This window comes from Manacus vitellinus, unplaced genomic scaffold (assembly GCF_001715985.3).
Source record: "Manacus vitellinus isolate BGI_N305 unplaced genomic scaffold, ASM171598v3 scaffold_3_pilon, whole genome shotgun sequence".
NCBI classification, from domain to species: domain Eukaryota; kingdom Metazoa; phylum Chordata; class Aves; order Passeriformes; family Pipridae; genus Manacus; species Manacus vitellinus.
Window position 1 is genome coordinate 36,094,370 of NW_021940535.1, and position 519,267 is coordinate 36,613,636.

Below are 519,267 nucleotides of genomic sequence, written 5' to 3' on the forward strand. Positions count from 1 at the left end.
AACTCTCAACTGATACCTGCCCTTTCCTGGCATGATATGTCCTCTCTAATTTTTCTGCGGTTTATCTTGTTTCCGTATGCTCTCTTTTTGTTTGGAGGGTGGTGGCACTTACTGCTAACTGGAATAGTCAGAAACATCACAAGAGACGTGAAAGTGTCATAGAATAACCCAAGTGCCACCCTCCATTCTGATGAGAGTGAAAGGAATTGTTTGTATTATAATACTGAATTTTCAGTAAAAGTTGAATTCTAATGGTTTTTTTTCTAGTTTAGATTCAAAGTGGATTGTTGTGTACTCGAATTTCATTGGTTTCATGGTACTTTCTAGTTGAATTTGATATTGGAGAAAGTTTTTCAGTGTGTACCTCATGTACATGAACTTACTGCTGGTTCTGATAGCAGGGATCTCAAGGAGACCAGAGGAATGACCATTCGGTCCCTGAACGCAGTGGTTCACAAATTGAAGAGGAAGCACGAGTTGAACCCATCAAGAAGTCCCAGCACCGCTCTTCCTCAAGCCAACACCACAACCATCGCAGTGGTGGTAGAGGCCTTCACAGGCAAGAAACTTTTGACTCAGAAACACAAGACAGCAGAGATTCAGCTTATGTAGAGCCAAAGGAGGACTACTCACATGACCACGGTGACCACTATGATTCTCACAGGGATCATAATCACAGAGACGAGTCCCATGGGAGCAGTGATCACAGACACAGAGAATCAAGGCATCGCTCAAAGGAGAGGGACCGCGAGCAGGACCACAATGAATGCAACAAACAGCGTAGTCGTCATAAATCAAGGGACCAATATTGTGACAAGGATGGGGAAGTGATATCGAAAAAACGTAATGATGCGGGAGAGTGGAACAGGGATGTTTACATCCGTCAGTAACTTTTGCCTCTGGCAGTCTTGTGTTTCTTTGAAGTCTTGTAACAATGGCCCTTGAAAATATCTTTGGGTTCTTCATTGCAGAACACATGGTATCCTTCTGTATGCTGATTTGTATTGCTGTTGCTTGCATAGCAATAGCATGAAATAGAATATTCATATACTTATTTTTTTGGTTAGTGCTATATGAATTAGTGTGGTACAACTGAAGAGTTCCTGATGTTGTACTATGACATTTTTCAAGCTGTTTTTGGTAGCTGCCACTTGAACAATATCTGTTGCCATCAAGGTGTTGTTAGTGTTTTTTAAAAAAAAGGTACATTTGATGTTTAATAACTTCCCGTGTATTCAGCAAGCCAAGATCAGCACATAAAAGAATCTAAAACTTTTTGTCTGCTCTGATTTTTAATTTGTATGCACTTGATTTGCATATTGATTTAAGCACCACTCTGTCGCTTGTACCTCTGGTGGTCTCCATATGAAGACAGAATTGTCTTGCCTTACACACAGGGGATCATGGAGTCAAAATCTATTTTCTATGTACTGGTACTGTGTACTGTATATACAGTTTATAAATGTTATTTCTGCAGACACCTTCTTACTATATAAGTTTGATCACACTGTTTTAGAGTCCTAATGCCAAGTCAACAGATTTGCTTTTGAATTACTGGCAACTGGAACTAGCCTCACTTAGGAAATCTGTAACAGTGTTCAATCTAAATACTTCTTCTTCTGTAGCAGAAAGCTTATACTTATTGTAAATACGGATGAGTGCTTGAGATAAAGGGTGTAACTCTTTTACCTTATGCTGTCCTTGCAAACCCAATTTTGCATTTCAAGGTTATGGTAAAGATAATGACTTACCACTATAAATTATTCTTCTCTGTTCAGGTCACAAGATTGCAATGGGCACAGCTTAATTTTTGTTCTACTGTCAGTATACTAGAGCACACATGTTGGAGGTGTGTATGTGAGTGGTGGGTGGTGGATGGGCGTACGTGTGCGTGTGCACATTAGGCAGCGAAGTGTGAGAATCTACTGAAGAAAACAAAGGTTACTCAACAGCCCAAAAAGTCTGCTTCTTCATTCTGTCTGTTAATTTAAAAATCCAAATTGCAGTCAGGGAATATGAGGGAGTTTACTGACCCAAGTAACTGGGAAAGTAGAAATCTGCTGGCTCTTTGTTGAGACTTCGGGAGAGCAAAAACAGGCAAATGTTACTGTGAGTTTCACTGGAAATGTAAAATCTTTGTTCTAGAGTATTTGTTTTAGCAAGAAAAGTTTACACAGCTTGTGGAGAGATATTTTGTTGGAAAATAAATTTTTGTAGCTTCTCCACTTTTTCTACACTTGCCAATTCCTCTGCATTCCCACTCTGCAGCCAGCTCATTGCTTTTCCTTCACCTAAGATGTTGTGCTGCTGGTGAGAGTATAGAAAAATGACTGTGACAAAATGCTTTGTTAGGAGCTTTCTAGAGAAAATGCATTGAAATCAAAGGGAGTGAACAGTTTGTTTTGCATTGAACACCTGTTGCACTGGTAAGTGGGGGCAAATTCACTATTATTTTTGACTCCAGGTTCCATACCCTTGCCTAGTGTAAAAGCTGTTCTGCATCACATATAGTCTTTGTAGTACTTGTATGAATGAAATACTTTTTGTATTTCCCTGTAAATAGCACGTTATATAAAGACTGTAGTGCGATAATAATTAAATTAGCTGGAAGTTCTTTTTATTTATTATTTAAATTCTGGGAATATCAGCATTGCCTGATTTTGAATATCATTTTAGTGAAATGGATAAGATATATGGCAGGTGCATGTTTTCTCCAATCTCCTATCTCAGCATCCAAGTAATTCAGTTTAACTCCTTTAAACATACTCTGTCCTTCCTCTCCCTCTCCCACCCCTCTCCCTGATGCTTTATAAGCATTTTTTACAACAACCTGAGAGTAAGAAATTCTGCTGTCAGATATCTGGCCATTCCTCCCAGTGCTGCTGGCTCTTGTGGTTATTCAAGGGTAGGTTTTGGCTCAAAGCATGAACTATGGGGAACACAAGAAAAAGGGTTATTTTTCTAGAAATAAAATTCTCATCATTTTTCTAAACATCACTATATGACTTTGTAGACAAAGGAAGAATAGGTAAGTAGATCTGTTGTATTAGTAAATGGATATATAAGAGTACACAAACAGTGGCTTTTGATACAAGAGAATTTTCAGGGTATCTGTGAAAAATAACATTGCAAGACTTTGTTGTTTGAATCATATCAGATCATGTGTAAGTGGGAAGAGAAGTTATATTGTCTTGCTCTATATTGCCTGGCTTTAGCTAATTTACCAGCTTCAGTAAATGCTGTTGCTCTCTACAACTCATGATGGCTATGTCCTCTAAGAAGTGATTCCACTTCAATACCTTGAATATTTTGTTCTTTTTCTGTTGGGTTTTTGGTTTGGTTTTGGGTTTTTTTGTGGGTTTTTTTGTTTGTTTTTACTTTTGCTCCAGAGAGTATTTATTTTTCACCTTTCTTAAAGTATTTTTAAGGAATATTTGGCAGAATTTCAAAGCACTGAGTAGTATATGAAAACTATGGAGTAGGTAGCCATGTATAGACATAAGAAAATAAAGAGCATAGTCCAAACACTAGTATTTAAGTATGGCCTATAAATTGATTTATGGAGTATAAACATCTTATCACAAAAAAGGACAAGTCCCAATCCAGCTAGTCATAGAAACATGTTTTGTATAGTGCTGCTGATTATGTACAGACAACGTACTAACAAAAACGCATATTTCTTAGACAGACTCACTGAATAGGTTTTTATTAGCCTTGCTAAGATACTTTCCTTCAGTTACTGTTTTAAGAGTGAGAAATCATTTGTAATGTGAGCTTGTACTACATATATTGCACAATACCACCTGCCTGCTGAGCACTACTTTGAAAAGCACTTTAACAGTTATGTCAATAAGAAGCTTTAAATATACTCCAGCTGGAGAACATATCAAAGGTTATTGTGATGAAATGTCGTTGCAAAGTTTTGCCAATAGAAAGTTTAATATTATTGTTTGCATTAGGATACTAATGAGTTTGTATTTCTATATCTGGTTTCAGGGTTTTGAATCTGAGAAATGGTAGAGGTCCCAGTGAGCTCCAGAGTCTTCTTATGTATGTGTGGTACGAAACAACCTGTAAAATTTCTATTCAAATGAGCTAAAATACAATAAAATCAGTGGAACAAAAGGAAAGGGGAGGAAGATAAAATAGTTAAGTGATATGTAAGTCTTGGCAGCTCTAACTCTATATTTTTCTAAAGAATTTCAGTACATGGAAGGAATGCGATGCATTTCCAAATTTGCATGTATATATGTTAGACGTGAATCTTATTTTTGTGTGGTTTTTTTCAAATGAATATACATCAGTGCTGAGTAGCCTGAGTCTATTTTTACCAGTTGTTTAGTGTCACACAGACATCATGGAAGAAAGAATTCTTGAGGAGGGACTGGAAGGAGGTGACAGTAACAGTCTCCAGACCAGCTAAAGGACAGGATAGTGGGGAAGAATAAGAAAAGAGTTTTGTGCACAGAGGCAGCATCAGTAGGAGTTAAGAGCTGAAAGTAACTATTTTTATTAAATCAATCCATAAATTATTGCCTAGAATTTAAAGAATTCTTCTAGAATGCTCATGAATTCATATTCTGTGTCTGGCATCCGGAGTTCAGAATTTGAAGAGAGTTCTGTAACTTTTGCTTCTCAATGTATAAAATTAAGGCTTTGGACCTATTTAATGAAGATCAGTTTTAAAGCCACAGAGAGTTTCAGTGGAGCATTTCTCTTCACAGAAATCTGTAAACTCTAAACCTATAGCCCTTATTATAAATGGAGGATAAGGAAATGAATTCCACTCACTAAACCCTGCATAAAAGTAAAGACCCATTCTTACTTCTCCCTGCATACCTGGTTACTCTTCCTATACATGCAGTTCCTGCCCAGGTCTAATACCCTGCCCCTTAACACTTCCTGTCTTTTATGAGTTTGTTAGTAAATGTAATTTTTAAGCTCTGTTGTAAAGTCATGCTCATGTTCTGTGACGCCTGCAAAGGTTTTAATGGGGTCCACTATGATTCCCTCAGCTGGAATGAAGGGAGTGGTCTGACTGCTTTTAATCAATGTCTGTTCAAAGTAAAAAAATTGGTGTAAACCACCTCCTGTGTTTGTTAGTTACTAAAGACTCTTCAAGATTTCTTTTGGTCTGTGGTTATGTTTGACCTCTGATTGCTTTAACACATCAGGCTGAAAGCTATTTCCCAAATGTTTTTGACTTAAATTCTTCTCCATCCATGAAAATCAAGCACATTGCAAAAAACTTGATTACATAGTCTAAAGGAAAACAGAGAAATTATTTTTCAGAGTGTAATATAACATTTCTGGTGTACATTTACTTATATTTATTACTTTATTGCAGATTTTTCACCAAAATTTTAGTTCTTCTATCATCTGTAAAATACAGATGCCATTTTTACTGTGAATGTTTTTAATCAAATGTGATTCAATCAAATTTATTGCTTGGCAATTTGTCTGTAATTTATTTCCCCACTTTTATATAACAAACTGTTACATATGAGCTTACAGTAGTTTTATAGACAGTTTCTTTTTATAACTTACCGCCCTAGAAATGTGTTCCTACGCAAACTCAAAAAAGATTTATATCAGATATAATAGAGATTAAGCCGGTTCTTCTAACTCATCCATGTTCTCATTTCTTACTTTATTCTTGCCACTTTTATCTATCATGCTATCATGCAGTACAAAATTGGATTTCTTCATAAACTTTTTAGTCATGAACAATCAAACATAAAAAGAAGGTTCTTTATATTTTAAACTACCCACTCCAAAGTAATTTCTTGTTGATCGCCATCACCAGCCTATTTTTTACTAAAATATTCCCCTTACCTTAAAAAACATATGAAATCCTGTGATCCAAAAAATGGTGCATTCCATAACACTGAAACAGGAAAAAGCTGTATAATAATTTCATAATATATGAGGCTGCCTATTTTAGTATCTTTATATTGACCAAGATGAATATTTAGATTTGGCACTATTACTAATCACTCTTTCTGCAGATAGAGAAAACTACTTTTCAGACTTTCTTACAGACAGGATCTGATTGCATGCCTAATCTATTTTGTAGGATTAATCTTTCATTACAATGACAAGAACAATAACTTTTTAAATTTATTATATAAATATCTCATATAGTATATATAAGCACATATATATATATATATTCAGCTGTGCTTCAGCACCAATCACTGAAGTATAATTATTCAGTGTGTAAAGATTCTTATAGGAAACTAATCCTATTATGTATTTAAAACATATATACACTATACATCAGAAATGTGTCAATGAGAAAGCATTCCTACACTTCTAGTTAAAGTCACAGTAAGATTGGAAAAGGAGAAAAAAAAAAAAAGGGCATCCATCGAACTTTAGTCATCTAAATTAGCCAAACCTGTAGTCAGAGAAAGGATGCTGGCTCCTTCAAGGTATGATTTGGAGCATCTCAACTGACTTTCTGTTCTGAACTGCATGACGAAGTCTCTCCCCAACTACAACAAGGAAAGCAGCCTCGTGGAAAGAGCTGAGGCTTATCCCTTTAATATGCTGAATACTCTTTTAAGTCTAGCAGTTGACTTTTGCAGAAACAAACCTATTAGTTAAAGTTCATCTATCAGTAATTTTTTTCAGCTGAAGTCTGGTCTGCAATTACACTGGAATCAAATAGAAGTTAGCTACTTTTTCTTCCCACTCCTCACCCCCAAGAAATTTCTCATATAAAATCAAGTGAGGTCACCTTCTTGAAAAGCCGGTTTATCATCCAAAACTTAAGAAATCTGGGAAAGTCTCAACAAATCTTCCACTAAAAATTCAGCAATCTTAATTCCTTCAAATTCTGCATTGCACAAATCCTGCTATTGAAACTGGAGGTAAAGTTCCTTACTTTATATAAATATACAAACTTCAGTATATAGTCTATGTGTGCTGATTAATGTTTACAAAATTTATATATTCTGCAAAAAAGAAAATGCTTTTTTACTAGCACTGAGTTAAAGATTTCAACACATACTAACAATTTGTTACCAGGTAATTATTTTAGCCATATTTAGACTAAAAAGACTGTAATTTATAGTACAAGCTTTCATGATTCTACATAGGATATCTCACCTACTACTGATGAAACAAAATTACTTTAAATCTTCTTTAGATATGTTGTGTTTAATGGCAAGGAGTGACCAACAAAAGCAGAGTAGTACACAAGAATTCCATCCTCCTATCCTTCTGAGATAGGACTTACAGAGGATATACTAGTCAACCCTGGCAGAACAGGAGACATTTGTTTTTTATTTTAGAAGAGTAGAAAACATGGTACCAAAACATTTATAGAAAATGTAAGTAAACAACCAGACTACTGAGAAACAAATCTATAGATTGTTTTGATTGCAAGCAAATACAAATGCACTTCTGACAGCAGAAAGACAAATGATAAAAGAACTATTGCTCTTTTTAATCCAACAAATAGTTATGTGTGAAAAAACAGACATTTTTCAGATAATGTTTTTTAAAACTGGAAATTGATGAGAGAGAGGAAAGAAACAAACACACACAGATGTCAGTTTACGTTTTTGAATTGTACTTACCTTTCCTTCTAATTTTAGTGCTATTGTCAGTTCCAGCAGGTCTGAGAAAAGAGAATCCTGTTCAAACTGGAACTGAAGCAGAATTTTCAAATACAGCTAACATCTTTAAGAAATTCAGGTTATTAAATCTTTGAGCAATGTATTAAGGCAGTTCTCATTAGCATGCTTCTCCATTTTCAATTTTCACACGATTTTAGCTGGTGATGCTTTCTAACCAATAAAGAGTTAATATTCTTAGTTCTTTGAAAGGTGATTTGCAACATTTCAGATGGTATTATGCATTGTTTTCTGTCTTTTAATATATTAATCACAACTGTAGCCCCTTCTGTTGCAAATGTTTGATTTTAAAATTGTCACTTGTCAGCCAGTCCAGTAGCCTATTTCAGAACCAATACAGTTTATGCATGGGAAGTTTGATGTTGAAACAATATTTATTTACATTCCCAGAGTGAGATGGTTTAATATATTCATGCTGCTATAAAAGACATGCTACAAAGCCTAATCGTATTTTGTGTATATACTATGTGTACAGAGAATCTTGCTTGTATTAAAATAAAAGAGAAATGAGGTTCTAAGTATCAATTTATAAAACAGTTCTTTGTAACACGTTACAGTGTTTTGTGAAGCACTATTTAATGAAACATTAACTATCAGTAAACCTCCATAGAAACTTCCTTTTCAAAAATTCATTATAATAGCTCCCATTTATTTTATTTATGTTTTCATTTCATAAAGTAGTTTACATCCCCTTCCTATGCTTGCTGCACCAGATAAGCAACACCAGTATGAGTGAACATACTTGTCATTCAGGCACTGACCTGCTGTAAATACAAAAGCGAAGGAAGACTTAAAAATGATACTACCCTTCCCCCAACCATGACTTTCTTGCTGCAACCTGTGGCTCTTTCCCATCAGAACAGCTGGCAGATTTTACTGCTGCCATAGCAACCCTGCCGTCAGTCCGTTGGCTTGGTAACATTGCAGCAGGAAGAAACGCACTTCACGTCTCAACTGTTCTTGGACTCACTGAGGTATTTTTTCAGGTTGCATTCCCAGATCCTTATTTACTCTTCGATTTAATAAATTTTGCAATGAAAAATCCTATACAGTCCTTATTTGCCAATGAGATCAGGTCATCTTCTCTGGAATCTTGCAAAGAATTAATATCCATTCCTTCCAATGTCACAGCAGCTGGATCAAACCTCTGCAGCAGCTTCAACTGATCAAGTGTCAGTCCAGCTCCCTTCATGCCTTCTCCTCCAATGTGAGGTTCCTGTTCAAGTAACAAAGAAAAGCAAATTATTGCATCTGTAAAATTCTTAAAGGCCTTATATGTATTCTGCTGAGTATATGCAGAATACTTAACTGGTAATGTGGAAAAGCTAGGTTTGTATCATTTACACCAGGTGGGATTCAGAAGTAATGTGGCCTTCTTTTCTTGCCTTCATCTGGCCAATATTATACAAACATATATACAAGGTTCAGAGTACTTTGAGGAAGTGGTGGTGCCCCTCACCCACTTCAACCCGTTGCTTAGAGCACTTACTGATGATGAGTACACAGGTCTAAATCAATTCATTACTCAAAGGACTGAAACATCACAAGAAAGCTGTTATCACCAGACAGCTGGTCCAAAGGTTTTAGATTGCCACTTTTAAATGATGTAGCACTTCTGTGTACTGACTAATAGCTGTGTACTGACTAATAGCTATTAGTTAAGTCAAAAATAGTCATTCCTTAGCCCATTACTAATATACTCAGTAACAGTAGTAGAAATACCTGGATTCTTCACATTGAAAACTTGAACTGCAGAGACTGAAAGCCCCAGTCCAGAATACTTTATTGCCTGAGGAAGCATCATTCTGGCAAATGATGCAGCAGAAAAATCTGAACTTCAGATTTTTTATATGTCATGTAATAAGACTAATGGGACCACTGTTACATGTGTATGTCTATGAGGCAGAGAAAAAAAGAAAGCAACACTTAGGTATATGAATTCAGGAGATGACATTTGGCATCACAATCCTGGAGAGGAGAAGGGTTTAAAATCACAGCCCTTTTCTCAGTGTTTCTTGTGAGTAGCCTTGACTGTTTTTTATTTAATACACTCCTGGAAGAAATCTAATTCTTAGCTGGATTTGCTTTCAATGCATTCATTAAGGAATAGAAAAAATGTACAAAAGCTGGCACTGCAATATCAAAAGTAGATCTCCTTTGTCCATCTAGTCTAATGTAGTCTATAATGCAGCCTGCAGCAGAGCATTTTGTCAGTCATCACACTTTGCAAACACATGATCTCACCCAGTCAGCACATGATGTGAGTTAGCTGCTTTTAACCACATATTGTGTGCAGTAAAGCTGGACAGCCAAGAGGTTGCAGCCTGATTTTTCTTTTCCTTCCCCTCAATAGGATTTCAATGTTTTCCAGGTAAAAGACAAAAAGAGGTGTCTATTGCAAATTGAGAGAAAAATAACATACAAAGGGAGACAAGGGTAGCAACTTGAAGTAATGCAGTAGAAGGATGGAAAGGTAGAAATCTATGAAAAACAGTACTGCACAGGTTCAAGCAACTTGCTCAAAGAAAGACCAGTGTTTTCGTATGCCTTTTCATTTTTCCTTCCAGTTAAGTTACTGCATTTAAGCTGATCTACAGTATCTCCTGTGTAACACCTACGAGGAAGTAAGTCTGCACAAAGGATCAGCTGCGACGTGGTAACTTCCACCTATGAGAACGACACCTGTGGCTCCATCTCCTGTTCTTTCCTTACTCATCTTACCCAACATGATTCCAGGATCTATTGCCAAACTGAGAAATGGGGAAACAGTGGACTGGGTATAAAAGGAGGTGTCCAATAAGTGACTAAAGAACATAGGAAATAAATACATAAAGGAACATGAGGTAAGTAGACCTTAGACTCCAGGTTCCTGTTCATTGGAAAATATCACCTTACTTTACACTATTGGAGAACTGGTTATAAGGTACTAGAAACTATCTATGGGTAAACAATTCAGTGTCATTTAATTTAAAATATACTATTCACAAAAAATTTATTCTTATGGCGTTTGTGTGTGAAGAACAGTGCTTTATTTAAGACTGATATTACAGGTGAGAGAAAGTCTATTAAACCGGAATTAATCTTGCATTTGAGTTAATAGGGCTTGTGTTTCACTTTGTAATTCTATCAGGGAGAATTTTTTTTATATTGTTAGGTAAAATGTATAATCTTAGTTGAAATGGCTGGAACTGAAAAATTCCTAGTAAATGGATGGGGAGAAAGCAGACAGAAGAACAGAACAAACAAATCGTTGAAGAAGAGCTTCAATTCTGTTAAATCTTTACCAGTCTTCATATAATTTCTTATTGTATACTTGTTGTATATATTTTGTTAATTTCAGTTAAAAGGTTCATCTAAACTTCATAAGACAGGTACAAGTCATCACAGAATGTATAAGTAAGCTAAACAGGGATTGGAGGTAGATTTTTCCTTAAAGCCATGACGATAAACAACTACCCCACCCAGCTCATCACATCATCAGAGGAAGAGGGATGCATACAGTGGGAGGGACAGACTCCCTCAAAGTACTAATAAAGGTAACAGATATTTTTTAACTGTACAGAGTATGTGGTATAGATAAAAAATTCTAGCCCGAAATAAATTTGTTCCCTCATTCCTTTAAATAAAGCAAAAATAGCATCCATACATATAAAATCCTCCTTCCTCAAAACACAAGTTTATTTTCACTTATGTCCCATCCTTTATGTATGTCGTCACGACTTCAGTGGCATTAATAAAATAATTTTCACCTTTCCTATCAATGTGCAAAAGAAGAGAATAAAATATATGCACTAAGAACAACTGCAAGACAATCTGTCTGAACTATATTTCGTCCCTGTTGTGTTTTAAAAGACTGTTGCACAAATCAAAATAACCACAATACACAGTGGGAAACTACTTAATGATCCCTAAATGAAGCTCAATTAAGTACAAAATTAGATTTTAAAAAAGCTGAAATCCTCACGTTATTTTTATCCACAGCAGTTAAAACTGTCCACAGTGAAAAAGAGATTTATTGATAGTAAATATAGTGTGTAACTTTACAGTTCCAAAACAAGCTCATTAGATTGCGTGAAGTACCCTAAAAATACTATTACCTGTGGATGAAGCTGGAGGTATGGAAATCTTTTCAGGGCCCAAGCAACTTGCTCTTCATTTTCAGAAAGTGTAATCGTACATGTACTGTATACTAAAACACCTCCTGGCTTCAGCAACTTCACTGCCTGCAAGGAGAATAATCAATAGTACAGCTTATTTTTAAATGTAAAAACTTTCATATTAAGCAACATTAAGCAAGAATCCATTAAGCTATAATATTAAAACTTAGCACTTAATTAAACTCAAATCTCTCTAAGAGAGGCATTAGGATACTAATTCTTCTCAGGGAATACAGTAAAGGATCCCACGGATTAGAAAGGTTCTTCTTTCTAACCAGGCATTATAGCTCAGGCAGTTTATTAATGCCATTGAGATGATTCACCTTGTAAGAGTTGTTATTTATACAGCTCTGCATATCCCAGACAGATTAGTAGGTCTGTTTTCACCACCTGCTGTCAACCATGGATACACAATACTTTTATCAATTATATTAGATGTCAACTGTTTCCACATATTTGGCATGGAAGCTATATCTATGCTGCTTTCCAAGCTGTAGTTCACTTTGAATATGTGTCATAGAATCATAGAATCATAGAAGGGTTGGAAGGGACCTCCAAGATCATCAAGTCCAACCCTTGATCCACTACCACCATGATTACCAGACCATGGCACTAAGTGCCACATCCAGTCTCATCTTAAAAACCGCCAGGGACAGAGAATCCACCACTTCCCTGGGCAGCCCATTCCAATGCCTGATTACCCTCTCTGTAAAAGAATTTCTTCCTAATATCTAACCTAAACCTCCCCTGGCACAGCTTAAGACCATGAACTCTTGTCTTACTGATAGCTGTCTGGGAGAAGAGACCAACCCCCACCTGGCTACGACCTCCTTTCAGGGAGTTGTAGAGAGTGATGAGGTTTCCCCTGAGCCTCCTCTTCTCCACACTGAACAACTCCAGCTTCCTCAGCCTCTCCTCATAGGACTTGCGCTCAAGTCCCTTCACCAGCCTCCTTGCTCTTCTCTGGACCTGCTCCAGTACCTGAATATCCTTCCTGAACTGAGGGGCCCAGAACTGGACACAGCACTCCAGGTGTGGCCTCACCAGTGCTGAGTACAGGGGCAGAATCACTTCCCTGGACCTGTTGGCCACACCGTTCCTGATACAGCCCAGGATTCCCTTGGCCTTCTTGGCCACCTGGGCACACTGCTGGCTCCTGTTCAGCTTCCTGTCAATCCAAACTCCCAGGTCCCTTTCTGCCTGGCTGCTCTCCAGCCACTCTGTCCCCAGCCTGTAGCGCTGCAGGGGTTGTTGTGGCCAAAGTGCAGGACCCGGCACTTGGCCTTGTTGAACCTTATCCCGTTGGAATCAGCCCAACTCTCCAGCCTGTCCAGGTCCCTCTGCAGAGCCCTCCTGCCTTCCAGCTGATTGGCACTCCCCCCCAGCTTAGTGTCATCTGCAAATTTGCTGATGGTGGACTCAATCCTCTCATCTAAATCATCAATAAAGATATTAAACAGAACTGGGCCCAACACTGATCCCTGGGGGACACCACCAGTGACCGGCCGCCAACTGGATGCAGCACTGTTCACCACCACGCTCTGGGCCCGGCCCTTCAGCCAGTTCCTAACCCATCAGAGAGTGCCCCGTCCAAGCTGGGCTGCCAGCTTTTTCAGGAGAATGCTGTAGGAGACAGTGTCAAAGGCTTTGCTGAAGCCCAGATAGACCACATCCACAGCCTTCCCCTCATCCACCAGGCAGGTCACCTGATCATAAAAGGAGATCACATGGGTCAGACAGGACCTGCCCTTCCTAAATCCATGCTGGCTGGGTCTGATCCAATGTCCATCCTGTAGGTGCTGTGTGATTGCACTTAGGATGATCTGCTCCACAACCTTGCCAGGCACTGAGATCAGGCTGATGGGCCTGTAGTTTCCTGGGTCCTCCTTCTGGCCCTTTCTGTGGATGGGCGTGACATTCTCCAACTTCCAATCATCTGGGACCTCCCCAGTGAGCCAGGACTGCTGGTAAATGATGGAGAGTGGCTTGGCGAGCTCTTCTGCCAGCTCCCTCATCACCCTTGGGTGGATCCCATCTGGTCCCATAGACTTGTGGGGATCCAAGTGGCTCAGCAGGTCACTATCTGTTTCCTTCTGGATTACAGGGGAGCTATTCAGCTTCTTAGCTCTGTCTACACTTTAGAAGCCAGCTGTCCTCAGGACAACCCTTACTGTTGAAAATTGAGGTAAAGAAGGTGTTAAATACCTCAGCCTTTTCCTCATCTTTGATAACCATATTCCTGCCTATGTCCAATAAAGAATAATGGAGGTTTTATAAAAAAAGGAGGTGTCATTCAGATTTAGACAAGTTGCATTAAATTTTATCTTTCAGCATCAGCCCAAGCACACTCCTCAGCAGGCTCCTAAGAAACTTTCTCTGTGACTTAGACCCTTGCAATTATTATAAACTAAAAGTGATGAAACTGAGGGATTTAAAAAAACACAAAGGTTTTTATTTACTATGTATTACATATACCTTTCCCATGCTCCAATGAATTGACTTCACCTAGCAATAGATATGGTGGAGCTGAGAGGTTACACTTCTTAGCTGCTGAAAAAGTAGGGAAAATAAGGCACCATTTTTTCAGTATGAAGTTTTATGCTGCAGAAGCATTTATGTTCAATTTAGCTTATCTACTCAGTGTTTAATACATACCACAGTGAAAAGCTTCCGCTGTAGTGGCTGGTAAGAGGTCACTTCCTTTAAAGTTGAAGAATAAGCCATGTTTGGTCTCTGTCCCATCCCACTACATGGAGCATCAAGAAGTATTCGATCAAATGATTCTGGTGAGAATGGAGGTCCTTCTGTAAAAAGCACATAGTAATGTAAAATTTGTGTTTCTTTCCTTGAGACTTCGCTGCAGAAAAGGACAAGCTGTTACTGCTTCCTTGATGTAAAACATTAATGTAGTATAGACAGTGTCTGCAAAAGCAGTCTCAGCTAGAGACAAGTCTCAGCACTGCTGGTGGTAGTTTTCATCTCCCAGAAAACTAAACAGTTTAAGTTTTGTGAGCTCAGAAATTATCCCTTTAGGTAATAATAATTTTTAAACTTAATTTAGTAATTTGAAAGTAATATGTAAAAGTAATCAAACAAGTAAGTGGAAATATGATTGGTCAGAGATGTTGAGTACAGAGTTGTACATATAGGCTGTGATGAACCACCGTTAGCTCATAACTGAAACAAACCTTTACTGAGAGAAACCTGTAGTTAATTGTTACGACTGCCTTAAATAATAATAATTGGAATGTCAATATGATAACTATTTCTTGTGATGCATGCATATCCATAGAAAATAAAGCACTTCATAATAACATGAACCATTACAAGTTCTAATGTGTGACATGATGTCTCCATGGCAGGACAATTCAATAAACAAGGATTGAGAAGACAAGAACAATTTCTAACTACTACTTGGATGATATGGGAATATGTATCTTCTAACGCAGAGCCTGCTTTAATCTGAACCCCACTGGCTCAACAGCCCAAAAGTTTCTACCTCTTCAGTTCTAGAGAGGTTGTCCAGCTCAGTATCTCCAGGTACTACTGCTCCCATACTTCTACTATCATACTACTGCTAACTAGCTTGTTCCTGCACTAAAAATGAGTCTATCTGATTTATCTACCTCTGATCCATTACTAAAATGTTCAAAATATGTCATGTCTTGCTTGCAGAGATGTACAGAAAAGCCTTCAGGATCTCTGGGTGGTACATCTTGCTCTTGTTCATCAGTGTAATTGCTACACACCACCTACAATATTTAATGTTCGTAAAGAGATTATTAAGAAAGTATCTTTGTTCCTCCAAAGCAGGAATAACTGCAAGGCATAGGGACAAAGAAGGTGAATTATGCAATCGGATTCCTACTTAGGCTAACCACTGACTGAGATAAAATAGAGTGAGAAAGAACAGCATACTTTGCACAACAAACTAAAAATAATCAAGACAGCAGATACCATTTAAATCATTCTGTCATGGGAACAGAACCAGTATCATAACTGCAGCACTTCAGAAAAGCAAATGAAATGAACTTAAAATAATACACCGTGCTTCTATATAACTTTCCGCTGAACAGCTGAACAAACATGCATGAACTAAAACCTTGCAGCACTCCTGGGAGTTAGGTATTAATAACCCAATTTTACTGATGAGGATTATGAGGCAGGAAAGGCAAGCAAGTCTGTACAAATAGCTTTTTTCTCAGACTAGGTCAGACAATTGAGAGTATGGGGTTAAATAGGATCATGAAAGAAGCTTTAAGGCTTCTTCTTTCTTTGATATTATCTGGGAAAGGAATGCATTTCCTTTGAGCACATTATTTTGTGATAAGGACAGATCATTTGACTTTTGTATTTGCTTCATAGAGAAGCTGATAATCACAAAAGAGTAGAAAATAAAAGCACATTCAAAGTGCTGAAGCAACTTAAGAATCTGCCAAAATTTCAAGGACTTGTAGACCTGCGGCAGGGTTAATACTATTAGTGCAAAACATTCCTATTTTCTTCTAAAAGCCAAATTGTTTATTTTACCTTGTTCATCCTCTCGTTTCTCAACTGAAAGAGCCTTTGTTCCATCATAGCAAAAGGCCTTAATGCAATTCAATTGTAGCAATTCAGCGTTCAGCTTGACTTTTTTGACCTTGTTAGCTATCTTGTCCATGGCTATTACTTCACCCTGAAAAAAAAAAACCCCAAAGTTTTCATCAAAAGCATTGGGATTAAATGGATATGCATTTTTTGATTTCCCTTCTCCCCCCAGCCATGAGCAGAGAAATGAATAAAGCTTAGTTTTCCCTACAGAATCATTTTATTCTTAAATCCACACTCCTACAGTCCTTGTTTGCCCATAGTCTCCATGATACCCACATTAGTCCAGATACTAGTCTGAAGCTGTGTGCCTTCTGACTGGCACTGACTGCTCGGTACTATCAGTCTAAGGGACCCATAATGTCTGACTTTGGCAAGTGGGTTTTTTGTTTATTTTATTTTTTGTTTGTTTTGAACTGTTTTACTGGGCACTAAAGTAAAAATGTAATCATTTGAAAAGGGTAAAAACTCAAATACATGGTAAAACAGGTCAACAGGTTTAAATTTGCATGGAGATGGTAACGAACACGGCAACATACAAGTCAGTCCTGAGGAAATGAGGCCCACAGCCCTGCCTCTGACTTGCTCAGACTCATAACATACTGTTATACTTGCAGTAGTTGCCACTCAATTTATTTTGGGAAATAGTGTAAATACTAGAATAAACTGAGAGGTGGGGGGAGGGAAATCAAAATGTTTCTTTCCCTCTCCCAAGATAAATTAAAACAGACACAAACCACTAACTGCTACATCAAACCTCTAAACAGAAAGGAAAGCAAACAGCAGCATCAGTAAAATCCAGAACCATAATACTATTTAAAAAAAAAAAACAACCAAAAAACAAAAAATGACCAAAACCCTCTACTAGACTTGCTATAGCAAAATAGAATCTGCTGAGGAAACATGACAACTTTTCTCCACTTTATGATGGCTCTCTAAAGGCTTATGGAAGGGTAACATGTCTAATAATGTAGCTGTTGTCTGTATGTCATATTAGCCATTATGTAGGTCTACGACTGAGAAGTACAAAAGGATATATGTTGCATCAATGATGTCCAGCCTTCAGGTACTGTGAGCCAAATCACCTCTTACAGGAGCACTCACAAACCACGTGCCACTGCTTCTCCCCGAACACCATTCAACCCATTGCACATGCACACTAAGAACTGACTGTGCTTCAAAGTTATGTCTGTTGCTATAATGGGATTTGCAGCACATATGCAGTACTGTGGATATAAGGAGATCACAGAATCATAGAATGGTTTGTGCTGGAAGGGACCTTAAAAGATCATCTCATTCCAACTTCCCCTGCCATGGACAGGGACACCTTCCATTAGACCAGGTTGCTCAGAGTCCCATCCAACCTGGCCTTGAACACTTCCAGGGATGGGGCATCCACAGCTTCTCTGGACAGCCTGTTCCAGCACCTCACCGCCCTCTGAGTACAGAATTCCCTCCTAATATCTATGTTTCTCGTGTAAAAATCACTCTTCTTTTTTATAAGCCCTCTTTAAGTACTGGAAGGCCACAATGAACAGGCTGAACAGCTCCAACTCTTTCAGCCTGTCTTCATAGTAGAGCTGCTCCAGCCCTCTGATCACCTTCATGGCCTCCTCTGGACCCACTCTAGCAGGTCCACTTCTTTTCTGTGCTGGGACCCCAGAACCACACACAGTACTCCAGGTGGTGTCTCATCAGAGCAGAGCAGAGGGGCAGAATCCCCTCCCTTCACCTGCTGCCCCCACTGCTTTTGATGCAGCCCAGGATATGGTTGGTTCTGGGCTGCAAGTTCACATTTCCAGCTCATGTCCAACTACTTATCACCAGCACCCCCAACTCAGCAGGACTGCTTTCAGTGAGTAGTTCTTTCAGCCTTCCTTTCTAGGATCACCTGGACCCAGGTGCAGGAGGTTGCACTTGGACTAGCTGAATCTCAGGAGGCTCCCATGGGCCCACTTCTCTAGTCCAGTTCCCTTTGGATGGCATCCTGTCCCTCAGGTGTATCAACTGCACCTCTCAGCTTGGTGTCATTGGCCAATTTGCTGAGGATGAACTTGATCTCACTGTCTGTCATTGATAAAGATACTAAAGAGCACCGGTGCCAAGAAGGACCAGTGAGGAACACTGCTCATCATCGGCCTCCACCTGGACATGAGAGCCATTGGCCAAAACTCTCTGGCTGCATCTTGAGAGACTCAGAAAAAAGAATGAGCTGGCAGACAACACTTCTTCCCCATGTGACCCATGTCAGCCACTGCCAGAACAACTATGTAAAAGACATCTGGAAAAAAACAGTGGTCTGAGGGGGGATAGAGATAATAATAAATTCTCAAATTTTAACTATTCCAAATTCCTATTTAAAAGATCTTAACGCAGTAATTTTACATCTTGATTATCTCATCTAAAACAATACACTAATTTCTACAATTATAAAACAAAAAAGTAAGATTGTTTCAAATATTCTGAAATGTTAATAATTCAATATACCATCTATAGAAATTCAGTATAGAAAATCTGTGAATGGAACTTAAAAACCAAAAAGCAGTGCTTTTTTCAATGTCTTTATCTTTCCATATATTAAATTAAAATTATATACTCAAAAAAGGAAAATCAATTCAGATAAATATTCATCATCTGTATTCTTACTCTTTACCACTTCAACTGGAGGTAAGCACAATCAAAATATGTAAAGTGGCTAAGGATACATACACAGATGGAAAAACTATAGATGTAAATGAATGTATGACAGAAATATGTGATTTCCAGACTTCCTTTATTTATCACACTGAAATTCTTTACTAGAAGCTTTATATATTTATCTAATAAATGTGTAATGACTGTCTAATGCCTTTTGCAAATGTTCCATTTGAGGGAAGTGTTTCCACCCCTTGGGGTCTACCACTTTTCTTAGCCTCTGGGGGAAAACAAGATTCAAACCACGACAGGAAGAAAACACTTCTAAAAAAAAACCACCACAGAACTGAATACGTGCCTTTTCTAAATACATTCATATCATTAAACAGTGTACTTCCCATTAATGCCCAGGCAACTGTCAAAGTACCACATAATGAAACTGCAAGACTTCTAAATGATCTGATATATTCTAGTAACCCTATACCAACAAAAATAATAACACCTTACATAATTTTTAGAGGAAACATTATGTGCTTTTCCCCTCTCTGCTAGAAAAGAGTAACCTGCATTTCTGTATTTCATTGTGCATATAGCAACTTAATATGTGCAAATATTTATTCCTACATTCTTATTTGATTATGTGCTATTTTCCTTTGTCTTTCTCTACGTATTGTTTTGTTGCTTCTCATTTTTGTCACTTTCTCATGAGATAGTTTTGGATTTGTGACATTCTACCACAGAATGACAAATTCAGACTAGAAATTCAGTCTCAGATTCATATCTGTATGCATAATTGATAATTTTTACTGAGAAGAAAGTTAATTGGATTAGAAACTTTTTAATATGTTTTTGTACAGAGTTGTGCATTTCTTTTGCAGATAGTAGTAACTCCCAATTTTCATGTATCTCAGTTTTATGAATTCAGCATATTCCTGCATAAGTTTGCCTTGCATGTTACAAATTCTTTGATTAAAAGTAAATCAATAGCATTTAAAAGTGAAATTAAACATATTTCAACAAGTCAATTTGCAGCAAATAAGGTTTTAAATGTGATGGTGACTATTTGATAAAGACTGTGCCCATTTCAGTAACTCTGATGTGTAGCAAAATATATTGGTAAGCAGAATGTCAAAATATTGTTTGCTGTTGTAAATTATCTGTGCATTCTGACAGCTAAGTGAAGGGAGCTGTACAAATGAACAATGGTCAGACTTTCTTCTTTAGACAGAAAATTTCCAATGACTTCCCTTACCTGGTCATGCATTAATGTTGCAAGATGGGTTGCTTTTCCTCCAGGCGCGGCACACATATCCAAAATTTTCTCTCCTGGCTGAGGGTTTAAAATGTGGCTCACAACCACAGAAGGTAAATTCTATCATAAAAACAAATACAGGAGAATTCAAACCTTATACCCTGCATCGATTCCTTTACTAAGGAACGACAAACTCATTGAATAAAACAATTCATTCAGCAGTGAAGATACCTATGATATTGCTCTCAGTTCTTTATCAGAAAATTAACTATTTGCATAATATAAAAAGGACAGTATAGGTCAGAAGTCTCCAGTGGCTAGTTTTTTATTTAAAGCTATATATGAGTGTCTATGACTGAAGTTTAAGAATTCATGACTACAGTGCTAAAAGTCAAAATAAAATAAGCTGATATTGTCTCAGACACAGAGCAGCTCTCTCTATTACAAATATATGAACCTGTTTGTTGGAACATTTACTATATTAATATACTGATGCAGTACACTGAAGAAGAGTAAGATCAACAGCCAGAAGTTTAAACTTGCTGACCTAAAGTACCAAGAAGCTGAACTGCACTATTAATCGTATAAACAGAATAGGTGCTCCGAAGAGAAATAACATGCAATAATTGTGTGCAGTATTGCATCTTAGACAATATGGAAATATTCTCTTCTTAGTTCAACACAAAGGTATAAAAACCTTTTAAAGTTGTCTTCAGCACTTAAATAACAGCTTAAAGCCAACCTAATATTTGGAGATTTTCCTGATAGTCTGCAGAATTATGTACCCTGAAAGAGGCAGATTCCAAAAACTAATACGAACTAAAGTTCATAGGCATATTCCAAAAACTAATAGTTCTATGCAGAGTATCTGTGCAAAAAGAATTTCTACATTTTTAAATATCTCTTAAGTCACTTTGAAGTCCCTTATCATATCTCAGACACAGTATGATTAAACCACCTACATATAGATACTGACTTCATTCCAAATGCTTTGTTTTCCTTAAATCCAAAGACTGAATTAGATGCTAAAATACACAACGAATACATAATTAGCGTGTGCTAAGACAATATTCATTATTCTGTAAATAGTACGGACTTTTATTTTTGTACAAACATACCTGTAAAAACAAATAACTAGGGAGCACATTGTCAAATGAAGGACTAAGGTAGACTGGCTCTATCATTCTTACACCCAGCCCCCTGAAAAACATGAAAAAAATTTCAACTACTCAGTTTTATAAGTTTTAACAGTATCCAATTAAAATTGTTATGCTTACAAATAGCAGTTTGAAACAATAATCTTACAAAAATGAAAGAATTTATAAATGACATAAAAATACTTTCATACTTCTGTAATCTGATATTCTTAAAAATGACATCATTAAGTAAACCATGACAAAAAATGCACTACATTGTAAGTTGGAATCATCTGTAAAATTGCATAAAGCAAATTTATGTTTTTCTACACAGGACAAACCAAGATCTAATCCAAGCCTTGATACTGTAAAGAAATGCATAAAAACAGTTCTAAATATGTTAGCTTCAATCCATAAGTGCTTTTGGCTAGCCATGTATGCACCAGGGCACTGGCATATGATTTCCTACTTAGATTTTCCTCCATTTTGTTAACTATCTGAGGTTTCAGTCAAATAACTACAGAAATCTTATATGAAAAGCCTTACAGGTACATCGATTTGCCTGCAAAGCAAAGGTCTGAACTTAGAAGCAACCTGAGGTTTTAAATATGGCTGAAATCCTGACACAGATTTAATTGTTAAAACAAATGTATCAGGAAATTGACAACAAGAAAAAGAAAACCAAGAAAAAGCAAGTCTGAGCCTGAAAACAAAAGATTACTGAAGAGAACAAGAATGAGTATTATTTTGCATATGTACTGGATAGTTCAACATGGAAAAGGAAGGATATGAGAAAGCAAATTTGTAGACACCAGATTCAGTTTTTATATGTGTTTTAGATGACAGGAGAGGAATAAACCATATGCTTCAGCAACAAAATAGAAAAGCAAGTAATCTTGAAATAGATAACTATCTTGGCAGATGCTATTAATTTTTTTAAGATATCTGACCTTATGTTCTGTCCCCTGTCCCACCAAAACAAAGGCCCTCACAGATATTTTTAAAAGATGGAGAAATTGGCAAGGCTGACTTCTGTTCCATCCAAACAGGGAAATGGCACAGAATAATTCACCAAAATGCAATTTTGCCACAGTGAGAACATTTGTCAGTTCTGTTTGTTCTGTATTGCTGAAGTCACATGCTGTACACAAATTATGAAAAAGCTCCCACTTATTTCCTCCTACCACTCATGTAAACTGGTATCTGGATACCACTACAAAACTAAACGCTTCCCCAAAAATACTGGAAATCCCAACATACAACATAGGTCTCAGTCAAGGCCATCTTATGCTTTCACATAGGGTCCAGAACATTTCAAATCTTTTCCCAGCTTCTTCCTTCCCTTTGCAAATTTGCATGTGTAGATTGAAGTTACAATGGACTTACTTCAGTGGGCTGCTTGAACTGAAGATTTCACTGCGACTCAGTTCTGAAATCCCATTTCCAAGGAAAACTTTGACTCCTTTGAATTCTTTGGCTCCTCTTTTACACTTCCCTTCAATATCTGAATACACTGAAACCAGATCTCCAGCTTTCACAACTGCAGATAGAAGAACAGAAACTCTGAGATCAACATGACACTTAACAAGATAGTAGTGACCACATAATTTAGGATTTTCAGTAGACTACTTACTTCAACTCCTGTATCATATCAAGCTTTAAACTTTCTTCATGTAATCAAAGACGAAGATTAACCAATATAAAGCTTTAAAGTGTTAGGTGGTAAATGATGGCTACCAAATGACTGGAGCTACTGAGAAACACCAAGCTGCAAGTCAGATAGTGGGCCTTGTTTTCTAAGAGGTTACAAAACATGCACTTTATTAATTTGATCACAGCAGGGTCACCCATAAATTTTCAGCACGCTCTTCAGGATGCAGTCCTCTCCATGTGCTCCAAGCACACGAGTATATCAAACAAGACCGGTTCGCACTTACTAAACAAAGACAGTAATGCTAAATTTGTCTAATGACCTCTCAATAGCTAGGTAGAACATAGCTACAGCTGCTTTTTCTCTAACTGTTGCTTTAATACAAGTGATTATATATTCTCGTTCTAGTCTGGTTTTCTTCCCTCTAAGGCAACTGCTGTTCTCAATAATCCTCTTAGAGAGTTTTTTATCTCCAATTAAAACCTACCAGATCAGTGAAGTATGTAAATATGCACCCAACACTAGAAGTGTAATCATTCAGACTTTAAAAAACTTGTTGAGTTAGAACAAAAATAGATGGAAAAGGGGGATGGTTTAGATGATTTTGTAGAAGAGTGAGCAAGCTCTGTGCACTGACTGGATGAAAAATGTTAAAAGTAAAGGTCTCTTCTGAAAGCAATAAACAATATTCCAGAATTACATTTCTGACATGAGTGACAAGCTGGAGGAACCAGATGGTATAACAAGTAAGATTAATGACAGTTCAGCTTCCCAGGAATTCTTTGAATTGCACTTGGGAATCCTTTTTTTTCCATTTTCAAGTGGCCTTCTGATTATGCACAAATACCCTGAAAATTTTAAATGTTGGGTAGACACTGAAATATTTTTTTTTTGCATATCTTCTTTTTTCACAATGTGACACAAAATATTATGTGATAGCTCACTGTCTGATCAAACTTCACTGAACAAAAACCTACGGCATATCTGCCAATTATGTTTTGCAGTAATCAAACAGAAATGATTTTATTTCACTCTCTGCTGACAATTGTCCTTTCAAAATGCATTAGTACTGTATATAGTTCTTAAGCTTTTTGTAGCTTATTCTGGCATTCCATAAACATAAAGCTTAGGGTTTGACTAGTTAAATTAAACTCAAAGTCCCCTGATCATTAGTTTACCCTCATTTGGCTTGGAAGTTCGGTGATTAAATGTGTTCTTGCTGTACTATTTTTTTTTCCCTAGTTAGACCATCTGTGCTTAATACAGCCTTATTATATTTGGCATCAAGTGGGTAGCATGCCCTTTAATTTTATTTTCTTATCTGCAATTCCCCTGAAGTGTTCCTGAAGTTTTATAATATCTTTTCTTTTCTTTGAATTGATGTTGCATGCATAATTACATGCAGCAATTATGATAAATCACTAGCTGACTCAAAGCAGGATTTGAATATTTATTACGTTGTCTAAATAAGCAGCTTCAACAACTGCTCAGGCAATATACTTATTTCATTATTGAGTCCTAGATTGAAAAACATTTCTGTTCAATGAATTGGACTTAAGCACATGCTCAAAACTTCTTAAAGTTTTTTTTCCTGAAAGAGAATTGAAGTGACTAGGTAAATGCTTTCCTGACTCACTTTGTTTAATAATAAGAACCATGATGATTAGTAGATCTCATCACAATAGAATAATAAGGTGAATCACCCAAAATTATACTGGTTTTACATAAAGATAATTTGACCTTTAAATAAAAAATAAATAGGCTGCTTAACACAAAGCATGTATATGTAGATTTTTTTAATCTTGTCTCACAGGCATTGAAACATAATTTCCATTTCTTAAGAATCTGACATTAAAATTGAAGATTTTTCTCATCAATGAAAAAAGATTTTTACTAGATCTCTCATACACAAATAGTATCAAATTAATTTTCAATGGATTAAAAAAAAGGAAATTAGGGTTTTTATAGATCTGTAACTTAAAATCTGACAAGATGATGAAGGTAAGTGGCTTTGTGACTGAATGAAGAAATAACATATCTGGAAAGAGTATCTACTGAATAACCAAGATACATCCAGGCACCATCCAGATGTGGCATCCCGTGTTTTTTGGGTTTTCTTTACAAGACTGGAAAGCAGCTAACCTCTGTAAATTTATTCAACTGAACATCCATATTAAAAGTTACAGTATTTAGTTCAAAAAAATTCTTAAAAAGCCATGTTTTACTTTGAAAATGCTCTTTAAAAAGGTTTTGAAATGCGACCAAGAAAGTGAAATCCTTGAGAACTAATACTTAAGGTAGAAATTACATATGGAAAAAGGAATTTAAAACAGGCCAGGTAAGAAATAATTACATTTAATTCATTACAAGTACAATGAAAAATAGTGAAAATCTCAGGAAGGAAAAAAAAGCCAGAAAAACCTTAAAAAAGGAATTAGCATAAATTACAACTAAGATTAATTTCAGCTGTGAATAGAAAAAAATTTCATGTCACTATTTATTTGAAATTGTCATCAAAGGCTGACACTTTTTCTGTTGGCTTTACAACTTAACTGGGTGTATTCAGAGAACTCTTACATCTTGAGGCAGATACGATTCCAGGGACATAAACGTGTGCTCCTCGAAGTACTGCATATCCACACTGGGCTCCAACAATTACTTCAGATGGATGTTTTTTTAAGTCTCGCCTAGAAATACAAAATGTAGTTCAGTTTAAAAAAAAGTATACTGAAAAAAAGCCAAATACTCCCCAAGTAAGTTCTAGTTCATAAATACTGATTTTGTCAGAATATAATAGAAAAAGTACTTAAATATCATGTATTACATGTAAAAGATTTATTTTAGTCCCAGAGAAGTCAAAGGAAAGAGCCAAGAAGAACAGTTCTCAAAACAATGCAGATTCTGGCACATTCTGCCAGAAGCTAACATGGGAATACAAAAAAATTGTACTGGGATGGAGAAATAATCCTCTATCCCTTTCTAGGCCAGGTGATTGTAAAGTAATTTTTTTGCGTTTAAAAACTTCTCAGTACTTCTTGATTCCACTTGAGTTCTTCCAGTGTAAAAAAGTCCTGCCCATATTTATCTACAGTTCTATATTCCGCTGCAAAAGTTCAGCTCTTCTGTATGCCACCTACCTGGCTTTCCAAGGAGGATGCACTCATGTTACATTTTCCCTATAAAACATTAGTCTCATAAATAAGCACAAAACTCCTTCTATGTTTTCCTATATCTTTTAATAAGTAAAACTCTGACCTGATTAGTATATGATGGTCCACGAGGTCATAATATAAATGAAGTTGTGCTTCAGTTATAGTGAGTTAGTTATCACAACTGTTTAACAAGAAATCTGTAAGTAAAATGTGTTACAACATTTTAAGGTGGAAGACTGAAAATTTCAAACCTGGGTCCAATGACAGGAATTAACAGGATGTCCTGGAGTTTTGGGTGCTCAAGAACTGGAACACATAGTCCTTTGAACTGCTGTTTCGTTAACAAAAGACATAATTATTAGGCACTGCTAATAAACTTAATATTTAAATACTTAATTAGACTGAAAACTATTTTTCCATTCATAATTTATACTTGTAGAGCACAAAAAACGAAGGTATTGAAAACAGATAAAAATGAGTGAGAAATAGTGTGTAAGGGGACATTCAATATTAAAAATACTGGTGTAAAAAGTCTAAACATTTAATAAACTGAGAAATAACAAGGCCACAAAGGGATTGACTGAGAACTGATTTCAGGGAGTGGGAAAGTGTTTTGACACTCATATCCCTACCACTGGCTTTTTCTTTTTTCTCGAAGAAGGTTGAGTCGAGTTGTCATCAGAACACAGCAACACCACCAGAGAAGCTTGGGTCTAATCTGGGTTATCTTTTTGATGTTATTAGTTTAAAACCACTGTAACTCTACTCGTGTATTGTCTGTCTCACTTAACATGCCAGGTTGGCACTACTTTTCATTTTTCTTGTCAGCTTAACTTTGGATACTGAGAGCTGAGTTGTGAAGATAGTTGAAAAAAAATGACAGCTTGCCATTTTATAAAGGTTCCTGGATTATGATGTCTTCTCTCCTGAGCCTTCTAAATTATAACCTTAAAGCACATCAAACCATAAATCAGTTTGCTTCTGATAAATAAGTATTTTCCCTTAAAAAAGAAAACAATCCATGACCATAATTTTGTTCAAAACTGTGTTATGTGGCTTCCTTTTCTAATCACACTTCAAAATACAAAAAGTTTGTGAAAAGCCAGTCTTAAGTCAGTTTTCAGCAAAGCCTTTTCCCTTGAAGCAAAATATCATACTGCAATACCCACTTGCAGATTTCTACAATCAAGCTAAAATTAGCATAGCTCATTACCATTCCAGCCAGTAGAAAACTGTCAACTGCCTCTGCATCACAGAAACATCTCGGCTCCTGTCATGCAAAAGCTCCCTGTACACCCACTAGCATTAATAATTTACTTAAAGAAGAACTGGATCCTTTCAGACAGAGTGAAGATCTAGGACACAGTTTCAAAATAATAAACTTCTTAAACATAATGGCTTATATATTATCATATAAATAAATGTTTAAGTAAGGTAAGTAAAAATCCACAAAACTATACAAAATTTAAAAACAGGTTAAAAAAAAAATAAAATACAGCAGCTACAGAGCATCACTTTGTCTCCAGTTTCTAAAACACACAGATTTTCTCACTTTCCTAAACAGTTTCTGCAGAGATATACAGGCATTCTCCTTTAATCTTAAATAAAAAATGTTCTAAACATGCTGAAGACAGCATACTGAACTATAGTTTTTATCTTCCATCTTCTCTATAGACCTATGACACCTTGACAGCATTTACTATAGTAGTACCTCAATCCTAAGGTTTGGATCTGCCACGTGAAAAAAGTTGGTTGCCTTTTCCCTCTATTATTGCCTTTCTTGGATGGGTTAGATGAGGAATACTGCTAGACAGTGAATTTTCATTTAACATTTAATGCTGACAGGAAATTGATATGATTGCATAATGTTAATACTACCAGACATGCATTAAGGTAAGGTGTAGTTTCCAGTAATGAAAAGCTCTCATAATCAGGCAAAAGATGAATTATTCTTTCTGTTGTAACAAAGAAATTGCACAAACCTTCTGGATCTCTTCAAACAGCAATTTTTTCGCATGTTTCACTGAGGCCAAGTGGGTATTAACTCTTACAGTTGTAAAACTTGGTGGATGAGACAGACGACTTAACAGAGATTGATATTTATTCTCTGCCTCCTGTCCACCTAAAGCAGCAATAAGCTGAAAGGAAGAGATTTTATATTAAAGAGATTCATACAGCAGCCTCTTGCTCAGTGCAAAAGGACACCACTGAATAAACATTCCATAGAAATGGAGGAATATGGTGTATGGTGTGCAATAGTGAGAAATGTCAGTATCTGGAAGTCTAATTCCACTGGAAGCCTCATAAATTTCTTGAAAAGTACTCATTGGAAAAACAGTTGTATTAGCAAAATCATTTCAAATAGTCTGCAGTAAGTATCAAAAGTAACTGCTCTGTGATAGAGATATTGTACAAAAAGCAGTCCTAAGGAAATGGAAGGGTAGATTCAAAACTATGAATTAGTAACTTTCATATTGATATACAAAAATGTAATTATTTTATCCTTTGGCATTAGGAATTAAAGGATTGTCTATCGTATTTTTGGTTCTATACTGGGGTAAAGGAGTATGTCTTGTCAATATTATGTGGTTAATAAGTGGTTAATTATTTATAATCTCTCTTCAGTGGAATCAACTGAATTCTCTGATTTGTGTTAAATTTAATTTAAGTATTTATGTTCTTTTGAGCCAATGGGCATAAACATTAATTTTATATTTTAAATATAAACATGTTTTAATAAAAACTCTTTCTAATGTGAGGACAATTACTTTATTGTAAGGTCTTAGTTACAAAAAAAAATTGATTATTTGTTGGTGATTAGTAGTATCCATGTCACATACCTCGTTATTTCTGAACACTTTGGTGAGATACTCTTCAACTTCATGCTGGAAAGAGATTTTAGGGAAAAAGGACATCTTCCTTTATAAAATCTGCTGGTAAGGAATGGAAATAAGCAAAATATTTTCATAGTGGTTCTTATCATATTCTCTAAGTTTATAAATGTAACGTAAGATGTACTCACAACCTGAGCCGAGGTTTCTGATTCTTCTGTTTTAGTAATGCAATTTTACTGCACTCAACACTACTATTAATTACATTGAAGAATATGTTCATTAACATATTTAGCACTTGCAATCAACTTACAGCGAGGTTACTGGTTTCCTTGCTGCCACATCCTTCCAAGTCATACCTTCCAAGGCTACTGTATCACTGTTTGAAATATGAAGGAAGTGTTACCACCTCCAAATCCTGTCCCACTGTCCTGGTTTCAGCTAGGGTAGAGTTAATTTCTTCTCAGATGCTCTTACAGTGTCGTGTTTTGGATTTAGAATGAGAATGGTGTTGATAACACACGGATATTTTGACTTTTTGCTAAGTTGTGTTTATCCTAAGTCAAGGACTTTTTTCATGTCTCATGCTCTGCCAGTGATGAAGTATGCAAAAGAAACTTTGAGGGAGCATAGCTGGGACAGGTGACTCGAGCTGACCAAAGGGATATTCCACACCACAGAATGGTCTGCCCAGTATATAATCTGGTGGGAGTTACCCAGAAGGGTTTTGGGAAGGGGGGTCTGGCATCTGTCAGTGGGTAAAAATAGTACCCAGGAGATTTCAATTCCCCCAGTATAGACAGGCAGACTCACACAGAAGCATGATGCCAGATCTATGCTTTTAACCACAGCTGATGAACATTTCAGGAAGTTACAGAATGTGCAACAGGAGAAGTTAAAACTTGACTGTGACTAGTTCATCAGACCTGGTATGAAACATGACTGCAGAACAGCTCCTCTGTCACAGAAACTCTAAGGTATGTGGACTAAAGACATTCATTAGAATGACAAATACCACATGTGCTTATTTCAGGGAGAGGAACAACACAAATGAAAATCAATTCCTCAGTTAAAAAGAACTTTCAAAAGAATAAAATCATTGTAAGCTGCCTGGAAATGTCAAAACCACACAACTGGAGGTTCAGAGCACATCCACATAACCTTCAGCTTGAGCAGGGTATGTATGCCCTTTCCGCGGCCATTATCTCAGAACAGATCCAATGCCACTTAGAAAAAATGCTTTCAAATATGAAATGCTTTCAAATATGGAAAAACTAAACAGTTTGCAATCTTCAAGTCTGGGGAACAGAGCTGAGATGGGATAGAAGCTTATAAATTCAGACACGACAGGAAGCCAGGCGGATGAGGGAGACAGCCTGAGTGCCCCTCTAACTACAAGACTCGGACTTCAAGCGTTCAGCAGGTGGCAGGTTCGACACCTGCGAGAGGTATTGTTTTGCCCAGACCTGCTGTGCCGTACACAGTAAAGGCTTGACGGACTTCAGAAGAAAGCCCTTGAGGGAGCCTCCCCTCCCTATTCACCATCTCCTTGCAGATTTCTCTGTGCCTCAGTGGGGAGGAAACTGCAGCGAAGAACGCGACGCCGGACCAGCGCTTTGATCTAACTACGCAAATGGACACTGCGAGCTGTCAAACGCAGTCAGCACCAGAGATGCCGACTCTTTCAAACCTCCCTTCCCCACCCTTCCACACACGAGGAAAAAGTCAGTCTGCTCATTGCTGTGGGAACCGGAATTTGGGGCGTCCTCCTCTATTTCCCCATCCGTCCATTATTGAAAACACCACGGGGTAGGACAGGACACACAGCTCTTCGCCGCCCTGCGAGGCACCTCAGCCCAGGAGTACGGGGGAGGTGCCACTGCCGCCACCGCCCCCTCAGCCTCGACGGACACCGAGGGGCAGCTGGGACACCACGAGAAGGGCGGAGCACACAGGTGCCGGTGCCGGTGCCGGTGCCCCGCGTTCGACCCTCCGGCGCAAACCCCGACACGCCGCCAGCCCCCCACCTACCGCCGGGCCCGGGCCGGTCCCGCTCCTCCGGGACGACCGCAGGCAGTCCCGCCTGTGCGGAGTCGCCATGGGAGCCGGAACGCCGGGCCGGGGCCGGGAGTAAGGTGCAGCCGCCGCACCCGCTCCCCACTAGGGGACAGGGAGGGCGGCAACAGGGCGGGGCCGGAGCCCGGGGGCACCCGAGCTCATTGGACAAGACATTGCTGAGAGCGCTTTTTTTGTTTTCCCTCTGAAAAAGCTGAAATGCGTGGATTATAATAACGTTTTATTCTTCCACCCTTCCTGCATCTAAGTGCCTGTGGATTCCCCGTCTAGGGTGGAGCAGGGGTCGTGCTCTCCGACTGACCTCTCCTGAGTGATAAAACCCGGGTACCCGCTCAAGAGCTCAGTATGCAGGAACCTGCAGTACAGCACTGAAAGCGAGCCCAGCTGTTTTTACACGCTTTACTACACAGGAGAGAACTGTGAGCCTTGAAACCCGCAACCCTTGTCAAAGGCAGAGGCCGCGGGCCGGCCACAGCACTGCCCGGCTGAAGGACACGGGGACGGGCGAGGCGCGCTGCCAGCGCCTCCCGTTGCAACGCCGGGCACCGCGACTCCCCTCCCTTGCGAGGCGAGGCGGCTCCCTCCTCCCGACCGTGCCCAGCCCCAGCCCCGCGGGCCTTTCATCAGACCCGGGCGGACGGCCGGGCTCTCCGCGCCGCTGGCCCCGCAGAGGCGCTGCCCCGCCCGCCCCCGCGTGACGCAGCAGTGACGCACGTGCCGTGCCGGCGCTGGGGCGGCCCCGCCGTGCGGCCGTTGGGGGGCGGGGCGGTGGCGCGTGCCCGCCCCTCCCGCCGCCCGCCCACTCCGCTGCTCCGGGGCCGCTGCGGAGGGATCCGGGGGAGCTGGTGTTGCCGCCCGCCACTCCCGCCGCCGCCTGGCTGAGCCCGGGGTGTCCAGGAGGCTCGGTGGAAGCCGGGGCCAGGCATGGGCCTGATCTTCGCCAAGCTGTGGAGCCTCTTCGGTAGCCAAGGTGGGCGCGCGGGCCCGGGACGGCTGCGGGACGGCGAGCGAGCCCGCGGAGCTGCGGGGGCCGCGAGCAGCCGGGGGGGTCTCGGGCCAGCTCCGCTCGCCGAGCCTCCCCTGAGGGCCGCCCAGCCTAAAGTTGGTCTTTCCTTTGTGCAGTGCCGGGAGCGCTGGTGCCGCGGCGCCTCATGCTCGGGGTCGCTTTGTCTCAGTTCCCGAGGTGGTCCCTCCTCGCCCCCTCCTCCCTGGCCGCGTTAAACGCCCCGTGTGCCCCGGGCGGCCCTTCGGGCGCTGCGCTCCCGGGATCGCACGGCGGGCACGTCTCTGCCTCTCGGACCGGGTTTTGCCACCGCGATCGCGGCTGAAGCTTTGATGGACGATGACGGTCGTGTTTGTGTTTGCGGACCTTAGTTTTTTGAGTCGAGGTCTCCTATTAAAGTCATGTTATTTTGGTCTTTAGTTTAAAGGGAAAAAAAAAAAAAACTAAACGTGTTGGGGCCTTCGAGGTAAAGATCTGTTTGTGTTTTGGCAAAGATGCTGGTTAAATACAGTTAGTGTCCCAAGAAAATCACTTCTCCAGCCAAGAACAAAAAGGTCGTAAGGGGATAGGATTGCTTTACATGCTCTCCTCTCTAGCTCAGGCCCGCAGTCGTGACTCATGCTGTAGTCCAGAGCTCAGAACTTGTGGCTGCCACCACCTTTACTCAGGTGGTTATCATAAAATAGAAAATTATAGTTTATCTGTTAATTTATTTGTTTTAATGAATTTTGTTTACCTAGCCTTCTTTGGTTAGAAAATAAAGAGTCGAGGAATTTATTGCTTGTATTGTTTTTCCTTGAGGGCCTGAGCTTGGAGAAGGCAAACTGATGTTAATTGTTTTCTCATCAAGTTTCCACATGCACGCTTCATTTCCACTTTAAAGTTACTAAGAATGCAGATAAACTTTTTTGTTCAGTGCTCTGTTGCAAGTTTTTGGAGGCATATACACCTGGTATCCCTTTAATAGTCTTCCTACTGTGTTTGCACATAACCCGTCCTAATTTTGTAAATAACAGAGCAAAGCCTCAGTGTGTGTACATTGACATCTGTGTATCAAACTGTCTTTCATGGGATGAGATTGGGAGGGATCCCAGTCCTAGATCATTTATCTTTCTCCCACATACACTATCCTACCACATCATTCCTGAAGTCATCTAACAGTCTTCTAAAGAAATTTGTTGCTATTGTTGATTTCTTATTTTTCTGAACTCTCAAACCTATTTGGTAAGGTTTCCCCAATTCTCCAGAAAAATACTGAGTACTGTTTTGGTTTTCATCAGATAGTGCAATCTGCAAATCCTTTCCCTCCATGAAGAACTCTAAAGACTCCAAAGAGATCTGTAAGCAAAGAACTGATCAGGAGATAACTGGGGGCTTTTAGTGTTGTCCTGTATGGTGCCTTATGATGTCAGTATTTATCTTCAGGAAAACACATTGTCTCTGTTATTGTATATTATTTCCTGCAAGAAAAGTTATTCTTCATTATAGTGGCTGGATACCAGATGCCTGCCAAGACTACTTTATTGCTCCCTTCCTCAGCTGGGCCGGGGAGAGAAAATATAAAAAAAGTCTCTTGGGTCGAGATAAGGACAGGGAGAGATCACTCACCAGTCACCGTCATGGACAAAACAGACTCAACTTGTGAAATTAATTTAGTTCATAATCAAATCAGTACAGGGTAATAAGAAATAAAACCAGAATTTCTGAACTCCTTCCCCTGTCCCTCCCTTTTTTTCCCAGGATTAACTTAATTTCCAGTTCTCTCTACCTCCTCCCTGCAGCAGTTCAGGGGAATGAGGAATGGGGGCTGTGGTCAGTTCATCACATATTGTCTCTGCCACTCCTTCCTCCTCAAGGGGAGGACTCCTTCCCCTGCTCTGGTGGGGGGTCTCTCCCGTGGAAGACAGTCTTCCACAGCCTTCTCTGAAGTGTGTTCTTCCCATGGTCTCCAATTCTTCACTAGCTGCTCCAGCATGGGTGCCTTCCACAAGGTGCAGTCCTTCAGGAACAGGCTGTTTCAGCGTGGATCCCCCATGAGGTCACAAGTACTGCCAGCAAACCTATTCCAAAATAGGCTTCTCTCTCTATGGGTCCACAGGTCTTGCAAGGAGACTGCTTCAACATGGGCATCCCATGGGGTCACAGCCATCTTTGATCATCCACCTGCTCTGGCATGGGGTCCTCCACATCCTGCGGGTGGATATCTGCTCCCTTATGGACCTCCATGGGCTGCAGGGGCACAGCTGCCTCATCGTGGTCTTCCCCGCAGGCTGCAGGGAGATACCTGCTCTGGCACCTCTAGCACCTCCTCCCCCTCCTCCTGCACTGACCCTAGTGTCTGCAGAGTTGTTTCTCTAACATATTTTCGCTCCTCTCTTCTCTTCAGTTGCATCAATGCAATAACTTTAACCCATCTTAAATATGTTATCCTAGAGGCATTACTCCTGTTGCTGGTGGGCTTGACCTTGGAGCCAGCTGGCATTGGCTCCATAGACATAGGAAAAGCTTCTAGCAGCTTCTCGCAGAAAACACCCTTGTAGCTCTCCCCACTATCAAAACCTCACCATGCATACCCAATGCATTCATATATTTAAAATGTTAATGAAAATTTGTCTCACAGTTAAGATAGATGAGATGATATCATGAAATATTTACTCTTTGGCGTTTATCCCAATAAGAAGTTTCTGGGGTATGTTCTGATCTTGTTTTGTTGCTGGAGTTATTGTTGGTTTGGTTTTTGTTGCTTTGATTTGGTTTTTTCCTCTTGTGGTGACCACAGAAAAGAAAATGAGTTTCTTTTCATGGCCAAAATTGAACTTCTATTCTAGAAAGTTTGCTTCAAACGGAAAGTTTTGACCCATCTAATGGGAAATTATGCTCTATTTACACACCTATTTTTCTCTAAATAATATCATTACTAATAATAAAGGATAGTAATTTATGAGTTGGTTTTGGTTGCTCTTCTACTTACATCAAATCTAGACAATTCCTTGGGGAATTCATAGGCTGTCTCATGAAGCTGTTTGTTGAGCAGACCAGCACAGTACCTTACACATTGATTTTGACTGTATAGAGGGAGTATTCCAAAGATGCAAATAGACTTCAGTGTGGGAAGAGGATGCTTTCAGTTTGTTGTGGTTAGTGTGAGTTGTGCTGATAGTTTGGGGCACTTGATACTGGCAAAATGAAAGGTTAAACAAAGCAAAGTTTTGAAAAGTGCTGTCTGTGTTCCATCAAATAGAGCATGGGGGAGGAGGTGTGCCTAAGTGCTCGAAAATACGGAACAGGGCATCATTGGCAATTCATTTGAGTATTATTAATTATGCACTGCAGTTTTGCTTTACATAAATGTGACTAATAGCCAAGCTGAAGATGCCCAATTCGAAAGGTACTTGATCAGTAATGTCTGGACAACTTTAAAGAAATATTTCCCAGTGAATTAATGCTGTTAACTTGCAGGAAGAAGATATAGGTGTAGCTTTCAGAAAAATGCACATCTTAAGATAACTAACATTTCATTTTGTGCTTTGGGGTTCAGTCCTGTCGCAATAACCATATGGTATGGATAAAGTTGAGTTCATTCATAGTGACTTCTGCCTGGCAGGAAAACCTTGTAATGGAGATACCTTTAGATCCTACTAAAGCTATAAATGTCGTCTTATTAATTTACACATGTTCTTTACTACTTTTGCAATTTGATTCTCCTACCTGCTTTTCCAGTGGTAAGGATAAGATACTACAAGGAAGGTCAAGAGACTGGACCTAATTTGCGTGTAAAGGCATTCTGTTGCTAAGTGTCTGTTGACTAGCATATCTATTGACCTATTCCTGCAGCATTTCTTATTACTTGTATTCAACTGTTTTAGCCCACTGTCTTGGGTAGCATCTGAGTGTTTCCTACAAGGGAGTTGAATCTGTCTGTTCTGTTTCAAGTCACTGTACATGCAACAGAAATTGTTCCAGTTGGTTCAGCCCATTTTGATTATGGTTACCCCATTTTGCCAAACCCAAGCTGGCTTGTAAGAAAATGAAACAGTTAAAATAATGTTATGTGGCTAGTGCACGATCTGCTCTCCAAATCTGGTATGTGAGATTATGAAATAAGAAAAGCTGCATTGCAAAACAGTTTAGGGAAACTGGGTGTTACCTGTGCTGATCCATGAGTCAAGACTAATGAAAGAGAGGAAGGTTAACAGTCTGAGTACAGTCTGTCAAGGAATATCTATTTGGCTCTGTTGATACATTTGGAAGGGTTCATTTCCGGTTTGAGTTTGTCAATAGTCTTTAAGCAGTGGCTGGTTTTGTTTGAGTGGTGGTGGTGGTATTCCAGGGCCTTATTTAATCTTGTTTTCTGGATCAACACGGCCAAGTCAGTTATGGCAATGCACTTTCTGAACCCTTTCTAATAACCAATGGTGTGAAACAAGGCTGCGTTCTTGCACCAACCCTATTCACAGTCTTTTTCAGCATGATGCCCCAAAGGACCACGGCAGACCTCGAGGATCAGGACGGTATCTACATTCGATACCATACTGATGGAAGCCTTTTCAACCTAAGGCGATTGAAGGCCCACACTAAGACCTGAAACCATCTTGTCCGGGAGCTGCTTTATGCTGATGATGCTGCCCTTGTTGTACACACAGAAGCAACTCTGCAGCGTTTAACATCCTGCTTTGCAGACGCTGCTGAGCTCTTTGGACTGGAAGTCAGCTTAAAGAAGACAGAAGTTCTCTATCAACCAGCACCTCAGGACGTCTTCCATCATCCCCATATCACCATTGGCGAATCAGAACTCAAATCAGTCCAGCAGTTTAATTACCTAGGTAGCTTCATCTCCTCAGATGGTAAGATTGATGGAGAGATAGACAACAGGTTAGCAAAGGCATATAGTGCCTTCGGAAAGCTTCATAAAGGAGTTTGGCGAAATAAACACTTGAAGAAAAGTGTTTACAGTGTTTACAGAGCCATAGTGCTGTCTACTCTCATACGGATCTGAATCATGGGTCATCTACCGCCACCACCTGCGACTCCTAGAATGCTTCCATCAACGCTGCCTCCGTACAATCCTAAACATCCACTGGTCAGATTATGTGACCAATACATCTGTTCTAGAACAAGCAGCAGTCACAAGTATTGAGGCCATGTTACTGAGAACACAGCTTCACTGGGCAGGACACGTTTCCAGGATGAAGGACCACCGCCTCCCTAAGATCTTGCTTTATGGTGAATTGACCACCGGCTGCCGCAAGAGAGGAGCCCCCAAGAGAAGATACAAGGACTCCCTGAAACAACATCTCAACCTTGGCCATATTGATCACCATAACTGGTCTACTCTGGCCTCCAACCGGGAGGTCTGGAGACACACCATCTATAACGCTGCTATTGCTTTTGAGAAAGCACACAGGATTACCCTTGAGGAGAAAAGACAACGCAGAAAGAATGTTGTCTTGCAGAATCTACCACCTAAGGAGTCTTCCTGCTGTGCCTTTTGCAACTGGACGTGCCTGTCTCGTATTGGCCTTTTTAGCCACCAACGCGCTTGTAACAAACATGGGTAGAACCCTTCCCAAATCTTCGTTCGCAAAGCCTAGCCATGATGATTTAATCTTGTTTTCTGGTTTCTGGGCCTTTTCAGTGCAGAGGTTAAGGCCTGAAGGAGGGAGGAATATAAGCATTTCTGTGTCTTTCAGCTCTCCATATATATTGTGTCATAATCAAGTAGTAATTGAATGATGTGAATTGAAGTAGAGGTACTTTTACTCATAAGAGAAGCAATTGGGCTTAAAATAGACTTTTGTCTCTTTTCTAGGTGACTTTCTAATGGCTTCCTGATTCTTTTCCCTTATTTTTGAAATTGAGAAAAAACATTGCCTCAAGTGTTGTTTTTGTTTAAAATTTCGTGCCCCGCAGTCATTTAAGGCTAATTACTAAGTGACTTAAGATTGAACTTACTTATACTTACTATAAAAATAACTTACTTATGGAAGTTTGAAGAAAAAATCAGATTTCAAAAGTGACCTGCTGAAGCTATGGTGCAGTACTCAAATGGCAGAGTCTTCTAACCAACATGTACTAATATGAATAAATGGTGGAGCTGCTTAAGTTACTGCTGTGTTACATGACTGAGTAAAACTTGTGTGACATATTCTATCAATGCTATCAAGATTGCTCTTAATGAAACTATAAGGAAAAAACCAGAAGTGAATGTCAGCAACACTGATAAAGGTAACTGACAGTTGTCAATACCTTGGGTTTTTTTGTGTGTGTATAGTAAGTTCATTAAGAAGCTCACAAATCTGGTTTTTAATTATTTTAAAATGGTGGTTGTTCAGAGTCTTCAGGGTGCTCAGAATAATTGCTGCAGTTGTAAAAATTGCTTTAAGAAAACCAATGGTAAGCTCTAATTCAAGGAACTTCTGGAACTCCACAGTTCACGTCACTTAGGCTTGCTGACAGTTCCCAGACTGTACAGTCAGGTTGGAAGAGACCATTATCTGGAAAACCAAATAGATTTTGGTTCCAATGACTACTAAATACTATTGACAGTTTCTCTGCCTTCTTGTAATCAAGATGTATTTAAGCAGGTTTTTTTGTGCTTTAAAGAAGACTCTAAGGTAGCTTTTAGTATCCAAACTGAGTATTTGTATTGAAACCCCATTGACATTTAGAAATATGCTATTCCTCCTGCCTCCTCTTCAGGAAACTTCTATCTGCATTCTGTCTTCAACTTTGAAGCTTCCAAGATCCTTACTATTCGAAAGTAGATGTGTGTTTTGTCTGAAAAGTACTGGTACCCTTTCTGGTACCCATTTCTTCTTTTGAGTGTGTTGGAAGAGCCGCATCATTATTGTATTTAGAAATTATTATTTTTTTTTTAATTTAACTTTTGAAAAAAGAGGGAAGGGCAAAGTTGTGAGAATTGAATCTTCAGTTTTGGGCCCTTTTACCACAGAGAAATATATAAGAGTAAGTTAAAAAAAGAACATATTTTGTCTTTCTTGGAACATCTGCAAGAAGATCGTTTTCACTGTCCTGCGGTTTTGTAATAGTAGACTGCCAGAGATTTTTTTAACAATACTACTTTATTTTTTTAACAGTGAGCTAAGAATGGTTGATATGACAGAAGTCTTTGGATTCTTTTAAAGAGTAGTCTAATACTGTCTTTTCCCCCTGCTACATATGCCTACTTTTTCTACTTCCCCCCCCTTCCTACCTGACTCTTGTCTTCTGCTCTGTCAACTTTGTTATGGATTTTCTTCTTCCTTTGCCAAGAACATGGTGGACTGGGAAGATATTCATGAATACAACCCAAAATGAGTTTGAATACCAGCCAGTGAAAGGGAGAAACTTGGGTTAGTCTGTAAGTACAGAACACCAATAAACACTGCCTATGGTTTACCCCATAACTGTCCTTTCTCCTAAATGTGGCATCTGTCTTCTACTAGTTGCTCTTGTAAACAAGTATTTGTCTTGCTAAAATTCTGTTCTCTCTTGGTTTGGCAGTTTTTAAGTTCACGTGTTTTTCCTCTAATGCACATCTGTGTGTTAATGTTCTGTATTTTAACCAAACTAGACAGAACTTCAACTTTTGAATGTGTTTGTAAGTGAAGTTTTCCATTACTATAGTTCTATATCTAGAACTATAGAATGGAAATATAGAATTGAAACATAGAATAATAATCTAGAATATATATCTAGAGTTTACCATTACTATATTAATAGCAACTGCCATTAATAAAAGGTGGAAACTGCTATTTGTGTGAGATACCAATGCGTTCATCTTATTATGTTCATCCCCAGATCACCATTAATTAACACTTGTGTGACTATTTCTTGTCTGAATATTGTGGTTATTCAGTTACTGTGTGAAATACCATTTGACTATGGAGTAACACAGATAAGCTGTGCCTTTTTTTCCAAATAATGTCAAACCATTCACACTTCGGTGGCTTTCAAAAACAGTCATCTCAATGGAGATCTTTTTTATTACTTTAAGTAGGGTGATATTGTTTAGTCCAGCACTCCAGTAATTCACACCTAAGCATTGTATTGTAGTGAAAGGTGAGAAAGAGCAATGTAATGCCTGACTGGAATTCGTTTTGGAAATGGAATGTTGCTAAAGTAGGGTCATGTTCTTCCAGGCAATGGTTGACAACATGTCTGGTTTGAAAACAACCAAAGAGTATTTCTGTGTTTGAACTTTGAGAACTCTTTGACTGAATTTGAATAAGAGATGGACAGTCAAACTATGAGGGATGGTTTATCAGCATTGAAAGCAGAGAGGATTTCGTAGTATTTCTGTTTTGGGAAATGTTACTCATTACTGGCGCTGCTGCTTATGGTCCTAGAAGTACTATTGGATTTAAGGCCAGGAAAAATTCTTTCCTTAGAATGTGTTGACAGGATGCAGTAGTAGGGGAACTGGCACAAGGAAATACATTTCAGCATTTGTTATGATGGTATTGCCTAGCAAAACTTCTAAAATTCCCAAACTGGAATCTTTCATTAGTCACTTTCAGTATGAAAAGATGTAGGTAATTACATGTCAATAGATTTAAGACCAAAACAAAACCCAGAAAACAAGCACTTTAATACTACCTTAAACCACCCACTTGTGGGCAAAACCCTACCAATTTGACATTTATGATAGATCTTCTGATTTTCTACCAACTTACTATAAGTTTTGCAAATCAAGTGCAGTATTTTACAGGAAATCTTAAGCTGTGAACCATGTTTTGCTTTAGAGTAAGTGCCCTAGCATTGTAAATATTATCCCTTCAAAAGTGAGCTTGTTCACAGACTTTGTAAATACATTTTACTTCTAGTATCCATTTGCAAATTTGCCAGTCTCAAGTGACTTGCCTTTTTGTCAGTAAGTGGATTGGTACCTTTTAACTTCACACATGTAGCAGAAGAACCACTATTCTAATTGGCTGTGCTGCTGGATTTGAAATTCTTAGAAGGATTATTTACAGAGAAGCATATAAATTCTGAAGGGGTTTTTTGTTTGTTTGTTTTCTGTTTTGTTACCCCGTGCCTGGAAAAATTGATATTGCGGCAATTGAAAGATCACTGTTCTATAAGCTGGACTTTGCAGCAGGGAGGGTCTGGGTTTGTCTGATGCAGGAAAAAGCGATTTTATTTTTAATAATAATTTTTTTTTTTTTTTTTTTTTTTTTTTTTTTTTTGAGAGAGGTGATCTTTTCTTTCTGCTCAGCACTGGTGAGGCCTCTCCTGGAATAGTGTGTCCAGTTCTGTGCTCTTTACTGCAAGAGAGAAATGGACATACAGGAGAGAGTCCAGTGGTGGGCCACAGGGATGATTAAGGAATTGGAACATCTCACATATGAGAAAAGAGATGCAAAAGGGACAGGGTCAGATTGTCTCAGTGGTGCCTTGTGACAGGATCAGGCAACAGAGCACCTGAAACACAGGAGGTTCTCTCTTTACGTCAGGAAACTCTGAGCACTGGCACAGGTTGTCCAGGGGCACTATCGAGTTGCCATTCTTGGATACATTCAAAACCCATCTGGCCATGGTCCTAGGCCGTTGGCTCCAGGTGGCCCTGGTTGAGCTAGAGGGTTGAACTAGGTGACCTTCAGAGGTGTCTTTAGACCTTCTGTCATTCTGTGACCATTCTGTCATTCTGTGACTTTCAATTTAGAAGTTGAAAAGTTGGAATTTGCAGTCTATTCGAAATGCAGATTCCTCTTAGATTCTACTATATGGATAATGGTGGTCCCTTAACAAGTGGCTTTTATTGAGCCTTGACCATTAGGCTAAAGTTTTTGCAGTCTTTGGATGTTTGGTGATGTTCTTAAGATGATACGCTGCTATGAGTTACATTTTTTCATTGTACTTTTCTTTCTAAAACTAGATTTTTTTCATGAAGTAACTATTCCTTTCTGAAGATCTCCAGTGCTGACTTTTCCCAAGATTGTAGTCTCAAGAGAAGATGAGGCTTTGTAGTTTTGTTCGGCTTTTTTTTTTTTTTGTCTTGAAGCTGCCACTATTCTATGTAAGCTATTGAAATAAGGCAAACAAGCTGTTACTTTCTTCAGTAAGGAAAAGTGATTAACCAGAATTATAACTGTTGCTGTTTCCAGTAATTTATTTTTGTCTTCTTTTTTTTTTTTTTTGTATATCCAGAGCACAAAGTAATCATAGTGGGACTTGATAATGCTGGAAAGACTACTATTCTTTACCAGTTGTAAGTACATGAACTACTTTGTTTTCCTGTTTGCATTTTAGTATTTGTCACTGTTTAATCATTGAAAATTCAGCTTTGTAACCTGGCAGAATCTCTAGGATTCCAGATCACAGTTTGTACGTTAACAGTATTAGTTGTTCTAAACAGAGTAAATATTTAAAGGATAAGAGAAGCAATTGCCATGCTTTAAAACTGAACTGTAAATTGAATAACAAAATTGTACATATAAGCACAAAGTGAACTGCAATTTTTTTGCCATCAAAGCCCATCTGAATTTGTAAGCGTAGAAATAATCCTGTTGCCAGTAACTGCAGAGAAGAGCATGTTTTTAAATTAATGGAAATTCTAGCCACTCTGCAAAAATCCATAAATATTTCCAAATGTTTCCCTGTTCCTGTGTCTAAAATTTGTGATGGAGAATTCCTAAAAATAGTATTTCATCTTGCCCAGGTTCTACCTTAGGCATTTTCAATGGCATCATTGCACCCAAATCTTGCCAGCATTACAAGAATATCCACGATAAATTCAAGAATGTCAGCAGGACCATAATTACTATTGTAATTGTAGAAAAGAGGGAGGATGGAGCTAAATTACTGTCCGTATATTTGGATACAAAAGCAGCAGAGTATGTTTTCCCAAAATACATTTTTTTCCCTAAGTATTTTTGAGTAAGTTTAAAGGTAGAACTGAGGAATTTTCGGCTATGTAACCAAACAGTCCTTTGGGATTGGTTGTAATATTGAGTTACTAAGTAGAGTGCTCTGATAAAATTATCTTCTGATTTGTATTTTGCACGGTTCAACATTCCCATATTTGGGATCTTTAGAATAGCAGCTTCTACTTTAAGACAAGTGCATTTTAAGTATCTGTTAATATCCTTTAAAAAGAGAATCCTCCTAAAATGCAGATGCTTATCCATTTGTTATGCCTTTTATGTGCTTATTTTTCATTGCTGATGTCTTTAAGCATGTCTACAGTCACTGCATTCCATAAATTTCATATGTGTAGTTTTTTTAAAATATGCCTGGTTTTTATTATTTTTTTAATCAGTTACACATATTTACTTTTTCTACAACAAATTTATTATAACTGAGCTGTAACAAGCCTTGTGGATTTTTTTGATTGGTCCTTTGTGTGATATTGTTTCCTTTAGTTTAATGAATGAGGTGGTTCATACTTCTCCAACCATAGGAAGCAATGTAGAAGAAATAGTGGTGAAAAACACTCATTTCTTAATGTGGGATATTGGAGGACAAGAATCATTACGGTCATCATGGAATACCTATTATTCAAACACAGAGGTATGAGAAGCTGCTTTGCAAGGTTGTTAGAAATTATATTTATTTATTAGGAATATTGGTACATTTTTATAAAGATTGCAGCTGTATTGTTTTTAAATCCCATTGAGCAAAAACAAACCCAAAAAGTGTGAGGTATCTCTGGTATGCAACCAATTCTCTGGTAATATTTAAAGTAGTTTTCCTGTTTACTTTACAGTACTGTTGTTTGATCTATGATATAAACTATGAAGTTAGACTTTTTTCCTAGACATTTAATGATATCAATGTACATTTCAGATCAGATTTCTTGCATGGTTTCTTTAAGTAGATTAAAATGAAAATTTTGCATTGTAATTTGCAAATTTAGTGAGGATTTGCAGTGGTCAACCTGACTTCTGTACATCTAGTCTGAGATGTTTTTGAAATAATGATAATTAAGGATGAAGAATGAAACTTTATCTAGGCAACGGTATTTAAAAAGCTCACCAGCTTGTGGCTTTTATCCAAGGGTAAAGGAAAGTCTAGCTTTGCAATACTCATGAGGTACTGGCAAAGCTGCCATTGCTGGAAAGGTTGGAATTCAGTGTCAGTTGTCTTTTGGGGGTTTGTTTTTTATGCCAGCCTTTTTGCTGCCAAAAGGTTATCAATACAAAATGCACATATAATCTCTGAGGAGTCATTTTGAGACATCTACACTGATGTAAACTATTTTAGGCTTAATTACTTACAATTTCTACTAAAACCAGAAATCTCTTGTAAATACTGCTCATTATGTAAGTATTCCATCCTCCTGTAAAATGAGATTTTTCTGTCCTATACTTCTCTTGGAGAGAGATGAGATTAGCAATCCATCCTAGGTCTACTGAAAACCTGGTGATGACATCTCAACCTTCATCTCTAATGTTTTAAAGTAATTTTTAATTTTTTCTGGAAAAGTATAGCTACATCTAAGACACACATGAGGTTGAAGACACTTCTGCTTGCACTATCTGCTACAGAGCAGTAAGTTCTTGGCTTTTGTCCCTTGAGTACCTTTGATTTTGGAATTTGGAGAGATGCATATATTAGTTCTTTTTCTGATACTTTTGTGATGTTCTTCATCATATTCTGGCTAGTAAGTGTTTGAAATCCAGTGCCTTTTAGTACTTGGAAAGAAGAACTTCCCTTTTACTTAGAAGCTTTGTCTGCTGGAAACAGTTGAGGAAGAAAAGAGATCTGTTTAGTATGCCAATCCTAGCCTCCCTGATATGAATAATTTCTTTACTGTTCCTCCTCATCTGCTAGGCATCTCAGAGTCACAGCAGCATTAAATTGACTTAGTTTTTCATTCTCTGTGGTCATTCTCAATGGCTAATGAATCTCTTTAATTTTCTGAGGCAAAGAGATTTGGAGCATATGTTGGAAAATTATAGCAGTGATTTCTAATTCTCCTTTTCTGTTACTGTCTCTCTTTTCTCTCTTTCCTTGTGTGCAAATTGGAGCAATCTACACAAAATCTTTGGAGTAATGTAAAAGTCCCACAAATAAGCATTTTAGTGCATACCTGTCCTAATTAGTTTCAACTTAATATGGCTAGTTCTGCAATACTGTTTTAAGTGTTAGATCATATTCTTACAGAGAGGATGTTAAGACAGACTTAAAAATCTGGGAGGACAGGAAAGGGGAGGGAGCTCCCATGGTTAAGTTATTGGGTTTGCAGGTGAACAAAGAGAGTTACAGAGAAGCAGAAAAGGGGTTGAGAAGTACTGTCATCTGGGCATAGAAGTAATGGAATCTGTCAGATGAATGTAATCTTCCTGATTTCCTCTCCAGCGTAGCATATGTTCCCTGTAATTTATTTTATTGTTGTTATAGTATCTGCATAATTTTCATCAGAATGTGCTTGGTCTCCCTACTCATTGCCCCCCCCATGATACTGTTAGCACTGCTTGGAGCACACTGAGCAGGGCAAGTATTGAAGTGTTGATCAGTTGTTATGCTTTGTGTGCAAATACTGTTGTGTGATGCTTACGAGAATTTGCTTGAGTGTTACCTACTGCGTGATGCTGTGTCTTTTTCCTCTCTAGTGCAAGGCTATAAAATAGAAGGTACAAAACAAGGAGCAGAAAGAGTGGGTAGTAGACAGTCATTTTCATACCAGTGACAATTGCTTTCTATGGGAGGCCTGATCTACCAGACCTAGCAGTGTCCCAGAGTCCACAAGTGCAAGGCCTTAAGAATAATGTGCCTAAGGGGAATAGTAAGAGTAAAATCACTGCTACAGCCATCTCCCAAAGCATGGAAGGGCTTCACCAAAAGATGGAAGGGTACAAAGTTGTGAGAGGCCAACTGCACAGGTCCTTGGTAAAATGAAGTTTGCAGCAACATAGTGCTAAGCCCTGCAGATACATAGCTTTGTGACATCTGATGTACTGCTTTGAAATAATCTTTCTTAAGCCTTGTGAGTAAAATGATGCTGAACTGTAAAGTAAAATATGCTTCTTTAAAAGTACATAATTTCAATTTCAGATTTATAATTTCCTAAGTATGCAAGTAGTAGTGGACAGTAGCAGCTGTTTTCATTGTTGACATCTGTAGCACATTTGTCATTCACATTTTAAATGTAATCCACTATCTGTGGGTGCTTTTTGGTAGTAACATAGCTATTTTAAGTATGATATATAGCCTGAAAATCCACCAAGGAGATTTAGCCGTAGTACATATAGGCAGATCTTAATAATAATGCTGAAATGTGCAAGCATGACATTGTCCGATTATTTTTTTTTAGCTATAATCTTCATGTATGATTCCCACAGCTCTAGCAAAAGACTGTAGCAATAAAACTTTTCCCTTTTCTAGTGTCCTGGAAGTGTATGTCTCTTCTAGAGGAAGACTTGCAGTTAGTGATCTCTTGAAAATGTGCTTTCTGTAATTTATACTTTTTACTTATGTACTCTACTGTTGGGTTTTTTCCCTAGTTCATCATTCTGGTTGTTGACAGCATTGATAGAGAGCGACTTTCTATTACAAAAGAAGAACTTTATAGAATGCTGGCTCATGAGGTATGGTGGGGAGTTGGGATAATAGTTTTGTTGAGAACAGTCAAATAACATTACATGCTTCCTATGCTAACAAAAATTATACTGTCAAAAAAAAAAATCTGAGAATAAATGTGCATGCATGTTAGTCACATTTTAAAACCACATAAACTATAAATAAGCAGAAAAATTATTGTGAAGCACTCTCTATTAAGGCTTACTTGATTGTAATCAGATCAATCTTTGCAGATGTTCTAAAATATCTTACGCTTCATATTAGTTTAAAAAGGAATTATTGTCCTCTACTACAGTCTCCTTTCAGTTAAATGGTTAAAATTTCAAGAAACATTTTTTTTTTAATTTTTATTTTAGAAAAATGGAATTCCTTACTTTTTCTTGTTTGTTTTAATCCTGTTCCTTAAACTTAAGGAGCATATATAATACTATGGGTAAATTAATTTAGTTCATTTTCCTTATGGATTGTTTTGTTTGTACTTTTGTTTGAGTTGTTCAACGTTGGGTCAACTCCCTCAAACTTTCTAAACTAACATGTACATTGGATTAGCTAAACACTCTCAAGCTAAATTGTTTGTTTTAAATCTAAGTGTTCTCTCTCGTTTTTGAAAGAAAGGATTTAGTACAGTGCAAGTAATTCTGTTCATTTCTCTGAGAATCTTGCTTTGTTTTGAATAAGTGAGTTTTTGCTTTACGATTTTATATTAAAGTAGTTTGGGTCTAGTAGTAAGGAACAAATACGCTACCAAAAGAAGTGGGAAGATGACTTCTTGTGGTGAAGTTTTCCCATGTAGTTTATTAGTTTCCAGTCTTAAACTCTTATGAAATTGTGATCTGCCATCTCTTGATAGTTGGTAGGCCTAGACTGGACTACTTGTAGGAGTGAATTTTCAGCTTTAGATCATAAAACTTTGTTGTTGTTTTTCTTCCTCTTGATGGAGAAATAGTCCCAGATTTAATATACACTGAAGCATATTGAACACTTAATTGCAACTATCAGCCTCCTGAGTATTGCATTTGTTTACCCTTCTGCACCTCTAAAGCCATACATCCCAGTTCTTGCCTCAGTGCTGTTTGGAATCCTAAATTCCACACTGAAACAAAGCAACTTTTAAGTAGTTACTAAAGCTGCTGCAGCATTGTTACAGCTCCCTTTTTGGAACACCAGGATTAAACTTACATGAATTCAGATAGCTTTCTTAATTTATTACTGTTTTAGTCACTGCAGAACTTGTTTAATGACGTTGAAAGTGATTTCAAGGGAATGATATCTAGCAGGCTTTTCCCTTTGAATAGTATCTATTGTAGAGTTTGAAATGTTTGCCAGTAATAATTCTGCTGGCTGGGTGGTTTGGGGCATTATGAAATATATTTTAACAAGACTTTCATTAGTTATATATGAACATGTTGCCGATACCAAAATGGTACTCATATTACATTTCAATTTGATCCTCTGTGGTGGAGAACTGAATAAATTAGTCTCTTCAGTCTTAATGTAATGAATTTTTACTACAGAAAGTTGGTTAAAATTCCATACTCATGTGTAATTTTAGATTCGCTTGAATACAGTTCTTTTAAGAAATTAAATTAGCACAATAGCCTTTTAGTTTTTCATAATAACTGTTATGAGTACTCTAAATCATTTCTAGGATTTACGGAAGGCTGCAGTTCTCATCTTTGCAAACAAGCAGGACATGAAAGGCTGCATGACAGCTGCTGAGATATCTACATACCTCACCCTCAGCTCCATAAAGGATCACCCGTGGCACATTCAATCCTGTTGTGCTTTGACAGGAGAAGGGTAAATGCTAACTGCTTAGTACAGCAATTTGTGGCAAATGAGAATACTGATTTAGAATCCTTTTGATGCCGGTGTGGATTTTCTGAAAGAACATATTTTTTGCTCTTTACAGTTAAGAGGGGTATTTTGAATTTTTCATATTTTTTTTTTAACTTTGTGGGTTTTTTCATAGCTCGAGCTCCATGTTCGTATGAAAGTCTTTTAGTTTATTGTTAAAAACTCCAAAACAAAAACCAAACAACACTCTTTGACCCAAATATGTAGCTGTTGGCATAACTGTCTACTCTCTTTGCACTACTCCTTTATTCTGTATGTCTTGGTGTATGTAAAGAAATAAGCTTCTATTTTCTTCCTTTACATTCTAATCTGTAGGAAGCTTCTAAGTTGGTGGGTTGGGGTGGGGTTTTTTTGGTTGATTGGGTTTTTTGATAAGCATTGAAACATAGTTTAGATGAAAAGGTATAAAAAGCCAAAATTGTTATCAATACTTAACATTTTGTTTATATCTGGCTAATGTAGCTAATTTTGAAATTTGAATACCTTATGCCAGCAATTACTAAAATGGGAAGCTGAACTTTCCTTAGATCTCTTGTCTGTGAAGATCAAAAAACAATTTTGGATGCCTTTTAACAAGTTGAATAATGCCTTGCTTGTAGGTGTGAAATGTGCTAATTTTTCATCTTGATTTTTAAAGCAGTCTTATAATGTGTAATATTTAGAGGTTTTTTTCAGCTGTGTTGTACAACCTTTATAATAATGCAGTCTTGTGACATCAAAAATAGTGAATCCAACTGAGTATTTGGGAAGTGAGAGCATCTTCCTCACTTTCTAATATGAAGTATTTTCTAATGTAATGGAGATATCTTGAAGAGTGAATGGTGACATTAACTTCCTTAGGGTGGGATGCGTTACTGAGGACAAACTGGTTTTTTCATTCTGTTTCATTCTAAGGGTTAATTCTGGTGTCCTTCTACCAATTTTGCTAAAGTCACTTTTAAATACTCAGTTTATGTACTAAGATCTTCAACCAATTTGACATTTGAAAGAAAGTAATAATTAATAAATATGAACTTTAGTTTAGAAAGAGTGGCCATCATAGGCTGCTTCTTTCTTATTGTAAAAAAAAAAAGAATATTTAGAATAATTTAAACTGTGACAATAGTAAGACCAATATATAAAAAAAATCCCAGAGTTAGATTGCTGAGCTGAGTCTTCCTTGGAAAGATCTGACAGAAGTCTAGGGAGATTAGCCCTGTGTTCATGAAGTTAGCATTCTTGGATAGCTAAGTCATGATTTCCTTTACAAAGGTAAAACTTAGGGGGCACAAACAAGGTAACTAGATTGCTAGAAAATCAAAGGAAAGCCGATGTTCTAAAATGGAAGACTTTTAAATGGAGATGGAGATTGAGTTAGTAAACAGATTAGATCCCATGCAGTCTTATTATTCAATATAAACATACTTTTAATTTTGTAATGTGATTTTGGAATTCTTGATACACTGCCTTTTCGTTAAACAATTCAGTCTGGTTAACCTGCCCTTTGTCTTTTAGTTAGTATATAAAGGTCTAGCTTTCATGTAAACAGTCTTTCTTGGGAAATCTGTAGAAAAAGAAAAACTTGTTTGGTTCCAGGTGCTTATGAGTTAGCATTTAGGAGTAGTGTCTCTCAGGTTTACCACGAAAAAAAATTGAAGTGCTGCCAAACTTCAATAAAATAGAATGCATGACCTTTTGCTTGTGGTTAAAGCCTATAGAATTAACTTAAAACACTGCTTACTCTGCTCAACTTTCAATCCCATTTCCAGTTGATTTAATTTATTTCAAGTAGATGTTTTTACACATAAAGTCAGCCAGAAAATACTTTCAAGATTTTGGGATAGAACTAGTACCAATAACATCTCTTATCTTTCAGATTATGCCAAGGCTTGGAGTGGATGACCTCCCGTATTGGAGTGAGATAGCTTTTTTACTTTTTTTTTTATTCCTCCAAAAGAAGAGACTTCTATTTATCCTGTGAACATGTACATTTTTCTGTACTTTTGGCTGCTGAGGCAGTGACCATGTTTAATTTATATCAGCCAACTCCTAAGCTGTGCTTGAATCAAGTGCAGTTGAACTGAAACACAAAAGTATTTTCTTAACTTTTTTTAATACACTAATCTTCCGGTGGATGAACATATGTGAATCTGTTTTTAGGCATTGAAATTCCTCTGAATATGTATTCTAACTTTTTTGATGGTAGCCTTTTAAAATCTGTTTTGTCATTGTCAGTATTTCATACTTCCTCTTTCTAAATAGTTTGTATAACTTACTAACATAAATGAGCACATTTTATTTAATGATTAAAAGTAGTGATTAGGTTAACTTTACTCTGCCATAGCTTTCTTTAACCTCTGAGGATAACCATATCTCCAGCTAGACTTCCCAGAACATCAGTAGCATTCTAGCCAGCACTGGAATTAATAGTTACGAATATGAATTTTTAAGTCCTTAATGAGTTAGCTATAGTTAATATTGTGGTGGCTTTTAACCTGGTATACAGTGGAACTTCTGCCTTAAAAAAAATCTGTTTCAGTCTCAGTTTCTCTGATATGTAGTTCTAGGAGATGATTCTTTTACTTGAAAATACATCTCTGTACAGAGGATAAAAAATTTTGTTATTAAGTGCTAGAGTAGTCATTTAGAACTTGAATACCTTTTTAAAAATAAATCTCTCAATAATTAAATTTGGAATAACAGCAACCAGTGTTACGTGTAGACTTGCTGTATATTGTTAAAGTTTTTAATTCTGTATACATGAGCCTTCCTCACCTTTTAGTGAGAATGCTGTTTTCTAAATGAATGCAAAATCAAAAGGGAAGCCAGATTTATAAACAAAACAATACCATGGTGCTGTGTCTGTAGACTTCAGACTGAAGCTAATCTTGACATTTATTTACCTACTATCACATATGTTTTCAGACTTTTTGCAGAGAAATTATTTTGCCTTAATTTTTGGTTTTAGTCTTATTTGCACAAGGAGAGAACTTTTGGCGGTGTTTGAGTTAGATTCCTTCACCTGAAATTTGAAAAACAGGTGGTGAAGGATTGGACCTAGCAACTCTTAATTCAATTTGACGGGAATGAAGTTAGATCTATCAAGATAATGTAAAGATACGGAATTAATTGAGAACATTAAGGATCAAAAAACCTGACCACTAAACGCCCAAAAAGTATGAGGATTAAAAAAAAAAAAACAAACCAAAACCAATAGTGGACACCTAATTCCTAGTGAAGTCCCAGCAGCAGTCAGGTACCTAACCTGCATAAATGCTTGCCAGGCCTTCCAAAAGCACCATTCTATACTTCTGCATGCCTAAAAACCACGTGGAGTCTGGTTACCAGAACCATTTTGCGAATTGATTGTAGGCCTTTAATGACAAAATGTTTTTGTTAAATCTTGTTTTGATAATTCAAGCACATGGATTTTTCTTTAATAAAATTTTAAGCTTTGTAAATTTCAATTTGCTTCCATTTTTACTTGAACAAAACTGAATGAAATTTTAAAAGTATCAACAAATATGTTGTTATAAATGTTAAAAAGACTTTGAATACATGTGGAAACAGTGATTGGTTAAATGAAGTTGTATATTGTTGCTGGTTAACAAAAGTCACATTTAGGAGAAAGACTGTTGAGCATTAAGTAAAAAACTCAGAAAATAATGAAAATCGGTGAAAAGTGTATGAAAAAGATGAATGCAAGGCAAGGTTAAGATCTGATATAAAGCTGCTTGCTCTGATGTTCAGCTGTTCTAATGTGCGAAAATAAGATTTTTTTTTTGTTCTTAGGGAAGAAAATCATAAATGAAAAAATAAAATAAAAGTATGAATGATGTTTCTTCTTTGGTGACTTAATTTCAGTTTGCAATTTAAATTTATTTTCAAGTTTATTTTTATGTAATTCGAAATGTAATCCTGAATACTTATAAAGAGCACTATCTGGATATATAGCCTTTTGATTGTTTAAAAACAAGGATTTTGTATTTAATGCCTTCTGACTAAAACCATTTGTAAATCTGTAGTTTGATTCTAAATCCAGTCTCACCTGAGGGAATACATATAACTTTGATTAGGAGGAAATGATCAGATTGTAGACCTTAAAATATCAGAATAATGGAAGGGTTTTTTTTTAATTTCTTAACACTTAAAACCTTTGAATATCTTTAAAAAATGAAACATTCTTGACAATTGCTATGATTTTGATCACCTAATAACTTCATTTTCTACAACAGTTTTATTGATAATATCAATTTGTTCACAGCATTGTTGCTGTGATTTGTTTTGGGTCTTTTTTTTAAAAAGGCCTGGTGTGGGATTTTTGGGGGTCTGTTTTTAATAACTTCAGTGCCCGTTAAACCAGAAGTGATTTGATTAAAATTATTTTTAAAGGTGTGCCTTAGAATACTGCATGTCTTTGCATTGCCAAATACTGCATAATGTTTGCTAGTCTGAATGTAGTAAATATATTGCTGATAGTTTTGCACTTTGAAAATATTCTGTATTTAATGTGTTGTTCCCAAAGAACGGTGTTAATCAACTTAAGTTCAAGAAATTAAGATGTCTTATGCAGATTTATATTATACTGCTGTAAATGCATTGGCACATGGCTTTTTATTTGTTTTTTTTTTTTTTACTTTCTTGTGTAGGTGGTAAAGAGCTTCAGTATCCCCAAACGAGTGATTCTTTCCAGCTCTTTAAACACACGGCACACAGTAAGGGGGAGAGGACTTGGGCACAGCTGCTCAAAATATTTGTTGTCAAAATAAAATTGAGTTGTTCTGTTAAATTTGAGAGGTTTCTTATTTGTGAGTGCTCTTTGGTGAATAGGTATCTCACAAGGGTAGCATTGTCACTTTAATTTCATCTCCAGTCTGTTCAGTGGGGCAGACTTAGGGCCTGCATCATGTGCAGCTGTAGCCAGTTCTCAAAACATCTTGGCTGGACACCTGCTTCTTTTCATCTTGGGAGAAGGGACTGTCACATCGTTTCAGCCATGGGAAGCGTGGGTCTTTGTTTGTTTTAGTGAAGGGAGTTTGTTTTAGTGTATTGTTCCCTTTCAAAGTAAGAACAAAACAAATCCAAACAAAAGAGTGGGAAAAAACTTGTATGGATTTTTGCCTGTGCATTTGACTATGCTTAGTGTTTAGCTGAGTTTGCTTCTTTCGTTTTTAGAGTCTGCCTTATGAAAGAGTCTGGAAGGCAACAGTGAGGAGAGCAAGTATGAGAAACCTGGTCACAATGCCAACATTATCAATAGAAACTTGCATCTTGGAAAAACCTTTAACTTTTTCCAAAATTACCTTGATGGTCTTTCAACACTGAGTGGTTCTATGTTTCGTTTCCTGGAGGGTGGTGCATTGGAAAGGTACATGATGTTTACACAATGTGTATGCCCGCCATGCAGGCAGGAGACTTGAGACTTCACATTAGTGATGTATTAAAAATCAAGTTCTGAGTTTCTAAGCTAAATTTTCATAATATCAGGTGTGAAACAATTAGGCTTTTTCTGACTTCCTCACTTTCTGGGTTGACAGACAATCCTTTTTCTTTCTCTATTGGCTGTTGACAGTGACACACTGGTTATAGCATCACACATCTTGCTGTCTTGAGGAATCAAGGAAAATCAAAAGGCTTTTCTCATGGCTGTGTAGCTCAGAAGACATGGTTATATGTCATAAAAGTGAGGCTTAAATTACCACCTCAATATTTTTGCTGATCATTTAACTGAAATTTACTGTAGAAAATTTTAGGATTATGCCAGAATTAAACTGTTACAAGTTTGGTCTCTAATAAAATAGTTGTGCTATTTATCAGTTAGGGTTGTTTCTTGGTAGGTGTGTTACTCTTCAATTAAGTTGATTTTTGTTTTGCTGGGTAGAGAGAAACCTTTTGTATAGAAAGTTTCCCTGTGTGTAACAGAAGACAGTCCTCTGCACACCAGTTTGTGTCCCCTAGATGGCAGGAAAGGATCAATTTAACAGTACCAAATCTGCTTTTGCTTGTATACTTCAGCATCTACCTGAGACACGGGAAAGTTGAATCACTTCCGTGAGAGGGAGGCTTATGGTGAGGTATGAATAAATTTGAACTCAGTTCTGTATCTTAAAAACATTTTGCCTCAGTCATTTATTGTGGCTTCACCACCTCAATTTATGTTTAGAATTATATTCCACACCTTTTATTGTTGCTGCATCTGAGAATACAAACAACAAAAAGAATGAATACAATTCCTGGCATATTTCATTATAACTTCTGTCTGTTGTCCATGACATGCCTTATTTTTTTTTGAACTTCAGTTGATTGACAGTTGCTCCTCTAGTGTGCTGCAAAGTTGCACTACTACTACTCAGAAATTGCAGGGATCTGTAACATTTGAACTGTCACCTTGCTATGTGTTTAGCTGTGATGATGATTTGTAGTCTCCACTATATCCTTACTGTATATGAAGGCTAAATTCAAGTAAAATAGCAGTTTTGGTACAAGGTTTAGATCATCATTAATGGTAAGCAGTGCTCAAAATAGCAACAGTCACAGTGGTCAGTACCACCAATAGGCTTTCATGGCTTACGTCGTTTCTGTTGCAGTTGATGTAATGGATGTCTTCTCTGAAGCAGCTCTTAATTCTGCTATAGTTGTTAAATGATTCAGTATTTAATAAAAAAAATATGATATTAAAGATTTAAGGAATGTATAGTGGTACCAAATGTGGCAAGGTTCATGCAAATCAGTGAAGTATCTGAGAGACAGTTGTTCCTGAAAGATTTTTCTTTCTCTGAAGTTCAGATAGGGGTGAGAGGATGTGTCCTGCCTGATTATGTGTCCTGCTACCAGTTCTTCAGTAATTCTGTCATTTGGAAAGCTGTGTGCATTTGGTTTAGATAAGATAATTCATAATAGGAAAATAAAGGTAGTGCTGTTTGACTACAGTAGAAGAGGATGCTGGTTTCTATTAAGGAGTGTCCCATTGGTGACTTCGATGAAGACAGTAGAATTTGGCCAATCTTGAGTTGTACCTGAGACTTGGTTGGTAGGTGTTCATGGTCACCTCCTTATGGAGGTAGAGGCACTGCTCTTCTGTGACTAACTAGAGGAGGTACTTCACCACATTCACCCTTCTGGCATCCACCCATTTGACACTTAGAGCTGCCTTGTCTCTAATTGTTGATGAAAAATATCAAACTAATTTCCAAACAATTTTTCTCAACTAATTTGTAGTTCACAAGTTACTGTTTTTGTTTCAGACCTGAAGAAAGATTTATACAAAACATTGCCAGCCTGGCAGTATGAAAATATTTGGAAAAATTTTGGTCTAATTATATTTTTAGAGAGAGACAAGCTATACATGTGAGTGTGTTAGTTCAGTGTGTATTTGTAATGTCAGTATCTTCTGCTTGGCACATTCTGAAAGTTAAACTTCTGCACAATATTGCAAAGGAGTTTCAAGATGAATAGTGTGCAGTGGGGATGGAGATGGTCACTGGTGGAAGTAAGTGCAGGGAAACAAGAGCAGTGATAGGATGTTGTTACTCAGTGATGAGCAGTGCTGCACATGAAGAAAGTATCATTTTCTTACTCATCTATTTCTGTCATTGCTTCTTGCTTTATTTTTCCTCAGTTCATCCTTTTCTGAATACTCCTTTCACTTCCCTCTGCACATCCAGCAGATTTCAGTCTGGTTAGTTCTGTTTCATTCTCTTTGAATAAAACTTGGAGTTTCTGCCAGGTGGAATGAGTCTGGAAGAAGGAAACCTTGCAAAAGGCAGTGGCAGCACAAAGACCTTGCAGTTGAAGTGGTAGACTAGAATTAGTGCTCTGTTCACAGGTAGAAATAATGTTAATTTTGGGAAAACAGCAAAATGGTCTCAGGTCCCTGCTAAATCTTTCTTTCTGACTTTGCAAATCCCAGTGTCATCGTAGTTACTCATGGAATATAGTATTCAGTCTTCAGCTGGGCAGCATGTGTACAGAATTTCAAATGATTTTCTGTAAAATACCTTTAAATATGCACAAGAGGAAAACACAGTCATATAAATTCAAGTGGGAAGCTATGATTCTTTCTTTATATTTCATATTTCTTGTATTTTGTGTATTTCTCTCTCTCTAGTGTTGTAAAAAACTATTTCTGTTATTGCTATTGATGAGAGTATTGCCTAATAATTAGCATTTCAGTTTTATGCCCACATTGAAGGTTACTGCTAACCAATCTTCCTTACAGGTGGAATTGCCTTGTATGGTCTCAGAGGGCTCATCCTCTGTACAGGACAAGAAAAGAGGTGGTAAAAAATGTTGGGGCACCTTGAGAGGGAGTGAAGTCTATAAGGTCATAATTTCAGGTCTTTTCTAAACATATTCCTTAATGAAATGGTGAGCAAGAGCTTCTTGAAACTAACTTTCTATCAGTTTTGGCAGTGCATCTTTTACAACTAGTAGCAAAAGTTAACTTTTACATACAAGTTGTATCAAAGAGTTTAATGGAAAAAACTTTAGACATCTAGTGGGGCGGTTGGGAGCAGTCATGACATAGTTTAGCTGTGCTCTGAGTCTGTAGGGTGAGATGTCCTAGCACAGGATTGTGTCAAAACTGCAAGATTTCTTAAGGAAGCTGACCTGTAGATCCCCACACCCGGACTGTGTGGGTAAAATTTCTGTGGCTAGCTGTCCAGCCCACAGGAACTGTCTCCAAAAGCCCTGTGCAGAGGCTTCTGTGCTCTACAAGGGCACATGATGCACATGCTGGATCAACAAAGAATGAGGAGGATCTGTCTCCAGAGATGACTTTGGTCTCACTGCACTGCTCTCCAGAAATGGTCATGATGACTGTTGAAGACTCTGGAAACTGAAACGAAAGGTACAAAGATAAAATGTAGTGAAAGTATTGATTGAAATTTTCAGATATAACCACTGAGCTTTTGGAATTTAATGAATAAAAAGGCACTGTTGATTGGGAAAATGTCTACTGAGTTCTTTCAAAGAGCCTCAGAGAACGTGTTTCAAAAATAGTGCTGCTAAAACTGATAGTGACTTAAGAAAATCCTGGTAACTGGCTAACATTGTTCAAAATCCTTGACAGTTCTAAGAAAAAGTACACCTTTTCTCTACAAAACAAAGCTCTGGTTTCTGGCCCCTCATTTTTCAAGACTACTTTTAATGCAGTCCTTTCACTGAATCATTTGAGCACTTTTCTTTTTCCATCAACAACTCCCACATCCCCTTTGACGTTTTATTCCATTCTGTAGACTAGTTCACTAGTTTAGGCTTGGAGCTTTGTTATTCTAATCTCATGTTGAGAAAAGACCTTTTGGTCAAGCTTCGAAGTTTAACTACAATGCCAATGCTCCGGTGTTGGGAAAAACTTTGAATGCATTTTTTAAAAATGGCATTGCTAGATATTTGGTGTAGATTTCAGCTGAGTACACAATTAGACAGAGGCTGAAGAAGCTAATTGACAGATTAATGTTAAAACTTGGAAAGAAATATGAATGCCTGATTTTTTTGAAAGATATATATAAATTTCTCTTACATGTAATGGAAGTTGATGCAGATACATATTATAGTCTCTCCAGTGAGTATTAAACAAGATTAGTATTGATCCTACAGAGGCCCAAACACTCAGTTCTTAGATCTACTTTTCCCATCCAACAGTTGCTGTTGGATTCAGCACCTTTCAAGGATTAATACAAACTCTTAAAATATTTTCCTTCTGTTCTTTTATCAGTGAGTTGCAAGACGGCAGCTACTTGATATAATCCATTTTCAATTTAGTAGGAAATGTAATATACTTCTGTTCTGGAGGAAAATTGGGAAGTAATTACTGTAGAATTAAATCCTATTGCTTCTGTGAAAATAAACAATATAGGAAGTGTCTGGGGACTTGCAGTAGGACACATAATCCAGCAGTACTCATTCTTCTTTATAGAACTATCTAATTAGGAGTTAACGAACAAAGTATTGGACTGCTTGCAATTCCATACACTGATTTTCTGCAAGAGTTGTAGAAAGTTTCTTTTGCTTCCTCTGAATCTTCTTTTTACTCTGTTTTTTAGCTGCAATGAAAATGGGATTTTACATTAACATGAATTGTTTATGTCCGGAAAATAAGCAATTAAATTCAGTACCTTCTTAATTCAGTTGTTGGTTTGATTGTCTCTTCTGTAGAGTCAAGACTGTTTCTTCTAGTATAGATTTATAATTTTTTCTTACTAAAGAAAAAGGAAAAAAGAAGGAAAAATAAAAATAAAAAATATTAACTATAAGTTGAAATAAAGAAGGGGCAGAAGTACTCTCATCGGAGGTCAAACCAGTTTTGCCTCATGTGAATCTGTGTCTGCCTTGTCCTGAGTTTCTTTTGGAGAGAAAAGAATTTGAGTTTTTTAATTGTGCTCAACAAGTACTAGACAAGGGCCCCATGTGTGAGCCACAGGCTTTACATTCCAACCATTCTCTTTTCAGTTCTATTGAGGACTTGTCATCTGGGATTTCTCAGCACTGAACTCTCTAAGATTCCTGGGCAGAGACTGTATTGGAGACAGAGTCATAAAACATGGCACACTGCTGTGCCCTGTTTTGACTCTACCAGGATTTCTGGTTTAAGACAAAGACCCTCAGACTCTCCCAACCACTTATGAGATATAAAAACAATTTAAAAGTTGTCCGATACACTTATAATGGGATGAGTAACAATTAGCTATTGAACCTATAAATCTCCTTTATTATACATACTAATGAATTCAGGGTTATGGACAAAAATACTTGCAAGATTCATAAATATTTGATTGTTTTGAGATACAGATGTCAGTGGCTTTGTTTTTAATGTACAGTACTAGAATCAGAGAGAATTTTAATATTGCTAAAATTATGCTAAAGTGCTGTTGGAACTTCAGGCAAGATATGTCTAACTTGAGTAGTAAATCTATTTCATTTCAAAGGAATACAGCAATAAAACCCCTGAAGCAAGCATTACCTGAAGGTAATTGACTGCATCAATGAGTTAAATGTTCCAAGGAAAAGACTGTTTCTAGCTGACAAGGTCAATTATCCCCTCACTGTGTCCTTTTCGGGTGGTACTGGCATTCCAAACACATCCAAAAATTGTTATCCATTTTTCTGGTCTCAAAAGTTTTTTTTTTTACTTTTTTTTAAATAAAATTCCTGTTAACTATTTTTAGAAAAACAGATATTGGAGAAATTTCCACTGGAGTAATGCACAGAAATAGTATTAATCCTGTGGATATACAAATTTCACTTTCAAGTAGTGGTTACATATCTATCATCACTACTGATTGGGTAGAAACATATAATGGAATTTTTGGTTTTTGTTGTTTAAAAATCATTGACTGTAAAATGGTACTGTGTGATAAATGGAGTAGTTAAAGGTTAGTGTACCATTTTTGTATTTGGGCATCCCTGTAAGCCCTACTTCTATTATGGATGGAATCCTGATGAAGCAGGAACAAATTAAATGTGTGTGGGCCCAAACAAGGTGTGCTGAACCAAACAGGGAATTGGTAAAAGGTCAACCCACTGGATCAGAAACCAGTAGGCAGGGTTCTTTCTTGGTTTGTTTGTTGTTTGTTTTTTTTTTCCAGATGTTCAAGTTCAGTTGGTGAGACCCACACATGAGAAAAACCTCCTCTGCTCTCTGTGCCTGAGGAACAGGAAGTAGATGGGCTCTGTCAGGCCCTCTCTCCCTGAGGAAAACCCTCAAACTCTTTCCGTAGCTGTTTTGGACTTGATGCCCCTCATGTGGGCTTTACGGCGAAGAAACACAGACCATGGCACATCTTTTATTCTCTTTTAGGCTTTTTATCCCCCTTTGGCAATGCTGTATATAGATTGTACCTTTTCCTGTGTCTTAGTTTTCTGTTCATTTATTTCATAAACTTCTTTGGTTGGGAATAAAATCTTTATTATAGCATTTGAGTTTCATCTGTTTTCCTGCAGCTTTCCTCTCAAAAGAACAACTGCCATGTCCTGATAACACCAGATTATTCATCTGCGTCCAATTTGAAGTTAACATTCTGCTTTCTTTAAAATTGATAGCCCAATCACTTTTTAGTGCAATGTTTTTCATTTCTTCCAATATGTTAATAATGCTGTTTCCAGCCCTGCTCGTGCTGTTTGTACGCTGTTAATGTTTGCATTTGTTTGGGAAATCATGGACCGTCTTTATTGTTTTATTTTTAAGTGACTTGCATATTATTGGCTTGTGAATCTGCCAGATAATTTAATGGTCTGTTCAGCTTTTTGTCTTGTTTTGACTCCAGTGTTAGACTCTGCAAGTCCTTCTTCTTCTCTCTCTTACTCTGTCATTTTGTCATGTTTCCAGTGCTGTAGGTTCCTCTGTCATCAAATTTCGTGTCTAGTTGAGTGATATTTGAATGGGAAATTTATTATTTCCTTAAAGGTTCTGGGTCATTTTGTCCCACACTCCCATTTTTTTTTATTGGATTCTTTCTAGAATAAGTTTAAAAACCATATTTATCTTCTCAGTCTTTAGTTGGAGACTCCTTCTGCCTTCACTTACTCTTTATACTGTCTATTTAAAAGTGTGCTGAAGCCATTTCAGAATTAGTAGCTTGGAACAACAGTGTCCTGTGGCTGTTTTCCTTTCTCTCTTGAACCCACTTCTAGGAGCCAGAAATGGAAGTGCTCTTTTAAACCTTCTTTGATGTCCTTCACATTTCCAAGACATTTCACTGTTAACAGATATTGAGAGTATTTTCTTAGCTTCATGTGCTCCCTGATACCTTCTTCAGTAGTTCTTCAAAAGGAGATACCTGCTTTGCTGGCTGTCTTATAGGGTGTCTGAGTAGGATACTACATGTGTGGTAAAAGGAGAAATGAGTGGTGAAAGGAAAAAGGAAAAGGCCTCAGAGGTGGAAATGCCTTGAGTCTGCCCAGGCAAGAAAACATCAAAGTCTGTGTGAGTCAGAGAGCACTGCTCTGTGGCAGCTGGAATAGAACTGTGGCTGGAAGATATATCTGAGTTCAGTGCCTGGCCAAAAGCAGGGCCAACTTCAAACTTAGGCCTATATCCTTGTCCAGTTGTCTTAGTCTGCACTGACTGAAGCACTGACTGCCAGTACTTGCCTACGTTGGCCTCTTCATCTGCACTCCTGTCTCCATGCCCAGGGCATCAGTTTGAGAATTCATGTGATCACACTGAGACTCAGGAAGCCTATTTGGCTAAAAATCAACCATTAAGTGACTTCAAGAGAAATAATTACAACATTGGTGTTAACAACATCCTCTCTTGACTTTTCCTGAGAGAAGTAAGATGGATAGATGCAGAAAAGTAACAACCACTTGGCAAGTGCAAACATTGTCCCTTCTTTCTGCCCTCCACAATGCACACACAGGTGAACGGTGTAGAAAACTTCTTGCATTTAAGCATGTGAGCAATTTCACAATGTAAATTGTGCTTTGGAAGAATGGACAGCACAATCAGAAGCTATTAAATTCTTTTTGCTTCCCCAAACAATCCGCAAAATAAAATTTCAAAATGCTAAGTACCTTTCTCAGCAATATCTCAAATTTAGGCTTCATGTAAAAATGTGGTGGAAAAACAAGCATTTGCTGTAATTTTTCAAAGCTCACTGAAAGCTACAGTTCATGTCAAATTCTAAATCTGGATTTGTCATGAAAAATGTATGTGAAATCCAAACTGTGGTGTTTAGCAAACAAACAAAAGCCTCACAAAACCTTTCTGTCTCAGATATTGCTCAGCTTTTCCATAGCCTAATATTAAGCTCAATGACAACCAAAATGTTCTCTGAGGTTTATTCTTTGGTATAGAAAAACCTTTAATTTACCCTCTAGGATATTTGAACTTAGAATGGAGACCTGTCACATTCACTCTGATTCTGTGTGTCAGTCTGCTAACTCTCATGCTGTTCAGTGCTTTATACTGTTTATAAATAACTTTAAAATGATTTCTGCTGCACTGCGTCAGGTTTCTGACGCACATACCATGATAACAGGACAATAAAACATCAAGGGGATGAACTTTTAGCAATAGATAGTATTTTAAATTCAACAACCAGGTCTAGTTCAGAGATCCTGATTTTCTGTTATTTAAATCCTTGGGTTTTTTCATCACAAGGACAATGTGGTCAAAGAAAATGGGTGTGGGGTTGGAGCTGGGGGAGTGTGTGGTGAAAGGGGAAGGTTTAGGTGTCGTAAAGGTGTATGCAAAAAAATAGACACAATTCTAATTTATATTCTGTTTTTCATCATTCTCTGAATGTTCGTTTGTTTTCTGTGGTTTCTTTGTTTCTGTCCTTTCCTTCCCAAGCTTCTAAGTGAAGCATCAACTCGAAAGATTTTGAGTTTCCTTTTCAAGGTTTGTATATTATAGTGGAGCCGAAACTTAATAAATTGGACCATCTGAATAGCATAGAGTATTATAACTGTAAATGCCATTCTCAAGTAGCTAATACTGTCTTTGTATTGCATACATTTTTTATTTGAACAGTTTCCTTAGTATAAAATGGTGCTTAGTAACCTGAGACCTGTGCAAATATAGAAAATACGTATTTTAAGTACTTCCCACATGCACCAGTCCTACCTTCTGTTCTTCCCCCACTAGATACTGGATGAAGCCTAAAGGAGATGCACTTGTGATGTAAAATATATTTTTCTGAAGATTTAAACTACTTTATTCAGTAGTATTATTCATGATTTTATTTGATCTTGGTTGTTTGCTCTAGAGATCAAAGAGTTCCTTTTTAGCAATTTTTTTCATCCAGTATTCTGTACTTTGTAATGACACAGAGCTTCATTGGGATCTTTAAATTTAAAGTCTTAAAGATATTTGGTAAATATAACTATATTTTAATTCAACTTATTTTTTCAGCTCTACTTTCCTTTTATTTGCCATCAAAATATAAGAAGTTTTAACATCTGTTATAAACTGCTTCCCTGGAAGAAGAGGCCTCTCTATACTGTTATAGAACAGTTGTCCTCTTACACTGAGTAGTTCAAACCATATTCTGTACATAAATATCTGCTTGCAAATTGCTACAGTAAAATAGACATTTTTATTCCAGACTTGTGAAATATTATATTCATTAAAATAATCATATGGTAAAAAACTCAAGTTTCATAAAAATATGAATGCTATTGGAAGTGCAGCTCAAATTGAAGTTAACATTAAATGCCTGTATTTATGACAGCAAAATGTGCTTTGAAAACAAGACACAACTTAGGTTCTACAAAGATATTAAAGGAAGACCCTTCTAATGGATAGCAATTTAGACACTATGCATGTCTTCAGCTGCAAATTGGAAGCTGGCAAACTTTGAGATTGAGTATCTTGGAGGCAATAAAAGTTAAAAGCTAGAAGAACAACATTAACTGCTATGAACCGTGAACATCACAGGTGACAAGCATCTCTCAAAAACAGTCACATTGTTGTAGAGCAATGATTGCAGGAATGGTTGATATGCTGACTCAGCTCCTCTTTCAATTGACAACAAATTCATCATTCAGCAGATACCCTGACACCATCTGTACTTGTGTAATGAAATTTGCATGGTTTATTCTGTGTGAATGCAATGTTTCAAATTATAATCTAATATTCTTCAATTCTGACAACCTTCCACTGAATCTATGGATTCTTGCTTGTCTTACTCATATGTGGTCTTCCATGGTAATCAGTGAATTACTTTGGCAGCTGATCATATTATGTACTGTATAGTGGATTATTCAAACTGCAAAGGTTTCACGTAAAATGGTCTGCTTATCACCATCAATGTAAAGCAACAAGAATGAACAGGAAACAATAAAATGTAATCAAATTCATGAAGGAAGTGCAATGTAATTTTCTATGACTTACTGAAAAACTTAGGTCATGTCGATGATAGAAATAACTTGTGAAAATTTAATGTGCCGCATTACTTCCAGAATTGTAAATATGCTTTACTGAGCTAGAGAGTAAGTTTATCAGCATCTATCAACCCTCTTAAAGCTCTCAAGAATCTGCTAAACACAGGCAAGAGCCAAATAACATTTCTTTTGTGGTTTGACTTTGAGAGTCACCAAAAGTACTCAATCTGACTTAGTGCATGGAACCTGAGTACCATTTAAACTGTCCAAACAAGCAGCATGCATTTTTAAACACTAAGTAGATGTTAAATAATAAAACCTGTTTTATTTTTGTTGTATACGCCACCTAATGTATAATTAATAGCTTTAAGGGATGTTCTCTAGTGAGTTTGCTTAATGGGGCTGCATTCTGTATGAAGACCTTCATCAGAAATGTGTACTGGCTTGAACTATGTGCAGCTGTGCTGAGCTTCTTAGGATTGCAGAATTTGCTATTTGTATGGAAAATGTCTTAAAAATGCATAATGCATACAATTTAAATTGTGTTTAAAAATGAACAAAATTATGAACAGACACAGCTGTGTTTGGATGTGTGTTCTTTGTCACTATCTCACCCTGTAGGTTTATGTCTGTCTTCACTCCCATAAGAAAAGAGGAGGAGGAGATAGTTGCAAAGAAATTGTTTTGCTTGCTTGATTAAAGCACACTAACAGTTCCACTAATTTATGTGATCAAATTAAGACTTTCTGTCTTTGTCAACCCCAGCAAAATTCAATGTGACCTAACATAAAAAGTTTAAAATTACTAAAAGGAAAGTAGTAGATCTAGTGATGGTGAAAGTATTGCACTGAAATGTCTCTAAAACTGCTTGGATAGTTCCTATATGTTGACATTGGAGCCAGCTTATTAGTATATTTATTGCTAATTATGTTTTGAGTCTGCACAGGGATATTCAAGGTGTGTTTCATTAAGACATTAACAGATAATCACTACTCTGAGAAAAGAACCATCTTCTTAATGTAACTGATACCTGGTAAGTGACAGTTAAGGAGTAGTCGTCTAAACTAGTGATGTAATTCTTACTCAGGAAGTTATGTGTGAATGTTGATGGCTCAGTTCATTTTCTTTTCCCACTTTGGCTATTTACTCACTTGTCATAGTGAAAGGTTCATTCAACCATTTCCTTATAGTAGGGAATGTTACGTGATAGAATGTGAAGAAAATATCATGTGAAAGGGCTGGAGATATAACTTAGGCATCAAAAAGCTTCAGAGCACTTGGGAGTTATTTGCAGGCACAACTGAGGTGTAAAAGACAAGACCTTACTGATATGACTGATCCCTGATATGAAATTAGCTGTTCTGATGAGAGTGGAGCAGAATTGCACATAAGGAGCTCCCCAGCCCAGTGTATTCAGGTACCAGCTTGAATTCAAATCTGGGATGTGTCACAAGTTAAAATGAATTTGCACCCTTGTCCTCAGGGGACATTCTCTATACACCAGTGTCATCCCAGTTTGGCACAGTAGTAGTGTGATAAAGCTTTCATGGGGACTGCCTGACTGTGTGTCCTTCTCTTGCTGTGAAAACACTTCTGAGTAAATCAGTCTCATTCATCATCAGGATGAAAAATTAAAAACAAAAAAATAAAGAAAATAAAGAAAAGTGCTGCCAAAGAAGAGTTATAGGTGGGTTTTTTTACAGAACTATTTAATGATTTCAATATGTAGGTGATGTTATTTTTTTTTCTTTATTAAGGACATCAGTTGAGAAGGAACATTAAAATAGAAGTGTTTCTCTATTCATTGTTTCTTATATTTGTACATTAAATCTCCTTCAAAATGTTATGTAAAATTAGGCAGTAACAATCAGATTCCCTTTGAGGGTAGACTTTTATTTCAAATATAATCCAAAGCCAACTGATTTAATAGATTTCTTTGCATACCTAGTACAGGTATCATTATAAATGTCCCCATAACTATCTCTACAGTTTGTAGACTCTGTTCAATTATTATTTAGTTGTCATCATTTCCAATTAGATGAATTTCAGGAGCAAAATAACATGACAGAAAATAATAGCAGCTGGCGCTATATTATGCAGAAGTAGCTGCTGTGGCTGGAGTATGTTCCATTTCCAGTGCTCAGGTTAGGGACAGATTCTTACACTTTCTCCAACAGAGGTATCTGCATCCTGTCACAATGTGGTTGCCTTAGACCAGAAAGCTGCTTCCCTTCACTAAACCAAGTGGGGATGGATATCAGGGATATCCCTGAGAGATTCAGGTATGCTTGCATGTCCTCAACATGCTCATAAAAACTACATAATTCAGTACTTCACTCCCCATTCTTCATCATTTTTCTGCTACTGCCTCCAGACTCTCTCTCAGCGGTGCCGGTTTCTTCCTTGCGTGTGAAGCAGCCACCACCTCCCTGCTTAGGAGAGCCAGAAAAAAGCAAATGCAGCCAGGAATGAAGAGAGGGTGCCAAGGGCACTGCATGAACGTTGGACAACCAAGGAAGAGATGAGGCAATTACAAGTGCAGTAGAGCAGAACACCTATAGTGAAGTTCCAACAAAACAAATTTTCATCATCCTGAATCCTCCCACAGCCAAAACCCGTGCATTTGTCTTGTAGATTGTAGGTGTAGCAGCCTTTTTTCAGATTATACAGCTTTTCTTGAGTACCTACAACTTCAAACATCCCTATTTTGATTCAGTGTCCCCTCACTGTTGCATTCCAGAAATTGTAATGTATCACCTAGGCAACAGTCCAGCAGTTTTACTTTTAGTGAGGGTTATGTGGTTTGGGGATTCTGTGGGGTTTTTTTGTGGGTTTTTTTTTTTGGTTGGTTGGTTGGTTGGGGTTTTTTGTTTGTTTTGTTTTGTTTTTTTATTATTTATCTTGAGTGAATAAATATAGGGAAATGGAGGCTAGAGTTGTGGGACATGCAACATTTCAAAAGATAGAGTTCACCAAGACTTTTTAATTTGCTCTTATTACTGCTGGGGAACCATTGCCTAGGAACGCTTTCTAAAACTATTGTTATTTCTTTCCTAAATGTTACTTGCCTTACTTGTCATACAAGTAATCATTCTTTATCAAAGGATAGTGGGATTTTTTTTTTAACTGTTACTTGTTTCGGTGTACAGAGGTGCTGTAAAAAGATGTTTAACAAACATGCTTTCAGCTGCCTAACTTTTCTCGCACTAGCAGGTGACTGAAGTTTCTGAAAATAGGGCATAAGGGATTGGTAAAATAAAATACAGCTATATGGGGAACTGAGAGTAGAAAAGAAATAAAAATAAATTATTTAAATCTTTTAAAAAGAAAAGCAGCAAGTTACAATACTTCAAAGAGAAAAAAATGCATTAATTGGATTTGACAAAATTTAAAATGTAAACATTTCATGATAAAGCCTTTCTGATACTTACTTGAAACTGTATAGTCAAAGCTCCATTTAAAATCACTTTTTCTTATTGTAGTCATTTCTGCCTGGGTGAGAGTGATGCGTTATTTTCTAAGTGTTGAATTTAGCACTGTGGGATAATTTCCTAGGAGTGTTTCATCGCTTCCATTATTTAATGTAGCCCTGGTTAAGTGTAGCAGAGGTGCTTCATGCTGTGAGAGAGCTACAGACTTTGAAACAAAAAGCTGGAAATGGGTGCTGGAGTTCTGGGCTGTGGCAAGAGGACTTCCTGAAATCGGAGATATAGGAGAAACAGATGATGACTGATCCTTTGAACTGTCTGGGGGAGGTTTTAGCCTGAGTGATGGAGGGAGCTGTATCAACGAGGACAGGTTTGTTGGGAAGGAGGGTGAAGAGGTGGACATGGAGGCTGCTGATCACTTTGTAGAAGGCTTAGCCTCTATTCCCCACAAAGCAGCTAGGCTCTACCTTTCCTTTCTTGAAAGAAAGATTGGAAAACAGACTGGTATGGACTTTCAGTATTGAAAGAGTCGAGCAGCCTGGCCTCACATCTGCAAGCACACTAAAAATGAATCTCCCCCGCCCAATGCCCTCACCTACTCCCCCATTCCAGCCCACCCCACTCAGTGGGACTTCAAACGGTGAGAGAGAGCCCACCCAGCAGGGCACTGTGGTGACAGCCCAGCTGGGCTACCCTTCTCAACTCTTCTGTCTCTCATAGGCCACCCCTTCAGATAGATTGCCACAGGTCATGAGCAATTTTCCATAAATTAAGGGCAGCACGCAGACCAGTGCATATCAGTAATTGCATGTTTATATTAAAATTCTAAATTAAAGTGATGCTCAGAAAACTTGTCCTAATGTTTCACCATATAGTTACATCGCTGTGAGGGAAATCTGAAATTTTGTGTTTAGTTTGAAGCTTGCACTCAAATTGCTAAAGGCTAAGTGGTGCTTGTAAGAGCCAAGTAATTTTTTGAATCAGAAGGCAAGGTGAGATTGCTGAAATGTTACTCCTAACCTGTCACACTGAAGACATGTTTTGCACTGTTCTAAGAAATTGCTGTTACTAATAATATTTATTTCTACCATTGAGGTGGTAGAAGTAAATATTTTTTTAAAATCCTGTGTTGTTCCCCTTGGACTATCAAGTGTCTTTTTCACAACAAGGAAATAGGTAAGACGAGTACTTTAATAAAGGTGTAAACAGTTTCTTCATAACTTGTAAAATATCAAATAATTAGAAAAAGTATTACAGTAATGACTGAATTTAAAATTCTCATATTTGTAATAGCACTTATTGCCAAAGCGTTACTGACTTGGTCTATGAATGTTGCTTCACCTCTCTGGCCCATTTCCCTATCTGAAAAAATGGAAATAATGGTAGTTTAGAAACTGTTGAGAGAACACAGGCTGACAGGTGCAGTAAAGCTGCTGAGGGGATTTTAAGTCTAATCTTTGTGTTCCTTCCTATGACATCACTATACAAGAGGTGTTGCTCTCTCCACCTTTCTCTGTCTCTAATCTCCTGTTATGTGTGTGTTGTGACCGTAAATTCAGGTTTTCTAAAAAAAAAAAAAAAAGTAAGAAAAGTCCATATTCCAAACAGGAACCTAGTTGAACCTGTTGCACAGTTGTTCTGTTTGAGAAATGCTGTTGGGATATTGCAGGAATCCTGGATGAATAAAAGCTATCATAAAATTTATCACAAAAAAGGTAACTTCTGGCACATGTTTAGTGAAATTGTGACATTTGGAAGCTATTCCAAACTGTAACATCTTTGCCATTTGCTTTCAATCAGCATTTTCTGCAACTCTGATCTTTCCCAACAGCCTCTTCCTCAATATCATACTAGCAATAGTGTGTCAGTTCCTGATGCACCATGGTTTTGGAATTAACATCTGTTATGCTTTGACCTGTACATAGGTTGAAAATGGTTACAAATTCCCCGATGTATCTACTGACCTGTTCCTGAATCAGACCTGCCTGGATAAAACTGTTAAATTGTTAACATTAAAATAGTGATTACCATATTCTCTACTGGAGTGGAAGCTGACTCTTCTTATTGCTCAAGTGTGTAATGAAAATCTTTGGGGAAGAAAGAATTATTGCATTTATACATTCAGTCTTCCCCAGGCTACAGTTTGTTTTTTATTTCTGAGAATCAATTGCCGAAACCCCTACATCGCTGCTGCTGTTTATAAAACTGCTATTTGCAGTTAAAAATGTAACATTGCTCAAATCTCAAATAGTTTACATACATCCATCTCCCAAAGAAGTTCCCCAACGTTTGATGTGGAAGCTTCTACAGTCTTAAGATGCTTATCCCAAAACTTTCCTGGACACTTCAGAGTTGAATGTGAAAATCCCTCTAAGCTCTTTATTTCTTCCCTCCTCTGCTGTGATATGGACAGGACAGGTTTGGTTTACTGGAAATTGAACCCCATTCTCTGTCATGCCAGTTTAGCCCTCCACCTTCCCGCTGGAACCTGCCTGGGAAGCAGGGAAAGGTCTGAGCTACTCACTTTGGTATCCAAATCCTGCTCGTGGTTAGGCAGCAGCAGCCAGAATGAGCCAGACAGAAGCACTGAGCGCACATCCTTCTCCTCTCAGAGCCAGAGGTGACACTTACAACAGGAACATTCCTCATCTTTGCAGGTTAGCTGCTATCCTGGTCCTCAGGTGTTCAGGACATGCAGTAACATAATTCAGTAGCATAACGTTTCTCTCTCTTCAATCTTAAGATCTTGACACAAAATCAATGGGAGTATTGATCGCAAAGCTGCTGCTGTTAAAAGCTGTTAAAAGCTGCTGCTGTTTGTTTATTTATTTTCCTCATGAAGAGAGAGAAGTGCCCACGAGTGTTCTTATTAGCTCAATGAACTGCGGAAAAGTTTCAACCATCGTGACACTAAAATTACTTTTTCCTCATGACAGGAAGTAATAATTCTTAATAGTATGCCCTGCTGTATTTGCTTGTACCTTGAGCTTACACTACGGGTATTTTTCCAGAAATGGCATCAGCTATGTAGGAGAAAAAGAGAAACTCAAGGTGGTTTAATGAAACAAGTTTCCTATATTTCTGAAGTTTTAGCTTTCTTGTCTATTTTTCATAGTCCCTATTGCATGAGATTAATCACAGGCAGCACAGGAAAGGCACAAAGAACTGAAAGAATTTTGAGGTACTGATATTAGACTATGATACAGGTTTTATACCTTCATCTCTGTAACAAGCAAAGAGAAAGAACAAAGCTTTATACCTTTCTGGAAATAGAGGAGAAGGAAATAGATAAAGGTTCGTTCTTAAATATATTACCACCAAATATTAATGTATGTTGCCTAAATGACGAGAAATGTCAAAAAAATCAATTAGAGCTGATATTTTCTTCCCTTATACAGTCCCAATTGAATTGATGTATTTGTTTCTTTAATTAATAGGAAAGTTACTGTGAAGAAAATAATAATAATAAAAAAATACGAAATGCATGTCAACCACTCCTCTTTGACTGACATAGACCCTGTTATTTCTTAAAGGAATAAATTACAGTAAAAGAAATGTGTGGTTGATGTGTTACAGACCAACTTACTTCTCTTGTTTGAATAAAAATGTCTCATTTAGAAACAATGGAATTGGGGCATGCACTATGTAAAGAAATAAAATTGTATGTGTTTCTCCTGATATCTACTTAGATCATATCTGCTTTAAAATACAGAAAGTTTTAACCTTGCCCTATTTTGTATTACACAGTAGGGAATGTCAGGTAATAATGTATGCTGTGAGAACCAAAGCCCAGATCTTATCTTGATGAGCCTTAATTTATCAGAGCCTTCTGAAAAATTCTTATTGCCTGTTCAAATAGAAAATAATTTATCTTTACTTACAATTAACGTATTTCTTATGTGTGTGACTGTACTTGCCTCACTGGGCTGGAACAATCCTTGGAGTGAGTGCAGCCCTGTGTAGAAGAGGAGGTGAACCCTGGCTTGGATTGCACTCAGGGGGACTCAATCCCCCTAATGAGGAAAGAAATGAACTTTAGTTTCAGTAGTCATGAACTACATTCATGAATTTAAGCTTTTTATTTTTTCTAAGAGAACTATCCTAAACCACTTCCACTGTGCTAGTAATGACAGCACTCTGCACTGTCCTGCTGATGGATCACTGGAAAACTGGTGTTTGCACAATGATTGGGCATTAGTTGCCCCTGAGAGTGTTTAAAAAACAGAAAACTGAAACAATGAAATTTCTTACTTCACCCAGAAGCTTGAATAATGAGAAACAATACAGTGTTTTGCATAAGTATTTGCTATTGCTTGTTTCAACCTGGTTTTAATGAGTTTAGGAACGTGCTTAAGGCAACTGTTTCATCAGACCAACAATTATCACACACACACACACAAATCGAAGTATCATCATGACTGAGAATTTGACAATTAAAAAAAACAATTGGAAAGTTTCAGTTGATACAACCATGTCCTCGTAACTGATATTTTTCCTCGGTATTTTCTCCAATTCAAAGGTTTTCCTTATTAGCTAATATTAATATAAATGGAAATTTGCTACTGATTCTTCATTGAAAGCAATTAAACTGACCTCATAGAAAGGAATATTACTTATGAAAATGCATAAGATTATTTTTTTCCTTTTATGTTTTTGTTCTATACTTTCTAATAACTATAGCTTGAAGCAAATCCCAGTTTTAAGATCTCTCCAGAGTGCTGTGATTCAAAAAATAGTTTAAACATCTATTTCAGCAAAACACAAAGTTCTCACTGCAGGTAATAGTTGTGTGCTATCTGAAATCCAGAGGGCAATATCTCTGCAGTTTTATCTATCTTTCAGACCACATTTTTAAACTTACAGACCTAGTCATGAGGGCTTAGCAAACTTCCACAGAAATGGGAACTGTCAAGCAGTGATGATCTGTGACCAGCATGAGGTTTAGAATAACTGGAATTTTCACATTCATTCCATCAGTCTTTACTTGCAACCACATTCTTTGGGCATCAGCAGCTCTCCAACAAATAGTGGTAAAATGAACACAAGCAAACAGAAAAAATGCCTGGTAGACATTGTGGATGAGAATCATCAATCCGAAATTTAGACAGTTAAATATTATTGTTGTACATCGGTAAGATATTTACACTGTACTCCTTCTGCAGTCATCTAAAAGAAATAGCATGTGGTTCACTTTTCCTGTGTTAGATGTCAGCATTAGGATGACATGAATTTCCCTGCCTACCTCTGACTATGTCTGCTAAATATCACTTGAACGTAATTGTACATGATTAACTCAAGTGTAGATTTTTTACCAATTCAGATTAATCCCGTCCTCTACCATCATTATTTTTTTGAGATCAATATCCCATTGAAAAGAATGCATTTTTGATGGTTTTGTTTTAGTTTATTAATAAGTAGGCTTACAAAGATGGTTACTTCATTTGTGTATAAGAAGTTTTTGTAAGGTATAATATTTCCCTAAGATAGGTTAGGGTTCTTGGGCATCTTGAAATGCTCATACTGTATTGATATATACTACATAAAACTCGACAAAGTAAATAAATATACTAAAAGGTCATGATTTCAAATGGAAAACCTACAATTCTGATGGCTTGCTTATGTGTTAGACCAAAAGGCTTGTCAATCCAGTTTAGAAAAACTTCAATAGTAAGTATAAAACTGAATATATGAAAAGAAGAGTAAAAGGTCTGAACCTAGGGTGGTATACATCATCAGTATGATATAAGTATCATGGTGTTTGATACCATGGTCCAGTTCTGTTGTCTTTACTGTATAATTGGGAATGAACAAAATTATGAACATTCATCTTGGATGCACCTCTAAAGCTGGATAAAGCCCTTAATCAGTGTGTGGCTCGCTAACTATCTCAAAAGCCACAGTGCTGTGGAAATCTGTTGGTCCCCAGTGCCAGTGCAGAAGAGACTCTGTCATTTGTCCTCTGAGGGCTCAAGTGATGCTCTGAAGACAGAGAACTTGCTGCTTACTGCATCATCCAACATAGACACAAGTCAAAGGCCCATTAAGATGCTAGAATAAAGTAATACCTGTTGCAGCTTCTCATAAGATGATCAGCAGTAAATGACCAACTCTTTAAAATAATATCCAATAAATTAATATCTGGTACATCTGTGGCTAAAAGTGTCTTTCTCAAGTTCTAGGTCACTAATTGACAATGCTGAGGTTTGTGTTTGCCTGGCAATCATCTTCTACTTTTGTGATTTTCTTCTGCAGCAATTTGCAGTTGACTGTTCTTTTTCACTCTTTCTTTTACTGTTTCTTACTTATAAATAATTTCTCTGCATTTTTTCATGGATGTAGAAGACATAAGTTTTGGGGTTTTTTTCTTACATTAAGGGGTAGCAGAATCTCTCTGATTCTTATTACTCAGTGAAGCTTCTGTTCACAGCACATTTTAATAATCCTTTTGAAGCCTCTGAACTTCCATGTTCTGTAAAGTCTAGTCAATTTTTTATTTCACACCATCATGCTTAATCTTTTTACTGCTAAAAATTGTTCCACTTTGGTAATGGGCATGTCAGTCTTCATCACACCAATACGTATTAACTCTCATCTCCTGTGCTCATGATTGACTTATCATAGTTTCTTCTTTTTATCTTATAAGCAATCTGCCTTTCCCACTTTTTATCATATATAAAGCCATTTGGCTATTTTTATCTTGAATTAAATCAGCGGATGGGATATCTGGCAGATAATGATAGCTCAGTTTTTCACTTGGTAATGTTGCATTTTAGAGCACAGAAGAATGAAAAATAATGTTTGTTATTCTCCATAGAAATGTAACTAGATAAAAAAGAGAAAGTGAACTGAAACCTAGATAGAACAGTGTTTGGTATGTGAAAGTGTATCCAGAAATGTAAAAAATTTGTAATAAGGTAAAGGAAAAACTATGGATTGTCCTGTTATTTTTCCACCATTCATCTTAAAAAAATGGTAAAAATCTGTTGTACCATACAAAAGAAAAAGCAATAATTTTCAATACCTTAACCCTTCCTATTTGGCTTCTAGCTGCAACTCAAAAAGGGGATGGAGTCCAATAAGTACTGAGTCACATCTGATAGTCCAGTGTGGGTATTGTGGATGCTTGAGAGGCAAATATGGCACTATACACCAGTATTTAAGCAGCTGAATCCCCTACCTTCTCTTCACCTGTCAGGTCTTGCCTAATAACTTCAGAGTCTATTTTTTTCCTGACAATTTGTCAGAGTGATGAAAACCCAATAGGTACTATCTTTTGTATGACTTTTGTATGACTTCAGTGAAAACTGTCATCCATGTTCAGGACAGACCCCTTGGCCATGGAAAAGCAGCTTGGGTCTTCATGTAGGCATGGGATGGCCTGGCAGCACCCAGATGATCCTCATCAGCTCAAGTTGATGGAGAGGAGGGACACGGGCAGGAGCTTGAGGGAGCTTGCAAGATTTCAAATCAAATCCTTCTACTGAAACCAGGGGGAGATCAGCTCAGCTCTGGAAATCCTACTGAATTCAAGGACTATGTTTTGTCTGAAGATGAATAAGGCTGCTCTTAAAGAACTCTTCCCCTAGATACGTGGTTCGAATTGTTTTCCCATAGTAAATTGTCTTTCACTTCAAACATTGTATGAGAGAGTAACTGCAACACGCAGAACGTGTCAAATATGAAGCTAAATTTCAGTCTGATCACAATATATGCATCCACATTTTCCCTTTTCATAGATTTTCTTTGTATATATATGCTTCTCATTTGATTTTATTTCATTTTCTTATAATGATTTTTCCTCTAGTGCATGTTCATACTCTCTCTCTATTGCTGTTCCTAAATGGAATGCCTAAATCTGCTTGCTGTAATTTACACAATGCTCTGAGGCACCAAAGCATTATTTGGTCAACTCTGCTTCATGTTTTTTTCTGCCCTCTGCTCTGGGGCTGGTATCAGTTTCTATTTAGAGGCTCATTGTGAAATACTCTAGCATCTAGGGGTCCTAAGTTTCAGGTAGGTCACTTTTTTACCTTTTGTCAACAACTTCAGTGTTCTCAGACTTACACTCAAGGTCATACTGATGATAATGCATCATGTCGTGGAAAACTTGTGATTACTCTCTATACAACAAATATTTCTTATGCAACCATTTGTGATAATTTTTTGTTACCATGCCTTTATGACAGAGAGAGTTATGTATTCCACAGGTTGAGGTTTTGAAGGACTTGGAATTGTATGAAGACGTGCTTTTCTAATTCAGAACAGATGAGGAACTGATTAGGAACAACTCCTATTTTCTCCTTTGTATAGTTACATAACTATAGTAGCACAAAAGCACTCCTTTGCTTCTTGACAAACAGTGCTGTTGATTTTCAAGTGTGCGCAGTCATTTTGCATGATGTTGTCCTGATCATTAATGAGAATCAAAAGGGAAAAAATGTATCTAACAAAAAGAAAGTATGGCCAACTTGGCAGAGTGCAGGTACTGAATCTCTGTCCCCTTTCTTTCCAAGTGAAAATAATTGCTGTGGCATGGTGTGGACTCAGCACGGCTGCTGTAGCTTGGCCCACATCAGTTCCCTCTGAGGACAGCAACAGCTATTCACTGTAGCCATAGGCTGCACAATTCTCTGAAGTAAGTGTTAATGAAAGCATTCAGAAATCAAAAAGGGATTAAATTAGTTAGCTGGTATGGAACTCATTTAGCATCAAAGATGCAAGATAAAAAGTAGTCAAAAAACTAATGAGAAATGTGTAAGTCATGTTGATGCAGAAATATCTATGTATTTTATTTTAATCCCTCTCCCCTTCTTTATTTTGTATTTTCCTTGCTCCTACTTAAAGTTATCTGGATGAAATTAGACCAAAAAATTGTTCCCAAGTATCCTCTTTGTTATGAGGAATTGTAGCAGATACCTGTGAAGGAGACACAGAGCTGAGCAAATATTCAGTAGCTTTTCCCTGCTATGCTCCTCCAGTTTCCAGTGACCTTCAGGTCTTTTAAAGTTCTCCTGCTTTCCAGTATGTTTCCATCTAAATTAAAGTTGCCACAAAATGACATATGAGAAGCAGATGTTGACCAGCAATGTTTGACTCTCTGGACTTCATTCTTAAAACTGTTGCAGACAGTGTCTACTACTCTTCTTTTCTACAGTCCTGGATGTCTTTGGTGCTCTTCAGTTACAGCTCTTCCCAGCGGCACAGCTGAAATGAACTTCAGGCCCCTTACTGGGCTGAAAAAAACCCAAAAGGTAGATAAAGCACAGGCAGATTTTGAATAAGCATGAGAAAGAAAAGCTTACTGGAAAAAGAAGCTGCAGAAAGGTCACAGAGAAGAAGGAATAAAAGTTCCCTTGTCCTGTGTTATACAGGGTATCCTGTACAATAATTTAAAAAGAAAATAGATAAGATTAGTGACTTAACTGTGGTTTGAGAAAGGGTAAAGGCTTATGAATACTGGAGATGATAAAACATTTTATTCCCTTATGGCTCAAATACTAGGATTGTTGTAATAAGGGAAGCAGAAGTTTATTATCAAATTAATAGTTCTCAATCATACTATATTAACATATTAAAACAAATAATCCATCTCTCATTTATCCCCTTCTATTCAAACTTGTACTGCACTCTCTTCCCTGCCGCTTTCCTCTTTTTAATAATTTTTGTTCACAAAAAGGGCTGACGAAATGCTTCCATGCTTGTCTTCTCAGTTGACTGGTTTTATTTTGTCATGGGGGGAGGAATTTGACTAACACAGAAAGCTTTCTACTGTCTTCTGGTTAGAGATCTTATTCTGGACTTTGACCTTCCTTGAAACATCTTAAATAGACCTTTGAAAAAGACTCAATTTAAAATAGGTTTCCCAAATCTAGACTGGTTTTTGCAACTCTTTTCTGATCTCCAATTTGTCAATGTTCATGCTAAAGCATCAGCAGAAACAGGATGTGGCATTACCAGGGAAAGGTTCATTAGTGCTTCAGATAATAATCTAAGTTTCTTCTTGTTTCTATTCTTTCAGTAGTAAATACTATACAAAATATAGTATGTTCAACTTAAATATTTTTAATTGAAATGGTTTGGACAGCTAGTCTGCAAAATACACTTAGTTAATTAGTCTATTTGAACTAATTTTTTGCGTAATGGACAGCTGTCAGTGAGCCACTACCTTGGAACCCTTTTTTTTTCTGGGTCTTTGAGAAATCCCAGCATATTTTAAGGTGAAATGTCAGATGTACAAATTGATGTCCAGCAGAAATGTAGCTTATATCACCTTTACAAAGATTACCTAAAACTTGTGCAGATAAGCATTTCTTAGTAATACATCAAGCAGCCAAATGTCCTGAGCATCACATTTCCACATCCATAGTCGCTTATTTTTCTACTGGAAGGTTGTGAAAACACTTTGGTTTTTTATTTCCTTTTAGGAGTTACTTTATTTTGCGATGTAAGAGGAAAATTAATTCCCTCTAACACCTCTACATATTCATATTTTATGTTATTTTTCATTGTGCTTCGTATACACATTGTCACATTATTGTCTCTGGTGAGAAGTCTCCAGATAATGCCATGGAAGGGTGATGTGTGTGGTCACACAGTGAGCAGCGTGATGTCTCTGGGGTACAGGTGTTGGTGGGGAGGCTTAACCATATATATAGGAGAACTTTATGAAGTCCAGATACACTAACTTATCCAAAGGAAAAGTATACATCCACAGTAATTTTATGTTGTGGCATAAAAATGTGCAGATTATATACATAGAAATTGATGCACCTACAGTGACATGACATGCTTTAGGACTGTAAACATTAACTGTTGAGTAAGGGAGCATGAAGTGAATAACATTATGTCTAATTAACACAGGAAGGGAGATTCAGTTAGTCAGAATGTAATTTGGAGCTGTTTTAATTTTTTTTCAGTGAAGTTAAAATATGTGCTGTCTGTAGAAGCAAGATCATAGCAGATAAAATAGTGGTGATAGATTGCTTACATTACTGAAAATGTTTCTATGGTTATCTTTAATCAGATTTTATCAGAAAGTCATATTTAATTCCTGCACCTACCCTGTTTATATTAGCTTGCCTGTACAATCTAATTCTGATGATTTTAAAACTTAGTAAGGTAAACATTTTTCCTTGAGATCTATAAATGCTCTTTTTTTCTAGTTCTAAATTAACTTTTTTTTCCCCTCCGTCTCAGGAATCTTTTACATAATCAGAGCATTGATTTTCTTAGAGACCCCTGAACTTAGCATTCTGTTGGTTATTTGTCTTCTTGTTTGTACTTTAGATTTTATAAGCTTCAGTAAGTCTTTCAGCTGAGGTTAAGGCATTTAATAACAGGTAGTAACGAGTTTGAGATAAATGATTGCTTATGAACCACTTGATTCTTTTTTTACTCATTATCTCTTAGAATAACATTGTAATGTCAAAAAATTATCATTTATCACAAATCACAAATATTGTTTACCACAAGGAAAAGAATGGGTTAAGCTGATCATGCTGACTGCAAAATCTTGACTGAATACTGATTCATAAATTACTTTATAGTTTTGTCCAAGTATTGGATATCTGAGAGGCTTTAATCACAAACAAGTCATATGGCATTCTCCTTGTCTCTGTTATAAATGTCCTTGTCACACTTTTCATATGAGTTTCCTGGGATAAATATAGTGTTAAAAATGAAACTGGCTCTTGATGGCTATTCCTACAATTTTTAATCAATGTTTCAGTGCCCATTCTGGGAAGCAAGCAAGTGGTTCTAATACCAATGAAGGCTGTGCATATCAGAAAAAGGCTCTTGAATTGCACTATTCTTTGGAGAGACAGTGCAGACAGTGGAGTGGTAGTCTGGTGTATTTATGGTGACCTCTGACACTTAGTAGACTACACTATTTAGGACTGGTTGCTGCTATTTTTAGACATTCTTAGCTATGAACTATAGTCATGATGACTACAGCTGAAGATCATGAGTGTCTGAAACACGATTGTGTGTATCTCAAATGGTGGAGACAGCTTCCTGTCACCACCATCAGAGGCAGATAACCATAGCTATAATGGGAATACAAAGTAATAAAAACTTTGTATGAATCCTAAGTTTGAAGTTCTCCTTTGTGTTGGAGGTAAAAAAAAAAAATAATTTTTTTTTCTTTCTGCCTGTCTGTCTTGATATTTCTTCTTCTATCAAAAGTAAAACAGCAAGGCTTGGGGGGGTGGATGGGCTGGGATATGCTGTCCCTCAAATTTAATATAACTAGACATCTGGAGGAGTTTCTCATGCATTTCTGTTGGCTTAGTACTTTCCTTAAAGACCTTGAAAATGAAAGACTAAATAGTCACACTTTGGATCCAGTTTGCAGTGATTATTCACCATTAGTTTTTAGCTCTAAAGCAGTTTAACCAGTTGGCTGCTACCAGCAGTAGTGGTGAATTCTGTTTTTGTGTTCCACCACGGATAAAGGAGAGATGATCTGTGAGTGCAATACCATGCCCTATGCCTCTCATGTGATCTGAGTCTCACAGAGTGTTGATTAGGAAAATGGATGTCTCGATAATGTAGCAGACTTTTTATAAACTTCTCCATTTAGTATTGTTTTGAAAATGAATCTAGGTTGTGAAACATTAATTAGTGGCATCAGTAGTGTGATGGCTTCTTTAGTGTTTGTCAGTGCATAGGTATTCAGTAATAGATTTCTCCCTTTGAAGCATGGGGTTTTCTCTGATAAAGGTCTTAGCTGTGGTCAGAAGAAGAGGCAGAAGGCTTGCAAGCATTAGGGCTGCCTACAGACTCACTTTTCCCAGAGAACTTGAAAACACACTTGAATTCAACAAAGCAGGTGAGGCTCCAATAGTATAGATGTATCCTGATGTGATCCTACAGTGGATATCACGGAGGACAAGTTAAATTATTTTTGGTGCTTACTACCTGTGATATCTCCTGAAGCACTTTGTAGAGATGAAGCAGAAGTTCTTGAAGCAAAATTAGAATTTCTTAGAAAACTAAGAGATTAAAACAATCTGAACCTAGGAAAAACAATATCTCTTTGAGCCCTTAAGGGTAGCAAACCTCCATATATGAAATAGTGTTAGGGTAATACTCTACTATTGTGGATTTTTTCCAGGACTTTTAAGAACATGGTTGTCAAGAAAAGAATACTTTGGTGTCATGTTCCCAATATTCAAAGAATTGCTGTTAGGTTTTCTGAGTTCTTTGACTTTCTGATTACTTGGCTTGATTCAGTATTTTAATTTGATATTGATATAATCCAAGTAATTTCAAGGGCTTCTAGCTTCTTGACAATGCTGGTTTTGCAAATGAACCAGAGAATGGTTTGATGATTGATTTTATTTATGTGTGAGCAGAAAATAGCTAGGTAAGTTTATCTCTGGAGAATTAAGGTGGCAACACATTTCTTGGAGCATAGATTTTAATTTTGGAAGGCTACAATATTTTTGTATATATTGGAGTATTTGATCAATACTTAAAGACCTATAACACACAAGAAGTCAGATTAACTAATCCAGTTATTCTATTTGACTGTATTTTCTATGAAATCTGTGAAGAATTTATATCAGAAATTCTATTTTATTGTTAATTTGTTTGGGGGTTTTTTTGGGTTGTTATGGCCTTTGGTTTTGGGGATTTTGTGGGATTTTTTGATGGGGAGAAATTTTACTGCAAATTGGGGATTTCAAACTGTAATTGCTTCCAACCACCACGTACATATGTGTGTGCATTTCTATTCTAATTCTGGGAAAAGCTGTTCATTTTTGCATTTTCAGTCTGAACAGAACTATACAGTCATGGGTTTGTGAGTGTACTTTTGTATACAGGGAACATAATGTTGTGCCACGAGATGGAGCATTCACTCTGGATTTCATGTATTCTCATACACCTTTCAGTAGCTGGAGACATAGTTTATGTCTTTGAAATGTGAAAGTGAGAAAGCACAATTGAAATTACTGCTTCTGTGCTCAGTTAGTTAGGGAACATGGGAGACAAGGAAGTGAAGTTAGCCAGAGGTGATATTGCTTTATGTTGGAATTATTTGTTTATCTGTGGTTTATTATTTTATTTTGTGGTTAGTTTTAAGCAAAAATGGATAGCTGAAAATGTCTTTATTCATTCCTAATAGAATATAATGCAGAGCGAAATACTTAGTAACAGGAATTATATAGCTGATACTCTAGTAGTTTTTGTGCTGTTAGCTCTGGGGACTCCATAGGCTCCACAGGAAGAGTCAGCAGGAAGAGTGGCTCCTCAAATTGGCTGTTCCCAGCAAAAACCTGCTAGACTCCTCACTTTCCCAAATCTGTACATTGTACTGTCACTGCAGAGGATACCATGGCTTTTGTCCTTTCCTCATTTGCAAAATAAATGTGCTGGCTTTGCAAAGCATCTCCCTGAAGTCTGACGTTGCCTGGCTGTCTCGTTGTGGGCATGTGCCAGTCTGTTGAACTGCATCCTGCAGTGCTGCTCTGGCTCCCCTCCACTGTGGATAACAAAGGAAAGCTGAATTGTTCAGGATCCACTAAGGTAGACTTCAGCTATGAACTAGGAATTGAAGCAGACATGGAGAAGAGACCATGGGAACATGCAAAGCTGAAGCTTTCTACATCTGTAGATCTTGACTTTTTGAAGCTTTTCTGCTTTGCTGCTCTCAACCTTTAAGGGCAAAAGATTAGGTCAGAAACCACACAACAAAAACTAATGCAAATTTCTATATGAGAAGAAAGTGCACAGGCTACAAAATGTACATGGTATTATTCAGATTCATTGACAATCCTTTAGCTGGTAACTCAGTCCATTTCAATGTGTCCCTGATATAAATTATATGACTTTATGAACTTTAATATATATAATGCTGAAAATTCATCACCTCCCTTTCTCACCACAGCTGTGGTGTGCTATAGTTTTGAGTGCAATGGTTGGAGGCTTTGCCATTTACTGGGAATAGGGCTCTTATGGAGACCTGTTGCTTGTCCCAGTTCCCCTCTACCACCATTGACTGAATGTTAGTAAGAGTCTTCCTAGAAACCACTCATTTTCATAAGGCTTTTTCTGCTACAAATAGTAGAAACTCTTCCTTGGTGAAGTTCAGCCCTGTAGGTTTGTTCTGGTGAGATTTTATAATCCGTCTCCAAGGGCAAATTTTTATGCTGTGTTTTAAAACCCTCATTTTTCTGTAAGTGCATTGGCTGAAGTGGATTAAGTAATGGTAAAGGGAATAACAGATAAAAAAATCTCCCTAGTGTGGATTAGCTCTTAAGTATTCAAATGGAGTTTTCATTCACTTGTGTTACTTTACATTTACTTACAACTTTTTTTCCCATTACACATACAGGGGTTTTGTTTGTTTGTTTATTTTTTTTAGCACATATTTACCTTTGAGGCCATTCTTTTTCTTGTTGCTGGCAAAAAACTGTGCTCAAGGCTGCAGTAGTTTTGTCTCTGATGATTTATATATTACAAAATCATCACTTTTTGGTATGGAAAACAAATTCTTTACATTAGTCATCCAGCTTTGTTGGATGTGTTCTCCATAACAATTCCTAGACATACCTGAGATGTCTCACCAGTATGTGAGTTATACATGCATTTTATAAAACTGAGGTGTGATTTCTGTGTAGCCTGTACATAAGAAATAAATAGTTCATCATTATAATGTAAAGGTGGAAGCAGCTGATGTGGTTATTTTGTTTTCTTATTTATTTCAGTAGCACAGATCCAAATCTTTTAAAGTATCATAAGAGTTGTTAGATTAACACTACATTACTCAGAACTTTCCACCCCATGTAATTTCAATTTTAAAAGTACTGAGAGAGACATAGTGCAATAATGAAAAAGACATCATTTGTAATTATGGAGAAGCTGATAAAACTAGCACAATAACATAAGCTTCATAAAACTTGTCTGCTCCTTTTGTACATTTTCTGTGACATCACATCTTGCTGTTTTCCACACTCCAGTGTTTTCTGGAATCTAAAGAGAAACAAGTCAGACAATTCCACCTCTGAAGCATAGACTCTTTTTCCCCCTCTTTGGATAACAGATAACTTGCTGCAGAAGTTAGCAGTTTCCTTTGGCTGGGGTTGTGCTTCACATAATTTTTTCCTTTATTTTTCATCTCAATAGTCACAACCTGAGCCATGAGTCCTTTTTCTTTTTCCTATTGTCTAGAAAAAAAACATGGAAACTCATAGAAAATGGTTTCGACTTTGTGCTACAGTATAAGACAATATTAGGATTGGATGTCTTGAATTACACGAGTACTTTTTCAAGGAACTGGACATAATTTGATGGCTTTCAAAGCTTTAGGGCACCTGGGAATCATGTTATTTTCAATTAAAAGTCTAGATACTCATCACTTTGTAATAATTGTTTGACGATTGTGCTTTTGAAAGCTGTATTCAGACTGTCATATAAATCTGATAGACTCTGGTTTTGTCTTCTTTTTTTTGTCCGAGGGGAAAGTTTTCCTACAAATGGCCTGTGGGACTTATAAAGCACTAATAAGCAAAACTTCACATCTTTTTTTTGTCCAGCAAATTGCTAGTTTAATTTGAGGTATAACACCAATAGGAAAAGTGAACATGCAATAGAGCACTCTATCTGGTGCAGAAGAACATGTGCATCCTTTAGTTCCCCAACTGGCATATAAGATTTCTTTCTGCTCTGTGTACAATTGCTTATGATACCATGAGGAAGGATAATATTGATAACAAATACATAAAAACATTTGGGTTTAGATTTTTCCATCTATAATATATAAAATGTATATATGAATAGTCCCAGAATATAAATGAGATACTGTGTTATTATGTTGCATGCTATATTCCATATAACATATCATATAGAGTTACATATATATATGTATTGTTTGGAGTAAATTGCTGGACAACTGTAAACATTAAAGAATAGTGAATGTCCTATGATTGGCAAAAGTAAGAATAGACCCAAATATGCTCTAGAACTGTGTGTGAAACCTTATCTCATTCAGCTTTTAATGCTTCCTGGACTATAATCTGTCAATTATGGCTGAACGCTCTCCCTCAGACATAGCAACTGTATTCTTAGTCATGGTTTCTATGGTAAGCACATCATTCTGTTGCAATATATCCACAAAATAATTATATCCAATTCATTGGTGTAATCACTAATTTGGCCAGGTCTGCCTTCCACTGCTGCCAATTTCAGAATTCTCCGGTCCTGACAAGTAGCTATTTCTGGGCAATTCCTGGAAAAAATGGGCATTTAGAGCTGAGGGGAGAGGGGAACTCGGTAACAAATTGTTTCACAGAAGACCTCTACAGAGTGGATTTCCCACATCTGATGTACCAAATCCATTTCTGGTTCAGATCTGTGTTGGAACATGAGATAGTTGCCTTCATTTTCTAAGTGAGTACCCATAGAGGTTGCACACATCAGTGATAGCTGCACCCTCTACTAGATTATGAACATCTATCTGATCTAGATTAAGACAACCCCAGCACTTGGCTAGCAAATAAAGCATTTTAGACGTTAGAAGAAAAATTCTTTTGAATATCTTTAATTGGAACTCTCATGACAGTAGGTATATGACATCACTAATTTGGCTGCCAGTTCTGGAAATGTCCCAAAATTTAAACCTCGTTTTAGAAGGAAGTGTGTTTTGTGAAAAGTGCAAGATAAGTGTGTATTTGAAGTGAAGAATATATTTCCTCCCTTCATAAAACTTGTATGTCTGTTAGTAGGACTAAAAGGTATAGTTTTAGGTGAGAGCTGAGTGTGGTATTTCTGTTTCCCTCTAAGATGATGTGTTTTGAGAACTGGAAACTTTGCATACAGTATATTTTATAAAGCCAAAATTGATTTCAGTGAATACAGTAATGGTGTGTAAAAGGCAGAAACTGTTTCTTTAAAAAAAGATTCAGTATTATACATTAATGATAATATGACCTTTTAACTATCACATTATTTTTCTTATCTATTTGATGGTCTCCTTTTAAATTTGTAAATGAACACTCATTAATGTGCAGTACAGATTGGTGAACTCCAAAGGATTTAAGCTTTTGATGAAGAGCCAAAGACTTTGCTTCTGTTTTGAGGCTTCTGCAGCATCCCTACCTGTGTCAACTAGCAGAAGCAAATTTAATGAAGAGAAGCTTGACAAATTACTTGCAAGAGGAATAAAAGTATTTGGAAATGTGATCTTCCCATCTAAAACTAATTAGAATTATGGCTCCTGCAACAGTTGATCTGCTCACAGCCCTCAGGGGAAAGAATAATCATAAAACGCACGTGTAGGGAGGCACTGTGCATGTGCATATGATGTTCCAGCAATCTTCTTCTATAAATTCTGTTGAAAAATCCATACAGTAACTGCCAAGCTGTAAAACAAAGTAATTGGACTGATCATATAATCTAAAGGAGCTTGCAGTTAGAAATATCCACAGTTGCTTCTGTCTGTAAATACAGCTCCAAAAACTGGGCAAAAGATTCAGCCACAATAAATTTGTTTGTTTGTTGAAATTTTTAGGACAGCACCATTTAGTACCAGATGTTGCTTGAACCCACAAAGTCTAGACACTATTGCCATTTCAGCAGAGGAAAGGGATTTTGAGCAAAGAATTAGAAACAATGCACTAGGTGAAGTGAATATTTTTATTATAACTCTGCATGCTTCTGAATGCTGATATCTCTTTATTGAAAGGATTATTATTCCCAAATCTTTTTGTGTCAGGGTGATAGAGGGCTACTTGATTGATTGCTGAGAGGCTAATCTTGGGAACTATAAATAAAAGCTTTGTAAAAAAGAACAAATCCATCTGAGAGCCTATGAAAAACAGTTTAGGCAAATGCTCATTCTCATTTTAGTATTTCTATCAGTTTTGTACATTGTAGGTTTTTTCATTAACATGTCTAAAACAAAATTTTTATTTAGATAAGCAAAGTATACATGTCCAAAAGAGATCAAGAATATTTTCCTTTTTATTCAGTCAGTTCTTCCATACATATGAAAAAAAAATCTATACTCCACAATCTGTGCTACTCTGCTGATAAATTTGCGGGAAGTTCAGTAGCTGACTTTGATTTTTTTCTGCCTGTAGAGCCATGACATCCCTTTTTCATACACTGTGTCTCTGACAGTCTTGACAGTTGAAGCAAACTTCAGAATTTTGCAGCCCTCATGGACATGTACTGAACTTTGGTGAAAAACTGTGCTTTCATGTGTCTCTGTGGTATTTACTCTGATATGCTGATGAGTACTTAATGCTACTTGCTATAAACACTTTTAAACCATGGCTTGTAAAAAAACAACTGGCCACACAAAATGAAAACCCAGACAAGAGTTTCTTCAAGCAAACGTCTTCAAAACAGATTTATAATTTGTATTCCATAAAGAAGATTGTTGTTGTGCTCATAGAACTGGAAGTCCTATGGGAAGCACTTTTCTGGAGAAATTAGAACTAGCCTAAATGTAAACACACTTCCACACTTGTTTACCTTAGCGTGGCTGCATGCTATGAAAAAATGGAAGTGTCATCATCTCCTACAGCAGCTTTACTTTAATTTTTGTCCACTTTTCTTGCAAACAGAAAGCTGTTCATGGAAGTTCTGCTATGAGTAGAGGTGAACAGGGGTAGTGTACAGCTTTTATGAGTGGGACTGATGTGGAGAAACTAGCGCAGAACTTTTTTCTTTTTGGAACAAAAATCCTCAAAAGTAAAAAATAATGGATGCTGAGTAGTTTAAATTCATCTGTATTCTACCTCCCCAGCCCTCCCCTCCCCCCCTTTTATTAGGCAGATACAAAGTACACAAATTGCTTTTCCACAGAAATTTTGTCAGGGACATCTACACTAAGGAAATGTTACACTAGAAGTGTACTCAGTTTGAGCATTTTGGCTTTCAGAAGTCATTTGATAATCCTTTTCTTCCAGTGAGTTTCTTCAAAGTGAGTTTGAACCTCTGTTACTCCAAGAGAAATTAAGTAAAAATTTCAACCTTTTCTGGTCTTCAGTATGAAGGCATAAACCAGCTGAGGTTTACTCTAAGATAAGCTCAGTGTAATTAACTGGGAATTAATGAAGTTATACATTAAAAAATATACACCTGACAGCTGCAGAGTGGAAACAGTACACTGTTTACAAAAGATAGCTATTAAGATGTTTCTCAAATTGGATATTTTGGTCACTGTTGCAAAATGAAAGTTGCATTAAATAACAAGATAACTTAGCAAAGGACATCAAAATTGTCTAGGTGTGCAATGTGATATGATAGAAGGATAATTGGACTCACTGGTACTTGAATAAAGAACCACGATAGACATCATTCACAAAGATCATAATTAGTACTATACAAATCTCGGCATTTTCATTATTTGTAATGGTAGACTGATCAATTTACAGATGTCTACTACTGAAATGACCTTCATTAAACCTGTGCCTTTAGAAGAACTGGAAAACTCTTTCAAAGAATTAATGAACAAAGAGTTGATGCAATCTTAACCTGGTGTGACAATCATGCATATAGCAAAAACACTCCTGTCTGAACTCCTCCTGTGGAAGAAATTTTAATTTGTGTTTTCCATAGTATTAATATAATCTGTTCTTAGACCTTCACTGTACACTACATAGAGAAGATGTCAAAGGTGGCCCAGAGGAGCTTCTTTGAATTTTCCCTGTTTTATTCTTAATTTGTTTGGCTTTCAGTTTAAGGGGGCTGCCTTACTCGTGGAAAGAATATGAGTTAATACACTTCCTAATTATTCCTGCTAAATCTTTTTCCTTTTGGGGAAAATCATACCCCAACCAATATGACATCTCAAAATGTGCTAGATGACTTAATATTACAACATTCCTTTGCCTTTTTTTCATCCATTTTTTTCCTTATTCTGCTTTTCTGTTACTTTTTTTTTATCTCAGTCTATTTTGCCTTTTTTTTTTTTTTTAATTATATTGTTTTGCCTTTATCTTCCTTTATATTTGTCCTGGCTGTTCTTTCCAGAAGCATTCAGAACTTCTTTCTCTGTCTTTTATGGACTTTCTTATGTCCACTGACTCTTTTTGGTTAAAGTGGCACCAGACTCACAGCTAAGGCCCAATTCTGACTTCTGTCTGAAACTGCCACTTTGTCATTTTACAATGCTCCATCCCTCAACTGACGATGTTGACTCTCATCATGAATTGTGTGGTTCAATCATTTATGTTTAAAAAACGCACAGACTTCTCTTCTGGACTGTTAAGCAATGTTACTGAGCTTGAATTCCATTTTTAGTGTATCATTTTGTTCAGCATTGCTAGATAATATATTTTTCCACTTTTGGCAGATAGTCTCCCCTGTTCAATTTTGGATACTTTTTTGATGTGTAAAGTGATGGAGTCATTGAACTGCAGATATCTACGTTCAGTGGCTTTTTGGCAGCTCTGTTCCTTGGTTTGTGCATAAGATTAGTACTGTAAAAGGAAAAAAATCTATCTGGTGGACCTGCTGGCTCCAAAATAGGATCTGGTCTCAGCAGCACTTCCATGTTAGCATTGTTAGATGTCATCCAAGGAAAGAGGTCCACTAGGACTGCAGAAATGACTATTGAGATGAGAGGACTGAATGCAAGCTAGGAAAAAGTAAGTTTCATTTTGTAGTGGTTGCAGTAGATCACACATATCATATAGTACTAAATGGCAGAAGGGTGAAGGAATGCTGAGTGATTACATTTTACAAGAAAAAATAATCTGGTGCTTCTCATTACACTCCATGTGATTTCATCAAAAAATACGACTGCCCTTCTTAATATTACTTTGTGTGCATTTTTGTGTATGCAAATAAAATCAGTGTGAATGTATGTTTGATGTGTGTGGTTATAAATCTGTTTATGCAAGATTCTACTATTTTAGTCACATCCTCAAGGGACTAAAAGCATGTGTCTGACTTTTTTGGCATATCCTTTCGATCAGCTTTCCCATTCGTACAAAAGGAACGATTTCCATGGTTGAAAAACAGAGCAGGGTACTATAGTAATATGTAGTATTTCTATTTATTATTTGTAACTCTGCATTTACCAGTAGCCTTTCTCATAGAGGTTTTTTTCAACCTGTTGTAACTGATGGTAGCATACACTCTATATTACCCAACCCTGGCCCTTTTCTAATTCAGGTCGTGTTTTGCTCAACTGCATTTTCTCTCATTAATAATCCTAACTTTTAAGACCTATAGTGTCAGGAATAAGTCACTCCACTAATACCAGTATGTCAGAATTTTTAAGAGCTTTATTCAAGCTACTCATAAATGCCAGTAATGACATAGAGTCTCCTTGAATCTATAAGTGCTTAGCTGGAGCTAATGTCTTTACTGAGATCCCCCAAACACTTGTGAAATTTCCTTTGCAATCATATTTAATCTATTATTAACAAAGAAGCCTATGATGTCCTCACCATTCTGGTGACCTCAAAAAGCCAAAGTCACACATGCATGAATGCATGAAACACCAGATTGTCTGAAATTCATCAATGTGAACAGCTCAAACATAAGGTGAACCTCCCACCACCCAGTTGTTCCACCAGATGTCACTTTTAGTAAATGTACTTTAAAGTTTTGAGGTTTCCTCCTGTTTTTGTTTTTATCCTTTTAACAATAAATTAATTTAATTGAATAAATTTGCTCATAAATTTCTGTTAATATTGGCTAAAGATATGTCTTTCAGTGTCATTTATTCATCTCTAATAATCATTATAAAGTAGATACAAATATTTAATCTCAAAGCTCTCCTATATACATTATAAAGCTACGTACAGACGAGAGCTCTTTCATACATGCATTGGAAGAGCAGTGAAGCCACTTTATGAATATAATTGATAAGAATTTGTATTTTGGTCTGTTGTTCTTTCAAGTTGCTAAGAAACCCTGACTCCTCTAAAAGCAAGCCTGAAAGTACTGAACCTGGTACAAACTGCTAACCCAGAGACAAGTCACTTGGCCCATGGCATTCTGACTCTTACGGTTCCTGATGTTATAATTTCACAGCAGTAACTTGAAGTTTTTCTAATAATTCCATTGCATATATATAATTTTTAATGGGATGCAGTGGTGTAAACTATTTTACTTTCTGTATTAGAGTGAAACTTGTAGTGGAGTTACTTAAGACAGAATTTGGAAATGACTGCTGAGATGCAAAGAAGAAACTAGATAATTGTTTGGGGGAAATTAAGTTAATGAGGATTGGTTCCATTTTCAGTGTTACTTTGTTGATATTAATTAAAGGTACCAGAAAGCTTTTATCTCTGGAAGGAATTCTTTTTCAGTCAGAAAAATAATTATTTCTGAGAACAGGAAAGACAATCAACTGATAGAAAATGGCAAGAAAATAAAAATCTCTATGAAAGTGATGAATGGAAATTTCTTGGCTCTTTATCAGTTGTGAATTAGTACTTTTCTCAAAGTCCACAGAGCCATGCCAACTATGCAACCACAAATTTAGCAGATCAGTAGGCCAAAATTAAATAGCTATTTAATGAAAACATAAATTATTTGGTAACATCTTGTTCCAAAAGCAGATTTTATTGCTGAAGAAAGAGGAACTTGTTTATTTGAAACTGTTTTATTGCAAAGAAATGCAGAATTTTTCTGTGTGTGATAGACCACATTCTCTTTTCTTAATTCAATTTTTTTCTCTTTTTTTTTTTTTTTGCTAAATCAATATGTGTTTCCCTCCCTGAAAAAAAACCACCAGTTAGCTTATTGCAGTGGAAACACAAAGTCTTAACTAACATAATAATTTACAGATCAATTTAATTAAAGCAAACCAAAAGGATGATTGCATACTAATTTCAGGAACAGACAAACAAGCTAGCTAAACGTGCATCAATTCGACCATGATAATTACTCATTCATGCACTCTACAAACATGACAAGTCACAAGTTAAAACTACTTAAGTCTCAGCTAAATAAGATTAAAGTAAGTGTTGCTGCTTCCTTTTGCTACAGGTTTGGGGTGGACAGTGTCCCATAGCCTCATTTTTGACTAGTGACTTCTTAAGCAATGTTAACTTGACCAGGTATCTGGATCTGGTAGTTTGTGTCATATTTTAAGATAAACTTAAATAAACTTATAACTAAAATGTTGTTCCTCATTAGCATTTTACTGCTTTAAGCTAATAGGGGCTTCTTAAGAAGACCTATGTTGTCCATACAGAACAAAGGTAAGTTCAGTCCTCTGGTATGTGGAATGTTCCCAGTTCTAGTGGCACATAATTTCAAGTAAAAATGCTGCACACACTTCAGGCTTCAGAAGAGAGGACTGGACCCCCATGAGCTTAATGGAACCTGTAACTGATTTAGTAATCCAGTTCTTTAACTGGAGCCTCAATAGTGTAATTAAAAAACACCATTTGATTATAAAAGCAGGAATTGAACATCACTGAGAAAGAAAATGTCTTACATTAGCAATTCTTTTGTTTGCATGCAAATGTATTCTAAGAGTGTGTATTCTAAGTGTGTCTCTGTAAGGACTGTTCTTTAATACAGATTTGTAATGGTTTTTAATATGTAGTAATATGTTGGAAAAAATAAAATACTTGCGGCTTTTTCTTTTTTAGCAACTGTACGTCAATGTTGTAGGAAATAAGTATCACCTGACGCCATGGAATGAAGAGGGGTTTTTCCTTTCAAAAGACCTGAAGTCATAAATAGTTTTTGCTGGCTGAGCTAACAATAAACTTCAAGTCATGAAAGTGGGGATAGATAAAATGTCAAGTTAACCATCACCTATTCAATCAGAGGCAGGCATTTCCTAGGTAAAGCACAATAGGATTGAAATTTAAAAGATCTTCTAGTTCTTTATGAATGAGATGATCATAACTTGAAAATGTTGCATTGGGTTTATGTGGCAAGGTTTTGGTAGCAGGAGGGCTGCAGGGGTGGCTTTTGTGAGAGCTTCCCCCACGTCAGATAGAGTCAATGCCAGCTGTCTCCAAAATGGATCTACCACTGGCCAAAGATGAGCCCATTCCTGACAGTGGTGTGATAACATATTTAAGAAAGGGTAAAAAGGGCTGTGCAAGAGCAGCTGGGAAAGAGGAGTGAAAAATGAGAGCAACAACTCTGCCGACACCAAAGTCAGCGAAGAAGGAGGGGAAGGAGGTGCTCCAGGCATCAGAGCAGAGATTCCCCTGCAACCATGAAGACCATGGCGAGACAGGCTGTTCCCCTGTAACCCACAGAGGGCCATGGTGAAGCAGAGATCCACCTGCAGCCCATGGAGGACCCATACTGGATCAGGTGGATGCCTGAAGGAGGTTGTGACCTCACGGAGAGTCCATGTTAGAGCAGGATCCTGGCAGGACCTGTGGCCTTGTGGAGAGAGGAGTCCACACTGGAGCAGGTTTACTGGCAGGACTTTTGACCCTGCAGGGGATTTATGCTGGAAAAGTTTGTCCCTGAAGGATTACACCCCACAGAAGGGGCCTCCACTGGAGCAGTTCATGAGGAACTGCAGCCCGTGGGAAGGACGTGTGTTGGGGAAGTTCATGAAGGACCGTATTCCATGGGAGGCACCCAATGCTGGAGTAGGAGGAAGAAGTGCAGAGACCACAATATATTCACCCATGTCATATTTTTCTCCTCCTGTTCTGTTGGAAGGAGGAGTGATAGAGCAGCTTGGTGGACACCTGGTGTCTAGGCAGAGTCAACTCAAAACAAACGTGATTGTGAACTTGCTACCCACAACAGAATTCAAATCCAGTTGTCACAAGATAAATGTTCACATCAACCTTTATTAAAAAGAGTCTCTAGTGGGATTTAAGTGGTTAAAGTGAATCTGTTGTCCCATTAATTCTAAACTGTAAGAAGTATAAGTAGAAGGAGTTTGCACATCCAGTAAGAGAAGTATTCAGAATGGCTGTGCCCAGAGTGACGGTTCAGATGTACCTATTTGCCTTGCTACATACTCTAAAGACACAAACATGCCTAAGAAGGTTTGTCTAAAACCAGTTAATTTAACTCATTCTCATTTTCTCATTGACTGACTCAATTTTTCATTATGTTTAATCAAACCAAGATAATTTATTTCTTAATTAACATAGCCTTGTTTTTAAAAATGATGTGCTTTCTATTTAGACAAATCACTGATGCGTAAAAGAAACCTGTAGTGACTGCAGAAAATAGTAGTTTTTCCACCACTCAGTAAATGCCTCATAACAGTTATAACTTCTGTTATAACTGTTATTTTAGACAAAATAATCCTAATGGTCCATTATGTACATAAAACCTATGAAATAGTAAATATTCTAGTGTAAGAAATTCCTTAAGCTTAAGTTTTCTTGTGGATCCCATATTTGCACTGCCTGGGGTCCCCAGACACAAGGATCACTATCAGCTAGTTCCTCCAGGGCACCCACTGACTGCCTCATGTATTTGGTTTTTTTCCATGGTGATATAACAGCCATTCATAATTTATCACAAAAGAAATACCTCAGTAAAGTACTTCCCAGTGGTAAGAGACAGATTCCTCAACTACTGATGCAGTGCCGTATTTAGTATTCCATACTCAAAATTTCTGAGTATATAATAGTTTGTTCTATCACCATCATGACTGAGGATGGAGGAGTTCCCATTCTGATTCAGCCTGCAGGTCTGTAACAAGTCTCATTTATGCCATTAGCAATTTGAAACCTCCAGTTTTTCCCAGCCACGGCTCATTATTGTCCACTGTACTGACACAGTTACTGAGTACCAACTCTGTTTAGTTTGCTAGCTTTCATACAAAAAGGGGCAGAAACATTAATCAAAGCTCCAGAGTAGTCAGCAGGTAAGTTTCCAGTCAAAGAAAAGAAATCTATCCTTTTACATCATTCTAAGTGGCTCATAATTTATGTCAAATGAGAACTAATGGGAGCACCAAGCAGCAATTTCCTTCCAGTGGCCCATGCAAAGGAACGACACATTATTTGTTTAGTGGTCTAGTGACAGGTGCTAGTGCTTCATTTCCCATCCCTACAAAAGGAAAAAAACAACAAAAAGGGATTGTTCAGAGCCATAAAACAAGAGACAGTGTTTTGAGATCTTCAGTGCAATTTTATGCTTTTTAATTCCTGGAATCAACTCTATTAGATTATTCATTTTTAATCTGTTTCACTATGTAAAGAAAACACATTTTCAATCCTCCTTTTTTTTTTCCTTCAGTTTTTAGCTTTACTGCTGAAGATGTCTGCCGAGGCAACTTTAAATATTTTTTAATTTAATTGTAAAGGGCAACTTTGCAAAGGTAAAATCAGCTCTCCAGATTGTTCTTGCAGATAAGTGTATTGTTTTAGACTCTTCTTTCAAATCTGATGCTCTAGACATTTTGATTTGATTCTGTAGTCTTACAATTTGATGGTAACTATCAATATTAGCATTTTTTTCAGCATCATTGTTAATTAAAGAAGGAGTCCAGAAAGGGCTTTGAAAACTATTGCTTTCTTTTAAACTCTTGTTTGTCAAAGAATTTTAACTAAAGAAACAAATTACATTTTTAAATGCATGGAGATCCGTGTAAAGTTAACAAAGCAGATTATTTTTAAACAGTATTCACTCTGCTTCCAACAGTCGGAACAGACTTGTTAAAATTTTTGTGAAAGTTAAAAATTTGCATTTTTCTGAAACAAATCAGATCTCCAGGAATCTTGAGTTCTGATCTGAACAAATCCTTTGTCCTTCGGTGAAAAAAGAAAAATAGCAGCTCTAAGTCCATGCTCAGACAGACAGTGTTGGGAAGGAATGTACGGTTTTTTACTTGCTCATTTTGACCAGACATTTCTTCCTATTGACTGAAGTGCCATTTCCAATGAAAAGTTGGGGGCCAGAGCAATCAAATTTTTACAATGGAAAAATGTCCTCATCATAAATTGCTCTTTAGTCATTATTCTTGCTTGTCACTTGAATTGAGGGACAGATTCTCTGCCATTTTCTACTTTCAGCCTTGGTGACAGGAAGACAAAAGTCTTCAGCTGTAATACACCTACTTGTACCACCTCTGAGCAGTGGTTTCTCTGACAACTGGCACTTATACAGCCTTTGTGAAAGATCTAAGCCTGGAGATGAGGAGTAGAGGTGACATGGTTAGCTGGGCAGCTGACCTCAGTCTTCTCACTCATGTACCTGCTCCATTGAATGCCTAATTAGTTAGAGAGGCAGAGTAATTTCCCTGACTTCCTCCCTGGTTCCCTCTTTGCTCTTCTTTACCATGCCAGAGTTATAAAGAAATAAGAACTTCAGGCTTCAGGGATTAATAGCATTGGTTCAGCTTTTTGGACTCAAGAGGGGGTGTCACTTCTTCATGCACATCAAAATTTTCTGAAGGAAATGTGTGTGTTTGTTTTAGCATGGTATCAGCAATGGAGAAACAGCAATCCTAGAGTTCTACGTTACTTTTGTATTCCACTTTGTCAATAGATCATAATTTTGTTGCCTGACCTTTTTGTTTGTCTCTTGTTTAGCCTCATTAACCTTTGAGGAATGAGGTACATAGGGCAGCAGGCAATCAAAACACAGAGAACTTGAGAAGGTCACTGTAAGGTGGTGTGCAGCTGGACTTCACATAATAAAAAGGTACATATTTCCTTTCCTTTTTGTCACTCTATTCCATATTTCTTAAGGGAGGAATCAAAACAGGTGAGTGAAGTCTGTGCTGGTTCCCCAGAAGCACTGCTCATCTCTTGAGCACACAGGTACCTTCTCTGTGAGCTGATTCTATCCCTTGACATCCAGGTGCTCATCAGCTCCCTTCCACATATTTTTGTAGCAGTGGGAAGGTATTTTGGGCACACAAGCAGAAAGGAACCATAATTTGCACTGACAGACACTCCACCCAGGACAATGTGGGAAACCAGAGCAGTGCAGTATTGCACGTAGCATTATGAACTTATTTGGTCAGTGCTTTCTTCTTACAGATTGAGGAATTATCAATTTATAGTTTGCAGCACATCCTAAAGGGTTTTTTTTGGGATCAGGGTCTTTTGCAAAACTGACAAGTCTTGTCTCCGGTGGTCTAAGATAGCTCTTTGTAGTTTTTTATCATTCTGGAGGCTCAATTTAAGTTATTGGTGTCAGATTATCCTTAACTCGGTGATTTCAAAGTGTGAAATATGCAAAATAAGGAGGCACTGATGAAATATTTGTAAAAGACTATGAAGGGGAAGATGAGTTTATAAACAACATTAGGTAAAAAGAAAATCATGAGCAAAATAATGAGGAAAGAAGTAGTAAGAGGAGAATAGTAATTTCAGGGGATTTTTTTTGGTTCTTGTGTTGCTCCTTTAGGAGTACTGACCATCTCCTAAGAAGTGTGTTCTGGATAACGCTGGGGCATAGCTGGGGTAATCAAATTCTCACAGCCAGAGCCAGGTAAGTTGGGTGAATCAGAAGGCACATGTAGAATTTTCTGTGTTGTGACTTTGCATATGTGGTTGAAGTCTGTTGTGTAAGAATTGATACGCACGCCAGTAAGCCCAGATGACCAAACCACAGCTAAGGTATTAAGGAAAAGTTTATTCTGAAGTTGGAAACCCTAAATACACTGCTAAATCATGCAACGGGTTAAAGAGCACAGCAGCAGGCCCGTTCTGGTGCTTTTATAACAACAGCTTTCACATGTGCATATCTTCAAGGCTGTATTCTTCCCTGTACTTTTACTATTTCCCTCTCTCCCAGCAGAGGCCTCAAGCATGTGAGAAAGTGTTATCTCTACACAGAGATAATCCTAATTCTCAAAACAGGCAGAGGAGAAATATCAGTAGATGTAATAAGTGGGATTTCCCTGCATTGATCTTTCCCAGGCCTAGCATTGCCAGCTGCAAAAGTATCTTGAGTGAAAACAATTCTAGAACCAACTTATTCTCTTTTCTCCTTGCCAATCTTCTCTTTTCAGCCCCTTCTTCCACACACACTGGCAGACAGAATTTTAAGATTGAGCACTAAATCAAAACCAACACAACCCAAACCAACCCAACCCAACCAACTAACCAACCAACCCCACAAACATACTAATCACTGATATTTGTTACAACACATCTGCTTTACTAGAATAATTTAAAAAACTTAGCATTTGTGAAAAACATCAGTTTGGTAGTTAGAAATGGATCTTGTCCAATGGAAGATTGTACCACTCTAAACAAGTTTAAATGGGATAATCAGTTCTGTCTCATGGGAATTTAATTTTAAAAGTAAAAGAAACCATGTTGACAGAAGTTTTGTGCTGGTTTAACTGTTTTATTATGAAATAAGACCTCTAATTATATTGGCACAACCTTCTTACTAGAGCAGGGGCAGACACTTAGCAATCATCTTTGCTGGTAGAAGACGCTGGTGCCCTCTATTCCCTCCATTTTGCTGGGGATTACCATTCTATATCTCACCCAATAGAAGGGACTGTATGGACAGTTACCCCTACAGGCCAGGCAAAGGCAAATTTAAGCAGGTTAGAGTTACTGGGGGAAGACTGCACTTGGACTCCCCTCCACACACAAAAGAAATGAAGGCAGCAACACCCATCCAGCTGTCATGGACAAGCAGATGGGAACAGCAATGTCTTCATTGCATATGTAGCTTTGGAAAGAATACCTGTCCTGGGTATAGGCAACAAATAAATGAGTGTAAAGAAGCTCTGAAGCCTTGTACTTCCCCAAAGATAATGGCTATGTTAGACATTTGCAGCAGCTTGAACTAGTGGACAGTCAATAAGTTGTCATGTTTAACTTGCACAATTGAACCATCTAACATTGTCCATTAAGGCTTGTTCCTGACCATGCTTTTTGAGCATCTACACAATATCTGATTTTAATTATATGTAGGATAGGTATAGTACAGTGTCATTTAAGAAGTTTAGAAGCTAATTTATCATACTCTAGAGACAAGGAGGTATAAAAGCCTACTTTTGTAGGCCACCAAAGGCCTACAAAAATGATGAAGGGACTGGAGCATCTCCCTTATGAGGAAAGGCTGAGGGAGCTGGGCCTCAGCAGTGTCCTGAAACAGGATAAGGGTTGATGGGCACAAAATGAAACACACAAAGTTCCATTTGAATATGAGGAAAAACTTCTTTACCTTGAGGACACTGGAACAGGCTGCCCAGAGAGATTGTGGTGTCTCTTTCTCTGGAGATATTCAAAATAACAGGGGAGTTGGGCTAGATGATCTCCAGAGGTCCCCTCTAACCCCAACCATTCTGTGATTCTGCAACAATATGAGTGATAGAGTGGACAATAATTAGGACTGCATTTTGCAGAACTGTTTTAATAACAAAAAGTAGAAAAATTCACTTCATTATTGGTAACATTTTCTTTCAGAAAGAAAAAAAAAGAGTTGTGTTAATTTTAAAACAGACATTTAGAAATTCTAAGGATTTCTTATTGATATTTGTATGTCCCTACCTATGACAGTACAGTCACAATCTTGGTCAAAAGCCAGCATCTTTCTGTGCTTTTAAAATCCAGCAAAAGATAAAGGAAGCATACTTTGACATGCAGGGAATCATGACATTTTAAATGCCTTTGAAATGTCTTTTTGGTAATAAGGGTGAAGAAAAATCTTAACAAAAATAAGGTTTGATTTTTTAATGTTAAAATTATGTTTTGATTTGCAGTTTTAGAGGTATAATGCTGTGTGATATAGAAAGCTGTATTATTTATCCAGCAAAAGTATGTATGCCAGTTTGGAAAGATAATCTGTGATAGGGCTGGAAAGATAATCCATGATAGGCCTATTCAGATATCTCACTTGAGCATTTTCACTGACTTCAGTGACACTGCTTCCAAGTACATAAGCAGGATTTGTTTCTCTGAAATTGTGCTCTGACTATTACATTGTAAATTGCAGTACCTTGCATTTGCTGCTTAAAGGGAACTGTACAGTAGGGTAAAAGTAGACTATAGTGATGATAGTCCATAGCCTGAGAACTCAGTGGCATTATTCTTTTGTTTTGACTTAGGCAAATGCTTTATGAGATCCAGAATGAAAATCGTGAGTCTCAGGATAAGGCAACATTAAATTTTTCTTTCCTTCTTTAAAAATACAATTCTTACAACTCTAAACAAGAAATGAAAAAACCTAAGAAATATCAAGAGCTGTTCATTGCAAAACCAAGCATGACTGAGCTTTATAGAGCCAGAATTTTTTTTCTTTATGGAATATGTGATTTAATACCACTGAGACTGAACCAGATTGTCAGGCTGATGAAGCAAGCATGAGCTACTTAGCCCTGTTCTTACAACAGCTCTGTCATAACTGGTGGCGGCATCTGTTCTGGCAGCACTAAAATAAGTATGTGAATAAGGAGGTGATCCAAACAAAATTAGCCATTTCTCCTCCAGTAAAGATATAGTGATATCATTATCTGGTAACAGAGTGAACAGAATAGTGTCTTTCTCCATTGCTTTATTTTCTAGTTTCTTTTTGTATGTATGTGGCATGTCTGAGAGAGCTCTAAACTCTAGAAAGGATCAAAACAACTTCCTCCAAATTGAGGGAGGAGAAGCAAGAGAGGAACCGGTAAAGCTTGTTTGCCTACATTTAGATGTTATTAAATGGATAGGATTTGAGAAGTAAAAATAATAATTTTGTGTCACTTGCTTAATAGTTCCTCTCTTTCATTTGGAATTGTCATCTAGCGATGGTGTTCTGGGGCTTCACTCAAAAGACTTTTGTGCTCCCCATATGACCATTCGGGACTTGAATAATTTGCTGATTTGAATCTCTCACTACCTAAATCATGTCTTATCAAGTACTGCTGTGTCTGTCACAGACCCCACTGAAAGTGGCAGGACTATGACTATTTCTCTGACTGGCCCATGCTGCAAAGAAGATGGAGTCCAGCCTCTTTAGGTCTCCTGGTAAGCTTATACCTTGAACATTTAATGATACTCTGGCTTTCATACTTGCACAGAGACCATACTATCCTGAAACATAAGCATTCTGGGACATAATGAAACAATGACAAAAAAGGCACAGACCATGTATCTTGAGCTCAGCTAGACTTGACTTGTGTTATCCTGTGACTTGCAGCAATTTCTCCTGTGTCACGCAAAGTAAAGTGCACTCCATGTGCAACGCATGTTTCAAACAACTTTTGAAGATGAAAGTTGTTGAAAAGATGAAGATGTTCAACTTTTCCTGCCCTTTTGAGCTCTTCATGTTGCAAAGACAAAAATCTCTTCCTGGGCTGTGGAACAGTCCATGCTGGCAGAAGAGTGAAAAAGGCAAAGATTATGCCACCCTCTGTAAGACAAATAGACTTTCTTTTACCTATGATGGAGATGGAGAGTTCTGTCTTCAAAGCTTAAAATTATAAGAGAAAAAGAAGGAGAAAAGGTTTGTAGTGCTGATATTCAGCGCTATTTGAGGACACCTCAGATTCAGACTCAGTGGCATGAAGCCTGGATGGATCCATAGATACATGGAACATTAAATCAGAAAGGGAAAAAAAACTAGAAATGGCTTTGGCACTCTTTTGGAGGGAAAAACCCCACCCAACTTGTAAAATATCTATATAATGGACACTGGTAGTTTTCTTTCAATATCTACATCTTCCTTACTCATTTTCAAGGTATATTCCCAGTATAGAAAGTGGCCTTTTTCTGTTTTTATGGTCATCACAGACTTAGAGCTCAATTACATGACCCTTTTGGTTTTAAAGCCTGCACCGGGAGATGGAGATAGTTAGTGGCTGATCCTTTCAGCCTCAGACAGGAATATACATTCTTTGTTTTCACAGTAAAGCAGGCAACATTAATAAAAGCATCATATTGAGAAATTGTTTTTGTTGTTAGAAACTCAGAGCAAAATGCATATTCAACCAGCTGAAGTGACGCCTGTCATTGCAGAGATGTTTTCTTCCCACCTATCTTGAGGCTTCTAATTAAAGGAAGAAATTTTTCTTTGACTCCTAAAAAATCACTAGGTATAATATAAGAGGATATAAGTCTCCCTTTGAAGGAGCCTACCTGTCCTGTAACTTCATGTTAGGTAAAGGGAATTCCCCCAGTGTGATTAAAATTAGATTTGGTGTGAATAAGGTAACAACAGGATGTTATATTGTGAACTATGGAGCTATTGGAAGTTACAAAACATGTATTTTGCTAGGCTACTCTAAAGAAAAAAAGTATGGGAACTGGCTTACTTTTCTACACAATATAAATTATTTCCCTGAAAAACTTACAGAAAATTGTTTCAGATTTACTGATAGTATATCACTCAGTGAAGGATATTATTCAAACACGTTGAGCATTTATGTACAGTTCTCTGCTTTCTGAGGGTACTAAAACTCTTGAGAACTGGCTTCGCGAACAAAGATTTGGGAAGGGCTCTACCCACATTTGTTACAAGCGTGCTGGTGGCTAAAAAGGCCAATACAAGATAGACAAGTCTGGTTGCAAAAGGCACAGCAGAAGGACTCCTTAGGTAGAATATTCTACACGGCACGATTCTTTCTGTTTTGTCTTTTCTCCTCGAGAGTGATCCTGCGTGCTTTCTCAAAAGAAGCATCAGCAGCGTTATAGATGGTGTGTCTCCAGACCTCCCAACTGGAGGCCAGAGTACACCAGCGATGGAAATCAATGTGGCCAAGGTTGAGATGCTGTTTCAGGGAGTCCTTGTATCTCCTCTTCAGGGCTCCTCTCATGCAGCAGCCGGTGGCAAGTTCACCATAAAGCAAGATCTTAGGGAGGCGGTGGTCCTTCATCCTGGAGACGTGTCCTGCCCATCGCAGCTGTGTTCTCAGTAACATGGCCTCAATACTTGAAACTGCTGCCTGTTCTAGAACAGATGTATTAGTCACATAATCTGACTAGTGGATGTTTAGGATTGTATGGAGACAGCGTTGATGGAAGCATTCTAAGAGTCACAGGTGGCTCATGCTAGTGATTCCTGAATAGACAGAGCAAACATGATTTTGTACAGCTTTCTGAAAGTTTAGGACATGGCATAATAAAAAGTGATAGGTCTCCAAAAATGCTTTTGGCTTTCATCTTTTCATATTGCATTAGCAACATGTTTAATTCCCAGGTCAGATGAATTTGAGATTCTTCATTCATTTATAGTCATAATTTTCCATTTGATGCTTTTCAGGTGATCTCTTTCAACAGAAGACTGTTTTCACTGAGGCAGACAATGGCTCACAGTACACAGCCAAGATGCAATATAAGAACAAGGTTAGGAAGAAGACAAGGTTGAGGAGATAACTCCCAAATGCAATGTCCCAGCTTCCAGCAACCTACAGCTCAGAGATTAATCTAGATGTCATTACTTTGTGTTAGTAGTGCTTGACATATTTTCATTCAACTAAGGTGTCGAGTCACTTCTGAAATCAATTATTAGGGTTCTCAGCATCTTGGGACAATGAATCACACTGTTTACCTCTGATTTCTGTGGAAAGTATTCTAATTTTTTCTTTACTACTTGCATTTGATGTCTTCTGCTTTTTGTATATTAAGAAATGATGAACTGCTGTTCCTTATTTCCCTCTACTCATGTTTTTATAAAGTTTTATTGTATTTCCTCACATACTATTATTTTCCAGGCTTCAGAGTCTAAATCTATTAAGTTTCCTTTTCAGAGTGCGTTATATTATTCTGTTGTCTGCAGCTATTTTAGTTCTACTCATGCCTTTTGGTGACAGAAGTGGAAGACCCATTTAAAATGTACTGTGGAGTTATTCTGTGGTATAGGGATATTTTTTTGCTGTGTTCGATATTCCTTTCCTAAAAAATACTAATATCCCAGTTACTTTTCTGAAAGTATCTTATTTAACCTATTAAAAAACTCTAATATCTTTTCCATGAGGAATATTAGCTGATTAAGAATGCATCAGTGTGTGTGCATCTAGTCAGTGATGGTTTTCCTATGTGCATTACCTTATCTTTGTCAGTAATTTATCTCCCAACAAATTGTTCAATGACTTACCTCTAGCATGTCCTTTCTTAGTCATTTGCTTCAGACTTTTGTATTTACTAGCCTAAACTTATAATTGTGATAAGATATTGTCATCTTACTTTGTTAATCTTCTACAGATTTGTGAACACTTACCAGAGTTAATAATTTATGCGTATGTTGAAAAGTATCAGATTGAGCTAGGATACTTCTGGCATGAAAATGAGTCTCTCACCTTCTGAGAGACTCTCACCTTCTCACTCTGCTTCCTATTTTGCATCTAAGAATCTACAAGACAACTTTCTTCCTTATCTCATGGCACTTATAATCTATATTCTTACATTGACAGGGATTTTGTTAAAAACCCAGACAAAGTCCCAGGTAAATTATGTATTAAAGAAATAACTCTGGTCTACAAACTTATTTTGATTAACTCTGGAAACTCCAATGAAATGTGGTCGTGACCCCCCTCCATAGAATCTACATTGGTTCTTCCTCAATATTTGTTTATGTACATAATGATCCATTTCCTTTTTGGGTCACAATTAACAGGCAGACTAATATAGGATATTGTGATGGACATCAGCTACAGGCTGCCTGAACAGAAACAAGAAATAGATGAGGCCTTCTCAGACAATTAGAAGAAACTGAACGTGCTCTAGTCCACGGAACCTGATGAGATGCACTCCCAAGTGCTGAGGGATTTGGTTCATGTATTTGTGAGGCTACTCTTGATCATTTTTGAAGAGTCATGGTGACAGGGGAAGTTTTCTGAGAACTGGAAAAAAGCACCCTCAGGAAGTTTTTTGATGATTCAAAGTTGGAAGAGGTGGTTGATGCACCGGAATGTTCCACTGCTATTTAAAGGGACCTTTACAGGCTTGGAAAAGGGACTTTTACAGGCTGGAAAAAGGGATAATCAGGAAACTCATAAAGCTCAACAAATGGAAATGCCAAATCCTGAACCAGAGAAGGAGGAACCCATCAGCATCAGTACAGGCTGGGGCTAATCATCTGGAAAGAAGCTTTGTAGGGATGCTGGTGGACAAGGAGTAAAGCATGAGTCAGCAATTCACCCTTACAGCAAAGAAGGCCATCATATTTCTGTGCTGTGTTAGGCATAGCATTTCCAGCAGGTCAAGGAAGGTAATTCTTCTCTGCTCAGCCCTGGTGAGTCACATCTGGAGTTCTCTGTCCACTGCTGGGCTCCCTAGGACCAACAAGATATGAACACACTGGAATTCATGTAAAAAAAGTAAACCTTTTGTACTGTGAGGATGATTGAACAAGGAACAGGTTGCTCAGAGAGATGTGGAATCTCCATCCCTGGAGACATTCAAAGTTTGCCTGTTGCTGTAAGCAACTGACTTGTGTTGTCTGGCTTTGAGCAGGGGTTTGGATTACCTCATGAAGGTCTCCAGAGATTCCCTCCAACCTCAGTGATTCTGTGTTTACATGTTTCTGTGATTGCTATAGTTTCTAACAGTTTTCCCAGTGCAGATGTCAGAAACAGCTGTCAATATTTTACCATCAGAGCCTTTCAAGATGGATTACTTTTTTACTATGTTCCACTCACCTGGTACTAATATAATTTTAAGGAATAATTTAACAGCACAGCTTATAATATTTGGAGTTTTTCTTTTTTTTTTTTCCAGAACTTTTTGTCATTTCATTTGTCTTTTCATTTTCTGTATTTTTCTAAAGCATCTTCTACTAACACTTTTATCAGAGTCAGATTCTTCAATCTATTCCAAGTAAAGAAAGTTTCAGTCATCACACATTTTCTAATATCTCTACAGTGATTACAGGTATAAATTATTTGAAGACCTCTCTTCTTTAAAAACTTCTTTTACACTTTCATTTTCTGACCCCACAGCCTATTCATCTCTGATTTTGGAATACTTATTACACATTTATTATTAGTCCTTATGTCATTAGCTTTTATGTGTTCAATTAGGCACTGCAGTGCATAGACTACCTTGTATTTAAAAGGTTACATCAACTGTGCATTGTATTTATGGATATTTGGGAGAAAATACTCTTTATCCAAAACTATGTTTTAGGGATATGAAAAAAGTTGAACCATTTTTTCCCTTCTCTCTAGTGTTCAGAATTTATAGATAATGACTTTGACCTCATCAGGACCTTTTGAGGTAATAGAAAACCAGAAGGATGTGTATGCCTGGAGAAGACTGTGTGGGGTCAAGAAGTTCAATTTCTGAAACATCTTCAGGGGATAAAGCTAAAGATTTTAAAGGACATTGCTAGACACAAGTGCAGTGATATTGAATGTTAATGAATACAACTACATCTGTTGGATGGTCCCTGTCCTAGCTTATGGCTATGAATTATGGTCTAAGTAATGTTTGCTTTATCTTCTTTAGGTCATAAGAGTTCTTTGTGTGCACTATTATTTTTAGTAGCTGTTCATTGTCACTTCATCTTTAATCTTTATCTTCAACCTTTAAAAAATACCTTTTCTTTTTGTATTCATGTACGTGTTTGTGGATATATTTCTTTGCATTGTTGATGCATTTTTATTTGTATATTTACAGGCATTGAGAACCCTCATTCAATATTTCATTAAGAATGAAATAATTTTGAATTGAATTTTGAGATTTTTGAAACTTATTTCCCTTCAATATTGTGACCAAGAAAGGAGTAGGAAAACAAGAGGAAACAGAAGACAGCACATTTTTAGTCAGTATTGAACCAAAAAAGTAACTCAGCCCACAAATGGAGTGAAAAATATCCTGAATGGAGAAATTTTTGGCACTTAAAATAAATTTCTGTGAAAATGAAATAAAGATACAGTCTATAAGAAGCATAGTTACAGATCATATATATCAACAATATCAGTATTTCTTTGGATAATGTTTGCCAGAAATTCAGTTGTTCATAAAAATTCCTGTATTGTTTTTCATCATTTCAAAGATGGGATGGTAATTCCAGTGGGATATTATCTGATTTAAAGGAGCATATTTTGTTTAACTTACTTAGTTTTGTGTGAAATATAGATAATATACTATTTGAATTAAGACTGATTGCTTGTATTACTGTCCATAAGATAAATCTGCCGCTACAAAAGTGTTTTTGCCTCCAAGACAGAGATTTTGTTCTCCAAGTAGCTCCATATGCTAGCTAAAATCAAGGGCCTTGGAAAAAAGACTGTTTGGAAAATGATGTGGAGTGAAATAAGCTGCTGAACAACAGCATGTCTGCTTTAGGACTTCTATCTTTCTGTTCCATGATAAATTCAGAGGCACTGCCAACTGCTGCCAATTTTTGCCACAGAAGGGTTTATGGATTCCAGATGTAGCTCCACCTTTTCATCAGACATCTAGAAATTGAAGTTGGGTAAATTAGGCACAATTTTCCAGACAAATAGGCCAATTTCATATTATGCTACATTGTTGATAGAGAATTTTTACTATAATAATGTTTTATATTAAAATCTCAAATCTAAATTTTTATGCCTAAAAATGAGTATGAACCTTGAAATAAGAAACTGTTCAGAGGGTGGCTATGTTGTCCCCCTGCCTTAATATATGGGAAAGGAGTTCCATGGCTCTGAAATGAACAGACCTTTACAAATTAGAGTCCACACACTGAATTCTGTAGGAAAGATACCAGAGATAATTGCACAGGTGAGGAACTGAAATATATTCCTGGATATGGATCAAACTAAGCAGGGTATATATGAAGGGTTTTTTTCACATTACTTTGGGACTTTGGATCCCTCTGTATAAAAGGCTTAAGATCAGTACTATTCTCATTCGAAATGCACTGCAACACAAATCTGGATTAATTTAAATAGGTATATAAACAACAGCCTTGTCTATAAATCAGCAAAAGGTGTTAGAATCAAATAATCCAAAAAAACCAAAAGTGCTCCAACTGAACGGAAGGGAAAGAGCTATACAAAATTCCTGATATACCTGGAATTCTAGACTTATAGAAAAGTTCAAAATTAGCAGAGATAATTTGCAGCTTTATTATTGACTGGAAATAACTGCTAGTCACGTATTTTTTGAGGATACGGAGAGTGTATTTTCTGCTAGTCAGGCAGGCTATTCTCAGAGGAGAATTTAATCTGTAATAAGCCAGCTTTTTACTTTCACCTCTTTAGTCAAGGCTGTGTTTGTATTTACATAGAAACTGCTCTTTAAATTCATTATGAAAGCTTAAAAAATCTAGACTGAATTTTGCCATTGGTTAGTCCTTTGTATAGAAAATTAGTCTTTCTAATGAGTTCAGCTTTGGTCACAGTGATTTGTTAGAAGCAACAGACCATATTCCAATTCATCAAAACTTCATTATATTCCAGTTCCTAAAAGTGACAAGAAAAAATAACATTGTAATCTAAGACGTCAAGGAAATAATGTATCCAAACAGTATATGTGCTTCTTAAGGCCTTAGTGAGGTGGTGGTGTGCTGTGCTGCATCTTCTTATTTATTACTTCTGGCAATATATTAGATCCAACTTTTACAGCAGGAATAATCCACAACCACGAACATAGTCCTATTATCTTTATCAGAGGTATTGAAAGTTATCTTATAATTGAGAGCTTCTTTAGGTTCTTGGGGCTGTCTGGCATCTGCCTCCTTCATGGCTGTTCAGAATGGAGGAAGGATAAAGTCTCGAAAAGCATTTCCAATGTCATCTGTTGCAAGATCTATGCAACATAAGAGGGCAATGTGCACTCCATGGCACGTATTCCCTTGAATGTTCTTGAAACTCTTCAGAGTTTTGTCTGTGTTTTCTACTGAGATTATTCAGAAGGCTTTCAGTCTTGCAGTTTTAGCTTTGTTTCATGATTAAATTCTGCTTATGTCCCCCCTCAGTCCTCTTCTAGGCCTATCACTCAGGTACTATAATGATGATCAATAGGAGGGGAAAAAAGCCTCAAAAGGGGCAAACTGTATTTCAGTGTAAAGTAGGGAATGCAGGAAAACTGAAATCTTTGTGTCCTACACCCCGAAGTCTCTAAGTGTGTTGTTATACCTGAGACCTGTTTTTCACTTCAAAGGAGGTTGTAAAGTGATCATTAATGTTCCCTTGGTATAACCTTAGCATTCTGATGAAATTCTATCTCAGATAATTGTGTTCTGCCTTCCCAAATCCTCTGTGCCATTTCAGTAGGATATTTTCCCACTATCTGTTACTAGCTGTTGTAAGCAATTGCTGTCTAGAGGCAATGCTGCAGTGGGTGAGCAATCTGCTTACATTGTCTCTCCATTTATTTCCTGAGGGAATGTTGATTCTTGATTTAATATTTTTAAAACACTGTAAGAGCAACTGCAGTAAGTATTGCACAAAACATTGCTTTCTTTGCTGTTTCAATGGGATTGATACTTTGCTAAAAGCTTGTCATTTCCCTGCTATTTCTATACAGAGTCACAGAATATTCTGAGTTGGAAGGGACCCACAAGGATTATCGAGTCCAACTTTTAAGTGAATGACCCATAGAGGAATCAAACCCACAACCTTGGTGCTACCAACACCATGCTCTAACCAACTGAGCTGATCTCAGAGTGTATAAAATAGTATAACATTTTAAAGAAGATGTTTACTAAGTATGTTACTTTCATAAGAATTATAACTTAGATGTAAATCAGCCCTATTTCTTCTGTTTCCCAGCGGTAGACTTACCTTGCTCCATAAGGCAGAAATAGGAGATGACCAAGTGAATGTACAGGAAGAAAGAGGAAATGAGGACTGTACATAAAGCAAGAAAACTAAACTAAATGCAATTTTCCCTTTCTGAGATGTGGTGTGAAACATATAGTTGTACGACAGAATGACAATTTTTCTGCTATTATGCCTCTTGATCATATTGATTAACTTGTTCAACAAAAATAAAGATGTTTTCTTTAAATGCAATAATGAATTTGCTTTGAATGCTAATGAAATATGGCAGCAAGGAAACAATTTGTTTCTTGATGAGTTGTGAACCTCCCTGTGTTTCAACGAAGGATAGTAAAAGTCTTTGGACATATCCCACATGACAACATAACTTCTTTATTGAGAGTAACTCCATCAATAATATTTTTAGATATAAGAAGGGGAATTTGGCTATCTATGTTAACTAATATGCATAATTTTTTGCAGCAGTTCTCCTATGGTCAGTGATCTTTGCTATAATTATCTTCTTTAAGAGCAAAGGCAGAAATCTGTTGAATTCCAATGTTAAAATATCATGTTCTCTATTCACATGAAGCTGGTTTCTACAGCTATTGAGATAACTTTGGCAGTTAAAGCATAATGGGAAGCTTAATTAATGCTTTGTATACCGTCACCTACAACTGGAAAGCAATGTCAGGTCAGGTAGGGCAACTCCTATCACAGCATGACAGTTTATGCCTGGAATAGATTACTAGATCATAGTACACCATCCAGTCAAATCTCCTGTATACTACGTGATATTGCATTATATACACAAATTAGATTAGAAGGCATCAAAAACTGACCTGCAGAGTCTGTTAGTGTTTTGGGGAAATCCTGTCCAGTGGTTAATCACCCTGATTATAAAATAAAATCCTTATTCCTTGTTTCACTTATTTTAGCTGCAGTTGTCAACTTGTTCCAATAACCTAAGTGGTCCCTTCATATCTGGTGCTCTCTTTCAACTAAAGTGCTAAGTACTTGACTGTATTTTCATGGAGCTTTATTTTTATTATTTGAAAAATTCTACAGTTTAAAAAAAAAAGCATTCTAAACCATCAGATATAGTTTAAAAACTTTAATGGAAAAATATTTCTTTTTGTAAAACTAGAACTTTCAAAAAAACCATTTCTAAATCAAATATATCAGACCGTACAGAAGAATCAATGTAATAGCTGATAAACTTCTGACTTGAGCTTCAGATACCGTCTGTCATGTGCATACCAAATGGTAAGTTGTTTTGTCATGTTTTTATTTTGGTTTATTTTCTCTTTTTTGAGAAAGATTTGTGCAGAACTTTCTTTCTATTAAGTTGTTCATCATTTTTATTTCCACCTTAATTCAATGTTTAAAATACTGATATTTTAGCTGAGGAGGATTTTGACTTCCCAGATATGTTCTTTTCAGAATATTCAAGTCTTGTTCTTATGAAACAGAAGTAAAATCATCTTGGTTCCTTTTTTGGCAGTCTTTGTTTTTGCAAGTAGCAATTGCATTAAACCCTTTTTGCCTCAGGGTGGCTCCTTGGGACCTGACTATTTATTATAACTCCCACACAGTTTCTGCAGTTTTTGTTCCCAGATGAGGCCTCCATTCCTTGTTTCTTGCTGTAAATGTTTACATTTAGCTGTATTGAATCAAAGATTTTGTAAAGACCTCTTTAACCAAGAAATCTATGTTATTTTGCATGTTATTTTATAAGACAGACCTTTATATCCCAGTTTGAGCATCAGTAGTTGAGTACTATTGAATCTAAATGTTATTAGAAAATTGATGAGTCTCACAGACACTCCTTTCAAGCTTGCCTAATGGGCCAATTTTTAATCTTCTTATTATGCACTTGCAGTGCTAATTCAGATGTCTTTATTAGTCCTAGATTCTTATACTTCTACAGTGAGAACATTTAAACAAATTTGCCATTTCATCCAATGATTAAGTCAATTTTGCTTGACAAGATCAATTTCCTGGAAGATAATTAAAAACTAAACTATTTGGTTCCTGTAACAGGTTTTCCAAGAGTTTGTCTCATTTAATATCAGTTACTCCTGTCATCCTCTTTGTCTTTTGTGACATTGACATAATTTTCTAGCAATATTTTAGCATTTCCTTGGAGTTCCAGATTTATTTGAAGGAACGTATGCAGACCAGAGATTGTCCACTGGTTTGAAAGTTTGCCCATCACTATTAAGTGCTGATTAACAACCTCTTTGACTATTTTTGTGAAGTCTTCCACATTTGTCAATTTTTACATTATCCTACTTCTTCCCAAATATAAAATAGAAATATTTATTGAACACTTAAGTCCGCTCATTAGTTGTTGCTGTTGTTACTATCATTAACTTTTTCATCTGATAATGAATAAAAAATGTTGCTAGATTTATCTTTTCAATATGCTTAAAGCACTTTTTTCTGGTCTTTTGCTCTGCCAACAATTGGTTTTCGCCAATGTACTTATTATCCTTTGTCAATTCTATATACCTCATAATTTCTAATTTACTTTGATTTCCATTTTCTCTTTTCCTCCTTATTTTATTTCTAATTGTTTTCTTATTTCCAATTGCTGTATTAACTTTTCTGCTGAAACCAGAATGGACCTGTAGACAAAGTTGAATTGTTTATACATGCAGTGAAAAAAATAGAGTATGCTAGAGACCTAGAGGAAAACTGGTATAATTCAGTTAAATTCAGGAGTGTAGTCTATACAGAATCATTTTGAATCACTTGAAGTAGAGTGAAGCTGTGTTTGTCAACAATGGAAAAACCAGAACCCTGAAAGGGGTACTCGTGTCTATGAATTGTCAGGAAAACCTGTGCCTTAAAGACACTTGTCAGGAAAAACTAGAAGAGTGTAGACTATCTGGATTTGAGGACAGATTATTGGATGTGAGTAGACAGTAGATAGTCATGTTTAAATCACACAAACAAGGAGACAAAAAGTGTCAGAAGGTCTAGCAGAGATTTGAGTTTGAATATAAGGTGGTAAATCTAATGGCAGAAATGAATCTACACATCCTAGCAAAGAGATTTCGAAAGTTGTGCTTGGAATGGAGATCATAAGTGAAAAAGCAGGCACAGAGGGTAAGAATGGGGTAAGATAGGGTAAGAATACAGATTTGTGGTTTATGATAAACAACTGATATTGAATTTCTTTCACTGTTTCAATGAGACGAAGTCAGCCAGGTCCGTTGCCCATCTGGTTATAGAAGTTGGAACTGAGTGGGCGAATGAACATGTGATGTTGTTATGTCTTGTTACCTGAAGAAGAAGTCTAGGATAAGTTTCTGAGACTTTCACTATTTCCTGAAAAAAACAGCATCAGAAACAACTGGTGAACAACTAAATGGAGATAATTTGGGAAACATTGCTATTAACACTTTATTTATTCCAAAAATTATATACATGAACACCTTTTTGTCTTGATCTCAGTTTATGAGGAATTTTTTCAAACTATTGTCTCATGATTGAAATGGTGCATTTTCCAATCTGCATAGAAATGGGAGGGATGCAGTCAGATTCTTTTTTGTCATCTTATGTCAGAATCCCAGGGGAGAGGTCTGTAAACACTATCTTTCCTCCACAAGAAAATAGTCTATACCTTTGAAAAAAAGGAGGAAGATCTGGTGAAAGTGGCCAGCATGGTTGTAAATGTCTGTAGCCAGTGATGCAAAATGCCTAATATGATTAATCTTATTTCAGTCACCTTTACCTGCTCAGGTCCTCTATTAGCAGTGAGATACAGATCAAATTTAATTCCTGAAGCTGTAGTGGAGTGTGGTTCACTGTATGGTACCCCATAAAGAAGACAGCATGTGAATATGCAAGGCAATGATTTTAAAGTTGATTTCCATAAGTAAAATTTTACTTGGAGAATATCTGCACCAAGCTAATCAAAACTGTTAAAACAAGTTCATTCTCTAAAGTGACTGCTGTGATTATTATTTTCCCTAACCTACCACTTTCAATTAGTGATTTGGTTTGTCCCCCTTGGTGTAAGACAAATAGAAGAAATAAGTTATTACTTATGTTGTACAGATTAAAACAATCAAATATAGTAATGTTGCTACCAGGTGTAGTAATGTTACTACCAGGTGTTTTAGCATGAGTGAGCTAGTTCTCACTAGACCTATTCAAATCACGCTGAGGATCTGAATCTCACAGTAGTGGGGGGCAGAAATGCCTATAATTCCACTGCTTTGGCATCCACCTTCAGTGAAATAACCATCACTAGTAAAGTTATACCTCTGTCCTAAGCATGGGACATCAGCCAAACTTCATACAGATATAAAAACACAAGCCTGTTTTTCACTGGCAAAATTATTTCTATGGTTTGTATAAAAATGTTATAACAAATGTGTTGCCAATGTTGACAAAGACTTCCATAACCTTTTCTGATTTTTTTTTTTAAAACTAAGCATTTGCTAAGTATTTTACATCAAAACCTGCCAATGGAATATATAGCTCAGAATTTCAGTTTGTTGGTTTTTCTTTGCATCAGCAACAATTCGTAACACCTTGGGTCCAGAGTGCAGCGTGTTCCAAACTAGTTCTTTCCTGAATTGTTTTGAAAAGTATTATTTGCTAACCATGACAACAAAAGTAATGCCATCATATTATTACACCTTGGTATTAAAAGTCGAAGATGAGGAATGTTAATTCAGACAGCAAGTGCATTACTGCTCTCACTGTCATGTAATTTGATCTACTGAAAACAATGATATGCTGCTCTGAAGTGTAATCAAGAATGGTGCAAGTCAGTCAGGCAACACTTTCCTCAAGTTTATTCCATCTGTAAGGTCCTACTACTTAGAAAAAAGACAATCTTTCCAAAGTGGTACTAACTGCTGTACACTTTGAGTTCTTTTGCAAGTTATATAAGAGAACATCAGGGTAAAATGACTTTTAGTCTTCATTTGTCATGATAATGAAATTGTAGAACATTGCTTTAAATTTTCCTCATTTTAGGTGCACATCGTATAATGATAATATATCTTGATAGCCACTATTCTTCATGCAATCAAGTTGCTATTACAGTGATTATTTGATTTGAAAATATGAAGATATATCTTTATAATGATATTATGTGGTGAAAGCCAATGGCATTTGTTTTAGGTGAAGCATGTGAAGGCACGAAAATCAGGTAATAATTACTTTCTGTAGAAACATTATTTTTTGTTCATGGAAAATATTCTACAGAAAATGTCTGTGTCATGATAAGCATGGGCCTACAAGTGAGCAGAGGATATTTAAGTTTTAGAATCATTCTGCCTACTGAAAATAAATACTTTTGTATCAGTATTTCATTGTGACTACTGAGCATAAAAATATTTTGACTCAGTGTTGCAATTGATTGTGAGAGCAATTCTTGCTAGGCAAAAATTTACTATTTTTAGTCCACTATTTTTACATACAAGGCTTTTTAACGTTGTCTAATCATTACTTATGTTAACTATTGTTTGCATTTTTTTAGTTTTGTTTAAAATTTTTATAAGGAGCAATGCTAATGGATTCATTAACAGTTAATTAGAAACATTTTAAAGAAAAGATCCTCCACCTTCTAGTTACTTGAAATGCATCTAAGTCTAATTCCAGAAAAGTCTCTGAAGTTAGGACTTTTTTGATTTGCTTGGTCTAAGTGATACAAAGAACAGGAAAAAAGGTATGGATCTCAGACTCTTTATTTCCCATACATCACATGGTTTTGTTCATAATACCTAATAAATTCAAAGTTGAGGTTATGACTGGATAATCACTTTTTGCATGCTTCCTGTGTATGCTGTTGCATGTACTGCATGCATAATATGCAAAGGTATAGTTATATTCTGTATAGTCACCAAGAATAGTGTATATGCGTGTGCATATGTATAAAACAGTCAAGTGTAAAGACATATACAAATATATGAAAACCGCATTGATATATATACGCACATAGGTACAGATATACATATCTTTGGCTTGTAGGACATGACTAATCACTTTAACTTCCTTTAGGAGCTCAGGCAATCATCTTTGCATTTTCACCCTATAGGACACAACAAATGCTAGCAAAAGAAAAACAGGCAATTCAAAACCAATTCATGCCTTAGCTGTTGCTCTCTTTATATTCAATTATCTTCCCTATATAAATAAGTCATCATAGCACAAAATATGTTAGGAGACTATGTACAAGGACATGTACCATCCTAAATAGCACTGAAATGATACTACCATTAACCTAAAGGAAGTAATTCCTTCTGAATGAAAAGCTGTTCTGTAACTCCTTGGCAGACCATACACAATTTGAAACACACCTTTGAAAGAATATATTGCTAGAGGGAAGGAGAATCATTAAATGATTAAAATATATGTTAAAAAGCATAGCTATGTTTTATGGTAGTATAAAGTGTGAGGGATCAAACTGAAGAGTGTTTAGATTTTGAAAAAGTGACAGCAATTGCTGACACATTGAAGCTCCTGGGTTTTCACTGATACTGTAATAAATCACCTTCCCCATTAAAAAGAAGCCTTGAGAACTGCCACACCTGTAAATTCACTGTAGGCAGTAGAATAAAATCATTTATCTTCCCACATAGATAAAAAATCCAATTAGGACCAATCAGGCTGTGGTGGCACATTAAAAATGCTCCAGTTTTACCTTGGGTCATCACAAATGTGTATGTATTTTAGATACCAGAAAACAAAAGGAGATATTAAAAGGCAACCATTGGAAGTACACCTACAGTGAAATCCCAAGGTGTATATTTTACTTCATCTTCTCATTATAACCTTGGTCTGCCCTTATTTAATATGATTCTTTTTCCTGTTTTTCTTTTCTCAGGCAGAAAAATAAGTTTATTTATTCACTGAGGACTCTTAGGGTAGTCTATGCTTGTCCTCTGAGATACAACCTTTTTTCCCCCTAGGAATGAACTATCTCCAAAAGGATTATGAATTGTTTTTTATCTAGATCTACAAAGAGTGCTAACTCAAAATTAGTCAGATTACTTTGACATTCTTTTATTGATCAGGTGATTGGACCAGATTCAGCTTTAAATTAGTGGCAAAGATGAAAATAAAAACTGTAGCCCTGGATACTGTTTCAGACAACCATGTGCCACACCTGTCTTTAGTTGATCAAAAGTGAAGTTTTGAATCCAGTTTGTGCTGAAGAACTACACTTTTCTGTAGGTTAGAGATTTCATCATAGACAGTTTATGACTGTTTATTTTTCTCCCAACACCCTTTTATTTCAATATGTCCTTTTGATGTGTTTACCCTCCTGTCTGCTTGCCTGGGCTTGTTTCTTCATATTATTTTAGTCTTTTTTTGTAAGATGATCTCTTCATATCTTTTCTCAGTCTAGGTAGTTTATGGTCATTGCTGTAAACAAACATTTTTGTAAGTGAAATTAATTCCTGACTATGTAGTATGTAAAAAATTATAGAAAATGTAGAAAACCCTTTATATCCAGAAGTGAACTGGAATACTGTCCCTGTTGCATCTGAATGTTCAGTCTGTCAGGCATTTTCCCAGCAGTGGGTTTGGATCTTCATTTCCCATCTATTTCAGGCAAAGTCAGGATGATTTTTATTTGTGTTTAATGGCTCATTGCTTACTTATCAAAATTCTTATCTGACATTTTATTTTTACCAGAAACTTACGCTTGATGCAGACACAAAGAAGTCAGAGAAGAGAAAAGGGTCTATTCAGGCCCCACTTCCAGTACAGGTGTGAGGTAAATGCCTCACACGTTTTCAGTATGCCTGAAAACACACTATCGGGTTGATTCACAACAACTGGTGAGATTCTTTTCTCATGAGAAGTTAAGAAATTGCCTTGTAAAGCACCGAGCATGGTGCCTCAGTTTAAAACATCAGCACAGTCCCTTCTTCAACAAAAATTTATGTAAACATAAAATGAAGTCAGTACTTTAATGCTGTGCCGATACACAGCACTCCGTAGAATTTACACTATACTGAGACCTGATGCTATATGTAATGTTTTACAGTCTTCAAATCCAAGAGGCAATCACAACCATGTTGGTGTTGTTTGGTATATCTCTGAGGATATCAATTAATCTGGGTATCATTTAACATGTGCTATCAGTATTATTAAATATGCAGATTTATTAATATTTCAGTGCATCATTTAGTTGGATGTTTAAAAAAAGATTTTATGAATCTATTATTTAAATGAGATAAAGGATTTTATGGTTCTTTATGCAGAAAATATATCTCATCTCTCTTACTTTATTATCTCATTTGGTTTTAGATGAAGGATTTCAGATTGCATAATGAGGGAACGAGATCTCATTTTCACAAAGACTGCTCAAACTTAATGCATGGCTTTCAAGCTCCACTGTTCTTCTAAGTAATAAGACTCTATATGTCATACTTTTTTGCTTGTGAAATGTGGAGTAGTGCATTGTGAAGCTTCTATTTCTAAGGTGCTCAACTGCCTGTGACATTATTAATTGAAAAGACCACAGTATATTACGGCTTACTGGGTTACAGTTTCTTCTTCTTTTTATATGCATGGGATTGTTCCTTCGGGGCTTTTCGAAGAAAGAAAACAAGTGTGTTGTCAAAGAATATCTAGCAATGGTGCATCATTGGTATTCTTTTATGTACAAGGTGTGCTATTCAAATGCTTTCTAAAAACCTAATTGCAAGTTAGAATGGATTTCAGAGGTAAAACAGTCAGCAACCAAACAATTTTTAACAGATTACTTGATTTAAATTTTATGCACACCACCTGTCTCTAGTGATCAGCTTCCACTAGTATTGTCATCCTTGGGTTTCTCAGGCTTTTTCTTGGAGCACCTAACTGTTTTTGTTAGCAAGCATGTGTGGATTGCTTTGAAATGCTCAGACTGTGTCTGATGATTCATAAATCAATGGTGGCCAGATTCATTCGAGTGTTTAAATCTAGTGAAATCGTATGAAATTATCTAAGTCTAATGAAAAATAAGCCATCAGCCAAAATCTGGAATAGTGCCAAGACTGAAACTCTAATTTTCTTGCTTTACTTGTTGGGTCAGGGCTGACAAGGTCAAAACTCACATGCACAACTAAGTGAAAATTAAAATAGTGCTATTTACAATAATTTCTGGTGACATGTTTAAGAATTTTAAATTGCCCTAGGAATGGGAAGTCAAGATATTTAAAGACTATTCAACCACAGTTTAAGGAATTTTAATTGGAGTAATAGTCACAGTGGGTCATAGACCTAGAAAAATAATTTCTGAAATGCAAGATCAGTAGAATAGCACATATTTCATACTTACGGGAAAGTTAGGCTTTCTTATTTATTCCTTCCCCCAACCTGAGCATGAAGAAAAGCCAGTTAAGGTTTCTACAGGCATTATGGAAGGTTTTGGGACCCTTGGAAAGGAGATAATATGCAGGATTGTCGTGCTGATCAGGCCAATGTGAGAACAGAATTGCTAGAAGGCTGAGTTCACAGGATAAATATGGGTATATCAAGAAAGTATAATTTCTTGCTTAACAGAGAAATTGGTTTGGTTTGGTCCAAAAAATCAGCAGAAATTATTCCTTAATTTTTCACTGTGATGTAGGGTGTTGTGAATATTCAGATGACTGACCATATATAATTAAGCATGAAATTCCTGAGTTAATTTATTTTGTTGATTGCAGAGAGAACATTTTATTTCTCATCTGTGAGGAAGTGTTCTTCACACCCTCATTCTCTCAACTTAGCATTTTGACTTTTGCACTGCCATTTTGATATATTTTAAGGTGAACATACCAAGCAACAACTTGTCCTTACTATGGCACTACTCACTTTGTAAACAAACTTGAGTCACTATTCAGCAAAGTGAGTCCAAGTTCTAGACTCTGATCTCCAGAGATAATTGTAGTACATTACAATTATATGTAAAAATTAGTGCAAGGTTTTAAAACTGAATTTTGTAAAATTTGGAAACACATTATTAGTGCAGATGGCAATCAAAAAAAAGATGTAAATAATCTACAGGCATGTCATTGTTGCACACCACATTTATTGGACTATTCTGCTACAATAGATCTCCAGATGGTTCCCATATATATATTTAATAGCTAACTGAAATGTCAGATGAAACTTCAAAATGAGCTGATGAAATCACTCAAGGCAAATCTGGCTAGCTGATGCATACAGCATTTGTCATTCCAATATGGGCCTTTATTGCCATTGTTGTATTAATTTTAAATATTGTATTTTTAATGGCATGTAAAGAAACTTCAGTGAACATTACTCAATAATTGAAGACTGATTATTTTATTAGTAGTTTTTATGAAATAGGAATTATTTTCTTAGTGAGTCTGGGATTGAAATGTGAGTGATTTAACTCTCACAAAACTAATATAATGCATACTCCATAATTAGCTGATCCAGCATTTCTGCAGGTATCTCTGTGCACATTCCTGAGACAGAACAAAACTAGTTCTGATGATATTAGCTCAACATTTTGGTATGCATACATAAATAAAATGACCCTCGTAAAAATACCAAAATGAATTACTGGAGAACAGGATTTTTAATTTCACCTGACAGTTTAATTGTCATTATTATTGCTAATGAAATTCCTGAATTTCTTATTGATACCTTAGCTAAAAACTATCTTTGAACCCACAGATCTGTAATGTCCTATGCAGTCTATTATTTCATTAGCTAAGAATCGCCCTGGATACTCTTTACATGCTTGACCACAAGGACACACTCCTGGCTCATGGACAGTTGTCCATCAGGATCGCCAGGTCCTTCTTCACAGAGCTGCTTTCCAGCAGGTCAGCCACCACTCTGTACTGGTGCAAGGGGTTGTTCTTTCCCACATGAAGGACTCTGCATTTGCCTTTGTTGAACCTCAGGCAGTACCTTTCTGCCCATTTCTCCAACCTGTCGAGGTCCTTCTGAAGGCATGCACAGCCTTCTTGGGTATTGGCCGCTCCTCCCAGCTTTGTGTCATCAGAGAACTTGCTGAGGAGGCATCTCTCCCTTCAGCCAAGTCATTGATGAAGAAGTTAAACAACTCTGGGCCCAGTGTTGAACCTTGGGGGACACCACTAGTCACAGACCTCCAACTGGATCTTCATGCAAAAGGCCCTGAGACAGCCTACTTTGTTTGCACATCCAAAGCTCTTCGTGTGGGGAAGATTTTGGATATTCTTAGTGTTACATTCTGGTTATCTTTATAAAACTCATATAGACAGGATTTGTTCAGAGGATTGAGTTAAAAGTTGATTAGTATTAGGTGAATATTTTATTTATGCTGTTGATCTAAACAAGTCTGCTCTTTTTGTAAGCAGCATATACATGGGATCAGCTTCCAACAGTGTTTAGATTTCTAGGATACAAAACCGTGTCCCTGCAGCACGATAATATCAGATTTTCCTCCTTAAGCTTGACTAAAACATACTTGTATATTCATTGAAAAAGAATATAGGGGATAGAAGACAGCTGTGAAAATGACTGAACTGAAATGGCTTTGACTGTTATCAAAACCCGACAAAATAGCAAATGGGAATAAAACATGCAGTGTAAACAATCATAACTTTGTAGCACATCTATTGAAGTAATGTGGTGCATAAAGATTTTTAAGACCCTCTTTATTCCCTTACAATTGTCTGTTCATATTTTATTTCCTCAGTGTTTATTGCAATTGGTCTACCTGACATTATCAACTTAGAATTTCCCACTGTTTATTTAAGTGGGAACTTGACATTTATTTTCATAGGCTAAAGGCAAAGGTAGGTATTCAAACATCTCTTAAAATTCAAGCTAGTCAGCTGGGCTGGATAAAACTCCAATAGGTTCAGATTATTTCCCTCTGCCATTTCTGGAGAAGATATGATCAGAACACATGAAAACTCACAGAATGAAAATAGATTCATCTTTTGAGTTCATACATATCAGCTTTGAGTTCATACATATCAGCAAAAATATATTTTATAGAAATAGTCCATAAAAGCTTCAATACTGGATTTCAGTTAACACCACTATTAATCCAATACCAAAATTTATGTTGATGTAAAGCAAGAACCTTTGTATTTCCATGGTTATGGCTGTACACAAATATGTCAAAGGTGAAGCACAGTGCCATTTTTTCTCTGAAGTTTTTCCTTCACCTCCCTTGGAATTATTTATATTTTTTATAATTTTAAAAATTCAAATTTAGTTTTCTTGAGTGTTTGTTTGTTTGTTTGTTTGTTTGGTTTGGTTTGGTTTTAAATTGGTAAGTTTTTCATGTCCAAAGTTGACTACATGAGCATGTTCTAGGGCTCAAAAAATAATTTTTAAGAGTTAAGAGAAAAAATATGTAGTTCGTACTAGAACTTCAAACTTACTCACTTTTATAACTGAGTAATTTTACAATCTCAGTTGATTCCCTCTTCCCTTCCAGAAACAATTTTTTAATGAAAATGATGAAACTCTGGTGAACTCTGCGAGATATTTGTCTTCAAATTCAGTGGAGTCAGAATATTCCAGTGCAAACATCATTTGAAAAATATTTCAGGGAGGACATTACAAGGGAGAGCTCCTGGGTTCTGTAAACACAGTCCTTATGTCTCACGAGGTATGCTCAACATGAGCACTTTAAATTCATGTACTTGCCCATGTTTTGCATTACAAGGAATTTATTAACTTTGATATTAGATATAAGGCATATATTCTGCATTTATGTACAGAAATACAAATAATTTGGTATCAAAAGTTCTAACTACTACCAATGTAATGAATATGAAGATGATTGGCATTCATGAAAAAGTCTACTCTGACTTACATCTGTCCATTTATGTAGGTACAAAAGTTTACTCAGATTTAAAATTCTTCCTTAGGTGTCTTTGATCCTAAGACATAAGGAATGTACAATATTATTACTTACTCGTGTAATAACATTCTTAGATACACTATCAGTGTTTATAAATTTGTTAAAAATAACAGGCATAATAAATAAGGCTGCAAAAAGAAGACGATTTCCCTGTACATTACTTCTTAAACCATGAGTAGCCTTCCTCTTGGTTTTCAATTGGTGTAATTCCTTCTTTGTTTCAAGCTCTCATGTCCACATAATTTTCAAATTTTCTGTATGAATGTCCTACCTTCTTTTCCAGCATCAAGTTGACTAAGTTGTTTAGCTATCTATTTAAACTCTCATTAAATAGAAGAGTTCTTTCTACGAATGTAAGACCATTTCCTTTCTCTCTCCCTCTCTTTTCTACCTTTCTCTAGTAAATGAATAATGTAATAGCATTATATTAGTATTCGTGCACATCCTCATCATTTAGTGATGACAGTAAATCAAAGCTGAAAACACATCTGTTTACAGAGAAATTACCATATTTCATATACTGTATGCAAATTCTATGCAACTTTTGTTATTTCCTTAAGGGCAGAATGCTCATTCTTGTGACACAGCTAATTACTTCCACATCCAAGTTTGACTTGCTGATGAGATGTGTTTATGGTTTTCAATACTGAATTTGGAGTCTTCTCTAAATGACGCAGTTCATGGACTTAACATACTGAATTCAAGCTACTGGAGATGGCCTCATCTTTAAAGACCCTATCATTTTAAGTATGGTAAGTTAACATAGAGGGAAAAGAGCATTATTGTAAGCAATGTGAATAAACCATAATCAAAAGTTAAATAGAAATATCGGATATATTTTTCATTGTAACTTAGTTAAATTATCACAAGGCTTGTGCTTTTAATTAATTATTTTTACGTGCATGCAAAAAGGCAATATTCTTTCATCAGACATTTAATTGCAAACCTACATTCTAGGATTGAACAATAAAACATAATGCCAGTAATATTTTCTTTGTTAATAAAAGAAATTTTAATTTCTTCATAGTTTCATTGAATAGACTTCCACTGCACAAAAAAAGCCAAAATTACACATAAATAACATATGATGGCTATTTGAAATCAGTTCTATCCCTTATGGCTTAGGTACCTTTTACTCAGAGTGAATGCACACGCTACCACCTAAGAAATAAGCTGTTTTATCTGGACATTTCCTTGACAAGAAGTTTTCTCTTTCACAGATTTTGTTGGTATTCTGATATCACATAAAGAAATCATGACTAGGCACCCAACAAAGACACAATGACTGAAAGAGATGCACTTCAAACAATATTGGCTGTCTACCAAAGTATGGCAATAAGTGGCAGTCAGTTCCCCAGAAGAACTTTGATGGTTTTAATGTCACATAATATTTGTGTGCTACAGACTATTGGGAAATGCTTCCATAATTGACTGTTGTAGAGACAAAGTCAGCAAATATAGTTTTAATTAGCAAAGCGAAACAGTTCAGAAAAAAGTTCCAACAAAATTTCTGGCTGCTTTTTGAGTCAAACAATATTATCAAGGCCATCTGCAGTGTTGCTCTGATGATTAAAATTATGTTAATAGTTCATTACTTGATGTTAGGGTCTCCTTTCAGAGCTGCAACTTCTGCAAATGTATGTACTTAGTGGAATGGAAGTAGAACAGAATTTTTATTTCCTAGAGAGAAGTGGGAAAATGCATTCTCCTCTGCTATAGTTCCTAAATAAATATCCACAATTATTTTAAGGTCAAGGGCAAGTTTGTCACATTACATAACAAAATAGTAAATCTAATTTATTAATTAATAATTTTTCAAGAAAGTGATGAGCAGCAGAAGAGTGATTGTCATTCCTTCAAAATTGTGATGGCATCAGATTTGTCTTACTATACTGTCTGCCTTTTCCTAATTTCATTGTAAATCAGGCCATGATTTGGTCTCTTCTCTTTTACGCATATTGCAATTCTTGGAGGAGAATTCATAGCTGGAATATGTACAACTAGTAGAGAAGCTGCTCTTTAGAAGCTGATGTATTTGAGGACACGGTATTGTTTTGACTGTACGTTTAATGCTTATGGTTTAATGGTTATGGAAGCTCTAAATTATGCTTTGTTAGCATAATTAGATACCCCTCAATTAAAATAATTACTTAATTCCATTGTAGCTTTTTTTTGTTTTTTTAACTATCTTCTTTGTCCATAATTTGCTCATTGCTATTATAAAGCATAAGACTGCAGCAGTGCATCAGAATAAAATTCCCTTTGGTCCCCTGTGCTCCTGTACTTCTGACAATGAGGGCACCAAGTGAATGTGAGCTGCCTTTCCATCTACTTGATAGCAGTAAAACCACTAACTAAAAAGTACAAACATTTTGGATAGCCAAGGGAACTTTTCCATTTCATGAATTTCAGAAAATTTAACCATTTTCAGAAACAAAATCCAGATCCATTCCTGTATCTTAGATTTTCTTCAGTAGTCTGCTTGCGTGAGGCAAATTTATTCATTGAAACAAAGAATCAAGAAACTAACAGCCATTTCTTCTTGCTTTGTTCATCCTGAATCAAACACATCTTGATACCAGGTCAAAAAATCATATGGCAATGCTATAAAACTATCCATACCTAACAGCCTATTTGTCTCATGCCCCTCTCCCCCAGATGTTTCCACCATCTTTATATTTCATTAAACAATATATGAAGTAAAAAGCTCGTAAAAAAAGAAAATAATATCATATATGCAATACATTTGACAAAAGAGAGTTATAAAAACTTGAGATATAATAAAGAATTCTTTCTTTGAGAGGAGCAGATGTCTAGATAAAATGTCAGTTTGAATAATTAAAATAGGAAAAATAATTTCTGCAATTTGAAGTTCGACACTGTGTTAGTAAAAGTCTAAAGGAGATTAATCAAGTCTTTATTTTATTTTGAAAATCATTATGTACCCTCCCAAATCCTAAAAATAGTAAGTGTACTCAGGAAAACCTCAAAAATCTAAAATCACCTGTATTACAGCTACAATTACCTAGTTATCTATAATATGACTAAAAAGGAGGCAATTATTTAAGCCATGCTTATGGAGGTTAAACTTGTTAAACTCTACCCCTACCACTAGCAGTCAAAGCAGGTGGGCAGAGCAATTTAAAACCAGTTAGCTCTTCTACTTGCATGAATTTTATGAATTTAAGTGTTAAAACTTGTTCACACTGTGAATGAAATAGCTGTTCATTACAGTAAATGAAACAAAACATTAGCTATTTCATGTAATCAGATAGCTAAAGCAAAAACCTTCATCCAAAGTGCTGGTACTTGGTACTACCCAAAACTCAGACAAACTAAATTACATACACCAACAAGGCAGTGTGGTGGCTGGCCCCACCCGGGGTACTGCATCCATCTCTAGGGGCCCCCAGAATAAAAAGGACAATAAGACCTATTGCACCAATTCGAGAAGGGGCACAAAGATCATCAGAGAGCTGGAGCACCTCTCCTGTGCAGAGAGGATGAGAGAGATGGGATTGTTCAGCTTGAGAACAGGAAGGGGTGGGGAAACCTTAAAGCAGCGTTCCTGTACATAAAGGGCACCTACAACAAAGCTGGAGAGTGAGTTTATATGAGGGCCTGTAGTGATAGGACAAGGGGGAATGACTTTAAGCTGAAAGAGGGAAGGATTAGATTAGGTATTAGGAAAAAATTTTTGGTGTCATGAGTGTCCCATCTCTGTCAGAGTTCATTACCAACTTGAAAGGTGCTTTGAGCAACCTGGTCTAATGGAATGTTTCCCTACCCATGGAAGGGGAGTTTGAATTAAGTGATCTTTAAGGTCTTTTCCAAACCAAACCATTCTATAATTCTATGAATGTGTCTTTATCTGAGAGAAAGAGGAGGAAAACTGGGAATATGGCAGTGAAAATCAAAGCCACAACGAAAAAAAATATTGGGAACATAGGGAAACATGTAGAGTTTTTAAGTAAAGTCCTGGATAAATGAGTACTATACTGGATGTCAACAAACCTTCCTTCTGTAGTTGTGGTGTATTCAGAGAAAAAGTTTTCCCATTTTTCTAGAAATATGAAGAAATGGATCAAAAATGATTGTTATCGATATCATTTCAGTGGCATTGTTTGGACCCCATAAAGACATAAGACATTATTTGATTTATTTTTATGGATTTTATTTAAAAGGCCTGGTACTAAGAAGCAGAACCAAGGTAAATTAAAAAGAATAGAAGCACTAACCAAAAAACCCATAAAAAACCCAGACACGTAAAGTTAAGCTGCCTAATCCATAATGATTTTTTAGTCTTTCAGGAAACAATGTTCTTTGACGGCTTCTTCGTTTTTGCCTTTCACTTTTTATCTATGTTTCAGGTTCATCCAGTATTCACTTGGGTAGAAAATCTGAGGACAGTGGTAATGGAATTGTAATTATGAGTATGATAAAAGTGGGCTTTGCATAGTCTTAATTTACTCACTGAGGGGCTGGAAGGAAAAGGAGTCTTAACTGTCTTCATTGATTGCAATAAAAATCTCATTTATCTTAAGCATGTCAATCTGAAAACATTATCATCTTCTTGTAATGAAAAGCTTTAGGGAGACTGGTGGGAGAACTTTCAGACTCACATTCCTGCACTAGTTACACAGTTATATTTGCATATAGGAAGAAAACAGTTGTGACAGATATGAAAATATTGGAATTTGATGCCTGAATGAGAAAGATGAACAGAGAAAGGAAAATAGGAAAGATAAGGCATTTGTTATCCCAGTGAAATAGTGTACGAAGGAGCTATGGGCTGATGACCACTACGGCATAATTAGGTTTATGGTTTACAACCACTATCAGAATGATACTCTGGCTTAGTAAGGCAGGTAAGCATAGGAGTAGACTGTAATATTTTACTTGTGAATAGTCCTGGTGAATTCTCAAGGTCTTGATTCAAAGTTTTTTGAAATCATTGATTGCATTTCCTTTGGCTGAGTAGATTCTAAAGCCTAAATATTGACTGAGGAGGTAGAAGATGCTAGCTGCATTCTGCCACGTGTATTTATTTTGCATTTCTCATTACTCTTAAAAAGGCTTTAATTTTATAGAAAGTTAAAATTTAATATCTTCTTCAAGTCAGATCTAACCAAGACTTAATTTTGTCATGTTTATACTTTCACATCAGTTCTCAGTAAAATAAAGCGTTATTTGATATTTAAAATGAATAAATCTTCTGTATCTGGAGATTAATGATCCTGGGGAAAATTATTATTATAATGCTGGATATACGATTTTGACAATGAAATATGTATTTTTTTAGTACTTCTGGCAAGGAAATGATTTAATATTCTTAAATACTTAGAACGGTTAAGAAATGAAAAGCAAATGTGTTTCTCTATTAAGCCAGTATATTTCCATCCAAACTGAAGTGAAAAAGCTGGTACAGTGGGATCTCTTCAGATTCACACAATACATAACATAAAAAACAGCATCCCCAGCACATTTGTTCTGTCTTTTCCAGCTCATTTACTTTTCATCTATAAGCCCATTTGGAGCTTCTATTACACAGTGAATGATTTTCCAATTTATGCCACATTCACCCATATTTTACTAACTGTCAGTAATTAAAAGAACAGTTTTGCCTTTAAAACTTAATTTTTATTGTCATAATTAAGTTTATGTCTTAATCCTGCTTAATTTTATAGGAATTTTAGTTCTGCGGATGGGAGGGGAGTTGGCTCATGTTTCTCAGCAGTACACTGGGACAGAAATGGAAGATCTTTGTTTACTAAAGGATTGTAAGATTCTTTAACTGTGTGTATTTCATCCACATCATCTGTTTTGATCTGAAAGCTTGTCCATGTGATAGGACTTGTTCCACTAGCAGCCTTAACTTTGAATAAAGTTTGCATTCTGGAGCAAATCTGGGAATATAAGAGATGCCAGTGTTACTCCATGTGACCATGTACAAACATGCATATGCACAGACACGAGATTGCTAGGTAACACCCACTCCATCCTCCACACACCTCATGTTTGCCAAATCTTGCCTCCTGAGCATAACTCTTACGTACCTCACATGTTGTGCATTCCTGTTGATAGCCCTGTTTGTGCTCAAGGTGCCATAGGAGCTGTTGCTATGAGTTACATAGTTCTCTTTTCATATTTTCCCTTGCATTCTCTTTTTTTGGTGTTCTGCTACCAGACCTGGACAGAAAACTTGGAGAAAGTATAGGCTTTAAGATAGCTGACAGCCTGTGCAAGGTGAAAATCCTGGAGACAGACTTCATTTGTAATGTACAAAAAGGGAATATTACGCTTTCTCAGCCATCCTCTTTCATACAGATTTAAGAAAACAAGAATAAAGGATTGATCTTTCTAGCAGAGGCAGCTGTGCCACAGCTTGCTAACCCTGCTTTTCTACCCCCAAACCTCAGTGGGATTTAAGTTTAGGAAAGTCCAGGTCAACAAAAATCCCAATTATTTTTTCAAAAGTGAACTGAATCAAAGATTAACTTAGTGTTGTGGTGCTAGCAAACTATTTGCATAAAGTCCATTTCTATCAATTTGGAGATGTGTATATTTCTCTGTGGGTGACATTTATTTTAATTTTGCTGCCCAGTGCTTACATTTTGTAAGCACTTTTAGCTGTGAGTGACTGTGGGAGGCATGTAACAGTATTATTTAAAATTTCAGAAAGTAATTCTGCTAACAAATTAAATCAACTGCAGACTGTAGCACTGAGAATTCTACCATTGTGCTCTTTACTGGTGGAACTCCTAGCAGACATGTGTTTTCCTCTTTTGCCTAAGTAATTTTAATTTACTTGTTTGGACATTTGTATGGAACTTAAGACATCGCAACCCTTACCAAATCTGTCTTGTACATTCTGGCACATTACTGATCTGTTTTATTTTTTGTTTCATGAGATTTTGTTCTAAGGCTGACTTTCCACTCTTAGTGTCATTTTTGGTGACTTTCCAGTCTTAGCTTTGTTTTCTGCTACTCTTTGATTTTTAAAATCCTCACTCCCTTTATTTCTTAAATCATTTCCACTCTTATATCATTGAGTCTCTGCTAGAAATATGGCCTCAAGTCATCAGAAATACTCTGTTGTTTGTGTTTGATTAGTGAAAAAAAACCATTAGTCAAATGGGTGTAAATAGTGTCTTTCCATCTTAAAGATACATCTTAACATTAATAAATCCCACTTTTATGATAGCTGTAGAGGACAGAATTTAGGACAAAAGCAGGTTACTCTAATCATTTGGTCTGACTATCCACAATAATTTACACTGGCATTTGTCCATTGGTACTACATATCATTATGTTCCTTTTGCACATAGGAGTACTAAGGATTTCAGTTTCTTTAAAGTCACAAATCAGCAGTTAGAAACAAGCAGCTCGGTTTTCAGCTTCCTTCCCCTAACCAACAAAATATTTTCTCCCAAAACCAGTCTTTGTCTATTAAGCCCTGGGAAACCAGTTCCACCAAATTAAACTAAACACAAAATTAAACTCGAAAGTGCGGCCTGGATGATATTGCCAGCAGCTTTGACTTTGTTTTATTCTTAAGAATTCCAGAGAAAATTCATTTCTGCAGCTGTTGATTACACTGTCAGAAGGTAATTTATCACCAGAAAGAACAAAGAGAGTTTTCATTTAAATTCCCATTTTCAAAACCTCCTCAGAGTTCATATGTTGGAATAAGAAGTATCACACTGTATTCGATGCAAACAACCACAGTTTCTATCTTATTTCAGGATGAATAGTTTTTACTAACTATTTTCTATCTTGCTGGAACTTATAATTTCAAAATAATGTATTTTTCAACTATTAATTGAAAATCTAATGTCTCTCTCACTTAGGCTTTTGCTCGATGGTGGCACTTTGTTCCTGTCACTTCCCTGGACTCCTCTGGACAAATACGAGCCATTGCCATGATCTCTCTGAGTTGTTGTTGGAAGGACTTTGCTATTATGATGTCACAGGCAATAAGACATATGAGAAAAAATTTATTTACTCTTTGTCAGAATGGCTCTTTTCCTGTATAATAATGTTTAGAACACACATTTCACACGATGCGTTGTATGGAAGGGGATGTCAGAACACAGGACCTGCTGATAACAGCGTTAGAAGGCAGAGGGTAATTATGTTTTGCTTTTCTGCCTCCAAATTGTCTTTCTAGGCTTTGGTAAGTATTACTCCCTCAGCATGGCCTGGTTTTCCTCCTGGGAAGAGTTATAACTCTGACAGTGTACTTATCTTTTCTGTGATCCATTTGCTAGAGGGTTGCGTGCAAGGGATAGTCTAAGAAAGATGCCTAATCTCTGCCAATATTTCCTGCATCTGCATCTAGCCAGCTGCAGGACCTGTCTTTATCCAGACACTCATTCTCATTTCCTGCTGGTCATTCTGCATTAGGTTTTGAGTTGATCTGTTTGATTCGGAGTTATTTATTCAAAACTTTTTTGAGTTTTGAGTAGAAATGAAGTTCCTAATTTTACCCAAGTCATTGGTTGATATGATTACATACTTCTTATCCAGATATGCTGCAGATCTGCACTGGTAGATTTGTACCACAAACTTTTATGCTGCCTGCTTTCTTGGTACATATCTTCAGCCATTGCTGTGAGCATTTCATTCGTGCCACCAGGGACTGAAATTCATCAGTATCTGTCAGCTGCTGTTTGCTTGTCTCCTATGGAAAGAGTCAGCTATGTCAAAGCTATCCATGGTTTATGTCTCAGAAATTACTGCAGCCAGAACTGGCATCTTGCCGGCAACAGCCTCAGCAGAAGAACAAAGGAACCGAAGAGCAATAAAGTCTGAACTAAATTGACAAAAATCTAAAGGAGCATTTTAAATCTCTTGAGAATCTGCTTCAGAGGCATTGCTAATTTCTGGTTCCCATGTGTGGCAATGGGTAAGCTGAATGTTCACCATGGTACTTGGGTATAGTCTGTTTCATTGGACATGTGATGATACTTTTTCTAAATTTTTTTGATAACTGAAAACTTTCATTACTAAAATTTAATTTTATGATAGCCTTGTCTAGGTACATATTTACAGAGCAATCTGAATTTACTAGTTGTTTCATCTCAACTTTTGGTGTTTTTTTCCTATGATCTTGTAATTAGATTTTATTTTTATTTTAAATTGAATTGCCATTAACAGTTATTTCTCCTAATCTTAGTAGAATATTGAGGATGGACTACAATGTGTCATCTGTATTTACCATATATGCAGAAAATAATTAACTGCTTGTTGTAAAGTAATTTCTATCTGCTTGTGAAACATTACAATGGGCTTCTACCTCCTCCAATCATAAATTTACCTGATATTAAGTTATGTGAGTATTCTTTGATAAGTTACCTCATTTCTACATAATTCAGGCTAAAAATGTAATTCTCTCATGTTAACGGATGTCCAATCATTTATTTATTGTGTCTTGGGAATTTTCTTTACAAAATAGAATTTTAGTAGGCAGTAAATCAATTAATAGCCACTTACCAGCCTTTGAAGATTAACCATTTAGGGTAGAGCTCTGACTACTGTGGGTTGCTATCTGATTTCTGACTTTGTGCCCTATGAAGGTTACGCTTAAATTGCTTCAGTCCTCAGATATCCTTGGTTGCAGTCAGTGAGGCTTTTGACCTTATAAAGACAAGCAGAGGACTCATTAATCAGTAGGTTTTTACTGAGAATAGGAACATGATGAGTTTCAGTGTTAGGTACTGCGTCTTGAAGATTTTTGTAGATTTGAAATTGCATTCCACTGGTGGAAAGCATCACTCACTTTTTATTGAAAAAGCTCACAAATAGGTCTAGATGACATATATGTAAGCAGTCAAGGACAAAAATGTCAAAAGATTATATTGTTCTTCATTTTTTTGTATAACCCGGTATATAAGATATTTGATATGTAGTCACAGGCTGTAGCCTTCATGTTAATTTGACAGTGCAGGTCCTAGGACCCATCAGGGCTTGTCTTGTTCTGTTTGAGCTTGTTTTAACAGTTTTCTACTGATCAATTCACTGTAGCCTAGCCTATTTTAGCATAAACTCTGTGATAACTATCTGCAGCAAATGTCTGAAAAATGTGTATATTCCCTCAAGAAACAACAGACATTTACTTCTGCTCAGGATGAGGGAAGCATTGGTAGCTTTCATACTTCACTTGGGAACCAAAGAGAAGGCAGAAAGTTCTTGCAAGAAAACATGCTAAATTGGACCCAAATGCATCCTAGACCAAAGATGAAGACTATTTTAATTACGTCCCTAAAAGAGTGTTATTGGCCTTCTGATGAAGACTTCAGGTTGCTGATGACTTAACTCAATACTCTCCTATTCTTGAGGGAGATCGAATTTGCTAATATTAACACCCTTAGGATCATTGCAGAAGTGAATACAACATGGAGAAAAGAGTGAGACACTTGGAATGCCATGTACATCAACTGGATTTATGAGGATTTTCTGAAATAGCTTATATTATTAAAACAGAAATTGGATGGTTTAAAATCCCTAAGTTCATATTTATGTTTTTCCCCATTTCTCCAACAAAATCTTGAGTGTAACAGTTTCATATATTTCAGATTTAGGTTATTTGAAACTGAAATAGAGCCGTCGGACTTGATGAAATAATTCTACCTCTTTTTAGTGTGGGAGACATCTAAACATTTATATTTTTGGGGAAATCTTTGGCCTAACATAGAAATTCTCAAGACTGTTTTGATAACACTCAGCTAAAAGCTTCATCAGAATAGTTTAATGGAGCTGCTGCTTATGCAGTTGAAAAGATACAGATATGAATTTTTTCACTCAGGTGACTTGTCTTTTTGATGTGGTAAATACATAACTCACAGCAGCTGTCTAGAATTTTAAATTAGTAAGTAAAAGCAATAAAAGTTTATTGCCAAAGTTGAAATAGCCTGTCATTATCTATAAACACTACATTCCTTTTAAACTTTGTAATTCGATGCAAACATTCAATAAGTTTGATATGGGCTGAAAACTACTGCTGCTGATGGCAGTTAGGCAATACCTAACTGTGAAAAACAAGAGCCATGTAGACTTTGGAAACATGATTCAAAATATCAATCACAACTTTGTCAGCTGCAGTCTGACAATATGTGGTGCATCTCATGGAGGAGGGGATGAAATGAGAAAACATTTCTTTTAGTCTCAGTTTTTGATACATTCAACTGCACTCAAAGCAACTCTGGAAGTAGTGTTGCTTGCTTCAAGAGGAAACTCCTGTGGTGATAAACCCATGCCATGGCAACTTCTCTAGCTCTGGTACTCTGAGACTTCAAGCTTTTTCAAGAAAACGAAATCCATCAAATTTCTAGGCAGCTTGTAGATAAAACCATAAAGGATTTTTTCTGAGAGAGTAGCTGAAATCTCTTTGCTTTAAAGCAGCTGTAGTGGATTACTACCTGATGAATCATGGGGAGAAGCAGAAGTCTGGGTAAGGACTGTAGAGGAAGGGTAGGTAATCAGGAAGATCTGGAGTCTGCATGCTAGATTAAGGTATGTGGGAGTTTTAGGCTGCGAATGGCATTTAGCTTATATAAGAATAATGTGTTTACTTCAACTGTTTGGGACTTGTCCAGTCTGCCAGCTACACGTCCTTTCCTAGAAGTGGTCAGGAGCTCTGGGGGTGTTCTGTATTACTGAGAGATGGAAATAGTGGTATGGCGTGTTTATGATTCTTTCCCTATCTTGGGTGGTTCTAGAAATATCATTTGAAGCAGCTTCTGAGCTATGGTTACAGCTGCCACTTTATGAGAGTTTTTACAGTAGTGGAAAAATTTCCATGTCTTAGTGGCAGCCAGTTTAGGAAGGACATAGGAATGTATGTTCTGATTTTTCATTTTTTTGCTTGTCCCATTGATCTCTCACTGTAAGCAAAGTCACTCAAAGTAAAAAGCAACATTAACACATTGTTAGAACCAGTAAGGAGAGTTCTTACCTTTTGATGATCTACAAGAACATATTACGTTTCACATTAACTCAATAATGCATCTAGACTGAGGTTCATATTCATTTAGCTTAGATTTTAGGATTAAATGAATCACTAGATCTACAAAATTTTTTTTTTTGTAGTGACAGGATGAAAAATAGTCAATAAATTAATAACAATGACAGAATATTTTCTACAGTTCCTTAAAGTGTGATACAGCTCTAAGTAATACATAGCTCCAATTGAAAAGTGGTTACTCAAAATAGAATTTTTAGTATGTCTGGGTTAATTTAAGAAGCATAACTAAGCATTTTAGACTTAGGCTGGAACTGCTTTATTGAGACAACACAGTCACCCTGTGATTCATTTTAATTATATTTTTTTCCAAATGGAGCACATACTCTGAAGTTTTACACAATTTCATGGTGTAAGTGCTAAGCTTCTGCCATTAATCTCCCAAATGCTTTAATTCCTAGGACCCTTCCTAAACAATGCATGTGCTTTCATTGGATAAAGCTCAACTTCGTATATAATTGCACTGAAAGTATGTTTTGAAGGAGCTATTCTATGTTCAGAATGTCACCTTTTCATTTCATGTCTCTGAAAATCAGACCTGGAAAGTATCCTTCTCTCATTTTAGTGAAATATTATTTCCTTGGATATGAGGATATTACCCTTATATTGAAGGTTGACTTACAATTTGTGGAGAAAAGTTAATCAGGATTATTAGTTTCTATTTAGTCTTACTTATCAGGAGGTATCAGAACAATTCATAAATTTTCTGATGACTTACCTATTTACAGATGAAGAAATTGAGATAAATGGAAGTTTTGACCAAGAAAGATTTGTGATAACATACCTCCTGCCTTTTTTTGGGGGAATATTTTCTAGAAATAGGTTGAGCAAGCATGACTGCTGGGAAATCCTCAGGAGTAGTGTCATGCCAGAGATGTCAAAATCAATAATATGGGAGCAATTAATAATATGGGAAAACTTGGTGGATACATTTATTTATTTTTAGCCTTTTAGCACTAAGATATATACTCTGTTGAGACTCCCTCTAGACCTTAGCAGCCTAATTTTCAGCTCTTTGGCACATGGACATGTTGATAGCAGAACTCTTTAATTTGGTTCAGGTTTATTTTTATATATACTTTTCTCTCCAAACTTTGAAAAAATCTAGATCTATTTATATTTCTTAGGGGTGAAGGGAAGGCCAGTTCTTGTTCCAAGAACCATTAAGCATGCTTAGCACATTAGCCTTTTGGTATCCAGCAAGGAGTGCCTAATTGAAAGAAATCTTCCAACAATTCCTGCACAGTGTGACCTAAAGCAGAGCAGCCACGGAGAGTGTGAAATGGATACCCTTGCACGAGACTAGGGCAGAGGATAAACTCCAGGAGAGCACTTAACAAACCTTGGCCACTCATATGTGTTTCTTCCATGGGACCAGTCTGGAGCATTAGAGTTTAATACCTCGTGAAATGTATTTTGTCATCTCATGTAATAGTTCATATCACATAATGTATCAGGTCCTCTACCCCATGGGTTTCCCTCTCCTGTGAGACAGTGCTACTTGATAAATTAGTTACAGGGACCAGGCAGCTGCTTATAGGAGAGAACAGAACCAAAATGCTTGGTAGAAGGATGTGGTGGAAGAAAGACTTTCCTATTTACTTGGACAAGACTGTGTGAGAGCAGTATGTGCTGAAATCTGTTGGAAGTTTTTGATCTGGAAATCAAATGCTGAGAAAATCTTTATTCCATTCTTGCTCCAATTTTTCTGAAGGAACACATAGTAGGCAGGAGATAGAAATGTTTCTACCTGATCAAAGTTTATGCCAATTAATAGTTTTGCCTTCTAGTAGGATATTGCTGTATGGACTAGAAGGATTTTTGGTAATTTTTTCCCCTGCTTACTTGGGATTTAGAGAAAGAAGGGTAGTTATACTGAGCTCTTGATAGTTCATAATTGAAGTATTTTCTTCCTCCAAACTCTGGGTGCGGAGACAATTTGTAGCACGTGGGGTTAAATGAATCTTTTTTATCTCCCATTGATTATATTCTCTATCAACACAGGGGATCTCCTCTTAAATGTGATATGTATGATCTGTTATTAAAAGGTGGAAATTATGCTACTGAATTTTTTCCTGAAGTGTAATGTTTTCTTAGTCTGTAATGATCTATGGCTTTGATTGACCCGATTATATCTAGCCCATCACACCTTTCCTTAATATTACAGACTCTTTTTGCTTCACTAGTTGTAACTGTGGTGTTCATGCTCTACACCAATCAATGAATTAAATTTGATTTTAACTTCTCAATTGATTTTACCAATTTCTTTTCGCAAATGAACATGAGTGGTAAGAAGACTTACCCAGAATCCTTTTTGATCAAATGTATTATTATCTTAGTCCTCTTTCAAGATAACTATTGAATTAGTGCCACTTCACTGGAAACAGATGCTATGCAATTATTGCCTTTCACATCAAAGTAAAGGATTCCGCCAGTTCTTGTTAAAATTGGATCAGTTTGGGGTAACTGTGAATGCTTGGCTTTCTGCTACCGTGCAGATGTCTTCCAATTCCAATTTGGCAATTAAAAACTAGAGTGGTCATACAATAATACAAGTAGCATATTTTTGGGAAGGGGTTCTTGAAATGAAGTCTTGGCTGAATATTTGTGAATTATTTAAAAAATAAACTTTTGGTGTTTTTATTAATGATTGGCTAAAATTGTTCTTGCATAAAAATTTGGAGGATTGTGTTAAAATTAATGATGTTTACTAAAACTGTACATTGGGAGAAAATGAGATATATGTTAAAGATATACACACTGGCAAAGTACTGCTCCCTAGTTTCATCATACTAAAAAAAAATATATCATCTTACCATAAAAAGGTTATATTAAACTTAATGAAATTTTGGCTTCTCAGAAAGTGTGACTGTTTTCTACTCATAAGACTTTTCCCTGAAAGAAAGTTAGTAGTTGCAGCAAAATTTGAACACTGTTTTCAGTTGGTGAAGCTCATATCCCACTTTTTAAGTTCTTTTCTCTGTTTCATTGCTGACAATTACTGGCTCTACAAAAACTTTATGGAGAATTACTAACTGCAATCTGTTTTCTGCTTCAGCAAATAACTTTCTGTTCACATGAAAAATGAACTTAATGCAAAAGTTTTCTGGCCCTGTTTCAGAGCCTGTTTGGACTTCTTTCTAAAATTTATCTTTTAGAAGTCATAAATTAAATATCTACAACTTTTTCAATTGATTTACTTAAACAAGACTGAGTGGGTAATCTTTTTTCACTTACATGAAATGCTTTGTCTTACCTTAAATTAAATTAATTAGGCTAAGCCAGATAAATCCAGCCTTAATGTAAATTCAAGCAGGTTTTTATTTTAACTTTTTGTTTCCTTTTCAAAAACTGCTTGTTTGCTAAAGTAACTTTGAAAATAGACATAGCGCATGGTTCTGCTTGCTTTCCTTTTAGTCTTCAGTTTCTCCGCAATATTTCTCTGCTGCTTTAAAAAATACCCTTTGATTAGTGCCAATACTTCTGCTTTTCTGGCATCCTGCATGTTTTTACCAGTTTCTACTCTTCCTTCTCTCTCTGCATCTCCTTTTTGGTTTTTATTTCGGCTTTCATGGTGCTTGCAATTCCACACTTAAATTGTTCGTCCTTCCAACTTTCCCTGAAAGTCCTTTGCTTTTGAGTTATTTTTCTGTCCCTTTTAATAGGATTCTCAGAACTATAAACAACTGTGTTGTTCTTATTGTTAGTTGACAAGAAAGCTGAATTGTTGCATTCATCAGGAAACTCTCTCTACATGTACGTAGCCAAACACTTGCAAAACAACAACAACAACAAAAACAGGTTTCTTTTGTTTTGCACTTTCTGTTAGACCTTCACTAAAATACCTTTTTTTCCCTTCTTCACTAAAGATCCTTGGATAACATCCTAAATGCTTCCTGAATATTTGATGCATTTTTCATTTATTTCCACTCATAATGGATTTTATTGTGGTTCTGACTTGTTTGGGTTATGCAATTTTTCTTCTTCTTAATGTTTTAGAGCATATTACAATGGAAATGAATACCAGTTTCTGTAAAAATTACCCTTTGACTCAGAATACTTGTATACATATTTATATTATGGGCAGAGCAGTACAACAGTTTAGAACAATGCAGTAAGGGTTTTAATAAAATGGGAGAAAACTGAAAGACAGGGAAAATCTGTCATTGTGAAGTGCATCAATGTGAGGAGTTTTAGAAGATATAGAGGAAAAGAAGAAATAAGATGAATTATTGTACATTGGAGAAAATCAATTGGAAAACAAAGCAGCCGAATAGCACAAATATTTAGGCCTTTGCAAATGTAGTAACGTGACATTATATGGGATAATTTATTTTTTGTAATGTAAGCTCCTAATATAAGCTGTACTTAACAGGATGGAAACAAACAATTCAATGATGCATATTGTTGAGGAATACATACACACACACACACACATATGTATATGAAGTCTTAATTAATTTATTCTTAGTTCTGCTTTTCATCAGGAAGTTTTCCAAACAGCTCTATGACCTGAGGAAAAAGCATTAAAATAAAGCAGATAAAATTATGTCCTCAGAAATAGTGATGAAAAGGGTGGAGTTGAACCAAATGAACTGGAAAATGCTTTCTAGGTGGAACAGGAACCTTTATTACAATAAACATGTACCTGCCTCTGGTGTTGTAGATAATAGGAAGTTGCAACAGATCTTGCACTACTCACCTTCAGGTGATGTTGGAGTAGTCATCTTTGTACCCTGACAAGAGATTTCTTACATTATGAAAATACAGATCTGCAATAATTGATAAGCTTCCAGGCAGAGGCTGCCTGTTTCTCTTTGCAGATAGTGCTTTCCAAGGAGCATGCTTTAGTTGCAGAGATATATCATAATTTTTCCTACCAGGGCTAATAGGCAAATTGTAGTTATGCACAGTGGAATGTGCATTCCCCCTAATTGATTTTGTGAATTTGCAGGTGATGAAATCTCCAGACCTGCTGGCATCAGTTACTTGTTACAAGCTGCCACTTGGGAAATTGTACGATCCTTTTAGTAAAGTAATACAAGTCTGTCATAAAGGAGTTACAATTTTTCCATCCTACTATTCCTATTAAAGAAATGCCAGCCCTACATGATTGTCAGTCTAATTTTGTCTAGTTCTTACTGTCATTTGCCTTGGGCTAATACTGTCCTTTAACTTTTGCAATCAACTTCTCTTTTTTTCTACTATGTCTCTCTCCCCTAGCTTTGGGTCTCCCCTAGAGTGCCTAAGGTACTTAATTAATATAACTTCCTTGTTTTCATGTGGTTCTAGGCTGAATGAAACAAGTTGATTCAATATTCTCTTACAAGGCTGGTTTTTTTCAATTGTCTGGATCTCCATCCCCACTCCCCTTCTTCCATTTGAAGATCCTTACATCATCTGTGTAAAAGCATTGCCAGAACCAGTTTGTTTCAGTGAAACATCAAAACATGGTGATACACATTACTAAGACATCCTCATACGAAAGGACTCCACCAGTACAAGAGAAGGAAGTTTTCCAATCCTTCTGATGCAAAATCAGCTTTGAATTTCTCAACTGTTTTTTACATTTGATGCACAAACTCTTTATATATTTTTTATGCATTTGCCACCTCCCTCTGAGCAAAGAGAGATCTTTATGAATGTTGGTCATTTAGTAATTCTACTCTGTTTCCCTATAATTTTCTTATCTAATGTATTTTCAAACCACTGGGCAATAAATACGATCAATAAGTTAATGATATACAGTTGACTTGCATAACATGTGCCAAATTTTTTTAGTCATAAAACAATGTTATAATTCAGTTAAATATTATCCCAAGACACACAGGGTTGAAAGTCACTGCTTAAGCAGAAATCATATTTCCCTTAAGCTGCAGATTCAGAAAGTGAGGTACTAAAAACATCATTCAGAGAGATGTGTGTAAATACAGCTTGGTCAAAGACACTTCATGACCAATATTAGACAGTTAAAGTAATTATTTTCCAAGTGAAAGCTTGGGTAGTAATATAGCCCATGAATAGACTCACATACTTCTGTGTGTTATATTACTTTGCTCTGGTAAATACTCAGTCATCCATAGGAAATGGGTGCCAACGTGGTGATGGCTCCTCTGCTCCACCTGGAGAAATGTGCATTTCCACCAACCAGTATGGAGAGAGTAGTGAGGAGAAACAAGGTAAGTCTGAGTGGGCTTCAGCACAAGTTTGATACTTTGATAACTGAACGTGTCAGCAGAGAGAACTAGGGAGGATTTTTTTATGCTTCAAAAATATTTGGGAATTCTTTTTTGTTTGATTGGTTGGGGGTTTTTTTACCCTCTTCTTCATTAAATCTTTGAAGAAAGTTTCTTCCAGCTTCAATTTGATTTTTCCTGCTTAATTTTCAACATCTGTAAAGTGCAAGTCTCTCATAAATCTTCATACGGATATTTATAGCAAAGTGTTTTCTCATCCAAATTCAATGGAGATTCAGGAAGTAATACCTTTCTCCTTAAATTGCAATAGATTTGTTGATAGAATTCAGATTTAATCCAAAATACCTAGACCGAGGTACAGGCAACAACAGCTTTTTTCTTTTTTTTTTCCTTTTTTTTTTAAAAGTCTAGGCAAGGGTGGAAATTTTCTTGAATTCAGGAACTGATTATCCTAGCTTAATCTTTGTCACATTCAGAGGTTACAAAAACAGTTGCTGCTGTTTCCTGTAAAGAATTGATCAAAACAGTGAGAGTGCATTTTAACTACCGCTGTCTGAGTAAATTAGCATCAGAATTCTAGTATTTCCAGAATACTGTACTAAAATGATGCTGCAAATAATTTCATACGATGCATCAATTCAGGTTTCTCCTGTGGCAAGTGTAATTTTGAAACCAATCTATGCAAAGTATTTCATGAATTTAATTTACAGTCTGGATGGATAAAATAGTCCTTCTCCTTGAAGATTCTGGTTCTGGAGTCCAAAGAAGAGCTTAAATTTATCAAAAATTATAATTCTGCCTAAAAGCCTATATAAGTTCATCTACTCACTGTGCAACAAAGGAAGCATATTTGTGGGGATTTTAACATTTCCCTTTAAGTATGAAATAGATTGTCCATGAAGGAGCCTGTGTCTTTCTGTGCACTCTGAAAAATGCTAATTAGATCATGTCAGCTACCACTGAATGCAGCTGAAATCCGTGAGAAAGAGCAGTAAATTAAATCCAGATTCTTCAATTACAATTGTGTGCTCACCTACACAAAGTTTTTCTTCCTCCAGTAGGACTCTCTGTTTTATCCAAATAGTATGTGGAGATCTAGTATGTTTGGGACAGGAGTCTAGAATCAACTCCAGGAGAATCGATTTTTTATGTCTCTGCAAATAAGACAATTGTTAAGATTGTATTGGATATCAATTCCTTTTTGTGTTAGTTTATTGTGCTGTACAAAAACGTATTAAATGGCAATGGCTGGAAATTATGTCTGTTGAATTCCCTGACATGTCTAACACGTCTCAGGCTAGGGTATTTTTTTATTATTTGCACAAGAGGTGGTTATGCTAAGTTTCACTGCATAGCTTTGAAATCCTCATTGTGCTTGGTTTCCCTGGAAAGGGCATTTCCTCCAGGCAGCACTTTCTGTTATGATTGTAGAATATAGAACAAGAGATGCATTCTTCCAATAATTTTTACAGCAGCTTTTTGCACCTGTTTGTTGAGGGAATACTGCTATAGATAAATGCTTATATGAAAATAAAGAATTAAATGTTGTTCCAAAGACTGATTTAGAAAAATGAGTATATGGACTCTGTAAAAGATCTAAATATTAAATTATGTTGTATTTTAATAGGACTGAGGAAAAGGTGTAGAACTAGGCTTTGAGAGACAGGCTGTGTGCTGGAACTGCTTGGATAATTCTCTGGGTTACTCCAGGAGATAAGTCAGCTGTCAGATATAAAGATATAGATCAGGCTGTATCAAATTGAAGATTCATCCTGCTGCCACTTTCTTCTGATTTGAGATTATTGCAAAACTATTTTTCCACTTAGGTTTCAGCTCCTGATCTTATGTTGATGACAGGTTCCTGCTCTTTTCTCTGGGCTCTATTCAGGTTTAAGTCAGTATCTGCAGTGAAAATATATAAAAGATGGATTTTCAGGTTTTATTGTTTATTTGGTCTTCATATTGCAAAAACACCAGTGAAGGAATGAAAACTAACTACTCTTAAAAATGTTTTGCTCACAGAATATCACAAACTGAGATATTATACATATGCACACTTGAAATAGAACCTTAAATTGCAGACTGTTCCTCTGAGACTTGGAATTTTTCCTTAGAGGTTATTTTAAATATTTGTTTTGTTCACAGGAAACTCTGCAGAAATTATCTAGAACATCCCACATATTCCTTCCTTCTGGACTTTTCCTCTCTAAGCAGTGACTTTACATTTTTTAGTCAAACTTCCAGCAAATTTACTTTGGTTTGCTTCTTAAGTTGTATTTTCTGTGAAAATGAATACTACTTTGGAAAATAATAATGAATGATCAAGGATTTATTTTTTGAATTAAAAAAGGTAGCATTCCTGTTATTTATGAATATTACTTTGCAATTGTTTTTTCAGCTATGAGAAAATTCCTGAGGAAATATGGAATATGATTTGGTTCATTTTGTGCAATGTGAAGCAGATATGCTTCAGCAGTGTCTGTGGTTTTGACGAACAACTGACACCCTTTTCAGTCACTTAAAGAGCTAAGGAATTAAAGCAGCAATAAAAAGTTGGTTGATGAATCAGCCAATCTGCACATTAACTTGAGTCTGGAATGCTTGCATGAATTATTTCTGTTTTCCCCTCTCTTACCTTGTGATTTAATTGTTGCAGTAAACTGATGTGAATATGAGAGCCATGAAATTGAACATCATAATGTGACTATAAATGCTGCAGTGGTAACTTTATTTAAAACTATTGGTGAACTATGATAATATAGAATAAGCCAAAAGCACTTACAGGGGCTGGAACCAATCTGAGAGGGTGTGCTAAGGCATTGCAACTCGTGTCCAACCAGAACCACAATTAGAAGGAAGGGTCTTAACTCATCTTCCTCCACTGTGTAAGGGAAGAGGGTGAAAGTTTCCACATAGCACACGAAATCTGGAGACAGTGCCACCTACCAGCCGTTCTGTTTGGGGTGAAGCTGCAATAAGTTTGCTCTTCACAGATGCATCTGCTTACGCTTTTTTTTAAAAAATTAAATCTTTCCACGACTACAATAAATGGTTCAAGGAATGGGTCTGTCCAGCCTGTCAGGCACATGCAAGCTCTTTCATTCAGCTTGGATATGATGCATAAAGGACTATCTGACACCCACGCAGAAACAAACCTCTGTCCCTCTATCCCAGTAAGCAATTATTTATCTGGTTGCATACTCTCCTCAATTTTCCTGAATGAACTGGTATAACAGACTGGGGTCTGTTCCAGAAAGACATGTCCTGCCTCCCTTTTCTAACCTATGCTGCCCTACAGAGGAATGTGGAAGGGGGAAAAATGATCCGTCTTTACCACATTGCTACATGCACTGCAAGAAATAAGGCAGAGGAAAGGCAAGTGGGGAGACTATGTCATTCTGAGGACTCAACTCTTCTCTAAATGATGTGGTTTCTAATTTAATACAGCAACTTTCTAAAGATTATGAGCACTGGCAAACTTTGAAGTATGTCATATGATGAGTCTCACCTTTCTGTTGCTAGTGGAATAGAAAAAAATATTTTTGCTGTCTGATTATTTCCTGGTGTTAAGTCTTTGTTTTTCTATGCAAGAACCCTGGACAAACAGAGGACATACTGAAATTCTTCACCTAATAGCTGCAGTATATTTTAAAAATAGCCTCTGCATATAAACCATGCTAGCTTGGAGAATTTCCTGCAAATAAGTAACTGCACACATATATGTGAAGAAAAAAAGTATATGTTATAGTAATATAATATAAAGAGACTAGTTTTCCTTTGGTTTGGTGAAAGGAGGGCTTGGTGGTCTGTTTTGGGTTTTTTTTCAGTGTTTCTTCTTTCTCATCTCACTTCCACTGCCCTGTTTCTCCTTGTTCATGATTTAAAAATTCTGGGGTTTCTTGCTTTTTTACAGGAGTCTGTTCAGTATTTTCCTAATTAGTGTGCTAATTAGAAAGCATGTGATGGTGAAAACATATCCTTTTGCTTCTGTTTTTGAGCTTTTAATTTTTTGTTTGTTTGCTTCAATTCAGGTTTCTCCTGTGACAAGTGTGATTTTGAAACCAATCTATGCAGAGCTCTTCATGACTTTAATTTACAGCCTGGATGGATAAGAAGAAATGGTCAATCTGGCATAGGACCACCATACTCTGACCACAGTGGGAATGAGAGCAGTAAGAATCCTCATGTTCTTTGCAGAAACCATGGACTCTTACAAATTATATAGTTTTCTGTTTGATTTACTTATTTTTGCTATTTTATTGATAGTTCAATTGTATTCTGCCACGTTTTCTGAGGACTTGTGTCTAGGTTTTTAGGTGATGGCAATTGCAAAGACCTAGAACTAAAAAAAAAAAAACCACAAAAAACAACCAAACCTACAAAAACCCCAATATTCCCTTTAGCAATTCTTGTTATCATAGAGGAGCAAGTAATCAGTTACAAGAGTAGTGTTTATCTACCTGAGTAATCTTTACCTGTTTTGGAGATATGAGGTGATAAAGTCAGTCTTGATGATTGCAAAGTTTAGAAATGTTAAGATGTATTTTCAGTTTTTCTTGGATTGGTGAATGCCTGGAGTGTGTGGATCTATTATCTGTGGCTAATGCTCCAAATGTTTTGAGAGAAGATGGCTTTGTGTCTGGGGACAGGGTAAGTTTTGATGGCCTGTTTGAGCCAGTTTTTTTTCTAGATCTTATTCCAATTCCATTTTGCCTCAAAGACTGTCTCTCAACTAATTCCTTTTCTCTGTCCTCGGATAAAATATATCCCTTATACTTTTCCTATTGCCAGGTTAATCCTGCTTTCTGAAACCCGTCTTCTTCCTTCTGTTATACATGATTTTCTTCATAACTTTTTAGCTAAGTCAAGCCACTTTTTTTAGCTGCAGCAAGCTGCCTTCTGCTTTCCAAAGCTGTTGGAAGGCTTGTTTGTAAGCAAGCAAGGAAGTAGGGAAAGAATAGATGAGGACTTCTGATCTCATGATAAAGGGGTGAGCTGGTTGAACTAATAACTGTTTAGTTCTCTTCTCCATATTTTCTGTTATTCTCCTTCCCTTCCTTTCCATCTGCTCCCTCTCACCTCTCCTGGGTACAAGCAGTGCTGCGACAACCCTCAGTGCAAGCACCTGAAGGCAGTGTTGGGAGTGTATAAGCACATAACTATGTGGGATGCAAGTGTTGTTGTGAGACTGATTAGCCCAGGTGTTTTACACCTCTCTTCCAAACTGTGCTTATCTGGGAGTCTGGAAATCTGTGCTGTTCTAAAGAAAGCAGCACCTCCTACACATTGCATAAGCTACCAAACAGGTAGAAGTTCCATGTAATGATGAGTATGAGCTGGTGGTTTCAAGATTAACCTCTGGAACACTTGCTTAGAAATAAGCAGATGAGAATGGAATACAACTTTAAATTATTCTCACCTAAAAACATCAGCAAAAAACCCCACTCTACATTTTCTTGCAAGTGGACAATTCTCATGATGCTTTGTAATTAGGAAACTTTATACGTGTGATGTGCTTTTTAACAACTTCAGGTTTTACTTGAGTGTAGCATGCAAGCACATCCTGCTCTGTGCACTTTGCTTCTGAAAATAAGGCTGCTCTTAAATAAATATTGATTTAAACTGATGTTGGCAAAAAAATTTGAGCAACTACCAAATATTTTCATAAATGTAAGCTTTATTTCAAGTATGTAAGTTGTGAAATAATTTATCTTTAAAATAATAACAGCTCTTCTCATCAAGAAGCACGATTAAAAAAATAAAGGTACAAAAGTACCAGGGAATACAAATACAGCAAACTCTTGGCTAGAATCAAAATTGGTTAACCAGGCAACAGTCTTGCTCTAGTTGAAGTTTCTAGGATTTGTGCATGATTGGTAGCACACACCATATCAGGATGTAGCGAAGACCGGAAAGATACTCTTGGTTATAACCATGAAAAAGGTTACCTTATCTTGCAAAGAACTGGTGGGGAGCAGAAAATTTAACTTATGTAGACAGCAAAAGCCAACAAAATATTGAGAATCATCAACCCAAAGGGTCTGTTACAGACAAAGCAAACTGCTTAGTCACTTGAACAGTTCAGTCACATTTACTTGTTTTGGGCAGTCAGTGACTGTTGTATCTTCCATGTCTGAATTGTGTGGTAGCCAGTTAATCTAAGTTATTTTATTCAGGTAAAAGAAAGTTCAAATACTTGTACTTTTTTGGCTTTCAAGAGGCTGTACACTCAGATATGTGAACTGAATGACTAAGGAGATTTAAATGCATTTAGTTAATTTGTTTTTCTACCTAGAGAATGAAACCGTACTTTCATTGCCTGACTGCTGGTGCTAATCACCTAGGAAATAATTATATTCTTATGGCAGTTAGTTGAGTTTTTCCATGGCTGACTACTCAAGAGATTATGTAATCAGTTTTATGTTGGTTCCTGCTTAAAACCTGGAAATGATTCTGTGTGGTAACAACTGAGCAGAGTGTGCTCTATGGCAGAGTGTTAAAGGGAAGAGTTCCTGACATCAGAATAATACATACACGTTAGCAGAAGAGCAAAGATCACTTGGTAGATGTAACTCCTTTGAAGATTTATGTAATAATTTACTAGAACCCAACATGGTTTTTTAGTGCTGTCTCTCATGATTCTTTTTTTTTTCACTGAAAAGGTAGTTGAACAGACCAATGACAACTGTTTAAAAAAAAAAATAAGACACAACCTGTTTTTACTAAATGAAATTCTTATCTATGCAGAGGTCTAATGTGAAATCACTATTCAAAGAAATTCTTAAAATTATTATTTCTCTCCCATTTGTGTAAAACTTAAAATTCCTGTGGCAGGTGAAAAATAAGTTTTTGAGTCTTAGATACATTTATCTTTAGGCCACTAAAAGAAAAATTTCAAAAATTTATGGAAGTTAACATCCAGTGGAACAGATTGGAGTCAGGGACAGGGCTCTGCAGAGGCACCAAGCCATCTGTTGTGGGTAGGAAGAATATCCTTGCAGCTGGCAGGCTCTGAAAGTGCTGCCTGAGCAGTCACAAAAGGTCTAAAACCTGGGTGGAGCATGGCCATTGCTCTGGTAGCAGGCTACAAAATGCTTTTCTGTGGGGGATTCTCAGATGGCTCCAGCACTGAGCTAGGCTTGTGGTGCTTGGTCAGTGACTTTCCAGTTGCACACAAGGATGAAAGGTCAAGATGGGTGATTAAATAAATGAAGTGTTTAGATGTTCTGACATTGATATCTGGTTTCTGTAATAATCTTTATTTTTAGGACTTTTTTTTATTCCTTGATTCCCACTTGGCTTTTTTCCTCCCTCATCTTCCTCCTTTCATTTACATGTTAATGTCAGAGAATGACAGTTTACTTGACATTGCTTGGAGTTTGGGAAGGAGGAGAGAAGAGAAAGGAATAAAAGAAATTAAAAAGGAGATTGAGCATTTTTTTTATTCTTTATTTTCCCCCTTGCATCCTTTAACATCTCTGAAATCTTTGTGTTCAGAAAGAGCCAAATTTTGACTAGCTGTATTTATTATCCTAAAATAGGGTGGTTGCCTTCCATCTGTTATAAGATCTAAAACAGTATTGTCAGGAAGAGACATGATCAGTCAAAAGGTATGGCAACAACCATATTTTACTGACTCTTGTTAATCTGTTACACTTTCAAGGGAAGCAAGGACTTGTTTTATAAATGGAAAGGTAATGGTACTTTTAATGGTAGCTTTGAAATTCCCAAGAAAATTGTGTATATTGGGAGTGTGTACAGGGATACCACAACCTCCCCTTTGCAGTGAGGCAATTTTCTGAGCAGCCAAAAACCAGACACCTATCTGAACATATGCAGAACCTGTAAGATCACCACAGTCTCCTCTCCCATTTTCCACCATCTCCTTAAAGACTTGAACTGTCATGATAAATCTATGATTAATCTGTATAGTTAGTTTCAGCAGTTTGATGTTTAGGCATGGAATATGTAATCTATTCAATAATTGGGATTTAAAGTCTTTGATCAGCTTGCTGAGTTAGTCTCCCTTTGTCCCAAAATTTTGCACTTCAAAGTTGAGTTTGCATGCAGCAAATGAAATATTTTTGAAACTTACTTAAAATTTTAGCTGGAACATGGAACATAACAATAATAATAATAAATAAGTAAATAAATAAATAAACAAATAAACTATATTTAACATGAAAAAAGCTTGGCACACAATGGCTGCAATTGTTAATATTTTCTGGGGAAAAAATCTAGGTGGCTTTTTTGTTATTAATTTATACCTGTCTGTGTGCCTCTTCTTGTTTTATTGTTTTTTAGGATTTTTTCCCCAAGCTTCTAAGTTTTCTATTTTTTTTTTTATTAATAGCTTATTTCCTCTCATTGTCCCCTGAAATGCAGTCCTCTTCTGCAACTTTAAGGACAAATGTTTTCCTTCCAACTGATGAAGAACGTGTCTGCCAGGTATTTTGGTGCATTGTCTTTGTATTATGTTGTTTATCATAGTATTTCCCTGGAATAATCAGACCTTTTTTTGTCCTAGATTAGATTTCATTACTGGGTCAGTCAAATGAGTGGAACATTGATGGTTGGACTTCAAAAGCACTCTGAAGATACTGTTACAAGTATCTGGCAAGTTTCAAGAGAACTACAAAGTCAGTGGAAAGTAAATACCATAACAATCAATAGCACCAAGAAGTTTGAGGTTAGTAAATTGAAGTTACTGTAAATGACACTCGTTAAATGGTTTCTGAATTGTGTGTCTTTTTTAATAGGTTAAAACTAAATATTTTGTAAATGGAAAGAAAGCATTATCATGAGGTAAATAAGAGAAAAGCCATTTGGAAAATCCTACTTAGCATTAAAAAATATTGCTTGTTCTTGTCTCTAAGTGGTGTTAAAACTAATACCAAAATTTGCTTAAACTGTGCATGTGTCTTAAACGAAACAATTGGTCTCTTTGAGTCATAATTATCTACCAGTCCTTAGAGACCTTAACTTTCAATGCAGAATTCTCTTAGCCTCAGTCTAACTGTACTGATAAATTCAAGGTTTCATTTATATAAGAAACAGAATTTTATACTGTAAGATTGTTTTATAGGGGTGTTTTGCAATGCAAATGTCGTAGGCTATTTAAATGTTTTTACATGTGTATTTACAAAAAACTTTAGTACAGTAAATGTAACTTAAGGCTATAATATTGTAGATGATGTATACTCACTGTTGTGCATAATACCGGTGAGAATGTGAGGAGCAGAGAAGAAAATGAGAGGGCTTTCCTTCTACAGCAGTTACTGTGAAGTTGGTTAGCATACTAGCCCGAAGGCGTGGAAGCATGACCTCATTTCAATAAACCATATGTGTAACATAATTACTTGACTTGCATATTGTGCTAAAGAATCCAACAGGATCTGAATTTTTGAAGTAATACTCACCTACTCAAACCTTACTGTACTTAACACAAGTATCAAAGTTGTTGTTCGATATATGAGCACTCCAGCTTTAAAAAGGCCTGTGTCAAACTTACTGCAGTAATCATTACAATTGGCTTAAGGAATACAGCTCAGCACCTCACCAAACCTAGAGTCTGAGCAAAATTTCTTCTTTGCACATTTTTGCTCCAGTGAAAATTTGCAAGACGTCACTGTCATACAAGTGGATGCACTTTTTCTTTCTATATGACAAGATGTTCAGCCTACAGGGATGTCTGTGGAATTTTTCAAGATAAAATTCTATGGCAAATAATTATGAGAAAAAATAATTTTTATTTGGGTGTACAAATCTTTTGGAAATAGGGTGCTTTAATGTCTTTGCTATTTTGCAAACACAGTTGAAGTGAGATTTTAATTAAAATTAATCTCTGAACTTCCAGTGCTTTTTTTTTTCCTCATTTTGATGTTAAATATTTAATAGTCAAATACTTAGTCTCTTCCTACTAAAAAAATAAAATATATTGATTATCTTTATGGAATAGGAGATTTTGTTTCAAAACTTAAAAATCTCTGTTTTAGGGAATTCTGAAATACAAAGACTGTCAGTGGTTTAACTACTCAACACAAGGCAGGATCAGTTTGGCTGGTTTGGCTGGGGTTTGGAGAACTGTATCATACTTTGCTCTCCTAAGCTACTTTTGCTGTGTTCTACTGAGAACAAATTTCTGTCTCACAGACTTCATAAAGAGAAATGGTTCTAGGCTTGGGGCTCACTGATTAGTGTTTTTTTAGACACAAGAGCAGGTGGAGGCATCTAACAATATTTTCTTCTGGAAGTGAGGAAGTTAAGACAAGGTTTACTGTTCGTGAGTTTTAGGGAAACACAGGTCAATACAGGCTCATGGTCTAGCAGAATATGAACTTGAAGCAGTCTCTGATTTTGTACCAGCAAAGTGAGACAGCCCCTCTTTCACATTGTCTAAATCACTTTATCTTGCTTTAAAATAAAATGTGACTATGAAGCAAGCTATATTATACAGTTAAATGCGTATTATAAATTAAGTTATTAATAACTGAATTTTGACTTTGAAATGAAACATAACTCTGAAAAGGTTAAGTATTTGTCAAATCTTTGATACTAAAAATATTTCTTGTATTTCTAATTATAAAATGGTTCACTATATTGCTTTAGAAACTTATCTAAAACTATGTAATGATAGAAAAAGAAAACATGAATACATTGTCCTTCAACTGATGATGTCATGAAAGTACACATTAACTGTATGTAGCATTGCAACAGAATTCAAGAGTTCAAGATATTATTTTCTAGAACAAATCAAATGAGCAAGTTTCCAAGATGCTGCATTTCACTCATAGAAACATATTTTTGCATGTGATATGGCTGTTATACTTCTTGTGCAAGCCAACTACAACTTAAGAAAAACAAATTAACAAAACACAAAAAATTCCAACCCTCAAAAAACTCCAACTTTTAACATAATGGTCATATCCTTAGATAAGTTGTATCATCTTGTACAGTGAAATACTGTATTCTTTGCAATTTATAGAATAAATACATGTTTTCTGCTACAATCTGTTAAACTATGCAGAAAATGGTTGCTGAACTTTCAAGGTAATATCTGAAAAAATATTGCTGACACTGTGCATTCACTATTAAGAGCTAAAATGTACACCCAACCAAGACTACGGAAAATCCTGGAGCTACGACATCCAAGGTTTGCCTAGGGAGTAATTTAAGGAATGTTATCCATAAGATTGATTTTTTTTTTTTGGTTATTTTGATTGGTGTGCTTTTTGTTGGGTTTTCCCAAGGACTGTGGTTGATCAGCAGTTCCCCTTGTACACCACTGCAGAAAACCTGTAGTAGCCTGTGCATTTACAAATGCAGATTAAAATCTGCCCTTAAGATGAAATATAAGATATTTGTAACAACTTGTGTAGAGAAGATTTTTTTAGGGGCAGAAAAAAACTCACTGTTGTAACATTAGAGCAGAATAACTGTTGACCAAGTACTCCTCACAGTTTGTTTTGGCTAAAAACTTGATGAAAGGCATCTGACTAATGGTATTTTTGATTGACTTCGCTCCAGGTCTCTGATAAATTATGAAACCAACCAGAAAATGTTCACATTTCCAGCCCCTGGTGGAATAGTAGCTAGATAAAACACAAAATTCTTTGTGTTTTAATCTTTAACTGTCACTATTCTTGCTTTGATTTAAGGCATTTTATTGTGATTTTCAAATCCTTCTTGTTAAAACTACTTCAATATTAAGACAATTAGTATATATATATGTGCTGACGAGCCACATAAGTGTGAAAAAACCAGGATGGTAATGCTCAAAAATTGTTAAGTGTGGGATTTAAATTCTCATAATTCCAATGGAAACTCCATGGACTAGACTGGCATGTATTGCGAGGTGTTTCATCTTGTCCATGATACTGGTAAATTCGATTTCTTGTTGATTTGCTGTTGATCTCTTTAGGTTATCTTTTGGGGGATGGTGGAGACCCAGAGACAAGATGAAACTGTTGCCATTGATGATATTACTTTCAGTGAAGGATGTTCCCTGGCATATGGTAAGATTACCTGTTTTTTCAGAAGACAGGTTGTTTTAGTTTGTCTTTTCCTTGGATTTCTTTAGGTTTCCTTAGAAATCACAATGGAAATCCTTTTGCTATTCAAAGGCTTTCTAAACTCCAAAAGTGTTTTCATCTGGCTCATTTTCATTTCCCTAAACAATCATCTGTCTTTTCACATTTAAACACAGTTACAAAGAAAGAAAATAAATACTTTAAGAAATATGATACAGTATAAATGTAGGGCTCAGTGGGCAGAAAAGGTCTACTGTTTTTTTGGCCGAAGAATTGATGTGTTCAGCCAGCTTTGGGGCTGACTTTAGGGAGATTCCCAAGGCACTTGTGTGTATTTCTAAACGCGTGGAGGTCCTGATCCTCAGCTGTGCAGAGCGGCTGTGTTGTTCTGCTCTGCTACACCCAGGAGTTGTAATGTCAGACCAGTCATGTCTCCAGTCAGAGCATCTCTGCGTGTCAGGATTCTTTAGCAAAACATTTCCTATTTCTCTTTCAACCCAATGTATTTTCATGGGAAAGGAATACTACCCATCCTAGCATAAATTAAATTGCTTGCTGTGCCGTATTGCACAAGAGTGTTGCCCTGTGCACTCATGTCACATCCTCAGTTGAGCACAGTCAAAACACCTCTTTTGTTTTTCTTCCTCTTATTCTTACCAGAGGCACTGAGGGTTCAGACTTCAAACTTAACTTCAGGTATGGAAGCAGCATTTGACACAGACCAAACTAGGTTATGTGATTAGGTTTGTGTTCACTGTAATCCAAAATAATGCTCCCCATATTTCCCAGTAGGAAAAAAAATATTGAAAAGAGATGCACATAGTTATTAGCATGTTAGAGAAATAAGCAATTGCAGGGAGATCACACTAAGAGCAAGATACAAGCCTTGCTTTAGTGGTGCCGGCAGGCATACATATTTATCTCAAAGGGGGTCTATATTAGGGAAATGAAGTTTTGTGTAACTAAACTTGATCATGTCAGTTTCTCCATGTTGCAGTGGAGAGATATAGAAGTAAATGTTATATAAATATATTTTCATGCCAGGGTACATCTTGCTTTTCTGCTTTGTAGACGTTTTTCAACTGTATTACTTAAATAAGCAAGGATGTTAATTTAAAACTTCAGGCATGCTTGTCTAGGAACTAAGAAAAGGGTACAGTGCACTTAGCCTGAAAAAAATTAATTTGAAATGGAATTTGAAATCTGTCTCCAATGTAAAGAGGACAGACGTGAATTTTTTTCCCCAACTTCTTTCTTTTCCTTGGAGGATTTCTGCAGGTAAAATGGTGATACAAAACAGAAAAAAACTCCTGCATTGCTAAATTCTAGTGACCTATGTAATTGTTTAACCAGTTCCTGCAGGAGGATATATATCTGTCTGTAAAAATATATTGAATTTTTTCATAAACAAAGTTCCTAAAGCAAACAAAAATTAAAAAAAATAATCAGCTATAGAGATGAAATACTGTCTCAAAGAGATGGAGGGGAAAAAAAGGGAAACAGAAATACAGGTACTCACCAGAACTTATAAATGCAGGTCTTAATCTTACATTACATGGCAGGTGTTAAACTGTATATTGTGACTTACAGATTGAGCTGCTGCATTGTTAAGTACATCAAGAATATTCTAATAAGAGCCAGTTCTTATCCTGCATTTACCCAATAGAAAAGTCAACTTCATTAGGTGACTTTTAAATGGCTCACAGCAGCCAAAACCAGGGTCAAAGGATCTTAATTTTGTCCCCGAGAGAGGAATGTTACTACTGAACATTTTCCAGTAATTAAAACAAAAGGTCAGACTAATGGTTGGTTGAATTTGGAATAATTTTTTCTCTGGTCCTTTTGGAATGTCTAGATAAGTAGACTTTTAATGAAGACCACTTCAATTGCATGAAATTCCTAGTTAAAACTTGCATTTTTAATGTACGCTTCATGATTTTTAATCCCAGTATAAATGCATGTAAGAGATAACCTGTGCATTTTTATTCATTAGTATGACTGTGCTTCTTGGTCCATGAGTAAAATATCTTAAATTTTTGTGCTGTCAGGACTTTCTTTGTAAAAACTGTGATGGTTAAATATAAATGTAATTTCATTATACTTGAAGTCTTTTCTTCACTTCTATTCCTCCCATCTCCCAAACCATTCCCCTTCAGTCTGTTGTCCAGTACCACTAAAGACTAAACTCAATGCATTTTAAAAAATACAACCAAAACTCTATCTTTAGTATTTTAATAGAAGATACTCTGCAGTTTGTAGTTTTCCCAACAGCTGCCAAATAGCTTGTTATCACTCAAAAACCCCATAGTTCTTTTTCATACAACTGCGTATGGACTGCAGAAAAAAATAACTGTCAAACAAAAAAATATTAAAGTTATTTTCTGGAACATACATAACACGAAATCTTTAATTACACCTTAATAGACCTTCTGTTCAAAGGCCTCATATTCTTATCTAAGTGGCTGTTCTGCAGAACTCCCTCTCAACCCCACAAGAATTACGAATGTGAAGAACCCCATTAAGACTGTTCCTCTGATCTCTCCAAAGAAATGAAAGCCAAGAGCTCTAAGGCATGAAAGTGGAATGCTATGAGGGAGTAGGAGGTTTTAGTCCTCCTTAAGTCACTTGTTATACAGAAGTTACACAGCTTCTCTGCAAAGTTGTGTTGTTTCTCAGGAAAACTGAAGTAATTATATATGTATTACTTATAATGCAGAATTTTTTTTTAAAAATCCATTATGAATACTTCAAGTGACAAAATCTCAGACTTAATTCCGTTGTTAATTCTAATCCTGCAAAGATGTAGCTTTTAATATTACAGACGCAGGTCTTTGAGATGAACTGCTACAGGGATGGGAGTCAGAAAATCCAAAATACTAATCTTACTGTTGTCTGACATGCTGTGGAATTAAGAGCTGGAAAATGGGTATTTTGTCAAAAAAACTCCAAAACATCAAAAATGTTTAAAACTAAAGTGAAAAAATGTAGAATGAGTACAAATATTTTGTATTAATAATTCAAAAGTGTTTAAAGAACTTGATTCCTTTTGACTGTACTTGCAACTTTTTTTAAATGTTGAAATTTAACAGAATCCATCCTTTTCCCTCTTGGAATTTTGCATGTTCCCTGAGATTCCTCACATAATACACATGGTTTGAAAAAAGTGCATATTTATGCATCACTGGAACAAGGAAGAAATGAAAGGTTTGTAGCACTACCTGGACAGGCCATCTCACTGAGATTTCAGTAATGTGAATAATACCATCTCGCTGAGATGAAGTAACATCTATCTGTAGTGACCTGAAATTGTTTTCTCCATGCAATTAGGAATCTCTACGTTTTCTCTGAGATACCCCAATTGCTATTTAAAAGTCTGCCTTAACCAGGAGATTATCTTTTCCTCGCAATAATATTAGAGGAATATCAAGGGAGACCCTATCACACTCTGCAACTAACATGAAAAGAAGCTGCAGCCAGGTGGGGTTAGGTCTCTTCTCCCAGGCAACCAGTGACAGGACAAGAGGACACAGTTTTAAGGTGCATCAGGGGAGGTTTAGGTCGGACATTAGGAAGAAGTTCTTCACAGAGAGAGTGATTGGGCACTGGAATGGGCTGCCGAGGGAGGTGGTGGTGCACTGTCCCTGGAGGTGTTTCAGAAAAAACTGAATGCTATGGTCTAGTTGGCAAGGTGGTGTTGGATAATAGGTTGGACTTGATGATCTCAGAGGTCTTTTGCGACCTAGCAGATTCTGTGATGCTATGATTAAGAAATGATACATCCATCATCCTAGTGCAATCCTGCTTAAAATCCTGGCCATTGTTGAAGGCAACTAGTCAGGCATGATGTGCCCTTAAAAAAAATTCTGGAAAATATGTGGTAATGTATTCAGAAACTTTTTGTCTCTAAAGAGAAGCATTCTTTTACAAGTAGTTTGGAGAAGCTGCTGAGTTAAACCTCTCAGTTAGAAGTGATTTTTATGTAGCTATCATCTAGAAAAGTAAATAGGTATTTCTTATTATGACATATCATTTTTTATGTTACCTGGCAACTCTCTCTGCGGAAGTGAATTCACGAAGGTTGCGATGAGTGGCTAACATAAATAGCACTCCATTGCTTTGAAAGAAACATCCATCATGAGGGAATGGTTTTTTAGAATGGTATTGTTAAAGATGGCAGCCTGAAATATTGGAGAGTAAACAGGGATACACAATACTTTTGAAGTAACCTTTTGAAGAGGTTGTTGAGTAGTTTAATAAGTGTGTGTTTCTAATGGGAAATAGGTTCATAAATAATGACTTAACAAGTTAAGTGATAGCTTTTCTTTGTCTTTAAGCACCACAGATTTCCAGTTTTGAGCTTGACATATGTGAGTGGCATTCTGACCAGCTGACTGAGCCTTCTCAGTGGGCATGGCTGCAAGCTGAGCACAAGATTGCCTCCTGTTCCCTCCTGAAGGATTGGAGCAACAATACTGAAGGTAGGAATTAAAGTTAATTCAAAATTACTAGCTGTTATGAAAAATATGGTGCTTTTTAGGGCAAGATTGTGACCCAATACTGAAACAGAACAAAACTACAAAAAGTAGTCGTATGCATTTCATATATAAATTAGCTTTTGATTTGGCCATTTGGTAAGAGTACCATGAACATACATGCTGGTAAAACATGAAATATTTTAACATAAGAATTAATGAATATTTTCAAGTATTCATGAAACATTTTAATGTAAGAATTCCAGTATAATCCAATAACTGATTTATTATCCAGTTAATTCTCTTTACGAGAACCGTGTAAGAATTTGGCGAAATGAAATTAAATCCACTTAAGCCAAGTCCTTGGGTGTGGTTTTTTTTCTATTTTGTTCTGATTTTGATACTTGGCAGTTTTACTTGTGTAGTACTACTCTGAACATATAGTCAGGAATTTCATCTTAAACCTTTCATTAGGGGAACTGTAAAGAAACAATTATTATACAAAATAGTCTCTTACTCTTTTTTTAAAGTAAAATTTGTCAGTAAAATTTATCCAGTTGCAATTTTCAGAAGTAAAGAGCATCTCTTGTTTTTGAACTGTGTAGTGTGTATTTTGAAAGCTTAATGGATATAAATCTCTAAGTGTTCTAATGTGAAATAGAATCATCTTGCCAGGTGAGTGTTTGGCTTGTCTACTGAGACTGCCTTCAGAGGGGTTAAGTGGGGCTAGTTGTAAAAGTATAATTTGTGATGCAGCTTTGAAGGACTGATAGTGAGGAGATAACTGCTTGAACTTTGAACCCACAGAAATGGATCACATCTCAGTGATAGAAGCAGAACGAATGCTAGATATTGTTTTTATTATAGAAAGATTTCTAAAATAAATTTTAGCATTCATTTCAACGCAGTCTAGTAACTGTAAATCAAGTTATAATGGAATAGCAGGCAAAAGTGCCTGAGTGTATACACTGTTAAGATGAATTTTTGCATGTATGTACAATGGAGAGCATATAGAGTAGTCAAGCAGACTTTTTTCTTTTCCTCTTTAAATATGAGGAAAAAAAGTCACACCACCTTCCAATTTCCAATTAGACTTTTAATTTGATTTTATTTGAAACACTTCTCTGAAAGGTGTTTAATCTGTGCCATACTTTAACACGACACCTCAAGGGCTAGTAACGAGTATGGATTTCCCTTTTATGGCAATATTGTGCTAACAGAAAAGATACTGAAATTCTGTAAGTGGCTTTCACAGGACTAGGTCTAGGACTAGACCAGCAATGTCTATAGAAACAGAACATATCTGGAAATGTTGGCTCTGTAGGTGCTTGGGCATTATTGTATGAATATGCACTGTAGCTGAGTAGGCTGAATCTGTAACACAGACAGCTGCTTGGGGACACTGTGCTTCCTTGTCATCAAGGAAAAAATAAAATGTGAGAAGAAACAAGTGTCAAAACAACACATAGAATTTAATTCATCATTAACATTGCAAAGTATTGAAAAATATGAACTGTGACTGCTTGCCTCTCCATACATTCAGTATTTCTATTCATGCAGATTTGTTGAGGCATAAATGAAGAGGCTGAATATTAACTAAAATTCTTAAAACTAAAGAAATGGGATGCAAGCTGAAAAAATGCCATGCTTGAGGTCTCAAACTTGCAATGCAAATAGAGCTTGACTAAGGTTTATTTTTTGATTTTGATCAAAGGTTTCACTTCTATAAATAGAAAAAGGTAAGAAATGAAATTATAAACTCAAGGTCTACACAATTTTATATATAAAGAAAGGATTGCTTATAGTCTTTGAATAATCCTCCTTTGCTGGTGTTCTTAAATTTAATAAAATATTTCTGTCTTTGGATGACTTTTTTTCTTTGTTCCTTTATTGCTTTTCTCCAGTGTTGTAGGCACTTTCTCTATCACTTTTTCTCTTAATTTCTCTAGTGTCAAAAGTTCTTACAGAGGTTTTATATTCCCCTGCAATACTGTTCAGAAAATACTTTTTTCTTCTTGTTTTCTTTATTGATATTTCATACATGCTGTGTAATTTCCATAGTTCATGCTTACATTGGTTTAAACTGGTTTCCTACATCTAGGATAACACTTCTTTAATAGCAAAATTAGTTAAACAAATTCTTTGCATAAGAAAAATGATGATGCAAAAAGAAATCAAAGGAAGCACCAAGTTTTTAAACCCAACATTTCAGATAACCAGTGATAAAATTTACTCAAGTTAAAACATGAAAAAACAGTGACATCATTAGGTTATGTGATTCTTTTTCATTATCTTTTTTCTCTCTCTTTTTCTTTTATTTTATTCAAAGATTTAACCCAGGATTTCTGAATTCATGAAAAATCACTTTCAAAGAGTAGAAACAATGACAGTTTGAGCTCTTTTTTCCTCGAAATGGTTGAGTGGGAGAATTGTTGCAGGGCTTTGGTTCAGAGGCTGAACAGGTCTCTGCTTGGGAAGAGAACTTTTCAGAAATGAAAAAGTCCCACTCAGTGGCTCAGTTTAAACTGAAAGCTCAGTATTTACTCTAAAACCAGTAACACAGATTCAAAGTTGTGTCATTTGTGAAATAAAAATCCCACGGATTTAAGTGGGAGTGATGAGATTTGAGTCAGAATATGGTTAAGATAGAATTAGTTAGCTAAACATTTATAGGCTTTTAGTGTTCAGCATAGCAGGATACTGGTAGGTTCACCAGCCCACCTCAGTTCTAAGATGATGCTGGGCCACCTCAGCAGTAAATCATAAACTCTGCTTCTTAGTTGAGTGCCAGTGTAGTCAGTGGCTGATCTTTCTGCAGGACTCCCAAGATTTTACTTATGACAGACAAAATTTTCCTTCAAAATTGAAAGAAACAAGACTGTTTAGCTAAAACCTGATTAAGCAGCCATGTGGAGAAAACAAAAGACCTGTTCTGCCTTTAAAAACAAGGAGAAGTTTGGCACTTCAGAAAGAGCAAGTTGGGAAAATTTAGGAGAACAAGTCATAAAGAAGGTCAGAGCATAAACACAGTAATATGCTATGCAGTGTTTGCACTGAGGGAAATTCAGACCTTAAAGGTCTGAAAGGTACAGAGGTACAACGTTTGCAACAAATGAAAGAAAACTCTTCCCAGTACCTTTAATCATTAGAAAACTACTTGATAAATGTTGTCCAAAAGTAATAATAATAAAAAAATCCCTGGAAGAGGGGACCACTGTTCTGCTTTTACAGGCTATAGAGAAGAGGGGAAAAAAAATAAAAAAGTCAATTTTCAGTTTCTGTAGTCTTCATTTCTGAAACTAGGCCTCAATTTCTTTAAGAAACACTCACAATACTTGTGTGAATTCTCTAAAGAACACTCAACATGCCTCTTGGACACAGAATCATTCTGGATGCTTCATAGAACTTCTGTTTATCTAGTGCTGTTCACTTGCTTTCTCCTCTAAAAACCATGTCAGCTTCACTTTGCCCTGTTTATAAAGATTCAGGAATTTGAAATGAAAAGGGAAAAGAATGTTAATTATCATTTGGCTCAGAAACTAAACTGGGTTGGTTTTATAATGACATAGGAGAACACTGAAGTTAGACAAAGAAGCAGCAGTATAACTTCTAGTGTTGTTGCATATTTCTCTTATGCACAAGAAAGTATAGAAGTGTAAATGGTTTGTTGATATGTGTCAAACAGAAAGTTGGGTTAAATCTATAATACTAGTTTACCTTGAGATTTGCTTGTGTGGCATGAAATTGCAGGCTTAATTCCAGTGAAATTGCAACCATGTTTTTCAGTGTAAATCATGGCCTAACACAAAGAGTAAACTGGCAACAAAAGGAAAAGAATGTTGTCCTTTATAATAATGAACGTTTTCCTTGTGAAATGACACCTTCTCCCTTCACCTTGAGATTGTGCAATATCTACATTTGAGATAAGTTTTATTTAGAGAAAGGAACACAGAAACTGCTGACTTAAGACCTTTAATCAGTTCTTGTTTACTATTTTAATAGTTGCTTCGGAAGGCGGTAAACATTCAGTGGCTCAGGAGCAGGGGGAAAAAAAGGCCTGATATATTCAGTAAAAAGTATTTAGGCTTTTTATTTCTGACAACTAAAGGACACTGTTGAGGGGATGTAGTACTCTTTTAGATCTCAGTAAGAGGGCTTTTATGAGGGGCAGTAGGTCAAGAAGAGCACAAATTGCTTTTCTGCTTCAGATGGAAAGACAATATACTTCTAACATTTTGTTGCAGAAATTCTGGCTGAGAAGTAAAGACCTTGATTACGTGGTGGTGATGTGACTGCCTCCTGTAGAAATAAAGCAGAATGCCTTTATTATTTTTTAAGTATTGGTGTAAAAAGCATATTTTCTGGAAACCACAGTGGAAGTAGGAAGAAAGCCCAGTTTCCACATATATTTGTCATTAGGTTACAATTGAATGGTTGTGAATGTAAGGAGGCTGAGCTGAATGTGGGACTTCTAACAGCTTTTAACATGCAAAGTAACAACTTCGAGATACTACCAATTGATATAATTTTTGGTTGCTGGGGCTATCTGTGAGTAAAATGAAGATCTATCTTTGTAACAGGAAACACTTAGATGACATCGAAGTCACATAAACAGCCTGATGATCAAATTCAATTCTTGCTGGGAGGGGTCTATGGTTTAATTATGTGAAAGCAGTCCTTATTTTCATAAACTGAGAAAAAAAAGAATGTTCTGTGAAAAAGTGACCTTTCTCTTCTTTCATTTTTCAGGCCGTTTTGAATGGTTAGAAGCTAATGACAATGCATTATATGAAAGTGCTTATCTAAACAACTCCATGTGTCATTGCTCCAGCAAGAATTGCCATTTTCAGTTTCATTACTCCATGGCAGATAGCAGCGTTCTCAAGGCAGTACTTTTTATTAATCAGGTAATCAGGTAATCATGCATTCATTTCCAAAAGGTAAAGGCATGGCAACACAGGTGTTACTAGACAAAATGGAAGAAGATACACCTGCTACTACATGCCTGCCCCCTGAATTAGTTTGTGCAAAACAGTACCTTGGTACTGTTCCACTGATCTGTGCAATTGCAAAGCCTGGGTGTTTGCCATCTCAGCCATAAACTAATTTGATGGGTGAATGTTCTGCAATAAGACTTCAAGGACACCCCCAAGCTATTACTGAATTAAATAAATTGGGGATTTCAGGGGAAAAATCTGTAGTAAAGGCTTTTCTAGCCTTCTTCCTGTTCTGGAAATATGAAAATAGGTGCTTTTGTCTACGGAGACACAGAAAAAAATTAAGTTGTTGACTCAGGATAACTGGAAAGTTCTTGATTAGATACTTGATTTGTTTTGCCCAAGTCTTAGGGAAGTAATTTTCCTATTCTTTTACCTATTAGTAGATAAAACAGCCTTGTCAAACTGAAACACAAATCCCAGCTGAGGTATGTTATTTCCATCTTTTTTACCTCCCTTGCCTTGTAGAGGCTTTCTGATGTTCTCTTTTGAAAGTCTGGTTTAATAGCTTAATATTGATGCCTTGTACTGCTACTTAATGAAAGCAAGAGCAACAGAGCTGGTCTCATTAAGTTAATGGCTCTCGTATCTTGGTGTTGGAGTTGAATTCTTATCACCCAACAATACATTTGTATTTAAAAAGAGATCTACTTCATTCACAAAGATAAGATGCTAAAAACCCCGAAGGGTAACAATACCAAGAGGTCTAAACATAGGAACAGGTAATGGAAATAATTTATTTCTTTCTGACTCTGACTACTCATGAAAACAGCTCCAGGTTCTGTTTTTCATTTATAAAAGGGAATAGTTGTATTTTTCAATGACCCATTACTGTACCAGGGAATTGTAACATAATCAGTGTTCTGGTCAGAATGCATGGAGATTTGTGCCATAGTACTCGCCAATAAATTCCCAGGTATGACACTCATGGCAACCTTGAGACAGAATCCAAATCCTGATTTTAGTGGTTCACCTAAGTAGGATCAGCAGACCCAATTTAAGAGTTTTCTTTTCCTGAAAATAGAGCAAATTATTTGCGCCAAAACCATAAGAAAACTGATATTTGAGTTCCCATAGAACTAGGAGCCTAGATCGAACCAACTAATTTATAAACAGGTCCTTACATAAGCATATGAAGAATATTTTTGGTGGTTATTACATCAGGTCAGTCCATTCTGCTTCCATAGATTCTCTTAGCCCTTTTATGTTTTAGTTATTTAATTTTACCTTCAGTAAGAAGTGTTTTTATTGCATATAAAGTTATTTAAAGCTGACGCAAAATTTGCCAAAACAATATTAAGAAACTTCTGTTGATAGTTTCAAAAACAAAACCATATAGACTGTATATTTGAGACTTCTTAAGCAGAAAAGAAGGGAGAGTTGGGGTTTACACATTTTGCTACTAAATCATTAGGTTGTTTATGAAAATGAAACGAATCTTCAAAGCTAGCCAGTATTGAGAAACAGAAGTGAAAGACAAGCGCTGATTCTGACCCTGGAAGACAACAGAGCTGCTGTCCTGGAGGCTGTCATTCAAGATAACTTCTCAGTTGCATGTTCCATGCAGTTTCTCTGCACATCCTATTACTGTATTTATTGATCAGAACCACTTGTCTTTGAACAACTTTTGCTAAGTCCCAGCACTGACAGGCCTGACACAAATGGAGACTGGATTGCACTTAATGTACAGTTTTACTACTGTTCTTAGAGAAAAAGCACCACAGATGTTGTAAATGTATCCCTGGCCTTCCTCACCCTTTCAACAGAGAGAGCAAAGATGAGTGAACGTATTGTCTAATATAGATATTATGTCATCAATTGTAAGACAGGGAATCTAAATTGCTCTTGGGTTTAAGAAGGACAGGGAAAATGGACTCCTTTTGTCAATATAAACCTATTGTTTACTTACATTTAGCTTGCAGTCCATTATAATCTGCAGCTTTTCTTCTTTTATTTTTGGCTTGGCAAAGTTGCTCTTCATTAAAGACTACTATTTGACCATTTGATTTTTCTTTCTTAACTGTGATTCATATGTCTTTGAACTTTGTCTTATTGGTTTGAAACTGGGTTCTGTATACTGAGATGATTTTAAATTCTAATGATGTCCTTCAGATTTCTTGTAACTTCTTCCAATTTAGTGTTATCCACATTATTTTAAAATTTATTTGTCATTCCACTCTCCACACTCTCCAGTAAGTTCATCAGCACTATAATTATACCAGGACCTGGAACAGAGCTATGCAGAGCTCTATTATAATTTTATTTTAGTTTGATAGAAAACTATTGACATCTCCTCTTTAAAATAATCTCACATTTCTATTGTGTTAAAAGTCTTTATTAAGTGAAATAATCTCTACTTTTTCAAGTCTATTTTGATGAAAAAACCCACAAACATTATACTCACTGAATGCAACTCACTCCTCATTAGAAGCAGCTAATGTAGGTTTCTCACTTTCTAATTCTCTAGCTGCTTACAAGATTGCCATAAGTAAATTTGTTCATTGTCTTAAGAGTTGTTCAGCAACTTGGCTATAATTGCATAGTTTGTATTTTTCCCTTAACTGCAATATATGTCCTTTGTTGTGCCACTTCTCTAGTTTTCTGCACATTCTCCTCAGGTTCTCAGAGCTGGCTGCTGATAGTGAGATATTCCCTTCATTATGTAACCTTTACTTAACACTTCCTGATTCCATTCCAGTTTCAGTACTTAATGGCTTATAGATATTTGTAACATTATTCTTCTATTTCAGCCTTGTTTGCATTCCCTTTTGGCAATATTAACTGTTCAACTAACATAAAATATTCATAGAATCATAGAATATGCTGAATTGGAAGGTACACATAAGGATCATTGGAGTCCAAGTCCTGGCCCAGCACAGGACAGTTCCCAAGAATCACACCATGAGCCTGAGAGCATTGACCAAATGCTTCCTGAACTCTGTCAGGCTTGGTGCTGTGACCACTTCCCTGGGGAGCCTGTTCCAGTGCCCAACCACTCTCTGGGGGAAGAACCTTTTTCTAATATCCAACCTAAACCTCCCCTGACACAATTTCAGGCCATTCCCTCAGGTCCTGTCACTGGTCACCATAGAGAAGAGATCAGTGCCTGCCCCTCCTCTTCCCCACACAAGGGAGTCATAACTGCAGTGAGGTCTCCCCTCAGTTTCCTCTTCTCCAGGCTGAACAAACCAAGTGACCTCAGCCACTCCTCATACGGCTTCCCCTCAACGTCCTTTACCATCTTTGCTACCCTCCTTTGGACAATCTCTAACAGCTTAATGTCTTTCTCATATTGCTGAGCCCAAAACTGCCACAATATTCAAGGTGAGGCTGCCCCAGTGCAGAGCAGAGCAGAACAATCTCCCCCCTCACCAGGCTGGCGATGCTTTGCCTGATGCCTCCCAGGACACGGTTGGCCCTCCTGGCTGCCAGGGCACTGCTGACTCATATTTAGGGACCCTGAGATCCCTTTCCCTGGCAATATTCTCCAGTGTCTTGTTCCCCAGTCTGTCCATACAATCAACAATATCAATTGTCAGATAAATTTTAAAATTTTCTGTGAAAACTGAAACCAAATAAGATATTAACTTCAGTCTGTCATTTGCCATTCATTACTTGTTTATTTCTCCCATTAAGTAATGGACTTCTTCCTTTTATCTTTACATCTTGTACGGCTTAAAAAACAGATGGAAGTTAGACAATAAAAGGTAATTTCAACTAATGTTTATATGTGCAATCATATTTGTACCCTAATGAATTAAAAGTTTTCTGGGTGTTCACCAACACTTGCAAAAACCACACAAGTACACTCCTTCACAGAAGTCAAAGTTGATCCATTAATCATTGAGGGGGAACAGATAAATCTTTGTTCCAAATTGCTCTCTGAAATGAGAGAAATAGGAACAAAATAATGGGTGCAGTTGCACAGTAGTGCATGTATCTGTAAAGATATGTCAAAAAAAAAAAAAAGAAAAAGGTCTATTTCAGAAATGGAGTATTTTAGCAAAAGTCATGATAGTCTCTTCCATCCTTCGAATCTGACTAGTATTATCTCAGAAAAAAAACATTGCTGGGAAAAGGAACAATTCTTGCCCGTTTTAGTTTTACAAAAAAAATTTTATCAATAGTAATATATCACAATATGGGGAATAGAGTGGAGGTATCTTGAGCAACTGCTCCCCCACATAACTAAAATAAATCTTGAAGGAAAGTACTGGAAAAGCAATACCTTCCACATTTTAAAAGAAAGCTAACGATGCAAGGAATGTGCTAGAGGTGTTAACCTATTTGTCCCAAAGGTGTAGACAAATCTGACAAACAGGATGAATACTGCAGAGAAATATTGTAAGGAAGGGAAATAATAATATTGGCTTCTTAGAGCTGTATAAAGTCAGAGGGTAAAGTCTGCTGCATGGAACAATAGACAGTTTAAAATTTTGATACATCTGAGGTGACTTCAGTGTAAAAAACTGCCTTAGAAGGTCTGGATACTAACATGTGAACAGAAAAATCAAGTTTACTGCTATAAGTTGTGCTTATTAAAATGAATTTGGGAGAAAGATGGTCATGGGGCTGGATATCTCAGCTGTTATTTGAATGTGAACTAAATTATAGTATCTGGGTGCATACAGTGAAAGACACAGCAAATGTAGAGTATTTCCAAAGGGTATACAAATGTGTTTGGAGCGTTCATATATGTAGGTGTGGGGGGAATACAGTAGCTAAAACAGTCACTTAACCACAGGCTATGGTTTTTACCTACCATGCAGTATGGTTCCTAGCACATCATCAGTTTCTGTGTCTTGTATGTACCTACTGTAGGCTAATAGATTTCCTTTGGAAGCTGAATTATTTAGGAAAATGAAGTAAGTTTTACACAGAATGAAGTGTTCTCAATACTGAAAGACTTTTGCTGAATATCTGCTACATGAACAAGTGGACAAATACATCCCATACCTATGTGGAAACTCACAGCTGACTTTTAGTTCTGAAATCAAATATGTCATATGGTTTATCCAAATTTGATCTCATCTGTAATTTCGTGTTTGGAATAAGGGTATTGCCTTGGCTCTGTCTTGCAGTTTTCTTGCAGTTTTCTGATCTTTGAATGTATTTTCAATAGAGATTTAATCTTCCAGTGTTGTTAGTATGCCAGAACAAGACTGGTAAGGAACGAACTTTAATTGGCTGCACATCACAAATCATATCAGTGTAATTCTGCTGGCACAGCAGCCTATCAAGCAGTAGACAGCATCTTTCTCCTCTTTTTTTATATTACAAGACAGGAAAGAAGATAACTGTCCTTGTCCATAGTATTGATAACATTTCACATTCCTATCATAACCCCATTTATTAGTCTCCTGTAAGATGAATTGTTTTTATACCTTCAATTTCTCTTCATGCAAGGGACTTTCCCTTTCTCTTACTCTGCTTTGAATATTTTTCTGAACTGTCACTAATTCTGCGATATCTTTTGTGGAAAAATTATGACCAATATTTCCTAAATGGAGTCTCAATATTGATATCTGTAATGGTAAATCTGTTTGTATGTATAACCTATATTAAATTTTCCAGAAGTTTTTTCTGTCCTTCTGGCTTTGGTCTGTTTTGAAGCTCTTCTTGAAAAGATTTTGTGTAGGTATATGAAGTTCAAACTGCTACCTTCTTTTCTTTATACTGGCCTAAGTATGTTCCAGACAGGATCATGACTAGAAGTAGGATGAGCACAAGCTGTTTTTGCCAGATTATTGAATCAAAAGGGCTTTGAGTGCTTGCATAAAGGCAACCTTACCATATTTAGCAGTCTTGCTTTTATCCTTAGGAGGTGGAGTGAAAATAGGGATTAAGGTAACTCAGAACATGACTAGAAGTTGTCAGATTTTACTCTGTGTGCTTGCTTTACAAATTTAAAAAAAAAAAAAAAAAGTTTTAGCACAACTGACAGACCCCAAATTCAGTTCTAAGAAAACTAAATCTAACACAACCTAATATAAGCAGTTATTTATGAACAGGAAACTTATGTAGAGAGCACCGTGGAAAGATATTGTTAAATTCAGCAACAACATGGCTTAATTTGCATATTAATTAACTTTAATTCTACCAACTCCTGATAACTATATTAGTCTGTTTAATCACAGTGAACATGTCTTGTTTCCCCCCTCTCCTGCAGACCTCAGTGCAAAGATTGCAAACAAATATATGAAGCTCTATTTTCTCACTTTGTATATATTGGTCATTTGGTTGGGATATGAAAAGATAAGAACAAAAAAATGGCCTTGAGGAACAAAAAATATCTTTATAACATTGTTTTCTACATTTTACAGGAGGAATATGTCTTATGGGAAACCAACATCATGACTAAGAAGGAATGGGTCAAAGTAAATATACAGCTACCAAGAGGACTAGAAAATTTAAAGGTATGAATGAAAAAAAGTACATGCTCAATTTTTGGAGATGCTTTATTGTTTATAGAGCTTCTAGGAAAATGAAAAATTATATACAACCTGAATATCTTGCTGTTTCTTCAATATGAGTAAATATCTGGTTGTAGCTCAACAAAACATCTACGCAAGCATCGCATGCAGAAGCTGCTGATCTTTAATAACATGCAAGAAAATGAATACAAATCTCACCTGATTTGGTTAGTCTTCTGAGTCCATCTCAGGTGTTATTAACTCATTTAAATATATATACTATTGTGTGACATTATGTAAATTATCTTCTCGGGATTTCAGTGAAATTATGTAAACTGCAATTGAGAGGATACCTCCTCCTTGAGTTTACAGGCATAGAGAAGAATGTTAATTTGCAACTACTCAATTCTTATATTAATTTACAAGTTTTCATTTTAAGTAATTTTTAATTTACATTTTTCTTTTGTAATTCTGCAAATAACCATCATATTTTACTGTTTCAACAATCAGTTGAAAATATAATCTCTGTGAAAGGACAAAGACTAAGCCTACTGCAGGAATTGATGTTTCAACAAATGTTAGAATGAATGCATTTCAAGAAGCTAGTAAGTTCTCAATGCATGTTGTTGCCCACCTCTCCTTTTCACACAAGGACAAGTGTGAATAAACAAGCAGATGTGTAATTAGGCTATCTGCAGTATCTAAAAATAAATAAACAAATAAATAGTAACTAAATAAATAAATAAATAAAAAGCCTGCTGAAGTTGTATGTATATAAGTAGAGAGCCAAAACTATGTATTCTTGTACAAAGACTGCAAGGATCACTTGTACTTAGGAAAGGAAAGATATTATCTTTAATTATGTGGCTGTGTCATGGTTTCTGCACAGCATTGTACTGTTTGAACCAATAGAGAATGCAGAGTGTTAGAAGGCTTTTGTCATTGTGAAGAAATTGTCTCTAGTGGAAGATAACGACATATAACGTTCTCATTGTTTAGAAAGAAAATGCCTCTTGAGATTTCACTCCAATCTAATTCCCAGGCTTTGGGGAGTATGCTAGACCCTTCTGCTTATGTCCCAAAAAAATGACTGTTCTATCTCCTTCTGTTTTGTCTGGTACTCTTACACTGTGCTTTTTGACTCTTGCATGTAAATACTTTCTGAGACACACTATGGTCATGTTCCAGCTGGTCAAACCCCACAACTCCATTTTTATTTATTCCTATTTATTCCTCCAGTTCTTGTTTTTCAGTGCTTTCTTTCATTGCAGTCTTCATCTTTTTGATATCCTGTTTGCTGCTTTAACTCGGGTAAAAGAAACCTGGAGAGCACAAGTGGGGTAATCTCCTTGTTTTGAGGCCCAGCGGAGGTGGGCTCCTCCATGGCCAGGAGCAAGAGGTGTTCATCTGAAATTTCATTGCCATAAATCAGCTTGTCCTAAATCTGCTCAGAGCAAGAGAACTCTGTCAGAAAGAAAAATGCTGCTTGAATTTCTATAAGTCAATAGCAGTAATATAAGCCAGGTGAGGGCAGAGGCCCAACATTGGTGAGTGACAGTCCATATAATTAAAACATTAGCATGGTATTTAGCAAGGTTTTGACCCAAGCAAATTAGCCATCTCCCAAACAGTGCCCAGAACAGCTCCAGGATTACAAACAGGTAGAGACCAAGCTCACTGCAGAGACTGGGTGTATCCATTTTATCTTAAGTTATGGAACAGGTATGAGCTGTTAGTCTCTGCTATGCGAAGTGGTGTCTGAGGACACCAGTCCCCAGCCCATTTTATGCACCTGTGAGTGCAACTGAAAATTTTTCTCTTGGGCATCTGCAAAATGAGGTTATGAAGAGATTTCAGAAAGGAAGATGGAGTCTTTAGGAGGTTACATTTCAGGACACCTTTCTAAAGCACAGAGACATTACAACTTTTTAGCTAAATGCTTATGAGATTATGAGTTTTTCTTTAAAATAGGCTTTTTTTTTTTTTTAATTTCATTCTTGGAGTTCATCAAACCATTTTAGCCGAAAATTTTCTGAAATTTCAACCTGAGATAGTCATAAAAAATTTCAGATTTTTTGTAGTGGAAAGTATGCAGTGCTTTTTAAACTTAGAACTGTTTTATATAAATAAAAATCAGTTTGTTGTCTGTTAACACAGATATTTTATCTGTAACAATCCACAGCTTATGTTTAAAGGAACACTCCAGAGCAGGGCAGGTTTCGTTTGTCTGAATAACATCCGGCTCTTGGACATTGCACCATCAGAGCCACCAGGTTTCTGCTCCTTAGAAGAATTCACCTGCAGGGATGGGCAGTCCACAGCACTTGGATCAGCCCGTGACTCCCACCCAGATTGTTCTGATGGCAGCGATGAGGACCCAGCAGCCTGCTGTAAGTGAATCTCATTGTTTTAGAAGAACACTGTGCTGAAGAATATTGTGAAACCCAAAGAGGTCTATATAACAAATCACTAGAAAAAATATTGTTAATTTCTATGGCTTCTTTTCCCCAGAATACTTAATTGCTTTCAGGTTAGTGAAAATGTTCATAGCATTTTCTGTTGTGTATTTTTCTTCTTCCCATTGCTTTCTGTTTCTCTGTCAGGCCTCAGCATTATGTTTTAGATCCAGATAGTAATTTTTTTAAGTATTTGCTAAAATGCAGTATTTAGCATATTTTTACTTGTATGTATTCCCCATATAGCACTTTGATAACCTCTACTTCCATAAATTGCTAGAGAATGAAATCTGCCTTGGGATTTGTTGTTAGAACAGTTTTCTGATTTAGACTGTCTGTGAGTTACTGTCAGAAAATGCATTAATTGACATGATATTTGCATGGTGATACAAATCACCATACAAATGGGCCACAGTTCAGAAGCTACATCTTCTTCATTATATTTGGAGTTGAAGGTAACTTGGGTTAGAAGCCACAATTTCTGCTGTACAAACAAGATTAAAAGAAAATAATTGAAATTACTGGAAAATGCCTATAATAATTCTGAATAATTTTAGGTCTCCTGTGAAAACTACTTTAGAGGCTTCTAAAATTAACCTTATAGCGTGTACATCTGTATGTATATTTGCCTGTGGTAGTAACACTTAAACATATGTTGCAGATAAAAACTCTGCACCTATTTAAGATATAGGTGATGATATATATTGCTGCTGGGAGGTACCAATTAAAATTTTGTGTATTGCTCAAGATAGCTGGATGAAAAACACTGATAATGTTTTATTTTCTAATTGCCTGATGAGACTTTAGGAACTATTTGTGACTATGAGCTTTTTTTTTTAGCTCACAATCTGAATCTTCAAATTTTTTTTCAATTACTTAAATAACCCTGTGGGAATCATCTCTGAAACAAGTAATATGTGCAAATGCTGAAACAACATTTTAAATAGGAAGGTATACACTTTTATCTCTAGGTAGAATCTAAACAAACATTGAAGTCCGGGGTCTCCCTCGGAGATCTCTTTTCCTTTTTTACAAGACTTGACCCTATGCTGGTAGCTCTGTGTGTTTGCTGGTAGGAGTGTGGAGAGTCCTCTTATGTTCTTTACGAGCAATGGAATGAGATTGAATTGTACTTTGAAAACTGGAATGTATTTCTCATCAATTTAGCCATCTCACTTCATAACAATGGGAGAGAATTGTGGCGAATAGTGACTAGGAATATAAAAGAATAATTTCAATGTTTAAAAAGAGGATGAAAAATAATTGTCACAGTTGAAGGGTAGCTGTTAACCGTGTACTTACAGGTACACCCCTGTGCCTCAGACACTGGACGTTGGCACTGGATGACCAAAAGACTAACAAATTACCTAGATATAGTCAGTATTTTAAAGAAAGATCACAGTGGGTCTCTTGGGAATATTTCTTCCATCATGCTGATGTGAATGGGTCAGAGAAACTGGAGAGTGGGCAGAAGAAAGAAAAATCAGAATGGCCTGGGAGTCTCAACACTGTTCTTTGTGGAGTCTCCAGAGTTCATGTGCTGGGGGAAGGACTGATGACAGGTGGTCAGTGCAAAACCCTCTTCAGTTGCTCTGCATAGTGCTCTGCTCTTTGCTGCTGCCTCTGTAGTTAACTTGGGTTTACCTCTTGGACTGATTCTCCACTAACTCCCTTCAGTTTAAAGAAAATAGTACACTCAGCTGAACCTGAGGTATAGGGATTGTTTGCTTCACTGTGTTGGGGTAGTCAGAGGTTAAAGAGATATCATTTTGTTGGAGCAGAGCACAAAAGTATACTTGGACTCTCAAAAAAGAGTGAAGAAAGGTTCTTTTCTAAAGTAAAAAAAAAATAACCATCTTTAAAATAACAATAACCATTTTAAAAGTTGGTCTATTTTAACGGATAGTATTGTCTTGGATACTTCACACACTCCTTTTCAGGAAAGAGGACCCTAATGGTGGAATTTAGCTATTCAATGGTCTAGTCAGCTTAGAAGATTCACCTTTCTAACACTTTCCACGTTTTGAACAAAAGAGATGTAAAGAAATAAATCCTCCTTTATCTTTGTCCTTTGCTCTTTTATTCCCATTACATCCATTTTCCACGAGATCTTGAAATTGTCTGAGATGTTTAGAGTGCACTATATTCAGTCACACTAATTTTCAGTAAAAATTTCTATCTGGTACAATAATGCACATTTTAGCTTTTATTCAGTGTTTTAGCATCTGTCCTTGAACACATCCTCAGTAGTTTCCTTTGATGAAGTACTCTCATGTACTGAAAAAGCTGACATCTCCGTACTGAATGAAAACACAGACCGACAACTGCTACTTAACAATATGAAGAATGTCCCTCTTCTCTTAAGAATTTCTTTGTTTCATTATAATAAGGAAGTTAGAAATAATGTCTCGCTTTTGTCATGTTTACTTGGCATGAATGGTATTTTAATAACACAATTTATCACAAGAACAAATACCTACGTGTTTAGTAATGCTTCTTAATCTGTCTGTTTAATCTCTTCTCATTTATATAAATATATATTTACGTATATCAGACTTAAAAGACTCAAAAAGTAGGAATTTGTCTTATGCACGAGTAAACACCTTTATTTCAGCAGCTTTGTTGAAATCAATGAATCTAATGAAGTGATAAAATATGAAATTAATGTTTTTAATATTAAATTCTCCATTTTCATTATGTCTTTTTGAATATCACTTTTTTGTGATCACTTTAAATTTATTTCACAGTGACTGACAGCAAATTATCAAAACCTAGTAAATATATTCAGAACAGAAAGTGAAATGCAATACCTACATCATTTAAAGGACTATAAAGATCCCTTTCATGATGATGCCTTTTCTTTACTTCCTACCAAAGATAAAGGAAGTTTTGCACTAAATACTGTGAAAAATAACATATTTCAAACACTATACCTACTATAATTTTACATTATTTATACATAACATCCACAATACATATAAAAACATTACAAATTAATCAGCAGCTACCAATCCTAGCAATTTAGAAAAAGTCTAACCTTAAAAAAATTAATTATTTTCAAGTAATATCACACTTTGATACAGTAGAGTTTCTGGAAATTGCCAGAAATTATTGTAGGGAGGGGACATCCTACAGCTGTTTCTGAAAGAGCATCACCTTCCATTTAGCCTAATTAGAAGCTTTTTTAAAATACCTGTCTTTACCTCTTCTACTTTTAATTTAACCTCTCTAGTATTAGCTTAAATATTCTCAGCTTTTCATAGGATTTGTATAATTTATGAATATAAAATATGTAAGATGAAGGAAACTTGTATCATTTCAAAGCCATATACCTTTTACTGCATTTCATTTACAGTGTAGAAATTTACAATTGCAAATCCTTGAAACCTTTCACAGCAGATGAGCACAGCTGCAAATCCTTTTACTACAATCCAACTTTAAAGTAGAAAGAGCATTTTTTAGCAGGAAACGTTTGTTTTACTAAACATTTAAGTGTTTTCTGTGACACATTATTTTTCTGAAATTGTCAATATCTGTTCATCAAGCTTGTATGTGCATGTGGACAACAAGCTACACCCATATTATTTTCACGGATTTTATTGCTGACAAGCACTGTGTGTCATTGCCTTTGGGTTTCATCAGAATCGTTAGCTCAAAGTCAGCAGAACCTCTGCAGACCAGGGGCTGACATGAGATTCTCTGAACACCATATGCCTCTTAACCCTAATCAAGGTAACTGAGTAGTTTCAGGAGATGAGGCCATCTCACCTCAGGGAGTTATGAGTTATCTGTTTAATGATTTATGACATATGGAAGTTCAGGATAGATGACCTATGGTCATCTGTGATGTCTCTGTATGCATCATTTAACGAATTCCAGATAAACAAAACTAATCACACTGGTAGGAAAAGTGCACAGAGTCAGAAAGAAGGTATGTGTGTAACCCTTCCCTTTCCCAAAATTGCATTAAATGTTAGCCAGAAATGACTGTCCTTTTTTGTTGCTGTCCATACAGATAGTTTATACCCCAAATTCCAAAGAAGCTTAGGTGCTGCCACACTGAGTGAGGGTAACAGTAATTCTCATTCCATAGTCTTAGTCAGGTAAACACCAACCTGATGCAGAGACTAACTGAATGTCCTCAGTTGTGTTCATTCGATTGAACTGCCAGAGTAGGATTGAAAAGCTTCATGCAGTTTCAGGTTAGCAATGCTGAAAGAATATTAATTTGCTAGTAACCCAACCTAGTTAAGACAACTACTTTGGTTTTCCCCCAGGGAGGATCATGAGAAGCTGGGATAGAGTAAGCTAGTCAAAGAAAAAAAATATTCCCATTTTACCTCCCAGTGCTCTTGGAATATGTGCTTTGCTTCCTTTTCCTTTTTTTTTTTTTTTTTTAATATGTGGAAAAATGGTTTGTATTAATTGAAAAATCTTTCCAGTGTATTTTATGGCTTTCGTAAGCTACACTTTTTTCTTGAAATTCAAGTGTTTGGGGAATATTTTTTTCCTGGTTGCATCATTGATATTTGTAGAAGTGGTGTAATACTTCTTGATTAATTGAGATATGCTGATATATCCACATGGAAAAAAAATTTGGCTTGTTACTAAAATGAAAGCACATTGTTGTTTCATTTCTATTTTCCTTTCTGAATTATAAATAGATGAATGTACAAACCAGAGAATTGAGTTGTTTTCCATTCAAAATGTTGAAAATCTTTCTGCAGTTTGAATCCAGTGAAATCTTCCTAGTGAAATAAAAGACATAAGCTCTGGTGATAAAAGTTGCATTAGGAAGGGACATAATATGTCAGAAAAGAGCCTTATGTCAAACTTACTTAACTATAGTATGACTGCTCAAAAACTATAGGTGATGCAATTGCATCTTTTCCAACTACGGAAAGTGAAACATCATCTATAATCACTTGAAGTTTCAGAAAAAAATGTAGAAAACAGACTGTGAAGAATAAATATCATGCACTGGTTTGATGGGAAAGGTACATTTCTTAAGGTTTATTGGTGTCTGAGCAATGAAAAAACACACTGAGAAACTGTCTCACTTGGATTTGTGTTTTAGCCAAAGCACAGAACTTTTCTTTCAAGCTTGATTAAACATTTACAGACACTTCTTAAGTTTTTAGAATTCAGTAGGGATAAAGTTTAAGTCAAACTGTTAACTTGGACAACTGGGTTTCACTTACATTTGGTGTCTAGCTGTTCTCCAGCATATTTATACTTTTAAAACTGAAGCATCACTTCCAGAAACTACATAGGGTGGAACACTTGGGTTTGGTGAGTGACTGGCCCAGTGTTTCTGCAGGACTGGATACTTGTATAGCATTTTAAATTTTAAGTGACAGGTGTAATTAAAAAAAAAGGAAGTAGCATCTAAAATGTGGTCAACATTATCATATTTTATTTCTTCCCCAGCCCCCCTCCAAAAAAAACCCCAACAACTACAACAACAAAAAAACCCCAAAAGTGCACCACCATGAATGTTCTTCCTACCTTTATAATTGTGTTCATATTTGAACAAAGTCTAAAAAAATCACTGAACAAAACCAATTTGAGATTGTGTCTTCCTGTGTGTGCATGTCTGTTTTTGTTTTTTTTCCCCCACTGCTTATCTATTCAGCCCAAAATTTGATGTTTGGACACTTCTTTCTACATCTATAGTGTTAGAAGAAATTTTACTAGTGACTACCAATGTAAGAAATCATTATTTCACACCTTTCTTCCAGTTGGACACCAAGGGCAGTGATGGGCTTTGTCTAAACACATAAAAGATGTTGGGTTTATTGTGATTAGTTAAAAGCAAATCAAAATTAAATGATTAGCTAAAATCAAATAATAATAAAAAAATACTTCCATGCTAAATATCTTCTTGATCTTATCATTAGTACCATCTTGATTTCTGTTTTATGTATAAACCATTATTTTAACTTCATTTTGTTCCTACATAGTCATTTATTTATGTCTTTTTGGATATTACTATGCAGACACTGCAGCCAGCTGCTTATGCAGATCTGTCACAGGGTTTAGGTAGGCCAGAAGAAAGAGATGTTTAAGCAAAGAATGTTTGCCTTTTTGTGTCACATTGGTTCTCTCAAGACTGCTTAGCTAAGGAAAGCACAGTGCCTAGACATAATATTAATTACTGAACAGCAAAACAGCTTAGTCTTGGATATCAATTTGCATATTGGACCTTAATGTACTAGCAACTGCAACCTCATTTAAAAGATACTTTGTCAAAAGCACAAGAAATTGTAACTGAGTAAGTTAACCAAGTTTCTTGTTTAACTAAATATACTGCATTGCACAGAAAAGCATGCACCATTAGATTTTACTGTATATAGTGAAACCAGATAAGAGAGACTGATATTTGTGATTTATTTTGTACCTTAAGATTTAACTGCTCAAATAACCTCTTTATTCCAGAGAGACTTTTACCACAGAGCTTTGCTACCACAGTGCTCAAAGAAAGATGCATTTCATTTTGATTTTGTACAATATGAAAATTGGAGTAATATATATGATGGTGTCTGAGGCTGATACGATCAGATGAATGTGCCATGAAAGTGGAAAGTGAAAAATACAGTTCTAAAGTAATGGTTGCAATTGCAGTAAGTGACCCAAAGAGTTGAGTGTATTGCTTTGGGAAGTTGCTCTGGACCAGGAAAAAAAGCTTCTCAGAGTATAAAATTTTCTTATAAAAATATTTATTTGTACTCAATAAATGAAATAGTCTGTGAAATTGTTATAAAATTTAAGTTGGTCTAATCCATACCAACTGAGAAAATGGTCTTTTACTTTGCAATAAAAATTTCTAGGAGATCTGAATAATTCATAATTTTAAATCTCATTTTCAAAAATAAATTAAGTGAAAGCTTAATTCATCTTCACTTTCCATGTGTTTTAAACTCTAAATACATTTGATTTCCACCACACATTCATAATTAAGTTTCCAGTACAATTCATCTTTAAAACATACATAACATTACTTTCATAATCTATCAGCCTATGTACAGGTCTCATCTTTACTATGATATAGTTTGTTCTCCTGCAGGTAGTTTGCTTCATGGTTCTGAGTTTGCTTAAGAAAGGAAAGATCTGCCTTATCTGTTACCTGTATTCTAGAACTTTTTGTCCATTTGAATAATCTGACAGTGAAATATATTGGTGCTTCTTTAAGACTCTTAGTACATCTAAATAAAAATAGTCATAGTTGTGGCATTAAACTGCTGCATCAAATTCAACTTATTGACCTCTTGTTATTGCTCTTACAACAGCTAATTTCACCTTTTGTGATTTTGAGACTGACCTTTGTGGATGGAGGCCACTGAGCAGAGGTGATGCTGACTGGAACATAATGAAAGAACACACTCCCCTTGACAGGAAACTCCCTGGCAGTGGTCATACAACTAATACGAGGCATGGTGAGATTTCTTTCTTTATTATTTCCCCCTTATTTCCTCCTTCTGCCATGAAAATTCCTTCTTGTAAATGGTCATAGACCGATAATAAAAACTAATTTGAAATAGGTGCTACATAGTATGTATACAACATAACTAGTGTGTAACAGAAAGCTAATCTGTTTGGGCTGCTCTTAGTTGGGATGTGGCTACTATGCCTTTGTAACCCTCATTTTTGACTGGCACAATCAATGACATGGCGACTTGATGCAGCTTTTTGAGATATTGACCTTTGAACTGACAGCTGACTCTTTTTGTGCATATCATTAGCATTGTTTACCCTATACACACAGAGTATTATTTGGGCAGTATTGTTTGGGCAAATTTTGACTGTAGAAGGCAGTTAAAATAAATCCACATTCTATGGGAAAAATAGAGTGACTATAATATCCTTTAAAGAGTTGTTCTTCCTTCAGCCCATATTTACCACGCAATACATTCAGCTGGAAAAACAGTTTATTGCAGTAGAGGGCTGTTTTAAAGTATTTTTTTTTTAAATTAAAGTGTTATTATGGTACACTGCATAACATAAAATTGCTGAGCATGTTTTTCATTGTCAAATAATATTGGCAAGTATTCTGTGACTAATTTTATTAAAATGTAACTACTTTGCTTACAGTGGAGATCAGATTACTTTAAAATCTGGGTTAAAATCCAGTGGTCCTTTAAGTTAAATTTATTTAATGTATATTATCTAAAATCAGACCTCCACACTTCTCTCCCGTGTTCATGTTAAAGGAATGTGAAATATTAAGTATTCCACCTCAAGCATTCAAAGATAGAGCAACTCTAGGGTTAAAATTCACCTGAGCAGACATGAGGATGTGTGTGCGTGCCATAGAATGATTCTAACTGCACAGTCATGTACCTGTTTTTCCATTAGTCCCTGTGTGATGAAGTGCACCAAAGTTGCTACTCTTCTCAGCATCTGTTCAATATTTCATTTTGTTGTCTCTGTAGAGTGACACTGGATCTGTATTACTGCATTGTCTGTGAGCACTGCTGTGTTACAGCTTCCAAACTTTCAAAGCCCCACAGGGTAGCACTGATTTGCCTGTGTCTTTCTCTGTTCTAGATGCTGGTGAGATCTGAGGTGTAATGTGGTCATAAGGAAGGCTACTGGCAGAAACATCTGTTCTGCAGCCCAAGTAGCATGTTAAAATTGCCCATACAGAACTGCATGCTTTTGCACTTAAGCTGCTTTGATACCTGAGTCATCACAAGTTTGTTTCAGTGCTGCTGCAGGTTGAAACCTCAAGTAGATCTTGAGGATACCGTGCCTTACCTTTTGAGCCCAGCAATGTTGCATTCCACATATAAGTTATTTGAAAAGGTATTTCTGAGGTGGTTTTTACCGTTCTATCACTGTGCCTGTTACAGCCACAGCTTTAGAATTAGGATTCGAGAATTTGAGCAAGTTTTTACCAGCATTAAATAAAGATTCTTCAGGTTGCAACAGTTCCTTGTAGTACCACAAAGCATTGATGTCTCTTCTCTCCCGGGGAGGGCAGCAGCAAATTTTGATTAATTGAGATCTTAACAAGGTTACTGTAGAGCCTCAGCTGCAAATTAAAAGAGGGTCCTTTGAAGTCCCCTTGTATTCCAATGAGGGGAGCTTCCCTCGAGCTGCAAGCGCAGCATGCCTGTTTGTACAGGGAGCTGTGACGGTCCCCTCTTTGTGCCAACCTTGCTAAAGCGATGCCATTATTCATGTGGGGCTGGACCTAACCCTCTGCTGTATTATGTATCCATGGGAAATAAATGGCTAAGGAGTATGACTGTGGCAGCACAATAGCTGATTTTCCAAGATGTAAGGCAATATGTGTAATATCAATGTGCAAAAAAGACTGAGCCTTTAGTGTTGTTTTGCACAGACCTTCATGAAAAAGTCTCAGTATTCAGCAAAGGCAGCACTGACGGCATTCAAAATATGCTGCTTTAGGGCCCCTTGAAAATGTTTATCCTTCCCTACCTTTGTCTGAAGCACATCTGCTGTAGTTCAAATCCAAATGCAGTTCATTTGCCAGAGTTCAGATTAGATCTTTAATTAAGCTTTCATCCCCACTAGCACAGACAACAATGTCAAGTCTGTGGACCCCATGAGAAAATATAGCTGATTCCATTGGCTCCTGGGGTCTGCAACATTGTTAGCATGCTTAAAACTGGCTGGGCTGTGCTGAGAGTGAATACTGTACCCTAAAGGAAATAATTTTTGTTTTAAATTCAGTTTAAAACATTATTTAAGCCAATTAAAATGCGTCCTTTAGGGATCTCGGCTGATGTCTGTGCTGTTTGATCTCCAGGGTGCTCTGTGTTGCAGCTCCTTTGCTCTCCCCAGTCCATTCTGAGAGCAGATGGGCATCATGCAAAGGTGATGGGAAGTAGTTGTAGTATTTGGAGGTTGGAGATCTTAAGTTTTTGCTTGAAGAGAGCAGATAAAAAATAATTCCGGTGGGTCTGCACAGTAAAGCCCTCAGAGAAGCAACATCTGAACTCCTTTTTGAGCGCTCCGTATTCACCTCCTCAAGTTTAATTGCTTGCAGACACCACAACAGGGTAACCTTAGCAATGGCTGCCCACACAGCCTTCTTTCCTTCTCCCTCTCGTCTTTGGAATTAGTCATGATAACTTTGCAAGAGGGAAGAGGCAGGAGCATTTAGCAATTGTGTTTTGCCTTTGCCCACATAGACACTGTTGCGACCTGTTACAACACCTTCCTCATTATCCACAGAGACTGACCTGATGGCAAAGGTGTTTCATTTGTTTTCATCTATGAATAAGCTTTATGTGCCTCATGGAGCACATAGTTACCTCTCTGAGGTAGCTATTTGCCATTGGAGCATGACATATTTCTCATACTTTAAAAAAAAAATATCTGTTTTTAGGAGCATTCATTTACTTCAGTGGATCACATCGGACGAACACAAAGGTGGCCATGTCTCATCTGGAGAGCCCTTTTCTTGTCAAGCCGTCCCCTGGGCTCTCCTGCTGTCAGGTAACAAGTTGGTATTAACTGTCCCCACGTTTGCAAGCTATCACTCACCTGATGAGCAGAGATGGTATTCTTCATGCTGTAAGTGTTGCTACTGAGGATTATTTCAAGAGCAGTGGAAGGAGTTACAAACAAATTCTTTGGGAAGAGGGAGATGCAACTGACATTTTACTGCTTTGCTGCAAAATTTTTATATCTGATTATTATTATTGTTTCTAAAGCACCCAGCAGGTGACTCAGATTTAAGGATACTCTTCAGGTTTTTGTATGTTGTGACAAACCTATCTGGACAACAATAAATAACAGGGCCATATCAAATAGCCACTCTGTTGTCTGTAGGCAGGAAAGTCAAATAAACAGTGTTCCATAATAGGAAACCTAAGGTTTGAAGTCATTATATGCATTAGCTATGTTGGTGTGACCAGAGAGAATTCACTACCATGCTCCAGACATGTACTAAATTTTAATTGATGGTTTGAGAGGATGTTTTTTAAGCTGACTAGTGCAGTAATTGAGAGTTACCTTGAAATGCTTTTTTTGTCAAATGTCTTGTGGCTCTGCAGAGGAATGCAAAAACAGCCTGCCAGGATGGCACTTGATCTGAGAATCTAGAAAGGTACCTTGAAAAAAATGGATCAGAAGGACCAAAAAATACGAAATAGATGAAAAATGAAAACACACTTTTATAACTAGAATGTTGTAATTTTAAATAAAACATGTAAAGCAGAATTTGAAGACATATATTAAATATGTAGAGCATCTAGTCACTGCAAGAAAACATTCCCAACTGGATTGGCCAATGAATAAAGTAAATAGATATTGTAAAGTTTAAGTTTTTTTCTTTTTTTCAGGAGGCTTTTTTTGTTTTCTATTCTATAACTTTTCAAAGCTTATGCTGCACTGAGGAGAAGCTAAGTTGTGTAGTTATGATGTTAATTTTTTTCTGCTACTGCATAAATGCCTTCTGATTTAAAAAATCTCAGAGAAGGGAAAAGACAGAGAAAGCTTGCCAAAGTAATTTTATTGTGTTCAGTGGCAAAAAGAGGCTTTAGAGAAACAAAATAAAATTCAGACTCATTGCTTAATTTTTCAGACACAATGTAGGACAGAAAATGTACTTGCACTTGGGAAAACTTTTTCTGAAAACAAAACTTTCAGAAAAGAAGGAATTGCACTTAAAGGCCCAACAAGTAGCAGAATTTTATTCCAGCAGGATCTAGGCTTCTTAGGTTTTATCTCATGTAAGGGACCTGAAGCAAGTGCTGGCTTAGCTAAATCTGTTTTACTTGAAACTGTAGCTGACTTGGATTACATACATCAATGAGTTATCAGATCTCATCTGAATAGTTGCAACTTGCAGCTGAGGAGTAGAAGCCTCTTAAAACAATTTAAGAACAGTTCCTTACTGGTTTTAAATGCAATTTCTCAGTTATTAATCTTCACATGGCTTTTTAGTGTTGTAAAGCATCAGAAATTAAATAAATTCAGGATAAAATCAAGCAGAATGCTGTTGGAGGGAACTTGTAAGGCCTCACAGCATCCCATCGAAGTAATGCATGTTGCATTACTCCTGGGACACCCAACACACTTTGTATCCACCATGCATTGTTTAGGCAGTTTCATCTTTCTTTTGTAGACTTTGATGCTGAGTAGATAACAATCTGTACCTTAAAGGTGTTTATCTTAGAAACCCTTAAGGCAGACTGGGCACAACTGATATGTGAATCAATGAATTATTCTGGTTAGATCTATTTCAGAGTTTGGTCTGCATTCAAAATAAACACAAGTGCAGCGGGGATGCACGTATTTTTCTCCAGTTCAAAGGCAGAAAAGAAACACTTTTTATTATAAGTATATATGGTTTGAATGTATTCGAAGTTCTCAGATCCAACAAAATCTAAAGGAAGTTCTTACCTAGATATATTTGTCTGAAAAGAGAGTGCTTGTGAAGCCTGGAAGCCTGGCTTTCTGCCACATTTTCCCTGCAGACTTTTATTTCTGGGAAATAGCAAGGAGTAGGGGTTGTTCATTAGGATGTGTTATGTTCTCTGTGTATAAATGTGAGATGATGCCCTCTGTTAGATGTCCCACTGAGAGGATAAAAGGATCCACACAAAGAGGTCTGTGTTTATTAATAGCTTTACAAGTTCTTTGGCTCCAGTTGTTTAAAAAGAAAAAAGAAAGAAAATAGGAGTTGAAGGATAACAGATTTATATTGTGCTTTTCTGGTTAATTTAAGCTTAGAAGTAACTTCTTTTTGCAACTTCTTGTAGCTGAGTCTTTTTGTGGATGTCAGCTACATTTCTTCATTTTTTCATTTAGCTCATCTTCATTTAGCTCAAGGGTTTGGAGTCGTAGAAGCAAATTTCTAGTCCCAGCTCTCTGTTTATGACTTTTAATGGACACAGTATCTGTATAGCAGAACATGTAGACACGGAGAAGGAGGGTAACTTTGTCTCTTACATAATGAAAACATAAATTTGTTTGAAAAGGTTAATAGACAAAAGCCATCTAAATTGTTCAGAGTGTAGTCCTTCAAACAGCTCATTTTGAAAAGTGTTTGTATACTTCCTGCTTTCTATTTCTTAAGCTTTTTGGTTGGAAAAAAAGTTACATGAAAGTATTTCATTTTAAGAATAAGTCACAAGATTATTTTACATAAAATATGATTTTCATGCATGGGGGAAAAAGAAACTCCAAAGAAAATTGAGAGACTGAGTCCACCAGCCATGAAGCCAGAAGATATTAAATAGTAGGAGCGTGTTTTAACAGGAATATTTCGTAACCACTGATCCAGCTCTGGTTTTACCTCTGTGAAGACTCAAATACTATCAAGGCTTTTGCAGGGAAATAATGATACTGCAGTTGAAGAAAGTTTAGTCTATCATTATGTGAAAAAGCAGGAAGGATTCAGGGGGAAGGAAAAATTAGTCTTTGAAAATCTTATTTCTTCTCTGCAGTTACCAGCTGAATTTTTGCCTTGGTATTACTGGAAAAAAAAAAAAAAGAAATTAAATGTATCAGGTTTACTCTGTATTGCAGGGGAAGCAAGTGAACTATGATTCTCACTAAAAAAGAAAAATAATCTTTGAGAAGTTTCTAAGGACTTACTAAGCTAAAAAGAGTTAAAAGAAGTTATTCAGTCTGAATCAGTTGATAGATACAAGTTAAAAGTTGTGAAAATAAGCTTTAGTTTTAAATACGGTCTTATCTTTAGACATGATACTGCTCTTCAACATGCTGTAATTTCATACTTCCCATTCTTTTATGCCAAATCTATGTTTAGACCTGTCATGTTATAATGTACATGTATGAATTGGTGCTGAAGTTATTTCAGATTTATTATGTAATTTTTTTAAGTGTTTCATTAAAAACTCTTTCAACAGGTAAGATTTTGGTACAGGTTATCTCAGGGGTCCCAGCTTTCTGTCTTTAAGAGAACTGCGTTGGATGGAAGTTTGGAAAAATTATGTGACATTTCAGGATCGCCTGAGATGAAGTGGACAAAAGGGAATATTCTTGTAGAAAGTGCAGCTGAGGAATTACCCTTTCAGGTAATTAGAAATTGCATTTACATTACTTTCAAAAAGTTGCTCCAGTTTGGCCTTTAGAATTAGTTTACTTTTATGATGAAATGTAAAAAGAGAATTTCTATTCTTTAATGCTCATATGAAAAAGAATTTTATTCTGCTTTTTCTACAGGTGCATCTACTAAAGAACATGGCCATTGTTTCAATATTCTATGCATTAGAATAACTTTTTGTAATAAACATCAGGTAGCAATAGTGTAGTAGCTTTTAAAAAATGAACTTTCTATAAAAACTGCTCCTCAGATTGAGGGCCTAATTATGTTGCGTACAGGCAGAAGAATCATAGAATCCTGGAATCATGGCATTGATTGGATTGGAAGGGATGTTAAAGATTATCTAATTCCAACCCCCATTGGTAGGGATGCCTTTCACTAGACCCGGTTGCTCAGAGCCCCATCCAGCCTGGCCTTGAACACCTCCAGGCATAGGGGATCCACAGCTTCTCTGGGCAGCCTGTTCCAGTGCCTCACTACCTTCACAGTAAAGAATTTCTTCCTAATATCTAATCTGCATCTACTCTCAGTTTGAAGACATTCCCCCTTGTCCTGTCACTATATGCTCTTGTAAATAGTTTCTCTTCATCTTTCTTATAGGCTTCCCTTGCAGAAAGCTGCAATTAGGTTACCCCAAAGGCTTCTCTTTTCCAGGCTGAACAATTCCAATTCTCTTAGCCTTTCCTCATGGAAGAGGTGCTCCATCCCTCTAATCAACTTTTTGGCCCTCTTCTGGACTCAGTCCAACAGGTCAATGTCCTTCCTGTTCTGAGGACCCCAGAGCCTGACACAATACTCTATGTGGGGCCTCATGAGAGCAGAAGAGAGGTGCAGAATCACCTCCCCTGAACGGCTGCTCAGCTTCTTTTGATGCAGACCAGGGTATGATTGCCTTTTTGGGCTGCAAGTTACGTTGCTGGCTCATGTCCAGCCTCTCATCCACCAGCACCCACAAGTCCTTCTCATCAGGGCTGCTCTGGATCTGTTCATCCCCCAGCCTGTATTGATACCGGGGGTTGCCCTGACCCAGGTGTAGCACCTTGCACTTGGTCTTGTTAAACCTCATGATATTCCCATGAGCCCACTTCTCAAGCTTTTCCAAGTCCCTCTGGCATCCCATCCCTCAGATGTGTCAGCCACATCACTCATCTTGGTGTCATCTGCAAATTGCACTTGATCCCTTCGTTTATGTCATTAATTAAGATATGAAATAACACTGATCCAAATACAGATCACTGAGGGACGCCACTTGTCACTGACATTCATCAGGACTCTGAGCCTTTGACCACTACCCTTGGGATGTGACCATCCAACCAATTCTTTATCCACCTAACAGTCTGCCCACCGAATTCACTTCTCTCCAGTTTAGAGAAAAGGATGTTGTGAAGGCTATGTCAAAGGCTTTACAGAAGTCCAGATAAATGACATCCATAGCCCTTCACTGATGTAGTCACTAGGTTTTTCAGGCAGAACTTGCCCTTAGTGAAGCTGTGCTCGCTATCTTGAATCACCTCCCTGACCTCTCTGTGCCTTAGCATAACTTATAGGAGGATCTGTCCCTTGATCTTTACAAGAGCAGAAGTGAGACTGACAGTGCAGATATATATATATAATTTGCAGCATTGATCACAGTTTTCAAGTCTAATTTTCTTTTTACATAATCTCAGGCTACACTTTGCTTAAACCTAGAATGGACATGTTGGGGAAATCAGCAACTCAAATATAAGGATTCAGTAAACCAAAATTCCACTTTTGGTCTCCTCATTTTATGTCTTACCTATAAAATGATCAAAAAGAAAGGACATTATTGGTAATTTATTTATTACTTACTCTCTTTTATGATCTCCCGAGTGTTTCCTTGTATTTACAAATGCATCCATACAATCCCCACCTTTTCTGTACCACATACTGTTGACTTCAGCAGGCACAGTATAGATGAACACACTTAAATGGAGCTGTAAATCATCATATTTGGTAACCCTGAATAGCTAATATAAGAATATATATAACTTCTGACTGTTCCAGCGGGAAGACCATTCATTCAATAGTGATGGCTTTCACCAGTTTCAATTGAAACAAGGTCATCTGGGTTGCATAACTTGCCGTAGGTAAAGGTAGCTATGGCTTTGACAGTTGAGGATCAAATTTCTAACCTGGTAAAATCTCAATTGTAGTTTTTCCTCACTGGTATTTAGAGTTGATTGTAGGCAGTATTTACTTCCTGTGCAAATGTTTTAAATTATAATGGAATATATATATATGTATGTATGTATGTATGTATGTATGTATGTATGTCTTTTTATCATGTCACTTTTAATGAACTACCTTTTTTTTTCCATCTTTACAGATTATTTTAAGAGGTACTATTCTAACAACAAATGCTACTGTTGCTATTGATGACATCAGTATAACAGAAGAATGTGTAGTTGTGAATAGACCACTTCCAGATGTCAGCCAGGAAAGCGAAGGCAAGTTTTGTGGTTTTCAATACATTTTCCCCAATGTCTGTTATGTATAACTGTGATTTTTATGACAATTTGAAAATACCTTTAATAAAACGGAGGATAATCTGAGAAAAAAAGTCTGTATGCTGTAATCAATCACCTGCCTTGAAGTTCCAGGCAAGGTTGGCTGGGTCTTTGAGCAACCAGGTCTAGTGAATGGTATCCCTGCCCGTGGCAGAGAGGTTGGAACCAGATGATCTTTAACATCCTTCCCAACCCAAACCATTCTGTGATTCTATAATAAAGGCTCTCATCCTTGTTTTATGCAGTAGCTGCTATAAATAGTTTTTCCTAATTCTGCAAAGTGAGCTGTGGTGAGAATTTCCAGATACCACTTACTGTGTAGTACCTGCTCACATACACATTTGGATACAAAGGCAGAAGCAAAGCATCTTATGTCTTGCACTGGAGAGCAAATTCCACTGCATTACCTTTAGGACAGGAGGCTTCTTCCATTATTACTGTTAAACATATAGCATATTATAATAAGTGTCCATCATACTTTTTTGTATACTCACATTCTATAGTCTTGAAATGCCAACAGATGGAAATATAAAATAATCTTACCTTCTGTCAGACAGCTACTTCTAGTTCTCTTGATAATAATAGCTACTTTTCAAAAATGGCACAGGCACATATGCAGTCAGGGGTGATGTTGATGAGTTATAGCCAGTCGATAGCTGAATTTCTTCTCTACAGAAAAATTTAAGGGCATAATAGAAGACTTCAGTGTTGTGTTTTTAAGGGTTCTCTGATCCCTATATACAGGTTGATGGTAGCTAAGTATTTAAAGAAACATTAATTATTTTCCCTCCCCACTTACCCATTAGTCATACAGATATTGTTCTTAGAAAGGAGTGAGTTTTTTTTAAAAAGCCCTGTCTGGATGGAAACAAGACTATTCAAAAAAGTTAAGTTACACAATAAAGATGAAAAGCTGCTCATCATTCCTCTCACTTGCCCTCTTTCCAGAAAACTTCTGAAGTAAAACCAGCAGACCCTGGGTTTTGTTTCCCCATTCATTGAAATTTGGGGTGTTTTCTAATGTGTAGGTTGAGGTGCAAGCTAATAGTGGTGCAGCATCCAGCTTTCGTCTTCTTGAAGCTTTCACTGTGATCTGAACACAGAGAATCCACCTGCTCTCTATTCCAAGGGAAAGAGCAGCCATCTGTGCACAGCCACTCACCTCTGAACAGCCTGCCTGTGTATTTGATAATTTTCCACACAAAAATTTTAATATTGTGGAGAATAATATATAGTATAAGAGCATCAGACATTAAGATCAGCTGTGTTTCTTATAAGTTTTGATATAATATAGCACACTTCATAGGTGATGCTATGTTCCTTACACTGAGTATATTGCTACATTAAAAGATGATATGTGTGTTTTTACTCATATATCCTTTTCTGATTTTAAGGGAAAACAGAATTTGCAGATGCTAATGCCTCATCTTTTTACTGTCCACCGGGATTTTTTTCGTGTGGGGATGGACAATGTATTTCATCTGACAAATTTTGTGATTTTACACCTGACTGTTCAAATAGCCAGGATGAAGCTAACTGCCGTAAGTGAAAATTTAAAAATCTATGTTGTTAAGCTCCTGTGACTGTGTTTGTTTGTCCTATTTGCAATGCTTTCATGACCTCATAAATCTTGCAATTTAATTAAAAGCAAAAGCTCTTGAGAAATAGTTACTTCACTTTGATTCTGTTCTGTGAATTTTTCCTCTTTTATTTTCTGTAGCAACTACTTCACTCCTAGTATTAAAACCAGAAAAAAGTTTTTGATTAATTATTTAATAGAAGCTACTGCTTAACAGACACTATTTTATTTTAAAATGCTAATGCAGTGGTCACAGACTGGAATTCAAGTTGTATGTTGTATGTTCAAACTATGATGTGAAGATGCCACAGCTGTCACGAATACCACGAACATGTTCACAGATACTATTTAGGCTGAGTCAGTATTTTCTTTTTGGATGTGCTTATGACTCTTGTCAAGGTTTCATAGGCTTTCTCTGCATGGAAACAAACAAGTAGGAAAGTAGAGGGAGGTGATGCATCTCAGAGTCTCTCTCCACTGTAGAGTCAGCAGGGAGCTTGGAAATGTTTCAGGGTCTCTAACATGTAGCTTCACAAGTCTTTTTGATTCATTCAGTTGCCTGCTCTGCATAAGAAATCACAATCATATTTTTGAAAATGAGTCTTGCTTTGAACTATCAACTTTGCTATAAAAGTCATGATGCATTTTCAAAGGGAGTTGCCATGGGCACTATTTAATACAAGCTTCCTTTAGAAAATATAGTATGATGGTTTTCACACAAATAACAGGAATATTGTAGACAAGATCCTCCAATTATTTTCTGTGCTGTGTTATGCATGACAAAGCAAAACCTTCGCAGATACTAATACAATCCAAATTCACAATCCAAATTTTATTAGGATATTTGAGACCTGTTGCTCAGTTAAACAAAAATCTATTTGACTATTAGCAGTTAAAAGAAATAATTACAGCTTCTATTTGTATTAATGCAATTTCTCTACAGTTTTAGTATTCTTTCTCGGATAGAGCACTCCTGTCAAGTGTTTTAGGTGTTTAGAAAGATTGGTATCGAAAATATACAGACCTTTAAGATATGAAACTACATTTTGTTTTATTAGACAACTGTTTGACTAGTTAAAACGAGAAGTAAATATTAAATGTTTACTAAACAGAATATCTTTCCTCTTGTGGGCCAGAGTAAAGAAAATTCTGATGTGACCATGGTATAGTTGAGGATGCAAGGGATACCTGAAGACCATTAAGTTAAACCCCACCCTGCTCAAAGCAGATGAGGATGCCCAGAACCTTATACAACATTTAGGTTCTGAATATCTATGAGGATGGAGACTACACAGCCACTTGGGGCACCCTGTTCCAGTGTTTGATTACCCTTCCAGTACAACCACAAGTCCCTGTTGCTTCTTCTCATTTCTCTGGGCACTACTAAGAAGAGTTCTTTGCTCCCTCCCTGTCTGTGTTACTCATATTAAAACTCTTATGACACTCCATTGCTGTTTGATTTACTTCATGTTTTTTTCTACTTAACTTCAAAATATGGTTGCACATCTTATGCAGCATTGGGTATGGTAGTCTGGATTGCTCTCACATTACCCTTTTTAAACTCTGATACTGGGTATTTGTTCTCTGTCAAAATAATAACTCTTCCATATCAATAGTTAATTAAAAACATTCTAAATAGATTTAGTCACATGCAACTTTCACTGCTCTGGGATAGCAGTGAAATGGTCGCTTTTAATCATGAAAATTAAGATCTACTAGTTTTTTTTGCCATTTATATTTCCTTTTAGCTATTCAGCCTGTGTTTTCAATTCATCATTATACCTAAAGGTGAAGACAAATGTCCAGTTGGTGTTTAACCAGTCCTAGACTAACCTTAATTGCAAGTTGCCTATGTGGCAACTGATTTTCTCTTTCTTTTTTCTCTAATTACATGACTGAAGAAATTTTTAGTATACCAAAGTCTCAGTTGTCCAGACAATACGCTAACAATGTCATGTTAAAGGTTAAACTTTGGAGCCTTTATATTTATGGTGATCTTTGCTCTAAATATGTTACTGACTTATAAATCATTGTTATTGCTGAGCTGGCTCAGTGTGTGCTAGCACTACAACTCGTAAAGTGAGAAGCAGAATGTAGGTGCACAAAGAGCCTTGCAAGTAGTTTGGCAAGTCGACCATTTCCAAGCAATAAACTTACCTTTCAGCATATTATTCTGGTAGCCTACAGCACTCTTATAACAGCTCTCATAATTCTTCTCAAATGTTATCTCACCATCTTCATGCTTATGTAGCACACCATTACTTTCTATATCTGTTATGTGTATTCTTGCAATTGGATGCAAACATTTCATTTTTCTCAGAAACTTTTCCTAATTTCTGTACTTGGCTAAGCACAAATTTTTTTTTTACTTCACCTTTAACAACTACATTGCTCTTTTCATCAATATTACATTTTTTTCCATGATGTTCAATCTAATGATGATTGTATGCATCTTAACCTTCTTGATGTTTTCCCTTTTTGTATGAGAACCAGGCAAGAATATTACATGGGTCTTTCAAAATATATTTAAATTAAATCCTCTTATCTTAAATTCCAGCAAGATGATTTCCTTAGATGCCTGGATCCGCTAAGTCCATTGATAAGCAGGGTCTCCACACAATTTTCTTATATCACAACATCAATTCTTCAAGACATCTCTTGTTTTTCACTACCCCTCAAATGGGTTGTTCTTTTCTGTCAGGCCTAAAAGAATTCAGTTGAAGATTTTCACTTCTCAGACTGTCTTTTTTACCTAAAAGTAGATTTCTGAGCTCACAGTTTTTGCAAGAAACTTTCTGTTACTTTTCTTCATATACAAGGCTTTAAGTGAATTTGTATTCTCTACTTTGATCCTTTGGCCTTAGAACCACATTCATGTTCTTGATACTGACAGGAGATGAGATTATTCTTTCTTCCAGGTTTCTCACTTGCATTTTACAAAAATGCATGTCCTGGACCCAAAAAGACATTGAATTTTGGGGTTTTTTGAGTGCTGCTAGCCTTGACTAGGGTACCCAGCTTTTCTTCTACAGATGAAGAATTTACTATGGTCGTAAAGCTATTATACATGACTTCCATGCATTAAAGTAGAAGAAAAAAGTGACAGCCTTTTTCAAACTGCAGATTTACAGCAGTGACCCACTATACCTGTCACATTGTGTCTTTGTGCTGTGGAAGATGAATGTACAGCATGATTTCTGTGGTCTATGTCCTATGCATTTAGTGAAGTCTAAATGCTCATTTTTCGAACCTAAGAACTATGATGATGGAATAGGAATAAGATCACGTTGGAAAGTAATCTGGTAACCAGTGTATTCTTGATATTCTGTCTGACCTTTGCTCATTTTTCCCTTACACTCTGTCTTTTTCCCTTACACTCTGTCTTTTGTGTTTGTTTTTTTTTCTTTTCCTCTGTCTACTTACGGTGTGGATTATCAGGAATAATTATATAGATTTATATATAAAATAAATATGAAATAATTTACTATGGCCACAGACACATCAGGATGTAGCTGTTCTGACATGGGCTTATTCTCAGCCACAGTCGCTCCAGGGTGTCCTGATTCCATGTGGCCTCATCCACAGGTCACAGTCCCTTTTAAGGCAGTTCACACTGTAGTTCCAGCCTATTCCTTCCAGTACAGCAGCAACGATGACCTGGCCATCTGCTAGCAGACATATCTCCTGTGTTGTTATCAAAATGTTCCCAGGCACAGTAGGGTAAGGTGAGAAACAGAACAGCAAGCATTGAAAAGAAAAAGAAGCTACTAATGAGCACTAGGCTCTAATAAACAGTCAGGAAAGCATGCCCCATGGCAAGCACTGGAGTGTGCCAATTAATATCTAAACAGCTATAAATTCAGTCCAACACATTCCAATCAAACCCTTCGAGACCCAAGTGACAGACAGGACTGCTGTGGTTTAACCCCAGCTGGCAGCTCAGTCCCACATAGCTCCTCACTCACTCCCCTAGTGGGTTGCAGGAGAGAAATCAGAAGAGTAAAAGAGAGAAAACTCATGGGTTGAGATTAAGACAGTTTAACAGGTAAAGCAAAAGCTGTGCACACAAGCAAAGGAATTCGTTCACCACTTCCCATGGGCAGGCAGGTGTTCAGCCATCTCCAGGAGACCGAGGCTCCATTATGCATTACAGTGACTTGGGAAGACAAACACCATCACTCCAAACATCCCCCACTAGTTTATTGATGAGTATGACATCAAATGGTATAGAATGTCCCTTTGGTCAGCTGGGGTCAGCTGTCCTGACTGTGTCTCTTCCCAAACTTTTGTGAATCCCCAAGTTCCTTGCTGGTGAGGCAGTGTAAGGAGAGGAAAGGCCTTGAGTCTTCCTAAGCTCTGCTCAGCAATAATTAAAACATCCTGAATAATCAACACTGTTTCTAGTACAAACACAAGATACAGCCCTATACCAACTACTGTGAAGAAAGTTGAGTCTACCCCAGCTCAAACCAGCACACATATAAATATAGTATTATTTTGTATTTATGTCTAAATGAAAGATGCATTTAATAGTTATTATTTCTGTGGTGTGCAAACTAGGACAGCTCAAGCGTGCTAAAGCTAGTCTTAAGTCATAAACTACACATAATCTATATGTTTTTACAGAGTTTTCTGTAAAGGCAAGTAAAGAGAATGATGCACATGTTGTTTTGTAAAAACTACTTTTGTTGCATAATTGTTTAATGATAAATATTATTTGGTTTCTAATGGCTATCTTTGTATAGGTAATAAAAATCTCCTTAGTATTATAAGAAACATCCTCCATATTTCCCATTACTAATATTGCCAAAGTATAAAACTTCTGCAGTGGTTATAAGTTAACTCTTCCTAATTTAGGGTCAAAACTTGCATGCCAAAAACTCTGTCTCATATGCTTGCTACTCCATTTCAGCCAGAAAAATAAGCAGTTTTTAAAGGTGAGACCAGAAACAACAGCCAGATCAGAAAAATGGGTTTAAGTTCAAGAAGTGAAGAGGTTGTCAGCTTGTAAATTGGAGAAGGTACTTAATACCGGAAGTGCCGAGACAACTGTGTTAGAATCAGTTTGTGGAAGTTAAATGGTGAAGGGGTGGGAATAAAATACCATTTACAGAGAGGGTAAAAGACCTTTCATGATTATTGAAATGGATTTCCCAACAGAAATTAGCAAAAGAAAATGTTCTGGAGTGTATGGAGACTACCATATCTGTTTGTCCTAAACTTTTAAGGGTGGGTGTTTTGGTTATTTTGTTGTTGCTGTTGTTGTCTTTTCAAAATGATAGCAGATAATATTGGGAGATCGAAAGTGAAGGAAGATCCAATTTATTTGAGCTTCAAATAGTGACTTGCTTTTTCACTTGTTTGTTGTTTGGTTTTTTTTTCCCAGTTAGCATTGCTTCTTGCTGATGAAGTTTTGCAATAATTTTTTGATTGACCTCTATTCAGTTTTTCACTGTAGAAATTACACTAAGTGACCTACAAAGTACAGTCTTATTTGACTGAGTGCATATCAAGAAATTATTAATTGGTCACTGGGATAGAAAACATAAATATGAGAAGTCAGATGTAACACTTTTCAGTGTGTTTGTATTATAAAGGGAGTTAAAATAACTTTTTAGGATGAGTATGTCCAGAATTAAACTCGTTTTGTTTCCTAGATTTGATGATAATTTTCTTCATGCCATCTAGTGATAAGTTCCTAAATTTTTTTAAAAATTACTGATTAAAAATAGTTTAAAGTTTATTAGCATACTAAAGCCTTTTAAAATAAATAAAAAAAAAAAGTTGTAAGCCAGTATTAGTCATGATATCTCTTCACCTGGATTTTTTTTTTATGATGCCTGCTCTATAGACTTACATGGGCTGAGAGGCAAGGAGACATTTTTCAGATTGTAGATATTGATGAACTTCCAGTCTTAAAGAAGTGCTAACATCTTAAACATTTATTTTTAAAATATTGTTTTCAGTAGGACTGTTTGTTAAATTCTTGTTAATCATCATTCAACTTACAGAGAAGATGAATATCTGATTTGAGATGGCCTTTGAGTAAAGCTCCCCCAAACAGAAAAGGACACAGCACTTTGCATAAAAACCCAAAATCAGAAGAAATCTAGAGTCTTGTGGTAACGAGTCAACTCAGAGAAAACTAAGTCTGCTGAAGATGTAAAGGCAGCTTTCTCAAAGCATCAACAAAACTAACCACTCTTTAATGCTACCCCAGTATCTCTCTGATTCCTCTGTGATTATTGAGGGAGCTTGTTAAAAAAGAGGCTAAATGGGGCAGCAAAGAAAAATGTATCCATACAGATGGCATGTATACTACTAGAAGTTAGAAGCATAAGATAGGTGAAGTATTGTCTAAAAGAAAAAGAAAATATTACAAAGTTTGATAGGTTAAGTGCAAAAACACAGTAATAAGATGAGACGAAGTTTAAGAAACACTAAATTCATCAAACACATGAAAGAAGACAGCCAGGTAGAGTCTATAGGGTCATGTGATGGTTAGAGTATAAGAAAACATGTAAAAAAAAAATAGAAGAAAAGCAAAAATTAAAGTATTAGGAGAGAAGACAGATTAGTTTGTTAGTTTACTGTGAAAGAAGCTATAGAAGTATCCAAGCAACTGCCTTTTTTTCTGGACAATCTGTCCAAAATGGAAGTACCAGTCAAAGACGTTATGGGACAAGACAATTCGGTGATTGAAGCATTATCAAGCATCAATATCCAAGTGCATTTCTCTCAGGCTCTACCAACTTGCTCTATTCTTGTATTTTCCCTAACTGTTAAATAGCTGGTCTGAGATTCAGTTGAAAGTTTCAGGGTTATTTTATCTCAGTGTATTCATCCATGCTTAAACTAAATGGTCTGGTGCATCCTTTCTTTTATGTTTTGTCTGTGTTACAACTTACAGATGCAAGAAGTCTGGACTCAGACTTAACAGTTTTATCTTGTTTATTTGCCTCATTTGGTGTAACCATCTGTGTCCAAGGTCTGTCATATTCTTTGTTGCTGTTCTGCTGGGAATATGGAACACTTTCTTCTATCGAGCAAAAAGCAAATCAAAAATAGCTCTCCATATTCTCTTATCGTTTTGTTCTGTCAGGGGATTTTCAGTCATTTCTCTCATGTCTAGGTCCTTGAATATTTGTAGGTATATTTTGTCTTCATTTTATTCTATCAAAGCATTCTGTCAAAAAATTTCTTCCTTCTGTTTTTTAGTCATATTTGGTCCACATTTTTTTATCGTTGACATTTCTGACCCACATACAGTATATGTATAGCAAAATTATATTTTCTTTGATCTCTTTAACATTATTTGCTTTTTTATATTTGTGGAATGATTTTTTTAAGCTAACTATGGATTTCTATGTGCTTTGCTTAATAATCCACAAAACCTTATCTTTTTAGAAGCCATAGACAACAATAATACTAATTTGCCTCATTATTAATTTTTTATTCTTTCTAAAAAATTACATATATCTTAATGCGACACAGTTGCTAAAGAGAAAAACAAAACAAAACCAAACCAAAAGAAACAAATAAAAAATCCTCCCATATCTTCCATAAATAAACACTGATATAATCCTATTCCCCAAGAGACTTCATATGATTCTGAAATATGAATAGTTTATACCATAATATGACCACTGAAAATTGTGATGAGTTATAAAATAATGATAGAATTATGACAGTCATGCCTGAATATTTGTTTTATTTATTCTATGTATGCAATTGATAAATTATTGATTAAAAATCTTTAAATAATTTTCTTAATGTCTTCCATTAAAAGCCTCTTATAATTGCAGGATTTGAAAAAATAATTTTATGATTTTATGAGGATTTCCTATAAAATGAAGAAGAGGAAAACCTGATGTATGGAAGAAATTCTTTACTGTGAGGGTGGTGAGGCACTGAAACAGGTTGTCCAGAGAAGCTGTGGATGTCCCATCCACAGAAGTGTTCAAGGCCAGGTTGGATGGGGCTTGAGCAACCTGGTCTGGTGGAAGGTCTCTTTCAACTCAAACCATTCTATAATTCTATATTTCTTCATTATAACGTAATCATTATTTTTCAATTTACATTCATTCATACATGACACCCTTCCACTCCTTTCTTTCTTTTGTTTGGAATATACATATTTTCTAAAATATCACTGCTCTTTGAAGTGAAGAATTGAAGAATGCACCTTAATATGTTTTTCAAATCTTTTTCACTGCAGAGTTTTTGATTTAGGGATTACCAATATCTTAGTGTCTCAGTAATGCCTGATGCTTAACTTAATTCCTATTATGAATAGAGGAAGGGTTTTTTGTTGCCATTAGCATAACTGCTGACATTCAGGAAATCAAGGGTTTGATTTCTAGTTCCATTATCGGTTCCCTACAAGATCTTGCAGAATGTTTGTTACTGCTTTCTGTGCCCTACTCTCTTGCTGTGTAGCATGAGGATTGTGAGGTCTGTTCTCAGCACTTTCTCACCTCCTCTGAGTGCTTTGGCTGCAGCACCGTAAGAGACAAGGAATTATTTTATTGAACACATTGCAGATAACGATGGCTTGGTTGCTCCTGTGCGACTGTGGTTCTACTCAGTTGTTATTAAACAAATACCTCATCTCTGGTATGAAGCCATACTCTACCTCTCCATGCCCTTTTCTTGGATGTATTTCTAGAATATTGTTGAAGTATTAGAAACATTTTATTTCCTTTTCATACTGGAAAAACTTGTTTGGTAATGTCAGATAGAAAAATAAAATGTCTCTTCATTTCAGCTGCTGTATGTGACTTTGAAAGAGAGAGCTGTGGCTGGATTGAAACTGTAAATACAGATGAATTTGATTGGGTGAGAAGTTCCAGTAGTGCTCTTCCACCTGTGTTTCAGAAGCAAGCTCCTCCACGGGATCACACCTACAACAAACCTGAAGGTAAGAAAAACCAGACCTGGAAAACAGAGAAATGGAATGGGTAAACCTCCTCTGTAACCAGATTTTAAGTGGAAACCATGAATGTTTTAAAAGCTTTTAGAAACCCTTTATTTCTTCAGCCTCAAAGGTGTTTTCTATTTTATTTTAATAGGTCATTTTATGTTCATTATGAAGAACAGCACCAGCATTTCACAAATAGCTCGGCTACGAAGCCCAAAGTTCAGGCAAACTGGAGCAAATTGCACACTGTCCTTTTGGTATGAAATAATTTAGATATAAAATTCCCGGGTCATCTCACATTTCTTCTCTTGAACTGAAATTGAGGTTATAGTTTGCAATAGATGCACCTTCCTCTGAAGTGTTTGTTTCATTTTATTCTATAATGATATAGATGCAGACATAAGCAGAAGTACTTGGAGAACAGAACTGAAACAAGGGATGACTTTGTTGTCAGGCTCTTGGCAAAGTTATAGTAAAGGCTCATGCCTGCATATACATGGACAAATACCACAGTCTTTTTGCTAATAATTATTTGGTAAATAAATTAGATTTCATCATCTTTAAGCAAAAGCTCCAGCATGAGAATAGGTGTTTTGCTTTCAATTTTTTTTTTTTATATACAGAGAGAAACACTTTCAGTTATTGTCTTGTCTCAGACTTTTTGCAATCTTTTCAGAGATAGGCAGAAAAATTTGTGATAATTTTTTTACTAAGGTCAGATTGGTACTACAGTTTAAATAAATGTTTGGCCTGACCTTGATGTTATTAAGTGCGGTTTGTCTCAGTAGTATCAAATACATCTGCCACAGGAAGAGGAAATGTCTTTTTATTCAAGACTCGTGACTAGAAGTTGGAGTATAGGTTTGGAAATTTCAAGTTGTTGGTTGTATTTTTGATTCTGCTTCCAGTTTTGTACAATTACCAATCTAAGGATTTATTATTTTTAAATGCTTTGAGATCCTCCAAAAATGCTGTAAAAGGCAACATGTTAACCATAAGTAACATAGATACAAGGTGTAGTTTTGCATTCAGTAAGTATTCTGTTTTTCCTTTTTGAAAATTTACAATAATGTACTGCATTAAATTTATAAAAAAAATGTTATGCATCTGAGTGTTTGTTGTTTAATATGAAAGCAAATGTGTCTCTTCAGTTATGGGGTTTAATTTAATGAAGCATGCTTCTCCTTTCAAAATCTTCAATTCTTGAAATGAGGCCCGGACCGATATAGCAACCTATCCTACCATCATTCAGCAAATGTATTGAATTACAAGTAAACTTGTAATAGGCACTAGGGACTATATGTCACAGAGATATAACAGAAAATATACTGTATGTATCTACTTTACCTGATGTGGTCCATTTTCATAATTTGCCCATTTAACATTCTTTTTTTATCATTTTAGGTATTACAACTATGGACAGTCAGTTGGGGCAGCAGAGCTGCAATTGCTTGTAGATGGGCTGAAACAGTATACTGTCCTTTGGAGGACATATTACAACGAGGGAAATCAATGGTTGAAGGCAGTCATACAGCTTGGACGCCTTCCACAAACTTTCCAATTTTCACTTGATAAAATCAGTCTGGGTTTTTATGACGGTGTCTCAGCAATTGATGATATTAGATTTGAAAACTGTGCTCTCTCACCTCCAGCATTAAGTTGTGAAGGTCCAAATCACTTCTGGTGCAGAGACACAAAAGCATGCATTGACAGTTTGTTGGTCTGTGATCTTGTGGATGACTGTGGGGATGGATCAGATGAAGACAACTGTAGTGAGTACTTTCCATTACTGCTTACTTTACATCACACAAAAATTTACTTGCCAGTTCAACTCTTGAGAGAAAAAACACAGAATTGTTAGAACCTATCGATGTCATAGCCAGTGATGATTCCACTGAATATAGTTATTGATAAAACAGAATGATAATTTTATACCTAAATGCGTATGAAGAGTTACAACTGAGGGTAAATGCAATTCAGTCTCCTTCATCCAAACCAGTTATATTTCTTTAACTCACATAAAACACAAACACCCATTACAAGGTTATTTTAAAAGAGAGGATTTGCAGTCTACCACTTGATTTAGGTCAACATGCTATCTTTGATTATACTGATGGAAGTACAGTGTAAGACATACTGATGGACTGAGAGGAGTGTATGTCCTATCTTTTCTTATGACCTATACTGTTACTATCAAAGAAGTGTTAAAATATCTGTACTAAAGATAGCAGTCATGCTGGACATAATTATCCCTTTCAAGGAAAGAACTTGTAAGTACCAAAGAAAGCCATGAGTCATTCACATTTTTGACACTCGCAGTGCTGAAGGGTGCTGTTGATGGTTTTCTCCCTGAAGCATGTATTCATCAATTTTAAGAACTCAAGAACTTTAATATAAAATAAAATTAACTAGCAGTTGCTTTATCACATCCTAAATTATGCAAATCACAGTCAGTTTGAGAAACGTGAGATACCTTATGTGCTTGAGGGGTTATCAGTCTGCAGTGATATTTGCCAACTATTAAATTAAAACTGCCCTGAATTCAAAAGAAAGTGAAGGCTTTCCTATCTCAGTTTCCCCCTTGTGTAATGTCTATCTTCTTTATAACCCATTTTGAGGTCCACAGTAAGATATGAGTTGCAGTTTTAAGCATCATTAAAGATAACAGCTTAATTAAAAAAAAAAAAAAAGAATTGGCTATAGTTTCAGTTACTGTTTCTGAAGAGCACATGCAAAGTTGGAATGCAAGTTCACCACCCCTGACACATTTTATTGTTTTACATTAGAAGTAATTGCGCTAATCAATATTTTGCTTTGGTGTCAAATAAAAAAGTGTAGTTGTGTTATAAAGGCCTCTCTTGAATTTAACTTGGATAACGCTATTGTGCTACTATTATTGAGGATAATAAAGATCTAAACCACAACAACCCATTTTTAGGACTACATCTGTCATGCAAAAATATATCAGATCACTTATTACACATACCTACAAGACTATATCCTGTGGTTTATTTCATTCAATTAACCTCAGTTTTAACTCCTTTACTCAGTTCAGTTTCAGTTAAAGAACTTTGCATTATTTAATTGTAATAATACATGAAATTAATAGCATGGATAATAAAATGTTTTTCACAGTTCAGTTTATTCAATAAATTATGTACAGTTTGACAGATATATATTGAAAGAAAAGGTAATTCTTTTATGTACAGACAAACGTATATTTTATCCTTCAGACAAGAATGTTTTCAAGGAGAAGATATGGGGGTTTTCTATAAATTTGAAAGGGTTTTTTGCAAAGATAAAAAGTATATTAATTAATGCATTATCCCCTTTGCTTTTTGGGGGGTCTTTTTACAATCTGTTCTGTTTACGTTTCAGACCCTGACCTACAGTGTAACTTTGAAAATGGGCTGTGCAATTGGGAGCAGAGTGTAAAGGATGACTTTGACTGGCTCAGAATACAAGGTCCAACCCCCACGGTTAATACAGGCCCTTTAAAGGATCACACGACAGGCACAGTCAGGGGACACTACATTTACATGGAATCCTCTGGGCCACGCCAATTCCAAGATAAAGCAATTTTGCTTAGTCCTCTCTTCAACCCTTCTGACAATGGAACCTGTGTTTTCCGCTTTCATTATCACATGTTTGGAAAACAAGTTTACAAGCTGTCAGTCTTCCAAAGAACTGCGAGTAATGCTAGGGGATGGCCACTGTGGTACAAGTTTGGAAATCAAGAAAACAGATGGATCAGACAAACACTCCACATCAGCAGTTCTAAACCATTTCAGGTATGATGATTCTATGTTGTGAAGTGTTTATTTGCTGAGAGTATATAAATGACTGGACAATCTCAAAGCTATTTGTAACTGATCAATTTTGCTTTGAAATACAGTTGTAGGGTTTTTTGAGGAAATATGTAAAATAATTTTGTTGGTGGTGTTGCACTTAATTTTAATGTTTAACAGGAATATGTGTTATTTAAAGTAGATAGTATTTTTGTTTTTCAAGTATCTGATAAAAAAAGCTTATCGAAATCTAATACAAAACATCTTGGCAAAAATTTTGATTCATTAATGTAAAGACTGTTAAAAGGAATATCCTCTGCTCTGTCTTACTTTTCCAGAGTTACAAATTAATCTTTAATTTTATAATGCCTGAAAAGATATCATTCAAAATATTTGGCTGCTAGGCTAGACTAACAATCAAATATAATTTGGAGAAAGATATGATTAGAGTAAGTTAATGCTATAAATCTTGACTTATTGTCTCACACTTTAAATATTTTAAATATTATTTACCTTTCACTATATATGATCTATTTAGTCTGGTTGGGATATTCTGCAGGGTTACTAGAGGATTGGTTCACTTGATTATCAACTGGTCACAGAATTACTTAACACCCCCCCATCCCACCTCACCTTCCCCATATTGTAGAAATAAACATCTTCCATTTTCCTTTTAAATCTGATAAAATGCAATATTTTCTTTAGATTGTTCACATTTGTTTCCTAAAAAATTATTTTTGGGTAGAGAGAAGTTCTATCCCCTTTGGAGGAAAAGACATTAGTACTACTGTGTTTGCAAAGAGGCACCTGGAAGGAGGGTGCTCATTTTCTGTCGAGGCTTTTTGTAGGAATGTAAAGGTGTATAAACATAATGGTAACAAAAGCCCTTCCTTCCTTCCTTTTCCTTTTCCTTTTCCTTTTCCTTTTCCTTTTCCTTTTCCTTTTCCTTTTCCTTTTCCTTTTCCTTTTCCTTTTCCTTTTCCTTTTCTTTTCCTTTTCCTTTTCCTTTTCCTTTTCCTTTTCCTTTTCCTTTTCCTTTTCCTTTTCCTTTTCCTTTTCCTTTTCCTTTTCCTTTTCCTTTCCCTTTTCCTTTTCCTTTTCCTTTTCCTTTTCCTTTTCCTTTTCCTTTTCCTTTTCCTTTTCCTTTTCCTTTTCCTTTTCCTTTTCCTTTTCCTTTTCCTTTCCTTCTCTATGTCCAGTAGTTTATCTAAAGAGCTATAAACTGGTGTGTCCCTTGTTTGACTTCCTGAGGGTTAGGAAGGTCTATTCAGTAACTGAAAATATTTTTCATGATTTAGAGATGTAGGGTTTTCTGTTGTACTTGCCCATTTCCACACAGGGAATTTCAAAGATCTTGTATTCTTTTGATGTAGTTTTTTTTTTTTTTTTCACAGTCAGTTTTGAGGGGTGTGGGTGTAAGATTTGATAGTTTGTTCTGAAGAAAGAGATAAAGATCTGATATTCATAATTGTATATTGTGTATCTTATAATGGAGCTTGCTGTGTCACAACCTACGACCCTTCAAACTCAGAAATGTTGAAGAGAGCAAATTGTGCTCTATTTCTACTAAGCTGACAGATGCTGATGTCTTTCCAATCTTTCTTTTCTCTTTCCAATCTTTCTTTTAAGTGTATTGTGTTTGGATACTTCCAGCTACAAAGACACATGGTGGAAAGATCTTCACACTGTTACCACTTTTTCTCTGATATATGTCTACTGAGATGTAGACTAGAATAGCCTCTTAATTAGCTTTGGGGTGTCTACTGGCTGGGTAACAGTTTTAAAGCTGTAGATTCTATACTTTGTTGTGTTCCCCATACCCTATAAAGTTATTGGTTCACTGCTTTCACACCACAGGCTTTAAGTCTTGAGGATCACCTCAGTGCTTCAAAGGAAATGTTTAGGTTCACTTGAGAATGGATTTTTTTCATGAAAGTCTAAAAATAAGATAGACATTTTTAATAATTTTCTGTTCAAAATACATGTCTTGATTTCATAATCTCTGTTTCTAGCCAGAGCATCTCATCAGCTGTTTCAGGATTTTCAGAGATTCCTAGTGAATAGAAAATGTCAGATTCTAGGAACAAAGATGGACTCAGTCATTGTAACAGACCTTCATTTTGCTTTTTCTCTTCTAAATATATGGGATAATCATACCTGTGAGATACCTCCTCTTCCTCTTTCCTCCCTTTGTAAGTAGGTAATTTGTTTACCACATTCCAAGAAAGAATCACTATGAATAGTAAATCCCTCAAATTCACATTTTCAGTTTATTTTGCTAAGCATGGTAAACTAGCTTTGGGAGTATATAGATAATTGTACCTACGTACTAACTGCTAGGAAAAGGAGGAGTTGTCAGCCCAAAATTCAAAGCAGCAAAGAAAGGCACTTGAGAATCTCTTAAAAGCCAGATTCTCTTTTGAAAGTTTCAAAACTTCAGATATGATACTGCAGGCCCTTTAATTGAATCCTCTGGCAGAAACCCAAAGGGAACAGCACGTGCAGACTCCCTTGGCTCACACCAGCTCCCAGTAAGCCTCAGAATCTTAATTTTGTCAAGAAACCTTTGTTCTAGCTGCCAGTAAACCATGGCTGACATTTGTTGCCGTTCTGTCAGACATTTTACACCAGAGTGTAAAATGTGACATCAATAAGAGGAACAGGAGTAGCTGGATGAGAAAAAGGTAAATTTAGAGATAAATTATTTAAATGAAAGAGATGAAGTTTTCCAAGCCAAAATTAAGCACCTCCATCAAATACTAATACTGACAAGTAACAGAAATGGTCCAAAATACACGTACTTATAAAAATTTGGGAACTTTATTGATCTAGAGTTTTCCTTCCTCTGCAAAGGATTTAATAATCTGAAAGAAATTATACTTTTTTTTTATTGGGAAAATTCAAGTTTAAAAGATATTCCTTATAAGCTATTCCTTTTTATTGTATGGGATACTTGTTTCAACATGAAAAAACCCCACTATTGAGTGTCCTTGTCTCTGTACTTGATCTGCATTTATTTCCATCTCCCTGAGAAGTTTACTTACATGTCTTTTCCTTAAAAGAACATTTGAAAAGGTAGTAAAAGAAGAATCGGTCTATGGTCACCTACTTATATTGATGATTAATAGTGTTCACTTTTATCTTAGCATAATCATAATATCTGAAATAGTTTCTCCTCAGAAGAAAGCGCAAATATTCTATTTTAACATCTTAGATAAACATTACTCTCCTAGCTTGCTCTATCATTCATGTTTCTGTGGATACCAAAAAAGAAAATTATAATATGTGAACAACGGCAAAATTTTGTATCTCAATCCTTTTAGTCATGATAAAAATTACATACCTACTTTGTCTGTCTTAAGAGACCCAGGGCAACTTTACTACATCATGAAACAAATTATTAAAAGAATTAGTAATTACCTTTAACCTGATGCAATTATTCACTTGTTGCTCATCTGCAATCTATATCTCTGTAAATAAAAATGATTATAGATCTTAGATACTTCAAAACATAAGTAATGCATAAGGGAGTCTAACATTCTCTGATGATTTTATAAAGATCAATTTCTTCTGTTGGATCTTATGAAATTTTAAAATGCAAATACACTATTTAAGTACATGATTAACTGTTAATATTATATTTAGCATCATTACTAAAAATTTTTTTATTCTGAGTATCATATATAACAACTTACTTGTACCTTCAAATGTAAAAGTTCCTCCATTTAAGTGTGGAAAATAAGGAGCAAAATCAGGAGAAAATAAATAATGAACGTTCATTGAAAAATACTAGCTTATAAAAGTTGATAAGTAAAATAAAATTTCAAATAAGTAGATATAACATGCATTTTGTATTTTCTTATTTTACAATGGGTTAAGAAAAGTAAACAACAAAATTCACTGTAACAATTTTATTCTTTTTATCAATTATGTATTAGCTTAGGAAGTAATGGAATATTGATTGAAAATTAGAATGATACATTTGCTATGAATATAGAATAGCACTGTGTTCTGTGAACACAAATACAAACAAACTTTCTTTCTCCAACTGCTATTTTTAGTATCTGTTATACATTTCTTTTTTTTTTTGTTATATCCAGGTACTTCTTGTATTATGGTTTTTGGTATACCTTAGACATATCTGTTTAGTGTCAAATACATATGTGGTGAGCACACATCATTTGCATTCAGGCTCTTGCCATTCATTTAAAATGAGAGACAGAAAGGTCTAAAAATTGTGTATAAGTTGCTACCAGCTATATAGTTATGATCACATAGGAAGTTCTACTTTTCGTCCTCTAGTCCCTTTCTTTTCATTCCTCAGTGGGATGAGATAGAGATTGTTCCTTGGGGATTCTGATGATTTGCTATGTAATAAGTGAAACAACATCACAAAGCTCACTCTTCAGTTATTTCTGCAATTCTAGCTGTTTCTGGAAATTACTTTTCTGATAAGAGAGGGGATTGACTAACCCCTTCGCTCCACCAGCCATTTCTGTAATGAAAAACTCAGAATTCTAGTGGTAAATGGAGTTTTTGGTACAATTCTACTTTACAAACTATTTTTAAAGTGGGTTTGAGTTCTGTTTCAAACAAAAAGAGTCTGTTGTAGCAATTTGTGAGATTTCAAAATGTAATGTTTTTCTTTCATACATTTCTAATGGTGATAATTATATTTCATATATGAATAGTACAGGAGGACTTGTTATAGTAGAGCAATTTAAGATAATGACTTACTAGTCTTCCTCATTAGCTATAATACCTTTGAAGTAAGAAAATTCAACATTTCATTTCCTACACAACAAACATCAGAACTACAGAAATTATAGGTTCTAGATCTTGCATCACATTTCACAGCCCCTCACAGAGAAATTTTTAATGGGGCTTTGTGGCATCAGTACCTTTGTAGATTGACTTAGCTGTGTGAATTTTTCAGTCTTCTCTAATCAATAATGGATAAGCATCAGATTGAAATTTTGGACTTACATTGGTGCGCTCCAGAAAATGGGGCTGACCAAACTTAACCAAATTTCTTGCATGCAGTTTCTCTGTAAAGAGTGCACATAACTCTTTTTTTGTCCCAAGGAGAAGTATCCCTTCCTGTGTGGAAAGTAATGTGAGGAGACCATGGTTCAGTCTGTTAGAGTTGCATATCAGCACTCATAGCTAGGACTTTACTACTCACAGTGTGGTTAGAAGGAAACTTGTTATGAAGAATTTGTGTTCTTTCTTATATATATATACTAAAAACACAAAGTAATTGTGTATTTACCTTTACATTTGTAACATTAAAATGGAAAAAAAAAAAGGAAGTAGAAATGTTTGACACTTTCTAGAACACTTAGGTAAACAGTGTTCCTTTTAGAAAGAGAGATGAATAGATATAACGGAGAAACATGTAATCAGTAGTGTCACAGAGAAGCTGCATAAACATCAGTTGTGATTTTTCTGAATACAGAGAATGAGAGATACTCTGTGAAATCATAAAGTAAAACAGTCAAAACAAAAGGAAATAGTATTTTAGGATGGTCTGTTGTACAATTCACTGCTGAGGGATGTTTTGGGTACGAGGAAGTATGGAATGGAATGGAATCAATAAGTATCTTGGCAAATTATGGAAAGAAAAGTCTGTTAAGGGCTAGTAGCACAATAATGAGACTATAACCTCCTACCTGTGATGCACTGCTGGGTATAGAGTCTGGGTGGTACCACTACATGCTGGGCTTGTTGTCACTGTGGAAGTGGGAGCAGTCTGCGGGGAGACCCACACTGCCATTGACACACACCTGGACAGCTGACCCAGCCACTGGTGCATCTGTCCTCATGCTGTGAGGCATTGTGCTGCAGAAAGCTTTCTGTGCACTGGGAGGCTTACTCTTTGATATTCTAACTGTGATTTCAGATTTTCTGCAATCACTTTCGCCCTTATTGAACCAGGTTTACTATTGTCAAGTGTTGTTAGCCTTCTGCCTTGATTTGATTGTCTTCTTGCTTCCTTCTTCAGGACCTCGTTTTCAGTGTGTGTAGACATACCAGTAGGAGTTTGTTAATGTTTAGTTGGTCAGATATGCATTTTTCATTAAAATCTGATGTTGAAGCAACTCTGAATTTATCAAGGACTTCTCTAAGATGTTTATTACACCTCTAATATCCACTTGTGATCATTTTTCTGTTATCGCTTTTGATCCTTTCCCTGGTAGCAATTTCCACACAAAGATTTAGTCATCATGGATTTTCCACTCAAGCCATAGCTTCAGTTTCAATTTTCAATTTATCATTCTTTATCTTCCTTTGTCTGCTCTGCTCCTTTGTACTTTCCCTATGATGTGGTTTGAAGCTGGCTCCCTGCCAAGTTTCCAAACCTTACCACCAGAGTTCCCCCCCCAAACCTCAGGGAGAAGAGGGAGAAAAAAACTAAGAGAACCCGAAACGAGAGAGAGACAACCAAAGTGAGATATATAAATATATTTACACTTATATACAATTAAAATATACAATTTCACAAGGGAAAGGGAAGGGGGAAGGGAAAAGGAACAAAACCAAAATACTATATATATATAAATATCCCAATTAGCAGCCCAATATCTATCCACTAAAAGAGTTAGCAAAGAAATATCTCACTACTCTCCTGGGACAACCGAGAGTCGCTCCGGAACGATCACCGGCAACCTCCGTCTCCCAAGGTCGACAAGGCCTAACCAGGCCTCGCTCCCCAACACAGCAGACTCAACAGCAGGGAACCTGCACCTCCAAGCCGCCAGAAGGAAAGAGAGCGAAGGCCTCTCCTCCTTTCTTCTTATAATCTGGCTTACGTAAAAATTGTAGGGAATACTGGGTAAATCTGGATCCTTCCTTGGTTACAAACTGGTCACCAAGGAAGGCCTAGCCCAAACCACCACACCCTAATAATCTGCTGAGATTAGTATTCAGAAATTCTTTTTTTCTTTTTTTTTTTCTTTTTCTGTCCTTTAAATGTTACCATTTGCTTCTGTTGCCTCTTAGTCCTCCAATACTACTTCAGATACATGGATGTCCAGCCGTATTTGCTGCATCTTAGTAGCTCTTTTTCTAACAATTCTTTTTTTTCTCTGATCTGTTGTGTAGGCTCTAGTTTGGACAATTCATTCTCAGGTTTCTTAAACAGTGCACAATATACGTGAGAAACAGTATGTGTAGAGTGGACAATGAGGAAACTAGGGCACTTGAGGGAAAGAATGAAAAACAACCATAAGACTTTGTGGTTGGTAGTGAATTTTGTCTTGATAGTGAAGGCTATTCAATACCTACAGTATGAAATGAAATACTGAGAGTTTACATCTCCAAAATATCTGTGGTGCAATGCAGTATATTTGAAAGGCAAAAAGTAGTGTGAGTTTTTTAAAAAGCCATTCCTAAACATCAGTATTGCCATTTTTGACAAGTGGATTTCAGAGCACAGAAAACTGTGGAAATAAGGAAATCACATGGGAAGTCAGGAAAACATATTTTACAAACCTCAGAGAATATTTCAGTTCTTTGGGAAAGATAATGCCCTTTCATTCAGTGCTATCACAATACTTAATATTATGAAACTATAATGCACTCTAATAATAGAAATAATTTATTCTTTGTGTTATTGTTTTATTGATGCCATGGAAGACTTGTCATGATGTCATCAAGTCACAATGTGTGCACAAAGGGGACTGAGAATAAGAATTTCTAATCTATCTTTAATAATGCCTTTCCCAGTGAAAATTATATTCTTAATTTCACATCTGTCATTTCCTTGTTTTTTTTTCTTCAGTGGGGAGAAGGCAAAGGGGGCAGGGGTTAGTGTTTTTTACCTTTTTTCCTATTTACATGCAGGCTGCTCAAAGGAAATCACACAAGGTAAAAATAACCTTTCTATACACCACTGAACTGTCAAGTACTGCCCACATTTTTAATATAGAAAACCTGAAGTAATGAGAGGTTTTCAACACCTTTCAGAACCCACCACCCACTTAGAATCATGTAAGGTAGGAGTTTTGCTTTCCTGAAAATTAAGAGTAGTGTTTCAAATTTCCTATTGCTGTTACTATATAACTTATTGCTGAACAGGGAAATGAGACTTGGATAACTTTGCAAGGAGAAGGAAAATGTTAGTGACTTTTTTCTCATTCTTTTACTGGATCTAGAAGACATCTTTGAAAAGGTAACAGGAAGATCACAGGAAAGCTGTACTTCATTTAACTTTTAATTAAATTTCCTTCCATAGGTCTATGCTTTATATCCAGCAGAGTCCTTTTTAAATATTTTTTTTATAATCTTTCTCTTTATTGAGTACACTTACAGCAGAATTTAGAAACAATGTAGAAATTCTACTCATTATCTTTAATGAAGACAGGGTTTCAAGTCACATGTCCCAGTGATATGTCTGTGTTACTATTTTCTTACTTTGGGAGGTTAAGGCCATATGTGTGGATGTAGGAACAGCAATTCCGTGTAACTTAATAAAGAAAAATCCTCTGGATCAAGAAAGGTCCTCTTTAGGCAAAAGATTTAATAGTGATCCCCTTGCTCACTATCATTTGCTGCTGAACAGATAATTCACTGTGTTGCTGCCACAGATGTTTTCATAAGCACTGAAAAGAAAACAATGTGTGTCTGCTCTTAGGACACTCCTTAGCTCAGTATGGAAGAATTGCCTTAGCAGTTACACTGCATAGCTCAGATACATGTTTGTCCATTCAACCTTATTCAGGCTTCTCTATCTCAGCATAGAGATGTGGAAATGTCTTTATGCAGCCCTTGATATCCTGACATAATCCAGTATACAAAAGGGAGGGACAGAAGTATGCAGATCATAGTAAGTCATACTGGTCAGTGTAAGACAGATATTTCAGGACCATAAGGCCCAGAAATTTGATATAGTAACTCAGCCAGAATCGTGTTATTTATTTATTTACTCATTTACTTACTTACTTACAAAGTCTGGAAAAGGTGTTTGGGAGAAAAGAAAGAAGACTTCTGTATATCTTTGTAGATTAAGAAAAAAAGTAACCATGACCTTAAATTGTATTAAATATAGCTTTAGAATTATAATTGCTATATAGATGTTTCCCAAGTGGGCAGGCTAAATATGTTGTTTTACAAACCTAGAATCTCAGAAATTTTTAGGCACTGACAATATAATACTTCTGCAATAATTCTTCCAGTGCTAATATCACAGAGTGAAAACAGGATCTTTTGTCTTGAATGAAATTTTGTGGCCTTAATACAGCAAAGACTCCAAGAATATGTAAACAGTTATTAATATTATGCTTGTCAGCAGTCCCACCAACATCGCTGAACAGTCTAAAACAGGACAGAATTGTGATTCATCTCCGCACTTTAGAGAAATGCTTTAAAAAACATCATAAATCAACATGAGGGTTCACAAACTTATAGTGAAGTGTGATGAAGTGCTTTACTGAACTAGAACTAGTGTTTTTCAGTATCTTATAAAACCAAACACTGTAAAACAGCAAATATTTGACACAAGATTTTTCATATTTGATATGTTCAACCTTAAGAACATCGGTAACAATTCATTTGGGCAACTTTGTGAAAGGACTTTTTTTGACTTTTGAAGTCTTGAGACATTAATTTCTAAAGCATTTTTGGTTGTTACAAAAGAAAGAGACTGATGGGCTTTGAAGAAAGGCAGTGGGATCTTGAGCTTTTCTATGTGTATCGTTAAAATGTCGTGGTGACCCAATGTTGATAATCTCTCCAAAAGATGATGGCCTGTCTTCACTTGTTCTTGCTTTTTGGGGGCAAAAGGGTTCCATGCAAAGAATAACAGATCTGACTGCCTAGTCATTCCCCTCATAAGGAGGAAAGATGGAACATGCTGTGACAACCCTTCTGCATGTTCACACAGATTTTTTTTCCGAAGAGAAACGATGTTGCAGAAGGCACAGGGGAAAAGTTCGATGTCACAAAGTCAGGATGCAACTACTGGATATCTAGATGAGAGATTTAGGAAATAGTTTCAGGTCCCACAGTGCCTACTACTTTGCAGCTGAGGAAGCAGAGAAAAAAAAATAGGGAGGAATACATTGCTGTGTTCTTACTCACTTATCAAAGAAATCAACAAGTCTTATTTGACATGAACTAACTAATAAGTGATCAAAAAGTCAAAATTAAATATAAATGTCCCCATTTTTTTAAATCACAATTTTTCTGAAAAAAATCATCTTTGCTTGGTAAATAGTTTCCCTCTTTTATGCACTTATATAGGAATAAGAATATGTCCACATGTTCTTGAAAAAAATCTTCCTACACTAAAGACTTATCATGACATGATCATTGAATGAAGATATTTTAATAAAAAGGAACTTTGAGGCTTGATTCTACAGCTTGTCCTTTGTAATTACAGAAGTTCCATCATCTCATAATGGATTTGTTACATTTCTGGATGAAAATTTATTGGAAATTTTTCTTTATTTATCCCTAGCATTAACATGTAAGAGTAGTTTACTTCAGAGACATGGGGTGAAATGTATATTATTTTCAATCTTGCATTTGCTTTCAGTGAGTTACAACAAAAGTTTTTGAAGGCAAAGTGCTTTGTCAGTTATTTGTGCTATTATCCACTTTTTTGGTTGTTCTTTCTTCTTCAAACCAAATCACACAACTTCTTGCTAGAAAGAATCATAGCAAACCTAATCCAAATTACCATGCTCAAGCAACTAATAAAATCTTTAAGTAACACTGTTGACACTTTCTGTGACAATCCCGAGATATTGTTCGACTAAATCACTGGTTAAATACATTAGAACTAATATCACCATTTCCTAGACATTCAGAAATCTTTAGAAATTTTAATGCCTCACAATTTTTGAAATTAATTCAATTTTAGCTTAAGCTATGCTTGTATGGAAATTAAGATTTTATTCTGCTAACCTTCAGTGGGAACTGCCTAGTGACAGAAATTAGCACTGCTGTAAAAATTGGACATTTGTACAGAACAATATTACCCATTGTAATTTCTTTATTAACACTTGTGGAAGTGTTACTTCACTCTTCAAAGCCTATTTTGTTCAAAATCATAAGGGATCATTCCTTTTATATATATGGACTGTCATTCTAATACAGTTTGCTTTTCATGGAAATTTTTAATGTAGAATACCTTTTGGTACCTTTATAGTTTTCATTGAGACTGGATCTCTAGAGTTCTGAAAACAAGAAATTGGGAACTATTTATTCTTATTCAAATAATAAATGAGATGTGAAATGAGCTTCATGGTGGATGAATTCCCTGGAGATTGTTTAATAATAGCTTATGAAGTTTGCAGAATTACAGCTGGCAAATTAATTTAAGTGGTCAATGTTTAACCACAGGTGCAGAGAGACTATATTCTATATTGAGGCATTAACTCATAAATCGGTCTTATTTTCATGTGTCTACCTACATCTCTGTTACATTTCCTGTGTTGCTAATGAGTTCATGCTATATGCCAAAGTATCAAACTCCCCAGCTACATAGATAAATTAAAAAATTATTTTGGGTGGGGAGATTTTAAACAATGCAATCAGAATCGTCATCTTAACAGTACAGAGGTATTCTGAATTCAATTACCCCTACAGAACTGTGTCCTGCCACTTCTAGCTTTGGATAATTTTAATCTCTTTATAGCACATTCCTGCCTAAGTTCCATGAGTGCAACTTTCTCAAGGGAAAAAAATTAGTGTAGTTTTGAGAGCACCCAGATTTGTCTTAGTAATAAATGTGTGAATAAACAAAGCCTCTCTCTTTGTCTGAATTTAATTAATGAGTAATCGATTATTAGTAGTTAATATTTCATGCTTTGAAAACAAATTCAAAGTTATATGTAAACTACTGTGTGTTTGCCAGTCAAAATTACACTGGACAGAGTAATTTTGGAATAATAAGTTTTCTTACATGGGATTTCCAAACAACAGATGCCTTGGTTTGTTCTGCTTCTAATCATTTTATTGCTATTGGTACCAGTACTGTAGCATTGCCCACACTTTAATCTAAACGGGAAACAAAAGACCGAGATAATATTGTAAAAAATATTAATAGGTATTCTGAGGTAAAAATAAGAATTTATACTAAGATGAGAACAATAAGAGACAATTGTGTCATTTACTGTTGTCATTCACATTAGATATATTTTATCTTAAAATAACCTGTTTTAAGTATAGCCACAGTAGGGGACATATACCTGTCTTCTTTTAGCATACTCATTTTTTTTATCTAATGGACATCAAGTATAAATGATGTGTAATCATTTGTATTTACTCTAGTGATGTCAGCATCAGTAATAAATCTACTATTCACATGCAATTTCAGAATAGCAGAAAAATTGTAAATAATAAATTGTAAAAAAAATATTAGAACTGACAGTACTGTGAAGTAGGACTGCCATGTTTTTGCCACTATTTATCTTTATAAAGATAATTCCTGGGTAGGAATTTTCTGTTGAACTGAGGAACAAACTCTGAAAAATACATTAGAAATTTTACGCAGCATTTCAGAATAAGCTGGAAGCTTGAATGTATGTATATAGTATGTGAAAAAGTATTTTAAAAAACAGCAAGGAAATAACTTTAACATTTGAACTCCATTGGATCGGCAAAAACATCCATTTATCTTTTTTTTTCAAATTGCATGGTTTGAGAAGGCTTTTTTATTTTTATGAATAGAGATTATTAGTCAGTTAAACTAAGACAATTCTTAGTAAATCTTTCCGTAATCACCTGCTTGGATATTTACCATTCAGCAACAGTCAGAAGAAAAGAGGCTTATTTAGTGTTCCAAAGAATATTTCACAAACACTAACCTCTTCCATTCCTTGGCAGTAGACAATAATGAGAAAGTGAACAAATAGAGCATTGATAACTCTAATGAAATAGTAGAAAATTTATCTTTAGAAGGTTCCATAGCTCTTCTCTAACCTGCTTAATTGTTTTCATCACACTGGTATTTGTGTAAGAGTCTATAATTTATTCAAATAAATGTTACTATATTTAGGCATGATTAGTGTTTTTGCAATAAGTACCAAAGGAGCTAATCATAATATGCCACTTATGATAATGTCTTGCCATCATTTTATATCACAATGATGTTTCAGTGAATTTACACCATTGTGAAGCCAATCATTCTGTTACAGTTCACTGCGATTAATGTAACCACCAGTGAATTTATTAGTCTCTTTCTTAAAGTGTCTCTAAATAGAATTTTTTTCCCCTAGAATAAATTTAATTTCATTTTAAGTGTGAAACATGGCAAATGACTCCTCTATCAATTCATGTTAAATATTTAATGAGTAGTGGAAGTCTACTATATACTGAAAAATGTTTTTGTAATTCTTGTTCCCCTAGATCTTGATGGAAGGTACTGTAGGCGATGGTTTCACTGGAGACATTGGACTTGATGACATGTCTTTTCTGGGCTGTACTCTTTACAATGGTAAGAGTTGAACTCTACAGCTCCTAGCTGTAAGCTGATTCATTGGTGTTATTCTAAATATTACTACTAGAAAAGCAAAACCCAGATCAAACTGTGACTCATGCCTGACATCCAGGCATCAGCACAAAATAGTTTCTGCTGTGCGAGTGAGGCCCAAAGCAGATCCTCAGCGAGAAATGTGGAGCTTCCAAAATCTGTGAGATCTTGATTCCTAGAAGAAAAAAGAAATATAACTGTGTAAAAAAACCAAACTTTCATTCAGCCTATTCAGTTGGATACAACCTTCCACCTGCCCTCAATAATTCTTCATGTATTCACTGTGCCAATTGCTCTCACATGACAGCACACGAATAGTTCAGATGATAAAGCAACCTGTTCTCAGAAATCCTTGTTACCAAGGGTAGTACAATGTCTACAGAATTGTAAAATATTATATTGCAAAATACATGTACTTCAAGACACCAGACATAAATCCTTCATCACAGAAGGATTAAGAGGACTGCTGTTAGCAGCAACAGGTATTACAGAGTTATATGTGGTGTGGCAGCTGCTGTAAAGTCATGACAGGACTAGTGTCTAAATATTGGCATCTTAGCACTAATTCTAAAACACGCTAGTGCAGATGCATTTTTGCTACTCCAAAAATTTCTTGTTGATATAACTATGTATACCAGGAATATGAAGTGTGTAAGGCATTTCTTTTGCAGATAATTATCTCACTTTTTAGCAAATTTATACAGTGCACAGCATTTATTATAACATTTTGAATATAAAGGTTTTTTTTTTTTAAATACTCAGTTAATGTACAATGCCTTATATCTGAGAAAGAATATCTTGACAGAACAAGTCAAAAAATCCCTAAATATTTTCAAATGAGTTATAAAAGAAAATTTTCACATAATATGCCAAATTGGAAGGAACACACAAGGATCATCAAAGTCCAATCCTTAACCCTGCACAGGACCATCCCCAAGAGTCACACCATGGGCCTGAGAGTGTTGCCCAAATGCTTCTTGAACTCCGTCACATTTGGTGCTGTGACCATTTCCCTGGGGAGCCTGTTCCAGTGCCCAACCAGCCTAGAGGTGAAGAATTTTTTTCTAATATCCAACCTAAACCTCCCCTGACACAATTTCAGGCCATTCCCTCAGGTCCTGTCACTTGTCACCACAGAGAAGAGAGCTGTGTCCGACCCTCCTCTTCCCCTCATGAAAAAGTTGTAGATTGCAATGAAGTCTCCTCTTCTCCAGGCTGAACAGACCAAGTGCCCTCAGCCACTCCTCATATGGTTTCCTCTCAAGGCCTTTCACCATTTTCATTGCCCTCCTTTGGACACTCTCCAATAACCTAATATCTTATTTATAATGCAGTGCCCAAAACTGCACACAGTGCCCAAGGTGAGGCTGCACCAGTGCAGAATAGAACAGAACAATTACTCCCTCAATTAGCTGACGATGCTTTGCCTGATGCCCCCAGGACACGGTTGGCCCTCCTGGCTGCCAGGGCACTGCTGACTCATGTTCAACTTGCCACCAGCCAGGACCCCCCAGGTCCCTTTCCACAGCACTGCTTTCCAACATCTCATTCCCCAGTCTATCTGAACATCTAGGGTTACCCTGTCCCAGGGGCAGAATCCGGCACTTTCCCTTGTTGAACTTCCTATGGTTGGTGATTGCCCAGTCCTCTAATTTGTTGAGATCTCTCTGCAGGGCCTCCCTGCCTTTGAGGGAGTCAACAGCTCCTCTGAGTTTTGTGTCATCTACAAACTTGCTTAGTATCCCTTCCAGTCCTGCATCCAAGTAATTTATGAAGATGTTGAAGAGCACAGGGCCCAAGATGGAGCCCTGCAGAACCCCACTAGTGACAGGTCTCCAGTGTGACGTTGCCCCATTCACACTTGTGCTTGACCCGTGAGCCAATTGCTCACCCAGCCCATGATGTGTTTATCCAATTGTCTGCTGGACATTTTGTCCAGAAGGATACTGTGAGAGAGAGTAAATCAAACGAGAAATTTGAAAAGTATAGAGAGTCAGAGTTTCAAAGTTCATAAATAAGAAAAAAAGGGTTCATTTTGTATGGAAGGATAAAACAAAAATACTCAAGTATGATGGTGGACAGGAATCAGGGTTTGTGTTCTGTATGTTTTTAAAGTGTTTTTAGTTTTGAAGCAATTTTTGAGGCACTCCAGGGTCCAACCTTTATTTTATTTCCTCCATGCCATAAAAATATCCCAACAACCAAAAAATAGTCAAAGAGACTGTGGGAAAAGCCTAAAAAACCAGACAATAAACATGGCATATTCCACCATATTTAACAGAAGTTGGATCAGGTTGAAAAAGCAGGGTTTCCATATCCCTGCACCCTAGAATTGACTACTAGCTGCCCAGTTGCTCTTGTTCCATTTTAAGTAACCAAAAACTGATTAGGAAGAGATGGGCTTGATAGCTGGGTGGTAAAGTCCCTCATAAGTAATATAAAAGATGTTTAATTTTGAGTGTACTGCTTCAATACATTATTTGACTGCTGTAAGCAAAGGCTATGATGCTTACTCTGGACAATAGTATTTCATAAACCACAGAAAATTAATTGTTTCATAATAGAGAAAGTGTCAGATCTTCCTTTCTTCTCAGGTGTAGTAAAGGTTACAATACTCCAAATTTCTTCTCTCATTCCAGTGGATTAGGAGACTTGAATGTGGCATTTATATTTAAAAATTTTTAACCAATAAGGTCTTTGCTATTATTACGAGATGTAGATAAATATATTAATTCATACAATTCTTCCTTCAAAAGGATTCTTCCCCCAAGTCTTTTGTTTGAATCTTAAGATATTATGGTAGTACCATTCATTTGATTGGAGTGTAATTTGTCTTAGATTTGCTTTCTACCTTCTGAAATAGAGATGGCTCCTGTGTGTAATTTATTATCATTCTTAGTGCTCCAGGCTTCAAGAAAAAAACCCAGCAAAACCATCCCTGCTGTCCCAGACACATTTAATATAAAAAGTCCTCACATGTACTTTTTAATTAACTCAGGTGTATTGCTCAGGTGCATTGTGCACTACAGTTTATAATTTCATTAAGGATTAAATTTTAAAAAGGAGTTTTATAATGAAAATTCTTTTTATGGACAATAATAGCAAAGGTTTTTAAGAAATGAGAGTAAGCCTGAAGAAAGGTGCATAGTAAAGTATAAGAGGAAAAGAAAAGACAATTGATTTGAAAGAAGTGGTAATGAGTTTGAATGAAGCATAAAGGAGGTGGTGGAACAAGGTGATGACCTCAGAATAATTTCTTTAATGAGAAAAGAATTTTTTTTTCAGTGATGAATTTACAAGGTAAGAAGGTTACATAGTAATTTCCACAGTCACTTGCAGTAATCGACATGTTAAAAAAAAGCCATTATCATCAGAATAATCTGTTAGCCTTGGTTCACAGGGAAAATAAGTTTCTGTGATTGTTTTTCAATCTCAGTGGCATCAATTTTTTGAAATGACTCACTCAGTTAATCCAAATTTGAAAGGCAGGCGAGAGATGTAAATAAATTCCTGCAAGTATTGAAAACTGTATGGATTGTGGTTGGCTGGCATGACAAAACTAGTGCTTTCCACTGAGGAAATGTTCAATTTAGCTCCTGCTGAGCAGCATTTAAGTCATTCAACTGGACTGTCCAGGCATGTTTCCAGTAAATCTATACCCTTGACAAAGGGTGGGAGTGGCAAGGGGAGAAATCATTAGGAAGCTAGAACACCTTGATCCGGGGACTCAACATTCTGTTGCTTTGTTTTTCGAAGGAAACTTGCCCACTATCTCTACAACTACTTCAGGAACTTCAGTTCCTGCCACACTCCCCATGAACAACTGCACAGAGAAGGAGTTTGTCTGCAGAGCCTCTGGTCGCTGCATCCACATGACCCAGAAGTGTGATTTCAGACCTGACTGCTCTGATCAGTCTGATGAATCAGATTGTGGTAAGTGTATGAAACCTTGTACTTTGTTATCTTGCTGGTTTCTGGCTGATAAACACATTACTTTAGCTGCTATTTGTTTACCTTTGGAATTTGGTATTTTTAATATGATTTTCCCCAGAAAAAAATAATTGCATTTTGCTCTTACCATGGGAATCTGTGATGTTATGCACTTTCTGCCTTGCGATTCAGACTTGACATTTCAAGTTGCTAACGAAATGTGACAGGGGAAGGAATCCTCAGTTCCCTAATGATGGGTACATGACAATTTTCAGTCAGCATTGTTTCTTAAAATGTTCACTGGTCCAGACTGGAAGAGAGAATAAGTTTACTGTCTCATGTTTCAGGTGGACATCTGGGAGAATGGGATCCACTTCTTACCTACTCTAATAAATATGGGTTTTGTTTTCTTGTTAGGGTTTTTTTTTTCATACAAAGTAGTTGCAGCAGTAGCAATGATTGTGAAATTCAGCCTATTCCACACAGGAGTTACAGCCTGTAAAGCTCTGGTAGTCAGACGGGAACATTGGAAGTGAGACAGTGGACAAGGTCCCCATATGTTGTTCATAAAGGTCTAAGACAGTTGTTGATTGCTTCTGAGTTGCAGCAATTCACACTATAGCATTTTAGAAGAAGCTGTTAATGACTTTATTTTGCCTCAAAGCACAGTACTTGAAAGTACTGCTTTACGGAAGCCGATTAATGAGGGGGACAAACATCAGAGAGTGACCTCCTCAGCCTCTGCAAGCAAAACTATGATCGCTGAAGATCAAAACTCTGAATTCATTACACTTTGTGTAGGGAACTCAATTACCTGTCTCAGGGCTGAGGGCTCAGCAAGGAAAAGTAACACTAGACTCACTATGTCTATTTCTTATGTGGGAATAACTGGAAAAATGAATCTGATATATAAATGTCACTGGGTAGTTTCCTGTAGTGTGAAAACACAGGAACCACTGAAATTTTGCCCTGAAAAATAAAGCAGAGCCCTCTGAATAGAGCTTTTATTTTTCCCCTCAGAAATTTGCATTATCTTACAAAACATCCTTTCCACCTAAGCAAGATAAATACTGTGTAGAATACACCTTTACATATTTGCTTTGTGTGATGTCTCCCATCATTAAGATGGAAATTTATCCTTCAAACGACAATACTGGAATAGGAGTTAAGTATGTCCTGACTGAAACAGAAAAATATTCTCAGAAAGGTGCTATTTTTGCCAGAGGCACTTGAAACATAATGTTTACAAAGCACCTTAAAAAGGGGAATAAACTCTTAATGTTATACCACTCTTCATTCTCAGGAAACATCACAAATCTTTATATGGGCAACTCTTGAGATCACACTGGCTTCAGTTTGCTTCCTTACTGAGGATATACAAGCTTTAAATCAAAACTCCCTCTCTCCTTACTCTACCATTTTTACCCTCCAAGGAAAGAAACATCAGGCACATTCTCCTAACAAACTAATTTCTTGATGAAACATTTAAGCTTCATGTGTTAAAATAAACTCTCCCTTGCATAATTCTCACAACAGTCACTTAGACTTCAGTATAATAATTTGTTCCAAAGTTCTAGAGAGTGACTAGACTCTCTGGATCATGTAGACAAAGTTTCTGTAAAATACTCAAGAAGATGTACTGGAGAATAAGTATTCACAGAGGAAATGGAAAATATGTGGGTTTCTTTCCTCTAAAGAAGGTCAGTACTGAGCTTACTTTTCTTGCCCGGTTATTCTGGAACCAAAACTTCAGTGATGGGCAGCTGAATATTTATTTAATAAGATAACAGTTCAGTATTTGACACTAGTGCCAAATAGCTGCCTGAAATATTCAGGGGTTTTTTTTAGAGTTTTGGTCACGGACTTTGTACACAATGTGCAATGATTTGCTAATGTCACCAGTCTACAGGACTGAAGAAACAGCCCCACAGCAGCTCACAGATTTGCAGCTGATGAATTTTACACACCTTTCCACATATATCACAGGACAGATTTTTAGAATGACCTGAAAGCTGGTCAGAACACATATAAAGGTAGATATTGAAGTGCAAATGAATTGGTATATTGCCAAAATTAGAATCTGCCTAATAGAAAACATAGAAAGTTGATGTTTTATCTATAGAGAAAAAACTATGCATGTTAGTACTGTGCAAGTATTCATAGTTACTATAAATTGAATCCTTTGTATTTCCATGTTGCTTACTCTATTGTACCATCAGCTAATGATTTTCAATCTTTATATAAACATGAAGTATTAACTGTTCATCTCTAAAGTTATGGAAGTCTGCGACTTTGAAGATAAAAACCTCTGTGGATGGCATCAACCAACCTCTGAACAGATGTCAGGAAGTTATTCCATACATACCACAAACATATTCAAGTGGAAACTTGGAAGAGGGGCAAATCTCTACCCTGAGCAAGAGCAACACAGCCCATTAACTGATCATACTATGTGAGTACAATTTTTCAAATATGTGAATTTGTCTTAGAATATGTGAGCTTAGCCACCACAAATGGATTGTCAGAGGGTAAAACTCTCAGTTCACAATACTGAAGCAGTGTACTGATTTATTAATGACATGTAATTAGCTGACAATCAGTGAAGTAGATATGCAGGATCAACAGCATGAATCCAACAGATGAATCAAAATACAAAACATTAATAAACAGGTACACATTCCTAAACACCCTTCTATGAGTAATTCCCAAAAGTTTCAGTACCTCCCCATCCAGAGAAACACATGGTACTGAGAAGCACGTTGATGGTGGTCGTCATCTGGATAAGTTTTGGGTCAATACTTTCTCAGACAGCCTTCAGCTACACAGACAATTTATGCTCACATTTTTTGCCATACTAGCTATTGTTAGTTATTGTTAGTTATTGTTAGCTATTGCTAACAATTTTATTATTTGTTAGATAACTATATCTAACAATTGTTATTGTTAGATATAGTTATCATCCCAGCAGTTTTACCCAAGGGTTGGCAGAAAAAGTTACCTTAACAGGTCTTGTGAATTCTGCAGTCATTTAATATTTAACTAATGCAGCTCAGTTTAATTGATATTTTATTTGCCATATATTTTTATATTATCATTTTTCTGATACATTATATAACTTCATACTAAAAATGTAAACTGTCTATATTCTCTTAGTGAATATTTCTAAGTTAATATTTCATTAAAGGTGAATTGTTTAAGACAATTACTAGCTCCCCTAAAGATATTCCTTTGATTTGTCTCAAAGAACAAAAATTAGCTTTTCTGTATGGACATTTGAGTTTACCTGTTTAGTTTTTTTGGGGTTTCTTTGGTTTCTTTTTAAAGTAAGAATTGTGATTTTAAAAAATGCATTAATGTAATATATTCCAGTTTAAAATAATAATTGAGATTTATTGAAACAAAATCCCTACAAGTTTAATTAGCAAATGCATTGAGTACAAACAATTTTCAATGTTATACAACTTCATTAATAAGAAAAATTCCATACAGATTAATTATTATAAACAGAAAAATACTTGACTGGTTCTAGAGACACGTGTGTTTACTTTATACAATAGCCCACAGCGTGCAAAAATGGTCTTTAATATACCAAACCCACAAAAAATCATTCAACAACAGCAAAGAAGAATCGCGATGGTACCTAATTATTGCTAGGTGTCTACATTATATATGGAAAATAAGTGTATTATGTAAAAACAGCAGCTATTTACAATAAATTAGCTGTCAAATATTTCATTAACAGCTATTTAATTGTTATATTTTTGCCAATACCAGTAGCGTATGTGTGCTTAGTAAATCCTTTCACAACCTTTCCACTATGCATTTGCGTTGGCACGGTGATACATGAAATTGTACTACTCTTTTACAACATATTTTCAGAGTTTAATGCAACTAACAATATATTGAAAAGGACTCATAAAAAGAGAAAGTAAATGATCCATAGAGATTGCAGTTTTCAGGCAACTCTGAAATGTATTGCTGCTGTGATGTTTCACGCGAGATGCAATTTGGTTCTACTGTTTCCCCCTTCCTGTTTATTGGCCTATAGAAGACCACAGATGCATGATGCTTCCAAATTACTGTAAGAGATGCACAGCAGCAGTTTTGTTGAATTAAAACCCTGCAACGTTTGGTTTTATTTTCTCATCCATTTTCCCCAGATTTCCATGGAGTTAGGTGAGAGAAGATGTATTACTGTAATCTTGTGTGTTTGCAAATTAAAATAAAACATGCAGGATTATGTATAGAATTATCTGAATTCATCCTGATGCAAGAGTAGGTGACACTGCAACTTACAATGAGTACTTTTAGCAGAAATACCCATGAATGGTTGGAGAGTGAAATCATCTGCTTCCCTAGATTAAGTACTTGGGCTAGCCACGTGTAGGCTGATGAATTGTGAGGTGGAGGTGTGAGTCTTTGAAGCTGTAATTACATTAATTAAGTGGAAGTAATTACTTCAGAAATAGAGGAGAGAACAGCTTGTATTTGCATATAGAAACTCAAGGCTGGAGGAATAGAAGCCATTATGGGAGTGTACTATGGCAGCCTGACAGTCCTCAGCTCGGGCTACAAAAAGGATGTTGCTTGTTTTGCAGAGAACTGGGTGACATTGACATTATGCACTGAAAAGACCTCTGCATGAATGCAGAGCTCTTGTGGCATGATTTTATACTTAGCAAATGAAATTCTCTTTGGCAGTTAGGTTTCTAAAAGCTATAACAGTGAAAGTATCGGTTTGTGTAGCCTTAAACAAGTGTAAAGAATAGATCAGCAAATGGATAACTCTATTAATTTATTTACTTTTTAGAGAAACTGGTTGGTGATCTAGCAAATTCTTTGATATTATTAATGATATTTGGGTACAAATGGTAATTGAAAACTTTATAATTACTTGATTGATATAACTCATATCCAAAATCTGTCATCAAATCTAAGAAGTCAAAACAAATAATGATGCAGAAATAAATTTCTAAGCTCACATGATAATTATTACTGTTTGAATAGCTCCCCTGAGAATCATATTTGTAATAACAAATCTGTCTTGCTTTTGTGTGTGCTTTTCAGATCATCATTACCAGAATTCAGGACAGGAAAAATTAGGCAAAATTAAAGGTTTTAAGCAATATACTTAAGCCCAGCAGTTTTCAAGCAGTCAAAAAAAGTTTAAATTTGAGAGTCTAAGAACTTCAAAATAGGAGGAAAAATTATAATCCCATAGAACAGTACTCAAGGAACTTTTGAAGGGAGAAAGCTTAATTTAAGTACTTGAAGGTGATTTTTTTTTATAGTGCATTTCACTTAGGTGATATAACCAAAACCCCAAAATTATATTGCATATACAAAATTGCACTTGTTTTGTGCCATTGAGCCTGACAGAAAAGAGATAATAAAATGAGCATCGAAATCAATATTGAAATGAATTTTCATGTATATAATAAATACTAGGTAGTCTTCAAAATAGTTAAATGCAGTTAAGGAATATCCTGCGTAAAGGGGTCAGAGACCTGATCAACTGGGACTTGGAAAATGTGCAAGGAATGCTGAGACAGTCTTATATGAACAGAGCTCTTTTTGGAGCATTCATAGCCAGATACATTGACTCTAAAGGTAAGATTTTCTCTTTGTGAAAAAACACAGAGGGAAAATTCTTCAGTGGCCAGGCAGGAAGAGGAGCAACAGGGTGTTTCATGGATAAGGATCCTCTCCAGAACAGCATATTCCCCTTAAAATTCCTTTTTCATAACAGCTACATAATTGTCTCACGATTTGTGAGGTGCAAAGGCATGAAACAACCAGCAAGAAGAAAGGGAGATTCATTGCTGCAGCAGCCTCCCAGTGCCTAGATGGAAGGGTGCAAAGTTGAAAATCAAAGGCAAGTTGTAGATTTGCAAATGGATGGATGAGAGGAACCCAGGCCACCCCTCCTCCAGTCACTGCAGCAGCTTCCTTGTGCTACCAAAAAGACAGCCCAAGCTTTCAGTCCTCCCAGCACTCTCAGCACAGGTCACAGCTTCCTTGGCTGCTGAAGGAGAGCCTTTCTGAAGTTGCCTTTTCTGCCCACTAGCTTCATACCAGTACTGTCTTCTTCATTACAGATACCTTCTTGATTTCAGCAGTGCTTTATAACCAAAATCAAACCTTTTCTAATACTTTTCCCATGTTGGGATAGCTTTGTCCATGTGATGTTTAGATAAAGCATTTGAGACACCTGTGTGCTAAGGGCAAATACCTCATTCAAAGGCTGGTAAATGACTTCTTCACTTGGATTATCCTATGTGTGTCTTGAAAGTGTATATGCTCTCATATGAAGACAATATCTTCTCTAGACTGACTTGTAATGCAGAAGTTACAGGAAGATAGCTGTTAGATGCTTACAGTTAGCCCAGCAGATATTTAAAACATATATTCTCTTATAAAAGTGATTCAGTCAAATATTTTTTAAAAACAGAAATTAAGCCTTTCTATCTACGTAGGGAGAGCAATGTAATGGGTTGCTACATTTATATTTAATATATATTTTTATTATTAAAAATAATTACAGGATTGCTGAAAGTCTTCACTAGGTCATTTACAAGAAAAAGTATGTGACAATTTATTCTATAATTCTTTTTTTTTTCAGATAATAAGAATTATGATAATCAAAGGTCAGGGTTTCCCCTGTCATTTTTTTTAATAAGATACCGGTTAGTATATGCTTGTTCTCTAAGTACTTGTGAAACATGTACTTTACTGTTCACACTAGTAAACATCCAGGGTGTCAATAAGGCAAGAAACACGGCCATAGATACTGATCATTTTATGCTAAGTAAAAATGTAGTTACTGAGGAGCTTTCTACAGTAACAGACCATTTTATACTAAAGTGCAATGCAGAAAATAGCTAATTAAAAATAATACCCACTGTGATTAGAAATTTTGGTGGCTTTTTCACCTCAGCTTGGTTATTTGAGAAGAAAACTCATTCCTCTTGTTTCCTATTGCCTTCAATTGCAACAGAATTCATGGAGATATGACAGAATGCTAATGAGAGGTGGCAGGTTAGATGAGTCATGGAAAGACCATGAATTAATCTCAGCCCTGTGTCAGTCAGAGCAATCAGAATAAAATCTCCAATGTAGAAAATCCAACTAACAGCACTGACTTTTGTGTTATGATCAAAACATGGAATCTTTCATCTCCGGTGCCATTTGCTGTCTGTGGTGGTTGGTATGCTGCAATGCTTTTAAGTGCGTTGGTAAATCTTGAGAGAGTTTTAACAGAAATTTTCTGAGAACGATGGTGCTGACAGAACAAAGGGAAAAAAGGGGGATTAAGTTCAGTAATAACGTAATAATCCATGCTCTACTGTTCAGCTATAAAGTTTATTTGTTTGCGGTTTAAGGTTTTTTAGGCTTTCCTTTTCCGTATCAGCGGTTCTGTTATTTTAGTGTTCTGCTATTTTAAGGTAGCCTCAAACTAATGATACACCTTCTGCTCTTAAAGGACCCAGAAATTTCTGCAGTTCCAAAGGCATATCTGTGAATTTTTAAAAATCATACCTACATCCTGGAGGTTTAGAGATTTGCAAGATTTGCAAATGCAAGATCCATACAAAAAGGCACAAATGTATTTAGAGGCGTATGCAGTGATCATGCTTTGTCTGAGGAACAGATAGGTTGTTTTAATCAGTTGTTGCTACTTTCAAAATGTTTGATCTACTCAGTTACTGAGAAGGAAAGTGTGATTTGAAGTGCATCATAAGACTTTGTGTTTCATTAGCATTGTGCACTTTACTCTGATTATAAACTGTGTGTCAGTGCTGCAGTTCAGGTGTGATTAAAGCTGATGTGCAGGTATATACCTGCTTTAGCCCACTGATAACTACCACTGCCATATTATGGGAGTGTGGCACTGAGCATTGTAAACAAAATTGTCCTGAAGTGCGAAATAAAGATTTGGGTGGTTGCACCTTACTCATCTCTCTTCTGCTGTGATTACACTATATCTGTAAAGCACTGGATTTACATGATGTGCCCCAGTTTTCTTCTCTGCTCTCCAAATAAGTCTACATCTCCATTTGTATTCTTCTCACCATAACTGAATAATACTACCAGATGAATCTACAGATGGATTCAGGTTTAAATATCAGGTGACTCCACCAGTGCTTATAAGAAGTGAACCACCTTCAGTCTGAAGTTTTATTGTTCATCTTAATATTGTCTTTTGACTTTGTCATCATCCATTTATTAGTGTTTTCTTACTTTGTTAGTGGCAAAGCTCAGATGAATGTGCATGGAAAAATAATTTGGAATTGCGCACAACTGTCATAGTAATACAGATAATACATATTAGTATCAACTGAAGCAATATGTTGCTTAAAAACTAGACACTAAAGACTGTACATTCAACATTTTTATAAGAGAAATCTCTATAGTGTGTTTATAGTGAAACTGAAGAAAATATAATAATTCATTTTAAGGTAAAAAGAAGTTTGAAAAGTGCTGAAAATGTAAATTTCCATTTTGCACCATCCACTTGGGGAGCTAAAGTACTGTGTGTGTTTTTCCTTCAGTTTGTGGTTTTTTGGTTTTTTTGCTTGGTTGGTTTTGGTTTTTGGTGTCTTGGTTGGTTTGGTTTGTTTTTTCTTGTGTGTGCAACTTAAATAATGTGAACTACTTTTATGAATAAGCTAACAGCTAGAAATTATTTGCAGGATGATGTAAAATTAGTTCATTTCAAGTAATCATAATTGCATCAAACCTAATTTTGAATGAAGAAAGAGAATGTACCCAAAGTATTTTTTACCTCTTATGTTAGGATTAATCTCATAATGAAGATAGATTAAACTGTGAAGAATTTAATCATTATGTGTGAGTAAAACTTCACCAGCTCATTTTCTTGTTTGAATTTGTATTTATTGTATAAAACAAGGCATGAAACTTTTATGTAATACACCTATAGCATGGTCAAAGATAGAGATTTTCATTTGGAATTTTGACTCTTAAAATCTGATAATAAAGATACCACATTTTGATTTAGTACAAGGATTCCTTCTCACATTTCTAGTGATTTTCTTTTGAACTACTTTTTAATGTCAGTGTCCAATTACAGGTCTCAGTATGTGACTAGTGTTTTGGTGTGTTAAGCACCATTTTTTCTGTTCAGTTTGAATTAACCATCGATCCTCCATTCTATGCCAAGACATTCAAGAGAGAAATTTTTTCTCTAACGTTGTGCAAAGAACCAGGTCTGTAGGCATCCAGCAGCCTACAGACAGCTGTAAACATGGGTAGCGGTTGGCTTCTGCAATAGCAAATAGCTCTATGACATCGTTTCAGATTATGTCTACTTTATTATGGCATGACAATCATGTTGCTTTGTTGTTTCTGGGTTTATTATGCATTAATATTGAATATTAATAGATATGCGAGTTTACTAGATAAAAATATGTTTCAAATCTTACTCCTTTTGGAATAACCAGCTTGAAATTAAATTTATCACATATTGCTCTAAGTGAAAATCTGCATTCCTAATAACTGTTTGCTCTCAATTCCCTTTTAAATTTTTGTTTTAATCTTTACAGAAATCTTTAAATTAAATTCAAGAAAAGCCTTCCTTTTTCTTTTTTTCTTCTGGTTGTTAGATACAGATTTAGTTACTGACTACTTAAAACTCATTGAGAGTTAAGTGGTTGGAAGTGCTCAGCAGAGAAATTCTTTCTCTGATACATAAAATTAATTAAGTTATTGGAGTTCCTCTTGTTGTTTAAGAATGCTGAAAGTCACATACTTTAAACTATTTTAATTTAAAATATAGATTCTTTTTCTGAAATAATATACTTACAATAATTTTTATTCAGGGAAGAACCTTTTTGAAGCCTATTAATATGTTATGTGTCAAACCCCACAAGACAGGATCTATGCAAGATTTGTTCATATGTTAGGATCTATAATAGGCCATCCTGTATTATCTAGAGAAGGATAAGTAATCAAACTATTTCTGGTGCAGACACCGAATATCTAACAAGCATAGATATGAAAGAAACAAGTTATTTTTTTCTTATTCTCCTTCTTTCTCATTATAAATCTTCTCCTGTTTCCTAGAGATGTGCTTTGCCACATTCTTTCAGATTCACAGTCACTACACATCTTAAGTAAAACCTTGGCACTGCCCATCATGGACTACCCTCTCCTTATATCACATATTGCCTTCTGACTAAACCAATGGGCATAATGGGCAGTGCATTGAGTAGCTATTAAAAAAACATAAAGGAGGTGATAAATTTCTTCTTGAATGAGTGCTTGAATATTAAGGTCTCTTTCACTTCTGAATTTTTTAATCATTTTTTGTGATTTCTACAGGAAGATGTAGTGTTGAAGGAAGTGTTATGTTTGTTTTTCTTTTTACAGAAGGCTTTTATTTATTTATTTCTATAACACTTTCTGTAATATTTTTAAATTGCTTCTACCAACCTTTTAGCAGTTTCCCACTTTAAAGTCACATTTCAAATAAACAATGCTATAGGCACAGTTTTCCCATTTTACACAACATATTGAAGTGATATTGGACTCTATATGGACACATAAAGATTAAGCTGTCCTTGTATCTCTGCCTGTTTCCTTTGGAATACTGTTATAATGAATTTCGAATGCTTATGAAAATTTATAATGCAACTTTTGTAGCCAATGCTAGAAAATATGAAAAGTTTTCTGTTTATACCTACTTAAATTTTTACCAGAACTTTCATATCATTTGGTTTCTGACACTATAAACAAGAATTAATAGGAATCAACATAAAATGAACCTAAGCATGATGGAAAGGTCAAAGTATTTGAGTTTACAACCATCTTGTGTCAAAAATATAAGGTATTAAAATACCAATACTATATTCTGATGACATAGTACAAGGAAAATAGTGACAAAAACATAAGCATTTTCTCATAAATATGGTTTTTAGGAATTAAAAGAATTTAACTCCCTCTTAACTAAAAACTTTGTCAGAAATCTTTTGAGGAAGTGTTTTTTAACTAGGAAATCCTAGCTAATCTGAAATTAAAAATCTCCTGCAAATACCTTAACTTTGGCAAAACTTCTGTCTATGCTCTTGGGGGAAAGAAGCTAGAGAAGAGAGTGATCTCCCCCACCACCACTACCCTGATAAAGGATGCAGAGGATGTGGCAAATGCAAACTGAAGCCACTGACTTGTCTGATTCAAACCATCAACTTGAGCTTTGTTGGCCCACATTTTCCTGATATGTCTAGTATCACACAGTCCTTCCTCTCTTTGGTCAAGACAGTGCTACTTTTGAATGTCATCTTGTTCCCTGCAGGGTTTTCTTGACCACTATTTTGGTTTTTTTCTCTGTACAGTAACCCATCTAGTCCAATAACAGGTCACTAACCTGGCACATCTTGGGTAGATGGTGTTGGAGAGCTAAAGAATAACACTTTCAATGTGTAATAAGTCCAACATGTCTGTGGGGCTCTGATCAACTCTGTAGATACTGCACAGTGTTTATGGACATATATATTCAGGAAAAACAAAAATGCACGTGGAGGCTGTTGCTTTCTGAATTTCAAAATTTAATATGGTGTGCTTATCATTGGGACACATATAACTCTAAGGAAACTGAAATTTTCATCTCTTCGACAGGAAGCTGAACATGAGCCAGCAGTGTGCCCAGGTGGCCAAGATGGCCAATGGCATCCTGGCCTGTATCAGGAACAGTGTGGTCAGCAGGACCAGGGAAGTGATTCTGCCCCTTCACTCGGCATTAGTTAGGCTGCACCTTGAGTGCTGTGCCCAGTTTTGAGGCCCTCAATTCAGGAAGGATATTGAGGTGCTGGAGAGAGTCCAAAGAAGGGCAGTGAGGCTGGTGAAGGGACTGGAACACAGGCCCTACGAGGAGCAGCTGAGGGAGGTGGGGCTGTTGAGGTTGGAGAAGAGGAGGCTCAGGGGAGACCTCATCACTCTCTACAACCACCTGAATGCAGGTTGGAACCAGGTGGGCATTGGTCTCTTCTCCCATGCAACCAGCAGTAGGACAAGAGGGCATAGTCTTAAGCTATGCCAGGGGTGGTTTAGGTTAGACATTAGAAAGAAATTCTTTACAGAGAGAGTGATCAGACATTGGAATAATTTACCCAGGGAGGTGGTGGAGTCACCATCCCTGGAGGTATTTAAGAAGAGACTGGATGTGGCACTTAGTGCCATGGTCTAGTTGACAGGGTGGTGCTGGGTCATGAGTTGGACTTGATGATCTCAGAGGTCTTTTCCAACCTGGTTGATTCTATGTAATTTTATATGATTCTGTGGTTGTTGTTTGCTTTTCTCATTGCTGATATTTGGAAGGAAATCAGAAATCTTTAATGAAATGGAGTTGTTTGTTTTCTAATCAGGTTTAGTTTCAATCCTAAAGAAAAATAATGAGTAAAAGGTATTTTAGAAGTCCATTTACATGCTTAATTAGACATTCTCAGAAACTTTGTAGAAGATATGTAGATGAATTAACACTTTAAAAACTAAGGTATGTCCAGCAACTAATTAAGTCAGAGCTTAAACTTTCTGTACAAGAAAGTTCAGCCGATTAATTTTTGATCCACTTTCAAACATTCCAACAATAGACAACTACTACTGTGAAATGTGTAATTCACAGCATGAGACATTACTTGTAACACTACCAGATTTAAGATGGGCTTAATTATTTGATAGGTCTCCAACTTTTCTTAACACATCTAATCTTTCCCTCACTGTTAATTCCCATTTAGTATATTCAGTCCACTGTGTTCTTTTGAATGCTTTGAAGAGGGCAATACAGTGAAGATTCTTTATGAATGCCCACTCTTTGCCAACTACGGTTTAAAAGATATTTGAAATATTAAGCTATTAACAAAGACAAGTGTGCAAATATAGGTCAGTTGCTTATGTTGAAAATTTTATATCCATTAAAATGTTGTGAATGTCCCTTTGAAATTAATTAGGATTATTGCACTGGCACAGGAATGTCTCTATATAGGGAATACTTTCACTATAGAGGTAAAATTAATTATTTTCAAAGGGTAAGTATCAAGATTTTAATGACACTGTAGCTGCCAACTAAAAGGTTTTCCATGGGATAATTTTCCAAATTAGCCTGAGCTCTTGAAACTATTGGCAGGGGAGTCTTACTGTGTTCTGCTGAATTTCAGCACTTACATAAGATCTACATTGAAAGCTAGATTTATTTACTGTTGTAGATGTTGAACAATATCTTGTTTTACACTTGTTATCATTGAGTCCTTGAGATCTCACTAAAAAAAAAAATCAGGGGAATACTTTTATGGAATAGGAAAGAAAGGAATTTAAGGAGGGGTCAAATGATTAAATCACAGAATGAAGAAACTCTTACCTTCACTAAAGATCATTTAAAAACAAAGAAGGTGGGTGAAGACAAGAATGACTTCTGAGCAGAGTAAGAGAGACTTATAATTTCTGTTTATGGAAATTTTGACATACCTTGTCACTGTATATTTCTTACTAGTTTAAAATACAGGTAGGCCATCTAAGAAATCTTTTACTTTGAAAGTCAGAGCTTGACAAACTGAACAGATGGTTGCATATACGTTAACTGGCTCTGCTACAAAAGATGTATCCATAGAAGATGAGGGTCCTCTAGCGTATGAACTCTATGCAAACAGAATGATTTCTTATGACTTTCTTCAAACTCTTCCCCCTATAGAATGTGCACCTCCCTGTAAATTCCATGCAGGTTGCTAGACCAGGCAGCTTCAAGACTTCAAGACAGAGAAATTTCTTTCTTCTGTGAGCAAACATGATGCAAATTAATGTCACTAGGAGAAAGCATTTCTTTTAAAGAACATGGATAGATCGCAAGTATGTAAGTCTCATAGTCCTAAGTGTAAAAATTCCATGATAGGAGTGAAAGTCAACAAGAGTGCTTGACACATACTTACCCATCCCTTTCTGATCCTTCTGTTTCCCCACTACTTTCCCACGTAACCTTAATATTCTTGTAATCACATACTGCCACCAAGCTTAATGTCTAGCGCTCAGTGAAGAGTTTCACTGATAAACTTAACTTTCCTCTGGTTTAATAGTTTTAAATGTGGTATTGTAACAAACACTGAAATAAGGTAAAAAAAATTGCAATGACCTCTGCCTTTTTAGGATGAGCTATGGGGCAAGTAGTATCTAGGCAGAGATGTGATCTTTGGTCTGCCTTCAGGACAAAGACGTGTCTGACAGAACATGTCGATAAGAGATGGATGATTGAATGTTGTCATAGTACTGACTGTACCCTACCACTGCTTTAAACTAATCTCACTGGGAGGCATAGATGTAATACTGAATAACCCAGGAAGTATGAGGACTGTAAGTGCTACTTCTTTTCAGACTTTTCCATCATTCTGCTTCTTACAGTCCTCTTGAATGCTGTTGTAAATACAGAGCTGACTGTCTTGGGCCACCGAAGGCATGCATTCCCAGTAGCAAATTCTGAATTTTTAAATATTTTGCAAACCTTAATAGAAATGGATACTCTCTTACCTCCGGGCCAGACCTTGGTAGAATACTCAGCACCAAGGAAAAGAAGAAATGTAAAATTGTTACATTGTTACAGCTTTTTTCAGTAGAAAGGAGGGAAATAAATTAATATTCCAAATATATACTTGCTCAAAAGACCTGTAACTATGAGTTTTCAAAGTTTTCCACTCTTAATTATAGTACCTGCAATTTATTAGGAGAAACTTTTAATATTTAGGCTGCCATCTGTATGATAATGTAAATGCAGGAAGTAATTATAAAAATGCCTCAATTGTCAGAATTCAGAGATAAAAGAAAAGCTTCAGCAAAAATTCTCTCATCTGTCTCTGAATGAAAAGTAAAATAAAACTGTGGAGAAGATCCTGATTTCCACAGATCATTGTTCTTCCCACTGAAATCTCCCCGACAGACTTCAGTCCCTGCTGGGTTTATGAACAGTCTTCACTGATTTCACTTGTAACAAGTCTGACCTACACCAAATGGTGGTATGCTCCACATTTTAAAATGTTATCTTTTTCATTGTTTTGGTGTTTTTTTTTTTGTTTTGTTTTGTTTTTCAGTTCTAGTGTGACACCAATGGAGGCAAAAGCAGTACTCTGAGTAAAAAGCAATGAAACAGTCTCTGTTTTTTGAGGATTTTTGAAAGGCTGTTTCTGAATCTCTACCATCAAATTTCTGACTCTTCCCATTAGGCAGAACTTTCAGTCTGGGAAGGGCCTGATGCCATGACATCTTTGGGCATGTTGTATTTCTCTTGGCAGTGGTTGCTGGGCATGGTCACTACCTTCTCACAGCTGTACTGGTACAACTTTACAGAGTGGTTGCTCAGAACTTGGTCAATCAAGAAAACCAAAAAGCAAGGAAAACCTAACACCAGCACCTATTTAAGAACATAGGCTCATCTTTGTTTAACAGCTGCTTCTTACTTGGGAAAACAAGTGTTTTAGGGGCCAAATCTCAGATGCCCAAAACACTAAAACTGCACTTCTGGTCTCTCTGTACACTCAGAGTCTGATGCTTACTTCATCTTTCCATCTTTTCCAGCAGCTCAGGAGACAAAATTGCACCCAGTGTCTTGGATGTTCTTTAAGGCAGGATTGAACTCTCTGATTTCCCTGAGGAAAGAGGGTTGTAGGGAAAGCCAGAGGCCCTCTAGCCCACATCTGTATGATCCTGTGGATAAAGGCTGACTTCAACTCTTTATTTTTTTTGCCTATCTCTGATATGAAAATATTAGCTGCCTTTGCAAGGGTTTCTTGGGATTCTGGCTGCACACTAGAATGTATCCAGATACTCAGACAGGAGATGCTATCTAGAAAAAATATTGCAATCATAACTTAATTATGATTATATTTTTTGTTTTAATAAAGATAACCTTTTTTCTCTGAGCAGGGGTACTGAAGAAGGATGGTATCTGTTTGCAGACAGCTCAAATGGAGAATTTGGTCACACAACTGACTTTGCTACCCCAGTCATCTCCTTTACGGGCCCCAGATGCAAAGTCATATTCTGGAACTACATGAATGGTTCAACAATAGGTTCTCTGGAGGTATGGAGATGTTATTTGTTTGGGATTTTTTTGCTTGATTGTTTTTGGGGGTTTTTTTACAGCATGAAATTACTGTGAGGAAATTTATGCCTTCTCTTTTAAATTCATTAAAGCCTAGGCTGCTAATAAATGAAAATTAAGAATTACTAACACTCTACTTCTCTCAATATATTATGATCTGAAGGAAGAATTAGCTTCAATAGGCTGGGGAAAATATAACCTATAGCAACCAAAAATTCTGACCTTATAGACATACCACAGTTGGAGCTTCCATATAAGGAAAAGTCTGGTATTGCACAATACTCTTTGACACTGAAAAGCAGCAGTAGATAATAGGGCATTAAGGTCTTTGCCTGAATGTTGGAGTAGGAACAAAAGAAGTAATTGTATCAAAATTTGAGCTAAAATTTTGTAGAAATAACTTAGTCCTTAGAAAATTGAAGATACAACTTTCAGAGTTTCATTATATTAATGTAAGCACCACTGAACTATTTCTATGACATATAAGTAATAAAAGTGCTTACCCATACCTTTTTCTTAACTCTAGTTAAAATAAAGCACTTCTTGAAAGGAAATTTAACTCATTAGCAACTTGTAGATCAGAGTCACTGCAAAGAGAATGAATAAAACAGCAGCATTGTTCTGAACAATATTTTGCCACACAATGTAAAATGGGATTTCCCATGATTGTTACAAAATATCCACAGCATCAGGAATGGATTGAAAAAAAATACTCAGGATAAGTCACTCATTCACCTCTGCATTCAGTATCAAATTGGATATATAATAGAACAGGCAATTCACAGTCTATGTAAAAGCATGTGTGTATGTGTCCATACTCACACATGTATCTTCAGATAAAAATATAGTTTGTATGTGAGAGTAAAAAAGATATTTTCTTATTCAGCATCCTTTATTCTCTCAAATAATATCTGTAATTCCTTTCTCTCTAATTTATTTATTTTCTCTTAAATTCATGTCTTCTATGGACAGTCCTTCTTGTCTGTAAAGTCAGATGTCACTTTGTTTTTCTATCCAATTTAATATGTTATCTGTTCCTTTTGTTTCCCTGGAATAAAAGCTCCTTAGTGTAAGAACCTGCTGTTTGCTTGGCAGAACTTACCTGTTATGCAACATCATATACACATGGGACTGCATAAATTAAAACAAAAAAAAGGAGTTTTTTCATTATGATGAAAAATGCTTGGGCTACCCTAAGAAGATTATGCAGAGTAGCAGTAAATCCCTGAAAGCAGAAGTAGTTTAGGCAACTGGTGAATGGATGCTTAACTCTCTAGTACTGGCTGGAGACACAGCTTGTCACACTCATCTTCTTGTTATTGTCAGCTCAGTTGAATTTAGATGCCCAAGAGGTTGGAGCAAATCATGTTTCGGACTTTCTGCTCATGTTGAAAAGTGCCATCTTTCCCCAGTTCACTGACTATTTGCAGGGGTATGGGGGCTTACAAGTCTTTCATTGCCCAAATTTATGAAATTTGGTCTTTATATAAAAAGACCAAGTTTTTGTTTGTAAAAAAAAAATGTTTCGTAAGAATCAGGACAAGACAACCTATCCCAGAAGAGCAGTCTAATGTATGTATGAACTAGTATATTTTTAGTAACACTTGTTAGTCATTTTCCCATGTTTTACAACTGAATTATAACCCAATAATGAAGAATTTTTATTCACTCTTAGCCACTCTGAGTAAATTAATAAGTTAGTCCAAGTTAAGGCTCTGGACTGAGTATGTTTTCCGAGATCAGAAAAGCTTAGAGCATTATTTCCTTAATATAGTCACTTATGCTGGCATATCTGTTTGCATTGGATAAGACATCAGGAAAAGGTTCTTCACGGAGAGGGTGGTCGGGCACTGCAACAGGCTCCCCAGGGAAGTGGGCACTGAACCAAACCTGTCAGAGTGCAAGGAGCATTTAGACAATACTCCTAGTGATATGATTTCATTTTAGATTGTCCTGCGAGGAGTAGGGATTTGGAGTTGATGGTCCTTTCCAGTTCCAGATATTCTACGATTCTGTGATATTTAATAATGGTATAGAGATGAGATGGACAGGATGCTTTCGTACTCTTGTATACAATTAAGGGACCCTAAAGTGAGTTGGAAATGCAAAGATATTTTTTAGTGACCTAGAATTATTTCCCTTTTTAGGTACTCTGTAAAACCAGTAACAGGACTTCTAAATTGTGGACTCAAAGTGGCAGCCAAGGTCCCCAGTGGAACAGAGCAGAAGTGTTCTTGGGAATTCGATCAAATTTTCAGGTGTGTATTCCTATACTATGTGCTTCCTACACAGTTGGCTTCAGTACTTCTATATTATACATACTTCACCTCCTCATTTCCCTTTTTGCCCCATACATGTATCTCTCATCTGAATAGCAAAAGTCATCTCTCTGTCTCTCTGAGTGGTTATCTGAGCTGGACTCAAGTTTTTTTGAGCTTTCTCATTCCTCTTTAATCTCAGACTGATATCCATTTTTAAGACTGAGAATCTCTTCTGTCCTTGAACCCTACTTAGGTTAAACTATTCTACTTCTTTCTCCTTATTATGTAGTAAGTAAAAACATCCGCGTTTTGAAAAAAGAATCTTGAGCATGATGTTTGCTTTGAAATAAGAGTAGATTCCCAAGACCCTTAGAGATGCTTACCATGCTTAGTTGTAGTCTTATGAAGAAAAAACAGTCAGGAACATATTTTTAAGTGTTACATTACCTGATACTTCTGTCATGGACTTTTGATGAAACTTTAACATTCGTCTTACATTTATGGGAATAAATGACTACTCTTTTTCAGACTTACTTTGCAGAAGTAGGTAAAACTCTTGCTATTAATTCAGGATGAGTGAGGGCTGGTATGTATGTTGCACAATTTATTTCCTTTTTTTTTTTTTTTGGATCTTGGTAGTGTTAGAAGATGACTTTTCAATAACTATAGTGACAGATCTGTACAAGCTGTAGTGCAAGTTTTTGTAGGACTGAGCTTTGAAGAACTGACTATTTCACATTCTAAGATTTGCAAGAACTACCAGTCTCTGTTCTTCTCATGTTGTGTGTATAAGCTTTTCTATACCTTATTAGTGGCTTACTGTAATAGCTCTGTAATTTTTATTAGGTTATTTTCAGGGCAAAACGTGGTATCAGTTACATGGGAGATGTGACAGTGGATGATATTACCTTTGAAGATTGTTCCCCTTTGCTCATCTCAAGCAAACCATGCACATCAGAGGAATTCACATGTGCCAACAAGTACTGCATCCCAAAGAATAATCTGTGTGATTTTGTAAACGACTGTGCAGACAACTCGGATGAAAGCCCTACTATTTGCAGTAAGAATGGATTCTTTTTTAATATAATTATCATAAGTAACTGTGCCTGCTGTGAATTTTTATTACTTGAATACTTTTGACGGCTTATCAGCTAAGAAAACAAACAAGAATAATTTGCTTAAAGTAATAATTTAGTTCTATTCCTTGGCTTTTAAGGATTTGAAATTACCATTATTTAATTTAAAATCACATTATAGAAAATACAAAGAGCTGGTAATGAATTTCTTAAAATAACTCAGAAAGCAGCTGTCTTTAAAAGTAGAATACAATTATCCTGCTTTCCATATGAAAAGAATGTATTAAAGCTGAAAAAAAATACTTCAAGCATAATACCCTTGGGAGATGAGAGACCTACCTCCTTAGATATTTCAAGGATTGTCAGGTCTCTCACCAGATCGTTTTAATCTCAATACTGTACAATACTGGTTTTACAAGAGGTATCAGGAAACAGCATATGTAGTATCTGATTCAGAGAATGATGTTTCACATCAAATGGCTCCTCCTGGATCACAATATATGGTATTAACACTTTCATTTTTTTTTCTACTACAATAGTGGGAAAGGTTCACACAATCAGATCTACATTATTTGGTACCATATGAAAAGGTGCCTCATTTTTATGAAGACTATGAATACAGTTTATCAAATTCTCAGTGATACAAATTCTATGAAGCAAAAGTATGCTGATATTCTATTGATCTAAAGTACATGGTGAAGGGACTGTGTTTTGCAAATTATTTTAGAAATTATTTTCATTTAACTCCTCAGTGATTTCCAATCCAGAAATAGTACATCACTAACCTTTATGGGGATATTCACTTCAGATCTTCTGTAATTAAAAATAAGGACTGTTTCAATTGGAACTACTTTATTGAAAAAGATTCTCAGGCTTTGGCTTTTACTTTCTGAAATATTTAAAAACCATTTACTTATTTTTTTTTGAGATTTTAGATTGTCTGTATTTCCCATCAAACACCATCAGCCAAGTAAAAACTGAAGCATTAAAGGCAAAATGGTTCAAACAGTCTGATGAGATTTAGTTTTGCAACCTACTAAAGTAAGGATTTTATTCTGATTTCCCATTGGAAAAGATGACTAGACACAGTCCCACAAAGTAAATGGTTTCCTAGAAAGTGGGTTTTTATTGTTATTTTTAAGTAAAGAAAAAAAAGTTAAAAAAATTCTCAAAAAAACCACAATTTCCCCATCTGCATTTTAAACTGTAATCTTTACAGTGAAACATTATGGAGCTTTAAAAGCACAGGGCTCATTACTGGGCTGAAACTTGTAAATCAACACGTATTTTGTTTCAGATAAAAAAGTAATCCCAGTTCATAGCATCTAATTGTACTGTAAATACTTGGCGACCAATTAGGACTTTTTTCTTAGGTCTGGTGGTGCTTTATTCAATAGCTTACATCAGGAGTTAGACTTTTTCCTTTTGTTTTCTTTTTAATTTTTTCTTCAGTTTTGAAATAGGTATGCTGCTTTAAAATTCCACAATATGCCGGAGAATTTGGCATTTCTTTTATCAATCTTACCTCTGCCTTATACATTTAATAATGTAGAAATACATCATACAGTACTTACTGAAAATATATCTAACAGAAAAATACTAGTTCTTTTTTTTCCAGCTTTTTCATAAGGCAGACTGCCTCCCAAAAGAACACAATGATAGGAAACACATATTTCCACTCTTTATGAAGGTTTCTTTATTCCAGCCATCAAATATTTGTTTCCTCACTGCTGAGCCATAGAATGGTAGCTTGGAAACCTCAAACTTCAGAGCCTGAGGAAGGCTCTAGTGGGGCAAAACAGGATAGACCAAAGCACAGAGAACAAGAGATGGGCAGTTTTGTCCATCCATAGCAATTTTGTTTAAAAACATGAAGACAGACAACTTCTAGACATCTCCAAAGCACCTTTTAGGAGTAGTCATTCCTGGATTTCTAACTCTAGTTGTAGATGTGGTGAGCTATGTGCATGAAGTCGTCATACCTTAGTTAAGGAAATCTTTCTGCACCATATTGAAGGAAACTAGTCTCTAACCTTTGTTATATTCCCGAAATTCCAGAATGTCATTGGGACTACATCTCAAGACAGTACTCACCAAGTCCAATTATCAATGTCTGGATAAAGCCAGTACTGTTGAGCTATAAACTATGCCTCATAAAGCTGAAATATTGCTATTAAGAGACCTGTACCTTGGTTTTATTTGCTTTGAGGAGGACTCTCTTAAGCTAGTTGCATGACAACAGTGCTGTAACATAAGTTAAGTACATGTTTTAACAGATACACTGTTTTGTCAAATGTTTAGAAATTATTCCATTAGACAAGGAATGAATGATCCGTGCTCAGAGCTGTTTTGCTCTACAGGTCTTCTCCCATAGTTTGCATTTCTTGTTCATCTAGGCATAATTGGTAATAATATGACTTAAAACAGCTAAAATTTTGCTCCAATTAATTATTTAGTTTATTATAAAGATACATTAGATCATTTGTGATCAATATGATTCAGTCTTACAGTTAAGTGTTTTTCTTAAATTATTACGTTGTCATTCAGTAGAACTAGTTCAGCAACCCTGTGTCACTGCTCCACAGAGAGAAGGATTAGCTTAGTTTTTGTACTTCATTAGTAAGAATTCTTTGTAGAAGTGTCTATTACCAAAGATTTAACATGCAAGTACACAGTCATCTGCTGTAACTCAAGCATCTAAGCAGGCTGCCTAAATTCTCTTTTTCATCAGTGGAGTGACTCATTTTTCAGGATGAAGTTCATGCAACTTACAATCAGTTGTTTGAGTTAGATTAAATACATTGTCCTATAGGTATGAGTGTTCCTCTTTGTTGACTACAGAGATCCTACAAGGGCAGCCAAATTTAGCTTAGGTAACACAAACATCTACAGCATTAGCAGGGACATTCCGTGATCATGAGTTAAGGTCTTGATTCTTGAAAACATGTCTTTAAAATAAAATAGTCAGTTGCATGCATGAGTTTTACTGACTCAGGATGGAACTTTTAAGTAACAGAAGGAATTTCTTAAAGAAGGATCCTGAAATTTAAGTAACTAAGTAATCATATGGCAAAATATGAGGATGAACCAATTTTATGGGCAGTTGAGGTAAACCACAGTCTATATTTTTCATAAAAGATAATCATATCATTTAGCACATCAGGTTTGGGTGATTTTAATTGTTATTTCAGATGGCCTCATATATGCCGTAAAGGGCAAATGTAAAAGGCAGTGAAGCTATTTTTACTAAATAGTTCATATTTTTAAGAAAAAGTTTCTACCTTCTTTTTCACCTTATGGCCTTAAGAGAGAAAAATACAAGGAAAAATTATTTCATCTGATTTCAACCTGAAATTTTTGAGGTAGCTATCTACACTCTTTGAGTACGTGTGTAGATTCCATAGATTCCAGCTCCTTGGCCTCATTACTAATGCTTCTGGTCAGCTGTCAATTAAATAAAGCTACCTTGAAATGGCTGGACTTTATCAGATCCCAGAAGAGGCTCAGGTTTTGTATACATTTTGCAAGAGAGCTTTTGTAATTTCTTATATTGTCAGACTAAATAATTGATACAGTTTCCAAATTTGTCTTCAAAGCACTTTCCTTTCCAACAATAATAATAAGAATATTCAGGGCACAGTCAAAAGCCTCTTGAAGGCTCTGCTGAAATTCCAGCTTATTTCAGCAACTTTAGTCTTACTTGGTAATCATTATAATTGACTTATAGATGCATAGAGGGAAAAAGATACAGAGCTTAAACTTCTAGAGTGGTGCAGTTGACCTCACCATAATTTACGTGGACAGTTTACTCACCATGGTTGCTGTTTTGACATTCAAGATTTGAAAATTGGCAAAAAACACAAATGTTGATTCATATGAAAATTAACCAACATTATGACAACTACCTCTTTTTCTAGGCATTAAATACAACTTAAGGAGAAATCTAGATAATCATAGAATCATATAGGTTGAAAAAGACCCTTGATATCATCAAATCCTGCTGTTAGCCTAGCATTACCAGTTTCACCACTAAACCATGTCCCTGAGCACCATATCTACACATCGTTAAATACCTTCAGAGATGGTGACTCAATCACTTCCCTGAGCAGTTTGTTCCAATGCTTGACGATCCTTTCAGCAAAGAAATTTTTCCTAATATCCATCTTAACCTCCTGATGTGACTTGAAGCCATTTCTCCTCATCCTATCCCTTGTTATTTTGGAGACCCTCACCTCACTACAGTCTCCTTTCCTGTAGTTTTCAAGAGCAATAAGGTTGCCCCGAGCCTCCTTTTCTCCAGGCTGAACAACCACAGCTTCCTCAGCCACTCCTTATCAGACTTGTGCTCCAGACCCTTCACCAGGGTACAGTATATGTATCTAATTACATTCCAAAATAAAAATCTCTTCTCATGTGTGTGCGAATGTCTTTCAGGTACATCTATTGGGCATTGCAATTTTGAGTTTGATCTTTGTGGATGGAAGCAAGAGGAAAATGATGATTTTGACTGGAACCTGAGAACTAGCAGTACATCAAAATTGGGCACTGGACCAGCTACTGATCATACACTGCAAGAGCCATCTGGTCATTATATTTTTATAAAGAGTTCATTTTTTCAGCTGCCAGGACAGAAAGCTAGGATTTCCAGTCCTGTCCTAAGCAGAAGGAATAAAAACTGCAAGGTACACGAGGGTGGGGTATTACCAGGAATAAAGAATTTGATTTCTAGATTGCATCAAAATAGTACTCATAAAATTAATAAAGTGATCACTGAAATAATTCCTCTGAAACAGTCAGTCCTATTTATGACATTATATAGTGCTTTTTGAAGGTTCTGACCAGTGATGAAACTTACTTTGCATTTGACCGAGCAAAGTGAAATTTCTGGTAAATGATATTGTATTAATGAAAAAAAATTATTTCAAGACCCAGCGCTTCATCTTAGCAGATCAGAGAGTCCCTTAAAGTACTTTACTCCTTGCTATGTGTTACTAGTGGAGCAAATGTTACACCATATATTACAATAGACTTATGGGATCTTAGGCCCTTTCAGATCAATGGAAAATGCACATTTACATCAATGGGATAAGTTTTATGTAGAGAAAACAAATATACATCAGAAACTATAAAGGGACATACACGAACAAAAATCTTTTGTCTGTATACAAGACTTTCACAAACAAAGCTTCGTCTTCAAAAGAATAGAAATCCAAGCAAAATAGCCTAAGTAGAAAGTAAGACTATGTCAAAATATATCTGCAAAAGAAAAAGAATTCTGCATCAAAGCATCAGTGATAAGTAATTATATTATCTGGAAACTTCAACCCATAAGAAAATCATATATTTATATATTTATATATTTATATATTATTGTGGAGTAATACAAAAGTTGTGTTAAAAAATAACCCTTATGTACCTTTTTTGAATTATTATTCACTGCAGAACATTGTGTAGAGATACCAGCCTGGTACTTCTGGTGTCTCTATAAGGAGTGCTTCTTCAAGCCAGTGTTGAAGCACCATTGTTGCAGACTGTGGTACCAAAAGAGATGGTGTTGAAAAAAAGTCTTAAATTTAATTGTAATTAGTACCAGAAACATTTAGTATACCTTGTGATTCTGAGGGAATTTAAGAATATTAATAGAAAGCATGAATGATGTCATTAATATCAGCAATTTCTTTATGTTATGTTAGTAGGAAGCATTTCATAGTTGTATGTTTTTGCAAATATTATATTTTCTGTAAATTTTTGAATTGTAATCTTTCCAATTTATTTCAGTATGAAAAAAGTATTTACAAATGGGACCAGTTGTTATAATTCTTTCAAAACTCTATAATAAATTCTCCAGGATAAACCTGAAAATATTAAGTAGCCAACTGTTGAATGACAACATCCAGAGAGACTTGTAGAACTAAGACTAGAGAGCTAGCCTATGTCCTGATGAAAAGCAAATAAGTATGGGAATGAATATTTCACATGAATTCAAGTTTGAATAATGTGGGGCCCCAGCCATGAAAGGACTTGGATATATGCTTAAAACTAAATTTGAGTATAGCTGTTAGCAAGATGATATTACTCCTACATGATATATCTTGAAATGATGTAATAGAACAGAAGTTCTATTACAATCAACATACTGCAATAGACAGTATGTTCACTCTAATATATAAAATCATTCAGTGTAATTGAGATAAGTGTATTGCAGGTAAATGTGAAGTACAGAAAGAAATATTTAGGGTCAGGGAAGAGGGATGGAGTATAATTCAATTACCATAAAAGAAAGGAAAATATACAAAATACAGTCTGGTAATTTTGAAAAGAACTATAGTCAGTCAGGAGTTGTGTGGTGGGAAACTATGAAAATATCTGCTCAGAATTTAATGACAGAAAGCAAACAAAATTCAGCAGTGGTAAAAAGAAAGAGATTAATCCTAAAAAAAAATGTGAAAACATTATATTATCTAAAGATATACACATATATTGAAAGAAAAGCCTCATTTAAAGGAGGATTTCAAGAGAAATAGAGTAATCACAGGACAGGAAAATGTCAGGTGAGTATAAATATTTCCAAGTAAGAAAACTGACTTATAAAAATTAGATTTGACTACATTGCACAGGAGATATTCTAAAAGTAAACACAGTAAAACTTTCAAAAGAATTGGAACACAAAGCCCTGGGTGGTTTTGCTAATCAATAATTAAAGGAAATAAATTAAATAGAAATGTAGGGGATTTTTTTAAATAGTATATTTATGCAATGCAATAGACTGCAGAAGCCTATAAATTCTATAGCACCAGGTAACACAAAGAGACATGGCTTTACATCTGCATTACAGATATCATAATATCTGCTATTATGTTTTTATAGCTGTAATAAGTAAGTTAAGATTTTTCATACTTCAAGGCTTGTGCCATGCATTATACTGGGAAGAAATTTGGGCTACAGACATGTGATATGATATATATTGCATGATAGCGTATATGATAACATATATGATAGCATGAATTACCTTCTTTCAGGATCTTACATGATTTTTGGAAATATTCTTATCTTTTTCAGAAACAAGATAATGAACTAGATTAAGCATTAATTTGACTAAACACAAGTATTCCTTTGTTGCTTTTGAACTGGAAATAACTTAGAGTGTAATTAATGGTGAAGAATTTTCACAGCGATTTGTTTTATTTTCTGCATTTATTTGGTGTTACTTTTGTGCTTCATAATTTGTTTTCCTCATTCTAATTAAAAATAAATAAATCACTGTTTTCTAATCCAAGTACATCTTATATCTTATTTTAGATTTTTTTTTTCGTTTGTGCATTTAGAAGATTTGCTCCCATTATAGATTAGGTTATTTTCTAATTACACACTCTATAATCTGGCACAAACACATCTATAACCAGATAATTGTTCAGTAAACTGAGTTGTTTCCCATATTGTAAATGGCACTACTCTATTCCTCTGTTTCTTTATTAAGTATTTTAATTCATTTACATTTACATGCAATAGTTATTCAAAGGGATGAAAGATCAACTGTTGAGTATTTTAGTGCTGGCTTCAAAGTTTGACTTATGGAATAGTTCAAAAATTGCCACTAGTAAGTCTTTTTCTGTGCATTTTAATTAAATTGTTTTTCAATCAATAAAATTAAGGGATATTGTGAATGCAACCAGTAATGCTCAGTTTAAGAGTTAGTGTAAATACAAGAGCAGAATGTGTCTGAAGTCGCCTATTCCATAGTTGATACTCTTGTTCTTGCTTACAGATAATTTTCTATTACCATATGTACGGAGCTCACATTGGATCATTGATTGTCTACCAAAGAACTACATTAAAACATGAAAGAATTCTTCTCAATCTTACCGGAAACCAGGGAAATTTCTGGCAGCGCAAGGCTCTGACGCTGGCTGGAAATGGAAACGAAGATTTTCAAGTTATCTTTGAAGGGATAGCTGGAAACGGTCCCAAAGATGGCATAGCACTCGATGACCTTACATTTTCCAAGGAGTGCTTACCATTGCAGGAGTTTTTACCAGCAGAACCCACAAAGCTGCCTCCAACAGGTAGGTTCTTGCTGTGGACAGTCTAGGTAAGTCTAGAAAGAAGGAATAGCAGCAATGCTTTTATTTCTTTGTCTCTTCTTCAAAAGAGAAATAGAATAAAGACATGTAGAAACGAAAATGCTTTTAGGCAACCCATGAAATTCTAATAAAAATATGTTATGAAGTAATTATGAAGTAATTTTTTGAGTACTGATTTAACACCTGTGAAGCTTCTTGTCTGGTGATATTTACTTAGACAATATCCTGGTTAATTTAGTAGGATTTATTTTTCAATAGTTTTAAAATGTAGTTATTGTAAAACAAAGAACTGAATGGGAAAAAGCCAATATGGATAGTTTACAATAAGGACAAGAAACTTTAATATTTTGGCTGGTGGGAATTGCTATTGATACTGTTTAGACACCACATCCATCTTCCTGTGTGGTGTGGTGCAATTATTTGCACCATCCTCACTTACTACTCAAGGGAAATAAGATTCAGCAAACACCAGAAATAATAAAGTTCTGATGGGGATGGATCCCAATAACACCAAGGTAAGAGCTACTCATGAAAGCACTGATGTTTTTCATTACCATTATTTGCTTGGACACAAATGATGAAGGAGAAACTCTTTTTGACAGAACAGGACCAATATTTTTTCCTCCTTCCACATTTATCACAGAGCTACTCAAATGTAAACCCCTGAAGTGGAATTTAGGAGATGCATTTTTTTCCTGGGCCTAGTACAAATTTCCTGCATGGCTGCAGAGAGTCATTTTATCTCACTTCTCTGTGTTTCTGATCAATAAAATAAAGTTAATATTTCCCAATGTCATGGACTACCAGGAGAATGAATCATTAATTTATGTGAGATACTTTGCTTTGTTACTGCTGCTAATGGGTAGCCTTCCCCTTTAGGATATCATTAAACACTGCTCAGGCATTGAGAAATAACACTGATGAGACTGCATCAAACCCAACAAATTACACTGTACTTCACACACAAGATAAGCAGAAAAGATACAAGCAAAAGTTCTAGGCATCTCTCTGATAAAGTGCCAGTTACAGTACATAGTATTGTGTTCCTACTTCTGCTAAACAAGTCACAGGAATTTACTGCAAATGAGATTGCTATTTTAAAGTTCAGCTTTATATGAACATTAAGAGGAACACTAACCAAGATTTCTAATTCTTTATTTTTGTTGTATTCAGTCTCTATCCTCTTAATGGTAGATGCAAGCCCCTGTGGCAATGTTAGAAGCTTTAAAAGCTTTGGTTTTGATAGTAAAGGATGTTCCAAACCACTTTTATTATATATATAATAAAAAAGCTACTAAAATCTCAGGAAAGAGCCACCAGAGACTGATTTCTTGGTGTATCTCATCTAAGATGTACTTTGTGAACTTTGTAGATTCACAACACTTTGAGGTAATGGTGTAAATTCATCCTTATGGTGAACCATTTTTTCTATATCAACAAATTTCTCTTGTCCGGGATAAGAGTTTACATCAGTCACTGAGAGGTTCAACTTACAGCTAACATTTAGCAGTGATATCTGTTTGGATCATTGCTCAAAAAGTGTGCTTACAAACCAGAGCATACCTACAGAAATGCTCTGAACAGTGACAAAATGCATGCTGGAAGTTGTGAAAAGTGCTCTGCAATGCAACTTTTTTAACTAGAACCAACTAGAGTGACCGTGATGATCAGCTGCAAAAATGCAGACTCTTAGACTTATCTGCTTATATGCAAAGGAAAGTTTAGCCAAAAGTGAAAGATTTTTTTATCCATTTATCAAATTTTTTCAAGTTTCTGAGGATGATGAACATCATCCTCAGGTGATCTGTTCCTTTCTTGTCTCCAACTAGGGAGAATGGTTGTTAAGCTAAAATATTTCCTCTCCAAGAGAGAGATTTGTAGTTTTTGAGGTCTATTCTAATACAATTCGTTTTTAATGTCTTTTTTTTTTTGTAAATTATCTTCATAACACACACAGCAAGGGAGAATCTAATGAATCTTATTGAACAATATTGCTGTGTAAGACAAATATACTAAGGAGGTCTGTGCTTGTTATTTCTGCACATAGAGAAATGGATGTTGGCAATGGAAGTTGTGCAGAGACTAAATAGAATTGAGTTATTAACTTTTCCCATCTGTGACAGAGATTCTCACTGTTCAGGAGGATTGTTCCCTGACTCTCTATATAAACACTTTGAAGTTCTACACATTAACAAAAATATATTCTAAGGTGGTTATTTCTTTCAGAAAAGCATACAATAATGTTTAAAGGCTGAAAGTAATCACCGGACAGCTAGAAAAAATATTTTTGAAAGTTAGCATAGTCATTTTCTGTAAACTGATAGGTTATTGTAGACTGTCCTCATGATGTTGCTTAGCAACAGCAAAGCTGAAGTGGAAAGCCTCTGAGAGCCACTTAAATTGCTGGGCCTGAGAAACAATAAATATCATTTTAGCCTGGCCCTTATCAACTTTTCACTGTATGAACAGTGATGCATGGGGGAACATCAGTTTTTGCTCATGTCCCACAATCGTACCACGTGTAGGAAAATACAAAGACAGTTTTGTTCTGACAGTGCTATTTGTGCCTGTTGCTGTGTCTCTGCAGTGGGGTAAGATTCTTGAGCTAGATTTTGCTCTGTGTGAAGGGCTACCTGTATCCACACCTGCCCAGGGGCAGACCCTAGTCACACTGAACTTCATAAAAGTTGCAGTTGTTTCTGTATTGGGTTTGCGTGGCAAGCTTTTGGGCTGGGAGGAGGGCTGCAGGGGTGACTTCTGTGAGAAGCTGCCAGAAGCTTCCCTCTGTCTGACAGAGCCAAAGCCAGCCAGCTCCAAGATGGACCTGCCGCTGGCCAGGGCTAAGGCCATCAGTAATGGTGGCAGTACCTCTGCATTAACACACCTGAGAAGGGGAAAAGTTGTGGGTGGAGAGAGGAGTGAGAATACGTGAGAGGAACAGTTTTGCTGACACCAGGGTCAGGGAAGAAGGACTGAGAGCAGGTGCTCCAGGTGCTGGAGTAGATTCCCCAGCAGCCTATGGTGAATACCATGGTGTGGTAGGCTGTCCCGCTGCAGACCATGGAGGTCAATGGTGGAACAGTTATCCACAAGTTATCCATGAGTCATATTTTATACTTATAGTCTCTTTCACAAGAGACACCACAGATTTGGCAACAACTTACATGTCCTCCAAATTTGCTTGTCCTCTCTTATTGCCATCCTTTCTCTCCTGCACTGTTGTTACTGACTATAAAAATGGCACATCCCTCCATCAGAATTTCTGTTCCTGTCTCTGTACCATTTACCTGAGAATACAACAGCTGTCAAGGGCTGCTGATCAGATTAGCAGGCTACAATAAAGAAAAGCTATTCCCAGAGACTAGAGAACTGTTCTCTGCTCACTTCAGTTTTGTAGAGAAGACAGTTATTTTCAAAAAATTAAAAGCAAGTCACTGAAGTGTTGCATATGTCTTTCAAAACACAGGAATATTCACAGAGGACCACATCAAGGTCCGTTTTACTTGATATCCTGTCTCTACTGCTGTCAGTGAGATGCTGAACGTATATGATGCTTCCTCCTAATGTTTCTAATATTTCCTTTTTAGGAGACCTTATGAACCAAATGTGGTCTTGTATATGTAGTAAACCTTAATGTATTTGCCTTCTGTGTAGAGTCTGGTTTCCCTGGGAACACATTCAGCCCCTTTCTCATTTTTGGCAGCACATTGTACAGTTTTGCCACTTGCTGAGAAGGCAACTCTATTTACACCCTGTCTCCTTTGGCTGAAAATGGTGAACAACAGTCAAACACACCTACTCCAGATTGTTCTCTTTGCACTCATTGCTCCTTAAGCAACGTTATACATGAAAGGAGTTGCAGCTTATTTCTTACATGGAAACTATTCCATATGTTTTCCTTTCTCTCACTTTTTAAAAAATCTACTATACTCTTTCAGGATTATAAAATCAGCTCTGTGTAGAGCATTTAGGAAATGAATGATCAATGGAATAATACCGTAACAAAATTATTCTTTCTCTCTTTTCTCTCTTTCCTGATAAATCCTAAAGCCTTGTTTGTTTTGTCCTTTTTGAACACTGGGCTTTTGTGTTCCTGGAGCTATTTCAGTACTCTGCTCTGTCAGTACTCTTTAGGAGTGGAAATGATAGGATCCCACCACCTCTATGTGAAGACAGATTGTGTTATTTTGTGTAACTCAAGGTCTCATTTCATTGCCAGTCACTCAGGATGCAATTAATTTGCTTAACTGTGGCTGTTTTTCTCCATTGTAGTTGTATAAAATAACTGACACACCTGTTGGGGTTGGATGTTACAGGGATTCTAGGAAAGCCAAATGTCCTGCAATGCAAGCTGATATCAGGAAGGTTGCCCAGTTTATAACTAGCAGTGGGAGCAGTCACATTAAGCAAATTAATTTTCATAAAATGCTTTTCCTATTATTTATAGTTATTCCTAGCTTATGTCACCCTGAATAACTTCACATTGTCATTGTTTCTTAACTCATTACTCATGCACTTTCCTTGTCTTTTATAAGTGCTAAAGAACACAGTCTTGCTATGTTTTTCTGTTCTTTGCTTAGTTTTTTGTTTGTTTTGGTTACTGGGGGTGTTTTTTTGTGCCAGACTGATTTTTTAATCATTTTAGCACAAAAGTCCAATTCACAAAAAAAAAAAATTAAAATTTATAGAATTCATCAGCAACATAATTAAAATAAATATAAGCAAAGTAATAGAATTATCATAAAATCAGATTTGCCAAAAATATTTTCATTTGAAATATTGCTCAAAAGTTTAGTGTACTCTAAAGGCCAAAGGGTATTCCTTGTATCACTCTTTTGCAGTTATAACTAGATCTATAAAAATTTGCAGACACATAAACAGAAATAACCTTGGCAGTTATTGTAACTAATATATAATTACAAGAACTTTCACATTTTATGCTTCAGTGCATAATGTGATCTTATACTGAAAGGAGTAAAAATATCTTTTTATGGAAATCTAATTGAATAACAAAGCATTTAGAGCTTTCTTTGAAACAACCAGAATCAACCACTAACTGTGAGAACAGCACGTGAAACAAATAAAGTAGAATGTCTAAAGCATTTAAAAACAGTTCTAGAAAAAGAGAAACAAAGCAAAAAATGAAACTGAAACCAAGCCAACAGACAAATAAATGAAAAAACCCAAAACAACTACAGCAAAAGCCAAAACACAAACCCACAGTCCTCTATAAAGAGGACTCATAATTTCTTTTGGAAGATTGGCTATATCTATATAGCTGCCTTAATTGCGTGAAGCAAGTTGTGAATTTTTTTTATTCATTAGTATCTGAAGAGAAACAGACTCAGATGTATCTAGAATGAAATTCCATGCAAGTGGCAATTTTCATTTTCACCTATATAATAATACAAAAAGTTTATAATTGTAGCCTAGACTTTTAAAACTAAGAATTGACAGGTTTAATTTTTTCTCTCTCCTTTCTGGTACAGGACACAATTACTTCCGTAATTTTCAGAAAAATGGTGGAAATACAATAGAATATGTAGATCGGTTTAGTAGCTTGATATAAAGCTACTAATTTTGGATATAAAATAATCATGCATACAGATGAATTCAATTCAACTTCTACATATATTTTCTGGGTGTTATAATAAAAATTATCCTTTTATTGACAGTGAAGGAGAAAAATACATATCCCGGATTTTCATGTTGCATTTTCTGGTTCTGTGAAGCTTTCTCCAGTTAAATTTCTAGTCCACGTAATTGTAATTGCTGTACTTTATCAATTTAATTGGAAATATTGCCCTTGCACCACCTTTATCATTCCACAGTTTCTTCATTTTGTTTGTTGATAGCTAGGACTTTGATCTACCTCATTTTATTTTGAGTTCTAGCATTACCAGGTTGTATGAGGATTTAAAAGCAATGTGCCCATTTGCTAAACTAAAAAAGAAAATTCCATTTATTTGTACTGGTCTAATTTACAAAACAATGACAGAAATCTGATACCCATTGTAAATTTAAAGCTACATTGATGTTAAAAATATTTTTTAGGATACATTTTTGTCCACAACCAACTACCATATTTGAACAAAAATGAAGTACAGATAATTTGCAGGCATTTCTCATAATTAATTAAAATTTTATGGCAAAGAAACAATTTTTTTCCCTAGGCATTCCCAGACCTAATACCTTGAAAGTGAATTAAAGCTCAACAATTCTTTGGATCAGCAGTCAGAGCCTGGGCTGGGCCCATAGCTGATTACAATTCTAGAAACTGGACCACGGAATGTGATTAATGTCATCTCAGAACATGATTAATGTCATCGAAGGTCCTTGGAAGTAGGACACTGTCAGCACTTGTTTTTCTGTTTTGCAGAACAGTTTAACATGTTCAAAACTTTCCTCAGCTCTTGGGTCTCCACAGACTTGCTTCTGAGTAAGGTGTCGCAGAGCAGACATCTAAATAAGTAAGAGGTCAGGAGAAACAAATTTGCTCACACATTCCCTTATGTGTTACATATTCCACGTTAAGGGCTGGCCTCTGATTGGGTGAACTGAGAACATGAAAGCTCTAACCCTACTTTGCATTCCAAGAACTAACAAACAAATTACTCTTACTTCAGTGTAATTATTGCTTTTCTTTTTCTCACACACCTAAAAGTAGAGAAATAATGTTGCAGTACAGCGTGTTCTCAGAAATATCAAGTGTTTTTACTATTAAGTCTCGCAACAGCAAAAATTATCTGAAAAAAAAGTTATATTTCACAGTATCTAGTCCTATTTTACTGTCAGTGCAGTACAACTTTGCTGGGCATTTTGAATTGTCTAGACATCCTGGAACAAAATTTCCATGTGTGGTTAAACCTGAAAGCACCTGTGTGCTTCTTTATTCTGCCTGTCTAACTGTAGGAAACAAACTGTAACTTTAATGTTTTTTCAGCACATACTTATCAATAGTCTCTTCAGGTTACATTTTACTTTTTTAGTTATGGTGTTGCATTTTCAATATGGCATACAGTAGACAAAAACCATGTTATTTTTCATAAGATATTTGTAAATTGTATTTGAAAGTTCAGTTTATACATTATGATTTACAAAGCCAATTTGAGGCAATTCACTGCACAACTTCATTTTCATTCTCTGATTTATTTTGTTCTCAGACTTGTCAACAGAATATGACTTCCAAGTAGAATGATACTGGAAGTTGCACAAGTTACCTAACTATCACAAAATGTGCCTGGATGCTGTTTAGTGTTAGGATAAACAAAGTTAACAACCAAAGAAGTGGTAAAAAGACTGTTAAATGTCAAACTTTGTAAAGCATTCCTGACTGTGGAAGGACCACCATTGTTTTATGCTTAAAAGTCAGAACACCTCACATGACTTAGACAAGGAGAAGAAATTAAAGAAATAGAAATTAAAAAAAAATGCTTTTTTGATGATTGGAAACTTCCAACTATCTAGCATACAAGCAAAGATTGTGTCACCAATAATCACGGAAGTTGTCCTCTAGCAAAAAAAATGATGGGAAGTTGTTGACTGAGGCTTCATGGTCTTCACCAAGCAGAGAGGAAAAAAAAATAGCTGATTTTCCTCTCCAACTAGACTGGAGAGGGAACATGTCAGTGAACTGAAGAAAACAAAGATTCTTTTCTCCACCTTTCTTTTTAATAAACACTTCTTTCTTTGAGGAAAGTCCTTACTATTTCTGTGCTGCATTATTAGTTGTCTGAGTAAAAAATAAATGTGAGGGGAAGAGGAGAGACAAATTAGAATATCTTCATTGGCATATAATCATTAGGTAAAGTAAATTCAAATTTTATGAAACTTATCTAAGACTTGAAATATTTAGAGTGGGATTCAGCTCCAAGTTAAGACTGAAATCAGGTGTCATGTACTCCAGACGTGTCAGATATCTAAACCGCAGTTATTGTAAATGTTATTGGTCTTTTGCTGCCCAGATGCTTGACACAACTGAATAACACATGAGAAGTACTCATTGTTTGTTATGCAGCAGGGTGTCTAAGAAATCCTGACAGTGCTGACAGATGTATAACAGCAGATATGGAAAGTATGTGCCTTCAGGTGGTGATAAGGACACATTCTGCAATGCTATGTGGGTGGGCAATCAATTAAAATTCTAGGTTTCTACTTTAGCATAATGGGATCATTCTTTGCAGTCCAATGATTGTTACCAACCAGAATCCCATCAATTTTAAGGGCAACTTGGACACTTAGCTTGTCTACATCTAAACATACTAGTATATGTCTCTGTGAGCTGAATACCACCTAAGTTTTTAGTTTAGGACTCTTTTAAACTCATTAGTTCTATTTTCATCATCTCTTACAGGCCTCTCTCTTTTCCTGGATTAGTTAAGATTTGCTTTACATGTGATGGCAGTGCATCATGTCCTCTGTCTGCTTTAAAATATATATATTCTTCAGTTTTAGATAAAAGAAGCTTATGCAAAGTAAATGCTTATCTATAACAACTTTTTGTGTCAAAATTTGACAGAATAGTTCCTCATTTAACAAATTGCTATTTGATTTTTTTAAAAAAGAGAAATATGACATTCATAAACAGAAACGTCTATAGCCATGTGGCTATTTAACAGCCAATTATCAAGTAAAAATAGACACACTAACGCTGCTGATGCTTTTGAGAACGCACGCAGGATCACTCTCGAGGAGAAAAGACAACACAGAAAGAATCGTGTCTTGCAGAATTTACCACCTAAGGAGTCTTTCTGCTGTGCCTTCTGCAATCGGACGTGTCTATCTCATATTGGCCTTTTTAGCCACCAACGCACTTGTAACAAATATGGGTAGAGCCCTTCCCAAATCTTCATTCACGAAGCCTAGCCATGATCAAGTAAAAATTAACTATTTGTTTCTTGAGGTTAAAAGGAACACACCCTGTACACCAGACCAGGAGTTATGTCTACTCTGTCCCTTCCAATGGAGACTGTACTTTTGGCTTTCCCCTGTGTATCTAAAGATACAATCCTAGAGTAAGTACTGATGTCTAATTATCAAACTGTTTGAGAATAAATTTGGGAAACAGGTTTGAAATAACTCTTCTTGGGACATTTTGTCATTTTTCTTGCTTCTGCAAAAAACCTCAATGGCACACACAGAAAGGCTCTGTGCAAGCAGAATGTTTGCTCTAAAGAAAGTATTTTCCTACTGAGAAAATGAGTAACGGCTACACCAGTCCCCTTTCGCGTGACAATATCAATAGCAAATTATAATTATTCCATGTTCAGAAACTCAGGAATGATTTTGATCTTAAGCTTTTAAGCCTGCTTGCCGAGTATTCATAAATCTGAACACAAATGTTTTAGTGGGATAGACAAAACCTAACAATTAGAATGCTAGATAGCAAGTTACTTTTTCTAGTGATCAGGAATAATCAGTAACTGATACAGAAAACAAAAAATCACTATCCAAGAGAGAAACTATTGTTATTCATAAATATTTTTTATAATAAAATAACAAATCCTTGATAAATAGTATCTTAAGCTAAAGTCTTACCTCTTTCTCTATATATAAGAAGGAAAAGATCCTTTCTATAGCAGAACTATTGCTGCACTGTTGTGCCAAGCAGGGACACAGATAGATTCATACACATCCTACAACTTACTTCCTTTGGAATCAATTTCTGTGACCCTGCATAGTGACTTTTAGGAGATGTATATATATATATATATGCATTCAAATGTAAATGCCCAAGAGAACTACTTCCAACTAGATGCTATACATTCATCAAAAAGCTATTCCAGTCATGAGCTAAAGTGCCAAGGCTGCTATAACACAGCTTTACTACAGTTCTTTACTTCTGTCCCTGGAGAATATCCCAGGATATTGAAACTCTAGGTTTTGAGAGAATATTTACCTGTTAATGGAGATAAAGATTTTCAAGAGCTGAAATGGTTAATTTGAGTGCTTGTTTAACCAGGCCAGTATTCAGTATTCTGGTGCATACAAAACACGATCTACCAATGTATGAAGCTGGAAAGACTCAGAGATTTACTTTAGATTAAAAAAAAAAATTCAATTTGGATGCCCACCCTCAAGTTTCTGAGAACTATATGTCACAAAGCAGACATGACACAGGAAAAATCTTTCTTGTGGTTTTGTATTTTGAAATTGTCAAAGCTTCAAAAGAGGATTATGTAAGAAAGTTTTCAGCTTCTATTGGACTTTGAGATGAAGGTTTGAGCTAGGTTAATATGAAGGGTTTGAGCAGTATTGTTTTTTGGGTTTCTGGTATGTTTCTACTTCTGTATTTCCTTTACCTTCTCTTCCAAGGGAAGGAAAGCTGAATGGCAGAGCTTACATAGAGATCAGTGTATCTGAAGTGGCCATGAATAAATTTAGGCTAGATGCTAAAAGGGTTCCTTATCTGAAAACCTGAAAATAGCATTTCAGTAACAGCAGTGGAGAAAGGTACTGATTGAATTGAACACAGAGAAATTGCTTGAGGTCGTTGCCTTTCATAAAAGTGAAATAGACCTAGTGATTTGAGCAATTCCTTTTAAAACCCCAGTTCCTGTGAAGTGGCATAAAACAATTTCATCAGGGCTCTCTTTTTAACCGAGAACTATTCTTCTGTTCCCATGTTCAGACACTTACTAAGCAGATGTGTTACTATTTGCTTACCTCAAAGTGCACTGATAAATGTGAACACATGCTGAATGGAGGTACAGTTAATAAAGTTATTATTGCTTTGGGGAATAAATGATTGTTCTGGATTGGAATAATGTTAATCGAGGATAACAAAAAAAAATGCATTGATCTTAATTGTTCAGACTGTCTGGAAAAAAGATAAGGAACTGAACTACTTAATATCACTAGGAGATATTAACAATATGACATTAGAGCATAGCAGTTCCAAATGTAATTGTTGCTTACAGAACCTCACCTCAAAGGACTTATGGCAACTTTATGGGTATAGTGTTAATATTTTTCTTTCTGAGAAAGAGAGAATCTTGGGGTTTTTTTGCCTGAGAAGGACTGTAACACAGAGAAAAGGCAAAAGCTGATCATATTAGAAGCTATGTTTCTTTATAATACCGAGTGATTAAAGAGTTTGTTGGTATCTTTCTCCTCCATCTAGCAAAAGATATTTTTCATTTTCCTGTTGACCCCTTCAGTGGAGGCTCAAAGGTGTGTGGAAGGCTGTTCAAGACATCAATAAAATCTTTTAATCATCATGTCCTCTTCAGCTCACTATAGCATTCTGTCTAATACAGATAGAAAGTTTTGTAATAAAGTGTAAATACATCAGTCCTGAAACTTATTCCTTCTGAGCAATGACAGATGACGATTCATAGGGGTCATGAGATTCAATTTAATCAGTTTTGGATGTTTTTAGTTTCTCCTACACCTGACTCTTACTCAAGTTATTTCTAAAGAATATAACTTAAGAATACTATAGAATAAATGTTTAAATGCTGTAATTGCTTGCAGAAATTATGTTTCTTGCATCTTTTTCACACTTCCATCCCATCTGTACATAACTGAGAATACTCCAAAGCAGTTTCCTTTGTAATTTACATTTGTATTGTCGAATCACAGAATACACTGAATTGGAAGGGACCCACAAAGACCATCAAGTCTAACCCTTAGCCCTGCACGGAACCATCCCCAAGAGTCACACCATGTGCCTGAGAGGATCATCTACATGCTTCTTGAACTCTGTCACATTTGGTGCTGTGATCACTTCCCTGGGGAGCCAGTTCCAGTGCCCAACCACCCTCTGGGGGAAGAACCTTTTCCTAATATGCAACCTAAACCTCCCCTGACACAACTTCAGGCCATTCCCTCAGGTCCTGTCACTATTCATTGCAGAGAAGTGATCAGTGCCTGTCCCTCCTCTTCCCCTCGTGAGGAAGTTGTAACTGCAGTGAGGTCTCCCCTCAGTCTCCTCCAGGCTGCATGGACCAAGTGACCTCAGCTGCTGGAATGTTAATACAGACGACTTAAGGGAGCAGACTGACATTTGTAAATAGTGGAGCTGCCCAAATGATAATAGATAGACATTATGAGGTGGTCCAGTAATGGATTTAATTTGGCATAAGACTGTTCAGGATTCAAAAGTGAAGATAAGACAAAGATGTATAACTTGGCAAAGAAAATGTCAGTTCATGGAAGAGACATCTGAGCTCTTATGGACATATAATAAATACAAAGACTATTTACTGCTTAAGCCATGGTTTTTTATACCTTTGTTTGGCAGAGAAGGATTTCTAACCATATTTTTGTTCATGCTTTCAGCTGTGGAAACAGCTCTTCTCAGGTTCTGGGCCTCCATGTCCACTATCTTCTCTACCTAGGTCAGATCTGACCAGCACAGTGTCCTGCCCTCTGATCTCAGAGTCAGGTCTGTGACTGTAAATGAGAACTGATTGGTCAGGCTTTGAGTAGGATTTCAGGGAAGCATATTCCAGCTGTCAAATTTACTGAGCACAGTACAGCAGCTCTGGGAAGTTGTACAAAGGGAATTTATCACTGCACAGCTTCCACTATATACTTTGGGCAACAGCTTGGAGTGTGGTGAAGAATATGAAAGGAACCTATGTTCCAGTGCAGCCAGTGAAGATCTCTTCTCATTCAGACTGAGGTATAACATCATCAAATGCTTTCAGTTCAGTCTACCCAACTTTCCTTTGATCTCCTTGTAGAAATTCCCTTCTGGTATACCTCAGCTATTCAGAGTTTGTGCAACCCATTCCTCATATTCAAACTGTTCTGATTTATGGGTTTCTGCTTTACTTCAAGACATCTTTTAGATTCAATCTCCAGATTTTTCTCCCATCAGAAAAGCAGGAGGTGAAACCACTGACCAGAGCCTGCACTAGGCACCATGAAATGCAAATGCCACACCTTCTTCCACCCTCCAGACAGTCAGATAACAACAGGACCATTAAACTGGAGGTCACAGAGAAACCACTTGTGGTTCTAAGGTAGAGATGTCACCAATTATGCACCAGTCCAGGCTTTCAGATAAATGTAATAGTTTTTTAATCTGCTTCAGGCAAGATGTTGATGTACAGTCATACATTTTATGTTAGCTGTTGAGTTGTACTTCTAAAGGCCATGCTACAGCTTTTCAACATATTTTTAGATTGTGGACTTTATACCTTAGGAATCTTTCTATGTCTTTGCTAAGGAGTTAATTAGTAAATATTTAGGTTTCATTTATTTATGTTTTTTTTCTAAGAATAAACTCAGGTGAACTTAAGAATTAAGAATTAAGCATTTCATGTTAGTTAGTATTAATTTTCCTCACTGTAGTAGATGCATATGATGATTACTATTTTTTCTGAAAAAGCTTTGCTTAAAAACTATATGTGGATTACTTTTCTCTTTGTCCATCCTCAAAAAGATAGGCTATAAATTTCAACTTGGCTTTGGAAAGGGAATATTCTATATAAGAACTGATACATCAAGTGAATGTCCTGTTACACCAGTTTTCCTTGTCTGTCCTTTTCTTTATGTTGGAGACATAAACCACCTGCTTAGGACTGGAATAATAATGTTAACATGTATTGTATCTTGTTTCAGTTTTCTGGCAAGGAACAAACTGGTCTTGATGCTATTACAATCTGTCAGTGAATCCAGGTCTAGGTCTCTTCTTATTCTGCATGGGAATTTCCCACCTGAAGAGATTAACTAAAAATTTCCTTTTAAGTGGACCTACTAGAATGATTTAGAGAATAAACAGGTGTAGAATTACTTGAGTGATGTGGAAAGTATGCATTACTTTTACTACTGACAGTATTAGTATACAAGTTATGTAAGAATAAATGAGTTAAAAAGACCTAACACCTCCTTCTCTAATCAAAACCTGGGGGTTTTATTTCTTTTTAGTGAATGCACATTCACATGCATCTAAGCACTTGAGAATGAAGCTTTTTTTCTTTACAGCGTTGTCTTTAGCCTATAGTATATGCTATGCCTATAGTATATGCAGTAAACTTGGTCTGAAGAGGCTACTCAAATTCTCCAGAAATTCTGGTAAACTTAATTAAAGCAAAACACCATGTTAGGACCCATTGACTGGGTCACAGATTGGGTATGTGTTATAGTGTATTGAGCAACTGATAAAAGCCCATACTTTTCTAATAAAAAACTACAAACAAACAGAACAAAGAAGGTTCTTCAGTGCTCTGTTGTGGACAGAGACAATAACATTGAACAGTAATAGGCTACCTTGCAGTTTGTGTTTTTGATTCTTAGTGTTTCTGAGGTTGAATATTACAGGATCTGATTACAAGAAAAGAGTTCTCTTGTGTTTGTATGTGGACATAGACAACATGAGGAATCAGCTGAGGATGCTTTGGTTGTTGTTGAAGTCTTCTTCTGCTCTTTGTAATGGTAGTAACTTAGAAGGTTAACAGTTTCTTCTAAAAGTCCATTTTGTAAATTAAATGAAGCTGTTGTATTTTTAAACTTTCAGTTGCTCATGATACAAATCAATATGTCAAAGTACTTGAAAGGCTTATGAAACCAAATGTTTGTACTCAATCCTAGAAAAAAAGGGTTATTTCAAAACCAACCAACCAACCAAAACAAAAAAAAAACCAAAAACCAAAAACAAACAAATAAACAGAAAACCAAAACAACAAAAACAACAACAACAAAAAAAACACTAAGGCTGATAAAGTGTAATAGTTTTTAAATCTTCTTTTTTCCCCCAACACTTCAACCTCTGAAAGTCTTTAAAAATTCTTGTAACTTCTAAAGCTTTGCTTTTGAAATGAGATAAATTTTTCACTTTCCTGCACCACCAAGTCAGTATTACTATGCATCATCAACAGTGATGAAAGCACTTTACTCTGTGTCCTTGGGTTATACTGGTGAGATATTAGGGGAAAGACGTTCTTGTTAACAAATTATTTTTTTTTAAGGACACATAGATTTCAGTCATACAGTAATGTCAACTCAGAGCAGGAATGATAATGGAGTAATTGTTGCAGGGAACAAGCTCAGAGATCTAAATTATCCAGAGAGCCCCTATCCCTGGGATGTCACACTCTTAGCCTGCTGATTAATTACTCTGGCCTCTATGTCAGATTATGGTTCTACAGGAGCTCTAGCTTTGATTTAGGAGCTTCTAGTTATGTGAATGTAAATAAAATCTTCTGAAAATATTTTGAAACAGATCTAGCTTTTCATGCCCACCAATAGGTTATTCTGATAATTCTGATAATTGTAAACTGTCCCATTCATTAATTATGGATGTTGATAAGATTAATTATAATAAATTTAAGAAGAACAAGTTTAATGACTTTTAGAATATCCTTATCATCAATCTGTTTCCTGTTGTTCCAAAACATGAATTACCTTCCTAGTGATTTTAAAGCAATGTTGATATACAATAAAAACTAATAAACAAACAAGTTTAAATTATGAGATTAACTGTTAAATGCTCATAACTAGTCATAACTAGTGTAATCCCATATGTAGTCGTAGAATCATAGAATTCTTAAGGCTGAAAAAGATCTCTAAGACTATCAAGTCCAACTCTTACAATCATATTTTTGCAAATTTCTAGAAGTTCTTTATCAGTTTAGTTATCATATTTAAATTACTTCTAATAAGCAAAGATATTTAAAGGACCAGCTTCAAGAAGATTGAAATCTATTGGAGAGATCTTAGATTTTCCTCTCTATTTTGCAGGTACTATAGGCATGGACAAATGCTTAGTTTATCTGTTATAAATTCCCAAAATCTTATAAGCAAATTATATATTATATGCAAATTAAGGTTAATAATTAATATTTAATTTAACCTCCTATATAACACTAACTATGTTTTCATCTAGAGCTTTCCTTGATTTGTCAAATAATTTTAGTTTAAACTAAAACATATCTCTTGGGAAGAAAATCGGTATCTATTTAAAGCCTTTAACTGATAAAGTATTTATCACAGTCTTTGGTTATCTATTCAATGGTTAATTGCTCAACCATTTAATTTTAATTTGCACTTCAGTAACTTCAGTTTTCCAACATGTAATGATGGGCTTTTTTGTATAAAATTAGAGTTTTCTGCTATCACTGTTTGTCTACTTACAGGTAATTACAGAACATGATCAATAACATGATCTAGTTATTTCTTAATCTTGTCTCTAATAAATTACATTAATTGGGCTCTATGTGGTCACTCAATGTAAAAGTGTAATGAGAAAACTCCTTCAGGAATCTTTCATGGCCAATCCAACAAATATGACACAATTTGTTTTCATCAATACCGAATGTAAATGAAAGGGTTATATACTCAGATATGAGTCCAAACACCTGTGAGAACCTGTAGTGGATTTTGAGGGTAAAGTGATACGTGGAATTTAAAAAAAACCAAACAACAACAACAAAACAAACAAACAAACAAGCAAACAAAAAAACCAACAAAAAAACCCACAAAAAACCACAAAAAAACCCAACAAACTGCCCTATATCTAATATCTATTATATACATAAAAGGAAGGATGAATGATTCTTATCCTGAAATGAAGGGAAAACTAAATATTATGAAGGAAACAAACAACTGATAAAGGATTTGGATGGTAAAAAAAATAGGTATGTGAAGTATCTGAACAGAGATATAGGAAGACCACCTGAAGATCTTCAGAACTTTTAAGTGATATTGGAAAACATTAAGTCCTTCTCAAATGTCTCCATCTTCTAAGGCGAAAGAAAATAATAAATAATGTGCATCGTCTTAGCATATATTAATGGAGTTAATATATTTTAGAGATTTAAAATATTATTTTTATTTATTTTAACAGAGGAGGTAAACATGCAATAAAATTATTACTCTGATATAGGGTGATATAAAATATTAATTATCTCATAGAAAAACCTTGTTTTGAAGCAGGCTATGGTTTCAAAGATTAAAGAATTTTTTCACATTTGGATTTACTCCTTTAAGAAAACAACTGTTCTTACCAGAGTTTGAAGATTACTTAAGTGACACACATAGAGCCTGTTTCTTAATAGGAATATATTTTCTATAATTTATTGCTGTTCTGCTTCAGTGGTACAAGCTATATACCATGTTAACTTTATCCGAAGTTCATTGATATAGAAGATAAGCCATATTTCAGTTCTGTTACTAACTTTATTTTCTCTCTTGATATTTGCCGACACTTTTTTTTTTTTCAAAATACATTCAAGAGTATTTCTTAATAAAATAAAGAGATTCACCTTTGTCCTAACTACATATTTTTAGATATAAGTGTTCCACCTGTTGATTTTGCTCAGGGTATATAAAACAAGGGGATTATTGACTGGTGTAGCAGTTTTCCTCTGTTGTGTAAATCCTCCTCAGTTCAAAGATTATTGATCTGAAAGACATTAGGAGCCCCTTTGGACTTACTGCAGCCTAATTTGATGCAGTTACCACACAAAAAGTCTACTTGCTAATAATCTTCAAGATTGGAGGAAAATCCGATCTTCTCTGATTGCAGGAAAAACTTACTGAACTTTGTTAAGTTCCTCTCAATTAAATATCTCTCTCATACCCACAAGAATCTATATAACAGAATGTTTGAATAGTTAGGATTGAGAAAAAGTAGGGAGGAAAGGAAGAGAGTTCTAAAAAAACCCTTTTCATATAGATTCAGGGTTGGTTTTTGGGGGAGGTTTGTTTGTTTGGAGTTCTGGGTGTTTTGTTTTTGGTGTTTTTTGCTACAGTTATAAAGCCTTATAAAGTAATGTCACTTAAAGAGAAGCCATACTATGGAAGCACATCCAGAAACAAGTCACGTTACGGACTGAGTTAGGCAGTGTAATATCATTCATTACACATGCTTGAAAAGATTCATTCATGCCAGGATTCAAGATGGATTTTTTTGTTTTTCCTCAGGGAACAAAGACTTCCACTTTTCAACTTTTTTTTTTTTCCAACCTGAAATTGGAAGTAATGCTACAAAGGGACCTCAAAATGCAATAGTTATTGCAATTATTGATCTTTGAACTGCAAGGAATAGTATTTCAAGGCATAAACTACATCCTGAAATTTAAATCCCTAGTTTGCTGACAAAATAAGTGTGTTGCTAAATTCTTGCTGCAATCACATAAAAGAATGTAGGATTATAATAAATAGCTCCTACAAGTATATGTCATTTAACTTAAGCAGCAATTTTACAACACAACTCTGTCACCCTTTTGGAAACAGGAGAGATGATTGAAAATCTGAAGCAGATTGATAAAGGTTTCTGACAGACACTGGCTGATTCATTGATACAATTGCACCATTCTTTTAACCAGAACCATTTTCACAGATTGTGTCCTAATAAAAAACCACTGATGATTTCATAAACTTGTAACTGTGGACTTCGAATAAGTCTTTTTCTTTTAGTCAGAGATTACCTGTTTTTCTTGCCTCCAGGTCTGGAGACTTTTGCCTGATGTTCTTGACTTTCAATGAGTATCACATTTTTATTCTAGTTTGCTTCTTTCTGTTCAGATATTTTTCCTCCTTTCTCTGAGCAAGTGCTAAAAGCCAAATCATGCACACTCTTCTGGAGCAAACGTGATACATATTTTTATGTTACTAAGTAATCAGGAATTAAAAATTAATATTTTCCCTAGAAAATTTGCTAGATATTTCTATGGTATTCTCATATTTATTTGTATTTTTATTAATTTTTAATAAGTATTGTGTTAGGAGGTTTTTTACTTTAAAAAAAAAGGTTAACACTTGTATTCTTTAGCTAACATCTAGAAATTCAAGATTTGTTTTCACTTTACCGAAAGCCTACACCAAAGGGGTCTGGAACGTTTTTTCACTTTGTTTGGGGTATTTGTTATTTAGAGTCTGGCTTAAACAAAAGCCTAGGGACAGAGGTTGCCAAATGAATACCCCATCTCTTATTCTCTTTTTATTAATAAATCAGTTTTTCTGATCTCTTAATAAAATCCAACCTTATGTGAATTTCATTTAACTCCATCAGGACCTCCTTGAAATTAATACAGTGGCAATGGAAACAAGTTTTTAGCACCATGTGATTTTCGGTAGCCATTAACTCACATTCTCCCCACACTTGTACACCTTTCATATATGTGCATATTCTAATTTTATTTCTGTTGAGCTAATATATTTCTAGTCCTAAATAAAATTATGCTTGTTTATTTATCTGGGGAAGAGCAGAATGTACAAAGTAAATGGGTAGGGCTACATTTAAGAATTTTGGGTCTTTTTTCTTGATTATAGAATGTAGTGAAGGGGCTGTGTTTTATCCAGAGTCCTGCAGAAACTGATCTGAAATGAAAACATGAAACTTGGAAATGGATCCTGTGATCTGAGTCTTACAATCTTTAGACTGTACAATAGTAGAATTACCCCTGAATAATACCAGGAATACTGCACAAAGAGGACACCATCAACCCACTGAACTTGTCAGGAAAAAAATAAGTCCATTAAAAGGCAAACCTCTCTAGTTAAAATAGAAAAGTTTTTTCTTCCAAATTAGAGCTCTTAAAGTAGGCTGAACTTTGCAGCTGAAATGAAATGATTTAATCCTCTACCACATGAAAGGAGAATGTCAGCAATTAAGTCAAACTAGAAAGCTTTGTTAGTGAAGGAATGCCTGGCTGGAGCTTGCCCTTCAAGGCTTTACAAGGGAAACAGTAATTTATTTAGGCAATCACTTGACAAAATACAAAAGAAATAAACTGATAATGGATTGGCACTTCAGGGGAACCAAAGGCCTTAATAAAACTGCTCTGGACCACCCTTGTCCTCCTAAATACCAAGCTCTCTGAGATGTAACCTCCCAATAACCTTGCTGGGATGCATAGCAGTGTGATTCACCAGTGTGATTCTTCTCTTTTCAGGCTCCTGCTCACACGGCCATCGGCAGTGCCAGAACGGCAACTGTTACAGACCAGAACAAAGCTGTGATTTTGAGGACAACTGTGGGGATAATACAGACGAGAGGGAATGTGGAACTTCCTGCACCTTTGAGAACGGCAGATGTGGCTGGAAAAATTCTCTGGCTGACAATTTTAACTGGGTGCTAGGGATCAGCTCGCCTCAAAGTCTTAGACCTTCTGGGGACCACACCTTTGGAAATAGAACTGGTATGTTTTCAGTTCACAAACGAGACATAATTGACTACATGAAGTGTCTCAAACCTCCCTTCTCAGGCATCAGGGGAGTTCTAATATGTCTAATCAGGGTGTCATTTTCAATGTGTGACAATATAAAAGTATTAATTATCATTGTACAATGACTTTAAGTTAGGAAAAATCACGTGTTTCTCATATGAGTCAAAAAAAATAATTTGATATTTGTCTGGAGAGAGACGTCTGGTCTGGTTGAGACTTGCAAGGGCTTGCAAGGGTGAGTTAGCTCAGCTGTGAGGTCCACTGGGTCCCGTTCCTTCAAAGTTTATTTTCAGGAAGCTTATAGTTACCCATATTGTCTATTTATAGTTTAATTTTAGATAATGTTAAATAAATAAATTTAAATAAATGGGCCTTCTTTGTTAGTGGTAGTGCACCTCCCGGTTTGTTTGGCCAAAGCACCCAGTTATCTGTTCTTGTCCTTGCTACAAGCTCTGTGCCTTCATCTTTTGCTTTTGAAGGTCCTACAGCTCAGACAAAGATGATATCAAAGCTGAGCTCAGAACTGACCTTAAATTGAAATATTTCACAGTAGAACTGCACAAAGGTGCGATAGTAGTTGCTGAATGTTTACATGAACTGCTGAAGGAGAAAACCCAAGAAACTTAAAGATATATAGGGAAAAAAAATTATTTAATTTACATTTTTTAGTAATAAATGTTTTTAAAGTATTGTCATGAATATGTCACTAAACACATTAATATATGCTTGACCTGAGGGAAAAAACAAATTTCTCATCCCATAATATTATGGTAAACATCTGCAATTGTAGCGTAGCCAGAGAAGTGTCAAAGTTACAATAAGCCCATTTTATTCCATGTTTACTGAAGTAATTTTTTTCTCTAAGTCATACATAAAATTTAGTAGATATGCAATTATAATTTGTTTGTTATTTATACTACATTTATGTTTATGTGAACTACACATTTGTTATTTGTACAAAGGAAAGAATGAACTTGAAAACTTGTAGAATGTATCATGCTTCTGATTAAAAATAAAGATGGCAAACTCAAGAACCATATCAGGATTGGAAAATATTAACTCTAGGCATCTATTTTTACAATTTCCTCTGACTAAATAATTTATATTTGTAATTGTATAATTTGAAAGTCTAAAACATTTTTCAGTGACATATATTTTAATTTCAGGACACTTCCTGTATCTAGAGGCCACTGCAGTAGGCCTAATAAACGAAAAAGCCCACGTGAAGAGTTCCATATGGAAAGAATCAAGTAGGACTTGTGTGATGAGCTTCTGGTACTTCAAGTCATCAAAAGCCATGGGACATATTCAGGTTCTGATTAAGGTAATGAAAAAAACACTTTATTTTGAATATATTATATCTGTAAGGGTGTATATGTTCCAGCTTCTCTTAAAAGCCACAGAAAGTCTTAAAATCTTCTTTCCATTTTCCCTCTTCACATACAGTACCTATCTCTTTGATATTCTCCAGGCGAGGCTATTTTCATTTTTTGCTGCCATCCCTATTGGTAGCTATCAATATACAACCCTATTGTTCTGATGGGATGGCATCCACGAAAAAAAAAAAATTTGTAACGTGCACAAAATGAGAATAAAATTCAAAAATATGACTGCATTAAATAATTTATCTTTTCATGTAAACAAGTACAGAATATATAATCAATTTTCTTTAGAAATGGCATTTCTTCAAATGTGTAATGATCAAAAAATTATTTAAAAAACGTATTTAGTTATTAATTCACAAGTGAAAACTGAGACATTCATTAAAAATTGACTGTTCCTTTGTTGTTCATTAAAAAGTATTAACTGCTTGTAAAAGCAGTTTTTAAATTATAATATGATTCTGAGTAGAAATAATCAATGCTCTTCGGATCCAATGACCAAATATAGCACTTCCAGACAGAGTAGAAACCTTTGCAAAAGACAGTGTGTGTATTTGTACTCATTTGTATCTGTGCAGGGAGTTCTAGTTGTTCCAGTGGTGCAATTTATTTGCCGTATGATATTCTACAATATCTCTAATATTGTCCTGGTTAACTGCCTTGAAATATTCCAGTGCATATGTTGACTACCTTATCTTTAAATGATAAATGATATTTTTCCCTGAAAATAAGCTACTAAAAATGTAGCTACTTCTCAAATGTTCTGTATATTATAAGAATAATTTAAAACCCTTGAAGATAAAAGACTTCAGTAGGCTTTAATATCTAAGGATAAAACCTAGGATGTGTCTGTCTGAAATATAAAAACAATGAACCCTTTGACAGGCATTAGGAGATTTTTTTTCATGGATTAGTCCAAACACCTACAAATGACAACAGGCTACTCATCAAGTAACTGTATAGCAATGAGATATATTTATACAGCTCTTTTTCCTAGAAAGGCTCAAATCCATAAATGAGGCAAGTAAAGAAAAATAGAAATAATTGCTTAAAAATAACTTTCAATTGTTATTGTATTAAAAAATTAAAACAAAAATAGATCCCATTAATTAAAATTAATAAGGTACAAAAATAAATATTTATCTTAACTCCAAGATCAAATTATATTTTTATTGTATTACTCAACTGTGTTTATTGTAACACCCAAATATTGTAATTATGAGCAGTTTAGGATTGCATAATTTCAGTTGCAAGCTAACTTGTAAGCTAACTTTTGTGGAAAATAAATATTAGCTGCATCAGGCACGTGTGAGTGGTGTGCAGGTAGTGTTTATATCCTTGTTGACTGTGTACTGTAATTATCACACTAAGTATGTTGCAGCACAGACAGTTGCCTTAACAACTTAAAAATAATTCTAATCTCATTTTATTACATGTAGTGAATTTAATAATACATATTCAAATACTTCTGTTAAACAGGAAACAAAAGAAGTGAAATAAAAGAAAATCAAACAAACCACACCACCTAAAATGAGTTAAAAAGAGACATTTGTTCTCTACTGAGATATTGTCTCTGAGGGGTTCAAGTCAAGCAGTTGAAATTCTTAATTATTTTTTTCATCCTCAGGATGGACAAAGGGATTTAATTTTTTTTGTTTATTTTTTTAAAAAATAACCTGAGCAAAGATTTACTAGATAGTTATTCCCATCAATAAGAGTCTACAGAGATTATTTTTTGCTCTGCTAATATTCAAATGTATTACTTTTATGGAATTTTCTATATGACAATCAGTAATATTTTCTTTTTCTAGGTTTTGTAAATATTCTTTACGTTTTCTCTTTCTTTTATTTTTATTGCAGTGACACATTACCCTCTTCTTATTTTCACCAAATTTTATTATCCTAATAAACTTTTCAGACATTAATTTTATATTATTTTAAACCCTTGTCTCCAGGGAGCCTAAAGATATTTTTAAAGGAAGTATGAATAGAAGACATTGGAGGCATGACTAATTATTCTTATTCAATTTCTTTTTTTTTAATGAAAACAGAATTCTACCTGGAGATATGAAAAAATATTCTCATTATTGTACCTGGGATTTTTTGCAGATCAGCTTCAGTTACCTGTTATATTGCTTATAAGGATCCATAAATCAATATTTTAATTAGAGTTTCTACTTAGCAGTGTCTGCACAAATAAAGTCTAATTAAACAGCACATAATCATGGGAAGTCATACTGAAGCTTCTCCAAGTTCAAACTGTAATACCAATATATTTCCCTCCAAATTTAGTATCTCTTGATTTAAAATAAAGTTAATGTCAATGAAATCACTATCTGTAGGTAGTGATTATTTGAAAATGCAATGAAGAGGAGAGAATTTAGAAAGATAATTACATTCTCAAGTTTGACAGCTTAGGAAACTGTCTCTACCTAAAGTCATCCCATCCATTAGAAGTTGAACTGAGAGTGAACACCATACATACAATGGTACAGCAATGAACAATATGATGAGAAAATAATCTATAGAGGCAGAATGAGGAAGACTTCCTCTTCCTCCTGAAATATCACAGTGGAAGAAAAACAGTAAACCAGAGTAAAAAGCCACTTTTAAAAAATCATAGTTTGTGGTATGCACTGGTGTTGTCTCTAAATATTTGCATTACTTGTCCACATTCAAGAAGTCTAAGGTTATTATACTAATAAAGTAGTATCTCAGATTATGATAGAAACAATAAAACTGAGGGATCATAAAAGGGGTGCTATAGCCAAGCATGAACTTTCTTTTGTTAAGGTTTGCTGTTGGAAAAAAACCAATTCATTTTCTTAATGGAATTTCTCTGCAACTACCATTGTTTTGATTTTTTTTCTGCTGAAATTGTACTACATATTCCCTGGAGAAAATCGTCTGTATATGTGATAATAATCCAATCAAAGTGATGGGACGTTGAACTAGTTGCAAACATATAGTATTCTTCAACCCCCTTAATATTTATGCAAATGGAAGATATTGACATTTCAGCTATTTACAGAGACTGCAATATCCAGCTCACCATATATCTAAATTCAAATTACAAAATGTTTAACAGCACTGCGAAAGTTCATCAGGCAAATGGAATATTACCAGAAAAGATCTGGATACAAATAGTCAAAACTTTGCTACTCCAGTGAGATTTTGAGATATTTGGATCTTCTCTGTGGCAATTGTAAGGGAATACAATCCATTGCAGGAGATATGTTGAAGATAAAGTGCAGTATATTCACTATGCCTGTTTTAGTACCTTATCAGCACTCAGTACTGGTTTATTTTATGAGTTAGAAGAAATGGTGCATGTTTAAATGTGCTTATAGAGAGACAAGTAAGTATTATTTGGTGAAAGAAATGATAATGTTTTATTATTCTGATAATCTAAACATAAGTTTCCTACCTCTACTTAAGTTGCTTCTATCATAAAAAAAAAGAAGTAAGTCCTAGGTATCACAGTGGGAAAGAAGCACCAATCAAAGAATAAAACCACTTGTTGAAGATAATTTTTGTGGTATCAATGTTAATTGCTTTGCATATTTTAATTAAAAAAGCTAATTTAGTATTTAATATAGTTGGGGGAGATTCTTTCAAAGATTTGAAACAAACTTCTGAAAAAAATATGCAGATGTATAAAGAAGGTGAAACCTGTCATTAGTAACTACCTCTGCTGACTGTGACAAGGCCAACACACACAGGATCTCATTAAGAAGTTCCAGTGGACCTTTTACCCATTTGATTAATTCCATCCAGTCACAAATGAGCAAAGACAGAATGATATTCAGGAGGACAGAAAGTCCTGGCCAGCTCATGGCAAGCAAAGCAGGGCTCTGTTGATAGAGCTGCAGCAACAGACAAACCTGGCCAAGGGCAACAGGCAGCTGGGGCCAGGATCCCACCTCCTCCAGCTGTTCAGGACTGGTGCAGCACAAATCCTGTTACCTCGCTGCTGCTGCTTCTCAGCAAAAGCTGGAAACCATCATAGTTGTTCCCTTGATATTGTCATTGGTTTTAACCAGCCTAATGGAGAGAGGAGAGGGTTAGTAATGTAGAAATGTGTAGCTCAGCACGTGCCACAGCTCAGGTATAGATGACTTACAGTGGGTTTTGTAATTACCTGGTTATTTTTAGTGGAGCAGCCTACTGTCCTGTGCTGTCAACATGAAAACCTGCACCAGAGGTGCTGCAGATGCCAGCTGATATATTCTGAACATTTGTATTTCTAGGATCAAGTAGTTTAAAATGTAATTTTCACAAATCAATATAATTGACCCTACTCCTATAGGAAGTCACTCAGGAATAAAGTTTGAGGAAGGAACTTATTCTACTTCACAGCTTAAAATAGACTATGTATTTCTACATTGATTCTTCTCACTAACTGCATGAAAAACAAGCAACTCTTCACATTAATGTAGGAGTTAGAGATTGCATTGGGCTCAGGTAACCTCGAAGCAGATTATCTCACCTCCATGAAACTAGAGGAAGAAACTAAATTTTAAAAGGTTTGCTTTAATATTTTACTTAAGAGTTCACTGAATGTCAAATCATGATCCAAAAAATGTAGAATATCTGTAAATTTAATAAACATAGAAATAATATTTATTTCATAAACAGAATAAAATTGTGAAAGAAATTGTTCAAAACTAATGGCAAAGCATAAATTTTTCTAGTATTTAGTTCCATGTAGAAGCACAGTGGTAATGGCCTTTATTTAATGAGTATCTACAGCTCTCAAAAGGACACAGTTTTAAGATATTTACTCCCCTTGTTGACCTATGAACTGTTATTAAATGTTGCATTTGAGTCAAAGAAATGTCTCATCTGACTAATGAGTGACAGTAAGGGAATATTATTTGAGTCCCAGGAGTCTTGAAGGATATCAGTGGAGATACTATGCAATTAAATAATGCTTGTAAACAGTAAATTTTATGGCATTTTTACTTCCCAGAACAAGATAATTTTGTATTTATATTTCTTGTATCTCGAACAACACTTTCCATCCTTTTAGGCATTGTTTCAAACAGGGTTGCTTTAGGCCCAATTTTGACCCCATGACATAAGTATATCTCTAAGGAAATTGAGACTGAGACAGTGATTAAACAGAAATGTCAGTTTTCAATAAAAGCATAATTTTTCAAAAGCAGTTTATATAGAAGGGACAAAAAAATATGCACAACTGTAGGTAAGTGCAGACACCGTTCAGTGTGTTTTATTTTCTCAAATGAGTACATTAGGAAGTTATTTTAATCTTCATACTGTCAATTATTGGAAGCTTATAATTCATTGTATTCATATACTGCAACCAGATGTAAGTATTCATTCCACAGTTGGTGAAATAGAATAATATATTTGAATGTGCTTTGAAGGAAAAAAGTATTTTGAAGAAGGATTGAAGAATCCTGCTTGTATTTTGGAATCTTGTTTGTGAAGACAAGAGGTTAATCAGAGGATTTGTAATCTAAAAACATCATTTTTCTAGAAACACATATAAGTGAAACTGTTTGTATGTGAATTATTAAGCATTTTTTTGTTCAAATTCTTTGAGAACTTGACATTTTTCTCCCTCTAGGAGAAGAGCCTGATGAGTAGTATAGGATTAGTGTGACTAAGGGCATGTCTCTGTCCTGCAGGGCAGTGCCTGGTTATAAAACTGAGCAGGCTGACAGATTTTGACAGCACAATGATACCAAATCATTGAAGCAACACAGCAATATCCTGTAACATTGCACCTGGAGTCACAAGCCCTGTGTCTCAGAGCTAATACCACTCTCCTAATTTCTATCCCAGCCTGGCACCATATTGCATAATGTGACATAGATAACAAATGCACAGTTCTGCAGTGTTTCACTGAACTCATTCCCCAAATCAGAGATCTCTGGGACTGATTTACTTTATGGATTTGTCAGCTCATAACCTCATAGAGTGCTATTACAGTGCTCCTTTTTAACATTCAAGGCTTTGAAGTGACTCTGGGATCTTTGTAGGTCAGACTTCTTTTGCTCTTTTCTAGCACTTTTCAGGGCAGACATTCAACAGCAAAAGTTGTGATTTAAGTGTGTCTCAGGGCAGAGTTCTTCTAAGGATCATAGAGCTGCTGTTTAATGATTTTTACTGAAGCAACAGACATTGAAATCAGATTTTTTTTTCGAGAACTTTGAAACAGACATAGGACTTTGTCTGAATGATAGAGGTATAACCTTCAACTTTGAGTGTCTTCATTAGTTTTCCACACCTCTTCTTTTAAAGAGGTAAATTCAGAAATTTAATTAACCTTTTTTTTTCTAAGATAATAAATAATACAAGATGTAACCTGGTGCCTGCTGATATCTTTTACAAACCATATAGCATTGATCAGATCTAAAATCCCAAGGCAGTATCTAATTTGCCCAATCAATAACTCCACTTGGTAAAAAAAAAATTCTAAGAAAAAACCTGAGCATTTCTAAGAGTTCTATTTGACACCAGAAAAGGTGAAAGATCTTTCTTTTTTTTCCTTTCTCATCTCTCTTTACATTGCAAAGCCCCTTAGTCTTCCACTGAGAAAAGTATCTTCTTTTTTTCAAACAAGTACTGAACTGAATAGATTTTATACTGAGAACCTTCAGCAAGATCAGATGTAGCACTAGTGCTCACGGTGTAGAACATTAATTTGTTACCAGTTTTATATTCCTTTAATGCAACTTTTAATTCACTGATCAGTTTTAGTGTCTTGAAGATATTCTAGTTTCTGGTAGTCTTTGATCCTTGCCAGGCTTGCAGTATCAAGTTGTATCACGCTTAAAATTATTTTGATTAATCAATAAGGGCTTTTAAGTTGAGTCTAATTTTTAACCCTACAGATTGTTTTCAGTTTCTGACCTTCAGCTTTGAATCCTTACTAACTTCAGGAAAAAAAGATAAACCAAACAAAAACTCCAAAACATTTTTCTTTCTGTATTTACTGTAATTTATTTCTCAAAGATGGAAGGATCTGATTTCAATTAATTTCATGTAAGAGTCAGGCTAGGTATTTTTTAGTACCTATATTTATGACTGTAATAATCTCTACGTGTATTTGTTTGTAGGTGGACCCCATTGCCTAAAGTATAATTGCATGCCCTTATTGTTGCCTGCCCATGGTAGAGAGCAATTATTATTTACGCAGAGACTAATAGTGTCAATGTAACGGGAGCTTTTAGAGACACCGCTTTCTTCCCACTATCTTACTTACTATGGAAAGAAACCCTTCCACAACCGGGTAACTTTGTGTTGCTTGCTGGTGAGGGGGTCATTTCAGTTCAGAGATTAATTTCCTGCAGACTTGTGGAAACCCCACAGTCCACTCATAGCAGCTTCTTATCTTGGTATTTGGACTCAAATTCTTCCAATAGTTCTTTATGTTCAGTCACACACCTCAGATTTCCAGCTTCCCTTGGCAGTCATTCCTTTGTAACTTGTTTCTGCAAGGTGTTCCAGGCCATATCTGCAAAATTTTTTAAAAAAAAGGAGGGAGCTCATATAAGGAGTTCCTCATATAAGGAATTTTAATATAGCTAAATTTAAATATGGCTAAAAAAACCCTATGTTAACATGATTTCCTTCTTGAATTAATGAAGTCATGAGAGATGATATTGTCGTACTACTAAAATTAGGAATTACAGACCATTTGCATTAAGCCTGGAATATGTGGGTGTAACTGTGTGGTCTGCAGGGTATATTTGATTCCGCTTTCAGCAGGAACACTAAAAGATGAACACTAAAAATTGAATTTCTTATCTCCCACATACCAGATTAATTGAGGCTCTTAATCTATCTGTGATACTGCTTTTTTTTTACATCCAGGTTTTTAGATGATATGGAAAGTGTTTTGGTTGGGGTTTTTTAATAAATATATATTACAAGTGTGGATCTTATGGAATTAACAAATAGAAGGTATTACTTAATCTTTGGCTGTAATGCTGGGCTGTAATGTGAACCAGGAATAACTGGTGGTGTGGTCAAAATATGAGCATTTTCTTAGCAGAATTGGGGTCTTGTTTCCAAAGAGAGTGAGTACACCATAAAACCTCACAACCTACAAAACAAAAAAAACCACCTCTTTCACAGAATCACACAAAGTCAACCAGGTTGGAAAAGACCTCTGAGATAATCAAGTCCAACCCATGACCCAACACCACCCTGTCAACTAGACCATGGCACTAAGTGCCACATCCAGTCTCTTCTTAAATACCTCCAGGGACCGTGACTCTACCACCTCCCTGGGCAGACCATTCCAATGATCACTCTCTCTGCAAAAAATTTCTTCCTAATATCCAACCTAAACCTCCCCTGGCATAGCTTAAGACTGTACCCTCTTGTCCTACTGCTGGTTGCCTGGGAGAAGAGACCAACCCCCACCTGGCTCCAACCTGCATTCAGGAAGTTGTAGAGAGTGATGAGGTCTCCCCTGAGCCTCCTCTTCTCCAGGCTGAACAACCCCAGCTCCCTCAACCGCTCCTCATAGGACTTTGCTCGAGTCCCTTCACCAGCCTTGTTGCCTGTCTTTGGACACTCTCCAGCACCTCAATATCTTTCCTGAACTGAGGGGCCCAGAACTGGACACAGTACTCCAGGTGTGGCCTGACTAGTGCTGAGTGCAGGGGAAGAATCACTGCCCTGATCCTGCTGGCCACACTGTTCCTGATACAGGCCAGGATGTCACTGGCCTTCTTGGCCACCTGGGCACACTGCTGGCTTATGTTCAGCTTCCTGTTGATTAGAAACCTCAGGTCCTTCTCCACCTGATCACTCTCCAGGCACTCTGTCCCCAGCCTATAATGCTGCAGGGGGTTGTTCTGGCCTAAGTGCAGGACCCACCACTTGTTAAACACGATACCTGTGGATTCAGCCCCTTTATCCAGCCTGTCCAGGTCCCTCTGCAGAGCCCTCCTACCCTCCAGGAGATTGACACTCCCTCCCCAACTTGGTGTCATCTATCAAAACATTATATGTCTGCTTTTCAGATTTTCATAATAAATGAGAACTACAAGACCAATTTTTTTGCTTAACTTTCAAAATCATACAACTGAAAAAAATAAAATTCTTATAATGGAAAACATTCTAGTGAAAACCTTTTTTGTCGGATAGCAGCCACTGAATAAAAATACAGTGATATATTTTAAACTAGTTTTAATTCTAGCACTCGTAACAGGAAAAATATTAAAAGCATGGTGAACAAAGAAATGCAATTAACCTTATTTTTACTTCCTTGCAAAATCATCTCTCATCTATAAACCATCAAATGTCACCACACCTTTCTTATAATGATAGGAGAAATTTTGATACCATGGGAGCAAATTTTATTGTTAATAATTTTATTTATTATTTGACATCCAATTTTATGGATGTCAATTGCTCTTTCATTGAAACATAAGAAGAGACAGATGTTGTGGAAGAGTCACGTAAAACCACAGTAGAAACTTAGGCTAATGTAATTGTATAACACCATTCTTTTTATATAGGTAACTTCTCAGTTTGTTGAAAACTGTGGTTACAGTGAAATGGAGCAGGCACTCAATCTATGTTTAGCTGAATCAATAAATCAAGGCACAAATGTGAATCATCTTTCAGCTTTTAAATAGTTTGCTTAGGCTTGTTTTCTGTGCATTTATACCATCTCATTTAGGTGTCTGAAAAAAAGTACTTCTTTTTACTGTTGGTATGTTAAAGCTACTATGCCATTTATCCAATTAAAATCTTCAGCCTACATTTAGATGTTTTTTGGTCTTCCTCTCAGCACGTCACTTTTGCCTTCCACTCCTTCCAATGAATAGCATAACTTAGTATATTACTGCTTTCCAGTTTAATTTAGTTTGATCTGTATGGAAGAGAAACTTCTTTAAATAAGAGTTTCCAATGTGATGCAGAAGAGAGAGTATTTAAATTTTGATACATGAGGCATCTAATTCATTTCATTGATCAGCGAACACAAGAAGACTCTTGTTATTATGACATGGAAATACTCATTAAATGTGAAGGACTCTGCAGTGCACAGCATTATTCTGAGCATTTTGACAGTGTGATTCAGTTCAGAATTTTGCTCAGTGGGATTTCTGAGGGAGGATGTTAGCAAAAAGTTTATTAGCAGTCCGAAATTATTAAAGTGGATTTCTATCTCTTTAACATTTTATACACCAGCTGTATTCTTCAAGTATTACTAAAAGAATGAGAGTTCTGCTTTTTTTTTCCAGCAACCTAGCTGTTTTAGGAGTATGTGGGCTACAGAAGGGAATTAACAACTAATGAGAATCTTCCCTTACCTCAGAAGCTGCACATTTTTAACCTTAGACTTTGCTTAGTTAGTAGTATAATCTGTTAAAGTCAGTATCTCTGGAATTGAATCTCTATAAAAATTGCAGTTCCCTCATTCCAAGTTGTGCGGAGATTTGTTGCGCAGAGAACTGAGGTGTTTCTTCAGGTTAGGTCTGAGATCTTTTGACAGTAATGATGCAGTAAGATTCTTCTAAAGAGACCAACTGTCTTGAAAAGATCAATGCTAAACAGCTTAACAAGAAAAATTTTACTGTGTGTCATTGACGAACCTGAATGGTCTTACAAACAGTATCCACAGAAGGTGTGGTCATATAAGGAGGAAAGGTAGAGGAGAGCACGTGGCAAAACAAAGGTAGGCCACATGGTTATAATCATCATGGCTAGGTTTCACAAACGAACATTTGGGAAGGGCTCTAGCACTACTAAAATAACTTAAAACATACTTAGTCCATATTTTCTGCAAATGCCAATCTAATGGCTACAGGTCTTACAATAGCACGTAGAGGATGCCATTGCTGTAGAAGCTTCCTAGCATCATGTTAAAATATCTCTTTCCGTACAGACATGATCAGACAGAATTTCTGCTGTAGAAGTGTTGGAGAAGGTACATTCTTACACAAATCTCTTGGAGTTTTCTTATTTTTGGTTGTCTTTTTCGCTCAGTGGCTATATTTTTCTTTGATTTGTCTTTTTTAATGTTGCAGCATTTCTTCAGTTCACATTAAAGGTTTATACTCTTCTGATAATTAGCTCTGCATTTATTTGCTGTAGGAAATAAATCCACTTAGAAAATGCAGACAAAATTTCTCCACTCTCCTCAGCATTTAGGGAAAAATGAAGATGTGGAACTAGAGAACTGAGGTTATTGCAGCTACTGAAACTATAAACCAGAAGTGGATTATGTAACATTTGCTGCACTGTGAAAAAAATGAGGGGACCTCTGAGGCATTTTAATTGAAAACAAAAAAAAATTAATGGAAGGGAAAAAATGCCACTGAATTTCCTGTTCTACCTTTGTTTTATCTGTATTTTTTGACAGGTTGAATGTTATTATGAATTGTCTTATACATGTTTGAATTGTGGCTGATGCTTGTTCCCATGTTTGTCTTCAGATCAGTCATTTTGCCTTTATCTGGAAAATTTTGTCTATGTTACCACAGGAAAGACATCTTAGAAAGAGATCTTTGCATTTTGTCCAGCAGGGAGATTTCTTTTCTAAGAAATATGTTAAGGTCACAAGGTCACAAGACCTGCTGTTAAAATACATTTTTTCCCAATCTGAATGGGATTCCTACTTTTAAAGTCATAGATGCCTCCAGAACAGCCACTGCTGCAGTCATTCTAGCCTTTCTTTGTTGGCAGTGGGCTTTTACTCACCACGTCAAGGGGAATCTTGAGTATGATTTATCTCATTGTAAAGCAAGCATCTGCAAGAGGAAAGGTGTCTATTATTTTCCATATATCTTTCAATAAGTAATATTGGCCACCATCAGGAATGCCATTGGATAAATATTTGAATTTTGGATATTTCAGTAAATATTTTTGCATTTGCATGTAAATACTTAATATCTGTGCTGGCAATACAAACAAAAAATCTCATGAGTTTGTTTGCAAACTTTTGTCTTGTACATCTTTACCATGCTATAAATATTTATATATTTCTAATTTTATATGTTCTTGAACATACTAGGGGGTGACCATTGGATAGAGAAGTAAGGAAAGAAATATATTATTATTATTATTAATATAATAATATCTGTCAGCCATGAGAACCCTTAATTTGTAGAGAATATATTTCATAATTGCAGATTAATAAATTAAATCAGATATCTGTTTCCTCAGCACTTTCTAAGCATATCCATCAGATCCTATGAGATAGAACTGGAGTATTTCTCTTAATGTCTCATTGCTCAGGATCAATTCAGAGAAGCTAAAAGTACTTAACTTAAGAGCTTTAACTATACAAAGAACTTACTATTTTTTTTCCAGCCTTAGTGTTTTGAGTCCCCTGAGGCTGTCCAGTTCATCTAATATCCCAGAGGATCTGTTCTATGTTTCCACAAGCCCAAAAGCTACAATCCAATTGAAAAGAATATTCTAATAGAATGCAAATAGGCTGTATAATAGATGTCACAAAGAAAGAAATAGAGTTCTATCCGAGTGAACATCCCATGGCATCAAAGTAGGGATGACACTTGACTGACATTAATCATTCTTTCATACATCTAAAAAAGCATATGATGTTCTTTGATGATTAGTAGGGAATAATCATGTCAATCCTTGTCCTGCAGGGTTTTCGCTTTGAAGAGACAGATTAAATATTTAGTGAAACCTTAAAACTTTTAATGACTGTGTACATGAATTATGAATTACTATTGCCAGTCTTAATAATTATTACTAATATTTTAATTTTATTGTCCTGCCTAAAGGAACCTTACTTTTTCTTATCAGGTATATTTTGTTTACATCAGATATATGTACTTCTTTTTCCTTTATTTTATAATTTCTTTTTTATTTTTCCCTCAGCAGAATCCCTGTAAAGATGTTTTCCCACTTGTTCCATCCAGTTTTATACATAGAATCAGGATGGAATCAGAGTTGAATTGCTAAATTTAAATATTGATTAAAGCAAACAAAATCTCTGAAAGATTCCAGATGTTTGGTTCAACTGAATTGGTTTTGCCTTGGAGGTTTTATTTTTCAAGGTAGCTGTAATGATAATTCTTTAATTCTTTGTGAACAAATCTTCACATTTTGAAGAGATGACGGGACTTTAACACAGACTGATTCCACAATTCCCACTTTGTTGAACTGATTTTGTAAACACTGTGACACTGTGAATAGAAAAATGCTTCTGATTTTAGCAAACATTTGTCAACATCTGTCAAAGCGTCAGAGGAGAAAAGTCAGTCCCACCAGCACAGCTTCTGCCTGCCCACTGTGTCATTCAAATGATACTTTGATCCATGGCATGTGGAAAGAAAGTTGCTTCACCATCCTTCTAAAAGACATCCTGAACAAATACACATTGGCAGTATCTAGTCTGATCTGTGGACCTGAGATGTGAGTTTTACCCATGTCTCAGTTTCACTGTGGCTGGTCATATGCACAGACTTTACAAAACAGTCAAGGGTCTGTGTCTTGCCATCATCCTTGCCAGCGGGTGCTCTGAGGTCGAAATGCATCATGGATGTCACTACTAGTTCTAAAGTTATTAGAGGTAGGCATCTCCTATTTGGACAAGTTCATATTCCTTCTCTCATTCCATATATAAACTGATAAAGGAAAAGGTTAATGGCTAAAAAACTAAACCAAACCAAACCAAACCCCCTCAAAACAAAAAAACTAAACACAAACAAACAAACAAAGCAAAAAAAAAAAAAAAAAAAAAAAAAAGAGGCAGAAGTTAAAGAGATAAAGCTCCATAATAAAAAGCTGAAACTTTACCTCTTATTTCTCAATATGGTATTCAGAGTATTCCCTATGGGACCAAAAACATGACAGATTTGAGGTTGTCTCATTTCTACAAATAACTTTTTATGATCTTCATTCATAAACTGTTCTATCTCTTAATCTACATTCTTTGTATTTTTTTAGGTAGTCAGTAAGAGTAAAGGTTTCACTTTTATCTTATAAACCAAGGAATCTAGCATTGCAGAGTTTAGCACACTGTCCTTGTTTGGCACTATGGAGGGTTGTAACAGTAGTCCAGAGTCTTCCTAGAAATTCTGTAACTGTGATGATTTCTCTTTCAAGCTTTGGTTTTTAAAAAAATTACAGTTACCTCAACACTGAAATGGGGAAACATTCAGGGAGACGTGTAAAATGTGATTAGAACAAAGGTGTGACAAGGTTTGAGACAAAGTGAAACTAAGTTGCTTGAAACGCTAATGGCCTTAGAAAACGTCTTTGATGTTTATTGTTACTCAGTCTTAGCAATAGACTTGAAGGGAAAAAATGTAATCCAAGCAATCAAAATTGTATCCCTTAAGCTACCTAAAACCAAAATCAACCAAAGGTGGATTATGATAGGAAATGAAGAAGAAATGTTTGCATTTGAGTAGAAAGAAGGGCTGGGAGGGCTAGGAAATGAGGAGAGGATGAAGTAATACAATGTACCTAATGAATCTTTTTTTACAAAGAGGGCTTGCTCTATTTCTCTCTTCTAATAGGTAAGGATAATATATAGAATGAAGATATATTTTAAGAGCCAAAGCACATAAAAGTATATTTGATGCAAATAGTATCATGGGAATGTAGAAGGATGCAAATGTCACAAGTTTCCTTGGTTATAGAAATGCTGGCTGTAAGGAAATCTAGATTTAATAGTTGCAACAGGATAAATTAAAGTTTTAAGTGGTGTACACAGAATAACTGAAAGAAAATCAATAAATTATTCTTGCTTTCCCATCATAGATTTCCAAAATAAGCGGTTGTAAAGTATAACTTCATCTTTGCTAATGAGCAATTAAATTGTCATTCCTTGAAATGTCTACCCACTCAAAAAATAATCATGTCTCACTTTTTATAAAAGCATTTTTTTAAACTGACTTATCTCAGCACTTACATCAATTAAGGAACAAGAGTCTTACCATTTAGTTCCTAGAAATATTGCAAGTGCTGGCACCTGTGGCAGGGTGAGCTGTTAATGCCTTTTGATGCTCTGAAAGAATTTACTATGAGATTCCACCAGAATTACAAAACTGGTGCATTTTAAAAAAGGAATTTCATCAGCGGTATTATTTTATTTATCTAATTTTTTCATTAAAATGCATGTTGTTTTTTTTTCAAAATGGATAATCCTTTATTATAGCCTTGTTAATTTTGGAAATGAGAATTGGGAAAAGATATTTCAGAGAGTGAAAATCACTGTAATGCTTTACACAAAGGAGGAAATGAAAGAGGTGGATGATTGTGCTTTGTCATTAACTCCTATTATGAAAACTTGCTGAGACTAATACACACAGACTGTAATGAAAGGCTTGGAGGCTGAAATATCAGTTTCATCTTGCTGTTTTCCTTCTTTCTATAATGCACCATGAAAATGCAATTACGTGATTTTTTTACGTTATCCTTAAAAGTGAAACCAAATTTTCATGCATGCTAATGCACTTAGGCAGTATACATTTTGCCTGAATCAAATAATTTCTCAAATATATCATTTGATCAGCTTCATGTTTCTTTTTCAAGTGTTTTTTATTGAAGGTAGAGATATAATAAAAATTGTTTCTGGTTCCTGACAAAATATAATTTAGAGAGAAACTGATTTTTAAGGTGTTCTTTTAATTGCTGAGAATCATGAACCTTCATTGAAGTTACTAGAAGTTGAGCAAGCTTACATTCCTGAAGTAAAACTCACCCTGTTGCATACTCATCACTAACTTGTTCTTACCTTTTGCAACCACTACTCTGTAGGCTGTTGCAGTTCTATTATCTGCTTTTTGGATGTTGTTTCTTCATTTTTCGCTACCTCAATTTGTTGAATAATGCAGAATCCCACAGTGTGCATCCCTCAGCATCCTTCAGTTTAGTGATGGAAGGTGTAAATTTTGAGTTCAAAACCTCTTCCTATGTTGAAGTTGTTTCTATTTGTCTCAGAGTTATTCTAGATAGATAATAATTTTGAAATTATATGTTTAATGAACAGATTTAACATTCTGATAATTAGCAGCAACTTTCTCAATGTAATGGTAATCTTAAACACAACTCTCTGTGGGTTACTCAATAAGAGGGAAAATTTTCAAAACAGTAGCTAAGAGCTGGGCAATAAATAACTACTACTGTGCCTAGATTTTCCTACATTATCAACAACATGTGCAAATGCTTTATTTGGTTTGTTTCTATACACTTACCAACCTTACACTTAACATACAGAGTGTGTGTCTTTCTCTAAAGTAATGTAGCTGAGTGAAGTAGTGCTGTTGTTATAAAGTGCCATTGAACTGTTTGTATTGAACTGTTATCAGACTAGTGATTGACAGGTGTGCCAGAGGACACATGTGTTCATTCATAACTCACATCTTCATGGCCTTATTGGGCTTATTGGCTGCTCTCCTTATTTCTTCATGTCATCGTGAAGAAAAGATAGAAGAGAGAAAAGAATAAACGAGGAAACAAAGAAAACAGGAGAATGGGAAAGAAAATGTTAACCTAAAATTCAAGTCTTGGATGAACAAATCTTGACTTCTGTTCATCCTTTGAGTCATTTTAACACTTTTGATAGTTTGACACTCTGTGTGCATTTTTCTGATTTAAGCTTTTTTCTTCTTGAATAAAATATAAAGTCAAACTCTGTAGGGTTAAGTTATTCTTTTCAGGTAACCTAAACAATATTCTTTTAGGAAGTTTTAAGAGAAAATCAGTTAGAAATGAAGAAAGATAGACTCTGTCATGTACTTTGAAAACAACTTTAGGTGAAGGAGGCAAAATAATCACATTTTTTTAAAAGAGATTCTGCTATACAGCATAAATCTTCAGTTTTATTTTATTTTAAGGTACTTTGTTTCAAGATATATATGAAGGATTTAATCCTAGGAAGTGAGATCTTTAAAAATAAGCAAGTATTCTGTGTACTGCAGTGCAGAGGTAGCAACAGCTCAACTCTATAAGGAAGGTGCTCAGAGCCTGCTCAAAATAGGAGTCATTCTCGAGCAATGAAACCGAAATAAGTAGATAAATACTATTAAAAGTATCAGCAAAGACATTAATTGTTCCATGATTTTGAGATAAAAAGATTCACAGAAAAGGTAATTAAAATATGGACAAATAAGGAAAAGCTGTGACTCCTCTTCGTTCTGTCTCCTGTTTCTTTGATGTGCATATAAAATGCTGGACTGCACTCCACTCCTTGTTGAATAAAGGAGAAAGAGTGGAAAGAACACACCACATCATGGAATCATCATCATGGCTAGGTTTCATGAACGAAGATTTGGGAAGGACTCTACAACATTTGCTGCAAGCACACTGGTGGCTAAAGTGGCAAGTGTGAGATAGACAAGTCCAGTTGCAAAAGGCACAGCAGAAGGACTCCTTAGGTGGTATCGACAAGACACACACGGTTCTTTCTGTGTTGTCTTTTCTCCTCAAGAGTGATCCCGCGTGCTTTCTCAAAGGAAGCAGCAGCGTTATGGATAGTGTGCCTCCAGACCTCCCGATTGGACGCCAGAGTAGACCACTGATGATGATCAATATGGCCAAGGCTGAGATGTTGTTTCAGGGAGTCCTTGTATCTCCTCTTCGGGGCTCCTCTCTTGCAGCAGCCGGTGGCAAGTTCACCATAGAGCACAATCTTGGGGAGGTGGTGGTCCTTCATCCTGGAGACGTGCCCTGCCCAACGCAACTGTGTTCTCAGCAACATGGCCTCAATACTTGTAACTGCTGCCTGTTCTAGAACAGATGTATTGGTCACATAATCTGACCAGTGAATGTTTAGGATTGTACAAAGGCAGCGTTGATGGAAGCGTTCTAGGAGATGCAGGTGGTGGCGGTAAATGACCCATGATTCGGAACCATATAAAAGAGTAGACAGCACAATGGCTCTGTAGACATTGATCTCTGTACTTTTCTTCAGGTATTTATTTTGCCAAACTCTTTTATGGAGCTTTTTCCAAAAGCTCTATATGCCTTTGCTAACCTGTTGTCTATCTCTCCGTCAATCTTACCCTCTGAGGAGATGAGGCTACCCAGGTAATTAAACTGCTGGACTGATTTGAGCTCTGATTTGCCAATGATGATGCGGGGATGATGGAAGACATTCTGAGGTGCAGGCTGATAGAAAACGTCTGTCTTCTTTAAGCTGACTTCCAGCCCAAAAAGCTCAGCAGCCTCTGCAAAGCAGGGTGTTAAATGCTGCAGAGCTACTTCTGTGTGGGTGACGAGGGCGTCGTCAGCGTAAAGTAGCTCCCAGACAAGATGATTTAAAATCTTAATATGGGCCTTCAGTTGCCTTAGATTGAATAGGCTTCCATCAGTACGATATCGAATGTAGACACCATCTTCTTCATCGAGGTCTGCCGTGGCCCTTTGGAGCATTATGCTGAGAAAGATTGTGAATAGGGCTGGTGCAAAAACACAACCTTGTTTCAAACCACTGGTTATTACAAAGGGCTCAGAAAGTGCATTGCCATATCTGACTCAACTGCACTGATCCTCACGAAGTGAGATGATCGTTTTAAGGAACTTGGGGAGACATCCTAAGCATTCCAAAATCTGCCACAGACCTTTTCTGCTCACAGTATCGAAAGCCTTGGTGAGATCATCAAAGGTTACATAGAGACCCTTGTTCTGTTCCCTGCATTTCTCTTGCAGTTGTCTGAGAACAAATCTGTGGTACTCCTGTTGGCTCTGAAACCACACTGGCTTTCAGGTAGAAGTTCTTCTGCTATGGCAGGTATTAGTCTGTTCAAAAATATTCCTGCCAGGATTTTGCCAGTAATGGAGAGCAGAGTGATACCTCAGTAATTTGAGCAGTCTGATTTGTCTCCTTTCTTCTTATACAAGGTGATGATGAGTGTGTCACTAAGATCTGATGGTAGTTCACCTAGTTCCCAACAGCGCACCACAGACTCGTGAAATTTAGCATGGAGTGCTTGGCCCCCATGTTTCCAGACTTCATATGGGATTACATCAACCCCAGCTGCCTTGCCAGTTCTCACCTGCTGTATGGCCTTGAGGGTTTCTCCCATAGCAGGGGCAATATCCAATTCATTCTTCACCAGTTGTTGTGTGATGGACTGAATAGCTGAGTCTTGGACTACATGGTTGGTACTGAAAAGAGTCTGAAAGTGTTCAGACCATCGATTCAGAATGGAGGTTTTATTTGTGAGAAGCATTTGACCATCAGTGTGAGTAGAGGGCTTTGGACCTGGTATGTAGGCCCGTATGCTGTTTTCAAGACCTCATAGAATCCTCTGTGATCACCTGTATCTGAGCATAATTGGATTTTTTCAGCTAGATTGATCCACCACTTGTTCTGGATGTCACAGAGCTTGCTGCATGCAAGATGAAAGGCTATTTTTCTTGCATGACAAGATGGCTGAACAAGGTGTGCTTGGTGAGCGGTTCTCTTCTTCCTCAACAATTCCTGGATCTCTTGATTGTTTTCATCAAACCAGTCCTTGTTATTCTTGAAGGAGAACCCTAAGGATTCTTCAGAGGACTGCGGGATGCTATTTTTAAAATGTTGTCAAAGTGTTTCAGGAGAGGGATCTATGAAATGATCTTCAAACCTAGTTTGAAGATTAGCCTGGAATCTGTCTCTCACTGTAGTTGTTTGAAGATTGTTAACTTAGAGTCTCCTCTGTGAAATACCATCCCTTTTAGGTTTGAACTCGAGGTTGAAGTTAAGTTTACAACACACAAGTGGATGGTCTGTTTGACATCATGGAATACTCCATCTTTAAACTACTCGATCAACCATGAAAAGGCTTTAATGATGATACCACACCAAGGAAAATAAAACTTCATTAAGAAGATCAAGTTTATTAATAAGCTTCATTTGCACACCATGAAAATACATCTGATTCTAAATCAAGAATAAATGCCTGAAAAGTAAACTGCTCTCCTGAAATGCTCTTTTAGAACAGAGGGATTACCATGCACCAAAAGCTAGAGAAAAGAGTGGTGACTGTTAAAGTCACATTTTGCTCATTCTATACTATTTTTCTGTGCTTTGCATAAATATATCATGTTTAAAAGATTTTGGATGGTTACAGCTTGCCAGGAAGATCCAGTTTTCAAAGGAATTGGAGGAGAGAAGTCTTTTTCCTAATTGTTTAAGGACACATGTAAAAAGAGTTTTACTTCTCTCAAAAACCTGAAAGGTCCTGCAGAAAGAGGAGTCATTTGATACAGTGAATCTAGAAGGTATGTTATTGGTATTAATAATAAACAGCTAATAGTTTTTTGATGAGTCATTTGAAAATATTCTGTCTCTGATTAAAAAGCCCTCAAGTATATTTGCTTTGAAGAGTCTTGGAATATTTAGCAAGTGTTTTCATTGCCTCCATCCGCTTGGTAAGCTCTGCTTCATTTCCTGTGGCTCTGCTGAAATAAATATCTGATGCAAATGAACCAGGGAAATATTTTGAACCCAGCTCAGAACATGAATAGAAGGAGAGGTGCAGATCAAGAACAAAATCTGTGTTTCATTGCTGTTTCACTGCAAATGTAACAAGGGAGATTGTCTCATAGAAGAATCTTTATAATTTCGTCTGGAATACTTAGTGTATTATTCTGAAAGAAAGTGATTCTTTGCAACATCTTGTAATGCAAAATCACATACTCTTCTTTCATGCTTTGGAGTCAGTTCCTAATATTATTCTCACTCTGCTAGAAATGTAGCCCTGAGAATAATGGTGATCTCTGCTGCATAGGAAAAATGTTAAACTCAACCACAAAATAAAAGGAATTCTAAGACAGAGAGAAATCCTTCCCTTTGCTTTCTTCTTAGTATCCCCAAGTGAATTAATGAACATATTGAGCCTACTAAGTTATACCTTCCCCCTGAAGTGCTCAGAAGAGAGGCTACAAACACTTTAGATCATTTTTCAGATAAGACAAGCATGAGAAAGATTCTGAATTGCAATGGAATGAAATCATTAAGAAGTAATTCCCCTCAGACTATCAGAAAGCAGATAAAAAATCTCCTGAATATGAATACTAATTTTCCAATATGGCTAGGCTTATAGACCCACAGATCTAACCGGTTATGGTCATCTTAGAAGTAATCCTGCCATTTTCTGAGAGCGTTTATTGCTCAGCATGATGTGCCATTAATGCAAAAACATGCCCTTTACTGTTTTCCTCAATGATGGATCCTCACCTCAGCCTGACCTTTGGCTATGTTTAACCCATAGAGGGCAGTGACATGCAATTAATAATAACTTTTCAGAGCCTTAAATGAAAACACCTTTTGGTTTTGGTGGTCTTGGTCTGTATTTTTAGGAGGAATTGAAAATTATTTTAAGTGCTCTGTCATTAACATTGGACTTTCAGAATTTCTCAGGTTGAGTTTAGGGAATTATAAGGTACAGACTTTCAAAATAGGTTGTAAAAATTATGTTCTGAGGAACTTTCCAAAGTTTTTTTCCAGAGGTATTGCTTGGTAGTAGTCTGCACTAATAAATAGTGGACCACATGCTGGGAATAAATAAGTCCAAACCAGAAATACAGATGCTAAACTAGGAGGTGTTCTTCTCTTGTATCCTGTTTTATAGACCATTCTTTATAGAATGGTCTGCTCATTCTATAAAGCTTATAGGTATGACCCACAAACAATCCTCTTTAACTCTTTCTGTCTGCATCATGCCTACATGCAATGAGACTCCTGTAAATTAACTGGAAAATGAGATTTCCAGCCTGAATGACAGCCAACACAATCAGCCCCCACACACACAGACAGCACAGATAGTATCCACCAAACCCACAGATCTTGGCAATCTTTTGTCAGCCTGTTGGAACATAAGAGTTTGACTGGGCCTTTTGCCTCCAATCAGCCCAGGTTGAAGAGCAAACTAGACAGTGAGTATGAGCAGGAGTCAGTAACAGAATAGCCTCTTAGAAAGAAAGGTAATACTGTGCCCTCCAGCCTCCTCTACGCTGAGACTCATTTCTGCTTGTTATTTTACTTATGCCTCCTTTACATTAATATATGTATATGACAGTGAAAAAGATTGAAGGTTTTCTGAAAGCAATAGGCAGGTCAAAGCACAGACTAATTTTTCTGCTGCCTCAGGACATATATGGTTTTGTTTTTGAAGCAAACAGATTCCAAAGATATGAAAGAAATGCCAAAGCACAACACAGATTAAATGGCTGGAAAATGCAGAAAACAAAACAATAATTCATGAAATGGAATCCGCATAGCTTACAAGCAATGATCCTCTCAAGACAAGGATGTATCATGAAGAGAGGTATAGCTTACACCCCTGAGCCAAGCCAACTTCACTGTCTGGGCCTGGAGAGAGGAGGAGAGCCAAGCTTCCTGCTTGTTCTCCCTTTCCCACATCTCCTTGGATGTTTCACACACTGTGTAGGGCTTATGTCTTTGAAGGGGCTTTGCACTCTGGATTGGAACAACCTTCATGCAGTTATGCAGCAGATGAGGATGCTTTTCATTTTGGTATGTAGAGCTGTAGCTGAGTAAGTGAAAAATCAGCTTTTCAGGCTTTATGAAGTGCTGCTGTTGTATAGGAACTCCTGCTGTGGAACCCAGACAGGAAGAGAAATGTCTCTTTTGTGTTTTATTTGTGTACTCATATTCAAGAATTTGTGCATGGGGACTGCCATAAATTTTCTATCTGGAAAAAATTCTTCCTAACAAAAAGTATTTCAGTGTCTCACTGTATAAAACAAATGCCCCAGGGCCTGTAATTGCGTAAAGATTTGATGCTTTACGGCTATGATACCATATACAAATTGACTGCTACAACATTTTTATGTGGTTATTTCTAAAGAAATATGTGATCAGGATTCCTTGTTACTTGCAGCATCCTTCACCCAGAAACTGATGTGATAAACATAACACAAGTCTGAACAGAATGTTATGTAATAAAATATAATGTGAAATCAATCAAAATTCGACTAACAGCACACATGAGGCCCATACTTTTGTTAACTGTGCAACACTTAACATTTCCAGATTTTACATAAATATTTATATCTCTGTATTTTAAAAAGCTCCACTAACTTCCATACATCCAAACTTAAATACAGGTCATTTTTTTATAGATTTGGAGCTTAATGTTTGCAAAGATACAAGTTCTGAATTTTTCTAACTTGCTTAAATGTATGAAAGTAAAGAAAGTCCCTTATCATTTAGTATTATTATTATACATTTCATTTAAGTTTCCTAAATTCGCCACTAATATACAGCACTGTAAAATTGATCAGTAATTTATATTCCAAAAAATTGTCAAGTGCAGACAGAAGAGACTCTACATACAACAAATGGATTAAATGTTTAAAAGTGCTTCTTTACTAAGTTTTGGTTTTGTATTCTGTGTTGGAGATCTTAAGACCAAATGTAACTCGCCATAACCACCCATTTTATTCATGTCATGAACAAGTGGAAGATTTTTGCAGACTAAACAAATTACCTCAATAATAAGTAATACTCTTTTGGAGGTTATTAAAAATATCAGAAACAATGGTATATATATTGCTGAGTTATTGGAATAATTAGGTTAAATTGTTGAATACATATTTGATGGACAGGAATAATAGAAGTAACATTAAAATAGATTTGCCACATTGTTTTACCACTGTTAAAATCAGCTTCAATTACTGTATCTACTCCTTTTGAGTACAGTGTTAATATAGAGTCTTCTAAGCTGTGCTTCTATGTTGAAATGTTCGTGGAAGTTTTAGAAGAGGTCTTATGCTCATTCTGATTCCACTCCCCCTTAATTGCATTGATTACAGGCTCAAAAGGGATTTCTTCAATGGAACAGGCTCCCTGGGGAAGTGGTCAAAGCAGAAAGCCTGTCTGCGTTCAAGGAGTATCTGGATGATTCTCTTAGTCGTGGTGTAGTTTTAGGTAGTTCTGCAAGAAGCAAGGATTTGGATTTGATGATTGTCATGGGTCCCTTTCAACTTGACATAATCTATGATACTATGATTCTATTAAAAGAATGGACCTCTGATGTTATGGCACATAGAATCAGGAGTCTCACTGGGAGAAATACACTGAGAAAATGAGAAAATAAAGCAGTTGTCATCAGCTCTGGAATTAGTGGTGCAAAGCACCAGTGAGATCCTGTTATATTATTTTCACTTTAATGGACTGTGTCATTGGCCTTAAACCATGGAGACATAACTGAAGAAGCAATGCCCTTAGTACTTGTAGTGCTCAGACATCATGACTTATTAAAGGGGTGCTATTACCACTGGTCCAACGTCATTAGTTATGTGCAGAAATAGTTATTCAGATGGATATCTATGACTTTACATAGTTAAGTACGCGTTCCATATGCAGTTATAGAAACTCTTCTATGTGGTTTTTGTTTACTTAGCATTTTAAAGTTGTCATTGTTTTCAAAAATTGTTTTACAGTTAATTATGATATTCCAGAACACCCTTGCCAAGCCACACTTCAAGCATGTCTATGCTTTGGTAGGTCTGAGAACCTCCTTCTAAAAGATACCAACAATTCTATGAGTTCCCTGATTCAGAAACCACTAATGTAATATTTTTATGCATGCTTGTCTGAACTTTCTTATTCAGAATACAATATCTAAACGACCAAGATTCATTTTCTCATCATAAATATGCATAAGACAATCTTATTAACATAAATCTGATCTAACAGGTTCACCATGGATAAAGAAAGGTAATTAATTTTCCTCTTTGCTTATTTTACTGCTGTCGCTTTTTTCCCTAGATTTTGCTTGTTCATGTACTACTGTTTTAGAACCTTTGCTATGCATTGTATTTAGCTGTTTGATTCATCACACAGTGCTTTCTCAACCCTAGCTGGAGTGTACTGGTTTTTGATAAGAAAAGAGTAGAAAAAAATTTTCTTATTTACAGTTTGGATGATTATTCACACAGTCATAAAGAAAAACGAATTTAGACACATACAGAACTTTTCCAAATATTTACTTTTGATGTTGTGATATATATGTGTAATCCCTTCACAGCAAGTGTAATTCGTTCATCTGCATTCTAATATTACTATTAAAAAATGAAGCATGTTGTTTACTGCTGACTTGCCATTTAGGTAATGTGATGGGACATTTCAAGAAAAGCTTTAAAATATATTAGCATACTTGAAAGGCAGAATGCTCTTATTTACTTTCAAATAAACTGTACTAAATTTATCATTATCATATGTTTGTTTTTCCTCCCTTATATCACCATTGTCACAACTTTTTAAAGATTCTACCTTAGATACCCTAATTTTAAAATGGTAGAGTAGCCTTGCATACAGTAATATATTCTAAAAACAAAGAACAGTATTATATAAAGTTAAGTACAACTCTACCAAAATGGATTGTTTTGCAGTTCAATCATACAAATAGTAATTTCTCTACCAAGACTCTGTCTACTATTGATGGTTATGTTATTTGTTCAGTAATCATCTAATTTCACTACATTTCCTATTATCTTAGCAAAGCATTTGTTTACCAATTGTTGACAAAACTGAATGGATGTCTTCCAGTCTTCTCTCTGTTTGGTTTTGTTTGGTTGTTTTCCAAGAAAACTTGTATTTGATAGTCCATACTTACATGTATCTTACTATATATAATTTATTCAAATTTCAGACTGATGATGGGATTGTGAAAATATGGAGTGAATCAGGAAATCATACTTATGAGTGGAACAAAGCTGAGTTACACTTGGGGAAGCTGAGGAATTTTGAAGTTATCTTTGAAGGCATTCGTACCAGAGACTTAGGAGGAGGAGCAGCAATAGATGACATAGAGTTCAACAATTGCACCACAGGTAAGTTCAAGAAGGAAATTTCTAGAGGGATGTTACACGAGATGTAGGAAGTTCTTGTTTGTTTTTAAATTAATTTGTTTTCATTTATAATTTAAATACCTTCTTCTACTCATACAGAAAATCTTGTATTAATACAGTGTTCACTAAATTATGGCAGATAAATCCAAGAAATTATTAAGTTTTTGTTTCCTTGATTTATTTGGTTTTGAGTAAGAAGTTTCCTTCTTTAATTCATTGGTAAATTATTGAGTCTCTGATGTTCTATACAACCATTTAATATAAATTATGTTAGCTTATATCATGTGTAACCTGTGGTCTTTATGTTTTAGCATAAAGGCTCTTGCCATAAAAATGAGTGGAGACTACAAATAACCCACTGTCAATAGTCTTTTTCCCAGTTCAGTTGAAGTGTTAAAGGCCAACAAAATAAAGAAAACCTTTGACTCACTCACAGAATACTCACTCTATTTAATTCATGTTTTTGTGGATATAGGCTAAAATAAGAACAGTGTTGACCTTTATTAAAACAACAACAACAAATAAAAAAAAACAACAACCAAACTCCCTCCCAAAACAAAAACCAAACAAAACCCCCACAAACAACAACAACAACAAAACCAAAAACAAACAAACAAACAAAAGAAGATAAATACTAAGAGGATCATGGCCTCTGTCAAGAAAGAAAGTGGTCTTTCTGCCTGGTAGGAAGCTGACACAATATAAGTGGATTTTTTGAGTGAGGTGATCATTACTGATGCCACAGATCAACACTGTATGAGTTTTGGGTAAGTTGTTTGGGCAAGCTTTAATCTCCTGCCATAGACTGGATGCCCATTATCAACTGAGTACGAAAAGTGAACTTCTGGAGAGCATCTTTCAACCTAGATTCATCTGAAAAAATGGAGATTTCACATTCAGAAATAGTTCTGTTGTATAAATCAAAGAATGGAAACTGGATACAACTTGAGACTTTCTTCAGAACTGAACTTTGATAAAACTGTAAGGCAGATGTACTCTTAAAAGCTCTTCCAAGCACATGAGCATTAGCCATCCTCTTGTGCTTTTTATAACATCACATGCTGTGCTTGTGATTGTTCTCTGAAGGACAAGGGTAGAGAAGGATGCCCTGCTAGGAGATGGTAGGTCAATATCCCTCTATCATCTGGAATAACAAAGCGGATGCTGATCTCTCTTGCAATTTGTTGCCAACTGTGTTCACATGTATTAATTCATACCAGTGGGGTCTATTTAAACTACATTTCTGGGATTCTATCCCATTTTGGGGCTACAACAATTTAGACACTTCATTTCACAGTCAGATTCATAAGACATTCAGCAAATAAAAAAACCTTAGGATTTCTTTTTTTAAGGAAGAAGTAATAGCTCTGTTAAGTTCATAAAGATGCTGTCAACATATCTTCATGTAATGTAAAAATATTTCTTCTTACTCTTAATTCCATACATTATATAATAACCTGAAAAAGGACCTTATATAAACACGACTGGAAATATTCCACAGAGTTGTCATTTCAAGAAAGGAAATTGTTTCAACAGGGTTTTGGAAAGTTGTCATATGAAGGATCATAAATCTCTTAAAATGCTAAGATTGCTGAAATTTACATTGCTTTTAGTCTATGACCCTACAAATCTGAATGTTAACAGTGTTTTATAACCAGTGTTGCATTAAAATACCTTTGCAGTGAAACAGTTCAGAAAGTAACCTGGTTTATCACTTTATAGCAACTATTTGTTTTACAGCACTGCTTCAATAAGAAGCTCTTTTGGGAAAGCAGTTGCACCATATGCTCCCACTACTTTCACTTACTTACAACTTCAGCATAGTAATATTCCTGTGTATAGGAAAATTATTGTTTATGAAGATGTATGATTCAGAGAAGGCTCTTTTCATAAAAGTTTGAAATGTGCAGTTGAAGCTCAATATGAAAGACAAATTTTTTTGAGATTGATTTGAGAAAGTTGGAGACCCAAGATGCTAATCCTTTACAGAGCTGTCACTTGCATGATCATTGTTTTTGCACTCTAATAAGGCACAGTCTTTACACAATCGGGAATCATTCACTTACAGCCTCTCTGGTACTGTATGCTAGGTACAGCAGGGTTATCAGTAAAGTTTAGGTGTATGTATCCTGTGGGAATGTGTTTATGCTTATGCTTTTGCTTATCAGCAGGATCAGAGGCCTGTCATGCGTTTGCTTTTTAACTGTATTTATGTGCATCCGTGCAAATGCATGCCTGTCAAAAAACAAAACAAACAAACAAAACCTGAAAAACCAACCCACACCCCACCACAATTTCATTGCCTTTAGTGCCTTTTACATTGACTCTGTATATGATTTTTTGCCTTCTACTCCACAAGTTGAGATCTGCTTACTGAATTTTCTTCAGCCTTTGGATGTGCTGACCTTCCTGTTGACATGACGACATGAAGAAGCCTGGTCTGACCCTTCTCATTCTTGTTGTTATTGATTGTTTACTTTTGTAGAACAAACAAGCAAAATACATTTTGCCAGTTTCTCAAAAATAACATTTCCCATCTGAGCCAAGCCTGGGGCATTCAGGATGGAAAAAGCATGTCATGTACAGATTGTATTTTTTTTACGGCACAGAGTGAACAGTTTTATTGTGTCTATTATAAAAAAACTAAAAGACAGCAAACACAGTCTTACTGTTGCAAACTCAAGAAGAAGAGTAGCATACAAACCAGAAGGGGTTTCTTATCAACAAAATGACTTGATTTACAGCACTTACCCATAAACAGTGTTTTTAGGTGTAGAATTGCTGAGCTAGACACATGGCCAGAGTCCTCTAGGGTAACTGAGTCCACATTTGTATTTTTCACTGGAACTTATAATGCTAAAGTAAAATCTTATACAATATTAGGGGTATTCTGGACATGTTAATTACATAAACAGTGGAAGACACCATGAAATGAAAAACCTAGAAGATAATTGGAAATAATTAAAACTCTAATGACAGGTTTTAAATAAACAGAATGGAATTGAAATGAGAAAGCCTTATATTGCATGGAAAAAAAAATGAACACTTAGATGCTTCCCAGCAGATAGATTAGAGTGTTGGAAATGAATGTTAGACCAATTATAGAGCTTTCAAATATTTTGTGATAGCCTCCTCCTTACAGACTGCCCTTTTGGAAGCTGTTGAATTCCTGGAACACGGTTTACAGTCAAAACAATAAAACAATTGCCTCTTTGCAAAAAGTATGTACTCAAGACAGTAAAAAGGGAAGAGAAAGGCAACTTGAGTGATATTCTTAAATTGGGAATATCACATCTATTTTCTGAGATATGGTAATATTCAGTGGTTATAGCAGCATTTAATAAATCTAAATACTTATTTTATTGTACATGTATTTTCCTTCAGCTTGCTTTCATACAGTGTGTTACAGAAATAAGCTCTATACAACATAAAAGCATCTGCATGGAGGTGGATTAATTCTGCAGAATTCTCTGCTCTTCACTTACATAGTTGTGATTTACATAGCTTATGTGATGCGAGGATTGTCAACCGAACACAAAAAATATTTTCACTATTTGCTTTTAAAAATTAATTAATCAACAGGTCCTATGTCAGTAGAACTCTACAGATAACTTTATTTATTATGATCTGATCTTCTGGGGTCCTGTACTTCAAGGTTCGTTTCCCTCAGGTCTCACTAATTTCTATGGAAGCAAAGGACAAGAAAAAAACATGGGTTTATTGGAAATATGAGCTCTTGGAAATATTGTCAGCGATAGAAAAAACAAAGATATAAAGGGGTCTTATGAATTGCTTGTGAGAGAGTAAGCTACGTACTGATAATAAAAATAAATTAAATTCCAAATCCGATACAATTTATTTTACAGTTTCAATAAAAAATCTGAAAAATACTGGAGTCACATCACACCCAGAGAAATTTATTCTTAATATTAAATTAATTGAGGTATTGATATTTTTTCACCTTCTTGTACAATAATTTCTTACACATCTTCAGTGACAGACTGTGTGGCTCAAATGGAGTTTAATATGGTCATTGCTTATGCTTTTTAATAATTGATTTTGGCCATGCATAAGGTTATTTGCAGGCTAGAAAAAAATGCCTGCACTTTTGCCTTAATAAAAAGGTAAAATACTTATGAATGTCATACCAAATAATGCCTAATGATAAATTTATTTTTAAGACTTATGACACTTCGTGATAACATCTTCTAAAAAATCTGTCAGAAATAAGCTGTGGTCTGGTATCCTTAAGGAGCACTTCAAGAATTATTGATTTGCTTTTTCAGCTAATGGCCCACTGTCGTATAATAGTGAATCAAAAACACAACTTGTTAGACATGCTGTTGCCAGTAGTCTGAATTTTGTACATTTGTAATTTTGAAGAAAAGGAATCTTATATTTCAGATACACAACAGTGAGTATAAACATGGACATGAACATTACTCAGCCATATCACACGCACTGATTTTCCAGGGCACCACCTGGAAAACTAACAGTGAAAGATAAACAAAAATAAGACAATCATAACTCTAAATTAAAATTCAACTGAAATTTCTAGAACTTTCGGTTATTTAGTTAATTGATATAACTTTTTCATAGTCTGGGAACTTGGTGCCATACAAGTCCAGGAATAAGAAAAAGTGATCTTTGTGGTTGACTGTGGGTTGACAGACTCTACAAGCTTTTCTTCTAAGGTTTAGGGTAAATAAGATAGTGTCATTACAATTATGTCTAGTTTTTAAAAGAAAGGAAAGCAAAAATACCATGATCTATTAATAGGAATTTGATTTACCAAATTGAGCTGAACAGAAATTTTGTTTAAAATATAGAAAACCTTGCTTTGCTTGATAGTAAACTTTTTCTTTCCCTTTCTCCTCATATATTTGCATTCCTTCTCACCTACTGTTTATGGCAAAGACCATAGGTGAAGGTACTGAAATCCTTTGAACGACTTTACTTCCGTGCCCTCATAAACAAGAAGCTTTGAAAGTCTCAGCAGAGAAATCCTTTCTCATTAGAATTCCATCCTAGCTTTGCAGATCAGAGATACAATAACTAAAATATCCTACTGTTTGTGTGTGTAGGCCAGCTTTTTTATTCTTAAAGCAAGCCAGTGTTTTCTTTGAATCCTCAGCTATGTATCATGCAAAGCTTTACATTTAGTGGAGAGTTTAGTTCCTTCTCCTCAGACACTTGAGAAAAGTTCAAACTCTTATAACAGAAATATTCAGTACAAACCTAGACCTGAAGTGAAAGGGAATTCAGACAGAGAAAGATATAGATTTGTGTTCAGACAGAATGTACATCCAGTTACTTGGTTTTTTTGATATTTTCTTTTTTTTAGCCCTTCAAAATATTTAAATGATTCATGATGTCTTCCACTAGTTTTTGTCAGTGTCAGGGTATTTTGACATGAGGCACTGGAATCACATCACTTGGTTAAACTTCTCAGTAAATGTGCTGAAATCAATGTTAAAATCCTTAATTGTTAGTCTAATATTTGGATTTTGCCTTTAGAAGGAAATTACTCTTCAATTTCATTGTGAACTGTCATTTTAAAAATTGCTGATACATGTTGAATCTCCATTACAGAGAAAGAAAACTCATTTTAAGAAGTCTAGAACTTTTGGTAGCTTTAACTTAACTTTAGTGTAACATAGATCAACATGAATGCACTTTATCGTTTGAGGGAAAATTTTACTGAACTCAGACCTCATTACACTCAACAGAGGACACAGATATGAACAATTCAGTTCTAGACAAGAAATAATCTCCCTTTTGGCAATGTGAAAATCAGTCACAGCTGCCTTCCAGAGGACATCCTGAATGCCCTTGTATGAGGGACTCAGTGGGGAAGGCAGAGTTCTCAGGAGAGATTTGAAAGAAATACAGGCTCCCTCCACTCAACTTGCCAGGGCTGCCACAGTTACACTGGGGGAAGAAGACATGAGCTCCTGCACAAGTCACGTTATGCACAAGTGCTTAAACAGCATTGGATATTAAGACTTTCAAAAAATGCATGAAAAATATAAACTCATTTTTACTGAAGAGGCCAATATTATATAGTCTGGATTCAGGGAATTAATTGCATTTGATAATCCCCTTTGAAAAGATTAAAAAAGGGAAAAAAAAGAGAAATATGGTAGCAGCTTGAAAATCATAGAATTCTCTAGTTCTTATTGCACTGTACAGAAGTCATTTACACACCTGTAACACTCTAGGGTTACTATTTCTGTTTGAGATTATGAAAAATTGTATGAGCTTAATCAAAAGATTTCTTCACCACCATTTGCCACATATTTTGAATAAGAGAAAGAAACAAGTTATAACTTTTACCTCATTTTTCATGAAGAAACAGCCGTGGCTTTTTAAGCTTCTGTTTATCTCATGGGAAACTTTTGAAGAAGAGTTACTGACTCTGAAGATACTTTGTTTGCTAGCATGTGGTTGGAATTTCCAGTATAAAATTAAAGTCTCTTAATTTTGATATTTACTTCACATATTGTTTACTCTTCCTATCTGATGGTAGATTTCTTAACTCCACATATTTCAAATGGACCACAAGAGAAGACTTTTGTCTGTACTGGCAATAGAGTTACAATTTATTTGCGGTATGCATGATGTGCATCTATATCTTACTTGCTTTCTATGTACATACAAACACATAGAGGTATTCTTACTAGGAGAGATCTTATCTTTGGTGGTATTCTGAGAATTACATTGTCAAGAACAAAATATGCAGAAAGGAAAGTGGGTGTATGTAAATGCAAGTTCTATGGCAACCATCATTAACATGCTTATTTTGTAGGGTTTAGTGATCCAGAAGCCAAACCAGTCCTACTGGTCTTTTAAAAACTACTTAGAAGATTTTATGGCTCTTTGCTGCATCAATACAAAATTGTACTTAATTGAAAAGTGATATCCTGTGCACGCTTTTTCAAGTACTGGCATTTCATTTGGCATAGGAATTTGCAAAGCATCATGCAGTCATTAGTTACTACTTCATCTAAAATATGTCTTGTGGTAGTTTCCAGTGGTGTCCTGGCTTTTGGGAAATGCTGCAGTTCCAAAGGGAAATCAAAGAAATGAGTGCGATAACCCATTATCATTTTTCTATGCCATAATAATTGTTTTAATTTTTTTTAATTTATAATAATCTAATACCCAAGTATTCACTGTAGCAGAAAAAAGTTATTTACAAGGATATGTGCTGTGACCAATTATCTAGGAGAAAATAAATGGTTTAATTGCTCCACTGATTCTTGTTGATCTACTTATTTCTATGTTGATCTAAATCTCAGTTATTATAAGGCATTAAATTCTTCTCTGTGTTTATGTTTTATATTCTGTATTTTATTTTGGTTTACAGTGAGGTTTTTTGTTGCCTATATTGTTTTTTTCTGGGAAAAGAACAAATTGAGGTCTTTTGACCTGCTGCATATCCACACTCCCTGTAATTCCTCTTATTTCTATTTTGTGACAAATCCATGTTTGTGCATATTTCACTGTTTCATACATCTGATATTTTCATACATGGCATCAGCTCATTCTTTTGCTTGCTGTAGCTCACTCATCCATTGTAATGTTGTAGTTGCTCAAAGATAGGTGCAGAGTAACACAACAAGCAAAGTACAACCGATAATTTTTTTTCCTCATTGTAATCTTTGTCTTAATTTGTTTAGAGTGTATTTAACAGTAGATAATTTTTTTCCTTATAGGATTCTTGAGCTGTTGCAAGAAGAGGCAAGAAAGAAAATTTGCCATATTTTCTCATGCCTTTTTTCTGCTTAGAACAGTTTTTCTGTATGTTTGGATTTCATGGAATGTTGTGATCAAGAGTATTGGGAAAAAAATGTAATATTATATGCTATATATAATCAGCCATCATCCAATGCATGCTATCTTGTTTTGATTTAGATTTTAGCTGGTGTAGAAGTTTTGGTCAGAATGAGCGTACTCTGAAAAGTTGATTTTTTATGCCAGAATTCTGAATAGAAGTTTAGAATATTTGGTCTGACTGTGCTATGTTAATGCCAATATGTTAATTTGAAGAGGGATTTTATTTCTCTCTGCCAAAGGCTGCGGTAGAAAGTCCATTATTGCCATAAGCATGACCTGATATCCTTAAAAATTACATAGAAACAAGGTCTTACTGCAACAGGATAAAATTCACAGATATGTGAATCTGTGTTTGGGCTTTATGGCATTCACACCTGCTGAGATAAATGTTTTCATTACGTCTGTGTATGGATCAAGTTTTATCTTAGGATAACCAAAGAGATGAAAATATTCATAAATGTTGGTACATGATATGTTTAAAGTACTATAAAGTAGCTTATTAAAAAAAAAACCAACTGTAATTAGGCGCTAAATATAAATCATAGTGTAACGACATAATGTTACTCTATCAAGGTAGAGGTGTGGAATATGATCAGTCACAAAACCATGGATTTTCAGATGTTGTTCCCCTTTCATTTGCAGTGAAATAAGATTTGAAAATTATTGTATGCTAGTGACTCTGCCATTACCTAGTTTCTGTCATTATTGAAGCCACTGAGTGACTTAAGGAAGTAATTTAATTTTCCAGCGCATCATTTCCAGTGCATAGGAAAGAAGGGAGATAAGGAAGTCAGACTCTTGTCACAAGTGTCTACTGACAGAAGGCAATGGGTGGAATTTCACACTCAGAGCAGAAGTATCTCTAAACTCTTCCAAAAAAGTTGTGTCTTATAATGGCTTTAAAAGTTTATGCATTAAGCAAATGTGTATAACAGTGATTTTCTCAGTTTAAAATGTTCTTATTTTCCAAACAATGTACTATAATTATGAGCAGAATAAAGCCTTTAGCCTGTCTACTTTTCAACAGCTCACGGAACACTTTTTATGGAATGCCCACAATACACTAGGGATACAGTTATGTTGATGCCAAACTGAATTTTCATCAAGACAAAACATTCTACCCTTGAAGCTTTGGGCAAGGCCAATACAGTAGTCTAGGCATGTATAATGCAACATTAAAAGAGTGAGACCAAATAACATCTGTTGGAAGCAGATACATCCCTAAAGTCATGACATTTAATGGCTAAACATATAAAAAAATCCTTTGATTTAATCACAATATTGATTTAAATGTCCTGTTGGTTTCAGTTGGAGAGAATCCCAGGGAATGCCCTGCCTTCACTGATTTTGTGTGTGGGAATGAGAATTGCATAGAGTCTCAGTTCGTCTGTGACTATAAACCAGACTGTGAAGACTCATCTGATGAAGCTGACTGCAGTAAGTATCTCTTTGTGTGTTAATGTAATCTCCAGTTACAATTATAGCTCTAAATGCTGTAGCATAGCTTAGGTGAGTTTACACAGATGATTCGCTCAGAAGGTGATTACAAGCAGGTTGCCATTTCTTCATTACAGAACAGTTGGGAAAAGTCCAGTCTGTTTATGTTTTTTGAAGTCCTAGTGAATACTGAGACAAGATTTGTCTGTAGGCATTCTTCGCTAAGGCTGATTGAGATGGCAGGACACAACTCAATTTTAAAATCTGGATCAAGTTCACAGGTTTTCCAATTCAGGCTTGAAACTCAGAAAAAGTAAAACATTATGCCTTTGTTCCTGCTCCATGTCTTTGTTTAGTTACAGTTACTGTCTGGACCAGGCATTTGGAGCAGGAAGAGTTAGTAGCCTGTACATACAGTTCAGTAATCAATCTAATTGTTAATCTTTGAGCTGAAGGGCCAAATTCTGCTATAATGCAGATATAATCAAAAGTAACCTTGATAGATAAAGTAAATACATTAAACAAATTAATTCAATGTTCATCTTGTGTGGAAGTAAAAGGACTTCATTGAAATCAAGAAATACTTGGTGATCCCTTGAAAATCAAAGGCCTTTTCACTTGCATACGGTTGCTATATGCTTTGACTGGACAGGATCACAAAAACAATGTCCCTTTGTTGGGCAATGAAAATAATATTGTTTTAGCCAGGCAGCAGACTTGCAGACTTACAGACTTACACTTACTGGGATACATACTAGATGTCCCTATAGGAGATTTAACTTTGAGTTTCTCCCTTTCATAAAAGTAAATAACAGTTCTGAAGTACGTATGCTGAAGCTGGTGTCACTATTTCTGGTTTCTACCTCTTCAAGTGCTCTGTGTTGTGGAGAATTTTGTGAATCACAATCATGGAAATGGATCTACATTGAATCATAACTTTAAAATACTAGCCGTTTAAAAGTAGATTCCAAGAAAAGATATATTTTAAACATCTAATCTGATTTGTTGTATACAATATTAATTTTTTCAGGAGTTAGGCAAAGTAAATGCAGCAAAATATTCTGTAAAGTCACCCTTATAAAATTTTCAGGCCTAACAGACACACAGTAAATCTGAATTGTATCTGAACTGCTTGGTAAAGGTATTCAAAACACTGTGGAGGCACTATATTGTTAAAGGATATAGTAACTTCATTGGGGGAGAGCGTTGTTCTTTTTTTTCTGAAAGGACTGTGATAGCATCAATTCTATCTTCTTGGTCAGATAATAGACAGAAATATTTCAGGCCATAAATGACCTTAAATCACAGTAAAGCAACTCAGTCCTTGCTATACTAAAGAAAAGTTTTTCCAAGGGAAGAAGATACTCACTTTAAATAAGTAGAGTGAAATATTATTTTATTGTAGATGGAAATGTTGCAGCTGCATCAAAATATTTTCATCAGTCTTTAGCCTTGCTGTTTGTGCAGAAGTGTCAAAATATCAGTAACATAGAGATACTGTAATCTGGCATTCAGAATATTCAGATAAGCCTCAGGTATACTATTTCCCTATCTGTTATATCTTAGTTTCAACAAATGATGCCTTACATTTAGATAAATATACCTTTCCCCTGAGCATATATCTTATAGATGGGAATAAACAATGTTGATGGGCATATAATGCCTTCTAGATATGGAAACCTCATTTTTTAATGAAAAGGCAACAGGAGCTACTTAATCAAAAAAGAGAGCAGAACAGGCACAGAGAAAGCCCTTCACAGTCTAACCTATACCATCACAAATGGTTATGGCCACATTTGTCTTGGGTTTTCTCCTTTGCACTGAGCTCAAGGTCTGAGCTTATTTCACATTCTACAATAGTTTCATACCAGTGTAACTCCAAAGAAGTAAATGGACCATAATCTACTCAGCAGCAATTCCTCTGTGCAGGATTTACAACAGAACCTGAATGAAATGAACTGCATCCATGTAGGCTGGTGAACTTTTTTGTTTTAAATAAAGGCATGGAAGTAGTTTACTCTGTGCTTCATTCAGTCCAGCCAGGCAATTTTGCAAAATTTTCATTCTCTTTCAGTTACCTGGTGAAAGTACAGAGCTGAAAAAAAGCACACATGAAAGGAGTTTCAATTTTCATGAATTGCAGCCAATTATACACACAGATTTGATAAATAAGAAGCCTCAGTGTTGATGACCCAACTGGAGGTGTACTCGAATCATTGAAATAAAAGCAATTGTTTCAATAAATGGAACAATCTTCTTCTGTTGAATTCTATATAGGCTATGCTCAGTCATAAAATATAAAGCACCCAGGAGGTACAGATATGTCACATGACTATCAAACCAGAAAATACTATTTATAAATATTTACTAATAATTACCTTCTGAAAGCACTGTTAATATGTTAGGGTAAAAATCCTGAAGTTGGGTATTCTATTATGACTAGTATAAATTCTAAATGAATTTGGACTTTGATCTTGTTAGAGACGTACAAGAAAACTGTATTTGTTTTTTTGATTAATGAGTTCCCTTCTTCACCCTACCTGCATGTGATGGTCTTCGTTGTTGGGGTTAGGCTTTATTAGGCTTCCATGATGCTTGTAATGCAGTGCCAGTGCAGATGGTCAGTACATTTGAATAGTACTAACAAAAGCACAGAAGAGTTGAAGTGGGAAGGCACCTCTGGAGATCATCTAGTTCAACTCCCTGCTTGAAACAGAGTTCACTGCAATAGGTTGCACAGGGCTTTGCCAGTCAGGGTTTGGATATCTCCAAAAATGGAGACTCAATAACTTCTCTGGGCAACTTGTGTGTTTGATCAGCCTTACGGTTAAAAAAGTTTTTTTCTTAACCTTGAAAAGTGCTTCCTGTATTTTTACCCATTGCCTCTTGTCCTGACACTGGGCACCACTGAGAAGTGTTTGGCTTTGTCTTCTTTAAACCATCACAGTGAATGTCTATATACACTGACAAAATCCCACTGAGCATTCTCATCTCCTGAATTTAGTTGGTGTCCTAATCACCAAAACATCTCTTTCATCATAAAACTGCCTTCAGGCATAACATTCACGAGGACGAGCCACATATCTTTATGAAAAATACCACTGCAGAAGTGCAGTCCAGTTTTCCTAGCTAATTGACTGGAAATCATTCTGTCCATTCACCTTGGATAAGAATTAAATTTGGTGAAGTCCTCAGTTTGTCATCAAGAGTTACATGGGCATTTATCTGTAATAAAGTTTATATGTGTTTGTGAAGAATTAGTCTTTTCTTTCCTCATTAACTACCACATAATATTTATGTCCATACATGGAATGCAGGGAAACATAGCGTTAGCTCTACAGAATCCTTTTCATTACCACGTACAGTATGTTCATTACAGCACCTTTACATAGAGCTGGGGTGATAATTTACTTCTGGTTGTATTTTCAGGTTACTACACAAATATTCCTGGAAGCTGTAACTTTGAAACACAAGACCAGGAATGGACAAGTGTATGTGGATTAACACAAGACCCTAATGATGATTTCGACTGGAATATTAGCAACAGTGCTGTCATGGGACAAATGGGTCCTCATACTGACCACACACCAGGTATTGCCATGTGTACTACATCATTTTTGGGAAAATTAAATATTCACCAAATTAAAGAAACACAACCAACTACCTGCCGAGGTAACAGCAAATCTCAGTGTGATCAGCTGATGCGTCAGAATGGTTCAAAGCTGCAACAGGAAAGGTTCAGATTGGACATAAGGAAGCATTTCCTTACACATATGGAGGTCAAACACTGGAACAGACTCCCTAGAGGTGGTCAGTGCTCCAAGCCTGACAGTGTTTAAGAGGCATTTGGACAATGCCCTTAACAACATGTTTTAATTTGGTCAGCCCTGAATTGATCAGGCAGTTGGACTAGATGATCATTATAGGTCTCTTCCAACTGAAATAATTTCATTCTATTCCAATAAAAAATTTTATCTATACAATGCCAGCTTCTGATATTAAAACATGAATTTTTTGAAAGTATAACTAGCTACAGTAATACTCTTCTCCTTGTCAATATTTTAAACAATCTACTTTTCCTGGAGTGTGGTACCATCCTAATGAATTCTCAAAAAATATGCAATTATATGTAGGTCCTCAGAGAATGGCTGAGGAGCAAAGTGTGTGGATGTGCATGAAATGCTTAAGGTTTCTACTTTGCTTTAATTTACCTCCCTGGCATTGGCTTGCCAGAAATCTTAATACTGAAGTGCTACTGAAGATGTTGCTGATAGACTGCTACCAGAATGCCTATTGATTATCAGAAGAATTAAATGTATTTATAGGCAATTACAGTAATCTGTGTTATGTAGACAGAGCAATAATTATATATTGTATTACATAAATGTTAAATAATATATTCTCTACATTATACAGTATATCTGGATGGGATATTAATTTCCATCACAAATATATCAATCTCTATATGAGAAGTACTTAGTTATCTTTCCAGAAGCCTTGATGGTTGGAAACCCTATCTTAATTTACATCTGATCAACAAAGTATCATTAGTATTCAATCTAGAAGTATCACGATCTCTACTGGTTTTGTTTTGGATTTGTGAGCAGCACAATCTCCAGGTCTTGACTCTTTTTTTTTTGTGTTTTATGTTTTCAAAATCAACAGAAATGTCTTATCGTGGGTGGCTGTAACCATTTCTGTTCTACCCATTTATCCTCCCTTTTCCTTTAGAGGATTCTGCACCTGCTGCAGGAACTGCTCACCTGATCATGAGGGAACTGCTTATCTACCATAAATCACAGCTTTTGCAGACATCCACACTAGTTTGTGTTGCTATTATGGTCTGTAAATGTGAAAGTTCATTCTTCTTGGAAAGGAACAGGACAGACATGTAGAGGTAGAAACGGCTGTCCCTTGCAAATAAGTAGTTTGACTTGCTTTCTTGCTGTTCCTTTGATGTAATGTGATGAGAAAAGAACGACTAGCCCTTGGTTTTTCAAGATTTTGTGTGATTTTCTATTTCAGTTTCTGTCATTTAATTAGTGCTTTGTTTCTGTGAAATTACCCAGCAATTGTAAGAAAAACAAAGTTAATAAAAGTGAAGCAAAAGGAAAACAAAAATAGAGCAAACGTGTTTGTAAAATTACCCAGAGTTGTAATTTTACTTGTAAATTACTTGTAAATTTTACTTGTAAATTTACTTGTAAGTTGCCGAGGCAAGAAATATTCACATTGGCTATAGAGAAATCTCTTGTCAGAATTGCCAACAGCTTAAATACTGATGGCCTGTAATGTCCAAAAATGTCTATCAGCCCATTACTGACCCAAATCCAATTCCTTCTTGTTCCAAATTAATTTTGTCTAGTTACTAAGCATATAAATTCAGTGTACAGAGCATGCATGCCATTATAGCAATATGAATAAGTCTGTGATATTATATCTATTGTGTATTAAGTGCATTGGCACAATGTTGTGTGGAGGAATCTCATATTGGTTTAAATGTTTCTTGTATTGCTTCATGTCTTCTGTCTGGTGACCAGTGAGAAGACCCAAAGGAATAGCGTGAAATTGTGTCAGGGGAGGTTTAGGCTGGATATTAGGAAAAGGTTCTTCACCCAGAGGGTGGCTGAGCACTGGAACAGGCTCCCCAGGGAAGTGGTCACAGCACCAAGCCTGACAGAGTTCAAGAAGCATTTCATCAATGCTCTCAGGCACATGGTGTGACTCTTGGGGTGTCTCGCTCAGGACCAGGAGCTGGACTTTGATGATCCTTGTCAGATTATTTTATGATTCTTCTAGCACAAGGACATCTAGAAAACTGAGGAACAGTTTTAAACCAAAGAGGAGATATTTAGATTATAAATTAGGAAGAAATTCTTTACTCAGAAGGTGATGAGGCACTTGGAAAAGTTGCCCAGAGAAGCTGTGGATGGCCCATCCCTGGAAGTGTTCAAGGACAGTCTGGACAGGGCTTTGAGCAACCTGCTCTAGTAGGTGGCATCCCTACCCATGACATGAGGATTGGAACTAGATTATTTTTAAGGGTCCTTCCAACCCAAACTATTCTATTATCCTATGAAATATGCAAAGCATTAACATGGAAGATCTCCATACAACCAAGGTGTGGTCTACGTGTGAGTGGTAAAAAAAGACTAAAAAAATGTTAGCATCTTTGTGTGTAAAAATGCTTATAATCTGAAGCATAAAATAGTATTGAAAAGCTCCAAATATTTTTTATCTTTTTATTAAGGTAAAGGACAGAGGTTTTTGTATGTAAACTCATCTGCCCAGAAGGAAGGAAACAGAGCAAGGATAACTACCACCAAATTCTTCCCAGCCAGTCTTGGAGTCTGTAGGGTTCGGTTCTGGTTCTGGATGTTTGCTTCTAGGCAAACAGGAGTCTTAAAGGTAAGAGAAAAAGTACTTCTGCTACATCATAATAATATTTGCTTTAGTACTGTTTGCATTTTTGTGTCTAGAATTAGCAAAATCTTAGGAATTCATGTTAACAGTACCTCATTACATCTTCACTGTAGTAACACCTATATACAAAATTTTTGTTGACAAGATCGAGTGACAATTCTACTTTAGTTTTAGTTCCACTTGAAGTCCTTTTGTTACATATGTAAGAATTAACACTGCAGATTTGACTACCATACTTAAACCTGCCCAATATCAGCACAACTCTCTGCACAATTCACTCATTTACATAAAATAGAAGTGGTTTCCAATGTTTAGTGGTTTAAAATAAAATTTTTAAAAATATTAATATAGTCATGTGTAAAGGGTGTTTAGTAAAACAACTGTAAATAAGGTATTTTACCATATTCACAATTATAGCTCAAACTTCCATGAAAACATCATCTTGCTGTTCCCCAAGGATCCTTGATGGGTACCTCTGGTTATTAAGTACTCTAGTTCAAGCAGTGATGTGAACCCCTGGCAAAAAATTCATTTCATGGGACTCACTGAATAAATATATTACACAGTTCCTTGTTAAGTGGACTGGGCAAGACTCCTGTCTGTGGTGGTTTGTTAGACTTTGAAAATACAGGTTATGTTTGTTTTTTAATTTGGACAGAATAGAAAAATGTGCATATGCTAACTTCTGAACTAAGATAGTCTGTTTTAAAAGTGAACAAGAATATCTTTTTGGCCTTAAACATCAAATTAAGTCAGGAATTTTGTACCACTGTTTTCTTCACTGGAAAAGATAATCATAGCACAGTCCATGGGATTATAGTTCAATTAGGCTGAAAGGGCCCCAGGAGGTCTCCAGTCCAACCTTCTGCTCCAAGTAGGGTCAGCTACAAGATCATGCCCGATGGCTCAGAAATTTACCCAGTTTTGAAAATGGACATAAGTGGAGACTATTCAAATTCTATGGGCAACCTCTGTCACTAATCAACCACCCACCATGAGAAGACTCCTTATACCCAGCCAAAGAATAATATTAACTTTCATTTCACCCTTTGTCTTTTTTTTTAAGTATTTTTTTCTGGATGGGATTTGCATCTCCATTTTATCTCTAGTACCTAGTTTATGAATCCTCTGAGTATTGCTGTAAACAATTAATAATAACACAAAAAAATAACTCATTGTATTGCATGAAGTTAGTATAAGCAGCAGTAAAAAGCAGACAAATTGGGTTTTTTAATTTGTTGATAGCTAAATACTACGAGATTATCTATTATTATCTACTTGTTTGAATTCAAGTATCTTGGACATTACAGTGTGCAAGATTGACAGTGAGACTTTTTGAAGGAGCTTCTGAATGTTTCCAAGCTTCCCAGAACACTTAGTGTTTCTGAATAAGTAGGTGTGTGTGGCCTATGTGTGAGTTAGTAGGTAGATGGTCACACAGAGTCTGCTTTTTATTTTTTTCTTTTTCATTTTGAACAGACTAGTTTAATTAACTCTCATTGCCTTCAATTTCATAAAGAGATCCATAAAGAATTGTCTTACTTCCACACACAAATAAAGTTCTCTGTTTATGGTTTTGCAACGTGCACTTTTTATGTAGAAACATGTAACAGTATTCACAACAGACTGAAGCACTCAGCAACAAATATCGTCCTGTCACAGGCTCAATTTACCCATATGGACATTTTGCTCTTTTCTATCAAACTAATAATCTATTTAAGCATCAGCTCTTGCTGATATTAAATCAAGAATATAAATTAGCTGTAACCATTCAAGTGAAAAAGAAAAAAAGTCCAAAAAGAACAAGCAAACAAAAAAAGCAGTAAAGCCCAGAACTTCTAAAGCAAGAGTTCTGTAAAGATTTTTTTTCAGTTTGCACTGGAGGTGAAAGAAGTCAAACTGTAATAGCAAGTCTGAATAATGTGTTGGAATATAATAACATCAGTACAAAAGCTGATGTTATAGCTCTTATCTAAAAAACAGCTCTCTGGTCAAGTCTGAACTAAAAAAAAAAGGACTGCAGATTGGACGTGCTGAGGTGTGTGATTAAAATAACACAGAGGGACCTGTAAGAAAGAAAGATAAAAAGAAAGACTGTATTGGTATAGGAAGTAGATGTGGTAGAACTACACAAAATAAGGTAAAGTTATAGGAATAATCTTATTTTTACCCTAAAAAGCAACTAGTCACTGAAGAAAAAGGAACTAGTAGTGCTTCTTTTCTGTATTCATAGTGCACATTTCAACTGCACAATTCCATTGTCATAAACTCTGTAATTTGTTCATAGAGAAACCAAAAGCATAGGTTATTATTATTATTATTATTATTTTTAAAAAGGACACAATGTTTATAGCAACTTTTGAATCAACATAGAATGGATGCTATTTCAAAGAGATCTGAATACTAATGCTTTAGGACTTCAGTCAACTATTTGCCAACAGGAGTAAAAATTGCTTAGTAATTATTAAGTACAAACCCACTAGTTTTCCTTAGAAGTATGTGGTGACAGCGTTTGAGATGGAAGTTATTCAGCACTAAATACATAGCTGGTCTAATATATCAATTAATATGCTCTGAACGAGAATAGCTCTCAGTACAAACAAATTTTGCTGAATTATGATGCATAAGTAAATTTTTTAAAAAAGTCCCATATTTCTCTTTGCATATTATGACTATTTAGTTGCATTTAATGGCGCGGGAGAGCAGTTTCAGCAAAGAATGTATGGGTTTTTCACATCTCTTTGTTTCCATTGTGGATCTTTTTGATCATCTGTCAGTTAGACTGAAAATATTCAGCTTTTATTATGCTTTAACAGTCTTTCTTTGCCCGTTTATTTTGGAAGTTTTTCATACAGTTGAGAATTAAAACCAAAATTAATTCCCTATGTGATAGTATAACTGATATATCAGTTTTCTGCTTTGATATTTGTTGATACTAACAAAACTGAGGTATAATGGATTTTATTATAGGGTAGATAAATTCTACTAAAAAATCCTGAATTTGTTATTGTTTCAAATTAATGTTTGGATGAAATTTTTTGTTACTTTAAACAAAGGTTTAGAGAAATAAAGAGAAAAGAGATAAGTAATTTTTTTAAGTGTTTCTCTATTGTGAGAGTGAAATGTGATACAATTTTGTAATCTGATTTTTGGACTTTGGAGAAACAGTTTCAGCTTGTCTCTGGTGTAGGTTCAGTCCAAGGAAAATGTGCAATGATAACTGCCAAGGAACATGAGGAGTTCAAGTGCATGATTTTAAGGATGTAAAGCAGAAAACATAGCATCATTATTCATTGGAGTCAGTGAAAAGTTTCCTCAGCTGACTCAAGCCTCCAGTGCCTAATGAAGTGAAAATACAGGTTGTCTTTCTCAAGATTTTCCTTCTTCCTTGGCTGGCAATTAAAGGCTATGTGTTTTAAACAACAGGAGAATACATTTCTTATTAGGCACCCTTTAGATCTGCATTGGCTTCTCAGTTATTAGGTAGTTCAGGTGGAGCACAGCACCATCCAGCATGCCAATTGCTAGATTCAGGCAAGATCAGGAAGATAATTATCTTGAAAATCAGGATGGGGTACAGGATAGCCACCTGAGTTGTAGCTGCTGATGACTAAGTAGAAAATAGCAGTTTATATTTCATGACCTTCAAAAGTACATGCACTTTCACCATTCCCAGAATGAAATAGAAGTTGAAAGAAGGATTCGAAAGTTTCTAACACACAGGACATTCTGTTAGAATTGGAACTAACTCATGATTTTGAGGCAGGGTAATGGAATCTTCTGAAGAATGTTGTTCTCTGCAGACCAACTAGATCAGTATTAGTCTGGAGCACAGTCTTACCAGACTGATACAGAGTTGTTCAATAGGACTTTGTTACAACTTGTTTGGTTGGGGTTTTTTGATTGCTTTTTTTGTTGTGGTTTGTTGGTTTGTTTGTTTGTTTGTTTCATTACATACCATAGAGTGAGATTCATCTTGCTAGTTTTTTTCTCTGCCACATCTGAAATTGTTTCCACTATCAGGCTGGCTTGTACACAATTCATAGGACGCTGTGCAAGGAGGTAGTGCAGTCTCTGGAGCTGTTAAGTGCCACACAGCTATACCTTTCCAGGGCTTAGGGAGATCTTATCTATGAGAATTTGCTCTACCTTTCATGTGCTGTATATTTTTATACAGGCCAGCAAAAATCCTGCATACACTTAATGTACTTCCTGACCTAGAAGATGCTTCAAACTCTCAGTGACATGGGTAGTCCCAGGAAAGAATATAGTATTATATCTTACAGTTATTTCTTCACTTTCACTTGGCACAATCTCTAAGAGAATAAGATCCGTACCCAGCTAAAGGTATAGAGTCCTTGGGCTTCCCATTTTTCTGAACTCTCCTTTAATTCCATTGGATTTACCATGCATTTTCAAATACGTATTATTCTTTTCAAAAATTGATAAATATAAATTAAATCGTAAGGAAAAGAAAGGCAAGGATGTAAAACTACTTTGCATCTATGTGAACAGTAGCTAATGTCACACTTAAAACCCAGTTTGACTTTCTGCCATTCCAAACACATTGGTCAGTAAATATACAGCAGGTTTCCTTGTTGATTTATGGTTTGTACTGAGTTTGAGCTGTGGGATTGATCTGTATGTACACAGAATGATTCCATGCTCCATCTAAGACCAGGCTTTGTATGGACACGACACAATTCCTCTGTACATAGAACTGTTCAAGCAAGTATTGTGCCTTGAAATTTTTAGTATGATAAACTTCTGCTGCTAATCTGACCAAAAGAAGTGGGAAAAAAATATGGTTTTAAATAATAGGTGTAGTGGTTTGGACCTTGTGTTTCCCCAGAGGCTAAGAAAAGTGGTAGACCCCAAGGGGTGGAAACCCCTGGAAGTTTTGAAGTTCTGCCCAATGGGCGCTCCTGCAAAAATATCAGCATCCCACAAGCTCACCGGAAGAGATGAGTTGTAGTTTTGGTTGTTGTAGGAGAGGTGGCCATGTTGTAGAGCCACGAGGAAGGGGCTCTGAGCCCCTCGGGGCCTCTCGGCCCTCCCAGCCCCTGGCTGGGGGGGGACTGCAAAGACCTGGAACAGTGCTAGACTGGACTAAGTGTTTTGTAGTAAGCCGGGAGATGTTTTCTCCATGGGCGCAGAGCAGCAGCCGGCGCTGACCAGAGAAACGGTGGCAGAGAGCCAGAGATAAGACCTGAACTGAAGGAGCAGCAGAAGAAACATGCAGTACCAGAGAAAGGACTCCTGGAAGGAGAGCCGGGAAAAAGAGAACCAGCAACTGAGAGACAGAGTTCTGGGGGTAAGACTGTACCAGCCCCCCAAAACTCCTTTGAGATCCCTCTGAGAAAAAGAGGGAGATGGACTCCTATTAAGGAGAAGAGTTTTAGACATGCAGCACCGGAGAGAGAGGAGCTGAGAAGCTCAAAAGACGTCCCGGAGCTGGACCGGGACGGCCAGATGGAATGCAGGGGGAGTGGACCTTGGCTCCCCCACCCCTTGCACTGCTACCACGGTGGCAGCCTGAGAGACAGGGCACAGAGGCCCTGCAAGAGATACCAGACCGTCACGAAGACCCCCCTGTGTCTTCGTGATATGACGTGGTGATACGACCTTGTCTGGGGTTACGAAGCCCACGGAAGACCCCTTTGTCTGCGTCAAGGGGGCCGAGGGAGCCTGGATACCTCTCTCGTGAGCGCTGGCAGAAAGCCAGCTATCAGCTGCTGCTGCATGTGAAGAAGACAGACTGCTGCCTCAGAAGATGCTGCTGTTCAGAGACTGGAAGGGATCTGTCCTTCTTTCCCTCCTGGACTTTTATTTGGAGGAGAGAAGAGATCTGGTCCACTGTAAATACTATATGTCATGGTAGAGATAGTTGTGATCGTGTGTATAATGTGATATGGTATTTATTTGTACAGTCATTGTAATATATTCCCTTTCCCCCACTTTGAGTCTGGTGTGTTTTGTCTGGAAAAACCCATCTCACATTAGGTTGAGATGTGGGAGGGGGAATGGAGCTAGGGATTGGATTTGGGGACTATCTCAAACCATGACAATAGGACAATCTTTAACTGTCCTGTAAGAGAGATTCCAGTACTGTCTTTAAATGCTTTTGATTCTTCCCACTCCCAACGTGTATTTGTGCAGCTGCGAGACTTAACAACAAGATATATTGAAAGTGATATTATCTCATTTTTTAGGAGAAATTAATACTGAATGATACAGTAATAGCTAAAACCACACTAAAATTGCTATGTGCTGTAGAATTCTAGATCATCAAGATTGTTGTCTTCCATGACTGGTAGAATAGTGAATGGTTGTAGAGACACACACAGGTATTGTAACTTAGTCCTAACCTCACATGTAGAGTTATTCTAATCAAGGGTTTCAAATTATTAAGGCCTTAGAACCTGGAATACTGTTACAAATAGTTCTTAATTTTATTATATGGGTTGAATCAGCTATTTCTTCTTGACACTTGTCCTTTTAGCCCTGCAATATGCATACTTTTAGGGAGAGAGTACAAGATATTGCTGTTACACAGTCCTTTAACCAAATATCAGGCTTGACTAAATTCGGTCCTGACTTGGATTATTGTATATCAGTATTCTTGATGCTCACCTACTCTAAAAATGAAATAACTTTCAAGAGCATCAGGTATCAGAGATATTTTAATCAATACATCAAGTTCTACAAAGTATGTGGTTCATGGTGCCATTCAGGTTTTTAGCTTATTTGTCCTACTAGGTTGACTGGGAAAATCAAGGTTGTTTAGTTATACAGATCATTAGTAGAGGTTTGTTTATAACTTTCTTGAGCCTCAGGTTTTCTGTTCCATCATTGAACTGGGACATTCAGTTGGCAACATGAATCTATGGATCACTGGATAATGATTAAAATATTCAGGTTCTTAAAGAAATAGTTATCATCTGGAATGGTTAGAGTATGCCTATTTTCTTTATTCCAGCTATTTTTCATTATTTTTGACCTGATTTAGATTGTATAAGGATTTTGAATACTTGAGTGGGAAGAACAATTACCTCTGTATTCTTCAGTTTCATGTGCTTGGCATAAATTCATCAGTTCTTGGGTAATTTTAACTTCATTCTTTGTCTTACTTACTGTTTTCACTATTTAATTATGTTATTTATTTTTATTCATGGCTTTGCTAAGTATGCTTGCAATAAGTTTCTGTGACGGTCTGAAACATTTTATCATAAATTTCTTGTACCAGATAGCAGCCTTCAATCCCTAGTTGCTAAGCCTTTTATTTTTATCTCTAAAATCTTCATTCCATCTATCAACTATAAGGAGGTCACCTTTTAGAGATGAAAGGATAGCTCAAGATCCTTTTCAGTCTTTTCTTCAATTTTTAGATTAATTTGAGGTTAAGTCTTTACTCATTAACTTCTATACATCAGGCTGAGACTGTCTGTAGGTTTTCATATTAGTGATTGTATTAACAGTTCTTTTGATTTTCTTTTCTTGGCAGCTTTTTATTTGAAGCTGAACTAGCATTGGCAAAATTATTCAGTAACATCTGGTCATCACCAATAGGATGTGGATTTCAACCATATCTAAGTACTATCCAGGCAGGAGCTGCGCTGCTGGGCTGTGTTCTTCTAGTTCCCCACTTTCCTGTTGCTTAATGCTGATTCAGTTGCATCTCTTGGGTTTTGTCATCAACAGGTATATACAGTCGAAGAACATGGAATGGATATTCTTATGTGGTCTTCTAGTAGAAACGAAGAAAACAAATGGATGTATGCAAGTGTAGTCCTCTCCAGTAACAGCCCTTTCAGAGTTGCCTTTGAAGCTGAAGTGGGGTGGAGTGAACCCACAGAATTTGCTCTAGATGATATTTCTTTCACCCCAGAATGCATTGATGGAGGTATGCTATTACACAAATATATCTAATATATGTTTTTCTTTTCAGAGGGAAAGGAAAATTGTGGCATTTCATATTTCAATGTGTATCACACTTACAAAAACTGAAATATTTTCCTTTTCAAATTATTACAATAGTTGTACGTTTTTACTTAATTCCAAAAAAAACCAGTAGAAAAGAAATGGGTGCAGCATAATCACACAAAGAACTATGTGTTTTTCAAAGGAAAGAAAAATGTGAAAAGGAAAGATCAAATTTATCATGTATGACCCTATCATTTTTTCCCTAAAGGAAAGCCATTATACCTATCAGAGGGGCTCCTATCTATTTGTTGTCTGAGTGCAGTGTCTGAATAAAGTTATTTTCTCATGGTTTGTGGACGACAGTTTTGTATTATAGCTAGAATTTGAATATATGAATAGTTATACCAACTCAGAGTATTACTTCCATTTAGGGCCTCTTAGTGCTATTATGAACCATAGTTGAGAAGGATCTACTATCATTCAAATACATTGGTTTTCTCCCGTATGAAAAAAATTAGTGAAGGTTTTATTTTGGGATGGATGAATATCAAAGTGGTTCACAATTTTTTTAAAATATGTTAGTTCTTTTATCTTCATTTTCTTCATAAAATATCTCAGCAGCATCATGTATTTGCCTCACTGCCAGGCTCTTGAGAGTTTACAATCTCATTTCTGCTAGACAATTTAAGTGACTTGATCTATGTAGAAAAAAATTCTAAGGTTTGATAATGCCCTGCCTGTGGAAGGCAGTGCTTTACTCTGCAAAAAAAATATAACACGATATAGTATCAGAAAAAGAGCAATGTATTTGCAAATACAGATTCTAATAGAAATACTAGCCATTCCTTATTTTGAAAAGTCAAGAGAGGAAGAAAACCAAAGAAACAGAAAACTTCTTGTGCAGAACTTCATTCACAAGGAACAAATAGGAATGATTATGGTTAAATATATGTCAATATTAAGATTATAAAAATCTTGGATACTTTTCTTCCTATTAAACAACTCTTGTTTGGATAGGATAGCCTGTGTATGAACTAGATGTCATACTGTTCAGGACAATTTTTCTTTATTACTTTTATTGTGGTAAGCACCTCCTTGAAGAATTAACCACATGCTGATTAAAGCTTAAAGTGAAAGAATATGTTCAACAAAAGGTTTGTTTATTTTGTCAGAATAGGTTCAGACAAATAATATTTTGGAATGTTATTCAGTGAGGTGCAGACTATGTACATAAACAGGCATTTGTTCTACCCTTATTATGTAAATCACCTTTGTTAGCCTTATCTTAAGAATTACATAAGCAGTTTCATGCATAATATAGCATAATAGGGAAATGTTCAAATTATATATTTTAAGTACCTGTAATTAACTGGAAGACCTAGTTCTGTATTTCAACAATTTATACAACTCAATTTTCTAATTTTGTGGAACTTACATTTTGGTAATTTATTATGAACAACCCTGAATTCAGAGAAAGGAAAAAGATGTTCCATGGAAAGTGTATATTAAGGAATTCTGAAATAATCATAACTACACAAATAAGATAATTTTAATGAAGTAACATTTTCTAATCACCTTATTTTTCTCTAGAGATTTTCCAGTTGTAGAATACTTCGAAGTATCTCACTTGTATCACACTCTCTCTGTCTTACAAATACAATATATTGTAAGTTTGGGCTTAAGAAAATTTGTTAGAGTTATATTGTTGAATAAGTCAAAAATTCATGCCCTATCTACATGGAGTTTTTTACTTGATACATAATTTCTCCAGACAAAAAACTATATCTTGTTGCTCTTACTTAAGATTGGTTTTGCACTGTCCCTGGAAAAGTTCTATGCTAATGATCCTTGTTAGCCAGGTAGGCCAAGTCTGTGCTTGTGAAGAGGCAAGAGAACTGCACAAAACCCACGTAATAAAATAAACCGCAGAAGTTTAGGAAGAAGAACTTATCTCTGACTTTTTAATACTGTTCCCGATAAAAAGCAGCTACTTAGGAGGAGGTGCTATTTTTCACTAATAGTTGTCACTGAATAACTTCTTCAAAATTTAGACGCTTGTGGTGATTTAGAGCTGGCTCCCTGCCAAGTCTCCAAACCCCCACCGCAAGAGCTCCCCCCCGCCAAAACCAAGGGAAAAGAAAAAAAATACCAAGAGAACCGAAATAAGAGAGAGCTAAAGCAATATATATATATTTACACTTATATTACATTTATACATACAATTACAAAAACTATATATACATAAGAGAAAAAACCCAACACCTGAAAACAGAAAAGGGAAAGGGAAAAGGGACTAAACAAACAAAAAAAAAAACCCAAAAACAGGTATACACACTCAATAAAGAACTAGACAAAGAAAATCTTAATACTTTCCTTGAGATAGCATAATCGCCCAAATGCCATCGCCATGCTATCGGACTCCAGATCGGCAGAAACAATGGTAAAATTTGAAGATATTATCCTCAAATGGTATAAAAGCACTGTCCTGTAGATATTTCAGCAGGAATATTTTTCTGTTACAGAAACTGTGGGAAAGTTTACCTAATCCATTGTCAGTCCTGCTTTGATTTTTGCTCATTATGTTTATTCAAAGACCTAACTCAAAGAAAAGTGTATTACCTGCGGTACAGGTTTTGTGTAACGTCCGTTCTTTTAGAAGGCAGCTTTGCTACTGCAGATATTTCTTGTCTCTCTGTATTACTATTTCTCAGCTTTTCTTTAATTACTTTGGGCTTCCTGAGGCAACATGTTCTAAATAGAAGCAATTGCAATTTAGCTGGTTGGGAGCTCCAAGTAATAAACCATTACCAGCAGCTCTAATTCAGTTGTGGTTTTTATGTTTTTAAGTAGTCAGCCCTCATTAGCCATGAGAGTTTCTAGATATCCAAGAATACTTCTGAACATTTAAATAAACTGTGGTCAGGCTAGTGCTAAGTCAAGCTAGGCCTACTGCAGAAGTAGCTTCTAGCTGATGCAGATGCAGAGGAAGCTGCAGCGCCAGCCATCAGTGGCAAGGGATCTAGCTAAGTTCAGAGTTATCTTCTAAATGAGATGTTCTCTTATCACTTTTCAAGGGCCATGACTTTCTGCTGATAAAATTGTGTGATCTTATTTTACAGGAATTAGTGCATCCTAGGAACCAAGGAATTTAGTTGTTACTCAGTTCTAGTAATTTTCATTAAACTTTTAAGTAATTGCTTAATCTAAAAAAACAAAACAAAACAAAACAAAAAAACCAAACACCTTTGATTTTTATTTAATGTCGCAATTTCTGAAAATAAAAGTTAAAAAATATCAATTTCTGATTTCAGATGGACCAAAAATTCTGAATCAGATTTTGTATTCATTAATAGCTTTCTTGTAGTATTTCTAGTTCAGCTGAAACAGGAGGCATCACAGAAATTCTAAAAATTACGGATATATCTAATTTAAATCCTCACACTAGCACAAAAATGCCTAATATCCAAATTTTATTCTGCTTATGGAAATCAGAATACTATGTTTTGTCATTCACTCATTACCGGAAAAATAAACTGGATGCACAAATTCTGTGTAATTTAAATAGTAACATACTAGTTAAATAGCACTTCTATGTATTGGAACAGTATTCTCGAGAAACAAATAAATAGTAAATATATTTATATATTTATATAATATATTATATATAATACATATAAATATATATGTATTTATATATAATATATAAAAATATATTATATATTTATATCTTCCAGAGATCACCCAAGCAAAGTATCTGTTCTTGTGGAGATCTGCTACTGGAAGGTAAATCTCAGTACAAAGACAGCACCGAATGCTGCTCCAGCTCTTTCATGCAGTGAAGTCACCCACTAGGCCCTATTTAGCAGCAGCTCTTTGTGAACTCAAATTGTACTGCTTTAAGTAATTGCCTTAATGTTTTGGTTTACTCAAAAAAATAGTGCTGACACTTTTAAATGAATATTTGGGATGAATCTTTAGTATAAACAGGAGTGCAAATATCATGCAGTGCCTGAGGCTCTAGAGTGAGAAAGCCATATTTGTTTTTCCACCATCAGTCATGCTTATCACCAGCTCAGTATTAGTATTGCTTAGTGAAATAATTAATATGAATGAAATAAATCTGGATGTGCCTCTGTGTCTATTCTTTAACTCCATCTTTCCTTATCAGTATCTTTATTTTTAATTTCTGTTTTTATTCTGTTTGCCTTCATAGTTTACTTCCTGCAGCTGCTTAATGCTATCTGAAGTATTTTCCTTTTCTTCTGTTTCTTTCTGTTTTCTTCTGATGAACTACTTTTCATCATCTTTCTTTATTTTATTTTCAAGCTACTTCTACTTCTGTACTTTCATAATTTCCTTTCTTTACAAAACATTTTTTTAAATGTCTTTTTAGCCTGTAAACTTAACACATGAGAAAGGACTGTCCCTGTTACAAATTTTCCCCCACACCCTGCTGCAGCTTTCTTCTTGTCTGGAAGATTTGGCTGCAGTAGAAAAAATCATTATATAAGGATACACTGGAGATAAAAAGGCAACTCAAATAATGCAAAACACTCAGCCCAGACAGGACATGTTCTCTCTAACACTGTCATCTGATCCTGGTGGAAGCATGAATACAAAAACTGCTATTTTCCAGACTGCTGTGGGTTGAGGTTTTTTCTGATATTGTTATAGTTCTTGACTTATAGTTTCTTCACTCATTGTGAAGAAACAAATAGAAGAAACAAATCAGAATCTGTGAATTACAAGGCTGGTTTTGGCTTTATATTGAAGTCCAAGTCACCTATAAAGGTCTTTTTAAAAAATTTGCGCAAAGGCTTTCCAGTACCATAAAACCTAATACCCTCCAGAGACTGAATCTTCAACTTCTTTGAGCCATCATAAGACAGTCATGAGATATGGCTATGTCAGTCCCTATAGATCACCTTTTCTAACTTTCTAGAAGGGGTGATATTGCAAAGAACTGTGTGACAAAGGGAATAATATTTCAATCAAAATTTAGGATAAACACACTCAGAACTTCTGGGCAGCCATAGTAAGCAAGGAAAAAGTGCATCTAGAAATATAACCTGTCTCCAACCTGCCTGGGAAAGAGTATAAGAAAAGGGGAACCATATATAGTTTTTCTCCAATGCATTCCCTGTTGCCAGCCATTTGTAATTCAACCTTCCTGAGCCATACATAGTCTCATAATAATGATCCTCAGTTGTTTTTTTTCTTTGAACTTGTCTGTTCTCCTTTTAACACCAGGGAAATTCTTAATATTCAGAAATTTAATTATATACTGCTGGTTGTATGAATCTAGGCTTATATTCATGAATATAAAAGATGTTCAGTGCTTTCTCATTCAGGTCTTGAAATGTATGAAACTTTTATTTAAACCTAGGTGATTCACTCTTTTGTCTGGTGGGTAGGATTTCTTTAAGAAGGATTTGGTGGGTAGGATTTCTTCTCCATAATACAGTTTCAGATCTCACAGTAGATGCATACCTGACAGACCAATCCTGAAGTTCCTTCAGAGTTAAATAATTTCTATTGACCTCCAACCAACAGCAGAATATATGGTATATCATACCAAAAAGTTATGATAAGTGCAAGTTCAGGCACCAAGGTGAGAAGGAAGGTGTCCCCAAAGGCCAAAGTTATAAGGTCATAGTCTTTGTTCAAGGTGGAAGGATTTGAACTTTATCATTGTCATTTATTTCAAACTGCTTATGAGTTTTTATAACTCAAACACAGCAGAATGAAGATAGATTCCAATACTTCTTCATTTAATAACAGTATAAAGGAATAGTGACTATAAAGACTATTTCCATATAGCTAGATAGCAGAAAGAAAGAAAGAAAGAGTGAAAAAATAAAAATCTATGTGGCTGGTTAAGGTTTTAAAAATCAATATTAGTCTGAACCACTGTAATTTTAGATCATATGTGGTGTCTTGAAGGTATCTAATTTTCAAAAAAAGGGAGCAACTCCCCTTTTGATTTCAGATAAGAAGCCACAGAGCAAAGGTACATATGCTTGGAAATACTGTCATAACATCTTGGCTAGTTATTATTTCTTTGTTTCTCAAAGAATATATTCATAGAATCAGAGAATATAATGAGTTGGAAGGGACCCACAAAAAGCATCAAGTCCAACTCTTAGCCCTGCACAGGACCATCCCCAAGAATCACACCATGTGCCTGAAAGCACTGACCAAACTCTTCTTGAACTCTGTCAGGCTTGGTGCTTTGACCACTTCCCTGGGGAGCCTGTTCCAGTGCTCAACCACATATTGAGGACTTTTTCCCCATATTTTATCTCTGCTTCATGAAACACACTCTTTGAATCCTGATTGTTTATAAACCTTCCCTGTTCTTCCTGCCACAGTCTTCCATTTGCTTCGCAACAGGATCTGTGTGTTTATACATAATGACAATCTTTAACCACATTATTGAATACTCTTTACTCACAGCTCTATTTTACTTTTTCCAATACAGAGATGAGAGATAATTGAATGTTTTGTTTCCTCTGTGCACACTATTCAGATACCACAGTCACAGAATATTCTTAGCTGGAAGGGACCCACAAAGATCATCAAATCCAACTCTTAAGTGAACGGCCCATACGGGGATCAAACTCATGACCTGGGTGTCCTTGGCATCAACTGAGGGGTTGCTCCTCTAAATGTGAAATTATTTACCTTTATGAAGTTTTTCTAAACAGCATATAGCTACAGTGTCCAAATATTTCAAAAGTATTTGATAACTACCTGCATAACTACTTCTTATTGTATAATGCTATCTACATGCCAACTAAAAAGAAAATGAAACAAAATAACCTCTGTAGTTTTGAGTGTTAGTTTGGAAATGTGCAAACCATTTTTGTTTTCAGGGTTATCAAAATAAAGAATCCTGAATTGAACAAGAAGCAAAATATGAATTGACCAAAATGTTTCTCCTATACAGACCCTAAATTGGCAGACCAGCAATAAGCATTATGGGCAAACTAATCAAATAATGAAATAGCCTAGAAGCCATCCATTTTTAGATGATTTTATATGCTCTCCAGTAGTTTGAGTAGATCCCTTTTTACTACTAGAAAAGCATAAATGAAACTTGTATCTAATTAAGAGACAACCCAAAAAGTAGAGTAGGTGTTTGTGTGAAGTTTGTGCAAAAAAAATTGCCCAGTGGCACAGAGAGAATGTTGCTGAGAGGTGTGCCTGTGTGTGTCTGTGTCCCTATGTGTTTCTGTGTCCCTGTGTGTGTCTGTGTCCCTGTGTGTGCGTGTGTGTGTGTGTGTGAGGCAACACTGAGAAAATTCTGCAGCAGAACAGGACTCATCTGAGAAAACCTTAGAGCCAATGATCCTGTGAAACTCCCAGAGCCTGGGTGTAGGAAATACTGGAAGAGTTAACTGCCCGAGTTGCTGATACTGTAGTGTTAGATCATGGGGAAAAACTCTGTAGAGGAGACTTAACTTCTGATTTCTTTGAGTTGCAGAGCCAAGGGAATCACTGATAGCTTGTCTGCTCATGCTTGCAGTGAAGCAGAAATCTCTATCAGGTTATTTTTTTCTCAGGGATATAAAAAGAAGAAACTTAGGGAGTTTCTTTCCTCAAGGGCAAGAAATGAATCAGGGGGAGCTGTTGAGGGAGGCTGCCTATAAAAACAAAGGAGGGTAAGAGGAAAGATTAGTACTAACAGAGGACTGGAGATACCAGGGAAATTTGTAAACAGTTTCTTTACTTAATTATTTTTTCCCTGAAACCAATCAGTATATGCTTTAGATACTCTTTGCTTGGCAGAGATGGGGTATTTCTGCATTTTTAGAGTAAAAATTATGATTTAGGATATAGTACCTTAGAGAGCTTCTTCAGCCTGTTCTAGTATCTTCCAGTGCACAGACCTATCTGGCACCAAAACAAAAACTTTTGTGGATTTCTTAGAAAAGGAACTGGGAACAATTTTAGGATAAGATAATCACACTGTATAAACTAGCATAATTATTGGCAAGTCCTGAATATGTTGTGTAAGTTTAAATCAATAAATATACTTTGTCCAAATTCTTCAGTTTCTCTCAGCATTCCTATAACTTGTACAGAATACTGAAATCTTCTGAATCGAGTTAGATGTCTTTTGGGAAATTAAAAATCTTTGGATTTATTAATAGTGTATTAAAATAGTTTCATTAATATTGAACCTCCAAACCCCATTTGTTTACACCAAAAAAACCCCCAAATCACAGAGATGACATTTTGCCTTGTTAAGTTTGTTCATAAAAATCAGCATATTTCCCTGGAGGGATGGAGAGAAATAATTTTTGGAATGAAATGATTTCATGATACTATCTTACAGAAAAGAAAATTCTCAGGTTCTTCATTATGTAAAACTTACCCATCTCCTTGATAAGTGTAAATCACAAGCCAGATTTATCTCAGAAATTATATCAATCTTTTCTTTAGGGCTCTTCTCAACTGGTAATGATAAATTTGTTCCTTTTTGCAGAAGCTGAGAAATAAAAGATAGTGTTATGTTCTCATCCCACTTATGAAAATGTGCTGATTCCAAGAAACTGTTCTTTCCTCCACTGAAACCTGTCCTATAGTTCAGCCCACTTCATTTTCTTTGAAAAACTAAAGCTTCAGAGCCTCTCCAATTCATCATTGCTCCTAATAAATAAAGAAGCAAATAAATCCATCACAATAGCAGGCGTAGCTAGCAATTCCTGTACTCTTCTTAGCAGAAATATGGTAAATATTGCCATATTGCTGTCACAGGTAGTCAGTGTGTTCCAGCCAGAAGCACTAGTTCTCTGAGTGAAAACTAAATCATAGCTTGATTTTACTGGCAGTAAACCTGTCTGTTTTCCAATATGTTTGTATGTTAGCAAACTGTAATCATTTAAAATAAATTCTGCACAAGACATATAAAACTCTGAAGTCACTGGGCCAAGTTCTGCTTTTGTTGATTCCAGCTTTGTAACAGGGTCTCTGGGACCCTTTCAGCACCCTGCCACATACCTCTGTCTTGTCATGAAGGGGAGAGACTTAAAGACTCAATTGGTCAGACTCAATTTCCCCCTTTTTTCATCTTTTTTACAAGCTTGGAAATTAACATTTTATTTTCTAGCAGAAGCTTTATTGAAACTGATAAAATTTCATGGACAGATTTTTAAAGTATTTGAGGAACTTTAGCCTGATTAATTTTTTTAACAAGGTTGTTTCCTTGCAGCCACCTTGAAAGGGCTGATTTCATGCCCTGATCCAGTGTTTATTGAAGCGAAAGTGAGGACTGACACCTATTTCAACTTAATGAATGCACTGGATTGGGCCTGTAATTAATTTATACTCTTGTCTAGTGTAAACTATTGGAGGAAGTTATTTTGGCCTCTTTTAGCTACAGTTAATAGGTCCACCATTTTTATTAGATTAACTAGGCAAATTACTTATGCAAATATACAGACAGGTTGTTAGTTTTCAAGTGTCTGATGCAAGGCCCATTAAAATCAATATGAGTTGTCCCATTTACTCAAATGGGCTTTAGAGTGAGCTCTGATACAACTGAGCAAATGCTGCCTAATAGCATATGTGGTAACTTTATTCCATGCTTCCTGGTGTTGACTCTAGTGCCAATGTCCACTAGTTTTCATTAAATTCACTGTTACAGGTGATATATAAATATAAATGGAGACCTACTCTGCACCAAAGATCTTAGTATTTGAAGAAGAAAGGCAGAAAAGAGGAGTATAGCCTGGAGGTGTTGCTTCATTCAAATTAAGCATGTTTGTGTGTTTCTTGTTGTGCTAATGACTGTGTAATATAAACTGCTTTGGGTAATAGCAGTTCTGTGGTTTCCTCTGACTGAATCCCTGTGATTCATGGATGAAATATTTGCAATGCTGATCTGTGGAGTTTGCTCTATAGTCAGGAAAGAGGATCATTACACTCCATGGATGACAAAGCCATAATACAACAAAAAAGCATGTGTGTACCGATAACGTTCATCAAACAACAGTAAGCCTTCTACAAATCCCTATCCCACAAACATGTAATTATGTCCTTGACAATGAGCACTCGTTGACTTAATACTTTTTATATTGTAAAGGTTCCTTTCTTCCAAATCATCAGCTCACGAGCTGTATTTACTGTAAACATGTTTTGATGGTTAGCACACTGCAATAAAAATGTATGTAAAGGAACTTATTTGATCTGATGACAATGAAATACAGATATATACAGTTCTAGTTATTACAGTTCATGAAGCAGTACATGCCGAATTTTGTTTGCTTTACACACTTGTCTGATTTTTATGTTTTTCTATCTACCTCAGCTACCTAACTTATCTTAAAAGTGTGAAAGTGCCTGTGCAGTAGCACTTTCTGTCCTTAGATAATAACTCAGCCAGCACAGCTGTTGTGAATAAGTTTCACAAAGGAATAGGACCAAATTTAAAATCAGGTTATAGGAGCTAATTAAAATGTCTTTTTTGTGATGTACAAGTAGATTTTATATGCACATTTTTAAACCCTTTCTTTAATTTTGGTTATTTGCCATATGCAAGGTAAAAGTTAATGCAAAATAAAACACAGAGTGCAAAGTAAAATAAATAAGGACTTGTACTCATATTGCTACTTAAAAAGTCATGATTCCTTTAGCTGTAATGGAACATCAGCAATTTACTGCTGTTTTTCATGCAGATCTAAATTCAGACAGTGTTTTGCAGTGCAGAGGTTATTCTTGCTGAAATTGTTTTTGTTTAGTTTACTTTTCATCTGTGTGCAAATACTGAACATATTCTTGAAGATATTTAGTCCTGCTTTTTAGTGGTCATGCAGCCTGAACACAGAAAGCTTTTGTCCTGTCTTCCTTAGAACTTACTATTTTCAGTAGATTTATCTCCAAATCCTTAAACAGTTTCAAAGAGATTCCTTTTTAAAAAAGGAACCTGTACAATATCTCCTCCACTTCTGAACGTGGTCTGAAAATGAGAGCCATGCGGTACTCAGATGAGTGCTGTGTTGGGAACATCTTTTCTGCATTTGGGAAAAGGTGAGGGAAACATTTTCTTGGCATGCCAGTATCAGGTAATTGTTGAATCTAACAGTATTAAGTGACAGAAATTACCTGTGGGCCACAAGGAAATAGTCCAATTTGCATCAAAAAAGCATACTTCAGATTTTGCCGTTTAAATAACTTTTGTATATATTTTCAAGAGGGGAATATAAGATTCATGGATATACATAAGTTTAAAGTTAGTTTCCATGGCTGAGTTGGGTGTGTACCACTGTGTGACTCGGTACATGGAGGGCATTTATGATGAGTCTCTCATTAGTGCCAGCTCATTTTTCACTGCAAACCACATTGCAGTGTTAACCTGTTAGTTAAATTCTTCCCAATGGCAAGGAAACAGAATGAATGTTACCACTCTTAGAAAGAAACATGTCAGTGGGAGATACTATAATGATGAGCTTAAAATAAATAATTACATAGATGGTAGTTTTGAAAACAAGTAATTGGTTTTGCATTAATGTTGCTTGAGATTTCATTTGGAATTAGTTAATGATTTTCTACATTTGCATATTCCTAATTGGTTTGTTTTAAATGTTAGCTATATACAAAATAATATTTTTATAAATTTTCAAAATTTTTACCAGGCAGATTTAATTTATAATTGAGAAAAGCCTTTATAACTTACTTTATTTAAAGAAAATAGATTGAACTTGGGAGTGGAGTTTTGGTAGACCATGACAATCCTGATGTTTTACAGAATGCCATCCAGAGCACAATTTTCCTATTGTATCTGAAACCAAAAAAATGTGAACTAATACATAATGTGAGCTAAAAAGCAAGAGAAGATTCTTATGTTCTTTGAGGTATATCCTCATCTCATGCATGGTTCTGATCTAAAATGATTTCGCTGATTTCAGGGTATGATTTTGGATTTTTATTAATGAATTGAAAACATAAAACAGACCTCAACAAGACCCCTGGTTAACCTTGCCCCTAATTTAACCTCTACCATAAATTGGACACATCTTTGCTGCCCTCAGTGAATACTGCACACTCTAAAATAACTGGTATGCAAGTCAGGAATAATAATAATAATAATAATAATAATAATAATAATAATAATAATAATAATAATAATCCAAAATTCAATAAAGCATTTAAGCATTTGCCTAAATATTGAATTTAGTGAGGGATTATTTGCATGCATAAGCTCATTTATATGATTGGGATCATAAGGCTAAACTGATCAGTGCTACAAAAGCCTGGAAATAATTTAACACTCAAGACCAGATTCATAACAAGCAACACATTCAAGACTTATTGAGTTTAAGAGGGGATTTCAGGCTACAGAACAAAGTTGGATAGAAACATATTAGAAACATACATATCATGAACCAGATAGGTATAGAAAATTAAACTGGGTCAGAAGTGCTCACAAATGTCCTATAAATACAATCTTTCCTGCAACATAAACAAGCAACCAGAGAACTGTCAAAAGTATTGGAACTGGGATTGATTTCCACTGTCTCAGAACAAGCATAGAAAAACCAGCACAGGACTATGCAAGGACAAAAGCACGTGTCTAAGCAGAACTGACTGCAGCTTGAGTCATTTTTGCTGTCTAAATGCCCCCTAGGCACTGTGAGGAAAGGGTCAGGAGTAACAGAAAGAAAAAAATTTGCAAACTAATATAATCATATCCTTTAACACAGCCTGGCTAAGGGAAACGGGGAAGGTCACTCAAAGGGTCGGAAACAGGTTGTAGGTGCAACAGGAGTGAACACTTTATTAAGATGGCTTCCCCCTTATATAGGAGAAGCTGGGGAACTTTCTGGAATATTACAAATAGGAGGAGGGGTTTGCCAAGGAAAAGATACAATTGGATATGGACAAAAGGGGAGGAATCACAATTGCATAATTAACAAGAGGGGAGGAGTAACAACCTTGTAAGGGAATCAACAAGGGATAATAGGGGGTAGATTCTTTACAAACATTACAAAACACAACCTGACAACCCTGTTTTAACATTAAACTCTAACTTAATTTGTAACGTCCCTTATTGGAAGGTAAAGTCTGTAATCTTAGACAAAGTCTTCTTCCTCTCTCAATTCTTTCAAAGCTGCGATCCATCTCCAGTACTGTTCTTTTTCTTTTCACTCATCATCCACATCCCTTTCTTTTTCTTTCTTAGAGCAAGTGCAAACTAAAAATACAAAATAATTCTTATATGCAAATTCTATATGACAAACCAATTTCTAACACCTTTATGGGCTACTATTATTAACTATCTGCTAAAATACAGTATCAAAGTAGGAAAAAATGCAAAATATAGAGCACATCTAATTTGTGCAAAATCAATCTACAATTTAAATGTCTATGATCAACTATCTAAAGGCAACTTTCAGAAGCCTTTTGAAGTAGCATAAATGAAATTAATTTTTTTAACTAACATATTTGTAAAGGACATGAAACCACAATATTTTCAATCCCATGTACACATCTTTGAAAGAGTTATGACATAATTCTGAATACAAACAGGGCAAAAGATCACTAGATTATTACTTTCACTGCATCAAAATCCACTTCTATTGTTTATGTTTAGATTATGTTCAGTGTATCAAATACATTTTTCTATCAGCATGACAGAATTTAATAACACTAGTGGTAAGAAGTAATGTCAGGAATATTCTAGTGTACGAAGTGTTTTAATTATGACTTTTTTTATAAAGTCAATATGAAACCCAAAAATTTATCATCTAGAAAAGGTCTATATTAGACAGAAATTTGATCTCTTTTTCCTGTAATGGTTTCACAAGAAACAAGGTAGTAAAATAAGGTTAGTATTCGGTTTATCTGAATGCATTAGAGGCTAATTGGTTTTGGTACAAAATGCTGATATTCACAATGCAGGTACCTTAGAAAATGAGCATGTTTCAGCAAAGTTCTTATGCTGTTAAACCCCTGCCTGGTATTCTGGTATTGCAGAATACACAATCATACTTCTATGACCAGTAGATTAGAAGTCATGACAAAATCCAGGTACTCCCTTACAGTGTCATGCCTTAATGTGGCAGTAAAATTTGACATCCGAGGTGGGAGAACAATGTTTGCACCATTTCAAAAAACAAGCTAAAACCCATCCATAACTTTTGTGCCTGATCTGCTCTGCTTCAGCCCAAGTCAACAGTAAGCCTCCTATCTTTACAGAAGTGGTGACATTAATTTGTCTTTCCTTGTCTCTAACAATCATATTATATTCTTTACTCACCTGGTGCAAACTGACTTTGAAAAGATTAAATGTATAGAGTTAAGTTCTAGAGATTCTTTTCTTTTCTCTGCACAAAAAAAGTACAGGAATCCATCACATTGCTTCCATGGTAGACACTAGCATAGAGATGGATGGTATAAAGAATACAACATTAGCCTAGCCAGCTACTTAGAAAACAGTTTCCCCATATAGTTCTGAGTCCTCTGGTGGTAAAACTCAGTTGCAATGATTTTTGTAGGAAGAAAGAGGGACTTTAGTGTCTGAGACAAATTTGTTTATATATACATGATCACAGAAAGCTTTTTCCAGTATTTTCTTCCAGCAATGCAAGCAAGCATGGGCTATTTCTTTTTTTTTTGTCAGCTGTCTGAATTAGTTAAAGTCTGAAATTTTAAGAACATGTTTTTAACTTAGTTGTACGCTGGAAACTTACTTTTATCTAGTATCTTCTTTGATTTAATTCTCTATCACAACAAACTAAGCTATGGAACCAGAGTGATGATACACTACATCAGTAAAAATCTTTGTTATTACTTCATGAAAATCTTTTTCTTACTCTGCTGAAGGTTCAGACCTTACCTTTCATTATAGCTTTCCATGAACTGTGCTCCTTGTTGATCAAGACTTACATAGTCTTTGATTTTTCTTCACCTATTCAGAATGCAAATAGAGGAAGATTGTAACATGAGGGGTATTTTAATGCTCTCCAGATACAGGGTGAAAGACAAGATTTATTAATACTTTAGTATTAACCTTTCTATGTGTACATGCCAAAAGAAGTAATAGGATCAAAATAAATGCTGAACGTGGGCTTTAGAAGCAAAATGCTGCAGCAACAGCAATGGACTTAATATGAGACAAAATGTTTTTAATACTGTGTTCTGCACTTATGAGCTGTGTTTTTATAGAACTTGGATTGGGCTTTTTAAAGAAGTTTAATAAGCAAAATCAGCTGCAGTCCTAGCAGCCCTTATGTATATCTCAAAGGCAGTATGAATGACTTCTGAAAGAAGAGAATCAATAAATATTCTTTTTTCCTCTGTAGGATCAGCTGATCCACACCCTCCAACTTGCAGCAGTGACAAGTTCACATGCGCGTATGTGCAGCAGTGTTTGTCCCTCGCTGCAAGATGCAACGGGGTTGAAGATTGTATGGATGGAAGTGATGAAATGAATTGTCCCATGGAGAGGCCTACCACCGTGACTCCAGGCTCCTGCAAGGAAACAGAGTTCCTATGTCCCTCCACTGGCTGTATCCCATCCCTTCTGAAATGCGATGGTGTGTCTGACTGCCGCCTTAACGAAGATGAAATTGGCTGCCGTAAGTTACTTTCATTGCTAGAGTTATGGCAATGCTAACTTGCCTAAACCAGTGATGTTTTAGGAAAGAAAAAGAGCAATATAATGAAGTATAATGTAAAATTCACCATTCCCTCATCAAAAAAACACTATGTATCACGTATAATGCTGCAGAGACATTTTACTGCAGAGACACTTTACATTTCCGAATAGTTTCGCTTATGCATTCTTATTCCCTGCCTATCAACTTTTGTAAATGCTTAAAAATTTCTGTTGTATTTCTGTTAATAATTGCAAGCATTTCTACATCTTTTCCATAGATCAGTCAGCTGCATTTGCATTGGCTCTGTAATCTCTGATTCCAATATGACAGATAGACTTTAGCAGTTCTATAATTCAGTAACATTCAAGACAGTCCTGACCTTTCAAGGATTTTTAAATCAAGTTTGTTCATGCAGCAGCAGCAATCTCTGCCCCAAGCAAGGAAAAAGGATCACAAACAAAACACAAGGACAACAGGCTTTGAACTCTGCACATCTGCCCATTTCAAAACATTTCATTATTGGTATATGAACTGAGGCCTATGCATTCTAGGAATTTCAAAATAATTAGCTACATAAAAAAAAATAAAGAGGATTTTTGAATATAAAAACTTTTCTTCCTAAACTTTTCATGTTGTAAAAGTTTTTCTGACATTATATTTTATGCTTATCAGAACAAAAATAAAAGGTAAATATCAGTTTGCAGAGGGTTAGAAATTTGAGTTCTTTAGATTTTGTGTCAAAACTACTAAATATTGCCATTGCACATGCAAATTAGTGTATCAGACTAGCATGGATTTGGCAAACTATTTGTGTATGTCTTTTGTTCAGAAGTGAGCTCTGTGGTCTTGTTGGCAAAAGACATGATTTTGGAGGTATCTCTTATCTTAAATTCTACATAACCCGAAGGCATGTAGAAATTTTATATAGTCCTTTCTTGAAATAACCCTCTCATCATTAATCTTCCTTTGAGTTGTTTCCTCTTCAATCTGTCCTCCATTAGAACTCTGTGCTGTGTCCTACGGCATGCACATCCCAACTCCACACCACAACAGTTAATGTAGACTCTCAAAATCTGAAAGCCACAAGATTTCTATAATTATCAGTATCCCCCAAAGAATTGAAATGTTGGGAGGTTGGGGAGTTTAGGGGGGTTGTTTGAGGGGGGTTGTTTTTTTGTTTTGTGGTTTGTTCTGTTTTGTTTAATTTATTTTATTGCTTTGACTTCTAAATAATGCCCAGAAATTGAGTGGAAATTAAATCCTGGTCTAGTCCAAGAACAAAAGTTCTCCATGGATGTTGCACACCTTTGGGGTTCTCAGTGGGGTGGAAACTTATTCAGGTCTGTAATCACATTGTGTTACTCCAAAATTCAGTTCATAGTATAGAAACATGTGACTATTGGCATTATAAGATAGAAATACAGAAGCAGAGATTTGTGTTTCTTCTATGAAGAAGATACTGGTTGCAGGTAAAGCAAAAAGAAAGTGGTTAGTGCTAGTTTGGAATGGAATCAGTGGAAAGCTGATTACTGTCACAGCTGGTGCTCAGATCAAACTGTGTATGCCATGAGAGCACAGCATTTAATCTCTAGCTTTTTACTTTAAACATGTGAAAAGCCATAGAAGTTTGTCAACAGAGAAAGGTCAGAGAGAAAAAGTAAATATCTCAAAAAATGTATTTATTTTATTGAAATTTATGCATAATCTAAAAAATTTATTGTTTTGCTAGTAACTCCAGTGTGTGTGTACTGCAATAATAGCACAGATTGAGAGTGGTTTTTTAATTTTTTTTAGATTTTAGACTGAAAATTAATTTTTTTTCCTTGATGCAGATCCAATATACCTGGTGATTTTAGAAAACTTCAATTTAGGAATTACTGACACCTTCCATTTTGTGTCCCATAGTAATTTCATTCATTTAAGTTTAACAAGAGGTGGTCAAAAATGTTCTGGGTTCTGAATTCAGGAATTCACCAGGGAAAGTTTTCTTCTTGGATAAAGACTAGTTGTCAAAATGCATCTTGCAGAGATTAGGCATAAAGCTCAAAAGAAAGCCAGGACAAAGCAAAACAAACAAACAAAAAGCATTAGTCAGATCTTTACTAAAACCACAGTTTGTACCACAGAAATACTTTTCTTCATGACTTAGAGATTTATGCAGACAGAATTTCCTGTATACTTCACACAGCAGTTAGGTTGTACAGTAGTGTGCTAATACTGTTTTATATCAACTAATGTAGTGTTATTAGTTGCATTTAACAAGAAAATTATGTAACTGTTTTCCAGTTATAGATGTTCTACTGGGCCATCCCTTTTCTTGCTGTCAGTTTTAGTGAAGGTTACATTATCTCACCTATTTAATCTAAAGCAAACATATTAGCACCAATGGGATGTATATATTACTTTTTTACAGATCCAAACACCATCTGATTGAGTGCTAATACCAATGAATAAAAAATGATTTCTGAGTTTTCTGTAGTGAACTAAAATCTTGTGATCCTGGTAGGTTTTAAACACCCAGGAAATATTAAAGATTATACTCTTTCAAACAGACTTTCTACAGGTTTAATTGGACCTGCAAAACTAAATATAGACAAAAATCTAATAATTTCACTTTCATGTCTTCATTGTTTTCAGTGCCTCCATGTGCTCTTAACATTCTTTGCTTCAGCACTGATAACTTAATGTCATTCTCTTGAATTGCAAAGTATTTAGCAGTTAGATCCATTTGTTTGACTGTTCCCTCTGTAATGTGTTACAATATTATGTGTTAAAAAATTAATTCCATCATTTTAAAACTGGTTGATGCATGAAAGTTGATTATGCTTTGTGATATCTTTTTATGGGTTTTCTTTGGGGTTTTGCAGCCTACGGTCTCAACATTTTAAGTTAATATGCCCTCCTCTTCTTCACAAATATTATATGGGAAAATTCAGTTTCTCTACCATCTGTGCTCTGTATTTGTTTACTTATTTAGCAACTCACTAGTAAAGTTACATGCTTTTGAAGATGAAAGCTTGTAGAGGTCACACAGATGCAAGTTTATAGCCTACAGTATGAATCAGGCTTCTTCTGCTAGTTTTTTAACAGTGAGAAAAAGAAATACAGCGGATAATAACCACCATGTTACTTTTTGTTTCAGCCATTAAGGATTGTTTCAATGGTTCTTTGTTGTGTGCGTCAACTAATCAATGCATAGCAGTCTCCCAACGTTGTGATGGAATTGCAGACTGCATTGATTTCAGCCTTGATGAGTCCAGCTGTTCAGGTACTTAGTTTTGCTTAAAAATATAATTTGAAATAAAGAAAGTATAGCTATTTTCTACTGAATCTTTAGGCGGTCCTCAAACTTGACCGAGTTTCCTCTTCTAAAACTCTATCAAATTATATCAGGCATGAGTCTTCCTGATGAAAGTATGACACAGATGAAAGAGGGGAAAAAAGATGAAAAATAATATGCTTAACATCTTCACAAGAGATGTTTCTTAAGGTATAAATGCATCGTTAAAAAAACCCCAAACTTTACAACCCATTGTAGTATACTATTAGGCACTCCCTTAATTTTAACCAGTTGAGTAACCCACTTATTAACCCATATTTTTGAGTTAATAGGATTGTTTGGGTTTTGTTTGTTTGTTTTTTTCAAGTGTATTGCAAATCCATGTTGTAAGATAAACCCAATAGCATTTGTTTTAGCACAATGAACTTGCCACAATATTCAGGTTTGGTTTGCAATAGTTAAATGGTGGAGAAAGATAAGTACAGGGCAATAATACATATTCAATCTGAATTTATTTTTATTAATAAAATCTAACAAAAATGTAGATAATTATGTAAATAATTAAATCTAGGTTCAAAGCATCCCATTCAATGACACAAAATTACTGCTGTTCTTTCCCGAGACAGTTACAAACACTGGGCCAGTTCTATGTTAGCAGTACCCCCCTAGCTTTGCTGAAGATGCTTTAGAATTTAACTCAGTTTTTACAATTTTAAGAGTTATGTGATAAAGTTCACAATGTATGCCATGTATTGCAAAAATATAATTTGGGTCTTATTTTATATATTTTTATTATTTGAAAATAGAGTCAGATGAAGATCTGACTGGAGAAAAATTTGAAGCCTGCTCAAGTGAAGCATCAGGATTTCTATAAGAGAAAGAGCACGCTATTGCTTATAATGTACTCATGACTTCACATTTATATCACCAAGACCGGGTCTAAAAGAAGAAGTTTTGGAAGTGTTAAACACCAAAATGACAGATGTGAATATTCTGCCATTTTGAAAATTAGACAATGACAAACATAAAAACAGAGGGAAATTATAATCTTTAATTTTATGTTTGCAGTTTGTCCTGAAGAATACTGCAAAAATGGAGGAAGATGCATCATCAAAGGTGACGTTCCATTATGCCAGTAAGTTTCATTGGTGATTGACCTGTGTTTGAGGTTGGATAAACTTGCTGTTAAAAGAGAAGTTTTGCTCCCCAGAGGCAGAAATGACATTCAATAGAAGTGTATTTCTTCAATTGTCTTTATGTCTACACTATTTTTATTTACATTTAGTGAGTTAAATCACATTTTGAGAAGAATATTATTTATCAGATAGAATTTTCTGTAACTTTCATATGTCACTACGTGAGACAACCTGTTGGCCTGACACCCCGTTTTCTGTGTCTCATGTTTCACATCAACATTTAACAACACATGCTTCTGTGCCTTATATGCAGCAGGTGTTTCGTACCTCAGAGAAGATTTTACAGCATGCCATATACTCATCTTTACCTTTTTGGCATGTGTTTGGAAAAAGAAAATAATGTTTTTCCACTTATTCCAAAAAAAAAAGGTTTAAACATATGCTTGCATTTTTTTTTTTTTGGAAATGCTCTATGCTGAAAAAGAAACAATGTATGCAATTCTGATGTAGAAAGTACAAGTCATTAGAGGGTGTCTCAGGCTATCTCAAGGAATTCATTTACACAAGCTATCACACTGTTTCCCATCGGGAAATTACAGGAGACTTTTGAAGTGCAAAGAAAGAAATGGTATGCATTATCGTGCTTTTGTCTTTCACATACTTCAGTGGATCTTGCCAAAGAGTTTGCCAAATTAATAAAGAACTCACTGTTTTATCAGAGTATCTATCTTAGTCAAGACTAGACATTAAGGTTTGTCTCCCAGTTGCTAGAAAATGCACATTAATAAGCCTGCTTTGTCTTTCAAGACAAGTTTATCCTTTCCTCGTCAAAGAAATATAATAAATAACCTACTCAGAAAATATAGGCACTTTCATACAGGGTACTTTGATTTGGCTTTCAGAAAACAGTTAATTACCTGTAGATTTCCCAAAGAATCTCCTCTATTATAGAACAGAGAATAGTCTCTGCAAGAAGCTTAGAATTTCATTAAGGTGGCTGTTTCAAAACTTCTTGGAACCCATAAAGAGAGAAAAGGGACAAAAACAACAGAGAAATATTACAGATGAAATAGAATGAAAAGTCAGCAGAAAATAAAGGGATTTGGAACAGGGAGTTTACAATTTGTAGATTAAGTCATTGATCAAAAAGAAAATTGCTTGTAGGGACAAAGCACTGCAGGAGTAATTGAGATTTTAAGCATACAAGAGAATTATAAGATTTGAACTGATGTTCAGACTTGTAAGAGAAAGGAAACCAAACTAGCAAGTCTTCTTTATACACAGAAATAAAAGACAGTTGGAATAAAAACAGTAAATTAAACTAGTAAATAAGGTACTTTCCCTCAGCATTCAATAAGAAACATGATATTTAACTCTGATGCAATGCATAGGCAATCAGAGAAAAGGGACAGAAATTAAAATGACCTAACTGATGGGCTAACATAACTCCAAGAGTCATATGTGCTTGTGTTGGGGAAATATGTCATCTCTGTTCAATAGTGCATGTTGTAATAGTCAGAGGCTTCCTGAAAACTCTGCCAGCAAGGGAAGTGACTGGAGAGTAGCAAATGGAGAAGAAAAAGGATAACCAAATCAGCAGTCTGATATCAATACCATTCAAGGCTTTATAATTACTCATACATATAATAACAACAGGAGAGGTAACCATTTCTGAGATAAACTTCAGCATGACTTTTTTGAAATCCCACTTGTCAACACTATGAAAAAGAAAAAAAAAGAATAAAAATGTACGTAAAATAAAAACTGTAGAAGTATACCAGTTTTCATTTCCTAGGGAAATTTTCATTTTCACATATGTGCACTAATGTAGCTTAAATATGCAAGGTAAATATTTAGGGTGTCAACCTGGCTTTCTTTCAGTAGTAAGTAACTAAGAAGGGTGGAAGGTGAGTAACGGGCGAAAGGTGAGCTCTGACATCCCTCTATGAAGAGAGGAGACCAGGTGGAAAAGGGAACAGTGGATACAAGTCTAGATAAAGTTCCAGTATATATTGGAGTGAGTAACAGAGTTGGTGTATCAGATTACTGTAATTTCTGTTCATACTACTAAGAAAAGTTTCTCTTAGCTGGTGCATAATGATTGCACTAATATCAGTGAGAGGTCACAATATTTGATAATGTGACTGATTGATATACTTGTGGATGTTCTCAGTGAGAGTTTGTTGTGAAGAAATGCAGAGAAAGGATCCTTTGTGGGTGATGGTTAGCTTCCTACTTTAATGAAACAGCTTGATTGTTATCCTGGTCCTCCTTGGTATTTCAATTTTTAAGTTTGAAAGCCACTTGCATTTGCTTCTCCTATTTGGCCAGAAGGCTACTTGGGGTGCACATCAAACATGGTTATCTTGGTTTTACTATTTCATGGGTATTTTCTTTGTTGGCCAGACTAGATGGGGCTTTAGTCTGAAATTCTATGGCCACTCTCATTTGACAAAACGTGACTCCTTTGGTCCTAAGTGAGGTCTCTTCTGTAGTCATGCAGCCAAGTGTCTGATGCTGGCAATCAGCTACTGTGATTGCACATGCAAATCATGATCATTTGAGCAATGACGACTAGAATTTTTGCAATTTCAATCCTCTGATTTCAAAATCATTCCTTTGATTATATGTATACTTTCCCCAACTGTTTTTCTAGTGTTTTTTTGTGTTCATTTTGTTTTTGTTTCAAAGTAGACCACAGACCTCTGGAAACATAGGAGAGGAATATAGATGAGAACAAGCAAGCTGGGAAAAGTATGTTTGTAACACACTGAAATGGAATGGTGAGGCTTTAAAGACTGTACTAGTGTTGAAAAATAGAACCACTGAGAAAAAAAATATTTTACCACACTGTTAATACTTAATTTTCATTCTCATCCAACTAAACAAGAATAATACAAAACATGCACATTTAAAATATACTAAACCTCACATATAAAATATCAGATCATTGTCAAGTCAGCCAACGGTTTGGGCTGGAAGGGACCTGCAAAGTTCATCTAGTTCAAACCCCCTGGAGTGAACAGGGACATTTTCAACTAAATCAGGTTGCTCAGAACCCCATCTTGAATCTACCACATCTCTGGGAAACCTGTTCCAGCGTTTCTAGTCTGAATCTCCTCTTCTTTACTTTAAAACCACTATCCCTGGTCCTACTACTGCAGGCCTTGCTAAAAATAGAATGGAATGGAATGGAATAGTTTATGTTGGAAAAGACTTAATACAATTCCTTTTATTTTATACAAATATTTTCAGTGTAATATACCAAATTTCAGAGCAGTTACACTGACAAGTAGTTAAGAGTATAATATGAGTGATCTTATTAATGTTTGAATCATGAGAAGGTTCTATCCTTTAGCACAAAAAAAGTAATTACGTTCACTGGCCTGTAATTAAACAGTCGTGTTAAAATTTAGAAATACATCTTCATTAAACAGTTTTAAAATTAATTGAATAAATACCATCTAGCTAACTGAGCTCTGGAGATTAGAATTCCAAGGAGTCATTATACATAGATAATTAATTTTGGTTGGTTTTGTTAGTTGTATATCTGCATGCTGATTTGGCCCAAAAAATAGAAACCTATTTTGTTTGTTTCTTTTATTTGATAAAAGCAAAGATTATTTTCCCTCTATGTTTAGGAAAAATAATTGGTTTTACAGGGTAGTAATTAATTCAGAGGAGTGGAAATTTTGCTTATTCTTCTTAGAAAAACTAAAAGTTTTGTGGTTTTCTATTTTTTGCTTCTTTCCTTCTCACTTTTAAAATGAGCTTATTATTATAACAGAAAAAAATTATTTTAAATTGCAAATGAAGTATTTTTTCCTCAGTATTACAATAGCAAACAGTATTCCACAAAATAAAAAAAAAAAAATAAAATAAAGAAATTTTTTGGTAGTGAAGACATTTTTTCAGAATATGATTTTGTCTTCAAAATACTGACTTCTGGTAAGCACAATAAATTTTGGAGAAGGAGCCCTGGAAAGTGGCATGCAGCTTTAAATAATGCCTTGATAGACTGATACTTTTTCCATTTGAATATCACATGTGGCAAAGGAGGGAAATTCTCATCCTCACTGGACAATATCTTCCAGCAAGAAGTGTAGTTGTTTGGGTTTTTTCTAAATATGTTTTACTTTGGGTGTACTCTTACCTGTACTGTTTTACTGTTTTTTGAGGACTGATGGTGATAGTTATCTTTAAAAACTAAAAGTGGGGGGATTATTTTAATATCACACAGGATGTCATGAAAATGGAGTGCTAATGATATTCCAGACTTACAAGATAAAATGCTTGGAAGCCTCTAGACTGTAATTTGATGGAAATGCAAAGTCAAGAGACTGACAGTATAGAAACAATTCATAAGTAAAGTGAGTTTATAATGGGAGAAGATGGCAGTTTCCATTTCAGCTGTGTGTCCTGCTGCTCTCAGAAATTCCCACTTTAGCTAAAGAGAAGATTGCTGACACAGTAGCTGCTGGAGCACAGCAGATTATTAACTGTTCAAACAAAGCAAACTGAAAAAAACAAAGCAAAAAAATTCATACTTGTTTCACTTCTTTCCTAATAATTTCCTTTTAGATTTATTGAACAAGTGGAAATAGGATAAAGCTATATCTAGCCTATATACTTACCCAAGAAAGTTGTGGTCATGAAAACCAATTCTATATACATGAAGAATGAAACAAGGATGTAGCCATGAATAAAAACAAAAACCATGATGAGTAGTCAAAAAGATAAAACATTGAATCAAATGCTACGCTAAGATTTGCCTTCTGGGAAACAAAGACATATATATATATATATATATATATACATATATGTATATAGCTACCATAGAAAATTTTTTTACATATCTTTCCATTACTCAAGTGCCATCTGGAAAGTGATGTTGAAGTAAATAAAATAACAAATTCAGGTTGCCTGAGTTGGGTAAAATCGAATATGGGAAGACGGGTTAATATGTCTACTCTCCAGAATAAATTAGACACAATTTGCCCTGAAAGAAAAATACAGTATATTGAGGGAAATGCATTTTAAAGAGTTGCTTACAGGAAACTCTTTCCTAAAGTTTCTATTTCATATTTTTTTTTTTTGTGCTTTATCTCTTCTTATTCAGAAAGGTTGCATGAAATCAAGGTACCTGATACAAAAATACTGTTGCTTTTTGGTTTTTCATGTTTCTAACTTCATAGCCTTCTCCAAAGGAAAATCCCATAGGGATTATTGTGCAGTGCAGCAGAGACTTAGATTCATAAATCTTAGCATTTTGTTCATTTTGTAATAGTTGGAAGGAAGCAATTTTGCTTTTGCTGCTGACTGCCTACTCACAGGATGTTCAGTGATCATTTCACAACACAAAAAAATAGGAAAAAAAAAATCTAGAATCCACCAGATCCTTCATATAATAGAATTCAGGTAATCATGTTCCTTCATGTAGAAAGAATATGACAAATTTGTCTAATAAGTTTGGTTTTTTCTTTGTTTATTTTCCCCACTTATACCAAAGTACTTCAGTTTGACCAAATCAGTTTTACCTAGTGAGAACCGTGCTATTGAGCAAAGTATCAATTATTTCTTTACAAATGGATTCACTGGCTATCATTTTGTATTTAGAAGCAGTTTACTTCGAGCTTTGCTTTTTTCTTCCTCTTTGAAGATAATAGTATAATCCTGAGGTCAGCTCTTTATCACACTGAAACCAGCTCCTTCATGCAGTTTGCAACTCCTAGAAATGATGAAAAAACCCGAGTGACATTTATCTTGGTCAAACCTAATTGAATACATAGGGCGATTTGCCACCTTCTCCAATGAGGCAGCGAAATCCTGTGAAGTTCTCTTGGGAATGGTCTGAATCAGTCGATTGTTGAACCAAAAGATTCCTGGAGGAATCTGTCTTTTTCAATTTTTTTATTATAAAACTAAAACAAGGTTGTCTCTATGTAAACGTTAAAGTTTGACTGTAATTGAAAGTCACGTGATATAATCAATTAAACAAATATGACTGAACAGACCCAAAGCTTGGTTCTACAACAAATGTTTCTGATAATTTTTTTTTGAATTCTTGATTCAAATGTAAATCAGACTTTCTCATTTAACTCTTGGATTTTGGTCTCTTTTTGTACAGAAAACCAAAGCTCAGGATATCTTTAAAACTGGAAGCAAGCTAAGTAGCTTATAGTCTTTCTCTGTTCTCCTGAGGTGAAATATTACTGTAACAAACAGAAAAAGTCTCTCTTGAATGACCCATTGCTAGAATCTGAAGAGCAGTCACAATTGAAGGGCTTATTTTAAATATAGCCCACTGGTCATTTTGGAAAGCAACTATGAACTAAGTGTTTTCAAATTGTCTCTTAATGATATGTGGGGATGTTTTTGCCTGTTACTGCTAAAATATCAGTAAGGAATTTCTGGGACAGTTTCTAAATCAAAGAGCTTTATGAACAGTTTGTACAACCTTTTCTTGCAAAATTTTGGAGTTGAGAGGTGTTTACACTTAGCTTTGGGAATAAAAGTAGCTGTGGATTTCATTATAAAAGCTGGGTTTAGTACTTTATCAACATTATTGCAACTCTCAAGATCAGAGGGAGAATTATATTTTGTGTCTGAACAAAATAATTGATGTTTTAATATGAAGATACTATCATCTTATTGAGAAGGGTATAATTTAGTAGAAACAATGAAAATTACTTGGATATATGAGAATAATAAAGCAAAAATATTTCTCCTCGGTTGTATCAGCAATGCTTAAGGTACTGAAAGCATTCGACTTCTCTGATAAATATCCTATATTTCTCTTTTGATTTTCAATATACTCTTTAAAAAGACTCAAAGTGAAATGAGATAACTACAAGGTGTAGGAAACTACTGCTGGATTTTTATTATTACTAAGTGCAGTGCACTGTACCTCAGAATTACTTATACAAAACTGTAAGCATTATTACATTTAATATTCAGGAGATGGGTTTGTGTACAGTGAGGAGAAGCTTAGGATCTGGAAAGTGTATGTGTAGGAGAGGATGCTTGTTGAGTGATAATATGAGAGATTTTTATATGGGAGAATGTTAATTAATGTTGGATGTTGGATGTTGGATGTTTGCCAAAGTATTGAGGGTTCCCCAAAGAGTTACTCCTACTAACACCAAATGCTCAAGAGTAGCAAACATACACAGAAAGTTTTAAACCACGACTTTTTTTTTCTCTTTTTTTCTAAACAGGAAAGAATAGCAGTAGAATAATAAATACTTTTCAAAAGAGAGAAGAAAGGGAGCAACTGAGGAAGTATAAACAAAAGCATTGCAAAGATGCTTGTATTACAGCCATTTCTTCTTCACATTCATGTGGCTGTCTTTTGTCCACAGAAATTTAAAAACATCTTTGGGTATATCTATTTATAGGCACATAAATTACATTTTTTGGATTATATTAAATCAAACAATAATTTACACAGTCTGGGTTCAGATTGTCTTACTTAGCTTGAGTAACAGTCTTCTTTCAGACTCAGTCTTCTTGGATTTAAATGAAAGTCAGAGACAGCACTTGCTGTAAAAGCCAGTATTCTCATCCCCAAAAGTTACACCTGCATGTTTGCATACCAAAACTTAATTGAATGACAATTAGCTCTCCATTAAAGCACTCTCTGTAGGAGGCATCTGGAGGCTGCTGGTTGGATGCACCTAATACAATACAAAATTTATCATAAAACTTGTAAACATGACTTTTGGAAAGCATATATATCATGAAATGTGTTGATAGGAGGTTTGTATTATGACTACAATGAGAAATACTGTGGTGCAGATAAGTCTCTTCTGATGGCAGGAAAGATGAGGATGGTAGAAGTCTGTATTTGAGAATTTCTGTTATTGTGTAAGCTGTGTAGAAAAGACATATATCTCGTATTCTGTCCTAACCACACCCTGGTATGTGGCCTACTCAGTCTGACCCACTAACCACACTGGTGACACAATGCTCTCAAGCTATCTTGCGTGTTTGCAATTTTCCCTCTTGTTCAGTCAATGTGAATTTAAGTCTCCAAGAATTATACCCTTTGTGCTGTTGCTAGGTGGCTAAGGGATTTCCCAAAAGCAGCAAATTCTACTAAATGAAGAACTTTTGAACTTTTCTTGCCAGCTTTTGCAGTGTTGACTGACCTGGAAAGCTCCATGCATTTTAATTTTAATCACACACACAAACATAGAGGATTTTTCTCAATGCCTGGAAGGATCTTTTCGTGTTTGCTATTGCTCTAATCAGCTACTAGGCTACATCTCTAAGCAGGAAGCAGTAACTGTGTGCTATTCCCACACTGACACTTGTACGCCCTTTAGGAAAAAAGTACACACACCTTTAAACTAAAATAATTCTGTCTGCACCTGGTCTGAAAGTTGCATTTTCACTGTACAGAAATATTTTTCATTCAAAAAAATGTACTGGATTGTAAGATAGATATGAACTGTGAAATATCCTTTAATATTGTTAATGTGTTAAGTTAATGTGGCTCATGCAAGAGTTACAGTATGGATGTCAACACCGGAGTTACTTCAGTAATAAACCTCTCTGGTGGGTGCTGAATGCCCACCAAAGCCACTCTATCACTCCCCTCCTCATCTGGACAGAAAGAGAAAATAAAATGAAAAGTTTGTACATTGAGATAAGGACAGAGAGAGGTGACTGAGCAATTGCCATCACAGGCAAATCAGATTCAGCTTGGGGAAATCAGTATAATTTATTGCCAATCAAATCAGAGTAGGGTAATGAGAAATAAAACTAAATCTTAAAATACCTTCCCCCCTTCTTCCCAAACTCAACTTCACTCCATGATAACTAGCGACAGGACAAGAGGACATAGTCTCAAGCTACACTAGGGGAGGTTTAGATTGGGTATTAGGAAGAAATTCTTCACAGAAAGGGTGATTACATATTGGAATGTGCTGCCCAGGTGAATTCACCATCCCTGGAGATGTTTAAGGAAAGACTGGACATGGCACTTGTTGCCACGGTCTAGCTGACATGGTGGTGTTTGGTCATAGGTTGGACTTGATGACCTCAGAGATCTTTTCCAACCTAACTGGTTCTGTGATTCCTTACTTTTCCACCTCCTCCCTTCCAGCAGTACAGGGGGATGGGAAATGAGGGCTGTGGTAAGTTCATCACAGGTGCTGCCACCATTGCTTATGTCCTCGACCTGGGCCAGGATTGGGTCCATCTTGCAGCCGGCTGGCACTGGCTTTGCTAAATGTGGGGGAAGGTTCTGGCAACTTTTTGTAGAAACCACCTCTGTAGTCCCACCCAGCTACTACAAAAACCTTGCTATGCAAACCCAGTAGTACATCAGTCATCAAATTAGGCTTCAGAATTCAGTAAATTGCAGGAGGTTGAGATTTTGTTTGTTTGTTTTAAATGATGGAGGTGAAAAAGGGTTGGATTTAAATTAATTGTGTATTGGGTTTGTGTGACCAGGTTTTGGTAATGGGGAGGGGGGCTGCAAGGGTGGCTTCTGTGAGAAGCTGCTATGAGCTTTCCCCATGTCTGAGACAACCAATGCCAGCTGGATTCAAGACAGACCCACTGCTGTCCAAGACCAAGCCAATCAGAGAAGTTAGTAACATCTCTGTGATAACATATTTAAGAAGGGAAAATAAATTATTGCATGGATGTAATTCCACTCAGAGAAGAGAGGAGTGAGAATATTTTGGAGGAGCAACTCTGCAGACACCAGGCCAGTGGAGAAGGAGAGGGAGGAGGTGCTCCAGGCACCAGAGCTGAGGTTCCCCTGCAGCCCATGGTGCAGACCATGGTGAGGCAACTGTGCCCCTGCAGCCCATGGAGGACCACGAGGGTGTAGAGATCCCCCTGCAGCCTGTGGAGGAGACCCACACCAAAGCAACTGGGTGTCCAAAAGAGGGCTGTTATGCTGTGGGAGTCCTGTGCTGGAGCAGGCTCCAGGCAGGGACCTGCTGACCCATGGAGAAAGGAGTCCATGCTGGAGCAGGTTTCCTGGTAGGGCTTGTGAACCCCTAGGGGAACAGGCTGGAGTAGTCTGTGCCTGAAGGACTGCACCCCATGGAAATGGACCCAGGTTGGAGCACTTTGCAAAGAACTGGAGCATGTGGAAAGGACCAACACTGGAGAAGTTTGTGGAGAACTCTTTCAACAGAGTGGTAGGGATCCCACGCTGGGGCAGAAGAAAGACTCCTCTCCCTGACCAGTGTCAGAAACAATCCATGATGAACTGACTGTAACCCCCATTCCCCATCTCCCTGTGCCACTGGAGAGAGAGAAGGTGGAACCCAGGAAGGAGGGAGGAGTGTGGGGGTGGTGTTTTTAAGACTTGGTTTACTTCTCATTATCCTGCCCTGATTTTTATTGGTAATAAATTCAATTAATTTCCCCAAGTCAAGTCTGTTTTGCCCATGACAGTAATTATAAGTGATCTCTCACTGCCCTTATCTCAACTCATGAGCCTTTTGTTATATTTTCTCTCCCCTGTCCAGTTGCAGAGGGGAGAGAGAGAATGGCTTTGGTGGCATCTGGCATCCAGCCGGAGCCAACCCACCAAAAATTGTTTCCCTAAGGATGAGAAAACTAACTGACCAGGATGTGTGATATTTTATGTGCAGTATGTGTGCTTTTATATCAGCAGACTAGATGACATATTATCATATGGCTTCCTAGCTGTGCTGAAATAAACTGTGCCTTAACTCACCCTCTGGGCAGCCACATGAAAGCCAAAACCATGGTGATTCTCTCTGTTCAGACAGAAAGAATTGTTAACAAGCCCAAACTGGTTTCTCCATTTTTATCTCTAGTTCTGTATGTACTTAGGGCACCTTGGCAGCTGTATAAATTCCTTGGATGGATTTCAGGTATCAACTGTGTATAAACACATACATTGCACTAGGCTAACCCTTAACAAGTGCCTTTGTTAGAAAAGAAAAGAAAATAGTATTGGAATCAACAATACCTGACAATGGCTTCTTTAATGTAAGTGTTAGGTGAGATTATACAGTAAGGATTGTCTAAATTCTAACATTAAATGTGCTTAAGCTCTAGGTCATTAACTTAGTATATTAGAAAATTGTTTTCATTGCTTCATGAATTATTTCCACTTAGAACTTTCCAATTTCGTACTTTAATCTTTTTGGCATTTATCCTTATTAACTATTGTCTTTTTCCACTGATGAAATGCCTGCTCAATTGAGTTTGGTGGCAAAAGTTGGGAAAAAAAAAATTGCTTAGGCTTACAAAAGTGAGCTAACAACAAGTTGACTACATACAGTTATATGGAGCTTGTATTATGCAGTCCTTGCATGCTTCAGTTTCCTATGCAAGCTACTGAAACTGCAGCTTTGCATCACTAGGAGCTGAACAAAACATTTTTAAAGCAGTGCTACTTAGAGATGAATATTCCAATGCTTGTTTTTTACAGAGTAGAATTCCAGTTTACAAATAATTTTTTCACCTCTGGTAACTTTCAGATTTTAAGTACTCTTTCGTAATCCACTGATTTTTATCAGGTAAATTAAAGTGCATGATTTGATCTATATTGTAGTCTATCAAAAAAATTTAAAAATTTAAAACACAGGAGTTATTAACAGACTTCAATAGGTGGGAAAAAAGCACTTTTATTTGCTTTGCTTTTCTTTATCTCTTCTGTAAATTAATATTTTATTAACGTGGACTTTTTTGGGGACTTAGGAAAATGGAAGAAAGAGCTAAAACTTTTTAATATTTTAGTATGTGAAAAATATTGTGTTTACATAGTCATAGAAATTCATGAAGACTACCTTCTTGTCTCTTTTGCTTCTAGAGTTGAAGGTGAAACAATTTGGCAGAATACATTTTGAGAGGCTATGCAGCAGCTACTCATTATTGTAGCTCTAGTGTTTTAATAGGCCTTATCAAATTTTTCTCCATTTGTCGTGGCTTCCCTTATGTTATCAGTAAAGTCTATCACTATGTTGGTTACTTTTTGTAATGAAATCAGCAAAAAAGCCACAGACTGAGAATGTTTTAGTTAATGGTAGTAGCTGAGAATTTCTTTCTGATGGATCATAAGATAGTAAAGAAAAGCTAAAAATGAACATACAACTGTGTACTCAACAATATAAACTGGATTATAGCAGTATAGCAAGTATTCTTCATTTAGCATTCATATCTATACATATATATAGATAATGCTTCTAAAGCTGTCTTTCTAATACCTTTCTAATACTATCTGTGCTACTACAGATAGTGAGATACAAGTCTCTGTAAAAAAAGAAGTTGTTGATATACCTGATGCTTTATTCTGAACTACAAAAACCATACTGCTACAGAAACTACATTTCAAGATGGGTCTATGCAACACAACTGTGCATTTAAATATCATGTAGAAGTTGATATATTATCAAATCACTCTTTCTTAGCTTTTTAAAATTATATATTTATTTCTATCATCATTGAAATATATCAGACGTTAAGGTCAAAGTAAGATTTTAATAGGTGTCATAATGGGACCACAACAACAGACCTTACATTATTTTATTTCTCTCTATGTTTTATATGGTTGAACCACTGTGTATATGAAAAAGATGGTGAAACACTAATCAGCTTTCTCTGTGTAGTCTTACACCTCCTACAAGGTCAATGTCACTTGAATTTTAGTCTTATGAAAAAGTCCTCCAGAAAACCTTTTCCTTAATCATCCTGAACTACTCTGAAGTTCTACACTCTGAACTTCCCTTATATCTACAGGCAGGTTGCATCTGTGCCTTGCACATTCTTTCCTGATTTCTCATTTTAAGATGCATTCTCTTACCTGTCACATCTAACAAAAGCTGTCATCATCATGCACCTCAGTTACTGACCCTCCTTACTTGAATGACTACAAGGTTTTCAGGCTGATGTTCCTCAAGAGCAGTTCCCAAGAGGATTCTTCTGACCGTTGCTTTGACCATATTGTTCTTCTTTTTGTGTCTCTACTCCCTCTTTCTTATTGCATCAAATGTTAATTATTGACCTTGCTTTCCAAGCCTTCATAATTTATTCTAACTCCATCTATCATTTCTCATTTTAAAAATATAATTTGAATACATTTGCTACAACAGAGAATATACCTGCCCCTACCCAGAGCACAACAATAGCAATAGATTTTCTATGTTTTTAACAGGTCTCTGCATCCTTGTCAAAGTTTAAGGTACAATTTGACAAAACTCTGTATACTTACTGAACAGAAAGTAGGTTTTTCTTTCAAAATAACTTCATTCCAAATATGCATGAAACAAAGACTGAGCACAGGAAAGATTTAGGTATACACTTTCCTTATAAACCCAGAGGAACAAAGCATAGTACAATAATCTTGCCTTGGACATTTGAGCTTCTTTTACAACTTTTTTATCTTCAGCCTCTAGCCACCTTTTATAATTACCTATTTTTTTCCAGTAGTATGAAGTCTTCATAGGTGGTATTGGTATGCAAAAGCTGGAACAAATAATATGGTAAATTTTTAAGGTTTTCTTTATTTGAATATATTTTCTTACAACTATGAAGAATGTGCAAATAGTCACAAAAAATTCACGGCAGTGAACTGTACAGTTCTTTTGTTGAGGCAGGCTAGACTCAAAGATTCAAAGTTATGCTGATAATTAAGAAGCACATGTGTGCTGCAATAGTAATCAAAATTAAAATTTCCCCTTTTTAGGCTGGTTCAAGAAAGTATTTTATAACTCACAAGGTCTCACAAGGAAAAAAAAAAGCAAACAAAACCCCAAACAAACAAAAAAAAATCCCCCAAACCCAAACAAAACCTTTGTTAATACCATGGGCTAAACTCATTCATTTGTACCTTCTTTTTACTTGGAACTGGGAGAAGAACGATTTGCATTCAATTTTTATGATACTAAGGATATAATAATATTTCTTAAAAGGACAGTCAGATTTTACCCTAATTCTGTAAATTCTAATTTACTCAGACTTTGCTAAATGTTACATGATGGAATTAAAATTTAGTTAGATGATTGATCACTTTTTGTCCTTTCATCTTCCCCCCTCAATGACAAGCTAATGAAAATGAGAGTAGAATCACAGTCATAGAATCTTTAAGGTTGGAAAAGGCCTCCAAGACCACCGAGTCCAACCGTTAACCCAATGACACCACGTTTCCACTAAACTATATCCCTGAGTGCCACATCCACATGGTTTTTCAACACTTTTAGGAATGGAGACTTCAGCACTTCCTGGGCAGCCTGTTCCAATGTTCGACCATCCTTTCAGTGAAAAACTTTTTTCCTAATATCCAATCTAAATCTCCCCTGGTGCAACTTGAGGCCATTCCCTGTTGTCCTGTCACTTTTTATTTGGGAGAAGAGTCTGACCCCCACCTCACTACAACCTCGTTTCAGGTAGTTGTAGAAACCAATAAGGCTGCCTTGAGCATTCTTTTCTCCAGGCTGAACAACCACAGCTCCCTCAGCCACTCCTCATCAGACTTGTGCTCCAGCCCCTTCATTGCCTTCCCTGGACACGCTCCAGCACCTCAATGCCTTTATTAGTATTATTATAGTGTTATTCTTGCTCATAGTATTATTCTTGCTTGTTTTCATTCTTAGAATATTTCTTTCAGTACAAGCCTGGGCTGTCACTGTACAAACACATCAGGAACATGTGTATGTTACATGATGAAGGGAAGAGGTTCTGAGGAGATGGAGTAATTTTTTAAAATACGAATAAAAATTTTCCTTCTTGTGAATGAAGTGTGTCCTCATTAAAAGGTATTTCTATCCAATATGCCATGACACTCTCCTTTCTAATGTTTCTAAAATACAAAAGATGTCAGAAGACTCCTATCTGTAGCTCCTATTCTGGTGTAGTGTGGTGAGTTGACCCTGGCTGGGCACCAGATGCCCAGCAAAGCCACTCCATCACTTCCTTCCTCAGCTGGACAGGGGAGAGAAAATGTAACAAAAGGCTCATGGGTTGAGAAAAGGACCATGAGAGCACTCACCAGTCACCATCATGGGCAAAATAGACTGACTTGGGGAAAATCACTGATGGGCTCAGCCTTCACGAACAGCAAGTATGTTTTGGAGTTGTGGCTGCCATGGGCTCTGTTTGGATGGGGAAGCTCCTGGCAGCTTCTCACAGGAGACACCCCCTTAGCCCCCCTGCTTCCCAAACATTGCCACACACAAAAAAAAACCATGTAGCATTAGTGAAACAGGAAGCACAGAGTAACTGTAAAAGACATTTTTTTAAGTGGTTTAAAAAATGATTGCAGCTAAGTATCCAGAGCAGTGCCAAGTATGCGCATTCCTCATGAGCAGTTTCACTCTTCTGCAACAAAGAACCCGCATGGAAATATTTTTTTTGCTCTTGTTATTTTTAGGGCAGTTCAAGCAGCAGTTTCAGACACAGATTTATGAAGCCTGAGAATAATTGTACAAGTCTGGAATTGAGGATTTTTGAGCTTAAGATGTGCAGTTCCCCTAACATAAGGTCTTCCAAAGCATACAAGCAATTTTAAAGCTCATATCTCACCTACTTTCAAAAGCGTTTTGATGAAATGTTGCTAAATTATTAATAAAGTTTATCCTTTTCATTTGTGGGTTACTTCTTCATCATTAACAGGTTTCTGATAATGCTGTCTCTCCTTCAGCATTTTTGGTGTGCCTTTTTCAAGCTCTTTTTGAGAGGGACTCTTTGGAGTTTTGATGAGCTTTGATGAAAAGGGACCCAGATATAATAACAACCACAGGATCTGCAATAGTAAATTTTAAGTATGTAAGCAGGTGTTAAGTTTCTACATGTTCTTAGAGACCTGAGAAGTCAGAAAAACCATTTTTGAAGAAAAAAAAACGCCAAAACCCTGTTGTATAAACGTGGAAGCATAATATGAGTCTTTGCAGAATTCTTGGATTTTCTTATTTTCTCATTTCAAAAAGCTGAAAACCAAATCAATAAACAGCACATTTTTTTCGCTATTTATTTTTTAGTGTTACTGAAGCTTCTGGAAGACTAGTCAGAACAAGGCAATGATAGATGTACATAACTGTTTGATGAATAGATTCTGCTGGACTTTAGTTGTGAAGTATCGGACTCCAATTAAGAGTGATCAGTAAATACTCTTTTCAGTATATACCAAGGCAAAACTGGAATTATTTATTCCACCTGGAATCAAAGCTCAGCTTTCAATCAGGCTTTTATCTTTTTGTTGATAATGTCACATATTATATGCAGGAATAAATCAGATATCCTAAATAACAATCAATATCTGTCCATCTTTAATCTCTACTCACTTCTTTTATGGAAACACTGGCTTATGTATTCATTTCAGCTTCCTTAGAATGACTGCAAACTAAATTCCTTGTAGGAAAATAACGACGATATTAATAGAAATTCCACATCTGGATCTAGGATAGAGCCTACATATCTGTTATCAATGAATGTATCAAGATTCATTTGTATGTTCCAAAGCATGCAAGGGTAAGATAGGAATTGATGGAGATACATTAGCTCTCTAAACAGTGCCAATCTTTCCAAATAATTACTCTAAGCTTACAGCCAGTTCAGGCAAACCACAATTATATGCAGATCATAAGGAATGGAAGGATTATTTGCCTTTCCGTCCACATTCACTTTGAAATCCTGTGTTTATGAAATGTCATGAGAAAAACACTGCATTTGCTAACCTGCCTTATGATTAGCTAAGCTGGAGTTTAGGTCCCACAGAACGGCTTTCTTCCACTGCATGGTTACCACAAAATAAGCACATCTGCTGTAACTTTAAAATTGTGGATCCAGTAATGCTTTCCTGTCCACCACAGATATGGCACACAGGACATTTCTCCAGTTCTTGGCTCTTGATTCCCAGTGAAGTCACCACCCACAAAGTATTGTCTGTGCAAGTCAGACTTTGGCAGCAGGCTCAAGAGCAAAGGCTCAGACTCAAACCATAAGAGATATGTCAGCAAACAGTTTAACTTCCTTTTTGCTGTGTGGGTGACCAGAGCAACAGGAAGGCTGCTTTTATTGAATCCTCATGGAAAGTAAGTTCTCAAAGTCTCTTTCTTGAGGAAGAAATAAAAGAAGAGTTGGAATGGAACTGCTTAGGGACAAGCTCAGGAAAACATAATTAACCTGAAATGTAAATAAAATTACATAAAATGTTATTCACAAAACTGCCAAGTGCATAAACAGCAAGCGTTGATCTCAAGTTAACCGTTTAGACTTTCAAGAAAAGACTGTCTGAGGTGCTAGCAACATTTCAGTGGTGAAATAAAAAAACAGTATTCAGTTCTCAGTTTACAAAATGGAGTAGATCCTTCAGTTTGCACTGATGTTTATGTAGTTTCTAAAATTTATATATACCCGCAACAAATCCTGTTTCTACTCTTGCCAGCACTTTGGCCCCATAGGCTTTGTACTTCTAGATTCATTCTTGAGCACTAAAAGAAGTTTGTAGTAGTAACACCACAGTAATAATTGAACCAATTCTTCAGCTGATGTAAATGTTCTTCTCTCCGTCTGGAAGTGAAAAGTGAAAAAGACAGTCAACATTACACCAATCCAATGTTCACTGCATAAATTAGACAACATTTTGTTCATGTCTTACAAAGAGGAATTACTTTGAAATAGAATTTTGCTTTAACTTATTTTGTGTTAGACTTGAAGATACTGTTTTTAATGAAAAGGATCTATTTTTTCCTCTTAATTTTGATTTTGTTGCTAAAGAGTCCTTAAAAAAACTTTTAAGTGACCAGAAATAAGCTGCTGGTCTGCTGAACAATGAAACAATTTCATCATGGTATTGAACTGTATAAATTACTTAAGGACAACACTTGAATTTGATTTTTTTTCATTTTTTGATTCGAAGTTTGTGACAAAGCCCAGTCCAAGTACAGATTCTGTGTTTGATTGGCAGTTGTCATTTTCGAATGTTCAAAGAATAATTTTTAATTAAAGTTATTTGATTTTTTTCATTACTCTAAACATAGCTGATTCAGTTTTATTCTTTGTTACAGTCTTATTTTGCTGTAATCTTAATGTTTTGTTATTGAGGCTACTTCAGATCCAGTGGATGATTGTGATTAAATTTGTTGTTAATACAGTCCCTAAATATTGTCAATGCAGAATATAATACAAGCAGGACTAAAGAGTTATAATATAAGCAGGTTCAGCTAGAAACAGACAGGTTTGCAGTCTTTAGCCTTGCAGAATGCACAATTGCAAGACAACAAAGCACCTATGTGGTTACTTTAGGATTTTCTGTCTATATTAGACTGGATCTTAGCGTTTTCACTCATATGCCCAAAAGTGAGTCCCTGTCAGGGCAGGGATCCACCTGCACCATGCCTGCGGCCTCGGGAGACCAGTTTGCACAGTCGACCCAGCCTCCAGCAGCATTTCACACCCTTTTGCACTCTGATGTGCACCACAGTCAATGGCAACCAGCACAGCCCCCGCAGTTCTGGAATGCATTCATTGTGTGAGCACCCAGACAGTTCCTCCTGCAATACCCACCCGGTGTTCTTATCTTAGGGCAAAGCACATTGTTCACCAGAAACAGAAAGGTGGGGCGCAGGGGGGGTTGTGATGCACAGAAAAACCTGACTATCTCTCATCACTGTCACAAACCTTTTAACTAAGAGAGGGATGTGTTTGGTTAATAACTGAAACAGGACAATGTCAGTTATAGAAGTGGAAGTAGATTACCTAAAGAACTAAACATTAAGTTGAAGGTATCACATTAATGACAATAAGATGACAGAGGAGTAAATACTGGTAAAATACTGTTTTCTCCCAGTATTGTTCCATCCTGTGTAAGAGCTGAGAGAAGGAAATAGATATTGTTTTTCCTTTCAATTTCCCCTGAGGTGAGCCTGACTATAAGATTTTTCACAACTAGGGAAGGGGAGAGAGCAAGAGGGAAGGAGAAAAGGAAGGAGAAAAGGAGGGAGAGAGGGAGGGAAAGAAGGAGGGAGGGAGGAAGGAAGGAAGGAAGGAAAGAAGGCACAGTGGCTATGCTAAAAGCGAGTCTGTTCATCAAGGTTTTCTCTTGTGCCATTCATCAATATACAGCTCTGGCACAGGGTTGCTTTCTAGGATTTATAGTAAATAACTGCTGAGACTTCCATTAGTCTATTCAGACATAATGACTTATGAGAAAAAGTATGCCTGTTTGGGACATACAAGTCTTACTAGATATTGGTCACAGTTACAAACAGAACAGCAAAATTGTCTATTTTTAAACTTCTTTTCATCCTGATACACCAAGGAAACAAAGCTAGTGTGACTGAACTGCTATTCTATTTGTCAGACCGTAATTCTTTCCACCAAAATCTATATTTTGCTCATCAGTCAAATTTGACCAATCTTGATGAGATATCTCTAGAACTTTGGGGAAAAAAATGTTTACTAATGAAAGACTGGAAAACCTAATTTTAGTCATCTACTGTCTTTAAAATAAGGCAAAATGGCAGTAGGAGTTCAATAGTCATCTGTCCTCTTTGCCCCGCATGTATTAGCCAACACACTTATGGCACAATGCTAACTTTTGTCCAGCAGAATGTACTCATGTGAGAAAGTTGAGAGTACTGTAGAGGTCTGAAAGAAACAGGCTAAAGATGGAAGAAATTATGGGGGCATGAGTAAACTACTTTTATTGAGAGTATGAATAGAAGTGAACACGTAGAAAACTAGGCACTATTAAATCCACTGTTAGCAAAATATCTTTTTATTAAATTTGCTAATAATCTCAATATCCAGTCTAATACATCAAGTTATTAAAATCTTAAAGACTGAATTGAGAGAATAAAGAAAACACAAATTCTTATCACCTGTACTGTAATTTGTAGCTGAAGAATGTCTATATATAAAAAAAAAATTAAGTCCCAAACATTGACTCACAGACAAAACCCATAATTCAGGATGTTTTCCTCTGGTTTCCACCTTTTAAGACAAGCAGAAGCAGGCTCAGGTTCCTATCACTTCCCAGCAGTTGCATGCCTCCTGATGTACTTGTGTATGAGAAAACACCTGCAGACACAGCTGCCAATGATTTTTATTGAAAGTTTTACCATATTTTCACACCTAGAAGATGAAAACCCCAAAAGTGGAGTAGTTCTGTGGCTGACAAGGTCTCAATATTTTATGACCTACCCTAAAGTCAAACTCAGGCTAAAAAAGAAAATTTGGCACTTTTTTCCTGATAATACTGTTGTGCTATTTTTTTAGTCCTGTAAGATGTACTTGTAACATGTTCTGTCTTAAAAATGGATGTGCCCAGACTGAGCACAAAAAGGCTTTTAAACTAAAATCCAGCTTTTACTGGAATCTGAATTAGAATACTATTTAAATTGAGAAAACTCAGTGTGTCGAGGGACAACAGAGTAGAAATAAAAGCATTTACTCACAGTTGTCCCCTTGCCTACTTGTCCTCACAGATGTGTTCTCACTTTCCAGTTTGTTGCAGTTATCTCAAACTTTTCCTGAGTGACTGCAAGATCTGCTCCTCCCCCTCCATCCCAAAACAACATTCCCTTGTCTCTGATGGCCTGTCTCCCCTCTCCTTTCAGTAGTTCCTCAATCTTTCTAAGTGAGCCACAGGCCAGCAACTTTCTAGTGTCTCCCTGTCCTGCCCAGCCTGATTTCATCTGCAGTCTCTCTGCTCCTCTCCTCAGCTCTCCTCTGGATGATCAGTAGTTTCTCAGGAAAAGAGCAAGGTTAAACCCCTTGAGGTTTAAAAGCTAATTACACTGTTTAAAGGAATTTAACATAAAGCTGAAAATTAACGTGAAATTTACATTTGGAAAGAGACAGGTTGAGATTTGTAAAATTTCAATATGAAAATCAGACATCGCATGTCCTGTGATAAAATGGCAGCAACGGCCAACAAGTTACCCTTGCACTCTCACTATTTTCACAGCTCTCTACGTACACTTGGTGCCCACACCATATCTTGTGGGAGATGTAGCACCAGTTCTGATGGGGAGTTCTCGTTAATATCACAACACAACCAAAAAAATTATACTACAAGTTTTGGATAGAGAAAAAAAGTACTGTAGACTACTGAACTCTAAAATTTAGAGTATCTCCCAAGACAAGAAAAGGGACAGAAAAAAATAGAAAGAAATATTTTTTATGACAAAACTGGAAACTGTAAAGAAGGATAAACTTCAGATTATCCTTGTTTTAACATTCACAGACTCAATAAAAGGGCTATGAGAAAATCCTTCTGATAAAAAAAAGAACCTAATAAAAGAAATTGAAAACATCAGTGTCTAATCTCATTCAAAAAATAATAAACTATCATATGCAAACAAGTTCAGTCTCCTTTTGCACAATTCAGAGTTGGCTAACTCAGGTCATATTTGAGAACATATGTGTCATAATTTAATATATGGTGAAAAAAGGACTGATATGCATTAATGTGATACATTTCTTACTCTAATTATTTGAATATGTTTGTGAAATTAAATTATCCTGTCTTGATTTTCAGCTATTTGATGTTGAAGAAAAAAGGCAGGGCATTGTACCAGCTTTGTGACAGACTGTTTCAAGAATAGTAAAAAAATATCATCTGCTAGGAACCCCGCAGAAAAAATTTTACAGTTTTTATTCCAAATAGATGAAAAATTGCAATGTCCTGAGGTTCTGAGAAGTGGTTTAATGAAATCAGTTTTTCAGCTATTTAAAAGCTGACTTCAGCTTATATAAAAGTCTTAGTCCTGTGGCTTTACAAAATGTAAATCTGTCCCTTATTAATACCGAATGTTTGTCATGGCTCCCTGCCACCTTGTCCCAACTGCTGACATAAAATCATCAGTAGAAAAACAGAACATAGCAAGGATTCTTTGATCTCACAGATTTTTGGATACTAACTCTGTCTGTTAGGGCTGTTGACTAGTAATGCAGGTTAACAAAGCTTTTGTTCTGCCTCATGGTATGTGGCAAAGGAGCATAAAGGCTACTCGGAATTGTTATATGTACATTGATTCATTGTACAGCAGTGTTAACATCAGGGGAATTGTTCCCAGTTCTTCATCTGTACTGCATATTCCTTGGCTGTAACCAAGAAAAGACTTTATTGAATGGATGCTGGAATACTGTTAGAAATTTTTCTATCATTAACTGTAGCACACCATATGTTATTAACAATATGTGATGCATGAAAGATCATGGGAAAGATTTTGCTTTATCAGAGTGCCAAGTATCACAGTTGAAATAAGCTCTTCTATCAAAGCAAGTCAAATAACCCAGATTTAGACCTATCTATTCTCCCTAATAAAAGTTTCAAGCATTTATTTGGAGTTCAATTTTCTCTTCATGTCAACTAAGAGTAGCATTAAGTGCTGAAGTTTGAAGGTTTAAACACTGAGAACAGAAGTGACAATTTAGCTATTCATAATAAGAACAGGGTTTTTTCTGGTTTGTTTGTTTCTTTGTTTGGGGCGGGGGTTGTTTGTTCATTTGTTTTTATTAGGTGTCGTGTTTTTACTAGGTGTAGTGAATTACCTCTGTTGTATGATATAAAATTAATCTTGTTACAACGCTAAGCACTGAATACTGGAATTAAAACTTTAGATTTGGGAGGGAGGTGCATGGGGAGTTTGTGATCTTCCAATTAAATATGTGCCTGAACAGGCATGTGTTAGGGTTTGAATTGAAATTGCATGGGAATCCTTAATTCCAGCTTCTCCTAAATTCTCAAGTCTTGACTCTGTAACCATAACAACGGTAACAGAATGTGGATCTGGGAGAAAGGTTGTGATGAAATTATTTTTATCGCATCTAAAGTGTCTTAGGTTCTCATAAATTGTTTAAAGGTCATTCCTCTAAAGACTTCATAAATTTAACTTGTTAGCAAGAAACTAGAGAGAGAATTCCCCAAGCATCTGTGAAATTTGCCTGTAATATCTGCATATTATGCAGAGACAACATCCCTGCATTATTTTCTATGGGCCACACTGGCATGTGTAGAACTCATTGCTGAACTTAAGCCTTTTTTGGGTGATGTGTAATTCCTAGTGTAAATCACTGTCTCTCTAGTACATAGATGGTAAGCAAAAGAAAAGTTTCGTGGCTTTTGTGTTGTGGGTTTTTTTGGTACAGACACAAATTTAAAATGCAAGAAAAAGATTTAAAGAATATATTTTTGCTGATGTAATCTTACCCTGTACTTGCGCACCTAGCTTGTACAGCAGTGAGAAGCAGCATTAGATGTTATTGTATGGTGTTGTCTCCCATGTAAGCAGATAAATTTACAACTGTCTGAGAATGACAAAATGATTTATAATCTCCAATATATACTACAGTCCACCTGCCAGGAGCAATGCCTGGTGTTGGCAGGCTCTGGTTAAAGCAGACCATTTTAACTGATAAAAAGACTAAACCAATGCTGAAAAGGGGCATCTGAAAAGGAAAGAAAATAACTTTATCACTTTTTTTAATTATTATTTGTGCCAAATGTATAGTTTAATACAGACCATCCATTGCTCAGGCTTTTAAAATAACTATTTCATCTCACAAAAGCTATTCATAGGGTAAAGTGCAATGAAAAGCAGATTTGTGAACTGATTTTGCAATAAATACATATTATTTCTTGCATAACTAGTTATAATGCAGATAATGAAGTAATGAGCATGTAGTACTGTTAGTATAACAGATTAAAAGCAATAAGAGCAAACATTAAAAAACAAAACCGAATGAAACAGAACCAATAAACAAAAAACATCCCCCAATTCTCCCCCCCCAAAAAAACCCCAAAAAACAAAAACAAAGAAAAAAGTCAACTAAAAACCAAAACCCAAAATCTAACAAAAACAAAGCAAGAAAAGGATGGTCTCTGTGGAAAAATACAGCCACTGTAAATATATTCAGATCTCTTATCAGGTTTTCTACTGATACATAACCCTGTCTGTTCTATCAAGAGAATTGCCATTCAGGCAAAAAGGCCTTTTTCTCTGAAATGAACAGGTGTCTTCTATAATGTAAGCATTGTTTCCTAATTTTACTTAAATATGGAATCAGTGTTGCTTCTGAAATCAAAATAATTTTGCTACCAGACTATAGCAGCACAGTCAGCCTTTCTGTCAGGTCATTCCCTAATCTTTATTCAGACCTCTAAAAGTTGCAACTCGGGTCTGTATTTGAGACACAAACATGTAAAAAGTGGTTCCTAGAGGTTTATGGTTCTCTGTCTCTTTCCCTCCTTGCTCTCCTTCTCTCTATATTCTTCCCTTACTTGAAGTGTTCTTCAAGAGCAAATCAAGCATCAGCTCCAATTGAATGTTCCACAAAGAGCAAAAGGGAGGGAGGGAAAGAATAGAAGAGAAACACAAGAAAGAAAGACATGTAAGATTGGACAAAAAGGAAAAAAAAAAGGAAGAAAAAAGAACTGGGAAACAAGATGGATGGGCAGGCTGGCATGAAGGACTACTTCTTTGCTGTAAACTGATTAAAACTAGGGCCTATCTCTTCAGTGAACTTTTTCAATTCACTTCAACAGTTTAGGTGCTGCTGCACTGATTTCTTGAGCAGGTTCACTTCATATTGTAAATGCCAACGTGTATTACTTCAATCTCCTAGGTTGCTTAGAGTAAAAGATGGAGATCAGTCACTTTTCTCACTACTGAAATACTTTATATGCTAGGCACATCACTTGGAGTATCTGCACCAAACTTCCCTCAAGCCAGCCCAGTGCTCTAAGTATCCCATATTTTGATTCTACTTCACAAAATGACTAATTTTTACTGGTTTATGCAAGTTTAAAATGAGTTTTTTATGAAGAAGGTCATTCATTTTGAGGGTCACTTTCTACAAAGCACAACCCCAGACCCAAAAGCAGGGGGAAGAAACTCAGGACTCAGTTTAATTTGGACTCTCACCACTACACTGTTTCAAGCTGTTTCTTTCTCTGTCATGTGAATGTCTCATGTCAGCACCAGTTAGAGTTAAACAACATGCTTACTGGTGGTTTGACCTTTATTTAAAGCAGGGTTGAAATATTGGTTTTGTCCTAGAGAAAATTTCATTTTAAAAATCACTTTTTTTTTTTTCTGGAGGAATTCTTAAGACTTTTATTTTGTTTAATGGTTAGCTAAGTGAATAGCAATTTCACTGTTGAATTTAGCAACAAATCCTTTCTTCAGTGCCAGAAGTAGCTTCACTCCTAAATTCTCCCACTGGAGATTTTAACTCAGTGATATAGTCATGAAAAATCTGTTATCAAAAAACTATTATTAAAGAAGGTGGGACAAGGTAGCATAAAAAAGAGTGTAATTGTTTGAACTGGTGAAATTCAAGTCTGACCATCTGCTGTGAACACATACTTCTGCTTCATTGGTGTAGCTGCATATTTGAAATCTGTGCCATAAAATAGAGTGGGCATCACGTACCAACCTTCAATGATTCTTTTGGGGCTGATTTCATTAAAGAGTCAAGGCACAAAAGCAAATGACACAAAAAATAATTTCCATATAGGTCTGTATTTCCTTATGATAGGATTAAATACCCTGAAAAAAATTCTGTCATGCCCAAGATTAACACGCTAGTCTGAAACAAGAATTTTAGTGAAGCCGTAAAGTAACCTGTTCTTCAAATCAGTGTAATTCTTGGCAAAATAACATCAAAATTTGAGTTTGTTCTGAGGTGCTTAGGGTAGGGGCCAGACAAGAAATCAGGCCGATCAGGCAGGTTTCAGACACTGACAGAATTTCTTTAAAATTTAAATTCATATTCCCTGTGAAATACGAACTTTCTCGTGTGTCAACTAATTTCAGTGAAGAAACATTTGCTCTGAAATTTTCCAGTCCTCTCTATTTAAAACAACAGATATTAGAGAAAGCATTTACCCTTCCCCATTTAATAAATGATTTTCCTGCACCTAACAGGATGTCATTCACAAGCTGTCTGTGATACAAAGCTCACCCCCGTGCTCCTATTCTAACACCAGATGCTGTTTGTTTTCTCTTTCAACATTTCACAGCAAGCATGAAGGTGTTGCTCCTCTTTCCGAGCTGTGAAACAGCTAAATGTACCTATCTAATCTGAACCAGTCATTGTGACACTGTTACAGATAATGGTAAAGGACCCAGATGAGATTGGTCTCTTTATTTCCCACAGTTTAAGCTGGTCTGAACTGCCTCTAGATACCTCCCCTTTCAGGTGTTAACATTAGAAAAATTAAGTCCCTCTCGAAACCTTTAAAATTGATCACCATGATTTCATTTTGTATCTATATAAAAAGCAATTAGATACACTGACCAAGTCCTTCCTTATAACAGTTATCTTTTCCTATTCAGCTCAGGCTGTAATTAGAACCTCTCACTGTGGCTATAAGAGCAGTGTGTAATCAGAGTGTGTCATGCTAGGGACCTGGGAGTAGCTCCCTGCACACCGTGGAAGAAAAGCTACATATAAAAGATGATAACGCCAATACATGAATTTTCTTCCAAACTGTCATCAATTATCACATTAAGCCTGCATTTCTAAAGAGTTGCAATCTCTGTTTTAAGGAATTCTCTCTAGTACATATCATTAAGTTCTTGGCTTCTAAGACTTGCTATGGCAAGGACTCCCTCAGGTCAGTTAAGAACTATGTGACAAATAGGTTCCTTATTATTAATTTAAGATGTATTTCCTTTCAGTTTGATTGAATGTTCTAGAAGATAGAACACACAGTTTTTCTTCCATTTACCATATATCATTTTGTTTACCTTCAGCATATCTGCTCCCGCTCATCTTCTGTATAAATTAAATCTGATATTTTCAGTCTCTGTCATATGAGTTTAATCACTGTAATCTCTAATGTCTTTTATCTTACTTCTTATGCATCCTGCATGCTTTTATGATACAAAGTGAGCCATTACTTTCTTTGAATAATCTATGAGGATGCATAGATCTTTTCTCAGACTACTTGCAGTTCTTTTAGCATCTGTTTATGCCTCATATTGCTCACCTTCATGTTGACTCATTTGTATTTGCCAGCTATGAATTTTAGCAGTTTTCAGAACAGAAGCTATATCTAGATCCTCAAATCCAGACCCTTGTTATCATACACAGTCACATCATATAATTCTATTCAGAAGTTTAGTTAGCTTTCTTTTATGACCAGTTATGGGGAATTGTTGGCTTACACGTTCCTCTCTACCTTTCTGTGTTTCTGGGAGTTTACAGCCTCTGAGGATCTTTGAGGTATGTGTGCAAAAAGAGGTATGTATTGCTGAAGTAGAGGTTACTTCTTTCTCCAAAATGGAATGAAGAGGTGCTGTTTTCATCATACTGTCCAAGAATCTAGTGAAGCTTATTTTGTATAATACTGATTGCAAAGATTTGTGCACAGAGAAACTTCTACAGTGATATAGCAAATGGATATCAAGTCTCTCTTTTCTGCAAGGAACTAGTTTGTGGGTTTGGTGGGGTTTTTTTCCTTGTGTTCTCTCTCACCATTTCTGGAGCAGCCTGCACTGCAATACATATGGCACAGCTCCCAAAAAAATGTCAGCATTCATGTGTAATGACCCCCATGTAATGTATTATAAACACAGCAAATGTATTAGAAACATAGCAATGGCAAATCTGAGTTCACACAGAAGATACTGGCTCAGTGCATTGTGGTTGTTTCATAAGTACAGTCTCTAAAGGATATTGCAAAGTGTACATTCATGATCATAGGAATGTATAACTACGATCATCCACATATTACTGCCTTAATCTACATACTATTAATACCATGTACACTAAATAGTTGGCTGACTAACTTTTGGTCATTCTGTATATATGCAAGACATAACAGATTAAGTTTTCTATATAAAAAAATTTTCAGATTAAAATAAGAAAAGCAGATATGCTTTGACATCCTGAAACGAAGTAGTGTATCAGCCAGGCACGTCCTTGTAAATTAAACCTGCCCTGACTGAACATCCAAAAACAACAGACACCTTGTCTGGTTTTTATTTTTTGTTTTCAGTGAGATGAGCCATAACTGCAGGCTCAGGATGCAGCAACATGGGCAATGCTAAATTCATTCCTCTGAATTACCCGTATGTATATTAGGGAATAATGAGTTGGAAATCCTAGAAGCAAATTTGAGGGGTTAACATTCTCTCTTCCAGGGTGACTTTACCATAAGAACTTGCTAATAGCACAAGACATTTTGTCAGGCAGGATAGATTAGGATGTGCACTGGGATGGAAGTATTCAAGTGCTATTTCATCTGTCTTTCTCTGTTGCTCCTCCTGTTTCAACTGTGAGGAGTTTCCTGTCTAAATGGATCGCAGTGACTATGTCTGCATTTCAGATAAGCTTAAGACTCATGTAAAATGTGGTGGTGCTAATTAGTCAAGATGTCATTAGTCCAGGGAAATTAATTGTACATAAATAATGTGGAATTTCAGCTTCATGGCTCAAGAGATAAATTCAGAGCTTTTTCAGAATTGTCTGTCTTAAAAATAAAGTAGCAGAAGAGGATTATTAAGCAAGCTCTTCAAAGTTCCCATTACCCTGCTAATGAAGATTTAACACATAGCCCAGAAGATATGGTCGATCTGTACTCTGTAAGGTCCTTCCACCACATCAGCATTTGTGTAACCCCAGCTGCTCTCATCAGCAAGGAAGCTAATTGTGACTTTGAAGAAGCAACTTACCTGCCTCCCAGCTGAAAGCAGAACACTGGAAGTACAGTCCATGCATAGCAGTGAGCGGGTAGTTAAGAGTGTTTTCCTCCATTAGCTGTACTTCAAGTGAGCCATCTCTTGGGTGCATATGCAGGCTGCTCTGACCTACCTGGAGCTGTTAGAGTAATTAAAGTTCATGTCAGGATTACATGTATCAAGGACTGTGCAGTAGAAAGGTGAAGTTTGACTTCCCTTCCTATAAAGTTGCCTGGTATTATTACTGTTATTCACATACAGTTTTGCAGTAACAGGCAAAGAACAAAGTCTGAGAGTCGAGACCATATTGTTATGATTGCAAAAGCACAGGAATAGGTATTGTGTGTCCTCAGTACAAACATCAGGGAAATATCTTCCATCATCATATATATAATATAAATAAAATATGTATAATCACTATAAACTAACACCATGTTTGCCTTTACCACCTTTTTTCCCAGTATTTTTATTTTATTCCTTAATGAAAAGAGGGACTTGTCTGGATTTTTATCAATTACCTGGTCCTACAGGCATTGGACAGAGTGTGAAGTCTATAGGAAATGTCACTGGATGAGAAGAACATCATTTCAGCACCTACCTCACACAGGGGGTACATGTACCTCATTCCTTAAGGACAAAAGGTTCCATGTTTTGTTGTATAAGTTTTGCATGGCTTCTAAAATAGTTTGATTCATCGGTTATAGCCTGCAGTGGTTTCTGGATTTTATTAAATATAAAAAAATATATAGTGGTATAGCATTTTCAAACCTGTAAAATACTCTCAATTTTCTGGATTTCTTATCAAAACCTCCAATATCCTATAGAAGACCATGCCTAAATTATTTATTTGTTTTGAAAATACCCCTCTACTTTCCAATGGAGTGAAATAACTGGAGTAGTTTGATAAGAATTATTTATATTTTGTTTACATTCATGTTCCAGAACTATTCTCTTCTTCTCCAGTGTAAGTTATTGGTAAATATTAGTACCATTACAAATATCAATTCTATTCTCTCCTCTCAATTTAGAGAGTAATTTCTCCACCACCACTATGCCAAGGATATTAATGAACAATTTTCCCTTTATTCTTGGAACCTCAGTGAAAGTTTCAGTCTTCTCAACTAGCTGTAACTCTTACTTTCTCAAGTCTTTTATTTTTAACTTGAGAAGATGGAATTTTCTTAGTAATGAACAACCAAACCTTATAAAGATTTGAAGGAACCTCCAAATTATAAAACAAATTTTTCTGATAGTCTTATATTTTGCTTCAGTGGCAGGAATGCTTGCTAAGATTCCAGCCAAAGTTAGAAATTAACAAATAAATTAATGTGTGGAGATACATGAAGGAGTTTTTAACCAGCTAATATACTCATTCTTCAAGCTTTTTGTTGTTTAACACTTCTTATCCAACTTGGTCTTTGAGGATTAGCTATGCTGTCTTAACTATCATCATAGTTTTTTCCTTGCCTCCTCCCTCTCCCTATAGACAGTCCCCATGCTTCATGCTTTCCCATCTTCAGTATCTTTCCCATCTATTTTTTTTTAATTTGTCCTAACAACATACCAAGTTTCAGAGATACTATCTTTGTTTCACCTTAATCCATTTTCTATCCTTTTTTTTTTTTAATCAATAACAGTGACCTACATGGACACAGTGGAAAATCATTTCACTGGCCAAAATTGCACATTGATAATCTGACACCAGATTCCTAAGTAGTGTGTGCCATGTACGACAAAAAAAAACTGTTCAAATTCAGAGATTTGGAAGGAAATAAATGGCCAACCTTAGGTGGTTAGTAGTTGATTATAAAACCTCTATGTATGCATGCTTAGGAAGATAAAGTAGTTGCCCATATGACTAAAAGCTGCCTAAATTTTTTATCCATAATTCAAACATAGCATGAATATGTGGAAATATTCCATCAATAAATGGAAACATAACATATAATATACTTCTGGGTAATAGAACTTTACTATACTCTTACCAGTATACACACCTGCTTTGTGAGAGTTCTGAGGTGAACTGTGCCCTGGTGGATCCAGAGCAGATGGTACCTCTCTTGCCATGTCTGAGTAGTTCTTGTGCACAGCTGCAAATCTGTTTTCTTATTCTTTCTTTACAGTCAAGCAAGTTCTGCAGTGACAAGAAAGAGGGCAATTTGGATTAAAAGCATATCTGGCTCAAGAGAAAATCTGGCAAACGGGGAGAAAAGAAATTATACAATCAAGAGCAATCAGAAAATTATTTTGATGGGTGATTACCATCAGATTGCAATGTTTCTACATGGCTCCACAGAGCTTGGTAGGAGCCCAGATGCAATTTGACATTTGTATAAAATCATCAGTCTGCATAAAAGGCAGCTTATGAATTACATGATTTTTTTGTAGTATGCTGAAGAAGAAGGAGGACTGAATGGACCAGGTATTTTCTGTCACTGAATAAAATGACTCTCCAGCTGAGCTAGAGCTGTCAGCTGAAATTATGCCATTTTTACTTAAAAGTTGGCATGTCAGAATATGCCACTGGCTCCAGTTCCTAAAGCTAGGCTTCATTAGTTATATTAATTACCTACCTTGAACAAGGTAACCCTTTAACCAGAGAAAACTCACATCTGTAAAATGGGTTAATAAATCTCTCTCTATCCACTATGTTTGAGTAGGGCTGGTGCTTCCCCTCTGGCATGGTCTCTGCCCACAGTTTTTCAATGGAGCACTGAGTTGCAACAAATCCTGCATCAGTCTCATTTGGTCTCTAGTGAAGTCACCTTCCTCCTGTCAAATCTGAAACCGGGATACAGATCTGCTTTCTAACATGCCCCCATCCTTTCTGAATTCTTCTAGATGTCACTGAGGTTACAGACAGATTCTTGTTGCTCCTATCATCCAACCCTTCTTCTCCCTACATCCACCACTCAAAGTCATTTTCTGGGAAAATGAGATAATGGAATACACTCTCCCTCTGGAGTGCCTAGTTAACTCACTGTATAACTGCTAGGGTAAGGCACAAAGGCAATACCATGGGCTAAACCATGGCAAAAAACATGAAGTTCCCTCTCACATGTTCAAATAAAATAGCTTTAATATAAACATTTAATAGTGTATATATGAGGTTTTGTATTACACATTTAAGCAGAGGAAACCACAATTTCAAAATGGAAATTACTTTATAAAAATTGGTAAGCCTTTACACTAGTTGTCATTTAGGGTTTGCAAAAATACGTGCCTTCAGCCATTTTTAGACTCCTCAAATTGCACGTGTCTCAGCAAAGGCAGCCAACCTGGCCTAGGTGCCCGAGGTCCCTTCATTCTGATGAAGGCCACAATAACAGCAAGTAGACAAGAACTAAATCTAGACAAATTAAAGTGACAAATTATACAGGGGGTTTTTGGGGGGTTTGGGATTTTTTTTTATTGGTTGGTTGGTTTTTGTGTTTTGTTTGTTTGTTTGTTTTGTTTTGTTTTGGGGTTTTTTTTGGGACTGTGATTAACCATTAGGCAACAAATTAAAACAGTAACACTTGTGTAAGATTTCTTGTATTTGGTCTCTTCAAATTAAGACTGGATTTTACCAAACAGTAATTTTTAGAATAATTTTACCTGGCTGCAGTTGTTAGCTCAAATGTAATGCTTTTGTTTTGAAGGGGCATTTGTTAGAAAGATATAATTTTTGCAAGAAAATAGTAAAACAAAAGAGAGACAGATTAGGTGAGGGGGCAGGAAATCACATCTTTTTCATGTCTAATTGTTTGTGTTTCTCTACATTAGGGTCCCAGTTCCTCAACTCAGAAATTTACTTAACTTTCACATGGAGGGATACAGGGAAATTAGTCAGATTTCTTTTATGAGAAAACAATACAGTGATAATATGGATAAGGAAGCCAATTCTAAGCTTTGAACTTAGTTTTATTTTATTTTTCTCTCTCCTAAATTTGTTTTGTGTATTTACTACTTACATTCCATTATATTGACTTGGGTGCTGCTCTTTATGATTCCTGGATAAGCTTTAGTCTCCCTGGTAAAAGTGTTAAAAGGCTTGCATTTCCTGTGTGCTCATCTCTGCTAATCGTTCCTGCCTCCCCCTTTTTCAAAAATTCTTGTTTTATTCACAGATGTGGGAAAGAATGGGAAGGAAACCGTTGCCACATAAGTGCTAAGCCTCTTCAGCCTCCAACTCTCCTACAAAATGGTGGGTCTGTAAAAAGAAAGAAATATCTTTCAATTCATTCTTTGAGTGTTTTGTTTTACTCATTTCTGTCTTTGCTCTAATTTTGCAGATATTTGGATTGGGTTTGGTATTGGTTTCTTCTTGATTAAAATTACAGCTGCTGCCTTGTATTTTCTTTCGAAGAAGAAAGTGCCAGAAACGTAAGTGAAACTTTTATTTTGCGTAAAGCAGACACAAATGTGGCACAAAGCAATGGCTAGCTGCCCAGACTCATTGGTTTCAACTTTTAAATCTCCCTGCAGTCTGTTTGTCTTCATGTGCAACACTAAGCAAAAAAACTAGCTTTGCAACAAAAGCTGACCTTAGTGGACCCCATCCTGGAAACAATGAGGAATGGCTTGACTGCTTAGAATGTTTTGATTGTAACACTGTATATGTATTCTTAAATTATAAAATTCAGAGTTCAGAGGATTTTTAGGATGTGCCTTACACTGACAATTCACTATCTCACAGATATATTTCCTAGCCCTTCCTGTCATCCTTCTGATAATCTCTGCTTTCTCTCTCCTCCCTAATGTAAGATTTTTTTTATTCTGTTTCTTATTTTCCTCTTACACCTGTGTTGCTTCTCTGCCCATCTTGTAACTTATTCTGCTAGATCCTTCTCTGTCGGCAAGTACCTACCACTGCCCCTTCCTCCCTTTCAGCAGTTTCTGTTGTGCATTGCGCTGTCTATTTTCATGTTGTTAGATTTTCCTCACCCTTCATTTTCTTCTCCAGAATTCATCTTCAAAGCTGTCTCTTTTCCTTTAAACTTGTTCTCTGCTATAGACTTTTCTCTCTTTGGGGATGCTGTTATCTCCCAAACTATTCACTAATCCATGCAGACTCCTGTCCTGACATTATTGCTGCTGACATGTCTCCTGTCCCTGCATGCTCCCCTGACAGGTAGAGCTGTCTATGGACACAGAAGAAAAATGTTGAAGCAGGAGCCTATATCACTTGTGCTACTGTTAATTGAGTGCATAGCTTTACCTGCTTTCTTTACATCTCCTTCCTCTTCTGTAAGCGGAAATAACATTATCTTATCTGATTTTGTGAGGGCTTCAAGACTAAATTCATTCACAGTAACACAGCCTGCTAAGGTACACATAGGGGAAGACATCTCAGAAGTGCAAGATTAGTTTTATTGTAAGAGCTGCTAGATTTTTTTTTTTTTTGCAATTTCAATTAGCATCTTTGGAAACAAATAATTTCTCAAAACATGTTTGATGGTGTTCTAATTAAAAAAGTATTGTTGTTCCTTATGCTACCTCTCCTGTACTCTCAATGCTCCCTTCTACCTTTTCCTTTCATAAAGGTCTGCTTAAAGGTTACGGCAATGCCATTCATATCTCTTCTACCCACATATCTGTATTCAAAGAATATTTTTTCCTTTCTTGGAAAAGCTATATATGCTAAAAAAACACCCAGTCTTTTTTGTACTCTGTTGCAATATGATGTCAAACATGCGAATATCCTATCAGTTATTAAAACACCTATTAGATGTTAAATCACCTACTAGGTGTTAAAACAGGGATGAATGAGGATCTTCTTACTATGGTGCTAAGAAAATATCACAGCCCTCATATGCAGAGAATCAGAGCTGTGAAATAGAGGGTTAGACAAGCTTATGCAACAAAACTCATTCAAGTCTCGATTGTTTTCACTGGAATTGCCAAAAAGATCAGTTATGCTGATGGAAATTTTTGTGATTACAAGTTTTATCTGTTATGAACTGAGATTTCCAAATCATTTTGCCCATGGTACAGAACAAAAATTTATAATTTTCATTGTTTTTAATCACAGTTGACTTAACACATAAGTTAAAATGCATTTTATAGACATCTTGCTAAGAAATAATCTAGCTAATCAATGGCAATTTGATCGAAATTATGAAATTGCAAAAACAATGAAATCTGAAACTTTGAATTTGAGAAGATAAGTTCATTCAGGCAGTCTGTCTCTCCTTCTTCAACTATCTAGTGCCTACCATGATTTGGTGTATAAAAATCACAGCTGGAAACATAGTAGTGAATTAAGGCAAATTATTATTTAAGTACTTGATCAGTAGTCAGAACTGACTAGTCAAAATGCAGCCAATGTTACCATACAGAAGTTTGGATTTTTAAGATAAGCCTTTATAATAAGAAGGGACTTGTGTCTGCATAAGTCTGTAAAATGTACAATGTGACAGCACCACACAGAGGCATGAGATTTTACTCCTCATTTTTTTTAAGGGATTTGATGAAAGAGAGGAATTTAACTGACACATAAATGATACATTCCTGCAATTAATTTTCTCTTCAAAGGCCTGTGTCTGCTTTCAGCCCTCCTGGATCATATTGTTTTCTAAAAGTATAGTCACTCTAAGGAAGCTTTCACACACTTGAGGCCATATTTACTGCCTTTTGATAACTTCTTTTGCTAGCTATTTTTAGATAATTTCCATTAGTATCTCCTTGCCTTACTGATATAGAACCACACATGCAGGTAGGCAGATGGTTCTTCAGAGGCACATTAACAGTTGTAGGTGCTAGCTCCCAGGACATCTTGAAATGGAGTGCAGGTCCATCTATGCCTCGATGGAAACAGCACAGGAATGTGCACAAGAGCTAGAGAAGAAGTTTCAGAGTCCAGTAGGACTAATTTTTTTCACCAGAAAGCCAGGTAGCAGGCAGTATGTCCAGACTGGGACCCCTTAGACAGCTGCTGGCTGAGAAGTTGTCAATAACAGTGGTAAGAATCTAAGAGTTACATTTGTCCCTCCTTTTTTTCTTTTTTCCCACTGGAAAGACTAATAGTGTCTTAACTCCTCCTTTCAGCTCAGAAAGGATGCCCCACTTTTCCTTTGCTCTCTCCTTCTCCTTCTTTTGCAAGACTTTAATTTCTGATCTGCAGGCTTTAAATGCTCCATTGACTGAATGGGATTTACTGGAAGTCATCATGTAAGTTTATTTCCTAATGGACAAAAGTGGCCGGCTACATGGCTTGGCAACAGTGTGCTTCATTACCATGATGGCATTCAGATATGCAAGCTACTTCCCAGTTCCCAGTTGGAGATATGTGAAACTTTTGTATAGAAACTTCAAGCTGGGGAAGCTTACAAATTTCTCACATTCCAGTTTGCACTGCAGAGATGATTTCCTAGTCTAGAAGGGAAGGCTGCCAGTTACTCCACTCCATCAGTAGCATCTGTCCTTATTGACCACATAGAAGCAAAGCTTCATTTTAGCTTCCATTTTATTGTAGATTCCTTCACGTGCTTCATTTTATATTAAAAAGTGAGAATATGAAAAGTAAGTGACTTTCTGCCCAGCAAAGCTATGTTTTTTTGCGTTTGCCTCCAAAGAAGTCATTGTCCCTGGATCCTTTCAGTTTGTTTCTTTCCTATTCTTGATCTGTGCCATCAGTTGCAAGGCTAATGTACCACAGCTATTATCAGTCCTGTCAATCTTAACAAGCACAGTACAATAAATTTTCCAAAGCATATCAATAATGTATTTTGCCACACAGGCAACAGAGTGGAAAATGGAGGTGCTCTGAGAAAGTATTCTAAAATTATAGAAAATCAGGGTGAAAAAGGACTCACGGAAGCCATTTTTCATTCTGCCACATAATAGAGACTCAATGGTATCCCTCCTAAATTTGCATGTAAAGACCTCTAGTAACATGAATTTGATGGCATCCTCAGGCAATCTTGGTACCTTGGGTAGAAAGATGTTTACTATTAAAAAGTTATTTTCCAAATCCTTATATGTCTGTTTACAATTTAAATTCATTCTTATTTACCATGGACAATAACAGATCATTCCCTTCCTCCTCTGAAAAAGCTTTTTCTGCTCTTGAAGACAATTGTTATGCCTCCTTACAGGCTGCTTTCTTCAGGCTAAACAAGCTCAGTGCTTTTTGCCTTTCTCCATAGTTAAGGTTTACTTATAATTACGATGATTCCCAGTTTCTGTTGCCAGACTTTCTGCGATTAGACCTTACCCTTCTGGAGGTCTGGTGTGGAGGAATGGGTAGTGTATTCCAGGCGAGGCTCTCCAAGTGGATCTGAAGGGCTGCCAGAGGTCATTGCTGGCAATGCCTCTGTTCCTATATCCCAAAGTGTTAAACAGAATGACAGTATAATGACATTTATTGAATCATTTTCAGCCTGTGAACTGGAACAGAGACAGATACTGTTCTTGTAAAATGGGAGAAAAATGTGCAGTTTTATGGGAAAAAGAAAAGCAAAATTTGGAAGCATCAGCCATAACTGTTGTTTGAGAGTTGGTGTATTAGTCTAATGCTGCTATCCAAATCCATTTATTCTTCTGTAGAGTATTTTTGTTCTGAAGGATGATACCCAGTATTATCATCAGAAGTCTTCAGTTTTTCTGAAATGTACATCTCATGACCACTACACATAGGAAGGATGGCAAAGAAACAAGAAGTAGTAAGCTGAAGCAGAGCTAATATAAGTCTGCAACCAACAAGACCACTCAGATGAAAGATGCAAAGGACTGATTTAAAAAAAAAAATAAAAAAATTAAACTTCCTAAAGGGACTCAAAAAGTACAAAGTGTAGACCTTGGAAAGAAAGACAGCATATATACAGTCTAATTAAATGTCCCAGTGACTTGTAGATTATTCTAGATCCAGCTTTCGGAAAGTCTTCTCTCCTTTCATCATGCCTCCTGTTTCTTCTGTGGGATGCGCAAAATATAGCCTACTTCTGCAAACATAAATTTAATTGAAAAGATTTTGTAAATACTTTGGAAATTGAGATCTTGAGGTTACTTTCTGTTTAGAACTGAAGCTTTAGAATACCTATAAAGAATTCTTTAAAGGAATTATTTTAATTAGTAGCTTAATTGTAATTGAATCTTTGGTCCACTAGGATTTTGTCATTGTTGTTAAGGTCCAGATGATAAGCATTCTTCAGGTACTATATTTCCTACAAAATTGTGTCCTGTACTAAAGATTTAATTTTTCTTTAAAGGTACATTGAAATGTACAAAATTATGATCTAATGCATCCAAACAAATGAAATCTAGATACTTTAATTTTCCATTACAAAGCATTATGTTACGCAGCAGTAACATAGCGGGCAGGTATTTTTTTGTAGAGCATACAACTTCTTCCTGTCTCTGTGAAGTCATAGTGGAGAAACCTACAACAAGGCAGTAGTTTTTGCTACTAAAGAATAGAGATGAGCTTAGCAAAGCTATGACCTATGTTACCTCATCTCAAGATGATTAAACCTTTCCTTTCCTTTTGTGGTATTTGTGGTTATGTTAGAAAACCCAGTTCTCTCTGAACTGCCTTACCCACATCTTTTTTTTTTTCTTAAGCTGTTCTGTGCTTGTCATTTTTAACCCTAGTTATTCCCTACTTGGTAGAGTCTTCTGAACTTACAATTTATGAGTTTTCCTCACAAATGAGATTTATAAACATTTCCCATTGATCAATTATTCTGGACTGTAAGTTTTAAAGCAGTGAGTACAGTGGTCACATGTATAAAACTTTCTCCCCACCACGAGGGAGATGGGTATATTTCTCTTTACTGTAGCAAAAAGCTATCATTTTCTGTCAGGTCAATGTTTCACTTTGGTCAAATAACAGCAAGCATTGCAGGAATGAGCTTAACTCAAGCCACTACAATACATTTAGTTAAAGTGTCCAATCAAGAAGTTAAAAACTGATGATCAGATGGCAACAGCCAGCTCACTGACTAGTACTGCACTTTTATGCCATCCTCAGCAGTATCTATATTGGTGACAGAGTACAGTAGAGGACATACCATTGCTTTTCTCTAATCAGGGGAGCTTCATATTCTGATTAGCTAAAGTTCTACTGTGTTGTGTTTAATTCTAGAGATGTATACATGACATGTAAAGTAGTGTGAATATGTCATCTCAGTTCCCTAGCACAGACTTCTTCAGTAAAGCTTTCAATACTGTCTCTCACAGTATCCTCCTGGACAAAATGTCCAGCACAGAGCTGGATAAACACATCATGTGATGGGTGGGCAACTGGCTCACAGGTCAAGCACAGAGGGTAATAGTGAATGGGGTAACATCAGACTGCTGACCTGGCACCAGTGGAGTTCTGCAGGGCTCCATCTTGTGCCCTGTGCTCTTCAATATCTTCATAAATTACTTGGACACAGGACTGGAAGAGATACTAAGCAAGTTTGCAGACGACATAAAACTGTGAGGAGCTGTTGACTCTCTCAAAGGCAGAGAGGCCCCCCAGAGAGACCCTGACAAATTACAAAGTTCAACAAGGGAAAGTACTGGATTCTACACCTGGAATGGGGTAACCTCAGATGTTCAGATAGACTGGGGAATGAGATGCTGGAAAGCAGTGTCATGGAAAGGGACCTTGGGGTCCTGGTCCATGGTAAGTTGAATATGAATCAGCAGTGCCCTGGCAGCCAGGAGGGCCAACCATGACCTCAGGGGCATCAGGTAAAGCATCGCCAGCTGATCAAGGGAGGGGATTGTCCCTCTCTGCTCTGCACTGCTGTGGCCTCACCTTGAATATTGTATGATGTTTCAGTCACTGCAGTATAAGGAAGATATTAGCTATTAGGGAGTGTCCCAAGGAGGGCAACAAAGATGCTGAAGGACCTTGACGGGAAGCCGCAGGAGGAGTGGCTGAGGTCACTTGATCTGTTCAGCCTGGAGAAGAGGAGACTAAGGGGACACCTCATTGCAGTTACAACTTCCTTCTGAGGAATGGCCTGGAGTTGTTTCAGGGGAGGTTTAGGTTGTATATTAGGAAAAGGTTCTTCCCCCAGAGAGTATTTGGGCACTGAAACAGGCTCCCCAGAGAAGTGGTCACAATGCCAAGCCTGACAAATTTCAAGGAGCATTTGGATGATACTCTAAAGCACATGGTGTGACTCTTGGGGATGATCCTGGACAGGGCCAGGAGTTGGACTCAATGTTTCTTGTGGGTCCCTTCCAACTCAGCATATTCTGTGGTTCTGTCATTCAGGCAGTTAGTACCTCATCCAACTGATGGATTACAGCACTTGTGTAAACATGGGATTACATTTTTTCTTATATATTCTTTGAGACCTTTTGAGTAATTTGAAAATATTTCAGAATTTTTAAGGATAATTATTGGTATCCCTTAGAAAGAATCATTTGCTACATTCACAAATGGGGGTAACCATACATGTGTTTGTATAAATACATTGATATATGTACATCTATGTGCATATATATGTTGTATATATACGTGTAGCATAAAAGCTATATATTAGGTAGTACATTCAAGGTGACTTCGAAAGCCCTGCTTTGGCAAAAATGTTTCTAAGAACAGGAGAGAGCTTAAGAAGGTTCATTCTCCACCTAAGTTTGGGGTGCATAAATTCAAGCACTGTCCACATTTTGGGCCATAAAATTCCCATTTTTCCTATGATTAGGTGACCAATACATATGCTCTTTCATGATTCAGATCTAAAGTGGAGAAACACCTGAAATCTACTGGGCAGCCTGAGCAAGACTCAAGTTTTCATGCTAGAGAAAACCTCACACTCGCACACACACACACGGGACCAATTTCAGCACTAAACACAGCAACCACAAACATACTGTTTAAGAACTCAGACAGCACTCTTTTTGGTGCCCACAGTTTGGCACAGTGTTCTTCTGGTTAGTTATACTCCTTGCAGAGAAAGCTGGAGATCCATGTTCAGCATCCTCCTGCCCTCAAGACAGACCTAAGTACTCAACATGTTCTTGTCCAAACTAAGCTATATATAGGTCTTGCATGAATTGCTTAAGTTTTACGGGGGAGTGGGAACGAAAGAGAATCAGACCTATCCTCACCATTTGCTATTGGCACAGTAAAGGAGGTTCCCACTGAGAATTTTGTGACTTGGATTGCCTTTTGGAAATATCTCCACTGACTGTAAGCAGAACTGATGTGCTTAATTCCACATCATGCTTTTAGATCAGTTGGTCTGTGATGTCTAAATCAGACATAAAAATTAAGGCATGAAAATCTGGCCCTTTGGGCACTAGTTTTGAAGAAGAACCAAACTTCTTGAAAACTACTCATCTGAGTTTGCTTCTGGCCTCATGTTTTCATTTTAGAGTAAAAAATATATTCTGTATACATTTTCTGGACTTTATGCAGGAGGATTAGTATGCAAATATATACTTAGGATGCATATAAGTAATCTAATATATTATAGGTTCACTAAACTAACTAAACTGTAATAAATCATGATATCATGATCTTTAAGATTAAGATAAAATGAAAAAATCAACAGGTTCAAATATTCAGCTCTCCACATTGCAGGCAATCAAAATAAATTATGAGACTGGCATTAGAAGCAATTACTTTCTGAGAATCTTGTGAAAAATATTATAGAGACATTTCTGGTTTAGTGTAAAACCCGAACTTAGTTTCTTGTGCTGATTTAACTCATAAGGTCATACAACTCTGTAGCCTACTTGTGCCTTCCTCCTAAGCAGCCATTCTGGTTTTAGTTATTTGCAAAAGAAATCATGCAGTGTGTGTCCTCTGTGGTTCTCACTGAGGAACAGCTTCCCAACACCTCCATCGACTGTGCTTCTGTGACTACCTTTTTCCCCTCAGTAACCCAGAGCCTGTCTATCAGCTTCTAGGAAGACACTGCTTCAACCACCTGTAGGAGCAGCTTTGGAATAGGACTTTTTAATATGAGAAAATCCATTTCTCCATCACTGAGATTGATGGGAAGCTTTAGGAAAATTTTTGTCTTAGAATACTGTACAAACACAGCTTTCTATGTACACACGGGTTTGCATATCCTCTTATTCTTAAAAACTGTGGAAAAAAAGCAACAAAAACTAAAAGCATCTCTTCAAAAGCAAAGATTAGCTTCAGCTTCATTCTTCAGTAATTTTAACTAATACATCTGCTGTTTTTTATATAGTCTTGGAACACTTTTGATGTTTCACACCTTTCACTACAAGAAAGACACTGAGGTGCTGGAGTGAGTCCAGAGAATAGGACAACAAAGCTGTTGAAGGGTCTATAGTTTAAGTCCTACAAAGAGCAGCTGAGGGAGCTGGGGCTCTTTAGCTTGCAGAAAAGGAGGCTGAGGAGAGACCTTACCACTCTGTACAACTACCTGACAGGAGGGTGGAACATGGTGGGAGTCCATCTCTTCTCCCAGGCAACTAGTGACAAGATGAGAAGACAAAACCTGAAGCTGTGCCAGGGAGGGTTCAGGTTGAACACCAGGAAGAATTTCTTCACAGAAAGGGTTATTAAGCATTGGAATGGACTGCCCATGGAGGCAGTGGAGTCACCATCCCTGGAGGTAGAAAGGACTGGACATAGTGCCATGATCAATTTGACAAGGTGGGGATCAGTAAAAGGTTAGACTTGGTGATTTTAGAGGTCTTTTCCAACCTAAATGATTCTGTGATTTCAAGAATTGTGGAATATTAGGAACCAGTCATCTATAAGAAAAAAATATTTAGGTGTAGGCAGAAAGCTCCATCCTCATTCTGCTTTTGAGGAATTAATGGGATTAACTGCACAGGTTATAAGTGCTTCCAAAGAAAATGGAATATGTGAAGATTTTTATCAGGAAAGCATATCTTTAAACTCCTAGAGGAGGTAATGGACATGAGACCCATAATTAGCAAAATTTGTCCTATTCATCTATTATAAATTGCTTAAGGCATTGTGTTAATTCATGAAACCTTTGTACTTCAATACCTTCAGTGATTCTTTACTTCTGGATTTCAGTAAAAGTTATGGGTTGCTTCTATAGATTTAAAACTAATACTGATGATTTTGACCCAAAATGCAAGTCCTTTCCTAATTAATTGGAAAATCAGAGTTCTTATAACAATTAAATAACTAATGTGTTTTGAACTTGGATCCTAAGATCATGCCAATTAATGAATTGTTTGTGTGATAGTTGCAAAACACAGAAGGAATGAGATCTTTTAAGGTAAAATCATGTTTTGTTTAATATATAACACTGTATCTGCATTTTATGAATACTTAATAGCTCTATGAATATCCAAAAGTAGCAACATTTTAAGCAGCTACAAATGCAAAATTATTATTTTAACCTAGACATTACTTATACAGAATATTGGTTTAATTTCATTAATTTCAGTAGAGCTCAGTTGGAAATATATTTAGCCATGTATTATTTTTTATTCAAGTCTTTTCAACTTGAAACTGTTCAGTTCTTTGACAATCTGTGTGATATGGTGGGTGTTTTTCCTTTTTTTTTTGCTTGACTTTTCAAGGAAAGTACAGGAAACTGTAAATGTGTCATTTGCCAACCCATTGTACAAAGACCTTAGCTCATCTGAGAAAGTAAAGGTAAGTAGCAATAACTGCTTCTATACATTCAGAAAAGTATGAATTTGTAGTCCTCAGTTTTCCATTGAAACAGTGTAATGTAACACCTCAGTGAATCTTTTTTAATAAAAGAAGTGAGAATTAAAAATTAACACAGCTCTCACTGCATTTTTAAAATGTAGGAAGATTTGAAATCAGCTCAGTTTTGAAAACATCTCAATATTTACAACTTTTATAACTGTGGGCTGTTGATTCTGAGAGAAAAAAAAAAAAGTTTTGGATGAAATATTTAGCCACACATAGATAAGAAAAAGCTCACTGGGACTTATCTCCTTTTGCTTTGGAAAAAACAACAAACAACAACAAAACAAAAAACCCCACCCAACAAAGCAAACACCCAACAACAGTAACACACCAACAACAATAAAACCACAAAACGCATGATTCGGCATCCAAGCTGCCTTTACACGCTCACTATAATAAAACAGTTTATAATACTTCCCAGTACCTTAAATGTGCATCACAATTCCCATCACTGTAAAATTCGTGTTGACACTGAACAAACACTTGGTCACACATTTGCCTAATATATTTTGTTGATCATAATTAAAAGACTGCTAGACTAACAAAGAAGTTTTTAAATAAAATATATATCTAAAAGTGAACATATTGCAGCAAAAGGTTTAAAGGTAAGATTTAATTATCAAATTACGACATCTAAAATTTATGGTTTTACATTTAACAAGAGAAATATGATTCACTTAAAATGCAGATATCTGCAATAATTTTGTTTATATTTTTGTTTATAATTAAAAATAAAATAGACAAAGCACCCTGGAGTAAAAAGCAGAAAAAAAAATAATTTAAAATATCCTTCCTGCTCTCATTTTGATACTACTCCTATTAGCATTGAAAGAACTACGCTTGGTTTAAAATAGAAAATAAAACTTCCTAGTCCTTTGCACAGTCAATAATATAAGATTCCGCTGCGGCTTTGAATAGGATTAACTATGACATGCCATTTATTTTCTATAAAAGGGTCCTAACACCTGATTTTAGACATTAGATCAAATGAATTCACTTATACGTTGGAGTTTGTGAGAGCTCCAAGTTGGAAACATTCCCATCACAATCATGTCCAATTTATCAGGACATTTTTATTTTAGTTAAAATAGATTCCTGACAGGCTTCATTTAATAGCAAGTTGAAAAACAGAAGCATAGCATCAGGAGAGACATTTTCATGGAAGACAGCCCCAGGCATTGTGATTGAAGTCCTGTTCTGTACCAAATTGTCCTCTATTTTCCTTAAGACTGGAAAAATACATGCTTACACTAATTTTTCTTTCTGAAAGGAAAACAGGAGTTATGAATTTTCTCCAAGTCTAATGAGACTTAAATGTGAATGGTGTATCACCAATCAAAAGGTATGACAAAACGTGAGCAAAAGATCTTATCTCCAGCTGAATATCCACAAGTTATGCACTTGTGGGAGTCTCTAAGTTTCATAAAGAAAGAACAATTCTCCTGGACCTTTCTGAACACCAAAACCATGTGGGCTTAGCACTGCCACATTCTTGCCTATAGTATTGCTGCATAATTTTGAATCCAAAAAATGTCTTATTCAGGCAGCAACACTGAAAAATATTTTCAGAATATTATTGAATATTATTTACAGCTCACTAAAAATATTCTAAAGCAGTCTTTTTCTTTTTATAGTCTTCTGGGTATGTGACCTCACCTGCTGTTCAAATCAGTGTTTCACCATGGCACGAGGTATGTAGTAACACATTTCTAGGTTATATGTTGGGCTAGTAAATGAAAGGGAAAAATGTCAGTTAAAGTCAATGGTGTATTGTTACTCATAATGTTAGCAACTCTGGAAATCTGAGAAAGATGACCAGGGGTGCCTTGGTTGGCAAGGACCTCATAATAGCAATTTTACTAATTTTGCTTATAGCTGCTTTTACACCACACAGTAGTTCAACGTGTTCCAATACAGTCAGATGCTAAATAAAATTTTTAGAACAACTGAAATCCTTACCCAAAGGGTTCATAATATCTCTTTTCTCATACATTCCTCATTCAAGAATATTAGAACCAGTTATTTAAATTACAATACCATTTACCAAAATTAGTGACCCACTGCAACTACACTATTGTACACAGATTCTCCTAAAATAATACTATATATCTATTAGAGCAAGGGCTTTGGAGACAGGAAAAAAAAGTGGAAACAGATGCAGAAGAAGGTTAAATTACTTGATCAGGTATATGTGGCAGACAATTTTTTCAGTGGAGCTATGCTAATTTTTATCAACTGAAAGTTTCGTTTAAGAAAGTTTATTGATTTTATAGTTTTCTTTGAACTTATAATCATGTATTACTTCTATTGTGAATCTACAGCCATTCATATGCGCATTTTAACAAATGAATTTAATGACTTGGATTTTAAATTTCATTCTATCTTTTTTATTTTAGTATCTGTTTAATGAAGATGTGAATGCTACTTCTTTTCCAAATCCTCTCTATGGTGTAGCATCAGAAGACATGGAGAAATTATGTAGTTCCTTGAAAACATAAACATAAACCAGGATCAATATTGATTGTAACTCTTTGCCTGAAGATTTTTTCTAAAATTTGAAAGTATGTCATGATAGTGTAGTGTTTGCAATATGAATGAATAACCCTTCATAGAATAACTCTTTTATTAAAACAATTATGTTCAGAAAATAACTTTATATTAAAAATGGAATCCATACATAAGTAAAACATAATTACATATAGTCTTCTGTCATTTCAGTTGGTGGAGAAAGAGATTGATAATTATAATTGTGAATTCATTTTACATTTGTGCATTTTAAATTCCAGTATGTTAATAAAATGTTTAATCAAATCCAGATTCTTGAGGTTTGGGAATCATAATTTTATGTCTGGTATTTGAGGAAGGATGACTTAAATATTTCTGTAATTTTACATTAGAAAGGGATTTTAACTGACTCTTTTAATGTTCCAAGAAGTAGAAGTAAAAGAAAAGTCTTTGTATAATTAGAAACATATCAAGCTAAATCACCAGTGGTCATGAATCATGGATTTGCATATCAGCTCATCATGTAATTCATTACTGTGACATACCAGTACATAAATTTATTTTAAAAAATATATGTTTATTATTAACCTTGATAACTATATCTGACCAAATTTCCCTCTGGTCAGCTCTGCAGTTCTGCAGTTCTTACCACAGTGCTACTGATAAATTTAGCTTAGTGGTTGACAGAGGGTGGAAACTAGCATGTTTAGGAAACCATATTTCTGCTGAATAGGTTGGCCTCCCACACAGCTGAAACTTATGTTGGCCCGTGCCTACATGAGAAAGATATTGGGAAGGAATTCTGGATTGCCTTGTGATTTTGATTGTCATCCTCCGTGGTACCAGGCATATCTTGTAACATGTTTACACTTTAAATAACCTGACAATTTGTCATCTTCTATAATGCCCACTTGCATTATAAGATCATCATTTTTAGCTTGAAGGCTTAAGTGTTCCTGCTGTGCTTGTGTTTTCTTCCCATACTGTATTTCTACAGTGTGCATAATTTTAAACCCACTGGCATGTTTGGAAGTTACTAAACTCCTACAAATTTCATAAAAACAGACATCTGCACAGTAGATGGTATCTCTTCATTCAGGGAAAGCTGAATTTCTTGACATTTATTAACCTTTTGAGACTCCAGATAGAAAAGCACATTAAAGCCTGGCTTCATTCCATCATGCACAGGACTTACTGGTTTTGTTTGGGGTTTGTTTTGGTTTTCTTTCACTTTTTCTTCATAGCATAACCATAGTCTATATCTTTCAATATATCTATATATCTTTGTACTTTGGGCCACAAAACTACTTTTAACTTATTCTTTATAGTCTGATTGACATGTTGTTTCACTGGTAGCTGAAGCAACAAAGCATGATGTTTGCTCATCTCGCACCCTTCTAGCATTATGCTCATAAGTTCATTTCTGCTGCATTGTAAAACCTTCTGTTTCACTTTATCTTCTGTAATCCACTGTAGTATCCTCAATTCTTGCCCAAACTCCACAGCCCACTCAAAAACTTTGTCTCTTGAGCTTGTTTCCTTAATATGTTCTAACTACAAACTGAAAAAGAAGCATCGATTTATATATAGGCCTATATATACTATAGGCCCAGAGCTACCTGTGTGCTGATCAGCTGCTGCACATGTGGCTGCTTGACTGGTTGGCAGCACAGGTGACAAACTCTCACTGCAACTGCTCCTTCTCTGTGTCCTGAATTTGTGTGGCTGTCACCTGCCCCACTGCTGCTTTAATGAAGCCACTCAGAGCTTCACGTCTTTTCTACACCCACCTGTCCTAATGCCAAGTTCAGTTGAAAGTTACCAAGTGTTATTCATTAAGGTTTTAAATAAGGAGCTGTGACAAGAGCTGTTTGCTTTCTTTCTCACATGCTGTTTTCTTTCTGAAACAGAAACACAGAATTTTCTTACTGTACTTGTACCAATTAAGACACAGAGAATACACTTGATCCAGCAAAGTGCCAAGTGCCTCCAGCTCCTGAACTCTAGAATTTTGATAAATCTCTGGGAGATGATTGATCTCCATGTTATAAACAGGCATTGAACATTCCTACAAGGTCAAGCCTGTGTACTCAAATTGTCATTTATTCTGCAACAGAGTAGCACTGCTTGCAGAATTCATTAAACACTAAAATGCTGGTTATGCTATAGTTCTTAAATCTTCATTCATTGTGTCACACTATTTATATCTGTAAAAAAATACAATAATGCAAAGGATAAGATCAATAATGGTAGAACTTTATCACATTCTCCCTTATGAAACAAAACATATTTATTTTACTAGTAACAGTACTGATATTTTAATGTCCCAAATAAAAGCATATGATTATAAAGAATTATTGTAAAAGAACTCAAATAACATCGTATTACTCATCAGTAATTATCTCCTAAGAGAGAACTCTGACTCTTCTGCATTGTAGCTGAAGCAAGGTAGGCTTTTCATCAAGATAATTTTCCATTTTTATAACTGACAGAATGTTTATAAAGAAAGCATTAAAATTCAGACTTTTAAACTTCCTGAACTTCAATGTTTTTTTATTCTTGTTATTTCATCAAGAACAAAAGACCAAATTAGATTCACTCTATAGTTATTGTCTCATCAGCTAACAGCCCAAGACTGAAATGTTTAAGACAAAAAAATAATTTTTATTTAATTTTGTGAAACTTTTCAGTACTTTGAACCAAATTCATAGAACTCATATTTTCAGTTATCCTTGCCACAATTTCAATTTCAAAATCTAAAGAACAAATATACATGAAATATACAGAATCTTAATATACGGGAAAAAAAATATTGTTAAAACTTTCTACATACGTTTCTTACTTCTCCCAATTAATGATAGCCCTTGACTAAATACCTTCTGTAAGCTTATGCTGCTATTGTAATAAATTCTAAGTAATAAAAATAAATTGTTTCTAAGTGACCTGTTTTTTGGGAATAAATTAGAAGATGGATACTGTATACAGATGATAAATACTGTACTTGGACTAGTTCAAATATGTTTGTACATTAATGATCCAAGGTAACAGCAGAAATAAATTACAAGACATAAACTTTTAACAGAACCTAATACCACCTTCAGTGTGGTCATTATGCTCTTCTCAGAGCTGTTTTGCTCCCAAAGTCTCACAGTCATAAAGAATAGAAGCAACCAATAAGTCTCTTGGTTTCAGCTAATCTTCTTTTCAATACAAGACATATTTATGGCACATCTCAACAATGGTTTCACACACAGATCTTGTCCTAGAAAGAGTCACTGTATTTGCAGCTTGTTTCAATACTTGCCTTGACATCTGTTGCTGATACTACTCCACAGTTTTGGAAGAGGTGTTGAAAGGGAGCAAGATCTTATCTTCTGTAGACAAAACTTTAAGTACAACGTGTGGCTGTGTACCATCCCCTTGGCAATACTGAGGGGCTCAGACCTTGCTCAGAGCTCCCCTTTGGGCTCAGTGGTTGCACTGTTGCCTCTATACCAATGTTTCATACTGTTACTCCAGGTCTCCTATTTTCCTGCATCTGCTGATCATTACAATGGAGATGCCCATGGATTTAGTCCAGATGTTCACTGATGAGACTTTCTCTCATTTTTTTCCTATTCCAACAGCAATAGCCTGATGAATATGAAAATTATAAAATTGATCAACCATATGATCTAATTTTGAAGTTATTCTGGTTTTGAGCTAGTGGATGGGTTAGGTGGCATCCAGAAGTCCTTTTCAGCCTAAACATTCTTGTTCTTTGATTCCATGGTGGCACCCAGTTCCTCCTTGACATCATTGTCCTCACTAAGTTCTGTCTCCAGTTTGTGCCATATCTGCTGAGAGAATTCTAAGCCAAAGGTAACCTCAATTGCCCCTTACAGTTCCTTCATTATTTGCTCAGCTGTGGCTGAGGCCTCAGGCACAACTTTTGACTTTTTATTACCTGTTTCAGTATCTGACACAGCTGGAGATAGGTTCTTGGATTACTTAGAGCTTTGATCTGCTGCATCTTAATCAGACACACTGCCCTATATAAACACCAGAACCACCTAAAAAATGCCCATTTTTTGTATCCATCAAGTTGGCAGCAGTTAAATTAATCTTGTCCTCAGGTAGATGTCTACCCTAGAATGCACTAAACGGAAGTCTAGCAGCTCCTAATTCTTTCTGTTGACTGTAAAGACAGTCTAGACATTATGTCTGCAACAGAAATGTCTAGGTTTAGTAATCCGATTCCCATTCCTATTGTTTTAATTAACTCCAAATTTCATTAATGTATGTATGTGATATGAAGATTCTCATTGGATAAGTGTACATACAAATGCTCTCTTATACACAGCCAATTTCCAGACCTCTCTATGAATTAGATAGAAAGAGCTTAATATATACATATAACTTGCAGTAATGCATCTGCCAAAAACTGGCATCTTCCATCTTTCATTTCAGTTTGTGTGTGGGAAGACAGGGAGAAAGCAGGGAGAGAATTCAGATATAAGTTAACAAAAATGGAAGTTCATAAGCACCTAAGTAGAAAAATCTATTGTGGGCTGCATTGCTCTATGTAGATTACAACATGTGAGAACTCAGGCGCCTGACATGGAACAGTATTCTCTGCTAAGTACTTAAAGACAGTCATTTATTTTCCAAGGTACCAGTCTGTTACTAAGACTTGTGAATAGGAAATTATTCTCCACTGTGTGAGGTTGAAGAAGTACAAAGTGCAACAAAGGAGGGAAACATAATACTAAGAACACACATAGCAACAACATTCCAAACTGTTGCTAGACTGTTACCACTTCATTGACTGTAGCTTTTATATTGTAGTGTATTTGAAAGCAGGTATGCAGCTGACCAGAAGGGTGGCCTGAATGTGCATGTTCCTGCAGCAGCCATCCACAGATCTTCAAAAATGACAGGGAAGCTAATATTCATATCTGGATTTTAATTCACCATCTGTAGCTATAATCATTCTTAGGGATACATTTCATGCTCAAAAAAAAAAAGGGCTTGAAAAAAAAAGGTGCATTTTTCTACAGAATATTTAATATATAGCGACTAAGATATGGTAAACTTCAGTATATTAGTCTTGGTAGGTTTGCATTTCACTTGTACTACGATACTCAAGGTGAATCTCAAAGGGGGACAGGAGGAACAGTTCAGAACATAACCAAAGACACACCAGAAATTTACAGCATATCTACTGTTCTGTAATAAGCCACAATTTTGCCTTTATCTTAATAGGGCCAAAAAGCAACATAGTGATCAGGCTAGAAGAGAACACAGTAACATAAAACTTTACTTGAGTTTCAGGTGGTGAAAATGGGGTGTAGTAGCTAACCTAAAGTAGCTTGTGATGTGAAAATGAATTTCTTGCAGTCCACTGGCCCCTCATGGACCACAAGCTAAAATATGTCTCCCAGCATTGGTTCCAACTTCAAGAAGGAATTTTCCATTCCAACAGTTCAATGAATTTTTAAATGTTATCTTTTCTTTTTACCATTTCTTGATAAAAGGAGTTAACTTTTATTTATGAACAATGTCAAATGATTATGGTTTGGGGAAGAGTTGGTCAAGGTCAGGGAAGAGTTTAGGCAACAGGTTAAGCCAGAAAAAGTTATCAGCTGCAGGGGAGGGTGGGTATTCTACTTTTCTAATGAAAATGTGAGTCTCTGAAGCAAGTCAGCAAGGCATGCTCAGCTGGGTTAAATGGGTTTAACAAGGAGAAATGAGCACAAATTATTCATGGGAATTCTTTAATCTTCTGTGTAATTATGTGATCATTCCCAGAACAAAGACTTTGGTTGCTCATAACAGGAGCAAAAAGTCAGTTCACACTCAGCACAATGATTAGCATACAGCTATGGAAAACAAAAACCTTCTGATAATCTAGTGCTTTAATTTTTTCTGCATATTTTGAAAGTTTGGGATGCTAAGACTAAGTAATTTAAAGGTAATTATAAGTAACTCCTTTTTTTCTCAGAAGAAAGCTGTTTTCATTTTGTTCTTCATCTTAGTCTTTAATTTTGAGTCCTACATCTTCAAGTGATTAATATTTATTTTTTTCAGCCACTTCATAAAGTCACAGGTCATAAAACCAGTATCATTCTGTGACAAGTATTTTACAATACATATGGCATGCCAATTTATGAGGCTTTCATCAATGTTATTGTGGTTTTGTTATCTAAGAATACATTTGACTGAGTACCAACATATAGTTATGTTAGAAACATGCTATGCCAAGGGCATTAATATTAGTAATCTATCTGGTATTCACATGGACATGTTAGCCAGCAGTGGACATTAATAAGCACTACACTACAACTGGCCTCCAATAGAGCTGTGTATTACACCTAGTTTAGTAGTTTAAGTATTCAACAAGATTTATGTGAAGTGTTGTCATGGAATTCATAATGATTTACATCCTTTTGTAAAAAGAGTCTGTACTCATCATAACATGATTAATCATGTAATAAATTGAAGACATAAGTAAAACGCTCAGGGTTTTATACTGCCTTTAGCTTCTATGCAAAATTGCTACTAACACAAAGAAAATCAAAAGGATAAAGGAAGATTCCTAGGAGTATGCTCCTGGATATATACTTTCATACCAATTTAGAATATCCAGAAGATAGAAGGGATAAAATTACTCTGAAGTTTCTCTTTGGCTGTCTCAGCCTGCAGGAGGTTTCTCTGGACACCCTTGAGAAAATACAGTGGCCAAAGGATCCCAGATTCAAAAGTTCTGGTGACTCGTGTAACTTCCTTTGTATATGTTAACTAATCAAGGCAATTTCTGCATTTTAGCAACACTTTAAATGTTACTTTCAATGACTCAAAATCTGCCTAATTTATTTGCTTTGTGAACTTTCTCTTGAATGTCTATTTCTCACAGGTAAAGATTTGAAAGGCAGCACTGACACATTTGGATTCAGTCTCATTTTATTTTCCTGTCTGTATGACTATGTGTTTCACTTTAACTTTTCTACTTAGAAGTAGATGCAACGAAAATCCTCTTCAGTTCAACTTCAATTATGTACGGAGTACAGTGGTGAGAGGCAAGGAAGGGAATTTATGTCAGCAAATATTTAACATACTATGTATCTAGGAAAAGAAATATTTTCATATTTCTATAATGTTAGTGTTATCCATTTCCTACTTTAAGATAAAAATCAAAGAGTAAGCTAACATGTTGCTTCTCCAAGTTCACTGAAAATTAACTAAGGCATTTAACTGGAAAAAAAATCTACCAAAATTTTTGTTTCGCAACAGCAGTGGTAATTCTTGAAAAATTCACCAACAGAAAGTTGTTGCACAAAATGTCACCTATAAGTAGAGACGTGTGGGCTCACTCATATTTAGCTTGTCATCCTCCTGTAAATAGCAATTAAACTCACCACCTCATGCATTCCTTCAAAGATCTCTGAAAATGAAACTGAAATGTAGGTGGTACCCAGTGCATACCATACACAGATCTCAGATTGTTGTACAATTTTTTATCTCAAAATGAAAAGATAATCGTGGAACCATGTAATGGTTTGGGTAGGAAGGGACCCTTAAAAGTCATCTAGCCCAACTCCTATGCAAGAATCAGGTACGTCTTCAACTGGATCATGTTGCTTGGAGCTCTGTCCAACCTCGCCTTAAATGTTTCCAGAGTTGGGGTATCGACCATCCCTCTGGCCAGGCTGAACCAGTGTTTTACCATCTTAATCTTAAAAAATTTCTTTCTTATGGCCAATCTAATTCTATAGTCTTTTAGTTTAAAACCATTAGCCCATCTTTCTTATAGGCCTCTTTACGTACTGAACGGCTCAATAAGATCTCCACAGAGCCTTCTCTTCTCCAGGCTGAACAACCACAATTCCCTCAGCTTTTCTCATAGGAGAGATGTTACATCCCTCTGATCATTTTTGTGGCCTCCATCTGGGCCTACTCCAGCAAGCCCACGTCTTTCATGTGCTGAGCACTCTTCAAATATGATTATTTACAGAGTCCTACAAGAGAAAATATAAAATCTTTCAGTGGAGTGGTTGCATGAATAGATTTGACTTCTTTTACCATGGAACTGATTAATCAAGTTGCACATATTTGTTATTTAAAACTAAACTGATACTGCACTATGTTCTTTAACCTGGCACAAATTAGTCATACATCTGTATATAAACACACATGTTAGCTGACATGAGGAAAGACAAGCAAAACATGTATATCTCTGGACCTCTGCATCTTCAGAGAACTGTCTATGCTTTTGAATAGGCTTCTCTTTTCCTGTGCCAATGGGCAGTTTATTTCAACTTTCAATCTTTCACCTTTTTCAGCCTTTCAGTCTTTATATCTGCCTTTTTATCCTCTTCTTTCCTATCTTCTCTCACTGATCATTCAACCTTTCACTTATTCTCCTTTCTACATGAAAAGGAAATGGATTTTTGATGAAATAGGTGATTTGTTTCAATCATGCTTGCTAAGTTACACTTATCCTCTATACTATCTTTAACATATATTCGATTGCAAAATCCTCAGGGCTTTCTTGGTCCTCAGGCACTACTACATTGATTATCATGAATAATGTCACCTAATATTCAAGAGTTTCAATTGCCTATAAATCTTACTGAAGTCAATGGGAACTGCAGTCCTGGGACCTCAAGAAATTCCAGACACAGCATATCTTATTTAATAGCCAAAATTCGGATTTAAACTCTTAACTTTGGGCACTTTCATTTCAATGTTTTAAATAATTGTTTATAATTTGCTTTATCTTTGTTTCATTTCTCACTGAACAGACTTGTATCATTAGATCAAATAATTTTCAGACAGTTCAAAACCATGATGTAGGAACTGTACCTGAAACATACAGATATTTGAAGCATTACTGTTCTTCTCCTGTGCTACCTCGTGCAATAAGTGCTGTGCCTTACCTGTTGTTTGAGTAAATATACCCCTGTGAAGAAACGCAAGGCACATGGTGGAGAGGGATAGTTCATTTCAGACAAGTAATTCTCCTCCATCTGACACACAACGTAGCAACCATATAACAATAAGATAGACAAGTTTGTTGTTGAAATTTTTTTTGTTTCAATATGAATTTGTAATATGAGCAATACACTTATTTTTCCCTCTTATGTGACATGGCTCTGGAGCTCACCTATCACTTTGATATCTGCTAGTTACCTTAGCACTTTGCACTGCCACAGAGGCTGCCCCAGTTGCCTGTAAACCAGCTGTGCTTAGTTAACAGGATTAGATATAATTTTTAATTCTTCTAGTCAGAGAAAATCTTGGGCTTCAATGTCACCTTGATGAAGTTCAGAGACTTTGAGTCCCATTGAAAGACCCTTGGTACCACCAGCAGTACGGCATCTGGTAAAACATGCGGAGAAGCAACAAGTGACCCTGACACTAACTGAGTTGGTTGGAGTATGGTGCTAACAATGCCAGGGTTGTGGGTTCAATCACTGTACAGGCCATTCACTTTAGAGTTGAGAGGCCCTTCCAAACTCTATTTATTCTGTGTGGTCTGTGATTCTGCACAGAAATCTGGAGAATGCTGCAAAACAACAGTTCTGGAAGCCGGATGCGTGTTTGGTGCACAGCTACCACAGCCATTGACTACAGACCTTTTTTCTACGTAGCTTCAAGTTCCATGACACCTGACCTTAACAGTGTGTGAATAATGAGTGCATTTTGGTATGTCTACTTTATATTATGAAATTATTGACTACAGAGTTGAACTGCACCACAAAAGTACTTCATGCCACTTTTCCATTTATATCACGTTAAAAAAGGAAATATCTTAAGGAGGACCCAAGAACAGACTTACAGGAGGCGCCTGTATAACAGAAGATATTTTATCCTTCTCTGACACCCACGTGACACATTTAATACACTGCCAGAAATATAAATCACACAGACAGCCTTTTCTAGATAACAAAGTATTACTATTCTCTTAAAGCTGTACATTTTTTTGGTGATAGCACTTGCTACTTTATGCAGCAGTCAACAGAACCCTGTATCAAAATAGATTATTGTGTAAGCAGAAAGCAAACGTGCAAGTTTTCAATTGCAAAACTGCTTCAGCTGCAGTACAGACACAACAATACTTGCTTTCAATAGCTAAGGGAAAAAACAGATTAATAGACATACCAGTCAAATTGCTGTAACTTCCAATCCAAGAGAACAATGGCAAACTGCCCAAAGGAAATGCCCAAAATATTTGATCCGAGCTATGTTGAAGGACAGTGTGTTGCACACTGGGAACTTTTAACCTTAACAATCATGACTAAATTTGAAAAGAAGAAAAAAGCCATCACTACTGCTAAAAATACCTTGTCCAGAGGAAAAATTTAGGCACTGATGCTTTCTAGGACATATTCTGTCTGTATATATTTAATAGGACCCTGTGAAAATAACTCCATTACAATGTCCTGAGAATTTAAATGGTAAATAAATTTTAATTTTCATACATTCATAATATATGACTATCTTATGTTCTTGTTTATATATTTTATATATTATATATGTTTTCTAAAATATGTATTTTAGTTATATTTAAGGATATGTGTTAAACTTAAAGAGTAGCCTAATAAAAAACAGTTTAAATAATATTTCTTTCAAGTTATTTTCTGTTAATCTTTTTGTTATGATATAGCATTTTCTAGATCATTCTTCAACAGAAAGTAAAGCTGCATATGGCTGCTGTTAATAGCATCTACTAAAAAAAAAGCAAAAACAGATCCTGAAGCTATGTGCAACGTGTAATTACACATTCAATGACCCAGTTTGTTGTGTACTTTTGCACAACATGTTTGTGATTGATCAAAAACAAAATAGGTATACTGGTTCTGAAGCTAATACAAGGACACCAATGCATTGCCTAATCAAGTCTTTCTTCAAGCACATTACAACACAGTATATAGCTTGTGCTTCATTTTAAACCTGTTGGTCATTCCAGTGCAATGCCAACAAAGTCAAGGTTATACAAGCGGTTTAAGACATGCAATGGTCACAGTTGTTTGGTTATTTTTTAGGTGATTAGTGTCATCACAAGTTATCAAAATCTGTTTAGAAAATACATCAAAATACTAGTTGGATACTCTTAAGTGGAACTAATTTTGTATCAAAAGGTGTTATATAATAAGACTACCAAAATATTAATATACATTCTCAGAAACACAAAATTCTGGACTGTTCTTATATGAAACTAGCTTTTCCTAAGTAGTAATAGGCAATATTAGATAGTCTTACTAAATCCCCTAAAAGTTGGAGCACCTATCAGTTTCTTTTTAATATCCATAAATGGTGAGAAGCACAAGTTGTTTTAGGTATGAAGCTAGAAACAGAACTACTGTAAATAACACATTTGAGACTAGTTCTGTTCAAAAGGAGAATTCAGTGAAGTTTTTAAGCACCCATTCAACTTTCAAGCATCTGCTGAAAGCACTTGCTTAAGCTTTACCAGAGCACATCCTTAAATTTCGTTCCTATGATTTATTTCTTAACTACCTTAAGCACTAAAGGTCTGAGGACGTAAAGCAGCAGTCCTTAAATGTTTAAAGACTGAGTAGTTTTTTTCCTTTTCCCCTTTTCCCTCACCTTCATACAGCTCACACATCTAAATTTCCTCACTTAAGCCAGCAGCCCCATATCAGTTTGTGTGCACCTCGTGTACACCTTGCATGTGGGAGTCAGAATAGACTACCTGAGTAGTTGTGTCCATGCATGCCTTGTGAAACCTAATAACAGAAATGCTGCTCTCCAGATCCTCTAAGAGACTCCTCTTGCACAGTCATGGCCTCAGAAAACCCTTTCCACCTCTTTTCCTTCCCCATAACCACCTCTTGCCCTTGTGTACAGACATCTCTTCCCTTAACATAGCCCCAGAGCTGCATCCATCAAACTCCTGAGTTTCTGCTCCCACAGGAGGAAGAAGCAGTGTGCTTATGTGGGGCTACTGCTCACACCAAGACCAGCATGGAGAGGGAACAAAGCAAAGAAATGAAAGCGGGTCTCAAAAAGCTACAGTCACAACATGATCCATGATTTTCTCCTTTCACCCTCACTAAAAGCAAATGTAATACTGTTTAACTAGCAAAGAAGAGAAATGCCCAGCTACAAAAGAAGCTAAATGTTCTTCAGATTTGAAAACAATATTACATTTATGCAAAGCCTTTTTTACTTTTGCAGATGGAAATTAGAATTTATAATTCCTGGAACCAACAGAAATCCATACAGATATTTTCCCTTGGTAACATGCTTTGATCCCTGCACTCTGCTGCAGGCTGTCTGCCAGGGAGTGTGATAAAAAAAATCAGATATTCTACATTAATTTTTATACTTGTCATACCTATTTAAAGAACTTACATGGCCCCTAACACTAGAATATCCTGAAGTTTATTCATCCTTATTAGATGGTCAGTCCCTAATGAAACTGTCTGGTAGGCAGTCAGTGGTTGGCGTTCAGTTTAAATACAGGAACTGAGTCAAAGTCCAGATCTCCCTCTCCTCTCAAGCTATAAGGATTTAGGTGCATGCAGCGTAACACAAGAATTCAGATCACTTTATCCAAGCAAGAAGAGCCAAATATCCTGCCTGGACTTGTGAAAACTCTAGTCTCAGGCTTAATTCACAAAGTCTCCCTGCACCAGTGTGGTGACCAGATCACACTGAAAATCCCCCCATAGGAGGGTGAGATATGTGCCAACATGTACGTTCACAAACATAGGCAGGAAAATTACCAGCTGGTTACTGCACTTCTCTCAGAATGGTGAGATGTGAATGCCTAGACTATGTTATTCTCCTGGTGAAAAGGAGGGAGAGGCAAAACAAAACATCTGTCAAATCCATATCTACACACTTTTCAGAAAAGTACACAGACAAGGGAAAGCTATATACACTCGCCACAAATTCTCTTGAAAACACACATTTTTGGAGCGAATATTGAGATTCACTGCCAGAGAACCAAAAGCAAGAGTTCACTGCATAGGGATGTTGATTTCTGGTTCATATCCATCATATAGCCATCATATATTTTTATGACTAATCCCTCGAAAGAAAATGCCTTCTTCATCACCTGAAGAAATGTCTTCTCAGAAGCCAAGACCCAGTCCCTATCAGAGATTTGAAGTGAATTATTTTGTTATCCAAAATCAGCTCTAGAAAGGGGCTTTTATGTTATAAACCCAAATTCAACAATTTAGGTTTGCAGGTAAGTGTGTAGCCAAGTTCTAGACCTTTTCCCCTCAGGACTTCTCACCAAATGATTTGATTGCTTTTCCTGAGTGTGCTGCTGGTAGAAAGCATATTCCTCTGCATGTGGCTTACTTTATTTATTTTATAGGGAGATTTAGTTAGTGACTTCCCCCACACCTTCCTCAGAGCAATACCTCACTCATTGCCTACTTTGCTCCACTGGAACACTGCTTATAAGTCTGCACCACAGGGATTTGCCGAAGCCCACGGGGGGCAAGGAGTTGAATAAGAGAATCCCATCTTCTAGACTAGTGATTGAAAAGCTTTTCCTCCAGTTTTCAAGTAGTCTCAGGTCCTGATGGAGCTGACCATGCTTTGGGGACCGTACAAGCCACATGGTGAAGCAGTGACCACGGTGCTTTGCTCTGGCTCCTTTGAGTCTAGTGCCTGCTGAAGACCACAAACCAGTAAGAGACCACTTCCCCTTGGTTCTCATGGTTTATAAAACTGATGTCCTCAGTTAACATCATCAATAGATACAGCTGAACAAAGACTTAGCTTAGTAGTAATAAATGAGAGAGGATTTGCTTTTCCTCCCAAAGCTTTGAAACTTAGAGGTGCAAGTCTCTTTGTTGCTTGAATAAATAACAAGTAGCCCATGGAAGGATGCTGCCATCTGGAAATAAGAATTCAGACAACACAATGTATACTTGTCTATGCCTTTCCCATTATAAGAGACTGGATTGTCTTACAATGCAGGGTTAATTCAAACTATTGTAGAAAATCCACCAGATTCTGGAGTGTCTTTTTATATCTGCAGAGATTAAAGATCTATCCTCAGAACAGATAAAACTATATTTGGCATATGGATATATATTTTAAAAATGCAATTTGAGATATGTGCCAGCAATGTTTATAATAGAAGATTTTATTACTGTATCTAAAAGATGTCTTTACTCACCTTTAATCCTGAGCATTCAGAAATTTTATTTTCTTTTAAATTCTTTCCTTGTCGGTCCATTCCAACTCAGTTTATTCTGTGATTCTGTGATTATTTAATAAGGGGAAAGGAGGGAACTGGAAACTAGTTGCACATTACTGTATAAGGAACAACATTCAGCACAGGTTTTCTACTATAAACTTCCCCCCAAATGGTATGTCTTGGGTCCTTCATGTACCCAGAATAAAGATGGTTTTTCTCATTGACAAGTATTTTCTTCTTGTTCTGTTTCTAAACTTAGAAGAACTCATACAAAACACAAATTTGCACATGCTTCATACATTTTAAAATGCAATTATTTTCCTGACAGTTTTTTTTAATACACGATCAATTCAGAGCCAAGATCTGAGGAAACTGTTTGGTTTTTCATAACCACAGCAATCAATCAAAAAGTAGAATGAGATCTTTTAGCACTGATATTTCTGAGCAATGGTAGCAAAAAAAAAGATACTTGAGGTTTTCTTCAACAAATATCTTTACCAAATATTTCCCCAAAATTTAAATACATTTCTTTGTGAGCTGCTAATGTAGGAAGCTTTGATTTCAAGAAATAACTACTGAGACCAATACCAATGAAGGTCAATCACATCATGTCACTTTGAGATCTCTGTTCCTTCTACTTTAATAATTTTGGTCTAAGGTAGATCTTTGTGCAGAAATATAATTGAGATGGTGTAACTTTTCAGCCAGCTTTTATATGACCATTAGAAACTTCATCCCCCAGTCACACTAGCTGGAACTACCAAAGGCTGAGATGAAGCATCTACACTTCGCACCGCAGCAATCAAATGGGAAGTTTTAGTAACACCCCAATCTACTCTCCTGCTTTTTCCTCCAGAACACAGCTAATGAGGGGCAGCTACTATGAAAGACTGAAAATCAGCTTGTGCAAAGGTGATGAATGGTGATACTACATCTGCCTCTAGAGCTGCTGGAGCAGCTTGATGGGAAGAGGGGTCCATGTCAGAAGGCATCAGTAGGCTAACCCGGGTTGCAGACTGCAAGAGAGGCTGAACTGGTGTCTGAATTTTCCTGAAAAAGAGGAAATGGCGACTCTGAGATTACACTGGTGATAATGCAGGATTAATCTATGCTTGGTTTTATGTTACTTAGAAGTGAGTGATACGTGCTGTATGTAGGGGTAGTGAGATTTGCTGTGCAAACACTATAGGACATGCCTTAGGTGTGGAGGCTGGCTTTTGGTACCCTATACTGAGATTTTTAAAAAATATGTGATTAGATTAAAATGGGCATTTTAATTTTATTATTTTTAAAAAAGAAAATGTTTAATTAATTTCTTCCTTTATCTCATCTCAGAACTCTCCTCAAGTCCCTCTTTTCCAAAAGAAAGCCAACTCTGTATTGTCATACCGCACTGGTCCCCCAGGCCAGGCCAAACCCTGCTGTCAGCTGTAGCAATAAAGCCATTAGGGATTGACAGCCCTAGGGAGGCATCACCTGAAAAGAACAGAATCTTGCCTTCTGTATCTGTGGTGATGTTTGTTTTTACTTGAATAACTTTTATGGCGTGGTTTACATTTTTTGGCTGATGTGTAATAAAACACTTTTACTGTGGTTGGTTTAATTTTCAAAGCATTAAAAAAATCAATTTGTTCCTTTGCACTCAGTATATTGGAGTTGAAAACCGTAATGTGCTATTACTTCAGGGTCGCTGCCTAACTTCTGTTGACCCTCTCGCCCATGAATATTTCCTGGAGTTTATTGCTACAATCTATTTCCTGGATTATTTATGTATAAACTTACTTTTCTTGTTCTTAAGTAACCACTATCAGAGTCTTTCAGAACAACGATTAATTTTAGGGCAAACCCAGTTTGCTACACACATTAACACAAAATCCATGGGATGCTTCTCGTGAATACCCTAGTTCTCCCCTTTCTACTGAAGAGATTTTGAGAAGGTTGTAAGAGATGTGGGTGTTCCAGATGACACAATGTACACTGGTGAAAGAAAAAAGCACAGCACATAGCGCAAATACAACACATTAACAAATACTATTGTGTCCTTTGGGTCAATTGAGTTAAGCATCTGCTGTTGTATATCACAGCTCCTTCAACCAGGAGGAGGAAGACAAGGATGGTACCAAAATCCTTGTTAAGCTTTTGGCAAACACTTTGACAATTATTAGAAATATTAAACATTTTTTAGTATGGGCAGGCAGGTCTTTAAGAGCTAATTAAAGCACTGTGAGTGGATTGGAGAGTAGCCTTAGAGGCAAACCAGGATTCATGTTGTAACTATCCAGGAAAAGGCTGACCAGTGGAGTCGAGTCTTTACAGGCAACCATCAGCAGAACTGAGGATACTACATTACCCTGCTTATTTCTGTTGTTAAATACTGGCATCTAGATTCTTTGACAGATATACATATTATTATAGTTACAGCAAGACAACTTTATAATAAGATTTCTGTCTGAGCATGCGTGTGTCTATATTCTTCTAATTAATCTCCTATGCCATGCTAAAAACACTTAACAAGAAGCGGTTTTGCGTAAAGACTTCTAATACCTCAGTCCTGCTAGAAAAATAATTTTTTTTATATCAACGCAATATATTTAATGGATGAGATGCCAGTGTTTCCTTCACTGTTGTTATCCAGTTTGGATGCTCTGTAACAGTATTTCTTATGATCCTGGTATCTCTGTGTTTTACAGGTTATAGCAATATAATGGTGCAACATTAGTCACACCGCCGACTCTCACTTTACTTATCAAACCAACCTTTAGATAATTCCAGATGGAACATGACAGTGGGTAATCCATTATCCTCTTTGCTGGTTCTTTTGTCTTCTGAACAAAGGATTTGATACAAATTGTTAAGCTGATTCCAAGACATAGGAGCTAGGACTAGCATTTTGAAAATGTTGTTTCCATACTTGAATGGAGTGAATGAGCTTCCTCTACTTTCCTTAGGGAGAGAGGGAAATTTGTGGAAAGTGAGATGAATAATGACATGATCTAGTAGAGGAAAACCGTTGTATGGAGAGATAATAGTAGGTAACAAATAAAAAAACCCAAAGCAGGGAAGTAGAATACTACTTGAGGAAGGTGGGGCAAAGGTTTTAATAATCCTGCTTTTTGTGAGAACATCATAAGAGAGAAAAAACTAAAATCAAGATATACTCAGCACATGACCTGCAGCTTGACAGACTGCATGACACCCTGGTTCTGAAGTGTGGGAATAGCACCATCTATTGCAGGGCTGCCTTATCGAGGCGGCGCCAGACCTCATAGCCTCCCCTGACTGGTGTTCAAAACAGCTTGGTAAGGTAAGGACAGAGTATTTTCTAAAATTAGGATGAGGAAATCTGCTTTCCTAATGGTTTGGGAAAAGCCAGTGCTACATCAAGAACTGAGTCCCCTTCTTCTGAACAACAAGCTCACGCTGTAACTTCTGGCGCTATTTCCTCTCCTACTAAGTTCCACCTGCTTGAGAACCCCAATAAATCAGGCTAGTGAGACCACTTGTAACTATATCTTTTTCCACTAATATTAGGGAATATATTTACCCTTACCTTCCCATGTATGAGCTATGCTGTATTTCAATTACAATTGCATCACATTTCAGGCATTAGAAAAACAGCGAATGTTTGTGTTGGCAGAACATGTTTTCAAGAGTTGCACGTAAAAAGTAAGACAAAGGAAATTCATATAAGGTAGTGGAAGGTAGAGACAATGCATATACACTAAAACTTATTCAAATCCAACTTTAGAGCTTGAAAAATAGCTGCTATTTTAGAAAGAAATATAAAATTTCAGCATTTTTTTTCTTGTTTTGTTTTAATTTGAAAGATTCAAGCAGGTTTATTTTGAAAATGCAGTTTATGAGATGAGAAAAGAAGGAAAGGCAGCATGTTAGAAGAGCTTCTTCTTTGAAAATCACTATCTGTCCACAAACCTCAACTGTCAAAAAGTAGGAAAGGGACTTAGAAATATCACATCCATGCTTCCATGTGTCATTTATATAGACTGTTTTTAATTTTCTTATCTTTTATTATGTGACTGCCAAAATAAAAGTTGGATTTAAATGGGTCTGTCCAGACAGAGGGTGAACACAACTCAACAGGGTGCTAATTAAAAATTGCCCTGAGTTCAAATGAGAAAAAATTAGCTCACAGATCTCTTGCTACCAGAAGCCTGGTCTCACATTTTGCAGCAGACAGAGGTGAATGTATGTGCACACACACACACACACACACACACATTGTAATCTCCCCACCCCTGCCTTTTCCCTCACAAATCAGTTTTGTAAAACCCTCTAGGTTGTAGTCATGCCAGCTGATATAATTATATTTCATCTTATAGTTTTCAACAAAAGTAAGCGTAGTGTAACGTATTAGACTTTGTTCTTTTATTTTCATGAAAACATAAATGACTCAAAGGCTGGATAATATTAGGAAAACAACCACTGTCTAATTGTTACCTGCATAATCATTTCACCTGCTGAAAGACTTCAGGCAAGTCTGTAACTCTCAGAGAGGTGTTCTGGAGACAGGCTGTGAAATCCAGCCATGTATTGCCACTGCATTCTAGATCCTCAGATGTTTTGAACTGACATAACTCTCTTGGACATCCAAGTATTTTAGTTCACACAGCCTGAAGACTGTGCTCAGATATCTTAATCACATAAGACTTTTTTGCCTGGTATCGGGATGGACCTCTAACACTGATTTCCAGGAGGAGTTTTCTTCAGCCATAAAAGAAAGAGAAAATATTCTACAATTGTTGTAGTAAACTAGCACAGATTAAAAAAAAAAGAATCAGGAGGCCCAAGTCAGTTGTATCTGCTTTTTTTTTTCTCCTTAGACTGTGATTTGCTCTTATTTTATACACATTGGCTCAGTTGTCTAACTTGTCTATATTACCTTAGCAGTGTTGAACAAAATACTAAATTTAGAAAAATGTGCTGTTCTGCTATTATCTTTCCTAAACAAACAAACAAACAAACAAAAAAAATGCAGATATATCTAAAATCTCAAATTAAAATTAAAAAAAAAAGTAGTTATTGTTCTTTTTCTCCTGGTTTTGGCTGGGGCAGAGTTAATTTTCTTAGTAGCTGGTACAATACTGTGTTCTTTGGATTTATTATGAGAATAATGTTGATAACACACAAATGTTTTAGTAGTTGTCAAGTAGTGCTTACCCTAAATCATAGACTTTTCAGTGTCTCATGTTTGCTAGTGATGAGGGACACAAAAAGCTATGAGAGAGCACAGCTAGTATAGCTGACCTGAACCAGCTTAGGGGGTATTCCATACCATAGGATATCATGCCCAGTAAATTAAACTGAGGGAGTTGGCTGGGAGGAGCTGGTCACCATTCTAGGGTGGGCTGGGTATTGGTCAGCAGCTAGTGAGCAATTGTACTGTGAATCATTCATCTCTCCTGGATTCTGTTACTCCCTCTCCTTCTCCTTTCCCTTCTTATTATAGTTGTTATTGTTATTATCGTTACCATTATTATATTTTGTTTCAATTATTACATTGTTCTTATCTCAACCCACAAGGTTTACCTTTATTTTCTGATTCTTCTTCCCTTCAGGGGGTGTGTTAGGGGGGAATAAATGAGTGGCTGTGTGGTACTTAATCACCAACTGGGATGAAAACACAGTACTTTGAAAAACATTTGGGCAGAAGTACTATACTGTCTAACCTCTAAAAAACAATTCACTTGAATGATAAAGAGAGTGTAAATCTTTGAAGTATATTTGACATAGACTTATTTGCACATTCTACAGTTTATAACTTTCTTGCTTCAAAGCACCATTCTTCATAAGTAAAAAAAAAAGAAGGGAAATGGAAAGAAAAAATAAAGCAGAAAGAAAAAAATAAAGCAGAAATAGGTGATGAATTATAAAGCAAAGAAGTTTATTTTTCAGAACAGATTTTGACTTGTGACAGTGGTTGATCTACATATTTGAGGCACATTCCATAATGTGGAAATTTATAGCTGCCAATATACCTAATAAGATTAAGATAAAATCCTCAGATCGTGTGAAAAAGTATTAGCTGTATAGACTTCTTATTTTATTACTGAAAGGAACATATGGGAATTGTTTCTTTTGCATCATCTGCTTGTTTGATATTGCTGAAGAGCTAATTGTTGCCAACACAGCAGTGTGCTTTGAGGAAAAACTGTGAATTATGACTTATTGACTTAAACAGATTTCAGTTACCATTATCATGTGTCATATGTCCTTAAAAATTCACTAGGTGCTTCCAAATTTAAAATTCATCTTCTTCTTCCTTATGTTTGCTAGGAGTCAAACACTGATGGTTAAAGATGCTATTTTCACTTTAAAAATGTTTGGTTTACAATCCTCATATTCATGATCTGTCTTCCATATGTAAAATTCATTTTGCACCAGAAATAAAAGAACCTAATGCTTCTTGATGTCAGCAGTTGTAGCAACTCAGATCAGACTTCATGGTGAAGCATAAAACTGTGAGGTCATAATCTCATAAAAATTCTTATATTTACTCAGTATGTGTACTGAGTGTCTGTGTATATGTGTATCTACATCTCACTTATGTGTTTTTACTACCTACTTCTTTCTGAAATCCAGTCTGACCATACTGGCAACCTCTTTGAAGAATCATTTCTCAGTATCATGTGAATGGAATAGATGCAACAAACTGAAATTGTAACCAAGCATTAAAATACCTCCAGAAAATCATCCTCAAAAATAACTCCTGTTGTTTTAATGATGTTTCACTTAGTGGCATCTTAAAAACAGTACTGGGAAACTGATTTTTCTGATCACATGAAATAGGACTGTTCAAAATGAATGTTAGGAGAAAGAGAAGTTGACAAAGTAGTCCACAAAACATGCTTGAATCAAGCTTAAGACCACTTTTTGACAATAGTAACCTCAGCTTTTTGCACGAGCAGGTATTTGGACAATTGACTACGCAACAAGAATAAAGAAGCATACCTTCTGAAGATATCAACAGCTTGCCATTGACAAAGGTAAGAGTATTTTAAAACATTTACAGTTTACATTTACATAGAGCTTTGTTTAAAAGTCTAGCCCTTGAAGGTGATATCCAGACACAATTTGGTATGGCACTGGATAAATTTTCTGAGATTCCCAAACTTTTCTGAGTTCTCGGGCATCCAAAGCATTTGTTCTGTGATCCTGTGTTGGTAACACGAGTTTGTTAAGCTTTCCAGAGGGAAAAAACCCTTCTGCTTTATCAGAAGTACCTGATACAATTTTAAACAATAAAACAGATTGACAAGAAAATCAGAAGTTTTATTCTACCAAAAGGAAAAGTTTTACGTTCTTAGTTACAAAAATTACAAAACCAGAAAACGACTAAAATAGTCCCGAATCATATTACCAGTAAAATTCTTACATACCTCCTCCAGTGACGTGGTTGACATGAGGCAGACCTAGCACGTTAACACCTCCTGTTTCTATGGCTGGCTTTTCTTGGAGAAATTTCTGAATTCATACCTATTTTGAGGATACTGATTAAGCTGGAATCTCCTATCCTTCTCTTTTCATATCTCTTTTCTATCTCTTTTCCTAAGTCTACTAACTTGTGAGACAAAGACAGCTCTTCATCCGTTATAACTACAAAACCTTAGTTTTCTCTTGCCCTGTTCACTACATCACATAAAGTAAATGCAGCAATGTCGGACATTTCCTGGCCTTATGTCTGGAATTTAATGTGTTCTTCAGTTAGCATTAATTAAATAGCCTTTCTGTAAGTGTTAACATTTTCAAGACCCTTAAATGAGAAGTATTAACTGTAAATGCATGTTATCAAACTCCTTAATCTCTAGGTCCATGCTAAAGTCTACATAAGGACCATATGTGACCCAGCACATCTGTCAGATTTATTACTGTTAATGAAAGTAGGTTTTTATCCTGAACCACCTTATTGTCCTGCATTTTTCAATAGTATTAGATACTTGCAGTATCATGAAACAAAGCAGTGTAAATAGGGTCATCCTGAGGTAAACATGTTAAGTGTGTTGAATTGTTGCAGTTGAGTTTAAAAGAGGATGTAATCATGTCTTTCCACTGTCTAGACAATTGAAAGGGTTGTCAGGACTACAGCTACAGTTTACCAAGCATCTGCTTTTACTCCACAGGGAGAGCTAAATCTTTGAGATCAAAGTCTCGCAATAAACACTTAGCTGGGGTGGATTTCTGACATGAAAAATCTTCAAATAAGTGCTACCCTTGACTGCATAGTTGCTTACCACTTCTCATAGGCATGCAGCCAGGCTCCATGGTGTATGTGGAACCCACAAAGAATCATATCTCAATGTTTATATAGGAGCTAAGGTACTCAAGGGTAGTTTGGACCAACATGGGGGGCAAATTACAGGGAAACCTTACCGTAGAGAGGGGTGGAAGCTGCCAGAGAGCAGAACTTACTGCTTGGGCCCAGACTGCTGCTTGTTACCTACCTTTGGATAAACAAAGCTTGTGTTTTTGAGAGACAGGAACCACTACAAAAACCTTTTCAGTCTGCGATATCCAAGTAGGGACCACTTCAAAACAAGATAAAAGGAGATATTAATCTGCTTTAGCATCCAACTGCTCCTGGAGAGTTCCCTTCTTGAAGACTTCCCTGGCAGAGGAAGTATTGCCACAGAGGCTGAAAGGAAGTAAAATTGCTAGGTTATGCTCTTCTCTGAAGATACATCCCCTCCTTAAGCCTGCTGTCTGCACAAGTCACCATGCCAGTTTGCACATCAGCTGTGTGTTTCTACACACTGAATGTTTATAATGCATTTTAAGATCCACCACAACAGACAGGAAATACGCTAAGGTAACACTAAGACAACACAGCTTCCAAGTAACTATATCTCTCACTTCTTCGTAGGCAGATCATATCTGTACTGATAAAAATAATGTCTCTGGCAAACTCCATTCTCTGCCTGCACAGGCTGTGGCCTTCGTGACCAGTTTAAATGGTCAGGTTAAACTTGCCCACCTTGGTGTGATCCTGACATGTCACATGTCCATGCTCGAGATGCAGTCTGCTGGCATGCTTCTGAAGCAGGTTTCAGGGTTTATGGCTCATCAGACATGACAGCTGTGCCTAGAGACATCAGTCCAGACAGTAGGGAGGAAGCCCACGTTCTGTACTGCATAGTACTCACATTTTAAGGGAGCCAGTTGTTCAACAGTATTATTTCTTCCAAGTGTTGAATTGAAGAAAAAACACCGTATCTGAACTGCACCTTAAACATGTTGCACAGACTTGATGCCTATAACAGACCAAACTGGGGCAACCCAAGCAACAGAGGTATTTCTGGCCACAAATGGCTAGAGCAGGCTGTGGTGTGGTTTCACATGCAAGCAGGTTTCAGAAAGGAAAATGAGCAACAAGCTGAGAGATGTGCAGCAGATTGTTATGCTTCTGCGGCCACAGCACAAAAATGTGGTATTTGTTTTCAAAATTTAACTCCCAAATTTTTGTTTCTTTTTGCAGCTGCCCCTTTCCCCCTCCCCCACAACTTCTACAGGTCATTGTCACAGCTACTCCTCTGTCAGTTGTCTCAGCTAAGCACTTATTAAGATCATTCTAGCATTAAAGTTTGCCCAGACTTGGTGACCTAAAACCTAATCCCAACCCAATTACTTTTTGTAACACCAGTCCTAACCCCAGTCTGCCTTCCCCTGCTGTGCTCAGCAGCAGATTTTGTTCTTTGGTCTCAACTGATTAAAAGAGTTAACTCTACTGGCAACTGTATGAGCCATGGTAATTGCTCAGGCCCTCCTACCAGCTCCAAATCATGAGTAAGAAAGGACTTTGTGGGGAATTCCTTTATATGCTTCTGTAGATTCTAATAAAGATTGCTTTCTTGGGAAATCTGGCCACTGAAAAGCTGTGTTTGAAGTTGATTTAGTTTTAAATGCAGCTGAAAATTTTTGTTCTATTTAAAAACTTCCATCAGCTTTCTTTAAATTGACTACTTTAGTGACTACTGGTACTAACATGTCCACTAAGAAATGTGTCCATTCGGAATATTGTCCTGTGCTGAGCCTCACTACCCTGGCTGAACGAAACCTAATGGCTTGTTCTGCCACCATTCCTCTCCTTAGCACATCCCACTTTCCCTGTAGCCATCCATGATAAAAGGCCTGGGTGCTGTGCATGTATGGTTCATCACACTGAAGTCTGTGTCCATATATAATAAGGTTTCCATCACAGCAATAGAGAAATGTCACTGGCAAAATTGGTTTTTTCTTCTCTCACTTTCATTTCCACGCTTGCTTTCTCTTCTGTGTCACCCCTTAGCCTCTTTCAGTTCTCCTATGGCTTTAATTTAGCCTGCTGACCATTGCTATACTGAAATACTAACTTCTCTGTTAAACTTGGCCCTGCCACAAGCATTCAGGAAGCCTTCTAGTTCTTGATTCACTCAGGGTCACAACCCTGAGTTGTGAGTACCTATGAGTTCCATTCACACTCGGTCACTCAGGGTCTCCTTCACTTCACTCAGAGTCACAGTCACAGACTTTACTGTAGTTGCAAGGATGGGGTGTGAGACTTGGAACTCTCAGGCCCTGTTTTGGGGTTTGCTGCCTTGTGGTTTTCAAAGTTGAGTAACATCCTCGAAGTTCCCAGTCACAAGCAGTGAAAGACATTGTTTGGTGCAGCATTGCTTTTGCCTGCGTCAGTGTTGTTGCAAAGGCAGATTCATTGAAAGAATATGTTTGAAGCATCTTGAGTTCAAATAATTGAACTTTAGCTGGAACTTTTTGGTTTCTCATCTTGAAAGGATGTTCTGTTTCAAAAACTATTCAATCCTTTTAAAATCATTACAGAGTTGAAATAAGAATCAAAAACTGGTTTGGATTAAATTTTTTGTTTAACCTCAAACTTTATTATTTTCTCATGCTGCATTGCTTGCTGAAATGTTTGTTTCCTTTTTTCCCTTCCTCAATTTACCAGTGAATCACTTTATCACTGTGTGAGATAACAAGGTTGAGTTCCAGTTTCTATATGACAAAGTGTCTACTACTCCATGAATATGAACTCTCTTTACCTCAAAAGAACCTCTCTCTAACCATGCATCTAACCATGCAGCCTATGTATTGTGGCATAGGCGTAAGGTAGTACATGGGGGAGGTTTGCAACCCGGCTGTCCTAGAGATAAGTAGAAAGCTTTGCTGAACAAAGCTACACTAGCATTAACTGCACAGCCCTCAGAGCCACAGCACGGACATCTTCTAACTAAGCACAATTATGCAAACTCATGTGTTTGCATACAGCATCCTGTAGAGAATTACAGGGAATTTAGCAGAAGCTTAACGGATGTGACTCAACCAGAAAGGGAACCTCAGTGCTTTCCCTGGGAAATCAAGCAGAGTGGTGAGACTCGGCTCTCCTAGCCAGGGGAAGAGGAGAAGAACAAGGGCTTATTTAGGAGTGCAGTGAAGATTCTCTGGAAAGTTATTGTATTTCCTTATTTAACAGGGAAGCTGCCTCTCTGCCTCATACTTGACATCCACGTTTTGCAGGGCCCTTTAGTGATCCAGCTAAAATGCTGTGCTCCTTCTTTGAACTGGCAAAGTCAAAGACAGCTGCCAGCTGGGCAGCACTCTAAATTCATAGCTCTAACACCTCTCTTTGACTATACTAAACCTAATGCCTCAGCCAAATTCCTAATAGCTACACTAATCACCTTCTTGAGCCCTAGTTAGTGCAGAGCCCCAAAGGGAGGGAGGTGAATCTCAGTGGCAAACTCACTCCTGGAGATTAAAGGCTATGTGCAGCTTCAATCTGCAGTACTAATAACATCGAGGTGTTATGGACTACTTGCTCCATAAGGGTCCTACAATCAATTTTGTTCCTGTGGGGACTAATCCTGGCAGATCAAGTATTATTTGTTGCTCTAAAATTATCCAGATCTTTTTCTCTCTGCAGTTGGAAAGTAGGTTATTTGTTAGACACCATTCAGTTGCAGCAGAAGATATTGACGGTTGTAGTCTTTTTAATTATATGTAGACACAATCCTGTGCAGAACAACAGCAAGTGCAGGTTCACTAAACAGGAAAACTCACTTTTTTTTTCTTGGAAGACAACACAGATATATTCTCCACTGTCTCAGAGATGCTACAGTTTACCTACCAGGTTTTTTTCCCCAAATAAAAGAGAGAGATCCTTCCCTGACTTCTCAAATGTAAAAGCACATATTGTTCCAGGCTAGCATTGGTTGCTTACAGAAATTCAGGTGAGAGGTGCCTCTCTTGTATGTATTAAAGCAGAAGAGCTAACAACATGTTAAAAAAGACAGAGAAAAGAAATGTTAAAAACTCTACCTTCCATAATCAGATTGCAATAAGGCCAGAAAGCATGTAGGTCAAAAAGACTGTTGATACAAAAAGAAAAAAGAAAAAAAAGGCAAATTCTTCAATGAGTATGTGAGAGTGAGCACTTGCAAGCAGTATGAAAGTAGAACACAATGAACAGTGAACAATCTTCCCACCCTTCTTTCCTGAGTGATTGATGTTATAATCAGGGATGGTGGAGCTATACAGGAAGAGAAATTACAAGGCCATATTCTTGACTGGTGAAAATGGAAGTGTTCTCATTGATTTCTGTGGAACCACTGCTGTTTAAGCCACTGCAAGGTATATATCTAAGAGAGGTGAGATAATGTGTAAGGATGGCTAAGATAAAAGTAATGAAAACTTATCACAGGCACTTTGTTCCGAGTAAAAAGAGCTCATTGCCTCAGAAAGCCTTCAAGAAGTTATTCTTTCAGTTTTACTTGTGCTTTATAAGTAACAATGGATAACACATATACTTCTCTGTTGTGAATGCCTTTTCAACAAAGACCTATTGTCATTAATCACTGTAAAATTCATTATTAGCTTTCATCTCAGGCTTTTTCTCAGTGCAATAAAAAGTTTTGCCTGTGTTTTTACATGCAATTATACCAAAATACAGCTATGCCCTGATTATGCTTTTTAATACATGAGGCACAATGCCTACAGCCTTCCTTGGAGGGCACAGTTTCATTTTTTTCTGTGGAGCACAAGAGGTACTGAATGTAGTGACTGTGTGCTAACCTTGCAGAAGGCACAGTGCAAAACTGTCCCACAGCTGCACAGAGCACTGCAAATTTGGACTACGGGACCTAGTATGTTGCTAGTATTTTTATCTGCGACTGCATGCTTAGCCTATTGCTAATCTTTTCTTTAGCGTGCAAATTTTTTGTGGTATATCTATGAAGAATATAAATCTGAAACTATCAACATCTCTAAAACTGAGAAGCAGAGAGCCAATGAAAGAAAATTTGATTTGCCCTCATTTAGGCTTTTCTATACTATCTTATTCTATAGATAAGGGGGTTGAAGGATTATTACTTATTTTAGCATCATGCATACATTTTTTCTCAAATTATTCTTTTGTATTTTAAGATTTACTATAACTTTACAGTAATCTAATCTTTATTATTATTTTAAAAATGACAAAAGCAGATGAAAACAGATTTTGAAGGTTTTCCAGACCTTATTCTCACCTTATTCCAGTTCTTATTCTCATCTAACAGTATTGCTGAAAAACAGCAGAGAGAGAGGCAGTCCTTCTTTAAGACTACATCCCTACCCCCTCCAGTAAAGGCCAAAAGCTCAATAGCTCTCTCTGCAACTTCAGCAAAACTTTGGGTAAACTAAGAAATCTGACCAATTGTCAAGGAAAAAATGGTATTCCAACAGCACAAAGAAGCCTATGACTCACATTTTGTTTAAGAAACAGCAGTAGTTTAAATAATAACCTGACCAAATCTGCACAAAAGCATGTGGTATAATCCAGATCACCTGGTATACAAGGTAGTAACACTCCCTGAATTCCCAGATTTCAACACAGCCAGGATTTAATTCCTGCTGCATAAAATCTTCAGTATTATGTACTCATAGAAAATATTTTCTGCAGTTATTTTTAGCAATATTTGGTCTACTTTTTTATTTTGTTTTGGGGTATGTGCAAAAAGGTTGGACTAGAAAGGCCCGCTGTAAACTTAAATGTAGGAAATTTATTGGCAAGTAACCTATTTGAATATACGTTGAAAAAATTTTGCAAATTTCTGCTTGTACTTCAAATATACGTGTTAAACCCACAAGTGTTATGCTTTGATTTACACATAAGTACATCAACGATTAAAGAGCAAGACAATTACAATGGAGTTGATGAATTCTTAATCTCAAGAACAGTGCTAAATTAAGGGAAAACACAGTCTCGTTACTGGTTGTTCTTTTGTGATTAAGTATTAGTTATCTGCTGTGTTTGACATTCTGTAGACCTATTTATTTGATTAATTTAATTGTCATCTAATTAATTTAATTATTTTGTAGCAAGTGCTGAGAAGCCGGTGCATTCATGGTTGCTCAGCTGATTACCAGCGCCACAGTTTGCTGAACTGGTAAAAAGCCGCCGCCCGGTCCCCGGTGCCCCTTTCGCTTGTCTGGGTTTGACTGATGTGCCCTCTGCTCGCTTCTGTCTCCGCGCCGTTGTTCACAGATTAATGGAGGGGATGGGCTGCGTTTAATTAAGCATGTAGGTAATTTTTTTTTTTCAGGATAGAACTCCTAGTCATTGCACTTTTGATGTGAAAAGTGTACATAAACAACTCCTCGGTTTGCGAAGAAAAAAAGAAAATTACAGGGTGGGAGGAGGGGGGCGGGGGGGGGGGGGGAGGGGGAAATGAAATGTAGAGGAGAAGGCTGCTTTCCCCCGAAAGCACAGGGAAATTTAGGGGAAGAGGGGGAACAGAGAACGGGGTTGGAGGTTTTGTGTGGTATTGCAGTATGCCGTCCGCCAAACAGACGCATGTTCACATGTTTCATTTTTTGTTGGATGCAACTTTGAACGGAGCAGGCCGCATTGGGCCAGGCTCTCAATCCGTCCCGAGGGGCTATATCCCATGCGTCCCGCCCGCCTTTCCCCTCATAACACGCACAGCGCCGCCGGCCCCCAGCCCACGCCAGTGCACCGGAGGCTCGGGGAGCTGCGCTGTGCCAGGTGCCGGGCAGGCAAGAACCTCCCGGACCTCCGTGCGTGAGCGCGGCGGCGCATCCCGCTGTGCTGCTGGCCGCGGAGCGCTGCTCGGCCGCCAGAGGCGGGAAGAAGATCGGCGGAGTCCGGCGCCTGCGCTCCCACCCGCGCGTGCGGAGGGGGCGGGGAGGCAGAGCGAGGGGACGGCCGGGACCCGGCCCGGGCGAGCCCCTGCTGCGCAACTGGCGTGGCGGCGGCAGCGCGGGCGCCGCACGCGGCGGGGGGCGCGGAGCGGGCCGAGGGGACGGCGCCCGCCGCCACGCGGCTGCCCTCGGCCCGCGCATAGCAACCGGCCGGCCACCAAAACCGCCCTGAAACAGAAGGAGAACTTGTTCGTCCGTCCTCCGCCTGCCTCCCTGCCGCCCGCGCATCCTCTCCCGCGGCGCATCCGCCCGCCCGCCCTCCGGGTGCTGCTCCGGGCTCAGGGCTGATCCGCTGGCTCCGGCTGGAACGCTTCGTCGCTCGTTTCCCTCTGAGGGTTTTTTCGGTAGCGGTATACCGAGGAGAGGCTCCGTCCCTCAGGCACCCTGCCTCACCCTGCGGGGGAAGGGAGCTGGGTGGGGGCAAGCCAGGAAGGGAGGATCTCAGTGGCTCTCCTAAAATCTATCAGCAGGCTGCGAGGAGGGAAGAGTTTGGCACTTCGCAGCCGAGGCTGGGCTTGTTTTCCCTAGCGGTGATGCCGCTGGACTGAGAGCGGCGCGGCCGTGCAAGTTAGGGGGACGGAGCCCCCCCCTTCCACCGCCCCCCAGACCCGGTCCAGCGCCTTCAGCCCCGGCGGCTCGTCCCTGCCGCCCCACTGCATGAGCGCTGCTCCGAGGACAGGGCGGTTCGGCGCCTGCTAGGGCTGCTCTCCGCCGCCCCCCAGACTTCCCCACCACCGACGAGGAGCGGAGCGCACCCCGCACCCGGAGAGTTGACTCGGCAGGCTCCGTGCTATGGCGAGGCTGCGGAGGAGCAAACTAGCTGCTGGATTTCTATTACTTTTCCAGTGCCTGAGCGAGCGCTGCCAGCTCTCCGGCGGGGAGACGCCGAGCAGAGCGCGGTAAAGCGAGCCGGTACCTGCCGGGCGGGGCCGCCCGTGGCAGGGGGCGGGCCCGGTGGTCGCGGTGCGGCTCGGGGGGCTGGGCCGCCTCTTCGGAGCATCCCGCGGTGTGGGCTAAGCTGGCAGCTCCACGGGCCGCGCACCCGGAGAGAGCAAATGCCGTTCGGAGGCTGGCTCCCCCTCTTCCTGAGGGAGGCCCGGGGTCCCGGCTTCTCACTTTTCCCTACCCCGGGCTTTTCCGGAAAGAGCTCTCCATGACTTCAGTTTTTATTTTAATGGGATTCGGGACTTTCCTCCTTTAATGGATCTGCCCCGCGATCACCGGGAGCCGGTGCTGTTCCCTTCCCCAGCCCCTCCGCGGTGTTCCCGGAGCCTCCTTCCCAGCCCTGTGCGAGACGCGAGGGGCTCCGCTTAAGCGCGGGGAAGGGCGGTACGGAGACACCGGCGTCTCCCGGGAGGCTCTGGGGATTGGCCCCGACAGCCCTCCCCGCCTCCCTCCGCGGCGGGGCCCCCCCTGCTCTCCCGGCAGCGAGCCGTGGAGGGCAGGCAAAGTTTCCCTGCAGATTCTGCCTGGAAGACCTAGCGGGCACTCTCCTCCCCCGCGGAAGTCAGTAGCTTGCAGCTTCCCTGGAAACCGGGCGTTGAGAGAAGGAGCAGGATAATGGAAGAAGCCCCCCGGGGTTATGTGACCTGTTCTTTAGGAGTGAGAAGCTCACTCTGTTGACTAAGTCTGCTTGTGAAGTATTGGGGTCCTCCTGTCAGTCCTTCTCTAAAACACCTGTTAATGTGTGACACACAGCACTTGTAGTGCTTTCTGTTGGGCCACTGTTCCCCTCAGCATGGAGGTCCCTTTTGATCACTAAAGCCTTCTGTATCCTGTATTCCTGTGCTGTAGTGGAGAAAGCTGCTAAAGGAAAGCTTGGCAGATAGCACTTGCAGATAGTGAGAAAAGTAGTGGGGTTTGTGTGTCAGGGGACCTTGCCTGCAGAAGCTTCTTGTTTACAGGTATTTCCAAAAGCTCTGCCTGTATATTTGAAACACCAGCCAGATTATTATCAGATGAAACACGCCCACTGGCTTCCCCGGTGCGATAGAACTGCCCCTTCTTCCTTTTCTTAAAGGTTTGATACAGACGTGAAAAGTTTAGTGGTCACAGCGTAACTGACCCGAACCAGAAAGACTGGGTAGTTTTTTTAAATAACCAGTGAGATTATATGCTAGACAGAGCAGGATTTTCCTAGCCAGGGGCCTATCACTGAGTTTTGGAATTGTTAAATGACAAGGTAGCTCAGCAGGTTGCTGGGGCTCACATGTCACTTGGGGCCAAAGGGAAAAACCAGGAGGAGACTTTTCATGTACTGCTGCAAACACTGTGTTGCTGCACTTGGGGCTGTAGCCAACAAATCTTGGTATTTGTTAACATTAGTTATAAGGGAAAAAAGTGTGGGGTGAGATTAGAAAAAGAGAATTACCATGTTGTGGACTGAGCTCACAAAGTTTATTATCTTCCAGCCACTGTATCCAGACAATAAGACGTTAGTACTGACTAAGTCTAATAAAATTTATCAATGGACAAATAAACGCTGCACATCACTGATTTAGGCTATTAAGCTGTATTATGTCTGCACCAGGAGGTGCTAAATAGAAGGTATACCAATGGATTGCTTATCCATGAATCATTTAGTAGTGTCTTATATCTTCCTGAATGGGCTATAAAGTACGAAGGAGTTTATAATCAGGCAAATACTATTCTGATATTTAATACAGTCTGAAGAAAATATGCCAAGCAATTGAGCAATTGTTTTCTTCCACTAGGAAGATGGGCAACCTGATGTTAGTTTTGACAGCCAGATGTTTATAACTTGGGCATCTTTTCTGTTCCTCTTGCTTAAAAAAATCTGTATTATGATAGTAATAATTAAATGTAATTTACAGAATTAGGGTTTTATTTCCTTTTTTGTCGTTGTTTGTTTGTTTGTAATACTGCTGCTCTTTGGATGAAAAATACAGTGAGAGATTGTGTCTAATCAGTGAGAAGAGGTTAATTATGTAAAACCAGAAATTCAACTTCAGGTCCCATGAGTCAAAATAAAAAGTAATGTTTCAAAGTTTTACTGTATTTAGCAGCTACTGTATCCCTTTAGATCAGCTCAGATAAAACCTTTAAAGAATTAAAGAATAAATGTTTGAAGTAGCTGCAAATTCTTAATGGGAAGCTGTTTTTGACATATTCTATGAATACTCAGTAACAAACACCTTATTGAAAATGAATGGAATAACAGTATCAAGAAATGGAAACTTTTGGTAAGCCCGGGCAGAGCTGGAGCCATGGAGGATTTCTGAGGATGCTACCAAAGGGATTTCAACATAGATGAAAAAATAATACAAAGGCCTTTTTTTGCCAGCTCCTCAGAATTACCTTGCTGGGTAAAAATCGGGTCGGACCAATTCAAGTGCAATAATTTTCTAGGCATGCTGGCTGTCTCGGGGGGGGGGCTGGTTAAAACCCAAATTTTTGTGATCAGGGTGCGAGGCTGCATTGGACGGAGCGGTGCCGTCCCCGCCAGAGGGCGCAGCGGCCGCCGCGCGGGCTGCGGCTCCTCTCCAGGAGCCAGCCGTCTGTCCATCCATCCATCCATCCATCCATCCATCCATCCATCCTCCCCTGGGCCCGGGCAGAACTTCACTTTTGTTGAAAAAAATACTATAAATCGAGGATGGAAGTTCTTAGAAACAAGGTTTGTGTGTGTGTGTTGTGTTTTACAGTAGTAAAACTGAATGTGACATGAATTTAGTGAGGTGAAGCAGACCCTTGAAAGCTCACACAGTAATTAAGGCTTCCAGTTGTACAATTGAGGGCTCGCTGTTGAAGTGTTGCCACAAGAAGTCTTGAAAGTGTTACATTCTTTTGCAAATGTCATCAGTCAGAATTAGGAGGCTGTTATTGTAATTTTTATTCTATCAAAGCATGTTCCAGAATCCTCATATAATTTATATTCATTGGACTACTGCTGTCTCCAGGCATCAGCATTCAGATGGGGGTAGAATTATTTTTATTGGATAAACTGCTATTAAGGTGTGTTTATCTAGCATTTATCTACTGCTGAAATAGTAACATTTTGTATATTGCCCAAGCTTTACTCTTTTTAAAAAAAAAAACAATAACTGAAACCAAACTTTCACCATTACACATTAGGACCTTCGGCTTTTATTGTAGCTTTTTATCTTAGAAGTATCAAAAGAAATACAGTATTAGACAACATGTATATCAGGTATGTTTTTTCTGTACATGATATGTAAACAGGGACAATTGGGTTAGAAAATCCTAGTGACATTTGAGAGCAAATCCTATTTGCATATCATATATATTTTACTAAGGATTCCCTCTAAAAAAGTAATCTTTTTTTAAACTTTTTTACTGGTCCTTCCTTTTTTGTTTTTGTGTTTTTTTGTCATTGTCTTTTCCTCTGAAGGAGTGATTTGAAATATTGTTGGTAAATAGTGGGTAAATTAAGACTAGGTCTTTAATTCAGTTTTACAGAAACTCATTTCCACAGATTTAGAGTAAGATCAATACTCATAGTTCATTCAAGGTTTGAAATTCCCTTGGGGAAAACAGTGTTTTTGTTTGGCTGTAAATATTCCTCTTCAGAGTTTACATCCTCATGCAAGCACTTAAAACCCAGGAAATACTTGACTCGGGTGCTAGGTTTTGTCTGACACTTAACTGGCAGTTGATGATAAATAATAGGGGAACTAGCTCTCTACACTGCAAACAAATGTAGTAAGTGAAGAAAAGGTCTTTATAATCTGAGAAGTTCTCTGTTTCTGATCAACAATTTATTAGTCATGCATGCAGGCCATTTAGAGCAAAATTTTGTGGCAACATCTACTGCCTTGCTGAATACCAGTTTCCTCTAAAAAAATGCAGTTCAGGAGGGCTGTTTCCTTTTGAGGAAGAGAATCCTCAGACCATGAAGGAGGCAGATGAAGAAATTCATAGTGTAAGGTGATGAGAGACCCCCTGAGCAAAATAGTCACAGACCTTAACATTTTTCATTAAGGACCTTTTCGCAGATTTTTGGTGGAGCAGTGCTGCAGGTCCCTACACCTGCACAGAGTTCAGGAGATGGAGGTTTGGACCTGAATCTTGTTTCCTGCAGGACTACTGTGAAACAATGCCTGAAAGGTTGCTTTGCTTTGAATTATGTCAAAGACAACTATCACACAAGAAACATGCTCTGTTGAATCCTACTGGATTTTTTTCCACAAAGGAGATAAAAATTTCTCATTAAAAGCATCATTTGACCCTGCTTTTTATAAAAGTCACTGTGGTTTCATTGGACTGTCTGAAGTACTGAGCAGTTCTGCTGCTTGTAACCTTGAAAGCACTGGAGAAAAAGAAAACTCTGTAGCAGCCCCGGTTTCAAAACTTATCAAGGCTGCAGTCTCTTAGACTGAGAACACAGCTGGGGTCACTGGTATTTTGAATTCCTGGTGTGGTTCATGCTTCTTAAGAAAAATGAATACTAAAGGAATTTAAGGCAGCAGTGGTTAAGGTAACCCTCTGCTGGGGGCACTCTACAGAGGGAAAAACAGGTAATTTGATGGGAGCATTTATGATGCTGCAAGCTTGCCAGTCGTGTGGAATTATATCCAACTGTTAGGTTTGATGAGAGTTGAACTGGGAGTATTAAGGCACTGCAATTGGCAAATGCCATACTTCCTAAATTGGAGAATTGCATAATCACAGCAGGGACTGGAAGAACCTATGAGTTTTCTTTCTATGGAGAAGTATGCAGAGAGGTCATGCTTAAGTGTATGTGGGGTTTGTTTTTGTTTGTGGCTTCTCACAAATGAGCATAAAACATTGCCCTGAAGTAATGTTTGTGAGTGCCGGGTGCTGTGTCTCATCATGGAACACTTCCTCCGCTTTCTCCTCTTTTCTTTTTTTTCATCCAACCAATAAACATAGCTTCAGTTAGCACTCCTTGCTGTCAACATTGAGCAATCAGTTGCACTAAGTGTCTGTAAATTCTGGGTTTGAAAGAGCTTGTGTAACATGTTCATCTCCTTCAACCAAAAGACAGAGTGTCGGAGCGTATTTCCGAGTTGGATTTGACCCAACCTTCTGAAACAGGAAAATGGAGCAGGTTCTGAGGCCAAGTCCAGGCTCAGACATGGTACTTGAGTTGAACGCACAATTTCAAGTGCAGAAAACATCTTCTTGGGATGATGCATCAAGAGAAATGTAAGGATTAATATGAAGATAGATACAAGGCAAGACATCACAAGAATGATGCATTTGCTCTACTCAACAGTGGTAAGATCCCAACAGGAATATTCCCTTCAGTTTCGAGCACAGCATTTAAGAAATATGTGGACTAATTGAGGACTGTTGCGTGAAGGAAAGAAGAACACTGCTATAGAGACTAAAAGTAAGAGATGACATAGTAACAATCTTAGTGTGTAAGAGACTTCCACAGAGGAGGGAATAATTTGTCCTCAGCAGCAACTAATGACTGAAATTGCAGCAAGGCAGACTTTAAGCGATAAGGCTAGGGGAGAAGATTATCTATGAGTAGTCTTCATCACTGAAATAGGTTAGATAAACATATGTCCAAAATGTCATTCTATCCAAAAAGGCAGCTGTTCCTGCCTTGGAGCAAGCAGCTGGACAATGTGACCTTTCAAGATCTCACCCATCTATCTGGAATTATTCTGTGTGGATAGTTTTAAGTACACAGGGGTTCACCTTGAACTCTGCAGCTGGATAAAATACAAGTATGAATTCCAGTGCTCTCTTAGCTTGAGGTCTCTGTCTCTCATTTCTCAATGATATGTGTGGCTTTAATGTGATTTTTTACACACTATTCTGTAGCTGCAGACAAGACATTTAAAATGCTGCTTTAGTTAGCATTCTTATGAAATAAGGCTTTTAAAATCAGATTTTGTTCTTACTTGTTTAGAACTTTTACCTTTTAATATGAACACTACCTAGCTTCCATTATAAGCAGATTTTTTTTTTTTAAGATATTCTCATTGTGACTTTTTTGGTCTTTACCAAACATTACTTTTCCCATGTTATTCTATTGAGTGAGAAATCCTTGATTTGAATAGGGACAGTAGCATAAAGGGAATATATAAACCTTTCCATTTAACCTATCTCTGGCAATGTTTCAGATATATGTGTCACAGTTGATACTAGGATCTTGGGTCCTTTACTTTAGAGATGTAATTGAACTGTGTCAAAGGGCTGCTTATGTTACAGAGATGAAAAGCCATTTGTAGTATTTACTGCAGCTTTCCTTAACTGCTGTCATAGGGCAGATTCCCTCAGAAATTTCAGCTGTGTTTAGTAGCAGAATAGGATGCTGTGGTTATCCAGTAATAAGCACTTTGAGGTGTATTTAATTTTTACTTCTATTCAAGTATTACCTTTTTTTTTTTCCCCTCTTTGGTCATAATGTGCAAACTGCATCTGTGCTGAATAATTGCAGCTTTTCTTTTCATATGAGTTGCTACTAGGCTGACTGTAAAAGGCGAGTATCATCCATTGTAAATTCAGTGTTTTCTGAAGGATGAAATGTTAAAGAGTGTTCATCACTATGCAGATTCTTCTTCTGTGAGTCAGCAGCTGAACTAAAAATCCATTGGAAAATGCTATCTTGGCCTCCATAGAGAACTGGAAGCCAGCATAAGTCTTTATTATGATAGCTGCTCCATGATATTCTCCAGCTGCATGTTTTTACTTTCCTGTGTGGGTCTGTATGACTCTCCTTTTGAATTTGCAAGCCAAGCAGCATGTATTTGCAGTTCAACCTCAGTCGCCCAGGGATATAAACCCAAGGCTTCCTGTAAAGAGCTTCTTTGTGGCAGGACAGGTTTCAGAGTTCCTAGGCCCATCCTCTTCTGCCTCATTCTTCCTCTCCTCCTTGCCCTTCCTGCCTGCTTCAGAGATTGCTTCCTCCTCAGTTGTGTTGTTTTGGTAGTGGACGTGACCATGCTCTAGGTCAGGTGGATCAGACCTGCTCTTGTTAGTCAAGTGAGATTTAAAAAAGAGGGAAAAAGAAACAGAAAAGACTACATTTTGTAAGATGCAGAGAAAGTAAAAATAAAATTATAAGGAGAATGAAAGTTTTAATGCTCAAAACCACTGAGCATTAAAAATCCACTTAGAACAACATAAAAACTCTGGATAAGTAGAATACCTGAATTCTGTTTAATACTACCAGGTGTTATATCGGTTTAGTCAAAAAATGTGCAAAGAAAGAACGAGTTGTAATTGGAAAATTATGTCAAACTTGACATGCTCTTGTCAAATATTTCAACTAGGACGTGCCAAAACAAGTAATTTTGAGTTTCTTGTTTTGATGATAAAATGTCTCATTTCAAATTTTTCAATTGGACTTTTAGATTAGAATTGCTATATTATGTATAAACAAACGTTGTTTTGAAGTTTATGTATGTGTACCTATACATATTTTTCATTTAATACCCTACAGCAAACATTGGCTATTCGTTTTTAGTCTGAATAAGATCAAAATTTCGACTAGGATGGAAAATTAACTTTTTAGTCATCTCTAATTGAGACTTATCACTGTTGAAAATTTGGCTATGCGAGCCCTGTAAGACCAGGCCATTTTATCTTGTAGAAACTTTACTTTAATTTGATGACAGGAAAGGAGAGAATAGCTGAAAAAAACCAGTCCTCTTGGTCATACAACTAGGGGTTTGGGTTTTTTAACTATATAGCATATTTCTTCTGTCTTTTTGGTTAATAAGATATACATGAGGCAACAAAATTAAAAAAGATCATATTTTCCATATTGCAGCTGCTGTAAAGATAACAGATTTATGTTTTATTTGCGGTGAAGGCATTTATGGACTAGAAGTTCAGTATCTGGTGTATTGCGGAAACCTGACCTCAGTATCAACACAATTTATTACTGGTTCCTATTTAAAGTTATATATACTGATCTAAGTTGTGGTCTCAAAACAAATAAAATGATTAGCATGAATTACCATTATAGATTGTCATCCGTTCTGGTTTCCTTCTACTTTTTATGATGTCTGTTATTAATTTTCCTTTAAAAAAGTTTTTATTAATAATGTATGTGTAATGCAATGAGTTTATTATGCAAATTATGCAAGACAATAATTGACATGTATAATTGTAGACTGTGGAAATACACAGTTTTTCATGTTTACATTCAACCACCAAAAACCAAAGTGTTCTTTCCTCTATTAAACATCACACTAAGCAAAACCGTAATTCTGTCCAGTTTGGCTCATGTTGATGCATTTATCCTCCCCAAACCTCTGCAAGCTGTTGGAGGCATTTCTATGTTTCCAATGCATAGATGAAATTATAACAGTAGTAAGCTGACCTAACAATTTCTTACTTAGAACAGCACAGCTAAGAAGGGACTATCTAGGTCAGCAAGTATTTCCCTGAGATGAGAAGCAGTTGTGTCACGAATGTCTGTTCCACATGCCCCCATGCACCACAGGCCATCAGTAATGTGCTTCCCTTTCACAATCTTCAGTCATGTGGTAAAATAGCTGCAGCCCCAAGTATGATGTGCCACAGAAGGTAATGAGGGCATTGACAATAGTTTGAGTTTCCACAGTAGCAAAGAAGTTTTAATTTTAGTATGCTTTGTTTGAAAGCTTGTCGGTCTTTATCTGGTTTTCCTTAGCCTGTTTTTCTGTCTATTTTTTGACCTAATATACTTGGCTTTTTCACCCCCTGTTTTGTTTCATGCACAATTACATGGACAATGATTGCAGAGTTGGTAACACTGGTTTTGTTTCAATTCAGAGCCATTTTTTGGAATAGCATAAATGACCTGCAAAATGACTCTTCCTGTAGTAAACCTATCCATTGGAATGGAGAAAAGGAACTACCATCATCATTTGTCATCTGCTTGAGCTTACCAGGTATACATCCTGAAAAGCAGTCCTGTGTTTAAAAGGAGGTGGGTTTACACTCTGACTCAGCTGACATGCCTGAGGATTGGCAGTTCTGCCATTCCATTTTGTACTGCAAGCTTGAGTCGAGCTTGTGTTCCTAACTTTATTTGAGTACTCTGATGTTCAACCTCAGACTTTTGATTCCCATACTTTTCATCAGGCAGTCTGTATGCTCTACTTCTCCGTTGCTGTTTGCAAACACTTATTTTACAGCTTAATTATTCCCAAAATCATCATAGATATATGCTTTATATTCATTAGTATTCTTGTTCTTGCAAAACCCTATAGAATAAGGTAATATCCTAATTTTACAAATAAGAAGGTGGTTTTGAAAAAGTGACAACCTTGCCAAAATTAAAGATTCGTCATTTCTGTCTCAGAATCAGAGCTGAATTTTTCTGCAATTGCCCAGTGACCTGTGTTTCCTCTTGCTTCACCAAATTAAGGGGTGTAATTTCTCTCTGCATTCTTATCCTTGAATTCCCTAATCTCAGATTTTAAATCGCAGTCAGATCTCTGATCAAGTAACCTGTCTTTCTGGAAAAAAATCCAGAGTAGAGCTGACTGAGGGTTCTGATTAGTGTAGAGACAACAAGGCTTAGTTTGAGACTGCTGTAGGTTCTGCCATTACTGGTGTTCCTTTCCTTGCTCAGGCTTGCGTCGGGATGGGGGTTTGTCTCTCAGCTGTTTATGTAACAGATCCCAAACTGCCACACTTTATAGTCTAGTGAGATAAGTTTTTTCCTAAACACAAGCATGTCTGAAGAATAGACAAATACTGGGTCAGATTTCTGCCGGTTGGCACTTTGACAACTTGGAAGGACTATATCCAAATCTTTTTGGTTTTGTCTTTGAGTTCTTGGAGAGAAGAGAATGATGGTGTTCCACAAACTGTAAAATTATTTTTCCTGTAATTAAACTTTAAGAATAACAATTTAGATTCAGAAATTACTAGTCAGAAGAATTCCAAAGCAATCAGTTTGCAGCACTGCTGACTAGAATGCTTTGATTGTTCAAAACATTTATCCTCCTCAGAAAATGATCATTGCAAGATGTAGAATATTATTATTTTGCTGCATAAATATGATGCCAGCTTTTACTGATACTGTATCTTCACGAGCTTTTAAGGAGAAAGATTATTGACAAATGGTCTGTAACACATGTATTTATACAGTCCATGTACAATACTCTGCTCCTGATGCTATAAATCATGCTGAAGTTTCCTGTAGAGTATTTGGCTGAAAACAGAACTGATAGAACAGCAGACCAGTGCTTTTCAGCATCTGCTGTTTAATCAGGTTGGTTTTGTTTGTTCTGAAGAAATGGTGATAAGTTAAAAAAGCTAAATTTTAAAATGCTGTTTATTCTTATCTTGCAAAGTATATGAGTTTCCCTCCCTCCCCCATAATTTGAAAATAAATTTAAATTATCCTTTAGATAATAAATCTAATAGAACCATCAGTGGGGGAAAAAAAAACCCAACACAAACCAAAAAACCCTAATAAAACACGAAAGCAAGAAGAACAACAAAACCATCGGGGTGGTGGGGATGTGGGGGTAAGGGGTGGAGAAACAACCCACCAAAAAAAATTAAAATCCAAACCCCAAACAGGCTTTATGCTTTGAATTACTTGGTGTTTCATCTCTAGGCTCCAGTTATGGAAAGCTTCCCTGATTTAGAACTCTGCTCAAATGTTTGCTAAACTATATCAATCTATACAAGTGGTATGCTACAGATGAGTGGACTGAAAAAGATGTAGATGTTTAAGACTTTTCTCTGATCTTGCACCTTGGAATTTAGTTGACTCAAAAGCCCCAGAACATTTGCAACAGTGGCAATAAGTTTTGCAGCATTGTTGCAAATCCTGAGATGATTTGTGGGAAGAAGGATCTTTCAGCAGGCGGGGAAAACTGACTTCCACCTTCCTATATTGTTGTAGTGGATGAGAAGAGAGAGTAACAATCTCTCCTCTAATGCATGCATGTTTCATTCCTCTTGAAGAGCTGGGCATTGGGATTTTATTTTAATTTTTTTTTTTATATGATGTGCGAGACACGTTTAGATGTGTGAACTAAATATTCACTTAGATTTTATGATCTGTCTCCAAGGCACTGAAATGTGGCCTGAGCTTGAGAAGCAATAAGCACACATGGCTCACATCAAATTTAAGTGTAAACACTTATTACATGCTGATTCTTGAATGCAAATTTATGGTTTATTGTTCTACTCTTTACACAAAAAAATTGCTGTTAGCTTCAAGGGATGACCCAGTGATGTAATGAATCACATTTTTGTCTAGGCATGTATAGAAAATGAACTGAAGGTAAGGTCTTCAGGATAGGAATTTATGTCCAGCTTTAACTGCACGAAAGTTTGCTATAGTTAGTGTAGGATATAAAATAAAACTAGTTCTTTCAGCTTAAGCTTTGACCCTCCCATGCCTGTATTCGAATTTCATTATTTTATCCCTATTCTGCTCTTTTATGGCACAGCTTAGTGGGGGTGCATACCAAGCCAGCATTCCTACTGAAACTTAAAAACTTTGTGGGCAGGGAGATTGTCCAGTGTTTGGTTATCTTTTGCATGGCCACAATTATGTTTTATTGATCATCATAAGTCCACTGCAGTTTTAACTCTATCTCTCTAATAGAGAGTCTGATACTTATGCTGCTACAGTTACAGAGCTTCTCTGCAGCTGAAAAAGTGTTCTCCCTCTTTTTCCAATAATCTATTGTTTGGAGATCTAGGGAAATTTTTTTTAGACTTTTAAGTAGAATTCAAATCCATTTTGAGGTTCACCATAAAGTAGGAGAAGGCAAAGAGAGAAAAGATGTAAATTCATTACAAAAAGAAAAATAGTTGCAAGTCTCAATTTGGCACAGCACTTAAAAAGGTGACTGAAGTGTGTGCTTGAAGAGAAGTGCATATGTAAAGTCTTCACCAAACTGACTTGTGCTAGAACATACTGGTAGGTGTTGCTGAAATGTTTATAGGGCCTTTTATACCTAGAATTTAATTTAGGGGGAAAAAAAGAGGTTAAATTCTGCCCTCACGTACTTCAACACAGCCACAGTTTACTCCTATAAGAGCAGTTTGGGCCAATTTGAAATGAGTCTTTAGCCCACAAAGCCCTCTCTCTAATTTTGTACTGTGCTCAATAACCCTTAGTGTATGTAAAGTATTGCCGTGTGGGATCTTTGGTCACGGTAGAGCTTGATACCACTTTCCCACGGCAGTGAGCATGGCTTGTATGCTCCCAGGAAGAGAGTGAATGAATGGGAATGATTTTTACCTTGGTACTGAAAATGCACTGCATTTCCCTAAGTTGTTGGTTATATTATTTGAAGGCATTTGGGATTTGGAGGCTGAAAGGTTCTGGTTGCCTGTTTCATTACTGATGTTTTTATTTGTATTATCTATTTATAATATATGATAGTGTAATTTACTTATTTCTAAGGGTAAAGGAAGTACATTTGGTTTCAGAGTGCTTGAGACTCTTGAAATGTGAAAAAGAGGAGCAAGAAGAGCAGAGTCCATGGGTTGACTGTGAGAGCTATGAGAATATTTACTGGGCAGGAATGAAAGGCCTGATTCAGTTCACTCTATACATTTTAGCACCCGTAGTAATTCTGTGGGGCTATTCAGTATGGAAGGCTAGAGGAAAGAGATCAAAACATCCATGTGGATTAAAGAACTAGGTTACTTTGAGGACAGATATTCTTCTTCTGTAATTTAAGTCTGTAGGGAGCCAGAGAGTGAAGATAGGAAAAGATATATTCAGAAGCTCTATAGGGAAGCCGTGTCCCTTTAGGGGAAAATGCTGCACTTACTATTCTAATTCAGTTTCTTTTTCAGTATTAAAAAAAGTAATTATTAAAAAAAAAAAAGAGAGAAGTGCTTTCTCTGATTCTTTACTCCTGAAAATCATAGAAAGGAGGAGCTGTGTTGCAGAGTTCAAGAAATGTTATAAATCTCTAAATTATATAGGACAGGTAAACTGGGAAGGAGAGGTTCCCAACCTGTATCTCCCTACCAGGTGACTGCTCTTATCAGTGGATTCATTGTAAAAAATATCTTAGGAATGAAAAGACTTTTTGTCTGGATCTGTGCTGGGCTATGCTTCTAGGCATTCAGGAGCAATGCTTCCTTTTTTGTTACTGAACACCTGTTTTAACCAGGCATTACAGGAAGGGGGGAGGACAGGCCAGGAAGGCAGCGCGGGTTACTTCTGGTTTTTCGTATTTCTTCAAAGGTCCAGTTGTTTCCACACTCCTATAAACATGCTTTTCTGAGGGGGAAAGAGGAAAAGAATTGAATAATGATGATAAAGATAAGTACAGGCTAAGTTCTTTTGGCCCTATGGTAATTTCCTGTTTATTTACAGCTGTGCTGTGGCAATAGCACTTTAACTTGCAGCTCGACAGAGTATCCTCTGACCATCCTTGAGGCACTGTAAATCCCAGCAGAAAACACTGATATAACTCAAAGTAATGGCTTCATTAAACATAGGATGCTGAATGTCAAACATGTTCTGCTCTCATTGCACATCCCTCTGCAATTGTGGGCTGTATTTCCTTAACTTGTTAACTGACATGGTAGATCACTTATCTTTGTTTGCCGAGGCAAATTGCTCCAGTCTTCATCTTTCACAAGAATCCTAAAACGTGTTTCTGATTCAGAGATGCCCATCTCCCTCAACTTACTCTTTTTATCAGTAACAAGGCATCTCTGCTCTTACTCCCTTGAGGATTCTGATACCCACCTGCCAAAGTATTGGAAAGTCACTGAACTGTATCTATTCTTGCTGTTTATTATTTATCCAGCCAAATGGCATTTGAAGAATAATAACCATCATTCTACAAACTCGGTGAAAAATCCCATGTGCATTTCATGATTTAAAATCATGTCATGTGCCTTTTCTCCCTCCCATCTCTTGGTATTTGTGCTGTAATATTTTTTACTTAGCATTTGTGGATTTAGAATGAATAGCTTTGAATTTTGGAAAAACTATTTATAAGGTTTTCTAGAGGTTTCATCATCACCATTTATTAGAGTTGTTTTTAAATACTGATGAATTTAGCCACAAAACTGCCATATCTAATAACTATTATTATTTATTTTCATTTTACCAATGGAGCACTGGCGTTTGGAATGACTTGCCAAGATCACACATATCAATTTTAGTGCAGAAACAAGAAAAAACCTCACAGTTTTAATTTGTATTTTCATGTTTAACCTTCAGAGCAGACACTGTATGCTTCATAGTGATGGAACTACAGACTTAAAGTTGAATATACAAGAACTATTCACTAAAACACAAGCTGATAGCATCTTTACAATTTCTGTCAGAACTCCACCATCCTGCCAACAGCTCTTTAACTTCCATTTAAATATTTGGCAATCCAAGACTAGTTTTTTCCTCTCTCTGTTTTTGTAAGATGCCATTCAAGCTTACTGCTGAGTAGAGCTGCAGTCTCTTAAATCAGGGAATATGTTTTCCTTCCATGGGAATAATAACATATGCTTTACAGAAAAAAAAAAAACACGCAAAAACAAACACTAAAAAAAAACCCAAAAAACCAACCACAGCAACAAAAACATTACCCCCAAAAAATCTCCCCCAAACCCCCAAATCTCTCCCCCAAAACAAATACCTCCCCCCACACACCTCTGGGTGAAGTTATTAATTTAATTATGGGTTGTATTTATTTGCCATTTTAGATTTTTGAACACTTTTCTGCAACTCTGTTCTACTCTTTTCCCACTTTTTACTTTTTAAGTTTTCCTTAAATGCTACGAGCAGGAATTAGAAGTGGAAGTTATGTGAGGCCAATAGAACAGGCAGAGATCCACACTTCCTGGAACAAAGGTTTGGCAGAGAAGTGGAGGCCTGGAAGAGTCTAGGCTTTCATTCAGGACCTCTTGCATCTATGTAAAGGAGATAATGAAGGCCATATAAATCTTCTTAGAAGAGGAGAAATCTGGAGAAATGCCATAAACCAGGGATAGTGGCATTACTGAGACCTTTTTCCAAATGCTCCCTTCAGATGCTTTTCAATAAGAGCATGAGTTCCTCTGCCTCAGTGTGCAAGGACAGAAGAAAAAGTCTGTGACTTCCTAACATTTCTTCTGGCCTACACATAAAATGTACCCGGTCTTTCATTAAATTACACTACATAGTCACAGGCAGCAAAAAAAAAGATTTGATATTGTAACTGAGCTTGGCTTTGTGATATACCAGCAGCAGAGGTACTCCAAAATTTAAACTCTGAAGAACCCCATATTCTTTAAGATCTGGAGTCGAGCACGATAACTTTTTAGATTCTTTCCTTGATGGAAAGATTGTATAGTCTATAGTTTAAAAATAGAATCTTCAAATTATTCAACAGCACAGTTTACCTTGAAAAAGACATGCCATGTGGCTGAAGAGTTGTTCCCAAAGAAATGATGATGAAGAAAAGGCAGCCAATGTGACCTGTTAATTTTCTTGTGCAGTATATATAACTGAACATTTAATCTAATATCTAGACCTTTTGCAATATAAAATTAATGACCTGTATGATTTATTTTAAGATCTGCTATAAATTAGATGCATTAGTTAGATGTTTTTTCTAAAGAACAATTATCCGGTTTGGAAATTTAATCAAGTCATTGAGTTAAATTATTATCTCAATTCTGAAAGGTATACAATTGTCTGAATATTTAGAGTAGATTTGTAGGAAAAATATGTTAAAAGTTTTCTAATCCTTTGCTTAATAACTTCAATGAAACATGTGCTCCATTTAGCTTGGAATGTCTGGCTTTACTATGCCCACAACACATTTGGAATGCTCTCAGCAAAACTGAAAATATGGGACTCTAGTTAATAAGATGAAATTAACTTACAGTTACACCGTGCAGTCCTGCAACTGTTCCTGTACAGTTCCCTAAGTGCTTAATCTTACCACTGACGTCAGTGGGAAATAAGTGCCCAAAATCTCCTTAAGCTCTTCTAGATGTGCAGTATACAAGGTTATATTTTCCATTTGGTTTGGTTGAGTTTATTTTTTGTTCACTTTCAATAATGCCAGATAATGCGAAGGTTTTGCAGATTAATAGGGCCATTCACTTGGGAGTAAAATGAATTTCAGCCATTTAGACTTTGAAATCAAAATAGAAAAGATAATAGTCATGGGACAGAATAACTTCTGATCAGTAGTCCCTTGTACTCACGGGATATTTGAATATGTGTTTCTTGAAGAATGTTCTCATCTGTTCCTGAAGAGCTCAGCTCTGCAGCTCTCACTGGCCTGGGGGAAGCTGCTGGTCTGGGAAACACTGAGATGTATGTACAAGAAGATCTTTTGATCTGGGTTGTCTTTGTTTTCTGCCACTAAATACTTTTTAAAGACATGTAAAATGTCACAGCTGTTTAGGAAGGATGCAAAATAAACTAGAAATATTTAGGAGGAGCTGTGGGACACTGTGAATTTATACACTGAAAATACTTATGAACCCATTTTGACTGGTGCTCAGTTGCAAGCATTTTGACATTCGGTATGTAACCTCATATAAATGCACAGACAGAAGAGGTGTCTGTAGGTATTTGTATATATGAATGTGTGTAAGTATTGTCATATTTAAAGACAAGGCTGCATATCAGTTATACAGTAATTTTCTTTGTTTTCATTCTTTATTTGCCTGTTTCTACTTTGGTTTTCACAGTCCTTATAATAAGGATATTATTTTGAACATTTGTGTGTTTATTTCCCAGAGGTACCATTGCTTTTACTATTCTAAGAGCATGTTCCACTCCAAGTTTTGCTTTTGTTTATTGATAGAATGTAGTCTATTCAGAAAACACAACCCTCTTTATCCTAGCTTAATTACTGTTTACAGTATTTTGTCATCTTTTTAATATTCAGTACTAATCAAAGTGATAAATCAATAGACTGCAGAAAGCATTTAATAATTGTCTTTACTTGAAATTTACTTTTGCTTTTCCACTTTTTGCTTCTACTGGTACCTCACTGGTTTCTGATAGTACCTCATAATGCATTCAAATAAAGTGCCTATATGGGGACATCAGAGTTCTTCTGATCACTTTTCTTTGCAGGTCCTTATACAAACAACTTCACATATTGATGATTTTTGTGCATAGCTATACCTATGGATGTTAGTCTAAATTTGCTTTCCTTACTCTGGCAAAAACCCCAGTGCCTCTAGTAACAATTTCCCTGTTAAGGTTTATACCTGTCCCTGCTGGAGCAGCCTGGGTCCAGCTGCTCACAGCTGCTGTCTAGAGCCTAAGAGGAAAAGGCACATGAAGCTCACAGTGAAGCTCACAGTGCTCTCCAGCCCAGGAGGAAGGCAGGTCCACAGTGTGGTCTGGTCACCTGGCGTGTGACACAGCTCCTGAGAGGCAGGTGACTTCTGCTTCCTGAGTCTTACAGCTGTGGCATAATAATGTGAGGCCTTCAAAGGCTGTTAGAGCTGGGGGGTAAACCTTGTGTTGAAACAAAAGCCAAATCAGTGATATCAATACTGTCTAGGTATTTACTGCTTCAAAACTCTCCATGGGCTGCGGGATCAAGTTTCAAGGGAGAAAATCCCTTACTTGCTTATACATCTAATTGGTTTTTCTGTAGCAGGTGGATACATTTTGTGTTTGGCATGAGTTATATGCTTACCATATAAAAGAAAATAGAGGAATAAACTTAAATTGAAACAAGATGATTGGCATTTACTACTCTTTAAATACTGTTCTCTTATGTGGGGAAGCAGGAACTGAAGAGATTGGGAATGCCTAATGACTTTTCATAAATAGACCTCATTGGCAGATATGCCTATGTAATTTCCTGCCCTTGAGAGTTTTATGACCTCTTCAGCCCTCAGTTGCTGTCTTTTACTGCAGCCCTCCATCTGCTGAAGAGAATGAATCTTGCAAGAAATAGTTGTAAGTAGAGGATTGCTCGCCCTTAGCAAACTATTACCACCTTCCCCAGGATTCTTCATTAGGACACCTGAAGTGATGCATTTTTTAAGAGGGTTTAATTATGGGTCTAGTGAAATGTGAATAAAGAAGGAACTCAACAGGCCTACGGATGTTGATGCAAATTATACAAAGCGCTTTGTTGAAAGAGGAGCCTTTTAAGACATACATACCCAAAAAGATCTCTCGTAAGTTTATCCAACAGTTATAGCAAAGACATTCCCTATCCTTTTCACTCCATAATGATAATACAAATCAAAAACGTTCTCAGCTGAATATCTGTATTTTAATAGGTGGATTGTTGTTTTGCAGATGGTTTTGGAAGAAACATGTTTTTTCTACGTATTTTTTTTAGAGATGACTGAATCATGAAAATGTATTTATTCCAGGAAAAAAAAATGAGCTTTCACCTTTTCACCCTTTGATTTTCAGTGTTTTCTTGGGAAAAAAGGATCTGTTTTTTTTAATTTGGTGATACATGACATTTTGTCATATGTCTCATTTTTCAGAAGGAGAAAATAAATACAGGCAATTTGACTTTAGAACACATTTGGAAACAATAATTCTAAAATTTCAATTATATACTGATGTAATGATTTTGCCTTTTTTAAATTAATTTTTTTAAAAGATCTGGGTGACTTAAGAAAGGGAAGATTATTACTTTACTGTTTAGTGAAAACAGTTTGTGGTAGGTCTTATTTTACTTTTCTTCCCAAGGGCATTTGTTATTATATCCCATAGAGTTTTTCAGTTAGAATCATAGAATATTCTGAGTTGGAAGGGACCCACAAGGATCATCATGTCCAACTCTTGAGTGAGCGGCCATACAGGGATCAAACCACAACTTTGGTGTTATTAGCACCATGCTCCAACCAACTCAGTTAATGTCAGGGTCACTTGTTGCTTTTTTCCCATGTTTTACCAGATGCTGTACTGCTGGTAGTAGGGGATGGTCAGATAGAGAAAATGGTTACAAAGAGAGGAATTGTAATGGACATGGCAAGACTGTGAAAGAGAAAGTAGTAGCAGCTTCCCTCCAAACAAACAGAAATTCTCATAAACTGGCTTTGGGACTGGTCTTTTTTAGTATTTTTGTAATAAAATTGTCATAAAAAGTGGGAGTATGCCAGTAAATTCTGCTGTTGTACTGAAAACTCCTTTTAATTTGTGTCAGAGGAGGACTAAAAGTTCCTGTAAAAATAATTAGGAGATGGTGGAGTATGAAAAAGGCATGAAATAATACATAGTCAAAATTCACACATTTGGTGACTGATAAACAAAATTTCTCCCTCTAAACTGAAATAAAAACTTATCTGCCTCCTTACTGCAGAAAGAATGGACTTTAAAAATATGTGACAGATGTGGAAAAAGCGAATGTGCTACTAAAAGATATGAGAACCAGCTTTTTCAGCAGCAAGAAGGAAGTACACTGATATAACAGCATAGAATATTTCATAAAGTTCTGATCATTCATTTGCAATAAAAATTCACTCAAATTGCAACAGGTGCAGAGGAAGCTTATTTGGGATGAAAAGGACAAATCATCCTCTGTGAGATGGGATAAATTTCTTTAGTCTCACAAAATAAAGTCTGGAAGAAGTTGTAATAGCTTTCTGTAAATATATTTGCGGAGAAAAAAACAAAGAGGAGATATTTGAGGTAAAGAACAAACAGTTATACATTTGCCATGAATAAATTTATGCTGCAAATACAAAGATCAGTAACCAGTAAAGCAGTGAGGTTCTGAATATGCTTCCCTTTCAAAGTCAAAAAGCTCTCTAATGAGTGCATATTTAAAATTTATGAAACATTATATAGTGGATACACCTGGCTATAGAGTACTGGAGTTCTAACTCAGGTTTTACTGCTGCATAACTTGAACTGCTCCCTTTGGGTCCTGTTGTGCAATACTGCAGAGGAAAGTGTTATGGCCATCTCAGGAGGTGATGAATGAGTCCTTCAACACTGCTCAGTCAGTCTTCCACAGATAAACACCTTCAGGAGCAGTGCAATGGAGGGGTGTTGCCCGAAGTCTGAGATTGGAGATGTAAGAGAAGTAGACATGTTCACAGGCAATCCACTTTTTTTTTACGTTCTGGCCTTGCAATTTCCTTTTTGCTATAATCTGAAAAGACACTTAAATCATGCGTGCTAGACTCCAAAACAAATGCCACAGCTTCTGCTGCCTGGAGAGCATCCCAGTGGGCTTTTGTCCAGGAGACTTGGCTTGCAGTTTCACCAGCAGTGCTGTCTGTGGGCATGGGTTATATCATAACTTTGCTGTTTCTGCTCCAGCTGTCCCAAAGACTGTGATTTTTTAGCATCACAGTTGTGTGTCTAACCTGCTGGCTTCTACAAAGCCTTTATGGCATGGCTGTTTATCTACAGATTTCACTCAAGATTTTTCCATAATGACACTATGATAGGTACTTATATAACCTGGCTGTACCACTTTGCAGTCTGTCCAAACCTTGCAGCATGAATGTCGGGAGGATGGCTAATCACTGGTTTTTAAAACCACTGTGGCCCCAGTGTAGTGGAGGATTGAAAATGAAGCAAGCATCATAGCACTTAGTTTGAGTCCTTCAAGCATTCCCCTGAAGGGATATAGGCATGTAATGCACATCAGACAACCTGTTCCTTAATCCTGTAATTAAGCTGTGCTCAGGTACCGTGTTTAGATTGTGTTGGCTCCTGAAGGTCATGTGATTTCAGTTATGGGACTTATGTACTATGTCATTGCAAAGCTGGTATGATAACATTTAGTAAAATGTTACCATTACTTTTTAATCTTTTGACTATCAAAAGCTGTTTAAAGCTAATCCAGAAATTTAATGTAATCAAGAAAAATCTAAGGATATTAAAAAAAAAAAAAAGAAAGAAAGGGCTAGGGGGAGGTCTGCGTGTCCCAGCACACACTGACAGGAGAAGAAGAAGCAGCCTTTGAAAGGACAAATGAGCAGTGCTCTGACATTTGGGAAACACACTGAGAGGATTCCAACTCCTTACTCTGTGCCATTCCTTCCTTTTCTAAAATGTCGTTTAGGCAAAAGAAACCAGAAGGGCTCAAAATGATGTTCAGTAGCAAAAAGAATCTTGAAGCAGTGGTAGTGGCCCAAATTGCCACTTCAGAGAGGCCAAACAAGTTGTCTGGTCAGTCTGACAGAGTAACTGTACTGTTAGAGGTGCTGAGAGTATGTTCCCTTGCTTTTGTTTTCTTAGAGCTTATTTCAGTCTTACAAATCTGTTTACAGGGGACAAAGAGCACTAAACCACTCTTCCGTTGTCCAGTGTCTTTCTTTTGAGTATCCGAAGGATAGCAGGGCCGTACAGGCTACTTTAAAAACTGGAAGACAGATTTAGGAATATCTGTGTGTCAGAAAGATTTAGCAATGTGTGTGTATCACCATGAAACTAACCTCAAGTGCTCTGCGGTGGGCAGCTAAGTAACAGTGTCCATTCCTTGGGTTTGCTGGGAGTTTGTAACTTTGATGTTGTATTGTTAAGACCTCAGTATGCATTTATCTTACAAGAAATCTGATTTAAAGACTTCAAATAATGAAGACTGCAAGATACAATTTCTCCTACAGTTTAGGATAGTCTCCAAACCAATTTTCAGGAGATTCACTTTCAATCCCAGTTCTTTCAAGTATTGTCTTTGTAAAAGAACCTAACTGAAAATCAATTTCTGTGCCTGGTCTCCAGCAGTTTTGAGAACAGTGTTTCCTTCATTGTGCCTTTTGTCTTCGAGGTTGGTGACAATTTTTAATACATTTGGTTGGTTTCTATAGCAAGAAAGTTTCCAACCTGGTCCAAATCACAGGGGCAGTGAAATCACATCTGTGTTGTTTGGGCTCCAGGTTTCAGGCAAGCTGATATTTATGTTGTCCATATTTCTCCACACACAAAGACATATGTTTGAAGAGTTTAGCGAGAAAAGAAAGGATGGCTAAGGGAGCTTTGTACCCTGACCCATCAATACCAATTGCACCCATTTCTGCATCATGTGAAAAGAAGCTGTAAGAGCCCCTCTGCTCACAGGACTCCCAGAAGAGGCATGTGTTGCAGCAATTCTTTTAAATGCAATTGTGGTTTAGGAATTGATTTTTGGTAGTACCCCATTTAGTATAAATATAATTTTTTTACTGCATATCAAAAAATGTAAGGAAACGGGAACAATGAGAGAGAACCCAAACTTTCATTTTGTGTGTCTTGTCCATTCATTTAGTTTACTATTGAATTCTTTTTTTTTCTTTATTGAATTCTTTCTTTGTCTTCTGGTTTAGTCCTTTTCTTTGGTTCACTGAAACACTGATTAGACGTATAGTATCATATCCCATGTAATTTTTAGCATCCAAGCACTGATTATAGGGCAGCAGATATCAGAAAAAACTTTAGTAATAAGGACATGAATATAGCAGCCAAATTTTGCTGTGGTTGGAAACCTCCTCTTTATGAGGAGCAAGTGCTGCAGTATTTTGCCTGGTACTAATTTACTATGCTCTTCAAAGTGATTTTTATCAGTAATTGGAGATAATAAGAATGAAAAATTTTATATTTTCTTTAGTGATATTGGACTATATATTTCCTACTCCAGTGTATAGTTTGAGCAAACAATAGATTCACACTGGTGCAGTGTTCAGGCTTTTTCAATACTGACAATAACCGACTCGTGCCCCTGCCTTCATGAATGAAGCTTTACTGTGCAACTGACTCCAAAATTAAACACCACAAGTCTCAAGAAATCATGGGATTTGTTGAGAAATAATAATACTGGCATTTTTATTTGCTTGTATAATTACTGAACTGTCCAGACTAATTTCTTTTCTCCCCTAGAAGCTAGAGTAAAAGCCACAATCTTTATTCAGTGGCAGGACTTGTGTAATTGATCTTTTAGAAAATGAAGTATGTGGGAGCTAATGGCACTTATCTGTGAGAGACCAGTAGTATATTAAGCCTATTTAATTTCTTGCCATTATTTGGCCACCTTTGCCCACTAGGTCTTAGATACTCTGAATAGTTTTTATTGCTTCCCTATTTTAAGGTCTCTCCACAGACTTTTTAGCTCATAAATTAGATGTGCCAGCTTGCATGCTACACCCTAGGCTGACAATCCTTTCTCTAACCCTTCCTCACTGGTGTTGCAACTTGCTGCAGAGAAAGATGGTTTTGCATCCTTGTATGATGTATGGTGTGTATTCTGTCTAGCTTGGGACTGAAAAATGGCTAAATTCTCTCATTTAGGAAAAAAATGCATCAGCCTCTGTGGCTGCAGGACTTGGGACAATGGAATTTTCACACAGATGTCATTTAACTTTAATAAGTGCAATGGTTATATGTAGCAGTATCTGGCAAATCGTGCAAACACATCTCTCTCTCTGCTGTCCTCTGACCTTAACTTCAGAGCAGCAGTGGCAAAGTTCATTGGTGGTGAGGGAACTTTGAAGGCAAATAATAAGGTTAGCACACCATTATTTACGAACATCTGGAAGAGGAACACAGAATGGGACCTGGTCCTCATATAAGGAGTATGAGGCTCTTCTAATAATTTAATTTAACACTGAGTGACCTTGAGAAATGGCTGCATGGCTGAGAAGACTACAGATTTAATTTCAGTACTGACCCTAGGAGGAAAACAGTTGTTTTGTTTTCTTCTCTCTCCAATCCTGCAGCATCATAGGATTTAGGAAATGAATTTTTAATTCAATAGGACCTTTTTTCCTAGATATAACTTCCATAAAAATATTTCTTGCTCTTAGTGAGGCAGTTGTTATGTGTGAATTGTCAGACTGGGATCTGTTTTATGAGTCTGGCTTCCATTTAAATCTTCATCAGTTTAAACCGGATGTTGGGACTCTTCACATAGCATTGCTATGATATCTGGGTTATTTCTACATGTCGAGTCCATCTCTTTCAGTGTTCCCTTTAGAAAAACTGCTTGAGTGTGATCTTCAAAACTGTAGTTGATTTCTGAAAACTGCAGCTATTGCAAGGCTCTTAAAACACTAATAAGGTATGTAAAACTTATGGACAGTCCTCTCAAAAAGGAATTAGGATTTCTTAAAATATTTTTTTTGCAGGTATATGCTTTATATCGTAAAGTTGAATTTCTATGTGTATATGGGCAAGTACTCACCCATAATTTTCCCAAAGATTGTTTATACATTTTATTTTCTTCCACTTTATTTACATCTCACTCACTGTCACCTTTATGTTATTTCATTGTATGTTCTTGTCTGATGGATTTTATTTTAGGTAACCTGGGGTTGAGTGTTCAAGAAAATCACTGCTATGATTCCAAGGCTTCAATTATCTCCTGGGGCTCTGCTTTAGGAAGCATACTTTCACAGTTTCTGCCTTCATGAGAAGCTTCTGATTGAATAATAGCCTTGAATTCCATTAGGAACCATGTGTTTTTTTCTGAGCAAAATATGGAGAAGGTGGTTATTTTCCCATGAGCAACATGTTTAATTTTCTTGCAGTCTATCTTCAAATTACACATGTGCTGCTCTTGTTGTCATTCATTAATTTTCCTTTTGAGATCCATGTTCAGTCATTATTTTCTGCCAAGTCCTGAAGAATGTATTTATATAGTTGCTTTTTTTCAACTCCTCCTTCTTTCTCTGAATCCATTATAAATTGAATCATTTGCTATCTGCTTGTCTGTGTTCCAAGCAAATGATAGTTATGTGTGCATTTGATTGCCTCGGTTATTATTTTATGTATTTCAATTTCTGAAGTAATCATAATTTGACAAGTGCTGTCCATTCTTCTGCATGTCAAAGACTCCACACTCAGAGAAGGGAAATTACGGAGAAAACATGCACCACAGCTGAATGTGCTACGTGGCTGTCCTTTTAAAGACCAGTAGGGCTTCTCTCCTTAGGCACGCAGCTGTAACAGAGTTTTAGTTAACCTGTTGAAATAAGCCTCTATAAATAAAGTAGATATTTCCCTGATACAGATTAAGGAGAATGATGCATATGACTCAGTGTAATCTATTGGTTGTTTGCAACTGTGATTAACTATGGCTTACTTTTGTAGGGCAGTTGTAGTATAGGAAGCATTTTCTTTTTCTGTTTTGGAGAATCTTTAATGCTTGTGATTGAGAGCCAAATTGGAGAAGCAGAAACTTGTATGGTTGCAAAAGAGTCTCTCTAGCCTGCCAAGTTGCCATGTGGGATGTGCCTGTCTGCAGGCTTGTTCTTCACTGGCCTCTTCGCTAAGGCTCCCAACAAATAGAGTAATTGGGAGTGTAGAGGGTGGGGTTTGGCTCATATCTTCAGAGATATTTAAGCATGTTACAACAATGAGAGTTTGGTATCTAAATACTTTTGGTATCTAAAGACCTTTCAAGATCTTTCTCTTTTTTTTTTTGCAATACACATTTATACAGAAAAGCTCATCAAGAGAGATTTCGTGCTGAGCACTTTGGTCCCAGTCCAACGTGACCTTCAAACTTGTAGTCAATTGTCAAGCTCTTGGTTAATCCCACTGAAATACCTGTGTGAGTCCTTGGCTGGAACAGAATAGACTTGGCATCCTTTAGCCTGGCACTGTAGAGAATCACTTGTCTAGCCAGAAATTTCTCATCACAAGTACAAAAAAAAAAAAAAAGACTATGATTGCCAACTCTTCTTGTGTCCTCTGAATCACTGGGTAGTTACTGAAAAGTAATGATATTTTATATCTCATGACCCAGAAGCCAGGAGTTATGTCACCATTACTAAACCGTTTCTCTAGTGGGGAAGCATTGAGTGCTCACTGATGTGTGCTGATTATCTTTTTGGGTCAGTGGCTGGTAAGTTCTTTCAGATTCATTGAAATGTTGGCAGTTCAGTCTCATTTATATAAAACAGTGTTGTGCCTCTCCTAAAAATGAACAATTGGGAAGCTATTGATTTCACAGCCTGTTTGCTTTACTGAGCCTGATGGTGGATGAACAGAAGGAATGCACTAGGTAAACTTTGTCATCCAAGGTCTCAGTAAGAATTTCACATAGCCTAGTGAACAGCAGCCATTGTGCTCTGCCCGGTCTCTACATGGTATGTTGCCTGTTTGGACACTGTAGGTGTCAAAGCTTTGGCATCTTGTCACTCTTGTACAGTTTGCTTCACTTGTAAAGTCTGTTATGTTTTAATTATCTTGTGCCACGCTGCTGGGGATTTTCTCTTCTCAATCTTGAACCACAGAATAGGAGTGGAGACAGAACTCTATTTTCCGGTATGCTTGCTGCTGCCCAGAAAAGGATGTTTATTGTTGTTGCACATAAATAAATAAGGGAGGGAATGTTTTGAGTCTCTGCATTATCATGAATGTAAAATGAAGACGCTATATTCTGCATCCAGTATTTTTGGCTTGAATGCCCTCATACTCTCGGGAATGAGTTAATTATTTCATGTTTTGAATTCATCCCTATATGGAAAAAAGCAACATGTTTGCCTTCTGATGATAATGGACTTTTTGCATGGCACCCAGAGTGATTCATTTCTCAGGTCTGATGTTTCACAGCTGTCTTCCGTGTTGTTAGGGAGAAGAAGGGATGGATAAGAGAAATTTCTAGCTTAAAGTACCAGTAGATGTCTGTAAATTACAGCCCAAATACTGTGATTACAAAGGCCAAGCCAGGTGAGGCAGTGTGAGACAACAGGAGGTGCTCTGTGGTTTGGGTTTTATAAAGCTTAAAAAAGCAATGGCCCCTTTATTTACCTGGAACATAACTGGTTAGAAAAATTACATCTAATTCTAAATAACCACAGCTGGGTTGTGTTTGCTTGTTGCTGTTTTTCCTTTTAAATGAATTTAATTAATGATTTTATTATTTTCTTTTAGATCTTGGTCATGCACCATAAAAGTAACTGGGCTTTTTTCCAGTGACTTGAATGTGACCTGCTCTACAATTAGCTTTAAATTAGCAGCTAACATAAGGCAGTGAAACCAGCACTGGAAACTGAAGTGGTGCTACCTCCAAGAGACATATTAAGGAATTCCTAAAAGTTTTTGTTAAAATCAGCCACCCAGCTCTTCCATCCTTCAAGGTGCAGATGGGTAATGAAGTGGATCCAGATTACCCAGAAAACATTTTACAAACTCACCTATGTTCAGCCTCCTCCAGCTGAGGACAGAACTCGCCTTCTGTCTCTCAGGAGCTCTCCTAGGGGTAATATGGAAGCATGTTTTCATATTTAACTTATAAGTAGTTAAATAAGAGTGACTATCTCTGAAAATATAAGCTACTAAATCACTTCAGTCGGAGTCTGCGGCTTAAGCACCTAACAAAAGCCAAGACATAAAATAAAGTGGTTAAGGGGAGGGTATATCCTTTTGCCTCTATAATTTTCCAAGTAAAATTCAAGGCTCTTGGTAGTAACCAGGGGCAGCTGAAAAATCTGTACAATTGATGCAAAAGTCAAATTTTACCACAATTGGTCATTTAGTTTAAAGTATGGAAAAGAAAATGAGTGAAAATTTGATTCAACTTGACTTAAGTAATAATTTTTTCATCTGTTCTTACCATCATATCTTCATTTAGTCCCATTTGTAGGAGAGCTTTTCTAGGGAAAAGACCCAGTGAACTCTTCAGCAATCTTCATTTATGGCTATGGGTGCACATTTCATACACTGTAATTCCTTGGACATTGCTGAATTAGCATTACCCAATATTGGAAATGTTTATCAGGCCTTCTAGAGCCCTAGCTGTACTAGTTATTAAAAAAACCCAACCAACTAAACAAACAAAAAACCCCCTACTTTGAGGTGCAAGCAGATAAAATGTCTGATTTCTTCTTTCTGTGTTACTCCCAGTCATCCTGATGATGAGAATGGGATAACATGGGATTTCATTGCCTGCCATTTTAGGGTTTTCTTTTAGGGTGTCTTTCAACATTATTGTATTTTCATGTCTTTGAGGTTACATAATATCTGTTTTTAGAATAAGCGATTCTGGTCTTTGTTTGACCCAGGGACCACCTGGCTTTCCTCATTGTACCTGTTTTGGGTATAATGGTCCTTGCACTTTTTTTCTTTTCTTGTTCTCTAAAGGTTTATCAGTTACTGTCTTTTACTTGAATGCTGAATTTATTTAAAGTCATCCTACATGAAATCAAAAGACAATGGGGTTCAGAAATGAGCTAGAAAATACTTCGGCATTAAAAGACCTTCCCAAGTGGATATTTTTTTGCCTTGGACTCTTCAGTTCTGAAAATGCCGACTGAGAAAAGATGGAAAAACTAACAAGAATTGAGCATGCAAGCCAAACACTCCGCTTTCATCTTCTCATACTACAGGAAAAACATATCCAGTAGAACAGAAAGGAACAAATAAAAAGGCTGAAGAAAACAAGAGGGTGTGATTTTTTTGGGCCTTGTTTTGTTTTTTGTGAAACTTGTGTTTAACCTGTAAGAACTTACTGCTGATAGTTATGGAGTCTGAGAGCTCTGCTGAATTTCAAATAGAGTAAGTCACTTAAGAGGATAATGTGAACATCCCCAAAATAGTCAATAAAAATGTTCTTCAGGAGTATGTCCCATTCTTACAGATGTGATATATAAAATTCTTAAATGCTATTATTCCACAGGAATCCCTTCTTTCCCAATATTCTGCAGAGGAACATTGACTGTTAAACAACTTTGCAGTTTTAAAGAGTTTGATCTCCGCTTGGTACCAGTTTGAAAATAATAAAACTGGTTCTCCGTTTGGTACCAGTTTGAAAATAATAAAACAAATGAAAGTTGTGGTGCTTACGTAAGGAAATGCAAACCACTTATTGTTTACATATGTAGCTCTATGTATTGTAGTAGTAGAGGACAGGGTAAAGACTTTTTCTTAATAATGGTTAGTTGGACAATTATCAGACTTACTTTGTCTGTAGGATGATGTACTACCACGTTCATGCTGTATTCTGGATCCTTTTTTCCCTCTACATCTGTGCAGAATTTCTGTACACATTTTATTTACACATTTTCATTTACCACTCAGATATTTGATGAAGAGACAAAAGAAATTCAAATCAAAGTTTGCATTTGTGGGGTTGACGGGCAAAAAGCAATGAACGTGGAATTGTGGGGATTTTGTAATTAATATGACTTTAAATCAGTTATAGATTTTAAAAGTTTGAGTAAAAAAATAGTCATGTGGAATATTCTGTTTAGTTATTAAGATTTTTCTTCTTACCATGAGAATGATCAAATACTGGAATGGGACGTACAGAGAGATTGTGTTGTCTCTGTCCTTGGAAGTGCTTTAGGCTCACTTGGACATGGACTTGAGCAGCCTGATCTAAACAGATCTGCTTTGAGCCAGGAGTTGGACTAGATTGTCCTGAAAGTCCCTTGTGACTTCAATTTCTGTGATTCCGTTTACCATTTTGAAGAAACTCACTGCTAACCATGCTTTCAATGAAAAGGAATTCTTTCCCTCTTCCCTTTCCCACAATGTGGTGAGATTACAAATGTTTCTAGTAGAAGCTGTGTTAGACAACACACATTTATGAAGAGTTACTGTCTCCATGAAATCTGAGAAACTATGTCCTCCTTACAGAATTATTAAGAAGGTTATTCAGGGATTTATCTGAAGCCATGTAGGAAGAAGAAAAAATATTTTTAAGACTTATTGAATTAAAAATTAATCGAAGTAAGACTATGTTTTCTGTAAATGCTGTGCGGTCAATAGAAAGAAGTCATAAATAACATTGCACCCCTAGTGATTCTGAGCAACTGTTATTCGTTTAATTGATTAGACTCACCATTTCTGAAATGCTTCAGAATTTTCTTTGCAAAATGTCTTTTACCAGGCTGCCAGTTTACATGGGAAGATGGAAGGAAAAAGACCAGAAATAACAGCTGCAGTTACAGCTGGTGAATGCCATAGGTAGCCATAATATTTTCAAAAAGGAGTGAGCAATTCAGGACAGCATGGGGCAGGTGCAAATCAGGCTAGAATGAAATCAAGTCAGAGGAGACCCTTCAGCTTCATAAATTAGATGATTATTTCTGTGATGCATCCTGTTCAAGGATACAGTTCCTCCAGATCTAGTTAAATTTTCATAGATTAATGGCTGGGTCATGGAAGTGCATTTCGACTCTATTTGGGAGCAAATCCAAAGATATTTTATTGAGATGGAATCATCTTTGCAATTGCTCTTTGGTCTCTTTTTGGCCATATGTATGCCTAAATCATCTCTGTAACGTAGCTGATCAAATACAATGAAACAATTACAGGGTGCATTCCCAGGTACAAATTACTGTCTACAGACCACTTTTGTTAAGTTCCTGTACAAATAGCCCCACTTCTTGGTCCTGCTCCAGCTGGCCTGGCTCAGGACTATTCAGTATTCTGTTTTTCACTTGTGTCTCACTTGCAGCATCCTTCGGAAATGAGTAGCAGATGCCCAGTTTGATGGTGCAGGTCCTCTGATCATTGAGCACATATGCTCTTTTGTCATTCTGTCTCAATAATTGAAAGTACTGTCAGATGAGAAAACATAACAAAACCCTGCTAAGATCCTAGGGAAAAAATTGTCTCTACCTAATCCACTAGATGAATTTTCAGTTTACAAACAGGTCCTCTGCACATTTATCATCTTCTGTCCAGGGAAATCTGTCTGCACTGGATTGGCTTCCTGAGTGCCTCAGCCCACTCACCATTTTTTCCTTCACTATCATCTTGTATCTCATGTAGAGAATTTTTCAGTTAGTAATCTAACTTCTTGGTAATGAAGAATTTTCTTCTCATCTCCTTGCCTTTACAATGGCATTCATGATATTCATATGTATGGAAGTGTTTATTGTGTGGCCATTTTGTTCTGTACTATTAAAAAGAAGAATTGGGTTGGTGGAATAAGAAAGCTTTTTGGAACCCTCTTTACCAAAAATTTTGGTTGGCCTCTTGGGAAATTGCCAGCCTCTTATTTCCAGATTGAATGCACTGAAATGGAAACTCAGATTTGGTAATGATTCATGTTTATCTTTTTTTTACTTCAGTATAAAGATATTTTTCATTTAAGATTACCGCAACTCAAGCTTTCAAAACCACCGGAATTAAGCCCTTTGGGCATGGGTGATCAAGAAGAAAAGAAAAAAGAGAACTGAAATGTGGTGCAAGTAATTAAGATTGCTTGTATCTGCTTTCATCATACAGCAGGGAAAATTTCTTGCAGCATCTGTCAGAGAATACTTCACAGCTGATTTTTGATGGCATGTCATACCATACTGTTAGAGTAATATCTTGTGCATTGTGTCACTCTTGGGCAGCACGAGGTGCAAAGGAATGATTTGTACAGAGGACAATAAAATAGAAGCTTTCTAAAGTCATTTAACATGTTAGGAACTAAGAAGCAGTTTGTATTCCTGATTCAGTGGCAGATAATACAGAGCAGGGTGAAACATGGATTAATAAATGCTAATTTACAAAGTTTAGACTGTGGGGATTTGACTCTTCTATCAAAGAGAGTTGCAGAAGTTACTAGTTAATGAGAAGTGATGGGACTTGAAGTGGTGTTTGAAAGAACTGTGGGAACAAAGAGACACAAATTCCAATTACAGAGCTGAGAGCAGTTTGGGGAGATGAATTATGGGAACACGAAAGGTCTGATGTTTGAGGATATGAGAGAAATATTTTTCTGGTAAAATTAATTGGTTCTGATAGATTAGATAAACGAGATCTTTTAGAGCTTTCTTGAATCTGACGAGAGCTGTTACCGACAAGGAAAAATGTGTGGTGGTGACGACTATTAGAAATTCTATTTTTACAGTTGAACAAAAAGAAGCAAACTGTCTGCAGTAGCTCATGACTTTGTTGTGCTGAATTACATATTCTTTTGTGATATTTAATACAATGGAGAGGCTTAAAAGCACCCCTGTTCCTTTTTTTGAAGTGCACTCTGATCCATTCCGGGTTGGATGTAGGGAGACACTTATTTTCAACTTCAAAAATAGTTGGACAGGAAAGACCAGGATAATATCAGCTTGGTTCTGTTTTTATTTTACCTCTACTCATTCAACTGTCCTCAGGCTTTTAAGAGATTTATAACTAGACACTTGAGAAATGCTATCAAAATATGCAGTGAAACAAGAATAATAATTACCATGAGAGCAACAGTGAAAAGGCTTGTTGCCAGTTCCACAGACATCAGCTAATCAGAGTAATTTAAGTCTTGGACACATTTCAGAAAGACCATTTATATAACAACTCCAAGTGAGCTGTCTAGCTTAGGAACTCTTCTCTCTGCTGCTAATTTATCAGCTTTCATTCTGAGGAAAACAGAAGATGCTGTTAATAGTTTTAAAGAATTCTGTAGTTAAGACCACAGATGAAATGTAGAGCTTTTATTACCCAGAGCTGTGATTTTCTAGCTAATAGGGGGATAGTTCACCTATGTGTCATCCTTGACAGTAATAATAGCTATGTTCCGCATTCCTCTTGTTCAGAAAGTCCTTTCTGCAAAGTTCAGTGGATGGCCTCAAAACAACAGAGATGATGTTGATGAAAAACACCCTTTTGATCATCCTGAAACATTCCCTAATTACATGCATTATTTCACAGAACCTCCCATCTGAAATGTCTTTAGGCTCTCTCCACATTTCAAGTAGGAGTATTCACACCAGTGTAGGATATGTTAATGAAATTACTGACCTATCCTCCAGGCCTTTGCTACAAGAAAGATCAGTTGAAGCAATCAGTTTTGTTTCCATGAAGGTTAAGACTGAAATTCAGTGGGCTTCTATGTGACAAGACTTCACCACAGGCACATGAAAAACGGAGAGTTGGGTACCACATATACTGTGATACTGGGCAGCACAGAGTAATAGACTAGGGACTTTGTCCAAGAAACATTAACAGCTTTGCCCAAAAAGTATGTAATGAATAATTTTGTACTGTACATGTGTTAACTTTACGACCAAACAAATAATAAAAAAAATAGGATTTTTTGGAATCCGCTGTGTAACTCGTATGAACAGCTGCATTGATATCAAGTGGATTATCTGCAAAGAGTAACAGCTACAATGCCATGCTTATACAAGGTTAGAAACATTTTAGGCTTTTAAAAGCAAATATTATCTTAAGTTACACAATAGCAAGGGCAGTAAGTAAAATGCTGTCATAACATTCTTTCAGCAATGAGAGGTTTGGTACTGATTGTATAACACAGTTATAAAGAGCAGGAAAACTGCTTAGGTGACAGTATATCTGGGAAGGGAAAAGAGTTCAGGATAAAATGGAAGGGAAATAGGTATATTTTGTTCTGTAGCTATGGATTTTATAACATTGAAAACAAAAGAGTAATTCTGTGATCTCGTCTAAGAACTCAGATGCTATTGCATATGCTAGGCATACTTACTAATAAGTTGTTAGCTTTGAAAAATCAGCTGGGAAATACTTACTGAATTTGCAGATGAAGCAAAGGTGAGAGGATTAAAGGCACATTGGAGGATTGCATTCAGGATGATCATGACAAGTGGGAGCAGTGTTTTGAAAGAAATAGAAGCCAATTCTATGTGAAATTGTGCAAGAGTGTCCTCAGAATAGTGACTGCACTGTTACAGGAATGAGAAATATGGGTAAGGCAGAGGATTCATATTTGAAGTTCTGAAGGCTAAAATGGCTCCTAAGAAGAAATAGATGAGTCTGTCTGTTTTCTTCTGAGTTCATACAGACTCAACACAAATGCTGCATCCAGGCTTGCACATTTCATCCTTCAGGAAGGATGCAAGCCAGCTAACTAGGTGGAAAGAGAGAAGAAAGAAGATGTAGCAAATGGGACCCACATGTCTGGAAAGTGTAGAGAAGTGTTAAAGGGGCTTGGTTACTAAAACGTTAGCAGACTGAAGTGGAACACAAAATTATTTTTCAGGTTCTTAAAACATAGTTGCAAAGGAGAAGGCAGTAGTTTTCCTGCCCATTGTGGATAGGATAAGCAGTGCTGGCAGCAAAGTAAATGAGAGTAGGGGGTTAGGGAAACCCTTGTGACTGTATGAGCAGTTTAAGCTCTACAGTAAATTACCTAATGACATGGAAAGTCTCCACTGGTAGAGATACTTGAGAATGTATTAGACAAATGTCTGGCAGGAATATCTGAGTTAAAATTGAATCTGCTTCCATGCAGAAGGATGTGATATGTTTCTTCTTGCTCAAATTTCTAAACATTCTGTGAAATATGTAAAAAACTTTGCCTTTCTCCAGAGTCATTTATGTTTCCCAAATCATTTTAATTTGAGGCATTTTGGTTGATTCTAGAGCTGAATAACTACTGCTGGCCAAATCTTGACTGTCGTTGCTTAGAGTGACCCTGTGACTGAGGCAGAGGAATCCATGTATTCACCCTGGACATCATCTCAACAGACTCAGAGCAAAGATTAGTTGGAACAGCTGCATTAGAGTTGATAGCCCAACAGCTAGGAGTGAAGTGTGGGCTTTCATTGGTAGAATCTTTTGAAACAAAACTGAGTAACAGTTTTTATCTCTTTATCCTTCATTTAATTTTCAACTGTCAGCTATGACTGTCTGTGTCCATATATGCCATCAGAAGGGCCTTAGGGTAAAGTTTGGGTTCCCCTGAGTCAAGGAACTTTGACAGTGTCTTGCATGAGGTCAAGCTTTTGTCTCCAGTCTTTTCTTTACCTACTCCCATAATAGTGAGATCTTTCTTCATTCGTATTCTTGCCTCCAGAATAGTAGATGGAACTCCAGGGACATTATGAAAGCTGAGACTCAGGGGAATTTTTCTTAAAGTGAAAAGAAATAAATCAGAACTGGACCAATGGTGTATGAATGGACTTCTGAGAGCTGGCTAGACTAATGGCAAATGCCTTGTGCTTATTTGTGATATGATCTAACACTGGAACTCAAATGTTCAAAGCTGCCAGACATGTTCATGTCTTTTCCTCAGAATAGTAAATAATGGATATGTTTTTGAGTGTCCATCAGATGCTCTGAATTCCAGGTTGTGTAATCACCCTGAGTTTCAAAATTGAGGATTAAAGTGCATATTACAGTTACTCCTCTGGGATAATTGTTTTGTTGAAAAAGAATTTTGTTGTATTTGTTGCTCAGCCAATCCTGAAGTGCTAAGCACTTTAAATAACAAATAAAATAATTGAATTCACATTTTATTTAACAAGTGTGGTACCTTGTATAATCCAAAATGGTTTTGGTTGGACTCACATTCTGTGCTGTATTATTCAGCACCACCTCTGGCTCTGAATTCAGGCAGCTGCCCTGGCTCCACACTTTTAACTGGCAAATGTGCTCCTTCAGAAAGCCAGTGTTTTCAGGGACTAAGGAACAGGACAGAGTATCTGCAGATCACTACATAATGTATCTCCTAGATCCAGTAGTTTTTGATTACATAAGAATTTAAAAAACCCCTTGTCTCCCATTCATTAGTAGATTGAAAACTTGTTTATTTTTGAGGCGCTGACTGATTCAACACTTGGTATGTCTGTCCCAAAGCTGAGAGAGACGGAGCAAACAGCCTTCTTTACAAATGCATTTAGAACATTTACTTAATTACTATTACTTCCACAAACAAAGAGTTATAGTGCAGGTTTTTCTTGTTTGTACTTGCATGGTACTAAACAATCTTCAATTGAAGCTTTTTCAAGTCTCTTCTAGATATATTGTTTTATTTTTTCGTCTTTAATACTTCTTTGAAGTCTTTTTGTTCTCTATAGTGTGGCCTCCTGGAGACAAAAGAAACCAAATCAAAACCAAACCAAAACAAAAACAAACCACAAAACCCCAAACAACTATTTTCCCTCCCTGGGAGACTGCTGGTTAATTATGTCAGTAGGTTCATCTTTTGAAAGTGAATCAGAATTTGAGTTCTGAAGCAAAACTATAATCCAGGCAGATTTTTTTCTCTATCACTGTTCAAACCAGCAGGAGAAAGGCATATAGTAAAATCTCTGTGCTGTAATTATATATTCAGCAATGTCATCATCATCATGGCCAGTCTTCATGAACGAAGATTTGGGAAAGGTCATTACCCTTTGAGCCTGTGCAGTGGATTTTTTAGGTGAGACACAGTGTGCGCTGAACTGAGCCCACCCTTTAATCCTGAGGTTCATCTGCCGGGGCAGCGAGGTCCTCAGGATGTAGGTTTGTTTAGAGTGACCTTCTCTTAGATGGATGACCTTACAGGGCTGACGAGCTCCATCTGCCCGGAGGAGTTCCCTGACCGGGAATAGAACCTGGGCTGCAGCGGTGAGAGTGCCGCATCCTAACCACTAGACCACCAAGGGGCCCTCTCCAGCAATGTAGTGTACAGCATATTTAGCATCCAAGGAGTGTCTTGCCTAGTAGATAGTGGGACACTGACAAAGATACTAAGATATTATCTGTGTTTGGGAGAGAGCTTGGAGTAAACTCTTTTTTGAAGGCAAACATCAGAATGCTTGAATAGGAGATGGCTTCTGAAAGGCTGAGCTAAAGAACCCTCCTCCACCGTGTCCAGCTGTACTTCACCCTCACACTGCAGTACCTTCTCCTTTTCATTATGCTGTTCATTAAAATAATTTCTTCAGACCAAACAGGGGGCATATGCTCAGGTGTATTACACTAATAGAGGTCTTTTTTTTTAACTTAATAACAGTATTATTGTTTTGATATCTTAAAAAACCTGCATGGAGGTTCTTGGACCTTTCTAGCAGGCGGCTGATTTCAACCTAAAGCATGTGATTCTTTTATCCTATTTTTTCTAATCATTTGGGTGGAATGATTTTTTTTCAATAACTTGGAAAGATATTCTGTCTTTTTGGAAATAGTCTTGACAATAATGTCTATCTAAACCGTTCTGACCTGAAAGAAGCTTATTTGCCTCTCCTATGTTGTATGGCAGTTTCATGAAAAAGCCATATAATAGTGTGCTATAATTTGCCAAGTGAAATTGCTCCATTGTTTTCAGGCAGGAAAGCTGGCAATCTGGGAACATCCTTTCAGATTTCGGTTTTGCCACATATATGATTGTGAGGAGGTATGATGCTTCTGGATGGTGAAAAATCAATTTTTTTCTAGGTCTGTGTTGAAATACAGTATTTAGATATAGCAAATCATCTAGTCTGCTCAGAAACACCTTTGGAAGGAAGATTCATACTAGCCATAGAAACCAAGCTTTGCACATGTACTCATTTTATCTGCTCTGTGCATGAAAAAGGAAATCTCTCTGTATGAAAGTTAATGTCTAAAATTCCCCTCTCTTTGTATCTCCCTCTTATTAGAACATTTAATATTTACTCAGAAATTAAATGCTATAAATTGTAAAAAATGTACTTTTTTATGTATACAGAAAAGAACACGTCTTTCAAAAAATTGAGTTACTGAAAGATCTTGAAAATAGGCCTTTTTGAAGTTTCGAGAGGAAGGCAGAGTTATTTTATTTTACTCTTTCATCACCATTTCTGTGCAGTTGATGGATGATGGTCATTCTTTGATACCTCCTATGAATTATTACTTCTGCCCACAAGAGTGGATATAACAGAGGAAAAAGGAAAAAATAATTTTCTTACCTGTAATTTTTCTTTCTCTCAGTATTGATTTATTACTTAGTAGACTTTTCTTATACTAAAATGGTAATCTTTCCTACATTTGGTCTGGCATAGAATTCCTGTGGGTTTTTTTTTTTTTTATTTCTCTGAGTGAAAACAAGAGTGGAGATCACATAAGGTTAAACTCTTCCATATTGGCACCCTGCTATGTTCCTTTTACTTGGTTCAAATCTACTATTTGGGCATAAGTTTTGTGTGTCTTCTGCTGTGGAATTCTGCTTCTAGGCAGAATGGTCAATCAATGTATTAAAACTCAAATACCAGGTTTTAAAAAAGAAATATGAGAAATGCACAACCCTCCATTCATCTGGGTCGTTATTGTAAATCTTGAATATGCAAGTGGCAAAACCATCATAAGAGAAAACAAACAAACAAAAAAGAGAATTAATTTAGCTTTTTGAATATGAATATGCTATGAAGAAAATTATGCATCTCAGCATTAGGCTTTGGTTGGACTCAGTGATCCTTGTGGGTCCTTTCCAACTCAGCATATTCTGTGATTCTGTGATCTGAAGGATTTTGCTAGTATTAATGCAAAACTTTATGTGCCAAAGTTGATAGTATTTCAATTGCATTGTTTGAAAGCAATCTTTGGGGGGATAGGGGAAAATAAAGCTCATAGCAGTGAGATTGTAGAGAATAAAATAGAAGAACGCAGTCAAATCATCTTACATTTTCATTGAAAATCTTTCTGCCCTTTCATTTGGATTTTATTTAATCAATGCTTTTTTTCACATTTGGGCTTTGGATACTAAAGTTTAGAACCAGGTTCAATAACTGGTGCCCGTACCAGCTGCTAAGGCTTCCTACTCAACCTGTATTGCTAATCCAATACCTGTTTCAGGCATAGAGAGAATATTTTGGGGTGGAAGAGATTCTCCCTTTTGTAAAGGCTGGCAGGAGAGGCTGTAGCTAAAATTGCTTGAGCTGATGAGTAGCTCCATCGATACTCATTTTACATTTTGTTTTTGAATAGCTTCTGAGGCAAAAATGAGAGAAAAAACCACAAAAGTTTCGTTGTTAAAGGATTTTTTGGTTTGTGGGTTTTTTCTCCTTGTCTTTCCATTTGTTGTCCCATAACATATAGTTATGTTATAATTAATTATTTTTAATATGAAATTATAATTTATTATAAATAAATTATTTATTTTGAAGGTTCTTGCTTCATCCCTCATTAGACATTTTTGATGTTTGTTGACATAAACATTTGCATAAATCCCAGTTCAAAGGAATACTTAGTTGAGGGAATTGTTAGAGAAATGGCTGCCAGTTGACATCCTGCAAGGCTAGAGAGGCTGGCATACACCTTCCATTTTTCCCTTTCTGCCTGTTGTGTATAGACAGCTGAGCTGGCCAGAAACTCCACTTCATGTAGCAGAGAGTGAAAAACTGGGCCAGATACTCTAGACAACCTGAGTGTTACTGACTTCTTAGTAATTATTTAGCATGATTTTGCTCAGTCACTGTGATCATTCTTCATCCAAAAAACCAGGAAGGTGTACAAATCTTACTGATCCCTAGAAGCACCATAACATCCCTGTGCATATAAACAAACAATAGGGGAAAATAAAGTTAATATGGTAATTTTCCAATGTTGGCGTAGGTTCTGTCTTGTCAAAGTCTATCACCAAGTATACTAAGAAACTTACCAATGACTGATATTTTTTCATTTTCAATTAAAAGAGTAAAATTATAAATATTTAAGCAATAGCATTTCATTTTCATAATTGCTTCATTCCTGCTTATTGTCCATTTCAAAAGGTATATGAAGGGATATCAGAGGGGCCACAGGTTTTGGGGGATGAGAAAGAAGAGATATTTTTTCTCCTCTCAACTGAAAAAAATTAAGAAACACTATGTTTGGGTTTTGTGCACGTATTCCAGAGCCAGGAGAACATTCTGTTATCACTGAGGTAATGGTGGGAGTGTTCAGGGACAGACAACAGGCATTTCTTCTCTGTACGCTAGTTAAATCTATGAATTCGATAGTACGAGAAACACAGCACTTGTTTTATTAATTTCATATTTTATAGTGTGTTATTGCTGCATTCTTCAGACAATGGCAGCTTTGCCTAATACATGGAGCAAAAGTAAAGGATTTTATATAGACCTAGATAATAATTCCCCAATAACAGTTTAATTTGCAACTAAGGCAGTTGAAAGCCTTAATGCTTGACAGATGAAATAAAGGAAGAAAGAGAGAGAGAATGTTCATCAATGCCTTTTAAAGGATAACAAGCCAATATGTTTGTGTTCAGTTTTCAAAGCTCAGGATGATGAGAGGAGATATACAGCTGTTAGCTAGTAATGTATTTATGTGTTATGTGTGTCTTTGTCATGAATGACATCGTAAAAGATATAAATTAAATCTTTGGACGTACTTGTGATAAAACAATGATAAAGCATGTATCATTCTGTCAAGATTATTTGCCCATTCATTCAAGGTAGGGTAAAAGATCGGGTTCTTAAATGTGTAATTAAGCATCTAAATTCATGCCACAGTTTGGGTTTGTCTTTTTTTTAGCTTTTGCAAATCATGTTGCGTGTCTGAATTTGACCATGTAAAGACAGAGTGAGAGAGAGAGAGAGAGAAGATATATGTTTTTCAGGTGATGTGCTTGAAAACTAGAAAACTATCTTTCAGAAATATAGACCACCTAAAACAGGGCTTTATCTAATAATGTTTGATAATGAAATGTTGTACAGATCTCTAAATCAAAATGTTCACAGTGATCTTACCTCAATGAATTCAGTGTTTGTTTCTTGGTTTTTTTAAAGCAAGGTAATGATGAACAAAAAGCTGAGCATTTACATCTTTTGACACAGTGAGACCACTTGCTGACAAAATCATTCGAGTTCCATTTGAGATTACATTTTAGCCGCTGCAGTCCTTTCTCAGAGTTCTCTCCTCTGTCTCCTTGGTGTCAGTGCTCCAATGGCTATACTGCCCCATCGGTGGTATAACGCAAAGGTTGGAAGGAACCTTAGCAGTAAAATGACAGCGGTGCTTCAGAAGGGAGAGAAAAAGTCATTATCTAGAGAAAAAATACTGTGACATTAATTATTCTCAATCAAGCAGGCTTTCTCCAGATGGTAGCTCAACAGTCTTGCTGTCTTGAAATCCCTTGGGTCAATAATAGGCATGAGCCAATGCTTTGATTCTCACCTTCGCACTGAATGTAGCAGCCCTGATGTTCATTGCTAGGCACCTTACCCTTCCCTGGGAGAGGCAGTTAGTGACTTTTTCTGTCTCTTATATATTTAATAATTTATTTAACAATTTATTAACAATTTATTTACATTAGAATAGTTCCAGCTGGGAGGACCTGCAATGATCACTTAGTCCAACTGCCTGATCAATTCAGGGCTGACCAAGTTAAGGGCATTATTCAAATGCCTCAAACACCAGTGTTTGACCACCATCTCAGTAAAGAAATACTTCCTAAAATCTAGTTTCACTTAAAAGAAAATGAAAACCTTATGCCAGTCATCTAAAACAAGGAACATTCTAGTGTTGACTAACTGTCAGCAAAGTACCATCTTTGGCTCAATTATGAGAAGGTGTTTAACAACTGAAGCAATATTAAATCAAGCAGTCATTTTCCTTAGAAAATAATCTAGTGAAGTAACAGTATATTGCAAGTATATACTGTCTGTGCCTATAGTGCTGGACAGCTACTTTTCTAATACAGCTGAAGAAAAGCTATAGAGGCTAAACAGAATAGAAACATACACTCAGAATAGTTTGGGTTGGAAGGGACCTTTAAAGGTCGTGTAGTACAAACATCCTGTGCTAAGCAGGGATGTCTTCAAATAGATCAGGTTGCTCATCATGGCTTGATCATCTTGACTTCCTTGGGAAAATGCTAGAGTAATATTTTTGAACGCCAGTATCCTAAGGTGTATTATTCTACCTGTATTGGACTAGAATTGTTATATTAATTTCCATAAATAGACAAACTTAATATGTTGTGTTGTACTTTGGAGTTTGAGGTAAAACTTCTGGATAAAGATTGTTCAGTATATTTATCCCCCCTTCACACGCACTCACACGTGTATGCAAACACCTCATCTCCCAAAGTACATCAGCTTCACATTGCAAGGAAGTGATTCCCACTGTACATTGCAGTGATTCCCACTGTACACAATTCATATCTTCAACTCTCCATTTGCAGATAGTGCTCTACAAAGAGCATGGTAGATAAAGATATTTTGTGCTGCTTTCAACAGCATCATGTTTATCTTGTGGCATTTTCAGGCACAGAAGCATGTAAAGGTAGAGATGGATTCTCCCAAGTTGGTGCATTACAGTCCATTGACAAACCAGAGGGGTAAGATGTTACAGGAATATCTACTTTAAGATATTAAGGACTTGATCTGTAGTAAGTTAGTCATCAAACATTTGTTCTCTTGCAATAACAGATCTGTGTATTATCAGGCTGTGATGCTATAGGCACTGTCTTATCACAAAGGAATGCATAAGATTTTCCATTTATTTATATATATGCAAGTATGTTCCTACAAAGTTATTGAAAAGAAGGTTTTAGCAGACAAATTGTAATTCAGATTTTGACACATATAAATAATGTATAGGAATATATATATATAAAATAAATAAAATGTAATAAATTATACAAAAAAAATTTAAATGGGTCAGAAGAATGTTGTAATGGTGGTATAGATTTCATTTTTCAGAAATGTCAGCTTGGAGCTCTGAGATACTTGTGCTGGGAAAAGTGTAGGAGCAGCAGGCACCAGCTAGTGCTAATGAAAGGGAAAGGGAAAGGGAACTGACAAGTAAAGGAAATTATTCTTCTTGAAGTGTCTCTTGATTTTCATTAGAAGAAAATAATTGGCAATGAGAGTAGTAGAAATGATAGGAGGAAGAAAGCTAGATAATTACAAGCAGGTAAAGATTTTTTGGAGAGGTTTTACTGACTGGAATACCTTCTTTATTGAATAGTCCTTGGTGAAATCTGGGGAATATAAATTTAGCAACTTTTAGTGGTTAAGCAAAAACTCCAAAAGAGAAGATGTGGGTATTATTTCTGCTATTAAAAACTTGAACATTTTTCTTCAATTTAGCAAATCCTAGTCAGAATTCTTTTTTCTTTATGAATAATCTATCAGTTTTCCTTAGTTTGAGTATTCCACCACAAAGAGACAGGCAGAATTTCTTGTCTTATTTCTTAGTGGCAGGTGTCTGGTGTTCTAAAATGACCTGGTGTTTTAGGTCGCATCATGACCAGTTTGGAGAGATGTGGAGAAGAGGGGTAAATTCCTGGAAAAGTTTTTCTCAGAGCAACAGGGTGAACAAGCTGCGAGTGTGGGAGAGCTTGGAAGGATATATTATCTGAAGAGACTACCTTGTTCCATGGAAGGCTGATTCCCTAGGGTGTTTTAGGTTTCATGGTGCAGCAGTAAGCACAGGTACTTCTGGAATAATGCCAGGGCATCATTAAATCAGTTAATAAGTCTGGCTAACCTCTCCCTCCAGTGTGTTCCACTGAGAACAGTGGTTGGAACCATTAGTTCAGAGATGTCCCTTCTTAGGTCAGTTGTGACATGACCTGATGTAATAACACTGCTTGCAGCTGTACACATGCCCAGGTCTAGGTCTCTCTGACCTTGGCCCTCCTGCACAGTGTCACAGGCTGTCTGAGGACCTGCAGAAGTTTTAAGAGGAAGAACTTGGAGTAGAGTTAAATACAAGTAAAGGGAACTGCAGGGAGTAAGTGTGAGTCTTCTAAATAACAAAATGGTTATAAACCTTTTCTTTCTTCTGCATAAACTTGCTCACAAACCCATATATGCCTTGTGGGAATGGAAGCAAACTCCATCTCTTCAAAGTTATTATCGTTAATTTTTTTACACAAAGATACTTTCTTCTACACTTTGTGTAGAAAATTCTGAGACTGTAGTACAAGGCACCCAAAATCAGCTCTTGCTGTAGGAAGTAGACCTTTTTATCCAAGTCTTCCAAATTTCATAACTGAATAGTTGAAGATGGAACGTATTGGGAACCACAGAAGTCTATCTTGAGAAATTCTGTTGTCATCCTGGACTATGTACTTCTTCCCTTGCATCCTCAGTAGATCTTGAAAGAAGATGAAAAAATTGTGTGGGGACAAATAAACAGCTATACGCATGGAAAATCCAGATATAGTTGTAGATGCACTGTGCAAACATAATATGCTGCTGATGGGAATATAATGGTGTCAGTTCTCAAGAAAGGGCATTTTTTGATGCTTTTGGAAACACTGTGGAAAATGCGCAAGAACCAGTGTTAGAGGCTAGTTTTTTGGCAGCTGTAATTTGCAATTCAAAGTGTTTGGAGTGGAGATTTCTTGGCCAAACTAAATAATGGAAAAGAAATTAAATAAGCACAGTAAAAACAATCAATAAATTCCGTAAGAGCAGAGAGAGGCACACATAATTAGTGCATGTCCACCATGCGCACTTGACTGCATACACGGCTGAAGCTGACACAAGAGATTTTGTGGAGCAGTCTGGTGTCAGGCATCCTGTTAATTTCCTTAGATTAATTCTTTCACCTTCTGCACCTTCATTGACCATATCATCTGCTCCATCTGGCAAAGTCTGTACTGCTGATTGTAGAAACTCTGAGTATGCTTTTGTTTTGCATTTCCCTTTGTACTTCATGGTTTATCTAATGGTTCACTGTCAAATGCTAAACCTAGAGGCAGAAAAATATGGATATTAACATGACATAGACTGTGAAAACGGAAATCCATCACTGCTATGTGGAATCTACATTAACATGTTCAAAAGAATATGATAAATATTCTATGAATCTAGGAAAGGATTGCTTTTTTTCATTTGCCTTTCTGTGTATATTTTGTTCCCATTGTTGTCTATAGAAATTTTGTCTGTGGATCTGAGAAATACTATGCCAGAACTTTACTGGCTAAATTATGCAACTGGTAATCCCATTGAAAACCTAAAGTTTTAAAGTTAACACTCATCACCCATCTTGAGTTGTAGACCAAGACATATGTGTCCATGAATGGAATTTTAATGGTAAAAGAGTTTTACGGAAGTATCATCTCTCTAATCCAATGTTAGATACACTTCAGATTGCTTCTGGTCTGACGATTCCCAAGGGAGCCTTTATGTGGCCACAAATTGCACAGCACCTGATTCAGAAAGGCAACTGTAGGTCTCAAAGGCAAGAAGCAGTTACATGGCTAATGCTGCATCATGACATGCTGGAGACTAGTCTGGTTTGGGTGGCCCGCTGTGCTTTGTGTAACCCAGCAAACCTGGTCTCAGCAACTCCCTCTTGACATTCTGTTGTTTTTATGACTGATTGCTTCTATTGCCAACCATATACTTTGAAGGTACCTGCTTTGTGATCAACACAAGAGAACTGCTTAGTTGGGAAGCTACAAGTCAACCATCTTTGCTGTGTGCTCTGTTAAAGCACTTGTTGAAATGACAGTGAGTAACAGGGCTGAAGCATTGCAATATGAATTCTTATTTCTAATATTGCAAAATGCAAAAGGACAGTAGTGTTGTAATCCTATAGCATACCTTATTTTTGTATCTTATTTGTTATTATTGTGTTATATAAAATGGGACAAAGTTTATTTTAAAGTTATCATATTTTGCACTCAGATCTTTTCAATGCGAAAAGAAGATAAAAATAATGCATTTTATTGTATAATTAACCAGAGTGTTTGGTAGAGATGGCTAAATCCGTCACGGACTGTTTTCCACCTACTGCTTAGCTAGATCATGGGAATTTCTTGCACAAGACAGCATAGAATGTTATCAAGGAAACACCTGACCTAAAACTGAGGCCCTACTTTCTTGCTTTAGGACTGTGTGTGATTATTCTTCAAGACAGAGAATAAGCCAGACTGCTTTAGTTTGTTTTTAGCTTGTAGATGAGTCTTACTCTGACCTCAGTCCTTGTGAGCATTTTAGCAGATCCATTGCTTTCATTAGGCTTTCTTATCTGAATAGCAATTATTTCTGTGAATAAGCATTTGTGATGGTGAGCTCTTAATCAGTTGTGCAATTGCCAAGTCTTAATAATGCACAGCGTGTTCTGCATGCAGTTACTCTGCCATTTGCCCTCAACATCACCATGAAACTCCTCCATTGCAAGTGGGTGACAATGTCCTGACTTCCATGATTTCATTTACCCTATTCACCTTTCCAGCGTTAAGCATCATCTAAAGTGATGCTTAATCATAACAAACATTTGTTGAAGCCTTCCCTAAATTGAAAGGACTGCATGGAGATATTAATTGACGAAGAACAGCAAAACTGGCCTTTGGCTTTCTCCAGCCTCATGTGGGAGTCATGTTACTGAATTCTTTGTTTCCTGTCAATTCTCTGGTTGCCTTGGCTGGATGGAAATTTTGAATGAGTCTAATCTGTGGACAATAACAAGTCCAAATGCAAATTGAAAGTTTCTGGTCTGCACTCATGTCTGACCTGCTGGCTGCTCAGCTTCTTCCTTCAGTATTGCTCTCTGTGGAATTGTGTCGCTCACAGTTCATCAGTAAATATATGGGATGATCGATAGTGTTACTTGTGACTTTTGTAATTATACGATGACTCATTCAGGAGTAGGGATAGGTCAGATCTCTCAAACAGATGTATTTGAGCTATGAGAATACTATCATTCTGTGATATGTTAAAGGCAGTAGGAGAATATTTAATTAAATAATCTAGAAACTCCAAACTTTGATTACAATTAAGAATGTGCAATGCGTGATTGTTCACAGTATGAAATCTTATTGCTCCAGTTGTGATAAGTGCAGGGAAATATGACCTAATAAAAGAAGATTACTTTCTTGTCTACACTGGAAGAAAGGAGACTCTTGTTTCCTCCATTCTAACTCCAGGGCTATTTGTGTTCTTACATTATCAGCAGTTTGCCATGGCTCTGATTTACTTACAAAAGAATTGCTAGAATTTAGTAATCTTGCTTTGATTTTACCTCCTTTGTATTTGTAGTAGCCTTGACTTTTTGCATTTTTTATTTGGAGTGAAATTATCTGAAGGTGCTGAGAGAAAAGGCAAGTAAAAATGCTGCCATTTGTATGTCTTCAACTCCTTGCACAAGATGCTGCTCTCCATTGAGGCAAACATCAAACCTTTGTCATACTGCACTGTGAGGCAGTGAGGGGGAGATGAGTGTGCCTTCAAAAGCAATGCTGTAAAGACAGTTGAATTACTTTTCTCTCCTTTGCTTTTTTTAATAATTCTGCTTTCTACCTGATGGACTAGACAATTAAGACCCAGTAAGGTGGAGATTTTTAACATATATTCTTACTTTGTGTACAGATCTCCACTCTGATTGGTTTCCCTGTGCACTGTAAAACTGAGATCCTGACACTGGTCCTGACTCATTGTGGAGTGCTTATGAAGGGTGGAAGGGAGATGTCATCTCCTTCTTTCACCAAAGTTGTGATAATTCAGTTCTGTAGCTCTCACACATTCTTGTCCTTTGTTCTCTACCTAAAACATAGGCTGTACAGGATCCTATCATGTGGGAATTTGTTATACACATTATTACTAGAGATCTGTTGGAGGCACGTCTGTTACTTTTATATGCAAGACAATCTCTCCAGTCAAAACAGGATGTGCTCCTTCTATCCGTTTCTTGCCCCCAAGTCTGGCTACCTAGCCACAGTCCCTCTTCTGCATTGGCTTTTGACAGATGATTTGACTCTTTAAGTGAGAAAAAAAAAATCCAAAAAAGTCCCTTGCAGCTTGGTGAGGTGATTTGGCTGACCAAGTGTTCAGGCTAAAGAGTCAGCACAAGGGCAACAGGGCAGGACCGTATGACCAGGAGGAGAAGAGAGAGAAGGGGTTGCTCTGGTAACAGAGACCTGAGAGCTCTGTTCAGTAGTCTTGTCAGGTCAGGCTCTGGGCCATGGAAGTTTCTACTGCCTGTCATCTAGCTCTGGAAACAACATAAGAGAGGTCCTACATTAAATAATGTACCAGCTTTGTGTACTCACTGAAGATGAGTTTTGCCTCATAACTCATATAACTGTGTAAATAAAGCATACTCAAGGATTAAGTAAGTTTGCATTGGCATTTCCTACCTTTCAAGAACCGTTCCTTATGAAGGTTTATTGGCACAGAGCACTTCTGGAAGAAAAAGGACAAGAAGGATAAGGTGAGAAGAGGCTGAGGGGCCTGGGACTGTTAAACTGTAAGAAAAAATGATGAGGGAGGACCTCACAGCATTATGCAGCTAAAAATAAAAGGTGATAGGACAAGTAGAAATGGACACAAGTTGCAACAAAAGAAATCTAGTTAGATTTTAGGGGAAAAAATTGCAAGATCAGTCGTGGTTTGAAGAAGGGATTGGACCACATGACCTTCAGAGATAATTAATCTCTGAATAATGATCCTAAGGTTTTTTTGATATGTCATGTACTGATGACCTGTTATATGTCTCTGATAAATCACGCTGGCTCCTATTTGTTTGCTTTAAAGACATAATTCTTTTTAGTCTCTTATCCTTTCTGTTGATTTTGGTGATTGTTATTTGTCTTTTTAAAATAAGTAAAAAAAAAAGCAAACTTGGTTTGTCCTGCAGTATCAATCCCGTAATTGTGTCTTCATAGAATCATAGGATCATAGAATCAACCGGGTTGGAAAAGACTTCCAAGATTATAGATCCAACCCTTGATCCAACACTGCCGTGGTTACCAGACCATGGCACTAAGTGCCACATCCAGTCTTATCTTAAAAACCTCCAGGGACGGTGAATCCACCACCTCCCTGCGCAGCCCATTCCAATGTCTGATTACTCTCTCTGTAAAAAATTTCTTCCTAATATCCAACCTAAACCTCCCCTGGCAGAGCTTAAGCCCGTGCCCTCTTGTCCTACTGCTGGTTGCCTGGGAGAAGAGATCGATGCCCACCTGGCTACAACCTCCTTTCAGGTAGTCTTCTCACACTATAAGCTGATCATGATTGGTCACAGATAAATTCTTTTGTACTGCAAGTTCATCAACTTCAATGTTATATAATATTGATCTACCAGGATTATTAGATTGCACACATCTGGCTTGCTGAGTTCTGGTTGTTGATGGAGTTTGTCTGACAGATGTCCTGGCCACTATCCACATTCCTCCTGTTCTGAAAAACAGAGGACATTAGTCTGCAAGTCTGCTGAGCCAAGTGCTTTCGTAACCTCTACATTTATTTTCATTATTTTGGGAAGACATCAGGAAATTGAACTTGGCATTTTTGCTAACAGACTTATATATGCTAAAATCCAAATGTAAAATATTTAATACCTCCATTTTCTTTTTTTATTTTTGTTAAATGCTCACAACTTGATTAACTATATAGTTGCAATATGGCTGAGTTCATAAATTTTGGAGAAAGTAAGAAAACTTGAATTTTAGTGTTCAAATGAGTAAATGACTATTCTCAATACAAACCCGAAAACTCAGCTGTGTTAAATCTTTGACTCCAAACTGACCTTAATTTAAAAAGGAAGAACAGAAAACATGGAAAGAGAAAAACAAATTTTTGGCAGGAACACAACTAGACAGTCACTTGGGTAGAAAAAAAATGAGAGTTCACTCTCTCCAAAATATCTCATGATCTCACAAATGTCACTAATTTCTTCACTGTGCAGTTGGCTCTGCACAGAGGTTAGGAGTGCTGCGGAAGGCTCCCTACAGAATAATGAATAAGCTATTTGAAGATATCTTAGTGTGTGGGTTACAAAAAGGGTAGAAGGGTTTTGTTCAGTTTCATTTGTTTTTCACGACAGTTGTTTTGTTGGGAACCAAGTTTTGCCTTGGAGCCTGAACAGACATTTTTCCTGCTATGCAGAGAGCAGGGAAGGTTTTGATACCTCACAAACACTGTTTGCTTTTGCTGATCACAAGCTCCCTGTGGAAGGTCTTTTACTGCCTGTGATCGGGAGTCAATGCTGAAAACAGAGAGATGGCCTCATACAGTAAAATCTGTGGCATTGAATCAGGCCAGTGTTCAGTCTCCCTAGCTTGACCCTTTTGATGTTTAGTGCCAGCTGCTTCAGATGTGAAACACATTATAATGCACTTTATACACCTGTTTTTTCTAATTTTAAAATGTGGTGAAGTTGGTTTGTTTGTCATGTTTTCCCCTAAATCACATGTCACTAGTTACTTTTTGAGACTTTAAGCCTCCTTTTAATATTTCAATTTAATGGCTCAAGTACATACACTCTGTTTGAAAAAAGAATGAAAAGGGAAAAAATAAAACCTACAGATCTAGTATATTTTTTTTCCTCTTGGAAATAAAAGTGGAAGCATACCTTGCTGATTAGTAGCTGTTATGCAATAATAGTTTTTACAGTATTTACCTTCCTGTTTCTACCAAGAGAAATATGTTTTGGGATACAACAAAACATCCTAAAAATAAATTTATTACACATGTGAAAATGTGAAAGCCAGTGCTTAAAAATCCCACTATGACACATTAAGTGTAGCTATGCTTTTTTCTAAATTCTGTAGGATTTTTGAGGTTTGTTTTTAAACTCTCCTTAGCAAAACTATATAATGACAGTTATTTTTCCCTAATCTTTTCCTAACACTTTCAACAACTGTCATCTCTGCTTTATGAGAATCAGAATGATGTCATCCCGTGGTCAGAATGAATATTTACAAGTTCTGATACAAACACATTGACCTGCTGGTGTGATAAAAGTTCATTCTGTAGGTTTCAACTGAGATCACCAAAACATATGTTTAAAAGATATCCTGATGTCGTAGACCATTTCAAACACTGGCATCATCTATGAAGTCCTATGCTGTAAGATTTCTGTATTGATCTCTCCTTTCTTTTACTAAAATGTATTCCCTTATTCGTTTCATTGCTGCGTATAGGCTAGTCTTCATCACTGAGTCTTCGTGAGGCCTGAATTTTTTTACACCAGGAAATTATTGGAAAAAATGTAAAAATGAGATATAGTCATAATTCTCCCTTACAATTTAGTTTACTTTATCTTGTCTCTGTGTACATCCTTCATCTGAGTTTCCTATTTATATATTTTACATTCTGATCTGAGAGATGCAGAGAATCTATCTCTTCCAACAAGGTTTTACAATTACTCATAGTTAAATTAAAATAATTTTTCATGTTGGCATCCTTTTTAGATTATACTAAAACTATTCTGTAGACTAAGTTATTATTTCTCCTAATATTAAGGAAAGCTTTCCTGTCTTTCCCCTTCATTTTTTACCTTTTAACCATCATCACACTTTCTGGAAGGCAGCTTCTATGAGCAGCAAACAAATTAACAGGAATTGAAAGGATTTACACAAAAGTATAAGAACAAAATACTTTAAGAATTGTTTTGTGGTAGGAAAGAAAAAGAGATAGCTTTTTATAACCACAGTTAGACAGCTCTGACAGGGCATATGTCATTTTGAAATAGAGTTAAAGCTGAAACTGCTCAAAGCATAAAATAAACAAGGCATTTGGGGTCTAACATTATTTCAACCCAGCCTATGCTCTTTCATGTCTAATTGCTTAATTGCAGTTTACTGTACATTTTAATGGCATAAACTCTGAATCACTCAAGCTAAAACAATGTATGATGCTGTGGTGCTCACTGCATTTTTTCAATCTAAGTGGAATTCATTAATGTGCCTAGTCAAGCAAATGAAATGATCTTTTGTGCCATTTGCCCTTGCTCCTTCCTGCTTTTCTCAACTGACTATCATCTTTGTGGGGGTTAACAGCTTTGCAAGTGAAAAAGGGAAGGGATAACAAGTGAGTAATGAGATACTTTTTTTTTTTGTGGTATTGCAAATAGCAAAAATATTGATTCACAATACAGATTAATTCAACATTTAGCAGAGAACAACAGATTTCCATTTTTCAAAAACAGATCCCTGATTTGTTGACTTGATTTATCTTGACTACTGAAGCATGTTATAGTCTTAACACACTACTGAACTTTCAGATAGTCCTTCAGAGCATCTTTAAAACCTTGTTGATGTTCAGCAAATTATTTCACCATTAATTAAACTGTAAATCAGTAAGTCAATTCCTACCATCTTTTACTTTATTTCCTTTTCCTTTTTTCTTTTTCCTTTTTCTTTTTTCTTCTTTCCTCCCTTTCCTTTTCCCCTCTTTTTCATGCAACAGAACACAAAAGCTAAATAGCTTCTTTTGAAATTTGCATGCTTTTGTTTGTAGTGAACCCAGGATTTCAATGTAGGTTATTGACCACTACAACCAAACAGCTACATGAGTAGTAGGGAAGTAGTTTTGTAGTATGCTAATGAACTCACCAGTTTTTGGTATACTTTGATAAATCATGATGGCTGCATGCCATATTACAATCAAATTTCTATTTTACTGGGTTCTAGTGATTTTTTAAGTGCTTTGCTTGAGGTCATCATTCTTAGAGTTCAAATTAAAGCTTGGCTGTAGTCAGAGTGATAAATATTTGATAGACATTCACTCAAAACATCAGTAGCTGTTTTGGATTATACACTTCAGAGAGAAACAGGACCCACTAGTTGTGGAATGAATAGCTGCTTCTTTCTTCCTCATTAATCCATCAGGTGTGCCCTAATCAAGGGAGGAAAGGAGCAAAAAGAAAAACAACCTCATTGAAATCAAGCATGGAAGGTAAAGTGGTTCCAACAAATCATCAGTAAAACTATATTTGACTTCTATTGGACCCATGTGGAACCTGTAACAAATGCAAAATTCCTTTCCTGAGTTTTCTTCAGAGGTGGTGGATGGTTTTTTGCAGTTGAGATGGTTCCAGAGCAGATCATGGTCCTTGCTTTTCACTAGGAACTGCCTAATACTGGTACGCAACATTATATTGTGCTGTCTGCATTGGCTACTTATTCTTCCAAAACAGTAGCCAGAGGACTGGGACTCTGCTCAAGTTCCAGGTAAAAGCAGAGAGTCAGAGCCTGGAAAACAGAGGAGTGAGTCAAGGCTGGTGCCCAAACCTGGATGTAGTCATAGGAGCAATGTGCCACCACAATACTTCTAGAATAGCCCTTGTTTACATTAGTATTTGCTCTTGGAGTACAACTTTTCAGTACTCTATCACAGACTCCCACTGGTCATTCATGCTGCCTTGGACCAGGCTCTGAGAAAGTTTCTCACCTAGAGACCACATTTGTCCAAATGGTAGATGCATTATCTTTGCTGTGCCAGTGCCTGACCTGCAGACTTGTAATACTGAGCCTGATGCTTGTATGGTTATTTTATTCCCTTAGGAGCAGGACACAGGTTATGAAATGGTGATACAGACAATAGCGGCATAAGTTGGTGCCAGAGGTGCAAATGAGAATCTTTGCCTGTTGCCAAACTCAAATTGGTGGTAGAAATCAGTTGCTGGTAGAAAGACCGACTTATAAAAAGATATCTTCTGCCTTAGTTAAGCAACTTTTTATTTTTGCATCTTGATCACTGCAAGAATGATTTTTCAGTCCTGTCGCTACTTTTCTCCCAGACCAATTGCCAAGTGCCAAAATGAACAATTTTTTAACTTTGAAAAAGTATACAAACTTTAGGAAATGTAGAGTTAAATAAAAGTGAGAATGATACCACCTTACAGATGGCTGTTTCAAGATGTAATCTATTTCATATAAAAAAATACACCCTTCTCTTTTCTTAAGAGTGAAATTATGCCAGGAGCAGTGACAGGGAAAAGACAAAACTCAGTGAACTACATTAAATAACCTGTTCTGTTTAACAGAAGATCAAGCAGCACCAGAGTGGTATTTCAAAGGTATTCTTCATTCATAGCTATGTGTAAAGAGGTATTCTGCCCTTCTGATCCTGTGGGTAGGCAGGGCACTGAACTGCTCAGTAGTTCTGCTATAAATATTTTTTTTAAAAAATACTATTTTTGTGCATTTCAGCACCGAGTCTTTTGAGACAGAACAAAGAAATATTTGATCACGTACAGAGAGAGATGCACCATCCACATAAATACAGGAACTGCAGCCAGCCTTAGCTTTCCTAGCATATAGAATCTTCCTCTAGCTACAGTAGTGTGAACAGCCTGTTTCCATAAGGCACCCTAAAGCAAAGTATTTTGTGGTTAGGTGAGATGATTTCTGTTCTGATGTAATCACTATGGCTCAATTCCACAAGCACAAACAAGGAGTAGTTTTACTCAAGCTTTTTTGAACAAGTGAAGCAATTAAATAATCAGATATGTTTGAGCTTTCTTATCCCAAATGTCTATACATACATTTTCACACACAGGCTACAAATAATTTCTCAAATGTAAATAAAAACACTATGGCCTGTATGTGCCTCTGAGGGCTCTGTTAGCTCATGAAGTTTGGAACACACCTCTGAAGCCCAGGGGGAGCAGCCTGTGTACATCCCTGCTCATGCCAGAGAGACCAGTCCTGTCCCTGCTTGCTTCATGCACGCTGCTTGTCTGCTGCTGACAAAAATGGGTGCCACTGGTCCCTACCAACACCTTGAATCCCCTGTGTCACTGGCTCTGCCAGAGAAGCCCAGGATTGTGCATTCCCTTTCCTGTGATGTGCTCCCTGATCCAGTCTAGAGGTGTGTCTACCCACTCCTCTCCATTTCCTATGAGCAGAGATACCTCTTTTATATATAAAGTAATAAGTCAGGACTTTCCATTTGTATTTAAACTGTCAGGCACTCATATGAGGAAAAAGTGAAACAGGATAATCATTCTCAATTTCCATTTTTAAGTATAGTGGTCAAGTACCTTGTAGATCAGTGGAACAGAGTAGGATTTCCAGCATACAGTACAAATAAAGTTTAAAAGCATAACTCCCATTAGTGCAAGTGGTGTGACTGGTTTCCTCCACACTGAAAATACACCTATTACATTCATCTCAGATCCACTTAATTGCTGCTTGCGATTGATCCAACTCCAGTTCTGGCTACTGAAGTGCAATGCTGGCATCAGACATCAGAAAGAGCAGGATTCCTTCGAAATGAAGGTTCACTTCCAGGAAATTCAGGCCTGTGCTCAGATATATTGGGCCAGTTTTACTGGCAGTTGTAAAATTATTTGTTTTTAAATCCTAGCATTAAATTCTCTGCTGTTAAAATCATTCAGTAAATGAATGTGAAGTCTCTTTATGTGTTCTCTGTGTAGTTTTGAATTTACATGTGCTCAGTTTTTGTCAATCTCGAAAGACATCTCTTAGCAACTGAGAAGAACTAATGATATTGCAAGTTCTGTTTCTTAATGGCAGTGTGGCCAAAGTGCCCCTTGGTTTCCTCTGTGTCACATGAGTCAGGATTGTTCTTTGTAAACGTTTTGAAGATGCTGGTCTGGTTTATCTTCTGCTCTGAGAGACTGGTCCTCACCTCATTCATTATGGAAAGCAAAAATGCTGTGTTTGGTGTGACTGGCATATGCAATCATATCTTACTAGTCACACTTACGTAGGCTTTTGAGGGTTTTGGCAGGGAGGATTGATTTAGCACAATGTCTGTGGAAGGTTTTTTTTGCAACAACTGCAGATCTTTGCAGGACTCCAGGTGTTCCTGTAGCTTAAAGTTAGAGATGAATTCCTACTCATCCTAATCCTTCCAGTATTCTACCGACAGGAGGAATATGTGCTCTTTCAAGGGTAGGGATATATTAAAAGAAAGTACTTGATGTTGACTAGACTTACTGCAATGGAAACCAAAATAGTCATTGTGTCTCTGCTGTCAAAGTTCAGTTAACTGTCCAAGGCATTATGGTAGTAGTGAACTTGAACTTCTTTTTTAGAGAAAGTTGTTTTGGCCGAAGAGAGCGTTTTTGGCATCAAGTAATATTGCAGCCTACATCATTTACTTCTCCTGTATGACTTTGTTTTGTATTTCACTGTGTCTTTATTGACTTATCTGAATAGCAATTCTGTCATGTGACAGAATGGTATTGTGTACATAAGAATCATTCTCAAATACAATTCAAAGTCCACAGACTTGTTCCAAAGATCTGAGCACGTTACTGAACACATCAACGTGATCAAATTGCAAAATGCATTAACAAATCTATAGTTTCTTTTAACTTTAAACCCTCGAGGACTGTGAAAATCTGTAACAGTGAAATAGTTGTGACAGCATTGATGTCCACATGTTAGCAAAGTCTCAGTAATAGCACAATCCAAAAGAAGCAATACTTACACTAATGTACCATAACTATTAAAAAGAGAAAGGGAAAACTAAGAATAATTGAGAGGCCAGAGAGAGAGAATACATTAGCCAGAGCAGAATCAATGTTCAACTAATGTCAGTCTGCCAGGATGAGAAAAGCTCTAAATCTAAATCCACATAATTCTCTCAGATCTCGTCTACAAATTCGCATTAGTCATGAATACCAAATACACTGATTAAAAAAGTACATCTGTAAGCTAAGTAGTCTAGAACAAAAAAAAAACAAAACAAAAAAATAACCTGGAAAGGACATCTACTGGTGTGATGACATGGTTTCCAGACCAAGCAAACAAAAGAAAACAAAACAGGAAGAAAGTGAAATCTGCAGAAATTGTGTCTTGTGTACAACCTCTTAATTGCTAGCAGGCTTTTTTTACCATGATTCAGAGAACAGATGGTGTCCCTGTTATTTGTAAATTGGTTGTAGTACTTGAGAAATTAATAAAACACTGCAAGTTAATACATTTAAGTTGCACTGTTACATTGCATCAGGTTTGTGCATTGTGACATCTGTATCCAGCCATTTTCTGATTTTATTTATTTTTAACAGGATTTTATTTATTTATTTTTAACAGGGTTTTGGTTGGTTGGTTGGGTTTTGTCTATTGTAGGAAATGCTTATTCAAAGGATCAGTGCCCTGCCAAGACTGGTGATACATAATGAAAGTGAGCTTCAGTTTAATTTTCATTCTGTATTTTTTTACAGAGATAGTTGGAAATTCCAATTCATACTTATGCTGAAAACAAATGGGAATATTTGTAGTAGCATTTTTTTTAAAATTACATGGCCAAAATTATAGACTACATCATATTATTTAAAATGAGGGATAATGTTCTAATATATGCTGGTACATAGGGGAAACTATAATGGTATTTCCTGGCAATTCAGAAAGGTATTTTTGCCCATAGAGATTTATTTCTTTTTTTTTTCATACACAGACCTTTTTGCTCCTCAATCTCCTCAACTTCTTCACTGAATACATAGAAGAAAAACATGACATTATGACAGGTTTCAATCTGAAATACAGAAAATTTTAAAAAAAAATCAAGGCCACCCAATTGCACTAAAAACAGGGTAACACAAAAAGAACCTATCTAGAAAATGAGGTATTTTTAAAAGCAAACACTCTATGTTCCAGAGAAATCCCAGTGAAAACATTTATTCTAGTAGAGAGGCACTTCATTTAGCAGAAAGACATTAGGTGTCCTAATGACTGAAGGCTTCAATTTAATATATCAAGGCTTGAAATGAGACATGATTTTAAAATAGTTAGAAGAGAAATAGAGAAAAGTTTGCACGTTTGCAAAGTTTGCAGATTCTCCTATACACAAAATCTTTAGAGTTGTTTGCATGTTTTTCTGAATGCTATGATGTCGCTTGCTGGAGGTAATGGGCTTGATCTGGAGATGGAGATGTGCATGTGCACACTGAGCTAAACCCAGTCCTCTGCCAGCATCCAGAATATCCATCCCTGGACAACGGCACCTTTTGTAGCTTGAAATCTTATGGGGAACTTAGAGTCAGGGAAAGTCAAGTCCTCAAGGTAAGTTCTCTTTGTTTTAAGGATAGTGTGATGGCAAACCATGCTGAAACTTGATAACAGACAAAACTACCCATTAAGAAGTGGTCAAGAGCAGCTTTTCAACTTGAGTGATCAATTCTGGATCCATTTAAGTGTGAATCTGAGGAGGTTATGTTCATCCAACAAAAATGGAGAGAGAGCATTTGCATGTTAAGGGATACCTGAGAGGTCATATATGGAGACAACAGTTCTCACCCCTTTGTTGCAGCCTTCCAGAACAAGTGCCTTCAGGCTCAGCCTGCCTGTGGGGAGCCTGTGCATTAGCTCCTTGCTAAAACCAGAGATGCATGGTCCAGTTTCATGTAGTGCATCTGCAGGGTTGGGCAGTGTCCTGTCCCAGGGCCAGGCAGTAGCTGCTGTCACAGGTGAGGGGTGGGTGAGTCTGTCCTGCCACACAACTCTCACAATCTGCTGAATGGGACAGGACCCCCCAGTGATACCATATGAGCAGGTATTTGCTTGTGCAACCCCCTCCTTTCCTTTCTGTCCTTTTGCCCATCCATCCACCTTTCCCTGAGAAGATGATTTCTGGTGCTTTTTATTCTCTTCAGTATCAGAAAATGCTGTAAAGGATTATGTAGACTAATTGTTAGAGAATATCAGTGAATGAATGAATGAATGACTAAATGAACGACTGAAAACTGCTGTTTTCATTTTACTTGAATTCTGTTCAAGGCAGCATCAAATGCTGTTTTCTTCCTCATTCGTTCCTAGGGGATATTTTGCTGTTGTGTGTGTGGAAACCTGTGTGAAACGTGGAGGGAGGGAGGGAGGGAAGGATGGCTGTGGAGAGAAGAAAGCTTGGAAATGTGTGCATGTGGCCAGAAAGCACACGGTGAATGCAACTCTTAAGGTGAATAGTTGCCTTAATAAGGAGCTAGTTTGGGGGGGTTTTTCTCCAGTAGAGTGTTTCCTTGTACTTTTCTGGCACTTAGTGCAATAAACGTTCCCCCCTTCTGGAATCATGAGAAGTGATGTCAAAAATTACTCTGGTCTAAAACTCTCTGAAGTAATGGCAGGTAATTTTGAATTATTTAGTTTTTTCTTATGAAAATAACAGAGTGGTGGGATAACTGCACCCAAATATTGCCAAGTATTGAAAATACCAAGAAAAAATTCAGTAATTTAATAAAAGTATAATAATAGGAATGCCTATCTCCTATTGGCCTTTTTAGCCACCAACGCGCTTGCAACAAACATGGGTAGAACCCTTCCCAAATCTTCATTCACAAAGCCTAGCCATGATGATGATGATGATGAATAATAGGAAATAAGGATGCATTTTGGTTCTGATTGATTTTCACTACATCCCTTTCAATCACAGAAAATTGTATTGTTTTTGTTCTACAAATATTGTCAAGATAATTCACTTACCCTTTTTAACTTATTACAGGGCTTTCATGGAGTGGATTTTTAATTAAAAAATAAAAGGCAAGACTCAGCCTTTTTTTATTTGGACCACTCAGTCTGCATTTCAATCTTTTTTATGGATGCCTTATTGAGCCCTTAGTTGCATGTCATTTACAGCTTCTGCATCTACTCTTTGACGTGGTTTGAAATGAGTGGAGCTGTCTCATTCAAATTCGGCAGACTTTTCCATCTAAAAATTCCCACACACCTTTTTCTGCAATCCGGTTTTACAGGAGAAGAGAAATAATGCTTGCAACAACAGAGGCAGTATTCATGAAAAAATGAAACCAGGCACTGATTGCAGGAGATAGAGCCCACAACAAGCCACTCTAAGTTATATGGTTCTCACTGATTTAATTCCCGAAGGAGGAAAGAACTCGCAATTAAACTGCATGAAAATTGGAGGTTCTGTGTTGTATGTGGTCTCAAAGTTATGTAGCAACATTTACCTCCCTGCTGAGTTTTCACTTCCAAGCAGTTTAGCTGTATATGTGTGTCTAGTTTATTGCTTATTTTATTTTTCCTTGCCTTTTTTACTTTCCCCAGCCTTATTCCCCAGTATGTTATTTCTGGTAGCAGGATGCAGGGTTTGGATGAATGACTCCACAGGGGTTCTCCTGCTCAGTATTCTGCAGGGGTTCTCCTCAAAACCCTTTAGAGCCCGCTGGCAGCGAGCAGGCACAGCTGACATGTGACCTCATGACAGCTTTCCTCTGGCACTGCACAACACCCTCTGGAATATCGTTACTAATTCTTATTTGTTAAATTCTGACACTGTGCCAGACAGAAATACCAAGTCAGTTCTGGTTTCAGAGAACCATAGTCCAGAGAGACGTAAAAAGGTAAATATGTAAAAGGGGAGACTGAAGAGGGAAAAGAAATTTATATGTAGTTGTAATGTGCATGTTTAATGCATAAACGTGCTGTCAGAGTCCCCTGACCACACAATCAAACTTCCAAACAGATTTATAGCAGGTGTCTTACAGTAGATTTAGCCTTTGTACCTGAATAAAGATGTTAATAATCAAGAGGAATGATGCTGGATGAGAAGGAGCTTAACAGGAATAAGACCGCACTTTGATGAGCTGGCAAGTGCTCTCCTAATAAGTTCAAATCAACTGACTACAACAGCACAGTTTTCATCTTGTTTAAATGGTGGTGATCCTCCTGTGTCTGCTGGGGCTACTTTCATTTACATGACACCAAAAGCTGATGTCTTGGGATTTTACAAATCTTGCATTTGAATTTTAATAAGCCTACATCACCTTATTTCCCTTCAGAAATGACTGCAAACTCTGTTTATAGTTCTGCAATATATATTTATCATTTTCTATGCAAACTATTTACAGGTACCTGTGTGATGAACACTATTAATCCTTTATAAAAATAGAAGTGTTTGCCGCATTTTGTTTTAAATAGTTTATCCTGTCCACTTTTCTGCTACGTCTACATTTGCTCCATTTATTTTCTTCCTATTCCCGTTATCAGGGAGTTTCTCACTGCCTTGCAGAAAACATGCTAAGTAGCTTGACAAATGTTTGTCATATGCAGTTCATTCTTTTTCTCCCTTCTCCAAGCGCGAAATTGTTTATCCAACGGTGTTGTACTTTTAAGGGGATTTTGTAAATTATGTGTGCACTATATATATGCCATAAAATACTGTGTTAACAAAATCAAAGAGTTTCTATTGCGCTTGGGAAAAAACAAGACGGTGAGGTTTTTAGCTCCCACAGAAAATTGTTCTGATCTGAAAACTGTCTTCTGCACAGCTGAGCTTTATTCAGTTGTGATAAACTCTTTTTCTGTGTGTAGCTATAGCAGCCTTGTTATAGAAGGAGATCATTAGATTTCTTGGCTAAAAGAAATAGCACATGGAAGCTGAGATGGCATTTGTCACTGTAGAAGCAAACATCACTATCATTCTTGGCTTAGAGTTCCTTGCCAGTTGATTGCTTCGATTGCTCTGTTGTAGACCAGCTGGCAAGAAACAAATTTGGGTCATCATTTGGGAAGAAAAGAAGAGACATCAATATACATGATTTTTTCTTCTATCCCTGGTCATGTCAAATGCCTACACGATTCATTCCATTGTCCATTACTTTCAAAGTTCCATATGTGCTTAGGAGATTATTATTTGTATGACTATCACTTCTGTTTTCCTAATATTGAGAATACTTGTTTGATGTATGTAAGATTTGTAGTTTTATGTCCCGTTCTTCATGGGACATAAGCAAAATCTTTAGAAAAGCTGCAAGATTCTATTTCTATAGTATCAAAATTTCTGTCATTTTTCTCATTCTCTTGGTAAATTATGGTGAGATTTCTTTATTTCTTTTGTTACAAGTACTGATTTTATTCATCATCCATTTTTTTTCCATAGTTCTTCATTGTGAATGCATTCAGGCCATGGAGTGAAGTAAAAGAAAAAAAAATGTCAGTTTACATTTAGCAAGCAGAGGAGAATTTACGTTAACTCATTTCTACATTGGAATTTGTTGAGTAACTTTTGCATTTGTTTGAGATTTTACCTTTTGATCTGTAGAGCAGGGACCACTGTAAATGTGTTATGCCTGATGCCAGTAATTCATGCAGAATGAATGGACTGTGATGGATGGCTTTGTTTCAACAATCGAAGTAAACAGATGAAAATTTTTACCTTGAGACCTAATAAGAGATGATGAATGAGAATTTCTGCTGAAAAAGAAGTAAGGTGTATTTTTCTAGGGCATACCATAGTTCTGACAAATCCCTGGAAATATGATGAAAAGCAGTCAAGCACCATGGAAATACATACTTTTCCAAACAGAGAAAGCGAGGCACTCAGTGAAACATGACTTCATAGAATCATAGACCATCCTTAGTTGGAAGGGACCCACAAGGGTCGAGTCCCTTGGTCTACAAAGTGATAAGAGCTGGTCTAAGCGAGACCTCCGTTTCTCTTTTGCTCTATTTGTAAGACTAAAAAGAGGGCAGCTCTTTCAAATTTCAAACTTAATTTAGATGGAACAGAAAAGGTGTTGGCATTGTTAGGCTTTCTCTCTTCTGTGGGGAAATGATTATCTAAAATGCAGTTTCAGGCATTGAATTTCTGCTGGTTCCAAGCTGGGGCACCATGACATTTTAATTTTAGGCTCTGTTAACCAATACCTTGCAGTTCTCAAATCCGTTGAATATTTTGATATATTTGGAGTCTGGCCTAGCTTTGGCAAATTGTTTCCAATTATAATCTCACCTCCACAAAACACGAAGGCCAGCATTGTCAGGCTTGCTCCTTGCTAAAGGCACCTGACCATCTTTTTTACTTATCGGAACTGGGTCTTGTATCCCTGAGATGGAAACCTGTTAATAGAGGTTACAAGAATTTGCACACATTGAATACTCCCGCTACAAATGCTATTAAATTAAATAAACACTTGTTAATGAGAGCTGAAGGTAAAATACAGAGAAATATGCCAAATTGCTTGGAGTGATATAAAAGGCTTAGTGCATCCCTACAATATCCCAGGATAGGTGGAATTTACTCAATTAAATGAATAGCCTGCAGTCTATGTTTACAAAATGGCAATCTCCATTTAATGAATCAAATTGTCTCTTTTTAATCAGCAACCGTAAGACACACTGTATACAATGAAATTACTTCTTTAGAGTTGTCTCTGTCTTTTTTCCTTCCTTCTACTTCCACTTTTTCTCATTTTTCTGTAAATTTGATGAAAGGAATTCTGACTCTTTGCAGCATACGCTGACGAGGAACTGTGAGGCTCAGTTTCTCTTGAAAGGCACTGCAAACTGAAGAACAGAACTTTCACTTCTCCCCTTGGTATTGTTTGATTGCCTGTGCTTTGCCCCAGAACACGGTAAAAACCACTGCTGGTGGATTGACCGCATTCATTTGCACATATGACATTGTTAACAGCATTTTAAGCAGAGGATGTATTCAGCATGAAGCTCTCTCAGTGTATCTGAAATCACCAGCTTTACTGCAGCATTCAGAAATGTGTATTCATTAAAAATTTAATAACTCGATGATATAGCTTTAACTGCATGAGTGGTTTAGACACGTACACATGCCTGCCTCCTGAAAGTCAAACCTGGGACACTTCCAGGTGTTCATAGTGATCTGTCCTGCTTCTTTTTTCTGTGTTGTTGAATCCAAGGCTGCTGGATTTTTCTAAATCAGCACAGTAGTACATCAGTGTTTTTAAAACTAAGTTTAAACTTGTGGAGTTCATGAAAATGAGATGTGTCTGAGCTGTTTTGCTGAATAGGGAGAGGTAGACAGAAGAGATGGGCAGGAAGAAGGGTTGCTATTTAGCATCATCTGTACTGCATCTCAGGGTGCACACCTGACTGTCTTAGTGCTGTGATAGATCCCTAGCAAGGTGTATTTTTGTACAGGTTCAACCAAAGTCAAAAAACAAAAGAGACTCCAAGGCCCTGTGACGATTGGTAGAGGGATCAGGACAATAGGTAGTGATTTCATTGATCCTTCTGGTAACAGGGAATAATAATGATAGGATTAGGCAGATCTATCCATCAGTACAAAACTCCAAAATTGCTTGGGTTTTTTGACCATGGGATAATCTACTCAATCCCTGGTCTACTGACACCTGGTGGGATGCACCTATCTCAGGAAAAAGAGTTCTAGCACGGGAGCTAGCAGGGCCTGTTGATAAAGCTTTAAACTAGCTTGGAACGGAGAAGGGGACGAAACTAGGCTCACCTATGATGAGCAATGGGTTGATGTGCCAAAACTTGAGGAAACGAGCACTAATATGATCCCTCAATCTGCTGCAGATGGTGTTGGCTACAATGTACCCACACCTGAAATGTTTCTGCACCAATGCAGGCAGCATGAGGAACAAAGGAGAAGCTTGAAGCTTTGGCTCAGTCTCTTAGATTTGACATCATTGGCATAAGTGAAACCTGATGAGAAGAGTCCTGTGGCTGAAGTGCCCTGTTAGATGGTTACAGGCTCTTCAGAGGGATAGGCAGGGCAGAAGAGGCAGAGGGCTGGCACTGTACGTAATAGAGGGATTAGAATGTATGGAGCTCACAGTTGGCAATGGCACAGTGGAGAGTCTCTGGGTAAGAATCAAGGGACAAACAAGTAATGTGGATGTCATTGTGGTTGTCTACTATAGACCTCCCAGCCAGGACAATGACACCGATGAATTATTCTTTGAGGAACTAAGTGACACTCCCAAGTCAACTGCCCTTGTCCTTGTGAGGGACTTCAGCTTCCCAGAAATTAACTGTAAGCATCACACACTTGGTATAGCCTGGGCCAGAAGATTCCTGAAGAAGCTGGATGACAACTTTATGGAACAGGTCCTAAGGGAGCTGACTCCAAAAGATGCCCTCCCTCCTTGATCTACTGCTTGTCAACAGAGTGGATCTCGTGAGCAAAGTAGAGATTTGCAGCCATCTTGCCACAGTGACCATGAGGCAATTGAGTTTAAAATCTTTTCAGAGCAGGAAAAGTACCAGCAAAACCTCAACTCTGGGTATGAGGAGAGCAGACTTCAGGCTGCTCAGGGAATTAGTGAGTAAGGTCCCCTGGGAAAATGTTTTTGCAGGTGCTGGGGCCCATCAGTGCTGGTCACTTTTTAAACATCACCTCCTAAGGGCATGGGAGCAGCAATTCCTGACTTTCGGAAGTCAAACAGGTGAGGCAGAAGGCTGGCTTGGCTGAGCAGGGATCTTCTCTTCAAAATAAGTCAAAAAAGGAAGGTGAATGCCCAGTGTAAGCAAGGTCAGGTGACGTGGGAAGAATATAAAGATGCTGTTTACCACTGTAGGGAGAAAACCTGTGCAGCCAAAGCTCAACTGGAGTTGAAACTGGCCAGAAATATGGGGGGCAGGAAAAAGAGTTTTTCAAATACATGGATGGTGATAGGCAGTATGGAAATACCATCGACCTGTTGCAGGATGAGGATGCTCACCTCACAAACAGGGACAGAGACAAGGCAGAGGTGTTTGACGCTTACTTTATCTCTGTCTTCAACACAGATGACAGACCAAGGGGGTTTCAGTGCCCTGAGCTGGAGGACTGTGACTGCAAGAATGATAAACTCCCAGTCGATCCTGAAATTGTGCAGGATCTGCTGCTCCAGCTGGATCCCTACAAATCTATAGGGCCTGGTGGGATTCATCCAAGAATCCTCAAAGAGGTGGCTGATGTCATCACAAAACCTCTCTCAATGGTTTTTGAGTTGTCTTGGGAATCTGGAGAGGTCCCAGCTGACTGGAAGCTGGTGAACATTGTCCCAATTTTCAAGAAGGGCAGGAAGGAGGAGTTGGACTCAATGTGAAAGTAACATTGGATCTTGTGCTAAGTGAGTTTACAGAAACCTGACTTACGTAACATGCAGGTTAAGAGGGTTGATAGTGATAACTAAATATCACTTTCTGAACATTTCTGCATACTCTTAAAAGAATATTCTAATCCTCTATTTACTTGTATGCTGGCTATAGATATGTGTCCATTTTTGCTACATAAACAAAGGAGAATCTGATTTCAGGTTTTAAAAGTGGTTTTATATATACTACGGGGGGGGGGGGGGGGGGGGAGGGGGGAGAAAAAGGTGGTTTTAATCTTCCTGAGCAGAGCCAATTTGTTATTTCACTAATTTCCACTTTGATAGTCGTGTAAGCTGCACTCCTACTGAGTAAATGCTAGGTATGGGTCTAACTTATTTTTTTGGAAATCATTTCATGAACTGTAGCTGCCTATAGAGCTGGGTTAGCCTGAGTCTAATTGGTTTATTATCCAGGATCAACTTGTAACCAGTGGGGAGAGGTAAGTACCACAAGGTTTGAGTCAGCCCAGTCTAAGGCAGGTGTGTGAAATGCTGGGACAAGTAAACTTCTGGGTCTGCTGGTGTGTTGTCTGTCTTTCAACATTGTAGGAGCTGAAGCACCTAATTCAGACTAAATATTACTAGTAACTTCGAGTTGCGAAAGTTAAGTGAAATAAATCTCTATCTGTTTTTTTTCTCCTCTATGGTCAGGACAGTAGATAAATACTGTGAAATAAAAACTCTAGAAACTGTGCAGTGCTTATTTCAGTGACTGAGACTTATTACTGTTTTTGTCTCTCCCACCACTGTAAAGTCTGAACACCTGTATATCTTAGCTTTAAACATGGACAAATACTCACAGAATGTTAAGAAAGTAGAGAAAAGGTGATTCCTTGAGGCTGGTTCAGCTTTAACCAAATTTAATGCTTATAATTCAGTATGCCTATTTTCAAACACTTAGAAAACCGTTCTTGTTTTGGTAGGGGTTTTTGTTTTGTGCGTTTGGTTTTGTGGGTTTTGGTGGATTTTTTGTGATTTGGGGTTTGGGGTTTTTTTTGTCTTAGGTAAGTCTAAGTAGAATATTCTATAGGGAAATGCTGCTTCAGATTGTATGTTATTGTCAGAGACGAGGGAATGTTTTGGGAGGCTGAATCAAAGAAAATCCAGTAATTTCTTTTTCCTTCTAAATTTTAGCTTCTTATTTTTTTTAATAAATACTCTCACACCCCCATCCAGCCTGGCTTTGAACATTTCCAGGGACATCCACTTCTCTGGGCAACCTGTTCCAGTGCCTCACCACCCTCACAGTAAAGAACTTCTTCTTAATATCTAATCTAAACATACCCTCTTTCAGTTTAAAGCCATTACCTCTCATCCTATCACTACATGACCTTGTAAACTCATATTTAAGCCGTGGCTTTATTTTTCTTTTTGCTTTTATTTCTATCTTCTTTGAAAGGGTTAGATCCAACAAAACTCTGCCACTTTTAAGCAAAGTGATGCTGGCTGTGGTTGTTGATGCTCAGAACATGACTGATGGTGCTTAGCTTCAAGCAGAATCAGCTCCCCTGCATGTGCTAAATCTCCTCACAGACTATTTAATCTGCAAACAGCGCTGTTATCTTTCAGCAGGAGTTTTCTCTAGATTCCATTTCTAAAAGCAACTGCAAGAACAGATAAGAAATGATAGAGTGAAATAAGAAATGGAAAAAGAAAGAAAGGAGAATAAAAAATGGGATATGTTATAGAGGAGGAGATAAATATTTGAAAGAGAATAGTTATAAAATATTTAAAATTACATTTTTATTCTTCTAAGCCTTACAATCACAGGGATCTTTTATATTTCTGTTATTTTAATATATAAATTAATACATACAGGGGCTTCAAATTACCTGATGATCTTGCTACTTCAGTCAGTATTTATCGTGAAGAGCATGCAAGCTAGACAATTAATCCATTAGCAAAGGTAGTATTTCAAAAATCAATATGTTCTTGATGTATTTTATTTTGATTTTTTTTTTTTTATTTAAGGCATCTTTACTTAGGTAGAGTTCTCATTTTACCTTTTTTAGAACTGTTGATTATGAAACCAAATCTGTTGCTTTCCCTTTTCCCAAGTTAAGTGCTGGAGGCAGAGGGATGTCTTGTGATAGACAGACTGCTGTTCTCACTCAGTCCCGTTCACTGCACAGGATTAAAACCACAGTATATTGCATGTAAATACTTGTTAGAAGTAATGTGAATGCCTGAATCAAGCTGTGATTTCTCAGCCTGCTGAGGAGCCTGTTGCAAAAAAGGGGCAATAGCAGAGTTATGGAATTGAACAGTCTGCTAAGAACAACTTTCCTGACACTTTCCAGTCTTGGGAAAAAATAATTTCTTGGCTCGTTGCCAGTCTTGTTTGTTGGCAGTCCTATCCTGAAGTTGGGATATAATATGAACATTATTTACTTTCCTGATGAAAGCTTAATGGTCCAGACTATGAAGAAAAAAATGCAAGCTTTGTACTATGTTATCAGAAAAAAATAGTTTGTTTATTGGTTCTCTTTCTTTTTATGTCTCTATTTGTAAAGTGATTTTTATAAAATTTTTGGGTTTATGTGCAGTGTTTAACTGCACTGTTTAACTGTTAACATGAACTAGCTGTATTTTTGTCTTTTTTGTAATGTGTTTGTTGTTTACAATATACCATAGTTTTTGATACCACTTACTTTACATTGTAAGCAAAAATCTATTCTTCATAAAACTGCAACCTTGTTAGATATTTTGATGGATGATGCTTTGCATCATGGCCGAAGAGGCTAAGCGCCTGACCTGCTGGCCATTGTTCTCAGTACTCTGTCAACACAGTCCCTTATGACATTCTGTTCAGAATCTGTCTTCTGATTTAATAATAGAAGAATTTTGTTAATATGTATTCTGTTCCCTGAGGAAGCAAACTATGCAATGATTAATAGCCTCAAGCATCTATAAATGTTTACTCTGAGTATTTTGCATTGCTTTGCAAAGAGTAAGTTCCACAATATTTTTCTAACATACGTTGTGTTGGGTATTTTCTACTTATCTTTTGTATTTGAATTCTTCCTGCTATGTTGTTTACATGTGGCTAAAATGAATCACCTAACATTATGCATCACCAAAACCTTTTGCATTAGGCTTTGCATATGTCCACACAGATGATGGTGACTGCCCTTTGCATGGGCATGCACAACTTCAATTTAATCTCATTAGCTCCCTTGCCAGCAGAAGTGCAAGTGCAGCAAATTCTTTGTGATCCAAGAATGCATTGATCCCAAGCACACCTCTGCAGCTACCTTGTCTTTGGTAACCTGTCTGGCTTAGATTAAAGTTGTCATGTTCCACAACTGTAGACAAAAACCTTCATGCTCAGAATTTATTTTCTGGGTAGACATTTTGCCTGTGTCAGCTCACATGCACCATTAACCCACACATAGGAAAAGTCATGCAGATGTTAATATTTTCCTCACACTATTATTATTGCTACTTTTTATTTTACAAAAAAACGCCAACCCTTATGGTGATTTTAATACACCTGGCTAACAAGCATTTTTGGACATAATACAGGTTTTCATAGTTTAATGCCATTTATATAATAGTGTGAAAGTATTCAAATCAGTGCCAGAAATGCAATTTCTAGTCTTTTTGAGGATAGATTTAGAAATTAAGAATATTACATAGCATCTTGAGCAAAATACTTTTGAACTGATGTGCTAGTGAAATCAGAGGTTACTGCCAGCCATCAAAGTGGTGATTCTAGATTTTAAATTCAAATTTAGTAAAATTTGGACCTCAAAAATGTGGCTGGTTTTAGAATCTTTTCAATCAAAATTTTTTAAAGCACTCTGGACCGTGCTATTACTTGAAACATCTCAAAATAATGTTCCTGAAAACAGGGTTTTTTATAGTACCCAAACTGAAAGAAACATAACTTGAGAGAAAAGGAACATCTGTATAAACATCAACTTTGTATTATAAAAATACTGTATCCATGTTGAGATGTATGTGGCAGACAATCCATTCGGATGTTAACCTTAGCAGCACATAGGATGCTTAAACAGTATAAATTAACAGCTCAGAAACTTTCTCTTGCATTACACTACAAACTTGTTTGTTTGTTCATTTATGAGTATCAAGCACAGAGGTTTTATTCCTGTCTTTGCGTTTCAGACTAGGAAGTAAAATGTATGGCTCCAAAACAGGGAACTAGGTACCCTAGAAGTTTAATGCTTGGGTCCTGCATATGCCATCAAGATCAGACGTTTAGGTTTTCACAGTGCTGGATCAGGGATCTAGGAAGAGGCCTGGCAATGTTCATCATTTTAGCTAATCTTAGGTAGTTAGAAATTCAGAACAAATAATTGTAAAGTGATGCTTATGAGGGGAAAAAAAGCTAACTTCATAAATGACCCTTGACCTACTGGCCATTACTGCTGAAGGGTTATGGTGGATAGTTCTATGAAAGATTCAGTTACATCTACAGGAGTGGTCCTGTACAATTGGAAATGTAGGACTTATTAGGAAAATAATAGAAAACTAAACATGACAACATCACTGGGCAATTGCAACATTTCACAAGGCAGTTTCACATTGAGTACTGTGTACTGTCATGGTCTCTTTCTCCCAGAAACAGTACAGTAGAACTTGGAATTGTTCAGAGAAAGGCACCAAGGATAATCCAAGGTTGCTAAGCTTCTCAATATATTTTCATTTCCTAATGTTATCACAGTGTCTACAACAGGATGATAGATCAAAATGTTAAAGCTAGGAAGGAGGTTATTTTTTAACTGGTGCTATGACACATTAATTTTATGATAGGAATCCTTCTTCATGTGTTGTCTAGATAAAGCTGACAATAAACAACTTCTGCAGTAGCTTCTCAAATGAAGTGTTTGCAATTTCAGGTACTGTGCATCAATTGCTTTATGCTAAACATGTTATCACAGCCCTATATCCCGATCACATGTTTCTTTTCATCTTTTTCAGAAAGAAAGGTACGTTCCTCCTTTTTTTATCTGTGGGAAGAAGGTCTCCAAGAATCTTGCATATTTCACCAATAAATCTTCATTTTATTAACTGGGCTTACAAAAAGTGTTTCCTAGGAGATTGTGAGCCTTCTCTCAGTTAGAGAGAGGGATGTTTCAGCTGGGTGGTGGTAGTGATGGTGGTGTGTGCTTTTAATAAGCCTGGTTTTACTTTTAGCTGTAAATTTGCTGTGAAAAGAGCAAGCATCCAAAGAGCACATTGTTAGCAGAACACCTCAGGGGCAGGGAATATGTGATTTTCTACTTAATAGAAGCACCAGCAGGCAGAATGCTCAATCTCTTTTTGTTTTGTTTTGTTAGTTTTTTTTCCTACTCCTGTAGGTTTTTCATCAGACATAAGAAATGCAATAAGCAATTGCTAACAAATACTACTTTAATTGTTTATTTTAATGTTCTGAAATAGATATTTCAGACAAATAATACTTTTGTCCCCAAGAAATTTAAAAATTTGAATGAATATGTGTTATAGTGGAGGTTGCAAAATGCTTTTTTTAACTCTGGCTTACATTCTTATAATGACTAACCATAAAATTATAATAAGCTGCTATGGTCCTGTGCACAAGCACTTTCTGAACATTTGTTTTGCCTAGAGCCAAGTCCCAGCACAAAAGAAAAAAAAGGGCAGCAACAAAAAACACTTTTAAGTATACTGTGTTTTCAGTACAAGTTTTTTAGAAAGATATCTGCATGAACCACTGGAAATCATTGGCCAGCTAAAACATGGACCACCTGAAACATAAGTTTGATGAAGTGCAAAATAAGCTTCTGACAGAAATATTCTAATCTTCACTGTAGGTATTTTATTTCAGTTTATTCAGTGAGGTCTATTTAGTGATTTTTTCCCTAAAAGTTAAGAAATGGTCTGAAATTGGAAAAGCCTGAAAGTTGATCATATTTTTAATTTACAGTTTATGGTTAAAATACAAGAGAAGTACTGCTTACTAGTTCTAAAATTTTTAAGACTGGGCTAACCAAAGTCAATGTATTTAAATTGCAAAATGAAGATATTTGTATTTGAAATAATTTTATTTATTTAATACTTTAAATTTAGGTAGATTTTTCTTTTTACTTCTCTAGTGCATTTAAGTGTTTAGATTAAATAATATGAGTGAGAATCATTCCACCTAACATTAGTTGTTGAATTCCAAGCAAAAAGTTTGTCTTCCCATTTTAGTCAGAGGGAGAAGATAGCCATTACAGAAGACAAATCACCTCATCATTAAAAAGAGGAATCACATTATGAAGTTGCCTCTTATCTCCACTGACTGCAAACAGAACCTACGTTGCCTGCAGAGACTGGGTGCTTAACTTTATATGGGTGAAGTTAAGTGAGATTACTCCCTTACTAAATTAGTTTAATATTTACTTTTCTATTTACCTTAAACTGAAATACAATCTTCTGTTTGTATGCATAGACCTAGATAAAGAATAACCATTAACTTGTCAGTAAGAAATACTCCATTCACTATTTTCATACTTAATAAAACATAAACATTAAGGATTTGAATAAATTTTACTAAGTGACACAATTATGTTGGCTGTTGTTTATAGGTATGTTTGGTCTAATGTTCCCTGGTTCCAGTAAGAGAGGAAAAATTACCAGCCATAAAGACTCATCCTTTCTTTAAAGAAAAAAACTGTACAAAATTAAAAACAAGATTAAACTTGAAGATTTAAGTGAAGCTCTTCTGCTGACTCATTTAAATCCTGATTAAATTTGGTGATTCCAATCATTTTGATTTAGTTCTGTGCACTCTTACATACAGTGAATTGTCCCATTAATTTTAATGAGTCTATTTTATGTGGAAAACAAAACACCTGCTCACGTCTTTGCAGAGAGTAGACATTGCAGCATAAGGTTTCTACTCTAATTGTTAGCTAGTCTTGGTTTTACTATTAATTTATAGTATCATATTTTCCTTAAAGAGGTAGCACATATATTAACTGCTTCCTCTACAAGTTTTATGTCAGTGGTGAGATTGTTGAAGTCTTTTTTCTCTGACTGAAGTGAGTCACACAAATATTTTGCTTGGTTCCTTCAGAAGCTGGTCTGTGAACTAGGCAGAGCTTAAGGAAAGATGAAAGTAAAGGAGTAGAGTATCTTTGCTTCTATAAAACCACTTCTTTGACTTCTAAGCTTGTTAACAGGGAAAGAGAGATATTTATTTATTTATTTATATTTAACATCTATCATTTCAATACCAAAAGTGCCAGTACAAAATGGCTGTGGAAATTTAGGTTCATGCTAGGACTGGAAGCCCGATTAATTGACAGGTTATTTGTACTCTATTTCTGATTCAAATAAATTCAGTAATGTAGTGCATTTTGTAAGATTTACCACTGGAAAAGGTCAAAGGACTAAATCGATGACAGCTGACAGGACTGTACATATTGTCAATATGCTTGCTAGTACTCCTAGCAAACCTGCTAAACTTGGAAGTAAAAATTAATCTACTGATAATGTCGAGTCTTTAAAGAAGCATTCAACAAATGCACTCACTTGTGGCTTTGTACTAAATATTTAAATTTAGCCTTTTCATGCTGGCCGTTTATTATTCCTCTGAAAGTAGCAGCTATGCAAGTGTAGAAGAGAGAGAAGATCACTTTATCAGAGGTCCAGACATCTGGTAGGCAAACATGTAATAGTATTCCCAAAACCTCATGTTCAAAAAGTAAGTCAGGAGAAGAAAAATAAGAATTCAGAAGAGCCATCATGATTTACTGTATAAGTAAAAAGTAAATGAAAAGCATCAGCTAAGTTTTGGCTCTATACGCTTCCATTATTAGGCTGAGAAAGACTGCAGGACGTGTGCATTCAGTATGTCAGTATGACTTTATCAGGAAAAAGCAAAAGCACCTTTATCTCTAAAACTGATGCAAAAGGGATGTTTTTTACTAAAGACAAACAGGACTTCACAAACTTGCTGATATCTTGGTGTGGCACCTGGCATTCTAAAGGTTAGAAAAAGAAGCTTGGGCTGTCAGGACTTTGAAGAGGAATATTTTTTTAATGTAATGGAGATTTGATTTGATTTGATTTCTGAAATAGTAATTTTTTTATCATGCATCATGAGCAACCATTCTGAAAACAGATCTAACACAAGTTGATAATGTTTAGTTTTCAGTCCACCCATGTGAATGAATAGGTCTTAGCTCTTGGTTCCAAAGGCGGCAGCAGCAGCTGATGTGAGGAGCTATATTTTTGACACCCAGCTCTGGTTTGTGTTCGCTGCAGGAAGAAGTTATTCCCCTGCCTTACCATCCCTTGGAGAGTTCAGGTCATGCCGCAGTGCTCTGTCCTTATTTTTACTTAGTAACAGCACTTCAAATGATTGAAAGAGAGAGGGGAGGAAAATATTCTTCTTATTTATTTTCATATAAATCCCTTCAACACTCAGTAAAACCAGTGTGATGTTTAGAGAACACGTTGAAGTGTGGAAATATCTTTAATCATTAGTGTTGTGGGATAGACTACAATGCATCCTACCACAGCACTCCCGCATATGAGGAGCTACATCACCACTCCTATGTGTTAGTAAAGGTGATTTCACTGGACATTTCTGTTCACCTTTATGCCTACCTTGCAACATTCTAAGCATTGTTAGAGAACATAAGAATTTCCTGCTAGTTAATCTCCAGCAGTTATAATCCAAGTATACATATATATTTGTGTACGTGCCTTTGAAATGCAAATCTGTTCCTTGGTTTTTAGAGTCCAGACATTATTTTATGTGACCACCATTTAATCAGTATCGTGCTTGAGCCTCACTGAAGTTGGCAGTTACAGATGTTATTTTATGTGATCTGCATTTAGTCACAGATGCTCTCTGAGTCTTGTTAAACATCCTAGGATCACAGAGATTCTATTTTAACATCATCAAACATAGTAACAAGAAACTTTTTGCTAGTGAGATGTATACTTACATTTCCTCATTTCCTTCATTTAACTAACTTAGTTTATCCTGGAAACATCAAGGAAAGGATTCCCTGTCCAACTCCTCCTATTTCAAAAATTAGTATGAAAACATTCTCTCTCCCTGCCTGTCTACTTCTCCCGTTTCGTCTCCCTTCCACCGTCTCTCTCTCTTCCCTTCTCCCTTTCTCATCTTCTCCTCTTCTACATGGCTGAAATCTAAGAAACATCTGTTATATAAAATATTTTTTTACCAAACTCTTCAGAAAATACAGAAGTATTTTTAATAGTTTATTTTTCTTCTTATATTTTGTTGATTATTTTACAGATATTTATTTTAACCAGGTATTTATTTTAGTTCATGATGGCCGAAAAACCCAGGATTTTCTCTTAAAACAAGCCTTGTTACTCACCCATACTTAAATGACTTGAGGATTGCAATCGAAGGTTATATTTATGTTACACTGTACTGCTGAAGCTGTCATTGACAGCAAGATTCACTGAGGTTTTTTACAATTCTCTATCACAAGTCAAATTCAATTTTATCTTTATCGTGCTACAAAGGTTTACACCAAGGCTACAGTCCATGAACAAAGTAATTTAATAAGTTCAGCAAATCCTAGGGCTATGCTTACACTTGAGTATGAATTCTTGGTGGTATGAAGGAGGACCTTTCACATGTTGGGCTCCTAAGTAGCTAATGTAGCTCTGGTGAGTAGCTGTCAGTGACAAATTTTGATAAAGTTAGCCTCTCTTCTTAGTTCAAAAAAACTTGCTGCCTTGTTTCTTACTCCTCAAACCAAATGTTTTTAGAGTGATGTGGATCAACAACAAAATCAGAAAGTAAAATCAGAAAGTGTTGCTTATCTGTATTTAATCGGAGAAATTGTATGACATTTAATAAGATCTGTGCCGTGGTTTATACTCCTTGTAAAATGAAATTGGGATACTTAATATTTCCATTCTAAGTATGCAATGGATAAATATGGATAAATATTGTATCAACCATACATTGCAAATGTTTTAACATCACTGGTCTGCATTTTTTTAGAACAAAGAAAGCAGGCTTGAATTTTTTAGTATATTCCACATTCATGCACTGTTATACATTTTTAAGTCTTATTAGGAGAAAAAAAGATTTTGTTTTTAAGGGCATAATGATGAGCACATCTTTGGTCATGGAGTGTTTTTTGCTGACAGTAATGGTTTCTTTTTCCCCACACATATTTTTTACACTGTTGGGGTTGTGGGGGGACGGAAATAGATAGAGGCATGTTTCCAAGACCTTCTGTAATAATTAATCTTATTTATTCTTTTTAGTATTTTTCTTCATGTTCATTATTTGACTGTACATACTTTGCAGCTAATAAAAGCTTGCTAAAACTTCCCCTAGGGTGTACACAGAGTGTGTTCTCATGTAGAATGTTGTTGAGAGTGAGAGTGTTCATCACCTCTCTACAGCCTGAGGTGCTTTGCAGTGGGTGTGCACCTGTGTGTGCACGTGAGCATATCTGCTGTATAACTAATATCTGAGAAATTAGAATTACAATGGCCCTTCCTAAAATGAGAATAAGTTTTGAAATTAGGAGAGATCTTTTAAGGCAATTTCTTGCCTTTATTAATATATAAACTGCTTCAGAGTTGACAAGAGCTTCCAGATTAAGTTGTTTAATCCTATGCAGGTTTTTTTCACATTAATCCATTGCCTCATTTTGTCTTAATTACCTCTTAATTGTCACAACTTACACCTGTACTCTCCTTTAGGAGGGGCTTTTTATTCCAATTGGACACAAAAAAATCTTTCTTCTTTTTGTGAAAAAGTTATAGAAGAAAAAGATCGGTAATTCTTTTTTTGAGCTTCTTGGTTTTTTTCCACCTGGAACACTCAGATTTAAGTTCCAAAAAAGTTTCCAGTGTGGCTTGTTGAAGTCATCAGGAGCACCCCATGCCAAGAAGCACTTTTGTTCCTTGGTGTGTAAAATGAAGCAGAGGTCTACAAACACTAAAAAAAATAGTGAGAGGGGGGAATAGGTGACAAGGAGTGAAAGAGAAGAAACAGAAAATAAAGAATAGGCTGCAAAAGAGGGAGGAAGGTGGATGAAAAGAAAACATTGTAGGAGTTATGCTAAATAAATGACAGAGGTTGGCATCTATCTATCCATCTGCCATGATCAGAGGCTTCAGTGGAGAATGAGACCAATTAGGTGTTTATATTTGAGGATAAATGAATTCAAATCACAGCCATACCAAGTCCTTCTCTGAGAGAGGAAAGGTACCTCTGTGCGTATCTGTGTTTCCATGATTCAATCATATGTATGTACATATGTCTTGGATCTGCAGTTTGATGCCAGCAACAAAGAATCATTATTTTTAATGATGCTTTTTATGAGATTTAATTAAATTTATCAAAAAGAAAAATTCATAAATTGGTTATATTTGTATGTAGCAAGTCAGCAATGGCATAATCAGCATAGACATATAGACTCTCAGTGAGTGAAGCGACAGAAGGACAGTGAGATCAACCCTGTCAAGAATACAAAATAAGTATTTCTATCCTAATTTTATATTAAAATGGGGACTTTCCTTTTGATATATTCTTCTGCTCTTATATTTGATACACTGCCATCATTCTCAGCTGCACTCTCAGAGAAGACAGTGTTCACCTTTACTTTTAAGCAAAGTGAATTAAATAAAAGAAATATCTTTTTTTTCCTGTTGTAGTATCACTGCTATTTAGTGTTACTTTATCTGCTTGATGTTATTCGGCAGGACCAGTTGGAGCTGCAGACAAAGCTGTTAGGAAGAAAGCAGGAAAGCACAGAACAGTTTCAAACGTGAAATGTCTCAAAAAGTGAGGCCCTGTGAGAGTCGAGGGAGTGCTAATAACAGGGAAATGTCATCCTCCATTCGGGTGAGCTAACAAGATCATAAGGCTTAGGTCTGAAAGACAGAGAAAGCTTAAAAGTGCCTCTCAACCCAGGAGAAAAGAGCATCAGCCAAAACTTCTAGAAATGTTTTTCTGACAAATTGCTGAAAAGCTGTTGCAGCAGGGTTATGCTTCTTTGACTCTGCTTTTACCTCAGCTTGCAATGAAGGGACAATATTTAAATAAGAACTTACAACCTGAATTATTAAATTAATTTCTTGTTTCAGTGGGAGTTAGTGATGCTAAGTACTGAATATTCTAGATATTTCTGAGAGTCTGAACCAAGCTACATAGGCCAATTACAATTTTAATCCTCATTGAGCAAATAACTAATGCATTATTTTGTTGAAACACTTTCAGTATCTTTAAAAATATTTGTGTTCCAGAGAGAAGAGGTTTTCTTTAAGTGGAGTACCTAAGGGGTCTTCTTTTCTGGAGTACTGAACAGGAATTTTTCCTGATCCAAGCCAAGAAGAGCCAGATCATAATGGATCGTGCCTCAGAGCAAGGCAAAAGAGTCCAAGCCTGCCAGCTGAGATAGGTGGTAGGGAGAGAGGGAAGGGATCTAAATTAAAATTGTGACATAGTGAACAAGGTGTGTTGTGACTTACATGTGAGTAAACTGCCAAAGGACCATGCTGATCATCTCTTGAAAGATATGGACAGTATTTATGGAGAAAGGTCATGTCTTGAGAGAGACAGGACAAAAAAGGGAGCACTTACTAGAAGAACCCATCACTTGAGTTCTTGATTTCAGCTGTTCAACGTGTAAGAAGCCTGTTCATGAATATTAAAAATCTTCAGTGTCCCAAATGTTTTTTTAGCTTAGTTTAATAACTTAAGCACAGTGTTCAGCAATCATCAAAGAATAAGAGCTCTGCACTTTCTTTGGGATACATTAGGTGAGACAAACCTGTCAGCATGGCCAGTTTCCTGTGTCAGCCCTGCTACTCTAATAGTGCTTTTGAACACTGGAAGCACAATTTGTGTTTTCTTTGCTTTGGCTTAGTGCCAGTCATCTGAAAAATGTGCTTTGCTCTTTTAAGTGTATTAAACTATGCTTGTAGAGTGAGTTATGTTGATAGCTTGTTTTCTTGGAGGGGAAGACAGCAATAAAAACGATTTGTGACCTTTTCTTTTAAAAGATGGACTTCAGACATCCAAGAAATCAGGATTTGTCCAACATGAGGCCCTTTCACTTGCTCACTTGCTATTATCCTTTTCACTGTCTGGTTTTTTTGTTTTGTCCCTTTTTTACAGTCATTCTGAGGGTGATGTTTAAAAAAAAGGAAAAATCTGAAAAATACAGTAAGGATGTCTGAATCGCTTCATATTCTTATAAACTGATCTGTGGGACTTGTGTGAAGGAGAGAAAAGCTGTTAATATATGTAGAATTAATTCTGATGAATTATTTAACATGTAGGAATATAGTGTATAATCTCTTTGAATAATCCTTCCATTTTAAAGCCTTCAGTTCTTTTGGGATTGAACAATGCTGGCTGATAGTACTGAGAGTTGTAATACATTCTGATATATCCTGTCTCATTTTAGTACAGGTAAATTAAAAGCAAATTTAATTCTAATTAGCCAGATGTATTGCTCGAAGGGCTAGGTCTGTGAGGTAAAATACAAGCTTTTAATTTCTTGTGATCTGAAATTGGGGTTATCTATGATTGATTATTTGAACATCTGAAAAATTAAGAAAGTCTTAAGCAAATGAAATGGAAAGCCTGAGAAATTATGGTAGCTTGCATCCAGAGCCATTATAAGACTGCTGTTCACCACAGTGTGTTATGGCATTTAAACAAAGATGTGGTTTTCCTTATGTATTCTGAGCAAAAAAGTCAGTAAGTACCAGAGCTTTCTGACCCTGATATATGGGTTCCTTGGAAAAATCTATGATGTATGATAGTCACTTGTTTGACTTTTTTCTTACTTGACTTAACTTGAAAACATGGCAGTGCCATCTCATTGGGATACAAAGTCCAGTTTGGTTTCTGAATAAACCAGAAAGCTCAGAACAGAAACCTATTAGGATATATTAGGTTTCGGCTCCAGTTAATCTGCCATATTTCATGAAGGAAATTTCAGCAGGGTCACAGAAATAAATATGATCCAATGGTGCTATGATTGTAAAATGTGGTATTTGGGGCACTTCAGGTGAATGAAAACTAATTACATTGTGCAGAGAACAGGTATGACTTTTTTTTTTCCTGCAGTGCTGCATGGAGCTTGGCCTTCCATCTTCTGGAGGGATTAACTAAAACTGGAATAGGCACTGAAGGAAGAGCAAAATTAAATACAGAGCTGTCAAAAAGAAAAAAAACTAAGAGGTCTTGGCTTGTTTAGCATTCGAAAATGGAAGCTGAGTTGGTTGATGTCCTGCATGATTAGCAGGGTAAATAACACAGAGGAGAAGATCTATTTAAACTATAGAATAATACTGGCGCAGGAACAAATACATGCATACTACTTATGAATACATCTAAGTCAGAATTTAGGAGAAATATATAAGATGTTCTTGGATAGCTTTCTGCTAGGTTAGTAAGACCAAGCTATTGTGTGACTACTAATATGATCAATTGATGAAGGAGCTTGTGAATTATGGAGGTATTAAGTTTTCTACATAGAGTGAACAAGATAAAGAGACAGAATTATACCTTTGGGTCAGCTTATTTTTTTTTTTATGCGCTCAACTGGATATATGAGTCTTGAGATGTTTTCTGTAAGAGGTTACTGATCTATCAAAATTACCACAGGTTTACTTGAGGACTAAACTCTCCTTTATTTATACTATGATCTCATGTGCACTTTAAATCTGTCCTTCTCTTCCTATTCCATGCCTCTTTTTATGGTCTCCAAGTGCCTTTCAGAAACATGTTGATTAATATAACTATAATGTATCATACAAATTATTCATTTTCTCTTTCTTTCTCATAGTCTTCAGGAGAAAGTGTTGTGCCACACACACACATAGACAGAGGCACACAAACATGTATGGGAAGGCATGCTGAAAAAATGGACTTTATCATAGCATGTGTGGGTGAGGTGTTGGGATTAAGCAGATTTTCATCCTGTATTCTTTTACAGATCTCTGTATTTTGGTCAAATTATAGGAGAAACTAATGTGGAGCATCCTGACTGAGTTCCTCAAGCCTGTGCCCGAGGAAAAGTTTTAGATACTCCAGAAATCACTAAGGGTCATTTTTTCAAAGGCAGATGTGTCAGAGGAAGCAAGCAGGCATACTGAGACTTTCAGAAGCATTTTTGTAAGTCTTTTATTTTGATCAGCTGGAATTGAGCACTGAAAATTGAGCCAGTGATCTACCTCATTTGATTTGTACCTAACTTGGCAAATTTCTTATTGAGATCCTTAAAGACAAAAAATAAAATCAGTCTGACATGATATTTTATAAGGAATCAGCATCATGAAAAGTTTAATGCTTATAAACTTCTGAATGGTTGGGGTTTTTTAAATTGTGTTAACATATATACTATATGTCTACATATAGTTTAGGTTGATATTGCTTGTTGATGTAACTGTAGTCTAAAGGAAGGTGTTTACAGCAACCCATACTGTGGAGAAAATGCAATATTTGTGTTGATAACAGCTGTAATCCCTTGAGAGTACATCGTTTCATGTTTCTGGTGTAAAGCTGGAATAATAAATTTATATGTTGCTAAGTCCAAAAGATTATTTGTCAAGATGGAGAACAGTGTTCCCGACAGCTTTAGTAGTAGGATGTGTGGCTTCCAAAAGGCAGTACAGAAAAACATGGTACATTAAGAGACAGGTGTTTGCTTAAATTTCACTCCAATTCAACCATTTTTTTAATAGATAGTGATAACACTTATAAACAAATGTCAGAAGAGCAAACTGATTGTGAGCACATAATTTCAGGCTATTGCAACTGAATCTGTGAATCCTGGTTTCTGTACATTTAGGGCATGTATTCCACAGTCATGTGTAGTTTAGGGTAGCAGACTTAGAATTAATTTTCTCAAAGGCAGATTGTAACAAACACTGCAGTCCTAGAAAAAATCCGAGTACTAGTCAACTGCAATAAAAACACCATTATGACAAAGATTTAATAATGTACAAGGTTTCATGGAGGATTCTAACTCCTCTGTAATGTACCTGTCTTTCTAAAATATGAATCATTCTGTCAAAATCTGACCAGTGACAGCATAAGCTGCTGTGATGGTGTTTCATTAACTGTCCATTTATTGGTTTTATATTTAATGTATGGTCTTTATAACTGCAGTTGTTTCAATTGGGCTTGTCAAAACTTACACTACAATCGATACTAATTGTCACCCTTTTTTAGCTTGTTCTGTTAAGTTGCCAAAAATCAAATGGATGTAAGTTGAATTATCTTCCACTTCTGAAACTGTGATCTCTAATTCAAGATATTTTGATAGGTTAACATGCTTTTCTGCTTCTCCTCACTCAAATAAAGAGTACTTCAATTTCTAATGCTGTCAAACTAGAAATGCCCCTCCACTGAAATTTGGAGAAAACAATTCAAAATAGTCAAAAAAGGCAAAAGTGTCAAGAGATGAAAATCTGCTAGATGTGAGGTTCCCTCTCACACCATATTTTGGGTCCTGTTTTTAAAAAGTAGAATAAAGCAAAGCCAGGCAAGTTATCGTATTTTCTTTAAAGTGAAATTCTGTGAATCTGCTGAATAAAATGCTGTTTGGGCAAGGCTTAACAGTAATGTGCTAAGTCAATTCAGCAAAAAAAAAGTGATAATTGAAAGTTTAGTTGTTCTACTGATGGTGTTTAAACAGCATTAAAGCCTGACTCAAAACATGAAATAAGTGAAAGTATTATTTTTTTCTAAGAAAAAACCCCAAACCAAACCAAAACTAAAAACAACCACCCCACACATATCTTCCATTCAGCTCAGTATAACATCTTTGAAGAAAGACCAATTACATAGTTTTACCAAAATGGTACAAAAGCACTGACAAATTAGTTCCCAAAATGTCTGTTCCTCCTCATCTTTCCAAAGATGTTTAGTAGATAATGTCTTGTGACTGTCAAGTAGTTAATATATTTGCTTCATTAGGTTAGAACAACACATGGAAGATAAATTCAGCTCTTATTAAATTAATTGAAAATTCTCATTAACAAAATCAGTGTATGGCACTTCAGAGTAAATTGTCATTGGAACAGCAGTTGTAGATTCAAATTTGTGCCTGTAAATTACACACAGTTTTGAATCTATTTTTTAATTTAAAGAATCCCTCTAAAATCCAAGAGGATAGATATATCTATTATAGCTTTCCAGCTCTAGAAGATCATTGCTACCAGGTCCACTATACCAGTCAGGTAATGTTCTGGTTAACTGAAGAAACAGTACAGCCTCATATGTTCTGATCTTGAAAAGCAACAAGATATAGCTAAAATACTGAATCACTGTGTATGTAATCATTTTTTAAGCATTGTTATCTTACTGATTTTGTGTCCACTGTACACTAGTTAATCACTCCAAGGAAATGTCCCACCATTACCTCTTCAAACATTTCATCTTTCTTCCACCACAGTCAGCAGCTATTTTGAGGTTTGAAATAAGCTTTTGTCTTCAATTGTATGTCTGCTAATGTCAATAACAAAATTACTGCTGACCTCATAGAAGGTAAAACAAGGTCCTTAATACTTCCCAAAAGCTGGATTCTTGTTGCAGCAGTCCCAGATGTTATTTTATTTCTGTTTTATTGTGTTAAAACAGATAAGTGTTAAGACAGATGTCACTGCATGGTGCAGATACATATGCACTTCCAAATTCTTTTCCATTATGTGCTGGGAAGTACAGGTTGCAGCGTTTGTTTCATTACACTTGGCAGAAATAATGGCACTTGGAGAGAAAGTTACATGACCAGTGCTAGAGCCTGCTTTTGGCATTGGCCTTTCACCAGAGCCTGATTTAGAAGGAGAATTTCTCCAGAAGAATGGTCTACTTCTATTGAGATGAAAGACAAAGTCATGCTGTCTCCCTTTGGTTTCAGTCAGATGCACTTAGAATATTTGTAAGGAGTAGCAGCTGTTCGCAGCAGCATTAATCTGGCAAATTAGTGCCTGGGTTAGACTAGTCTAGGTATGAAAATCCTTTATAAAAAGCTGTCTAAGAACTGTTTTGTTCAAGCTGGCATTGTATTCTCTCTTGTGAACCAGTGAGGTGTCTAAGGGAATATGTCACGTGGTTCTCAGAGCTGCATTTGACTGCACACCTTTGGTTTAATTACTTCCTAAAAGTGAAAGAGATACTCTATTCTTTTTACGCCCTAGCAGATGTAAGTTTAAGCCACCAGTGCAGGCAAGACATTTCCTTCAGTGTGCAATGCTCTAGATATCTGTCTGCAGCCTATCTTCCCACCAGTAAAGAGAGTGTCTATTGACTGCCTATTATCTTCTGCCTCCTACAGGTACTGTGAGTTGTTCTTTGAAAAGTTGTAATCATATGTGTACAAGTTACAGTTTGATGGCAGAATCATAAACTTTGTGTGTGGAAGCCCGTTAGACAGCAGCAATTACACTGTCATTTCTGGGATCACAACATGCTGAGATGATAAAGGGCAAAAGCAGCAAAATAAAACATTGAAATAACCAGAAAGTGTACCTTTGGTTACTCAGGCATGGTCCAGAAGATCCAAAAATGGGTTGCATACCTATATCTTTAGTGTGAAGAAACCTGTATCAAGCATGTGGTTGTGACCACGGATATGGAGCACAGCCCTGGTGTGCCGTACAAATTTACATTTGAGACATGCAGTTCCACATGTTCTTTTTTGAGACTTTATTAAACCCTTTGCTTTGAAACTTCTTTGTTCTGTCTCAAACATTTCTCTGAGAGACTGAATAGAAAAATTCTATATTAATAGTCAAAATAATAGGCAGTGCAGAGAACATAAAGCCTGTACAATGTGATGCTGTGATTTGTGACCTGGTGCTGGTGTTGCAGTTAGTACTCACCATGTCAGAACAGGGCTCGAGGGATTGCCTGGCACCTCTCCCTGAACCACAATTTTCCCAGGGCTGCAAGGATTGCTAGCAGCAATGGGAGCCATCCTAACAGGCTGGGTCTTGACCAGGAGAAGCATCTGAAGTTCTGGGTCCCATTGCTTCCTGGTTGCTGCATGCCAGCAGCTGCCTGCAGACCTTATGGTGCCAATGGCACCCTCTCACCCCCTGCAGCTCAGGGAATCTGTTAGTGTCTTTCTTTCCCGTGTTAAGTATGGTTGTGTTGTAGCCTCTGGTGTCTTTTACTTGCAAAGTCCTTTGACTCCTTAAACCACCTTTATTTTTATGCATAGAGAAGTAATACTTGCATTCTGCAAGTAAGTTATTTTGCTGTATGAGAAAAGAGGAGAGGAAGCAAGAGAGAAGTGTCTTCTTTCTGACTTGCTCAAAAGGAAATTGAGTTCTACCCCTGTAGTCATGAATTCCATCAGTTTCTCCAGCTCTGCTCCTCTTTCTGCTCAGCTTTTTCGGTCAGTAAAAATGTACTATGTGATATATAAGACAAAACTATACCTTAAAAATGCAATATTAGTTACTTTGATATATGACCTGAAGAAGTCAAGGTCCTCTATAATTTGTGGTTGTGTTGGCAATAGAAAATGGGAACTTGCTGGGAGATCCTGGAGTAAAGACTGTGGTAGAAGGTCATCTGTCTATGCCATCTTGTGTTTTTTGTCTTGTGGTATGCAATTACCAGGTATGAGCCAAAGGGGCTCTTGAGCTGCAAGGAATAAATGAAAAACCTGATTTCCCTGGAAATTTGGTTGCATGTTCAAAGTTCCCATTTCATCAGATAATCTCTTGCATCATTACCCAGCAATGAACTAAAATTAGGGCCAGGATAAACAGGATGTTAAAATAAAATGCTGCAGCATACCAGCATTACAGATGTCTGCGCAACCCACACGCCTTGTCTGTCTCGGCAGCTGGACACAGGATCTTTAGGTCCAAGAGTATTCTGAATGTAAGACTGCCTCAGTGGTCGTAGTACCTCATAGCTGTATTGCTTCTGGTAATCACCTATGGCTGATACCAGAGGGAAGGGAAGGGAAAATATGTTGTCTCTTGTACGTGCCTGAATAGTCATGGATGGTATTAATCCCTTCTCTGCCTCCATGCAGGGGTGAACACCAAAAAAAAGCCCTGATTGCAGTTGTGCCTCTGTCCCTGTTTGTGTCATAGCTGGGTGCAGGGAGATGAACAGGAGACAGGCAGGGCCAAAGGCAGCAAAAGATCTTCTAATCTCAAGTGAATTGCACATTAAAAATGTGATCTCTCAGTTTGCAGAATTTCTGGATTACACTGTTGTAAACATACTTAGAGATGGTTTTAGTGAATGTGTAAAATTTCTGTCTACAATATGTTATTATTTTTGTCTAATCCAGAAATTACTCAAAGCCAGGTTTCTATTTAATGAGCCAATACTAGAGGCTCTTGTACTTGCTAATAGACTATATTTGTTTTCAAAGGGCTCCATTACTTTTGAATTGGGATAATTATTTTCTTTTAATTTCTTTTTAAATTAAAAGGCTAAAACAGATTGCTTCAAAGTTTATTTGTTAAAAGATGCCTTCAGGTTGAGCAATAATACAGTCTGTTCCAAGAGCAGAAAATGGTTACGGTCAAGTTAGACTTTTTGCAGGTAGAAGAGGACAGAAAAAATTGCTTTCCAAGGTACAGAAATACAAGCAAGATAACTGTGGGAAAAATAAAATATTAACAATAGGGTTGTAAGATTTTGTTATTCTGATAGTATTTTCTAAGTGAACTAGAAAAATATTGCTTCTCTTTAGAAACGCATTAAAATTAATCATAAATCAAACAGGGCAACAGGACACTTTTCTGATCTTACAAATACCAAGAGACATTTATAACATTTCCATTTTATGTTTTAGAATGATTACCATCCTGAGGAAACTTTTTACAGGTCATTATTAGTATGAAGATCTCCAGATATTGAAACTAGAAGTGTTTTATATCACTGGTCAATGTGCCCACGGTGAGTGCAATACACTAATGGAGGTGATGTGGAAGGCAGTGTGAAAGGTTTCCCTTTCTATCCCAACTTGTATAACATCATTGACTTTCTTTGAAGTACTTTTCCTTGCAAGAAATTTTCTGTGAATCACTCGCTCCATTGGTCCCTACTTTCTTCTTTGATATTTCTTTATGAAAAAGCAATTAATGCTGGCAGTGCAGCTCAGCAGAGGCCTTCCCATGTTCTTAATGCATCCTTTGGGCATGAATAAAAGAGACAGCAGTCTCATTGCAAGGCTGCATTCTTGTTTTAAGAACATAACACAATTTCTTTTGGAGTGAGAAATTTATTTAATTTTTCCTTCTGGAGATATTTTTAAGAGATAGGGAAATGTCTGTAATCTGTTGCCTTGCATCCAAATCACACTAGGGATTTACTTGACTCAGAATCTAGTGCATAAAGACACCATTATTTCAGCAATCAGGGAAACTAGAGACATTAAAAAATAGTAGTGCTATTAAACCATCACTGATAAGTAGTTTGTTAACAATAACTCACTGTAAGGTGGTGTATTGTCATCATGCTCAAACTTCAGGTTGATCATGAAAATATGAACATGGGGAATTTTTTCTTTCCAGTTCAAGGACTCCACCCTTTGTGAAGTTGTCTGGCTTTATCCTGATTGCATTTTAGCAGAGGAGACCTGTCACTCAAAGTCCTTTTCAGGTTGCTGCTCTTTGTAAACTCTTCCAAGAGAGAATACACCCATGCAAAGATTTGCTGTTTAGAAGTTAACTGTGTCTTAACATGCATTAAATTATCATGGAATTTACTCCCAAGGTAGAAAGAGTCAAATAATGGTAGTGCAAGATGACCTGTTTGTAGGATTGTATTCCATTTCAGTGGGAACCAGAGGCATTCAGTGACTTGCAAGATCAGGAGTTTAATATCTGTAAATGGAATAGACAGTGAGTATATCCTCACAGTGTATAATCAGCCTTCAGTGAGTTGAATTTAGAAATTAAGCTTTGCAGAGCACTGTGTGTAACTTGACAGCACTGCCAGCTTACCTGTAGGTCTGAACTTCACAGTGTGACTTCGTTTGATATCATCTCACAGAATACTATGTCCAGGTAAAATTGCAAGAAAAATTCAGCACTTATATTCTGAAAAAATAATAAAACCCAGGTGATGAGCCCTGGAAAATATTTTATGGAACCACTGTTTTTTGGGTTTTTTCTTTGGGGGGGGATGTTGATTTTTATACATATAGTCTATATAAAGTTTCTTGGGAAGGAAGTGTTTATCCATGTATTCCCTGGAATGTTAAGGAAGTTGCCACATGCTTGTGAGAACTCTGTCTTCAGTCACTTTTGCAGAAGTGTTGATTATTTTGGGGATGGGATTTATCCAATCAGTTGAGATTCTACCCTTGGGCGAATTTGGCCTCGTTTTCTGACACCTTTTGTATTCCTGTTCTAGCTGTGGGGAATACAGCACATGCTCTGCCACATGCAGAGCTGATGAATTTCCAGATTTGCTTTGTGTTTTCATTATTCAGACTTGTGAATGTGTCATGAGAGGGTGAAGGTTATGCACTTGATACTTTGCCTGTCTGCATTTTCATATGCTGAAGCACAAGCTTATTTTGAAAGCTAGAAAATGACATGGTGTAGATAAAATATGTTTCTTATATTACCTAAAATAATTTTGCTTTTTTTTCTAACTAATGTGAAAATTCATTAATTTTCATTGTAGATACCATTAGTCTCAACGCACGTCCAAGAATTCTCACCTTCATTACAATACAGTCGTACATATGGTACTGCTGGCTCAAATTCGTGCTGTGTGAAAGAAAATGGAAATATCTTGGGTTTGGAAGCTTTTAGTATCCCTCATTCTTCATATTCACACTCTTATTCTTCAGGGCATTAAATGCCTTCTAATATTTTAGTGCAGGCCAAGGAGCACTAATCCACAGAAGGAGACAGTTTTCCACCCAAAAATTAGACAAGGAAAATAAATAGTAACTTGTCTGTCTCTGCAGAGTAAATAACTGAGAACAGATAGAAAATGGGGTTAGAGTAATTTTAGGATTATATACAGCTATCTGTTAGAACAGCAATTTCCTTGAAAATTGGTAATGGTAACAAAGAGCTTGATGGATTTCATGCAGTTTCACTGACTTTGCTTTTAAAATATAAAACTCTCATATTAATTTGTCACTCTTTTTGGTATATTACTCCTAATGGACTGACTGCATGTTGAATACATTTGAGTTATAAGACCATGAAGGTAGTTGTCATGTTAAAACATCTCTTCTACCTCTGGGTATCTAGAGAGTAAATATTATGTTGGTACCCTGCATGCACTGAGTTTTCCTTTGTTTCTACTTCAGTATTTTACAACATTAAAGAGGCTAATGCATAATGTATAATTATACTTTTTGACACTTGTAGAATTCCTGAAATCACTGAAGTCACACTGAAGATTAATAACATAATTACTGGTAAAACTTGCTTAGCTTGCTGAAGAGGTTTTGCATCCTAGAGAACATTGTTTTCCAGATTCTCCAAAACACAGCTGAGCAACTAGATATTAACCTGAAGGATTTTCCCATGCATTCTTGAGCTAATTTAACAGGCAGTCAATTTACACTAATCTAGATTAATTGCTTTACCAATGTAGGGAGAAAATATTTTAAAACAGGCAAAATGTTACTTGATAAAATTTCAGCTAATAGACATGAATGATGATGAGGTTCCCTGTTCTCAATATGTTTTAAAAAGGCGAGTAAACCCCTGCCTTTCAAAAGGAAAAAGTTTACATGGAAAACAGTTAAATATAATGAGGAGATTTACAAAAATCTGGGCTTATATTGCCCTGATATATTAATCCAATATGTTTGTAACTTCCTTATATTGAGTAAAACCCAAGACTTAAGTTCTTTCCAATCACAAGTTTTCCATCTAGAAATTACCTGTACATCATTACATCCCTATATCCAGGTCTTCTTAAGAAGCTGAAGTTGGATGCTTAGTTTATGTGTATTATTTCAAGTTATTTACACAGAGAAATCTAATGTTTAAAGGAATATTATAAGATTATTACATTATATAATTGTTGCATGGAAGGTTTGTATATGGAAGGAATTAGCCTGCCATCTCTGCTTGTACCTTTCCTTTTTTTGAAGCAGAGCATGTACAAAGCTGTGTTGTGAAAGCCGTCTGTCAGAGTCATTGGTCTTGTCCTGCAGGCCTCTGATGTGCAAATACCATAAATCTCACTCTGAATTATGGAAATACAACTGAAATTAGTGACTATGTTCATTAATTCAATCTTTCATGTTAGACCAGACTATACTGTTTTGCATGTGGTTACCTTTTCACATTCTGATAGTAAGCATTAGAGCTCACAGATAATTTAGGCTTTTAAACTACATGTCTATAGCTATCCAGCTGTGTTTCAAATCTTGTTTTTAAAACCCTTTTATTTTTTCCATGTGATGCTACTTGGCCAATGAAAATAAACAAGTCATCCATGTATCTGTTACATCCCTTTTCATTTATCTGTGTTTTTCTAACCCAGAGCTGCAAGGTGGAGGAGCATAACTGTGTAAATCCTAACAGCTTGTACTCAAAAAACCCAACATTTTTGACATCTACATTAATAGTAGGGCTTTCTGAACTTGGAGAAAACTTATCCAACCAGTAGACAAAAGGAGCTAGACATTAAGGAGCTAGAAGACATCAGAAGTAAATCTTTGGAGAAGGTCAGTAACGTGAAACTCTGCAGGCAGTTTTATAACTTACAACTGATTTAAAATCCAGATACAGAACATGGTGATGAGACATTTACCTGAGCTCTTCCCATGCTGCATGCCATTTACCAGAGGGTGCTAGCTGATGCTGTGATGAAAAATTCTTCCTTCATCCTGGTGTCTGACATTGCCCAATTCATTTTCTAAATTTGATGGCTCAGTCCAACCCCTGAGTTTTCTAATCTTGACCCTGTTTATCAACATTTGTCTTCACATTTCTTACTTCAGGAACAGAGGAAGATCCCCTAATTTATCAGAAACACATGTGTACCTTGATGGACTACAGAAGGAAATTATTTTCATTCAAGTAAAAGAGTATGTTCTTGATTTAGAAATAAATAAATAAATAAATAGGCAGAAACTATGTTCAAAGGACAAAATAAACCACTACAATTCTAGATGATGCACTACATACAGGTTCTTCCTGAGTGGTTCCAAAGTTTTGCCTGTTTAATGGAGTCAACAAACCAGTTTTGTTCACCCCGGATGAACCTGGGCTAGTACATGCAAAATGGCAGGTTAAAAGAGGGATTTAGGCACACTGGAATGGATGGGCAATCACCAACCATATGAAGTTCAACAAGGGAAAGTACCGGATTCTGCACCTGAAATGGGACAATCCAAACTGTACTTACAGAAGGGGGAATGAGATGCTGGAAAGCAGAGCTGTGGAAAGAGACCTGGGGGTCCTGGTTGATGGCAAGTTGAATATGAGTCAGCAGTGCTCTGGCAGCCAGGAGGGCCAACCATGTCCTGGGGGGCATCACACAAAATGTTGCCAGCCCATCGAGGGAGGGGATTGTCCTTTACTCTGCACTGGTGCGGCCTCACCTTGAATATTGTGTGCAGTTTTGGACACCACAATATAAAAATATATTAAACTATGGGAGAGTATCCAAAGGAGGGCAATGAAGATGGTGAAGGGCCTTGAGGGGAAGCCATATGAGGAGCGGCTGAGGGCACTTGGTGTGTTCAGCCTGGAGAAGAGGAGACTGAGGGGAGACCTCATTGCAGTTACAATTCCCTTGTGAGGGGAAGCGAAGGGGCAGGCACTGATCTCTTCTCTGTGGTGACCAGGGACAGGACCCAAAGGAATGGCCTGGAGCTGTTTAAGGGGAGGTTAAGGCTGGATATTAGAAATAGGTTTTTCACCCAGAGGGTGTTTGATTGCTGGAACAGGTTCCCTGGGGAAATGGTCACAGTACCAAACCTGACAGAGTTCAAGAAGCACTTGGACAGTACTCTCAGGCACATGGCACACCACGACTCTCGGGGATGGTCCTGTGAAGGGCCAGCAGTTGGACTCGATGATCTGTGTGGGTCCCTTCTAACTCAGTATATTCTGTGATTCTGTGATTATGAGGAGTTCTTCTCTGGGTTGTGAGTGGTCTGCTTAGTTGGCTTCCTTCTGCAGTAGCTTCACTGCTTGGTGCAGAAGTCCTAACTTCTGAAAGGGAGTTATGAGGAATGGTAGGTATGGCTTTTGGTTTACAGTTTTGAACAATAAAGGAAATGCCAAGTTTTCCTCTAGACAAGAAAAAGGAAGGAGGAGATATGTCTGCCAACCTTTAGATATGCTAGCAAAAATGTGTGTGTATATCTGCATTTTCACTGTGATTTTTGGTCTCTTTCTCTCCCAGAAAAAAGTAGAAGAGACTGGATGATGCCTCTGTTTTAACCTGTTGAATAAAATGAAAAATAAAACCAAATTAGCTAGCATGTAGAACAATACAAAATGTTCATATGGATGCAATAGTTAGGCTGATCTGGTGAGAACATTGCTGCCACATTTGAGCATATTTATCTATTTTTGCAGTTTTGAAGGTGTCTGAGAAGATACTGCAGTGAATACAAGAGTCTCTTCTTGACTGTGATGCTGGACTTTACTCATTTCTAACCTTCCAACATTCCCAGTACACCAGACAGACAAGTCTGAATTAGGCAGGTGGGGGGGCAGATGGAACAAGGCACCCCTGGGACAGGCACAGGCAGCTCCCTTGTGACAAACAGCCTCTCCTCACCCTGGAGTGACTGTCTGGATTCACAACTCAGACTTCTGCTGATGGTGTGTGGTGGTTTGAAACTCCCAAGAATCTAATTTTTAAGTTCAAACCCCTCCTCCCACAGTTTGCCCCTGTGAGAGGGTTTAGTGATGGTATGGACTTGATATCTTTTTCACCTCCTGTGGAGAGTTTTCAGACAAAACCCAACCATTCATTATTGGGGGAAGGGGAAAATATTTACAAAGGTTTATTTACACCCACATATATATATTTACATTAAATTAAATTTCTCCTCTTCTTCAATAAAAGTCCAAGAAGAAAAGGGAAAAGTCTTTCTGTCACTTCCTCAGGCCACAGTTCCTTCATTTCAGTTTTTTGTGGCACTGGCTAGTGTCCTTCATTTTTCCCAAGGCAGCAGATTTAAGTGTGGCAGTCAGGATTTTTGTTCTTACTTTGTGGAAATTTCAACCCCGAGCCCAAGCCTTCAGGGGATTTCCTTGTAGATCTTCACTCCTCTTGGGTTAGAACATTGAAGGCAGCTTTCAGTTCAGTCTTACCAAAGCTCTTCTGCTCTGTCTCAGCTCGGTAGCACAATATAAGCAGCAGCAGCAGCAGAGGGCACGGCCACCTCCTCCGCATTCCGTCCTGGCTCAGCTCTCAGGACAACTTCGGGTTTTCAGCTCCTTTCTCTCTCTCTGTAGCTGCTGCTGCATTTCGGGACTCTCTAAGGGTTTGGAAGTCCACCTCTCCTCTTCAGAGAGTCTCTGGTTTTTGGGAAAATAATACAGTCTTACCCCAAACCAGCTCTGTTGAGTTTACCTCTGTTTTGTTGCCCGCTCTCCCTCCTGCAGGAACATCTCTGCGTCTTTCAGCCGGCTTCACGTTATCTCGTTGCTACTGGCTATCTTTTGGCTTTCAGCCATCGCTGCCTCTGTTCAGGACTGCTCCGCTGCCACTTTCAGTGTCTTCTGCTGCTGCTGACAGTAAGGAAACTTTTCCAGCTCTTAATTACGGGACCCGGTCCAGCTTTGACACTATACCGGGTCTCCCGTAGCCTCGGCTGGGGGCTGGGGGCCCTTGGCCCCCAGAGGGGCTCACTGGCCCCCTGCCTCCTCGTGGCTCAGATCATGGCTACCCACCTTCTAAACTATCTTCACTACCTTCTCTTCCGTTTCTGTGAGTATGTAATTTCCGTAGGGCACATGTGGACTATTGATTGATCCAGTATTATCAGTGGGGCAAACCATTACTATCTCAGAGAAAAGGTTTTTCAAACCACCACATGGTGCAAGCAGGGCTTTGCGGCCTCTCTCTGAAAGTGTTAGAGCCTATGGAGAACTTGCACAGGGATGCAGATAAGCAGGAACACTGGTGAAAGTGAGACTTTATTTGCCTTACTGAGGGCTGGCTCAGATCCCACCAAAGTCAGCAGAAGTACAAATTATTGGATCTGTTCTTGAATCTGTGTGGGTGTCTTCTCCTGGGCTGAAAGCTTGGCTATCATACCAGTGTATTTTATTTAACCAAATCACAGGAAAAAAAAGGTAAATGCAAAGATTTCTTTTGTTCTGGCAGGCCTTTTTTTTTTTTTTTCAGTTTCTAATTGAAATGTTTAGTCTTCAGAAACTTCCTTATTTGTGTTCTACAACTATACTGCTGAGTAGGAAGCCGGGGGTCTTTGCAAAGAATGAAGTGAATTAGTTTTAGCTAACTGCATCTGAAAAGCAGAGCACGTGGTCTTTGGCCTTGCTCTGAGAGTAAGTCTGCTAGAATTTTGGACAGCAAACTCTCTGAATATTAGATCCAGGAAAATTGTCACAGATTATTAGAAATGGGATGGATGGGAGCAGGCTTTATTGGAAACACTGGCTAAGCTTATGTCGTAATTGCTGTGCTAAAGCAGTAAACAGCTGCTGATCCTGTGATCTTTCTAGTGAAAAACAAGCATTTGTTGCAGTTATTTTTCAGATGTATGTTGTTGTTTGCATGGTATTTCAAGTATCCTACTTGGTATTTATATTATTAGCTCAGTGTTCTACGTTACAATAAATGTGTTTACTTATTACAGAAGTACTGACCCTTAAAACATCTGCTTCTCAGCTGAAACATCCACAGCTCAGTGGGTGTGGATAGCTTCTGTTAGCCATTCTTTCATAATATTTTGCAGTCTTTGGCAAGCAATTTGAGTAGGATTCTGACCTCAGATGCACTCCTGTACAATGGTAATAGCTGTGCTCCAGTCAACAGCATTCTTCTAGTTGTATGTCAGTGTTAACTGAGGTCAGAGGACATCACAGTGAGTGGGCCACAATCCTGGCTAATTTTTGCCTGGCAGAGTTCTTTAAGCAAAAGACATAAAAACTCTAGTGGCTTCAGACTGATGCCAAAGTCTCCCTCACTCTTCTAGAGACTGAGCAGTAGCAAATGGTATGGCAGAAGGTTAACCAAATTGTTATGAGGAATAAAGGGTTCTGTGTCTATCAGCATTAGCACAAGAGCCGTAACTGCAGTCTGACCGGCTTGGAAGAGCTGTGAGTATCTGGAAAGTGCCTTTTGATCCTGTGCTGTCTCTTGTCTCTACCAATACTGGACCCAAGGAGAATGCTCAAAAGCTTCTTTTGGAGACCATGAAAGGGTTTCAATTGCCTCATGAACTAGGGGATGGGATGGGGACACCCATCATTTCTTGCAGAGGGAGGAGACTGTGTTGAAATCTCTGTGGGGGGCATTGAAAGAGGGAAACTATCATTTTAAGGGGTTTAGTGTGTTAGCAAAAAGTCATCATTTTCCTCCTTCCTTTTATTTTTGGCCTTCTCTTAGGTGAGTATTTCTCAGCCCACTCTCCTTTTCTCCCATCCTAAGCAAGTTGCCCATGGTCTGTGACTCATGCCCACTTGCCCTTCATGTCTGAATTCCTGTATTCCACCTCTGATAGACCACACCAATGCTGTGGAAAGAGTACTCATCTCCAACCTCCCCCTCTTCCAAAGCCCTGCTGCCTCCTCTGATGGTGGGCCACCTGAAGAGAGGGAAGATGCTCACATCACCTCAGAGCACAGATGAATTTAGCACATGCTTAACTCTTTATGTAGCAACAGAAAGGATGGGACAGTCTCTTTTGCCTGCATTTACAGTGCATCTACCATCCTAGGTCCTGTCAACAGCAAAGGCACTTACCCACTGTGATCGTACAGGCCAAAAATAATAGCATCAACCAACCATAGGCCACGTGGGTTAATATCAGCTGGGACTTCTATAATAAAAAGAGTTCAAAAGTAAAAATGTAGTATAAATTTAATAAGCACAGCATCCCCTAGAGGTTTGTGCTGCAGCTTACAGATAGGATAATTGAATGGTCCTTTTCCATAACAGGTTCCTCTTAAAGGTGTCATCTAGTAATAATTATAATGAGAATACATATTGAAATTAATTTGTAGATGAGTCATGTCTTAAACAATATGGGTAATACATTTTGGAAAATGAGTGTCAGTCTAAAATAGAAAAAATGTTTTGCAAAACTATTTAATAATGTATCCTTTGCAGATTGCTGGGGAAAAAATAAGCTATTTTGTAATTCTGATCATTGCTTATTCCCAACAAACTCCATTTATTTCCCACGTGTATTTATTGCCCTTTTAAAATTAATTAAACTGTTGTATTTCCTAGTACATATATTCAATGTTGACAGTACTGTTTCCATTAGTCAAATGGGCTCTTCTAAAAATCACCAGGCCATACAAAATGTTTATGCTAGATAATAGATATCCATATAAAAATGCAGTGAAATTTGGCCTGGACAATACATGGAAACATCTAGATATAGTTAATTTGACATATAAATAAACCATATTCACATCCTGAATGAAACAACTTACTCATGAAAAGTAATCGGTGTTTCATCTACAGCTTCTTTTTGATGTAGAAGACCATTGGGATATTTCCAGGCTGTAATATTTAAGATACTTACTTGTAGAAAGGAGGAAACCTCCTGATAAAGCTATATAAAGGTGTTGTTGATATCCTGTGGAAACTGATGATTGAGCATGGAGCACACAACAACAGATGGTATAGCCCTGCACGAGGTCAGTAAGTTGTGGAAATACAAAACTGCCAATCCTGAAATTGAAAGCAGGTGGCAAAAAATTCACTTGGAGACTTGACATCTGTAAGTAATCAGTTACTGTAAGAGCCTTGATCAGACACAAATTAACTTCATTGCTGATTGCATTTTCAATAAGTAAAGGAGAAAGTAACTACATTTGGTTAGAGTCACAATATAGGGTAGAAATACATAGAATGTGCTTGGAAGGACTTAATTTTAATTTTTCCTTTTTTTTTTTTTTTATTAAGCTTGAGTATATACAGTTCATAGCATTTTGGTTGAGAAAAAAAAACATGTTTCACAACAGTTTTAGCAATGCTTCTGGGATCAAAGCTTTTTCTCAGAGCTTCAAACTGTTTCTCACCATACCTACATCACTTCCTGCTTCAAAAAAATGTTAATAAATAAATAAACAGAGGACATCTGGATTTGATTGGGGGGAGGGATTAATTTCAAATAAGGACATAAAAAAGCTATTTTGACTAGAACTGAACTATGCTAATAGGGGTGTTGTGTTCTTGAACTTTGTCCTTTCTGGCAAGCCTTCCTTCCCTCCACAAAGGGTGGTTACTGGGCTGAAAATGCAGATGTCTGACACTGACCCAATGCTGACTTTCTTAGTAATGACAGGGAATTTAGGAGCAGGCAATGTGTTAGAGGGTACTAGTTTGAGAAAAATGAGGTTACTTATATGCCAAATTGAAGTTTAGAACACTTTCAAAGACTTCCTGAACATCCTCAATACACAATGGGAAAAACCTTTTTTATTGATCACCTAGAATATTTCAGGCTTAAAGGATTTCAAGGTAGTCAGGACAGAAAATGTTTGGTCTGTGAAGGAAAATTAACCCAGTAACACTAGAGCCAGAGCAGCCAATAGTTGCAGTATTCAAGAGCACTTAGAAATTGGGGACATGATCTTTTCTACCTGATGTTGTATGAGACACATACATTTGTGAGAAAGTAGCACTGCCTGTTTCCAGAAATTTGAGAGTCTGTTGCAGTTGATTTCAATTCAGTTTTCCACAGCTGCGTGTTTCAGAGAGGCTACCACCTCCAGTCAGACATCATCCTATACTAGAAGCAGTTTGACATCAAAAGTGCTCTGAGCATCCACAACTCCTCTGAAATCATTAGATCTTCAGGAGGTTGCACTTACTTTTACATGTTCCAGAAGTGCTTATAATTCTAACACTTGAACTCTGTGGGATAGTGCTAACAGAAGGAAGAAGCTGAGCTTACTAATGAGAAGAACCAGATCGAGAGTTGGTGGATGTCTGTGGATGGAATGTTGTGGATGGAATGATGTTCAGGAAGTGTCAGTAGCTCACTCTGGAGAAATTATGCCTCTTTAAGATGCTTCAGTCATGCACCTGTAAAATGTGAAATGCCTCAGTCGTGTTGAGCAATGCTGGCCAGAGGATTCACAAATTCATGTTACAACAATGTTGCCTCATGGGCCTACTTCCCAGCCTATTTGCCATTGCATAGATGATTATCCTTTTTCTGGCAATGGAACAGTGTTCCTGTGGCATTTGCAGCAATTGCTTACATGGAACAATAAAAATCAGATAAATATTTAATATGAGTTTAACTTTTTAAATGTTGTTTAGTGGCTGAATACTGAGGAAACAGCATACTGTGACTAATCAGTTCTCTGCAGAGCACCAACAGGTATTCCTATTCACTTCAATGCAAAATGTAGATCACTTTTAAAGATGAGATTTAAAGATGCCAATTTATTGGATATATGATGCATCTTGCAGTAGAATAATAGAATTCTGTCTGTTTCTGGGTTTTCTAACATCTGAGTTTTCTAAGAGAAGCTAGAGGAGCCCACTCCATGACTAGCAGTTTTATGGTGTTGTCGTATGTTAGATACCATCAGTAAATTACCTTCTGCTTTTTCCTGGAATCTAGACATCTCACTGGACTTAACATGCACAGTCATTTCATTCCTTCCCTATGTGCATGCAAACTACTTTGCTCTTTTGCCACTACCTTGACTAAGTGATTTTCTTAGTGATTTATGTCATATTTATTCATGGAACAGTAAGTAACAGATCATAATATGGATATAGACTGTTTTGTAAATTAAAACATTTAAGTTCTTTGTCCACAGGCTTGAAGGGTGTGGAATAAGCCCAGTGCTGTTGCTATGCACTTATAATGTAACAAATTTTTGATATTAAGTTCAGATAAGAAAGGTCCTGGTTTTAAAATTTTTAAATGAGAAATGAGATTCCTTCTGTGATACTGAGAAAATATATTATAGCAAAATAGAGTTCAGGCTTGTCACATTGCTTTTCAGAGCAGTGATTTTCTGACTGCAGAACTCCATGCAGTCCTACTCTCCCCTTGGCTGTTTTATCTTCCTCTGACAGGTCACTGGAGAGGATAACATCTGATTTCAGACAATAAGATTGGGAAGAGGTAGCAGGCAAGTGAGGCCAAAGCCTATGGCTGAGGCTATGAGACAGCCTCTGCATGCAACATCACCTTTCCTCCCCACACTGCTCCTGCTCCTCCTTGCAGCTGGACTAAACAGGAGTGATGCAACATGTGGTCTGAAAATGTGCCTCTACCTGGGAGAGCACAGGCTCATCTGGAGAGACCAGGCAGCTGTTGAAAAGGGAGATGATCAGAATAAGTCTGAAAAGTGCTGATTAACTGAACTGGGCACAGAAAGAAACCTGAGTAAAGCTATAAAAGGAGGAATTCCCTGTCTAGGTCTGTACTTGGTGGGATGGAGCTGTCAGGGCTCTGGGTGGTGGAGCCTCTAATAAAACCTGTCATTCAAGGTATGGGAAAGATAACTTTGTTTGGATGGGGGACAGTTGACTTGGAGTCCAAGAATGTCAGAGGGAATAGTCAGTGTGCGTTTTTGTACCCCATGGAAGGGAGGGAGGAGATGTCTGGGGCAGGGCACACGGTGAGGAGTGGGAGCACATTCACATGTGGGGGAAGGGAAGAAAAAATCCATAAGAAAAAGAGAAGCAAGATTGATTTTGCCTATAGTTGAGTGCATTACAAACCTAAAAGAAATTGTATGAGCTGGTATTTGTGAAATCACTCATATTTAAAGCTTAAGGTGAAAAACAATATATTGATCAGCCCGTGTTTCCTGTGGAGAGGCTGTATTAATGACACCAAAAGTTTTCTCCCACAGCTTTCAGTCTCCTTACTTCAGCAAAACTGATGGGGGTAATAAAGTATGTTGTGCTTTTTCCCTTCTTACTGCATTTATATGAGAGGAGGAGACTGAATGTGCTGTCTTTTATTACTTTTCTCCTCCAGGAGTAGGTAAAAAGTGATATATGCTTCTCACTTTTTTACAAACAGATGATACTGGACAGATGCTTAGAAACGGCTTAGCTAAATCATGTGAAGGGATGAATACACTATGTGGAAAATCTGCAACTTTTGGCATAACCAGGCAGAAGTGAGACTAATTTAGGGCACAAGAAGTTGTGAGGTTTTGGTTTACCACCAATGTAAAAGAGGAAAAATGTCCATTCTGAGTTATGCGATAAAGTTCCATTAAATAACAGGCCTTTGAAAGGACCTGGTTCATGGAAGTGCCAGTGGTTTTGGAGGCTCATTTTGAGCCAGCACTGTGCCCAAATGCACCAAACTATGAGAAACTTGCACATGACTGACGTATGGGCTGCAAAACCGGGTTTAGTCTTTGAAGCAAATGTGCATTTGCTGTAAACACTGGTTAGTGTTTAACAAACTCTTCCTCCCAAATTCTTTTCGTGTTACAAATGTGATGACGGACTGGAGCACCTACAATCCTACCAAAGTGTCCTGCTTTTGAAGTTGTTCCAGAAAATAGGAAAGACTACTTTGAGCAAAAAAGAGGGGCAGGACAGACAGTTTAAAAAACCCACAAGGACTGTAACTTTCTCCGATGTAAGGCAAAAAGTTTCCTGTGAGTTTTAAGAGACAGTTCTGTCACAATGGGCACTTGCTTTCCGAAAATGAAAAGCAGGATCAAGTGAGCTACTCAGGCAGATAAGAAAGGTGGCCAAACCAGTTCTTTGGTAAGGTGGAGATGTGTGGTCTACCAGTCTTTTACTGACTGCATCCTTTACTGATTGATAGCCTAGCCCTTACATTTATCTGAAGAGAAAAGAGACCTGTAACCGGGCCTGTCAATGGTAGTGGGTTTGGATCTGTGAAGCACAGTGCACAAGCACAGTTAGCCTGTGCAAGCTTAGCAGTTGCTTGGCCTAGACACCTAGATATCCAGGAACTGGTAATTTATCCCTCTGTAGTTCAGACATGGATATATCTGTGGAGACTGAGCTGCTTCTCTGCCTGAGTAAATGAGATGTACATGTTGAGAAAGACAGTCAGCGTTCAGCAAGAAGACAGATTAATTTAAGACTAACTCCTACTAACTACAAAAAAAGACTAACTACAAAAAAATAACTCCTCAGTGGAGTGGAATTGACAACCCTGTAGAAGATGAGCAGTTCTAGGGGCTGTTAAAGTCCTATTAAAGTGCACCAGCTTGGGACTTGCATGAGATGTGAGTGCTTTGACAGTGTGAATATATGTGTTATGGAGGGAGAGTTTGTGGCCTAAATTAACATTGAGCTAGTTAGCAATAGAACCAAAATTACTATGAATATGTTCTTGAGAAATTAAAATATGATTTCTAGGGTTGTATTCATTTCCAGGAATCAGGTAATTCTTTGCATTGTACTTTTACAACACTGAATGAAGTCTAGCTGTTGTTGAATCTGTTCCATGTCGCAAGATGTGAAGATCTGGTTTCCAAACCTTATTGTGGCTGCTCTGGCTCTGGGTAGGCTGTCAGCCAGTCTGTGGGTTAAAACCTTGGCAACAAGGTGCTGTGACATAGAAGTATAAAATTGCTGTAAAAGATGTCTTTTTGTGCAACTGGCTGGTGCTTTACTGTCTTTGAATCTCAAGGGCAGGGTATGGGGGAATCATAGCTGACTGATGGCACTATTCTTCATTTGGAAAGGGAAAAGAAAAAACGTGTTGAGACAGCATTATTATGTGCTTTTTAGGAATAAAATCTATAGTGGGTAGAATGAGGAGAAATGGCTGATTTTTCAAGTATATTTTACAGATATATCAGTTTGTCTAACAACATAGACTGCATTTTGACTGACTTACTTTCCCAAATCATTCTGTACTCAGGTATTTCTGTCTTTGATTAGTAAGTAAACACACAAATATAATTTTATCCAAAAAGCTTTTAAAACACACTATTTTCACTCTTATTTAAAGACATTTTTCTCCTTTCTCCTTTGAATTTGCCTTGTAACCAGTAATAATAAAGAACCTGAGCAACAGCCTGAGCAAGTGGCTGAATAGAAATACAAATGCTCTGCACAATAGTGATTACCCAAGGAAACAAACCATCTTGTGAAGAAGGTCTCTTTCTCGTAGAGCCATTCCTTTGGATCTCTTAATGCACTGGGTAGTTTGCATGCATTCAATCATTGAGTCTACCAAGTCTGAATTCCTATAAGCTCAGGTTCATTTATAAATTAAGGTCCTCCAAAGCACTTAAGCACATTTGTGAGTTTTTTAAGAAACTGAACTCCCTTGTTCCATGTGTCACCTCTATTCTTTTTTACCTTCTGAAAAGTAAAATAACATACTCTTCATGTGATGATTAATGTGTAATGATCTTCACACATTACATAATGTCCTATCTTCCACTTAGAAAAGCACTGGCACAGCAGAGAGTTGTAAATCTGTCCCTTTGTAAGTGTAGACCGATGTAATTTGAGCTGGCTCATCCCTGCACAGCTTCCAAAACACCATGTGCTTTGCAACACGGCGGTATCCATTTCTGCCTCCTTTTTGAAAAAATGCACAGCTGAAATGTATGTACACAGCAAAGCCAGCCCAGCAGGAGTGCTGCAAAGCTGTTAATGCTTTTTCTTGGAAATGTTGTGGTAGCATTGGAAGATGTATAATAAAGAAGAAAACCACATTTATTCAATCTTGTCCCAGAACATGTCTATCCAAATAACTAAATTCCATGTAAGTTTGGTGTATTAAAAGTGAATGGCAGCAATGCAGTTCCTCATTTTATTTAGGCATGGGGGGAGTGCATGTGAACAGTGTCAAAACTAGGCTTTATCTGTAAGTTCTAAAATGCCTTTATAGGAGTTGAGCCCTTCCAGTTCTGTCTGTCAGTTAAAAACTGCCATGTGAAAACATGCCCTTCCTAGCCTTTACTCCCCAGATCTGGACAATCCACAGTACTAGTTTGTCTGTCTTTTGAGAGGAGACAAAGGCAATATTCAATACTCCATGTATCAGGCAGTCCAATTAAACATTTGCTGGATAATTTCATTGCTTTGACAAGTTTCAAGATTGATGCAATATTTTATCTTCTGTTTCTCCAATATCTCTGCCAGTTTTCAGATGGATTATTTCTTTTCTGCCAAGCAAAGAATGTCTTTCTATCATTCATATCTCAAATCAGCTTAATTCTTATTTTTATGTCTCTGATTCTTGATGGGTTTAATACAGCTGTTCTTTGACTCTAAACTCATTTCTACAACAATTCCTTCTTAATGTATAATTTACATATTTTTTTGTTCCCATATCAAGTCTAGCAAGGCAGATTTTGTGCCAGAGCTTAAAAACAATCTCCACTCTAATTTCCTACCTTTAGTGTACTGGAAACATGATATTTTTCTCCAGCAGATCTCCTGATCTAGGATTTTAGCTCAAGCTAAAATGAGAATTTCTCCTGAAAATAAGAAATAAAAGCTGAAGGCATTTAGATCCATTGTAATTTCAGTGACAAATTTAATCTTCATTAGATAAAATAGAAAATAGTTTGCCAACAAAGAGTTTGAAAGAAATAAGCATTGGCCTTTCATTAACAGTATGTAGCTATTATCTGGTCATCAGTAACACAGACTATGTTTATCACAGAGAGTATCATTATCTGCATCTTCCAGGTTGCAAAAGAGAAGTATCCATTGAGCTATTGTGAAAAATATTTTTTAAAAAAATAAGTAACCTACACTTTCAGAGCTTATATTTGGGTTCTTTTATAGAATCCCTCTCTACATCATATATATTTACTGTAGTTACTTAGGTTTCTCTTGTGCTTCCTGAAAGTTAAAAGGTTCTGATTTCTCTAGTGACTGCTTTTACAGAGGACCATATCTGTGGTACTGACTTACTGCACTGGGCCAGATTGAAGCCCTTACTGTTTCAAATCACTACTATATTTTCAGAAGTCCTTAAAACACTTAATGCATGTGAATGAAAATGGAAGGTAATAGATCTTATTTTTTAAAATTTTGTACTATTCTTTTGGAACAAAATATACAGAAATGAGAGGACTGGGTAAATATATAGAGAAATTTAAGTTGAACAGCAGCTGCAGGTTGAGGATGAAGAGATCTTGAGACAAGCTCTGATGTCTTTTTTTTTTTTTAAATACCATTTTCATTTCTTGACCATCTCATCTCTACCAAAAAAGTGCCAAGAGTAAAACACAGTAAGCATAATTAAGTATATCTATAAAGGCAAGATAATTAGGCTAAAAATATCTTGATAATTTTAAAGTACTAACATTTAAGATATTTCTCAATCATTGCTGACTTCAACATATAACCCTGCCATATAAGCCCAGTGAAACCACTTTTTTTTTCTTCCTGACCCTTGGAGCAACTCTATGTTTGAACATGACAATTTACTTCTTTTCCTTTTTGTAGGACATTTTATGAAAACCCTGTCTTGACACCACAGTTTAGTGAGGTCTGGCACTAAACCTTCACTGTTTATTAAGCGAATTCATTGCTTCCACAAATCATCCATCTATTTGCTTGCACCTGGATAAATCTTTCTAAGTCCTGAATCCTGTTGGTGTAGGAAACCTTTGTGTGCAGAAAATGAAAGAAAATATAAGATTTTGTTATTTAGTCCACAATGAAAGAAAAGGGGTTTAAATTTTAAGTTCTGTCTAAAATCGGTGTGTGTATTTAGCATTGACCTGAAGAAAAGTTTAAGTTATGTCTTCACAAACAGTTTAAATTTTAATTTTCCCATCTTCAAAAAACCCTCTTTTGCTGGAAGAAACATCACAGCAGACTTTTTCTTCAGCTTTTATAATATCAGATACTGTTGCATTCTCTGCCACACATTTCTGGGCAACAGCAATTGCTTGTTCATTTTCCAGTTTTCCAAATCCTGAGCTCTGTGAAACATCTAATACTGCAAACCACATCCTTTCCACTCTTATGATGGGGGCAGAGGGAATTTAGGACACAGCAAGAGAAATGTGCCATATTTAAGTCATGCTGGGGCTACGTTGCATGATCTGCTTTTCTTTGAGGTGTCCAGGTCAGGTTGAGTTCTGCGAAATGGCACTCTTTATGTAGACTGTATTTTGTCCCACTGCCACAGACTCATTAATAAATCTGTTTAGAGCAAGTAAGGGGCTTAGGAGTTTGGCTCTGTTTGCAGACAAACTTATTAACAGGGTGATTTCAATCTGTTGGGTATCTCTGAAAAGGGAGGAGAGAAAATCCTTCATCTGCATGTCCATCAGCATTTGTTGTAGCTGACAGGGCATTATGCCACCTTCCTTCTCTTATTTCCACTGTGGCTGGTTGCTCAGACTTTAATCTATGCCCCTGAGGTGATGTTGTCTATACATGTTTACACTGTGCTGAGAGGTGAGCCCCATTTTCTCTTTGCTTGAGCAACCAGATTCTGCGTAGTTGCCTTTGGTGTGAATGCTGACATCGATCCTTGTGCCTAACTCAGTCAATCTGACAGGGCTACCCAGGAAGCCAATTACCCTCTGATGCTGCTTCAGCACAGGGAGTGACAAGCCTGTGGAAAGCTAAGTGATGGTGTCTGGGCCAAAGCGGTGTCCCTGGAATCACTGCTCCTTGCCTCTGCACACTACAGAGTGCAGGGGCACTGTGTGTGCTGTCTGTGCTAATCCATTTTTCAAGCAATGAGCTTGCATCTGTCTTAGCCTTTGGCTTTTCCTCAGGCTAAAACTGAAGACAACCCTTCTACCAAAGTTGCATTTGGCACTGTCTGCTGGGAACGGCATAAATTAGCCATGCTAACACAGTTTGGTACATTCCAGATATTTGCTGTCTTCTGTCTCAACAAGTCATGTAAAAGAAGTTGCAGACATATGCTACAGTTCAAATTATGAATGCCTAATTCATTTTTTGTATGGTTTTCTCTGGCATCCCTGGATTGTTCTAGGGCCTAAGTGTTAAGATCCAGTTATTAAAATTATTAGAAATACCTATTCCTGAATTAAGGTACAAATGAGACCAAATACCAAAGTCAATAGTATGGGTTTTATTTAATGGTAAATGTGAGACAGAGAAAGAGAGATAGAAAGAAATAGGGAAAAGGAGGATGGGGGTAGAAGAAAGAAAGTGACAAAGAGAGATTAAAATAGAAAAAGAACTAGCACTCTGTGTAAACCGGCACTGTTCTGTAGGTCCGGTTCTTCTGGTCTTCTTGGTGGGGAGAGTTTCCCAAAAAACATAGAGTCTAATGGATTAATGTATGTTCAGGAGATGCCAGGCACCTCCCCTTGGAGTGGGAGAAGCTTTGCAGTCTCTTGTAACAGATTTGGATCACATGCAGTCTTCTGAGGTGAAGGTCTCAGGAATGAATTGGGGGGGCGCTTTGGGGGTCTTTGGTGGTTTATGACCACTTCTCAACTGCCTCTCATGTGAATGTCCTGTATATATGTGGTCTTCTCTGGGATCAGAGAGAAGTTTGGTCTGGAGAGATTTCACCATCACAGACCCAAACTCCTTCTCCCTCACCACCCCCTGAGCCTAGCTAGGGCTGATTTTTAACACAAATGCATTCTTCTTTCCTGAGCCTTGCTTGCTTCTCCTCAGACTTGAAATGATTAAACAATAGTTTTATCTCAAGTCCCCAGTCACAGTCCAAACTCCAGTCAGGAGGCACTGGGAGGAGGGGATGCTTTGGTGGCCACAGACAGACTGTTGCTTCCTTGCAGTTTGACAAAAAGTCTTTCTATGATTTTGACAATGTTTAAGACATTACTGACCTATCAGTCCATCACTGATCCATTGCTGGAT

The 519,267-nt window shown here is 36.6% G+C and overlaps 4 protein-coding genes across 15 annotated transcripts in view; 3 read left to right on the forward strand and 1 right to left on the reverse strand.

The window, feature by feature from the left end:
- Positions 1-2,223, forward strand: part of CACNB2 (calcium voltage-gated channel auxiliary subunit beta 2) — a 175,660-nt gene extending 173,437 nt beyond the window's left edge. For 6 of the 9 annotated variants that reach the window (XM_018075428.1, XM_018075424.1, XM_018075427.1 and 3 more), the window contains one exon: positions 399-2,223. In XM_018075428.1, the coding sequence (XP_017930917.1) occupies positions 399-890 (492 nt within the window). In that variant the 3' untranslated portion in view covers positions 891-2,223. The remainder of the gene's footprint in view (positions 1-398) is intronic. The other 3 variants (XM_018075426.1, XM_008930096.2, XM_008930098.2) reach the window with 1 other exon arrangement.
- Positions 2,224-5,446: 3,223 nt separating this feature from the next.
- Positions 5,447-29,637, reverse strand: NSUN6 (NOP2/Sun RNA methyltransferase 6). Of its 2 annotated transcripts, none has more exons than XM_008930094.3 (11): positions 29,053-29,637; positions 28,195-28,350; positions 26,464-26,543; positions 25,638-25,747; positions 22,796-22,949; positions 21,392-21,473; positions 20,274-20,393; positions 16,331-16,475; positions 14,456-14,604; positions 11,741-11,866; positions 5,447-8,859 (listed from the first exon to the last, which is right to left on the reverse strand). In XM_008930094.3, the coding sequence occupies exons 1-11, from the start codon at positions 29,125-29,127 to the stop codon at positions 8,647-8,649; spliced, it is 1,410 nt and encodes a 469-aa protein (XP_008928342.1). In that variant the 5' UTR covers positions 29,128-29,637; the 3' UTR covers positions 5,447-8,646. The 2 variants fall into 2 exon arrangements, with proteins under 2 accessions (XP_008928342.1, XP_025751238.1); XM_025895453.2 differs by having other exon boundaries at positions 8,355-8,859; positions 26,464-26,540.
- Positions 29,638-31,935: 2,298 nt separating this feature from the next.
- Positions 31,936-53,275, forward strand: ARL5B (ADP ribosylation factor like GTPase 5B). Of its 3 annotated transcripts, none has more exons than XM_029961845.1 (7): positions 31,978-32,089; positions 42,272-42,332; positions 43,486-43,633; positions 46,570-46,653; positions 48,294-48,445; positions 50,358-50,397; positions 53,131-53,275. In XM_029961845.1, exons 1-7 carry the CDS (start codon positions 32,044-32,046, stop codon positions 53,248-53,250), a joined length of 651 nt encoding a protein of 216 aa, XP_029817705.1. In that variant the 5' UTR covers positions 31,978-32,043; the 3' UTR covers positions 53,251-53,275. The 3 variants fall into 3 exon arrangements, with proteins under 3 accessions (XP_029817706.1, XP_029817705.1, XP_029817707.1); XM_029961847.1 differs by lacking the exon at positions 31,978-32,089 and adding an exon at positions 39,323-39,482; XM_029961846.1 differs by lacking the exon at positions 53,131-53,275 and having other exon boundaries at positions 31,936-32,089; positions 50,358-52,319.
- An 86,841-nt stretch (positions 53,276-140,116) lies between these two features.
- Positions 140,117-383,275, forward strand: MALRD1 (MAM and LDL receptor class A domain containing 1). Its single transcript, XM_025895435.1, has 40 exons — positions 140,117-140,293; positions 144,346-144,469; positions 148,651-148,745; positions 148,825-148,986; positions 152,218-152,311; positions 156,661-156,804; positions 161,548-161,705; positions 168,119-168,211; positions 170,391-170,598; positions 177,954-178,100; positions 181,022-181,131; positions 184,515-184,682; positions 187,059-187,179; positions 197,586-197,738; positions 197,890-197,995; positions 199,143-199,510; positions 201,117-201,529; positions 214,880-214,967; positions 218,760-218,936; positions 221,208-221,385; positions 234,849-235,005; positions 237,174-237,284; positions 238,134-238,347; positions 242,798-243,045; positions 246,129-246,426; positions 266,292-266,537; positions 267,731-267,888; positions 293,524-293,704; positions 302,870-302,998; positions 306,428-306,589; positions 309,249-309,406; positions 317,123-317,324; positions 332,653-332,928; positions 336,092-336,217; positions 337,298-337,364; positions 370,103-370,179; positions 370,268-370,358; positions 380,460-380,535; positions 382,233-382,289; positions 382,995-383,275. The coding sequence occupies exons 1-40, from the start codon at positions 140,117-140,119 to the stop codon at positions 383,094-383,096; spliced, it is 6,420 nt and encodes a 2,139-aa protein (XP_025751220.1). The 3' UTR covers positions 383,097-383,275.
- The last annotated feature ends 135,992 nt before the right edge of the window (positions 383,276-519,267 follow it).

Bases quoted from the DNA above. Each gene is read 5' to 3' on its own strand.
- ARL5B (XM_029961845.1), top strand. From the start codon at position 32,044: ATGGGCCTGATCTTCGCCAAGCTGTGGAGCCTCTTCGGTAGCCAAG. The intron at 32,090-42,271 runs GTGGGCGCGCGG...TTGTATATCCAG, and splicing joins GAGCCTCTTCGGTAGCCAAG to AGCACAAAGTAATCATAGTG. The intron at 46,654-48,293 runs GTATGGTGGGGA...AATCATTTCTAG, and splicing joins ATAGAATGCTGGCTCATGAG to GATTTACGGAAGGCTGCAGT.
- NSUN6 (XM_008930094.3), bottom strand. From the start codon at position 29,127: ATGTCCTTTTTCCCTAAAATCTCTTTCCAGCATGAAGTTGAAGAGTAT. The intron at 21,474-22,795 runs GTAAGTCCATTG...CATGTTTTTCAG, and splicing joins AGTTCAAGCAGCCCACTGAA to GGGGCTGGGTGTAAGAATGA. The intron at 8,860-11,740 runs GTAATAGTATTT...TTACTTGAACAG, and splicing joins ACCTCCAGCTTCATCCACAG to GAACCTCACATTGGAGGAGA.
- MALRD1 (XM_025895435.1), top strand. From the start codon at position 140,117: ATGAATAGACTCACATACTTCTGTGTGTTATATTACTTTGCTCTGGTA. The intron at 161,706-168,118 runs GTAATCAGGTAA...TACATTTTACAG, and splicing joins CAGTACTTTTTATTAATCAG to GAGGAATATGTCTTATGGGA. The intron at 306,590-309,248 runs GTATTGCCATGT...CTTTTTATTAAG, and splicing joins TCATACTGACCACACACCAG to GTAAAGGACAGAGGTTTTTG.